Source organism: Arvicola amphibius, chromosome 11 (genome assembly GCF_903992535.2).
Source record: "Arvicola amphibius chromosome 11, mArvAmp1.2, whole genome shotgun sequence".
Lineage (NCBI taxonomy): Eukaryota > Metazoa > Chordata > Mammalia > Rodentia > Cricetidae > Arvicola > Arvicola amphibius.
In genome coordinates, this window is record NC_052057.2 from 116,742,799 (window position 1) to 117,319,514 (window position 576,716).

Sequence of the window (576,716 nt, forward strand, 5' to 3'; positions counted from 1 at the left end):
CCTACTTCCAAGGATATCAAGCTATATTTGTTTCAAAATATGGTAAAAGGTACCTCATCATCTTTGTAAGCACTAGCTTGTAACTATCTTCTGTAGGAAGTTGGCAAGATGTGAAATTAATTTCATCATAAACTCTTTAATATCATTCCAAAGGAAGCTAGTTTGCCTTGATAAGCACATAGTCAGTCCTCTTGCCTGGAAGAGATAAGAATGTGTCAATCCAGGAACAGTCAAGCCACTTTAGGAAGTCTGAGTGAAACCTGGAACCAAAAGAATGTGAGATATGCCACTGTCATTCACATCTGAGCTGGAAGAAGCATGTGGACCAGTCTGTGAAGTCAGTTCTCCAGATGTCCCCAAGAAACACTGAACTGTTGCAGCTACTCATCGGGAGCCCTCTGCTAGTGCTTAAGACAGAAGGACTGCTCAATTTAAGGGGCTAGTTTTAGCCTTCTTATTTCTTAAACTTACTAATGTAGTTAGTCTTTTAAGGAAGTAAATGTTTGAACGTTTAAATATTTAATTCTGTGGTTTTACAAATGTTTATTTATTTACTTGTACGTGTGTATGCTTGCATGTATCCTTACATGTTTGTTGATGTCTGCAGAAGCCAGGAGTGTTGAACCTCTTGGAACTTGAGTTACGGGAGGTAATGAACTGTCTGATGTGGGTAATGAGAACCGAACCCATGTTCTCTGCAGGAGCAGCCAGTGCTCTTAACCTGTGACCCATCTCTCCAGCTCTGACACCGTGACTATTGACTTACAGTTCTGTCCAAAGAACTTTGGGTTTGCTCTGATCTCAGCTGTGTTGAGATGGAAATTAAACTTGGAAACTGGAATTCAGCTGAGTGCACTTTCTGTAATTACCATTCTATATGTGCCTGAGTGATGTGATAGAGGCGAACAGATTCTCCCAGACTGCAGTGCCATGCATCAGAGACAACAAGTCAACAGCATGGGAAACTCTTCCCAGGAAGCAAATCTTGTAGCCCTCGGCACACAAAGTCTTCCCGCAACCTGCCCACTGAGACTTCAGAACTGGAAACCCAGTGACCAGGTTTCTACTGTTTTTCCCTTCTTGGGTTGAAGATTTGTTACCACCTGCTCTGTCATTGTCTGCTACTGTGTGTTGGTATGTTATGGGAGGGGATTGGAGCTCAATCGTATTTTTAGATTCGACATCTTTAGAACAGGAAGATCCCCATCTGGGCAGGATGAGCATAAGATAGTCACATAAAATCTAGAGATCTGGGACTGGGGTTGGGTGTAGTGGTAGAAAGAGTCTTTGGAGATGGCTTCAGCATGTTCTGTGTGATTAGAAAAAAGCTAATATGTTGTAAACAATTGTAAGAATAGGCTGGTGTATTAAGCGACTCGTCATGAAACACCTTGATTGCCACCACCTCCTAACCATTCCAGGTACAGGTGGAACCATTAGCCTTACTTTGGCTACATGCCATGTGCAGAAATGATTCATGCTAAGAGCAGGCAGGCATTCTTCAGGTACTATTGTTTCCTCAAGTAATAATCCCTCAAATGGTGCTTATGCAATTATGCAGCACAAGCTGCCTTCTCTCCTCACACCTCACAGGTGGAGGCTAAGAAAGAAGCCATTGCTATGGGAAGCCACTGCCATGGAAGAGACACCTTTGCTTTCAGCATCCCCTAGCTATCCTGATAATACAAACTCCAGAACTTCAAAACTGGCCTATATCTTACATAATCGAACATCACCAGGAATTTCTTATACGAATATATTGAAGTATATGTTACAGAGCTATAAATGGAGTGAGATATGATCTAGCTAACTAGAGTGTTCTTGTTGTCACAATTTGAACCTTAGTCCTCATAAGTTTTTTCAGCCCTTAAACATACAAGTTAGACAGGTGTCCAGAAACATGTCTCTTTGCCATTCTAATCTTATCCTAATACCTCTTTCATAAATATGAGAATTCCTCTGGACATTAATCCATTCTTATACTCCCAACTTCAGGGCATCCCTCAGGTAGATAAACCTCCACTTGTTGATAACCAAACCATTCTTAGATCATAGTATACTTGCCACGCACCGCACCCCGTGTCTGTGCTCTGTGCGCTATTCTTCCCAAGTTCGCAAGCTTTGGGCAAGGGGCTGGAGGTTAAAATACACAGACACTCAGACAGACAGACAGCGACACGGGCCATCCTTGAATTCCTCAAGAATGCCCCCTTTATTGTGTTCAGGGGCAGATTATATAGAGATAGCCATGCCCCAGCCAAACCCACCAGAAACCACTCTGCCATCAGGAACTCCTGAAGGTCTCCTGCTCAGAGCAGCTGTAGGCACTCAGATCAGGGTATTACAAGAAATTCAGGATCTGGAGTCGCACTGCTCCCAACATATACTCAGCATTGACAAGGTCCTTGAAGACAAGGGGGGTGTAAGCAACTCAAAGGGAGGGGCACGCCAGGCGGCATAAACATTGCACACATGAATAGGCTGTACTTTCATCCTGGTCACTAACCGCTGATGTGCATGAGATAGTCCTGACAAGCAAACACTCAGGCAGCTGCAGTGTGAGGAGTAAGAGGAGTGTGAGCAGAGTGTAAAATATCAGCACGCTGTCAATTGGAGCTGTCTTGGTCAGTGTTCTATTGCTGTGAAGAGATACTATGACCATGGAAACTTTTATAAAAAGAAAGCATCTAATTGGGGCTTGTTACAGTTTCAGAGACTTAGTCCGTTATCCTCATGATGGGGAGCATGGTAGCACCCAGGCAGACATGGTAGCCAAGGGTTCTACACTCATCTCTGCAAGCAACACCAAGTAAATAGCCCCGGGGCCTGATTTGAGCTTCTGAAACCTCAAAGCATACCCTCAGTGGCACACTTCCTCAAACAAGGCCAAATCTACTCCAAAAAAAGAGCAACATCTCCTAACCCCTCCCAAGTCGTTCTGCTCCCTGATGACTAGGCTTTCAAACATAAGAGCCTATGGGGGCCATTATTCAAACCACCACAGACGCTAACCAAGAAAAATTCATCAGAGAAGACTAATTTTGGTTTTGCCATTATTAGGAAAAATTGCAAACAAAGACACCCTGGGCCTTAGGAAACAGAAGAAAAGCCCAACATAGGAAATCCACATGTAAAAATTTTAAATTGAATTATGTAAGAATTTAAAATAGAACAGATCCTATCACATTTAATAATATAATCTATTCCATGCCAGTGGTTCTCATTCTGTGGGCTGTAACTGCCTTGGGGGCTGAATATCAGGTATCTTGCATATCAGATACTTACGTTATGACTCATAACAGTAGCAAGATGAAGTAACAATAAAATAATTTTATGATTGAGGTCACCGAAACATGGGGAAGTGTATTAAAGTGTCACAGCATCAGGAAGCGTGAGAACCACTGCACTAGAGAGATGGGATTATAAACAACGCAGAACTAACAGTAGAGTGTGAAGGGGAAGGGGAACAGTCTCATTGGCACTTTGGAGAAAGTGGATGTTCACATACATCAGGCACATCTAATCTAATAATCAGTAAGATTGACTTGGTCAAGCTGAGCTAGGTGACACATGCCTATAATTCCGGGAAGCAGAGGAGAAAAACCTGAAATTCAAGGTCATCCTTTCGTACTCCTGTAAGTTCAAGGATAGCCTTGGCTGTGTGCAGTTCTGTCTCCCAAACCGATGAAGCCAGAACAAAAGACCTTTGTACATTATTTTCATTGAAGCTAAATTTTAAGCTTGGATATTTAAACTTTAGGATATGGGACTGTACTCCCCTAGTAGGTGGCTTCTGTGGTCACCATCCATCTTTCTCTTAATGCCCTATGGTGTCATGATTTTCCCAACTTGCAGAGTACCATCAACACGCATATGGTTAGCATATATGTTCACATAACTATTATTTTTCCTACATATAAATATAATTTTTCTATCTCACCACTTAGAAAGTGTATATAAAACCTATCTCTGTTATCAGTGGTGTCATCCAAATGTCTTGGTCAATAGTGAAGTTTATCCAAAATGTAACATTGGTCATACAGAGGCATTGAAGTACTGGTAAACTTCAAGAAAAACAACTTTAAAATTATACACTTCTGAAATACCCACGTCTTGACTTATATTTATGTTCATCTGGATAGAATCAAAGAAGTATGGGGGTGTTGCCAGTAAATACTATGTCTCAGAAGAAGGAAAATACAGCACTTTTTTTAAAAAATAAAGACAGGGTCTTTATTTATAGTCTAGATTGACATCCAACCTGCATCCTCCCACTTTAGATTCCCACAGCATAGCATTATAAACCTGTGCCACCACATTCAGCCCACAACACTGTTAAAAAGGCATAAAGCAAGAAAAAAATAGACTATTAGTCAGAATGGCCATTATCAAGAGCACACACACACACACATACACACACACACACACACACACACAAAATACTAGCAAGGATTGGGAGAAAAAAAATTTGTGCACTGTTTTTGGGAATATAAGTTAGTCCAATTTCCAAGGAAATAAACATGGATATTTCTCAAAAACCTTAGCATAAACTGTCATGTGATCTAGCTGTACCATTACCAGAGGCGAACCTAAAGGGATCCAAGTCAGTGTACCAAGGAATGTTCGCACAAATGTGTTGACTGCAACATTATTCTCATTAGCCAATTGAATAATTGGTCTCGATACCCATCAAGAGATTAATGGATAAAGAAAATTATAGTTTTTGACAACAAAGATAATGAATCCATGTAATTTGCCACCAAATGGGTGCAACTGGAAATCACCATGCTAAACAAAATAAGTAATATGCAGACAATACAAATATTACATGTTTTCTCATGTGTAGATCTATAAAAGGAAAAAAGCATGACACGAGACAAGCATGTATTGCTTGAATGAAAATAGCACAAGTGGGATTTTTTTGGGAAAGTGTTTTCTTAGACGAGTTCACATTTACTGTCTTTTCATGTGTCTACAATGAGCTGAGCTGTGCTTTTGAAGACTCTCCTCCAGCTAAGCTTAAGCAGTCAAAGCTCAGCATCCCCCATAGACCATTTTGATAGGATGAGCCTGATCAGATCAATTTCCACATAAAATTCATAGCTTCATCAAATACTTTAAGCACACCTATATGTGTTGTGTGTTATGCCATTCACCCAGGTACTCCTCCATTCAGGACACATGTATTGAGCAACTGTGAAGTTTCAGGCAGCCTTCCATGGCTGACAAGCATCAGTGAACAAAGTAGAGCTGCCCTCTGCCACATGAGTTACACATAACACATATAAGAGAGGGGGAGGGAGAGGAGAGGGAGACAGAAGGGGAGAAGGAAAGGGAGAAGGAAGAGAGAGAAGGGGAAAGAGAGGGAAGAGGGAAAAGGAGGGAGAGGGGAGAGAAACAGAGAGAGGGAGGGGGAAAGGAGAGGGGGGAGAAGGAGAGGGAGAAGGAGGGGGAGAAGGAGAGGAAGGGGGAAGGCAGAGGGAAGGAGCAAATACCATGTGAGAGCTATAATTATCATATAAATTATTATAGCCTTGGTGAACTATACAGTAGGAATCCTGGAAAAAGACCCAAGCTTTCAGTTTCTAAGTAAATGTGGTAAATTTAGACAAATACATGGAAGAAAATCGAGTCACCTTAGTAAAAAGCACACTAGCATACTATGTCTTCATACCACCCCAAGATCCTGCCAGCCTTGAGAGGTGGAGGCTGAATGTTACGTTTAATGTCTAGTCTCCTTCTTTTCCATTTTGCAAGCATTTCTCTTTGTCTTTACTCTTCAGAAGTGTAGCTTTGATGTGGAAAATCTTACATCCTGTATAAAATTAAGTTTATTGTTTTTGATAGCTTCTATGATCAGAAATGAAATTTACATGCATAAATCTTTATCTACACAGAGTGCTGAATAGGATCACGAGACTGGGTGTCATATACATCTTAGGACTCTGGACATACATCCTGGGTGGTTCTGGGGGAAGGGCACATTTTCTCAGTGGTGTCTTAGCAGCATCGGTGCTCTCTGCTCTTCTTTCCTTCTTCTTCTGGTATTTCTTTAGTGCTATATATTAAATTATGCATTCCTTTTTAGTGGTGAAGTTGATTTCTAAAATATGTTTGTTGGTTCTTTGGCATTTTCTCTTGATTATGAAATATTTGTGCATGAGATTTTTTTCCAAGTTGTGATTTTTTTCCAAGTGATAATTTATATTAATTTTTTGACATTAAGAAATACTTTATGCATTCAAATTTGTTGACCTTTTTCTTGTGATTTCTTTTTATTATTCTGTTTAGAAAATGTTACATATCCTGAGATCATTAAAATATGTACCTTTTAGTTATTTTGTAAGTGTTTTAATTTTCACTGGCGAATTTAACTTACGTGTACTTATTTTGACAAGATGGGGCTTTAATTTGAGCTTTTTCCAACAGCTCATTTTCTACACGTCGTTTGCTAATAAAATAATTATTTTTTCCATAGGCATATGATGCTCTACCATCTGTCAGGTTTATTATACACAGGACTGGTCTATTTTGGAACTTGAAATACACTGTCTAAAAGACTCTGCTTTAAATGTGGGGAGTGATAGTTTCCTTTACTTTCTGTCCCGGGTGTGAACAAATTACAGTTCTTAGAACTGTATTGTCGGAATGGGCTAGAACAACCTGCGGAGGCATTTAGGACCCAGGGGAAAGCCAGGCTTGGTGTGGAAGGACAGAGTCTCTGGCGCACACGCCTCCTACCCAAATCACAGCCCCGTGCAGCCCCAGCTCTCATTCACAGCTTTCTAGAGAAATCTGAGCTCCAACTGCCAGGGTAGGGGATCTCACCCACCCAGTTCAGCCGCGAGGACACCTGCAGAAACACATTCTCAAAGCAAGCCTGGGCGGCGGTGTGAAGGTATTTGTTGCCTTTTTCTTCCTTCTGTGTTCTCAGCGCCTCCCCGCCTGTCCCCGCTCTAGCGATGCCATGGCTGCGGCGTTTCAGCACTTCGGCGCGTGGACAGCTCCCATCTGCAATCCCACTGCACTCCATCCCTTCTGCACCCCACTCTCCACCGCCTCCGCGGTCCATCCTCCTGCCACGCTGCCCAGCCTGCGCTCCCCAGCCATCAGCACCCCATCTCCACCATCGCCGTCATCATCTCCACCATCACCGGCGCGGTAACTACAGTCCACACAACTGTGTCTTGTCACTTAGACAAAGCCTGAGGTCCGCAAGGGAGAAAGGACAAGAGCTCAAGTCCACAGGCATAGAGGGGAAAGTTCAGGGGGAAAGACCCCTAAAAACAAAGAGAGATGCCTGCTTGAGAGAAAGGGAAAGTGGAGGCAGCAGGAAGAGACCCCAGAAAGGGGACAGATGGGGACTTGCCAGACACCAGCAGTTAGCCAGCTGCCTTTCTGCAGATTAGAGACTGTTTAGTTCAGGAAATTAACATGGCCTGAGGCATAGTGTGATTCCAGGAAGAAATGTTAGCTCAGCCCCGATATTCTGCTTTTCCAATGAAGAGTCACCAGGAAGCAGGGTGGGGGTGATGGGTGACTCACGGCACCCACATGGCTGGTTTTCTTCCTGAGCATTTACTGTAGAAACTCTGAAAAATTTTTTTAATGTTCTATAAAATGAAAACCCCAAAGGTTAACTCTGGGGCCAATATGAAAATTAGAATGATGTAGTGAATTAGTGTAACGAATAAGCCATTCGCCGGGAAATTCTGTTTGCTAAAACGGCTCTTCCCGTACGCTTATTTCAGTTTCCCCATCTTAAACCTCTCCTGGAGAGAGGACAGATATATATCCCTTGCCTGAATGACCAAAGTGGCAATGATATCCTGAGCAGATGGCCTGGCTTTGTTCATTACTAGTCAAGGACTGGCTCAGATTGGGGAGGCAAGATTTTCGTGTGCTTTCTCAGTAATCAGGCAAAGAACACCATTTTCTGAGACTAGTAAAGGGTAATAGGAGTGCAGAGACCGAAAAGTCATTTTATGTAACTGTGGTTTGCCTGGCTCTGTTTTACAGGGCAATGGGCTCCTATCAAAGCCGATGGGGAGTGGGAACATCTTTCAGATAGTTCATTAATTTGAACCTGATGGTCCAGTCCTATTTGATTTAGCCAGGATCATTTGCTTTATAAGAGCTAACCAACAGCAGCAAACAAGTGCTTGCACCTTTCATAAATGTGTTCAAAGGGACCCTTTCGGTTTGATTGTACTGAATTGCAAAGTATTGTAGTTTCTTTCGTTGCTGTTGTTGTTTTTGCAAGTTGTTTCTCAAAAAAATCAGCATTTTAGTTCAAATGTATTGTATCTGAGCAGAAATGTTGTCAGGTCCCTGTTCACAAGAATGTTTAAAGCAGGGCACAGAAAGCCACTTGACACTACCCGTGTGCATTTAATCCGCCTCTTGGAAAAGGGACAGTGAAGCAAGTTCTGTCCATGCATATTTTTGAGGCACCACCCAAAGTAAAGAGACTCACAAACAGATCTGTTCTGGGAGAAGCTTTGTGCAAAAATTCATGCTCCATCATCTTCATGAATGAGGAATAGTAGCATCAGGCCAAGTTTGCTTACTGTTTCTAATTTTATGAACTTAAAAGCACAGTACTAGGGGCCTCCAAAGTTTAAGCTCAAACCAAGAAAAGCAGTGAAAATATTTGGCAAATTGTGTTGTCTTTAGTCACCCACTACTGTTCTTAGGCTGATAATGTGCACAAGAAATGAGAGCTCTCAAGTCTCTGGGAAAGATTGCTTAAAGCTCCCTTATCTATGGGCAAGGAATGGTTGAGACCGGGTAGCTGAAAATTTGTACATGTTGCCAATTTGAGCTGCTTCACCAGAAACACAGGCCCAGAAAGCAAAGCTTCTAAAACTGCTGTCTTCCTGTACTTAATGCAGCTCCCTGAGGCTGGTGAGACCGCAAAGCAGCGTGGCTTCAGGGAGACTTACAGGCACCTGTCTCTAAAGCAATGCTTCTTCCCCCTGCCTGAAATACTGTTCTGATCTTATTAATTTTTATAGAGTGTTACTGTTGTGTCTTCCACACTTATTTTTTTTAGTTAGGGTTTTTTTTCTTTCATATTGCTAATGACAAAACTTTCCCATTTAAAAATGTATTTAAGGTTAAACAGAAACAGTTTTTTTTTCTTCAGCACAGTGCCCTTTTTGTAGACACAGTTATAGAAGGGGAAGGGCACAGCATTTTAGAATCTGAATACAGAGCTTAAAGACTCATTTCCTAGAAGATGAAATCTTGAACTGTTAGAACTGGTTATGTCGGTTTGCATCTTTGGGGTGGACAAGAGAAACGGTCTATTATCTCTGAGAAACTGGCCTCTGATTTCAGAAACTCCCTTCCTAAGAGCTAGCCTTCCTAAGTGGACTCTGGCTGGCTTTGATCTTCTCTGCTGTGGTGGCACTGTGACTTGGGCAGAGAAGGTGACAAGCAGCATGGGGAGATGAAAGGCATGAAGCTTGTACATATGTATTAACCCGGAAAAGCTCTCGGGCCATCAAGAGAGCTGGCCCTCCCTTCCTTTGGCATCCTTTTCCAAAACAGTCATTGTTTTGGCCATTTTTGCTCACAACCAGATTTCACTGGAATGAGGCTTCACAAGAAGGCCCACAGTGTGAATGAGCACAAGTCTGCAACCCTCATTGGCCCCAGGTGTTTTATCTCTAGCGAATCCAAGTTTTACTTAGCTTAAAGAAAGTTATATCTTGTTTAGCTAAACCAACTGGCCAGACAATGCTTGCCTGTGAAGACCTTGCTGTGCTCAGACATTTCCCTACATGTGTTTGGATGATGTACTCTGTGTCCTGGGAACTTACAGGTGAATCTTTGATTCTTAGATATCATGGAGATGTATGGCTATCCCTTTCCCATTTCTGTTCCTTAAAATAGAATCACCTGGATTCTGATTCTATTATTACTCAGATGTATTACGTAAACTTCCAGACCTCTCTGTGTGCCACATGTATAAGTTACTTGGTGCTCTGTATTTTACAGTTTTAGGAGAGGCGGGGACAAAGTTGTGGGCCAAGGGATGATTGAGGGGCTCAAGTTGCAGACTACATTAGCAAACTCGTCAAAACCAAGTCACTTTATATTTCTTTCTCTTTTTTTCTTTCATTCTCTTTCTTTCCCTCTTTCCCTCTCTCCTTTTTCTGTTTCCCTCTCTCCATCTTTCTTTCCCCTCTCCCTTCCCACCCCTCTTTCTTCTTTCCCCATTTTGCTTCCTTCTTCTCTCTCTCTCATCTCCTTCCTTTCTCCCCCTTTCCTTCTTTTTAGATGCTATATACTATGCAAGCACATGTGGGTGTAATTCATAGGGTGATGTAATAAGTTGCCATGGGTACAATTGTCCAGTGGGTATGCATGCCCTAGTGACACGCTCATCCTTCTATTCACAATGTGGTGCTTCTGAAAACCAATATTTCAAGATTTGCTTTGGGGTAGGTCATTCACCTCAGCACTTTGGGGTCATTGCTTCTCAAGTCTGATTTTATTGCTCAGTCAGTGGGTCATCATTGCATCTCAGTAGTCTGTTCCCAGTAACCTGTGCCGTTCTGAGGCTGCTACTGATACATGGGTGAAATTTTGATTGATACATAATAGTTATCAGATTTGTGGGACACAGTGTAAACTTCCAATGAATGTATACAACGTGCAATGATCAAATCAGATTCCTGACCAGTTCTTCATGTTGAGAACCTTCCTAGTTGAGAACCTCCTGCTGACATTAGAATATATAGTCGTTGTAAACTACAGTTGGCCCATTGTGCTCTGAACCCTGAAGCTTGTTGCTCTGACCTAACAGTATTCTGGTACATGTCTCACATCTTGTCGCCCATCTCTCCTCCCCTTTCCAGCCTCAATTACTCTTCTCTTCTATCAAATCAATGTTTCTGTCCCTTAGATATGAGGGAGGGAGAATACGGTATTTGTTTGTCCATGATTGACTTATTTCACTTAACAGGGTGCATGGACCTCCCTTGAAGAAGGAGGGACAACAGTTACCCTCTTATTTAAACATCATACCTTCAGGTGTGATTAGTAAGGAAGTTTAACTGAAACAAAACCCAACTTCTGAGGCAGCAGAAGCTCAAAACTCGCACGTTCCGTTCAGAGAAAGTCGTGCGGGCTTTTCTTTCCTTCTCCATCGTACTCTTCCTGGGAGTTTTCTTCCTCCCGATCCTTGCTGCAGCTATTGTTATCTCCATCACACCCATGAGAAGAGTCCCATTACACAGATGTCCCGGAAAAACGAAGTGACAAGGGGAATTTAAAGATCATTTGGGGAGCCCTATCTATCTTATACCTCCAGATGATTTTTCTCGAATAATGGAGTCTATTTTGAGGAAAATATCTTCCTTTGAGGATAAAATAGCGAATCATTGCTCCCTCTCTCGTCCCTACCAAATGCAGCTGATCTGCTTTGGACATTGGAGTGCCAACTGCTCGTGACTTCTTATGGCAGTAGAGAGATGTCCTATGAAGACATTTCTGCCTCTTTTTCCACATCTCGATAGCCTTCTCCCCCAAGCACTCTTTCCATAAGATCCACTGATTGAAAAGAGAGAGTTACTCTAGTGAAAAACTTCCACCCTAACCCAGCGAAGAGGCAGAAGGGAACTCTGCTGCTTTCCAGCTTGCCTAGCTCCCTTTTGCATCATAACACAGCAAGGCAAAAACATAAAAAATGGCAGGACTTTGTTCTAGGACTCAGGACTCAACTCTCTGCCAAATAACCCCAATGTACCTGAGACTTGTTCTATCTTCCTTTCAATCTGGCAGCTATTTTGGGTAAGAAGATCTCATTGTCTCCACATTGATGGAACTTATAGCAATTTACTTATAACCTTGCTCAAAAGCAGGAGCAAATAGAAGCACATGACTGTGTACTTGGTTGCTATTTTAAAAGGATCCAAGGGAGTCTACACAATGAATATTTATGGGGCAGGAGTAAGCCCTGGGTTAGGACTGAGCTAAAGGTGATGGGCTGTTGATTGTGAGCCAGGCCTAACTTCTGATCACACCACACTTCCTGATGATCAAAGGTCTCCCCTCTGTCCTTCCAGACATGAATCTCCACACCACACTTCCTGATGATCAAAGGTCTCCCCTCTGTCCTTCCAGACATGAATCTCTGCTCCTGGCACAGAGAGCTCCAATCTGCAAGTTGCCTAACGTTCTATAAAAGTCAGTGCACTCTAGTTCCCACCCCTACATCCCCCCAACATCCTCGGCCCCCCTGAGTGCCGGAGGCAGGTTGGAGGTAGGATGGAGGGGAGAGTAACAAAAGAGACTTGGTGGGAGGGCATTTTGGAATCAGGAAGATACTTGGTGCCAGGGGAACTCCCAGGAACCCACAAGGATGACCTCAACTAAGACTCCTAGCAGTAGTGGAGAGGGTGCTCGAACTGGCCTTCTACTGTAAGCAGATTAGTGACTTCCCTAACTGCCATGAGAGATACTCTACCTAGTAACTGATGGAAGCTGAGGAAGAGATCCACAGACAAGCATTACTCTGGGCTCCGAGAACCTTGCAGAAGAAAGGGAGGAGGGAGATTGTGCTAGTCAGGCGTGTCCTGATGGGGTAACCCAGAGACAGGGGACCTGAGCTCAAGAGTGGATCCTGGACTAGTTAGGGAGCCTGCATGGGATGACCTAGGCCCTCTGCATGTGTGTGGCAGTTGTATAGCTTGGTCTCTTAGTAAGGCTTCTAACGGGGAGAGCCGAACCTCTCCCTGCAGCTTAGCTGGCTCTTGGTGACCTGTTCCCCAGGCTGGTTTACCTCACGCACAGCTCCTCCATAACTTAGGGGTAAGAACTTGGTCCTACCTCAACCTGAGGTGATGTCCTTTGAGAAAGCCCACGGGGAGGCCTGCCTTTTTCTGAATAGAGATGGAGGAGGAGTGGGTGGGAGGGGAGTAGATGGGAAAGGGGAAGGACAGAAGGGGAGGAGGGAAGAGAAACTGGTTGGTATGTAAAATAAATTATTTTAAATTATTATAAATTATTTAAATTTAAAACCAGACTGTCAGTGCACATAGCAACAGGCTATTACTAGCAGGGTTTCAGTCTCTTTGTCTTTACAAAGCAAGACGTCCTGCAAGCCACAACAACCTTCTGAAAACCCAGCAACTGCAAAGACTCTTTTAAAGAACAACACATTCTGAATGTGTAACTATCACAAGCCCTGAGATTGAAATGTGTTCTCCACTAGCAGGAAGGGCACCCACTAGCATTCAGGAAGCAGAGGAAGAAACACTGTCCGGTGTGATTGTGAACAACGGTCTAAATGCTGTAGCAGCATCTGCTTTCATTTCCTTTGGTATAAAAATCTCTTTCAAGCTGGCTGTGGTGGTACATGCCTGTAATGCCAACACTCAAGAGGCTGAGACAGGAGGATTGTGAACCAGAGGCTAGTCTAAGCAGAAAGACCCCTTTTAAAAAAGCAATAAATAACTAAAAGATAAAACAAACAAAGCAAACATATTTAATATTAATATTAAATTTTAAATATTTAAAATTAAAATATTAAATATTTAAACTGCATATATATGTTTTAGAGAACATAGGTTTAAAATTTGTAAAAATTTTCATTTATGCTAGTGAATAATGTACTTGATTAGACTTTTATAGGTAGGGTTTATCATGAAGATTCATTTTTCACCCTTTATAAAAGAAGAGAGCTCACAAAATAAACATGAGTTTTTCATTTTATGTTTATATTAGTATTTATGTGAAAGCCACACAGAAGTCACACTGATCTGTAGTCTTATTTATTAGTGATTTATGTTTATATATTTCAAATAATATTAAGTTCTTGTGGGGTTTTGTTGTTGTTGAGACAGGATCTAATTTTATATACCATGCTGGCCTCAAATTCATAATCCTCCTGCCTTATCCTCCAGAATCTTGTGATTACAAGTTTAGCCACTCTGCCTAGCGAGCTTTTATAGACTTTATCTTTCTGATCGTGACAACGGTTATTCCCTCCCCTCTCCAAATCCGATGCCTGACGTGAGTTTCTGGGTGAGTGAGCTAGGATGCTGCTAACAAGAGTGTGTTGCTCAAGATGGCTCCTCGTCACAGGTAATAAGTAGCCATGAACAAAACATAAAGAGGTAATTTGAGGTATGTTTGTTCTTTGTGCCATATTTTAGTCTAAGCTCTCAATCTCCCCTCTCACCTAATAACTAACAACCTAACTCTAAAGACTGACCCGAAATCAGATAACATAGGGTTAAAGCCGTTGGCACATACCAAGCACTCACAGACATTTGTTTCTTTCCCAATGCCACGCCGAGCTCATTATTTGACTTCAAGCCAGCCTGGCAGTTAGTGTGCATCTCAGTTTCTTTTATGTATCTGGAGACAACATAATTATGATATTAACAAGAATGTTACAGCTAATGGAGGAGCTCTTTTCATTTCCCATGCACCTTCGCTTGTTTTATTCCACATGATTTTACCTTCGCAGTTCCCAGGAAGTTATCTTTCTTCTACACATTGAAGGGCCATTGTAACAAGGCAAAAGATAATGGGTGGAAGATGCTTTGAAATGTATCGTATATTTTTAGGGAGGACATCGCTAGAGTTGCTCTCATCTCCCCCTCCCCCATACCGAGTATGAGTTTCTGAAGACGATGATAAATAGATGAGAATAATAGGTGATAAAAGAGCTGATTACACGTGAAAAACTCTGCCTCCTTAAAGGACTTCTTCGTTACTCTCCATAAAGATTTAAAAAAAATGGTATACGTTTATAAATACACTTCCTTAAAACTGAATTATTTATGGGCAAATAGGTACATAGATCTATTCTTTGTCTTATTTGAGTTAAATGAATACTGGGAACCTAGGGATGTCAAGAACTTAAGCAACAAGCAGTAGAGACTCAAAGTTGTAGCTTATTAGAAAAATGCATGGGTTATAAGTGCAGGCACTTCCAACCTGGCCTCCCAAGAGATGCTTCTGCTTCAGAAGACAAAGCCATGAGCACCCCCCACCCCCAGCACTGGGCAGAGCTGCTTTTTGTACCCTCCTAAAGCTCCCTCTGGTTGGTGAGCAGACTTCTCTGCTGATGCCATGATTGACGTTCTGGGAGGCAAGACAAAGATGGTGGGTCTTTCTGAGACATGGGCAGGGTCTTTGAATTGTTGGCAAAGGAAAACATTACGAAGACGAGAAAAAGAGGCACCAGCTGAAAAAGCACAGCCAACTACGTCTTAAACAGCCCCGGTCATCACCCAGTGAAAACAAAGGAGGATGAAGGTAGTGAGCATCTATGTGTAGGGTGTAGCTCTAGGCTGTCTAAGAAAACCTGGCAACCCAGAGGCAGATCCGGACTCATAGGAGGGTTAGTATGGGAGAGGAGTGAGGGAAGGAGGCTAAGAAGCTGGAGCTTTGACAGGAATGTCATACAGATGTAAAGTTGCAAATACTGAGACCCCTGCCACACAGAAGAGGCAAATCAGCAGGTGAATGAAGTCCATAGTACAGAGTGAGTATTTGCACTGCCATTCAGTGCCTGCCTCTTGGCGAGTAATTTAATTTTTTGCATCTCAATTTCCACTGATTTCATACAGTTGTTCTAAAGAGTATTGTAGTCTATGAAGAGAATCTGTGAGTGCCTACGACATAATAAACAGAGCAATGGTGAACAACGAATCGTAGCTATTATCATTTTTATGAATACCATCAGGAAGAGAAACCACTCTCACTCACTTGGAGGACATCATGTCCAGTGTAACCTATTCATAATCCAGAAAAGTCGAGTGGCAACTAAAGCTTGTGGCTGATTGAAATGCTACGTTGTGATAAACATTCTCCATGCAGCTTTTCTTGTACCTTAACTAGCATTGATTGGTGTTATTTAAATAGCAGGCTGTTCAGGCTCTAGTAGGAAGGATTTACGTTTAATGAAATATATATTTCATCTTAAGCATGCAATCCAGTGACCCTGACTGGATTATTCTCACCAGAAGCTTCTATTGCATGCTGAACACAGAATAAAGATGAAGATTGGAGCGAATTTATTTCGGATATTATGGTTTGGAGGCATAGCTGTGTATGGAGGCAGGGCCTGAAAAATGCGACTTCAATTCTCCCCTTGAACTCATAGTCATTTATCTGGGAAACATGGTTGAGCTCCCCAAACTGTGAGGTAAGTAACTTGCTCCAAAGCAGCTTTAAATCTTCTTCAGGGAACAAGCTGTCGCTATGCTTTGTGATCTTAGCATTGTGTTCCTTGGCTTGGAACTGTGAACATTACCCAGAATGCTTCAGTGAGACCAGGATCTGAAATACGATGTGCCTAGGGGAGGTTCTCTGGGAGTAGGGGAATTCTTTGTGGATAAGGGAGGACATTGAAAGTTAGTCGCAAGACTTTATTTAAGGAAAATTAGCCTGCCCTGGATATGGGGGATGCACTGACTTGTCAAAACAGTATTTTGACTGCTGTTTTCGTTGATGCTTTGTATAACTGGCAGCATCTGCTGTGTCGTGTACCCTGTCCTAGGCATTGAGAAAATGTCAGTGGTCACAGTGAAATTCTTTGCCCACAGAGCTGAGCCTCTTTATGCTGCATACCGAAGATTCACAGATAAACATCAGACACCTCCATTTTTAGGAGATTCTAAATAGAAGGGGGAAGTGACGCTGTTTATATAACAACACAGCGTGGTTAAGTGTGTGTGGATCACTTGATTTCTGACTTCTGAGGCTGGGGAGGGTTTCCTGGGGAAAGTGACTTTCAGATTGAGTTCTGAAGAATGACAAGGAGTTAGGAGCTAAAAATGAATGTTGATCATCACGTGATATGAGTGCATCTTTATTGTAATACCGAGAATAATGGGAATATAGAGAATTCATAGATTGGTAGGAGAGGCTGTGGCAGAAAACCTGTTTCCATTCTAAACGCGAGTAGTGATGGTCTCAATTATATAGACAATCGTGGTGCTGGAAAGAAGGGCAGATTCGAGAGCTATTTAAAAAGTGTGTTAGGAATGGTAAAAGAGAGGGTAGACCGAGAGTTGATTCTCAGACTTCCAGTATGTGAATCTGCCTGGAAGATGATGTCATTCACTAAGAGATGGAGCTGGAGGACCAAATTCAGGATGGAGAACTATTAGTTCAGTTGTGAACATAATGTGTTTGGAGTACCTGTAGGGCATCTGCAGAGAGACGCTGAGTAGGCAACTGAGAGAGGAGCCTGCAGATCCAGAGAATGCTAGGGACTGAAGCTGTTTGAACGCAGGTGGACAGATTATGGGGCCGGATCCTGAAAACTGTAGCATTGGCTTGCACAGAGGGAGAGGAATGAGCAGTGATAGGCAAGGAGCTGGAGGAGGTGGGCAGGGGAGGCCAGGGCATGACCAGGGCAGGGCATATGGACAGAGAATGGAATGAGGGAAGGAGAAGATGCTCTAAGGAGGAAACAGCTGGTGCCGAATACTGATAGATGTCACCTAAACTGGAAACTGAAAATTGTCTTTTGGATGCAGTAACATTGAATGCTATTCCGCACTAGGTGACTATCTGCCTGGACTGCTTGGTACTCTTCCAGTTTGGGTTTTTTTCCGCCGTCATCATTATTAGTGTCTGTCTTAGCTAGAGTCACTGCTGCTACGATGAAACACCAAGGCCAAAAGCAACCTGGGGAGGACAGGGTTGATTTAGTTCAGTTATCCTGACCCACAGTCCATTGAGGGAAACCAAGGCAGGAACTTAAAGAAAGCAGAAACTTGGAGGCAGGAGCGGATGCAGAGGCCATGGAAGGGTGCTGTTTACTGGTGTGCTCCTTATGGTTTGCTCAAACTGGTTTCTTATAGAAATCAGGACCACTAGCCTAGGAGTGGCACCCCCACAATGGGCTGGGTCCTCCTGTATCAATTACCAGTCATGAAAATCCTGTATGGGCTTGCCTATAGCTCAGTCTTATGGAAGGAATTCCTCAAGTGAGGATTCCCTTCTCTCAGATGACTTGAGCTAGTGTCAAGTTGTCATAAAACAGCCAACATAGTGTCATTAGTGTTGATGTTTAAGTAACAATTATTCCTCCATCTTTGGCTGGCTGGTGGGAGCATGTCCAGCCGTGTGTCTGAGGGCGTGGCGAGTGTGCCGGTGAAAGAGAGGAAGGAGGTGTACAATGAACCAGCTCTCTGAAGGCTTGTGATGAGGCTACAGGAGAAGGGATTTTAGCCATGGATGAATATTGAACTAGCCAGAGCTTGCAATTTCCATCAATCCTAGGATAGTTCAGAGCACTATTTCCAACCACCCTTGTGGGTCTTTAAGATTAGTGAAAAGGGTTTCTTATTCACGTATTAGATCTAGATGTTATTTTACAGAGCAAATGTATTTAAACATGTTATTTTTTTATATTATTACATTAAAAACAAATATCAGTTACTTTAAGTATTCCTCATCTCCCCCACCATGAAGCAGATATATGCAGACATCTAAGCAGGACACTCATTTTGTCTTTTGAATGATCTTGTGTGATGAAGCATTATCAATAATGATCAGACGGAAAGTGAATATTTTGCCTCTTGCTATAAGTACTGTTCACATAGGAAACAATGTGCATACACATGCGTGCACACACGCACACACGCACACACGCACAATTCTTTATTGATTCTTTTGGAATTTCACATCATGCAACCCAGTCCTTCTTACCTCACAGTCCCTCCACACCTATGCCTCCTGCAGTGTCCCCCTCAAAGGACTCCGTCCAAAAGAACCCCACAAAGTAATTAAAAACAAACGAACAAACAAACAACACACTTCACTCTTCTTTCTTTTCCACCTCTCCAGCACCTCTTCATTCATCCTAGCGGCACTGGGAGCTGTGGTGTGTCACACAGTAGACCCTTTGGTCCAGTCAGCCCCACCTGCAAATGTTCATTGCGATGAGTCATTGGTCTGGTTCAAAGTCTCTGGCCTCTGGTACCCCATCCTCACTGGACCCTCACCGAAACTCCTCTGGGTTATCTTGCTGTTGCCCCAAGTCACGGGGATCCTGTGGCTGCCATTCCTCAGAATCAATCCCTTCCTATGCTCCAGCAGGCCCTAGATGTGGTAGTGTTAGGGTGGGCCAACCCAAGGCTAATAAGATGTGGGTATGGATGGCAGTTGAGCTGGTCAGTTCAGCCCTCTGGCACCATATCCCTCAGGCAAGGGGTGGAGCCAGCTCTCCTAGGTCCCATTCAAAGCACGGTTTTAAACACACACACACACACACACACACACACACACACACACACACCTGTTCTTTGATCTTGAGAACTTGAAGGATAACTCAGACAGATACCTGTCAAAGGTTAAGCATTACTACACAAAACAAAAAGATGCGAATAATATAGCTGATTTTCTTTCCTTTTTTGTTTGCCATTTATATGGAGAAAAAAAAAGACAATAATCCTATGTAAAACAGTATTTCAGCACAATAGATAAGCTACAGAAAATGGACAGATTTCAGGGCCCAGATGGATGAGGTAGAGGGCAGATTGAGAGCATTGGTTGCCTGTGGTATCTTTGCAGGAGTTGAAGAAGTCAGAATAACAAATTCCACATGAGCCCGGAAACCCTTCTCGTTGCTCAGGATGCCCCTGTTGAAGGTCAGCCTTCCAGTCTTGGGTGTGTCTGCCACAACCCACCCCACTGCGACAATACTTTTACCATTAATTAGGCACCTTGCAGTCAGGTTAGAGTGACCTTTAGTATTATCTTAGTATTGTAAGTTGTGAATGGCTGCTTTTAAAAGATGTGAGGGGCAGATTTCTGTCTGAGACACTTCTGTTTAAGAAACGAGGCGAATGGGAAACAATCAATTGTCTGTCCCCTCTAGGGACAGTCCCATCAAGTGTGTTTTAGCCACAACCACCACAACAAAACCTTTCATTAATAAAATAATACTCTATTGATACTTCAACCAAAGGGAATTATCTTAAGGGGTCACTCACTGTAACTAAAATTTTTGAGAATGTATTTCAAATATGTGCATATCAAATATTTGAGATGTTGCTAATAAGGGCAGATGCCCCAACTAAAGGACCAAACACAGTTTAGTTACAGGGTATGTACTCTTCAGTACTGATGATATGTGCATGTACAGTTTTCTAGCTAGTGTCCCATTCATTTGCCCCTAATTTCTCTGCATCATCTCTCTCTTGTTTCTCTTGTGTGCATTTGTTTTTCAGTAAGCCATGACCTCGGTTTTCAGTCTGGTTTGGATGGCCACCACCACATAGGGTCTGAATGTCCGGCTGTTTCCCAAGGACCGGAAGAGGCCTCTCTGCTTGTCTGCTTTGGGGGCAGTCTTGTAGGAGAACCGTTGAATGGGCCACGGAGTCAGTGCGCTTTCTCGTGAATGGGACCAGTTTCTGTTCTTCCCAAACCTCAGAGCTTAAGCACTTGGGACGGAGATTTGGCCAAGATGACGCATTTGCAGGCTGGGCTCAGTCAAGACACGATAGAGAAAGCCCGCCTGGAACTGAATGAAAACCCGGACATTTTACATCAGGACATTCAACAAGTCAGAGACATGATCATCACCAGGCCGGACATTGGGTTTTTACGTACAGATGATGCCTTCATCCTGCGTTTTCTCCGAGCCAGGAAGTTTCACCAAGCCGATGCCTTCAGACTCCTGGCCCAGTACTTTCAGTACCGCCAGCTAAACCTGGACATGTTCAAAAATTTCAAGGCGGATGATCCCGGCATTAAGAGGGCGTTGATTGATGGGTTCCCCGGAGTGCTGGAAAACCGTGACCACTACGGCAGGAAGATTCTCCTGCTGTTTGCTGCCAATTGGGATCAGAGTAGGTAAATGTAGATAGTGTCTTTACTTGGCTTTGTCTTGACATAGTGCATCCTCACTGCATGCTGGGGTTGTGTGGTTTAGGTCAAGATTCATTCCACAAGCTGTCAAAGGAGGCTTTACGACCCAGGTGTAATGCCATCCAAAGGCAAGTTCACGGGAGAATCATAGCCTCTGAGTTGTACTGGGCTTTAGAAGGGAGTGTTCCTTTAATCAAAAATGGGATTTATTTTATTATTTTGGCTGATATTATAGAAGGTTCATGTATTCTCTTCAGTGTCATCACCTTTAGTATCAACAGCACAAAAAAAATGGATTCACTGGATTGGTTTCCACACATAAAATAATATTTTTTAAATTTATTTATTTATTATGTACACAATATTCTGTTTTGCGCGTATGCCTGCAGGCCAGAAGAGGGCACCAGACCCCATTACAAATGGTTGTGAGCCACCATGTGGTTGCTGGGAATTGAACTCAGGACCTTTGGACGAGCAGGCAATGCTCTTAACCGCTGAGCCATCTCTCCAGCCCCCCACATAAAATAATTTTGTGGATTCTCTTTGTGAATTTAATGTCCTCTTCTGGATGCCAGACTGTCCATACAATAGACTTCCTTTTTAGAGCCACAGCTCTACACGCTGGAGGCTGGGTATACCATCCTCTCCTGTAAGGATGCTCATTCCTCTCCCTGGTCTCTCATACCAAAATATGGAATCATCTTTGGATCTAGTTCTAATATCTGCTGCCCGAATTCCACCCACGCCCATTTTTTCTTAAAAAAAAAAACCATTCCTAGTATCTTCATTTCACCGCCTCCATTGGTATCGTTTAGGTTTAGGTTTACATTATTCTATGAAAATCAATTGCAATAGAATTGTAAGATGTTCAGTAGATACTCTTTTGTGGTGATTCCCACATTTTCTACTAGGTACTCGTATGATCTCATTTAACCCACCCAAGACCTTGACATAATAAAGGTGACCGCCATTTACCATACTTCCCATTGTATGCCACACAAATTTGAGAAGTTAAGGACCTGGCTTCAATGTCACACAGCAAGTGAAACCAGAAGGGAAGTTGGGTCCTGGTCCTGTGACTTGAGAGCCAGTTGACTCAGCCCAGCTAAGTAATGTCACTGTGAGGGTATGAGACCTGGGTGATGGCACCTTCCCCATGTCTGTCTCTTAGCCAGGCAGCACAATAAACAGTCAATGTCGAATAGGGACAAAGTGAAGGAGGAGCCAATCTCCAACACGTCAGCTGTGGGTGGAGCCTTCACAAGGACATCACGGATGCCAATTTTGTGTTCATGGGCAGGTTAATTGAAAAATGTATTGCAAACCTTTCCAATGCTATTTAAAGGATTTTCTAGCCCATCTTTCCGCTGCCTTATGTCACTGCTTCTTCTAAAAATAGCAGTAGTGCAGGAGGTCATTCCAGTCATTGACTATTTCCTGGGTGATAGATTGAGGCAGGACCACCTGACTCTGCAAAAGCACACACGTGTTTCAACACAGTTACCCTAGACTTCAGTCAGTTCTGCGCCTGGAACACTAATAGTGATGGGGGATTGATATCGTCTTTGTCAAGTTCATGTTGCAGTTAATGGCGAGCCTTGCTTTACGCTGCTCCACTGATGAGAAAAACGGCTGAGTTTTTACATTCACTCATCTGCAGCATTCAATCACCGAACACGTAGAGGGTGACTCTGATGCACTTAAGACAATGGAGACAGCATGTGGTCTTCATCAATGAAGACCCATGTGCAGTCCGTGGTTCATAGATGGTTCAGTGTATTCACAGCTAGCCCCTATACTGAATAAGTCCTCCTGAGACACATGAGCCATAGACACAGCATCTAAACTGAAGGGAACAGCCCTACTCCCAAGAATAGCACATTTGCTGTTTGGATTTGGGAACTGGAAGGATTTGATGATTGTGAAGAATAATCAGGCTGACATGATTGTGCTAAATTGTCGGTTTTCTGGGGTTTCATCTGCTAGGACAGACTCTGTGCTGAGTATCACTGAGCAGTGATGGTCACAGAGAGAGATGAACCAGAGTAAAATGCTTTATTTCATTTAAGGTTTGGTCTGAATATATCCCCAAATATGTTGTGAAGAAATAAGAGGTAACAAATCTCTGAGGAAATAATGAAAATGTTTATGATTCTTATAACCTTGAACAAGCTACTTCCTTCTCTGTTCCTTGCTTTCCTCATGTGTAAAATAAGCTTCTAGCTCTAATGCCTCACGAATGAGATGCCCATTCAGCCTCATCTGATGGTCCAGAAGGGATTCTCAAAATCACTTTATAGGCTCCCCATTCACTCAACTTTTAAAAAACAATCTCTCTCTTCTCCTCTTTATCATAGTCCCATGCCCTAATTTTCTCCTAACTATATAATTTTATCCTAAACATTTTACTGTTCACAGAATGATACTAGTGAGTCTATTTGACATTAAATTAGATGCAAATAAACCAGTTTGAATGTGGATGTGACCATATCAGTTAATGGTTATGTGACCTTAGACAAGGAGTCCCTCTGAGACTGGTTGCTCTCCTGGAAGGCATGGAAAGAATATCTTGATGTGTAGTGGGACAGAGCAATGTCACACTGGAATTCATTGTTTGGCATACAATAAGCATTTAATAGACACTGGCTTCGGGCATTATTACTAATATTTTAAAAATCTGACATCAAAAGTAATGGTGGACAGGTAGCAAATAAATTAGAACTGGATTCAGGAGGCCAATATTTCAATACCGGAGTGGGATTGTGCATTCTCTTCAGCCATCCACCTATGTAAAGTACCTGCTTGCTCTCCCCAGATCTTAGCCACACAGATCCTGCCCAGATGAGGTCCAGTATGCCAGAGAAATTCTCACAGCTTTGCAAAGTGATTGCTTCTCTCCGGGGGCTTAGATGATCAGGTAGTGACTTGAAGGTCTCATGTGAAAGGTTTACTGAGATTAAGATGATTATGAATATTTATTAAAATGATGTAAATATCATCCATCTTGATGTGATGCATGTATAAAAGTGACAGGCTGGGAGCAGGTCACAGCAAAGGCATGACAGCAACTGAGCTACTAGAGTTCAAGCTTGTCTTGCCCAGTGGTAGAGGCTCCAACAGCAGAAATTTGTCTGGCTTGTGCTTTGTGAGGCTGCCAGGCTGGGCTGAATGAGGTAAATATGTAAATATTGTGTACTCATTCACAATACGGCCAGCCTTCTAGAGCTAGCAGAATTGTTATTCTAGTGTACCAGCTTGATGTGTAGTGGGGACACAAGAAGATACCCTTACTCAATGATTCCTTTGATCTACTGGGTAAGAATTCACACTTTGACCCTTTAAGGTCTCTAAAGAAAACCTGTTTCTTCCTTTTTTTTTTTTCCCTGAGCTGCAAACTTGGATCTGAGCCTTTGCTGCCAGGACCCTGGTGCTGCAGAGAAAAAGACTAGCAGAGAGACACATGTATATTTATCCGTGGGTTTCATTCAGTCAAAAGCAAAAGTTAAACTTGGGTCCCATTATTTTACTTCTTAGAGTTTCCATTTCTCAAGTGGAAACTTGGTAAAACATCAGGCTCCCTAGGCTGCTGTGTCTTCCAGGACACAGAAGAGATTTAAATGACAAATCCTGAAGCCAGGTGGCCACCTTAAATCCCAGTTGCCTCCTGAGTAGTCACCCCCCCCCCCCCCCCGCAGCATGTAGTTGAAATCCTAACACCCAGTCTCTCAATTGGAAAGCAGGGCAGTGATCACACGTTTGACAGGTTGATGTCTGGAAGTAGTTGTAAGAATAAGCCCACACAGGTAAATCCCTGGGATACCAGATCAAAGGATACTTTCTAAACACAGAAACCTTTGATAAAATTATCAACTTTTTCCACTTGAAAAACTGTGAAAATTGTAACCATGTCAGACTGTAATGTTCATTATTTACTCCAAAGTCTCTTTGGGCTGGAAGGCTCTGAGAAGTTTAAAGGGCTCGTCTTATTTTTAATACCATACTTAGGTTATTAGAAAAACAATTAGGGACTCCAGTTGACACACATTAGTCCTATAGCACATCCATCACTCTGTGTGCAGACAAGCTGTTCCTGCCCCAAGTTTTAGAATGGTGGAAACACAATAGAAGATTGTAACTGTAGGTTTCTCTTCCACTTACCAGTTCCTGAATAGTCACTCTCAAACTTAATATTAATTACAAATTGTTTGACCTTTTAGCTCATGTTTATTATTAACTAGCTCTTACAACTTAAATTAACCCATTTCTATTAGTTTATATTTTACTGCAAGGCTTGTGGCTTGTTACTTCATACCTTGCTTTTTTTTAGCAGCTGCTGGTATCTCCCTGACTGTGCCTTCTCTCTATTTAGATTTCCCATGTGGCTCTATTCTTCTTGGCTATTTGACAAATTAGCTTCTTTATTAATCAATGGTAATAAAACTTACTCATCTCATACAGAAGGGCATCCCACATAAGATCTGCTACAAGTAAGAACATGCAGAGATGTATGGAACATTCCTGTGTTAGTATTATTGTCTCCCACAGCTGAAGGTTCAGAAATCAGCCAGGAAGTTGAAAACTAGTTTAAAGCATGATTTCTTCATGGTAGATGAGGTGCTAGAAGGAATGGTTAAATCAGGAAAATACACTAAAGAGTAAAGAGGCTGTTCAATAGTTTGATTAATTCCTCCAAATGTGGAGATAACAAGAAGGACAAACATCCAGAAGGCTGCTTTAGCCTGCAACATGGGACAAAGACCTAGACTGAGGACTAGCAAGCCCCAGGTATTGCTTAGGACTTAGAGGTGGGGCAAAGCTGAGGAAGTAGAGCAAACCCTTAAAGAGGTACCAAAGTCCTCAGTCAATCATACTCCAATGGAATGTTTTAGAAACTCACATTTAAGAGAAAAATGCTCAATTAATAATATCAATGTTTCAAAAAACCTGACAAACACATTTTTTTTTTGTCTTGGCTTGAGTCTTCATGCTTCTGCTCTGGCAAACAAGATATCTTGGGGAAAGAGCCTTCATTGAGTTGGGGCCTGTTATTCCAGGTCCGGTTCATACTATAACACACACACACATGGACACACAGACACACACACAGACACACACACACACACACACACACACACACAGAGAGAGAGAGAGAGAGAGAGAGAGAGAGAGAGAGAGAGAGAGAGAGAGAGAGAGAGAACTGCAAGTACTTTACATTTCCCAGGCATTTCCACAGACATTTTCTCACTTATTGCTAAGGGCTGATGGGGAGACAGAGAATCACTAACTTACTGATGGTGAAGAAAGTAGTTTAGAAGAAGACAGTGCTGACTTCTTTGAGGAGCAACTTGATCACCCATGGAAGAGCTGAGGCTCACGGCTTCCATTCCAAGTTAATTTCAGACATCTGGAGTAAATTGTTCAGCCCTGGCATTGTTAGAAGTTTCAAATGACTGCGTAAGCTTCTGCAAGGCTGTGTGTGTGTGTGTGTGTGGTGTGTGTGTGGTGTGTGTGTGTGTGTGTGTGTGTGTGTGTTTGTGTGCATGTAGGTGTATGTGTGAGAGAGTATACATGTGCGTTGAGTGTGTATGTGTGTGATGAAGCACAGGACAGGAAATTCAAGATCTGAGTAGAGTGAATCTCAAAAGCCCCAGTGGATAGATGGTGGGGTTGCGTGGTTGTTAGTGTGCAGGATCGTGTGGAGCACTGAAATGTTTAATACTCCCTGTCTCAGGCATTGTACAAGCAAAAGGAACCCTGTATTCCCAAAGCCATCAAGAGAGCTTGATAAAGACTTTGTAGAAATATCTGTTATCCATATGGTCAGAGTCGGCTTCCTTGGGACAAGACATCTGAGGTGATGATCTATTTATGAAGAAAGGTTTGCATGGGCTCAGACCTTCTGAGGTTTCAGTCTATACATGGCCTGATGGCAGAAGACAAAAACAGCTTACTCCATGGCAGCAGAGAAGCAGAAAGAAAGAGAAGAGGGGGGTTGGGAATAAAATATACCCTTCAATGCCATACCCCACTGACTTTCCTCCTGCAACCAGGCTCTGCTTCTCAGTGTTGTTCTCAGTATGAAGTGTGAATCCGTAAGGGGGTCAGTCCATCCACAAAGGCCCCTCATCTTTTTCCCAGAAGCCTCCTGTCTGAACACTGATGCATTATGAACCAAACTTTTAGTGCATAAATTTTGAGGGGACATTTCAAATCCAAGTGTTTTCATTATCATTACCCCTTGGTACTTGTTGGGGACCGGTTTTAGAACTTCCCATCGATGTTAAAATCCACAGATGCTCAAGTCCCTTTTGCAAAATGGCATACTGTTTATACACACATCCTCCTAAACCCTTTATGTCATCTCCACAGCAATGTACTATAGGTGTTATGCTATTAGTTATTTTATCGCATTAGAGAATAATGGCTAGAAATATTTTCTATCTCTGGTTAATTGGGTCTGCAGGTGCAGAACCCACAGACACAGAAGGCCAATGCCACATATTTCTGAAAGTTTACAAAGTCTCATTCCGTGATTTATGCACAGGTATTCCATCAAAGAAGGAAGTCTTCCCCAGGCTGAAAGTGAAGACTACATCCTCCTAGAAAGTTCTATGCATAATTTCATTTTCTTTTCAAAATTAGGGTTTCAACTTGTTTACAACAAAAATATGCACTACTGCTGTTCTGTAGGTGACAAAGTAGTCCAGGGATCCACACTCAAAGTTTTCATCACACTCCTCAACTCTCTGTGAGGTGAGGGATACAAGGTGACTCATTGAGAACAAGGAAGACATTCTCAAAGCATCCCCATGGCGTGCAGTCAGGGACGACTGTGCAGAATAGGATGCTGCACAGGGACTTGAGATGACTCAGAATGACAAGAGTGAATGGCCTTTTCAGTCCCCATTGTGAGTAGGAAGAAAGAAAATTGTAGGAAGCTCATGAGTCCAATCTGAGTAAACAGGAAGGATATGTGATATTAATTCTCTCTCTCTCTCTCTCTCTCTCTCTCTATCTATCTATCTATCATCTATCTATCTATCTATCTATCTATCTATCTATCTATCTATCATCTATCTATCTATCTATCATCTATCTATCTATCTACCTATCTATCATCTATCTATCTATCATCTCTCTCTCTCTCTCTCTCTCTCTCTCTCTCTCTCTCTCTGTGTGTGTGTGTGTGTGTGTGTGTGTGTGCGTGTGTGTGGTCAGCACTGAGTCTCCCTGGATTGTTCTCCAGGGTCTCTCATGCAGCCTGAAGCTTACTCATTTAATTAAGTTGACTTTCCAATGAGCTCCAAGAATCTGCCTGTCTCCTACCCTTCAGTGCTGGAATTATGAGTTTGTGCTCCTATACTTGGCTTTTATATGAGTCTAGGGTATCTGAACTCAGGTTCTTAGGCTTGTGTAGCATGCGTTTTACTGACTGAGCATCTACCTACTCCTTAGACTATTCTTTAGTGTGTATTCTTTAGTGTGATAACTAAGAATGTATTCTTCTTCCATTCTGTAACGGCCAGCACAGCTGCAGTAGTCTGGCCTTCTGAGCTTCCTGAAGGTCCCAATGTAGTGCTCCTACCCTAGTTCACATCCCAGAACCGTATCTCCCAGCAGTACCCCGGCCATCCCCTCCAGGCATGGCATGGTACGAAGATGAATGTCACAAGAGCACGACCTGCCTTCAGGTGTCTCAAGGTAAAGACATCATATTTTCATGTACTGTAGAAAGCCACTTGGATCTCTCTGTGCTTAGAGATGGATGCCTTCCAAAACTCAGTATGTTTTCTTTAAAGGTGTACAGTTGTTCCTTGTCCCCTGGCACTCTACAGTTACTTATCTGGTGCATTTTGTAGAGACAGTAGCTCCCTAAAACCTTGCTGCTCATTGCTGACCTGTGATGACTCTCCAGAGCTGATGTATCAAAAGCTCCAAGTTCAGCAGGTGCAAGGTGGCTGAATTAGCCATAAGAGATGAGGTCTAAGTCAGTTCTTTCTTCTGAGTGAAACCCTGAGACCATACATTGGGTGTACCTCTTAAAACTATAAATAAAATAGCTGAATGAAGCTTTGCAGGAACATGCAAGAGCCTGTTATATCTGGCTCAGGCTCTGTGCCTCATTCAGTTTGATTGTCCTGAGTTATAAAAAAGTCATGGCAGAAAAAGGGACCAAATTCTCACTTGTCCAGGCTAAATACCTGTGAGTAAAGAAAAAAGGAGGTGGGGCCAGGAAAGCTGCTAGGCATCTCACTAAGGCCAGGTGAACCTTGTTCTCCGAATCCCAAAGGCTATTCAAAAGGAAATCCAGCAAAAAATGTTTAGCCCCCTATTCTTTATACAATAATACCACTGGGATCCCTATGGCAGTGATCAGTTTTCCAACTATCAGGAGGAGTTTAGAGACGAGCTGGAGAGTGGGTGTGATCAAAACACAAAGCTAAGCCACACTGCATGCTTATCAAGAAGAAACGCTCTTAGGTGGGCACTAATAAAGCCACACTTAGTAGATGATGAGTTAAGGCTCAAAGAGGTTAGATTATCTGAGCTCACACAGCTGCAGAATGCTAACATGGGCAACAATCTCATCCCTAACTCTTTAGGTAAAACACCACACCACACGGCTCATCCCTAACCTATCTGCCCATCTTGGGACTGCGTCAGGCATTCAGGAATTCATGAGGAAGCATTGCCAGTCACTTTTGGTCTCAAGGGACATAGAAGATCTTGTAGTCCCCAAAGCAAATCCTTTGTCATATTCTATTCTATAGAAACCTTCAAGACCACAGGTTTGAAAATCCTCCTGTAGTCTGCTAGTTTCATTTTGTGTTGCTGTGATGTGCACCATGACTCAAATCAACCTGGGAGGAATGGGTTTCTTTAGCTTACTAGCTATAGCTCACCATGGAAGAAAGCAAAGGTAGGAACGCATGTCCACCTAAGCGAATGACTCCTTCCCAGGAAGATCTATGAGTCATATGGCAATCACTATTTCAAAGGCCAGTGGATTTGAACTTAAGGACTTGTAAGGATTCGGTGTACAAAGTTTGGTGGACAGAGTGTCTTTCCCTGTCACTGGTCCTCCCAAATTCTCATCTTGTAAATAAAGCATGCTTGGATGTTGGGGGAAATTCAAGGCCTTAAGAATAATATCTTCCCTTTCAAGGCAGGTTCTGGTTAAGGCAGCCCGGATGAGCTTGACATCAGTTCCTCCATTTGGAAGGGTGCTGCAGTCTGAACAATACTCTCATTGCTTTCTGTTGATATGATAAAACATCACGACCAAAAACAACTTGGGGAGGGGAGAGTTGATTTGGCTTGTACTGCCTAGTCATAGTCCTTCATGAAAGGAAGCACAGGCAAGAACCTGGAAGAAGGAGCAGAAGGGGAACCCTGGAGAAACACTGCTTGCTGGTTGCTCTCTCTGACTTGCTCAGCCTGCTTTATTACATACCCCAGGATCACCTGTGCAGGGATGACTGCTCACAATGGGCTGGGTAATCCCCCATGCACCATTAATCCAGAAAATGTTCCACAGGTTTGCCTACAGACCAAGTGGATTGGGGGCATTTTTCTCAGTTTCTCAGATAGCTGTAACTTGTGTTAAACTGAGAAAAATCTTACCAGTTCAAGAACCTTATTATTTTAAATTTTAATTTTTTATTTATATTTGTTTGTGTGTGCATGAATGTGTATACTAAGGTGTGTGTGTATATGTATGCATGCATGCATGTGTGCATGTGTGTGTGGCACGCACATGTGTGTAGACCGGAGAAGAACTTGTGGGAATCAGCACCCTCCTTCCACCATATGGGTTTTGGGGCTCAGGCCTGGCAGCAAAAGTCTTTACCATTGAGTCATCTTGCCGATTCCCGTGGTAACACTCTACACATAAAAAGAACATTGTTCACCACAGTCTTCTGCATTCTTGGAGATTTTCTAGTAGGCGTGGCAAGCACTTGAATGCATACATTGCTCGCTATTTCTGTGTTGAAGCTCCTCAAATTTTTTTAAAAAAAAAACCTTGGCAGCATTTTCTGACCACTTCCTGAGAAGAACATTATAGAGCTGAAGAAACCCTGTGGCACATGCCCAGGCTTACCAGCCCTTACCAGAGCACTGAGCCTCATCAGTACCCAGCCAGCAGCCCTCTTGCCCTTTAAATATGGTTCCCAGATAATCACTCCTGAACGGTGATGTATAGAACCCTAAGCAGCTGCTGGAGATGATGAAGTGGCCATGCTCAGCTAAGGCTGTAAATCAAGCTCCCAAGCCATTTATTGGGAGTGTGCTATAAAGCAGCAGAAGTTATTGCTGCTGCGCTGCAAAATGTAACTTTAGACAAGGAAATAAAGAGAGGCTAAATTTTGCTGTGAAGGTTTTAACGTGATGTGTTCTTCTTCCTTGGCCCATTCTCTTGCTGCTTTTTTTTTAATTTTTATTTTTTTTTTTTATCATTTTTCTCTTCCTCTATTTCTTCCTGATCACTAGGATGTGGGTTCCCAGGGAGTGCCTGCCGGGGTTGGGGGCTGGGATAAAGGGATGAATTGGGGAGAGGAAGGCTGGATGGGAAGACACTTGTGATCCCCTGGAGATGGGGGTGGGGAAGCAAGTGGTCTATTGCTCTGCTAGGGGTGAGATTTGGGGGTTGGATTTGGAGGAGAGGACAGAGATGTGAAATCGGCAGTCAGCCTAACCGCTTCGCTTATTGGAGTCAATTGTCTTCATTTTAAGTAGAGGGTATTTGATCTGGAAGAAATCACTACTCTGGCTTGAGCTTTGGTCTTGAGGGTCTCTCTTTCCCTCTCCCCTTTATTGGCCTCCTAAGTTTGGGACCTGCTCTTCACGAATGGGGCACCTAATCTCTGATTACTCAGAAGGTGTTGGAAACTCTTTGCCCAGGAGTCGATTCCCCTCCCTTATGACAGTTGGCTCAGCCCCTCTGTCAGTTATTTTGCCTTGTATAATTTGGCCTCACTTTTCTGATCTAAATGTTCCAGCTGCAGCCAAAAAGTCTCAGTCTCTACCCCGCCCCTCTCCTTATCCCTTCCTTTGCTGGTGTAGTTTCTCCACTAGGAGGGAGTGGGCAATCCAGAAGCAGAGAAGAAGCACCTCACCCGGCTGGGTACCTGGAGGCCAGGGAGCTCCTTCCCTAGGCGTTATCTAGCTGGAAGGAAAAGCAAGAACAAGCAGGTGAAGGAGAGGGATGCAGATCAGGCCCGCGGCAGACAAAACTGCTCTGGACACAATGGTCCTTGGAACCGAGCTGGCCGATATAGGAAAACCTTTATTGGTTCCATGGACATCGATGACCAAGGCTCCCGTGAAGAGCGCTAAGGCTTAGGAGCTGTGCTGAGGCCAGGACCAGGAAATCTGGTTTTACGCAAGGACACATCAATTCCCTTTTGAGTTTAACATCTGCACTCAGAAGCTTTGTTCTTAGCATGTGCGCCAACCATCAGCACTGTGCAGCCTCTATAGGAAGCTGGTGGGGGCAGGGCTCAGGGACCCCGCCCTGGTATCTGTGGCTACAGAGCTGGTCCCAGAAGCATCCTCTTGACTTCCTGACCTTATGGGACAGAAATCTGAAGCAATGGAAAATCCGGATAAGTCAGCATGTTCTAGGCTCTTTTCTGTAACGCAATTACTAAGATGATTGAGTTATGTGCAATTGAATTTGAGAGTGAAGGAGAACGAGTGGAGGATGCTCATGCAGATCCCTAGGCTAGTGATTCTCTGCAGAGCCCAGTGGGCATGAAGAGTATTGCAGAAGCCACAACAGGACAAGGGCAGGCCCGGGAGAGGGTGGAGGTCAGGCTGGGAGCCCTGTGGGCCGTGTGACTGAAACTTAGTCCCCTCGCTGAATAATAAGGCTGTGGCAGGACACGACTCGACAGTTTGCCAGCAGCTCCTAATTTACATCCCTACTCACCGTCACTGTGTACCCAACATCCAGAAGCAACGGCTTCATGATGTAGACGCCGCCATTGTCAGCGATGCTAGCTTCCATCTGGGACAGATGGAAGAAGGCCTTGCCTTGTTCTCACTGAATAGCTTCCTGTTTCTACTCAGTATCCCTTCACTCTGACAGGTCTGTGTAGATCCTGGCAATAACACACTTCCTCCCCGTGTTTTGGAGGGGTTAATCCGTCATGTGATTTCATCGCATGCATGCAGATGGGCTAACCGCACCTCCCACGGGGGGAGTGTGGCAGCTGGTATGTGATCTGTGGAACCTTCTCAGGCAAAGCCTTAGCTGCTGTGTATCTTTGGAAAGGAAAAGTGTATTCTGGACAAGATTGAATTACTAAATAATGGAGGGATGCCTTTTGAGGCCCAATTTAAAATTTTATTTCATTCAACTTTGTTTAAAGTAAGGAAACCTAGTTACCCACACTTCAGCGCTTGGTGGGAAGCGCTGATTGCGAGGATAGTGATTGGCTCAGGCACAGCTGTAAATAACCTCATATAGTTCTTGTAGTATGGGGGGCTTGTCCCCTGCTACACTGCCCACACTGGCACGCTTTATGACTTAGCTAAAACTTGTAATGCTTTCTTCCTTTCCTTTTAGCAATAGCCACAGTACTTCTATTTCAAAACTCTCCTTCCTTCCTTTTTCCTGTGGATGGGGAAGTCAGGAAAGAAAACTCACTGAAAGATAAGCTTTGGGTGTAGGCCTATGAAGAATTCCAAGGAATGGGATAAATAAACTGTCGCTAAGCATGGATTCACAGCCCTCAGCTTTATGCCCAGAAACACGATCTTCCCAGAGCGATAACAGGCAGGACAGGAGACATCCATCACAGCCTCTTTAGTCAAGGCTCTGGGTTGTGAGCCTTGCAGAACTGAAAGCCTGCGCTGGTTTTCTCTCCCACTCTCTTCAGCCTTGTGCTCTGTGCTCTTCCAGCGTCCTCACCTTCCTTCTCTTTAATACTTTCTAACCTTGCAGAAAGTGACCGACCTTTTCATTTAAACCTGGACTAAAAATCATTTTTTTCCCAAGCAGTGATTACCTTTTTTCCCTCATGTTTAAATGTTTCTAGCTACTGAGTATAGAACTGTGTCTCTCAACAAGGCTCTATTAGGGCAAGAAAATAGTGTCTGGTTTTCGGTTTATTGCTGTCACCTCTGTAGTAAGGAGGCCACTTGTTCATTCCTGGCTACTCAGCCCCAAAATAATCACACAGAAATCTGTATCAATTGCAATACAGTTTGGCCAATAACTTTGCAATACAGTTTTGCCAATAGCTTATGTATATTTCTGGCTTACTCTTATATCTTAAACTAAACCATCTCTATTGATCTGTGTATCGCCACGTGACTGTGGCTTACTGGGTAAAGTTTCATCAGGGGTCTGTCTCCTGCAGGGCCACATGGCTTCTCTAGACTCCGCCTTCCTTCTCCCAGCATTCAGTTTAGTTTTCCCACTTAGCTCTATTTCTGCCGAGCCACTGGCAGAACAGATTTATTCATTAACCAATAAAAGCAACACACACACAGACTTCCCAGATCACAGCTCTTTGGTCTTTTCCTTTGGTCTTTCATCGGATCTGCCTCAGCCTTTTCTTTTTCAAGTGATCATCACAACATATATAGCTGTGACCCTACCACTGAAGCCACAGCTTTTATAGTTACAGGCTTATATTTATACTGCTTTGCTCTCTCTAGTACCAAGACATCCACAGGTAGGGTCAGCGAGCACCAACCAGCACAGCATAGGAAGATAAGCATGGGTGATGATTTTTTTTGTGATACCAGAAGTGGGCTGGGTATAGTTGAAGCTACTATATAAACAGGGCACTGTAACCTGTTTTTTTCTTTGTTTTTCTTTTGTTTGAGGTAGGGTCTTGATAAATAGCCCATGCTAGCTTTGAACCGAGTCCTCCAGTTTCAGCTTCCCAAGAGCTGGGATCACAGACGTGTTGACTGCACTCAGCCTAACATGCCTCTCTTTGTTTATATGTTTCACTTTTTTATTGCTTGCATTGAGTATAAATTTTTCTCTACTCCCCTCCCTCCCTCCCCTTTTCTTTCTACCTTCTCCCATGATCCCCATGCTCCCAAAGTTCTTGTCTTTTCTTTGTCCACTGTTATTAAATCTTACACCCATCACACTCTTGCTGTAGGAACTCCTACCGCCAGTGGCCTTTGAGTTACCTGCACACGTGGGCGTGGCCTCTTATAGTATTTATGGCAGTGTAAAGCGCATGGCCGGCATTTTATTTCTGACTGCGAGATTCGGTCTCTGTTCCCCTGTTCCAGCGGAGGACTGTGATCTGAGAGTATACCCTTAAATAACCCTCTATTATATTCGGTCGCTGTTCCCCTGTTCCAGCGGAGGACTGTGATCTGAGAGTATACCCTTAAATAACCCTCTATTATATTCAGTTCTGAGCTAGTGTGGGATTTCTTTCTAGCGTCCTTCTTCACACTCTCTATGGGCTCACCTTCCTTCTTGCTGAACTAGGGGCTGAGACAATAGCTTTCTTGACAAATGTAACAGGTTAGAAAATATTGTTTCTCTTAAATAATGTTACCTGGGTATATAGTTTCATATCAAAATGACTTTTCCTTGACACTTGAGTATTCTCATGGATTACATGTTGGCATGTCTTTAGAACGGGTATCCACCGCCTGATTGCTATTTCTAATTTGGTTTTCCTCTGGCGCCTTTCAATTTGCTGCCATATCAAGGTACTCTGTTTACTTTTTACTGTGGCTTGGTGCTTGGTTTTTTGTTTTGACTCATTATTTATTTAGTCTTTGAGAGGCATCCACTGAGCATGTGTTAGTACTATGGTGTCTCTACCGCCTTTGGACTTCCTGATTCTGTGCTGTCCTTTCCTAAAGCCCTACATATTTCATTAGATTGTTTAATATACTTTTCATAGTTGTCCTTTCTTAACCTCAGTTTCAGTGCCACCAAAATATAAACTCCTGGAAGGGTAATAAGCATCTTCAGATTCAGTTCTCTGATGGATCCCACGTTCTGAGACAGCCATTGGCAGAAACTCTCAGGTGCTCATTAAGTCAATGTTAGATGAATAATTGAGTTCTCCAGCTTGTGGTGTATTCTGCTCATATTTACACAAGTAAAGATACTCTTCAGGTATGGAGGAAGGAGGTACAGTCTACGGCTTTCAGGTAGCTTCAAATCCTGATCACCTAAGAAAGGGAAGCTGTACAGTGACTGGGAATTGGAGCTATCATCCCGTCGATGCGCATCCTAGGGTAAAGCATGGAAGAGTGGCTACTCATCTCTCTTCTGAAAGTCTGTTCTTCTAAGGCAAAGTGTGCACAACCTTAGGGACTCCTGGAGCCTTCTACTGCTGTCAATAATCTTCCATTCCACCCTAAAAGAAATTTTCTTATCAAACAATGAAACATATGCTTAATTTAAGAATGCATTCAAGGATGCTTTTGCTATGCATTGTAACAGATGCAGCGCTAAGAGGGGGTGGACCAAAGTGATGCTCAATATTGCTCACAACCTTTTCTAATTCGGGGTCCTGGGTGTCCAGTGCTGCCCACTCATCTCTGTGGGCACCGGGGTTTCACATGGTGCACATTCATACGTGAAGACAAGCACTAATTCAAACAAAGTAAAAAAAAAAGTCTAATGTGAGTACATTGACCCATTATATATCAATGAGACAAAAAATAAGTAACATGTAGACGAATGTGCAGTGTTCACAGTCTCCTTCCTTAAATGCTGGAGACGCGGGAGACTCCCTTCCCTTTGACTGCAGTCCACTTTCATCCAGTGTGTGTTATCAATACAGCTTTACTAAAGACCTGCGAGCTTCCTGTACATCTTCTCCATGTTTGTGCTGTGCTTCCTCCTCCATCAACCGTGTTTGAGGAACAGGCACTACCATTAGCTAAGCAGCTGCTGCATGACAACACCTCGACCTTCTTTGTCTCCCAGGTACCATCAACTATTCCCAAGGTTTTAATGAAAGCCCCAGGGCCACAGCCTTGTTCTGGCCTTCCTGTTAAGGTCATATTGTACACTGATCATTTATTTACTTGCAGGACAGATTGAGACCATGAAACAATCTAGTTTTCCAACTCAACAGTCTCTGGGCCTGTTCATCTTCCTTTAAGTTGTACTCAGACGCTGAAATCCTCCTACTTCAGTTCATCTCGTCTTGACGTGATTTATCATACACAGCAGAGTGCCAATTGACACTGTCAACTTTCTGCCAGATCCATGAACTCATTAGGTAACGTTTTCGATGCTCTGCCGCATCTCAGAAAATAGTCTTGTAAATGTTCCATCACTCCATAAATGGATTGCCTTTCCCAAGCCTTTGCTAGCAGCCTCCTTCCTGCACTTCCAGCCTAAATAGCAGTCTTTTTGCTGTCTTTTAGCTGTTGCCTGCCTGACCCCATGAACTAAATCCAAGGCCATGTGCATCTAAGCATGCCTTTCTCACGACAGGTCCCCACTTCCTGGTCCCAATGTGGGCTTATTGTGGTTTTAGCATCATGAACTGTATCAAAGCTGAACAGCATATAGCAGCACTGGGTGAAGATGCCTGGTGATTCTGTGGGTCAGTTGGGTGACCCTGTGCTGGTTTTACGTGGCTTTCCTCACATGGCTGTTTTCAGGTACAGGGCTGGCTATGAGTTGGGTACAGCTGGGGCAGTTGGGGAGCTGGACCTCTGTCTCAGGGATTTTTATTGCTGTGTTTGACCAGGTCATACTGTAGATCCCCAGGTTGATTCCAACACTGCAATTCTCCTGCCTCAGGCTTCTAAGTGCTGGGATTGCAGATGTATGTCACCACATCAGGCTTTTCTATGTAGTGTAACTTGGGCTTCCTGGGGGAACGATGGCCACACACTTCTAAGAAAGAAGGTGCAAAAGCTACCAGACCTCTCGAGGTCTGGACTCTAGAACTGAGCTGTCCCTGCTGATCAATGCAAGTCACATAGCCAGGCAGGCAGCAAGGGAGCTAAAGGAGGCCATGCCTCTCTGCGGCACAATGATATTAGTGGTGAATATGGCCTGAGATGGGAGAGCTTTCCAGCCATTAGACAATGTATCACAGAAGCCAACGGCAATGAATTGTATTCCTTATGCCATGAAGAAGATCATCTCACGTAATATGCACTGTAATAGGTACTTGTGGAAGGGAAGGAGGGAGAATTGAGGTCAAATCTGATGCTCTATTTACAGCAGGCCCAGCTGCCAATGCTCTCCAAGGCGTTTTCTTCTGGTGATATAGGCAATTTCTCTCCACATAATAAATGCAACCACAGAACTGCTGATTTTATCTTTTAATATTTGAAGACCATAGAAAGACGGTTCGGTTCAGCTGCTAGATTTTCGATTTAACAGTGCTCATGAATACAATATTTGGGTGATTGCCGAGAAGGCAATAAAGTAGAACTCTGAGACCAGAGAAAGGAAGAGTCACACACGTGTGAGCACATCTGCTTTATGTGAGTGTGAGTAAAACTCGTGAGAAGTACAGGGAGAATTCAACATGGAATTCAACATGGAAGCTTTTATGTCAGCTTGACACACCCTCAAGTCATCTTAGAGGAGGGAACTCCAGTTAAGAAAATGCCTCCATATGATCAGGTTGTAGACAAGCCTGTAGAGCATTTTCTAAATTAGTGACCAATGAGGAAGGGTCTATCCCGTGGTGGTGTCATCTCTGGGCTGGTGGTCCTGTGTTCTCTAATTAAGCAGGTTGAGCAAGCCATGAAGAGCAAGCCAGTAAGCCACACCCCTTCATGGCCTCTACCTCAGCTCCTACCTCCAGGATCCTGCCCTGCTGGAGTTCCTATCCTGACTTCCTTCAATAATGAACAGCAATATGGAAGTATGAACCAAATCAACTTGCTTTTTGGTCATTGTGTTTCATTGTAGAAAACAAACAAACAAGCAAACAGAACCCTAACTAAGACAAACCTTCCAAAGAATAAGGCAATCTATTCTCTTTTGCAAAGGGAGACCACCCAGCATATATTACGTATATTGTAATAAGTTTATCCTGAGGTATCCTAAATGACTTGGTATTCAGAGGTGAACACACATGTATAGACATTGGTGTAAAGGTTCTTTTTCTGTCATGGCCGTGTCTTTATGTTTTATATCCATAACCTCATTTAATATTCCTATTCCTCAACAAGCAGATTAGAAGACGGACAACTTCCTTAGATTCTGGCCCCCTCGCCCATCAGCATTTAGAGCCAGCTAAGTTAGTAGCATGGATTTCTTGTCTTTCCCTGGCTAGATTACATAGAGTCAGTATTGTCCTGCATTACCTGATGCTGTGACACTGAGGAGTGAGCACAGCAAAGTCTTCACTTCAGAATGCATGCAGCCACGTTGTAAAAAGCCTGTTTCAGCCAGTGACGTCATCCTGGTAGGACCAGCATCACCGTCTTGACTCGATTGGTCTTAGTCAAGAAGAGTTTCATATGTCCCAGTCTGTTCTCCCAAAACACTGTGAGTCAGACCTCACTCTGTCCAAGTAGGAAAATAGGCTTTGGAAATCTTGTAACTTTCCAGAGACTGGCGTCTAGGGACAGTGGTGAGACCTATTGGGACACGAAGCTTAGCTAACCTGCCATGCCTTTCAGTCTTGCTCTTGCCAGCCAGAATCTTATCACCATCGCAAACGGTCTTTTCTTCCTTCATCATCCTGCCTTCATTTCCACAAAGCCTGCTGCAGACTGCTACCTAACTTCCTGATAGGCTAGAAGCTCCCCACCCCCGCCCCGGCGTGGGTGTCCATGTCTAAGCTGCCATGGATGGATTCATTTCTGTATTCTCTCTCTCTCTCTCTCTCTCTCTCTCTCTCTCTCTCTCTCTCTCTCTCTCTCTCTCTCTCTCTCTCTCTCCCTCCCTCCCCCTCCCTGGAAATTACCTGGATGATCATTTATCTACCTGCCCTGCAGTGCAGCTATGACTCATCACCCCTTCTCCATCCTTCACGGAATCCCTTTTGCCTTCCCTAGACATCTCTGATGTTTTCTGGATCCCACATGTTTTTCTTTCCTGGTTTATTGAGAGTCCACAAGCTGCTGAACGTATTGTATTCTCCCACTAAGCTCGGTGGAAACCAGCACATTGGCAGGCGATACCTCAGCATCTTGAAGGCATTGCTTCATTGTTAGGCCTCTAATATAGCTGTTAAGTCCGGTGATCCTTTAATCCTTGACCTTTCTCGTGGCTTCTGCTCCTTTTCTTCTTCCATTCTCCTGGGAGCATTGCCTGCTGTGCTGTAATTTCATATGGCTGTGCTGGCTAACGGCTTCTTTCATAGTCTTAGCTGAGAGCTCTGTGTGCCCATTCATTCTGAAAAACCATAATCTCCAGTCAGGGGTTTTTTCTTACTTCACACTATTAAATTCCTTCCAACGTTTTCTCTGGGGTTTAAACTATTGTTATTTGGAGACTTGGCCTTGATCTCAGGCTGGGATTGTCTGAAGCCCCTCCCTGTCCCTGCACCTCAGTCACTGAAGTGCCCTTCTGCTGGGTGGCTGTCTGGATGTGGACCTGCTTCCTTAGAGTCTTCCCTGGAATCCCTGTCGGTCACTTGCCCTGTTTCCAGGAGGTTCTCTCTCCTGAGCATTTTCAGGAGTTTCCTCTGTCAGTTGACCTGTTTCTTCCTAGCTTGCTTTCTTGTCTGTGTTGGGACAGCCACCACTGCCAAAGTCTGCCACTATGCCTCACCTGCCACAAGCTCTTCATAGGCATTTCTTGTCCTATAGTTTTGATCATTCAAACCCATTCCTTTGCCCTAGGTTAATGATGATCTAGCTGAAAGTTAGATAAACTCCCAAGCTCAGTCTGCCATCTGATCAGATCTCATCTCAAAGCCGAGGCAGCCTCCTGCTTCAGCTTCCTAAGATCCAAGGTGACAGGCATGAGCCACCTGTCCACTATGTCAGCACAATCAACAGCTTTAACTGAAAGGTTTATTATATGGAGCTTTGTTCATATGTTTTTCTTACATGAGCCTATGATCCATTATTAACTGGATGACGTAACATTGAAAATATCTGTATGAATTGTCTTTCAAATTTCAGATGTATTTATTTTATGTACATGAGTGTTTGACCTAAATAAATGTATGTGTTATTGCATTTGTGCCTGTGCCCATAGAGGTCAAAAGAGGGCTTTTGATCCCTTGGAACTGGAGTTATAGATGGCCTTGACCCACTGTGTGGATACTGTTTATCAAGGCCAGGCCTCCTATAAGAGCAACATGTGCTTCTAACCTCTGGGCTATCTTGTCAGCTGCTGTATGATTTGTCCTTTTAGGCCTCAAAGACTTTAATTCATTTATTTTTCTATTCTGCTTATTGATTTTATTTTAACTACATTGCTCAGGAAGTGAAATTGTTTAAAAACAGCCTTCAGAATAATTAGCATAAATAAGAATATGGAGAACCTCAGGGGCTTAACGAATTTATACAAAACTCATGACAAATAGGTACATTATGAAGTAATTATAATCAGAAAACCTTGAAATAATCAACTCTCAATCATCTAAGACTCATCTAGGATGTGGTGATCCCAAGAGTAACAGTAGCCCTGAGAAAGAGAAAGAAAACTTAGAATGAATTTCAAAATGAACAAAACTATCCACAGTCAGTAGCAAAGGAGAGGGGCTGGTACCACAGAAGGGATGCTGAGACCCCAACATTTGCCAGGTCTTCCGGGGCAGCCAGGTAAGGAGAGAGAAGCAAGTGTAGAAAGGAGGATGAGAGCATGGTGTAAAGACCCCACCCATCAGAGCACCCATGGCGTAAAGACCCCATCCATCAGAGCATCTGCTGTTGTGCCCTTCGTGGAGCAGGGGCTGCATGTTGGCTTTGCATGGAACAGAGGCCATATTCAAGGGCCTGAGGGAAAGACAAAATCTAAACGGAATTTCCTTTATCAGGCATTTTGTTCTGATTGCTCTCTGGGGAAAGCGGTTCATCTAACTACTAACGGGGCACAGGACAAGCCCTTGGAGGGACTGTGCCCAGCCTTGTCCTTGCTAAGTAAGGGGTTGTCTGTGGGGGTCCTATTGTGGGTCTTCTGGGGAGGTGAGCTGGTCCTCAGGACACGAAGGGTGGGTGGGGTTCTGAATTGTGTCTGCTCTCTAAGATCTTGAGAAGCAGGGCATTTGAGTACCATCAGCATCAGTAAGCAAGATGGCTGTGCCTAAGCAGATGAGAGGCCGGGTGGGAGAAAGCTGAGGCAGGTATCTCAACAGAAGATAGCAAGCAAAGGGACACATAAGGATGTGGGTTGCCATGGTAATACAGAGAAGGAGGGACAAGCAGCCTTGGCTGAGCTAGGTCTTAGTGGATGAGCAGGATCTACTCAGGTGGAGTATAGCCCAGGAGCCCCAAACCGAAGGATACCAGTGGAGATCATGAGGGCGAACACGTTTTATAAATCCATGCGGTCAAGCTTACCTGAGAGGGGATAAGAGAAAATAGGTTTCTCTGGGTGATGGAAGGTTTCCTTCTAGGGTTGCTACATCCGTTTTCTTCACACTAAGAGTCTCTTTGTAAATATCTAGTAAAAGAAAAAAAGACAGGTAATACATGGGAATTTATTTTGAGCTCATTTTCCAAAACCAGATCATTGCTGTCTCCCTGCATCAAACTTATTGTCTCCAAAGTATCAACACTGGCTTTGTCAAAGCAAGGCATTGTCTTCCTTTATTCTCTTTGAGCAACAGGCTGCTGTAAAAATGAATTTCCTCTTTGCACCTTGGAAGTAGTAAACAATATCCAAGCCTCCAGCAGCCAGGCCCTTCCCTTTGTTTGCTGTTGAGTGGCTGGCTGGAAGGAAACCTATGAATCTGAACCAGGGACATCCTACATGGCAGATTACTTTGACATAGCCCCAGAATGGGGACTAAGGCAAGGGTCTAGACGGACAGCTGTCCAAGAGAATGAGAAATACCAATGGTGATAAGAATTCAGTGAAGAAAATAAGGTGGGCTTATACCTAGGAGCCTGAGCTAGTGCTGTAGTTCCGCTCAGATTTTCTTCCGGGGATGGTCTCACATTTACCCCATTGCCCCCCACCCCCCGCCCTTAAGAAGAGCCACATTTTCTCCAACTTAAGACCCTTCACCAACATCCTGCTTGCTATTTGGTCCTTTTGGGTTGTCATTTCTTTTCTCTCTCTCTTTTTTTATTTATTCAATGTGTCTTTCACATCCTGCATCTGGATCTCATTTACTTCCCAGTCCCTTCTCATCTACCCTCTGCCCCTGCAACTCACCTATCCCCCGAAATAAAACAAAATTTTGAGAGAAAAAAAAAGAAGGAAAATAAATCTTGTCATGGAAGCTGTGTGGTGTGTGACACGGTGAATCATGCAGTGGACCCTTTTGTTCTATCTTAATGTCTTTACTTGTAGCTGGTTGTTGCAGAGAATCATTGGTCTAGTTTGAGGCCTCTGGTTTCTACTACACCATTGATGCTGGACCCTCATTGGAAACCCTGTTGGTTATGCTTTTGTTGCCCTGTGCTGTGGAAATCTTGTAGCTTTGGGTGTGTGGATCATGTCCCTTTCAGCAGATCATAGTCAGGATAGATGCTGGGATGGGCCAGGACATAATCCCATTTCTGGGCCCCCAGCAGCTGCGGGCTTAGTCGGCCGGCCAGTTCTCCCTGGTCCTCACCACCAGGGTTAGCTCTCCAGCACCGCCTCAGCTACTTCAGCCTTGCAGCAGCGAGCAAGCCCCATGGCCAGTTCTGCCTTCATGCCCTCAGAGTCAGCTTTCCCCACCTGCACCATCAGGATCAGCTCTCCTGTGCTGCCCAGGTGAGGTGCAGGGGCTGCTTTCCTAAGTGCTGCAGCTGCTGAGAGGCGGGGGGCACCTCCTCCCCCTGTTTTTGTCATTGATGGGCAGGGTGGGAGGTATCTCTCCTGTGACCATGTCACCACATGCTAGATAAGTAATCTCCCTTGCTTGCAACATCAGGGCTGGGTCACCTGCCTCTCCAACACCATTCTGCCATGCTGCCTAGGTGAGGAGCAGGGCCCACTGGCTTTCCTGAATGCTGCAGCTGGCAAGTGGGAAGGTTATCTTGCTCATCTGTTGTAGATGGTAGGGGGTGGGGGGGAGGCATCTCTCCCCCACCCACTCCACTGCATGCCATTGTTATTTCTAAATGTGTTGTGAGGATTATAACAAGAGAGGGAAATGTCCTCCCTGAAGCTAAGCATCCCAGAAGTAAAACTATACACCTTGTTACCTCTTTCTGTACCACAGACACCGCTGTCTGGCATCAGGCTTGCTTGGTGAAGTGAGTTGAGCCTTCCTTGGTTCTATCAGTATGGTGGGAGAGGTGTGTGTGTGTGTGTGTGTGTGTGTGTGTGTGTGTGTGTAAGAGCGAGCAAAGCAAGAACAGGAGACTTAGGGGAGCTAAAGCTCAATCATCCTAGTAATAATAACAGTGCACTAGTGAAGGGAGGAAAGAAACTGAACTCCCCAAAACTCAGTGGTAGAGCCCAGGAGAAGCCCAGTAATGGGGCCATTCCCAAGCATTGATTGAAGTAGGAATTACAAAATTCAGACAGCTAAGGAAAGATAGAAGAATGAATGTTGTCTACCAGTGATAAGGAGAACAGAAAAGACCCACCTGAGTCTGCAAACAATGAGAACAGGATACAGCAGGAAGACCAGACTGGGAAACATGGATGCTCAGTGTCAGCCGGGTCAGAGAGTCTGGTCCAGGGTGGAGGTTGCACAGCTTGTGTGCACTTCTTTCTCATACTGTGACGTCAGTAATTCGGCATCAGTCTGCCCATGCTCGGCTTCCTTACCCGAGGAAGGTGACTGGTGCATCACATCCGATAGCTCTGTGTTGAACACAGGAGCACAGAGGCTGGGATCCTTAATGCTTAGCTCCTCCAACCCTCTTCCAGCCAAAAGCGGTGAACAAGAATGGCTCTTTAAGTTAAATGCCCTCCAGGTGGGGCACCTGTCTTTGCCCTTCTAGCCACCAGGTGTTCTGTGTTCATCCAGCTCTTAACCCTATAGCTGGCTCCTCACTCCTGACTGCTGATGTAGGCTCTTAGAGCCCCAAGCAGTCCCTCTGTCTTGCTTCAGAGGAACCATCCCTCACCCAGATTTCCCATCATTCCAGAACTACCAAGGCTTTTTCCATCGTTTTCAGATTTCCAGTGTTGTATTCCACTGTTTGTATGTACTGGCACCTGATTCAACCAATTGCAAGTTTGTAATCTGTGGTGTGTTTGTACGCAATCCTTTATTCTAGAAAGCAAATTTACAAAGTGGGGCATTATTGTCTTTTTAAGTGAGAGCCGAAGACTAGACTCATTAACTAACTCATCCACGGATAAGAGAGAGAGACGCAGGCTGTAGGACCACACCCAGAACTTAGTTGTAACATCATCTTCTTGATGAGCCTGACCAAAAGGATGCTTCTGTCCCCTTGCTTTTCTAGAAGATGCCACTGAGGTTTGGGCATGTTAGGCAGATTCTTAAGATCACCCAGCTAAATAAAGTTAACAGGCTCCCAGCCCTGAACATTCTGATTTCCAATTAATACGTTTGCTCTTTCTCAAATTTGTATGCCCTCACAACGGCAGATTTTTCCAGAAGCCCTTGCTCAGTGTCTCTGTCCCTGCCTCTGGTGTAGAATGTGATTATGGTCTCTCGGACTGAGTCCAGGCCTGGGAAACACTCCTGGGGGACTGAGCTAGGACTTTCAGCTGCCTGTTCTTCCCAGGAGATGGCTGGTTGCTGAGCTTTCCAGTTTATTCATGCCCAGATCCAAACAGAGCCAGGCAGGGGCTGATGTAGCCGGCACTTGCCTCTCAGTGTTCCAGGGTGGTAAGTCTGGTGATCAGAGGAATGGGCTGTGTGTGAGCATGGCTGCATCTATTCTGAGAGGTGGAGATGCCCTGGGGAACGAAAACAAGTGTGCCTGCTGTCCTTCATTGAGTCACAAGATTTTGTCCTTCCCTTAACCTTCGAGAAAGACTGAGGGGACTATGGTGACCCAGGGAAAATCCATATAGGACCTCAGGCCAGGTGCACTCCAGCCCTTGTCCCAGTTGTCAGAACTACAGGGGCAGAGTTTAAAGGTATTTGGAACTTTTCTTAAGATGCAAGAGCTTTCCCATCCAAGTACTAACTAGGCTTGACCCTGCTTAGCATCCAAGATCAGAGGAGACAGGAGACTTCAGGGTGGTATTAATGAAGCAAGGAAGCACCAGGCAGAATTCGGCTGTTGATGGGCAATTAGCACCCTTTATGAGTTATTCAAAGGTGGAGCCCTGAGCTGAGCCAGTGACCTATGTCCCATATCCTTGGAGGATCGCCACATGTCCCTCAAGGGGTGACAAAATAACCAATTGCTAACCGTGTCCTTTGAGGGGACCTATTGAGAGCACCTCTCTGGTTTGAAGTGGTCAGTCAGGTCTTAGCAGTAAAGGGGTATTCAGAAGAGCCAACCCTGAGGCAGGATTGAAAATATTAAAATGTGAGAAGGGAAAATATTAAAATATGTACTAGGGTTCCTGAAAGAAACCTGGTAGAATAAATGTATATATCAAAGGAGATGTGTTAGACTAGTTTAGGGGTATCTGGATAGTCCAAGGCTGGCTGTTTCACACTGGAAAGGCCCAGAATCCAGGAGCTACTTGGTCCACGAGGCTGGAGGTCTCAGCAATTCCAGTCTGGTGCTGATGGGTTGGTTGGCAGAGGCCTCGGGAGCGTCTGGTCTTCAGTCTACACTGGAAGCCCAAAGAAGTCGGTTTTAATATCAGCCAAGGGATGTCACAGCCGAGTATGAGGACTGCCCAGTGAGTGTGAGGACAAGGAGACAGAAAGCAGCTTATCCTTGTGTCCTTTTGTCTGGGCTGTCACCAGAAGGCACACCGACATTTAGGGTGACTTTTTCTGCTTTAAATAATGTGATTAAGAAAATCTCACCCAAGGGAGCCCAGAGGCTTGAGTTTGAGTTGATTACAGATTCAGTCAAGCCGACGGCCAAGATTAGCCATTGGATTCTCCAGAATTCTGGCCTGCCTTCTTCCTTTCCTTCCTTCCTCTCTGCTTATTTTAATCGGTGAACTAAAATTGCTTATATTTATGGCAAACAACATGATTTTTTTGAAATATGCATATATTATGGAATGGTTAAAACATCTAATTAGCATATTCATTCTCTCACAATTTTCTGAGGTGTAAACACTTTGAAATCTAATCACAGCAATTTTTAAAATTACAATTTTTGGCTACAGTTAAGTTATAGTTATTAGCTATAGTTATCATGATACACAACAGACCTCTTCTCTAACTGAAATCTTGTAACTCTGACCAATATCTGCCCCACCCTCCAGCTCCTGGTAAGCCATTCTACTCTGTTTCCATGTTACACAGCTGAGTAAAACAACCATACAGTGTTTGTCCCATGTCTAGCACACTTCATGTCTTATCGTGTCCTACCAGTTCAAAAATCATGCTGTCAAAATTGACATTTCTTTTTTTTAAGGGAGAATTATAGTCCCCTCTGCTTATATACTGTACTTTATCAATTCATCCATTGGTGGAAAGTTGGTTCAATTCCATATTTTAGCTGTTGTGAGCAGAGCTGCAAAACACACGGGGATTCAGTGTTGCTTCCGCCTGCTGGCTCCTTTGTTTCGATCCTATACTCAGAAGCAGGCCAACTGGTCCTAAGATGCTTCCATTCTTAATGCAGCTGAGGGATTTCCACACCATGGGGGCTGCCTTATCACCGGGCACATTTTTAATTTGGATGAGTTTCAATATTGTGTTCTTTGGAAGCAAAGAGGAATTTTGCTTCTGAACAATTTCTCTGTTTTTAGTGGACTCAATAACTTTAATCTCTGCTGTGGGATGTTTTTGAGTTGGCACTTTGGGAAATGCAAGGATGATTTGATGCCCCGGGTCTGATCGGCTTTGTTTTGAGCCTTAGGTATCTGTGCTGTCAGCCCCGTGAAACTGTTGCCGGCAAGTCGCAGGCTGGAGGACGACAGCCTTGAAAGCACTGCTGATAAAACATATAATTTCAAAATGCGCCAAAAAGAATAAATAATGCCCAGTAGGGAAACAACAGAAAACATCTCCTTTTCAGCTACAAATCACTTTGTTGTTTGCCATTTCCAGGCATCCTAACAGATAAATTTTGTTCCACATGTTGCTAAGCCCATCACTCTTTTCGGAGAGAACCAGGCCTGCAAATTGCTGTGGGCCTGAAACTGGATGGCAGCATGAAGCCGTTAAAGATAACAGACCTGTGTTAAAATTCACAAATGAGTGAAGTGGCCTCTGGCTTGCCCAAGCAGGCTCTTTGTCATCTGTTTTCCACACACGCAACATGTTCACAGCTGGCTGTCCAATCTCTTCGGGAGACCTTTTTCATTATACATGCTCAAACCACTACCCTGCCTTCCAGACCAGGAATTCACGTCTGTGTGCGTTTCCTCAGACATCCATCAGGAGGCCGCTAATCAATTTGGGACCCGCCGTCTGGTGTGGTCATTCTGGTGACCCTCCCTGCCTACGACAGCAATCTAGTCTGATTTGTTCAGCACAGTCACTTGGGCAGACAGTTCCCATGGGGACGAGAACTTTGTTTCAGACAAAGAGAAGTATACACGAGAGACAGGCTGGCTGTGTTTTCTCCCCTTTAAATCATGACGGGAGGGGGAAGTCAGTACTGTGCCAGCAGATGGGCCAGTGCTACCTGAATTGGATTGATGGCTTTTAAAAGGATTCTGCAAGACCCCGAGAGTGCGAACGGTCCTGGGTGAGCACAGCTGCTCCCTCTTTTCTTCAGCACTGTGACGAGTGGAGATTAGTTTTTTTTCTAGCCAGGCTTCATTATGACATGTTTTAATTGAACTTTGGAAAGACGAAGCAGTGACTCAAAGAGCCATACTGGGAGTCAACATGATCAAAGGGCACAATGATTGACAGAAGCATAAGGAAGTAGGAGAAATGGAGACCCAATATTGTTAAAGTCTGACTTTTGTCAGATGTCCATTTGGGCTCAGATACCGCCATCCGAGTGGCCTTAGGCTGTTAACACAGGGGCAGGATGGAGACCTCAGTGTTCTACTTAATTAAACAAGACTTCAGGTGACTTTAACTAGTGTGTCACAGATCCCTTCAAACGCATAAAGGCGGGGTTGGGAGATGACTTCGTTGGTCAAGTGACAGCCATGATGGCCCGGCATATCCCCAACACCCACATAAAAAAGTCGGATGCAGAAACACACATAAGCCCAGTGTTGGGAAGACAGAGGCAAAGGGATTCCTGAACCTGCTGGCCACTCGACCTGGGCATCTCCCAGGTGTAGTGAAATGTCCTGGCCCCTAAAAGAGTCAGAGAGCGGCTGAAGAAAACACCTGAAATGAACCTCTGGCTCCCACTTACACCCACAACACTTCTGCATGTGCAGCTTCCTATGCCATGCACACACGTGTGTGCAGCAGACACAGTGCAGAGAAGCACTGTTGCCTGGTCATTCTGATTTATAACCAACTGTTTATCATACATACATGGAGAAGTTCATTGGTTTGTGGTCCAGTTTGGCATTGAAAAACAAAGTTTACCATGCTTCTAGGTGGCTAGCAGCAAGAAGGACCTTCCTTTAGGTCACCTCTAGAGCGTAGAGACTGTTCAGTGTTGGCAGGTCAGCTGTTTAACAACAAAGGGAGGTGTCATAGTAGGTACAGCCTGATTCTCCTCTTGCTGACTTCCCTGGGGATCTTCAGGGCAGTGTATCCAGAGACAACAGCCTTGTCCTGGACACCCAGCAAATCTGAAGGAGGAAAGAGATCCACAAACGGGAAGTGAACACTCAAGACGTGTGTGCCTCCATAATCATCTGGGCAAACCGTAGAAAACTGGGGCAGGTGGTCCTGGGTCTTGGGGCTAATTACAGATAAAGACCAAATAAAGCCTTTCATCCCTTTCTAATTGTTTTGAATCTCCAAAGCAAAATTCCCGGAGTGCGCTTCACTTCTTAGAGATGAAAGGATTCACTTTGGTGAGGTCGGTGAGGAAAGGCACACAGTCCACGAGAAAGCAAGTGCTATGTAAAATGAAGTTAGTCGTATCTGCTGTTATCAACCTCAGTTTACTTCAGTTCTTAACAGTGTAAGGCTGAGGAGTTAACAATTAGGCAGTGTCTGTTTTAAAGAACTTTAATAACCACGATACATTGCACATGTTTTTAATACAAACCGCAGTGTGGCCATCCCCAAAGGACCAGCACGGTACTGTAAGAAACTGGTAATACTGTGCAGTCTATGCAAGGCCCTGTTCTAGGTCCTTAAATATATCTTCTCCACAGATGCCAAGAGATACCATCATCTTAATGTATAAGTGGGGAACTGAGGCACAGAGAAATTTAAGACCATGAAACAACCCTAATTATGTCATAGCTGATAAACCTTCAGGCACCGTGGTCTTCTTCTCAGGCTGTCACGTGCCTCCAGGACTATCAAAGAAAAAAAACCCCAATGCAGCAGAATCAGGTAGGATATCGTACTTGGCACAATATCATAGACAAGAGCAAGCCATCCTCTTGGCTAACCTTCCCCATTTCCATGACGTACTAGCACTTACAGTGTGGATTGGAACTCACACAGCTGATTCATCCCAGGTATCCCAGAGGGAAAGAGAGCCTGGACATAGTGCTCACTATGTGAATGAATGAATGTCCTCATAGAATCTGAGATACTTTTCCCCAAATGAAGGAACCAGTTTAACTCTGCCTTAGTTCCAAAACTTGTTTCAACTCTTTTGGGCATAAGGCTTGCTTCTTTGGCCATTTGCCCTCTCTCTGTTTTAAACTGCATGTTAGGAAAAAGCATGCTACTCTGTGACGAAAATCAAGGGAAGAGGGGACTATTGTCTGTTGGCTAAAGCGGAAGATGGCGTGTGTCCTGCTGTAGTACCCCAAAGGAAATGTGTGTTGGGTTGGTTGAGGTTTGCCCTTCAGGCTGTACCTCCCTCCTAGGGTCTCTTTTTTTTTTTTTTTTTTCTTTTTTCGAGACAGGGTTTTTCTGTGGCTTTAGAGCCTGTCCTGGAACTAGCTCTTGTAGACCAGGCTGGTCTCGAACTCACAGAGATCCGCCTGCCTCTGCCTCCCGAGTGCTGGGATTAAAGGCGTGTGCCACCACCGCCCGGCCCTAGGGTCTCTTTCATGGTAATAGGAGGGATTTTCTAAACCGTCCTTGTGATAAAAATGCTTCCACGTTTGAGAGTGTGTTATTTTGAAGAGCAATGATGTCAGACTGCACACGCACAGCACCCAAAGGGAAGCGGTTAGTGTCGCTGCTCATGACCCTCCAACCTGGGCCCTCTTCACTGACATCCTTTTGCTGGGGTCCTGAGATAATTACATTCTCCCGTTATTGATAATGGGTCTCAGGGTGCAGTCAGCCACTTACAGAATCACATTTGCATTTTTGGTCACAAAACAAGTTAGTCTGGTATTCTGATACTTGCAATATCAAGTACTTTTTATGAAGGAAGCTTCACACAGATGGTGCCCTGTTCTCAAAAACAAGTGTATGCCCAGGCACAGAAACGATACTTAAAGAAGCCGTCGAAAGAGACTCTGCCATCTGCCCATGAGGTGGTACACACTAGAATGCACGTGATGCAGCCTGCTTAGAGTGTGCATGCATGTGCCACTGTGTGTGTGGTGTTGGGGGGGGGCACTTGAGACTTTATATGATATCCTGTGCAGCCACAGACATTAGATGTTCCTCTACTCCATGTTAAAGGAACATAGGGTATTTTTAAATGCTCATCCTTGATGAGAAGACCAAAAAGGGCAAGAGAACAAAAGGGTTGATTGAGAAGTGAGAGAAAGAGAGAGAGAGAGAGAGAGAGAGAGAGAGAGAGAGAGAGAGAGAGAGAAGGGAAGACTGACTTTTAGCCAGGAAGGAAATAGGTAGAAGGGGGGGTTGGGAGAGGAATTGGACCTGGTGGCTGGCTGTCTCCTGGGGTTAGACAGGAAGAGGGTTTAGCCTGAGTTACAGGGCGTGTATTTAACTCAGACCAAATCCCCGGGAAAGTGACTGAAGGGTTTTAAACATATCTGTACTCGACTGTTGGTTTAGAGACAATGAAGAGAGGGGACATTTAACTTACTTCAGATTTTCTTTAGTCTACAGGCCTAAAAGGTATCTCTTTGTTTATCAGACCTTTACAAAATATACCGAAAAACGAGTAACCATGCAATTTCCCTGCATATGACACTCCCGGAAGACATCTCCACATCTGGTATAAAAATAAAACGTCAGTCAGCATTTCTGCCTGAGACCCCTAAAATGATTATACCAGCATTTCTGTGGGAGAGACAAGGGAATTGGTATTTAGAAAATCTTCCCATATATGAAAGCAGGGCTAAGAGCTACTTCCCTAAGTGGATTCCCTATTGAAAAACAGATGAGGAAATGAAACAATCACGCAGTATATACCAACACTGCGAATCTCTTGAGTGTGTTTAAACTGTGTATAGATAGATGTATTATAGTCGGGGCAGTATAATAAAAATCCCTACCAAACCCTAATGATAATCTTTTGTATATTTCTAACTAGTTAAAAAGCAGTGCATAATTAATTTCCATTTGGCATCTCCTCTCCCTAGGAAGCCTACCAATATGGTGCTCTCTGGAAGTTTCTATGTGAATTGATTTTCCTTTTCCCCGGATAATGCATTCACTCATTTGGCAGGCTCTGAGTACCTCCCATGTGTAAGGCACAGTGCCAGAGCCCAGACAGATGATTGTCCCACACTCAAGGGGTTTCCCTGCTAATAGCAAAGGCAGTCACACAAACAGCACTCCATCTGTCCATGCTCTGGCCGTTATAAGGTGAAAATGCAATAGCCTGGCCACTCGCTGTGTACGAGTTGGCGGAACAGGTAGGCAAGGATGCTCCTTAGATTTCTCACACACCTGTGTGTGAGGTGGTTCCATCCCCTCCAGTGGGGGAGGGCAAGTCTAGTGGCCACATGTTCTACAGACACACCAATCAGCTTCTTTTAGATTCTCTCTCTCTCTCTCTCTCTCTCTCTCTCTCTCTCTCTCTCTCTCTCTCTCTCTCTCTCTCTTTCTCTCTCCCCCCTCCTGCCCTCCAGCTTTGTGTGTTCTGGTTTTGTTTTCTTGTCTATTTTTCCCATTAGACCCTCAGTCAGAGTGCTGAGAACATTTTCAATTTCCCAACTGGAGTCAGTAAGAAGCAATTGGATTTGATTTGCAATTTTAGTGTAATCGATCCCAAGCTTTCCTGGTTTGAAAATGCCAGAGAGAAAAATTATGTAAATAAGCCAGCATGTATTAAAATTACCCGCAGGAATGATCACTGTTGAGGGGGATTAGTCTCCAGATTCTAGGGTACTTCCCAGGCACAACACGGTGTGCTATCTGCCCATCACCTTGGAGCCCCAGTCGACTCCTAAACCCCATCATTGACTGCTTTGCCATGCAAAGAGTTTTTCCAGAAGGTTTGGCTTTGTCTCCTTCATAGACTAGCAAGTGTGTGGAACAGAAAATGAAGCAGAACTCCTCAAGAGGTTGCTCCTCTCTGCTTGCTGTCCTCCTGAGAGTTTTTTTTTTTTTTTTTATCCCTGCATAGAGTCAAGTGTCCCTTGTGGGCCACTGCTTGCCTCCCTGGCCAGAGCACTTCTTAGCATCTCTCATCTGGTATTTCTGCTTCAGTCCCTCTGTTTCCCCAGTGATGATGGGGTAGCCGACCAATCCCTTGTCTGAGGGGCATGGCCGCTCCAGGGCAAAATATACCTTTAAAAGATCCGTGTTTGGGTAAGCTCCACCCTCTTTGTTCCCTGCTCTTCGTTGGAACCCTGGCTCTGTAAGTTTTCCCCATTTCCTTCCTTTATTAAAGCTGATTATTTTGGACAAGGCTAGTTTGGTTATTTCCCATTGCCGGCCGACCACGCACGCTACACAGTGAGCTATTCCTCTTGAAAATCCCTACTCCGCATTACCTGGTGCTACACTGGGATGTAGTTTTCTCTTCCCTTTAAGGGCCCGTGATGGTACATCAAAGGGGGAACTACTTCAATAAGCCATTAGATGACCATTGCCTCCTGAATGGTTGTTTTAATTACTCCAAAGATAAGCTTGTACTGCGATCTACCATCTTGCTAAGTACTCATAAACATTGAAATAATTTTCAGACTCTAGAGAGCTTAAAAAGTATTCTCTTTTCCTGTCTTCTAACAAGCTGCTTTTGCGTGTGTGCACTGAAATCAAGGACACAGCATAAATGCACAGCCCCTCTGTAGCTGACACAGAACTAAATGGAGTCTTTAATTCACTGGTGACTCCCTGTCCCCCTCACTGTGATGCTGCCTTGAATCTAGCACTGGTTATTTCCTGTGAAGTTTTCACACTTATCTTGGACTGAGGATTTGAAAGAAACTCCTCTGAGAGTCGGTGTGGGCTGAGGGAAGTTTCTCAAAAATGTTTGAGAGATCAGGAGTGTTGGATGAATATGGATGTTTTTTCCTTAGTCATCAGGGAAATGCAAATCAAAACAACTCCGAGATACCATCTTACACCAGTCAGAATAGCTAAGATAAAAGACATCAATAATAGTTTATGCTGGAGAGGATGTGGAGTGAGTTTCCATTGCTGGTGGAAATGCAAACTTGTACAACCACTCTGGAAATCAGTATGGCGGTTTCTCAGAAAATTGGGAATCAACCTACCTCAGGACTCAACAATATCACTCTTGGGCATATACCCAAAGGATGCTCAATCATATTATAATCATAGAATCATACATGTTCAACTATCTTCATAGCAGTATTATTTATAATAGCCAGAACCTGGAAACAACCTAGATGCCCCTCAACCAAAGAATAGATAAAGAAAATGTGGTACATTTATACAATGGAGTACTACTCAGTGATAAAAAACAATGACATCTTGAAATTTGCATCCAAATGGGTGGAAATAGAAAAAAAAACATTGTGAGTGAGGTAATCCAGACCCAGAAAGATGAAAATGGTATGGACGCACTTATAAATGGATACTAGCTGTAAAGCAAAGGATAACGAGTGTATAGTCCATGACTCTAGAGAAGCTGAGAAACATAAGAGAAACATATATGGATCCCCCTGAGAAGGAGAAATAGACAAGATCTCCTGAGAAAATTGGGAGCATGGGGATGGGGAGAGGAGAGGAAGGTGGAGGAGAATTTGAACAAACATCATAGTTGGGATGGGGGAAGGACAGAGACGGAGAGCAAGGAAAGAGATATTTGGGGGCTAGCAAGAAACCTGGCACTAGAGAAATTCCCAGGCATCCACAAGAATGACCCCATATAAGACCCTAAGAAATAGCGAAGGAAGTGCCCAAACAGGCCTTGCCCTGTAGTCAGCTTGATGACTCCCTTAAATGTCACCTTAGAACCTTCATCCAACAATGGATGGAGACAGGGGCAGAGACCTGTAGTGGAACACTGGGCTGAGCTCCCAAAGTCCAACTGAAGAGTGGGAGGGGTGAGAATATGAGCAAAGAGGTCAAGACCATGATCTCCACTGAAACAGTTTACCTGAGCTAATGGAAGCTCACCAACTTTGGCCAAACAGGGAAGGTACCAGCATAGAACCAAGCTAGACCCTCTGAATGTGGATACAGTTGTATGGCTGGGGCAGACGGCAGAGCCACTGGTAGTGGCCCCAGGATTTGTCCCTGCTGCTTCTACTGGCTTTTTGGAACCCGTTCTCTTTGAATGGATACCTTGCTCAGCCTGGATATAGTAGGGAGGGCCTTGGTCCTTCCTTGGAGCAATGTGCCTCGCCCTCGCTGGGGAGTGGGTTGGGGGTGAAGTAAGGGGACGGTGAAGGGGATGGGAGAAGGGGCGGGAATGGAAACTGGGATTGGTATGTAAAGTGAAAAAAGACAGTTTAATTTCTTTTAAAAAATAAAATTTAAAAATGTAAAAAATAAAAAGATAGATAAATAAATGGATAAACAAATAAATCTATCTTCCTTGAAGGAAAAACGAATAGGAATTTTTACCTGTCCCTGGGAGATATGACTGGTATGGCTACGAGGACATTATCCATGTAGAACATACTCCATGTTCATAAATGATTTGTAGTTGAGCCCTGCTGCGCTCAGAGCTCAGGCTTCTGGATGCTTTTAGGCTCCTTAATCTTCAGAGAGGAAACATCAGAATAAGCAGGCACACCCAGTAAAAGAACATCTTGTATCCTCTTGGGATCCTTCAGGTGTCCTATTGCTCTAGCTAAGACATCAAGTACTATACTCGGTAGATACGGAAAGAGTGGACAGCCTTGTCTTGTTCCTGACTTTAGTGAAATTGTTTTGAGTTTCTCTCAGCGTAATTTGATGTTGGCTATGGACTTGCTGTAAACTACCTTTATTATGCTTAGGTATCTTCCTTGTATACCTAAATCTGTTGGACTTCTGATAAAAGGAGGCATCAGATTTTGTCAAAGGCCTGTTCTACATCTAATTAGTTGACCATGTGGGTTTTTTTTCTTTCAGTTTGTTTGTATGGTAGACTATATTTATCGATTTTCATATATTGAACCATTACTGAATTTCTGGCATGGAGCCTAATTGATCATGATGAATGGTCTTTTTGATGTGTTCTTGGATTGGCTTCCAAATATTTTATGGAGTATTTTTACATCTATGTTCATAAGGGATGTTTGTCTGTAATTTTCTTTCTTTGTTGGGTCTCTATGTTGTTGGAGGAAGCCACTACTTAATTCCTAGCTGCTCAGCCCTGAAATAATCACATAGAAACTGTATTAATTAAATCACTGCTTGGCTCATTAACTCTAACTTCTGATTGGCTAACTCTTACATCTTAATTTAACCCATCTCCATTAATCTGTGTATTGCCATGTGGTAGTGGCTTACTGGTAAAGTTTTGGCAGGTCTGACTGTGGTGGAGTCACATAGCTTCTCCCTCTCTGCCTTCCTTCTCAGTTCAGTTTTCTCCACCTGCCTAAGTTCTGCCCTATCAACAGGCCAAGGCAGCTTCTTTATTCATAACCAATAAAAGCAACACATAGGCAAAAGGACCTCCCACACCACTATATGATATGTGTATCAGAGTAATTGTGGTCTCATGGAATGAGCTGGACAATGTTCCTTCCGATTTTGTTCTGTAGGATAATTTGAGAAGCATTGGCATGACTCTCCTTTGAAAGTCTGGTAGAATTCTGCACTAATACCAACTGTTTTGTAGTCTTCATCTATGGCTATTGAAAGTTTTGATGGGTACAGTAGTGAGGCCAGTATCTGTGGTCTCTTAGAGTCTGCAACACATCTGTCCAGCCTCTTCCAGCTTTTAGAGTCTCCATTGAGAAGTCAAGTGTTATTTTAATTGGTCTGCCTTTATGCATTATTTTTGTGTAACTGTCCCAAACTAAATCAGTTCAGATTTCTCTCCATAGCTTCAGTGATTAAACCCCTGGCACATCAGCACTATTGAGCATGACTTATCACCAAAAGTAACAGGCTATTACGTACACACAAACATAAATAGAGTTTAGGTAACTATGCTGAGCACAAGGAAAAGCCAATCCTGAATGGTTTAATGACATTTATTTATACACTATCTCAAGAATGATATTCTTTGAGAAATGAAGGACAGATTAGTGATCGCCGGACTTTGTGGGATGAAGGGAAAAGGTTAGAAAAGGAAAAAGTATAGAATCTGGAAAGGTTTGTGAATCTGTCCACCATGATCACTGGGGTGGTAAATTCAGGTCCACGTAGGTCAGATAATGGTACAAACAAAATATATACACATTCAAATGACTACAAGTGAATATGAACCTGTAATTATATCAATTAAAAATATTTACCCCTGAGAGATGACCTCACGTATCCTATGACCTCACGTATCCTCGTCAACTCTTGAGGCAGGTGGGAGAGCTGGTCCTGAGATCATAAGAGCCATAGAGTTTTGTCCCTGACCCCGAGAGAACCAACCCTGAGAACAAGAAAGTGGGAGACGGGGCTCCACCCCTCGCTTATCACTGCAAGGGGTGAACTAGACAGGCCAGTGCTGGAGAGCTCCCCCTGGTGGTGAGGACAGGGGAGAGCTGGGGAGGGCTGACCAGCCCTGCAACTATCCAGGCCCAGAACAAATATCCACTCCATTTGTGATCTGCTGGAACACGTGTGGGGAGGGGCTTGGTCCTGTGGACCCAGGGCTGCAGGATCTCCATGACACAGGGCAGCAAGTTTACCCACGAAGAGTCCCAGAGAGGCCCCAATGTCAATGGTGTAGCAGAGATCAGGGGCCTCGAACCGGACCAATGATTCTTTGTGATGAACGCCGGCATGTAAAAATGTAAAGCGGGTTCCAGGACAGGCTCCAAAGCCACAGAGAAACCTTGTCTCGAAAAACCAAAAAAAAAAAAAAAAAAAAAAAAAAATGTAAAGCGGTTTCCTGCGCGACTCACTGTATCACATTGCAGCTTCCATAATGAGACTCCCCCTCCCTTCCTTCCCCCCCCTTTTTCTCTCAAATTTTGTTTTGTTTTATTTGGAGGGGGGAGTGAATGGGGAATGGATGGGATCGGGAGGCATGATGGGAAAGACACAAAAATAAAGAAAAAATATTTCCTCCTGACTTTTTAAACCATGGAGTTGGCTTTACTCCCATCCATGCCCATAAGTTTTATCTTGCACTCATTGATGCTAATCACTGATGTTGCCCTTGACTTCCTTAGCTAGAGTCCTTGCAAAAATTCCCCACTAGTTGAGTCGGGCAATGGATTCAAATGCCAACACATCACTATCTGTATAGAAAGCATCCTTCCAGAAAGAGCCCAGCCAGATGTAAGCTAGCCTCTGGAACCCACTTTAGCTTAAGATGAACAAGCTCAAGAGTACTAAGAGAAAACAGCAAGTCAATCCAAAATTAATAACACCCTATAGGGAGTACATGTGGGGCTTTTGTTCATCTCCCTTTTAGCTGTGCCCACACAGCTACATATAAGTACATGCAAGATATATTAAGATATATTAAGCAGATCTGTAAAATGTTGACAGTTTTTGAATCAAATGCTAGCTCTATTGCTGTGCTATCCTTTCAAGTTTTCTGTTTGCCTGGACATTTTCTTAATAAAAAAGTTGGCAGGAGCAAACCCTGCTGCCCGGCTGGGGATTATATGATCTTTTCCGTCCCTTCCCATCATGATAGCTAGACACTGAAGTTCAAATCTTGGCTCTGATATTTATTAGCTGTGTCCTCTGGGTCTTAGCTATTCTCATGTATAAAGATGAAAGCTTTGGAGGAGTTCTAAAATTCTGTGTATCTTAAGGTCACCAGAGAAATTGATTTGAAACCTCTGGGCAACCCCATTCCCATTGTGAACGACCCTCTGTGACAGTACATTTTTGCTTCCAATCTGTATCTCTCAAACACTAATTTCAGAGCTTCCTTCTTCTTGACCCAAAAGGGTAAGAAGGAAGACTTCTTCAAATGCTTGGAAATCATTCTTCCCTCCCTGTTGCCCGTCCTCAGCCATTCACACCAATGTGTGGCATCACAGTGCCGTGCGCTAGCCTCACGTGCTTTTCCACTGTCCACAGTCAGCTACGCTTAACTTCTCTCTGTATCATTTTCAAAGTGTGTGTCAGCCCTAAGCTTTGTTAATCCCAGTTAATTTACGTTGGCTGCTCTGCACTGCCCATTGTAAGTTCTCCAGTTATAAGTCCATATTTATTTATGATTCCAGGCATGCTAATTTATTCTTTTGCATAGCATGGTAATGCAGACTTACACTAAAAAAACAAAACAAAAAAAACCCGTGTTTACCTGTATAACAGCAACACCAGATCCATGAGTGCTAAGGCTGCCGTGAAACGGTGCCCAGGATTTGTATATGGCCCATGTGCCTCCTTTCCGGTCTTCAATCACCTCTTAATTGCTTGTGATACCTAGGGAGATGTAAATGCCCTGCAGATGGGTGTTGTGTTGCATTGTTTGGGGAGACATGACAAGGCGAGCACAGAGCACACTTCAGTGCAGATGAGTCTCTCTGTGGTGAACAGTTTCACTCTGTAATTGGCTGGGGGAAAGATGTAAAATCTATAAATAACCCGATACTCAGTTTTCTAAGTTTATTTCATGTGACCCTGAAATTTTGTATTATTAGAATACAAAAATGTGAGCCCTTTTAACTTAAGTTCTTTCTTAGAGGCATACCACATTTATCGGTTTACAGTTCCCCAAATTATGGTTTTGGTACAAAAAGTGATTTGCAAGTTTTGCTTTGAAAAATGTTTTTATTTTCTGATCATTGCTTACTATGAAAGATGCAATCATCATTTGAAGGACTAAGTTACACACCACAGTGTCTTGTTCTAAAGTGACTGAGTTTACCACACATGATCAAGTTCAGAGACTGTAGACATGGTGTCTATTAAAGAACTAACAAGAGGGCTGGAGAGATGGCTCAGAGGTTAAGAGCACTGGCTGCTCTTCCAGAGGTCCTGAGTTCAATTCCCAGCAACCACATGGTGGCTCACAACCATCTGTGCCCTCTTCTGGCCTGCAGACATATATTCAGACAGAACACTGTATATACATAACAAATAAATAAATCTTAAAAAAAACTAACAAGAACAAAGGAACTGTGTCCACAACACAAACGAAAAGGGGTCTCTCTGCTTAATTGTTCCTTTCAAAGACTGCAAAGATGGATGGAACAAAAAACTGTGGATTCAAGAAAGCATCCCTCCCTTGAGTCAGAGAGAAGCTCTGCAGCTTTCTAGATACACACAATTATCCTGTGGTAAATGGTTCTTTTGTCCCAGCTCAACATTCTGCCTGGACCAGCAGTAACAAACCGATGAACGGCCTGTGGCCCAATGCACTGTGTTGAGTCATATGTGCCAGCTGGTCCTTTAAGGCGTTAGACTTCTCAGTGTCTGAGTCCTGTTTCTGGAACTAAGTGTCCTCTGGTCTTCTACTTTACTGAACACTGTGAGCCTGCACTGAACCTTGGGGAAGACATACATTCCCACCTTTGAGACACCTGGACATGCTGCAGAGCCTTTGTGGACAGGCCTGGGAAACCAGAAGGGGTCAGTGCACTGAGATCTAGAGGGAATAATGGGAGCCTAGGTCTTTCTCTAGAAGAGGCTGCTGCTCTCAGAACAGGGCTTGCTGTGGGCGGGCGAAGAGAAGGTGCTTATTCGGCACCAAAGGGCAAACCCCAGTTATCTTGAGACTTGAGTGTTTGTGGAAATCCTCATTCTTAGTGGCCACCGCGAAAGCATCTCAGAGCCAGAGACAGACACACGCAAGAAAGCCAGAAATGAAAGAACAGAAAAAGAAAGAACAGAAATGTGAATCCTTCCATGCACACGATGCACACTCCTGTGCATTTTCATTCTAGAGAGGGAAGGACAGGGCATCCAAGAGATTGAAGCAACCAAGAGAGACAAACCTAGCTAATGCCAGTGTCTCATCTAGCTGCATCCTGTTTACTCCTGGACTTGAGAGATAAAGACGTCTGGTAGCATGTGACTGCAAACTGCTTAGGGATGTCAGGACACATCGGGATAGTGTGACTGGAGGCGGACACTCACATCCTGCCCATGAGTTTCCTGATGCACAGATGTCTAGCATAATTCCTTATGAGGCCATTCTTTCTGACTCGGGTGCTCTTATCTTCACGCCAGTGGGTGGTTGTGTGACTGAAGTGGGGTGTATGGAACATGGGGTACAAGGTGGCTAGTGCATACCACGTGGTCATTAGATATCATCCTTGATGCTATCTTCTAAGGCCTGCTAAATGAAATTCATCCAGCCTAAAGGTCTACCTTGTGTCTGCATAGTCACGGCATTTTGAGATGGCTCTGCTCTAATCTGGTGACTGACACACGGAAAGAAAGTGCTCTCTCTATGATGTTTCAAAACTAGCCTGGAGGTCAAAAGAAGAAAACCTCTTGATAGTTTTGTATTAGGTGGAAATAACAAGGATATGTATCGTCTCTCCAAGGCTTCTAGTGTTGAACACAAAAGCTCTTCCAATGACTCTTGAAAAATCTGTGGCTCTTTTCTTGGATACTAAATGTTTTGTCTGAGTTTCTTTAAGAAACTTATTCTGGTTTCTAATGATGACAAGTGAGTTGGGATTGGGAGACTCGCAGATTGGGAGACGTGAGTGTGTCTGTTCAGTGAGTGTGGAAGGGTAAAGGAAAGGCATGGCCTGTGTGACCAGGCCTTTATTTCACCCGTATAATCCCAGGCTACTGTAGGAAATCAAATTACTCAAAGTATATTCTCTGAGCCTCACAGAGACTTAATCTTTTCCTGTCCCAGAGATTAATTTAACTGGTGACCTTGGAACAAGACAAGACCCGTTAGCCCAAACAGATGCAGCAAGTCGTCCCTGGTGTCAGTCCCTGAGAAAAAATTTGAGGGATAAGCATGGCAGACAGAAAATCCAGTCTCTACTGTTCCCAGCCTATGAGGGATGCCTTGATGTTATCCACTAGGAAGAGAACTTTTCTGCCTCAGGCCAAGTTTCCCATTTAGGAATATTTATTTACATGGCTTGTGCCAGTGACTTGTTTACTTGATATTCATATATTGTATTCAAAACAGAAAAATTATTCACCAGACACTTGGTAAGCATGGCAGAAAAAAGAAGCCTGTGGGAGACTACAGCAGTAGGGGTCGAGGTGATTACAATAGAATTCGACCCTGAAAGCAGCAAGGACAAGGGAGGGTTTGTCTGCAGCAGTATGGTGACGGCATGGTGAGAAAGGATTGCAAAGAACTTGGTGAGGGCTCTAATGATGGAGCAAGGGAGAAGAGCTATGGGTAGCTATCTACAGTCGAAGATTCTCAGTAAATGGCTTTTCAGAATTCTTCATAAAAACTGGGCTTGAAGTCAGAGTTCGCAGGCTAGAGTGAGAAAGAGAGGAGTCTCAGGGTGGGGTTTCTGGTGAATAGATTGTGAATTCCCACATGGGAAAGTCTCCTGAGGAAAGTGGACGTTGCTCAAGGCTTAAGATGTGATGGGTCAGTTCCACTAACAGAAGAAGAATGTCCTATCCGGGTAGGAAGAAAAGGGGGGAAATGGTCTTTGCTCCATGCATTGTTCAGCCTCTTCTTTCAGTTACCATTTCTTCCCTGAGTTTTCCTCTGAGTCTCAGGCATACGGGACCCAGGGGTATGATCTCTGCTCCAACTGGGCAATGAACTGTTCTCAGTTTCACTGAGCGTATCTGGAAATGGACTTCATTGTGCTATCTAAGATAACAGTTTGCTAACATATGGGATCTTTCTGGACTGGCTGCACCTCGAAGGTTATTATTCATTACTGGCCTCAGGCAAGCAAAGGCTGGTGGCGTTCTTCAGTGTTGTGAAAGCCATCGATGCCCTGTCTCTCTGTGCTCACAGTTGCTGGGAGGAGTGAGTCTAGCTCCTTTGAAGGGTCACCGTGATCACAAATTTTCAACTGCCTCATTCTCTTTAAATTGCAAATCTATTCTGTAAGAAGCAGTCTTAGTCATGATCCTCAGTCCCTCTGCACTTCTCCAGGGCTTGAGATTTCTGCGGTCAGCAGTTGCTTACAGGATGCATATATTGTCTCAGGGTGCAGAGAATTAAGCAGGATTAAACAGGGGTAAGTGCGATCAATGTCTCCTGAATGCGAAAGAGGAGACAGAAAGGTCTAGGGCTCCCTCCTGGGAAGGTGCTGTGTGAACAGAACTAGGAAAAATCATTCCTGTGGTTTGATTAACAGAAAGGAAACAGGCAGCAACTCATCAAGTTTAGCATTCAAGGATTAAAGTAGAAAAGAAAATTCGAGATCGGGTTTTCCAGAGGCAGAACATCAACCATTTTCTTCTTTGGACACTAAACTACTAAAGTAGGTTTTCTAAAGTAGGGTCTATTTTTGAGTGCTTTCCAGTTATCATTCTCTATGATTTTGTTAAGTCTACGCACCCGATTCCTTCTATGGCGAAATTCCAAGCCGAAAGATGCACTTTCTCTTTCTGTGAGAATTTAAAAGATGTATGTGTATTTATATAACTACGCAATGCATTTCCCAAATTCCGTTTGGCTATTCAGAGTGTGGAATATTTGGGATCAATTTTGAAGATAAATGTTGCTGATGCTTTACAACATCTATGTAGTGGCAGCAATAAATAATAACTGCTGGCTCTAATTGCTTAGAGAATTGCCAAGAGATAATCTGTGGTGTAATTAAATGAAAGAAACTGATGTTGTCTTTAACCACTCCGAGAACAATTCTCCAGAGAGGCATCAAAGCTTCCATGGGGAAAGCTACGTGATGGGACAAAATAAACTGATCCCACACCTAAAATAAAAATCACTGACCTCTCCTTTATTTTTATTGCTTACTTTCTGTTGTTGATAAATGAGTTGTTTTGCCCTATGTCTATTATTTCATGTTAGAATTTTGATATCAAAGTTTCTCTCTCTGACAGTTAGGTAAGGTGAAATGGCAAGACTGTGTTCTGAGGAACAGGAAGTAGTATCACAAGAACTCCCAACTCACTGGCTTATGAGACAGTGTAGAGAATCCATATGGTAGAAGATGAATAGGAAAAGAAAACTGAATCCTTCAAGACATCTGGTGACTTCCTCCACACATGCAGTCCTCTCTCACACAATAAAATAAACCAACAAACAAATACGTGTAAATCTAAAAAAAAAATCAAACTGCCATTCTTACTCTTCATAACCTGCTTGGTTCAGTTGGGTGTCGTGGGTCCCTACAGTTCCTTTTCATGATAAAGCTAAGATTTCCGTATCTCTACCTTAATGTAAACAGGCAGATCCTCTATGTCTGTGACTGCCAATTAGCTCTCAGTCACAGCACTCTGGGTTCTACCCATTTACTGTTTTTTCCAATTAAAAAGAGCTTCCATTTTCTAAGAGATGGAGGTTTCAGGAACATTTTTCTCCGGGCTATGAAAGCACAAACCTTCAGGTTTCAGAGGATAACTAAGCCATGGGTGACAGTTGTTATCTCTGAAACATTTAGCAGTAGAGATGATCTAACTCTTCCCATCAGACTTGTGTTCTGACATCTTCACTATGACACAGTGTGCTCAGAGACCAGCATCTCTCTGAGTGTGAGCACTGTAAAGGTCACACCCGCCTTGACTCCTTCAGCTGTTAAGATCCAGTTGAGGTGTCTTGAAGAAGATGCCGTCATTGAAGAGTGACAGCAGCCAGAATACAGCAACTTACACACAAATCTCATTTGCATAAATGAAGATTGTGTAGTTAGCTCCATGACGTAAATAATGCACCATGGCTTCTCCTTGTTGTCTCTCATGAATTTAAGTGATTGCTGCTGATCCCATGGCTTGTGATTAAGAAGATCAGACTATTGTTTGTTTGTTTGTTTGTTTTTGAGATGGGGTTTCTTTTGTAGACCTTGCTGTTCTGGAACTCGCTCTGTACACCAGGCTGGCCTCAAACTCACAGAGATTTGTCTGCCTCTGTCTCCTGACTGCTGGGATGAAAGGAGTGTGACATCACTCCTTTCTCGTCAGTAAAATGAGTTTTATTTATGTGTACACACCACGTGTGTGCAATTGCCTGCGGAGGCCAAACAGGTTTTTGGATCTCTCAGAAGCGTAGTTCCAGGAAGTTGTAAGCCACCTGTTACGGGTGCTGGGAACTGAACCTGGATCCTCAGAAAGAGCTGTGAGTGCTTCTAACTTCCAGCCCCAAGGCTATAAGTTTTAAAGGGAGAGATGATAAACTAATTGTGTAAACTGCCATCAGATGGCAGAATTTCTAAGTTCAGTCTCTCCTTATCCTTATGGTGGAAGTTACTCACAGGATGGAGGGCTTGGATTTTCAGTTACAGAGCTAATTTAGAACTTGAGTTTCCCTTGCTTTTGAGATCTCGTGATTCTTACAGAATCTCTTTACAAAGGACAAAGTTTTGGAGGTTTTGTTTTTAGTAGTCATTTTTTTTCCTGAACGAATTAAAATGTGAGATACAGTATACTCTTGTCTCATTCCTGGTATGTCTTCCATGACACTATAAGTCATCTTTCTAGCGTGCAGTATTTTCAGAACTGGTTACTTTGAGAAGCTATTTTCTGATTCCTAGTGACTTCAGAGCATCACCAGGAGGGAAGAGGCTCAACGTGTCGAATCGTTCAAAGCTCTGTGGTACCAACAGAGAGATGTTTTCCTCACTTGCCTTCACACACAAGGCTCTTAACATGAAAGAGTTGTTACAGTTCTGAGTCAGATCCACTCAGGAAAAGAATATCCATTGCAAGGGGTGACTGTCACATTGCCATCAACGCAGTACAAGATCTATAAATGCTCACTGAATTCCACCAGTGCCCACATAAGGGGGAAATGGCGATGCCTGTGCCCCTGACCTGTTGGGTATGATGCTAGCTGTGTGTCTAATGCTCAGCACAGTTTTGTAGACTATTAGTGCATAAGGAACAACCTAAAGGTGCCATGTGTGAGAGAGAGCAGGGAGGGAGGACAAGCGGGGAGGACGAGCGAGCTGGGAAATTACTCAGTCACTGTACAGGAAGGCTGGGGAACTTGGAAAACGGCCATGTGCTTTTTGGGTAAGGAATGTAGGAAAGCCTTGGTTTGAGAAGCTCTAGTTGGAGACACAGAGGCCAGAACAGAAGAACTAAAAACAGTGCTTATTTAACTATATTAAATGCTCATTTGCATTCTTGACAATCTTCCTAATTCTTACTTTTCTCATTCTCCTCAGCCAAGGAAGTTACCAAAATAGACAAGCATGAAATTAATTTCCCATCCTTGTTCAGTAATGGATAGAATGCTCACTTCCATTGAAGTAGTTGTAGTGAGGAGCTGCAGGCGGCTTCCTGCCGCCCTGCTCTCGGCCACCGGCTAGCTTTAAACCCGAAATAACAACACACAAATTGTATTCTTTTAAATACTGCCTGGCCCATTATTTTCAGCCTCTTATTGTCTAATTCTCACATCTCTTGCTTTAACCCATATCTAATAATCTGTGTAACACCACAAAGTGTTGCCTTACCAGGAAAGATTCAGCATGTCTGACCTGGCGGCTGGCTTCATCGCATCTCTCTCTGAGGAGAGGCAGGGCAGTCTGCCTAACTTCGGAGAGGCGTGGCATCTGACTGAGCCATTTACCTCACTTCCTTCTTCCTGTTCTGTCTACTCCACCCACCTAAGGGCTGGCCAAGGCAGTTTGTTTATTAGCCAATGAGAATCCTCCATCAAGTAGTCTTTATTTTTTTAATCTATTTTAGGTCAATAAATTTTTTTTTTAAAAAAACCTACTGAGCTTATTTAATGTTGGTCATAAGAACATATGTTTAGAGATATGGATTAGATAATCCATCATGGGGTTTGTGGCCAGGGAAGACTGATTCTCCTTTCAACAGCCATGGATTGCCTGTATCTCTTCATTTAGGGTGTAGTACCCTATGGTCATTTATTATCTGCATTGACATATTTTTATTATTTTTAAAAGTTCATACACACTACATATATTTTATCTCATATTCATTCTCAGAACCTCCCCTTAACTCCTCCCACATACACCACTATCTCTCCACCTTCCAACTTCATGTCTTTGTTAAATTCAATGGCCTATAAACTCCAATTAATGTTGTTTGTATTCTTCTGAGTGTGGGGCCAGACACACTCTTTAAAAAAACTGACTCTCCCCCAGAAACCATCAAATAGCCGTGGGGAGCTCATGAACCCTTCCCACTCCATTCTACACCGTTGACCAGCTTGCTCATGTGCAGGTTCTGTGCAGGCACCCGCAGGGGCTGTGAGCTGAAGGGTGAAATGGTCCTGCCATAGCCACAAGACACTGTTTGCTCTGGTTCTCCGTGACCCCTGGCTTGTATAATTTTTTCACCTCCTTTTCCTCTGTGGTCCTTGGGCTTTGGGGAGGGTGTGATGTAGATGTTTCATATCTGACTAAGCACCTCACAGTTACTGATTCCTTGCCCTTTGACCTGTTAGGACTTTCTGTGTTAACTTCCATCCACCGCACAAAGAAACTGCTCTGATGAGATCTGAGTGCTTCACTAATCCGGGCTTAGGACACCCTTCAAGTCACAGCAAACCTCATTATCTGTGTTTTCTCCAGTCATGGCTCTCTCTAGTAGTCTGTGTCTGCTACAAAGAAAGCTTTTTTCCTGAGGGATGAGAGCCACAGGATCGTTGCATTCATGACCTCACAGCAGCTAAGGTTGCCTGCATAACACCTGCCCAAGATCAGGCCGGCAGCATTTTTTAATAGAAAGAGATGTAACATCTGTGAGTATAAGGTTAAGCATTTAGAATCCATCTAGGAATATTGTTGGTTTACGAAAACAGTAGTGGTAAGTTCTCCTCCAGATCTGTGACCCTTCAGCCACAGATAGTTGTCAAGGCTTAGGGTATCTGCTATACATTCCCTCATGTCTAGTGGGCCTTAAGTCCAATTAGACATCTTTTGGCTTCCCTAAGGATAATAGTTCCACTACTATGTGATTAGGGATATCTTGCCAAGCTGGTCATTGTTGACATTCCCAGGCTTTACAGAGGGATAGAAATCTCAATTGTTTTCCCCTCTTGGCAGCTTGCACAGACCCTTCCAATACCATGGGAGCTAGTCTTCATGGAGGAGGCTTCTAGATCAATTACAGTTTGAGTCCTCCGAGTTCTGTGTCCAGAGTATGCAGTATCTTCAGCAACAAGGCTTTACCTCCAACCCCTGGGAAGCAACAAGGATAACAACAATGGCCTAATGTTGTTGTGGGAATCTCTTGGACACCTTCCCCAAAATTGACCAACAATTCAAGAGCTTCCTATGCCTAGGACTAGGAGTTTTGATAGGTATATATGTTTTTGCATAAGCTTGTAAAATGTTTCCCTATGGACATTTTAAATATCCTTAATGTCATTTACCACACCATCCTCTCATTGGGACAACACTCCCTCCTCCACAATGAGAGCCCCTCCCATTTTCCTTTCCATCTTCATAATACCTGTATTACCTCTTCTGTCTGCACTGTTTTAAAACCAGGGCCCTGTTATCAGGTTTGATTGTACTGTCTTCAGAAAACAGTGGTTCGGCTGTGGCAAGATTGCTGTCATACTGACAGTAGATAAAACACTAACCTGCCTCTTTTCTACAACGCTACATTCTGTGTCTTGGCATTGTGTTCTATAAGATGTTACATAGTATTCAAGACTTTATCCCACCTGAGACTATGGCTCTGAAGGCCAGATTTCTCATACTGTGATTAATCATATCAAGGAGCAATTTGTTCTGGTATTGCAAGGAATCTTATCCTTATGGTAACAAAATTCCAAAGTTTTCTATATTTACAAAACAGTATGAAACTAAAAAAAATGATAAATGTTTGTAAAGTTTTCTTTATTTCCTTGGTATGCCCCTCTTTCACCTCTTCCCTTCCTTTAATTATTCTTTTGAGAAGATAATCCTATCTGATTGTGGGCAGAATCTAGGATCCTGTTCTCTTTTCTTGTTTAGGAAGTTTGAGTTTCTAGCTAAACTTTAAGAGAGTAAAGTTAAGATTAAAATTGTGTTCATGTTAGCCATGCTCTAGGGAAGTCACATTGTTTTTGTTAGTAATATTCTCGACATTAATATTTTTAGAACTCAAACATTGTTACTTTCCATTGCCACATTGAAGAGTAAGGATTAATAGGCCTAGGACGCCAATAACACATAGAGCAACGACGCTGCCAGATCACATAGGAATTGTTAGAACCTACCAAGGAGACTGTCACCCGAATTCCAGACCATTTTTCAAAGATTCTTGGGCCTAAAAGAGGAAGGAGCAGGTTCCCTTGAACTCAATAAACTCGAGTTTTGCCTACTTCCCATTGTTCTGCTGCCACGAAAGCAGGGTGACCAGGAAGGGTAGCCCTAGACCTCATGCAGCACAGATGCTTTCCCCATTTAAAAATACCTATTTCCCGTCTTCTCCTTGCAAAGTTATTTACAGAAAAAGAAGCTTCCACCTGGAGAATCGAGAAGGTGCCTCCTGATGAGCATCGTTCTCTGTGGGTGTCTGTGTACGTGGGAAGTGGTAGAGGCCCCTCCCTAGGGTACAGTCCAATTTACCATCATCTCAAATAGGGCTCTTGTTTGCCCAGGGTGCAAAGGAGAAGGGATCCACTAAGTATGCCTTCCCCTGGTTGTCCGAGCCCTCGCTGTCAGTTAAGATAGTAGTTAGCTTGAAGGCAGTCTCAAATGGAATGGTAAAATACAGAAGAGTGCATATATAAATATTTCTCAATCTGTGAGTAAGGCACAGGTACCTGGATGAGAACCATGCCTGACATGGCTTATTGTGACCTTGAAAATTCTTTTTTTTTTTTTTTTTTTTTTTTTTTTTTGGTTTTTCGAGACAGGGTTTCTCTGTGGCTTTGGAGCCTGTCCTGGAACTAGCTCTTGTAGACCAGGCTGGTCTCGAACTCACAGAGATCCACCTGCCTCTGCCTCCCGAGTGCTGGGATTAAAGGCGTGCGCCACCAACGCCCGGCCATGACCTTGAAAATTCTTAAGGAAAACCTTCATATATATGTGTGTGTGTGTGTGTGTGTGTGTGTGTGTGTGTGTGTATGTATATATGTATATATATGTGTGTATATATGTATATGTATATATGTGTGTGTGTATATATATATATATACACACATATATATATGGACATAAAGTCATATTGTTTAGTAATTATCAGAATTTACATGAGAGCTTTAATTCCAAATATTAATGACATCTTGCTACAACAGAAAAATTACTGCAGGGATATACACTGTGGCTGTGGAGCTGACCAAGAAGCTCTCTCGCATTGCTCCTGAGAACAAGGATTATTTGCAATCTCACCATGCCTCTGCACGGTCATCTGCTTACACATGACCTCCTTTTCTTATAGGGGTCAAGCCTTGGACTGAAGTCTTAGAATCTCTCATGCAAAGTCAAGGCAAACGAGTTGGTTCTTGCAAGCTAGACCTCTTCTAATTGGTAACCGCTACTTTACACTGTTTTGTGTCTCACTTGCAGTAAACTGTAAGCCTAAAGTGGCGGCGTGAAGCAACAATAAAACTATAAACACAACACGAGAACCTTAAGAGGAGCCGTATTCATAGTCACTAGGCGGTCTCAGTATGATGATGAAGTACCATTAAAAACCTGCTGCTAAGGCCCAGTTAATTAAAATCCTTATGGGGAAATTTCAAAGCGTTCCCTTTTTAGGATAATTCCTTACATTTCAATGGCAATTTCCAGCTCACAGTGCTTTCGTGTGAGGTTAAAAATGTCACACTAAACTCTGACAGCACAAAAGCTATGCAAATTATGAAAGGGATGGATGACATGTAAATAACAATTTTCATCTGTTATTTCATTCCGAAACACATACTAAAATAGTCTGATCTAATTGTGATTGCAGGCGAGAGATAATCTCTTTCATCTGGGTTATTAGAGTTAAACAACCCATTTCTACACCAGTTCATCTGGCAAAGACACTCTGAAAATGGCATTTGTTCTAACAAAACACCATTTTCCTTAAGTTGAATTTTTAATGGCCATTTTGGTTTGTCTAGAAACCTTATTAGAGCATGAAGGCTTGTGGTGACGGGCGCCAAGCACCAGAAAGCTTGTTTAATTAAAGATCATTGTATTGGTAACAATTTTAGATTTAGAAATTATGTTGAGGGAGCCACAGAGAGTTGCTCTGTGTGCTGTGTGCAACTGGCTTGGGGATTAACGCCTTAGTCTGCAGTATTGTCCCAAGTAAGAAGCCAGATTAAGCCACTGCTATTTGCTGTTCCACACATCATTCAGATGGCGTCGGTGCTGATCATGTCTCTCTGTCTCAGGATCTCACTCAAGAAGCCGTGCTACATTTGGCGGTCATGTTACATCAGCGTCCTTTTGACTGTGACAGTTGCTCAGAATATCCTTGGGTTTTGACATACTTCACAGTCGTGAGAAAGAGTGGTCGTCTGTTTCATAGCCTGTCCTTCAGGTGACATGTGTTTGGTGCTTTCCTCGTTACTGGTCTGGCAGTATGATGTGGGGGTGGACAGTTCTAGAAATAAATCACCGTTTTTTATCATCATAGCAAGAGCAAAACCCTCTGTGATTTCTCTCTGGTGATACTGACCTTGGTCCTCTGGTTCAAGCTGTGGCCCCAGAGTTCTCCACTGTGCGGGGACTCTTCTCCTTGCTCTGCTCTTTAGAAAGGGCTCTCCGTGCTCAGCCAGTATTTATGGAGTGGACAGTGATCCTCCAAATCCTTCAGGGTACATTATCTACATAAATTATTTAGTTTGGTGGCTTCTTTACATTCCAAACAGCTAAGAGTCTTTCACAAGTAAAGTATATTACAAAAAAGGGACAAGGAAAGGGAAATTACTAGGAGAAAGCCAAGAATTCAGGGAACGGAGGGTGTATTTCCAGCTAAGAGAAGCCGCGGCGAGGCCCCTCCCCAGTTCCAGTGAAGCCTCCCAACATCTGCTCATCTGCATGTCCCCGCCCACCACGTCATCTACAAAAGTGAAGCTCCTAAACATTTGGAAGGGAAACCCAGCCCACAATCCTTTTACTTTACTCCTGGGTCCTCTCACATGTGCAGCATCGTTCTTCCCTCTGATGCCTGCTTTAAATTCTGGTCTTTGCTACAAATGGACCCGAGTGAATATACCACGAGGGAGATATAGCTCTTACTTAAGAAGCAGAGTCGGGTAGAGAAGAGTTAATTTATTAAATAGCTCCATAATTACCAGTTCCTATCTTCAACCAGTGACTACAGTGCTCTCTCGATGCCCCCTCAGAATGTACTCTGTGGCTTGAAATGGTGGTTCACACCTATCTTCCCAACCCTTGGGAGACACAGAGTCAGATTGGGAATTTGAGGCTATTCTGGGATTCGTAGCAGAACTCAGTCTCATTAAATCAATCAAGCCAACAACTAAACAAAAAGAAGACCTACTGTGAACATGTTGGTCCCTTTCCTTCCCTGTTCTCCTGAACCTTGCTGTTGTCCTGGCTTTCAAAACCACCCTCTTGCCTTGGACAGTTATTGATGCATAGCAAACTATACCAACACCAAGTAGTTTAGAAACAATTGATTCGTCCTGTTCCTCTACTCGTGGGGAGTTTATCTAGGCAAGGTTGAGACCTGACAGGCAGCAGAGTTTCAGGGTCCTGTGGGTCTGATCCTCAATCCATCATTCTAGCTGTAGTACATATGGTTTGACCGGCACATTAGTAAAAGGGAAAGAGAACAAAATGGCATGTCAGGTCCTTGAAAAACAAGGCTAAAAACTGGCATTTTTTTTTTTTGGTCTGTCTACATGTCATTATTCAAGGCAAATCACATAGATAAGGAACTATGGCCTCAGGGAGTGGGTAGGCCATGCGAATTCGGGGTCAATGATACAGAAATACAGATTTTCCTTCATGTGACCCTTTTCTTCTTTTTATTAAGCCACCCTGTCTTAATCTTTCCACCTTTCATTGTTTCTTTAATTCTCCCCCTCCACCTTTTGTATATAGAGTTTCTGTAGGGCTCGGACTCTCAGCCGTAGTTGTATTTCTTGCTTTCCTCTTGTTAAGAAAGCTTATCCGAGCTCAGATTCACTGGTCTCCAGTGACCATTTCCAGCTTGCCGCTCGATACGTTTATACTACCATTTGAAATCACCTAAACACATAGTTTTTGTTCCATGTTCTCCTTAAATCAATATTTCTTCATAAGACAAAGGTATATTTCTGACTTAAGTAAGTTGTCTGGTGAATACGTTAGACTGAAATCTAAGCCACAAGCAAAATAAACTTCATTTAAATTTACCTAAGTTTCTAAGACCATGGTATCTCTAAAATAGGCTGTTTCTTAAAAGAAAACAATAACGCTAAGAGACCAAGAGCTACCATTTCCACCCAGAGATCACAAAGATCCACGAGCATCAGGTTTGCACAGTTGAAGGTGATGATGTGGGTAGTTCTGAGCGCTTACCTGACCCCTTATGCCAGGTCTGATCTAAGTGGGTAGATTGAAGGGACATTTTAGCTTGGTATCAGAGAGAAAAGAACTTTCATGAAGAGCAGAAATGGAGTGGGCTGCTATTTTTTTTTATTTAGATGTCTCTTCAGTTCTGACATATTTCATTCTTTATTATTGGAATTATCTATCCAAAGCCTGTTCACTTAAGGTTTAATCACAAACTGTCATCCCCTCATACACTCTTTCTAGATGGAGCAAGCAGTAATCACCCCTCTCAACTCCTGCAGTTCATTTCCAGCCCTGCCAACTATTATTTTTGGAATTACAAACAGAGTTCACTAACAAAACTTCAAGCACAAAAGAGAACTCTGAGCTGGTAACAGGTGGAGTACGTCACTGGCCTACTAATCAGTCACAGATGCTCAGACTCTATTCTTCAGGCATTATGGTTAGGGTTCAAACCACACTGACCATCTTAGGAATCCAATCTTTGACAGTGACTTCCCATTACCAAGCTCCTGGTTTTAATGAAGGCCTGAAGGAAGTCAGAGAATTACGCTTGACATCCAGGCTTTTAGCTTATCAAAGACACCAATTATAAAAATAGTTTTTCAGCTCACCTCATTTGCAAGTGCCTATATGATCATTTCATCATGTCTGGAAACTATGTAAATAAAAGTCAGGAGTGATCTGGACCTGTGATGTGGGCTTATACACAGCCCTGGAGAACTATCACCCTAGTTTGGATTCATCTGTCCGTTGTCATAGCTACTGATGTACTCAAAGGGATTTCCCTTCTGTATCACAACCTGTCGTACTTAAATGAAAATAAGTTGTTCTTCCTGCTTTAGTTTTTGCTACCCATGAATCAAAACTGAAACCACAGCCACAATAGCATGGCCTTTTTTATACTCTCTCCAGGGTTCTAGCATAAAAAAAGAAATAAGAGATATTAAGTTTGAATAAGCTCCTGGGATTGAGGTTTCTCTCCATTTGTTCATCAATGATTCATTGTGAGCCTAGGTGCTGAAGATACTGCCAGGCTTGTAACGCAGCCACTGCCCGTGGTTATCAGAGTTTGGGGGGCAGGGATGTGTTTCTGCAAGGTGTGGACAATGATGCAGGGGAAGCAGAGCACAGAGAGCCATGGGATGCAGAACAAGGATGTTTCATGAAGTCTAAGATGCTGTTGTGACCAAACCAAGGGGACACGCCCATTCTGGCCACCTTGAAGCATTGTTTCTGGATGTTCAGCAAATTATTTTCATTTGTTCTGTGTATTAGAATCTCAACGTGACACTGCATGCAAGGGTCATGAGGCTGCGGGGCAAGGGCGACAGAGTCATGACACAATGTGCCATCTGTCAGCTCTCTAGACTCACACACGCTCTCCTTTCTGTTCTGGTCACAGGAACTCCTTCACAGATATCCTTCGCGCCATCCTGCTGTCTTTGGAAGTCCTTATTGAAGATCCTGAACTTCAGATCAACGGTTTCATTTTAATTATAGACTGGAGTAATTTTTCCTTCAAACAAGCCTCCAAATTGACGCCTTCTATCCTTAAACTGGCCATTGAAGGGTTGCAGGTATGTTCAACAAGATGCAGCGCTCCATGTGTTTGACTGTACTTTGCCTGATTACCGCAATCCAAGTATTATCTGTCCTTTGGAGTGAATAAAATTCATCCATGAGTGTTCCATATTTTCACCTCAGCCCGAGCTTAAATGTTTGTTTTTTTCCTAATTAGCCTTCATTTTCATTAATCGCATTAAATTACTGTTGCTCCATGCCCAAATTCCCTGCCAGAAGAATAATGTCTAGAGCCTGGAAACGCTTGCCTAAATCCATGGAGGTCACAAGACGGTAACTAAGAAGCATCCGCTTTGTGATCTTATCCCACAGAGATGGCGTGGGGACTTCCCTGGGTCTCCAGAAGCATCTTTGAGCCTAGAAATGCACCCTGTGGACCTTGACTTCCCAGAGGGCTCTGTACTGCAGTGTTGGTATTAAAGTAGATTGCATCCCTGTGAACAAAGGAAGCCGATAAAGCTCCGCAGGCAGTTTACATGACCTGTTGTCAGAGTGTGTCCTTTGAGGCAGAGATTTTTGTGTTTAGAGCAGTTTTGGGGGACCTTTGGCATCCCCTCATCTCCCGAAACAGTGAGCCTTTTAAGAGTCAGTGTTTCTAAGAAAAGTGGCAAACGAAGAAATGATGCTTAGCCTTCTTAGATAGCACATGATCAAATACAGAATTAAAGGCATAATTTAGAGGCAGTCAAAAATCAGCATAGATAAAACTCACATCCCTTCTTAATTTGATAGAAAGACTTACTCAAAGCAGCGATTAGTTCCCTAATGCATAGCTGCACAGCAACATACAGACCTCATGTGTAGCTGCACAGCAGCATGCAGATCTCATGTGTAGCTGCACAGCAACATACAGACCGTAGAGACTTTCCTCATGCTCGCCAGAATTCAGGAGTTCCACCACCCACGATATTGGACTACCACAAGGAATTGATGGCTCCATTTCTTCAGCTGTGACATGTTCTTATTTAGCCTTCAAATACAGCCCTTATAGGCCTCTGAGGAACATATGCCTATTGAATGGATTTTATGTCATTAAAATGGTTTACTGTTCCTCAGAAGAGTAGAGCTGACATTCCCAGGAATGCTGAACTGTCCTTGTGTATGGTGGGCACAGCTTAGCTACCTTTGCATGGTAACAGACTGCATGCAGCGTCCCTGCTCCCCTTAAAGTGGCATATTGACTTTCTTCACCATCAGTTGCGTTGCCTCTAGCAGCTTTCCCACCTCCTTCTCTCAGCCCTGAATAGAGCTTCTCTCTCTAACCTTTGGTTAAAAGAGAATTTAAACATTATTATAAGCTTCAAGATTTATCTCATGCTCATAATTAGGCTGGTCATTATTTCTAGGAATGTCTGTACAAGTTTCTATTTTTCTTTTAAAAAGATGGTTTTAAATATGTGAGTTGCTGCGATTTAACTTCTATTCCTTTTCATGATTTTTTCCCTGGGGGGAGAATGCCCTTTAGTGAGCCCCGTGTTCCAGTTTCTCTATCTGAAAAATGTGTGGATTGCACCGCAGGCCCCCTGCTAGCCTTCCTAGGCTGGTGCTTATCTTCCTGAGTCAGTGAGTGTGGGTGAAGCCATACATGAAGCTGAGCTATTGTTCCAGGAAATACCTGAGGAGCCTTGGTGGCTCAGAATGGGTCCCATGTAGACCTTCACTTTACACGCATCGTGGTCCAAGATAAATTCCACAGCACCCCTCAGATCCAGTTAAGAGGTAACCTCTCCTGGGATGAGGAGAGATTTGTGAGATTGGAGTGAGAGGGAGAAAAGGTGTGTGTTCAGAGCCTCCTGCTATGGAGCAAGAAAAACCACTAATTATGAGAAGGCCACAGACCATTCTGGATTCACACTGTTTAAATCAAGGCACAGCTCTGTCCACTTGGACGCAGGGGTCCTAGAAAGCAATAGACCCTGCATGAAGCAGGAAGAGCCTGGCCCCAAGGAAGCTGGGTTAAGGTACAGCTCCTCCATCTAGGACAGTGGTTCTCAACCTTCCTAATGCCACAGTTCTCATGTTGTGGTGACCCCTGAACATAAAGTTATTTCTGTTCTATTTTATAACTGTAATCTTGCTAATGTTATGAAGTAATGTTAATTTGTGTGTTTTCCAATGGTCTTAAGATGACCTCTGGAAATGGTCACTTGACATCACCTACAGATTGAGATCCATTGATCAAGGATATGGATGGTGCAATAGTGTGCTTTTAATAAGCATGATATCCTGGGCATGAAGAAGTTACTGAGGTGACTACAGGCAATTCTGTTTTTGCCCTGTAGTAAGTAGCCATTCTATCTAGGAACTCGTCACTTTTCACACCAGGCTATCCTCTCTGACTCTGGATTGTTTAGAGACTGTTACCACTATCTCTCTCTGGACCTTTCTTCATCACAGTGCTTATCTGCATCTCTAGCTGACCACAAATTCTTCTGATACCTTGAAAATGCTGTTACTAGGAGCAAACAGAACTCACTCACTTTTGGTCAACATTGCTACACAGCAACTGTTCTATATAGGTCTCTGATTGTTACCTAAAATGGCTCATGAGAAATTACACAATAGTACCAGCTGACCACAGCGGAGGCAAGAGAAGCTACCCAGGGGCATCATCAACAGAGGAGAAGCCATGTCCTGCCTTCTGTCCATGCACCTTGAGAGAGGCTGGAAGAGGTCCAGGTATCTGCTGGCCCCTCAGGAGCCTGCAGGGAAAAGGCAGCCTGTGTTCCAACATACACAACTTACACAGTCTGTCCTCTTGCCTTGGGTCAGTTTGAGAAATGGCCGTCATGGCCACATCAGGGGAACAGCTGAGGTGTTTTACTATCTGGTTTGGGATTTCAGCTGTTTGCAGGATGAAACCTAGGACTTCCTGCTGCTCAAGCCCTGGAGAATTTAGGACTCTGGGGCGTGGTGCCACTTTGACATAGGCAGGCAATGAAGTGATTCCAATAGCAAGAACAAAGTGGGCTAGCTCAGAAAGTTCACTCTTGAGACAGCAATAATATTAAAGTATTGGTTAGTCCTGTATCTCATGCACCAGCCAGGCTCAAGAGACTTGAGTTTTTGTTCTGTTTAATTCTCTCTCTCTCTCTCTCTCTCTCTCTCTCTCTCTCTCTCTCTCTCTCTCTTTCTCTCTCTCTGTGTGTGTGTGTGTGTGTACTAGTACACACATGTGTATATGTGTGTAGAGGAGAGGTTATAGGACAACTTCAGGTATTGTTCCTTTTCTTTGAAACACAGTCTATCCCTGGCCTAGAACCCACTGCACAGATCTAGAACTCCATGGACAGTAAACCTGAGGGATCTACCTGTCTCTGACTATCCAATGGGGTTTTATTTGGGCACCGACATGCTTTCTTTTTTTTTATACATGGATTCTAGGGGTTGAACTCAGGTCCTTGTGCTTGAAGGCAGTTACTTTATCAAAATGAGGTATTGTCCCAGGTCTCTCCCCTTCTGTCTTAAGGATAGCTTTTTAAGTCTTAACCCAAGTGGTTGAAAATTTGGAGCAATGCTCAGAACCTTGGCCAACTCAAATCAGCCATCTCCTTACAGCCTATATTGTTAGAGTTATTCAGTCATGCCCCAACCTCTATGTACCCCTTACTATTTTTCATACCCTATTTCAAAACATATTTGATTGCTGCTCTGGGGAATCTAGAGTGTTATATTCAGTTAAAGAATAAACTACTTGAAAATCAATCACATCTTGGGCAACATGACAGTTCTTGAGTGTAAATGAAAAGCCCATGCTATGCTTGGGAATTGGAACAGCTGTTCTGTACATTACAATCAGCAGTAGTCTGCCCCCAGTTCGTGGTCCATATCCTAAAATAGCCTAGGTATTCTGACTCCTGTATCCTCCCAATGTGGGTTAGATACTCTAACAACTGGATTTACAGAAAATGCTGAAGTTAATCTGGCTTCAGGGGCTATTATTTCTAGGACCTTCCTCTTTAAGGTCTAGTCCTGATGCAGATGCACCATCTGACTCATTCTTCTGATCCAGAAGCTCCATGTCAGCATCTTCCATGTGGTTTGTAAGACACTCAGGCTTGAGAATCGCTGATCTAACACATGGTGTATAACATAATACTCATGTGCTGGGCAAGATATCCCGCACCACTGTACCCTCTACCAGACTTCCTCGTGTCTTAGCTCTAGAACCCAGACTGAGAGTTGACCTTCATAAGTATTCTAGGTGCTGATGTTGCTGGTTTGTACTATCTGGGCTTTGATCTTGTCTCTGCGCTTGACCTCAGAAGAGTCCTCCTCTCTCTGGGTTCCAGTTCTCCATCGCACAGTGTAGTATCATAGCGATATCTATCTCACAAGTGTGTAGCAGAAATTAACTGAAAAGTAATTGTGTATACCAGTGCTTCGTGGAAGTCCAAGTGACATTCAAATGATGAAGAGACAGCCCTTATCTGAAGATTCATTGGCTTTAATGCACTTGTATAAATGAAATCTGCATTGGTACCGTCTCCATAAGCCTGGATTTCTGAACACTGGACCTGCTCAGCCTCATCCTCATTCACCAACAAGGAAGTTCCTTTTCCAATCTGTGTTACCATAACTCAGGCTCAGATGACATTAGCTGCCCGCTCAGAGGCGCCTTTGCACTCTTGTAGTGTGATCTTTTCAATTATCACCCAGCAGCAGGAGAGTGAGTCCAGTCACAATGTCTTGGCATCAGTAAAGGACTCGACTGAATTCTGCCTTCTCCCCGCACGACGTTTGCAGCAGCATTTTGGATGAAGAAGCTTATGAATTTGCGTCTCCGAAAGTTTGCATGTGTGCTCAAAGAATACCACACTGAGCAAACAGGGCTTCACCTTCTCCCAGCACAAAGCCGTAACTCTGAATTTGTAGCAGCCACAATCTGTTATTAGGGAAATGCCAGAGGAATAAAACATCTCTTTGAAGGCTCTATCTTGTTAAGTGTCAATTAAACTCGGGAAGGTAATCAGAACTAATGACACCCTGGTGATCCTGAAGAAGACAGTGCGGCCCATTTGAGATGGCTCCAGTTAAACAGGCCTATCTCTGGCATACTTCCGATAAATTGTCTTTCGGACTCCTGTGTTTTATAAACATAGCCAGTCTTCCAATTCAATTCAATCCATGAAGAAACAATCTCTCAACTTTTATTTCTAGTTAGTCACAAAGGCAAAGAGACACAGCCTCTGATGCCAGGAATGCCATGCTTCAAAGCAAAGGCAGACCTATAAACAGATTATTAAAAACGACATTCAGAAAGGAAGAAAACCGCTGAGCAACTGGAATCCCAGATGAAGAAAACAATACAGCTCTGAGGAGTCAGGGATGGTTTCCTGGGCAACGGCACCATCTCAGCTCATTCGTAGCAGACAAGTGTGGAATAGGCAAGTGAAGACGGAAGGAAAGGAGCTTCAAGGCATTGGGGAGACCATAGTCAAAGACACAGAGGCCAGGTAGTTCAGCAAACAAGAACACTGGACTTCATTCCAAACCATGCAGCTCACGAGCACCAGGAAGGATTTCAGTGCATCCATGGCAATCTGAAAAATTTGATGACCTTAAAACACATTACTGAAGCGAGACATCAGACTTCTGTTTCCCACTGTGATCACTTAGAGCTCGTGAGGAAGAAAGGCATACTAGTTGCTTTCTCTATCAATATGATCGAACTGTCTGACAGAAACAAAGATTTATGTCAGCCCACTGCTTCCAAATGAGTCCTCTATTGTGGCACGGATGGTGTGACAAGGGAGTTGTCCCATCTGTAGATTTGGAAGCAGCCAATGACTGCTTATAACATCTTGTCAGATCAGAAAGCAGAGGGTGGGGTGGAAGCTGTTCCATGCTGTGCTGTAACCTTCGAAGGCCCGTGCCAAGCAGTGTTTTCTAGACACTGATCCCATATTCCCAAGGTCTTACAACCTCCCAGAACAATGACAGCAGCTGGGGACCAAGCACTCATGAGCAGGGTTGGGGGTGGGGTGTGTGCATTTCACATTAAAACTGTAATAGAAGTTGCAATACTAAGTAAACCAATTAAAAGCCAATTTCAATAATGTAAATAAGGAAGGATAATGCTCTAACCTAGGAGAAATGGAAGTGATTCGGTAACCAAATAAGGAGCAAGATAAGGTAATTTGATTCATGGAGAGTGTGGAAGGGCAAGGTTCAGATGTGAAGTCAGGGTGCAGGGTGAAGCCACTGAATGCAATGATACTGAGAGAGGTGGGTGGGTGTGACAAGAAAGGGTCACAGGACATTGGTTCTGTGCTTTGAGCATGCTTTGACTATATTCTCCAAATGTTCATGTGTTGAAAGTTTGGCCCTTAGTGTGGTGATGTAAAAGTCATTGTAAAAGTCCATTCTTGAAGAGGTGGGAGCAAATAAGTCATTGGGATGCTGTCCTTGTGTAGTTCTTGTGGGACCTCACTGGGTTCCCACGGAGGGCTTTGCTATAAAGACACAGGACTGGCATTCCTTACCCCTCTGACTTCCTGTCCCTCTAGACGATCATTCCTATCCCCATGCATGCCTTGATGCTTATGAATGATGCAACCAATGGGTCCTCTAACTTGTTGGAACTATCTGATCACGAGATTTCTGCCTCCAAAATTAAATCCAATAAGCCTCTCTTCTTTATAAAGTATTATTACTATAATAAATGGTAACAGGAAATGAACTAAAGCCATTAGACATGTAAGCTTGAGATCCTGTGAGGCGGTCTAATTTACATTAAGTCAGAGATGAAAGAAGGGATTTGGGCTAAGTATATAGATTTGGCTATTTTTTTAAAGGAATTTTTTAATGTATCTATTTTTTTTATGTATGGCTCTTTTGTCTCCATTTCTGTCTGTGCACCATGAGCAGGCCTATTGCCTGCGGAGGCCAAAAGAAATTAAGGAATTTCAGAATGATTGCCTCCCATAGAATATTGAATCTGCAGCCTCCCATAGAATATTGAATCTGCAGCCTCCCATAGAATATTGAATCTGCAGCATCCCATAGAATATTGAATCTTCAGCATCCCATAGAATATCGAATCTGCAGCATCCCATAGAATATTGAATCTGCAACATCCCATAGAATATCAAATCTGTGGCATCACACGAGTGCTACAGAATCACTGCAATCAGATACCTGCTGGCAGTAAGAGAGTCTCTGATGGAGCTGATTTACTCCCCCTTTACAAATAATTCTCGCTGATGAATTCATGGCTTCACTTATTCTATCCACAGTGTGGACAATATTAAGAAATAATAGCTGTCAGGAGTTGCTCAGTGGAAGAGTATGGGCTGAGAATGTCCAAGGACACGGGTTCAATCCCTGCCTTCCTAACCCAGCTGGAAGCCAGAGAAGAAGCACAAATCATGTAAATGTTTCCTTCTGAACCTGGAAACAGCAGAATCCAGGCTGCTTTATGTATATGCTACTATTCAACTGTGCCCTGGAAGAATTGGTGGATCATAGCACCAGATCCAGAGTGCACAGCTGTGATCCTAAGCATTCTGGAAGCGTTTCCGTCACCCTTAACCAGTTCTACCAAAGACATGGACACATGCCGACAATCAGAGGGATTTTTGTCTACAATAATTACAGTGTGATATAAAATGTTTGCAGCTCACCTTCCTGCCTTGGGTATCTTAAGAATTTTAGGAACTGTTAATTATCCTGTGTTTTAAGAGACTGAGACTAGTTGATGGTTTAAACAGCTCCTGTAACATGAGGGCCAGCTTGTTGGGGTTTCTGTCCCACCCGGTACCCCACAGCTGGAAAGGTCCCAAAAAATCACACAGAGATCTCCATAAGATTATAAACTAGTTGGCTCATTAGCTCAAGCTTCTTATTAACTCTTGTAGCTTATATTAACTTATTGTTCTTATCTATGTTAGCCACATGGCTCAGTAACCTTTGTCAGTGGGGCAGGTCACATCCTGCTTCTTTGGTGATCTGGGCAGTACTGGGAGGAATGGGCTTCCTCCTTTCTAGAATTCTCCTGTTCTCATTGCCCCACCTCTACTTCCTGTCTGGTTGACCTACCTATACTTCCTGCCTGGCCAATCAGCGTTTATTTAAAACATGATTGACAGAATACAGACAATTATCCCGTACCACTTCTTGTAGCCCGCTGAACTCCTTTTACAACAAGCTCCCACACTACCAGGAAAGCTCTTTGAAGGTTCTTGGGACTGGGAGACCAGTTGGAAGCTCTATGATATGCACCATACACAATAATAATAATAATAATAATAATGCAAAATTGGAGTAATAATATGCAATATCATGTAAATTCAAATTCCTTTCAAAACCATTCACTACACATTCTGTGTCTATGCACAAATTCCTGGGGTCATCTTCAACAGAGAGAAGGGAGAGGAAAAAGAAGAAGAAATAGGGTAAGGAGGAGAGGAGAGGAGGAGGAGATCATCGGCAGGGTTCAACAATCTACATTCTAAGTCAAAACATTCCTGGACAATAAACATAAGTCCTTGATATTTGATGATACATCCTACACACAGCATCTTGTTTTTGGTGCTTTAAGCACTGTGATTACCAGTGAGATGGCTCAAATTTCCATATGCTTATTAAGTTTTTTTCTCTTCTCTGCATATTGCTTGATAAGAGGCATCAGCCATTTTGGGTGGTAGTTAAAATCTTGTTTTAACTACAAGCTTGTAAAAAAAAATCTTTTTACTTAAGGAAATGAATCTTTTACCTCATGTCTCAAAAGTGTTTGTACAATTTACACTCAAACTTAATTGTGTTGTTCTTACTTCAAATGGTTGCAAAAGGTTTTTATGAGAAGTCTGTTAATTGCCTTTGCTAAGACTTACAGACTCATCAGCATCTCAAACGTTAAATAAAATTCTCTAGTATTTTCTAGACGTGGATTTCTTTCAACTCCATTATTTTATTGTATCTGGGACTTGTATCTAGAGGATGTTAGGAAGGGATTTACCTTAATTGTATTTTAGTGTGCTCCAATGCCAGTTATTGGATAATGTATCCTGAGGTGCACTTCAGAAGGCAGATAAATCAATGTCAAGGGACTATTAAGACAGCAAGGGCAGTGCTGAAGCCCTGTCTGCTTCCTCTGAGAAATCTGATCTAATATTTGATAAGAAGAAGTGATGTAAATTAACAAAAAGCTCCTTTTATGTCAGAAGCTATTTACCCCGGGCAGGAGTAGAAAGGGTGGCTTCTCAGCAGGTCAAACCACCAGGGCAAGATGAAAGTTATCTTAGTGTTTCTTTAGGACTGTAAGAAAAGAAAAAGAAATAAGACATTGGCCAGCTAGATGCAAGATGGCTATTGTAAAGCCCAAAACCTAGTCTAAAGAGTTGGCAATTTTTTTCTTTTCTTTTTTCTTTTTTTATTAAAAATTTCCACCTCCTCCCATTTCCCTCCGGCTCCCCCCACTACCCTTCCCCCTCCTTCTCCTGTCCAAAGAGCAGTCAGGGTTCCTTGCCCTGTGGGAAGTCCAAGGTCCTCCCCCCTCCATCCAGGTCTAGGAAGGTGAGCAGCCAAACAGACTAGGCTCACACAAAGCCAGTACAGGCAGTAGAATCAAAACCCAGTACCATTGTCCTTGGCTTCTCAGTCAGCCCTTATTGTCCGCCACGTTCAGAGAGTCTGGTTTGATCACATGCTCCATCAGTCCCAGTCCAGCTGGCCTTGGTGAGCTCCCATTAAATCGGCCCCACCGTCTCAGTGGATAGGCGCACCCCTCGCAGTCCTGACTTCCCTGCTCATGTTCTCCCTCCTTCAGCTCCTCATCTGGACCTTGGGAGCTCAGTCCAGTGCTCCAGTGTGGGTCTCTGTCACTATCTCCATCTATCGCCAGATGAAGGTTCTATGGTGATATGCAAGATATTCATCAGTGTGGCTATAGGATAGGGCCAGTTCAGGCGCCCTCTCCTCAGCTGCCCAAGGAGCAAGCTGGGGACATCTCCTTGGACACCTGGGAACCCCTCTAGAGTCAAGTCTTTTGCCAACCCTAAGATGGCTCCCCCCCAAAAAAAAGAAGTGAAAAACTGATTTAGTTTGAGAGGACAAGAAAGAAACACCAGAGCAGGATATTTGAGGCTCCAGGCCTTCTCTCAGATTAGTGCAGAGCAACATCGAGACAACTGGTTGTGCTTGTTAAGTAGTGGCTAGCTGTGTACAAGCAGCCTGCATGCGAGAATCTTGCTGCACTCACTCATTAGTTCTTGTGATTGTTTATATATATATATATATATGTGTGTGTGTGTGTGTGTGTGTGTGTGTATGTATGTTTGTATATGTATGTATGTATGTAGACGTATGTGTATTAAAGGCAATTTTATTTCTTTCTGATATGGAAAAAAAAAGAGTTGGCAAAATGCTCCTCCCTGCTGCAGAATTCTAGCATGTATAGGCACAAAGATAATTTATTCTGCCTCAACAATAGACTGGGTTTTGGAAACTTAAAGACATGTTCTGGAAAGTATTAAGAGTGTGAAAAAAGCAAGAAGTTAAGCTAATGCCAGCTTAGCTGAAATGTCATTAGTTGAGAGGAATAATTCCTAATGCCCTAATCCATAGACTCATTAAACTTTGGAAGAAATTATAAATTCCCATTTCCATTAACTGAATGAAGCTTTGATGAAGATATCGCTGGAGAAGCAGTAGTATAGGACAGCATTAAAGTGGATTTTAAGTCATTGCAAGCGAAGTCAATTCTGAGAGTTTACACAATATTTCACTTAAGCTGTGAGATATATTTACATGACCACATGAGCCCATCCTCAGCTGCTGGCCCAGCTGAGCCAGCCTTCACAGAATACCTTGCCACAAAGCTCTGTTCTTGACTCCTTATTCAGTTTCTAATGTGTGTTTCTGGGAATCTGCATTTCTGTATAAAAGCAAACATAAAGCTGATGCTTCTGGTCCCAGCAGCACTGTTAGAGAATCATTTCCTTTGAGGATCTTCTTATACAAAGAAGGAATCAGAAACCAGGCGGATTTGCTCAGTGCTCCAAAACCACCTAGTTCTCCATGTGGAGAGCTCACTATAAACTTCAGGGGCAGGTAGGTGTTCAGGGTCATAAATTGTGACTAAATACCTGGGGATGAAGGCCATTTTCTTCTTAAACAAAAGACTAGTTTTGAATTAGAATATCTAATTCTTGTTGTTTTCAAATGTTTTAGGATGCCGAAATGTTCTGCTGTTCGCGTACTTATACCAAGTAGGAAAGCTGATTGAAATCATAAATCTCTTCTTTTTCCTGTCTACATAAATTGGTTTCCAATCTTAAGCAACTTCAGTGTCAAAAACTTTCTTCCTTTTCTCTCTCCATCCCTGGAGCTGCTGCTTTGGTCGGGTCCTCATTAGTTGTTCCCAGAGGACAGGGGGTCTTTTACTGTTCTTTGTGCTTTGGTCTAGGCAGCCTTTGATGCTCTCATACACTGAATGGCTATAGTCCTATAGTCTTTAATACACACCTCTTGCTATTATTTTCATTTGAATAAGTATTTATATAAGACTGAACATGTAACTTAGCCAAAACATGTTTGTCTTGTATTACTACGAAGTCCTGTGTTTGAACTCCAGTGCATGAATAAGCCATGGTCATACATACCTGTCATCCTGCATGGTCATACATACGTGGAGGTGGAGGCAGAAGGACAGAAGTTCATGGCTGTTCTCAGCTACAGAGCCAGTTCAAGGGCAGGTTGAGTTACCCAACTCCCCGACTTTTCCCTCAAAGCAATCAATTCCTGTTAGCAACTCTTCCTCAGTCCTTACTTTCTCACCTCTGCTAAAGCTGGAAGCCACTGAAAATCTACTTCCTCTACGTGTAGACTTACTGATTCTGGAATTATCTTTCAAAGTAATCATATAAGTCCTTTGTTCCTGACAGCTCTCCCTTAAATAATGTTTGCAAGACTCCTTCACATGAGAGCTTGTGTCAGTATCTAGTCTTTTATATTACTGAATAACATTCCATTGTATGTCCACGCTACCTTTTAATATGTTTCCCAGTTGCATAGCAGTTAGGTGATTTACACTTAGAGCAATTATGAGAAAAACTCTTATGACTGCCTATAATGCTTTTTTTATTTTTACTTAGTTTGTGTTCTGTGTAGGCAAGCTCATGCATACCATAGCTCATGAATAGAGGTCAGGCAACAACTTGTGGGAGCTGTCCCCTCCTTCCATGATGTGGGTCCCAGAACTTGAACTCAGGATGTCAAGTTTGGCAGAAGCAGCCTTTACTGGCTGAGCCATCTTGCTGGCATGTAATAATTTTTTAAGGACAGATGTTTGGAATATATGTCTAGGAATAAATTACTGGGTCACGTGGTCACTCTGCATTTAACATTTTGAAAAGCTACCAAATTGTTTTCCAATGTTGCTGAACCCCACTCTTGCAAGGTTTGAGGATCCAAGTTTCACCATGTCTTCACAAACCTCAATCGTTCACCTACTTGAGGTCTTCGTTGTTGGGTTTTCAATGAAAGCCATGGTTGTTATGCAGCAGTACCTAGCTGTGACTTTGCATTTCCCTGACTGATGAAAACCTTTTCCTGTCCTTGTCAGCCATGTGTCTTTTGAAATATCTATTAGATGTGCTGCCAACTTTTAATAGCGTTGCTGTCTTTACATCACTGGGTTGTATGAGATACGGGTGTGTCCTAGATAAAAATTCTTTGTCGTATTACACATTTTCCCCATTCCGCAGTCACTTTCCACTTCACCAGCAGAAATCTATAAATCATAAAAGGTTTACATTTTGATGGAGTCCGACCTGTCAACGCTATTCTCTTACTGTGTGTGCTTTTGGCTTTGTATCCAAGAAACCATTACTAACTAAAACCAGATGACCTCCCGTGTTCTCAGAGAATTACATTGAGATATGTGTTCCATCTTGAGGCTCTTTGGTGTGCATGGCATGAAGAAGGATCAACATCCTTTCACATCAAGATTGTGCAAGCATTACTGTTAAACACCCTTCCTTCTTCTTGAATGGTTTTCTCCCCTTGTAGAAATCAATCGACCATAGAACCCAATTTATCTATCTATCTATCTATCTATCTATCTATCTATCTATCTATCTATCTATCATCTATTTATTTATAATTTATTCCATTGGCTGACATGTTTATTTCATTCCGTCAATTGACCTGTTCTATGCTATGATGCTGTCTTCGCTAGAGAGGGTGGCTTTTTGATGGTCTGTGTTGACAGAGGAAATGTCGGTTGCCCAGTTTCATTCTCTTTGTCAAGAGTGTTTGGGTTATTCGAGATTTTTTACACTTTCTAAAACATGTTTGTCAAAACAAATCAACCAAGCAAGCAGTGCTACAAGCATGAGCTTGGAATTTGAAAGACAGATTTTAATCTTCAGATCAAGATCACCCTGGGGTACACTGTCACCATGATATCAAGGATTCCGCGCATGGGATGCTTTGCCATTTCCTTAGACCTTAAATTTTTAAAATATTTTTTTCTACAAATTTTGTACTTTTCTGGATAAATTTTTATTTCTATGTATTTTACTCTTATTGACATTTTAATTTAGCTTAATTTCCTATTTTTAGATTTTTCATACAAACGTGTCTTTCTTACTGTCTTGAGAAATTCCCTGGAAAGCAAGGCTCGTTCATCAGCCGTTATTGATTGTGTGTTAGTCATCTTCCTATGCCTGGCTGGGTGGTGAGTGCAGAAGACTGGACAACAGTTCAGGTCTGTGCGTTCTCAGGATCTGTGTTTGCATGACGACCAACACTCCTTAACACACAGCTTATTATCTGCTCTGCAAGTGTCCACTGAAAGCCAGCACAGATGTATCCTAGGAGTGCTTGGGACACAGCAGTGAATCAAAATAAATGCACCTCTGCCAGATAGAACATGCATTATAGGGAGAAAGACAGACCGTAAGCAATAACTGTTATGTCTGGGTATGAACACGCACTTAAAAACAAGACGTTAAACACGGCGAGTACCATTGAAAAGAGAAGAGTCAGTTAGGAAGCTTGAGACTATAAATTATACAGAGAAAAGGGACTCTGAGTGTTTCCCCTCCTCATGATAAATATGCAATGAGATAGATGTTTTAAATGATTTTAAAATATTGCACAATGTATATACATCTATTTAAATCACATGAAATTCATTAACATGTATAATTTTAATTTTTTAAAAGAAGCAGTCAATGTAATTCTCTTAGAGAAAGCATAGGAGCAGGTTACCTGGCTTTAGTTAGTAATGGTTTCTTGGATATGAAGTCAAAAGCACACATAGTAAGAGAACAGCATTGACAGGTCGGACTCCATCAAAACGTAAACCTTTTATGATTTATAGATTTCTACTGGTAAAGTGAAAAGTGAATGCAGAATGGGGAAAATGTGTTAAACGACAAAGAATTCTTACCTAGGACATACAGGGTACTCCACCACGTTTGACTAATCTTCTACCACTGCGCATAGGCGCCTTTCTAGAATTGCGGCATCTCTGCTGTGCTGTGGACTCTGTAGGGGCCCTGGCATCTCAGGGTCTTGTCTTCACCCTTGGTATGCCTGGACATTCTATCTAGTGGCTGTGTGGCCAACAACTTTACTTTCTTCAGGTCTGTACCCCAAATCCATCCATAATTCATGGCCTGTTTCTGTGGGCGCACCATGCCCGTTTGTACTCTATGGGTTATCATACAGTTCGTGAACCGGGCAAGGGGCAGGAGATTGAAACACACAAAGACACACAGACAGAGAGACAGAGACACGGGTCATCCTTGATGCCAGAATGCCCCAAGAACGCCCCCTTTATTGTGTCCAGGGGCAGCTTATATAGGGATCCTTAACTGATAGCCACGCCCCAGCCAAACACACCAGAAACCATTCTCCTGCCATCAGGAACTCCTGAGGGTCTCGTGCTCAGAGCAGCTGTAGGCACCCAGATCAGGGGAAAAGATGTAGATTAGATTCATGTCTTAGGGTCCTCATTGTTGTCTAGGTTCTCTGGGATTGTGACATGAATCTAATCTACATGAGAAGTAGAAAAAGACAAGATCTCCTGAGTAAATTGGGAACATGGGGACCATGGAAGAGGGTTGAAGAGGAAAGGATAAAAAGGGAGGGGAGCAGAGAAAAATATATAGATCAATAAAATCAATAAAAAAAGAAAAACTAATAACCTCCATGCTGATAGAGCAAGGAAATCAACATCCATCTCCACCTCCAGCCCTGCCAGAGAGATAGACAGACTTGACATGGCTAAAGAGCTTTAAGCTTCTACCAACTGAGGGTTAGCTACAAGAAACAAATCAAAGGCTCAGCTGAACACAGGCAAAGGGCGAGCTGCAGATGCTCGAGTCCCTGGTGCCACACTACTGGGTATGCCTGAATGTTCCAAAGAGCTCTCTGTGGGCAGTTAATACACATACTCATTTATCCTAAAATAACGTATTAGTCACTGTAGCTCGCTCTGCTTCCTACCCTGGCTTCTCTGACTCATAGACTCATGGATGAGTTAGCCAATTTACAGACACTATTGTTTTCCTCAAAAGGCCAGAGTTACTTCCTCATTTTGAAGAAAAGTCAAGCAAAAAAAAAAAAAAAAAAGAAGACTGATTTATCATAGTTTGCCTTTCAGTGATCCTTTCAGGTAAAGGATGCTCCACAGAGAGGAGCCAGATCACCAGTTCACACAGCCCTCACTCAGAGGGCAGTCATGACAACACACGCTTTAGTCTGCTGGAGGAAGTACCCGCATCCTCACATAGACTGTTAAGGCCAGGATTCTAGGGCCAGGATAAGTACTCCACTAACTTCCCCTTGTTTCATCAAGGTTTCTTCTGGGGAAAGTGACCCATTTTAACTCCTGGGGTATGGGAATGTGTGTACAGTCATTTCTAGTGTATTTTTCTGCCAGTCTCTAGTCTACTACTGCCATTGGTGCCAAGGACAATGCATAAAAAGCCCAAAAATGCTAATATGATTTGCTTGATAATTTGACCATTTTGTTCCTCTGAGGTGATCCTCAAGGGCCTCCAGGGGATGCTGGGCCACACGTGAAATCTGCTGCTAGAAGCACAGTCTTTTAGTGCCTTGGAATGTGTGGACCCAACCTATAAATACGTAGGTGCCTGATAGTATTAACCCACTGCCATGTACACATGGTCCACCAAGATCTGCAGAGCTAGTGCTCTGCCTGGCCGCTAAGAAGAGAGGCACCTGGGTGGGAACTGTTCACAGTTCTGTCTTATTGGAGGTAGAGGTAGTTAATTTCTTTCCAGTTTTTATTTGTTTGCTTCTCACAACTCAATTTCCTCTACTGCTTGATAGATTGTTGATATAAACTCCTCCAAACCAACTTCTAATACCTGTTCCCAACTGAATTTGGTGGATTTAGAGAAGGGGTAGGCAAGAACATGTGCCCCAAAGAAAATCCTTTCTAATCCTCTGATTTCTAAAAGGCACCCCATTCAGCTGGGCTGAAATTCAATTTATTGAAAACGTGATTTTATCCATACCTTCATTGTGATAAAATTCTACCACAAATTGTGTTTTTAGTGTGTAGCCACAGGAATGGGAAGAAAATGGAAGGCAGGTGCCTGGTTAATTCACAATGATTATAGAAAGGCTGACACAAAATCCTTCAAGCGGAAGTTATCATAGCAGAGCACTCTCAGAAAGATAAAACTGTGTCGGTCTTGGGGATTTTACATGAGAGTGAGTGGCATAGTATGATTAGTGATAATTTCATAAAAAATAAGGTTCCTGTTGGTCCTGAATCAAAGGTGCCCAGTCACCAAGGGATGGCTTCAGGATACAGTCAGTATACAGCAGAACCAGGATGTAGACAACAGCATGCAGCAGAATCAGGATGTAGACAGCAGCATGCAGCAGAATCAGGATGTAGATGGCAGCATGCAGCAGAATCAGGATGTAGGCGGCAGCATGCAACAGAATCAGGATGTAGATGGCAGCATGCAGCAGAATCAGGATGTAGGCGGCAGCATGCAACAGAATCAGGATGCAGATGGCAGCATGCAACAGAATCAGGATGCAGATGGCAGCATGCAGCAGAATCAGGATGTAGGCAGCAGCATGCAGCAGAATCAGGATGTAGGCAGCAGCATGCAGCAGAACAGTGATATGACAGAAGTTCTCAGAATCTTGAGGCGCTTGGCAAACACATGCCTGCAGAGGGCATGTGGTCCCCACCATGTCAAAGACACTTAACAGCCTGTGTAGATCATGTCTAGACATTCAAGAGGGGTGCCTATTCCCCCCATACATACAAGAGGTGCCATTCCCTTCAAAGCCCGGTGAGAATTGTAACTTTCCCTCCTCAGGAAAGAACGCCTTCAAAGAGCAAATCGTTCTTTCTAAAAAGAACTCATCATTCAGTCTCCTGAAAACATATATTGCTGGCACTTGGAACCGTAATTAATAATGCTTAATATTTAGCACTAGTGTTTAAGTGTATTGTGGTATAGTTAAGATTTATCTACACCAATACAAACCTAATGTTCATATAATTAAAATATCTATTTTCATGTCTATAAAAGTGACATTTGAAATTGGAATAAATTGTCAATAAATAATTGGGTTCTTTCCTTCTGCTGGCTTATCTTGCCAACTTTGATATGATAGCTTTTGTTTTATCTTATGATATTTTTTGTGTTTATCTATTAGGAGCATGATCTTTTCTAATGATAGAAAGAAAGAAAGGGAAATATGGATCCAGACGGAGGAGAGGGGAGGTGGGGGAAGAACTGGGTGGAATCGAGTGAGAGAAATACAACAAACTATGTTCAGATTATATTATACAAGAAAGAATCGATTTTTAATTAAAGAGGAAGATTGCCACTCTTGGAAGAAATAGTCTTCCCCAGGAAAAATCACACCGAATGATATCAAATTCAAATGGTCCACCCTGAAATCATACATACAGGTAACATACAGAGTGAGCAGGTTGGTGTGTATGGTGTATGTAATAATATTTAATGACACATATACCATAAATTTGAAAGAGAACATAGGAGGGGTACACGCGGAGTGTTTAGAGGAGGAAATTGGAAGGGTGTTGACAAGGATGAAATGATATTATGATCTTAGAAACAAAAGAAGTAAAAATAAATGTAATAAAAGTAAAATAAAAGAAGAAAATAATCGTAACAAAGTAACTAAAGAGAAATTTCATTGCCAATGACAAAGTCTTGTACAATGTCTTAGTTAGGACTTTCTGCGTTGTGAAGAGGCACCATAACCAGGCAACTCCTGTAAAGAAAAAACAATTTAACTGGGGGCTGTCTTAGAGGTTCAGAGGTTTAGTCCATTGTCATCACGGTGGGTGCCATGGTGACACACAGGTTGACATGGTGATGGCGAGCCAGATTTCTACACTGGATTCACAGGCAGCAGGAAGAGAGGATACTGGGCCTGGCTTGAGCATTTGAAACTTCAAAGAATACCCCAGTAACACACTTCCTCAAGTGAGACCACACTTCCTCATAGTGCCACTCCCTAGTGACCAAGCATTCAAATGTTATAAGCCTATGGGAGCCATTCCTATTCAAACCACCACAATAATTTGCTTTTAAATCAAGTTATTAGAAGTTATTGGGGAGAATAGATTCAGTTTGGGCAATCTCTATAAATCCTTGAGAAAGAAATTGCATGTTGAAAAATAAATCTATTCATTTTAATTTAAAATGAGAGCTTTTAAATTTAAAAGTAAGTCTTTCCAATGTACATTGGAATGTTTAAAAAAGTAATAAAATCATATGAGAAAACTGTATGTTACCCAGATTTTTTAAAGAGTTTAAAATTGCTATAAATGGGGCCGGGAGCCAGGAAATGTGGGTCTGTTGGTTAAGAGCGGTTTGTTCTTGCACAGGACCCCCAGTTCAGTTTCCAGAACCCACATAATGTTCACAATTACCCTTGCCTACAGTTTCAGGGGAATTGGTACCCTCTTCTGGCCTCCACAGATACTGCATGCACATGGTACACACAGGTACATGCAGCCCAAACCACAGATGCACAGAAAATGAAATAAAAGTCTAGAAATAACTTTTAAATTGCTATTCGGTAGAAAAGAGTGATTATCAAACACGGAAGGGTGAAGCCGCCTTTTCCTTGACGTCTGTGTGTTTCAAAAAATCCCAACAGATATGTCTAATGTGAGCATTTATTCATGGATTTATTCACAGAATATATATCTGCTAACGATTTTTTTTTATTTGCTAGATTTTGTGTTTAAAACAAAACCACCCCATTTGACTCGGGACCCTAATCCTTCCACTGATTCAGGCTAAAAGTATTACTGCCGTCTTCCCGTGCACCAGACAGATACCACTTCAGGCACAAGAGTATTCAGGATAGCAAAGCGGACATGGCCGCTGCTCTTCTGGAGTGCACAGAGGTGAGGAAAAGAGGAACAGCACTTGGTGAGGACATTAGTGAATGGAGGAACAGCCACTCGGAGAGTCACTTGGTTCTGTCAGGAAGACAAACCAAGAGCATGGGAGGAGGCCATAGCTGTATAACTCAAATCTGAGCTCAACTTAAAGAACCAGGTGAAGGACAACATTTAAAGGGCCAGGGAAGAGGTTTCCAAGCAGGAGCAGCTAAAGAGGCTAAGATCCTTTGAGAGAATTGTTGAAGGAGACCCAACTTCAAAGACAAGAGGTAGGCTGGAGAGCTGGCTGTGGGGTTAAGAACACTGACTGCTCTTCCAGATGACTGTGGCTCAATTCCCAGCATGCATAGGTGGCCAACAACCATCTGTCATTCCAGTTCTAAGGCATTTGATGCCCTTTCCTGGCCTTTGCGGTCACGGCATGTATGTGGCACACAGACATCCAAAACACCCATACACATAAAAATTAAAAATAAATAAATCTTGGAAAAGGAAAAACAAGGCAAACTGGGCAGTGGCGGTCTTCAATTCCAGCACTTGGGAGGCAGGGAGAGGTGAGGCTACATGGAGTAACCTAGCCTGAAAAAACCAAAGACAGAGACAAGTGGAAGCTCTCTTCTTCTCCAACTCCGCGCCTTGCCTGTTCCATCTCTGCGTGTTAGCTTCGCCTGAAGTTAGAATCTAACCTACTTTCTCCCAACCTAGAAACTGACCACTGGGCAGGAGACTGGCTTCAGCTGGCCTACAGCCTTTTACTTACAGACTCATCTATATTCCATCTATATTATAGTTTCAAAATGTTTTCATATTCTGAAAACAGGAACAGGTTACCAGTCATTGTTTTTAATTGAGGAGGCTTGTAAAGGCAGTGGCAGCAAGGGAACCCTGACGTCACTCATCCAGGGAGACACGTTGCTTCAATCACTCTTGGTTGGCAGCTGCTCCTGTATTTGGGTCTTGTAGGGAGGTCGGTGGTCATGACCTACAGAGTAGAACCCTGGGTGCATTAAGAAAGACTGGTGTCTTAGAGACAGGCACCTGCCAGCATCAATAGAGAAGAGGCAGACTTCATGCTGTTGACAGAACACCCCAAACCCTAGGGTCCTCATCAGCATGGTCATTTACTGCCTGAATCAATCCCAAGGATGAAATACATCCAGTTGGAAAGACCCAGTGAGAACAGACCGAAACTGAAAACATGAGGTAATTTGTACAGAAGAGTTCTGGGTGTTTTGATTTCCTTAACCAGGACTACCCTGCAAATGATTAAAATCAGACACACTTCAGTGTGATGCACATGGTATTTTTAAAGGATTACCTGTTCACAGTGCATGTAAGTGAGAACTGCATACACAGATGTCCAACCAAGCATTTCTCCTACTTGCCATCCCTCATTCCCACTAGAATAGATTGCTGCTAGGCTTGGATTTTGAAAGGGTGTCTTTTTTGTCCTTGTTTTTGCTTTGGAATGTTACACAACAGGGATACATATTCTTTCTTTTATATTTATTTATTTTACATATTTAAGTGTTTGGCCTGCGTGTAAGTAGGTGTACCATGTGGGTGGCTGGTGCTAATGGAGGTCAGCAGAAGAACCAGATCCTCTGGAGCTAGAACTGTACTCACAAATGGCTGTGAGCAACCATACGGATACTGAACCTAGGTCCATGCAAGAGCAGATGGACTCTTAACCATGGAGTCATTGCTCCAAGCTCAGAAGTACACATTCTTATACCAGATGTATTCTTGTATTGTCAAGGCATAGTTCCCTCTATGTGGTTCCACCATGAACAATTTTAGCACATCTTTTCAGTTATCTGGATGTAGAAAACCCCTGCATTCATTTACACACTCATGGGCCCACCATATGGACACCGCTGCCTGTTAATCTGCACACAGAGATATGTTCTAATTCTAAGATCTTGGTATGCAAACCAGTACAGCTGTGAATGAGGCTGTGCATAGCATTCTTTTGCATTGAGACAACCATATCTGCAAGAGGTTTCCAAAGTGGTATTTTTGTATAAACTAAAACTTGTTTCTTTGTAATCAGGGTTGCCACATGGGAGTGTCCCAGAGCATCCTCTGCTGGCAACAATGCCTGGGAACACTCACTCTACAGTGGCTACTTCCTCCCACTTCCAGGGTTTTGACAATCTTATTGATCAGAAAGCCTCAATGAGATTTTATTTTGTAGTTTTCTAATCGTGACTGATATGTAGCATCTTTTCATATATTTAAGTGAAATTTGTATTTCATTCTACTCCATTCCTTTTCCTTCTTTTTTTGTTATGGTTTCTTCTCATAGTGATTCGTACTGGGGAGATTAGCTTTCTATGACATAAATAACACATACCTCTTGCATCTTGTTTAAGCATCTTCTGATATTTTACCCATAGAGCATTTCCCTCTTTCTCTTGTCTTTATTGGGGTGTTTTTCAACTTTATATGGCCTCTGGGTTTTCTTGTAAAATATGATAGCTTTTATTTAATTTACCTTGTATTTTCCTTGAGCCGGGATACTAATATGTATTCCAGGTTGGTCTCAGGCTTACGATCCACTTGTCTCAGACTCCTGAGTCTTGTAATTACATGCATGTTTCAGCACAGTTGACCTAAATGTCAATCTTTCATTCTACTGTGCCAAGGGGAGTGTCTTTGTGTATTTGTTTCCTAGAAGGCAGACTATGACTCCAACACGATTTTTGGAGAGCTATATTTTGCCTCTTCTGATTACACTTCCATTTTCATTAAATACCACATATACTTGAGTCTATTCCTGCAGAGATACCACACTGTTTTAATAACTGAGACTTAAAAATAGGTTTTACATTCAATCACTCGGGTTCCTTTGAATAATTCTACACCGTATTAATTTATCTGCTGTGAGCAGAAATAGAGCTGATTTCCCAAAGCCAAATGCATGGTTTCTGAGGTCAGAGTCACACAGAATCCATGAGATCAACCTTCCCCTTTCATTTATATTCCCTGCAAACCCACAGCCCTCTCCACCCCACAGGTCTCATTAAACCTGCTACTTGTGGGGATGGTACCCTGCTTCCGCCTCCCTCCATTGTGCTTCCCAGGGTCACACAGACCTCTAGACACAAAGAGCACTTTATCTACACCCCATACTACTGAATGCAAATCCTAAATGTTTTTCTAGGGAACAAATGATCACTAATTTTTAATAGAGTCATTATAGAAATATATGAGCCCAACAATGTATGCAGACCAATTTTTAAAATGAATAAGGAATAAAAGGAGCATGGTTGAGACTCTTGAGTTTGTTTCCTGGCTTTCAGAAAAGCATTGTCTGCATCCTGTTTCCTAATTAACTTTGTCCCATGCTCCTGCCACCTTCAGGCTGAAAGGACGGGTGATCCCCGGCAGCAGCGAGACTAGAGAGAATCAGTTCCCTCACTAGAAGGCTCAGAAAACATCTCAGAAGAGAAGGTAGGGAGAATCTAAGAGCTGGAGGATATGGTGACAGAGTCTTCGAAGTGCTGCTTTCTGGAGGATGGGGAGTCTGTGAAGTGCTGCTTGCTGGGGGTGGCATGGCTAACACACTCAGGAACACACAGCATTCATTACCTGTGCAAGACCTGCATACTATCCAGTCAGGTAAGGTCAGTGTCGGTGGGAGAGGTGCTCTCCAGGCTGTACCCCTCTATAAGGAGGTACTGGTGACTGACAGCCTCTGGGAGATGAAAACTGATTCCTTCTGAGAAGGTGGTAGGTTTCCCATCCTCAAGAGCACGGCCCCACACTAAGACTGGAACTGGGGAGAAGGACATCTTGGGTGGGATTTTAGGGGAGTTAGAGGAATTAAGTGAATCTTGATATAATTACAGTCATTGCGAACATGGATGAAACTATTAAAATTAAAGGAAAACAAACTTTTAAAAATAAAGGAATGAGAAGGAGAGAGGAAGGAGTGGGGGCAGAACTGTTGTCCCAGAACTAACATTGAAGTCATTCTTAAGAACATCTGGCATCGATATTTTTGTTCGTGGTTCTAAAGAAAGATAGACCTGCTCCTTAGGTAGTCACAGGTCTCAGAAGTGGGGACTCCATGCAATTCCCACTATTAGAAATCTAATTTCTCCATCCTCAGCCCCTCCATAATAGAGGCGCCCTCTCCTCTCTGTCCTCAGTTAACAACTGTCAAGAAGTGGTTGGTGCCCCAGAGTTTGAAACTACCCAGTGTTTGAGACAGAAGATACAAATACAAGACCCACTGTTATCCTCTTGTACCAAAGCGTCAGATGCAGATCCTTACTGGTGATATTACGATCACCGTTGTCCCCGATTTTAACACTTTAAATATGTGGACATGTGTTGGGTCAGCAGCACTGGGAAAACAGACTCGGGTACCAGGGAAGATAAACCCCAAGACAGGCAAGGAGGGTGGGATGCTGAGGGTCCAGTGTGGAACGGAGAGTTCTTTCCCTTTCCAGAAATTCACGGCTGGCTCACCTCGCCAGTCAAGGCCAGGCTCCTACCAGACTGGTTCCTAATTCTCTCTTTGCTCTGCTGTCTGGCAAGACCAGCCAACTCTGCTGTCCTCGCCCTCAGCCCTGAGGAAACCGTCCTAACATCGGAGCTGCCGTATGCTCTCTCCTGCACCTGTGCACACACGTGCGCTCTGACGTACATTCGCCTCATACTGATGTCTCACACTGTCATACACTCTCTCACACACACACTCGGATTCCCACTCCCACACCCATGCCTCTTTGGTTCACTTGCCTCGGGTGGGCACACTCCGCTCCTCTCCCACTCGTGTGCGCTGGTATCGCGATACTCCCCACGGACAGTCCCTTCACACGCATTTCCACAGTCGTGCCCAGCTGTGCTCTTTCTCCATCTCCTCCCACACACTGTCCCTATGCCCCGCTCCTCTACACATTCTCCTCATGGCGAATTGTTCCCATTCCTCACTCAGTCATCCATCCTTCACGTTGAATTTCTTCCGCTTCTGTCTGCACGTCCCTGCACCCACACTCTTTATTATTTCACAAATTTTTGCTTGCTAGCAATTCCTTGGTGACAAAGCAAAGGCGGGGCCTCTGTGTGGCCCCCACACCAGCCTGGCCCTGTGCACACAGGCACTTGTGATGGAGCCCCCAGCACTGAGGGATGCGAACAACTCCTTATCTCTTTATTTTCCGGTAATAACTTGGAGCTGGAACCTTACCTAGTAACCCATGGTAAATCTATAAGAAGAAAAATGACCCCCGTGAGGTTTCATTTGTCTTTTTTAATAACATGGGGCTCAGCTGTCCGAAGGCATAGAGCTTTGTTCAAATATCAAAATAACCCAGCACTCTATTGTCTCTCTTCATGTTCATCAAAATGTTGATGGAAGCAGAGTCACGGATTGACAGACATCAGCAGAATCCCAGGGACCCCAAAGGCCATCAGCGCTCCATATGTGCTGTGTCTGCAACCTGCAGTTTATTCTCCAGACTGTGAAATACGTCTGAGCAGTGCCCTCCTCCTCAAGGAGGTGAATCACCTGCACTGTAATTATGAGGGAAACCCACAGCAAGGAGTCCCAAATACCACACAAGATGAGCCATAGTGTATGGAGGGAAATTTATTCTCTATCTTCATTGATTTCACCCTGACTTTAATTTATACATAAATATGTGCTATCAAAAGAGCGTGAAGGCTTCTGAGCTAAAACTCTGATGACCACTCAGCAGAGCCTGGTGGATCACCAGCATCAGGGCCAGGCACTGTGTTCTATGTGCAGAATGAGGGAGACTTCTAGGCAGTATTTGCTAAGGGTAGAGAGAAGCCCCACCAACATGCAGGCAAGGGAGCATACACCTGAAGGGCAAGTTCATGTAATCTGTAAAAGGAGAAGTTAACAAGTGACCACCGTCTCATTTTTGCCATGACGCACAGTTATTTCCTGAATCTACATATAGAATTTGAGGGTAACACAATTGTTTATGGTAAGGACATTGTCTATGATCTGCGTTTCTTCTGTATGACTTTGTTGACTTCCTAAAAAGTGCTACTTACACAAGATGGATGGATGGGTGGATAGAACAATAGATCAATGGATGGATGGACAGACGGATGGATGGAAGGATGGATGGATTTTTTTCAGTCACAGAACAAACACCAAAAACAAAAGTGAAAGAAATACTGATATATTTTTTTGCTTCACCCCTAAACCATCAGTCACTAGTCTTTATTCCTATCCGTTTTGCTGTTTTGCAAAATAAGAATTATTTATGTGGGACAGTCTCCTGCATGCTATATCTTCCTGAAAAAGAACGGACCAGCCACATGAAGACAGTGTGCACAATTTCTCTCTAAGAGCGCAAGAGCAGAAAATAAGCAATCCATATGACCCTTGCGTCCAGCCTTTGCACACTGATTCCATGTGTAATTATTTTATTTTCCTTCGATAATCTACCAGATTATAATTATGTCCATGAGGCTTTCAGATGAAGTTCAGTTTTGTGAGGTAGTAAAGTTCCATTAGCCAAAATCCAGTGGTTTGGGGGGGAAATGGAATGGCTGTTTGGCACGGCAGAATGGGGTGATTATTAAGACTACCACTGACTGTGGAAGCTGCACCCCGTTGTGTGGCAGGGCAGGTGCGTCGTCTGAGCGATGACGGCCGAGGCAGAATGAGGTCGGCGAGTGGTGGGAGAGCACACCTGGCGTACAGAGCGTGTGAGCGCTGCGGGAGAAATGCAAAGCCTGCAAGTGGTGAGAAGCGACTGGACGGTGGAGAGAAAGGACATCTTGGGTGGCAGGTGCTGCGGGCATGGGATGAGAAGGAGGATGACACACATGAAAAGATGCGGCTGAAGCTGGAGACAACTCCATGCCCGGATTCCCCCTGTGCACCTATGTGCGCTGTGTTCTGAGGAATGCATCTCAATTATTTAGGCTCTAATTTTCTGCAGATTTTCGTGTCTGCATATGTGATTCCAAGCAGAAATAGAAACATGAAATTCAAAGCTTGGGTTTAGCATTAGTGATTGAACTGTATGGTTTTTTGAGTGGGCTTATCCCGGTTGCCTGAATTATTCTGCTTACTCATTGTCTCAATGCCAGGTGTGTGCTAACTTCTCTAGCCACTGTGGGTTGGAGTCTCTGGAGGCTCCTCTCTCTTCTAAGAATCTTCTATGGGAGAGGTGGAAAAAAGTTCAGTCCACAAATTAATTATTGCTAATATCAAACATGAAAATCTACATTCCAAAGAAAATTTAGATAGAAAAATATCCTAAGGCATTATCCAATTAAGTACCCAAGACTTTCAATTGATGCCTAGAATTAGTCATTCTTAATCTAGTTCCTTATGCCAGAGCTGAATACCTAAGGGCCATTCTACAAGACAGAGTCAGGAACTGTCTGCTAGTGGGTGTCTGAATTTGGAAAGAGACGGAGCAAAAACACCCAGGATCACACTGCAGCCAGTCTTCTTGATAGCTGACATTATACCCAAAGCCTGACATTAACGCCTCAGTCAAAAATGTCCAAATCCTCAGTGCTGGAGAGTTGTATTTTACTTGTCAAATGTCTGAAAACCCACCAAGTTGTCCTATGCTTTTACTATGGAAAGCAAGCCTGTGTTGTAAGCAAAAATCTGACCGTCATCCCATTATTCAAAAGGCCGATTGAGAGACTCACAGCCAGACATTGGAAGTTTTACTGAGGTGAGGGAGGAGGAATTTTAGGAAACAGGGGATCAGGGACATCACAGGAAAACCCACAGAAACTACTAGCTTGGCTCATAGGAACTCAGAATGGGAACCAACAACCAGGGAGCCTGCATGGAATCAACCTCTGCATATCTGTGACAGTTGTGTAGCTTGGTCTTTCTGTGGGACTCATGGCAATGGGAGCAAGATGTCCCTGGTGTTTCGACTGGCTCTTGAGAATGTATTCCTCACACTTGCCCATTCTGAAAGCAGGGAGAGCTGCTCAGTCTCACTGCAGCTTTATATGCCATGATTTGCTGAAGCCCGTGGGAGGCCCGCCCCCTTTCTGATAGATTATGAAGGAGGGGTGACCTGAGGAGGAGGGTGGTGGAAAGGAGGGGTGACAGGTGGGAGGAGAGGAGGGAATGGAAGCTGTGGTCAGGATGTAAAATAAATTAATTAATTAAAAAATACTATCCAAAACAGAGGCTGACTCCGCCTGCTCCTGGGTTCAGCATGAAAACAGACCCATGTTTACCATGGACTTGATGTTTTTGATCATAAGAGTGAATAGCTGTTCTCGACCACATAGAATTGTGTTCGTCTTTAATGTGAAATTTTATACACTAACTCTCCTGTGTCCCCCTCAGGTGCTGTAGGCAAACTCTGCTGCCAATTTCCTTCCTCCTTTGCTTTACTCTTCACTTATACAAGCATTCATAAAAATTATAGGGTTTTCATTTGTGCCAAAGTACATTCACGCGCACACACACACACACACACACACACACATCTTCATTCATATCCTCTTCATTCAGTGTATTGCTGTTTTGAGGGTCAAATGAAATGCGGCCCAGAAGAAGCACACGGTCGTCACCCCTCTTCCAGGCAGGTAAAGCCATCAGGCAGTTTGGAACTCAGTTGTCTCCTCAGCATCAGGAAGCGGAGAAAGGACTGGGTAGACGCATGAGTTGATAGGACACAGATGAATTTAGGGCTGGGCTGCACAGAGCATGGAATTTCCCCAAAGGCCTGGCCAAGACTGAGTATAAATTGGTGGGAAGATTATTAGTGGTTGAGAAAGGAAGGCGGCTGTGTGCACAATGGTCCACAGAAACAAGCGGGTTGTCTTGCCGTAAACAGGAGATGAGAATAGAGAGATGTCAAGTGAGCCAAAGCATAAATCGGTGTATTTTAAAATGAAATGAAGAGGGGTAGGAAGATGGCTTAGCAGGAAAAGGAAAAGGTGCTTGCTGACGAGCCCAACAATCTGGATTTGGTCCAGGGAATCGATATGGTGGAAGGAGAGACCCAAGTCCCACAAATTGTTCTCTGATCTCCACATGACTTCCTGTTGAACACGTGTGCACACTTGAATGCACACACCCCCCTACACACACACACACACACACAGAGAGAGAGAGAGAGAGAGAGAGAGAGAGAGAGAGAGAGAGAGAGAGAGAGAGAGAGAGAGAGAGAGAAAGAGAGAGAGAGAGTAACTAAATTAGTGACAGGAACAAATAAGGGACAAAGAAGTCTACAGAGTCTGTTTATTTAAGCAGCACGATGGTGAAAACAGGGAAGAGAGTGTGGGGAAATAGGGAAATTTTTCCTCTAAGAGATTTGAAATTACTTTGAACATACACTGAAGACCGATAGCAGGGGACCTTCATTCACCAGCCAAGGGAGTCCCAGAGCAGAGTTGGAAGTCAAGCTTCCCTTTTACCCTCATGCATTAACAAAATTCAGCGTCATTCTCTGCATCCTTCCATGGAGAAGACTCCCTCTCGAAGCATCTAACCCCCAGAGCTGAACACCTTACTCCTTAGTTTTCTTTAGGTCTCCATGTTGTCTAGGGGTTTTCTAGCATAGCATCTTGATTCTAGATGCTTCTGTACTCCATATTTTGAAAAATGACTGCATATCTACCAATCTGTTGATGGCACAATTAATGTCCAAAGGACCCAAGGTGAACTTCTAAATTAGAGTTTCCAAGACCTATTTTCTGTTCCCCTGACATTTGCTTAATACATACACTGGCTCGATAAGGCAGGCAGCGAGGAACTTACCTATAATTTCTACAAGTCAGGAACCTTAAAATGCATGTTATTATTTTCTAATATCTTTCTCCTTTTTACATTTTTATTGTTCATGCATGCATGCTCACAGACACATACATGTGCACGTGTGTGTGTGTGTGTGTGTGTGTGTGTGTGGTACACATGATGGAGTGTGCCGGCTGCCGGCGGTCGGAGGGGTTAGGAAATAACCAAGATAGTCCTTTTATAACAAATCAGTTTTAATAAAAAGGGGGGATAAGGGAACTTACAGATCCAAGGGTCCAGTGGAGCAGAAGGTACGCAGGGGAGAACCAAACGGGTCTCCTTTCGGCGCCCCGATCCTATTTAAGGGGAATGCTACTCCGCTGGAGCAGCCACGCCCCTGAACACAGGGATTGGGCCAGCTGCCCCAAGAATGGAGGAAAAGAATCCTTACAAGTGGTCTTCTGACTTCTGCATGTGCACACACAAAACAGAAAGAAAGATAGGAATGAAGATTACCTTTCACGTGTGTCATGCACTGTGTCTATATTCACCCCACCTCTTCCTCCTTCCGCTCTTGCTTCTTCCAGATAATCTTGTTTCTGCCTTCATGTTATGCTGTAAATGGCTTTGGGTATCTGTATAAAATCTAAGCTCTACAAATTAGTAATAATATGTGATATTTCTGACTTTGGATTATGTTGTTTAATACGATGATCTCCCTTCTCTACTGACATAATTTCATAAAATCCCAGTCTGTATGCATGCCACGTTTTCTTTAGTCATGCATCTGCTGCTGAAAACCTATGCTGATTCCAATGTTAGTTACTATGAATTATAAGGCAATAAACATAGATGCTCAGGTATCTTTGTGATATGTTGGTTTAGAGTCCTTCAGCTGCACACCCAGGAGTGGCACAGCTGGATCATATGGCACTTCTATCTTTAGTTTATAGAAAACCTTCTACACTGATTTCCATAGTGTCTGCGCTAATTTACATACTCACCAATAGTAGATTTCTACTTTCTGGGAATCCGTGACAGCATTTGTCCTTATTTGGTTTGTGACAATATTAGTTCTGATTGGGTGGGATAACTCTCAATGTAATTTTAGTTTGTTTTTCCCAAATTAGCTAAAGATCTTAAACATTTTCTTCACAAGTTTATTGACCATTTATATTTCATCTTTCAAGAAAAGCCCATTTGTTGATTAAGGTGTTTTGGGAGTGTTATTTAGGCTTTTTTTTTAGTTCTTTCAATAGTCTAGATATTAATCCTCTGTTATATGTATAGCTACCAAAGATTTTTTTCTTCAATAGTAGGCTGTGTCTTCACTTAATTGTTTCCTTTGCTGTCTAGGGAATTTTTATTTAGTATAATCGCATTTATCAACTTGGGTTATATTTCCTGAGCTACTAGAACCCTTTCCAGAAAGTCTATATCTATATCCATACCCTGAGGTACTTCCCCTAACAGATTCAGGTCTTATAATAAAGATTCTTGATCCATATTTAACTGATTTTCATGCTGAGTAAGAGATAAGGCTCCAGTTTCATTCTCTTCCTTGTGGATGAAGTCTTCCCAGCACCACCTGATAGAAAGGTTGTAAACACACTATGTGTGTTTGATTTCCTTTGTCAAAACCAGGTGGTGGTAGTTAAGTGCTTTAATCTCCAGCTTCTTAAACCACGGACTGTGACCCCTACAGAACGGAGTGTGGGAATTGCAAACATTTGGCAATGGTAACAGACTCTGAATGACCAGTGACCAGACGTTAACTCATAATCAAGCACGCAGTGAATGGAGCTTTCTGCAGTGCACACCTGTGTTGCCTGTGTGACTCCAGCACAGCTTTGGTTTCGAGCTCACATGAGCCCTTTGCACTGTGGCAGTGGAGAGCCCATGCAACATCAGGACCACTGCCAAAAGCAGCTTGGCTCTGATTAGAGACAAGTGTTTGAATTACGGTGCTTTACCATGCACATGAAGGGTTCTACATTTACTGAATCATAGCCCTTTAATTGCAGAAAATACTTTCAATATTTTTCTGATAGCATTCTTCAGCCTGTAAATATCCGAATTTTATGTCTTTGGATTGTATTGTATTACAGTTTTCTAAACTAATTTTGGTTTAGGATTAGGATAAAATTTCCAGCAATTTCTTAAGTGGCCCTGAACATGCTTCTGGCTCTTTGTTCCACATATTTAGGTGGAGAAGCACTCTTGAATCAGTAATACAATAAAATTATCAGTTAATAGGGTGAACATCTTCTATGCCCTGAAATATAAACATTGAGCCAATATTTAAATGTTTATACAAATATAGACTGACATCTTCCTCTCATTAGTATGTAAATTTTCTTTCAGCTTTTAAAAAACAGTACATTTGTATCAAACCAAAGAATTGTTTTGAAATCATTTTTTTGATTTACAGTCAGTACATGTCTCGTTTGTTACCTATTTGCTATGCCTGTGCACGCAAGGCCACATGATGAGAGAGGGACATGAACGGAAAGGTTTGAGAAGAATGCTGATTCTATTTTTGATCATTATCACGCTGGTTTTCTTACAATAGATCAGCAGTGAGAGTCTTGTGTCTCAGCAGCGCTCTCTTTGTTCAGGGTTGTTGGACTATGTGAGTCTTTTGTTCTTTCATGTGACTTTGAGGATTGCTCTTTCTAGTGGGGGAAGAAAGTCATTGGGATTTTAGTGAGGATTGCAATGAATCTGTGAATCACTTTTGGTAACAGGCACCTTAATAATATTTATTGTGCCTGTCCATGAGTACAGGAGGGCTGTCCATCTTCTGGTGTCCTCTTCGGTTTCTTTATTTAGTGTTTTAACGTTCTCACTGCAGAGGTCTTTTGTTTCCCTGTCAGGTTTACACAGAGAATGTCTTGTTTGTTTATTTATTTATTTGAAGCAAATATACGTAGGATTATTTTCCTGATCTTTCTCAGTGTGTTCCTTATTGTTATATCATAAAGTATCTATTTTCTTCTCTTGTGTTTGTGTGTACGGTATGCACACATGTGTATGTGTGTTCAATTGTATATGGGTACTTTGTGTGTACAGATGTCCACGTATATGTGCTCATATGTCTGTGGAGGCCAGAGGTTGACGATACTTTTCCCACATCCATTCTCTCCCTTAATCTCTGAGGCCAGGTCTCTCAGCTGAGACCAAAGCTCACCAATATGGGTTATTTTTGCCTTGTCAATTTATATATATCATCTGCAAACAAGGATATTTTTATTTCTTCCTTTCCTGTTTGTATCTCTTTTATTCTTTCTCTTCACCTGTTGCTCTAGCTAAGAGTCTGAGCGTTGTACTGAATAAGAACAGGGACAGTGGATGTCTTTATCTCATTCCTGATATTAGCAGAGATGCCTTTAGTTTACCCATTTTTGTTGACTGTAGGTTTACCATATATAACCTTCATTATGTTAAAGTGCATTCTTTATCTTACTGGCTTTTCAGGGATTCTATTCAAAGTAACATTGGACTTCAGAGGTCTTTCCTGCATCGGTTGAGATGATCATGTGACTCATTTTTGAGTCTACGAATGTGATATAGTGCGTTCATTAATTTGCATATGTTGGATGTCATTGCATTCATGGAATAAAGCTAACCTGATCATGACAAATACTTTTTAAATGTGATCTTGAACTTAGTTTGCAAGTATTTTTAAAAGACTTATTTATTTTTACTGTTCATGTATTGGTGTTTTGCCTACATGACTATATGTGCATCAGACACAAGCCTGGTGCCCACAGAGGCCAGATGGGGACATCTGATTCCCTAGAACTGGGGTTGCAGGTGATGATTAACCACCATGTGGGTGCTGGAAATCAAACTCATGTCCTCTGGTAGAGTACCAATTGCTCTTATCAGCTGAGCCAACTCTCCTGTTCCAAATTTGCAAGTATTTTATTGTGAATTTTGACATTTATTTTTATTAAGGAGATTGGCATATTATTTTTTGATGTTATGACCTTATCTGGTTCTGCTGTTAGGGTAAGATCGGCTATGAAAAGGAATTTGCTAGCATTTCTTTTATTTATACATTATGGAACAGTTTGAGGAACATTCTCAAAGGCCTGCTAAAATTCACCAGTGGATCCATGGGCGCCTGGGCCGGTTTTAGATGGAAGACTTTTATTATTGCTTCAATCTCATGCTTGTTATAGATATGTTTAAGTTGTTCATATTCTCTTGGCTTACTTTGAGTATGTGTCTAAAAATTATTTTTATTAGATTTTCAAATATATTGAAACATAGTTTCCAAAGTACACCTGAAGGATCCTATTGAGGACCATAAATATCTATTGTGTCTTCCTTTCCATCTCTAATTTTACTTGCTGTGGGACAATGGTCTTTTATCCTGTCACTTGTATTATTTTTAATAAAACGCTGATTGGCCAGTAGCCAGGCAGGAAGTAGAGGCTGGTTGATAAGAACAGGAGAATTCTGGGAAGAGAAAAGTTCAGTTTGCAGTCGTCACCCAGACATAAAGAATGCAGATGAGAATGGCTCTCTGATGAAAGGTACCAAGCCACATGGTTAACACAGACAAGAATTGTGGGTTAAGATGTAAGAATTAATTAATAAGAAGCCTGAGCTAATAGGCCAGCCAATTTATGATTAATTCAGACCTCTGTGTATTTCTTTGGGACTGAACGACTGCAGGACCTGGTGAAACAGAAACCTCTGTCATTTATTAATTCGACTAATTTTTGGCTACAGTTTGTCAAAATCATTAATCTTTTCCAAGAACCAACTTTTTACACTGATTCTCTACATCGTTAAAGTTATATTCCCATCAATTTCTGTCTTAATCTTTTTATTTCTTCCCATATACTTACTTTGTATCCTGTTTTTTTCTTAGAGCCTAAGATGCATCATTAAGTTATTTACTTGCTATCACTCCAATTTTTAAGTATAAGCTTCTATATGTTGGAATTTTTCTTTTCAGGCTCCTTGCAAAATATCCTGAAGGCTCTAGTATGCTGGTTTTCATTTTTGTTTGATTTTATGAGCTTTTGAAATTTGACCCTTTCATCATTCAGCAGTGTGCTGCTCCATCTCCATGAGTTTGCACAGTTTCTGGTGTTTCCCTTGCTGTTGATTTCCAGTATTATTTCATTGTGATCAGACAGAATACAAGAAATTGTTTCAATTTTTTGTACTTGTTAAGAATTTCATTGTGTCCTATGATATGGTCCACTTGACTGAAAGGCCACAGGATTCTGCTGAAAAGAATGTGCACTCTTGTCTGCTGAGTCTACAGCTTTGGCGTGTCTTTGTTGAGTTTTTGTTGGATGACCTGTCCATGGGCTTGAGTGGGTAATTAAATAATGCATTATGATAGCGTTGAGATCAGTGTCTGTAGCTCGCATTCTACAAAGTTTGTTTTATGAAATCTGGGACATCACAGTTGGGTGGGTATATGCTTACAATGGCTATTCTCTGTTAATAGATTGCTTCCCTGATCAATATGAAGTTACCTTATTTATCTGTTCTACTCTTTGTTTGAACTCTACTCCGTCTGATGTTTATATAGCTACCACAGCTGCTTAGTTTCCAATTCTATTTTCCTGCAATGCCCTTTTCTATCATTTCTTCATAGGGCTATTTGTCTTTGTGAGTGATGAATGTTTCTTATAGGTAATATTACTGTAGTGTGAAGCGGCAGGGCTGCGTCCCGCCTAAAAAAAACATAGATAACTCTCCTCCATCATATTACATAGGTTCTTGTGTTTAATCTAGCCTCATGGTCTGTGACTTTTGATTGGAGAATTGAAACTTTTAAGATTCTGATCTACTATTGAAAAGTCTATATTCATCCCTGTTACGTCATTGCTTTTAAGGTCTGATATTTTCTGATCCTTGTTTACTCATCCGTCATAACGAAGTTTATTTTTTCATGTGACCTCATAGATATTTTCATCTTTCTCTTTTGGGTTTAGGATTCCTTCAAGTATCTTTTGTAGAACTTGCTTAGACATCATGGATTATTTGGGAAGCAAAGGCAGGGAGACCCCAAGGCTGTCCTCTTCTCTGTGAAAGAGCCTATAACAAAAAAAGGGCTGGACAAGAAGAGTATAGGGCAAAACAGTCTACAAATTTAGTATTCTATATTAAACAGGTTCTCTTTCTATGCAGACATCCACCCGAGCTCAGGTGAGCTCAGGTGGAGACTACTCCATGTGGCTATATGCCTAGTCACTGAAGAGACTGCCTCTACACCATCTTAATTTTCCTTCTCTGAGCAATTAGAAGAGAGTACGTGAATTCCAAGTCCCTCCCTTCTCCTTCCTGTCCATCTTCTCTATCCATATTCCCGTCTTCTCTATGGTTAATTCTGGTCCAGCTAGTCGCTGGCTCTGCCCCCTGATTCAAAGGAGTGTCACAGTATAATCAAATACCTTGCAACAACAAATAATAATTATTATTTTAAGAATTATGTTTTATTGCTCATTAACTTTTCTGTCCAATGCCCAGAAATGTATAGGAATGCACCTAAGGACAGGAATATTTTCTTATCTGAGAAATAGAAATTAAAAACCAACATCCAATACAGTGTTGGTTTTGTTCATTTGTTTAAACTGTTGGTGTTCTGAGAAATGTTCTTTGAAATACTGAAAACATCTAGATTCTAGACTGATGCCTGGCTTTGCTTCCCGTGGTGTACCCCAGTCGGATATTTCAGATCAACTGTGCAGTAAGAACTGTAACCACTCAGCATGCCTCTGGTTTACTGACAGCAAATATAACGGGGGAGAGTAGCCTGTTTGGGACCGTGAGGGGACGTTCAAAATGCACTCCATGGAATAAAGGCCTAAATAAAGTGGTACCACAAGAGCTCAGTTTCTCCTCTCAGAGTCTATGAGAGCAGTGGTAGGTCTTCCAAAAGCATCTGGAATGATGCCTGCACTGAGTACAGGGTCTTCCCTAACCTAGCCACGATACCCTAGCACCTTAGATGATCCTGGCCTCTCTCAGTATGTGTCAGGGGAGCACAAACCATCTCCATGCACACAGCAGGTGAAGCCAACTCCAGTGGGTCAGATTCCAGCAGAACAGGAAGCCTAATGAGTCCTAGTTCAAACCAGTCAGCATGTGTTTTTTTCCTCTGGAACCAAGCAGCAGGACACACTGCTTCTCTCTTCATTCTGTAGTTAGGTGAGGAGACAGACTGCTGTCTCTCCCTCTGCTGCGGTCATAGCATTCTGACAGGGGAGTGGGAGACTTGGGTAAACTTGGTAGAGGGTCATCCTGTACTCCCCTCCACTGGCAGCATGCATATACTGTGCTCCCCTCCACTGGTAGCATAGCTATTAAAACTCCAGATCAGTCTCAGATAAGCCCCAGCTTCGCTGGAGATAACCAAATATTGAAAGATGGCTGTTCTTACTTTGAAGTTTTTATTTTGAGGAAGTCAAGACTGCTGAAGATCTAAACCAGAGCCTCAAATATACAAAGCACATGTTCTACCAGTGAGCTATACCTGCAGCCCACTCTCTAGTATCAAGGCCCACACTCTACCACTAACCTGCACCTGCAACCCATACCCAAATGCCCAAGGCACACACTCTACCAACAACCAACACCTGCAGCCCACAGTCCAGCATCAAGGCACACACTCTACCACCAAACTACATCTGTGGGCTACACTACAGTATCCAAAGTACACACTCTACCACTAAGCTATACCTGCAGGTCACAGGAATAATTTCTTAGCTGAGAAATGCCATGTGTATATGAGTCTGCCTTTCTTCTGGCTAGATGATTCTTTTTTCCAGTGTGGTTTCTTGTTTTCTCTAGAAGAGCCTTTTCAGTCAGCTTTAAAGACCTTCCAAAATATAGTAGCTTATGGTCAATATTCCAATTAAAAGAAAAGCAAAGATCAAAGACAAACAAACAAAGAAGAACCTCAAGCCCTTGAGGGTTTTCCAACAGTGTGAACTGATTTCCATGAGAAGACATGTATGTGGGTGGAACTGGGGTAACACACTTGCCAGCATGACATGTATCAGTGGGCATGTGCTCAGTCACTACTGCATGTCTGACACCAAGTTGGATGCTGGTTTTGCAGAGTGTAAAACCCATGTGATCTACCATCACAGGGACTGAGGTCCAAAGGAAAAGAAAGCATGGACTTAATAAACATGCAAGTAAAAATTAAATTAGGCATGATTAAGTAAAGAACATGAATCAATATAGTTTGATACTTTAAAAAAACAACAACAACCTTAACTGTTTATATCCTGTTACTCTGAGTTGTTTGGGCTAATTGCTTCAGTCACTTTCTTTCTAAAGCCCAACGCTTAGCTTTTTACCCAAAACATCATCTACAGAAGTTCTAATGAGGGAAGTGTCCTCTTAAAAAGAAACAGGGTCACATAAAATATAGAAGAAAATAAGAAATGGGATTAAAAACAAAACTCTGAGACAATAATATAGTTGATGTGGGATTCCCCTCTGTATGTTGTGAATACGATTGGTTAATTAATAAAGAAACCTGCCTTGGCAGAACTTAGGTAGGTCAGGGAAAACTGAACTGAATGCTGGAAGAGAGGAGGTGGAGGTGGAGAGAAGCCAGGTAGCCCCACTGGAGATGATGCTGAGACTTTTCCAGGTAAGCCACAGCCTTGTGGCGATGCACAGATTAATAGAAATGGGTTAAATTAATATGTAAGAGTTAGCCAATAAGAAGCTAGAACTAATGGGCCAACCAGTGATTTAAATAATATGGTTTCTGTGTGATTATTTTGGGGCCGAGTGGCCAGAATGACCAAGCGGCCCTCCTACAACATATAGTGAGTCCAAAGATTGTGTTGGGGGAAAAAGGGAGGCAAACTATTGCTCTGTAGCCCTGACTGGACTCAAGTTTCCAGAACTGAATAATGTCTTTAAAACCCGTATTCAGTAGCCAGCGGCTGCTTCTTAGCTCTTTCCACGGCAGACCGCCACCAGGCGGTGAATGCCCACTTTGGCGCAAGCCCCGTGCTTCAGGCATTGCTGGCAGTTTCTGCTGGCCCTCAACCGCCCTCATTGCAATTACAAAACTATGCGGTGAGTTTCACACCAAAGGGTTTTGCCTAGCACTGGTCCCACGGCTTCCCTGCACCCCACTCTACAGTGGCACCCACCTGCTTCCCTACTGCCTCACTCTCTGTGGCATCCGGAAATAGGGACTTAACGTCTCTGTTAGGTAAGGTAATCGTGACTCACAAACTCATCAGAGGGTCTCCGTACCTTAACTTCAGCAATAATGTATTAAGTACATTCTTAAAGCCAGGCCATAGAGAACACGAGCTGATTCGCAGGGTATTTTAAAGTAATGACACTCATTAGCTTACTAAAACAAGCTATGACTTTCATATCTTTTCTAGGGCAGGGCAAACATAGAAACGGTCTAAAGGGACTTTTCCAGAGGGCATCCACTTTCATTTTTGCACCTAATTACAAAATGTTGTCCATACAGTGTTATGTAATCGTGCTTGAAATTATTTATTCGTTGAGGGAATGACTGCTAATGCAGTGTGCCCTAAATCGGAGCAGTGACATGTTCAAACAATAAGTGAATAATTTGGGGCTGGGCATACACTTGGGGATGAATCACCTGCCTATCACCTGCAAGACTTTGGAATACATCCACATCAACACACACACACCCAACACACTACACACCACATACACACACACACACACACACCTCACACACACAACACATACACCATATATCTCTCTCATACACACATGCACACACACACATCACACATCTAAATGGAGACTGCTCTTTCATTTCCAAGCCAATCAGACCCAAATAATCACACAGAAACTATACTAATTACAACACTGTTTGGCCTAATAGCTTAGTCTTCTTATTGGCTAGTTCTTATATTTTAAAGTAACCCATTTCTATTAATCTATGTATCGCCACAAGGCTCATGGTTTACTGGTAAGGTTCCCCGGTATCTGTCACCTACACAGCGCCCCCTAACTCCACCTACTTTCTCCATATATAGCTTCCATCCTGGCTATATTTTGACCTCCTATAAGACCAAAGCAACTTTATTCATCAACAAATAAAAGCAACGCATATACTGAACGACATCACATACACACACATGCCACACACAAAACACACACTAGACACATACCGCACACACATACACACCACACATCAGCACATGCCACACACACCACATACATATGTCTACACATACCATATACACACACCACATGTACATACCACACACATGCACATCTGTACAGTTTTAAGCTGTCTGAAAACTATCTGTCCTTCCAGTTGTATAAAATGAGCATTTTGTAACACATGCAGATTTCATATAGGTTCTTAGTCTATTAGCAATTCAACACACACATGCATGCATGTACATTCACACAAATCAAAACAAAAATCTTATGTCTCTCAGATAAGCATGAACCAAACTGATATAAAAATGTAAATGAGAAAATATCAAGGCATTTGTTAATTTCCAAATACTGGAATAATAATTTTGTGTGCGTAGCAAAGATCTAACTTATCCAGAGATATGAAATGAAATCATTGATCAGTGACATATAATATTATGTGAGCCTCTATAACAGATCATTTGGTTTTATTTCTGCACTCTCTCCTTTCCCCTCTCTCTTCTCTCATCTCTCTCTCCCTTACTATCCCCCCTCTCTCTCATACACACACACACACACACACACACACACACACACACACACACACACACACACACACACACACACTGCATCAAGCTGCCCACCACGCTGTATTCCACATAGACCCCCTCATTGAGCTGTTGGTTATGACTGGGAAGCACCACTAGGGATTGTTTCTGGCTCCCACTTTCCCCACAAACAGACCTTTCACACGCTTTCCCAGCCTGACATCATTGCTTTCACCTATGGCTCTCAGTGAAGGCACTGACTTCAGAAAGGTCTTGCATGCATCTGTGAGGAAGTGTCCACAGCATGTTGAGCCTGTGAGGAAGCCCAGCCCTCCCTTGCTGAACGGCTACACTTTGGCATAGCACATTAAAGCAAAGGCTGACCTCATGTTTCCAGTTCCATATTCCTGTCAACAGAGAACACAGACTCGCACAAATGTCATAGATTGGAGTAATTTTGTGAATAAGTTATTGCTGCCATAGAAGCTATTTGCTGACACATGGCAGTGGCTTCTCTATTAACTAAGCAATAGTGTGGACAGAGTTGCTTTTAATTATTTACGTAACTATATATGTTCCCTTAAATGCACTAGTGCATGAATGTCACACACAACACGTAGACCCTTGTCTCCCTTTTCTTCTTGTGATTTTCCCCATCAAATGATCACCTCTCATGGGAGTCATAGCCACATGATCTTTATAATATCACAGAATTCAGTGGGTCTTATGGGATGAACAGAAGCTCAGTGCTTTCTGAACATTATCGGTGATTCTGACAAAATTTGGATGTTCTTTAATTGGGACTATTCACACAAAGGAAGCGAACATAGACCATTAAGATGATATCTTTTATGAAATGCAAATGTAATTATCTATTTCTCCTTGCTGTGACTTTTCTATCCACATGGATATTAACAAGGGAGTTTGGAAATGACTGCTTTTATGAGGGCAGCGATTCCAGCCAGTTTTAATCCACTTACTTTATCTGGCTCAACAACACAAACCAGTCAATTGTGCTGGTACAACACAACATCAATTCCTTTAGATTGTGCAAGGACCGGTCCTCAGTTCCTCACTGTACCCTCCAACTGCCTTCAACTAGGATTTCCTTTCGAGAAAGAAGTATTGGCTATAAAACGATGTTAAATTTGCAGAAAGACTGAAGAGGAGAGCATGTAAGATCAACATCTCAAGACGATTTCTCCTTATTTAGGAAAAGTTCTAAGACCTGGAGTGCTGGCACCTGCCATGGCTCTTTCTTCACCAATCTTAATTTCTCACCGTCACCTTCTCATGGCTAGATTTGGGACACTGAGCTGGTCAACCTTCATCACCCATTCTAGGGGATAGGACAAGTTAGGGGTCCTTTGTTTTATAGTTTTTGGTTTTTGTTTGTTTTTAGAGGAAGGGAAAGTGTACTTTAACCCAATGTACCTTATTGGGTTAAATGGTACTGCCATTTTAATATTCACAAATGTTAAAAACAGTTTTTATTTTTATATGTTTTTGTAATTGGAGGTTTCTCTCCCACCCTGCAGTTCTTGAATAAACACTCAGAGGCTTATATTAATTACAAAAGTTTGGCTGGTGGCTCAGTCTTATTTACTGACTAGCTCTTACATTTAAATTAACCCTTATTTCTTATCTATGCTTTGCCACATGGCTTCTGGCTTATTACCTCATTTTCTACATCTTGCACCCTTGGCAGCCTGGATGGCATCTCCAAGACTCCACCTTCCTTTTTCTGTCTCTTCTTGGGTTTCCCTCCTGGTTCTATCCTGCCTTGCAATAGGCCAAAGAAGCTTTATTTATCAACCAATGAAGGTAGCACATATTCGCAGCATACATAAAGACATCTCACAGCATTTTTTTTTATTTCTAAGATTATAGTAATATAATTCAAGCATCTGTTGTTTCCATTCCCACACTCCAAACCTTTACATAGTCTCCTCCCCTTTCCTTCAAATTCATGGCCTCTTTTTTCACTAATTGCTATTGCACACATATGTGTACATGTCTATGTATATACATATATATTTCTAAATATAACCTGTTCAGTCTATATAATGTTACTTTTATGTATGTTTTTAGGACTGACCATTTGGTACTGGAAAATTAATTGGTGTGTTCTTCTCTGTGGAAGACCACTTATCACACTTCCAGTTGCCTATAGTTGTTTGTGCAGGGTTCAGGTCTTATGAGTTTTTCCCCATCTATTTTGGCTATGGGCACTTGTGTAGGTGAGACTTTTTGGGTGTAGCTTCTTGTAGTTCCTTGAAGACACAATCTCACAGCAAAACGTCTGATCCTCTGGCTCTTACAATCTTTCTTTCCCCTCTTCCATAATATCCTAAGCTTTGAGTGTAGGGATATTTTGTATATACATCCATTGTAAATACAGCTCTGCATTTTGATTGGCCATGGTTTTTCATAGTGGTCTCCATCTGTTATAAAGGGAAGTTTCCTTGGGAAGGGATGCAGGCTTGACTTACATAAGGAAAATATTTATATTCATATTCTGAGTTCTCAAAATTCCGTGGTTATTGGACCCTTACAGCATGTGTCCTTTTAGACATTGCACAGTCCAAATGCTTGGTCACCAGCTATGTCTGCTTCCTCATTTTCTGGAGCATGCAGGCTTGGGAGTGTCCGCTGCCTACCAGTCTCAGGCTTATGAGTATCAGCTGCTTCCCCACCACAGGCTGAAGAAGTGTGCACTGCACACTGCCCGGAGAACTGATAGAGTTCTACACCAAATGTGTAAGAAGTCACTCTGCCTGGAAAGAACTTCCATCTTTCTGCACAGCAAACATGAAGATTTGTATTCAAGATGAACCCATTTCCATGGTTCCTTTATAAACTCTGTCTTGGTTTTCCATCTGAGAGACGAAAGTCTTAGCGTGGTAGCAAATGGATCTGAGTAACCTAGTGATAGTTTCAGCCTTTCCCAGACTCCATTCTTCAACCAGGGATGGCATTGGTTCTCAGGAAACATAGAAAAAGTACAAGGATGGAAAAACAGCCCAGCAGTTAAGAGAGGGTACTACTCTAGCCAAGAACTGAGTTCAGTTCCCAGCACCCATGCTTGACAGCTCACTACTCCAGGATGATCTAAGAACTCTAGCTTCTGAGGGCGCCTACATTCACCTGCGCATACCCACTTATAGACACACCCAGGCACATAATTAAATACAAAAGAAATGTTTCATAAAAGGAAATATAGAAAATATAAAAATATTAATCAGGTTTCTGAATAATTGCATGTTGGGTAAAAGACCAAATGAAGCAATACCCTGCCTCTGGTTCTTGGATGGTTAAACATCTCCAGCCCCAAGTTACAGGGCCCATGCTCATTTGCATGCTGGTCTTCTGTTTAAATGGCTTTCACAATGCAAAAGAATAAAATTTATCTGAGTCCAAGGTTGTTGTTTGCATTGGATTGCAATATAAATCTTCTTGCTTTCAATAATAGAGCTAATTTATTGCACTGAGCACAATAAACTCTACTTTGGGTTTGTGGGGCACAAGGTATCTTGTTGAGACTGTCAACATTGACTTTATTTTAAATAACTTCACTGATGTGTGATTCATATACAATGATATACATTTCTTTTAAATGCACAGATCTGTGGACTTTAGTATTTTCACAGAATTGTGCAACTATTGACACCACATAATTTTCTAATATTTTTATCATCCCAGCGAAGAACTCTTTTCCCATTAATATTCCCCGCACAGCACCCCTTTCTTGCCCAGAACAGTTACATTACAACTAGGGAAAATGTTAAATGCAAGGACTGAGAATTTTGTAAATTAGAGTAGACAGTGGACAATTAGAGGGTGGTTCTTTATTGCCCCCAAACTATGTGCTTCTTCATCTGCTCTATAAATATCTAATGGGTGATGTTTGGAGAGCTAAGTGAAGGAGCACAGACATCTGCCTGTGAGGTGTGCTCAAAGTGCATTGCTGTAAAATCAGGCACAGCGCCATTTTGCATGAAGGTCACTACAAGTTACTAAAATGTCATCATCTACCATCTCTGGCCCTGAAGAGCCATGGGCAAACTTTCATAGAGATGTGCAATTAGGACTGTGACTTCCAGGTTCACTCAGACAGAATTTGGCTCCCATAGCAGGGACCACAGGGTATCTACAGTGTTTTCTCCACTCTGTCTCACATTCTGTCTCTGTTCTATTACTGAGACTGACCTGGGTATGTCATTGGCTACCTTTCCTTATTCTTACACTCATATGCCCATCAGGTGGTCCACAGCATCACTTCCACCCATATGCCCATCAGGTTGTCCACAGCATCACTTACATCCATACACTCATCAGGTGGTCCACAGCATCACTTCCACCCATATGCCCATCAGGTGGTCCACAACATCACCATAGCATACTCCTAATATTTCTTCTATTGTTTGTTTCTGTCAGATGAGTTCATAGATGTAAGAAAGGTTTACCTAGTAGATAATTCTGATGGTCCATGATTATGGATTCCAGCTCATGATTTTTTTTTACTTTTCTGTATATGGACTTATATTGTTTGATAACAATGTCTCATATTATATTGTCTTCCCAAAATATAGTGTTCGTTCCATAAGAATAGAAACCTCATGGGCTGGGAATGTAGCTCAGTATCTATGTTGAAAAGTTCTTGCCTAAGGCCTTTCACTTGATCCCCAGAACTGCAAGAAAGAAAATAGGAGACCACAAAGCTACTATCAGATGTTTTGTCTCTGTCTGTGCGAGCATATCTTAGCCCAACTCGCTATAGTATGTTCCTAGGCCATAAAAGTATAATGGATATAGATGATATAGATATATAGATATAGATATAGAGATAGATATAGATCAGATATAGATTAGATATAGATATTATATCTATATAATATTATATCTATATCTACATCTATATCTAGATATAGATATAGATTTATATTATATTATATTATATCATCTATATCATCTATATCTATATCTATATCTTCATCTATCATCTATCATCTATCTATCTATCTATCATCTCTGTCTGTCTGTCTGTCTGTCTGTCTGTCTGTCTGTCTGTCTATCTATATCAATAGACCTTGTCATAAATAACCTAGTTTTCTTGCAATGTAAAGTAATGTATGTGCATATTTGCATAGATGCATGTGGATGGATGTAGATATATTTTAAAAATAAATTATACATTCAGTTAGTCTGAAATACAAATTAAAAAAATGTATAATGGAACTAGTTGACTGGGCTAATATAGTTGACAGGAGGGAAGTTAGGGTATGGACCATCCGTTTTTACCAATCTAACTTCTTCCAGTCCTCTGGCTCTTACAGTCGTTCTCCTCAGTCTTCCAAGATGGTACCTTTGGTGCAGGACTTGTGTTTTAGATGTATCCCTTGGGACTGGGTTGCCCAGAATCAGTTGCTTGCTCTCTGTGCGTTGACCAGTTGTGGTTATCTGTGATGGGCCCTGTCTGTTTCAAAGAGAAGCTTCTTCTGTGAGGATTGGGAGCTACACTTATCTGTGGGTATAATGGTAAGTATTTAGAATACAGTTAGGAATTGTACTGATATTGCCCATAATTCACAGTTAAGTCTCCTTTCTGAGACAGCCAATATCAAAATAACTTAGTTTTATGAATCTGAATGCATTGAGTCCTAGATTGGGAAAGTCCACTGAAAATTAAGGAAATGAAGAGAGAATTTTTTAATGTGTTGACAGTGTATCAGGTGTATCCTGAGATATATGTTTTGTATGTTTTTGTAATAGAACAAATAAATATTCATTCACAACAATGGATAAAATGTTACCATAGAATGAATTATTTTCTTAAAAAAGGATGGCAATGGTATAGCATATAGAGTTAGGAAGCAGGAAACCCTTTGTGAGTCTTTTCTTGTAAGTAATGGGTTTTTCATTTCCTCAGCAAGCCCATCATGAAGGGCATGTGGCTAGTGGAGCAGACACGGGTGATGTGTATAAGAAAGACTTCTTCCCTTCCAGATATGCCCTAATGATGTCACAAAGCAGGAGTGTGCGTGTGTGTGCGAGTGTGTTTGTGTGAGTGTGTGTGTGTGTATGATAATTTTTTAAAAAATTTTTAAAAGATAATAGCAAGAGCCTGGTAGTGGTGGCGCACGCTTTTAATCCCAGCACTCAGGAGGCAGAGGCAGGCGGATCTCTGTGATTTCGAGGTTGGCCTGATCTACAAGAGCTAGTTCCAGGACAGGCTCTAAAGCTACAGAGAAACCCTGTCTTGAAAAATGAAAATCAGAAAAGGTAATAGCATGTTCTGAAAGAACTAATTAGCAATAGAATAGCTTAATGATACAGCTTTCAACAAATTCAATGTTTAGTATAAAATATAAAGCACTTATGAGAATTTGTGAAACTAATAAAAACCAGAAAAGCCATAATGCCCAGGGTATATTATAAGGGTGGTGGTACATTTTCTTTAATGGACAAATACCTAATTCTATTAGTAATAATTGTCTCTCCCTCAGTCGTTGGGTTTCCCAATATTTGCATAGTTGAGTTAAAAGCACGAACACTGGAATTCAGGATGTAATGAGTCTTACGGGTGAGCTGTTATTTTCTCTCTCATTTCTAACATATTTGGCTCTATTTGCTTATGTCAATAGATGTTGCTCTTTCCATGAAAGAAAAAGTATTTGAATACCTTTACATGGTTGGTACGCACAAGGAAGCTCATTGTGTTTCTTATGTTGTGGCCCTGAAGGAGAACTCAGACCTATGCAGTGCACAAATTAATGTGTCAAGGTTGTCATACATTCTATACTCCCATCATAATCCTTCGTAGACATCTTTAGACATATGAATATACCCACTCTTTAGTCACATTTAAATCAGTCTTTGTATTTCCTGAAAAAATTGAGGTAGTTCTATGACAATAAGAGTTTTCTCTGGACAATGAAGGTGTCACAAATTAGTTTAGGCCCCTGTTCAAACCTGCAGACAGGTGAGCAGAAAGAAGTAAGTGATGTAGGAAAATTTTTTAAATGCAGACTGACACATAGCTGTTTGTTTATGAGATGCAGTGTGATTCAATACACTTACTTGATGTATTGGGTGATTAAATGGGGGTAATTAACATTTGTTCCAGCTATGACAACTTTCTAGAAAAGGAATAAAATTCCTCCCAAGTCACTTGCTAGCATCTGTGTCCAAATCCATATATATATATATATATATATATATATATATATATATATATAAACATACATACACACACCTATGTGTTTTAACACCCAGAAATACAGCAAAGTCTTATGGAAGTTGCAAAAAGGAATATACTGTCTACATGGGGAATAAATAGATATTGTATACTGGGATATTTGGCAAAGAAAACCTCACTATGCAAGAATCGTAGTAGACTCTTGTCTCCATGGGGGATTCAGCACAGGGTCAGATGAATCCTGCTATTCCCTTCCCTGAAGACCTGTTTTCAGTTCCCAGCACATGTCTCTGTAAGTTTTGCTACTCCTGGCATCCTTCTCTTAGAACGACACCAAACCCGTTCTCCATATACACGACAACTATACATATGACATTACTGAGCTCTGTTCTAACCTCAGACAAGTGTGGACAGCATTGAAACTTTAAAAAGCAATGCAGGCTGAAATGCTGGAAAAGAAAAAAACTGCTCAGAAAGAAGGTTAGTGCCTCCGGTGTTGCCCACTTCTAACAAGCAAACAGCGAGCTCCTCTTTCAAATTCTGTGCACCTCAAGCAAGCTTGGCAGGATGGGAATAATGGAGATTCTCAGATGACTACCATTTGAGTCCACTTTTAAAATGACAGAAAACAGCTTCCTATAACCACATGCCTTGAGTTTCCCCATATATTGCTTCCCTTAGGACACTGGTGAGATAAGGAATTTCATCTTTGGATTGTCTCTTCTCCACCTGGTATTAAGATCAGGTGTCCTTGCTGGCCAGGGTGTTCGCAGACAAAGGGCCTACCTTGCTGCAGGCAGGCTATTGAAACAAAGGTCTTCATTCTTATTCAGAGAGTACTTTACCCACTAAACCACTTTCCCTTCCCTGAATAACTCATAGTTGACTATTACCCATTTTATTGTTTTCTCTCAAATTATGTTTGTGATGACATTGAAGCGTTCCTATACTTATTTATTACAAAGTAGTTACAGACAAAAAGGAGGAGTAACTAGTTAAAAGTCCAACGTTTGCGAAAGTCTTCCCCTGAATGTCCTCTGTGGTCTTTCTGCTCTGCTTTCTTCTCACAGAGACACCAGGACTGTGGGAGTTTAAACACAAACTGGCAGAGCGCATCATACAAAATAAGCCGACTGTGCTAGCATCGATTTCCTCTGTGAATCAGCCATTCGAGGGATCTGGGTCTCTCCAGGAATTGGCTTTTAAATAACGAGCAGCAATCATCTATTTACCACTTACAGGTCCTTGGGGAGACTTGAATGAAGATGAAGTATTGTGTGTAATAACCGTAATGTATTTGCTATGTAATAGTCAGGTATAACCCCTCCTTAAGGTCAGTATGGTTAGAAAAGCTGAATGTGACTTTAATAGCAAATTAAGTTTCCAGTGCTTGGGGTTCAGTTATGCTGATAGAGAGTGACCAGGAGGCTGGATTTATATTCTACCCCTTCTCTCTAGGTGCTAGTCGAGGTCACCTCCCTGGTCATCTTGCCTGGCCAGCAATGAGATTGGCAAAGCTAGCAATATAGACAGCGCTCTTCTTTGGCGCTTTAGTAAGAAGTAAAAGAAGCAACTGATGTAGATGTTCTGTTTGGGCTGAGCCTGCTGTCACTTATCATCAGAATTTTGACCAGTATGCATCTCTACATTGACTGATGCCCATTGCAAAAGGAAGCTTCTTGGGCCAAGGTTGAGAGCATCCAAGATCTATGGTCTAAGCATAAATATTTAGACTGCAATTTGGCAGAATAGGCATTTAAGCTAACTAACAGTAGCAGGTACAATGCTAGAGTGTATAGTCTCCCTAGCCATGGGCTTCTGGTCAACCAAGGTTACAGTACCAGGTATATAGTTTGCTCCTGTGGATGAGGCCTCAAATCCTATCAGAAAGTGCTTAACTTTCCCCTAACCATTTTGCTATTATTACACCAGCAGTCACCTCTTGCCTGGCAGGCCTCTAAGATAAAATTGGTTTTCCTGCACTAAAAGATGTCCCTTGGGGACTGTTGGGGCAGCTAGCCCAATCCCTGCGTTCAGGGGCGTGGCTGCCCCAGGGGAGAGAGGTACCCTTAAAAGGAGCCCGGTGGGGGATAGCCGCCCTGCTTCCCCCCCCCCCCCCCCCCCCCGCTTGACCCTTTGCTTCGCTGGAGCCTTGGCTTTGTAAGTTCCCTCTTTCTCCTTTTATTAAAACTGATTTATTAAAAAAGGACTATTTTTGTTTATTTCAAATCTCCCGCATCAGGGGACGAGGCAGTTATCACTGTCTTCAAGACAGTCTCTAAATTTATGGTCAGTTTTCTACTGCCTTGTTGAAGATTCAACAGGAATGTGTCACCACTTAATATTTTAGATATTTTTTCCATCTTTTCTCCCTCATTTTTTGCTCCATTTCTCCCTTTTTCCCTTTAACATGATCTATTAGTTTGTTCTTGGGGAAAAGAAGGTCTAAGTAAAATGTAGGAATTCTTACTGGCTAATTAAATTCTAAAGACTGTCAAATAGAGCCACATGTATTTATTTTTCACAAATGCTTTGGTTAGCCCGTTTATTGCTGTTGCTTTGATGCTTTGCTTGTGTTTTAATGGTTATAGCATTTAATGTATTTTGTGAGCATAGAGGAAAATATAACTGAATACTTTGGATCCTACTTCAAATTTTTATTTCTTTCCCCCCTCATCCAATTTATTCTTTTTGCAACTAAAATGTGATTATATCATTTACCCCTTTCTCAGACCCCACCCATATCCACCCTCCCTCTCAAATTCCATGATTTCTTTCTTTAATTATGTGTATGCTATGTGTGGGTGTGTGTGCACATGAATACATATAAACACAACATGGCTGGTCTGTTTAATGTTGCTTGTATGTATATGATTTTAAGGCTGACCACTTGTTATTGGATAACCAGTTAAAGACGCTCCCCAAGAAAGATGAACTGTCCCTTTCTCGGCAGAATTACCTGCCTGTAGTTCTTTCTACAGGGTAGGATCCCATGCAAACTCCCCCTTCCACGCTGGCATGACCATCGGTGCTGTCATCCTTCAGGTATAATTTAGGCAGCTGTGCGGTTGAGGTATCCAAGGGGTCAGCTTCCCTGTCATTCTAGAAGACACATCACACGGTGACTTCCTGGTCCTCTGACTCTCGCAATCTTTCTGGACTTTTCTGTAAAGTTCTCGGAGTCTCACCCCCGTCAGAATGGCTACGATCCACAAAACAACTTACAAATACCAGAGAGGATGTGGAGCCCGCTTCCACTGTGTATGGGATTGCAAACTTGTGCGGCCACTCTGAAGATCAGTGTGGAAAATCCTCAAAAGCTTATAGATAAATCTACAATAGGACACAGCTCTACCACTCTTTGGCATGCGCCCAATGACATCCTTCTCCATGGATACTTTCTCAACAATGTCGCTGCTCTGCTCACAGAGCTAGGAAATGGGAACGACCTAAGGGTCCTTCAACTGATGGATAAATATTTAAAATGTGGTAAGAGACATGAAATCATGACTATCTAAAGTAAATGGATGAAACTAGAAAATATATTGGGTGAAGTAACTCAGACCCAGAAAGACAAAGCCACAGGTTCCCTCTCATCTGCGGTTCCTAGCACCCAGTCGTTGAGTGTAGTCCATACCCCGGAGTAACAACAGAAACCATAATGTAAAAAGTGATGATTGTGGAGTGTGGGAAGGAAAGAACAGGAATGCTAGCGAGAATTATCAGGATGCCAGTGATAAAAAGGGGAAAATTGGAAAAATGGTGAGAATTTGTTGGCGATTACAAAAAGCAATCCCATACTAGCTCAGATGGAGTATAATAAAGGGTTCTTTATTTGGGGGTAGACTCACAAATCAGCAGTGTTCTGCATGAGCAGGAAACAGGAACCACATCCAGCGTCCAAGAGAGAGTGTGCATGTTTCTACATCTGTTTATATGGTACCCAAGACCATGCCCAGAGTGGTCCAGTATCTCAAAGGCCATTGGCTGAAGAAGTTTCCCTACCACCTCCCCTTTTTGTCTAAATAAGAGAGTTTCAAACCTAATACAAAACTATATAAAACAAGAACAGATATCAAGTATAAAAATTAGAATTACAACCAGCATAAACAATATTAAGCAAGAAACATATGCTAAGTGTGAGTCTTGTATTAGAAATGGCTTAGCTAAGTCATGAGAGGAAAGTAACTATGGCTGTCTAGTCTTTAACCCTATTGAAGACCTGAGAAGGGAAATAATATTACTTGAGTAAACAGGAAGTGAAACTAAGCAACTTCCAAAATATGCAATAAATGACAGAGACAACTGGCTACCTGGGCAATCACCCAAAGTCTCATTTGCAACATTGGAGCAACCAACATTGGCTAAGGCCTAGAAAGACCACTTTCAAAGGTAGGAAAAATTTTAAAGCCGTTTTACCCTGTCTTGGCAAGATTTGGCAGTCTTTTTTCTTGTATTCTGCTTGTCCAGCCTGGACACTTCATTTCTTTGCAAATACATGCATATGCATTTCGACACTAATGATTGCTATGCAGCATGATAGAAATTCATCATTGTGCAGCATACCATTTTTACAGGCTCCCTTGCATTAGTGAAGCCAATTTTCATGGCTAAGGACTTTTTTCTCCTCCTGCTTTGAAGCGGGGAGTAGATGTGATTGGTAGCACATGCATGAACGGAATAGATAACGCCTTAGTGCAGGCTTTGTCCTTACCGTGTCTGTAAAGCTTTATACATGTTACTACATGGATAGAGATGCCTTTGCCAGGCTCTGGAAGACACCCAGGCCTCCTTTCAACTAAAAGGAAAGAGACTGTAGGTAAGGACAGCTTCTGTGCTCTGCCCTTTTCCTTTTTTGCGTTTATATTTTAGCGGGATCTTAAGCGATGAGGTGAGTCGTCGGTTTTGGGAATTTTAGGAGTTCTGTTTTAGTTTTCCTATGAAAGCATGAGAAAGAGATGAAGGAAGTGGAGAGCCACGGAGGGCAGCTCCCCAGGCTTCTCAATGCTATGTGATTTCGAGTTTCAGATGTGTCTGGGATCCATAGCCTGCAGGCATTACAAGTCTTGCAAACAGCCCAGGTAAGTGCTCCTTTATCCAGCCGGAAACAGAACCCACGGGCACTAGGAACAGCGATATCTTGAATACCAACAAACGAGAAAGGAGCTGCTTTGGCCTGTGCCATGGTGTCCCTGAATCCTGAACAAACACACAGCGAGGCAGCTGAGTGACGCTTGCACAGTGTGGACAGCGTGACCGTTAAAAACGATGTGCACACTCAGAGATGGCAAGGATTGCTTAGCCCTGTCTATGATACCCCGAGGAAATAAACGTTCCTGAAATCAGTGCTTTACTTGGACTCCTTTGTTTGTTGTTGCTGTTTGAGGCAGGCAGAAACAACCGTCTTTCCTTAGTAGTAAAAGCACAGGCCACCACAAGGACTTCTCATATTACTTTTCCAAGTCATTCCAAGCTCCCGAGCTCTCTACCCACTCCTTAATTTTTATATTTCAAGAATACCGCACAAATAGAATCCTGCAGTGTATAACCTCAGAGAATTTTTTTTTTCTTCCAGACAGAGTGTCACTGTGTAGCTCTGGTTGACCTGGTGTGCACCACCGTGCTTGGAGCACGCACGCACACACACACACACACACACACACACACACACACACACGAAAGCACCATGAGCAAAATATTCTAGATTCACTTGGGTTATTGTGTATAACCTTCATCTTCCCTTTTGTTGCTAATTGGTGTCCCATAGTATGGACACAATCTAGTCACTTACTGAAATATGTGTAAACTGTGTTCATGTTAGCTACCTGTGCACCTTTGATCCCAGCATTCAGAAGGCAGGTAGGTCTGGGTCTCTGTGAGTTTGAGGCCAGCGTAGTCTGCATAGTGAGGTTCATAAAATTTTCTCTGAAGTTATACACTGCAGGATTCCATTTGTGTGGTATCCTTGAAATCTAAGTCTTCATTTCTCTGGGCTAAATGGTTAGAAAGCATTTTGTTGCTCTGGTGGTTATAACGTAAGTGATTCTGAAAACTGCCCAGATTTCTCCTATTTCCTATAAATGAATGAGTAATTTCATTCCTCTAGATCTTCACCAGCATTCAGAATTGAACTCAGTCATCTTTTTGGGGTTGGGGTGATGGTTTGCTGTATGTGTGCATATGTGTATGCGCATGAGAACAACTATGTGCCTACATGGAGAGGCTAGAGGAAGTGGTTAGGCACCTTGTCCTGTCTCCCTCCATCTTATTCCCTTGACACAGTGTCCCTCACTGAAGCCAAAGCTCTGTGTTTGGTAGATTCACAGCTCAGCAATCCCAGAAAGCCTGTCTCAGCCCCCGAGAGTGCTGCTGTTACAGGTTCAGGTACAGCTCTATGGCATTTTATGTGGGTGCTGCTCATTTGATCTCAAGTCCTCACGCTTGTGCAGAAAGCTGTCTCACCACTCACACAGCTGCCAGTCAGTCCCAAAGTTGTCACGATTGTTAACACCATCCTGACAGGTTTGTAGTGTGATGCTCCGGTGCAGTTTGCTCGTGATGAATGGCACACATGCTCATGTGCCTCTTCGACATCTGTATGCTTTCTTTAGTGAAAGGTCCCCCCGTAGCTTGTCTTTTGCACATGTTTTAATTGGATTGTGTATTCTTGCACTTTTAATAGTGTATCTCTGTGCGTGTTCTATATACCAGTTCTCTGTTTTAGAGGTCTTGCTTTTGAGTCAAGTCTAAGGGTCAAGTCTAGTGTGCTTGCCAGGTTCTAGATCTTGAATTTGCCCCCTTTATTTTCTAAAAGTGGGGTGAAGGCTTAGGCTAGGGATGATTTTTTTATTTTTCATAGTAAAAAATGAATAAGAAAGAGAAAGAGGCCTAAGCTGGCCTAACATTGGTTTGTTTGAACAATCTCAAGGACTCCTGGGTGTGGGGCCTTCCCACATTGTCTGGGTTCTGAACCAGGAGTACCAACGCAAAGGAACAACAGGGCAGCTTTCCAGAGCCTGAGAAAGACATTAGAAGTGTGAGATGGGGTGCCTCATCTGGCTGGGAGAGGAGAGCACCAAGGCTCCTCATTGGCTCCCTCACTCAGCAGAGACAGCCCCTCCCTAGTCAGGAAGCTCCCATATGTCAAAGCACCAGACATAACAACTACATGATGTTAATATGATTACATGGACTGATTCTGAAAGTGTACCAGATTTGTAGGCCTGTAGTCAGCCCTACTTAGTCCTAATGTGTATAATCCCACCCATAAATCACCAGGTCCTATTTACCAATGCGTTGCGAGGGATTTCCCATCTGCACTCATAAGGAACAGCCTGTAATTTGATTGGTTAGTATTACTCTTGTTTTGATATATGCTTCATGAGGGAATTGAAACATGTTCCTTTTATTTTTTGGAAGAGATTGTATGAAATTGGATTTTCCTAATCAAATCGTGTAAGCCTGCCTGAAGAATTATTTTTATGACGCTATTAATTTTCTTAGTAATTAGAGGACTATTAGAATCACCTGTTTCCTGATGAGCTGAGCAAGTTTGAAATTCAAGTGATTCCTGTTCTTTAGGCTGTCAAGCTCCCATGGAGAGCTGTGACTTTGTCCCCCGAACTGTCCTTTTGAAACTGACAAAGTGACAGGCACAGTTTTATTGTTGACATTGGTATTTTGTGATCTCCCTTTTAATCAGTCTTGAAAAAAACAGCCTGGAAAACTTCATTTACCTTCCTAGAGCACCAACTCCTAGTTTCATGGATTTTCTTGACCGTTTCTCCGTTTCAAAGACCATTGACGTCTGCTGTTTTCACTGTTGCCTCTCTTCTTTCTGTGGTTCATTTTCTTCTCCAAACTCAAGCAGGCCTCACTGTATTGATCTACAGCTTTTCTTCATTGGCTGAACATGCGTTCAGTATTGCGGATGTCCCTCTGGCAGTAGGTTAGCTGCCATGTGCTCTATTTTCACCTTCATTCACTTACATATATTCTGAATTTTTTTCTCGAGACATTCTTTGATCCATCTATGAGTTATATAGAATTGTTTGGTTTTGTTTCCAATTTTTTGAGATCCTTCTGTGTTCTATTTGGAGTCCATTTCCAGTTTTGAAAGCTGAGTGATGGCAGCTTCCCCTTTAACTGCAGTTGGCTGTGTGGCCAGCCAAGGGTGCTGCACTGGCAGAGGCTAACTCTGAGAAGCTTGATTTGTCTGTCATTTCTCTCGCCATTGCTGTGCTATGACAGAACTCCCACCAAGGCCTCGTGGGAGGAAGAACTCCTGTTACTAAGAGTCTCAGAGAAAGCAGCTGATCGTAGTGAGCAAGGCTTAGCAGCTGGAGTGGCCAAGGACTGCCAGGTCAGGAAGCATAGACCACAGCAGAACTAGGGCTGCTATGGAGCCTTCAAAGCCACCCCTTTGACTAACACATCCACGACATCCCAATACATCTCTACAGTCTGGGACTCAAATCATGAGACCACAGGGGACATTCCATATTCAAACTAAAGCAACAGGTTTCCTAATTTCAGTATTTCCCTCTTTATGCACTTGCAAACACACACACACACACACACACACACACACACAAATTCATACACAGCCAGGCTTTGCCTCAAACATTTGCACATGGCTTTTATCAAACAGGAAGACCCCTCATTTGAAGTTTATGGGAGGGACCTGAAGAAAAATAACCGGGTTTCTAGTAGAACCCATACCCAGGTTTCCAAGGCTCAGGTGTGTGTGATTTGTTTGCACATTTTCACGGGCTGACTTGAGTGAAGGCAATGGAAATCGCAATGTCTCCCTGGAAGGTTCATGAACCTGAGCATAACTAGAGAGTTCTGCAAGGGAGTGTTTCCTTTCAACCTTCCCTGTGTAAACAGAGGACAGTTTTTGGTGTCGTTGATGACGGAGGTTTCATAGCCTAAAAACTAAGTGTCTCTAGGTAATTTTAAAGGTTAATATTCTCATTGTGATTTTTTTCTACTGTCTCTTCTTGAGTATTTCTCAGAATTTCCTTCCCCTTTACTAACCTAAAAATATAGAAAACAAAAGACTACCAGTAGAAATACATGTTCTTATTGGATCCAGTAAAAGGGGGGGAGGAGGCAACAAAGCCTGGGCTTTATGAATAAACTCTTCATTCCTGTTCTTCCTCTAGAGCCTCTCAGAGCTCACACTCATCATGTAAGTCACACTTCTGAATAAGAGAACAGAAGGACCAGAAAGAGTGAAACCGGGGCATAGCCCTTGTTAAAAAGGAGCCTTGTAGGATGGCCTCTTGTTTTTAAGGAACAAGAAACATCGTTCAATCTTGAACTAGACTTTAAAAGACAACATTGGGTTAAGCATGTAACTTGATGAAACAGCACTTGCCTGGCATGGACAAGGCCCTGTGTGCAATGTTTAGGACAAACAAAACCCCCAACTCCCCTCCTCACACATGCAAAATCTCACCTTCTTTAAAACGTTGGCTTTTCTGAAAATAGATGCTCGAGCAAGATCACCACTGTTCATAAACTTCCTCAGGAGACAAACATCAAGTCTCCCAGACCAGTGAAACAATTCTACCCAAGTCTAGCTGGACAAGTGAGGGTGAGAAACTATGTACAAGAGCAAAGGCAACTACATACAGCTCCTACACAGAGGGGAACTACCCTTTCTGAGACTTACTGGGCACTGGATGGTAGTCAGGCCTCCCTGTGGGTACACCGTCTCCAAGTCCCTCCCACTCTCCTTGACAGAATGGTAATGGGCCAAAATGTGTGTGAGGTCTACTTTGGTAATCACAGGTGGTGGAATGTTCAAGAGGGCAGCAGCCATGTCATGTCTGGAGAGCATTACACACAGCGGCAAATACTGAAGTTAGTGTAAATGATCCCTCAGTCCCAATATTTGGTGGTGGCTCCGTTGACTTTTAAAAATGAAGAGAAATAGAACGAATAAATGAACTAAAATTGTCTAGTTTAGCCTTCAAAATATTTCATTCTTTCCTAGTTTGTAAAATGTCTAGCTAGAAGTAAAAGTTATTTTTAAGATTTTTCAAATGTCAGCCCTTAAGCTCAGTTCTATACACTTTCATTGAAACTAGGTCTCCTCATGGCATATGCCCAGGGAGCCTGTAGATACAGAGAGTTCTGGAAAAAGTTAATAACCCTCTTTGTTTGTGACTATACTAAAAGAGAACCAGGCATGGCATTTCATACACCCACAGAGAGTTCTCATTGCCTGAACTGCTAGCCACCCTGCTTCTTCTTGTCTTGTCACAAGCCATTTGTTGTGATGAACCTGAATGACAGCAAGCTTAGTGACACAAATAGCACTTAGGTGTTGCCTCTTTTTCAATTCCATTAGCAATGATCTGCTGAAACCACACATCAGGACTTCCTGGCCTTTCCCCTCCTGTGGATCTGAAACTGTTTAAGCTGTTTACCAGCTTACAAAGCAAGGGCCCTTATTCTGGCCTGGACTCCAAGCTAAGAGCCATTATTAAAACACTCTTATGACCTGATCTTTACAAACTGTGCTGAAATGCAGAGGAAGGGGATCTTGTTCAGTTAGGGTGGTCAACTACCCCTTAAGCAGCATTAATTTTTTTCTAGGATTTGCTGTATGCTTTCAGGATGAAGTGGACAGAAAGTACAGAAAGCGACCAACAGTACATGCTGTCAGAGGGTCATTTCAGAGAATCTCAGCTCCTAAGATCCTTTGGGGTCCTTTTGCAGCCTGGTCTTAATGCAACCTGCTCAACTCACCCAACAAGTTCAGGTTCTAGGCTACTGTCAAGATGGCACAACTTCACAGAGAGAGAAGGGAAAGAGAACAGCGTCTGTGAGCTGTGCTCTGGCTTTCAGGAACTGAAGTGTGCTAACCCAATGCCTTGAACACTTCTGAATCCCAGTGATCTGGGTCCCACACACTCTGTGCTATTTAGATGACTCAGACATTGCTACTTTGGAAGACTAGCCTAACCTACGCACTACTTTTAGGCTGTTGATTGAAAGGAGGGTAAAGAATGTAAGAGGACAACAGGGAAAGGCAGATGGCAGGCAGGAGAGGAGTTGAGCATTCAAGTCCTTTCTTTACCGGAAGTGAGAGCTTCTGCCAGATGAGCAGACTGCTGTCTGCACTGCTACACGGCTGTCCCCTAAGCGAGTGTCGCTAACTGATGTACTCTCTCGCTCTCTGTATCTCCTTCCCAGGACAGCTTTCCTGCCCGCTTCGGAGGAGTCCATTTTGTCAACCAGCCCTGGTACATCCATGCCCTGTACACGCTCATCAAGCCATTCCTTAAGGACAAGACGAGAAAGCGGGTAATGAGAAGAGTCATTTAGCTTCTGAATGGATTGTCGGTGCCCTACCATGGTTTTGTAACTTTTGAACATTTGCATCTTAGCAGGAGTTTACAAATGACTTGTATTTAATCAAAAACTTGGCATAATGGGTTATTTTCAGAGTGTCAGACAAACCAAAGGACACTTTGAAGGCATGCAAATACCAGATGCCAATTTCACTACAAGTGCTTGTGGGAGTAGTGCACAAAGCCACTTCCTGCTCCTATTCAGTTCTCTCATTCTTGTATTTGTGGGGTACGTTTTTCGTTTGTGGGGGATCTGATGACATAGCTCAGACTAGCCTCACATTAGTTTTGCAGGCTTATTGTAATTTTATGTAAGTGAGTGCTTTGCCTGCATGTGTGTGTATGTACCACAAGCATGCAATGAACATGGAAGCTAAGAGAAGGCGTCAGACATCACGGGACTGGAGTTAGACAGCTGGGACCTGCCTTGTGGTTTGTTGGCACCAGAACCTAGGCTTTGCTGCAGCAGCAACAGGTGCTCTTAACTGCTGAACCACCTCTCCAGCCCTCAGACTCAAATTCTTAATCCTTTTGCCTCCATGTCTAGAGTTCTGGGATTATAGGCATTCACCCAGTGGCTACTTCTTATTTATGGACTATGTCAGTAACTAATATTTTGTCCTGTATCGTCACTGTGAAAAATGGGTCTTTATACTTTTTTCTCTCTTGGCTCTTGGATGGTAACAGCCAGATCCATCATAAGTAAGGCTGAAAGCATTTCCCATTGGATGTGATAACCTTTAAAAGAACACTTGAAATAATAATGACCTCAGTCAACATTTGAGAAGCCAGCCTGTTTCATCTCTGCATTCTGTTTGGCTGAGCAGCAAGCATCCGTTAGCTCCTCTGAATCTCACTGTCCTCATTTGTTATGTGGGGGACTAACTCCTACACCCCAGACTCTTTGGAGCAATTTAATGAGACGGCACATGAAAACATAGAGCAAGATGCCACTCACATACCAGACACTTGATAATTTTCTTCCTTTTCATGCTTTATCTCTCCCCCCACTAGTTTTACTAAGTCATACAAGTAAACATTGTGTGCTTAAGACACATAATATAAATTCACTGTAGAATGATCACCACAATTATAAGATATCCATTACCTCAAATGTGGCTGATGATACGAAGTAGCCTGAACACACACACACACACACACACACAACACTAGAGGTCTGAATTCCTAAGCCTTGGGTGCTTCTTGGTCTTTGGAGAATATTTCAGTAGACTATGGAAGAAGGACAAGCCCCTGTTTCCAAACAAGGACAGAACTTAGAACTAGACATCACCAGCATCAAGAAGCAAGAACCCTCTGAGACATTCTGCAGTCTGCTCAGGACAATATCAAGAACAACGTGCCAGGCATTGTCTGCAGCATAACTTCAGGCCTTTGAGAGCTTGCATCTTCTACCTAGCATGGGAAACGTGGGAGCTCCTCCCAGAATGGACGCTGTCTGCTGAACCAGGGCAGGGGGTTTCTGGAGCTCTTGACCCTGGAAAGCGGGTCCAGCCTCCTTCCTCCGTGTTCCTCTCAGCCACGCTGCAGCAGAGCGATCCCAGCACTGCTGATGTCAGCAGCAGGCCCTGTCCTTTAAGATCTGAGGTCGTGTGGATATAAGCACTGAATGTGAACACTTCGAATACTCCAGCACCTACTATAGAGTTTCATAAGGGCCACGATATTTTCATTTATTCCCAACAAATCCTGTTTTATTAACGTTCAGTCATATCCAACTGCCATGTCAGAAAATGTACATTGTGGTCCCGGGCCCTGCAGCACCCGGAAGAGCTCCACGCTTTTCTCTTTTGTCTTTATGTGATGCTGTTTACAGGCCAGGGTAGAATGAAGAGAATGGGGTGACGGGCGATTGTTGCTGAAGTGCAAACGCGGGAATTTTCAAACTCACATTTCAACGTCACCACTGTCGGCTGTGGCATGTATGTCCAAGCATGTAATTGATGCTGTCCTACTGGAGTGCCACGTGTTTACTCCACGCAGTTAATCGTAACTTATGCACTGGATTAGTTCATGCCTGCAGTGTTTCTAGGAACCAACGTCATCACGGGTGTACTTTAAATCAACTTTCAAGATCAGTTTCTGAATTGTAGTCCATGACAATTATCTATGTGTTACATGCCATTTGTGAACTTATCTAAAGATACCTGAAATGCGAAGCCCCCTCCCTCATTTTGGCCTACTTAGATCACTCAACACTTGTGTGCTCAGAAAGCACAAGCCCGTTTGGGTGTCGGTACTCTATGCAGGCAAGAAGGGAAAACCCGCCCCGAAGAACTTCCCACAGCACATGCTCAGGTCACCCTTCTGCACCAAACAGCAACTGACTGGGCTTCTCTCTAGTACACACACACCATCTTGGGAAATCCAGGCTATGTTAGCAGAGTAAAATAGCATCTATTTCTCCCTAAGACCCAATGGAACACATGGGGCAGAGCTAGAAGCCATCGGCTACAGAAGAGTTTGTGGGGAGAAGGGCGTGGAGAATCAGCATGGGTAGGGGCTGGGACTGATTTAGGGAGGAAAAGCAGAGTGGGCAAAGACCCAGGCTGCAATTGCTGTGGCCTGAGACGATGGTGGTGGGACTGGGAGGTTCTGGGGACCAGAGCGCTCAGATAGGAGGGCACTCAAAGCGTGAGTAGTTTGGAGCGATTGGTATGACCTCCCCATTCTCAGCAGCAGTAACTAGGAGGTGACTGTGTGCAAATTTGGGGGGTGGCCAAATAATGTCCACTCTATTCTTAAACTTTATTTTTTTAAAACAACTATCAATTCAGCCGATTTTCTAAGTGATAAAATAGCTTTTTATGATGACTAAGCCGTGGGAAAAAACAATTGCCTCTTTGAAATCCATGGTCACCAGAGACACATACAGATATTCTTTGCTGAACTGTGTATTAGCCCAAACACTTGTCATATTTTAAATTTCTATGTTGTTTTTTTTTTTTTCCTTTCCAGATTTTCCTACATGGAAACAATTTAAACAGCCTTCACCAGCTAATACACCCCGAATTTCTGCCCTCTGAATTTGGAGGGACCCTTCCTCCTTATGACATGGGGACTTGGGCCCGGACATTGCTTGGCCCTGACTATAGTGATGAAAATGACTACACCCACACGTCCTACAACGCCATGCATGTGAAACACGCATGCTCCAACCTGGAGAGGGAGTGCCCACCCAAGCCCATGACAAGGTAAGGCCTGCCAGAGGGCGTGAGCGGGTCGACTTAGACCTACTGCCGCATAAGACACTGAAAACTTTGCGGACACGGAATTGAATAAAATTCTTTTCGTAAGAGTTTACAGCAAATGGGTCTCAGATGACCCAGAAATATGGTTGCCTCCTTTCCACAATTTGAGGGAAGAACTTAATATCCTGATTACAGTCTGCGTTTTAGATTGTGGGCAACTGTTGAGCTACTCGGATGGAACGGGAGGCCTTTGGGATACACTGATGGCAAAACGACCCAGTAGAGAACGTGACTATCATTCATCTCTTTGAAACCAAAGGAGCATTGCTTGGCCGTAGCACCATTAGACATTAGGATCGTCAATACAAATAAGCTAATGAAGGTGTGCCTAGAAAATACACCTAGAAAGGCTTGAGAGCACTGTAATAAAATGACTGGCACTTGAGCTGCTCTCAGAGTTAATGGGGAACTGGTGTGCCAAGCCTGAGGGATGGAGAGAACAAAGCCTCACGAAGATGGACGGCACTATGTTGTGCAGGCTTGTGAGTGAAAAGAGGGTCGTGGTCATGGAGTAAATCCCCGGTAAGAGCTGGACTCCGCTGGCAAAATGTGCTGCATGAGTGCTCGGGACAGTGCCCGGAAGGAGGTTGCTTTTGGGTTTTCTCTTCTTCTGTTTTCTTTTTCTTTCTCTCTCTCTCTCTCTCTCCTTCTTTTACCCTTTTCTTGACCACTGTACTTTTGTTCTATATTTCTGATATGGAATCTGGACTTTGTTCATGCTAGTTCACACAGTCTAAGATCAACCTACATCCCCAGCCTGAAGGTGGCTTTTAAAATTTGCTATACAAATGATCCTGGCACACTCTCAACCGTGGCTTCTAAGACTAAAATCCCCTTTAGCCACCATCTCAATCCCCACTCCAATCTCTTTCCGTGTGTGACCACTGTGACCAGACAAGGGAGGCCCTTCTACTTGTTTCTTCGTGAACAATACACACTTGTGCTGACACCTCGGTGTTTTCTGACATCTCTTATTGAGGACTCTTTGACTGCAGTTGCACTAATAAGTAAGGCAGTCTGGATTCTGTAAACATCAAGAAAGTCTTTCCTCACAGTTCTGGGACAGAAAAGCAACGATCAAAGGGTCAGGACCGTTGTCATCTTTGAAGCCTCTCTTCCCGGCGTGCAGATGACTGGCTTTGGCCCTTGTCCTCAGAAGATCTTCCTTCTCTGTGTTTGTGTCTTAATGTCTTCTTAGGAGAACAGCAGAAATGTTGGTTTAGAGCCAGCTCTATCAATCACATTTGACTTTAATGACCCCTTTTACATCTCCGTCTTCAAACACAGCCACAACCAGAGGGACTGGAATGAGAACTCCAGCCTGTGAGTTTAGTGGTGGGAGAGCATCTGGTGTCTACATGGTTATATTCCGCGGGTCTCTGTCCCACAGAACAGCTTAGATACATCACCATAGCCATTGCTTCATTGGTGAGCATTTATTCAGGCTGTTGTTTAGGTTTTTTTTTCCTGTTTCAATCATTTTCCCGACATTTGTCTCTAGCTTGTCTGTCCATTTTCCTAGGGAGGTTTGTCTGGGAACTCTCAGGTCCCTGCCATTGTGAACCAGAGGGCCAGTGCTTTTAAGTTTCATCCCATTGTGCACAGGGGTGTCCTGAGGGGCAGCTTTGCCAGCCGTGGTTAAGAATCGGCTTTGCCCAGACCCAGACAGTCACTGGTGGAGGAAGAGAACTGTGTATTCCACGGCATCTCCTTGCCTCTTGGAGCCTGCAGGGATGCAGAGAAAAGGAAGACAGAACTAGGGGAAGCTTCAAAATAAACTTCTCTGCTTTCCCATCTGTTAGATCGATCCTTTTCTCAAGCCCAGATGCCTAGGAAACCCCATTTTTCACTGTCCAGACTCAGGCAGGCAGGGATGGAGCAGTGTGCCCCTGATGCACGAGTTGCGGATGGATGACCTTGGAGTAGGGTTGTGAGCTCCAGTAAGCGGCGCAGTCCTAGCCTCTGCCACGACTCTCTACATGCTTCAAGCCCACTTGGAGTGAAGTGCTCTTTGAGGACCATCTTTGGGAACTGAGCCTCGAGCATATGCGACCACTGAGTTTTAAGTGGCTCACAGGAACAGTGCTTCCCAATAGAAGAGCGTAAAGTAAAACCTGAGACAACTGGCAAAGGGTGGTTGCAGCAGGTACTGGCTCTTTTTCTCCTTAATAATTGTGATGCTGCCTTTAATCAGAAAAGAAAATAATTATGATTTTGATGGAAATTTCCTTAAACATATGATTTCAGGATTGTTCTCCATTGAATACCAGGTAGCAGTTTAAGACAATTTTTTCTCCAATATTAAAATCTCTGGAATTTCCTATATTTAACTTTTTATATATGGCATGTGTGATATGGCCCCCACAGGCTCATGTGTGTGAACGTGTGGCCCATGAGGAACAGCACTATTATGAGGTGTGACCTTGTTGGAGTAGGTGTGACCTCACTGGAGGAAGGGTGTCACTGTGGAGGTGGACTTTGAGGTCTTACCTATACTTAAGCCACTCCTGGTGACACAGTTGCTTCTGCTGTCAGATCAAGCTATAGAACTTTCAGCTCCTTCTCCAGCACCATGTATGTCATGATAATAATGGACTAAATCTCTGAAACTGTCAGCCAGTTCCAGTTAGATGTTTTCCTTTACAAGAGATGCTGTGATCATGGTGTCTCTTCACAACAATAGAAACCCTCACTAAGACAGAAGTTCGCACCATGGCTTGACCATGCTTCTCTTTGGAGGAATGTGGACTTTGGGAGTTTGGATTAGAAGTCGGTGGAATGCTTTCAGCAGGGATTAACAGTAGGAGTCTGGAAGACAGTGGTACAGAGAGTGATTTGAACTGTGGGAACCTGGCTCAGGAGATTTCAAAGAATTTTTGGTAGATTGCCTAGAGATCATTCTTGCGATATTTTGGTGAGGTATGTGGCTGTTTTTGCCCTTGTCCAAAAAGTCTGCCTGATGCTAAAGTGAAGAGTTTTTGATTAATTGCAATGGCAGAGGAAATTTCAACATAGCCTGGCATGGACTCTGTTGTGTGGTTACTAGTGCTGACCCTTATGAAGATTTATAATGAAGAAACAAGCTGAGCAAGGAAAAATATCAAATGTACAGATTGAAGAGAAAGGGGCGCCAGGAAGTGGAATGAAGTGAAATCCTGTGTTTGAGGAAATAGACAGGTTAAGAAATAGAATAAATGGAGTGGTGACCTCAGGGAAAGATCCCCTCAGCTAAGCTTCCAACCTGTGAAAAGGAATTAAAGAACAGCTTAGGTTTCAGCATGGTGTCGGCCTTCTATTCCAGTACTTAGAAGGCTGGCTGGGGGATCTCTGAACTTTGTGTCAGCCTGGACTATAGAGAAGATTGCAGGTAGCCAAACTTAGGCAGTAAAGGAAACTATGGAAAAGAGAAAGCTGGTGAAGATGTCATGTTCCAACCCCAGCAAGCAGCAGAACTTGGCAACTCCTGCAACATGGTTCTGACTGTAAAGTCAAGGATAGAAGAAAGGAATTAGGGGATCTCCCTCTGAGACTAAAGAAAGCCACTGAGGACAGGTGTGTGTAGCAAGGGTGTCCCAGCATGGAAGCCTACAGAGGCCATTGTGCTAAGTTGTGGAGATGAAGCCTGGATTGCCTTGGAGCCCCAAGATGTTGGAGATGCCAGAGCCATAGGATACCTGCTAAGGAGAGCTGCTAACAGGGAGTGGAAAGCCCAAGGGAAAGAAGTGTGTTGCAGTCAACAAAGCTGAAAGGAGTTGGAGATCCAAACAGTGCTTTGATATAGGTAGAGTTTGGAGTTTGCCCAGCTGGTTTTCAGTCTTGCTTTGGTCCAGTATTTCTTTAGTATGATCTCTTTCCTCCATTTTGGAATGGGTATCTATATCGTATGCTAATATATGTTGGAAGTATGTGATCTGCTTTTTGATTTTCATTTTATAGGGGATTAAGAGATTGCAGGAATCTCAGAAGAGACTTTGAACTTTGAACCTTTAAACATTGTTGAGACTGAGAAACTGCAGGGACTTTTGAAGTTGCACTAGATGAATTTTGCATTATGTTATGACTAACAACCCTATGGAAGGTGGTGGTTTGATTAGGTACGGTCCCTATAGACTCATATGTCTTAATGCTTGGCCCATAGGGAGTGTCACTATCAAGAGGTATGGCCTTGGAGTAGGTGTGGCCTTGCCGGAGGTAGTGTGTTACTATGGGGGCAGACTTTGAGGTCTTATATGCTTAAACCACACCTAGTGACACAGTTGCTTCTGCTGCCTGTGGTTCAAGATGCAGAGTTCCCAGCTCTTTCTCTAGAGCCATGTCTTCCTGTACACAGCCTTGTCTGCCTGCACACCTCCATGTCCATAATGATAAAGGGCTGAACCTCTGAGGCTGTAAGCTAGTACCAATTAAATGTTCTCCTTTATAAGAGCTGCTGTGGTCATGGTGTCTCCTCACTGCAATAGGAAGCCAAACAAGTCTCCTCCTGCCCCCCCCCTCTCTGTGTGTTGCACACTTGCTACAGTGTGTGTGTGGAGCCCCATATGCTCTCTCTGTCTCTTGCTATCTCTGCATCTCTCTCTCTCTCTTTCCCAATCTCTTTTTTTTATTATTTAAATCACTTCTTGGCCAATCACTTAAGCGTATTGCTAGCTAGCTTTTATGTTTTTAGTTAACTCATTTCTATTAATCCGTGTATTGCCACATGGCTGTGGCTTACCGGATAAAGTTCTATACATCATCCATCATCTGTCTCCTGTGGGGCTACATGGCTTCTCCTTGATTCTGCACACTTTCTTTCTCTATATCTCTTTCAGCCTGGCTATACGCTGTCAAGCCACTGGCCAAAAGCAGCATCTTTATTCATTAACCAATAAAAACAACGCATACACAGAAGGACCTCCCACACAATTTCCCATTTTCTTTTTAAATAAAAAGGAAGGTTTTGACTTTAGCATAGCAAAATTACATATAACAAAACAGGTATCAAGTAAGAATTACAGTTACAATATTTATATCTACTTTATCTTTTATCATAACTAAGGAAAACTATAATGATATATTCAACTCTATCAAAGACTAGAACCACTCTGAAGATGCCTGATCTTGTTTTTCTCTTTCTTGTGTGTGCATATACTTGTTTATAAGTGCATGTGCATACAGAAACACATGTATGTGTATGTGCATGTAAGTGCAATGCATACGAGGGTTAGAGGTCAACTTTATGTGTCAGTCTTCAAGCACTATCTATTATTTTGGTTTTGGTTTTCATTTGATATGGGGTTTCTTACTGGCCTGCAGATCTCTAAGTAGGCATGACTGACCGGCCTGTCAGTCACAGACATCTGCCTGTCTCTGACTCAGCAGGGCTGGGATTCCAAGCACGTACCACCATGCCCAGCTTTCCTGTGTGGGTTCTCAGGATCTCATTCCGGTCCTTGTGCCTGCTGGGTAAGCACTTTACTAACTAATCCATCTCCTCAGCACCTAGTCTAGATTTTATAGTCCAAGTTCATGTCTTTTTGATAACTATTCATTTCTAACAGAGATCCTAGATCATGATGAAATACCAGCCCTGTAAATAGAATGGCCAGAGGAGGTTTGAGGCTAGGAGGACCATGTCTTCTTAGCAGTAGGGCAAGGGGTCTTGAAGTAAAGAACAGATGCTCCACAGATGTGATATAGCTCATCCTCTCTTAGTAAGGGGGACATGGGCCATATTATCCTCTCAGCTGCCTAGAGTCTGGTATCCAGCTCAAACAAGGTTGAACATTTTAGATTCAGGGCGCTGTTGCTACTCAGGTAGCTAGTGCTTAAATACTAGAACTTCTTGAAGGAAAAGACATCTAAAGAAGCCATACAAATTTCTATGTTTGTGCAGGCTAATAAATACTGGAGTGGTCCACGTACACTATCAGGTATTTGTTAGTGTTTTTTAAAGAATGAAGAAAATTAGCTGTTTAGCCTCCTCCTTACTTGGGCGTTGGAAAAAAAAAATTCAGCTTTTAGCTTTCTTTTCCAAGGCGTGAATGAAGGGCACCATCTCTTCCAGTCATATAATATGTTTCCATGGGTCCGTGGCATGAAAGAAAATCTGTATGATCAATCTGTTGGCAAGAAAACGAATGGGGCTAGTTAAAGCCTGTGTCCAGAGGCATTCTTGCACTCCCTTTAAAGAATGACACGAGGAATCATGAGATAAAGACGTCTAAGCTTTAGCAAAGCAAAGAGGCAGCGTTGAAGAAGAGGGAAATGAGCGGATGCAGAGAACTCCCTGGAGAGAAGCACAGCAATCTGGGTGACTCACCGTGCATACTCCGAGATTCCTGTTTGCTAAAGCACCATGCCTGGGTGCAACTCTTAGCCAAGGAACCACAGCCCAGACAAGAAAGGCAAGGCATGCTCATGTTTTGTGACACATATTGATAAGCAAACCCTTGGCTGACTCCAATTAACTTGAAGCTATTGTCCTTAGCAGCCAGCCAGCAACCAACCTCTTATAGCCTGTGATGATCCTATGACAAAGCAGAATATTTGACCTAGTGTATGAGAGAAATCTGCAAGTCATGTCATGGTTAAGAGCAGAATGTACTAGTGCAGTACTTTTAGCTTCAAACTGATGTTGTAGTAGGTATCTTGTCATCTCTGTATGCGCATATAGCATGTGTGTGTGTGCGCGCATGCATGCATGTGCACACATGAGCACACACGTTCATTTGTGTAGAGACCATGCGCCACTTCAGGTGTCCTCCTCATTTGCTTTCCATCTTATCTTTGAAACAGCGTCCCTCACTGATCTTTGGCCTTTCCTGTTCAGCTAGACTGGCTGGCCAGTGACCCCAGGGATCCTCTTAGCTCAGCCTTCCCAACAGTGGGGTTACATGCATGCAAAGCCACATTTGGCTTTTAAATATGTGTGTTGAAGACCTAAACTGGGGTCCTTATGCTTGTACACCACTTTGCCACTGAGCCATCTTCCTAGTCCTCATTTGAGCTTAAGATGTCCCAACAACTCTACTTGAGCTTTGCCATCAAGACTGCAAGGGTTGTGAATACGACTGGAAACCCCTTGCCCTTGGCAAGCCCACTTGGAGTGCACACTTGGGTCCCTCTCACCCAGTGATCAGCACAGGGGAAGCCTTCACTTTGCTCCGGGCTCTTCCTTGTGGGTCTCTGTGGCCTCCACACTGCATCCTGATCTCATCCCATTCCCTTCGGGTCTAAGACTTTGAGCGGCCACAATTCATTTTCCTCTTTATTTTTATTTCCCAGTCTCGTCACCTTCTTTCACCAGCCTTGGGAAAACCACTTAGCCTTGCAGGGTCTTATTGTCTTCAGCTGTAACGTGTATGTAATAACTTGCATGGCCTTAGGTGTTGCTGTGAGTATCCAATGTCAGCGGGATGACAATGTACACCGTGGAACACGGTAGAAAAACCGTATGAGGAACATTGATAGTCTTCACCTCCCAGTATCACACACAAGAATTTCCAGAGAGCAGGGAAGGATCAGGCCTCCAGGAAGATGTTTTGACTTCCTGGGCAGACATCCTGTTTGCAAGGATGTTTAATGTGGTGAAATGTGAATTACTGGCAAGAAGTAGCCATTGGAACTGGCTTGGTCTTTCTAAGCATGGGACATTTGCTGCCATTTCCCAAGAGAACAATCTCCCCTGTCCCATCTTCTCTCTCCTGTTATTTATTTACTTATTCATATATTTATAAGCAGAGCCTCTGTCGATGTGTAGCTGAGGCTGAGCTGGAATTTCCCATATAACCCAGACTTCCTCCAAACTCTGTCTCCTGCCTCAGCCTGCTGAACGTGGGAATTCTAGGTATGTGCCACTGTACCAGGCTATCAGTTTATAAAAAAAATACCCAGAAATTCAAGGTATGTACCAGGCTATATCAGTTTATTAAAAAATATTCAGGAATTCTAGGTATGTACCACTGTGCCAGGCTATAAGTTTATTTAAAAAAAAAAAAAAAACCTCAGAGAGCAAAATATCATTGTGTTTTCTCCATTTCAGACAAAATGCTACCTGCTTTAGGATTGGAAGAACATTGTCTGTTTGTCCATCCATCCATCCTTCACCCTTTGCCCATTAATTCCTCATGTTTATTCACCGTGTCCTTGCTCACCATTGGCTGCTGTCTTGGCTGTCTGTTCCCACGATGTGAGCCCCAGGCTGACTCCATCATGCAGACAGTAGCCCACTCTGCAAGCTCCGTTCTCAGTAGGACAGACAGATATGGATATTCAGAAAGCTGCTGATATCCAGACCGACCTAATAACATCAAAGCAGTTCCATTGACATACTCTCTCATCCAGGTAAAGAAACAGACCTATGAACGGTCACTATCATTAAGAGAATGAGCTTCCTAAGCCACCCTGCGGATGGGATGAGTCACCAGCATTGCCTCAGCTCCTGACAGACGCCATCATTCCTCTACCTCTTCAGAACATCACACCCCAGGCCCACTGTGATGACCTAGCAGGGTTCACACCATTATGTCAGAGGGAGGGAAAGGGTTGTGGATGTGAGGCTGACTCACTGCTCTCCATGCTGGTCCAATTCCGAAGAAAGCAGATTCTGCTCAAAGCAGGCAGTGTGAACACACACAGTCATGTTTCTGGGCTGTTATTTTAAATTCTGATTTTGTAGTTGATAAGAACTCTCTGTTCGAAATGCCGCATAGTGCAATGCTCCTTAATGACTGTCTCCAACACCTGAGCTTGCTTCAAAGTGCATGTTTACAAAGCAGCGCAGACCTCAATGCTCTCAAAGCTGCACACGCCAAACACAAATGGCTGCCAAGATGCGACTGTTTCAGCCAAACACTAGGTCCCTAAAACTTCTGTAGCTCCCACTTCTGTGTCTGCTGTCCTCATAGAGAGAATGGGCACCACAAGCACTAGTCTTGACCTCAAGTACTCTCCTATACGATACAGAGTAGAATGACTCTTTTCCAATGGATTGTTTGATCATTGCTAAATCAGCTAAACGTTTTTATGGCGTAAGCAATCTGCTGCTCTCTGTGTGTTTTGTTAGATTTTGGTCTTTTCTTCAAGCGAGGAGATACAGGCTCTCTCTGTTATCAGGTGAGCTGACCCCCAGCACTCATTCTCAGGCAGCACGTCCTCGGGGCCATGCCGTGACAGTTTATACGTTAGCTCACATTTCACAGAGCTCTGAGTACTTCTAGTTTCATCTTTCAAGGGACATACTGAAATCATGTTACCTCATTTGCAGAAGAAATACTGAGGCAGGAGAATTCCTATAATTGGGATGGTTTCATAATGGACTTTGTAGATAAACTGGGTAGAAAGCCCACATCAGGCTGGTAGCTTCCCTTTAGCCTCCCTGGTCCTTTTCTCCTGTCTGTTCCCCCAGTGTCTAGGTTTCTGGTTTGTTTTCTGACAGCTGAGCTCGGCTCTCAGTAAATCTATTCTGCCCCCTCCACCGTCCTCACTAGCTGCATCCGTTCTTTTTAGGTGTCTGAGGCATTTGGCTGACTGATGCACAGGTAGAAGTCTTTTGTTAATTAAAATGAAGATATGCCCACACAGCCTGTGATTTTTATGACACTTTTTTTTCCTCAGAGAAGATCTTCTGCTCTTCTGATTTTTCATTCACTGTGAGCAGAATAAAGTATTTATAAATAACGGGTAATTATGTTAATTGTTGGATTTCTTAACAGGCATGGGAGACATGTTTCTATAAGAATTGGCGTATTGGCACAAATGCCTATAATCCCAGATTTTGGAATGCTGAGGCAGGGGGACTGTAAGTTTGAGTCCAGTCTGAGTTACATAGTGAGAACTTATGTCAAAATGCACATGAATAATAAAAATTTAAATAACTGATGAGTACAATATTTGTATATAAATGTACAAGAATTAGAGCTAACATTGGTATGTATACCCTTAATTCATATGTGGGCCTAATCCTCAGTATTTTACCACCACTATAATATAGGCATTATTATTATCTCTGGTTTACAAAGGAGGAGGCAGAGTTTACCTGAGGACATAAAGTTGGTGTTGACGTCATCATTCTAAGGCAAAAGGGTCCCTTGGCAGACTTTCTCTGACACTTGTAATCATTGAAAAAAAAGAGTTATACAGATTGCTTAGGATTTTTTATATGTGGTGTGTGTGTGTAATGTGCACATTTTGTATGGGGGTGTGTGCACATGGGGTACATATACATGTACACACATTTTTGGGGTAGGTCGGAGGACAACCTCAGACCTTGTTTATCATGTGATGTTCACCTTGATGTTTTATGGAAGTTCTTCCACTGGCCTGTAGCAGACTGAGCAGACTAGACTAGACACTGCACAGAGCAGACTGAGCAGACTAGACTAGACACTCCAGAGGATCTGGCTGTCTCCTCTACCCCAGCACTGGGATTGAATGCAAGTTTTGTTTTGATTTTTAAATATGGGTTCCAAGGATTAAGTCAGGTCTTGATGTTTGTGACTGACTGAGCTACTCCTCAGACCTAAATATATTTTAAATTTATTTTTGGAGAATTCCAAACATGGATACAATGTGCTTTGATCAAACCACCCACCTCCGGTAGAAATTTCTCTTCCTAGACAGAAGTCCTATTTGCTAAGATATAAGACAGTTCTGAGTTCTTCCACAACACCAAACCTGCTGTTAACTTCAAAAGCTAAACCAACCTTCTGGGATTCTTCCTGGTGAAATGCAGAGGCTGCTCTGTAGAAAACAAATGGGTAGTCCCTGAGTCAGCAGAGGGCTAAGCGAACCATCTCTGCCCTCCTTTGGGCCCTTGCATTGGGACTCATGGTGTACACTTCATGTAAAGGGCGTGGCAGGCAGGCCCTTGTAGGGGTCATCCGTAATTCAGACAGGCGATAGAGGTTCATTAATAAGAATACAATGTTATGGTCAGCTGTTAACATGGCTAAGGAAGGTTTTGGATATAAACCTCCTCCTGAGACCCAAATTGTAGTTCTAGTTGTTGATCTGTGCAGAATGAACTAACTGGCTCATGGCCTGTGCTTTTGATGACTTCATCTTCCTGGAAGCCCATCAGGTCTGTGCTTTTGATGACTTCTTCCTGGAAGCCCATCATTGGAATCTGCTGAATATTAAACCTTAGCCAAAGTCCTTCATTGCATTGCATTGGAAAAGTTCCAAACGTGGGGGAAGAAAGATTGAAAAGAAAGACAGGTAGGGAAGCAAAGGAGGGAGAAAGAAAAACAGACCAAGACAGAACAGCAACAAAGCATGCCATTGTTGTGAGGGCTAGCTGAAGCTTTTCTGGTTTGCCTGTTCCACCACTGAAATTGTCCAGCATCCCCTGCCTGACCCTGGGGTTAGATGCTATTCCGGATGGGAAGAGGACCAACACAGACATTTGTTTTAGCACGAGAACTCAGCTTCTCTTGCATAGATGGAGCCCAGAATGAACTTGTCTATGGTGCTGCACCAAACACAGTACCTGAGCTCTCTGACCAGATGGAGACACTGTCATTAGAAAGCAGCTGACTTGACGTTCGAAGAGAATTTTAATTTAGCTAATGCACCGAGGGCAAGATTCAAGTGTCTCCCCAGGAATCTCATGCTGGGAAAAGGAACGGGCACTAGACAGAGGGGGACTTGTCTCCTGGAAGGAGATTTCAAACTGTTCTAACAACTTGTCAGACAGGATGAGACTGAAATCCAGATAACCATGGGGCAGTGGTATTTGAGACTACATGTTGAGCCAGACTGTTCTTATCCTCTGGCCTCATTTAAACTTTGATCTCTCTTCAGGACCCAGAAGACAGTCTTGAAGAGTTTGCTGGATGCTTATGTCTTCCCAATGTGTTCACATTGACTAAATCTCATTTTAACCCTTTTCATTAAAAAAAAATAATAATTGCTATTCTTTCCAGTGAATTTTAAATTTTTATGAAATAGTCACTTATATAAAATATTAATATTAAATATCTAGGTAAAAAGAATTCCATCATATTGAAAGAAGCCATGGCACTCTTCTCATTAGGGAACATACAAACCTGGGGCAAAATGTTTGCTTCCTCATCCTTAATGTCTTGGAACAGGCCTGTTGTCACTTACCGGTCAATCAAGACACAGTCTATTGGGTAAGACATTCCGGGTCATTGCTGCTAATGTATCTACTAAAAGAAACAACACAGGTCCCAGTTATATCCCATGTGGAGGGGAGAGTGAATTCAGACTGGCCATCCGAATAAAGACATATGACACTAGTGTGTGAGAGATAGATTTCTCCTTCCATCTCTCCTTCTTTCCAAGTTCTCATGAACATCTTTCTAGCTGGGCAAGGGGGCATCTGCATGCACAGGTCTGTCTGCATTCTTGTTTGGATGGGTGGCTTAACAACAAAGATTTCTGCATGTTTGGCCATAGTAATTGTTAGATAGCAAAGTTTTACAAACACCACTTGATGTGGGATTCCCCTCTGTATGCTGTGAATATGTTTTATTGCCGTTGGTTAATGAATAAAGCTGTTTCGACCAATGGCTTGGCAGAGTAAAACCAGGTGGAAAATCTGAACAGAGATATAGAGAGAGTAGGAGGAGTCAAAGAGATGCTATGTCGCTGCCGAAGGAGAAAGACGACAGCTGCCAGTCAGAAACTTACCTGCAGGCCTCAGACTTGTGGTGATACACAGATGAATAGAAGTGGGTTCATTTAAGATATGAGTTAGTTAAAAAATATGCACAGGCTATTGGCCACACAGTGTTGTAGCTAGGGTTGTTCTTGTGTGATTATTCATGTCCGGGTGGCCGGGAAATGAATGAGCAGCCTCCGTTTACACTTAACATCAGTCAGTGGGGACAGATGAGAGTTTGAAAACTATTTGAGATCTACTCCCTTTTCTCTCATCATCGTGTGGGTACAGAAAGTTTGAAAACAAACCTAATAGTCATTACAATCATAGATATTAACTTGAATTGATAAAGCATTTTAAGACCTAAAAGGATGGAGACAGGTTGGAGACATGAAGCAAATTTAAAACGGTGAAAATGATGATTTCACCTCAAGTTTCTTGAATAGAACCTTCGAGAGAGGGAGGAGACGGGTGAACAGCATCACTTATAAGTCAGCCTGCTAGACACTGATGCCAGAGCCAAGCATGTGGGCCTTGCTGTCCCCAGCAGAACATCGACAAATGGTGTGAACATGCCGCTCTGTCCTACAGTCACCCCACGGATATGGTGGGTCAGCACCTGGCTGACGAAGACAGCCTGGAGTGGAGAGTTCTAGAAATCTTGGCACAAGTAAAATCCAGTTATCCTCAGTGAGGAGTGGAGTTAGGGAGGGAGAACTTGAACTAAAGCAAGGCTTTGAAGCAGACTCCTGGTAGGATTGTGCATGCTCCGCCTTCCCCAGCCAAAGCCTATACACAGTGGACTCAAGCACTGAGCAGGCACAGCCTTTGCCTCCTGTCGTGTTTCTGTAAACAATATGGTCTGTACTTTGTAGCAGGCTTTCTGTCTACAGGAGGGTGAGCACAGGTTTGTGTGGATGCTGCGCCCTAATGTGAGGGACTTGATCATCTGTTGATTCTGATATTCAGGAGGGTCCTGAAACCAAATCCCATATGCAGAGAGGGACAGATGGCAGGAATTCTGTGCCTCTGGGAGAAGGAACAACAGATAGGACATAGATGTTTTCCAAACCAGGTTCGAGTTCAACATGAAGGAAAATTTCACGGGATTGACCTTTTGAGGCATAGAGGAGTGAGCTTCTTGAGATGGCTGTCTTCAGGAAGAGTGTGTGAGCAGTGCTGATGGCAATTAAACCTCACTCTGACTCCAGGACTGTGGTCCAATTAGGCCCAATTAGGCAGTGGTTAAAGGGCTGGAGGTAGCTGATTTTCTGGTTTGTAACCATACTGCTGGGATCCTCTGGGTCTCGTTCATGTTTGCTATATTTCATTTTTAGATGAGACCTCAAAACATAGATCAGGCTAGCCTTGAACCCACGATCCTCTAGCATCCACCTCCCAAATTCTGGTTGTACCAGTTTGAACCTCCAGGCCTGTTTGCCTTGATGTCTTCAGGAGTTTCTCATTTTTTTGTAATTATGCAAATCTGCATTCCTTCCTCTCACCCAACATTCACGCTGGGCTCTTAAATAGGCTGAGAAACGCATAGGAAGTGTGTCAAAATCCGAAGTTCTACTACTGCCTGTGGCTCATCTGGCCATCCCAGTAGCAGATGGATCCATTTCACTTCCAAAACACCGCACACATCTAGTTAGGGCATTTGAGTTGATTGGTGTTTATAGTAGAAACTTGCTGCTTGTGTATTTCATGGCAATTATAGGGATTCATTTTCTTTTCTTTTCTTTTTTTTTTTTTTACTTTTATCTTGAAGTAGATCTCATTGTGCAATTTAGGCTGGTCCGGAACTCACTATACTTCCCAGGGAGGCCTTGAAAATATGATTCTCCTACCTCTATCTCTCCATAGCTGGCATCACACTGATACACACACCACCCATATTCAGCCTTGATTGACTTTTAAACTTGTGCTTTCTGTATTACATACATATAAAAGGGGCTAAGAACCTCGGGCAGCAAGTTTATTTCCCCAGTAAAGTAGAAGGAAGGGTCATTAGACATTCTGCGAGGCAGCTCCGCAGGCCATAGCGCTTCCAGGGACAGAGCCATAACGAGCAGACCTCGCTCTCCTCGTTGTCGTATCGCTTGCCTAAGTTACTTATTTATTGATTCTTTGATTTGTTTCCTGCATTTAAAAATGGAGACAGTAGCACCATTCCTCAGGGCTGTGAAAGTGGTAAACTCCAGAGTATGAAGAACCCCTTAGACATCCACCAAGCACACCCGAAACTCTTATTAGTGGTTTTGTGTCTCTGGGATCACCTTTATTTTTATTTGATGGATGGACACAAGCACAGAAAGTTACACTCATTCTATGGTATATGACAGCAAAAAGCTACCGGTCAGATTCAGCAGAAGAAAAAGGCTTATGGGTAGAATCTCAGAGTGGCTAAGTTCAATTGTCAGAAAAAATAAAAAAATAAAGTGGTGTGTGAAAAAGACAGCAAAAAGGAAATACTAAATAGCTGTTCTCCATGTCTTGATTCTCAAGAACAACAACCGCTACCAGCATGAACTGTCTGTGATTGTGTGTGTCTCCTTCCTCTCTTGTTAGATCTCAGTCTGTGGTAGAAGCTGGGACCCTGAAACATGACGAGAAGGGAGAAAACGAGAACACTCAGCCCCTGCTGGCTCTGGACTGAGCCACGTCGCCCGCGTGATGCTCCCATGCACAAGCCTCCGGTGGAACAGCCGCCCAGGGAGCACCCGGGCGACTGACCTACAGACACACGGGCCCTGCTCGACAGGAGGTCCTCCACTGCTTCCCCAGCCATGACCGCCAGCAGCCATTGGTCTGAGCAGCCCACACTGGACAAAGATCGGAGGGATGCTCCTCAAACTCAAGTTAACCGATTAATTTGTTTTAGGGAGGGATTAGGAGGATGAAGCGAGGCGTCTGTGTAAAAAGGATTCTCCCTCCACACACATTTATGGTAGCAAATGCACTCACACAGGGAAAGACTGAATTGGCTGCGCACACACTAGGACAATAGTTGCTCTAAGGAGTCACACAAGGACCTTCCCCAGGTTTTGCAAATTACGATGACGCGCATTTCCAGATAGAGGCAGCAGAGTGGAACTGCTCAGACACAAGGTCAAGTATAACGGAGGGCAGAACCCCAAGACAATAGTAGCTACACTAATGACCAGTTTTATTGACTTACGTTCCCACCCATCACCAGCAGCTAAGTGCTCAGCCTGAGAGCATGACCTCACAGGTCCGGGTGAAGGCAAAGTTCTTAACTCAAATATCCTGCAAGAATGATTTGTTAGTCGGGCCACCAGCTAACTTCACGAATTGGATTTAAAGAGGACACAGGCAGTTGACAACTGGACTGCTTCATCTTAGCAAAGTGATGTCCTGTAGGCGTTCATGGGAATTTCTACAGAGAGGAGGCAACTCATTGAAAAAAAAGAAAAACAACATACTGATAAGCCCATTCAAGTTAGTTTTTGGGTTCCTACCCAAGCAAAGGAAAGTGCTAGCAAGGCACTTGGTCCCCACCCTCCTATGAACTGTGGAGAAAAGCCCTGAGCAGGCAGACTATCACACAGAAAGGGTCTCAAGGATGGCTTAACATGTAAGTATTGAGCTAAGAGAAGACAAAAAGAAAATGCCAAGATGAAATGCCAAAGACCACTCTACGTCTATATCCATTCTCCTTAGAAACGGACCCCAGTCCCTACTTGCAGGAAGTCAGACAGAAAACAGACATCAAAGGTTAGAATATTTTATCTGTGCTATGTTTCCCCAGACCAGCTAAGTATACGTAGATATCTTATTCCCCACCTATCTGGGTGACACAGGCACTGACTAATATGACCAGAGTGCTTAACGTCAAAAGAAAATCTCAATTGATAATGCTTAGTAAAATATTTCACACTTTAAGCCTTTGGTAGATTGATTTGTTAGTTGAACAACTTAAGAAAAGAGAAAACCAATTCAACTTTCAAACAGCCATAATCACCTAAACAATACGGCTAGTCGTGAACACCTCTCTCTTCTGTCTACCTTCTGTTCCTGTCTCTTTCTCTCTGTGTGTCTCTCTTTTGCTCTCCCTCCCCCTTTCTCTACTCTTCCCCCTTTTCTTTTGTGCTTTTCTCTGACTCTTCCTTCCTCCTTCTGTCCCTTCATCCCTCCCTCCCTCTCTCCCTCCCTCCTTCCCATGCTGGAGATCAAAATGAGGGCCTTGTCATTCCAGGCAAGTGTCTCACTCCTGAGCCCTGAGCTACATTCTAGACATACATTCCTTCTTAGTTGATCTACTGGTTTATTATTATTTTTCACTAGTAGAGAATAGTAATAAATACTATTTTTATTTTCCAACCTTGAAGGAGTAAAACTGAGACAGAATTTAAAATATTTCTCAAACAATTGCATCATCATATATAAAAGTATCAATTTATTGGGTATAGACCTTCTGAATCATAAAATAACAACTCTGAAAAATGCCTACAAGGCATTGTTGGAAACTCTTTTCTCATGACACGAGTGAGAGAACATAAAGATTAAAGTGAATCAGAAAATCTTTTATTGCTTGGGTTTATAAAACAAATGTGGGATCCAAGTACTCAAAATATTGTTGGAGTCAACGACTGCCAACTTGTGTAACAGTAATGGTTCTTCTGGCTTTTCACATGACAATATTTAGAATCCTACTGTAATGACCATATTTTAAAAACCATGTTATATTTACTAGTCAAAAGCTAATTTTCACTTATTTCTACCATTTTATGACATGAATGTAAGGTGACGGTTTAACAGTGAGAACATATGGTTTGCATTTTGTTATGTGTATGTAATATGTCGGAGAAACAAAACCAATAGGCAGCCGAGTGTCACAACATGAACACTGAATTGTATTGCCTTTTGTCAGTAAGTAAGTTCCTCCATTTAATAAATACTGAAGAACACAAACACCTTTTGTTTTCTGAGAGTTTGTTTTCTTTTCTGGAATTTGGGGATGATTTCCTATTTTCCTTCCATGCCTTAGAGGAATTTTTGAACATTGACAAAAGAAGGAAAAAGTACCTTTTTTTAATGAATGGTCACATATTTTGTAAACTTCCTACTAAAAGCTAGTATCCTTAAGCTAAAAGAAAAAGGATCAATGCCAATCTCAAAGAATTGCTCGCTAAGTGAGGTCCAGAAAGCATCTTCTTTTGACATTGTATGAAAAGAATGCATCTGTGTTTTGTCCACCTATGTGGCTGGAATACGTGTCATTTCTGCAGCGCTGCTGCTCGACTGGCTTAGAGATCAGTGCGCGAATGGCATTACATTCTGAGGCTTGAATTAGCTTTAACTGTCAAACAGAAAATCAAAGGCAGTGGTGAACTGATCATCTCTGGAATGAGCAGCAAGATGACTTTCCGCTCTTCTTCCTATGCCATGGGCCGTACTCAGATCAAACATACATGTGAAATGCTGTTTCAAAATAATAATTATTAGATGGCAGGCTTTTTTTTTAATGTGGACGACGGAAACTGCCTGCAAATTCAAAACTCAACAAACTCTACTACCTCCACCTGGGGGAGGATCCCAGCATTCCTGGGAACTTCCTACACTGCTCTCCTACATGGACAAAATTGTGAGGAGACGCTCAGAAACCAAGCAGCCATCTTCTTGGTATCTAAGTGGACCTAGAACAGGCGGCCACTGCAGATTCCAGGTCCTGTGCACAGAAGGCAAAGAGTCCAGGCTGTCTGGTCACCTGACCCTGAGTGGAAACGTTCACATCCATGTTAGATCTTCTCTGAGCCCCGTTATCTGTGGTATTGTCTTATTACAACATGAAATATTTCCATGGCTTTGCTCAGTGTCAAAGAGAAAGCGTTGCTCTTAGGAATAAGAGCTTGGTAGCATTTTCGTGATAAGCACAGAGACAGGAGAAGACGCTGAGTCAAAACGAAGATACACAGGGACATCCAAGGGCAAGGGTTGGCACAGTTTATATTTCCCAGAGCAACTTCCCATTTATATTAGGAAAACAAAATAAAGTTGCCTTTTTCACAAGTGTTTTTTTCTCCTAAAAGGCATATGTCTGAATTGACCAGAAAAATCACTACTTAACAGTCAGAAGGGATGCATTTGTACTTCTCATCAAAGTCGACAGAAACGCACGGTAGATGGTGACAGAATAGTCTGGCTACCTAGAAAAATATAACTGCCTAGAAAAATTACAAACGAAAGTGATTCATTCACAGTTTCTCCATATGGTATAGCCTCCGTGTACACTACTCCATGTAGAAAAATATCTTTGGCTAGCAATGTAGACACAGCCAAGTGTTCCCCTTCAGTCCAGGCAGAACATCTGTGCTGCCATGGGTGACTTGAAGCCAGGGGCCTCCTAAATGAATTGCAGTAAGGCAAATACTCCTCCCAGTGATTTAGTGATTTCCCATCCAGAAGGAGCCTTAGAGGTCTTTAGCTGCAAGGCAAGGGGACCAAAGAGTCACAGCGCTTGAATGTCTGTCTCTGCACCCCAGGAGAAGCAGAAAGGCAGCCTCCTGGGAGTGCACCCAAGGCTGTGACGATTCCTTTTAGATTGCAGGAAGGCTGCGCCTCTGCTGAGGGGTCAGCTCCGGGTGCCACACATCCACGATGAAGATCAGCCGGAAGGACGAGGCATCTTGCCACACCTCGTGCTCGAAGGAGTCATCAAAGATGAGCACCTTGCCTTCCTCCCACGTCCTGGAGGAGAAACACATGCACTTGTCAGCGTGGCCTTGGGAGTTTTACAGCCCCGAGGACCAGTTTCATAGCAGGAGGATCTCTCCTGAGCACCTCTGGGATATGACCGTGTCACCAGGCCTGGAAATAGTCTTGCATTAATGATTAAGAACTCAAGCTTCTTATTAGGGACATCTGTCTTCTCGCTCTGCACAAAGGACATGCAAAGGACATGGGCTGGGGATCAGGACATCCTGGCATTTTTTCATACCCTCCACTTAGTCTGGATCCCATCTTAAAACAAATTTGTTTAGGTGAACAAGTATCTAGAACAGTGGTTCTCAACCTTCCTAATGATGTGATCCTTGAATACAGTTCCTCATGGTATGGAGACCCAACCATAAAATTATTTCATTGCTAATTCATAACTGTAATTTTGCTGCTGTAAAGAATCATAATGCAAATATCTGACCCGCAGGATATCTGATATTCACTTCCTGTGAAAGGGTCATTTGAACCTCAAAGGAGTCTCAACCCACAGGGTGAGAACCACTGATCTAGCTGCATGCCCTGGTAGCTCACACATGAGACAATTTCCAGGTGAGCCACTGCACATCTGTCCTGTCTGTCATTCCAGAGACTGGCTAAGACTTTTAGGTGGTGAAGACCAAAGTTTCCATTCCCAGGACCTACATAAAAGCTGGGCACAGCTGGGCAGTGGTGGTGCAGAGGCAGGCAGATGTGAGTTCGAGGCCAGCCTGGTCTACAAGAGCAAGTTCCAGGAAAGGTTCCAAAGCTACAGAGAAGCCCCATCTCAATAAAATAGAAAAAAAAAAAAAAAGGCTGGGCATATAGCATGAGCATCTGTAATTCTAGTGCGCCTACGGGAAGAGGGAAGCTGAGCGACAGGGTCGTGCCCAGGAGCTTGTTGGCAGCAGACCTGGTGTATGCACTGGGAAAGAACAAAAGAGAGCCCTGTTGCAAACAAGACAGAAGGTGAGGACCAACACTCAAGGTCGTCTCTGAGTTTCACACACACATGGAATTCACAGGCGGTGTATACACTTGTGTCTGCATTTGCCCTGACACAAACGTGTGTACACACATGCAGGAACCCACTCCCCCCAGGCAAGCCTCATGTATGTGACCGTGTCACCAGAACTTCTCTCTGCTCTGAGGCTGCTGCAGGCTTCATCTGAGCTTAGCTCATCCACCAAGGGACGTGAGAGCTGTGCCCACCTTCTTGGCCCTTGTAACTGCTGCTGTGAGCAGGGATACTTTCTCTCTTGGACACTTTTCATCCTTCCCGTCTGTCTGTCCAGTAGCTTTGTCAATTACCCCTACCGACATTGCTCAATTTCTCTGGTAACGCTAGACCAAGAAAATTACTATCTCTCTATTTTAGGAGAGGGCAGTTGGTTTTCTTTTTCTCTTTTTTCTTTCTGGTTTGTTTTCTTAGCTTCCTTTTCTTTTCAGGTTTGGTTTCACAAGGTCATGATCACCTGTTCTGAATCTTGTTGAATTCAAGATTCTAAGCTGAGAGGCACGCCGTAGAAGGAATAGGCAGATAAGTGGGTCGGAGATGGAAAGGGCGGATTGAACTTTTTATTGTAAATATTACTTTATAATGAGTTAATTAACTTAGAAAATTTATTTTAAAATTCCCCAATAGGTCACTTATTATTCTCTGGGGTGACTCTGTCTCCCCTAAATTCCTCCCCACTTTTGAAAACTACCATAAACATTTCTCTTTGTCACAAACGGTGTGGGCACACTCCTGCCCTCTAGTGGCTAGAGGCCAGGGATGCTGTTGACCATCTGTATCCGATATCCATTAAAATGACACCAATTCTGTTCTCAAGGAATGTGTCCCTACAAGAGCACTGTTCCTGCTATACTGTAATTCTCTGCTAAGGTACAATACAAAATTCTAAACATTTAAGTGGAATTTTAATAATAATAAAAAAATTCCTAGAGAAATTTTCATTTAGCTTAGTCTCACTTGACATATATCTTCACATTAATATCTATGTATAAATACAGGCACACTGACTCAGCTCACAACTTTCCGTGGATTGTGGAGGCGCTGCAGAGCCACCAGCAGCACGTTTCTCTTTAGACTAACGTCCTACTTAGATTTTGAGTCTCACACAGCTCTCCTCTACGGTACTGCGGAGGCCCTGAGGAGAACTCTGCCACACTGATTTAAAATATTCCATGTGTAACCCACTTGCATAGCAGATGAAGCTAAGAATATAAGCAAGATTAATTTCCAATCTGCCCATCTTTCTAAACTAGAATACTACTTAGGAGACACCTCATTTGTTTTTCAGGACACTGGATGTAAGAGTTATTTCTTCTATAAAATGGATCTTCCATAATAGACGGAATGGAAATCAGAATCATTTGGACCCTGTGTCAGGTGTCCTAGAAGACACAAAGATTCCTTCAGATATGACTGCAAGTGCTTTTATCCAGTGAGCCATCCCCTGACCCAGCACTGACGTATCTTAAGGGCATTACGCTAAGTGGATCAAGCTAGCCACAAAAGGCCAGATACTGTATGATTCCACTTGTATAGGGATCTGGAATGGTCAAACTCATAGACTAAAGAAGAATGGAAATTGTCCGGCTGAGATGGGGTATGGACTTCATATTACTTAAAAAGGGTCAGCCCATAGCTCAGCTTGTTACTAGATAACTCAATTTAACCCATTTCTATTAATCCCTGTGCTGCCTTGAGTCTTGTGGATTATTCCACAGCATATGGACCTAGTGCTCAACAGTCCAGTTTTCTGATAAAAATTCTGGAGATAGGTGGTGGCAATAATTGTGCCATGTAAGTGAACATAATGCCAATAAACCATATATTTTAAAATGGTTAATATGTCTAATTTTATGGTGTGTATTTTATCATGATTAAGCAAAAAAAAAATTGAAAGGCAAAGGGACACATGAGAGACAAGAGTCAAAAAGCATCCAAAGACAGCGGGACATTATGGTCTTTGAAGGGAGTAGAATAAAGCCTTTCAGCTCTGGCATTTGTCGCTTGATCTGGGACAAGTCACTGATGCTTCTTTATTAAGGAAGATTCACGCTCTGATAAATCCATCACCAAGCAAAAGTCCCACAAATGGCTAATGCATGTAATACCCCATCTAGACTGAAGATGTAGCCCACCTTATGGTAGACAGGCTCTGAATATTGAGAATTAGCCCAAAGCTGGGCAAGGTCATTTAATGCAAAGCCTACTGTATACCAATGTGTGGGATTACTAGTATTATTTATTGGAAATCAATATCGAACAAATTCCAGCAACAGAGCACACTGTGGAGTCTTGGCTGATCACCCAAAGGATGGAATGGCTGACAAGTTGAAAGGCCATGTCCCAGCATCACTAGAAGGTGCTAGTACACATTGCTGACCCGGGAAAAGGTCAGACCTACAAGTCCAGTTTCTATGGAATGCGTGTCATTTCTTTCCAGGCATGAGGTCGGACTGCGACAAGCAGAGCTATTGTGATGTTAACGGGGAAGCGCCTGAACTTAGCACATTTGTGCTGGCACTGTCAGCTGCGGGCTTCACAAGAGGGCAGGGTAGATAATCAACTTCTGAGTAGAAAATCTGAAACACACGTGGGAACAAAACAGAAAACAGAGACAAGACAATAGGATACCAAGAATAAATTTGACTTCACTCCTTATGAAATCTGACTTAATTTGAGAAAACTGAAAATCTATCTGAGACGCCAATGACAAATAGCTCTAGAAGCTATTTGAGCACCAGAGAATTTGGACGCCATTTAAAAGTCTACATGTCGTTCAAAAAGAGCACAAAACTCTCTGCTGCATAAGATGACATTTTCTGGGATATTTTGATAGGTGTAATGGAACCAAGGATTTCGGAGTGTTTAAAAACCTTAATCATCCCATGCATTAACTTTGCCTGTGAATTAGAAAGAGCAGTTCCCGTGGGACATACTGGTCACTGCATATATGATGACTTCAGAGTCACTGTTTACGGCTTTCCGAGCAGTTTCAGTCAAATATGTACCAGGTGTGTCATACCTGCAGCGTGTGGGCCACGTGTGTCCCACGTGGACAGTAATGAATGGAGCCTAACATAAAATCTTCAACTCAGAGCTGGGCGGTGGTGGCGCATGCCTTTAATCCCAGCACTCGGGAGGCAGAGGCAGGCGGATCTCTGTGAGTTCGAGACCAGCCTGGTCTACAAGAGCTAGTTCCAGGACAGGCTCCACAGCCACAGAGAAACCCTGTCTCGGAAAAAAAAAAAAAAAAAAAAAAAATCTTCAACTCATTTAAGATTGCGGGATTTAGTTTTGTAATTTGATCACATGATTCTTGAGCAGAAACTCTACAGGTAACAATGTGGCTTTGCAAAGTTGAAAGGCTGGACATGCCTGGACCACTAATTAACCATTTTTTAGAAATAAAACTAAAATCTGGAAGGCATTTACATGGATTGTGCACTGAATTTTTCTTTTAAAACATTCATTTTAAAATATTTCATTGACATCTGGGGTGTTTGTGTGTGTATGTGTGCATGTGCGTGTATGTGTGTGTGTGTGTGTGTGTATTTGTAACCGTTCTTCAGCTGCACATGGGGTCAAAGCACAATTAGAAGGAGACTGTTGTCCTTCTTCTGCCATATGCATCCTGGAACTGAGCTACGGTTGTTGGACTTGGAGAGAGGCACCTGTACGCACTGACCAATCTCACCAGCCCCAGAAGGACTCTTCTAAGTTCTTAAAGGACTATGGGGAGTTTGAGGAAGTATGATCATGAATTCAAAAGGTACACAGGGTGAGAATAAAGCCAGCGTGGGCTATCCAATGAGATCTGTATTAAAAGGGACACAAAATAAAAACTACACGGGGCAATATATCCTGCTGGGCTTGTATTTACCCGTGGATGTTCCATTTCCATAGGAAGCAGCAATGGTGATTACACACAGGAGCTCCTTTTCTGAAAATATTGCCCTTTACCCTTGCACTAGCTTTTGGGAGTAGAGTAAGAGCAACTGCAGCTTCAATTATTCCAAGGAGGCACAGGGGAGCACAGCAGAACCTCTTTCAAGCCCTGTCTCCACCTGAGGTGGCACAGGGCTAGCCTGGACAGATCTCACCAGCCTGGGAAAGAAAGCACGCTTTGCACAACCAAGATAAGGGCAATGAGGTCACCACCAGACCACAGCCCTCTTCTGAACGAAAAGCAGAGGCTCAGCAGAACACACACACAGTTTCCAGACCATTGCTTTTCAAGAAAAGCTCTTATAAATATGACTAAGTCATGACAGGATTATGACACAAGCAGCTAAAGACAGGGACATTTTCCCAGGGTAGCCTTAGAAGGTGGCCTCCCTAGCACCGTCCTGTGAGGACTCCTGATACAGGTCTAGAGTGGTAGGGGCTGGAAGAATATGCTGCTCACTGTTTGACTATCTGACCACTGGAAGAAGAAGGCCTGCCTCATATGCCAGAAGATGCAAGAATATCCAGTAATAAGACAAAGCAATATTGCATAATCCTTCAACTTCTCAAATTATTATAATTATAACTAGAGATAATGACATAATGGTGGCATATTTAATAGCTGTAATTGTGCCACACAATTATCACCAATATTAATAAGGCTAGTGACTACATGCTTAGTTTTCCACCTACAAATCCTACAGACAAAAATGTCAGTGAGCTTTGCTAGAATGTTCTGAACCGGGCAAAAGTTATAACGTAATTGTGGTTTTTATGCAAATAAACTTCATGAAGACATGATGAACTCGCTCAGGATGGGCTGATTCTGTAGAAACTGGAAATCTTTTAGGTTTGCTGGTAAAGCCCAACACTTTAGCTCAAGATTACTGCCCTAGGGATAGTCATAGTGTCTGAGGATGCCATGCTGAGGTGGCCTACGCGCATTTAATCAGACATTTAATCAGACCCCAGAAACAATAAACCCAACCTTTATAAATTCTGATCTACTGAGGTCCCCCAGTGTGGGAATTCTGGCGCAAGCACTCACTGACGTGAAACTGCATAATGGCCTGCCTCTGCTCCTTCTCTCCTCTTAATACACTGACAAAGTGACCCCCAACTCCCCGCATCCCTTTGATTTGGAAGCCAGCGCACTTGTGTTCTTGCTATGACTGCTGCTAACCGTGCCAACACATTTCACTTAGAGCCTCAGTTTGTCCATCTGCACAGTGTCGGGGAATGGGTAAGACGGACTCAAGGGCTCTTGTCAACACTAACGTTCTCCTAATTCCTTAAGTGCAGCTCTTGGTTATGATGAGTTCATTCTTTCTATGACAAGATACCCTAAGCAGACTTCATCTAAGCTGTGAGAATGTGATCAAAGGCTGAGTGCGACAAACACTGCCTATCTTAGCAGAGAACCCTTCTGTCCATTAGGATTAAAACAGGCACTCCATGGCACAGTCGGGCAGGTGGCGTTTTTCTCTCAGTGCCTTGAGGGAGAGCCTTTCAGCTGAGCCACCAGAGGAATTCCTTACCTGGTCACATCAAATCAGTCCTTTGTCACTTCTACCTTCCTGCTCTCGATTCTAGGTTATCAGTAGCAGAAGTGACTGTGAAACAGAAGAGAACACTGCAAGAGAAGCGGGAAAGGGGGAGGGGATAGAAAAGCTTCCAGGCCTGTACTGGTTAGTGCATGTCAACTTGACACACTCACCAAGAAAGAGGGAATCTCAGTTGAGCTATTGCTTCCATCAGTTGGGTCTGTGGGCTGGTCTGTGGGCAAAGCACGGAGGAGTGTATTCCAGTTGGCGGAATGAACCAAGAGCCTTGCTTAGGTTTGAACCAATCACAGCCTTCCCTCTTGGAACATTCCACTGTGTCAGCTATAGCTGTTGCTCCCATCTCTTCCCCTCAGACAATAACTCCCTGAAGGTGGACGGAGCCGGTCCAGTGTCAGAAGCCCTAGGAAGGGTCTTGACCACACCCACTCTCCCACCTTCCTCTTCACGTGCTCTCTACTCCTGGCTGCTGAAGCACGCAGTGTTGCTCAGATTTGGCGCCTTTGATTTTTATAGACGTTTTAGAATGTGTTCTCCTCTCAGCTTTCAGTACCTATGGCCTTCTTGTCTAAAAACAAATAAGCATGCCAACTAAACCACGAAACAAACACTACAGCAAGATTCCCAATCTTAGGGGCAAGTGAGGTCCTGGCCAATGACCCATTTGTAACCTTTGACCTGTGCTCCCTTCGGGCTGTGTAGCATGGGTTTTCCTGTAATCTTCCTGATCATGTATGTCTGGGAACAGAAAGCCCCATGTAATCCGCCATTGTATACTTGTCCCACCCTCCATTCTGTGCCCTATCAGACACAATTAGGAACAGAACACAGCTGTGTCTTGGTTTCCCGCCTCTAGGAGCTTCCATTTCAGCACGATCATCAGGTTAACGGCCGCTGACAGCAATGATAGCCGGCCAGGGACCACTGAGGCACACACTGTGTACATGGCCTAAGATGTCAGTCCACAGGTCTTATTTTTATGAGCTGAAATTGGATCTCAGTAATTAGCATTCTTCGCCTAGATACTAAAAGCTGCTAGAACAAAGAAGTATCTAGAAAATTCCTCACAAGAGACAGAGCTTGTGAGGCTCCTTCAAGTGTGGCTTGTTCACAAGAGGGTGAATCAACTGTCATGATTAGAAAAGAAGCAAGCACTTCGCGGAATCCAATGTTTGCTGTGGCCCTGCTGATGCCAGGAGGGGGTTTAAGTGCTTCTGAGAATCATTCCCTTTAATCCACACCACGACGTGACGAAGTAGGCATTATTGCCAATTTTACAAGCCAGGAAGCTGAGATTTCAGGAGATTAAATGAGTAGTCAAGATCAAATAGTGGCAGAAATGCTTCTGCAAGTGGCAGTCACTCAGCGAACCACAATGCCACCTCCAGAGCAGAGCACACACACCACAGGGTGGTTTCTTCAAGGAGGAAGACTTCGTAGACACACGCACAAGTCAAGCCGTGGAGCCTTAAAGCACAAGGCAGAATGTGGGAAGCTCAAGGCAAGTGGACTGACTCTGAATGCAGGGTTGTCCACCAGAAGAAACCAGGAGGCTGGACAGGCAGAAGAGTGCTGTGGGGTAAATGACAGGGGCCTGCCCTAACTCTGAACGGCTTCTCTACACCCCCAGAAGACACAAAGGCCAAAGACTAGAGACCATATGCACATCACTTTGTTTCTGTCTACCCCGGCTACAGAGACAGGGACACGTCCCACTGAATACAGACTTTCTATAAGGAACACCTGCTGTTGACTGATGGGTAAAACAGATAAACACAAAGGAAACATACCTGGTCTCATTGGCACACCGGATCTTGCAACCTTCCTTGGGAATCACCAACCCTAGATGCATTCGGAGCCTGCAGTTTGTGGGTCCTGTGTGTGGCCACACATGAGTTCCAGGGTGCATGATGGAATATTTGATCTGCACAGAAAGTATGACATCCAGTCATCCATTTATCAAGGTGTGGAGAAGCAGCAGAATCAGCATCAGTTATTAGGAGAGAGTCTTTGTAACTCTGGGGATTTATACTAGCATCCTATTTCTTGCAAAGAAGCTAAAAATAAACAAACACTCTCATTTTCCATGAAGTGACATAACACTCAACACTTTCGACCTTCAAATTTTGACATCAACAATATGAAATTATATTTCATTAAAAAGTGAAGGGAAAAGAGACATCTCTTGTGTCACAGGAAATAACTGTGATTTTGTAAAGGTCAGATCCACCTCTTTCCTGACAACACATTGTGTCCTTCCCATCTCTGAAAACACCCTTGGTACCTGTCCTCTCCTGCATCCTGTTGTCTCGGAGAACTTTTCTAGTAAAGTACAGGTCTTCGGGGCTCCTTTGCAGGCATTCTCATTCTTCCTTCCTGGAATAAAATATGGTAGAAAGACTGTGAGAAGCAAATCACAGTTGCCTTGGTGTATCTGTGGTCTCAGTTACGCTGGAAGCTGACCAGGAGGATCACTTGAGCCTAGGAGTTCAAGACCAACCTGATCACCATGGTGAGACCCTCCTAAAACACACACACACACACACACACACACACACACCAAAACCCAAACTGCAGTTAAAACTTTATCTCGTTCTATTTGGACCATTTGCACTTGTATAACCAACCACGCTCACTGTAAGAATGTGAAGGCCAAGAGAAAGACAGAGGCTGACATCACAGGGCCCTTAAATGTGCAAAAGTGAGAGAGAAGAGTCAGTGATTCAGACGATAAAAGGTCGAGCAGCTATTGCTGGTTTTAGAGACTGAAGAGGACATAAGACAAGAAGCATGGTGATTCAAGATTCTGGCTTCTAAGGCTCACTTTCAAGTCACTAGCTTGTGCCAGCCAATAACTGGTTTGACATGAAGCCCACTCCACAAGATGACGCCTATACTCAACAATGCTTGGGTAACCAAGAATCTGAGACTAGATAGCCCAAGGACCTAGGGGATAAAGGAAATAATACTGATCTAGAAGTTAGTGATAAAATGCCATTAGTCCCTAATGATAGTCTGCTATACCCATACATCAGTATCTGGCTCAGCCATCATCAGAGAAGCTTCCTCTCACAGCAGATGGGGAAAAATGCAGATCCACAGCCAGATGTCAGAGAGAGAAAGAGGAAGAGAGAGAGAGAGAGAGAGAGAGAGAGAGAGAGGGAGAGAGAGAGAGAGAGAGAATATGATTGTAACACTTATCCCTAAATGGAATGTCTTCATCCAAACACTCCTCAGAGCTCTGGAAACCGCACAGAAGAGGAGGCTAAGTGTAAGAACCAGAGGGAACGGAGGACACCAGGAGAACAAGGCCCTCTGAATCAACGCGAGCAAAGTGAAGGGGAATCAGTTTTCTCTGTGACACTCCATGCACTCCATGGCAGGCCTTATGTCCAGAAGTGTTGACCAACATATAATGGACTTTATGGTTTTCTTGTGGGCTTTTATTTGGTTACAGTTTGGTGCGTTTGGGAAGAAGGGTGTTGTTTTATTGGTTTTGGCTTTGTATTGGGTTTTTGATTGCTTTTGAGAAAGTACTTAAAGTTGGGTCGGGGGGACAAAGATCTGCAAGGGCTTGAGGAGGGGAAGAATATGATCAAATACATTTAAATTTAAAATTTTTAATAATAAAAATATAATGAAAAAGCTGACCATTCAAAAAGAAATATAAGAGCTGGGGATAGAAGTATGGTACATGGTTTGCCTTGCATATGTAAAGTTCTGAGTTCAAATCTCTGCAAAACCCTCCATCATACATGTGTGCACACACACACGCACACACATGCACACTACAGTTCAGTTCAATAACAGTACTTAGAGACTATATAGGTCGACTGGGGCTGTCTATCAAAATAACACAAACTGAGCGGCTTAAACAGTAAAAGCACAGCACATGCTTGCTACACACACACACACACACACACACACACACACACTTATTCTGATTAAAAATGGAAACCAGGACATAAATTTAATCTATTTTAAAACTAATAACTCAAGTGGAAAATTGCACACATGTAGATGAAGCATCTTAACCCACACATTCATTAACCTTAAATGCTTATAATAATAAAGGATGTAACAAATTTACTAAGTATTCCAATTAAATGTTTATCAGAACAATTAAAAAGCAACAGAAAGAACAAGAATAAAATTATGAATGTGGAATTAGAAAACAGCCAGAACATATTGAAAATAACAACTTTATCCTTTGCCGTAACCTCCGGCCATTCCAGAGTCACTTTGTCCCAGGCATGCTGACCTCACTTTGTCCCATAGCACCCCCTACATTACACAGCAGCAGACAGAGGTCAGAGACACTCCTTTCTAAGACAGTGAGGGATGTGGAGGGCTTTCAGGTGCACATACACAGTAGAGGAACAGTAAACAGTGCGCCCTTTAACAGAGATGACAGGGACAATGGAAAACACTTCCATGTTTATCCAAATACACATATGTGTGCACACGGATACACGCACAAGTTTAAAATCAGTGAGTGCATACCCAAACCCTTGGTTTCACAGGAGACCTTGCCACCTGGTCGGTGCATGCAGAAGCCAATCCAGAAGGCCTAGGCTCACCTTGCTGCCACAGTGTGAACTGGCTCCAGTCTCCCTTCTCCCGGAGGTTTTCATCCTCAGGCAAGAAGAGACCCTTGGCTTTATCCATCACCATGAGGCCTTCATCGCGGATTAACTTCCAGTTTCTCTCTAAAGACTTCAAGGAAGATTCTAGTTTCACCGAGATGAAAAACATGTCTCGCAGAACATCTCATAATGACTTTCAGTTTTCTTACTTGTTTAAGAAAGAAATAAAATTCTTGCTTACATTTAGATTGCTTATTTTACTTTCTTTGGAAACTCTTCTCAAGTATATTAAAAGAGAAAGACAGCTGTAGGGAGGGAATTGATATTGGGAGGGCAGCTTATTATTCATCAAGAGCACTTGCTAACTCCCCTTGCAGAAAAGATCTCACGAGGCGGTTTGTTGCTGTGCCCTAAATTAACCTGTAAGCCCCACCTGCCCAAGGACCAGGTAGTGTCTTGGAATGCTGGGAGTTGTAGATTTTAAAAATAAGAACAAAGCCTTATGGGAAAGTATGGTGCCCTTTCGGTTTTATCCATAAATGCCAGGACAACAGATGTAGGGGTCACTCAGCTGTGTGGAATAGTTCCAGGGAGTGGTTCTGACCAAATCCCATCTTGGCCAGTATATACAATTTTAATAAAAACTTGCTTTACTTTGGGCCAAGATGGTGGAACTGGTTTTTCTCTAGAGAATCTCAGGATTAACAACACAATTGTCTTTAATTCAAGTTCCAGGATTTCCCATGCACTCTGTAGAAATGAGGCAGACATGCAGTGCAGAAACACACATGCAGGGTGCACACATACAGAAAAAAAATGGAAGAATAAATTTTATAAACTATGAGACTCCTTCTTGCTATATTTGTATTGACACGCCTAAACTCTCCCCTCCCTTCTTTTTTATCTCTGTCTTCTCTCTCTCTCTCCAGTCTTGCTGATAGTGCAATGATTAAGTTCTGTATGACCCCAGTGTCCACACTGGACTACAGAGCACAGACTCAATTTCAATAGAGTTCCTTATAGGGATGCCATTCGATATGGCAAACAGTAGTTGAAGGGTCAAAGGTATTGGGAAACTGACCACTGGAGTGGGATGCACTATAAAGCTAACAAAACACAAAGACGTTTAGAATTCAGGCAAACAAACATGCCCTCAACTTACTAATGAGGCTGCTTTAGCCTCAGCTGGGGCTTGACACAGACAGAGTCTTGTGAACGGTATTCTGTCTTTACAGTTAACAAATGACCTACTGTTGGGTAAAAAGAGTCACAAGATACAAGAAAAATGTCTTTTTCCCCCTACCAACCCATGTTCTATGGATTCACAATTTAATAAGGGAGAAAATCTGATTAAATCAGGATGACACACAAGTAGAAAACTCAAAAAAAGAAAAACCCAACAAAACAGATTTTAAGATTCGTGTGGGGGCTATACCAGCCCAGCATGAAGCTGCTACCTCATACATAATAATTTCAAATTGCCTCAAGCATTTCCCCAAATAGTGTGCACTGAAATTTGACACGTAAACAGGTTGTAGCCTACTCTGGGGGAGTGTCAGTGACTCTCAGCCAATCACCAGATGCCAACTGTTAGAACATATTCAAACAGGAGAGACTCCAGCTGAAATCAATATGGCTACTTTGCCTTGCTTCCATTTTTTGAAATTCGCTTTCTTTCCTCCGGCTATAAATACAATCAGCTCCTGGGGTAGAAAATTCTGAGATACTGACTGCAGACACTCCCCAATTCTGGAATCCCTGATAAGGCCAATTGAGACCTGTCTGGCTAGATTTGTCTTCCTCTCTTTTCACACCAGTGGGCATTTTTATAGTATGCGAAAGCGTAAGGGCTCTTAAAATATTGCAGGGCAAGAGATCTGGATTAGAGAATGCTTTGACAATTCTGGTTCTGTGAGACCCATTAGCACCTCCCTTCAACCTGGACACTTCCTCCGCCAGTCGCCCGTGAGGAGGGTGCCAATCGCTTGTCCTTGTTCAACACAGTCCAACAACCACTTTCCCTCTTTTATTCATCCCAGGCTGGCAGTTTAGAGCTAGTAAGTCAAAGAGCACTTCCAATAAAGGGAGACTCCAAAGTCCTTGCTGTAGTAGGTCCCCGGAGTGAGAGAACTGCATGGTTTTGCTAAGAATCTCGAGATTGTGGGAAAGAACAAGAGTTCAGCCTAGGACTCTGCAGCCCCTCCCCTCCTGGATGCCCCTGCGCCGCCACCTTCTTCAGTGTGATTCTAGCGTGTTCAAGTCGCTAGATAAAGCTGTTCCATTCCTGTGAACCTGTCACGAAGACAAGGAGAGAATTACCTCTCTAACACATGAAATTACTCTCCCAATGAGGTTCTAGGAGGCCTTATAAGGGCAAGCCTTTTCTTCCCCCATCCCTGGTATTTTAGACACTTATTTCTTCTGGAAGCTGATTTTAAGGGCATCATTGGGAACAGCTGATCTTTTGATACTAAAAGAGGGCACAAAGTCCTAGGAGAAAATGTTAAAGCGACTGCGTCATTCAATATAATTTAAATTTTCTCCTGCGGAACAGGCTGTCTCTTTCTATAAAATGTCAGTCCTCACCTTCACCCTCAGCCTCTGTGGGAAATGTTGCCAAGGTACTTTTCCACTGTTGTAATGATCTCTCTCTCTCTCTCTCTCTCTCTCTCTCTCTCTCTCTCTCTCTCTCTCTCTTCTTTCATGTTTTTAATTAACTAATTATTTTTACTGGTGCATGTGGAGGGTGACATGTGTGTCACAGTGTGCATTAGAAGGTTTGATGACAATTTGGAGGAGTCCTTTATCTTCTACCATGTGAATCCTGGAAGTCAAATTCAAGTCACGGGCTTGGCAGCAGCCACCTTTCTCTACTGAGCCATGCAGTCTGCCTGGATTTTGTTTTAAAGCCTTCTGTTCCCAGCCGGGTGGTGGTGGCGCACACCTTTAATCCCAGCACTCGGGAGGCAGAGGCAGGCGGATCTCTGAGTTCGAGGCCAGCCTGGTCTACAAGAGCTAGTTCCAGGACAGGCTCTAGAAACTACAGGGAAACCCTGTCTCAAAAAACCAAAAATAAAATAAAATAAAATATGGAGATTTCTGCTTATTTCCATTATAGAACATCAACTTGTTATTTTCCCTTTTGAGTTCAATACTCTGACTAGAAATGAATGACTGGAAAGATCTCTACCTTCACTTTAGGGGAAAGCTTTTCTCCTCAGGGAACACAAAATGACTCTACAAGTGGATACTAAGCCTGCAGCCTGCAGGCCTGTGCCCAGCAGAGCCAGTACCAGAAAGCTTCTGTCTCCTCCTCAGCCATCCCTGAGGCACCCATGGAAAGAAAGAGGGTCACACTTTGGCACAGAAATTTCACTATGGTGAGCATTAGCATGCCCCCCCCAAAAGCCTTCAGGAATTGGCGTTGACATAGGCTCCCACGCACAGTGGTTCACACATGCATGCTCAGGCACTATGGGAAGGGCCTGGAAATGCTTTTAATTATATACTAAGAAAACAAATATGCAAACTTCAAACCTAATTACACAGAGTGCCTGAGTGTGCGTGTGTGCTAGTCAGTTTTACGGGTGCAGCGCACACCACTGACTGGGTGGCTTATGAACAATAGAAATCTAGTTTTTCATTTCTGGGCACTTAAGTCCCGGATCAAGGAACTGGAAGATTTGGTGTCTGCGGAAGAGCTATTTCATAGTGGTGCTTTTCACCCCAAGACTCACAATGACTGCACAGGGTAAGGAAGGGGAATAGTAAGTGCCCAGCTCCTTTCAAAATTCCCACCTCTGAATGCCTTCACCATGGGGGTCAGGGGTTCCACATAGGGGCCTGGCAGGGACACAGCATCCAGAGCACAGCAGAGTGAGTCTCTGTGTGTGGGAAGGTACAGGGTAAGACGGTAAAAGAGACAATCTGCATTTTCTCCACAGTTTGAACTTTGTGTTTCTGCTCCCCAGACACCTCATTATAATAACCCCCAAACCTGACTCTGAAACACTTCTATGGGAAATTCTGGCATCTTGGGTGGAGGATTCTCCATTTTGTCAAAAACCTCACAGAATTGTTTCTCTTTTTCCGTAACCAGCCCACAGACTCCTTTCATGGCATGATTCACACCAGCTGCTGCTGGGACTCTGTGACCTTCCTTGCCTGACCTTGGACTCATGCTAGGCTGTTCACTGGTACTAGACGACACGCCACAGGTAAAACTGCATGCCAAAAAATATCTGAGGATGTGCTCACACTGATCAAAGGTTATACTGTGTACAATGTACATTTTTTTGGGTAACTAATCATCTCTTTGTTGTGGAATATTATTTTAACTGGGCTAATATGTGTTCCATTTGTATATGCTGTGGGATATGACTTTAACTTTGTACAGTGTGGTGTATTTGTTTAATTACGTAAAGATTGGTTGCATTTGTTTCACCTTGCCTGCCTAAGGCACCTGATTGTCTAATAAAGATCTGAATGGCGGGGCTGGGAGGGAGAGAGAATAAATAGGAGGAGAAATCTAGGCTTGAAAGGGAAGAAAAAGAACAAGAGAATGAGGGAGATGCCCGAGGCCAGAAGCTAGGCAGCTGCCAGCCAGCAGACATGAGAAGCAGCGAAAGCAAGACGTACAGAAGGAAAGTAAAGTAAAAAGCCCTGAGGCAAAAGGTAGATAAAGAGAAACAGGTTAATTTCAGTTGAAAGAGCTAGCTGGAAACGAGCAAGGCCAAGCAGAGCATCCAAAACCAATTATAAGTCTCCGTGTCATGATTTGGGAGATGGTTGGTGGCCTGACAAAGAAAGCCTGATACATTTCTTTTTATAGTCTTTCTGATTATCCAATGTGATTAGAATCTCACTTTCTTCTTGAAGCCCTCAGTTGAATTAGGCTAAGTAGATTCAGTGTGTATAAGATGACAGTTTTTATTTGTATATTTTCATGAAGATTGTCGTGTGCACACTCAAATTCATGAACACACCCTTCACTATCCATGCTGCATGCTACAAGCATTGGGTTGTTCCCCTTGCAACTCCAGAGTTGGTGCCAATGGGGCAACATCTCCCCATTCTCTCCGTCCTTAGCTCATGACAACCACTGTGCCATTCTCTGCTACTCTAAGTCTGACTTCATCAGCTTTCACACGGAATTTATTTTTCTGTGCCTGACTGTGTCTACTTTAGGACCACTGATGTTGTTGCAGATGGAAATGGCTCCTTTTCAAAGGCCAGGAGGTGTTCTCCTGGGCATAGTTATCATAGTCTTTATATTCTGGTGGATACGCATAGGATCGCCATAGTTGGAATACGGGAAATATGGTGACTATGGCTGCAATGGAGTGGGGTAGGAGTTGCGGGCCGGATGCTGATGTCACTTTTCCTGGATTACAGACCCAAAGCATGAATGCTGGGTCCCATAACAGTGCTATTAGTAGTTCCATGAAACAGTCCCACTGTTTTCCATCACGGCTGCACTGACTTACATGCCCACCACTGATGCCTGAGGGCATTCTTCCCTCCTCGCTCCCTATTTATCGGGTGTAATATGACGTCACACTGAGGTTTCAGTTTTTATTTCCTTTACTAATGAAGCTGGCTGCTTTTCACACACCTGGTTGTCCTTTATACACATTCTTTAGAAAAAGTCCCAACCATTTTAAATCAGAATATTGCCTTTGAGGTACACGAGTTCTCATATATTTTACATTTGAAATCTTCATTATACATATACTTTGCAATTTTGTAGGCTGTCTTTCCATTTTCTTGAACGTTTCCACTGTGCAGAGGTTTAATGCACTCCCATTGCTCTGGTTTTGGCTTTTTGGGGCTTGAGCTTTTGAAGTCAAACCAGGAAGTCATTGCTAAGACCAACGTCTTTTTTATAACTTTAAAAGCAGCCTTGCTTTACGCTCTTCTAGTGCTATTCTTGGACACCTGATGCCCTTTAGGCGTCCTTTACCACCACCTCCTCCTCTCCCTCCTCTCCCTCCCTTCCTCCCTTCCTCCTTCCCTTCCTCCCTCTCTCCCTCCCTCTTCCTTTGTTTCTCAGGTAGACTGCTTACTTTGCAAGTTTGATTCTGTCACCTATCAGTTGGGATTCTGGGAAACTTACTTAGTGATTACCCCAGGTTCCTCATTTTTAAAGCTTCTTTCAAAAGTCTCTGTGAGGAATATGAGGAGGGACAACTCCCACTAAAGGCCCTTTGAAAAGCCATGTGGAAACCTACTATCTGTCTTCTCACTGGGTCCCCAACATGGCCTGTCTCCTGAAGGCACACACCTCTGGGTTCTATCTATGGGTTTAAATTTCATCCTCTGAGAAGGGTTCCATTTAGAATTGGTTAGGACCCTCCTCAATGGCCTGTTTTTAAATGTACTTGCTTGGTAAAGGTCCTGTCTTCAAATATCATTACATTTTGAGGTACTTTTGGTTAACACTTCACTACATGAAATGGGGAGGGTGACAGAATTCAGCCACCATGATAAAACAGGTTCAAGTCAGAACTTGCTCTAGCTAAAAAAGCAAATAGCAGATGGGGGATCCCAGATAACTTAGAGGATGAACAAGTTTTTACAAATAAAAGTCACGGAGAAAGGGAGAAAAATTATATCTCACAGGGTGTGCTGATGCATACCTTTAAGTCCCACCACTACAGAGATAGAAGTAGGCATATTCTGAGTTCCAGGCCAGCCTGATCTCATAGATTTCTAGACCCTTCTCTAGAAAGAACAACAGTTGATTTGATGTGTAGAAAAGCATAACGCAAGAACTCACAGTGGTCAGGTAACCCAAGTGGGACGCTCTGGATGACTAGTCAAGAACTCACAGTGGTTAGGTAACCCAAGTGGGACGCTCTGGATGACTAGTCAAGAACTCACAGTGGTCAGGTAACCCAAGTGGGACACTCTGGATGACTAGTGGTTTGGAAAAACCCAGAAAGTAGACAGACAGCTGAGAACGTTCTTGTGATCAGGTACTTTGACAGGTTCTGGTAGTAAATTAAGAGGAGGGATGTGGTCAAAGGGGTATGTAGGCACCTGTGCATCCAGCCAGCGTTAGAATGAACTGGTAACCACGGTGCATTCACATATTAGGTACCAAATCTTATGTAGCTTTCAAGGGATATGCTTAGGGTTTATATTAGGAATTATATAACATTGTGGAGTGGTGATTATTTATCTTATATTAGGAGTTATATACCTTTTTTGATATAAAATCAATTGTTTTTTATCTTAGCGGGTTAAGCCATATGTGATAATGTGCCAGGCTTTGGAAACAGCATCAATATGGAGGCATTGCCCCCCTGTGTGGGGAGAACAGAGCACAGCCCACAGCAACTATAGAGTCTCACAGCAAACTCTCTGTGCACTGATTCCAATAAAACCTCTACAGATCAAAGAAACAATTTCTTGCTGACTCTAATGTATTCTGACCAGCCCTCTGTTTTTCTAAGCTTGGGTACAAAGATGAAAGAAAACTGCTATCATTTCTTATTGGGAGAACAAACCAAAACCAGTCAAATGAAAACAGCAGAGGTTATTTATTCCCAGCTTGGAGAGAGTTGGGCGTGGCCACCTGTGTTTTGGGGGAGGGGTCAAAAGACTGTGGAAGGTCTGAGAAGGTGCCTTCTTGGGCTTTTCTAGTTTGGTCAGAACCATGGACAAAATCCAGAAAAGGTGTTATTCATGAATCAGATCCCTACCATTGGGCTAATGTTACATAAGTCATTGCCAAGCTATCTGAATTTTCACTAGAGAACAGGTGTGTGGCCTTCTGAAAACCTGATTTATACTAGGCTGCTTTCCTTGGTTAGTTATTTTAGAGAAGCTGGTTTGCCAGGCAAGCTCCTGAAGGTCTTGCAGTCACAGCTTTATTGTGGTTTAGCTGTCAGGCCTTTGCATTTGCCAGAAGAAATATTCCAAGCTGAGGGCTCTAAGGACTTGAATGGCAAAGGAGACACATGAACACATGCATGGGCACATGCTCAATTAAGACACTGATCTGTGCATATTGACATTGAGCCACAGACATGAGCCAATGAGTTAAAGCATTTTTAATTCTAAAATGGACTATTAACTACAGATAATCATTCAGAAATATCAAACACTGCACTGTGAGTTCCTCAAAAGAACTGGCAATAAAGCCTTTTTTTCCCCTATGCTGACAAATATTGAAAATTCAATTATTTCACCTTGAGAAAGAGAAATGGCCTTTCAGACTAACACGGCAGACTACAATATCTTGTTCTTTGTCAAACCCAGTTCATAGATGATGATCTTAAAGAGGCCCTCAGAAGCAAAGAGAATCGAGCCCTCACTTGGGCCTACAAGGTAAATGAAGGAAGGACAAAAAGCCAGGCTGTCTCCCTACATTGGGCCCCCGCTAACCTCTGAACATAGCATGTAAATCACTCAAGAAGTGTCTGTCCGAAGCTCATGCCAGGATGCTGAGGATAAACACGGAAACCCTGGACCCCCTTTTCTGCTCTTCCCAGTGGGTATATATTAAAGTTCTCTGCATTGCACCCTTACTTGGCTCTTTAGTTGGGGCATCAGGAACTGTGGTTGAGCCTTGTCCTCTGCGGTTTTTGGAGGCAGGCAGTCTCAGCATCTAAACTGCACACAGGATACCTGAGGGGGTGGGCTTCCTTGTTTTGTCTTTGAGTCTGAACAAAACCTTGGAAGAGAGAAGAAACTGATGCTAATGTTTTAAATTTAGAGATAAGCCATCTCGGCTGAATGCAGTTACGTGCTCAGGGTGCCAGAGAGCAAAAATAAAAATGTCCTGCCTCCAACAGTGGCACATAGCCCTCAGTCATTCACCTCGGCTTGGTTTCACTGCCGTTTTCACTGAAGATAGCACTGAGGTCCAAAAAGTTTGAAGTGTGCCTTAAACCAGTAAGATTAAACTAGTATGTAAATTTTAAAGAATTGCCTTTGAGGCTTCTCTACACTTCAGCACTCATTATTATGTAAAGTTGCTAATCCTCTTAATTTGTAACTTAATTCCACAGTAAATCTGACATTTTTGCTTCCTCAATTCATTTCTTTTCAAAGCAAGTTCGAGTTCATTGAAAACATTCAAATATTTAATCACAGAGGAAGAAATGCTGCAGCCCCGACATAATAATTACTGGTTAATGCCTCTTTTTGTCCAGGCGAAGTCATTGAGAACACAATGGAATTCTTCAAAAGACCAGCACCTGATGGAAGTGGACAGAGGGCGGCTCTCACCCATCACTCTCTGCGCAGTTCGAAGAAAAGCAAACGCCTCGCACTCGCTGTTTGTTTGCTGACATCAGAGCAGCCAGCCTGAGAAGCTCAGAGAGGAATCCAAGAACTTCTCTTTCTTTTCTGGTGCTGAATGCAAGCAGGCGAGCCAGCATCAGAAAAAGAAATACCAGAGGGATGTCTTCACCCACAGCTTCAGGGGCTCTTGGCTGCTGTGCTTTGAATGTGCTGTAGTGACTTCTATACATAAGTGTTTACATCTAAACTGGCCATGAACTCATGCTGATCAAACTGCTAACCTCAAACAAGTACTAATTTCTACTTCCAATCCTCCAAGGATTTTAAACCATTTCTTATGCCAGTTTCTAAGTTAAATATCCCCCAGGGACTTGACACTCTGATATCTGCGAACTGTAAACAACCACTTACCCATCTGTAGTGAAAATATACCCCAAAGAGAAAATGCCAGTGCAAAACTTTTCTCTGTTTCTTCCGTCTAAGTTTACAACCCCGATGCCAGAGCTGCTGAAATACAAGCTACGCAGGAAGGGGAATGGAGAGAGCTCGACATGGGGATGTAGTGTAGGCTACATTTTACTTAGCCTTGTCCCTCACCATGAAGAAAACTTTGCTGTCTGCCTCTGAACACACTGAGTATCCTAAATGAAGACACACTGGCAGATAACGCAAGTCATTCGAGGGCCTTAGACGCACACTAAGAAATCATTTTGAAAGCACGTTGGCCAAATGTGACAGCCACCATATCTGGAAGGTTTCTATTTCAAGAGCTCAGTGACTGGATAATATAGAATATTCAAGTCTGGAATTTGGAAATGGAAGACAATCCTGATGTGTGTTTGGCAACTCGTAGTGATGGGTCCTGTGGCTACTAAGTATCCAGTCATTACCGGTAGCAGTTGCCCTGAAATGACTTTCTTTAGAAAAGGTCATTCAATGTACAATATTAATATTTCTGCAAGTTAAGGTAGCAAAGCAAAATGGCGTCACATAGAACGGAGCTGCCAGATGTCACCCACGCTGAGATTCCATGCTGCTGCACTCTCATGAAGAAGAATGGTAAAAAGAAATCCCACACTAGCCCAGGATTGAGTATAACAAGGGGTTATTTATTTAGGGGTGGACTAACAGATCACAATCCTCTGCACGAAATGGGAACAGGAACCGCATCCAGCAGCAGAAGAGAGGCCAGACCTGCACCTTACATCGGCATATATAGTATAAGAGGCCACGCCCAAGTGGGCGGGTAACCGAAAGACTACTGGCTGTAGGGATTCCTACAGCCCTCTCAGATTAACACCCAGGCTCTGCCTCACTTCTTAAATGAAGCCGAACTTTAACCAGGCAAGTGCTGCAACCCAGAAGCTCAGTTAGATGCAGTTATAAAATACACACTTGACTTGCATAGGGAGAGCATATGGCCCTCGAGCAAATGCCAGTAATTCTGAAGGCCATTGTAGGGCACAAGGAGGGACATGGACTTAAGAGCAGAGTGGCCTGGGCTAAAGTCCCAGTTCTGATACCATTAAAGATGGAAACTTAAGCAAGTGTCTTAGCTTTCTCATCTTTATTTCACTCACATGTAAGTGGGTAATAATCTTTTAGAGCTGCTGTAACAATTATATTAGCAATATTACATAAAATATTACATAAAAGCCCCCAGCACACTGATGGCTGGGAGGAAGCCTTCAGCGCATGTTAATTAGTACATTATTATTCAAATAATAAAGGATGCTTCAGAATTAATTTTACAGTTGCTTTTAGAAATCCACCAAATCATGTAATTAAAGCTACAACCATCATAATAGCAATAACTAACATTTACGGAGTATGCCTGCTTATTAAACCCCCAGAACACAGTTCGAGCCAACACCAGGTATGCTTTGCAGATAACGAAACTGAAATACAGAGAAGATAGGCAATGTCACACAGCTAGGGCCACGACTCAGAACATCCAAGCAGGCAGTGTGGTTATAGAGTGCACGCTCTGAACTACTGCACCACCTTGCTCTGACGATGATGAAGCGTCATCATTCTGCAGATACCTGCTTCCCTTGTCTTTAAGCTACTCCACATTATCATATGCTGTTTATTTTGAACAGATTATTCAGCTGTCCTTCACATTACTCAGTTAGCCTTTGTCATTCAGCGGGGTTTAGCAGATGCTGAGTTGAGGAATCATCAACTCTTGGACCTTCAGTTAGAAAAGTAAGTGCTTCTCATTAGAGGCTGCTCAAACTTCATTCTCCCAGCCATTCAGACCTTGGAAAACACTATTTTCTGTGCCTGCTGATTTGCTTAGTCAGGGCAGTTCATATGAATACAATTATATGAATACAATTCTGTAACACACTCTCCTGTGTCTAGCCTCTTTCACTTGGCATGACTTTTTAGGTTCATCCATGTTGCTGTAGGCATCAGGACTTCATGACTTGTAACTGCTGCAGTGTATATAAACCGGTTACCACATTGTCTAGTTGCTTGCACTTTGAAGGATGCTGGTTTTACAGAAATTGCTGGTTTATGCACTCATTCTGTGTCCAACTATTTTACGAGCAAGCACTGTTTTCCAAAGTGGTACAATTTCTAACACCTATCTGAAGCGTTCAACGTTTCCATTTCTCCATATACACACTAATACTCGTTAATGTCTTCTTTTTCTTTTTTCTTATTTTTTTAGTAGCTTAGTAGATGTTAAAACTTTATTTAAAATAATCTAGTGTAGGTGGGGCAGTGGTGGTATGCACCTTTAATCCCAGCACTTGGGAGGCAGAGGCTGGTGGATCTCTGTGAGTTCGAGGCCAGCCTGGTCTGCAAGAGCTAGTTCTAGGACAGTTAGGATTGTTACACAGAAAAACCTTGTCTTGGAAAACCAAAACAACAACAACAAAAAAAAAACAAACAAAAATCTAATTTGTTTTACTCCACCCCCAGTTGTAGTAAAGCTCTGACAGAAGGCTGCCTTTTCTCTGCCCCTGTATGTAGACCCAGTGAGGAGGGACCACCTGTGAACCGGAAGCAAGCTCTTCCCAGGCACTATCTACTGCTATTGCCATCTTACACATCCTAGAAAAAAAAGTCTTGAAAACTAAATCTGTGTTGTTGCTTAGATGTTCTGTTTGTGGCATTTTGTTATCACATTCAAAATGGACCAAGATGCTGGCCAAAACCATCCTTAGAAAGATAGGAATCAGGAAGTTATATAATATGCAAATTTTCACAGTGAATGTGTTAAAGTAGTTGGATATGGACCACAAAGTCAGAAGTCTGTTTGGGTAATGAAACTTGAGTCAACATTTTCATAGCAGATAAACCAAACAAGGGAAGGTAGCTTTAAAAATTAATGACAAACATGAAAAAAACAAACAAACAAAAAAACAAAACAGAGAACGAAATCTAGGCATGCCCAGAGACAGCAAGGAGACCAAACAGTGTAGGCTGCCTTCCCAACACCACCTGCATCTACACCCCCATGGAAGCCACTCAGTCCAGAGAAACAGCCAGCCACTGTTCTGCCTTGGTGGAGGCCTACCCTCTCTCCTGAAGCCTGTAGGCAGCTACCTAGTGTCTCAGACTCCTTGTAACTCCTTGTAACCCTTCTGAAACGTGCTTACCAATAGGGAAGAGTCTGCCTGGAAGTCTCTAGTGTTTGTGTGGTGGCCCAGTGAATGGCCTTTTAACCCTTTCCAGCTCCGGTCCTGGTGCTGCTGGTGGCTATCACACAGCATAGACAGAGCTCACTAAGGAGGAAGTGTAAGGCCAAGAAACCTTACTCCTGACTGTCTGTCCACCTATGACATCTATTTGGAGATCAGGCTTCCCAGATCAGGCTAAGAGAACCATTCAGGCTCCCTGATAGTGAAGCAATCTTTGGGTTTCGTTTCTATTGCTTGAATTTGGAAGCATCCTGAAAGCGACAGCAGGTAACCCAGCTTCCACAGAGTCCAGGAAATGTGGATGAGGCAGGAGAATCAGCAGAGCCCAGTGTGTGGTCTGAGAAGAGATGTAATCTTAGGAAGAAAAATCACACAATGGACCACACTAAGAGCTGTTGATTCATCAATGTGTTCTTGTACTCTTTCTGCTCGGATGTGGGCCTCTTAAAAGAGTCTGCAAACATCACTGCCAGACTGTTTTCTGATCTACAAAGCCGTAGAGCCTGAGCAGTGTAGAGCTGACTTTATGACCAGTGCGCATGCGCATGTTATACGCATGTGCTGATATGAATTAAGAACAGTCAAACAAGGCCTGTTTAATAAGCACAGTGAGAGCATATTGCAGCTCTTCCTCCCAGACAAATTCATCATTAAAGTCTAATAAATCTTAAAGATCTTGTACTCTACGTGTTCCTCATCCAAAAATGTGACTAATTCCAACTATACAGGTAAAGGGAAGAAGGAAAGTACTTGGAGCTTTGCCAAGTCCAACATCCGGGCTCTATCAACACTTGGAGATGCTTCTCGCTCTATCCCTCACAGAGAAGATCGTTCGGTTATTGGGAAATCAGAAAATACCATCTTCTACAAACTACTGAGGCCGAAACGTGGCAGCCCATCTGACCAATAACATACATTTTTTTCCCCAGTTAAAAAATAAAACAATATGTAGAGACTGTTAGTAAATCAATACAGAGTCCCATTTTCTTAATGTGCCTATGAATACATTTAACCTTAAACAAACATAAGCTCATGAATCTCTACCAAAAATCACACATAATCTTTAAGCTTAGATTTAATCTGCTGATGTAAAACATTTCCATGTTTTATAGCTATTTTGCAGTTAAAGTCACCTGGAAAGTAGGGTCCCTAATAGAAGCATTGCCTTCATCAGACAGGCCCTTGGGCCTATAGATGGGAGCATTTATTATTATTTTATTATTAATGATTTATGGAGGATGATCCAGACCACTGTGGGCAGTGCCACTCACCCATGGGCAGGTAGTCCTGGGATGTATAATAAAGTGTGTTGAACAGGCCATGACAAGCAACCCAACCCAATAAGCAGCACTCCTCCATGGTCTCTGCTTCATCTACCTCTCGGTTCCTGCTTGCGCTCCTGCCCTGACTTCCCGTGATGATGAACTGTAACCTATGAGCTTAAACAACCCTTCCCTCCCAAGCTGGTTTTGGTAGGTGTTTCTCCACAGCAGCAGAGAGCTGACTAGGATGGAAGTTGATTCCAAGGACCTGGGGTATGGCTGTGATGAAGCCGACAGTGGTGATTTGGGAAGGGCTGGGAAAAGATTTTGAAACTTTGGGTTAGGAAAGGTCTGTGTGTGTCCACAGTTTACAGAGCAGGCATTGGGCGCTTGAAAGATAGAAATGTTGAGAGGTACAGAAGATGGAGGCCTGGCTCGTGAAACTTCAGCTAGAAGAGGATTCCTTACTGGAAATAAAATATCATCAATAAAATAAAATAAAGGAATGGTTGTGCACACCTTTAATTTCAGCACTAGGGAGGTACGGGTGGGTGGATCTCTCGGAGTTCAAGGCCAGCCTGGTCTATAAAGCAAATTCTGGGGCAACCAGCACTGTTATGCAGAGAAACCCCATCTTGAGAAACAAAGAAAATAAAACAAAGGAAAGAAAGAAAATACCTTTTGCGTAACATTCCTTCCACACCCTGTGGTTTCGGCAAGAAGTAGGTTGGGTGGGCTGCTCTGGAAGCTAACACTCACCTTCACCAGCTCCGTGTAGCCAGTCTCTCTGGGCGTCCACCACGGCTGAGCCTTTAGGCCATTCACATTGTAGAGGGACCGCTGCCACACGGAGGCGAAATGTCCTCTCTTGTGCCCAAGCTCATACCACTTATAGGCCTGAAAGAACAGAAAGGCTGCTTCACACTGCTCTGGAGAAAACATTACTATTATAAAATGAAAGGAATTAACCTAAGAAACAGAGGCTCCTTGAGCTGTGGTGGGGCCGTGTTGCAGACCCATAAGTACTCTACAGTGGGAACCTACTTCCCTCTAATGCACAGCTCAGCCTTAGGGCCAGAGCTCCTGCAGATGGCCCCTTGGTTCACCCGATGATGTATGACTGACAGCCATAGCTCACCACCACTGTTCGGCATCACAGACAACATGGTGCTGTATGCTATATAGTGCTGCCCCGGGAAGAGCTCAAAAGCCAAAATTTGATGTGTAGTTTCTACTGAATGCAGCCTGATTTCACACCCGACAAAACTGAATTCGGGGACTGTCTGTACCTTGAGATGATTAAATAAAGATCTAACCTGCTGAGATGGGTGAGAATTCTGTGGTTTGACTGAGCTCCTATGAGCTGTTTGGATAAGGGAACCCTGGTACTTCATTTCCAACTCTCAGGCTGTCAGCTCTGCGGATCTGGATCCATGCCCCCATCTATTCTGGTTTCCACACATCTAAGCCAGCTTAGGACTAATTTGTTGAGTAGACACATAACTTAAGATGCCAAAGGAGGGCATGTTTGTATTTAGCTTTCATTCTGTAAGTCCTATTTTTATATTTTCCCGAAAAGGGGGTGGATTATGATTTAGACCATTTCAGATACATTTGCTGGTTACTGAATTGGACTACTAAAATCAAAAGTAGTTCCTTTTCATAGTAACTTTCTTTGCTGTCCTGTGCTGACAGGATAGAGAATAAGGAAATATTATTCTGAGTTGGCAATAACTCGTATGGCAGCCCATATCAGACGTTCTAAGAGGAAACTCTTATTCATAGTGTACTGCACTTTCTGCAATAGGGGACAGCACTCATGGCTTCAGGTTGGCTCTTGTGATGCTGCTGGCATCAAAGACTAGCTTTTTCAGGGACAGCTGGCAGCAGAGTACTTACTCCACATGGTTGGTCCAAATGAGGCCCTGCCATATGGCCTCAAGTGGCCCTCGCCCAGGCTGCCTGCTCCACGTGCCCATTGTCGTTAGGGAGGAGTTTGTAGGGTACACTGAATAACATCTCTGTCATTTTCTCTGTCTGGTCTAAGGACTGCTCTTTTGAGAACTGATTTTTTAAAAATGTGTAACCCTTCCCTCCCATCTCATATAGTGTCTCTTCACATAGGCCAAGGTAGCCTCAAACCTGGAATCCTCCTCCCTTAGCTTCCTGAATGCTGAGATTATAGACACGTGGGATCCTCATACCTGGTTAAATACACAAGCTTCAATCAAGAAAAAGGAGCATTTGATGTTAACTTAAATACCTTCTTTGTAAAACTCCAAATATAACAAGTTATACTTTAAAACTATTTGCTTCTTTTTGATTTTATTACATAAAAATTGAAAGTAAACAAAATCATATTTTAGTGTATAGGTGGTGTATGCCTTTAATCCCAGCATTTGGGAGGCAGAGGCAGGCGGATCTCTGTGAGTTCCAGGCCAGCCTGGTTTGCAGAGCTAGTTCCAGGATAAGATCGAAAACTACAGAGAAACCCTGTCTCAAAAACAACAACAACAACAACACAAACAAACCAACTAACCCAAAAAACCTATTAACTTTTGAAAGTGTTTAATAATCATGTTTTGGGATTTTCCTGCTTAGCACTGTAAAGGGTGGGCTCAATGGCCCTCCCGTGTCCTACAACACTCCGGTATTTGCCTTTCACACACGTGACCTCACCAGGTCCTTCTAACAGCCCCCGCATCTCCATTCTACAAACGCTGCAGCTGAGGGTTATAATGGCTCCTCCGTTCTTAAAAGGGGAAGACAAGTCTTCTTGCAAGTTAAACATACTCCTTCCTTGTACCACTTTTTAAAGCCACCAAAAAGAATATTATTTAATTATCTTTCTCATCAAAATCTCAAGGAGTACACACGCTAATACTTCTTATATATTGTCCTTGAGACACATGTAACTTGGGCCCAGAGTTCTTTAAAGCTGAGAAAGTTAAAATGGCTAACTGATGTTAGGCAAAAAAGAAAAAAAGAAAGAAAGAAAGAAAGAAAGAAAGAAAGAAAGAAAGAAAGAAAGAAAGAAAGAAAGGAAGGAAGGAAGAAAATAAAGAAAGAAAATAGTGCTTTAGCACCCATCTTTGAAATTAATTTGATCATTATTGTTTCAGCCAATTTGAATTTAGGACTTTATTTCCTACTCTTTCTGCTGTTGAATTGAATACTATTAATTAAAAGATAGCATTAAAAAAATCTGGTAGTTCATTAATTTTTCAATCATCAGTAAATCATTTGACGGACTAGGCATATTGATGGTTTCATTCAGAAAAGAAGTAATTATAGGACAACCCAGACAGCAGGTGGTGTGGCTCACACTGCAGCCTTCGGAGTCTTAGGCTTGAGGCTGCCCTGTGCTGGATGCCTGGGTGAATGCAGCTCTTACAGGTTCTATTCACACTACCGTGTGGCCTGGTCTAACGCTCACAGCATCCACCTCAAACTGAACAAGAGCCTTGAATCTGCATTCCAATAGCATTTCCCCTTTATCAGAAATGAAAGCCAATGATAAATCAGAAATTTAAAAATTGCTTCCACTGATCCATGACAGAATGGACTCAATAAATTAGGCTAGATTAAAAAATACAAACCACAAAAATTCACAGAAAATTCAGTCAAGTACGAAACCTATGTAAATGACCTCTACTTCTGTCCTTGTTTATCAAGTTTTCGAACATAATAAAGAACTGTAAGATTGACAGCAAGAGTTCCCCAGCTTTTCCCTAGCTCCTTTGTTTTACTTTCTTGTTCTTTTTCCCCAGCTTGGTTTTTGTTTTACTTTCTTGTTCTTTTTCAAACAGGGCCACACAGCCCAGGTGGATCTCAGACTTGCTGTGTAGCTAAAGATGACTTTGAATTTCTGATCTTCCTGCCTCTACTTCCTGAGTTCTGGTATTATAGAAAGCATCACCACCCACTTCCTGTGGTGCTGGGACCGAAACAGGAGGCAAGCAGTCTAGGAACTGGGCTACACCCCCAGCCTTAGGCTACCTTCTTAAATGCAGTCTACATCAATGCTGTTCCTATTTTTTGTCAAGTTATCGCTATGTGTTCTTCATATAGGCAGACAGGCAGGCAGTCAGGCAGGCATGCACGTACCCCCATGCGCACGCGCACACACACACACACACACACACACACACACAGAGTAAAACATTCCCCTTCAGAAATCTGTGCGAGGGCTCTACCCTGAGTGGTCTGGCTTGAGCTGGTCTGTCTGGAGCATCTGTACTGGGAATGGGAGTCAAGGGATGGGTGAGAATGCTGGGTTGCAACTTGCCTGTGTATCTGTAAATGATATTGCATGGAAATAGGGCTTTGTTCTATTTTGAATCCCAGATATTTTCAGAATAACGTGGCCATGCAGAAAACGAAACTAATATAAGAAGTGACAGCCAGATTGTGACAATCATCACCAAGGTGGGCTGATGGGAGACTGGAATTCACACCCCTTGAACAAAGCAGGGCCACCAAAGAGCCCAGAAAGCCTGTTCCTCAGAAGTGAAGGTATGAAAAGAGGGAGGAGCCAAGGCTGACCCTCAATTTTGATTCAGAAGTTGGCAATAAAGGAACCAGAGACAGAATTTAGGAGACAGACAGCTCAGAGGAGAGCGGGACCTTGCTGTGTCATTCCAGGCAGTGCCCTCAAACTGGCAGGAGACGTGCGAATTTGCTCCTGGAGAATGAGACTAGATACGAAGACAGACCGTGGCTGGAAGGTACGGAGCCTCTGAGCTTTGACTGCTGCCGGGCTGCCATGGTTTGTCTTCTTCTCTTTCTCCTCCACACTAACAAAAAGTTTCATTCACATCCATTTTCTCAGCAGCCTCTGCGGCAGAGGCTGTAGGCTTGCCTCCCACGTGTCCATTCCTTCAGTTGGGATGGGGCTCCGTGGATGAAAGCTTAGGTGAGCTCTGACCCAGGACTCAACACCTAGTCTGGGGCTACACTAACACGGGGCTGCTATGGACTTGTTTCTGCTCCCTGGAAGCATGAATCCCGTGAACTTTCCAAATCCAGGAACTGGGCTGTTCTTTGCAGATTAGTGATAATTACGCTGGCAGAACAGTCCCTTGGGTTTAAATACCAGGCTCGTGACAAGTGTTCAGTAGTGAATTCATTGTCCTTGAAGTAAGAGCTGTTTTCACCTAAGATAGGAGATAATAATAGATTTCTTTTCTCTGTCTTTGCCCTGTATCACTAAATGTTCGAAGAGAAATTAGTGACAATTATATTTACAGAAGTTGAACGCGGATTTTTACCCAGTGTTGGATACTGTGGCAGGTATTTTCTTAGCCTTCTCACTCAAAGGAGGGTACTTTTAACATCAAAAACCACAAAGGAACAAAATAATGACGACCCACCAGCAACGTCTTTCCCCATCTTTCTCTTCACTTCTAGCATCTTAGTCTATTTTAGTCGAATGGTTGGCAGGTTAGAGGGGAAAAGTACATGTGAACAGAAATGGAGACAGGAGATAACGCCAATCATCCAAGCCTTTGCTGCTCTGATTTCACTCGCGTCTCTTGCAGGAGACAGCACAGCCATAGCCACCCTTGCTTCTGAGCCTTCAGAAGTCCAGAGGGTCATGTATTCTTATTAAATTTAAAAGTCTGAAGCTGCGTTGTCCTTAGATGTCACATAGGGAAGACAACGGTCACAAAGAACCACTCTCTCATTTGCCCCTTTCTCTTCAGACTCTGGAGACAGCTGAGGTACAGTTCCTACAGTATAGGACGGGAGAGATGGGTCTCGTCATCAGCACCTAAGTCACGGTGGAGTGGGGCAAGGCTAGGAAGTCAGGGTACATGATTTCACGACTAACGCCATGTTTACACAAGGGGACAACTGTACTCAGGAAAAAATTAATCACAAAGATAATGTGCCACTTGGGCTAGTAACAACGTGTGTGTGTGTGTGTGCATGTGTGTGTGTATGCGTGTGTGTGTGTGCATGTATGTTGGTACCTGTCATTATCCTAGCTGCAAATGTTCAGCTTAAATTTAATATGACAATTACATAGCTAACCATGAAGACCACAGTGCTTAGGGGTGAGTCAAATAGTTCTAAAATAACGACTACAGAAAGTACAAAATAAAACAAAAATTAATCTCTATAGATTTTTTTTTAAAAATTAGAACACCTTTAGAGACCGCTATCTGTCTTAATTTTAAAGGTATTTTCCCAAGGAAGCACGTAACCTGTTCCTACACACACAGATACAGTCACACACACACACACACACCCTCACTCACATCACAAACACCAAAAGAGGAACTTTTCATATTACATATTTGATACCTTGGGAAACAAACAAACTGTAAATTCCAAATGCCGAAGACCTTATAAGGATTCTGCTTTAATAATTTTGGCTAAAAATGTTAGTAAAGCTCTAATTTGTTCCTAGAAGCAATAACCCCTCCCACTCCATTATCTACTGGAATAGAATCACGAGCCCAGTCAGCAGTACCTCTTTGTTCCCGACCCTCTGCATGGCGTCCCCCAAATGGAAATAAAACCGGCCATCGTCCGTACCAGGATCTCCAGATTCAATTCCTTCCTGGAAAAAGATAGTATTACCATCTGTGAAAAGTGACACCTAAGGTCTCATGCCTTGTTTGGTGTAGATTTTCCACAGGTATGAACTACAACATCTCCTAGGGAAAGCTAAGATCTGAAAATTATATCTCCTTATTAAAACCTGACTGTGAGGCTGGTCCACATTTCCCAGTGTGAAAATGAGACTAGCAATGTAAATTTCACAATGCAGCTACCAGTGACTAAGAGTGGACTGGACTGGTCCATGCATTAGCACACAATTGTGTGCTACCATTGACTAAGAGTGGACTGGTCCATACATTAGCATACACTTGTGTGCTACCATTGACTGAGTGGACTGGTCTATACATTAGCACACACTTGTGTGCTACCATTAACTAAGAGTGGACTGATCTATACATTAGCACACACTTGTGTGCTACCATTGACTAAGAGTGGACTGGTCCATGCATTAGCACACACTTGTGTGTTACCATTGACTAAGAGTGGACTAATCTATACATTAGCACATACTTGTGTGCTACCATTGACTAAGAGTGGATGGTCCATACATTAGCACACTTCTGTGTGCTTCTGCCGTGGGAACAATCATAGTTTACTATTGCAGATGACTTTCCTGCCAGTGGATTTTCACGTCTGTGTCGCTCTACAAGTCTGACCACATGGCCACCTAGAGTCTGCATCCCTGAACCCAGACACTTCACTGCTCCAGTGTCAAATGACAACAGCCAGAGAGTACGTGGTATTTCTTCCCACCCCGGACAAATGTGTCACGAGTACTTAATGGAACTTCTTATTAAATTTACAGGATTCAAGCCAACAGGAATTTTGACACATGCCATTTTTTTTAATTTGGAATGTTTTGCTATCTCTTCCCACTTTTCACACAATCACTGGGATGGAGACTTCAGTTTTAAAAAAAATGAAGAGAAAATACTAAGAAAATGAATAGGGAAAAGCAAAAAAAAATTAAAATAAATCAACAAAAGTCTGAAATAGGTTAATAGCAAGGACTTCTTTTCTGAAAATTTGTATCTTTGAGGTCTCCCCTTATATGGCCCATTCTTTTAGGGCTGGCTGTACGGCTCAGTGGTGGGGACTTGCTGCCAAGTCTAATGGCCTGAGCTTGAGTTTCAGGACCCACATGCTGTAAGGAGAAAGCCAGTTCCTGCAAGGTGTCTTCTGTCCTCTGTGTACACGCTGTGTGCTATGGATGCACCGGCTCCACATACCCATGCTTAAAAAATAATAATAAAACTATATGCACATATTTAAAAGGTCATTATCTTCTCCCAGGAGAAATGTTATTTGCACATTGTTGGAAAATAGCATCTAACACAACCAACTGACAACTGGCATGGAGCATCCTTGTTTGTTAAATACCTGCCCCAGCTCTTGTGTTCCCACCTATGTAGCTGGGAGAACACTATCAGGCCTCCGGAGTGGAAGGAGACGAGACATGAGGGCACCTTAAATCAGACCAGTGCGCATGCCCACATGGCCCTGGGAAGAATGAAAAGATCTATGCTGTCGGATGATAGCCAGGACAGATGAGAATACATGCCAACTAGAGGGCACCCCTGCTCAGCTCTATGCCCCAGGGTTGTGGACAAAGAGGAAACTAGACGTCTGTGTGACTGCACACCACGTGGGAATTCTCAAGAACAGCAACAGTTGCAGCAATGAGAACCGTTTGACGCAGCCACTGAGGCCAGCCATCCCGCTTCTACAATGGGGGTGGGGAGTGCTCATCAGTTCCTGTAAACTGCAGCTCTTCTCTGTAGCAGAGCTTACTCTTAGCCTCCACACTGCTGCTACCCAAACAAAACAAATTAAACAGGTTTGAATTCTCTTCCTCAGTCATGGTAGCCCCATCTGCGCTGTTCAATGGTCGAGAGCAGCAGGGATGAGTAACGCACAGAAATGATATTTCTCGTACAGTAAGGATTTAATCTGATAGCCCTGACCAAGACCAAGTGTGATTCTGGTAAACCGTCCAAGCCTCGGTTTAATATGGTAGAAAAAGTAACAATTATATTTTAGGGTTTTGAGCCATTAGCCCAGATTTGGCCTTCAAACCTATCTAGTCTACCTGCTACGAGGCAGCTGGAGCCCTGTAAAGCAGACCCTTCCTTAACTTGTAAAGAATGCCCTTAGCACACTGTCTATATTTTAAGAGACTATCAACGAATTCTGTCTACTTCTTGCTAGTATGTAAAAACTATGCTACGGAGGAATGAATGGCCAATGTATGCTATGTAATATGTAAATGTCATAATGAAATCTGTTGTTGGAGAAAATTGTGAATGTTAATTAAAATGAAAACCACATTATAATGACTTTGGTGTTAGGAATTTCTTCCTAAGGTCTTTTCCCAACAGTGTTTGCTCATGTTGTTAGTGGTGAAGTCAGGATCCTCTCCTGCAGTCCCTGCATGCAACACTGCTTTGGAGGTTTGCACAACCTTGCTTGAGGAGCAGGTCACCAGGGGTAGGCCTTGGAGGTCATTCGGCTTCTACTTGCCACTCCTGCGCTTTGATGAGTGGTCAGAGACTACAACTTGAACAAGCTACTGTCACCACTTTCTGCCACCACAAGCTCTGCCATGCCATCCCAGTGATGACCCAGAGAAACTTCCAGAACTAAGAGCCTAAAGAAAACTTAAACGGATTCTGTTGGGAATTTTGGCAACAGTGATGTCAAACAAAGCACATCTTGTGGTTGGTGACTCTTCTCGATATTCAGTCAGGGTGTAGGTCCCTACTGCCTATGAAGCATGCACTCCGATGCCAGGAAGCCTCTGCCATGCATGCCAATCAATTAGAAGCCATAACCAATGGGGGGCCTCAAATGAGTCCATGAAGTGAGCAGCCAGAAGGAGACCACAGCAGGTACCTTTAAGTAGGGAATACTCTCCGCTATCTTGTTCTGTGCCTTCAGGATGAAGCCGTAGTGCACTTTAGCAAAGCCATCATTGGGTGTCACGTTCAGAACCTGAAGTCAAAAAAAGCAGAGAGCTGTTGTGACAGAGAAGAAACTGTACAAGGGAGCGTCAAAACAAATCCTAATTGGTTTCGCTGTACTTGGAATGGGTGACGCTGTCACAGCTTCAAACACTCGGTGGTAGCGTTTTGTCTCATTGCTATCATTAAACAAAACAAACTCATTGTTCTCGATGCAAAATGCTTTTCGCAACTACTCCCTGAATACAGTGGCGAAGGAGAAGGTAGTAACTGCTGGGGCGTGGTTTTAACTCTGCAATCAGAAAAACGCCTGCCAACTGATGACGTCAAAGGTTTTCAACGAATAGAGAAAAATCCCTGGATTTTTGTGCTTAAAGCGGACCTGGAGGGCAACTGCACACGGCTTTCTATCCACGCGTCGCCTTTCGTATTAGGACCCATTCATCACGAAAGCATCCGTCAGCGGTCACTTGAGTTAGTGGCAGAGCGTGGCGTGAAAAGAATCTTGAGTGCATGGCTGCAGATGCACGGTGATCATAAAGGCAACTCGGGTGGCATTAACGGGCATTGCCTTGACCATGGAAAGGACCCGTGCTGTAGTATGGTCCCGTATCACCGCAGACGGCACGGCCCTGCTCCTGAGGCTGACCTGCACCAAAAGTATAGTCATATTGATGACGATGAAATATCTGACAGCTGTAACCAAACCACTGCCTGCATTTTTCATAGGCGTGGGAGTGGAAAATACCTGAGGAACCGTTACGGGCTTAGCATAGCAGCAGATGAGAGGACAACGAGCCTTGCGGGAACAGCACTGGAGAGAGCCTTAAGTGCTGGGAACCTGTGTGTTAGCCTAGTGAGGTACCTGCGTCCAGAATGGTTGAGGACCCGTGCCCTACCTGTGCGACTTTGAGGCAGTGGGAGATTGTTTCACAACAACAGGCTTAAAAATTAAGAATGAAGATAAATTCTTGGGAGTGCGACTCCAGCTATGAGGGATGTGATGCCCTCTTCCGGCCTCCACACACGCACGTGTATACATGCACATACACGCACGCACACACACACACATGCACGCACACACACACATGCACGCACACACACGCATGCACGCACACACATGTGCACACACACATATACAGGAAAAGGAAATGGCATGAAATACAAACAACACAATAGGCAAAGAAACTGGAGGAAAGGACAGGATCACGTTGAATCACAGAACATTCTCTTTAGGGACACAAGAAAACTAATCCTCCAGGGAGAAAGGTATGGCTTTTTGTTTGTGTTCTGACAAATAAAGCTTGCCTGGAGATCAGAGGGCAGAGCTAGCCACTGGTTAACCATAGAGGCCAGCCAGTGGTGGCACACACCTTTGATTTCAGCACGTGGGAGGAGGAAGCAGGAAGATCAGAAGTTCAAGGCCACTCTGGGCTACACGGAATGGAATCAGTCTAAAAGAGAAACAGTGCCAGGTGGTGATGGCTCACACCTTTGATCCCAGCACTAGGAAAGTGAAGACAGGAATATAAAGCAGGTGGAGACAGGATCTGGGGCTCCATTCACTTTGAGGATTCAGCAGGGGTAAGAAGTCTCCCTAGTGACTGGCTCTTTTACCTCTCTGATCTTTTAGCATCTTCCCCGATATCTAACTCTGGGTTTATATTATTGAGATCCGTTAGAATTTGTGCTACGGAGAAGAAGTGACAAACATTTCTGCTCTGAAGCACTGTTCCTGGGAAAGCAGGCCCACAGCTGTCTGCTCATTTGCAGATGGGCAGTCAGGCATCCTACCTGGTACACACAGAATCAGGAGGGTGGGCAGGGCGTAGGTGCCAGAGTGGCTGACCGCACTGTCCCCATCTGTTTCTCTACATTTAGACACCACGCTTTTGCACTTTGTAGATGGATGCACAGTGACTCTACCGGTTTAATAAAATCACAGACAAAGACACAGGTGGGTTTACAAGAAATCAGACTGAGAATAAAATAGACTAAAATAGAGTAAAATAGTAAGAAGACTGAGAGTCTTTGTATCCATTTAATATATGTCTGAATATTATCTTCCTGTCTATCTGTCTGTCTGTCTGTCTGTCTATCTATCTATCTATCTATCTATCTATCTATCTATCTATCTATCTATCTATCTTTTTACCCACATTGCAAAAAACTCAATGCAAGGAACATTTCAAACTTTTAAAGCACCGCCTATTTTTCTTGGTACCCAAGACTTCATTTTCCAAGTGAATTATGACCCAAAAATACTAAATGGAAAACTCCAGGAATAAAGGATCCATGCTTTAAATTGTGTATCAGTGGGAGTCGCATGACTCTACCTTGCCTGGGATGTGAATCAGCATACCCACACTGTATTATACTTTCTGACCATTTGTTACTCAGTGTTGATCTCCATCACCAAACTGACTGCTACAAGTACTACTGTGTGTCTGTTCTAATAATCCACATTACCCTTCCCAATGCTCAAGGTACCACTGCAGGACAGCATACATGCTATCGTCACATTTAGGAATCCACTGAGGATTGATGTTAGAATGCAAACATCCTGGGTGCATTAGATCCATGGGTATTCCCAAACCATGAGTAGCACTTTGCAGTGGTGATTCTGAAATATTAATACTTTAGTGAGGGGGAAAGGATTTTTCTCAGTTCAATAAAATTTGGAAAGCACTCTAAATATTTCATTTGAGCTTTACATCTCATTTGGAGGGCTTGTACTTTTTATAAAGTATGCACTGTATAGATAGATAATACTTAAATCTATAAACCACTCTAAACATTTGGTTGAACTCGTTGATCTGAAAGGGTACACTGTAAATGATTTTTCAAGAATATTTCTATGAGAAGAAGCCCAGCAGAGTTGGAGTTGAGAGCTACGGTCAGGTGGTGCTTGAGATAGATGAAGGTCAAAGGACAGCAACCCTGCGGAAGAATCGGAGCCAGTTCAAGCAAGAGGTGACCGGTGTCCAGTGAACACCCTGGGCAGGTGAAGACAGCATGACAAGTGATGGCTTGGCCCCAGACTGGAAACCCCATGAAGACACATTCTGCAACCTTCAGTAAGCTCGGGTCCTGAACTGGTTGGTGTGTGTGTGTGTGTGTGTGTGTGTGTGTGTGTGTGTGTGTGTGTGTTTAGTAAATGTGGGCTGGCTTAGCGATAGATCCGCACAGGGTGTGTGGGGCAGCAAAGAACTGGCAATGATGCTGGGTTGGGGTCCCGAGGTGGTGGCAGCGCCACTCCCTTGGAAAGGAGATGAAGGAGGAGTCTCTAAAAGCTGCAGATGTGAGTGGTTTTTACCAAATCTCTGTAAAGCTCTATGCTGAAAACAAAACCAGGAAAAACTAAAAATAGGATCTCACAATGGTTTTCCTAAATGTACTCAAAAATCAATGTGCACAAAAAAATGCAACCCTGGTAACAGTTTCTGAAAGGAACCTGGGAGAAAAGATAAATATACCAGGCTAAACTTCGGCTAGGGAAAGAGTACCCATTAGCCACAGCCCTTTCGTTTAGACGCAAGAGGAAGGGAAAAGGAAAACTGCATATTACTTTCAATGTATGAATGCTCTTTTAAAAGAAAACCAATCAGCTGCGTGATGCGGCAATATCTGGAGCTTCGTGCATCCTAGTCTGCTCAGCCAGGTGAGACTGTGGTCTCAGGTGCAGAAACAACATAATTTTATTTTTCAAGGTGAAGAAAAATGCTTCTCATTTCTGAGACTTGACATCAGGTGGAAGGGTTGAGTGCATTCAGGGAAGAGGTTTGGAGGGTGAGAGAGGAGACATGTACAGTTAGAGGTCAGTCAGGGTGCACTCGAAGCTTGCCGTGACCTTGCGTGTGTGTGACACCCAGGCAGCAGAAAATGGCTGAGCATACTGGAAGGAAAGAGAAAAGGGGTATGGGAAACAGGGGAGAATTTTACAAGAAGAAGGAAGAAGGGGGTGTGGGAAGGAGGGGACATACAAGTAGGAAGGATCACTGTATTTCCATTTCTGTGTCTGTGATGGTGTGTTTGTTTTTACATTCACAGGGTTCTGAATCACCGACACACACGGCGTTTCTTTTAACCAAATTCTGCAGGGCAGGGGACACCGGGTATGCTAGCAGACACCATGGTCACATGGAATTGTCTCATTGCCTGATGTGGGTCTTTTCTGGAAGGCACACATTTGCAATGCCTCAGTTTACCTGGGCAGACATCAATGATGCCAGAGAAAGCCAAGGTCAAAGCTCTGCTCTCTCAAAAACAATAAAGTTGATAACAAGGGTAGAAAGACAATAGCTTCAAAATTCAATGATTTTTCAATTAAGCACTGACAGCAAGAGCGGCAAGCACCACACTGAGAGTGGACCGGGTCTCCGGACTCGGGGTGAGACTGCTGCTGTTGACATCATTCTCAATACACACGAGCCCCTCGAGCTACACAGCTAGCTTGCTGTAGCAGCATTTCCTGTAAAGGGAGCAGCGTGGAGACCATTGATCAGAGGCCCAAGTTAAGGAATAAGAAACGCTCATATCCATCTTTGTTTTACAGAGCTTAGCTTTCTCCTGCTTCAGAGTTCATTCGACATCCTGTTTGCTTTGTGCCAAATAAATTCCCTCACTGCCCGAAGGAGCCAGTTTTCTGGGTTATATAGTTGCTTGTGACTTAGAGGTTATCTATTAAAATGCCCACTATAATGTAGAAATCCTCTGAAAGCCACCCTGGCCAGAACATCAATGCCCTTTTGAAAACAGTATAATCTACTACTTTTGCCCGAGAGGATTATACTGCAAAACTTAAAAAGATTATAAATTTTACACATATCAACCTCATTATTAACTCTACTCTGTTATGACTGCAAAGAAAACCCTTAGAAAACTGTCTGTAGAATGATAAAAATGGAGCTTAAAAAATGTTACAGTAACCGCGAACTAAAATTTAAATTGTTCCAATCAAGATACAAGGATAAATATAGTCAATGTATATGTATACCTGAATCATCTTTATGGGACCTGCCACTCTGGACAATAGAGACAGGTCAATAAAGAAGAACAAAATAGGAAAAATTGGACATGGTGGCAGTTGGAAGGCTGAGACTGGAGGATTGCCATGAGTTTGAGGCCAGCCTATATTAGATGTGATATCCTGGGTCCAGGAAAGAAAGAGAAATGGGAAAAACAAGTCCAGAATATCTAGGACACAATAACTTACATGTGATTTCACTCAAGATAAAGAGAACAAGACACGGTGCACGTGGCATGGAATTTCCCATCAACACTTGAACTCACTAGACAGGATAATTGGTGTGGTCCACAGCGGACCAGGGCTCACCTCTTCGTAAACCTTCTTGGCTCTGTCATTGTCTCCCATCAAGAGGTATCCTACGCCAAGGTCGTTTTTCAATGCCGTATCACTAGGAAACAGCTGAACTAGCCTCTGGAGGGTAAGCAGGGAGCCTCTCATGTGACCTGACGTTGGAAAAATAATGAATAGGAACAAAAATATTATCTGCTCCTTTGTCCCGAGAACACAAACCATGTGAGTGGATTTAACAGAGTCTGAAAAACACCTTACATCTGACTTCATCTATGAATGGATTCTTAAGTCCTGGGTAGCAGGGTTATATGCCATACATAATTGCTCAAGTAGATACTAAACACAGCATCAACCCTAAACTGTAAGGATGGGCTTATTTTCGGAGTCAATCCACATTTACATTTTTATCTTAAATTTCTTCTTCAGAAAATGTCAGTTTTCTAATTCCTTAGAAAAACGTTCTGCTGAAATCATTTTGGGTTATTAGCTTTAGGATTTCTGATAGAGGGTTGATAACGGAGAGTCAGACTCAGGGCCGTGCAATCAGTACTTTCCTACTGACATAAATGGGCACTGAGGGACACGGAACGGGGCTTCACTGCAGAGGCTTTCTCTAACACTCCTCACTTGTCTCTCATTACTGATCCAGTTAAAGAGCAGAGGAGACATCTTCTGGTGCTAGGGGAGCCTCTGGTGGACGACAGGCTATGGTGCACTACATGGCTCAGGAAACCCCAGCCGCTGTTTTCTTTGTGGCTTTCAGAGGAAAACAGTCTGGGTCCACTATCATTGCCTTTGTCCCCACTGGAGACACAAACTGAAAATAAAAGAAGGTGCTAAGTAAGACCAGCACTTGTGCAAAACCACCTCACAGGGATTAGCTGCCTGTAAAAGGGATGTCAGTCAGGAGGCGGCAGCAGGTTCAGTCAGGGTTGCAGCTCCCCAGTTAGCAGAAAACCTGGTCCGTTCATTCCGTAGTCTGTGCCCCACTGCTGGTTAATGTTATTCCCATCAGAACCCCAGGGTGGCTTGCCCAAGCAGCCATTCCTTCTCTTACAAGTTGGTTTCTTTTCTGTACACTTCCGGCCTCCCTACCTGCCCACCTAGGCTCCAGCTTTCCTTCTGCTTGGAATTTCTCTGTTAATGATGACAATAGTGCAGACCAGAGTACCTCCCGCAGAAACCCGCTGCCTGCCCCTTCCTCTGTGTCCCGGTCCCCTGCTGTACTGTGAGGCAACTTCACCTCCATGCAGTTCCAGGGTCTCTGTCTCGCTGCCTCTGAGCCTCCTCATGTGACCCTGCCGCATTTGCACTTCAGCAGAGACCAAACTAAACACTCAAGAATGTCTGTGAGAGGTCAGAAGTCTTCACACGTGACCTTGCTCTAGGACTAGGATGCAAAGAGAAAGTCTTGGCATAAAAGTTAAGAGCGAGCCAGGCTGTGTTGGCATATGCCTTTAGTCCCAGCACTCCGGAGGCAGAGGCAGGCGGATCTCTTTGAGTACAAGGCCAGCCTGGTCTACAAGAGCTAGTTCCATTGACAGGCTCCAAAGCTACAGAGAAATCCTGTCTCAAAAGACACTCCCCCCCCAAAAAAAGTTAAAAGGGAACCAAAGAAATCCACAATTCTAAGTTAAAAAATATTTAAATTAATTCTTTTAAAAAAATCAAAATGAATGTAAAAATCCAGTGTTTCTGTGTATGTTTATATACATGCGTGTGTGTGCACATAGAAGCCAGAGGACAACCTTAGGTATCTTTCCTCAGGAGCTGTCAGCCTTGCATGCTTGCTTGAGAAAAGCTCAAAGACTGACAAGCTAGCCAGACTTGCAAGAACAAAGACCTGAGTGTAATACCCAGAATCCAAGTAAAAAAGGCCACACATGGTGGTGCAGGCTTATAATCCCCAAACTTGGAAGGCAGGGACAGGCAGGTCCTCGGAACTATCAAGCCATTCAGTCCAGGCTTATGAAGAGCCTTAAAAAATAAGGAGGGATGGTACCTAGGTTTCCCTCTGGCCTGGATGCTCACAAACATTTGCTTCTATACAAGCACACATGAACATGTGTGCACAGACAGACAGAGCCCCCACCCTCACACACATACACACGTACGTGAATATAATGACTGCTTAAATGTAGAAAAGGTCTGTTTAAGACAGACAGATTAGCAGAAGCTAGCTGTAAAGCTAGGCTTCTTTGTAAACACTTTGGCTTGGGTAGGTACCACGTTCTTGCCACCGAAACATGGACATGTGCCATCTCTCACCAACTTAGCACTCTGCTTCTCACCTAGAAACTGCTGTCTTTCTGACCGTCGCTTCAAGCTCAGCTTCACCAAGTCTGTGGGGGCATCGGGCAGGCTGGCCGCCTCCTGGTAGGTCTCGATGGCCCTGCGCAGAACCTCATTGCTCCTCCTCTTCTCTGCCAAGTCGTCTTCACACTAGAGGATGCCCCATACAGATCAGTGACCCATGACCTCTAGGCTTGTCATTTCCCCCAGAGATTCATGACAGTTAACCTTTATACAGGCCTTTCAGAGAGAAAACTGGCCTTTTCCTTAGCAAATGATACCAACAAAAGCAAGCAAGGTAACTGCTATTTCAAGAATAGGAGAAAAGGTCACTACTAAGGTACAGATGAGGAAAACTGTAAGATCCAGATGGTATTTCCTAGGGCTGGTGGGGATGGACTTCACAATATATGAGAATGTTATACACACAGGACTCTAGTTCACAGTCTGGTCTTCCTATTCTGTGCTCAGAGACTCATTTATTTCATCCACGCAACAGCTTTTCAGGGATCAGACAATTGTTCTACATATGTGTCACATGAGTCAAACAAACCAGAAAAAGCGCTTTTCTCATTTCATTTCCATTTAGGAAAGGATGAAATGAGAAATACAACCCAAGGTGCTAGGCATAGATACAGGCTGACGGGCGATGAATGTGGAATGGGAAAACTACTGGTCTGATCAGAACAATCAGGGGAGTCTAAAAGGGGACAGACAGCGAGGCTATGAGGAAAAATTTTTACAGCAGAGAGAACAGCAAAGGCTGTGGCTTTCCAACACAGCAGGGAACAAAGGGAAGACTGTACGGGTGGAGGGGTGAAGGGAGGTGACAGTGGCATCAGGTGATTCAGAGCCAGAAAGCTATTGAGGAGTCTCAACTATTATGTGAGGAGAGGGATGTGGTGTTTCATATAATCTAGTGCCTTGAAGGGATCCGAGGGCTTGTGCTAGCCACAGTACTGAGATCAGGCTGAGAGGAGAGCAGAAGTGGGGAGGCCAGGTAAAAAGCCAGGGACAGCAGTTGCCTGGGCTGATGCAGTGGTAATGAGCAGGAAGAGATGGGATTGTGGATTCAGCTTGAAGGTCATGGCCAAGATGTCTACAGATGCACTGAATGTAGTAGGAGAGACAGAGAGGGGGTAGAGAGGGAGAGAGAGAATTCAAGGTTGGTGTTAGTGACTTCTTGACTGAGCTGTCACCCCTGAGAGTGGGAAGATAGGACACAGGCAGGTCTTGGGGAACAAGGATTCAGGAGTTTAATTCTGGATAGAGTAAACCAAATGCCAAGTGGAGATAAACACTCAGCAGGTCCATTCCTGGGTGTGGAGTTGGGGGAGAGGCTGGCATTCAGGACGCGTGCATGGGAAGGGTCAAGAATGGGCACGGCACTTAAAGTTGGCAAGCTAGAAGTCATGAGTATAGACTCAGAGAAGTTCCAAGAACTGAATCCTGAGATGATCCATTGTTTCAAGATCATTAGAGGTCGGGGAGACACAGGAAGATGAGCAAAGGGGATGAAGAATGAGTTACATAGGAAGAACACAACAACACAGCAATGCTCCAGAAGCCAAGAGGAAGACAAAGGCTTGAGGAGGAAGAGAAGAAGTGTGCTCCAAGTGTCCATCAAGAAGGACAAGAGGAGGATAACGAAGAAAACTTAATGGACTGCTCTTCCATTCAATGGCCCTGGCATCATTGCTTCAGGGGATTTCTTGAAGACATGCATCAGAATGGAGCTGTGTCAAGAGAACATGGGAAGGATGGAGGAGGAGAAGAACTCCTAGCTAGCCACAACAGGAACCAGAAAATGTGTCTACAGGTAGAGGGGGCTGAGAGCCCAGCGAGAAGTCTTCAGGATGAGATGATACATTACATTTCTCAGTAGATGCAAAAGACCCAGCAGAAATGGAAAAACCTGGGGACAAGAGAGGACACAAACCACATGGAAGTCTGCTGGTCGGGGAGGAGAGGACAGCTAATACCTGACACTGGATGGATACAAGGTATCAGTGCAATTGTGTGAGAGGGTAAAGCCTCTGGACACCTTTATTTTCCTAACAAAATACCCAAGATCCGTAACTTCAGATAGAGAATGGGGAATGAAATACCAGAGGCAGGAAAAATTGGGCAGGGGGTGCAGGTGTAAGGTGGACCTAATAGCTCATCAGAGTTTATAGACTTTCATTTGAAGATCAGCATTCAAGAAAAATTACTGCAGTTTGATGCTAAAAGTAGTGTGTTTTTAAAATTAGAACGAGTGGATATAATCACTATTTAATATAAGCTGTGTGCTGGTTAGTATGTAAAGCCTGAGGACTTGGTAAGAAAATCCTTGCATCTCCTTCCTCAGAGGGCAAGTCATTTGTGAGAGCCAACATCAGTTGGTATGTGTAGAATGATCAGTCTTTTAACAGTTGATGTCTATGAGTCACCCAAGCCAGGCTAAGAATGAGCTTCAGTCACGGGCATTCCTGTCACATTCTTGGGCGGACTAATTCACTCAAACCTTTTAGGGAACCTGTCACTTTGTACCTCAGAGCCACTAATGAAGTGAATTCAGTCAATACTTTAAGATTTTTGCATTCACTGTTTCGGGAACTTGCTCAAAAGTGATTTTTTGCAGAGAGCCAAGAATAGCATGTAATCAGTGATACTTAAAAATATAGACACTACAATTTATATTTGACTTGGTGTTGGCGCTTTAAGAGCTCTTGAGATACTGCAAAGAAATTGCCGAATTTGCTAACTGAGAATTGGAAAAGTCACAGTTTAGTCCTTCTTACAAAATTTATCGACTTTTATTTTTAAAACTCCTAAAAATTTCAAGTTTCCTTTAAATGACTCGATTAAAATTTAATTTGCCATGCTTAACTTTTGTTTTATGCCACATTAGTGTTAACACTGATAACATCTGTAGCGTAATATCTTAGAGATTAAAAAATACTGCCTGAGGCCCCCATCTCAAATTCCTCCTGTGAAGGAAAACTACACACAGAGAGAGCACTGCATCCAGAGGCTCCAGTCACCGTGATTACAAGCACATACAGAGAACACTTGGAAAGCACAAAACGATTTGCCATAATTAACATTTGAACAACCGTCTTCCTTCCAGTTAATGGACTTTCCATAATCAAAGGACTTGGTATTAATGGCAAAACATATCACTTATCTGGACATTCTGGATCTTTTGGTGATAAACATCCTCTCTCAATAGCAACATAGTTTCCCAGTGTTCGAAGATTATGGCCCAATTAGTTTACGAAAACCACACAGTTGCTATGCGCTATACCTGGTGTGTACCAAAAACATGGGAAACTTATTTATATTAATTGTTTTGCAAATTTGATTTAGGTAAATTAAATTAATGAAATTGAATTAATTACTTTTGAACGGGCTAGAAAGACTGAGCAGCTGGCTCTCAGGTGGCCTCCACCTTCAGTTCGGAAGGAGATGCGCTGTCCTCCTGTTGATGCGTCACACACAAGGGGATACTGGTTGCTACATCTGAAGCTCTCCACCCATTGCTTTTCTGTCCGAGATCATCTCCTTTGGTGCAGGGAAGGGCACAAGGGACAGCGTGAGTCCTGAAGCAGAGGACGCGGCTTGACGACATTCCAGCGAACCTTCACCAAGAGAATCTGTGGCTGACTTGCTTAGGAGCTCTTGTGTGCATAATGGGGACTTTCAGCTTAGGCTGCCCCTGGGGAAATATATTTATGTTCCCGAGGGAAACTTGGAAGACAGGGGGTCACAGCCTGAAAGGAGAGTCACAGAAGGATGGGTCTTCCTTGTGCCCCAAGGATTGCGGCATCAGTGGGGGAGATTTTGAGAAATGCCTTGCTCAGTTCTGGATACAGGACATCACAAGCATATCCATTGCCCTATATCGAAGCCCTATACCAGGGTCTTCCTATCTGGGAGCATATAAAAAGAACAGGTCCCTACTAAGGGACATGAAAATGCTGTAATCAGCCAGTCAATTGCTTATTATGACTTATTTTGTAAAGCTTGCATTTTAGAAAACATCAGATGATTCTACTTGGTTAAGGTAAAATAATTCCAGACTGTCTAACATACTGTAACCACATGAGTAGGAGGCCTAGACACAGACGGTAAAAAACAGAAGGTCCTATGTTTTGCAGACCCTGACAAATTTGTAACTTCCTGATTTGACAGCCGCTGTCCAAAGATGTTTTGGATAAGGCTGTCTGATCTGTACTTTGTTTTTTTCATCCTGGGCAATTAATGGGGAAGTAAAAAGGGATCCAGGGCCCTGATACTTGCCAAATGACCTATGTAATCAACATAGTATATGAACAGTCTCTCCAGTTGAGGGAGAGAGCTGCTATCTTTCTTCCCCCACCGGATCCATAGCTCCTCTTTGGGACATGTATCCTGCCGAAGTTCGACCTCAGCACTCCTCCTCCATGAAGCTTACTCCTTGACGTATTTTTCACCAGGTCTGGCTTTACTCTTGAGTTCCAAATTCCAGAATCTCGTGCTCTCTTGATGTGCCCCTTGAGTCTCTAATAACCACTGCAATTGCAAACTTCAGCTCGACAGCTGCTCTGCCTGGCCAGGAACTGACATTCCCTTCTCTTCAGCTACTCACGGCAAACCAGGAGTCAGCGGTCAATTCCTTTTCTCTAAAGTCCTTTTGAATCTCTCCTTGCCCTTATCGCCCCCCATGGCCAGGTCACCGCCCACGCCACCAGCATCTCATGCAGGCCACACTGTGACAGCCGCCTACTTTCTGTGTGGCTGATTGTGCTCTCATAACCCATTTCCCAACTGGCAACCAAAGCAGTGTTTACAGAAAGCCACCAGGTGGTCACCTACAGGAGCAATAGCCTCCAAAGGCTTCCCTAGGCATGAGCCCTTTCTGGGTCACCCTGCTCATCACCTGACCCCCTTACATGTCCAGTGGCGTTCCCTGTTTCTTTTCTATTCTCCTTGGTCAGTCCCGGCAGGTCTGTGCATGGTCCTTTTGTTTGATGCAACGCCTTTCCTTCACAGAGGAGCTTTGTGAGTGCATTCTGCTGAGGGATTTCTCTCCAGTACTCAGCAGAGGCTGACACACAGGGAGCTCTCACCACACATCCTGAGAATAAGTAGCCCACAGTTGTTCCTGCTGTTATGCTGGACACCGCTTCAAGTTGGCTGCATATTATAACAATCGACACCTCAGAAATGTCTAGGACTTGCTGTTTAAAAACGGGCAAAAAGGCAAACAAACCTTTATTTGTGAATGGTGCAGCCCAGAGCACACCTTTCTCTGGCCTCACACCACAGGAGGTGACATCTTTTGCCTTGGTCACCCAAGGGCTAGATGCTCAGCAACTGGAAGCCACTCCTGTAGCCCTGGGCTTGCCAGTGCTGTCCGCACTAGGCAATCCTGGACTCACCGCTTCACCTCACCTTGCTTTCCTCATGGAAAGTCCCCCAAACTTGGGATACCTTCATTCCGAATCTGTCTGCCATTCCTGCCATCTTCCATGGTGGCGGTGCACAGGGCACCAGTTTCCTAGCTTAAGGTCAGAAAAACAATGAACTCTTTTATGTCGGGCCAGTTTTGTGTCCTTTTGTGGCCACAGCTGAGTGACTATCAAACAATTGCAAAATAAACATTTGCAGCACAGCTGGGCTCGTGACAACGCGGGTGAGTGTGCCCAAGCCTTGTAACAGGAGTTGGAAGACGATAAAGCCCAGAAGAGGAGATGAAGGAGAAAGAAATGAGGAGGAGGTGGCTGATGAGAAATGAATCAAGGGAAAGAAACAAAGTGACATTCATGCCACATTTTAAAAGGTCTCTCCAAGGCAGATGCAATGCCAAGAATCACATGTCAGAGCCTAGATGCTCCAAAGACCTGAAAAAAAATCATGAGAAAATTCAAACAGAAGGGAGGTCGGGGTGACAGAGAACTAATGGCAGAGGTGCCCTCCCTCTGTTTTCTTGGCAAAACCAGAGACAAATCATTTGGAAGTACTAGATTGGACAGATGCAGTATTGAAAACTGCCTCAATTAAGATGGCATGTTTTCCCTGTGTATGTCTGTGTCTGTCTGTCTGTCTGTCTATCATCTATCTATCTATCTATCTATCTATCTATCTATCTATCTATCTATCTATCTATCTATCTATCTATCTGGGAAATGACCTAGAAATTAGAAAGCAAATGTGGAAGAGAGAAAACTCTGATTACACAGAACATGTGAGCTCCAGGAAAGTGTTCTGAGAAAGGCCAGGCTACCTGTGCTTTGCCGTATCTCGCTCGTGGGCTCTGGGGGTACTTCCGAACCAGCTCTTCAAACACGTTCATTGCTTCCTCGACTTTACCCTGTGTGAATATAACCCCCAGGGAATAATGATATTTAGTTTTTTATTTAATAGTAAGCAAACAATTCAATCAGAAATTTTTGGAATTCTTTTTGAATGCTAAACAGAACTGGCTACTTTAAAAAACACAGAGCTGTGACCTAAAACTGTAAGGAATGTATCTTAATTTTTAAAGTGAGGTGTAACAATGAAACAAGACTTTTGTTGGAAATAACCACATTTTTCTCACTCTACAGAGTCCCCATAGGTTTTCTTCATGAAAACATTTAAGTTACATGTAGGATGCCTCAGGCCTGTTGGAGGCAATGAGGTCACCACAGCTTCGAAGTCTCTGAAAAGGACAAAGAACAAACGGGAAGACCGTCAGTCCACGTGACCACGGTACTGGTCTCTGCTGGAAGTTGGGGTTGATTTGGCTCATCCGAACACAAGACTGCCTCCATGGCACGTGTGAGCTCCTACCTCCCTCTCTATAGTTCTTCAGAAATAAATACCATCAGCGTCCTATGGGGGAGGCAACGAATGACTAAAAATTTCATGGCTGGAGAGCTGAAGGCTGAAATTGGTTTCATGGTGTTGGAATCAAGGTGCTGGAGAGGCTCTAGGGCAGAATCTGTCCACGCCACTCTAGCTCCTGAAGCTGTCAGCATCCCTTGGCCTGGGCTGCAGGGCTCCACTCCCTTCCCTCTTACATCCGTTTGTCTTGCCTTCTGTCTGGACCAAATCTCTGCTTGCCTTTCTAAAAACGACACATTCAGGGACTTTCAGACGGTCCATGAAAATCATACCTACAAAGACCCATCTTAAAAATGTTTCCAAGACAACGTTTATGGATCTCAAGAAATGGTTATCCTTGCAGGGGGTTGGGGATCATTTTCCAGTTTACCAATGTGGGCCTTCACTTCCTATGGATGTGGGGCCATACCATCTGGTTAAACCTGGTGGCTTAAAACAAGAGAAATTTATTCGTTCACAGTTCTGGGCAGGCAGATATCAAAATCACGTTTTCCTGGCTAAAATGCCAAGAGCACACACTCTCCAGAGGCTCCAGAGGGAAGTCTACCCCTTTCTTCCCGTGTTCCTTGGCTGGTGGCCCTGCACTCCTACCGCCACTCTGGTAGGTGCACATCTTCTCTGTGCATGCCACCTCCTATCTCCTCTGTATCATGGCCCCCTCATTTAATGAAACAAAGGTACCAAATGCAGAATGCAGTAGACTCTCTACCTCCAGATCCTTAATGCCACCACATTTGAAGGACCTTGTCTCCAAGTGAGGAAACAAGTACAGATTCCACGGATTAGCATTTGGTTATCTTTTGGTGGACCATTTAAGCTTATTTCGTATCCATTAATCGCCAAAACCACTTTCACGGCCATTGTGTTAAGTGTACCACTGACAGACCGAAAACACAGGAGCACCAAGATTCGTAACAAATCTCACAACACATCATTCTTCTTTGGTAACTTGGCCTTTGGATTGCCTCAAGCAACAGGCTGTGTGGCTTTCACAGGGGATCATCGTATGTGCTCACACATGAGTTGACTGTAATATTAATGGGTCTGTTTTTACTCAGTTTCTCTCCCTCAAGATCTCTCCTAGCTACTAATACTGCCATTCCACACTTATTCTGATTTGAAAAGCATGTAGTATTAATAATTAACTTCCTAAAATGATCTGTTCTTCAATGTAGCTTACTTATATAGAGACAGCTCTGGAGGGATATGTACATGGCCCACCCTGTTTTGGTGTGAAGGCAGCGGGCAGTGCTGAAGGCCATCCTGACAGTCGATGTAGATGGACTGCAGGATCCCCTGGAGTGATGTGGGAAATTGTGGGCTCATCAAGACCCTTCACTATCCACTCAGCTCTGCAGCAGAGCGCTTCTCTGTGGGCTCCATACAGACAGCTATTATGCTGAACTATTCTATTCTGTTCTGCTAGACTAGACTATTCTAGTCTGCTTCTGTTTCTCTCAGTTTTGCCTGCAAGGAAGTGGAGGTGACTTCATCTGCAGTATGATTTAGAGGCTGTGATGTGACCTTCCATGTGCTCAACCTGCTGTGACTTTGTTATCTTTCTTATTACCCCCACCTCCTACCAAAACACCAAACAAACCACCACCACCACCACCAACAACAACAACAAAAAGAAGAGTACATGCATTACCTCCTTAAAGACTTTCATTTATAATACTATTACAATAATGATGCCACTAAAATATACTATTCTAATAAATAACTTCATTAAAAATGAATATATTTCATTAGTTTATATTAAACCCTGTAGGGGAGGATAAGGGAAATTTTTAAATAAACATGTCATTTTTAAAAACTCAATGATTCAGGGACAACAAGATGATTCAGTAGGCTAAGGCACTTGCCACCAAGCCTGACAATCCAAATTTGATGCTGGGAACCCACATAGCAGGAGAGAACAGATGCCAGGAAGCTGCCTCAGAGCTCCACGTGGATATCAGGGCCTGTGTACACCCACATATGTGAATAGACACCCATCAATGAATAAAGAAATGCACTTGGAAAGCTTTAAAACTTAGGTTATACAAATGTGTCCTGATTTCATACAATTTTGGCTATAACAGAAAGCGAGCACATGCTTCCCCACAGTATAGAACTTGGATGTGAAGGATGGACGGGGCTGTACCAGCTGCCTGGGGCACCTTGGCTCCGTCCTCAACTATTCTTGTATACTGAGTCGTACCTTTTGGAAATACTAGCTATAAAAACAATCATAAACAAGACTTAATTATGTTGACGGCTTTGTCACAACACGTCTCGAGAGCAGACATGAATGGCGAGGCTGCTGTTCCTCTAAATTCTCCCCGTTACAGACTCACAGTGCTCCTTAAGGAAAACACCATAATTTCTCCAAACGAGCAGGGCTGGAGAACACCCTGCCAGCACTGGAGATCCCCCTGACTTCTGAGCTCCTTGGTAACTCAGCCTGTGTTCACCGTCCATCACAACCACAGAAGACTCCTGTTTTCAGGGCCTTCATTTATGCGTTAGCCCAAAAGTCACCTTTCCCTATAGCCTCCTCATGTTGACAGGCATGATCCAGGGCAGAGAATGTGAAGGAAACACAATGAGATGAGGGAAGAGGGTCCCTGCTTCATTTGTATGGAGAAATGCAACCCCACACAAACACACAAAACAAAAACAAGCAGACTACAACAACAGCAAAGCTCATAGACAGATTTGCTTTATGAAGGGAAACAAGATAGATGCAGAAATCACTTTATGGGACAAAATCCTAGGCGCAGGGGATGATCGCTGTCTCTGGCATCCTCTAGAGTTACTGTTTGTATATGCTGGTGTCCAGTGTGGACCAAACCTCAGCTGTGGAGTCTTGGCTAATGCTGGTCACAGAGGCCTCTTTCTTTCTGCTACTTCCAATAAACAGGTGAGAAGTGCAAGCTTACCCCACTTCCATTCCTAACTTGCATCATTTTTCTTAGTGGGTTTAGCCCACTTCTGTGCAGCTAATGGCTACTGGATCGAAAAGCACGTAGCAGAAAAACTAATGACCACTACAGACTCTGAATTTAAATACACCCAAAAAGACATTTCTAAGATAAAAAAAAAACAGGAAGATAATTAATTAAACATCCTGACCATAATATAATAAGTATATTGTGGATTATCTTATTATTGTAATATATTACATGGCTATGACTACACTAAAGGAGATAAAGATGTCAATATATAATATGGATTCGTTGTTTTCAAAAGCTGAACTATCTAGTGATAAAGCAGAACATTCCCATTACTTTGATAACAAAGCAAAGCTGCCATGAGCTTTGTGTGTGAGGAGAACACCAGGCCTGTGTCATTTCATGGCTACAGGTGCTGGACTCGAGACTTTTGTGTCCGCACTAAGGCCTACAGAATTGACTGTGATGGTAACATGACATTGGGCAGTGGCAATATCTTTTTTCTTATAATTTGAGTTTTACCAAAAGCAAAGGAATTCAGGACTAATACATATCATTTTTATTCTATACAGGAGGAAACTGAAGCCTGCAGTAGCCGAGCAGCTACAGAATCCATGCAGTCAGAGCCCGATGGAGGTGGACGGACAGTAGGTCAGAGGTCCTGATGCCCATCCTCTTCCCCTGCGGCCCTAATGCAGTGCTGCCCACGTGACTTGGCTCACACAGAAATGTGCCAAGGCATCCGGGAAGGTCACAGATGATTTCCTTCCCGTTTAGTAATGGGGTCACCATCATTATTACACTTTCCAAACATCTACAATCCCCCAAGATTTTAATGATGAAACCATTGCACATTGTTGTGCAAAACAAAAACAGCCACCTACCCTTTTCCGGAGCTTTTCTGCAGCGTCAAGCTCAGCCTTGATTGCTTTATCGAATTTGTTCAGAAGTTTAGGCTTCTTTTTCTTAACTGAAAGAGAGAGAGAGAAATGTTTTCCATTTATTTTGTTTGTTTGTTTGTTTGTTTGTTTGTTTTGTCAAGGCGGTTATGAGAAGGCCAGTTTTGCCGTCCATGTAACTGAAGGAGCCCCACCAAGGAGCCTGCGCTTAGCCTGTGGCTGTTGATGCCTATGTCCCCACAGCCCACCTGCTCTTTTCCTTCTTGCTTTTTGTTTTCAACATTTTTTTTTTTTTTTTTTTTTGGTTTTTCGAGACAGGGTTTCTCTGTAGCTTTGGACCCTGTCCTGGAACTAGCTCTTGTAGACCTGTCCTGGAACTAGCTCTTGTAGACCAGGCTGGTATCGAACTCACAGAGATCCGCCTGCCTCTGCCTCCCGAGTGCTGGGATTAAAGGCGTGCGCCACCGCCGCCCGGCTGTTTTCAACATATTTTTATTGATTATTTGGGAATTTCACATCTTGCACCATGATCACATTCATTTCCCAGTCCTCCCAGGTCTGCCCCCCTCCTTGTGACCTTCTCCAAATAGAAGAAAAGAAGGAGGAGAAGAAGAAGAAACCACAAGTCCAATTTGTGTTGCTTATATATACACTGGAGCATGGTCAAACTCCCGGTTGTACCCCCTTAAAGAAAACCTCGTGCTTCCCCACCCATAACCAACCAGGAGCCCTCAATTGTGGAGGGCTACACTTCACAATCCTTATCAAAATTATTGTTATCTTCATGGCTTCCTGTCTAGACTGTTAATTTTGGGGTGGGTGGTCATGGTAGCATTATCACGAAAACCTTCAATGTCTCTCATTTTCAACTGTGAGTCTGCAGTCATCAATGCTACTTCAAAAGTATCTTCCTTGTCCTTTACAGTCAGCATGACCAAGGACATCAACACGGTCTGCAGTGTCGGCAGATGCCACAGACTTCCAGGGCCCCTGGTGGCAGTGCGGACAGCAGACATGAACATGACCCTCTGTTGAGGCACAGGAAACGGACACCACCATAGTCCTCAAGAGCAGCACAGGCCAAGGACATAGACATGGCCCCCAGGACAGACAGGCTCATAGACATCAAGATGGCCTCAGGTGGCAGGACAGGCCACCCACAGCAACGTGGCACTCAGCAGCAGAATGGGCCAGGAATAAAACATGGCTTCAGGAGGCAGCACAAACCATGGACATTTGTGTGGCCTTCAGTGGTAAGATAGGCCATGGACATCAACATGACCCTGGGCTGCAGCAGGATCATGGACCCAGACATGACTCTCTCTGGGTGGTTCCTTCTTGTTTTACTGGACCTAGTTCCTCCTGCTTTACCTGGCGCAGGTGACTGCTCCTGCTCCCTGCAGTAGTCCTTTTCCATTGCACTGCTGGGTCCCCTACTTTCCCTCCCTATTCTCTTACATCTCCATGGGCTCCGTAGCTTCTCCCCTCTTCTGGACCCTGAATTGTCTTTGGGGGTCAGCTGTCAGCAGTTGGGGCTTTTATAGCTTAATTTTCATACTGAGTCACAAGCAATCGAAAACTTTTGCTTTATTTATTTATTTGTCTATTTATTTATTTAGCAATGCATGTCTGCCAACACAGATGGCTCAGTATCAGTAGATTAGAAACAGAGTCCCTTATTCCGCACATCCTCTAGTGGCCTTGCTTGAAGAGAATTCCACTCCATTCACCAGAAACCCTCATCGTCAGCTTGGTCAGAATGGGCAAGTGAGACAAGAGCAAAAGGGGGACAGTTTTCATCCTAAATTGAAGTGTTAGCCAATCAAGGCCATTTTTATTTTTAAATGTTAATGAGCATGGAGAAGCTTTAACAGCAATACAAGTTCACCCCATCCTTATTCTGGAGGCCAATGAACATGGTGTTGGAACGATGAGACCTGGTTCCTGTCAAGACAGGACTTGCAAACTCTCTTATGCTCCCTGTACCTCAGTTTCCTTACTTACAAAGGAGAGTGTGGACTGGTTTTCCAAAGATCTCTTTGCCTCTGATTTTCTTGATTTCAATAATGTTAGCAGAGCTCATTCCCCACTCCCCATGGTCTAGGGATTAAACCCCAAGAATAATACACCCCAGGAACATGCTCTAACCACTTCTCTTTCTACTATTTTGAGGCAAGTTTTCTTTAAATTTCCCAAAGCTACATTTGAGCTCATTCTGCATACCAGGCAAGTCTGGATGTTGTAATCCTCCTGCCTTAGCTGCCTAAGGTGGATTATAGACCTATACCATGATCAGCCACTGACTGAGCCTTTCAAAGTAGAACCATAACGGGCTGGGAAAGATGGTTATTTTGTTGAGTTTGGATAACTTAAGATGGCTCATGAGGATTCTGTCTACATTATAAGAAGACTTTTATTTTTCAATCTTTGTCAATACAAGTCTTTTTCAAAAAGTACAAAGAAAGAAAATAAGGCAGTTGTACTTCAAATCCTTGATTTCATATCTGATCCTCCTGCCTCCAATACAGGCTGGTAATAAACATGAGCCACCAGGCCAGGTTTTACAAAGTACAGGGATCAAGACTGAGCCCAGGGATTTCTACATGCAAGGAAAGCACTCTACCAAATGAGCTATACTCTGGGCCTCTATTGTTTTTCTTGTTTTAGTTATGAAACAAAGATCTTACTCTGTTGCTTAGGCTGGCCTTGAATTTTCTGTCTCAGGTGATCTTCCTACCTCAGCCTCCTAAGTCTCCTGGGTTTACTGGGTGCTTGTTATTACACCAGGGAAATTCTTTGTTGATACACAGCTGGCATTTATTGAGTGCTTAATTGGTTAAACACATGTCCCTTACCCAGGATACATATTCTGTAAACGGTGGAGCCAAGACTGGGTCTCGGGTTGTCCCTAGTAGTCTGCAATGCCAACATTCTTTACAACTGCTTCCTATCTCTGGCATCTGGCCCAGGCATTGGAAAAGTGGGTTGTTCGTGAGCTTTGATCATGATGGCAGAGTGGAATTAAGTATTAGTTTAAGTAGTGCATTGTACAATGGAACTAACTGAACTTTGTATTACTGTCTCTAAAGATAAAGGGAGCTTTAAAAACCATAGTAATTTTCCTTCATTTTGTGTCTTAAGCACCCAGTTACATTACACAGACACACTCTGGCTTAGTAGAAAGATGAGAGCATGGGGTTCGGTGTTGCCACTTCTGGGTGATTTAAAATATCTGGCTAAGTCAGATATCTGGCTAAGTCTCCATCAGTGCATTGTGGGTCTCTGACTCTGCCTACCTGCCATGGAAGATAATCAGAGACATGAAGCATCATACCGACGTTAGTTACAACTTGGACATATAGCATCTTAATTTACTTTAAAATTCTTTTATTTATTTATTTATTTATTTATTTATTTATTTATTTATTTATTCATTTACTGGCTTTTCAAGACAGGGTTTCTCTATGTAACAGTCCTAGCTGTCCTGGAAATAGCTCTTGTAGACCAGGCTGGCCTCAAACTCACAGATATCCACCCCCTCTGTCTCCCGAGTGTTGGGATTAAAGGTGTGCGCCACCACTGCCCGGCTAAAATTCTGCTTCTGAATTCAATGGAAATCTGTGTGAACTACTGTCTTAATTAGGGTTTCAGTTGCTGTGACAAAACCACCATGACCAAAAAGCAAGTTGGGGAGGAAAAGCATTGCTGCTAGTCGCTGCAGGAAGTCAGGACAGGAACTCAAACAGAGCAGGATCCCAGAGGCAGGGGCTGATGCAGAGGCCATGGAGGGGTTGCTTACTGGCTTGCTTCCCAAGGCTTGCTCAGTCTACAGAACCCAGGACCAACAAACAGCTCAGGGATGGATGGCACCACCTACTGCGGGCTTGGCTCTCTCCTACTGATCACTAAATGAGAAAATGCCTTACAGCTGGATCTCAAGGAAGCTTTTCCTCAGCTGAGGCTCCTTCCTCTGATGACTCTATCTTGTGTCAAATGGACATGTAAAACCAGCAAGTACAGCTATGATATTAGGAAATGTGTAAAGGTTCTTGTTTGTTTGTTTTTGTTCTTTTATTAATTTTGGATTTGCTCTGTCACCAAACACTTCCCAGGCAGAGCTGGTAGAAGTATGGGCAACTCCTCTGACCCACATTCTACCTATGGAGCCACACTGTCCTTCTCGTGCTCCCCAAACCCCATTAGGCTTTGAGATGCCTAATCCAAAATCCCACTCCGGGCAAGTGAGATGACCCACTGAGGGAGGCACGTGCTACTAAGCCTGCTGATCTGAGTATGAGCCACAGAATTCACAAGACAGGAGAGAAAGGACTCCTGCCAACTGCCCTCCGACCTCTACATGTGTGCTGTGGCACGGCACCTTCTCCTAATAAAAATAATTTTAAAAATTTGGAAAATTTTAAAACATATTAAAAAGATAAGAAACAAAATAAAACCCAAATCTGAAATGCTTGGTTGTATAAGGCTATCCTTCCAGCCAAACTCTGCCATCTTGTATCGGCTGGGTGGGCTTGCTTGCCAAAGAGCATCGTAGCTGGGCTTTTTGACTGTTAACCTTCCCTTTTGGAAGAAGATGGGGCAGGTTGGGTCATGGAACCCTCACTTGAGTATCCAGCCACCCCGCACAATAAATTGTCTGCAACTCCACACTCATTACATGTGGCCTTAGGGTCTCTGGGAGGGGCTAGAGGATATGGGTGGGGAGGGATGAATGGAGCAGACTCCATCCACACAGCCACAGGAAAGCTATCATCCCTGTTGTGTGTAGACCTTGCAGTGTGGATTTTCTAGGACAGTCCATGTACTTGCATGTGGCCCCTCACCCATTGCTCTGAGTCAGTCTAATCATCTCAGTGAACTCTGGTGAAATCACAACTTGGTTTGTTGTTAGGGCCTTACAAGGAGGGATACTGGTTGTTTTCATCTTCCTTAGGGAAGGAATTTCAGTAATGTGCCCAGAACAGAGCAGAAGTTCAAAACTTTCTGAGTAACACATGAGGTTACCAATCTGATACTTCAACACTTACAACTTTGTTTCATGCAGAAAGTTATTAAGTATTTATGCTGTTAGTGTGATAAAATAGATACTGACAAAATCAGCTCGAAAATGGAGAGGTTTGTTTGGATTCACAATTCTAGGATCCATCACGCAGGAAAGAACCATGGCTGGGAAGGCAGGCTGTGAGCATCCTCTGCTTCCTTATGGGTGGAGCCGGAGCCTGGGCTCCTGACAGCCTGACCATAAGGAAGCAGAGAATGATGAATGTGTGCACTCTGCTCACTTCTTCCTGTCTGTACAGTTCAGGAACCTGGCCTAAGGAATGGTGATGCCCATGGGTGAATCTTCTTGTATCAGTTAAAGTAACCAAAAAACAGTCTCTGATGTTTGTATCCCAGGTGATTTTATAGCTCCTAGTGTTGACAACTGAGATTAACCACCAGAACATAAATTAATTTCAGGCTATGTGAATTAAGTATAGATGAAATATAAATGAATTACATGGGTTGCATCCTCAAGGTTTCTCACTGGGTTTATGCAAATATTTTTAATGTTGGTCCAAAGTGTTTCTAGTTCCAAATACTCCAGGCAAAGGATACTCAACTTGTACAAGCATTCATCAAGATTATTCATGCAAAATATTAGTGACTGGCTTTTATTACAGTAGTTATCAAAGGTGGAATCTGGTGAAAAATCATGAAAATAACATTAATTTGAAAAGCAAAATGCTCTATGGGAAAGAAATATGAGATTATACTACAGTATCCAAGAAAAAGAAATGTGCTTTCCACCCAAGATGTAGGATGAAGCTCATAGTTACGTTAAGCAATTTTACTACATTAATCGTGGTAAATAACAATTAAGACAAATACAACTAAACATTTTGATCTTTCTAAATTAAGATCAGAAGTTACATTTGATATTTCTAAAACAAAATCACTAGTAAATTTCAACATAAGAAATAATAAGCCATGTGGGAAGGAGGAGGAGACCGTGAGGAAAACCCCTAGAGAATCAATCCTACGTCAGGATCTTTGATGTAAATATACCTGCTGAGCACAGGACTAGCATGCCTGCATCTGGAGTGTTTCTAACAGAACAGCAGGGAATGTGGGCTGGAGCTCTCCGCTATTTTCTCTTTCATTTAAAGGTAGGAATTGTGCAAGGTGTTCCCTACTGCTAAGCCTCCCACTGGTTCTGAAATCAGTCTGTTAGTACATTGAGAGACAGGCATGCAATTTGATGTTGAGAAACCTAATCAGCAGACAGTCGTGGAAGTGCTCTGGGTAGGGGCCTTTGTTGGCATTACTGCTATGTGATAAAGGAAAATTAATGTATTTGAGCCAAAAGCAACCCCTTCCGAGGCTTCGATCTCTAGGGCTACACACTTCCTAAGTATGAATGGGAGAAGAGGTGTGTTTGGACCACTTTGGGAGCTGCTCTGACCTGCCAGCCTTCTGCCGCAGTGTGACGGGAAGGGTGGGCAGTGCCCCCTTCCTTGCCTCCTACAGTGGAGAAATAATGGACCTTTGTTCCCCTCCAAATTAAATACCAACTACAAACCAGCAGGAGTCCAATATTCAAAGCTTACTCTGAACAGTGAACATAAATATTTTTTTAGTTGAGAGACACTAGCACAACACAGTAAACATTATATAAAGGGCAATTGTTTTCATCTGCCCCCTTGATGGAAAGACTATGAGATTCTGCTGGGAACATTCCGTGAAGCCAGCAAGTGTTTTAGTTCATTAAATGGAGTTGGCTGTCTCCCCATAGGATTATTTTAATAAATTATGCATCATTTCCCTTCTAGAGTAATAATCCTTTAACAGATGTGACCCCATATGTTAAATTAGAAATTTTAGACACTAAGTGATGTGCTTTTCTAGATGTAACAGAAGCCTCATCAGTGGCCAGGCAGTCCAGACTCCTTTGCACGGTCATTGTGAACACCATCAACGTTCAGGAAGGAAGAGCCCAATCACCGCTTAATTCCAGAACCAGCTTGAACAGTCTTGGTCTTCTGGTTCTCTAACCATTAACTGAGTATCTAAGCAACAAAAACCAGAGCCAGGACTGCAGCCCCAGGGAAGAACACATGCTCACACCGGGAGGATACCAGTCCCATCCTAGTAAGTAGATACATAAGGGTGAGGGTTGCTTGAAGTACATGCTCAGCATCAAACACAAGCATCAGATGTAGGGAAAAGGTAGAACAGGCAGCAGAACAAGTACATGTTCAAATAGCATTATAATGTGGGTAAAATATAGAGAGCCACCCATGTTAAACAGCTCCCAAAGAGTTACAGTAGCTCAGTACAATAGCTGCTGGTCATTAAAGTCAGATTTGTGGTCCCTAATTGCCAGCCTTGAAATTATGTACAACATCCATTTTCAAAGAGCAGAAACGTATGTAAGATGTATGTCAGAAAATTATCAACCAGATTGCATTAATTTTGTTTAAACAGTGCTTAAAGGTACTTTAATTTTTGCTTCCTTTAATATTTCTGTGAAATAGTGGTTTCCCATGAATGTCACAACCATGCCCTTTCTATACTCTCCTAGCCTTGCTTTGCACCGGTGTCTCTGGGAGAACCTAAAAGGAATAGGGAGCCAAGTCCCACTGATGAGTGGACAGCAAGCGACTCTGAGGTACAGCATCTCCCAGCTAAAGGCACGGCAGAGCCTCTTACACCAGTAATGGTCTAGGAATTTACAAGACAGCTTGTCAGTAATTTTCACTGAATCATCTCACTATCAACAGGTTCTGTAGATCTGATAAGTGCTACACAGCATAGCAACAACTCCCTTTAATTATTACATGGAAGTTCCGTGGGATTCACCATGGGTGTCTAAAACCAGTCGGATGATGGCAGTAAGAGAACTCTCATGAGAGCCTTTCACATTTGTCCCTGAAAGTAAACATGAACACTGGCTATTACAGAAGTTATTAATCTTGGCTCTTAGGAGAGATGATTGACAGGAGAGAAAAACCACAGACCTTTGGCAAGCAACCCACCAGTGACTAAAATCTTGGTCTCCAGAAAATGAGAAATGCTTTTGCTTATTTGGGTAACGGAGAGAGGATAAAATTATTTCTGAAAGTTTAACAAATAGGAAAAAAAATACCTGTTTAACTCGTACATTTCTCACCATGAACAAATATGATTTTAGTTGAGACTAGAACCAGAGACTTAAACCTGTAACTTGATATCATGAAGAAGCCAGTCATTACTGTTCTAGAAAGAGGGGCTGAAAATAACACCACAGTACAGGGGATGTTTCCTTCACATGCTAAAGTTATGATTAAATGTAACAACAGTCTTTTAAATATTTCATACAATACACGAGACAATGGTTTTCTAGAAACTATACATATGGGAGTGAAAGGCAGTCACTGTGAGGGCCACAAATCAGGTTTCTCAAGCTTTTTTTTTTTTTTTTTTTTTTTTTAGAGAATCCTAAAAGCAGACAGAGCAAACAGGTCATGTTCAAGAAGACAAAAATAGCGATGAAGAAATTTCCGCCAGAAGAAAACAGAAGGGGATGTAATGAAGTCACGATATCGATAACACACTAACCAAATAAAGTATCCCAACAATTTTATACCCAGCAAAATGCTTTCCAGAAACCAAAGAGGAGATGAAAGCGGTTTGACACATGTCAGAGCAGGAAGGACTTTCGGGAAGTATGGCTACTCCGTAGGAAATATTTCAGAGCGTCCTTCCTACAGATGATAAGTCGTCCAAGGAGGAAACATAAATGCACGCGAAGGATGAAGGGACCAGAAATGGTACTGACATGGGGGAATAACTTTATAACCAGATATAATAAATAACCAGAAATGGTACTGACATGGGGGAATAACTTTATAACCAGATATAATAAATAACCAGAAATGGTACTGACATGGGGGAATAACTTTATAACCAGATATAATAAATAACCAGAAATGGTACTGACATGGGGGAATAACTTTATTTTTCTATTGTTTAAATATCTTCAAAAACCTCATCTTTAAAAGATGATTTTAAGCAATAGTTTATAAAGAAAAATAAGCACAGTACTGGATGGGCTTTGGTGCACACGCAGAGGTGGTGTGTTAGGATGCAGCACAGTAGTGGGCAGGAGAATCGGAAGTGTATGAATGCACACAGGAAGTGATGCCATACAATTCAGGGTACAGGCTGAGCAGCTACAGGCGTATCCTACAAACTCTAAGGAAACCACTGTAGTTATGCAGCAAAGACATGACATACTTATGAATATTATTCAAATAATTTGCAAGAAAGCAGAAAGAAAAGAAGCACGAAGAGCTGTTGCCACGCACCGCACCCCCCTTGTCTGCGTTTGGTGCGCTGGCACCCAGTTTGTGAGATTCGGGCAAGAGGCTGGAGGTTAAAATACACCCAGGCAGCCCCTGGTCCACCAGAGACAGAGACAAGGGTCATCCCCAAGAATGCCCCCTTTATTGTGTTCAGGGGCAGATTATATAGAGATAGCCACGCCCCAGCCAAACCCACCAGAAACCACTCTCCTGCCATCAGGAACTCCTGAAGGTCTCGTGCTCAGAGCAGCTGTAGGCACTCAGATCAGGGGATACAAGAAATTCAGGACCTGGGGTCTCACTGCTCCCAACAAGCTGTGACAAGTGGAAGCCAGAACAAAATGCTAGATTTCCATCCAAGCGTACCAGCAGCCACACTAACTATAAATGCCCAATTTACTGTGGCAATTAAAAGATAAAGTCTTTCAGGTTAGGGAAAACCAAAACCAAATCAAGACTTAACCGCGTACTGACTACAAGGCAAGGGAGGTTAGCCCCTAAGATTCAGCACAGGACACACCAGCTACCAAATTCTCAGCACAAACGAGATTTATTCCCTCAGAGGAGCAAAGGCAGACCGCATGCAGCAAGAAAGCAGGTGTTTTGGTGTTTTTGCAAGAGTGGGATTTTAAGGAGAAAAGTATTGTCTGTGCTAGGGTGGGTTGGTAAATCCTGATTGGACATGTTAGCCAAATAAAATAATGAATTTTGATTGCTGGACCTTGGTGTTTTATCTCAGCAGTGAGTCAGCAGACAAATAAGGGAATGGACTTTGGTGGGCAGCTTTAGGAATGTAATCTAACGGTTTTTAGCAAAGGAGAGAAGGGAAAAAGGCAAAACCTGCCAGTGCCATGTTTGCCAGGCTCCTGCCTGAGTTTTCCAGGCTCAGACCTGCTGGAGCCCTTCAATAGAAGAAATACAGCCCAAATATAAAGACACAAACCAGTTTAAAACAACTGGATGATGAACGGAATGTTAGTCTAATGGAATAGTCTGGAGTCCTTACGTTCAAAGTCAATTTCAGGCCAGTGGATATTATCAGAAATGAAGAAGGCAAACTTAAAAAGGTAAGTCAAGAAGAATTAAGTTGAATATCGACGCCAATTAAAGAAATCAAACTTGTGGTTCAAAATCTTCCCACAGAGAAAATTCCAGGCCAGTAATCTTCATGGGAGAATTTCATTAAGTATTTCAAGAAGTAACAAAACATAAATTCTTGAAGACAACAGCCTATTTCTCAACTTACACCATGAGTCAGCATTACTCCTGAGATCAATAGCAGACATAGACATTAACATGAAAGCATCACTAAAAGCCAGCGTGCTTTACCAACGCAGGTGTAAACAATTCTAGGCAAACATTTGGCAAGCCTAGTCCAACCAGATAAAGGAAAATGTACAGTAAGGTTAACTCTGAAATATATACTACTAGTCCAACATTTGAAAAATCAATTAACGCTGCTTATCATACTAACACAAAGATGAAAAATGGAAAAAAATGTACAAGATATGAATAATATTTTTTTAAAATATCGTGACAAAAATCCCAAACTCAAGATTATAAAACAAGCACACTAATAAAAAATAGGAAAAGCCTGAGGAAACACTTCTTCCAAGAAGAGATAGTATGAGAAAGTTCAACAAAAATGCTCAGAATCATTTGTCACCAGAAAAACAAAAGTGGAAACCACATGGGAAATGAACACAGACCTATCAGAGTGGCTACAATGGCCAGCAATTGCTATGAAACAAGTGTTGGGAAGGATAGGGAAGAACTGACACTCCACAAAGAGAGTGTAAAATGAAGTTGTACATCCATGTGGACTAGCTTAGGAATTTCTTAAGACATTAAGGATATACCATATAACCCAACCATTCCATTTCTATATATCCCAAGGAAAATGGAAGCATGTGTCTACGCAATGACTTCTACACAGATTTCTTAATATATCTGTCACGCTCAAAGCTGGAGCTAATCCAAAGGCCTGAAAGTGGATGGATAAACACACTCTACTGTAGCAATAAAATTTCTAGTGCTTGTCAGTAAAAATGAGCTTTTATTACATACTGTTACATGAATCTCCAAATAATTGCTCAATGAAGTTCAACTCTCAAATCCTACACACTCAGTAATTACACTAACTCAGAGGCTGGGAAATGAAAGTGAACAAACAGAGACTTGGGTGGACCAGTGGCTGCCTGGGTGTGGAGGATGGACCAGTGGCTGCCTGGGTGTGGAGGGTGGACCAGGGGCTGCCTGGGTGTGGAGGATGGACCAGTGGCTGCCTGGGTGTGGAGGGTGGACCAGGGGCTGCCTGGGTGTGGAGGATGGACCAGTGGCTGCCTGGGTGTGGAGGGTGGACCAGGGGCTGCCTGGGTGTGGAGGGTGGACCAGGGGCTGCCTGGGTGTGGAGGGTGGACCAGTGGCTGCCTGGGTGTAGAGGGTGGACCAGGGGCTGTTAGGGGTGTGAAAGAGCAGAAGAGCACAGGGAAACTAACTTCCTTGCTTTGACATTTGTGATAACTTCAGACTGAATTTAGACAGTTTCTCTGACAACTAGATTTCAAGAAAATTATTATAATAAACATTAAAACATAATTACAATGAGAGTACATATTTAAAAATTTAGACAAATTCTGAAGGGCTGGAGAAATGGCTCAATATTTAAAAGCACATACTGCTCTTGTAACTCCAGCTCCAGGGGATCCAACACTCCCTTCAACCCTCCATTGTACCTGCACTTATGTACATACACACACACACACACACACACACACACACACACAAACACACACACACACACCATTATTAAAAATAAATTTTATGACTGGAGAGGTGGCTCAGAGGTTAAGAGCATTGGCTGTTCTTCCAGAGGTTCTGAATTCAAGTCCCAGCAATTAAATGGTGGCTCACAAAGCACCTGTAATGAGATCTTGTGCCCTCTTCTGGCCTGAAGGGGTACATACAGGCAGAATACTCTATACATAACTAATACATCTTTAAGGGAAAGAAAGTATAATTCTTAATATCACATTTGAGCACTTTCCCTGGATAGCGTTTAGGTTTCCATAGTCGATCTTAAGAACTTACAGTGGAATCTAAAAACAGTCCTAAGTGTGATATTGGTTCTGTCTGAAGTGTCGGAACTCCTCGCACAATTCTGTCAGATATAAGTGAGTTCTAAAATAAGTTTAAACACCTGTGCCCACTGCTGTGCGGTGGGAAATTCCAATACAAGATATGGCATATCCCTGAGCCATGGCAACAGTGGCTCTGAAGAACTTGGGCATGCATTTACTGTGAGGGTAAACAGAGTCAAACCCAGATCAAACAGAAACAGAAAACCAAATGTTTCAGATAATGGGAAGGGGTGTCACTTCTACTTGGGTTAGTGCAAAAGGAATTTAGGAGGAATCTGATGTTTGGAGTCTTAAAACACAGGTCTACTTTTGGGTGTGTGAGGGAGGAAAGTTGATTCCAAAGCAAAAGGAGAGTGTGGAGGTAGGGTAGGAAGGAAGTTAAGTTCAAGGACTCAGAGAGACCTTAGAGGGGCTTCCGGGATGCCAGGACAGGGCACGTGAAGGCCACAGCCACATGGCAACCTGAAGCCAGGTGATATGTTTCTCTGACAATGTCTTAGAGAAGAAAGACGGTATGGTGGTACTGTGGTACTCGACAGACAATATGGTGCTACTGTGGCTTTAATGGGTGACCCTAAAGGGCCAGTTTGCAGCTTTTCTGGGACATGCATAAGCACGAATAATGTAGTAGTAGACAGACCACTGAGATACAATGACCACAGGTGAAGTCAGAGGCCAAGAGGATGGCAGCAAAAGGAGAGGAACGATTAAATTCCTGGTATAAAAGGAATGACCAAATGTTAGAGGAAACCCAGTATTGAAAATAAAATTCAATTTTCTATGTTTATACTCAGTCATGTTGTTTATCAATGCTTTAGTGAGCATGCTGTCACTTGGAGAGAAGGTGGTGACATTCCAAAATATCACATATTATTGTCATCCCCAAAGATATATTAAGCTGTGATCCTTTATATGAATAATGTGGGGTTTATTTTTATGCAACAGCACACCACATGTTTTGGTTTTTAACAGATGGCAAACTCTTTATTCCACGGTTTTAAGCGTGCACACTGGGAATGCAAACTATTTATACAGTAAACACTTTAGCTGATCCTATCTTTGGACAAGTTTAATTAAAGAATGAGATACCAATTGCACAATCAAGGAGACTCAGGGGAGGAAGCAGGAACTTGCTTCTTTGCTGAATACATTATTTCACCCCAGCAATTTCAAGCATACATGGAAATGAATGGCACCGTGGAGTCTTACAATAAATCCCTCCAGCATTTAGCTTCTTCTGTTGGCTGTTTTCAAACCCCACTTTAACATCCAAGGTGGGAAGGAAACTTTACGTGCTATTTACTTAATGAGATGCCACCACGCGCATACCTCTAATGGTTCTCCACCACGCGCATTCCTCTAGTGGTTCCCCAGCACGAGCATTCCTCTAATGGTTCCCCACCACGAGCATTCCTCTAATGGTTCCCCAGCACGCGCATTCCTCTAGTGGTTCCCCAGCACGCGCATTCCTCTAATGGTTGCCCAGCACGCGCATTCCTCTAGTGGTTCCCCACCACGAGCATTCCTCTAATGGTTCCCCAGCACGCGCATTCCCCTAGTGGTTCCCCAGCACGTGCATTCCTCTAATGGTTGCCCACCACGCGCATTCCTCTAGTGGTTCCCCACCACGAGCATTCCTCTAATGGTTCCCCAGCACGCGCATTCCCCTTGTGGTTCCCCAGCACGCGCATTCCTCTAGTGGTTCCCCAGCACGCGCATTCCTCTAGTGGTTCCCCAGCACGCTCGCACCTCACTCTGCTTGTGGATGCTCACTTTCCATAAACCCACACTTCACAGAGAACCAGCTTTGGAGGATGAGCATCCTTCTCTAGCAATTAAGACATTAAGAACACCAGGACACTATGTCGGTGGCTTAGCACATTCATCAAAAGCCGCGTGGAAAAGGAACAAGCATGGATCATTCCATTTTTTTTTTTCTATAGCATATGGATTTAGAGATCAGGTGACTTTTAGCTTGAACCATACTTTTTGTTTTCTCTTGAAGCTGATCTCTCATAGCTTTGGCTGGTCTGAAACGCAAGCCAGGGAGTGATCTTGAGCTCCCGATACCCCTATCCTGCTCTCTCTCTCTCATGTCCTGGGATTAGCAACATGCACCACTATGCCAGATCTCTAAACATCTATGGTTGTGTTGCTGTTCTTTTGTTTGTTTGTTCTAAATCCATCTCCAGGAAAAGGAAGGTAAGAGTTGCTAAGATCTTATAGAGCAATGCACCAGAAACAAAGTAATACAATCAGGCGCCCTATAAAGAAACTGCAGGAATCCAAAACTGCGCATTACTTTACATGTGGCTAAAGAAAAGCTCCCAGTGGGAAGTGATGTGTTCAGAGTCAAAGGACAAAATAGGAGGAGTAGATCAGAGACCCCCCCTGCTCTGCCCAAGAATCCTTTGTGTTTCATAGTAACAATTTCTTGTTTTGAATAAGGGATTTCACACAAATAATAGGAACTAAAGTGCTTATGGGCAGAGGAAAAATTGGCTGTGTTAAAGACTGAACAGGTTAATACTCTCAAATCTCCTGCACTGCCAGAGAGGCTTACCACCCAATGTCATGATCAGACTCACACTTGAACCAAAAAAAACTCAACAGAACTCTCAGTCCTGGTGCCCAAGAAAGAAAAACCAAGTACCCACCCCCATCTTACCTCATCCAGTGCCAATGCCCTACCTATACTTGATGCTCTTAATCTTGAAGGCAATTTAAAGAGCCTTCTCATTTTTTTTTCTTTCCAACAAGTCTCTTCACTTGTATTTTATAATCACTGAGAAATCCTCAAGGCAGTGCACTGTCAAGCCATTATCAGACTTCTCAGGGGGTAGAAGACAATCTGCCTCTGGCCTCCTTCCTCACGGGCACAGAGGCATGCAATTAATGGCACAACAACACATACCCTGCTGGGTCCTATACTGCTTGACTCTCATGACTGTCTGCAAATGCCATGGAAAGAAATAGACCACAGAGAAATACACACGGGGTTCACAGCAGCAGTTAAAAAGCAAGATGCAGTATGAATCAAAGTGACAAGGGACAGAAATTAAGTGCTCACCCAAGTTCACTGGTTTTCTGTCGAGGCTATAATTTGCAATTAATGCTGTCCAGCCTCTGGTTAGCCGGATAACTCCAGTAATAACATCACCAATGTGTCGGTTGGTACCCGTGCTCACGAGTCAGTGATCTTTAGGGGAAGAGAAGCCAAATAAAGACTGTATAAACAAGTTGAGGTTGGTTTGTTTGTTTGGTTGGTTGGGTTTTTGTTTTGGTTTGGTTTTTGGTTTTTTGAGACAGAGTTTCTCTATGTTAACAGCCCCAGCTATCCAAGAACTTTCTTTGTAGACCAGGCTGGCCTTAAATTCGGAGATCCGCCTGCCTCTGCCTCTGCCTCTCGAATGCTGGGATTAAAGGCGGGTGCCACTACCACTCAGGTTGAGTGGAATTTTAAGTGTGTTTCACAAACTTGGACACAGTTAGGATGATAGCCACATAATTAACTAGGCTCCAGACAAAACATCCTTAACCTTAAAAGGGGAATGCTAACAAAATCCAGCACATGAATCAGGACCATGACAGACAGCGTCAGTCCCAATGGCACACTGAGGACTCAGAGTAGAGAAAGTCGCTGGACGGTGAGAGAAAGGAGTAAGTTTTGTTCTCCAAAGAGTAACACCGCCAAGGGTTGAGAGATGGTACCCAGCAGAAAGTGTTTCGTCAAAGAGCAATGCGGCCAAGGGTTGAGGGGCGGTACCCACTGCGCCCAGCTCCTTGGTTATGTTTTTTTATTACTTCAGTGTGTTAACAACAAGCAAACAAAAACAAGACAACAAGATGGCAGCAGAGAGTTCCCTAAAGTCTACACGTGAGACAGAACATGGGTGACAAAGAGGGCAGAGAAGGTGACAGAAAGGGAAGTGGCGCTCTAATCAAAAGGATGAGTGTACTGACATTCCAGGCTGCTATGTGACAGATTTCCCCGAGTGAAACAGCCAGAACCTGTTTGTTTTCTCTATTACTGATGTGACAGCCCAGCCTCCCCAACAGGGGATATGTTCCTAGCGGAGGCCCGAAGCTGCAGACACAGGTAATTCCCCGACCATGCTTTTTCTAAATGGGAACACCCATTATTAAGTTTAACTGGCAAATAGGCACACTAATGGGTTAATAGAAATGACAAATAAAACAGAACAAGTATAACCATGCTTTATCATAGAAGTCATGGCAATGTTTTTTTTTTTTTTTCTTTTTCAAAATATCTTAGTGTACTGCACGGTTCATGGTATGATGTAAGCTGATCCAGCACCCATGCGATGAAATGAAGTCAGGTGGGTCTTTTGGAGTTTGGACCATAGTGACCTTCAGATGGCAGCAACTTCTGTACTGGGGCATCGTTGAGAATGAGTAAGAGAAACCACAGATAAGGAGTCTGTCCTTTCTATTCTAAAGAGCACTTTTGTGTTTAAGGGAAAATATAAACTTTTATGGTAAGAATTACTACTCTAAATGCCAGCAGAAGCTACCAGTAGAACTATGAGATAGGCAAGGGTATGGGAAAACATCCTGTGGAATTCCAAATAAGCTAATTCTCACTGCACCTTTTAACTAACATGCTACCCACTTTTATGTTTATTTATTTACAGAAATAAACTACCCACAGCTTTATCTATTTATAGTACCTTTTCTTGAAAGTTTAATTTTATGTTAGTTTGGGCATACGTAAGTAACACACTAATCTTTAATTATTGCATATACCGATAGAAAGGTGTTGATAAAACATCTGACTTATTCGATTTAAAGATAGGGCCACAATTCTCACCCACCGAAAGACAAATCAAGACCCTAACAGAACATTTAAAATCCTCTACCACTGTATCTTCCTCGCCTTGAGAAGCCTGTTTTCCTTTCCTGCTCACACTGCCACAATCATTACACAAATTAGTGTTGGCAAAGGCGGAGAGCTCGGTGGGAAGCGTTAGAATGAGATTTTAATGATAAGGAAGAAGTCGCTATTATGCTCCTGCAGAGTGTTTGACTGGAGCTGCCCTCTGGTGGGAACAGGTGTCCTGGGCTATCACGTGCCCTACCGTGGAGTTCAGATCCTGCAAGGAAAACCGAAAACAAAGCGAACGTGTACTTCAACACAGCTGAAAGCCTCGGCTATACTTGCTGAGACTGGTAATATATGCTCAGCTTATTTAAATCACTGAAATTGCTGTAATTAAACTTCTCTCTAAATCAGACTTATATAAGAGTCAGAAATCTACTATAATTAACTTATCTGTAGACGTAATCAGACAATAACTGCTGAAGTATTTTAGGAACCACTAACGCTACTGTAGCTGTTGAGTGTAATGACGATAATAAATCTTTAATGGCAGTTATCTCATAACCTCTTCTCGCAGCTGCAGGGTGGGAGCGAAACTGTTTTCCAAAGCTTTGACCGAGCTGGTCTATATATTCTATTTCTATATTGCTCCTCTATAACGTGGAGAGATCACTAAGGCAGAGTGGTCTGACCTGAACTGAAACACTGGATGGCACAACATTACCTCGGTGGGATGTTGGTACTGATCCTGAGGAATATGCGTGCTTCTGGACGACGAATGACAGTGGGTTAAGGCATCACATGGGCAGATGCTACACAAACCTAACTCTACTGACCACAGCACACAGTATGTACATCCAAGGCAGTGAGGATGTATCTGAGTTCATGCATACCAGATGGAGGACCTACATAAGTGGAGTGATTGCCCCTTCACGACCAGTGTCGTCACAGCCAACTCCACAGTTCTTGTCTCCACAGGTGAATTGTTTAGAAAAGTACCACACTTCTCACTTTCTGTTTCCTAAACTTTCAAGGTCATCAAGCCTGTTAGTGTCTTTATACAGGTACTCTCTGACTGCGGAATAGACTCCTATGTGAAGGCCGGGAGATACTGTGAAGCCTGCTTCAAGTTCTCTAGCACAACCGAGAATGTAATTCTTTCTCGAATTATCCATCTGTGTATTGAACTTACCCAAACACCGCATCTGTAAGACATCAAACATGAAGCTAACATGTAAAGAAATAGAGAAAGAAACTGCATAATATCAGAAGACAGCGATCAAAATCACTAAAGTCAACAAGGAAAAGGAAAAGCAGTCCAACAGCTCAAGGAAAACCAAGTGAAAAGGCACAGCTAAATAATTCGGCCAGGGAAGTTCAAACCTGAGCTGTACAGCCTGCCTAATACGCAGGGTATCGGTGCAAACACTTCATTAAGCTGATGAAGTGACATCAAAACATTTAAAAGGCCTTTTGAAGGCAATGGCAGGCAGCCGCTGGAAGGCGCAGTTCTTAGAAGGACTGCCCCTGCTCCTGTGTGCTCTAAAGCCACGCTCATCAGCAGTGGCAATCCTGTCTTCTCGGAACAAAAGGCACAGTAACAGAGTGGCGGTTTGGGTTCTGTTTGAGTGCCTGGCTGTGTGATTCCTGTCCACCTTCATGGGTGGCCTCAGGAAGCATGGAGACAAAGCAGACACTCAAGGGGGCAATACCTGACAGCACAATGGAGTCACTATAGAACCTTGTGACATCTGTAGTCACTGGTTACCTTGTACAGTTTCTAGCTACATGAACTAAACTGCTTGCATATAGAGTGACAGCTGGTTTTCCCCAGAGGAAAGAAACTGAAACACTGTGCCATTTCACCTATTGCCCTGTTGGGAAGCCATACCCTGTCATTTCTGTAATATCCTATTGGTAGGATAGTGTCTTAGTTTCTTTCCCTTTGGCTGTGATAAAATACTCTGACAAAAGACACTTAGGGAAAAAGGGTTTGTTCTGGTTCACAGTTCTGGGCACACCACGGAGGAGAAGTCAAGGCGGCAGGGCTGGAAGCCTGGTCACGTCATCCCCGTAGCGAGGAAGGAGAATGATGAATGCCCACGGCTGCTCAGCTCCCTTCTCCACTAGTTCAGGATTCCGGCCAGGAATGGTATCTCCACAGTCATAGGGCCCAGGGGCCCATCTCTCAGGGGATTCTAGATTCAGTCAAGTTGGAAATTAACACTAACTCCCACATAAGGGCCAGCCCTCTTCTGTGAAGAGGGGCTGCCTGCACACAGGCTGAACACAAAAAGTCATGTTTCCCGGAGGCCAATGGGGATGTACCCTGGACAGAACTGCTTTTGCTGAAATAACCCAGTTACACTTCTCAGTCATACAGAGTGGGGACAGAACACAGGACACAGAACTGGCCTCAGGTGGGGAACTTAGAGCTGGCAGAACAACTAGGTTGTCAGACGGTGAAGAACAGAAGGAAGGGAAGCAAGTCCTGAGTATGAATTCTGCCCAAATCTCTGGCAAGTCCATAAGTTCTGCAGACACTCCCCACCCCCAAAGGATTATATTTTGGAAACAACAATTAAAGGCAAAAAAAAAATGGCCCAAAATACTAGTGGCTTTACACTGTAGAGGAGACAGCTGTTATTTTTTTTGTTTCAATGAGTTTGACTTAGTTCTTACCTGCACATCAACTCTCAGAAAGAACAAATCAGTTTCAGAATTGCTAAACATTGGAAACACAATCGAGTTTTTAACCAAGAGTTAGCACACATGCAAAGAAGACAGGAATCTCCTGGCTCATAACAGGAAAGAAAAACCTACCCAATAGCAATGGCTTCTACTGTGTTGAGATGGTGATCTATTATTAGCAAAACAGATCAAATCAATGATATGAATGACTGTAAATAATTAGTGAAGGGGGAGGGATTGGGAGGAGTGGAAGGAGAGGAAACAGCAGCCTGGCTGTAAAAATTAATTAAATTAAGAAGCAAAACAAAAGAACCAAAGAAAAATAAGTCATTAACTAATGAACAGATATGTCATCTCAATAGTGAAATAAAACTATTTTTAAAAAAGCAACTGGAAGTCCAGAGATGAAAAGAAAATAATCTAAAATAAATTTATTAGTGGGCCCAACAGCAGATTTTTAAAAAAAAATCAGTGAACTTTAACACACTATGCAGAAACTGCGGTCTAAAGGGGAAACCAAAACAGAAGCAAAAATATAAATCTCAGGGACTATTGAGATATTATCCCAAAGTCTAGCATACATGTAACACACGCATACACACCTGAAACTCCTCACACAAACATGCATCCCAAACACACACACACACACGAAATGCGCCCACACCCACAAACACAAGCACGCAGTACACAGACATATTCCACACGCTACACACAAACTAGCACCCACACCTACAAAGATGCAGGACACATACACACACACAAACATACACACCACACACACATATACATATTCACAAATATGCAGGACACACCACACACACACACACACACACACACACACACACACACGTTACCCCAGAGCAGGAGCTAAGAATGAGGCTTGGCTATTACTCGTGTCTGCTGTATTTTGATTTGATTACAACCAGGAACAAATAAGAACTCTCTAGATAAGGTGCCAGTTGCACCAAGTCAATTTCCTGGCTACAACTTAGCTATTTTAGCCTTTTCTTTAAGCTATGTTGCAAATGTGATTTTGGTCATATAAATATAACTTATTTTCTACTGCCGTCTGGTGTTTTGCTGGGGCACTGTCTATTTTTATCTAAATACTTTTTTTCGAAAACTTCACAATATAACTCTGAAAACACATCACTAATTGTACTTGACAATATAATGCGTATTGGTCTATATATCCCAAAGTCTAGCATACATGTAACGCATGCATATACACCTGAAACTCCTTAAACAAACATGCAACCCAAACACACATATGCAAACACAACACACAAACATGCACCCACACCCGCAAACATGCAGGACACACACACACACAAACATACATCACACACACACACACACACACACACACACACACACACACACACACAAATCGAGTATTAGTCTAAATCAAAGGAAATTACATAAAAGTTCGTAATGGAAACACTGTTTTGTTGAAGACTACTGCTCTCTCTTTCCAGGTCTAACTTCCATGCTAATCCTGGTCATCACCAGTCACCTGCATGTCTGTTGTAACCTCCTTGCGTCCTCTTGTGTCCCTCTGTTCCTTTTGTTGGCCAGAATGAGGTTCTGAAAACAAATCAGATCCATGGATCCCTCTCACTGGAGACCAGCAGGAAGTCCTGGCTGTGACCTTCCAAGTTCCCTGTGAATTCCTCAACCTCTGATCTCACCCACTCCAACAGGGCCCCTCCTCACATTCTTCACCAGTTACTATCACAACCAACACACAACTGCACTGAGCATGCGTGCCTTAGAGCCTCGGAATATTCTCGGTGAAGCCCAGACTCTCTCCCCACGTGGAGGACAAAAGTTCCTCTCTAAAGTCTTCAAATCTGTATTGGCTTGTCAGGAAGGGGCTGCACCTACAGCATCTCCTCCTGCCTGCTATTGTTTCTCCTGCTGCACACCCCACCCCTGTGTGTGTGTGTGTGTGTGTGTGTGTGTGTGCACGTGTGTATGCACGGGCTCATGCACCGCACATATGGAGGCCAGAGGTTAATGTCTACTGCCCTTCTCAATCTCTCCTCTTCTTCCGATTTTAAGGCAGAGGCTGTCATTGAGAATGAAGCTCGCCCATTCAGCCACACTAGGTGACAAGCAAGCCCCAGTCATTGTTCTGCCTCGGCCTTCACAGCATCAGAATCATGGGTGTCCTAATTCAGGCTTCAGGGCTGACACATTTCTGACTGAGCCATCTCCCCAGCCCTCCTTTTCACTGCATGTAAGACACATGTGACTTGTGTGTATGTATGCGTGCACACATATAAATATACATGCATATATATGCATACAGATAGATTTGCTAGGTGGTGGTGGTGCATGCCTTTAATCCCAGCATTCGGAAGGCAGAGGCAGGTGGATCTCTATGAGTTTGAGGCCAGTCTGGTCTATAGGAGCGAGTTCCAGGATAGGTTCCAAAGCTACAGAGAAACCTTGTCCCAATAAATAAATAAAAATAAATAAATAAACACACAAAGACATATAGATGGATTTATAAAGAGATGCCTGCATAATTATATGTAAATATTCTAAAATCTGAATTAAGTCCAAAATCCAAAGCATTTCTGGCTCAACATAGTTTGAATATCAGCCTGTGAGAGCTCTAATTTCATTTTATTACTGTTGCAATATCCCTGGTGCCCCTAACAGAGCCTGGCAACCAGACGTGAACAGGTGCTGAATGAGCGGATAGGACAATGAATGTGACATTGAATGTGACAATGTAGCAAACTGCCTGTACTCCACTGGTTTGTAGCTCACGCTTGCATTTAGGCTCTGGAATATGAATATGTGGGGAAAGATGACATCCAGTGGAGAGAGACTGATATAGCAATTTTATCTAAACCAGATTAATAATCTGATTCAACTTTAAAATTTATCTCGGGGCTGGGAGACCCTGGAGGGTAAAGTGCTTGGTTGGAACACTAAGGACTCAAGTTTCCATTCCCAGTAACCATGTAAAAGCCCAAACGAGCAACCCTATGCTGTGGGCAGCCAAGCAGATCCCAGGGACTTGCTGGCCAGCCTGACTAGCCCATTGGGTGAGCTCCATATTCAAAGAGAGATCCTGTCTTCAAAATAAGGTGGAAATCAGTAGAAGGCATCTGACATCAGCTTTTTCTGACCTCCACACAAAAAACAGGCGAGGGCGTGCACACACAAGCATAGGAGGGCACATTTAAGTTTACACGTGTGCACGGGCATGCACGCACACACACACACACACACACACACACACACACACACACACACACACAAGCAATAAACTTGATTCTCTAAAAGGGTCATAGAATTATTAATTCTGAAGAAACCATACAGCCCTTCTCCAGAGTACTGTTCTTATTAGTAATGCGCTTCCGTTTGTTAACTTTGGCTTTTTGCTTTGGAGACAAGGTCCTGCTAGGCTGCCTGGCCTGGTCTCAACCTCACGATTGTCACCTGGTGCTGAACTTGCAGGTGTGACCCATAGGTGATACTCATTCCTGGTATGAGATGATATAGACGGAAAATCAGGGAACCTGGTAAATCATTCTAAGAAAAATTTGTTATTGTTACTCTTGAAAAATCCCCTTCCTATTCCTGTGAAGTTAAGGCAACGGCGGTGTTTCTGTGAATGCCAATTGGGTGGTGTCATAAAAACAGACATTTCAGAGGCCTAGTGTGGTGTTAGTGATGACTGCCAACTCAACAAAATCTGAAATCACCTAGTGACGTGTCTCCAGGCACACTGATGACGGGTTACTTAGATTAGCACGTGAGCATGCCTGTGGGGAGTTTCTTGATTAGGTTAACTGAAGTAAGAAAATCCACCTTAAAGGGGTGGAGCACCCCTCCGCGGGCTTCGATCCTGAACTGCACAAGGAGGAGGGAATCAGTGCAGCATGGACCTTCCATTGTTCCCCTCCTGCAGGCTGAAAAGCCAACATGCCTGCCTACATGGCGCTCCCACTGCCTTGACTTTCCCAACACGACAGTCTGTATGTAACCTTGAACTTTGTATCTTTTCTTTCTTGAGTTGCATTTGTCTGGTTTCTTAGTCACAGCAACCGGAAAAACAACTAGTTCACCTAGTGACTGCGTCTCACCGAGTCTTAGCCATGATCCCACCAGATGTTGAGGATAAGTTGGAGACAAAATGAATAAAATCCTGCTCGCGACTGCTGACTCCCATTAGCTCTCAGCATTTACAGCCCCCCTTCTACTCTTTGTGGAGCAGCACCCCTTCAACAAATTCTGTCAGTTAAACACAGCTCTTCTAAGAAGGATGCTCTGTCTCCAGCCCTCCCTCTGGTTATGTACGTCTGGCTCCGATGGCCGGCCAGTGACAAGGAATGGCAAAAGAGGAGCAAGGGCACGAGGAGATGCTAAAACAGCCCCAGGTGCATGTGCATATCATATAAACTTTTAGGTCATTGGAACGTGAACTCTTGAAATGACACATAACTGGATGTACCTGCTAGGGAAACGCTGTGATACCCAGGATGGTCTGGCTGTGACATACAACCCGGTTTCTAAAGATGTGAGAAGACACAGCTTACAGGGCTAGTAAGGTAACCAGGATTCCCTAATGAGGATCTTCATCCTAAGGATGGAAAACCGCAAACTGGGAATAAAGGACAAACAGCTGTCGTCTCTCCTTCCCATCCTCTAGGCTTCCTGAGGAGTGAGGCGGGGATGACTCAGTGCTGGCAATGACCTTGGTCCACGTCTGACCTGAAGCCTTTTAAGGACGTGGTCAACACTGAGCACTGTAGATCATATCGGACATTGCCTCATAAAGCTAAACTTAGTCAATTTTGATATTTTTATTTTGAAAAATATATTTTTCAATATATATATATATATATATATATATTGCCACCACATCTGGCAATATAGTGAATATTATATTTTTATTTGGAAATTAATGTATTTCACATTGAGTGCTAAAACACCTTTGTTTCTCTGTGACGGACATGGGTCTTTAAAAAAGCCTGTCTTAGCTCCATTAGCATGCTGAGACAGCTAAATTGGACCTGGAGGCCAAGTCAATTACTGCTAGAAGTAACCCACAGTCCAGGTCTCTGAATAATGGTAGCTGGCTGAATGCTGACAATAACAACAGCAGCAACTACACTTTCCACAGGAACTTCTACTATGACATGCACGATGTCATATGCTTATCTGGATAGAGAAAGCAAATGCAGAGTGTTGAGAACGTGTCTCAAAGGTAGAACATCTGTCTAGCATGCACCAGGTGCCCCAATTCGATCACCAGCGTCACACACATGTATACACAACTTGTAAGTCAGGTTTTATAAAGTTTTCTTTTCCTTGTTACGTCTATGCTCCAGGACGGCACTGTATAGTGATGTCTCGTGTTCAAGCCCTATGCACCCACACATGCTTAGTCACAGATCATGCTATCTGTTATCTCCATCTCCCCCCAATCTTCTCTTCTGCCTTTCCCCCACTTCTCTTTGAGTCTCTCTCTCTCTCTCTCTCTCTCTCTCTCTCTCTCTCTCTCTCTCTCATCTATATCAAGCTGGCCTCAAGCTCACGGTCCTCCTTCAAAGTATTAGGCTATGAGTAAGCACCACCACATCTGGCAACAGCTGTCTTCTTGCCCAGTATCACCTATTAGCATTGCCTAAGAGTGAGATCCAGTCTCTGGCTCATGCCCCTACATTTTGCTCCAATCATTCTCCTTGAAAACTGACAAACTTCCTGAGGACAGTCTTCTTAAGATACCTCCTTTGCGAGTTCTCAGGAAGTCAAAGGGAGTCCTTTAAATTAACATCCTTGTAAGGACGTTATTCATCAGAATAACAATATGGAGTCTGCCTTCTCTGTTTTTCCCCAGAATCATTTTTTTAAGTTACACAGAATCATTTTTTTAAGTTACAAGCTATATACGAGGGTGTCTGTGGTTGGAGGTGGGGAGGTCTGCTCATGAGCTAAAGCACTTGCTGTGTAGGAATGAAGACCTGAGCTCCCCTGCCCAGAACCAATGAAAAAGCCAGACTTCAGAGCACAGGCATCTGTAACCCCAGTGTTTCTGTGGGGAAATGGTGGGAGGTAGAGGCAAGAGAAATGAATCCCTCCCGTGGGAGCTCTGAGGGTGAGAACTAACACCCAAGACTGTCTTCCAATGGCCACACACCAGCCATAGCATGTATTTACTTGCATTCACACACACACACATACACACACACACACACACACACACACACACACACACACAGGGTGGGAAGAGACAGGAACTAACAGGCACAACTCATACCAAGCAGTCAGTCACGTGACCACATGCTTTGCTGACTCCCCATGGAAGGCCTCATCCTCTCTGAGGAGTGGATGGGGGATGGGGTGGGGAGAAGGTGGTGGGGAGCAGGAGGACTGGAGGGAGAGGAACTGCGATTGATATATAAAGTAAGATTGTTTTAAAAATAAAAGAAAAAAATTAGGTAGCTGCATAGACAATTCACTCAGTAGTCAGTATCCATATTTTGTGGTATGTGGGTGGTATATGTGTCTGTGTATTTACATATGTGCACACATCAAATGTACATTTTTGTGCACAGGCCTGCGAAAGCCTGCAGTCAGTTCTGGGTGTTTTCTCCTCATCTTTCTTTGCCTTATTTTTTGAGGCAGAGTCTTTCAGTAACCCCACAGCACATTGATCCATATGGCTATACTAGCTGGCCAGTAAGAGCCAGGGATCCGTCTATCGTACCAGAGTCATAAACACAAATTATTGGTTTTTATATAAGTGCTAAGGAATCCGAACTTGGGTCCTTGACTGACTCGGCCATCTCCCTAGCCTTAACACTGCATATTAACCAGACATAGTATCTGCCTGGTATTCTTGTAGATAGCAGAGCTACAACAAAGAAGAAATACATAAAAAACATCTGTCCCAAATGAGCTCTCTTTGTGGGATCTCAAGCACTGCCAGAAGCCACAGTGCTACATCCTGGAGTCACGGCACTGGGTTAAAGAGACTTGAGCAACATACGAAGAGCACACCTAGACAAGGGAGGGGGATGCTGGTTATGGAAGGGTCCACAGAGCTCCCCACCCCTGGAGGAAAATTAGGCAAGGAGTTCACATTCCAAATACAAGAAGGAGGTATGGATCCCATGTGGGTGTGCCCTGGGCCACACTATCAGGTCTCCTTAATTTACACGAACCAAAATTCTCAGGGTACTTGGAAGGCAAGTGAGAGTGGACATGTGCCCAGAAAGCAGGGCACCATCTTTCTCCCTTCTCTCATGCAGCGCCTAGGGTGGGACAAGAGACCTAAATCTCCAGACCCTGGGACAAAAGCCCTGTTCTCATTGTGTTTTCCCTGTCCCTCACATCAGCAAGCTGAGTCCCAATTCTCCCCCTTGGATGTAGAGAAGACACAGGGACGAGCATTCCAACTCCATTTGTTTTAGTGCTTAGGAGTTTCCTGGGAGATCCAGCTCACCTTAGAGCCCTCTGTCCTATGCTTCTCCAGGACTCATATGGACCTCTCTACACCAAGAAGGAAAGGACTTACTAAGCACTTCCTGTTTGTTAGACCCCCTCTAAACACACTGTGCAAATTACCCCCATTAACTTCCTCACCAGCTATGAAAAGTAGTAATAATTCACATTTAAAGATGCTAAGAAACTTTAATCATAGAACAGGGAACGTTCTAGTAGCAAGGGGGCTAACTGACAACTCTGACACTTTGTGTTTAAATTCTCATGTCCAAAAAGGTGTTACACACTCCTCCTCTGTCCGGACATTGCTCATCTTTCCTTTGCCACATGATTTTATCAGCATGAAGAAACCTTAAAAGGAATGAAATCTTGGTCTTTAAAACCTTTCATGCAATCAATGACTGAGTTTTTATCCTGCCAAATCCCATATACTATGTAAATAATGTGCCTACCAAGGGGTGCTATTGAGGCCAGCTGTCAAAAGCCATCTTGACCAAGGCTCACCTCCCTACTCAAGAGTCTCATCCCAGGCACCTGTTCATTCAGATCCAGGACCACATCTGCTTCTGCCTGAGTTTTCAGGCCACCTATTCTTCAAGCCACACCCTTCATCAGGTCTCCTCTCTTTACTGACATTGCCTCAGGTCAGGCTGAAGCACAGCACCACCACCTACCTATCCCTTGACAGTGCCCTACCTGGCCTCCTGGCCACTCAATGGCTCTCTCCCATTGTATCCACCTTCCACCTGCTTCCTGCATGCTCGCTCCAGAACGCCAAGTACAACCACGGGCTAGCAGGTATTTCCAGTCCTCTGACTCGCCATTTATGATCTGCCAGCAGGGATAATACCCAGCTACCTACAAAGCTCAGCTCTCTAAGCCATGTGACGTAGGAGCAGAGTGGGTGAGGCACATCCAAAGGGGGTCTGTTGCTTATCAGGCAGCTCTATTTTTAGGATTTCTTTCTGAACCCAGGTAAAGATGACCTCCTCAAGCCCAGGGAGTATGTTCCTTACTTATCCGACATATAAAGAGTTACCTGTAGGAAATGAAAATTGAAAATGAGAAAGAAGAGCCATCCAAACTTCCCCGACAGGTGGTGCCTCATGAAGTTGTAACTTCACAGAGTGGTTCTCATAGGAGTTAAGACTAAGAGTCTGCACAGGGAGTGAGCGAAGTTCCCCAGTGCAGGGCAATACCTACCCAGGAGGAAGGGGAGGGCATGCATGACATTGAATTCTGACCTCTAGCAATGTAGCGCGGTAGGACATGTTAAAACCAGCCACATCACATTATGAAACCTGGATTAGAAACAGACTGTGACACTGTTCCCCTGGAGTCCCAGCTACTCGAAAGGCTAATACAAGAAATTTACAAGTTCAAAGTCAGCCTGAGCTATGCGGAAAGTTCAAGGCTAGCCTGGACAATGTAGACAGACTAGTCTCAAATTAAATAACTAAATGATTTGGTGTGTGTATGTGAATTAGGGCACTTGCCTGGCACACACCAGGTCCTCAATTAGATTCTCAGGAAAAAGTGCATATGTTAAGAAAAGGGGTTGAAGGTGTTCATTTGTAATTTTGGTCAACAAGTTTGCTTTAAGTCTAAAATATTTATAAGTACAACATACACCAATTCTGCCATTCAAAATTTTAAAATACTTCAAAATAATGACAATATAGAGAAGAATTCATCTCCATTTTATTGCTCTTAAGCAACAGCACACAACAGACACATTATTTTAGACAACCCAGCCAGCCCTGTTGCCCAGCATGGCACAGATTTGTAAAGACAAGGCTCATTAACGCACACATTTGTTTTATCAAATAAAAGTATTTGAAGTTGGCGACAATGAACCCTCACTTCACAGTGCTCTGGAAATGATTACATACAAAAGTCCAATGGAACTTATTTCAGCCATTTATCAATAATATGTCACTCCTAATTGCCCTAAAAATATGGTTTTATAAAAAGTAGTGTTCTATAAGTTGCAATATTAAGAGATTCATAATTCAAGTTTTAAATCTATAGCATCCATATAACAGCTTTAAAAATTATTGCTTATTGACTTAGCTGAGGTGTCAGTACACACTTGGCCAGCATGCAGAAGTCAGAACACTGTGACTACAATGTTCAATGACAAAATTTATTCTGCTTTTATGCTAGATGAAGAGGCGGGGTGGGGGGTGGATCACTCTATCTTAAAACAGTGTTAACATAAACAGGAGCTACCCCTGTCCTTCAGATGAAATATCGTTATGGCTTTATAAAAATGGCTGGTGGCTCTGCCCAAGCCATAAACCTACTCGCTGCCTTCTTTTCTCACCAATCAATTTCTCATCACTGCGCATCATTTCTGAGCTGCAGAGAGAGCTTACTAAAGATAGGGTAAAACTGTCAGTGTGTAAAGGAGGAGGCTCATCCCAGGTACCCAGCTGCAGACATTGGGCCAGTGACTGCTTTTCATAGCCCCTGAATCCCCCCAACCTGAGGGACCACGGACTTCGCCTAGTGAGAGCCCTGAGCAGAGACCAGGGCGGAGAGGGCGCTGCCTGGGAACCGCACAGGGCAGTCATTAAACTACACACAGCAGTCTCGATAATGTAAATAAATACAGACCGGACTATGATCATTGTATGGCTGATCTAACGTGCTGAAGTGTGAGGAGGACATGTGTATTTTGCAGGCTACTGTTTACTTTTTGTCCCCCACAAGGAGTTTAATTCTCCCCTCTACCGAAAAGCGTATTAGTGATCATTCACATCTTGAATAAAAATATTAAAATTTCAAATAAGCCACTAAAAACTACAAAACAAATTTCAAAGACAGTGCTGTAACCTGGCCGCTTGAATCTAATGTCAACAGCCCTGATTAGGACAGCAGTGCATAGATAAGACTCACATTTCCTCAGCCACCAGGGTGCGGGGTACAGTGTTCAGGGTGCTGATATAAGGTGCTCACAGTGGCTTTAAATCCCAAATAACAGTGTTCATGCCAGTCAGTTCAGCACAGCTAATGCTAATTATTAATAAAATATTAAACCCTGCCATGACAATTTTTGCTACATCATCAAAGTATCATCAAGTCTTCTCAGTAAAATACACATAAATGTGAAAAATCTAAAGCTGTACCCCAAAAGAAAAAGAAACCCAAGAGAGCCACAGGTGCTCTCATAAGGACACACAGGAATGTAGAGTAATATGTCATTTAAAAAAAAAAGAATATACTAAATTGCCAGTGGACTGTCATTCACTCTAAACATCGTTAGTGTCCATTCCCAAAGATCTCGATCTGCCAGTAACTACGTCATGAGATCTAGCACAGCCATCTTTGGAGCGTATGGTTAGTCTGGTCCTCCTGTGGCAGTAGGGGCAGGCTTTGAAGCTTTAAGTATCTGAAAAAATAAGGGGAAATCTAAATTAAAGGACCAGCCAGGCAGACTGTCAAACTGCTTCATTTTCATACCATTTAAAAACACATGCACACATCAAAGGTTTTGATTTGTTTTTAATGGTAACTTGGTAACAGAATTAATTAACAACCCAGAAGTCTCTGGCCACAGCTTGAGAAAGCTGCTGATGGGAGCCTAGGGCTCCTGAGAACACCTGACAGCACCAAATGCAAGAATCTCAGGCTTACGAGAAACTCAGCATTAAGATTCTTTCTTCTACCCATAATCTTAAAAAAATACAAGAAAAAAGTCTGTATTTAAAAGATTAAGTACATAAAGAATTTCCAAAGGTATTTCTGTGGCATCTCAAATAAAGGAAGAGAGAGCTGGCTCAGGGTTTAAGAGTCCTTCTTGTCTTCCAAAGACCTGTGTTTAGCTCTCGGCACCCATGTAGGGCTGCTCACAACCACCTGTAATTCCAGCTCCAGATCATGTGAGACCCTCTTCTGGCTCCCCAGACACCCCCCCACACAAAATCACTAAACGAATAAAATAGAGAGTAATTTTATGTTAACCTTTACTGCTGTTGACAAGTATAAATACTTTAAAAGCAGCAAAATCCATGTCTATCTTCAGACATACATTTTTGCTTCAGATTTTAGTGTGTGGTTTGTTTCACTGTACAGTGTTGGGCTCACACACAGAACTGGGTAAGAAAGGAGGTGATTGCTCTCCAGAGGCCAGGCAAATGCTGCTACAATTTCTAAGTCCAGACTACTGTTGAGGCTTGAGTGTGTTTCCCATAAACCTCTGTATCAGAAATTTAATATAAAGAGTGGTTTTCAGGGACAGTCCAGTTTGGAAGAGGCCAGGAGGTTGAGGACCACAGACAACATCAGTTTTTTGAAAAACCAGGAGAAAGGACCAAGCTAGCAGGCTTTCCTAGACTCAGCGCATCCCCCTCCACCCTGAGGTGATGTGGTGAAAGGGCCACCACCAGAAGCCACGCACATGCTGACGCCGTGGGCGCGGACATCCTGTAAAATGTGAGCTAAATACCTATTCGTTACAAAAACTTAAGGTAGTTTGTGACTATGGCATTCCCTTCTGTCGTGTGTGTGTGTGTGTGTGTGTGTGTGTGTGTGTGTGTGTTGGCTTTTGTCAAATGACAGGAAACTAGACATATATTGGAAGAGGGAATTTTAATTGAGAAATCCCTACAAAAGACTGACCCACGGGCAAGCCTGTGGAGTACCGCCTTGATTAGTGACTGATGTGGGAGGGCCCAGCCTATTGTGGGCAGTGCCATCCCGAGCAGGTATGTCTAGAGTATATAAGAAAGCAGACTGAGCAAGCCATAGGGAGCAAGCCAGCAAGTGCATTCCTCCTTGGCTTCAGTTCTGTCTCTAGTTCCTGTCCCTGCCTCACCCTTCTTGACGACGAACTATAATTTGTAATGAAATAAACCCTTTCCTCCCACAAGTTGTTTTTGCTTATAATGATTTTTCACAGCAATAGAAACGCTAAGACACTACCTATCATCCATCCATCTATCCATTAATGCATCAATCCATTATCCAGCCACCCGTCCATCCGTCCATCCATCCACCCATCCATCCATCCACCCACCCACCCACCTACCCATCCATCCATCCATCCATCCACCCACCCACCTACCCATCCATCCATCCACCTATCCATCTGTCCGTCCATCCATCATCTATCTCTGTATGTAGTCAAAACAAAATCCAAGCCATTATAAAAGCAAGAACTGTTGTTGCTCATGTGAAGCAACTAGAAAGTGTACATATACCTTTATAGACCCAACAAAAGTGACCGATCAATAATCACCAAAAGACACGTACAAGAATATAGCAGCTTCCTTCATAATAGTCAAAAAAACTAGGAATACTTACTATATCCGTCAACATCAGAATGATAAAACATTATTGTATGTTCATAAAAAACAGTAATGGTTAAGATTAAATTACTGGACTTTACAAACAAGGAAATTTGAAGCTCACAGATGTCATGCTAAACAACAAACGCCAACCACAAAATTCTGGGGGGGTAGCTCTAATCACATTAAATTCAAAAGCAGACAAAACTAGTCTAGATGTTGTAGGTCAAAACATCAGTTGTAGAGACTTCTGACAAGAAACAGACTTCTGGGGTGCAGGATGTTTTCTAGACCATGGTCTGAGTATTTATAAACATGTATACACATGTCAAAACCCATCATTTTGACACTTCTCAGGATGTAAATTACACCCCAGGAGTAAAAGTTTACAAACATCAAGTTGACATTATGCTATAATTTAGAATTTAACAACTAGACTTTGAGAAAATAAATAGCTTTGAGTTATACTGATACAATGGGAAGCTGTTCAAAGTTTAACAGAAAATGCTAATTAAATAGTAGTAAGGGAGATGGGACCAGCAGTTAAGAGTCCTTGCTGATCTTACAAAGGACCCAAGCTTGGTTCTCAGCTGCGGTGTGAGTAGACTCACAACAGCCTGTAACCCCAACTCCAGGAGATCTGCTCTTCTCTGGTGACCAGACTTCACGGGCACCTCTCTACTGGTGCACACAGACATGCACAGAATTAAAGATGAAATAAATCTTCTAAAACGCACTAGACCTCGCAATGCAATCTTCACGATTTAAGTCTGTGCTTCTCTGAAGTCCAAGCTGCCACTCCAGACCTTCACTAAGATGCAAGCCTCCTAGCAAACACAAAGCTGGTCTCTGCTGCTGCTGCCCTTCATCTCTCCTACCCTATGCACATCCACAGAGTCTCGCCCTTCACCCACAGGACCAACCTTGTGCCTGCCCAAGGGTTTATTTCTACCTCTGATTTCTGCAAATGCCTTCCTTCTGGTCATTCTGCACTGTCCAGCCTTCCCACTACCGACTGAGCTGAACTCACGCTCCCTTGATCAGCTCCAATTTCCAAACGGACAACCCTTTTCAAATCTGGACTTGATCCTGTAACTTCTCCATTTCAAATTTGTTAGTGGTTTTTGGCTACTTTAGGGTCCAGATCTACATTTTCAAACACCACATAGAAGACACTGGGATATGCCCATGTGCTCCCACCGGGTCTTCTGATATCACTGCCTTAGCCTTTGTCAGTCAACACCTACCCCCACCTCCATAACACCCACTCTTGTACAACAACCAGTGGGAGGCCAACCTTTCTGCATGGCCCTTTGGAGGTCAAGTAAACTACCGCTCCTAAGAGTTGTCTTCCACTCTACTCTGAGAAGATAACACCTCTATGTCTGTTTTACCACACTGTTCTCCTACTCGATTCTAAACCAGGCCAGACCAGGGACTATATTACTCATTGCATTGGCCAATGCAAACCCTGTACCCTAGTAACTATTCAGTATGTGATTTCTGAATGAAGAAATAATGAGAAAGTATGAGATGATTATTACACACTGGTCACTAAGACCATGAAGCCACTCTTCTCTTTTGCCACAGACTTCGCAGGCTGGAGGTGGTTAAAATGTCAGGTAAAGGGACCTTGGGTGGGGAGTTCTGGCTGGATGTCAGGGAGGAAAACCTTGTCCACGGCTGGACTACTCCACAGTGGGCTGCGCTACCAGCTTCAGGGAGGCAGGAGCAGAGGAACTGTTCAGAAACCACAATGCCCTCACATCTCTCTTCTTAGTCAAACGATTCTTGACACGTTAATTGATAGTCTTCTACTCCTTGGCTAGCACACTGAGGCAGAAACTTCATGGGGCCACTTAGTTCACAAGGTCTTAAGTATCGTTTAGCAAAAAAGTTACTCTAAGCAACTTTGTAAATGACTCCTCCATAAGTCATTCCATTGGTGCTGTGTGGATCTATGCTTTGAAATTGCTAGGTATATACTGACCAACTTCAAATAAAAATGTGAATTTAAGGAGAAAGGTTAAAAAAAAGTGGGGGTGGATAAATATTTTAATCAATTTAAAATACCTGGTATTCAAAATATTTAATTTCTCAGATCAGAATGATCCTTTTCTACACTGGTCTTTCATATACAGGGCACCAAGGAGGCAAAAGTTACATTCTTAGAAAACTGTATTCCACAAATTTTCTACAAGCCGATCCTCCACAGACCCCAGTCCTAAGTGATAAACCAAGGCTGAAAAAGGCATGCGGGACATGCGAGTCTAATTTATCAAACTCAAAATCCTGATTGAGCTCCCAAGGTCCTGATGAGGAGCAAAAGGAGGGAGATCATGAGCAAGGAAGTCAGGACCGTGAGGAGTGCGTTTACACATTGAGACGGTGGGACAGATCTAACGGGAGACCACCAAGTCCAGTTGGAATGGGACTGATGGAACAGGGGACCAAACCGGACTCTCTGAATGTGGCTGACAGTGGAGGAGGACTGAGAAACCAAGGACAACGGCGATGAGCATGAACTCTACAGCAGGTACGGGCTCACTGTGAGCCTTGTCAGTTTGGTTGCTCACCTTCCTGGACTTAGGGGGAGCTGGGAGGACCTTGGACTTAACATAGTGAAGGGAACCCTGATGACTCTTTGGCTTGGAGAGGGGCGGAGTGGGGGTATGGGTGGAAGGGAGGGGAGGGAAGGGGAAGGAGGAGGGGAGGAGATGGAAATTTTTAATAATAATAAAAAAAAAGGCCCCAGAAAAACTTCCATCAGCTTTTTGACCTTCATGTCCTTGAGACATCCTAGAAAACAGCAGGATGGCAGGCTCTGGAGCCACCATTTATTCTCAAATTGCTCTCCTACTAGTCACCTGTGGGGTCTGAGGAAGGTCATGGCCTTGCCACATCTCAGCCTCCTCATCTGCAAAATTAATACAAATGCAAATCTAGCCTCTACGGTGTTCTACCTGTTAAATTAATCCATGAATGTCCTAGAAAAAAAAATGACCTAATGCTTGATGAGTCTTACCTCTCACTGCTTCCTACCTTGCGACTACACAATGCCTTATGGGGCCAACAGTAGTAATTACCTCATCATGAACTTTAGCAGGCAACAGTGAAACTTGTGACCTAGTCCTTAAATGATCGAGGAAAGCAAAGATTTAGCATTCTGCAGATGGTCTCCAGCTCAGCTTTCCAGAGATGTGCTCTGGTGAGGTGCAGACCTGATGGCTATGTTCCCACAGCTCTTGCTGTCAGACAAACAGTTAACACTTTCGCAGAATTAGTCAACTGAATGAACCAAAATACCATTAACATAGGTTGATCATTTTCCCATACCATTATATAATACAAACTATAACATGAAGTAAGACTAAGTTGGGATACAGAAAATGAGTCAGCCACATGCAAAGGTTCCAAGTGACCGCTGATTCTGAGCCCCACCCTTTCTCACAGCAACGTCAAACAACAGCCATGCAAAGCATCCAGGGAGCTTTGACAAAGCCCAGTTTTAGGGCCCAGCTCTTGATTCGTTCCTTCAGGTTTCCAGCTCCCTTTGCTCTAGCTCACAGACCAAGCCAATTCATCCCTGAACGGAAACAGCTGCATCCACTACTCCCTGAGACCTCATCACACACGCAGAAGCCTGCCATGGATCACGCCTTCAGTTCTATGTGCTTTGATAGAGACTGGAAAGTATCTCTTTACAAAGCACCTTACCGCACTATCCCGGTAACCACTGGTATTTTATGGGCATGCTCCAAAACAATTAGGGTGTCAAGTTGTAAGGCAATGAAATAAAGGCAGAGAGAAGGATAGGCTCAATTCCTTTCAGGGTAGTGAGGGCAATAATAAATTAAAAAATATAGACTACAACTAGAAAAATACTCTTTGGAAATTCATTATTCCCAAGATTAGTTCTCAATACTTGTCTTTAAAGATTTATAATCATCAAATGCCAACTCTATAACCCGTTCTATCTGTCAGTGTCAAGCAGTGTTCAACAAGAAACAGAGAAACAGTAAGTTTCAGCTTTGCTTGCCCTACTTGCCTATTCTAAATGACAGAATACACATTATTCCATAGCCATCATAGAAATGTCTCCATGGATATTTTTTCATTTACACTGTACCAATGACTCGGGTCTCTACATTAAATGTTTCTGAATATTAATTAACATACATGTACATGGTATAAAAACTACCAGAAACTAAAACATTCCGTCCACCAAATAAACCACAACACACACTGAAGCACAACGAAAAATATTCATTATTTTATTCACTTACTTATTGGCTACTTTTTAGTCTGAAATTCAGTATTCAATTAATTCTGGCAGGTACAATTACTCCTACCAAAATCTATAGCGGTTATTCACATCTCTGCTAAAGATTTCTATTGCACACAGTCTGAAAAGGAGTAAACGGTGAACCAAGATAACCAAAGATAAAAGCAGTAAAATACTGAAGTGGTAAGAAGTGACTGGAGTAGAAATGCAGGAGGAAACCCAGGAAAGCCTTCTTCCCCTGTCCACACCAATCCCTGATCACCAGGGCAGTTTATGACACCTCTGGAAATCACTAGAGAGCAACGGTCTTGCCCTGAGAGATCTGAACTCACTAGTGTTGACAGGGGATCAGGGGCAAAGGAGAGCATGGGGAAGTGGGTTCCGTGCCATGGCTACTGAGCGGCCCTGAATAGATTGGTGGCCGTGGGCACTGATGATGCCCTCCAGAAGGCTGGGAAGACAGGAGCAAGATGGGCAGTGTCAATACATACACACCATTCTACCCCACCGAGACAACCATTTCTATCGCCGCCGTCAGACGCCTTGAAAGTCAAATGGAAAAATAAAAAGAACATATCCCAACTTACGCTCTCTATCTTCACCAGCACCCACAATGGGACGCTCATACAGAAATTTACTAAAGGCTTCTTAAATTCTACACAACATACATGTATTAGTCTACACAACATACATGTATTAGTCTACACAACATACATGTATTAGTCTAAACCAGAAATGTGTTTTCCATGACTCTGTTATATCGTTAGAAAACAAATGTCTTTTTTTTTTTAGTATAGAAATCCTCTTCAAGATTTCTTATCCACTATAGATCTGTTTCATACGGTACTTTATGAATATAAAACACTAACGGCATTTTAGATTTTAAATTAAAACACCCATTTGAAAATTTAAAATGCCAACAGTATTTTAAATTCAACCAAAAAAAGAAAAAAGAAAAAAGGCAGAATACACTAGATCTAAGGAAATGTCATACCTGGTGGAGTGTCTTGCTGTTCTTCCACAGAGGGGACGCTTATTTCTAAAAATTAAACAAAGCAACAATCCATTATATGCTGCAAGTCATCGCTACACCAATCATTTTTACAGAATTCACCTCTGATTGTCATAAGGATGACACCTTTGGGACAAAAGAATTAGCTACAGCTGAGCAAAGCTGCAAACTTCTCAATCATTTGAGTATAAGTAGTTACTTTTACTTTTCAAAAAACATCCCTTCATTTCCAAGGAAACCGATCAACCAACCAAACAAACGATAACTATGTTTTCCGTCCTTCACATCTAAATAACATCATGAACCTCACAACGTCCTGCTGATCTCCAGCCAGAATAACCCTTTATCGCCAGAGTGCCTTCTCGGACGTGGCCGCTCACTCGTAAATAAGGTAGCCCTTCACCCACATCTATTTTCCTCACAGAAGCCTGTTTCTGTCACTCTTCTTTATTATGCCTGGTCTCTAGAATGACAGCCTCATGGAAAAGAACCCTGTTGGCTCCATCCATCCCAGCACGGCTCACCCCCAGCCCTGGGTAAACACATAGTTCAGCACACATGTTTTAAATAAACTGATCTACATTGATATAGAATAAAAGATCATCTCTATAAAAATAACCTACCTTCTGAAATGATGCTAGAATCTTCTATGGCATTATCTAAAAAAAAAGAAATAGACCAAACACATTACAGTTACTCACCTCCACTTAGATCAAAGGTTCTCAACCTTCCTAATGCTGCAACCCTTTAACACAGTTCCTCATGTTGGGGTGAACCAATCATAAAATTATTTTATTGTTACTTCATAATTGTAATTTTGCTACTGTTATGAACCACATAACAGGTAAATATCTGTGTTTTTCAGTGGTCTTAGCAACCCCTGTGAAAGGCTCCAAATAGACGTGAACCACGGTTGAGAACCACTGACTTAGATCCCTAAAATGACTAAAATCTACTCAGAAAGTTTTGTCTAGGCTGGGTCTCCTTATGGGAGACTTCTGAGTATACCACAAAATCAACTTCAGTTCTAAATTATGTTCAAAAGTTTAATTAAAGAGACCAATATTATTCCTGCTGATGTAAAATAAAAATTCCTCTGTGCTCATGGGTTCTGCATCCTCATATTCACCAGCCAAGGGTCAGAAACACCCAGGGGAGGAAAAAAAGTGAAGATATACAGACACCGAAGCAAAATAACTACAGACAGAGCAGCCAATGGCATTCCAGGGAGGTGATTGACAGCATGCCAATGGCATTCCAGGGAGGTGATTGATAGCACTTGCAAATGGCATTCCAGGGAGGTTATTGACAGCACTTGCAAATGGCATTCCAGGGAGGTGATGCAGGGATGGTTCAAAGGCTTGGGAAAGCAACACAGATTAGGGGTTGCAAATGCTATGCTGTTTTATGCAAGGGCCTGGAGTATCTTTCGATTTTGATAGCTGTGAGCCGTCTAGTACCAGTCTTACTGTAGACACCATGTTTGACAATTCCTAATTACTTCTTAGTGGCTTGAACAACTATTGTATTTCCTATATCTCTTCTTTACTGCATAGCTATGCAGGTAAAATACACTCAACATTGGAAAAAAAAACTCACCTGAAATCTCTATCCCTTCATTTTCTAAATGCTCATGTACTATGAAATGAAAGGGGAAAGAAAGATCATGTGGCGCTGAGTAACAATAAAAACAATGTATTATGGCTAACCTTAGCTCATTTATAAGTGTTTTAACTTCCAGGCACACTCTCTGACCGTGTGTATTACAGAGCAGGTGGAGAGGGGCTTGGCTGAATGATGGAAAACATTCTGGGTAGCCATGGGAGATGGTAATTTCTTACACTCCTTCCTTCACAGAGGGACGTACAAGCTCCTCCCCCAACCAGTTGTCAGCAAGATTCACTCCTTTTTGTCTTCCTGTCTATGTGAGCTCTAGCCTGCTAATTACCCTGGATCTCAGTTCTTACTAGGCATAGGGATTGGTTCTCAGATGGTAACCTGGGGACAAACACCCCTGCTGCTGTCCTCTTAGTGGAAACCAGATGACAGGACCTTTAATTTACCATGGTAACCAGGGCCCAGTGCCCATCCCTACAGCCATCTGTTACACAGGGCCTGGAGTTTCTGTGCTTTGATGCAAACACCTTGTCCCTGTGACCTCCCCCACACCCAGCAGCAAGCCGTTCCCTCCCAACTGACCTTCTCAAATGTTTCCAGTGTCTGGCACACCAAGAACAAACCTCCTAGTCTGCCTCAATGATAAGAAATCTATCCATCTACACATTAATAAAGAACTGCACATGAGTATTGACTATCTTTTAGATAGTACTCTTGGTATTAGAATACAATCATGCCTCTGGCAGTTAGTACTTAAACATGTACCAACAAGCCTCTACGGACCTCAGGAGTGAGGCCAGCTCTTCCTTGGGCCAGGTGACTTTTACCTCACTTCTACCTCAGTCAGAGTTCCTCAGAAACTGACACTGGATCTCCTCTACTCAACCCACTCCCATCAGTGTGGGAAAACAGCCCCCATTGGCACAGAGGCAGCATTAAACCCAGGATACTTCTAAGTCCCACATAATTCTCCATATTTTGTACTTAAACTATGAATACATTTAAAAAATAAGTACGTGGCTTAGGGTTGAGAAATATTTACAAACCTGGTACATCATGATTTTGGTGTGTTGCTTCCTCTGGGGGGAAAACAAGAAATGGAGACTTAAGACAATATAAGTATTAAACAAGATATTAAAGCTTTGTCACTAAAGAAAACAAGGGAAAAGCAAATACTGAAAAGCCTTATCTTAATCACAGATTCTAACTAATGCTGTGGTTACGAATGTGTGTCTCCACCCAAAAGGAAGGAATGCTAAAGGAGGGGAACCATTCTCATAAAAATTCCTGCTAATAATCTAAAAAACTTAGCATAGGTGTCTGCTTTGTCACTGTGGGGCATTAAGTAAGGGAGGAGACAGAAGCACTCAATATTTCTTTTAATAAACTAACTTTGGTACAGGACAAAAAAGTTCTACTAAAATTGAATCTTTAGTTTTTGAAAGAAAAAGCCAGCAATTAAACACAGTAATGGCAAAAATGCTTCCCTGACCTAAAAGTGAACGGCAAAGTCTATTTAATACCTGTATCCTGCTGCATCTTATCAGCATCTGTTACTGCTTCCCTGGGACCTAAAAAAAGGAAAAGATTTTGTCTAATAGCAAACAGCATACACATCACAGACACCATGCTACAAGAGTCACACGTTAATTCTAACTCAAAAAATCTTGTAAGGCAGATACTGTTGTGGCTTCGATATAAAAATATGCCCAAAGGCTCCTGTGTTGGAGGCTCGGGCCCTAGTTAGTGGCACTATCAAGAGGTGAACTGATCCGCCAATGAATTCACAGCTGAATGGACTGTGAGGAAATGGACCTCATTGGAGGAAACGGTCACTGTGTCACTGGGGGCGGGTCTTTGGATATACCTTGCTCTCCCTTCACAAGCTTTCTGTGAAAAATGGGGGAGACCAGAAAAGGGTGGGGGAGAGGGATGGATGTGTGTAAATACGCAGTGTACACTGCACAAATGTACGAAAACATCATCAGGAAAGCCAATATGTTAATAAAACTGAAAAATGTTTCGTCCTTTAAAGCCTTCTCTCTCAGCAATTTTGTCACAGACATAAAAACTAGCAGATGTACTACTACTCTCTTCTGATAAAATTTCACACGACAAAGCCCCCAAGTGCTGTCTAACTGCAGAGACAATCTGGTAAAGAGCAGACTGAGGGTTTCAGCCTCTGCCTCCATGACATCGCCCTCTCTTCCATTCTAGTGCCCCTAAAAAGAACCCTACTGTGCCTCTGAAAATGGTCCGTCAGTTACTCTGGGCCTCAGCCAAAGTTGGTTGCTTTAACGTTACAAATGGGACTTTGGGTGATTGACCTGGTAGCCAGCTGTTTCTGTCATTTATTGCACATTTAGGAAGTTGTTTGATTGCAATTCCTATTTACTCAAGAGATATTACTTCCCTTCTCAGGTCTTTGATGGGTTTGAAGACTAGATAATCATAGTTACTTTCCTCTCATGACTTGGCCAAGCCATTTCTAATATAAAACTTAGACTCCTGAGGATAGGATCATTATTGAAACATTTAGCATGTTTCTTGCTTGATACTGTTTATGCTGGTTGTAATTCTAATTTTTATACTTGATATTTGTTCTTATTGTATATAGTTTTGTATTAGGCTTAGAACTTTCTTATTTAGACAAAACGGGGAGGTGCCATGGGAACTTCTTCAGCCAATGGCCTTTGAGATACTGGCCTATTTGGGTGTGGTCTCTTATACTATAAATGTAGCCATAAAGTTTGCATGCGCTCTCCCAATGGTGTGATAGAAGTCATTCTTTTCTCTTTATTTTACCTCGTAATGTTAAACAATATGCAAAAAAACTCTGTCATCTAGGGAATATGAACAACTGCAAGACCTATGAAGACACTTCTGTGGGAAATCATTTACCCTGACTTGAGCCTTCCTAAGTCACATCCTCCAACAGAAATATACATTGAAAATTTTAACGTTTACAAACCTGAGTCTTCCTGTTCATTCATCATCTCTTCCACATCGTTTGGATGGTCCTGTGATGCTATGAATTAGGAAAGGGAAATTTAAAATGTCTCAAATAAGGCTTATATATGATCCCTAAAACTGGAAAGCCACAAATCCTGTGATCCACCAAGTTCACTCAGAGAACAAACTTGTATGATCTGTACCTAATGCCAAAGACAAAGACGCAGTTCCCAGCATCGGTGCACCTATCACCCATGCACAGAGCAGCAGAGGCTAGCTCATGTGGCATAGACAGATTCTACTAGTCAGCAAGTCACACCGCGTGAGGACAGGCCACCAAAGAGCAGCACAGCTCAGCCCTCCTCTTGCTCTGAAGAACCTCCTGCCACAAAGGAGCACTATTCTTACCAGACTGGATCCAACTGTGACAGTTCCAATGCTTACAGATCCACCTAGAGCCCTGAAGCAATGCGGGTCCCAAAGGCCACTCAATAATACCAAGAGTGGTTGAAACTCAGACACGAGTCATTAGCTCTAATACTAGAAGGAAAACTAGTCAAGACAGGCTTCCTGAAAGAGGATGAATCCAGCTCGAGCACAGACAAGCTTTCTACAGTCTCATGACACGCAGGGAACCATGATATAGAACTTTTGTCGACTTCAGAATTTAAGGCTATAAAGAACATGTGGGCATTGCTTTGTTTCTGATTATTTTTCTTTCTTTCTCTCTGGTTTTGCTTTAGACAGGTCTTACTTTATAGCTCAGGCTGGCCTCATGGCAATCTTCGTATTTCAGTCTGACAGACGCTGGGATTATAGGTGTAGGACACTGTGTCCAGCTTGGTTTCGCTGTTGCTGTTGCTGTTGTTTTTGTTGTTGGTGTGTGTGTGTGTGTTTTAACAATGTTTCACTATATAACCCAGGGGAGTTTCGAACTAACAACTGTCTGCCTCACTTTCTGAGTATGAAATTACAAGTATATACCAGCAACACCAAATACAGTTCCTCTGTATATTTTGACAGAATAATTCTACTACTTGGGATTTACATTCAGAAACTGAATATAAACAAAATACAAATAATATTATTAGCTATGTGTCGTATAATATATTGAGTAATTTAAAAATATGTAACTCATGATGCTGCTAGAAGAGTCTCTCTAATTACTAAAGACTTACCAGTGTCTTCCATATGGTAACTATCCTCAGTTTCTATAAAAAACAAAACAAAACATTAGATTGATATTACTATCTCATATATAACATATGAATCTGCTATATGTCTCTTAAGTCTATTTTGAATGATAATTCAGGTAATTCCAATGCTCATTAATGATTTTATCATAAAACTATTAAAATAAGGCATGGAAATATCAGTTAAGTCTCTATCATTTAATCACTCCTTTACATCACATTTCTTGCGCTCTGTACCCACCTAGCAGTTCCACACTGTTGGCACACCCCAAAGCCTGGGGTTAAAGAGAGAAAGCAATTCGTGCGGTGACCTGCAGCGACAAAGGCTGAGTGCAGGAAAGGTGCAGACTGTTAATCCTCTTCACATCCCACTGTGGATGGATTCTATTTACCAGATTTGTCCTACTGCTTTCTAAAGTGAAAACATGTATTGAAAATACAGATAAAAACAAGAATGGAGATTTGGTATGTTTACAAAGCTATAGAAGAGCTTGCCTTTCTGGTTTGGCTTTGTTTTAATTGATTGGCTTTGTTATTTTGTTTTCAGATAAGGGCTCATTGGTGGCTATGGCTGACATGGAACTCTCTACAGATAACAGGCTGGCCTAGAACTCACAGAGATCCACTTGCCTCTGCCTCCTGAGTGCTGGGGTTAAGTGCATGTACCACACCACACCAGGGTTTCTATTTGTTTTTGCAACAGGGTCTCAGCGCCCAGCCTGGCTTCCAGCTAATGAACTGTAGGCATATGCTACCACATTTGCCCAGAAAATGTGCGGGTCACTGAGCTTACTCAGACAATAAAAATGCCATCCTTTGGCTCTCGCCACTAAAACCTTTGTGTATTTTAGACATCCTGTGACAATTTCATAAATGTACAGAATATGTTCTGATCACGTTTGTTCTCCATCACCTTCTCTTCATCCTCTGCAGTCCCGTCCCTATGAAGCCCTGCATTCCAACAAGGCCACTCCACACTCTCTTATCTGGGTTTTTATGGTTCAATCTTTGTACATTTTATTTTACAGATTAGAAGATGCAAATATTCTTAATCTCTAAAGACTTTCCAAGATAAATTTTTTTGTTTCAAATTTAATCTGTTTTGATCATAGATTATGATAGAAAATAAGATTTCTTTTCTTAGAAGTGTTTCTTCCTGTCTAGAGCTGATCTCCCAACCTTGTTGATATTACATCCTTCCTGCTTCAGATGATATCAAATCCATGTGAACTGCAGGAATTTGCAGGATTAGCAGCACCGCAATAAAAATTCTGGCCACTCTAAACTATTTTGAGTCATCTTAGCCAAAGACAAGAGAGACAAGCATGATACCAAGAAAGCGGGGACATCGTTGCTGGGGCATTTTTACTCTGAAGTTAGAAACATGTTCCTATGGAAACCATGACATAAATGATGAATTTGGAAGATATACCTTGTCCATCAACACCTATCTTCTATGTAAATGCAGCTGCAATCAGTTGTATATTCACAAGCAGTTTGGTCTGTGGTTTTTTTTTTAATATTTATTTATTTATTATGTATACAATATTCTGTCTGCCTATATTCCTGCAGGCCAGAAGAGGGCACCAGACCTCATTACAGATGGTTGTGAGCCACCATGTGGTTGCCGGATATTGAACTCAGGACCTTTGGAAGAGCAGGCGATGCTCTTAACCACTGAGCCATCTCTCCAGCCCCCTGGTCTGTGTTTTTGACAGACAAAAAATATACACTCTTTAGATTCCTGACCATTGACATGGATGCTGCCTGCCAATGCTATCTCTTTTCCTATGGAGAATGTCTCTCCTACTCTGAGCAGGCTTTGATGACAGTTTCTGGGAGACCATCATACATAAATTAGAAGCTGCCTACTACTAAAGAAGCTTCTCGGCATATTATGTCAGAAATGTATACGCTCTGCTTTTTGTGACTTGCAGTTTTTACAACCATTTGTGAGCTGGTTTGTAGTATAAGGTTCATGGAAACACAGCCATGTTTATTCCCAATTAATTACAGTTGATGATTGTCTTTATGCTACAATAGCATAGCTGAGAGCTCCAGGATATAGTGAACACCCACTAATTGAAAACACTTGCTGCCTGTGACTTACAAAAGCTATCTGGAGACACGTGATGTGGAAGCTACAGACAGGGAGATAGCAGCGCTGTTGGAACAAAAGCCAGGCACAGACAGCCGTGGGGTCATCGTGACTGCAATCTCATGTAACACATGGCACCTAGGTGGCGCTATGGAGGAGTTCCCTCAAGCACTGCACCTACCATGATCAGAAATCCACCTATTATGAGTGTCCTTCAAGCTCTGAAAAAAACCAGGCATCGTTTTATCTTAGAGAAAAGTTCATTCGCTTTGAAGCACTGAGTTTCACTCTCAAAATATTTAGATAAAATTAAATATTGCTCATAAAGGAATTTTAGAAATCATTTTAATAATTACACTATAAACTATCAACTATTCTATTTATTTATTTTTATGTCCATGGGTGTTTTGCCTGCATGCATGCCTGTGTGAGGAAGTGGAACTGGAGTTACAGACAGCTGTAAGCTGTCATATAGATGCTGGGAATTGAACCTGGGCCCTGTGGAAGAACAGCCAGTGCTATTAAGCACCGAGCCATCTCCCCAGCTCCTCTATGAACTATTTTAAGACAACTGTGTGCTACCTTCATGGACTGCCCCAGGTTCCAGGGTCTCAGATCTGTCCTCTCCATCAGTCGCTGTGAGGACGTCCTCAGCCTCTGGCTGTGGCTCTCCTGCTGCTGCATCTGCTTCCGGCTGCGGGGCTTCAACAAGGAGAGACAGTGAGCAAGGGGAACAGCAAGAGCCCACAATGGCAGTCAACCTAGACAGGCCATCTGCAGCTGCCACACGAGCCTCGGCCATTGCCCCTAGAACACCATTTTCTCACTCTGCCCAGTTTCAGTTGGAGACTGACTTCTCGTTACAATGGGAACTCACGCAGACAGTCACCTCATCCTGTTGCTCACTCCGCATACTAAGCAGGTAGGACCACGAGCGGCCAATGGAGATGCTCCTATGTACTCAATGAATTAATATATGAATGTATAATTATTAATACATACATCTCTTTCATGATCCCTGAGTCAGGAGAAAGGTCACACCAAGACCTTTCATTGAGAACTGCCAAATTCCATGTAGCAACTATAACTGACGACTTGCATGTTTTAAACGCGGAGAGCAGCTGCCTGCTATGTCTTATCACTGCCCCCCGACACACCTCACATTGAGCATCTAAATGGACCCAGGCTTAGCTTTTCTCTTTAGAGACAGAAAGCGCTTTACTGACTGTTTGAGGACATCCTGAGTGAACAAGCTACATGATTCCATGCCACTGTGGTTAGGACTGTGACCCTGCCCTCAGATGACCCGACAGTAACTTGCAGGGCTCCCAGCAGACTACTTTCTAGAAACCATGTTCCATTTGAAGAACCTGAGTGAGCTGAACTAGGCTGGTTGAAAATCTGGAGTCTCAGGCTCTGGATTTCGGCTCATTATACCAGTTGTCTGAGTGGAGATAAATTATCTACTCCATGCCTGAGATTCCCTTCCACAAAACTGGAACAATAATTCTCTATTAAGAGTACTGGTAAGTGGGTGAAAACACTTAGGGATATGTCTGGCCTATCATTATCATTACTATTACTGTAGACAAGGATCTCTCTACTGCTACTGAATTACCCCCATGACCATTAGCTATTCTGCATAGTGTGGCACAATGATCCTCAGCTTCATTGAGTCATATACAACTATTTCTGTAGATACTTCTAGAGAAGGTGCCCCTTATCTGCAGTTTTGCTGTCTGAAGTTTCATTTGTCTGGGGCCAACTACAAGGAAACCTTAAAATTCCAGGAATAAACAGTTCATACATTTTTAAATATGTTCAATTCCTAGTAATGGAATCCCTCTCCATCCATGTAACTGTCTATGAAGGAAGTCTCTATAAGGGTATAAAACGGAAGTAAGAAGGTGCAGCAGGGAACTCGGACCTAAGATTCTTTCCTCTTTAGGTAACCTGTTCATCACACAAACCTTAGCCACTGTGCCGTTACAAACAGAGGCTGAACCTTCCCACTCCTCTGCTTCCCTACCCTTGTAGAACTGACTTTCCTGAGCCATCTTGACTTCATAGCTTGTGTCTGCACAGCAGAGACATGCTCCTGCCTATTCTGGATTCAGACTGTAGGCAGAACAGACTAAACTCCGACACACCTCCCAGCAGTTTCAATTCCTCTCCAAAATGAGTGTCTTTTTCTTGTGTGTGTGTGTGTGTGTGTGTTTTTATGAATGTCTTTTTCTTTTGTGTGTGTGTGTGTGTGTGTGTGTGTTTATGAGTGTCTTTTTCTTGTGTGTGTGTGTGTGTGTTTTTATGAATGTCTTTTTCTTTTGTGTGTGTGTGTTTATGAGTGTCTTTTTCTATTCTCACTCTACCCATGCAGCTCACGTGCCAGCCGTTCTGACAACGTTCACATTCTTGCTGTCCCGGCCAGGCAAAGCGCCTTCTGCTCTAAGATGAAATGCATTCTTTCCAGCAAGCTTCTAAACAGCCCATGAATCACCACTGCAGTTCTCAGCTCATCACACTGAATTCAATGCTTAGATTTCATCTTCCTTGTGCCTGTGCTACGTGGCAGGGAGAGTTAGACCTGTGTGTGCCATGGGAAGAAACACATTCAAGTGACAGAGCCTGCACACAAGTATAAGGGACAATCCTTCCTACATTTCCAGTAGCCATCAGCAATACCCAGTCAAAATGTCAGGTACTGTTTTCATGAGATAATACTTTTTTCCCTTTAGGCTTCCCTCAGTTTCACTAAGACAACAGGATACCAGGATATAACGTCCTGCCCTTCACAAGCCCTCGCAAGTTACATTATGGGGTCCTGCTGTCTGTCTGCTTTTATCAGGAGGTATTTCTAGGAGTATCCCTATGCAACCCTGGCATGCTGATTTCTGGATTATCATATTATATTCTCTATGCAGATGCCACCACAAGAAACCTGGTCCATGCTCTGGGAGGACACTTCCCGGTCTCTTTGGTAGCATAACTTGTAAAACTGTCTCTCATGTTTTGCTTGGGTAAACCAGTCAAACATCAAAAAAACTGTGAGGATGAACCGTCCCTCCAGTGGTTCAGCATCACTTCTGATGGCTGAGAAGCTCCTGAAGGTGGAGGACCACTGTTTCCGAGGGTGGAGCATCTCTCCTGGGAACAGAGGATGGCTCCTGAGGGTGGAGGACCAGTGTTTCTGAGGGTGGAGCATCTCTCCTCGAGACAGAGGATGGCTCCTGAGAGTGGAGGACCAGCGTTTCTGAGGGTGGAGCATCTCTCCTCGGGACAGAGGATGGCTCCTGAGGGTGGAGGTCCAGCGTTTCTGAGGGTGGAGCATCTCTCCTCGGGACAGAGGATGGCTCCTGAGGGTGGAGGACCAGTGTTTCTGAGGGTGGAGCATCTCTCCTCGGGACAGAGGATGGCTTCTGAGGGTGGAGGACCAGTGTTTCTGAGGGTGGAGCATCTCTCCTCGGGACAGAGGATGGCTCCTGAGGGTGGAGGACCAGTGTTTCTGAGGGTGGAGCATCTCTCCTCGGGACAGAGGATGGTTCCTGAGGGTGGAGGACCAGTGTTTCTGAGGGTGGAGCATCTCTCCTCGGGACAGAGGATGGTTCCTGAGGGTGGAGGACCAGTGTTTCTGAGGGTGGAGCATCTCTCCTCGGGACAGAGGATGGCTCCTGAGGGTGGAGGACCATGCCAAGCAAGCAGCCAGAACTCACTCCACTCTGACTCTCCCATTTATTCTTGATGGAACACTGGCCTTGAATTATCTTTGTTCATTTATTCATAGGATTTTAAAACTAAATATGCTCATAAAATTCCTTCCCAGTGAGGTGGGATTTGGAAAAGTAAGTCCAGTGCTTTCCCCAAGAAATAATACCTGACCTATAATTACTCAGAATGCAGTTATAGGAACTCAACTATTTTCATAACTTGTGCAAAGTAGAATTGAATTCATACCATATTCTGTGTGTTCTTGCTCCTGGAAAAGGGACTGAATTTGTTCTTTTACTTCATCTTCAACATTCTGGATTTCTAAAATAATCACAAAACATAACACAATAATATAACACTTGAGTATTAATGGGAAATTTGAAGACTTAAATGTGGCATTTGCACACGTATTAAGATTACTACACTTGGCTAAGAGGCTGTGTAATATTTCCATATCTATACGCCGCTTCTTCCCCTATATCGGCAAACATAACAGATACTTAAAATTAGTCTTATTTGCTCAACAGATTTAAATACTGAGAGATGTTCAAAGAGAATTTTAAAGAAAACTAATTCAAGTATAGATTTTTTTCTTTAAAAAGTAGTTTAAGAGAATGCTTTTAGTTTCCAATTAATAAAATTCCCATTCATGTTAGCAGAAAGCAAGAATGAAGCTTTCATAAAGAGGGGACTGGAAAAGACCGAATTCCACCCAGACTAAACAATGTGACCAATGCCTGCTCTCCTGACCGTCAGGAGGAAAGGTACCCTTGGTGGAACTAGGATCGGAGTGAGTAGGATTGGCCGATCCACAAATCTGAAGCTTGCATGATAACGACCACCCTGTCAGCTCCAGAAAAGTGCACCTGAAAGACAGGCCCCAGCTCAGATAATTATGACTTACGAAAGCGGAGTTAATGGTGACATCGTGACACCACCACAGTGCTTATCAGCCTACAACCCAGATAAACCCCAGCATCACACAGCAAATACACTGTGGTACAACAACACTGTCATGGGTTTGCTGGCATAATCTAGACTTCCTCTCGGATCACCGGTGCTGCATGTGAAGCAACGCCAATGGCTGGAGCTACAGTGAAGCACAAATCTTCAGTGACAGACAGAATGAACTCGGGCTGCGGAAAAGTTTAACACATGCTATGCTCGTTGCTCAATAAAACATTTCTAAAGCATACACTGTTTTATTTCCGTTTCGCCATCCATATAATTATGATATAGACAATTATCTACTCCCACTGTCTCCCAGTGTGTGTGACAGTCTCCTCACTGGGGCCCATTCCAACCGTGCTGAGAAAATCATCCAATAGACGAAGAGTTTCTAGCCATGGCATGGGGCGCGCTCGTTACTGACTTCCTAGACAGTACCCTGAACTGAGAACTACAAATGTGGGCCGTCCCAGAGTTTTCCAGACTCGCGTATTATCAGCCCTGGTTCTGAACTCGGTGAATGCTCCCTGGCGTCTCATTCTACATGTCTTTCTCTTCTCCCATGGTGCAGAGGTAGGAGCTGGGCCACCATGGGGGAGAATGAACAGCAAATAAATGAAATGGGTAATTGGGTGTAGTGTGCTCTTTCAAAAGTGTCGTTGCTATGGTAAAGAGAGGGGCGAGTGGTAGATGGGAGTTAGGAGGGCATTTTACTGAGAGATAAGTATCTATATTTGCAAAACAGATGGAAAGAGCCAGAGAAGGGAAGAAGAACTAAAGGCTCAGCAAGAGAAGGGCTGAGAAAGCAGAGTGCAATCTGAACACAGCACCAAGGAGCTGCGGAAAATGAGGCTAGCAACAAACCAGGGGGTCTGGTAACCTGCAATCGTTCGTAAAGAATCAGACCAACAACAAAAAGAATGGGAAGCACATGGCACATCTCAGATCCAGCACTTGACTCGCTTAGAAACTAGACTTCTTCAAATTGCAAATCTGTTTGGCAAAAGTAAAATATTAAGTGTTAAATTCAAATATTTAAATTAAAAACCTCGACAAAAACCAGTATGGATTCTGGAGCCATATTCCAATTACAAAGGTGCGAGATGGAGATAATAAATTCTCCTAGGGCTCTGAAATGGACAAATAACAGAACTTAGAGTAATATATGTTCCTTGAAGGAATGCAGCAAAGAAAATCAAATAGTATTCATCAGCACAGTTTTGGCCATAAATTGTTTCCAACAAACGTGTCATATCTAGCGCTCCCAATAGGGGGCGCAATGAAACCAATTTTCTTATGTAGTGCAAGAAAGACAAGTACTGAACCATGCCACAACCATGGTAGTAGATTAAAATTTTAGGCAGAAAATTATTAAAATACCTCAACATTTCCAAACTATGAGATAAAGTCCCTTTATGGAAATACTATGACCTGCTCTAAGAGGCCAGAGGGACAGAAAGAGCCTAACAAGGTCTAAGGAGTCCTTCCAGGTAGACCAGGTCCTTATGTACCCCTGCTGAATTCATTCATGTGGCAGTCATCCATGGACCAGGCTGTGTAGAGTCCGTGTCCGTTTTTACTTTGAATGTAATGTGGTAAAAGACACACTTGGCTGCTGTTGTTCCTAGCTGCATGGTCTTCAGTGATGCACAACCATTTATGCCTTGCAATCTTGATTACAAAAATTAAAACACTCCTGCATACATTTCCACAACAAAATTGATTATTGTGGCTTCAGAAAAGAAGAATTTGTAGCTCACTTTATAAACAATGTGAACAGCTGGGTGAGACTTGCCAGCTTAACTGCAAAGATACCTGCAGACCAGGCATGCACTAGAGTCTCCACGACACTTACCTGGCCCCTCAGCAGCCTGCTTCTCCAGCTCAGCTGGTGGCTCGGCCTCCTCTGGTGGGGACGTCCTCTCTGAAGTAGATCTTTCTTTAAGTCCTGCATTATTTTATTCACAGTGTTACCTGCCGCGTCTTTACAAACCATTTTTACATATTAAATCAGGAAAACAACTTTCAAATAGTTGACTAGAGGTGCTAGGAATTCACAATTCCCAGTATTGTGTTTCAAACAGAAGGAAGTTCTCCCTTTCACCTCACAAGGGTCTTCGGTGTGTCTAAGACTCTTTTAAGGGCACTCATAAATATTTACAACATACAGCCACATCTAACCTTGACAAAGGCTTTCAGTGTGGCTCAAGCCCCTCTCCTGGCTGAGAGGAGGAGGGCTTCCCAAGGGAAAGTTCAGAGCTCAGCAGGAAGCATCGAAACACTCCGGAATCTGAGCCAGGCATTCCAGACTTGAACTTCCCTGCACTGTCTGCTTCTTCCGGGAATTCTACAGTGTAAATGAACCACACATAACTCACTATCTACAGTTTCCTCAGAGAACCACCTATAAGCAATGGGTTTTTTTTTGTTTTGTTTTCTGAAGCTAAAATGTATCACACACACACAAAAATACCTTGTTTAAAAATAAGGAAAATAAGTCAGGGGAACAAGTTAGCATGAAAACTGATTTTAAAGTCACATAAATACTAAGATGGTGCTTTGATGCTTTGCGTGTGGAACATTAGATAAAACCTCACTCAAGTATAGTGTGTAGGAAACAAAGGCGTGACCAAGAGTCCAATTCTGTTTGCTGAGCCCTGAGTTTCTCTGCTCTTGCTGAGGAGGAAGGAGTGTGGTATCAGGGAAGGTGTGTGCACCTTGGTCGTTGGTGCAAGGTCAGGCCAGCGCTCTGCACTCTGGGAACCTTAAGCACCGCAGGACAGCTAATGCCCATGGTTCCCTTATCTCAGTTCCATGCATTTTGCGTTTTTATTCTTTGCCCGCTCTCCTGTTCTTGTTCTACCAGATGCCAGTTCTGAAACCTTAGAGACAGTGCAAAGGAGGCCGACAAGATTGGCTGTCTTCTACTACCCCATTTTAACACGCTGTGCACACAACATCGCCACGCACGGCTGCGTTCTACATGTCGGTGTGACCTAATTATAAATATAAAACAGATTCCAAATTAGTTCACTTCCCGAGAGTACGGATAGGGATGGACACCTTACAACCCCTCACATCTACTTAAACACAGGGTGGAAACTACTCTACTTTCTCATTTAAATACCCCCACACACACACCTCTCACCTGACAGTGGACTTTGAACCAGCTACAGTGGGGTGTCATGAAGAAATTGTACTAAATCAGTGGGGAAAAACTCATGGGGTTTGTCTTTGCACCCCATACTTCCTCCAACAGTTGGCCACAGCAATTGCTCCAGAAATGCCTGCTGAAGGGCTAGGGCAGGCAGTGGGGTCCCCTCCACTAGCTCACTGCTGCAGGGGCTCGCTGCAGGGCAAGAGCTCTATATACCTGGTAGGCACAGTGATGCGAGGAGGAACGGGGATGGCATCCATCTTGCTATCACTACTATTTATTAGAGATCCCTCTGCTAGTGCCCATTTCTGTTTTAGAGGTAGTCTCCCTGGGGTGGGAAGGGTGTGGGTCAGGTGTCCTGGGGTAGTTATATTCTCAGAAGTGTCTTAGAATTAGAAAAGGTTACAACCTCACCCTTCACTAACATACACTCAGTGAGCTTTCAAACTGGCCTCCATTTGTGCACCCAGCAATGAAATAGTCCCTGTCAAAGGGCAGATTCAACTGCCTGAAAGCCCAATCTTACCTAACTTGAAAAGGTCCATTTCACTGGAAAAAGATATAAATGTTTGAATAAGTGTTTGAAAGCTACCAGTATACGGTTTCAGACACAATGCACAAAAGAGCCATCCTTCTGTAACTCAACTAGGAGCCATTTGTCTTTACAGTCCAAAGGATAAAATATGGAAAATGCAACAAGAGATGGGGAAAGGACCCAGGAGGAGAAAATGCTGCACATCTTCATTACTACCTAAAGTATCAAATGATACCCACTGTAGCTGCTCATGTCAGTCAGATGACACCCACTGTAGCTGGCCAAGTCAGTCAGATGACACCCCACTGTAGCTGTTCACGTCAGTCAGATGACATCCACTGTAGCTGCTCACGTCAGTCAGATGACACCCCACTGTAGCTGCTCACGTCAGTCAGATGACACCCCACTGTAGCTGGCCAAGTCAGTCAAATAACACCCTACTGTAGTCAAATGACACCCCACTGTAGCTGGTCACATCAGTCAGATGACACCCCACTGTAGTTGGTCACATCAAATGACACCCCACTGTAGCTGGTCACATCAGTCAGATGACATCCACTGTAGCTGCTCACGTCAGTCAGATGACACCCTACTGTAGCTGCTCACGTCAGTCAGATGACACCCCATTGTAGCTGGCCAAGTCAGTCAAATGACACCCTACTGTAGTCAAATGACATCCCACTATAGCTGGTCACATCAGTCAGATGACACCCCACTGTAGCTGGTCAGTGCTATATCCAGAGGTGGAATTAGCACAAATCAGCTATAAACCCTGAAGTAGTGAAAGATTATATTTACACATGTCCTTCATGGGGCCCCTATAAACTTTAACAAGCCACAGAGAAATACTGACCCTGTACACTGTGGACTCAATCTTCTGCTTCACAAACCCAGAAACATAAAGAACACATGTGACCAACTCTGAGTCAAAGGAAAGGATTCATGTTTGTTTCTTTCTTTTTGTTAGAGCTGGGTTCTTTACTAAGAAGTATAAATGACAAAGGGTTAGGCTGGAATCTGCAATGAACATTTAAAGTTACAGTCTGGAATGTCATGTGTTCATGTGCCTGTAGTTTAGTCCCTGTGACTGCATACAACAAACTACAGTTCACACAGGCTCGAGAAAGATTTGCCTCTAACAAGTAGAGCAGAAGCTGGCTTGCTCTCAGCCCCACCTTAGCCTCCGACAGCAACCCAGCTTCCAGCTGCAAAAGGTATCCAGAAGCAAAAGGACTGCCTGCTCTGCGGTGGAGTCTTGAGGAACTCTCCCTGCAATGGTGCACTTGCTGCAGCTGCTTACCATCGCTGTCTAGGTTGATGTTGCCAGGCTACAACAATGGTGGATAGGACGGAGAAAGAAACTTTCCTTACAGCGCCTTGATGGTTGTTCTGTAGACTCATTAGACTACTTAGGAAACCTTATAATTTATATTTATTAATACTTTTCTCATTTTAATAAAAAAATGCAAGAAGCCATCAAAAGTAAATGAAGCCAGCATTTAAACCATTCATAGCACCCTTGACTACTGGACACAATTTTCCTGGGTAATTATTAATATGCTTTACCTAATTCACTGCTACCCAACCATACTTGATCAGAATGAAGACAAAATACACTTATCTTCATAAATATGTAATAGCTTCAAGCTTACCAAATGGCATCTATAAATTCATTAAACAAATATCCATATGTTAATATGCAGAACTCTTTATAGTAACTGAATTGTGTTCAGTGCAAGCCATCCAGGAGAACGTGTGCAGTGAGAATCCTCCAGGAGAACATGTGCAGTGAGATCCCCCAGGAGAACCTGTGCAGTGAGAGCCCCCCAGGAGAACCTGTGTAGTGAGAGCCCCCAGGAGAACGTGTGCAGTGAGATCCTCCAGGAGAATGTGTGCAGTGAGAGCCAGAACGTGTGCAGTGAGAGCCCCCAGGAGAACGTGTGCAGTGAGAGCCAGGAGAACGTGTGCAGTGAGAGCCCCCCCCCCCAGGAGAACGTGTGCAGTGAGAGCCCCCGAGGAGAACGTGTACAGTGAGATCCTCCAGGAGAACGTGTGCAGTGAGATCCTCCAGGAGAACATGTGCAGTGAGATCCCCCAGGAGAACGTGTGCAGTGAGAGCCCCCAGGAGAATGTGTGCAGTGAGAACGTGTGCAGTGAGATCCTCCAGGAGAACGTGTGCAGTAAGAGCCCCCAGGAGAACGGGTGCAGTGAGAGCCCCCAGGAGAACGGGTGCAGTGAGAGTCCCCAGGAGAACCTGTGCGGTGCGACCTCACCCCCAGAAGGAACAAGTGGAAACATAGGAAACAGAAACTGCTGAGGTTGAGGTGAGCAGACATTATGGAGGAAATGTGGGCAGAAGGGCAATGTCAGAGGAAGGACTCAGCAACTGGATCTCAGTGGACTTCTCAAGGCCAGAAGGACAGGGCCAAGAGCTACACTGCAATCCTCAGGCAATGGAGGAGCAAGCTCAGAAGCTTGAGTCAATGGGACAGGGAAGGAAGGCAGGGTTAAACACAGCAAATGCACACAGTTAGAATAGTAATTAAATTCACGTCACCATTCCCCACTCAAATCCTGTGGCCTCATTACATCTGCACGTAGGCAGAGTTGAGCTCCCTCAGGCCCCACACGTGTGGCGTTCATCAGTGTTTTTTCTCTTGCCCCCTTGAGCTCAGGAGAAAATATGGGTCCAGCTGAACCATTTATGAAGACGTGTGCGTTACAAAGAACTGAAAGCATGGCACTTGTTCCACAGACTGTTGATAGACATAGGAACAGGAGCCATTGTCCCATGCCTCTCACTTTAGCCCCCCACTGAGATTTCAGGGGTCCAGCATCACCAGCGTTCTACGGAAAAGGAACCAGAGGGGCCAAGAGCATGGGCTGCTCACATACGTGCAGGCATCCGTGGTCTCGCAGCTGCTCTGACAGTGCCACCACCAACTAGTGAGGAAAATGACCATTGCCGACATGTGCGCTACGGTGAATCAATCCACACCATCCATTTCGAGACTGTTTCCAAGGGGGCACAGCAGATGACAAAACAGAGGAGTGAAGGAAGACCCACCCAGCGTCTGGAAAATGACTACAGTCAACAAAATCCTACCTCTCGTTCAGTGGAAATACCTGAAGGGGATTCTGGCTGAGGTTAAAAGCCTAGGAGGAAAGCAGATTCTGGCATGGCAGGTTCTCTGTGAACTTGCAGGATTCACGGAGCTCTGCAGAGTGAGCACAAGCAGGCATGCTGGCCAATTCCTCTCTGATGAGACGTGGAAAACAGCCGCAGGGTGGGACTGAGGAAACCCATTAGAGGTGAAATTAACCCTAATGAAATTCATGGAGAACAGTCAGCAAGCGACGTGCTGACTAAGGAGCCAATGCTGCTATGCTATGCATAGAAAGAATGTCATCTGAGCGTTAGACGAGAAGGGAAAAAAAGATCTGAGAAAAACTGACAGGCTTGAAAGCAGTTTTATGAGGCAATCTTTAAGGATAACTGTTCACCAAATGTAACTGACCTCCAAAGTCAATATAAAGTTAATGTAATAATGTCCTTTTCCAAAAATTTACAGCATTATCTCAGAAAATCTACAATGTTAGGGATGTGACAAAAACATCAATACTTAGTTTTGATTTTTCAAGTGTTTTCCCAAAACTCTTCCAGTTGCCAGCTATGTGGAATCACAGATTATTTTTAGCTGGCTTTTTTTCTAGGGCAGCCTTGGGATTTTAATTATTCTCAGATGGCAATAGGCTAAAAAGCAACTACCAGGAGAATAACCGAATAAATCTGAGAGTGGAACGGAGCTGAGAGCCGCTCACCACCAAGGCGTAGCTTGGGTTTTGGCTCAGCTGCACTTCTTAACTGAGCTCTGGGTGCTAATACATTGGACTGATGGGAAGAGCAAGGAAACTCAGTACAGCCGTTTGTATCCTCAAAAGAAACAAGAGACTGGCAGAGGAAAGGAAGGGAGAATAAATCAAATTCCAACTCACAAACATTCCCCCCAAAGTAAAAGTGTTTAGTAAGGTTTCTGTATTTCTGCTGGGTGCTACTATCAGCCACTTGTCCTGAGACCTTCGGTGACCAATGCACGCCTTCAATTCCTGAGTGCTGCTGTTCAAAGGAAGAAGCATTTCTAATTCCAGATCTACGACAGCCCACAGCACCGCCCCCGCCCTTGCAAGTACAAGCGATGCTCATCTGCTTTTATTGATCATGACTCTAAAACCCCCTCATTGCCCGGAACTAGCATTTCCTTTCTTTATAACCCCTTGCCACTGAATTCCAAAACCTAAGTAAAATTAATAAAATGTCTCCATTGAATGCTTTGCCCTTCTCCAGCAAGGAGTGGGGGCAATCACTTGTAGCAAAAACATCATTAAATTTCTTGCAGGTAATTCTTTAATTAAGTCATTTATCTGAACAAAAAGATCTGGCATCAGGATAGTCTGAAGACACGGTAACTGTAATGCATGGGTAACCCAACTTCTTATTCCTCTTGTCCAAGCCAGTTCTTGAGTATCACAGAAGCTCCTTCGTGAGTGGAATATGTTAAAAAGCTTTCTGCTATTCATTCATTCCCCACCTCAAATTCCTGCACACACAAAAAATGTTTAGCAGATTCTACTAGGGAGTCTGTTCCTCCAGAACCCTCCAGAAAACTAAGACAAGGTCTCTCAGGCCTGGTAAACTCTCCTTGTGTGCCACGTGCTCATATCTTGCACAGAATAAAGTGGGGCAAATCAGCAGGGCCAAGATTTTGGAAATCAAAGTAGGAAGAACCTCTTATCACAGATCTAAACTGGGGAATCCATCAGCCTGAAGCGACAGTTAATAGAGCCACGGACTCCCTGGGTTTGTGTGTCCATGGTTTGGTATTTGATGAATGCAAAATAAGAAACAACAAAGACACAAGATCCTCACTGCCAACAGAGAGAATCAAGTCATCACATTCTGTAATTTCTTTGGGCCTTCGTGTTTGGCCCAAGAATATAACAGAGATCCTGGTGTGCTTCTAGAATATAACAGGGATCCTGGTGTGCGTCTAGAATATAACAGAGATCCCAGTGTGCTTCTAGAATATAACAGGGATCCCGGTGTGCATCTAGAATATAACAGGGATCCTGCTGTGTGTCTAGAATATAGCAGAGATCCTGGTGTGTGTCTGGAACATAAAAGCCATCCTGGTGTGTGTCTGGAATATAACAGGGATCCTGGTGTGCGTCTAGAATATAACAGAGATCCCGGTGTGTGTCTGGAATATAACAGGGATCCTGGTGTGTGTCTGGAATATAACAGGAATCCTGGTGTGCGTAGGTTTACTCTGCTGTGCTCACCTGTGTGAACTGGATCTCTCAGTTTAATATTCAGGTGTTTAGAAGTAGCAAAAGCTGTTGGCTTTTAAGGAAAAAAGAGAAATATTTGTTCAGCAACCATTTACGTTTAGTCATATCTGGTTCTAGTACCTTTGATGTAAGCAAAAAAAAATTGTCTATATCTAAGTTCTTCATGGAAAAAGTAAGTTATTTTTAAAATTAAAAATCTTCCTGATAGCATTTTTTATTCTATTATCAAGCTATTTTTATTTTGGCCTACTATTATTATTCTTTGTTGGTGATAGGGTCTTAACATAGCCTAGGCTGGTCTCCCTATGTAGCCAAGGATGACCTCAAACTCCTGGTCCTCCTGCCTCCATCTCCCATGTTGTGAGATTACAGGCAGGAGGCACCATGCCTGGCTCAGAATTTTTAATCTACAGATAGATTTGAGCATCATGCACAAATCAGCACTTACCATGTAGACATGCTTCTCTCATTAAGAGTTCCTTTATTAATTGTTTGTATTGGGCTAAAGTCTGATCTCAAATTTGTGGTTTTTTGGAAATGGTAAATAATCATGATACACACATGAGAATATATATATATATATATATATATATATATATATATATAATCACAACACCTGGGAATAGTGGACCATACAAGCACCACAGTGAAGCAGTAGCCTTTTGATGATTCAGAGTCTATGAAGCTCACATAAAAAAAATGCATCGGGAAATGCTCTCCTTTATAAAACTCTCTCCTTTTTTTTTTTTTTTTTTTTAATTTAAACATGTTGGAGCTTTGCCTACCTTCATATCTGTGTGAGGCTGTCAGATATCCTGGAACTGGACTACAGACAGTTGTGAGCTGCCATGTGGGTGCTGGGAATTGAACCCTGGTCCTCTGATAGGGCAGCCAGTACTCTTGACCACTGAGACATCTCTCCAGCCCCAAGTCTTTAATTCTGGACAACACACAGGGCTCAGAATGGAGTGTCTGGTACGGAGGTGAACAAGGTTTTCTGGTTTAGTTTTGTTTTATGTAATGGAAGGAAGGGGTAAAACAGGAAGATAGGGGCAGTGGGAGGGCAACTGAGGAGATCTAAGTGGACAGGAAGTTAAGAGACAAAGTATAACGCTGGGAGAGCTAAGCCTTGACAGAAAATGGGAGATATGGGGGGAAAGGGAACTTGGAAGGAGCCTAAAGGGGAATGAGTGAGGGGGAGGGCCTCCAGGGACAGTAAGCCTGGGTTGCCTTGGGAGAGTTAAGAGTGGGGAGCACCTAAGACAGGCAGGCAGGGAGTAGAGCCCCTGCCTAGCAGAAATACTGCTCAGACCTCCAGATTCTTTCTTACTGACCCCAATGGGAGTACTTAATATATTAATAAAACCATTACAACTCATATTATACACATATTTAATCTGAATACATAGTCAATAAGCCAATAAAAATAGAAGTTATTACATTTTATAACACTTGCAAAGTTTCATTTTTTAAACTTAGAAGCATGACAAAGTATATTTGTTTCACAGAATTTACTGACTGAGCACCAATAAAAACATTCAGTGGCTAATATGTATCATCCTCCCCAGCCAGAGCAATTTCAGATCTTCTCTGCCCTTTAGCAGCATAGAGTCAAGAACGTCACTGTTGTTGGGTGGAGACGGAAGTTACCCACTGTTGGGTGGTGAAGGATGTCACCCGCTGTTGGGTAATAATGGATGTCACCTGCTGTTGGGTAATAATGGATGTCACCCGCTGTTGGGTGGTAAAGGATGTCACCCGCTGTTGGGTGGTGAAGGATGTCATCCACTGTAGGGTGGTGAAGGATGTCACCCACTCTTGGGTAGTGACGGGTGTCACCTGCTATAGAGTGGTGAAGGGTGTTACCCACTATTGGGTGGTGACAGCAGTTCTTCCTCTTTCAGTTCTTTCTCTTCTGGTTACTGTCCTTTGGTGAGTGAGCAGACCCGGAAGAGTTTCTTCCCTTCCTGTCACCTTTGTCTCTGGAAGCCACTTTACTAGGAACGGCCTTCATTTCTGCTCCTTTTTTCAGGTTTTCCCTGGACTTAGCACTTCTGTCTGGGCTGGCTTTCTCTGCTTCTCTGTCTTTCTTACCTCTGGGCAATGTTTTCCGGGATGTGTCTGAGTCAGCCTTCTTTCCCTTCTTGTCCTCCTCCTTCTTTTTCCCACTGGTTCTCTCTTCGCTCTTGCTGAGCACAACCTTCTCTCTCTCCTTTTTAAGGTCCTCTTTGCTGGGTTCTTTAGCTTTTAGGTTTTCCAATCAAAGGAAAAAATGTTTACTGGTGACGCCTCTTAAATCCTAGATGGGCATCTTAGAGATTAAGTACCATCTCATCCCCGCCCTCTCCACACTGGAATGCTCTCATTCAGAAGTTAGTCTAATGGGTCAAATGTTCTCCAAAAAGGTATGTAGACCTCTATAAAATATTAGATGTGAAAGAAATTCTGAGAATATCTCATCTTATTTTTCCAGCTTAAAAATATGGATTGGCTGTGTTAACACAGGCTGACATGTAACATTAACGAAGTGAACCCAGCCAGAAGGGCAGTTAAGAGTTAACTTCTCACTATACTGCCATAAGGAAAGGAACAAAGGTGCTATGAAAACAAACTTTAACTTGTTTTATGCAAGGATAATTAAAATTTTCAGCTTGAACAAAGTGTCATATTCTTAATAGTTATGTTTATAGGCCTTGAGGGAAAAAAGGTGCAAAAATTAGTTAAATATCATTTAAATCTTGGCAGCAAAAAATTTCACATATATAAATTTTAAACTTTGTTATCTGTAACATTTATAATGGCAAACTGAGTTTTTTATGTTTACAGCTAACTTCATGTAATCAGCATTCCTTTCTTTAAGTACATTTCCCTGTTAATATATGGAAAGCCACACAGGCCAATGCACAGGTCCTCTAGGCATTTACAGAGAACAGGTAAAATTAACTAGAAAGTGCAGGTGCTTCCAAGTCTCACATAAAATGACTTTTCAAAGTTTAACTGATCAGTTAGAAAAAGCCTCACATTCCTGCTCTCATCAGAAAATTATAAAAGGTTCTTGCTATATAATGCAGCAAGTAAGAAGTCACAAATATAAGGAAAGATCTAAATAATAACACATGAAAGACGTTTGCCCTAATCAAATTTGTCTAAGATTCATATCACACAAAAGCCATCTAAGGTGTACTTTGGATGTGTAGTGTTCAGAAAAGATATGACCTCTCTAGACAGTCTGTGGGGTTCCAATTCAACAAAACTTCCCTGAACTCCTGTAAAACTACAGACTGAAGTGTACGTCTCACTTCAAAGAACAGCAGAAGATGGAAGGCAAAATATTGAAATGCTTGCATTGCACACTGCTTTCTGGCCTTATTCTGTACTGTATTTTTGTTTAATTCAATCTTTAATGCTTAATTGTCTTTACAGATCAGGAGGTAAGATTGCAACTTATTGGCAATTTAGTTCAACATTGCTTACATGAAAATAAAATGATATAAATTATTTTCTTCTTGGAAAACATCTTGTTGGGATACATGTTAAAAACTAAACTTTTCTCATCCTAAAACTGAAAAAGCAAATTTAAAATTCTCATAGCAAAGGTCTTACATATCAATGACTTAAACAAAAATAATATACAAATATGTCAAGCACTTGAACACAAAAACTGTCCAAAGATGTTTAAAGAAAATCATGCATGTCTTCCATGCCCTCTTCCTAAAGAACATCAATGCTTACATGTAAAAATATCCAGGCAGAAACAATGCAATGTTAGTCTGCATATAATAGTACACAGGTATAACGATTTTAATGCATTAGAATATCAAACACAGCAAATTCTACACCAACAATTCAGCGCTCTTGATTATAAACCTAACTTAGTGTTAGATCACACTAGCTTTTATTATGTTTTAGGACAGTATCCTCATAGCCTTCAGAGAAATTAAATCAATCACTGATGGATTCATCATTGTACAGTAATTTTTAAAACTCAGACCATGTAAGGTTTTAGGCAGCAAGCTAAGACGTGCATATATAAATTTAATAGGCGCATTCCAAAAAACAGAGTCAGCTATGTTGATAAACTCTTCATCTACACGCTATTGGGAAGATATGATAACATGAAAAGGAAATTAATTAAAATTACAGGCTAGCTAGAGAAAGCAAAAGTCTTCAATTCGGTCTTCAAAACGTTATTTATAACTCAGGGTGCTCAAACCAAAAAGCAACATTATTAACCATGTCTGCATTTCTATGAGAAGCATCATGCACCATCAAGCATGAACTTGATTTACTAGAGGCTGCTTAAGAAAAATAGAAAATAATACCTTTAGCCTTAGTTTTCCGCTTGGCTAACCCACCAGGTCCTTCTGTTGGTATTTATAAGATAAGAAGTTATGAAGACAAAATGCTGAAGAAATTTGAATTCAGTACTTATAAATTAATTTAAACTGATGTTTCTATGAAACGAATTACTTAACCTTACCACTCAAAAGGCAACCATCAGTCACAGACAGAGTCTTAAGAGGAAGGCTAACTGACCTCTGGACCAGTTAGCATAGGAACTTAAGGTCAAGTCTCTCTGGCTCTGCACTGCCAAGGCTCGCTCTGCAGGCCACAGATGATCTGTGTAGAGCACTGGGGTCCTCCTTTCCCTATGGCATCACCACTGCTAACCACAACAGCTATTCTGGTAGAACTTTCATCTTTGAACAAGCATTGCTTTTCTCTGTCTCTTAAAACTGAATGTTTTCAAGTTACACAGGCAAAGGTGAGTCAGGTGAACTTGTTACTCTAAAAACGCTGCAACTGCTTTCTACTCTCGCTCTGGGAAAATCCAGTTCTGATTACGGTTTCTTTCTACCCAACACCAACACTATACGCCTTCAGCATAGCCTTTTCTAGAAGGATGTGCTTCCATTTCAGAACACCCCTTCTCTATTTCCCACTCACATAAATATTATTTCTATGCACATGTTGGCAAGCTTTCTAAAGTGGCATTCTAAGCTGCCAGTCCATTTCTTGGGTGTATCAGGTAGGAGACACAGTTCTGACCATGGGAGGGGGGAAGAGTTTATAAATGATTGATTACCCAACAGCTAACTCTGGGAAGTATCAAATAGAAGCCTCTAAACCATGAGGTTTACCCATTCTAAAAACTACAGTACCCATTCTGTTTCCCCAAACTGCAACCAGAACTCCACTTCTGGAATGAGGTGTTCCTATCTTGGTTTTGTTGTTCACATCTCTCCATTCTTAACCTCTCCCCACCTCTCTCTCTCTACTTGTAGTCAACTGTGTCCATCAAACAAGATAAGCCCATCTGAGAATGGTCACTTGTTACAGCTGAAATGTTATACCCATCATTCTGGAAAGGGAAAGTCTGAAAATATCATGGTATTGGCTTCATTCAAAAGAAAAAGGAGGGAGAGAAGGGAGGGAAGGTGGGAGGGATGCGGGGGAGCAGTGATTAGTTAACTGCTCTCTGACTGTATCTGTCACTCCCAGGTGACCTGAGTAACAGCATCAGAGAACAGTTAATTTCCAAAGGCAGAACTTGATTCTTTTAAAGAGGATCATTAACAGTGTAGCATTGTAACAAATATGGCCAGCGAGCACTGCCTAAGAATTTTAGTTGATTCAGAATGAAGTACTAAACCTACTTCTGAAACACCAACTTATACACACGTGAGAACTTTCTAATGTCTAACGGGAATGAGAATATAGCATCTGGGGTCTAGTACTGTGTGTGCCCTCTTCCGGTGCTGCACTGTTTCCATGGTAGCACAGACTCCGGCTAAAATGTGAGGGAGGGGGGCAATCAGACAATCTACTCCCCATACCCATTCACTGGAGCCCAAATGAGCTACACAGATGAAATGCCAGAGTTCCATCTTCATCGCCAACAATCCAGAATGCTGGATTAGCATCAGGGCAGAAAAACCATAAGAAAAAGCACGGCACTTCAAACTTTAGATTTGGTGAAAGACCTCAAGGTGAAAGAAACCATCAAAACACAACAACATACATTGCAACTTTTCCTAAGTTACACCACACACACACACACACACACACACAGTGACTTTGAAGGTTTTTTTTTTTTTAATGAAAAGATTAGGACAACTATCATACTTGGTTTCTATATGAAATGTTGGTTCCTGTCACCTGAGCCTCTTCAGGCTGATTTTCCCGGAAGGGACAATGGCACTGAGAAAGGCGACACCTAGACCCAGCTTGTCCAGGAGGATTTCCCCTGAGGAATCAGGAAAAGTGACTCAACAGGCAGTTCTTGAGATTAGAAGGAAATGAGGGACAGTTGGAAGTGTTTGTCTAAACCTGTGTGCTCTGAAGATGGAGGTGTAAGGGCGAGTGGCTTTGAAGAAAAAAACAGTTGGGCTACTGGGTGAAGAAGGGTGGGGAGATGGCTGGGGTAGACTAAGGAAAACAGCATACAACAGAACGTCAGAAGGAGAAGCAATGCTTGGAAGACATCCTAGGACAGGAATAAATATTAATGGTGGGGGTCAGTGGAGCCAAAGCCAGGGTCCACCAGAAAAAAAAAAAAAAAAAAAAAAAAAAAAAAAAAAAAAAAAAAAAAAAAAAAAAAAAAAAACCAGAAAAGAAATCCCATTTACAAAGGAGCACAGCGACCATGGGAGGGGGGAAAGCTTGGAGGATGCTTACAGCTCTACTAAAGGAGATCGAGGTGAGCAACAAACCCTAGGCCAACAGAGTTCCAGGACAGTGACTGGTACTGTCTCAGGCTTCTGTGAAAGCACAGCAGCGTGAAACAGCAACAATCACACCTTCACTTTCTTCTCTCTTTCCTACCAAGGTAGTGCTCCCAGGAACAGAGAGCTCTGTTAAACAAGACCATTTACTACAGTGTAAATAGTTTCCCAGCACTGCTGAGAAAACTCTATCAGAGCAGAAAAGAAAACCTCTTGCTACTAGCAAACCACCTGGATGTAAGTTTAGGCCGTCTAGATGGGCACATTAAGAGAACGTAAACAACAACAAAAGAGGTCCACATTCCCCTCCCCCATTCCCCCACTCCATCATCAGTCTTTGCCCTCCATTGCTTATGATTGTTGGTAACACCGCTAATGACTGGGAATTCTTGAACAGAAGTTTGAAAAGATAGTCTTGGAGTCTTCACTTAGAGAGAACGGTCTAATTTGCCCTCTTTTGGCAAATGCTACAGAGGCATTGCTACGAGGACATCAGAATGTAATGTCCACTACGACATACAAATGTGTGAACGATGAAGTCAGTTGGATCCCTGGTTTTAACACATGCAGAACACGGGACATAAGAAGATTGGCTCCTATTAAGACTTCCAAGGAGTCCCTTCAGGCTACAGATACCTGTCCTTCCTCCTGAGGTCACTGGATCGCTCCCATTGTCCCCGAAGAGATCACTAGGGGTCTCAGTTTCTCACCTTCCACCTTCCGACACTGGAACACGAGACCCATTCCCAACTCAGACTACACAAAAGCAGCATTTCAAGGTGTGATCCAATGGGTCAGTCCATATGACTGCCCCACTTGGTGAGATGCATGCAGAGACTCTGCATCCGCTTCCTTCTTAAGGACACTACTGAGGAAATCTGCCAGTGAGGAAAGCTGTAAACTCCACAGCTCGGCAAGACAGAGAAAGAGGCAAGAGAAGACACAGAGCTAAATGGCGGATGGGGAATGAAAGCAGACTCAAGCACATTAGAGAGAGAGGAGAGGGCCACCCGAGGACCTGTGGAACACAGCCCATCCACTGAGTAAATTTCAAAACGCCACTTCTCTTGGGGGGAGAATGTACCAAATAGGGGTAGTATAAGAAAAACTTTCATTAGTTCTTGCTAATTCCTAATGAAGGAAAAGAACCTTCCGTGTTTTTAGTTATACAATAGAAACACCCGAGGCTCGTCCATGCTAGTCACAGGAATGACATCAGCAATGAAGCATCAAATAGAGCCGAAGACCCATCTGCGAGGCTCAAGTTGTCCTCAATCTAGCGAGGGTATGACAGGTTTACCTCAGCAAGTATCAGAAAAATATGCCGTGCTGGTCCTATCAAGCAATGTATGAACACAGTCACCGAATTCCTTGTTTAGTGTTCCAATTTACATCTTCATTAAAGAAAATTCCACAGTCCACACCACAGACAGCTTGTTTTACATTTTACAGAGCCAGCACAGTCTTAAGGCTGCGAATACCAATCCCCGGGAGACACTGCCCAGCAATGAGACAAGCAGCAGGGATGTGCCTGTATCTGCTCGCACGGTTCTCCAAAGCTGCCAATATTAAGAGAGATAAAGAAACACAGCAGTCGGAATAACTAGAAGACACGTAAGCCAACCAGGGGTCGAGCACAGAAAAGTCTTTCTTACATGTCGGGGAAGGTCTGTGCGAGGCAGGGGCAATGTGTAGAGAGACTCAAGCAGGACCAGCCAGCACTCCATCCCGTGCCGCACCGGATCCACGCAGGCAGCACACGGGCAGCCACACTTCCGCTTCCGAGTTAGTAAGGTCAGCGACTGAGAAATGCCCGTGCGGGAGGTGCGGGATCTTCACTCATCCCAGGGAGAAAACAGCGCCGAAAGTAGCCAAAGAATGGCACAGCATCTCCAGCTCCCCTCACCCACTCCCTGCTGTAACTGAACTGGAGACCAGTGCCTTTTCCACAGGAAAAGTGGCCGAGCACCTGAGCAGGAAGGACAGTCCCTTTTGGGGGAGCCAATGCTACATTGACCGCACAGGGCAAGACACTGTTTCAGGTGATCAGAACTGAAAAGGCAGAGTCAATACAATAATTTACATCTCTGTCACTAAATAAACGCTCAAATATGCAGAATGCAAAGTTGCCTTTCGAAGTCAGTCTGTAAGTTTGAGAAGACACGAACTAAGAAAGCTATCTTCATAAAAACATAATTACAAAATTAAACCTTAGAACACTCACAACTTAGATATATGTAATCAATAACACTTGAGAAGTTGAGTTTGCTTTAGACCACATTTTTGCCAATAACTTTATTCTTTATCATACGCACACATACACACGAAAGCCTTAGATACAAGTTGAAGGAAGTCACAGAAGCAAGGGGTTCATTGGCTGCCTGTATTTACCATCACGGAAGGCTTCTCAAATGGACTGAATAAGTTGTCAGGGCATAACCATGCCACACACTTGTTTTCCAATTGGGAAAATGGGCATAATTAATTTCTGTACATAGACTGTGCATTAGTATCATGAGAATGCAAAACCTGATGAGAAATTAATTACACACATCTTTAACACAGAAGCTGAATTATTTACTTCCGGCCCAAAACACCATCCATAGTTAGTAGTCACGACACAGGAGCAAAATTGCTTGGAAAACCATTTGTTGGCCATCTGAATCGGTGAATTTTATTAAGTGTAGGACCTAAGACTGCAAATTTTAAGCTAATAACCTTTGATTATTTTACAGTGTTCACATTTGAAGTGGATTAAGACAGGGGCTTGAGGAAGACTAAAATAACCGAGGAAGATTATTAAAGAACACTCATTTCCCTACTTTGCTGAGGGCTTAGTTGAAGTGCTTGTGTGCTTGAGTATCAAATGCTTCGGACCAAGGCCACACTAACAGTAAAATGTTCTGCTTGAACACAAGAGTGAGAAAACATAGTCTTAACCATTTAAGCTTTGGGAAATCCTGGTCCACGAGGGGGCACATGTCACCACATATAAAAGTAGATAAGGTTGGAGACAGCAAATCCTTGGGTCCTGATTTCAGGACCTGTGCTATAGCCAGCATTTCATAACCATGAAAGAATGTGGCCACATTATCCCCAGAGGGAATGAAAAGTAAATATAGAAAAACAAAGAATATTTGAAAACAATGCCTAAACTGTCTAAAACACCCGTGTATTCTAGCTTAAAATGCACGAGGATCCAAGGCTGAGCAAACTTGTAGAGACTCTTGAAGGGGACTAAGCATCCTGACAGTCCTTCAAAGAGCAGCAAGGATAAATCTCTCGGGGGCCATGGTAGGTCAGGTGTGGGAGAAGCCACAGGGGAAACTAATGAAACCCTTTTCAGCAATGGATCCAGATGCAGCTAATAACTGCTTCTGTATTAATGAAGCAACACTTTTTACAAACCAAGTCAAATCTATTGCTACATTCCTAATAGGAAAAAAAAACTCTTAAAAAATGAATGACCACTTTAATAAATTTAGTTTATGAATTTAAGTATTATATTATACCTAACCCTGAAATCAACAGCTAATAAGTTAACAAAAGAAAAAAAATGAAAAAAAGACTAATTCAGGATAGTTTTAATATGTACAACATTATGCAAAATGCTCATTCATACTTTCCCTCTTTTATAATATGCTTACGTAAAAATATTGCAAATTACCTTCTCTAGATGTATATTTAAAAATGAAATCTATAAGAAACTCTGATTTCAGAAATAGACACATTGAGACCTGTTAGTATCTAAATCCAGAAACTTCACTACCCTTAGGCAAAAACATGGGGTTATTTTCAAATGATATCAAAAGCACCATTAACACAGAACTTTAATAAGTTTGTAGGAACTTTTATCACAAGTCAATTAACCTGAACAAATTACAGATTAAAAGGTACCGGCTTCTCAGAGAGCAATCACTACACAGCAGGCCAGTTAAAGATCAACAAGAGAAGCATGGAACTTATTAGTCATGCCAAGAAGAGCTTTAGAATTGCTCCCTTTAGAGTTGTCATTGAGTGTTAGAAAGACAAAGCGTCAAGAGTTAAATACAACACAATTTCCAGTTGAGTTTAGTGAATACATAAGTTGAAACGAAATGATACAGAAACCAATTACACAACCAAGAACAAAATGATACAGAAACCAATTACACAACCGAGAACAACGTTTCCAGTGCACTTCGTGAACAGTCTAGGGTGAGGAATGCCACTTCTTTTCTAGGCGTGGAGGGAGCCAAGCGAGGGACTAGCTAAGTGGCTGCACTGGGCAGGAGCACACGGTTGACATGTATCACGAAGTCACAACTGCCCCGCCGCATGTTGAGCCCTGCATAAGCGAAGAGGGAGGAGGGGGCTGCTCCACTTTACAACCCCGGGTACTCGCGTCCCTGAACCAAAGTTACTGGTTATGCAAATCCAAAATGACACAGGTCTTTCCCTGAACCCCTTCGCTCTGCGACGTACCATCAACACCATCTGCTGCTCTGCTCTCCTCCTCCTCTTCTTCTTCTTCGTCTAGCATCTCAAAGGGAGTCATTACATCATAGAGAAAGGAGAGGAAACCATAAAACCAATCTGAACTCTCCTCCGCTAAAATATTAAGGACTTCCTCAAGAGAATCAATATTTTCATTACTGCCATCTTTGGTCAGGCCTACATAAGAATAAAGGGAGAAGGAAAGAGAAAACAGGGAGAGCAGTTAGGTGGAAAAAAAGTTTAGCTTAGGCAGAGCGATCTTAAAAGGGAGGTGCAATGCGGTCACAGATCTACAGAAAGGTAACATTGAAAATAAAGAAATCGATTGAGAAGCACGTCTCGAAAGCAAGTCTTCACCCACCCACCAACCCATGCTCCTCCCAGCTCATCGGCAGTTTGGCCTCTTTCCCACCAGAATCTGGGCGGGAAAACTGGCAACATGTGCCACCAAACTCTGCAGACAGTGTTAGGAAGAATGAACAGAAGTGACATCGGAGAGCAATCCTCCAACTTGCTCAGCGATGATCATCCGCCCTGGAGTAAACTGGGGATGCTCTGGGCAAGCAAGCCACCAGGATTACAGTCCACAGCGTCTCAGCTGGGCGCACAGACACTCAAATGTGGAGTTCATGTCGAACACCTAAATTGGTGAGTGGTGTAACACTCTTCCACCTGACTCATGGCTCTGTAAATCTGCTCAGAAGTTAAATCCAGCAGCTGATAATCCTCTCCTCCTACCTATACCAGCTACAGCAGAGACATCCCTAACTCCTCTTCCCCCTCGGCCATGAGAGCAAAGACTCTTGATGTCTGCAGTTTTCTAAGCCCTGCTGCCTGACAGGGCCCCCTGAGTAGAAGAAATCCAGATGTAAATCCTCGTGGTTTTCTCCAGTGGGGAAATGACGGGGAAAGAGCCTGGAGATAACAAATCCCTGCACAACACACTGAACAGCCCAGCAGTTTGGGGAAGAAAAGAAGATGGCAGATACAGCAGGAAGAGTATGAAACTCAGCATCTCGGAGCCTGTCCCCCTGTAACCAAAGCCTGCTCATCCAGGCTTTATAGCACACGGCTTCTCCGTATAGCACAACTACCACCTGGACGGACACACAAGAGACAGCAGAATGCTGGCTAGCTGCAGTCAGGAAGAGCCCAGTGAACATCTCTGCACTGCCAGCAGAAGAACTGGACCCTGGCAGTTTCCACGTGAGTGTGTGTGCGAGGGGGCGTGGGAGGGAAGGCTGACACAGTTGCAGTTGGTATTTAATGATTCTTTGACAAACTCCAGGCGTTTTTCGTTGAACTTAAGCCTTCAAATGCTATAATCAAAGATCCGTATTTCCACTAAGAACTGTGACAATGAGTCTTCTCCCCAACTTAAATCCTACCACTGTATATTCAGAGAACCCTTGTTTTCTTTGCTCTTCCCTTGAACTCTAAGTGTTTCACATTTTACTGCATCTCTGTGCTTCAGTATGGCAGGTGGAACCGAGCAACAAATATTTGGACAGTGACCCAAACAGCCTGGAGTTGTGTGTGCGGTGTATGTGCGTGTATGTTTGTGTGCATGCACACACTTCTGTGTGTGTACATGTGGTGGTCAGAAGTGTAAGTGTGCGCATATGTTTGTGTGCATGCACACACTTCTGTGTGTATATATGTGGTGGTCAGAAGTGTATGTGTGTGTGTATGTTTGTGTGCATGCACACACTTCTGTGTATATACATGTGGTGGTCAGAAGCTGATGCCAAGCATCTTCTTCATGCCCCGGTACTGAGCCCCGGAGGCCTTGAGATTCACCGTGATTTCACATTGGAGGTGGGAGTCTAGGCTGGTTCAGACCGACTCACCACAGGGTCTCCCACTAAACAAGAAGACCACTGATCTGGCTAGAGAAGCCAGACAGCCCCGAGGGATTTTCCTGTCTCCGTATCCCAATGAGGAATGTGCTTCTGCACCTGAAGGATCCAAACTCAGGCCCTCAGGTTTGTGTGTGAGGTTTCCCAACCAACTCATCAGCTACAGCTCTGCATCTGTAGTTCTTAGAATAGGAATACTGGTCTGGAGAAAAACGCTATTCTGGGCATGTAATTCCTCGGAACCTAAGGGTCATACCCCTCTCACCACACGCACACGCACACACACACACACACACACACACACACGGTGAGCACGCATTTCAGGCTAGATGAGCTCCATGGTCCTCACTAGGGCCTCCTATTTCTTTCCAGGCTGCACTTAGCACATGCACAGAAGCAGCTGGCTGCATCGCCTTAGCACTGCACCAGCCCTGATATGGTGCTAGCTGTAGGACGAAGGGGCCCGTGTGCACCCTTGGGTGAGGCTACTAGAGAAATTACTCTCCGCACTGAGTCCTGGGACTATTTCCTACTGATGGTATGTGAGAAACACACTCTTTTCCTTTGTTTTTTTAAGATTAAGATACAACTACATTATTTTTCCCTTCTCTGTCTTCCCTCCAAACCCTCCCATTGCTGCCCCGCCTCCTTGCTCTCTTTCAAATTCATTGCCTCTTTATAATTGTCGTTGCACACATATGTGCATGTAGATTTCATTAGCAAACTGAAACCCAAATCACCTGCATTTTAAACAACTTGACCTCAACAATGGGATATTCTATATCCAAGGGCAGGATCTGGACCTTTGCAAAGTGTGTCGGGAGACTTAGAATTAGCAAAATCAGTAACAGCTATTGGTCTTGATTTACTCACCTTTATATTAATAATTCATAGGGCAGGGAGGGGGCTTAAAATGTCAAAGGAAAGCAACATGTATGTTGACTTTCCACAAATTAGTATGGTTTAGATTTAGATTTCAAATGGCGGTGGGGGGTATGAAATCAATGCCAAGATGGTGGAAGTTTAACACATACATTTGTGTGCCCCTCTGTAATCCTGTCCCCCTCCCTTCCTCCCTAACCTTGGTTTCCTGCCTTAATCTAACTATACTCTTAGGGACCAAGGTACCACCCCGATAGGAAGGAAAGCAGGAGCTGACTTCTTAGCGGTGCATGCTCTCTAACTGCTCCCCCATCACACAGAGCATCACAACCCTGGACCGGGGTTTGTCTCTGCAGACACCTGCAAGTACCTGAGGCACAGCTGACTTCAGTTCTCTCGTGTGTGAGAAAAGAACCCACATCATCCAAACCAAGCAGAGCGAAAGTTGTTCTGGGCAGAGAATAACCACCTCGCACTGGGTGGTGACAGGTGACAACAGGCCTGGCAGCTCATCTTTATTAAAGTCAGAAGCTAAGTAGGAACGGAGACCTGTACATAGAACTGCTTCAGGAGGTGGTCCCCCACCCCGCCCCCAATCTACCTCCTGACAAACAAGCCTAATGAAAGGAACAAACAGAGCTGCTCACAGCATTTCTGTCGACCTGCAAACAGCTATTCTCAGAGTTAAAGTTAACTAACATCTTAAAGTGGGGAAAAAAAAAAAAAACCTCAAAACCTCAGAATATCTTAGAATCCAAACCAAGTTGATTTTCTACTTATAACTCCGTTATGGATTCTTCATTTTGGGCGGTGGTTAAGTACACAAAGAATAGCCAGTTTTGAAAGTGTAAAATCCCATGTGTAGCTACAGTTTCTATTCTCAATGACTATTCTAACTGTAAAGATGCTCACTGAGGAAGTATAGACTTTGGGAATATAATTTCAGTGTGTGTGTGTGTGTGTGTGTGTGTGCGCGCGCGCGCACGTGTGGTTATATGCAATTTTTTTTACTACAGTTTAAAATACAAAACACAATAAAGTTACCAATACTAAAAAAAGAAAATAATACAACAAGGTTCATATGGCATTAGCCTTTAAAAGCTTCATGATTCAGAAAGCATTTAAAATAGTATCTTGGACCAATGAGACCACTTATGGCAAGAAAATACCATCACCCTAACATATTACATTGTGCATGATTTATTTCTTTCCCATGCCTAAAACTAGTCATCTGAGAATTTAATGTATGTACTGAAACTCTGACTTAAATATAAAATGATGAAATTATGACAAGAAAGCCATTAAGTCAAGAGCTATCACGAAACCTGTAGAGTGGATGTACCACGGAAAGTAGCAAACGCTAACTCCGCTGTGCATGAAGCTCACACAGCAGGGCGGGCTGAGTGACAAGCTGCAGTATGGCTGACCGTAACTAAGACTTTCATGCTCAGAGTTGTTTTAGAAGGCAGTGGCGTCTGACTGTGCAAAGCTGCTTAGCTGCTACAGCATCTCTCTATTCAAGACCATAAACACACAGACCAGATATCTAGCAGGCTGTGAAGCTCAGTGCACAGGTAATAGCAGGCCACAGCTACCGTTTTGCTAAATGATTTTATATGAAGCTTTAGTAGATATAGTTTCATACTCAGAGAAAGGAAATGGGCTGCTTAAAACCAGAAATAACAGGCTACATTACACAAAATCTGCATATTCGAATCAGCACTATTCTTTCTATTAAGACACTATTTTAAAACAATGACAAAATACCAATCTTTATTTTAAGAAACACCTGGCTGGTAGTGTAATTACAGAGAGGAGCCCATGACTACCAAAAAAAGGAAACGTGATTAAAGACCATTAGTTCATGTTTTATTAATGTAAAATGTTATAGACAATAAGACAATAAAGACATTTACTGTCATGGTTTTAGTTAAAAAATGAGCTTCTGTCAGCCTTCCGAAATGTACATCTTCATCTGTGGCCCTATGACACTGAGCACGCTGCCCTGATCTGGCCTTATTATGACGGCTAAGCAGAGCTGGCCCTAATCTATCTGCATGGAGAAATTTACATCATAAAGTCAGAATAAATTATACGAAATGGTGCTTTTAAAAAATTGTTCCTCATTTGAAAGCACATGAGGGCATTATCTATGTCCCTGAACATCAAGTTCAAACTATGAAATGTTTAAATCTGAAAACACAAATGAAGTTCTCATTATTAAAAACTGGTGTGTAAGAACTAACTACATGCTCACTTACTTACCGAAGCGATTTGAAAAGTCAAAATGGAGGAGTGGTCATTAAGTATATCAACAAAATGAAATATATTAAGTTGAAAAATAACTTCCATAGAACATTTACAGTTGCTGCGGGCAATTGCCAGTTATAATAAGTTTATTGTTATACTTTACTACATGTAATTTAATAAATCTAACATTAAAGAATATTAAGGATATTCTTTTGACTTCAGTCTCTAAGCCTTCTAACGAAAAGGAAGAAAGGAATGTGCTTACCTAACAAAACTTTGGCATCACCCACATCAAAGTCTCCATCCCCGTCTGCGTCATAGACTCCTAGTTTTCCTATAGCAGGAGAGAAATGATGGACACAGGGCAAAGAGAAAACAGATTTAATAATGAACCATCTCTCACTCTTGCTAGACACCATCAGTGCTACTTTTCCCCCCTCCTTTTATTCCTGCAAAGCTGAACCATAAGAAACCCACAGGTGGATCACCTACAGATTCAAGAAATGTACGGCTAACGGATTTTAACATACAAGTGACAGGATATCTTCCCTAAAGCTTCGGGAATATTCTGATCCTATCACTTCACAATAATTTGATTATTCTCTTTAAAACATTTTACATAAAAATTGGCACATACATAAAAAAATCGACCCATCTCTAATAGTCGAACAATCACATAAAATATGATGTTTCTAAGATGTAAAGCATCACTTAACTATCAACAATGAATGCAACCTATGCTTCAAATAAAGATCAAATATAAACAAATCAACAGACAAATCAACAGAGAGCACAAATACTTTACACAGTAAAGGATTAATTGTTTGATCCTTAACAACAGATTACAACAAAAAAGCATGCATCAGCTTAAGGGGGTGGGGCTGTCCCGAAAGTAAAGTATATAAAACTGGAGGCTTCCTGAAATGAGAAGGGAAAAATGGGTGGTCACCCACTTAAAAGTGTCCTGGACACTGGACATCCATTACTTAAGGGAAAGGGGGGAAAGCTTAAAAGAGACGCAGTGAGAAGGGAGAACACTCAGCCTTGCTCAGCACTGATGTGCTCTGCCAACGCTTTCAGGCTATCTATAAAGCTTAGCATTTCAAATGCTACTACAGTCCATACCCTAAAAGAATATTCCAAAGTCAACACAGTTTATAATTGACTATTGGACAAAGCCTATGGGGAAAAACAATAGTCCACAGCAGTATTTTTAAAAAGCAAAACTATAGCATTCTTATGAAAAACAGCTGGCAATAACTACTGATTCCAGTTCTTTAATTCAAAGTACATTAAAAGATTATCTAGGGACAGACAGGAATTTTAATACAGAACAAAAATTCCCAGGACCGTGGCTCCAGTTTTGCTACACAAAAGTCTGCTCGGTACACACACAAGAAAACCGTAAGAATGTGGGATGAAGACATTATCCTTCTGCTAAGAAAATGAAAGTAACAGCCCGTTACTTTAATTTAATGTACTTTAATACCATTGTGAGAACAGAAAGGCACACCCTTCCTGAGAGCCTGCCAAGGGGAGCTGGTCCTGCGCTTACATTCCTGATGTAGATGTCCAACGTAACAGAATAAGGGTGAGGTCTTAGAGACGGATGCAGTACACTTAAAATGCATCTCCAGGAGCCTACCTTGAAGTACCTCTGATAAGTTATAACGGAAGTCCTTTGCTTTGGCTGCATGCATGCAAAAACACGAAGATGTTATTTATTATCAAAGGCACACACATTACCCAGCAACACAGCACTGTAAGTTAATGAAGTCATACTTTTTGCTTATGCCAAGCTAACATTCCTTTCATTGATTATCTCTTTGGACACACTTCCCTTAAGGTAGCAAGAGAGAAAGCCATCAGTGAGTAACAGATCATATGTGAGCATTCTGTGTTATTCACTATTCTCCTTGCCCCTAAGGAAGATGACGGGCACAAGGGGTGTCATGGCAGGGGGTGGGTCTTCAACACAACAGTAACAAATGTGTATTATTCTTACCGACCAGTCCATGTCCTTAACTGCATTATTAAAGAGGGAGGCCATACTTCATAATTGCCAAAAGGGAAAAACAGATGATGCTCATCAATGACTACTAGATAAGCAGAGTGTGGTACATATGTATAATCGAGAATTACTCTGAATCTTACACATATAATGATGCCAAGCATAGGCGGGGCAATTCAAAAGGCCATAGAAATCATCAAAATTAAGGCCACTACTCCTGGGCAGCCCTAGTAATGCACGCTTTTCTTCCACGTTATTAAGAATTCATGGAAAGCTACAGCCAGTAGCAATACCGGAGAGGTAATAACAAGCCGCGCAGAGTACCAAGGACTACCACTTCTCCTCTTGCAAACTCACTGGAGAGATGGAGCCTAATTCTTACCTAGAACTTCCTCATAGTCAACAAGGTCAAACCACACGACGGCCACGGACGTCCAGACGCCCAGCAGTGCAATGACCATGAACCAAGTGAAGAAGGAGCCGCCGGAAATCCCTCCTCTCCTGCCGTTCTTGTGTCCTCCGCGCTTCGCCTCTGTTTGGAGAAAGGAAAAGGTGAGGTGTGGCACAGGAGAAGAAAACACGTGGCTGAACACCGTCTTTCCCACTCATTTATTCTGACAGTAATTTAACAGATCACTTTAGAAACGGGTTTTACCTAAATTCTCAAAGCGCATTACACAAAATAATGACTCTGAACACAACAAACTTTCTACTCAAACTCAATTACCAGATTTAAATAATTTTAATTTTGAACAGAAGTAAACTCCTGGTGGGCTATTGTTTTTTTTTTCTTTTTAATATGATGGCAGAACACATACATTCCTTCCAAGCCCTTTGTCGAACAGTCCTCGTGGGAACACTTAAGTAGAAACGGTCACAGGTGCCCTGCCTGTGGTAAGCAGCAGACACTGGTATTGTCATAAACACAACTAAAACTTCAAGTTCTTGCCTTCCTGTAACAAGGAAAATACTGGCCCCGGTTTGCTATTTCTCACTATTTCCATGCATTATCCAAAAATTTAACTTTCCAACTAGCCATGGCCGTTCAGCTTTCATTTTAACACAACAGCCTAAGTCTTTAGCAAGTCTCATGGACACTGGGACAGACATTCTGTTCTGACTTCCACTCCTGTTGCTTTCTTTACTGCAAGGCTCGCTAGTCCCTTAACAGTTAGTTAATGCTGATCTTCACGGCGCCCTCTGGCTCTGCCAGCTCCTTCATGGGATGCTGCCTTTTCCTGGTGCTGGTGGGTGGCTACTTTCTTATGGAACAGTCTCTTGCCAACCCACAGTAAGGCACAGTCAACAATGCGGCTGACAGCCTCTGAAGTGCAGCACATGCCAACTCTCTTAATGAAATCAGAGATGCAGAAGGATCCTATTTCATATCCTATTTATAAAGTAGACCACCCTAACCTGTGTTAACTCCCACAGACGAAAGTAAATCCCTCCGGAATTATTCAATATTGCGGGAAGCTGAGTAAGGGGAGAAAGCACAGAAATGTAAATCACAGGCAAAAGATGCACTACAGCACAATTCCACCTCCTCCTTCAGGAGATCCAGCCGGGCGTGGGCGTGGGGAGGCAGGAAACGGGCCTGCCAACTGGCCCTAATGCAGGAAACAGTTCGGTAAACTTCTGCTCAACTGTCATTTATCATGTGTTGGTACGCTTTGCGTGCCTTACATTCTCCGAGAAATAGTCTTCTGATGGTCAAAGCAAACAGAATTCATGAAAGCCACTGCCAGGTATAAAAGTCCATACAGTGTTTAAAAAGTAAGCACTGTCTGCAAATTTATCTTTAGAAAGAGGATGTTATATTCCACAACTACAAGTAAATACACTTAATTACCTGATACCTCCAAATGCCATGCTGGAGAAAGAAACTTTTCTGCATGCTACCAGCACAGCACGGCACTACCTGGCATGGTGCTTTCTTCCCACCGCGCTGTCATGAGCATCACATGTGGCCCTCGTGACGACTTGCCTATCTTTCTGCAGAAGGTGTTTCTAGATGCTTTAGTAAGACATTGCTCATTCTGTGTGGCTGTTCCTCATGTGTCATGCTGTTCCCCCAGGCCCACGGGAGGCAGATCCCAGGACTGTTCCCCTATATATCCCAAATATCCCTACATGGGGCACCGCCTGCCTCAGATCCACTGAATTCTCAGGGAAGGAGTCATCATCTGGTACAGGAGAAAGAGGAAGGCATTCGTCCACATCAGCCTTGTGCATTGGGAAGAACTCAGAAAATGACCTGTGCAGTCCTAAGCTCTGTGTCTAATAGGGGCCAATCCCCATGACCCCCACCTCCATCAGCTTTCTCAGAACCTGCCTTCTGCCTCCACACACACTAGGAGAAGACATGAGTGGCTTCGGGCAGCCAAGTACCACCGATGCATTGCTCAGAACGTGTTAAAAAGATATTCTTTCTTTAGACTTATTTTATTTTGAGTATTTTGTGTGCACGTACACTGTTCATCCCCTGAGTGCTTGGTCCTTGCAAAAGTCAGAAGAGGGCATCAGATCCCCTAGAACTGGAGCTGTGGGCCACCATGTGGGTGCTGAAACCAAACCCAGGTCCTCTGGGAGAGGACATTTTATTGTTGGGAAACATGATTTCCTATATGTTTATATGTTGCGAGCAATCACACAAATCATTAAAATAATACAAAATAAGCTGTCCCTGGAATTTTCAAAATAAGGGGCAAGATGGCTAACTTCTGTGGACCACAGGGTACCACAAACTCCGTAGCAGTGTTTGGGATTGGCTCACTACTTTCATAAACATGAAGACATTTTCCCTATGCTATATGGGGAAAAAAAATCTTTCTTACTTTTTTTTAAAAAGGATTTATTTATTTATTATGTATACAGACATGTCAGAAGAGGGCATGTATGAATGAAGATTACAGATGGTTGTGAGCCACCATGTGGTTGCTGGGAATTGAACTCAGGACCTCTGGAAGGGCAGCCCGTGCTCCTAAACTCTGAGCCATCTCTCCAGCCCATCTTACTTTTATATAACATACAAATGCATACGTGCTGGAGAGATGGCTCCGTGATCGAGAATGTCTACTGCTCCTGGACTCAGTTCCCAGCACCCACATCAGTGGCTTACAACGTAACTCCAGCCCCAGAGGAATCCAATGTCCCTGGCCTCTATGCAAATCTGAACTCTTGTGCACATACCCATAATTAAAAACAAAATAAATCTTTTTAAAAAGTGAAATATATCTCAAATTAAACTTTCATTTAAAATGAATGATAAAATGACAACAAACTGAATCTTTGTCTTATCGGCTCTTGGACATGGCCATAATCACCATCTTTTCTATTGCTCCTTGTTAACTAAAATAGCAAACTGTTAAAAATACTTTATCCCTTTACAATGTCAAACAGTGTGATACCGTAGCATCATTAACCTCATTACTATTAATACTTGTTAGTTCCATAAAGGATAAAAGCACCAAGTCATAGTAGACTCTACGAGCACGTTACAGTCTTTCCTGTGAGTGTGCTCATGGAGAAAACTAAGCAGGGCCTAAGGACCCAGACGTCTCTTAGGAGCCCCTTTCTGGAACATGCCCCACGTGCCTGGCCTGTCCCTTTGTAAATGTGCTGTGCCTATTCCCCAGGGGCAAATCGGTTTTCCTGACTCAAGCCAAGGAAGTGTGGTATAGCAAACCCTTCCCAAGGGTGTTAAACTCCACAAACAAATTCAAATCCAGACATTATCACAAAGATATTCTGGGAGGATGTCCAGCATGTGATGCTATTTTCTTAGATCAAAATAAATCTAAGTCGGTCTTCCTCTTGTTTTATGGCTCCAGATCCAGAAACTGCAGTCACCGAGGAGGTTTCCTCGAGTTAAGGACATGGCAGCTCATCTTCTGAAATGAAAGTGAAGTAGCCTTCACTGTCTTCCATGCTGCCTCTCAAAAGGATGCCCGCATGAGAAAATGTTCCTGCACAGTGGGGATAGAACATTACCATGCGGGCATCAGTCCCAACAGTCAGAAGAAAAGACTGAACCACACGGGCTAGGGACAAAAGGCCACTGCACACTGGCTAGTGACTCACTTGCCATTAAGTAAACTACAAGTCATTCGTCGGTAACTGTTAGTGGGCATTATGCCGGGCATTCACCCTGGTACTAAACCGAGCATTTAAAGTCTTAAAACAACAGTTCCTTTTATGGAGTTTCTATATACCTACCCGATACATATGTTTTACACTAACAAAAAGACGATCTTTGCTTATAAGGAAAAAAAGATACACACAAAAAAGCAAATTCAACACATTAAGGAAATGAAAGTGTCAATTTAAGAAACAAAATTCTAGTGCCTTCTATTTTGTTTTTCATTTACCCTCTGCTTCACATGAAGTAGGTCAATTTCCATATAAGGTAAGGCTGCTCGAACCAAGCATGCTCACTTCAATATGAGACTTACATATCCCTTGTTTCTCATATTTCTATAAGAAATCTGAACACACAACTCTTTAGGTCCACTGTGACAGACATATCAGACTCTAGAAGCTTATTAAATGTGATTTGTGGTAGAAGAATATATTCAGAGTCTAAGTTAGGACAGCAAAACCTATTCAGGTTAAAGACAGATTACTCCATTAAAACCCAGCCACTGGGAAAAGCCAACTGCTTCAGAAATTCAGGAGAGACAATGCAGGAGGCACAAAGCACTTAGCCAAAAAATATCTGAACAGAGCCCTCCTGAAAATAAGCAAGAACTACGTCAGCTAGTTCTAAACCCCCTTTCGATCCAAACAATAGACATATACCTTTATCCTCAGCCATTCTGATTTCTTCAATCCGTGCATAAAACACACTGAAGGGACAGAACTAAGGTGCTCCCAGGAGGTGTGGGCCACTCAGCATGCCCTTTCCTGCTAGAACTGCACACCAGTCCCGACCAAGGGCTCCAGAGCTGAAACTTGACCTGACTGCTCAGCAGCTATTTTTAGAGGTCCCTTCCTCATGGCCACATGCTGCTAATCACTCAGGCGGGAAGCGCTCCTGGCGACCCTGCAGCCCTTCGCACTGGGGATGGAGTCCCTGCTTGGTGGTCGCTATCTCTTACAGCTCCAAGCTCCAAAAGACAACACAGCTGGGCAGCGCACAGGGCAACACACCAACCACCCCGCCTACCGTGTAGCTTTTTTCAGACTAGGCTACCAGGGCCTCAACTTTAACACCCAGTCATTCAGCAAGTAAAGAAGCCCACATGTGGTCCCAAGCCCAGAGCCTTTGGTCCTTCACAATTTTAATCAAAAGCCTGCAAGACTATTTAGGCAAGTTGTTTGAAGAGAGACAAATCATGAATGACAAGAAATTCTCTAGAATCCTGAGTCACAACATTATCATCCCAGGAATAGCCCTTCCAACAGCAAACATAAAGCCAGAGCACAAAAATGTTTCACTGGAAGACAAGAGAGGGCTGTGGGACATTGAAGGAAAGAACTGGAGGGGAGGAAGGAGAGGAGGAAGAGGGGTCACCTCAAAACAGGTACTGGACAGAGACCACGAAATCCCACATCCAATGTTCCCTTCTGGGAAATGAAATGGCCCCAATTTTAATGTCCTTTTTTTTTTAACTGTTCTAAGATTAGCAGTTTATAGAATTCATTGGAGCCCTAATTAATAAGGGAAATTCAGAGCAAGCAGAATCTAGAACAAGCATCAACCTTTCAAAGCGGCTTCTCCATCTTAAGTCTTTATGAGCAAATAAAGCATTTAAACCCTTCTGAAGAGTCAGTGACTCAAGGTTTCATGGTCTCGATAGGAGACAGGGTGAAGAAGGTAACAGGGACACCAGGCAAAACAACCTGTGTCCTGGTCTCCTAGGATGGACTTAGAGACGGCCGTCAGATAATTGTTATCATTTTGCCAATATAACACTATATTATCATACAACATTTGAAACAAATAGGTAGCTATTTTGGAAGCTTCTTTGGAAGGTATGAGAATGATAAGGAACATTTTGCAGGGCCAGGAGACCAGGCCACAACCGACTGACGCACAGGGCCAACACACTTGCGAGGCCCTGGCCTGGGACGGTTTCGAGATGGGGGTGCGTGTCCCAGCTTCTGTCATCTGGGGAGCCAGCACACCTCTGCATATCAGTTCCCTACTTATGAAATAGATCTTGCCATCCACCAGGCGTGCACGTGTTTGTGTGTGTGTGTGTGTGTGCTGAGACATCCACGCAGCATTTTCTGTGATTACTTAGAACCAGTGCAGAAATCTGCTCGCTCACTCCCAAGTCATCCTCTTTATCTCCAATACAACCAGTGCTGAGGTGCTCCCGAGCAGGCTGGGCTAAGGGGCCGTCACATTACAAACTACAAGACAGTTATCAATTAACTGATGTAAGAATCACAGCCATTCAATCAGGGCCAGCCTGAACACTACAGATCCGGTTATTCCTTGAAGACTAATCCCAACCATGACCATATACCCTATGGTTAATGTGCTGGATAGTTTTACACAAATTATATAGTCATCTGAAAGAAGGGAGCCTCAATTAAGAAAGTGCCTCCGCAGGCCCTGCCCCTCATCTGGGCAGCACAACAAAATGAACCTCATTGGCAAAAGTGCAGGTGAGCATGGGAAAGTCGTCCCCATTACTCGTCTGTCATGTAGTGGCATGGCAAGGGAGAGATGGCTTCTTCCCACTCCCCATCAATGCCCGAGACAGGTGGGAGAGCTGGCCCCGAGATCATAAGAGTGGAAGAGCTGACCCTGCCCCTAAGCCATACCTGTGCAACACAGTAGAAATGACCCTGAAGGTGTAGGTATGGGGGACCCACCCTAAGGACCCGAAAGTGGGAGAACTACTGGCTCTGCCCTTTGCTCATCTCTGCAAGGGGTGAACTTGCCAGAATAATGCGGGGAAAGCTCAACCTGATGGTGAGGACAGGGGAGAACTGGTGGGCTGACCAATGCTGCAGGGTTTTGAGTTGACCCAGCCCAACATCCACCCCATTGGTGATCTGCTGGAGCACATGAAGCGACTGGCCCTCCAAACCCAAAGCTGCAGGATCTCCAGAGCACAGGGCAACAGCAGGATAACCGTGAGTTATTCCAGTGAGGGCCCAGCATTGACAGTGTTTTAGAAACCAGAGGCCTCGAACCAGACCAATGACTCTTTGCAGTGAACACCTGCAAGTAAAGACGTGTGGACTGTATCACTGTACCATGCTACAGTTTCCACGATGAGTTCCCTCTTTTGTTTCCTTTTCTTTTTTCTCTCAGATTTTATCTTATTTTATTTTGGGGTGGAGAGGGTGAATGCAAAGGGACACGGAAATGATTGGGATGGATGGAGATGTATGGTGTGAAAGGAACAATGAATAAATACAAAGAAGGAAGAACAAAAGAAAGGAAAAGCCTCCAGAAGACAGAGCAGCAGGCAAGCCTGTAGGGCATTTTCTTAATTTGGGATTGATGGGCGAGGGCCCAGCCCATAGTGGGCGGGGCCATCCCTGGACTGGGGGCCAGGGTTCTATAAAAAAAGGCCAGCGGAAGCAAGTCTGTAAGCATCACCCCTCCATGGGCTCTGCTTTGCCCCTGCCTCCAGGGTCCAGCCCTGCTTGAGTTCCGTCCTGAATTCCTTCAGAGATGGACCACACTGGGGAAGCCTAATAAACCCTTTCCTCTCCAGCTTGCTTTTCAGTGGTGGTGTTCCTCACAGCAATAGGAACCCTGACTAAGATAAGATAGTCAGCCTCCTCCTCCTTCTATATTCCTCAACGGTCAAACAAGCATTGTTACAAAATGTCTCTCTTCCCTAATTTGACAAAAAAATATCTATCTGTGCAGTGGGGTAAGGGGAGAAAACTACGGAGTTATCGTTTTAAATCATTTACGTATTTACTGCAGGAGGAAGTAAATGCAGAGCTGCAAGAAACTGCCTGTAATGACAGCAACATTTTTTTGGTAAAGGAGACTACATCTAAACATTATTAAAAATAAACTGGATTTGTGCATGGCAAATCAACAGCAGCACAGACAACTAAGCTGACAGTCACTATCAAAGCGGCAGCGGCTGGGAGGAAGAGCACGCTGGCTACATGCGGGAACAAACCTGGAACGGGTACTTAGAGACTATTAATATCAACCTGATGGGACCTGAGACCCCAAGAGACAAGATCCACATCCACAGAGCCACGGGCTGCACCTGTCACTAAACACTTGCCAGGGAGAAATCCATGAGGCCTCTCGGGCAATGCTGGCCTCTCCCTTTCATTCGTCCCCAGCCACTGACTCTCTGCAACAGCAGCCCTGCCATTAGGACGACCAGAGCTTCTTACTCTCCTCTTTTAGCCTGCCTACTTGCTGACTGCTTTGGGTTCCGTAGCTCTCCTATTTCTACTCCCTCAACTAGGTGTGTTTTTAGTGTGGGTGATAACCCCACCTGATCCGATCCACGTCTCCAGGGTAATGCTGAGAGGAGGTGGGGCCTTCAGGAAGCGGATTCTTGGAAGCAGTCCTCGGGTTATTGGGGTGTATCTCAAAGGCGGGAATCCACCTGGCCTCTCAGTTTTCCTGATTCGTAAAGTAGGGCCGCTGCTAGCTCCACCATGTGCCTCCACGGTTGGCTGCTCTCCCTAGAGGCTCAGAGTGACGGAAACACCCAACCCGGTGATGAACTTTCTAGAACCATTACAACAAACTTCACCTCTTTATAAGTCAAATTAGCTAAGATGTTTCATTATAGTCACACGATTGATAGGCCCACCTGCCTCCCCACCTCTCCAAACCCGAGTCTCCATGTAAGTCCTCTCCTGGCCACATTTGCTGCTTAGTCTTTTCACAACTCTGGTCTGGCATGAAGGGCTCCTTGGCCAATCTTCCTTGCTGACGACCAGAGCAGCCACAGCGGTGCTATGGCTCATTACAGCTTCCCCATGTCTGTGAAAACGCCTCAAACTTCTCTGCCCTTCTATCAGATTCGAGCCTTACTCCCCAGGAAACCTAACATCAACAGCAGCAGGCAACTTTCCCGAGAGCCAACCACAGGCTTTCTGCCTGTATCTCCTGCCACAAGGCCTTCCCAAACACTCCTCACAGCCAGCCCTGCTCTGGGGCTCTTCTTCTCTTCACAGGTACGATCCTGTGTGTGTGTGTGTGTGTGTGTGTGTGTGTAAAGTCATATTTATATATTACATTTAAATTATATTCAGATGTATGTATATATATTATGCATATGAGCATGAGTGTTTTGCCATATATGTCTGTGCACCACATATGTGCCTGCTGCCTGCAGAGACCAGATGAAGGCATTGGATCACCTAGGACTAGAGTTCCTGGCAGCTCTGAGCTGCCTTGTGGATATTAGGCATTGAATCTGGGTCCTCTGGAAGAGCAGTGAGTGATCGTAATCATTGAGCGACCTCCCTCCCCCACCGCCTATGCACGCACACATGTACACACACACACACACACACACACACACACACACACGTACAATTCTTAACAGAATTCTTCACTTCACTTCTAACTTCCTGTTCACAACTTACAAAGTCTACACTGCCCTGACGTCAGCACACCCCAGCCCAGATTCCCCAATGTCACACCAGTGATTCCCACATCATCAAGTCAGGTGGAAAGTTTTGTGGCTCCAACTTACTTGACCTCTTAGCAGAATTCTCTCCCTCTCCCAGTTTCTTCCCACCCTGCCTTCAGACTCTTCTGTCATTTCAACCACTCCCTGGGCTTTCTGATTTCTACTCTCCTTGTTGGGTCATTCTCCACCATCTGACTGTGAAGTATGAAAAATTCTAAGCTTGGTCCTCTGCCCCCACCCCCAGCTCACTCCAGCTACTGTCTGCAGGGTTACTGTATTTCTCCTCTTCGGCCACCAATCCAGGTAACTGTCTCCTAAATGCCCTGAAACTCAGCAGGCCTCTGACACCCTTCCTTCCTCGGCAAGTTCAGAGTCACTTCTAATAAGCTTAGAATTTACCCTCAACCCTTTCTCTGAAGGTTCGTGAGTCTGTTTTCCCACCTGGCTACCAGGAAATGGCTACAGTCACGCAAAGATGTGGGCTGTGGGCTCCCGGGGGGCATCCTTGTCAGTTTTCGAGCTATAGTGCCCGCCCCCGTGTGCCTGTGTCCCTTCCACCTTTATACCGTTTCTGATCGTTTGCAAACCCTTTACCCACTGAGCCCTCTCGCGGGTCCCTGGTCATCTGCCTCAGTGACTGTTCTTAACCCGTGTGTATGCTCTGACAGGAGAGGGTGAGAAAATGTACCCAAACCCAAATTCTCACTCACCAGTCTGACTACTTTAACATAACGTCTTGGCTTTACACAGCCATAGTACTTGTTTAAACCTGATTACATTATGGGTGAGCTCTTTAGAAAATAATGATGATCCTTAGTGGCTCCACACTACTCTCAAGATAAAATAGAAGAAATAGAAGCTCTTCAAGCCGGCCCGGGCGATCAGTTGCGCTGGCTCCAGACAGCTTCTCTAACCTCAGCTTTGCTTCATTTCCTCTGAGCTGCTTAAGAGTCTAGCCACAAAAAAAAACCACGCCACGTTCCTGCTCTGTACTGGGCCTCCTGCTCTGCTCTCTGCCCGGGCTGTTCCCGGAATGTCCTGGTGCTGCCAACACACAGCACACGTGCAGTCACTGTCCTGTCCCCTGACTCACTATTTCCTCCTTAGTCTACTCTGACGTCTCTGCCTCAAGGAGGCCTCCTCTATTAAACGCTCTGACAAGAGTCAGCACATCCCGGGAATTGGACGGCTTAAGACAGACAATCTTCTTCTGCTTCTGGAACGTAAGTTTCATGAAGCCAGGTACAGAAGGGTAGATGTCACTCAGTCCTGAACACTCCCTTTGCACCTAAAAGGCAATCTACACTTTTGGAAATATTGAATAACTTCCCTTTCTCATGATGGCTAGTACCGGATTAACCACGCACTCCTCTGGTCAACCTTGAAGGAACAGAAGACTTCTAGGACTTAATACATTTTGAAGGCAAAAAAAATACAAAGCCTGTCTCCCTACAACTGCCCGCTTTCCAGTATCAAAAAGATTAAAAACATAAATTTCTACAAAACATGCTTTTAGATATTTTAGGCTCAACGTAAGAAATAGCTAGTAAAATGACTTGGATGTGACTTAATGAGATTATATCCCAAATGTTTTATTAAATTTCCAAATATGCAATTAAAGCTGCAATAATTTTTATAATGAATAACTGAGTAACTGTGCAATTATCACTTAGATTCTGTTGTGAACAGGTTATTGCATGGCTTATGTTATAACCACTGCATCGTTCTGTATTCACCATTTAATCAATATTATTTGAATAAAACAATTTAAATTGTAAACACCAGTACACATCAACACACACCAGTTTATATGTCACATAGTTCAATATTTCTTGATAGCTTTTATTGTAAAACTCACATGTAATGAGGAGCATTAGTCTAAGTACGACTGCCTGAATTTTAACAAGCCTGTACACTGGCATTGCTAAATCCCTATTGAGACCTAGAACAAGGACCCGACTTCGCTCGTGAGCAGTCCCATTCTGGTCTCACCATCTCCTGCCCTCAGGGATGACCCCACTGTTCTGTTGTAGGTTTTTCTGTTTTTATTGTTTTACCCTAGGTTAGTTTTGCCTACTTTCGGTCTTATACAAACAACACCACATAATGTATCTTTTACATGCTTGCTCTATGCTCCCATCATGCTAATTAACCAGGGGGTAGTTTCATTGCCTGCATATGAGAACATATATGAGTGACAAACATGCAGAGCAAATCCATTCTGCTGCTAGTAGAAAATCAGGCATATCCCATGCTGCATTGCTATGAACAAAATGGCTGGAAAAACTCTCCTACAAGACCACTGTAAATATAGCCAGCTCTCCAAACTCACAGGTTCTACATCCACGGATTTGATCAACAGCAAACAGAAAATGTATTAGGCCTACAATGCTTACATTTGTACTTAATATGGATAAACATTTTTTTTTCTTGGTCATTATTCCCTAAACAATGCAGTATAGCTACTTACACAGCACTTACATTGAATTAGATGTTTACCCTGGGTAGTTTCGTGTCAACTTATATACAAGATAAAGTCATCGGATAGGAGACCACCTCAACTGAGAAAATGCCTCTATAAAATAGGGTTGTAGACAAACCTGTGAGGAATTTTCTTAATTGTAAATCAGTGGGAGAGAACCCAGTCCATTGTGGGTGGAGTCACCCCTGGGCTGGTGGTTCTGGTTCCATAAGAAAGCAGGCTGAGCAAGCCATGAGGAGCAAGTCAGTAAGCAGGACCCCTCCATGGCCTCTGCTTCAGCTCCTGCCTCCAGGTTCCTGTCCTGTTTGAGTTCCTGTTCTGACTTCCCTCAATGATGAACAGTGGTATGGAAATGTAAGCCTTCCTTCCCTAAGTTGCCTTGGACATGTGTTCCGTCACAGCCATCATAATCTTGACTGGGACAGTATTAGAGATATATGACAGATAATCTAGAGATGATCTGAAGCACTGGGGAGGATATGAATAGTTTACACACAAATACAACACTGATTTAGATACAGGGCTTGAGTTTCTAGGTGACAAAGGATCTTAGAACCAATCTTCAGATAAGGATGGGTAATTATATGTGACTGCATATTATTGCTTTGGGTAAATATGCAGAACCGCTGGGGCCGAAACCATAAACACACCGAGGTTATAAAAACCCATTCCCAAAATAACTCCACCACTTAATGTACTCATTAAGAACCATTAACCAGTCATACCATCCATCCCAGCTACTTCCTGAGACTAAAAGTAATCAAAGCCAAAACAAACAAAACAGAAAAAAAAGAACAATTAACTTCAAATCCTTCTAGTTAACAGTTTATTCTTGACAATGACTTTGATTTGCAATGATCTTAAACCTGCTCGAGCCCATACTCTACTCAGCCCAGGCCACTGATTGTATCCACTTCTGCTCCTGGGACCAGATGTAGCATAGTGTTGTGCCATAACCTAACTTTAATAAACATTACCTGAACAGGCTTGTTTAAGGTTCACACCGGATTCCACAATCACCTGCTTTTCACACTGCACCTGTGATTGGTGGTGACAAATGTCTAAATATCTCTGCCTTTGTTTTTGTTCCACCTCAGCTTCTTTAGCTATCAAAATCCACCCAAGCAACTGCACAGAGAGTTAAATACTACTTCCTTGTCCCAAATATACAGCTATTTACAGGTTTACGCCCGATTTTTTTGTCCCACCTTTCTCTTTCCTTTTTTATTATCTACTGTTTATTTCTGAGTGTTCATTACTCACCCTTATTATCTGTGGTATAATTTTTCTGTGTGTTTCTTTACATACTCCCTGTATGCCCTGGCCACCCTTTTGTGTGTTTTGGGGTTTACTGGATAGCCCCACATTGGGTACCATGTTGAGGACCAGCCTTGACAAAACCCCTCTTTGCCAGGGTAGTGGTGTGGGCTTTAGAAATCTAAGTAAAGAATACAAAGATGCATGAAAAATAATAAAGCAGAAACCATAGAATAGTACCAAGAGGGCTTTCCAGTGAATCTTGAAATGTCTCTTTAATTTTTTATATACTTTTATAACCCAATACAAAAGAAAAAGAAGGTAACAAAAGACTTCTTTAACACGATACAAAGGACAACTCGAACAGTTAATTGTTTCAACACTTTGAGACATCAAGTCATTAGCATTTTGTTGTTTACGCCGCAACCCCTAGATCAAGTATTCTGAAGGCAACCACTCCCCAGGTGACCTCATATTGCAAAAGAAGGACAGAAGGACACTTGCATATCCTGACCATCTGTCAGGACGGAATGGATCTGCTTGTATGAGCCATCTTAATGTCAAAAAAACAAGTAATCACATCCTAAGTCAGGACGCATAGCTACACCTGTCACCCATTTTGAGCAACCTCCAAACTCTCTGACCATCAGACAAGGCTCTTGTTTGGGGCTCACAGTTTGTGGCCTACACACCTTTGACCCCAGGGCACACCCAAAAAGCTGGAAACCTCAGCAAAGCTGGGAAATGTCAAGACTGGATCCTGATCAATGTGTAATGCCTACCAAGTCTATAACAAAATGATGCTTCAGCAGCCTGAACTCAATAAACATCCTGTCTCCAGATGTTTACAGATGCCTTGTGAGGCACCTTAGAATACTTTTTACTGACAGAATTTACTTTGAAATTATCAGTTTATAGTTGTTCTGAAACTACTTCTTGTTTTCCTTAACAAACATAGAAATCTGTCCCTCAAGGTTCCTGCCTCTTCTGACTTCTATATTCTCAGTGGTGAAATACTCAGAACTGCTGGTTGTGGTCACAGTTCTGACTTTAGAAAAGCCTTTGGTTCTCAATCTTCCTAACTCTGTAACACTTTAATACCGTTCCTAGTGGTGTGGTAACCCCCAACCATAAAATTATTCTGTTACTACTTCATAACTTTAATTTTGCTACTAATATGAATCATATTTTAAGTATCTGATAAGCAGGATATCTGATGTTTGTCCCCCAGTGGGGTCGCAGTCCCCAGGTTGAAACCCACTAAGGTTTAGCCCATGCTGGGCCTGCTGCCTTCAACCTCACTGCACAGTTCACACCTTATTTCCACAAAAATCTAAAATAGAATAAAAATTCTTTTGTCTCAATCCAATGATAAAGCAATGTGGAGTTGTCTGGGAAACAAAACGTGCACACAGTTTTGAGCCTGGTTATCACACGTGTCCATCTGTGTGAACTCCCTTCCCAACACACCCCAAAATGAACCAGATGACCCGCACAGCCACCATGTTCAAAAATGTCCCACACTCCTAATCTAACTCCCTTTGCCCTAATCCTCACAGCAAGAGCCTAACTCCCCAAAGAACTGACTATATGCAATGTACAATTCTTGAGGCTTTAGACAAGACCCACACATGCTAACACGTGCTCAGTCAAAATCCTGGTGCTTAAATATGATACCATGACAACAACGGGCTAAAAATACTGCTTTCCATGAAAAGTGCTGGGTCACCATCAAAGTCAAACTGGCAACACAGATCAGCTCTGTAAACGAGCATGGATTATAGGATGTACACATAACTCTTTGGATGGCAAATTTTAAATGGTTTCCATAGATTTCCCCCCCACACACATATGAGTTCATTCATTTATTCAGCAAACACTCTAAATCCCTGTCCCATGCTACAGTACTGAATCAGAAAGGCAACTTAACTTACAACCCAAGGAAGAGGAACTGAAAGGCAGTGAAACTCATGCTCCTCTGAGAAAAAAAACAGACAGGAGAGCAGGATACAAACAGCCAGCTGGGAAAAATTACACCATTGAATTTCCAAAGTACAGAATTCTCGGGTGCTAACTGATACAAACCACTCTTTATAACTATTTAAAATATCCACCTTTTAAACTGGAATCGTCTAATGGAAATTGGCAAATCTTAGCTTCAAAAAGAAAATACTCATAACTCTTACAAAGGAACTTAAAAATAGGAAACCAAAAAAGGGAGGGGGGGACTCATCAGATGACTCCACACTTCAGTATTTACATGAATAATTTTAGCTCATTCTTTTGAGTCACATTTAAAAATAAAAAAGGAAATTTGAAACCTTGCAAATAAGTGAAGCATCTCTGCCACACACACACACACACACACACGAGTGTGGATAAAAGACTGCCAGGAGTACCTCTTCTGTTATTACTGAACAGTTTCCTGTGGACGGGACCCGAGACGATGATGGGGAACCTGCAGCATGCTGTCTAAACACTCTGACACCCAATGGACTTGACCTGTCCACCTAAACAAATCTCTGTATTTATGAAGCACACATGTTCTTAGAATTCTGTTTAGCTCTGATACTTATCAATAGGATTTCTATGTTCTTGCCTAGAGCACAAACCTAAGAAATCCCCCACAGATGTCATTTTTGAGAACTTAAGGTATCAAAAGCAAAACAGAAAACAGCACAGCCAACCCTCACCTCAGCATCCTTTTGTACTGAGCAGAGGAATGCTCATCTGTGTGTGTTCATTCCAGTGTCACCTACCTTCCTGTGAACTGAGCACCTGCTTTCATGCTCAATACTGACACACCAAGAGTGCAGAGGACCCAGCCTGCCCAGGAAGCTGCTTTAACACTGGATACCAAAACACATGCTATCCACGCTACAGCAACCCCTGGCCTCTGCAGTATTCTAAACCAAACTAGACTATGACCAAGTTCCAATGTTTTTGGGTTTGGGTTTTGGTATTTGTTTGGGTTTTGGTATGAGCCAGGCACTAAGCATGGTTTCACTTTTAGAACAGTTAAAAGGAAGTCAGAGAATAACATTTCATAATGTGAGGTTTATGGGAGATTCAACTGCAGTGGCCATAATCGGGTTTTATTGCCTCATGGTTCCATTCACCTCCTGGCTCTCTTGGCCATGGCTGCTTCCAGGCCACAGCAGCAGAGCTGAGTAGCTGTACCGGTGACTGCATGGTTAGCACTGCCTACCTAATCCATCCCAGGGGGTACTCTACAGTCTAGATCACACAAGGACCATAGTCCAAGTCAGCCAGGAGAAGTAGCCAGTCTACCTCTGAGGAAAACTCAAGAAGCCCTGTTTGGTTTTCTCCTCATTGCTTCCATCTGCTTCCCCACAAGAAGCCAGGAAGCAGAAGAAAGAAGTTCATAGGAGACAATTTGAGTCAATGATCCCTGCACATCTGGAGCCAGCTCCACCTCTGCTTTGCTTCTGGATGAAATCAATTTCATCTGGTCTCTGTTCCTAACGGCCAGTGCCCTTACCGTCAAACAGGCTAGAGATTCTATATAGAGACGCTCACCGTCACCAAACTATATTTGGTAGCTATATTTGTGAAACCATCGAGTCACGTTGAAGTCAGTCTTCAGTACTCTGACGTAAGCATCCTCTTCCTATGAAGATGGGGAAAGGTTGAGAAACATTTGGAAAGCTTTGGTGATTTATCCAAATTAGTAAGTAGAAGAGCTGGAGTTTCTGTGTGGGTTCAGTCCAGCTGGAGACAATTTTGTTGACTGAACGTACATCTGTTGAAGAAACCATTTGAGTTCTAACGCAGTTAGCAGAGGAAGCTGGTGAGGGAAGAGCTGGGCAAACCTGAGGGAGACAATGCCAAGCTGAAGAGGAAAGTGCAAATGAAGCCGTTTAATAAGCTGCTGGGCAGAAGGGACAGCACACAGGAAAAGGCACAGTGGTTAGATTGCTAAGTAAGTCTCCGGCTCACAAGTAATTCGTCCTCTCCTCCCATAGGTCAGGACTTGCCCCCTTCCCCAGACAACTGGTTTAGGACACAGAGCCTTATTAATAGTCTGGAGCTTGAGACCACCCCTTCTCTGACCAAGGTTGTCACGGCGCAGACTACCTGTGACTTTCTGAAGACAAGCCTGCAACAGCTGCCAGTCAGCGGGGGCAGGGCGCCAAGCAAACCTTGTCGGGAACTCTGATGAACTTTAAGCAAACCACATGCTGAAAACGAACCATAACAATTTCTTTCTTACAAACTGGTTGGGGGAATTGGTTGCTGAAATGCATGGGCGTCAGCCAGAAAAAGGCGAGCGTGGAGCTGATGCAGAAGTTCCCTGTGCAAACACTGAGCGAGCGTGTACACGTCGGGGACAAGGCTGAGAGTGATTGCTCACCGGGGACAGGGCTGTAACAAGGGTGGAGGCAGGGACAGCCAGAGAAAGCAGCAGGAGGCCTCCTGCTGGGGGGGAGGGGGGGAGTCACACCTACTCTCAACAACTTGGGGGAACTACTAGAACTTTTCAATAAGAACCTGTGATCTAGGTTCTGTTTCACAAAGCCTGCCACACAGCAGGCTGGCATGAAAGTTGGCACGAGTGGGCTAAGTCGAATATGTTCTGGCCACAGCAGCTTCGGGGTCAGCCCTGGGATCCAGACTCCAGCTCCACTATTTCTCTAGCCTTCCATTTCCTCCTCTACGAAAAGAGACACAATGACTATGGAATCAGATATTAGAACAGAGATTCAATCCAAGGTCTGACACACCATCATCAGTTGGTAAGTAGCAGCAATTTTATGCTCTGTACCAGTATTGGTATTATTTGATTCTATAGCTCAGGAAAACACGTCAACCCATAGAATTAGATGTCCTATTGACAAGTACTGGAAAGACGATCCTCCAGGAGCAAAGAAACAGAGCCCAGTACGTTCAGGTCCTAGTTAGTCTCTGTTGGCTTTGGTCAGAAGACCTGAAGACAAGAAAAGGTGCCTCTAGCACACACTGGCAACACAGTAGAGGAGACAGAGTAGCGGGCTTCTGTGGACTTCATTCTCTTTTTATTAAGTGAAGAAGACTAAAAACAAGAAATGCTTCTTGTAGGAAAGAAAGAGTATACTTCTCTGGGAGACAAGTAACAAAGCCAGGTCAGAGATAAGCAGTGCCCTGCTTTATTAAGTGACTGTTGTGAACGGTGCCCTGGGTCACTAAAGGCTACTGTGGACAGTTCCCGGGGTCACCAAAGGATGCTGTGAACTGTGCCCTAGGATCACAAAGAGATGCTGTAGACTGTGTCCTGGGTCACAAAGGGATGCTGTGGACTGTGTCCTGGGTCACAAAGGGATGCTGTAGACTGTGTCCTGGGTCACAAAGGGATGCTGTGGACTGTGTCCTGGGTCACAATGGGATGCTGTGGACTGTGCCCTGGGTCACAAAGGGATGCTGTGGACTGTGCCCTGGGTCACAAAGGGATGCTGTGGACTGTGTCCTGGGTCACTAAGGGCTGCTGTGAACTGTGCCCTGGGTCACCAATGGATACTGTGAACTGTGCCCTGGGTCACCAAGGGATGCTGTGGACGGTGCCCTGGGTCACTAAAGGCTGCTGTGGACAGTTCCCGGGGTCACCAAGGGATGCTGTGAACTGTGCCCTAGGGTCACTATGGGCAGCTGTGGATGGTGCCCTGGGTCACTACAGGCTGCTGTGAAGAGTGCCCTGGGTCGCCAAGGGATGCTGTGGATGGTGCCCTGGGTCACTAAGGGCTGCTGTGGACGGTGCCCTGGGTCACCAATGGATGCTGTGGACTGTTTCCTGGGTCACCAATGGATGCTGTGGGCGGTGCCCTGGGTCACTAATGGATGCTGTGGACGGTGCCCTGGGTCACCAATGGATGCTGTGGATGGTGCACTGGGTCACTAAGGGATGCTGTGGATGGTGCCCTCCTGGTTCACCCATATCACCCTTTGCTTTCTCTGCTCTTAGGGCTATGACCTAAGGACTAACAGCTGTGCATGCCAAGGTTTTAAGGATTCGCTGTGCTGCTGGTTCTACCTGTGTGTTCAGACACTCCACTCTCAGGCTTCCCCTGCAGCTGGAGAAAGGGGCTTTATTGAACTACGCATTAAACCATGGATTTTCCTGTCCATATGGGGGCACACTCTTTCCAAGATTCTCAACTGCTTTCACAACATCAAAGAATGTAAAGAGAGGGTTAGCAAGCCTCTTGACGGCTGGCTCCCAATATCAACTCCAGGATCAACCACCGCTCACCAAGCAACAGATGTAGAAACTTTGAAAGCAAGATAGGGGCAGAGAAGCAACCTGACAAGAAGGAAGGGCAGTGATAAGGTAGAGCTCAAAGAACTGAAGATCCACTGTACACAAATCATAGGTAGATCATTGTCGAGGTGAAATGAGTGTGGACCAGGGTTCTTGTTCTTGAGCTACCTGCATTTCTTATACTGGTTTTATCTACGGTGTAGAATTCGTGCTAATAAAGACACAGACTAATTTTTAGAATTCTTTTGTGAACAGTGAGACATTTGAGATGGATGAGTAAGAAATGAGTAAGCCCAGAAAGAAAGAGCTCCGCTTATTAGCTTAGTTTATAAAAGACTCCAGTACACGGCTCTGGAACCCAGCCTTCTCCTTCGTAGCCCACTGGGCGGCACCTTGCTCTGTGCTGTTAGTCTATGCTCACCGATGCTTGTTTCTACATCAGCCTTTTCAAATCCCCAAATCTAGGAGCCATAATTGTTAACACTGTACCACATCTGGCACAAACACTTACAAGACCGCTACGAGGCCAATAGAAACTGTTAACAATTATGTCTTAGATTCGTGCCAGGTACTCTAGGCCTCTCTGTGCACTGGCCACAGATAGACTAATCGGTCAAAGCCAAAATAAATCTTACAAGTTCAAGAAAATAAAATACTACTCAAGAACATCAAGAAATTTGAAGACAAATGGATAGGACTAGAAAAAAATCTCCTAAGTAACCTAGACCGAGAAAGACAAACACAGCATGTACTCACTCATAAGAGAATATTAGATAAAATAAAGGGTAACTGTGCTACAGTCCACAGACCCAGAGAGACTAGGTAACAAGGAGGGTTCATGGGGAGATACCTAGAACAAAATGGAAGAGATTTTGTGAGTGGACCAAGGGTGGGTGGGGAAGGGAACATGCGATCAGGTTGGGAGGCAGAGGATCGGGGTGAGGGGGTACTGATAGAGACTACTGGAATGGGGAGCATTTTGGGGGCATGCAAAAACTTGGCACAATGGAATCTCCCAGGAATCTACAAGGATGACCCCAGTGTATACTCCTAGCAATAGCAGACACACAGCCTGAACTGGCCATCTCCTGTGACCAGATTGGTGCCTACCCAATTGTCATCAGAGAGGCATCATCCAGCAACTGATGGAAACAGATGCAGACCCACAAACAAACATTAGATGGAGTTTGGGGAATCCTGCAAAACAGGAGGAGAAAGAATTGTAGGATCCAGAGGGATCGAGGACACCACAAGAAAATTCATAGAATCAACTAACCTGGGCTCACAGGGGCTCACAGAGACTGAATCAACAACCAGGGAGCCTGCATGGGACTGAGGTAACCTCTCTGCATATGTGTGACAGTTGTGCAACTTGATCCTCTTGTGGAAGTCCTAACAGTGGAAACAGAGGATGTCTCTGACACTTCCACAGGTTTTGGGGACCCTACTCCTCATACTCGGTCACCTTGCCCAGGCTTAATACATGGGGAGGTGCTTAGTCTTACTCTAACTTGATAGGCCATGTTTTTGTTGATACCCATAGTAGACCTGACCTTCACTAAACAGAAACAGAGGAGGAGTGGATTGGGAGTGGGGACAAGGGGATAGAGGGAAGTTCTGGAAAAAGAGGAGGGAAGAGAAACTGTGGCTTGGTCAGGATGCAAGATAGAGATAGATAGATAGATAGATAGATAGATAGATAGATAGATAGATAGATAGATAGATAGATGATAGATAGATAGATAGATGATAGATATAGATAGATAGATAGATAGATAGATAGATAGATGATAGATAGATAGATGATAGATAGATAGATAGATAGATAGATGATAGATAGATAGATGATAGATAGATAGATAGATAGGTGATAGATAGATAGATAGATAGATAGATAGATAGGTGATAGATAGATAGATAGGTGATAGATAGATAGATAGATAGATAGGTGATAGATAGATAGATAGATGATAGATAGATAGCTAGATGATAGATATATAGATAGATGATAGATAGATAGATAGATAGATAGATAGATAGATAGACAGACAGACAGATAGATAGATAGGTAGACAGATGATTAAGCAACTCAAAGAGGAAACAAATAATTGATGAAATAAAGACTGCAAAAAACCCAAAATGTTTGAATGAAATAAGACAATTTAAAATATGGAAATAGAATTTCATAAAGATAGAATTTCTGAACAAAACATGGCAAAAAATAAAACTAAAAACATGGAAAATTCAGTAAGTCAAATAAGGTCAATGGAAAGCCTCATCAGCAGAATGGATCAAGTGGCAGTGCGAATCTCAGGCCTTGGTAAAGTAGAAAAATTGGATCATTTGGTCAAAAAAAAAAGTTACATCTAAAATGTCCAGGACTGAAAATGCAAAAACTCTGGAACACTACAAAAAGACCAAACCTCCAGATCACATGGATAGAAAGAGGAGAAACCTGGACCAAAAGTACAGAAAACATTTTCAGCAAAATCCTAAAAGAAATTTCCCAAATTTAAGGAAAGAAATAGCTATCAAGGTACGAGAGATATACAGAACACCAAATGGAAGGAATCAGAAAAGAAACTCCCCGTGTCACACAGTAAATCAGATGCTAGCTGTACAAACAAAGGACAGATTCGGAAGCTGCCCAAATGGCAAAAACGACAGTGTAAAGGAAGAGTGGCCTGTCCTTCCAGAAACAGAGCCTCTCACACAGCAAAAGGGAGCTCAGTGACATGAGCCTCCCCTCCTGGAATGCGGTGCCAGGCTTAGAAACAGGTGAGATCTGGTTCTACACTCCCTGTATGAACACTAACTGCAGAACAGTTCCTTATCTACTTGGTAAAAGATATTTAAAACAGATCCCCCACTTGAACAGTTCATACACAATAAAAATCAAGACCTAGGTCTGAAGAGATCCAAACGCAAAAAAGTGAAACTTCAGGTATTTTATGATCTCACATAAAAGGAACTGACATCATCTCTGTTACAAACGATGGCACAAAACAAAAAAGCCCACACCATAAAGTAGAACACAGAAAAATTCTATTATTGCTACATTAAAATTATAAAATCTTGTTGAAAAAAATATACCCCAGGAAATGGCAATGTAAACAACCAATGATGGACTAGAGAAGGCCTTGACCTGCCACTCGAGCGAGCACAAGGCTTGGGGTTGTGAAACACACTCTACAAATCAATACAAGCACACAGGCAAATTAAACACACCAGGGAGTAGGCAATATGCAAGAGCAACAGAGTCAGATGAAACAAAAATGTCAAGTGTTACTAGGAACCAGGAAAATGCAAATGGTAGCCATGTAAGAATACTTAAAAGTGCACCAAACTTAAAAACGTTTAACTTTCCAAGGGTGGCAACAATAAAGGTAACGACTGTGATTCATTATAGGTAGGATGTGAATTCAAGCAACCACTATGTGTTAAATAAAATGGCAGTACCCAAAAGAGGCTAATGTATGTGTTTATATGCTCTGACCCAGCGATTCTAATCTAATTTCATGCCAGGGAAGAATATTCAGACACATATAAAAAAACGGGCAAACTGGTAGAGAAAGAGGAGCAGTTTGGAAGGTAGAATGCAAAGGGACTGTTCGCCAGGAGGAGGCACTGTGGCTATCGAAATGAAGACTTGGAATTCACAATTGGTAGACACAACAATCAAGAACCAAGTCACAGCGCTTTTACTGCATGTTAAACAGGCACATACATACGTCTATATGGAAGGAAACAGGCTTCTTGAGCAGTTTTCATTCATGTTAGCAATAAAACGTTTCACATTTGATGACAGAGAGATGCCACTGCAGTTCAAAGCTCCTCCTGCTCTTCTACAGGACTTGAGGTTGCCTCCCAACATCAATGCCAGGCTACTCACAAACTCCTGAAAGTCCAGCTCCAAGGGAGCTGATGCCCTCTGCTGGTCCCCGGGGTAATATGCATTCAGTACACACACACACAGACACACACACAGGGGGGGGGGGGGGGGGGGAGAGAGAGAGAGAGAGAGAGAGAGAGAGAGAGAGAGAGAGAGAGAATGAATTAAAGAAAGAGAAATCTTGTGTTGAACAGATGGATGGCCCAGTGGTTAAGAGCACCGGCTGCTCTTCTAAAGGCCCAGGATCAATTTTCAGCACCCACATGGTGCTCACAACTGTGTAACTCTGGTTCCAAGAGATTTGATGCCTTTTTTTGGTCTCCACAGGCACCAGGCATGAATAGGGTACACAGACATACATGTGAACATATAATAAAACATTTTTCATCTTAAATTAATATAAATATAATAGTAAGTGTATTTTAATAATATGTACATATATAAATACTAGATATAAGTATTTAGCATGTAATGTTCAATATAACACTTTATAGTTTGTCTAATGTAAATTAGAAGAGCATATAAAAGAATGATCAATAAATGTGTAAAAATGGCTAAGAAATGATACTATAGAAGAAAATCCACAAGTTGAGAATGGTTTATTCCTGACATGTACAGTAGATACTCTTAAAATAACATCTCAATAGGTACAGATCAAAAGCAGCACAAATATGTTTTATGTACGAAGTGAAAGTTGGTACTTTCAAAAAACAAGGGTATGACACCATTTTAAAAATTAAGCCAGAAGTAGCATATTAAAATTCATTTGATTCAAAGAATAGGAAGACAAAGTTCAATGCTATATATCCTTCCAATAAACAGTTGTTTATTGACAATAACTTTTGTTCATGTAAAAGAAATTATTCCTAAATAAAATGTGCACGGGAACCTAAGACTGAAGAGGCTTTCCAGTATGCCATTTCAGAATAACTGGAATTAAGACAAATCCTGGGACTAACACTCAGCATACAAGCATCTGTGGCATGAGAAATACAATAGGCATAGCATAATAACAATGATTTTGTGGTGGGCAGAAATGCCTACAGAAGCAAAAGCAATTACAATAATGGTGGCCATGGAATAAAATTATTTCATCAAACAATATTCTTCCACTTTAAAATTAAGGCCACCCTGGCTGTCTTCCATCATGAATGAGTCATTGGGTTAGATCTGTGGGCATACACATAGGAGAGGAGCCAACATTTCTCCAAATCCAGCAGGAGCTCGCTGGGTCTGCTGCTGAGGCTGCTCTCTGCCAGTGCACAACATCCTCTTCCCCTTTCATACTGATCTCTGCTTTGGAGCAGAGAAACTACCCACAGTGGGAGGTGGCACTGGTGGGACAAGCCAAGTTTCCCTGCATCTCACGGCCAGGGGAACGGACACCCTGCAGCCTTCAGCACCTCTCCTAGAACACTTCCTTTTAAAGCTGGGTCTACTAGGTTAGAACTTGTTTGTCCTTGGTAATAATCAACCTGATCAGAATGAAGTCCCATTCAATGGCTTGCCAAGAAAGGATAAGGACAGCAGCTGAAAGGAAGCAAATCGCTCCCTGACAAACAGATGTCAACTGCAGAACAAACGACTGAACATCTGAACGCCAGAGGAACACAAGAATAAAAGTAAAAGCAATTCTAATGATGATAAAATACCACCCTGGCTCCCAGCAGTACCAGAACCAAAAAAGAGAATTCATTCACTGAACTCCAGAATTCACCACTACAGCGGGACAGAGGGCACGAGCATCTCATCTCTAGCCTAGAAATGGAGATTCTGTAGAATGTAACAGGCATATGTTCAGTTGGAATGGCATATGCCACTCATGAGGGCCGTGCTCAACAGCTAGACACTGGGGCAGCAGACAGGGAAATAGCCAGACACCACCAATCCAGAGACAGAAAGCTGAAGCTTTCCTCAAATTATCCTGGTCAACTGTAAATGGCTTCTACTGACATACAGTTTTTGCTTTTAGTTATTTTTAACTACTACAGAAAAACCATACACACTAATGGAATACCTTACAATGTTTCAATATGCATAATAAGTAAATCAGGTAAAAACATCCTATCTTCAAATATTGTCCCTTTTATAGTGAATTATGAACTACTTTCTTACTCTGAAATGCACTATATATTATACTATCATCTCTAGGCATCCTAGTATGCAAAATCCCACAAGGATGCCTTGGTTTTTATCTAGCTACGAATACAGCTTCTACTAGAAGGAATTTACTTAACAGTCTTGTACATTGTACTTGCTGGGGATGTAGAAGCAGCATACTCAAGATGCAGGCCAAGTACTTCTCATGACATGACATCAATAGCTGGAAGAGCATCAAAAGATCAAATTGTATCTGAGTTCTACTAAGACACAGAAAGTTACAAAACTCTAAGAGATTAGCTGGCAGATAGGAATTTGAAGGAAGGCAGCTGAACAAAACACTTACAAAAACGTATCATGTGCATCAGAAAGTTACAATATAATCTACTGCAAAAGCATCTTTTATTTGAAACTAACATCTTACAAAATAACAATATTACAGACTTTCAAGCAAGATGTATATTTTGTATTTTCTCAGGTTTTGCACTGTCTCTTACTACCAGCATAGAGCCATCTGCACCATGCATCAAGGCTACCAAACTGTCTTAGGCTATCAGAACCAGGAAGCAAAACAGAGAGTAAATATATCAGGATTAGTGATATCAGAGAGACTTATCACATGTTGCTTAACTAAATAGGAGCCTGGGCTATCAGATTCTTTGTTTTAAACTAGACTGCCTTTCATGAGAAAAAAAATGACTTGTGTTGTTCCTTTTTGGGATTAACCAGCACATGAATAAAATATCTAATACTAACAAGAAATAAAGAAGCTTGTTCACAAAAGCTTTTATTCAGGTTGTTATTAATGAGCTGAAAATGTAACACTTATCTACTTATTTTCTGATAATCTCTGTGGGACAGATGGCATTGGTACAGGGCTGGAATGTAGCTCTTTATTTCCCAGCCCATGGTATGATTGTAAAGAATTCCCTCTGAGCGTTTTATAGAACCTGATTTCATATGATCTGGTCAAGCTAGAAAAAATGCTGCTACCAGAACAACAAAAACATACAATTGTTATAGAGGGAAAATTATGAAATTCCTATTTTTTTCCATTCTTAAATGGCTGGGAGAGGATTAAGCCACTGGCCTGAACTGATTGCCCTGGTTAAGAAAAAGCTGCGCCAGAAAGCACTTCCTTCAAGGAAGTCAGGCGACACTCAGCAGCACACCATACACATTAGTAACCCAAGAGACACGGAAAGCATGCAGAGGTGAAAGAGGGTAAATTCAGAACCACATTTCCAAACGAGCAAAATGCACCAAATGACTGTGTGAGTTTATCTTACTAAACATATGGATAGAGTTCCTTCTCCGTACGTCTCAAGAAAGTTGTTCCACACAAATTCTTATTACCAAATTTCAAAATCTGCTAGCTATCTTGAGAGAACGAAACAACAACAGATAATGTTCTCTGGAAAAGTCCACACTTATTAAATAATTTTAAAACCTAGTTGCCTTTATATAATCAGAAGCTTCAGGTTGGGCGGGGGAACGTGTTCTACAGCGACACCTTCTGGGAAGCGGTAAGACAGAAGCAAGTCACAGGCAAAATAGGCAGAGGGTGGCAAGTTAAGAGAATGGGAGCAATGGTGAGTGACACCGGGTGCCAGCCCCTCTGTACTACATCATGAGCCCAAAGTCTCCCATGAGCCCTCTTCCTCAAAAGCTTTCCCAATTGGTAACCATAAAGGCTTTTCCTGGCCCCAACTGGCCATACAAATATCATTTTAAATGCAAGTTAAAGGTAAGATGCCTAAAAACTCCTTCCTTTTGTATTCTAAGGAGTGAGACTGGAAAATGTAAAATGAAAATCAACTTTATCACTTCTCAATTGAGCTAAAGATAATGAAAGCAGAAGCCTACTTTAAAGTATTTCTTTCTAAAAACACTATCTCCCATCCCCCCACACAATACTTTTACATAAAAATCCAAGCACTAATGAGTCATGTGACCAATGTCCCCATTGACGTCGGATTCTCAATGCTAAAAACTTAGTGTGTTTACTTTTCAAAGTAAAATTCACTAATGTGCTATTTCAAGCATATTCTAGCCAAAGGCCAATGAGTTAAGGACAGAAGCCGAAGTTTCTGCAATGACCTGTACTATAGCTTGGACATTGCCAGAAGAAAACTTGATAAACTAAACTCCCAATCCCTATAGGATACCACACATTCTGTTTAGGAGCCCAAGATTCCAGCAGTTTGGTGGGTAACAGAATCCTGGAGTTCTTCCGTCCTACCTGCACTTCCACAGACTGAACAATGTAACTTTTAAGCATTAATTGTCTGACCTTATGTAACTAGAAGTCTCTAAATGTCACAGCAATGTCACCATTATCTGAGCCTATGAACTAACTCTCCAGCAGCCAGGGCTGGTTTGCATGTCCCAATGTCCCTATCTCAGAAACCACATAAAGCTAACTGTTCTTTCGGTAGCCTGTTTATCTTCCAGCTGTAGCCTGCTATGAGAAGACAGCAAACAGAACCACACCTGCTCGCTGTGATGTAGCTGTGCAGCACTAAGGAAAGAATCTTAGTTTCCACCGCTGGTGTCTTCTCCACCCACAGCCAGAACTCAGTATTTACTTAAAATAACAACCTGGGAAGAATAATCCACTCTACATAATGAAGGCTTGGATTTGGGGGAGGGGTTAGAGCACAGGTATTTCATTCAGACTGTGCTCCGTTATAGTTAAGGAAGCAGTGTATTAAAATATTGACAACTGAAGACGCTTGGATTTACTCTAAAATATCATATTGAACAATATGATAAAATAAGTTCTTACACATCCTAGCATTTTCTAAACCTTCCGGCAGGCAGTTGCAATGGTTCATTTATCGCAAGGGTAAGGAAAAGCAGCACAATCTCTGTGCCCATTCATACCAGTGAAAGGCTTCAACAGTGACTTCCTTGGATGCAACCAGTGCTCTACTCCAGGGTTCCGTACATGAAAAAGTAATAGGAAGAAGGATAGGGGATGTAGCCCAGTGGGTAGAGCACTTCCCACGCAGGCACAAAGTTCCCAGGAGAGCAGCAAAGACACACTTCACTAGTAGAGTAGCTACAGGAAACCTCACATTAAAACCTTGCTCGTTAGCTTTCTCTTTTGGACGTAAACATGCAGGAGTCTCTTCTCGTTCATACAGTTCATACGTACAGCCACAGCGGTGCTGCCTGTGTAAGGTCAGCTGACTTAGAGGCCAGGGAACCAGAGTGTCATTTTTACCTGTACAAAAGGTGAATTAATTTCTACAGTGGCCTTGAACTCCGAACTGTGTACATAGAGTTCCTCCCATTAGGAATACAAACAGTTCTCAGAATGTTAATCTGTACACAGGATTTAACTGCACTGCATTCCCCACTTACATTCATTCATTCATTCGTTTTTCTAATCAAATATTTACTGAGCAGCTATTATGGAACAGAACTATTCTACTTGAAGAAAGAGAAAGGACAGGAGAGAGTACGCACGGAGATAAACAAGGCAGTAAGTGCTATGAAGAAAAACCACAGTTGCCTCGTCTATTTTCCCGACAGATCTTATAACCATCCGACGTATTTTCCTGACATATAATAATGGGCTGCACGCAGACCATGACACAGAATCTAAATCATTTCTAGCGAAATTGAGAGCTCACGTTCAGTACACATGTGTATTCCAGTTCCAGTATTCTAAATATGAGTCAAAGGAAATAGAAAAGAAACCGAGAACCGATGAAATATGACACGAAACAGATTTAAAACATCTGTTCTCCAGTCTGCCAGCTAAGCACATAAAGAAAGGTGAATACCCAGTCCTTTTTTTTTTTTGAGGAAAAAAAAAAGAGAAGGCGCGCGCGCGCGCGCGCGCACACACACACACACACACACACACACACGCACACAGTACTTTATGACATCACTTATTTTAAAAGGCAAACACAATACGTGTTAAGAAATCCAAATAAAATTCCTTAAAATAATTTGCAAGAACGATGCATTCACTCCCATCCCAGCCCCTGAAAACACACTCCTCCAAGCTGCTACTCAACGCTGCTGGGCGGGCAGGCAGGAACTTACTTTCCCTGACTTTGGCTCAGGGTCAAGCGCCCCGAAAACTGCAAGAAGATGATAAAGGGTCCTCTACGCCCAGTTTCCACTAGGAAAGACAAGAAAGGGCTGCGCAAAGACCTCGGGCAGCCTGAGTCCTGGAGATCCGAGGCGGTTGCTGGGGTTCCTTCGGACGAGCTCAGCTTCTCCACCTCCCCGCCCGGTGAGCGCGGCCTCGCCCCGCGCGCACAGGAGCCACGCTGGGGATGGAGAGGTGCAGTGGACCGGTCACCAGACCAGACCTGCAGCGCCCACCTGGCTCCCGCCCGCCGCCCGGCCCCGGCTGCGGGGACTCTGACCTCTCCGAGCCCCGGGGCTGCTGCTGCTACGGCTGCTACCCGTGCTCGGGCTACCGCTGCCCGAGCCGCTGCCGCTGCTACTGCTGCTACTGCTGCTCTGGCTGCCGCCGCCCTTGGCGTTCTTGCGCGGGGCCATCGCGAGCTGCTCGGGGGACTGCAAAGGACGGGGGCCTTGCTGAGTGCGCTAGGGACACTGGGTATCCGCGACTCTGAAGCAAAGCCTCAGCCTCCACCGTGCTCACCGCGCCTCAGAATATTTGCACCAGCGTGGGGCGGCGCAGCTAAGCTCGCGTGCGTCCAGCCTGCGGCTCCCTCGGCGGCCAAGAGGGCTCAGCTACCCCGGCCTCAGCCCCGCCCCCGCCGGCCTCGGCCCACCCACCATGTCTGAAGGACGGCAATGCGAGCCAATCGAGAAGACTGCTGTCAGGGGGTGTGGCCGGCTACGCTCTCCCCACCCCCGCTTCTCCTCTCCCCCTGCCCCCCCCGCCCCCCAGCCCTTTGCAGGCCGAAGCAAGTCTGGCGCTGCGCAAGGGCTGCAAAGCTCGAGCGGCACGCAGCTTTTTAGTCTGCCTTGGTTCTCTGGAACGTGGCAAACGTGGAAGCCGGCAGGGCTCTCGCGAGCATTGGCGCTCTGGCTCCAGCGGGATGGGGCGGGCATGGGGGCGGTGCCCGAGAGCAGCGCACCACCTCTTGCCTTCTTCCTGGGAATTTGGTTCCGGTGCCTAAGCACACGCCAGGAGTGTATGCTCAGTCTCCAAAAAGGATACGCCACAGTTTCATGAGTACAACATGGTCGTTGATCTGTTCAGTGTCAAAACAGGGATTTATGTCATTTGTGCCATCAGTATTTTTGGAAACCTTAGTTAAGACATAAAAATGTTATTATGACTCCAAAAAATTTTTTTTTCTTCTCTCTGAAATCTGCCCCCGCCAGACTAGTATCTACAGTTATGTAAAGTGCCCAGCCATGGATTTCTTCCTGTGCTTATGCATGTACGGGGTACCTGTGAGACCTGTAAAAATGGCAGCAGTTGGGCAAACCAGCTAACGATCAGCAGAAACTATCATCATTTTTGTGTCGCCCTTTGCTTGCGTCGTGTCTGTGACATATGTGATGATTTCACAAATTGCTGTCAACTTCCAGAGATCTTCCCCGAGTTCCGGACCACCTTGGAAGTTCCCCCGTTGCGACAGAGTCAAAGAAAGCCACAGTTGTGGGATGCCCGGCTTTATTCCCTCCCCTTCTGCAGCTTGCAGTTTCCCCAGTCACCGCTGACAACTGCTTTGGATCCTCGGCCTTGCCAGCTGTGAAGTGTGTGTGGGGGGGGGGGGGCTACCCACATAAAGTATGGATCCCATCAAGGCAAGCGTGGCAAACAGGGAGAAAGGAGGCCTCCTTTTCATACAGCTATGAGACAGAACCGCAGTCTGTTTTTACTGCATCTCTTTATCTCACAGCCTCCTTCTGTCTTGGGCGCCCTTTCCTGCCCATGGAGGACATTATTTCAGCAGGAAATAATGACGGGGATGGGAAGAAGCAGAGAGATAAATCTGATTCGGATTACTTAATGTAAGATTGTAGTGATGAGGCGAGCAGGCCTGCTTTTCACCCGGCCCGGCTCCCGGCCACCTGGCTAGCTTATGCCCCTAAATAACAACACACAAACTGTATTCATTTAAATACTGCCTGGCCCATTAGTTTCAGCCTCTTATTGTCTAACTCTCACATCTTGATTAACCCATATTTAGTAATCTGTGTAGCACCGTCAGGGGTGGCTTACCGAAAAGATTCTAGCCTGCATCCATCTCGGACAGGAGAGTCATAGCGACTGCTCGAGCCATCTGCCTCACTTCCTTTTTCCCAGCGTTCTGTTATGTCTACACCTATCTAAATCCTGCCCTATCAAAAAGCCAAGGCAGTTTCTTTATTAACCAATGAGAGTCCTCCATCAAAAGATGGTGAAATATAAACTACAATAGATAAATAAGTAAAAGACTCTTGTTCCCCAACACTTTTAGATTCTCACAAAACACTATTATAGAGTTAGCATTTAGGGAGCTCAATCCAAAAATCTACAAAGGTTCTAAACCCTTATCCCCCAGCTGGTGATGCTGGTTTGGAAAACCCAGGAATCTTCAGGAGGTGGGACCTGGCTGTCTGAACAGGTCACTAGGAACAGACTTTTGAAGGTTATTAGTTCAGACCCTGCTCTCCTGCTGCCACGGGATCCTACTGTTTGTAACAGTAAGGCCCACTACTGCTATGACTTCCCTGGCCACAATAAAGTCTCTCTGGAACTGTGAGCCAAAATAACCCTTTCATCCCTCAGTTTATTTCCTTTGGGTATTTTAATCACAACAATGCAAAAGTACCGAATCCAATGTTGTCAGAGAGCTGGCAATGGAGAGGTGTTGCTACATGCAGAATTACCTCCAAGTTGTTGTTCTTAGAAAAACGACTAGTGTCCCGTAGAGAATACTTCACCTGACTTCCCACTTCCTGTAGCAAAGGCTTCTGGAATCATCTACATTCTCCCTAAATAGACAGTCTAGAACCTGAGTATGGGCACTTATCAAAGGTCACAGTATGGGGGAAATCGTATTTCTTCAACAGCTGCCCCCAAACGGCCAAAAAGTGAGGTTTTGTCTTTGCATTCCCAGAAACTAAACCTGGAATCATCTCTAGCAATAGGGACATAGCCACATCTCCAGTCCATTTTGCCGGGGAGCCTGGAGAGTTCCCCCTTTCTTTACAGACCACCATTCAGGCAAAACCAGCATTCCTGGCTTTACTAGAGAAAATAATTTCAGGATGAGCCAGTAAGAAACAGAGTTGGAGATTTTATTAAAAGAAAGTTTTAATATAGATGTTAAGCAGAGGGCTTATTAGAAAGAGATGCTACAGAAAGAAATAAAGCTCACCTAATAAGACAAGTGTGGGCTTCTCTAAAGAGAACTGAACTGTGCTTTCTTTACCACGGGTGTGTATGAGTTAGGTTTCAAACTGGACAAACTGCTGAGGTTCCTATTTTATGTATCGCAGCAGACACTGTTGGAGGGTCTCCTTGTATCCCTTAGTCCCTACCTGTAACTGAGCCTTCCTAGCCAGCATACCGGCCCCATATCCTAAACCTCTCCAGCCTAAGGACTGGACTGCCCTTCCCCCGCTGCTCTTCCCTATATAACCCAAGTATTTTGGTTACCTGGTCCTTTTGTCAGCTCTCTTTGGGTCTCCTGGCTGTTGTCCCTGGTCCTTTCTCTCTCCCCTTTCCCGTTCCCCACCTCCTCACATGACTCAAGGACTTGTCCACTCTGAGCTCTCCCAATGTCCCTGCCTCTGGCTATGTTCTCCCACATACCTATAATAAAATTTCTCCACCATACCTAGGACCAGTTATATCCTTTCCTTTTTATTTCTTTTTTCATTCAATATGGAATTTGGGTAGCTCTCAAGTTACATCTAGAGTTTGCTAAGAAACCACTCCCCTTCTTTCTAATATTCTCCAAAGACTGCAATTGGTAATAGAATTAACAGTTGAAGGTTTTTTTAATAACAAAGTTCTACAGTGCATTTATTAGGTGCATCAGCTAGGTCTAGGAGAGGGCAATGCTAGGATGCTGTAGAATATTATTTTAAGTAGATAACAGTGTGACTTTTGTTTATGGGGCAGAATATTACTTTATGTAAAAGTGTGTTACTTTTGCTTATGCTGCATTTGCTAATTATGAAAGCTGTTGTACTCTGCCTACCTAAGGCACCTGATTTGTCTAATAAAGAGCTGAATGACCAATAGCAAGACAGAGGAGAGACAGAAAGGGCTGCCAGGCAGAGAGAATAAATAGGAGAAATACAGGCTGGAGAGGAAGGATAAGGGAAGATCAAGAGAAGAAGGAGGAGAGAACATGGGACACACCCAGGGTCAGAAGCCGGGCAGCTATCAGCCAGCCAGATATTGAGACAGCAAGAAAGTAAGAAAGGTGAAAAGCCCCAAGGCAAAAGGTAGGTAAAAAGAAACAGGTTAATTAAGTTTTTAAAAAGCTTCCCAGAAAAGAACTAAAACTATTAAGTCTCTGTGTCATGATTTGGGAACTGGTTGATGACCTAAAAGAAAAGGCCAGGTACACTAAGAATATAAAGTTATACACCACTTTAGCCCTAAGCAACACAACCTAATTACTGTGACATGCTTGGTTGAGAAGTCTCTGGAGATATACCATCTGGACCTAAGTCAGCAAATTGTGTTGTCTTTGATAAGTTGCCTTTTGACAAACACATACTGTCTCAGTGAGCCATTGGGTCCCTGTTTGTGGTATCCAAAATCTGAAATCCCTCTCCCAAGCATTTCCTGTTCCCACAATTCCCTCCTTATATCCCATCTCAGTACTATTGATGTATTTCCTTAAGCAGTACAGGCAGACATAAATTTTGTAAATACAGATCATAGGAAAGAAGAGGCCCGATGACATTTATACACTGAATGGTATAAAATTAACTTTATAAGAATTCTTACAGATTTGGGAATTGTGAATATACATGGCTTAGTTTCTGGTACTCAACTTTCCACCTGAGGTGGTTAGAATGGTGCATTTTACGTTGTTTCTACTTCCTACCTTATGGGCATCAAAACTGTCAAGCTTGTGCAGTATCTGGATTCTCCTGCATTCTCCTTCCTAAGACCGTTCCTCCATTTGGTGCAGGGAAAGCTGGGGAATCTGTGTGTGCCTGACATTACAGGAAAGGGAAAATATCCCGTGTTGGCCTCTCCTTTTCACTGACATTTCCAGCGAGATGAATGCTGGGTAAAATAATGTCAGAAGGACCATCAACAAAAGCATATAAGTAAGGCAATGTATCACAATACTAGCTCAGCGGAGCTTTCGCACCGTACCTTCCATGGCTTCCCCGAGGTCTGTAAGTGTCAGCCAGAGAGCACCATTTGTTTCGTTCCTGGTTTCCTTTTCTTTTCCTTCTGCTTGACCCTTCACGACCACCAGTGAAACATCTCATCCTTTCCCCTTTCCTCTGCCCTGTTCTTAGTGCACTAGGAGCCAAGGTGCTTTTCTTGGTTAATCTGGAAGGAGGTTAGAAGCGCTGTAGTTTTAAGGAACAAGCTCTTCTGGCTAACAGACAGCCCTCTTCCATCCTACAAACTGAAGGTTGCTGGAAGGACTAGAGGTTCAGCATGACTGGCAAAATTTTCTAGTTCCTACAGACTCGTGGTTCTGCAGTAAATAAAGCCATGCCAGAGGTACAGGCCAAAAAAACAGACAACTGGGAGTCGGGAGTAGAGAGCTTGCTAATAAGCAGTAGAGCAAGGCACTCAAGGCAAGCAAGCTTGGTTCATTCCCATCACTCAAAATCTCTCATCTTAGTTAGGGTCTCTATTGCTGTGCAGAGACACCATGACCACAGGTATTCTTATAAAGAAAGCATTCTATTGGGGTGGCTCGCTTACAGTTTCAGAGGTCCAGTCCATTATCACCATGATGAGAAGCACAGCAGCATGTAGGCAGACATAGTGCTGGAGTAGTAGCTGAGACTGCTACAGCTTGCAGGCAACAGGAAGTCAGCTGAGACACTCAGTGGTATCCTGAGCATAGGAAACCGCAAACCCACCCCCATAGTGACACACTTCCTCCAACAAGGTCACACCCACTCCAGCAAAGCCACAGCTCCTAATAGTGCCACTTCCTATGAGATTATGGTGGCCAATTACATTTCAAACTACCCCACCCAAGCTTTCTTCAGAGCACACTCAACCATCTTGGAAATTCTCACTGTACTGAGCATCCCTCTTCTCTATATTTTTCTGGGAGTATGGACACTTTCGCAGGTACTGCCATTTGCTGGCAGTAACCAGATTTTAAGGTGGTTAAGGGGAGAGCCCGGTTTTCCCTTTTCTTCCCCTCCCAGCTTTTCCACTTCCTAGATGTGTCTTTGGTTCCATAGGAGCTAAAGAACACGGCTTTTGGGCTATCTCTTCTTATGCTAGCTCAGCTCCAAAGCTGTCATTCTGTAGACTGAGAACACCCACCCATTACTTTCTGGTTGTCTGGACAATCATCAAAAAGGGAAGTGCCATTTCCTACACTTCCTGTGGTTATCAGTCTGGTGACTATGGCCAAGGGCCAGCTGCTCTACAAGGGTTCTAACTCTTTGTAGCCTTGTTCTCCCAAATCTTCCTTCCTAATGGCCAACTCATACCACAGACATCCTAAATATAGCTCCAAGAACTAGTGAGAAGGTGGGTCTTTTGGGTCACTGGCACTGCAGACCCTTCTTTTTAAACCATCAGACAGCGTGACCACAGGGTCATGGTACCTCACTCTGCTGTACGTTCATCTCTTCCCTGCACTGTGGAGACTTTGGAAGAATGGAGAGGTCTTCCTCCCACACTTAGAGGGCTTACCTGGTTGCCTAGAAACCACAGAACATGTGTTCACTGCCTTTGCTTACATAGTCAAGTTGGAGCCTTTCTTACTCAGGTCCAAAACATTTCCTGTTAATGTAAAAAAAAAAAACAAAAACAAAAACAGGCCAACAGGCCTTTGGTCAAAGGACTGTGTGTGTGTGTGTGTGTGTGTGTGTGTGTGTGTGTGTCTCCATGTTCCTGTTTGTGACATTTGGGCAATGGTTACCAACCAGGTAGATATGATATCATCAAAGCTTTAATTTTTTGGTATAATGACCTCTTTCTTCTAAGAACTAGTTGATTATTTTATTTTGCATGTGCATGAGATTATATGTATATATTATATTATATTATGTATGCACATTATAATAATTCTTTAATGAAGTTGCTCTCCTCATATTACTGTTACTGGTAAGCAGACATTTCCTGTTTTCTATCTTCTTAAATTAATGTACAAGGCAATAAATTCATTATGGTGTTTTCTGACATAATTTGCTTCTACTAAGACTCATTGCCCCTCTTATCTCCCATCCCCAGTGTCTCCCATATTAATATACCCTTCCAACCCCAGTATAACAAAGGGTTTTTTTCTTTTCATTGTATTTGCATGTGATGAGGAGTACATGTTGGACTGTGTGTGTGGGGGGGTATTGCTCCTTGGTGTGTGCATGTGTGTTAGAGATCAGAGGACAACCTTGAGTTGTCCTGAAGCATCATTCACAGCCAGGCGATGGTGGCTCACACCTTTAATTCCAGCACTCGGGAGGCAGAGGCAGGTGGATCTCTGTGAGTTCGAGGCCAGCCTGGTCTACAAGAGCTAGTCCCAGGACAGGCTCCAAAGCTCAAAAAAGGAAAAAAGAAAAACAAAAAGCATCATTCACCTTTTAGTTTTGGGGGCTGTGAGGTGGGGACCAGGCCCCGCACTGACCTGTAACTCAACAAGTTGACTAAGCTCCAGGGATATGCCTGTCTCCCCCTCCCCAGTGCTGGGGTTTTCAGCGCACATTACCATGTCTGATGTTTATGTGGAGAAATATCCGAGGATCAGTATCTAAGGTGTAAGCACAGAAGAAGCCAGAAAGACGAGTGTAAACGGGTTTGTCTAAACCAACTATGGTATTGTCTGTGTCTTCCCCGGTTCGCTGTTTGACTGGTAATGCACAGGTCATGTTCTTGCGAATGACTATCATTGAGAAGTGATTCTTTCCAGGTTTTATTTCTTGGAAATACTTCACAAAAAAATGAAGGAACTTTATTCCAAATCATTCCAGTAACACTTCTTACATATTCACTGATAACATCAATATCAATGCCTTTAAAACAGTTTATTAATGGACCTTAGGGGTTATTGATCAGTTTTTTTTTGCAATCTTACCACTTCTCACTGCTTTTGTAAAATATAGATTAAGGCTGTTATGAGTCACAAATTAAATTTTCCCTCAGTTTCTTTACCCTTTAATATCTCATGTCTAACCATTTACAAGAAATGGAATGTGCATATTAATTTCTATCCATGCAGCGTGGCCAGTTCTATTCAAATTCTCTCTGTGTGAAATGACTCATCTTCTGTGTTTTGGGTGAAATTGAATGCTTACAGCCGTGTACATTCACCAGTTAAACACTCCTCAGGAGAAGCCTGGATGGCATCTGAAAAGACTATGAGCCATCCTTGTCCCATACTCAAACTTACACGTGGATGTAACTACTCCTTACTTAATTAAAAAAAAAAAATCCTTCGCTCAGATGGAGTCCCAGCACTGAGAGGAGGAGTAGATGCCACCCCCCAGCTCTAACCCAGGAGTTGTCTCCGATTGATAATCTCTGGCAAAGGAAGAATTTATTTTTCTCCAGTAAACTCTTACTGGGTAAAAGCCACTCTTAAGAGTGGTGCCATGACTAGTGGTAGACAGCCAATACAAAATGAACTCAGTGGCTTTTAGGGAGGTTTCTTCTCATAATGTTTTGTCTGGCCATTACTTTTTTCCCCTTTCTCCCTTCTCCCTCCCTCCCTCCTTTCCCTCTCTTCCTCTTTCCCTTCTTTCCTTCTGTTCTCTTACATGCCTTTTGCATATGTATTACGGTTTCCCATGTTGTGTTTTTGTGGGATGTCTGTGTGTGCAAACGTGTGTGTCTCAGTCTATATGTTTCTGTGCTTTTTTTTTTCTTTGTTTCTTCTGCTGGTCATTTGTTTGCTTTGTTCTGTTCTTGTGTATTTGTTCCTATTTTTAATCCAATTTTGTTTTGCTATTTCTTTAGATGCTTATTCTAATGATAAAGAGAAAGAAAAGGGGTGGATTTTGTTGCGTGGGTAGTTGGGGAGGGTCTTGGGGGAGCTGGAAAAGGAAAACCATAATCAGAATTCATTGTATGATAAAAAAAATCTATTTTCAATAAAAAATAAAAAAATTCATGGTTCATTATTATACTTCAGGAGCAGAGGGAACAAAATTTGAGGTAAAGTATGACAAATCAGATTGCTTCATAAGGGGCTGAGCTCTAAGTGGAACTCTCAGATCACACAACGAGTGAAGTTTGAGATAAAGAAACCTGAAAGCCTGTGCCCACAGTGACATACTACCCAATAAGGCCACACCTACTCTAACAAGGCCACAGCTCCTAATAGTGCCACCACCTTTGGGGGCCATTTTCTTTCAAACCATCACACATACCATTTCTTCTGTAAAGCAGGAACCCTGAAGGATGATTGCATTTTTTGGAAAGTTCAGCAGACACTTTTCTGTGTGCCCTGCATGTACAGTTCATATAGCACACCATAAAGCAGTCTAGACACAAGAAGTTTCTTGCCCAAATGGCTAACCTTGTCACATGGGCAAATTTCATAATGGGTTTCTTCAAAACACATCATCCTCTCTGAAGTAATTGGTGCTGCCAGAAGCAGACATGTCTCACTGTTGAGAAAAGTCTAAGTTCTTAAAACCTTTTAAATGTCATATTCTGTAGGTCTTTGGAGTGCTGAAGATTATCTATCTAACTGAAATATATCTCTATATATCTAGAAAACCTAACAAACATGACTACAAGTTTGACTATTATAAATGACTATCTATTTTTTTAATTTGTAACTTTTTACATATATATTTTTTTTGTTTGGGGGGATTTTTTGTTTCTTTTTTTCAAGGCAGGGTTTCTCTGTGTAGCTTTGCTGCCTGTCCTGGAACTAGCTCTTATAGACCAGGCTGGCCTTGAACTCACAGAGAGAGCCGCCTGCCTCTGCCTCCTGAGTGCTGGAATTAAAGGCATGTGCTACCACTGCTCTGCTATATATTACATTTTTAAATGAACTGCATAAACAAAATACCTCAAACAAGAACAGAAATACATATACATAGTATAACAAAATATACCTTGGTATAGACCAAGATCTATACCAATATAAAGTATTCATGTCTATATTATATCCTCCTTTAAATGAAAACAAACATTTATAAAGAATTATTTTGGGAATTTAGGTATTGTTTTCTCCAAACTGCTTCCTGCTATTTGTTGGGTAAAATATTTTTAGGGGTCATAGAGACCTTCTGGGAGGGAGGGAGTCTTGGTCCATCAAACTACATTAGCCTGGAAGGAATTCACAGGTTCTCATCTTCTGTGGAAACAAAAGCAGCACCTCTTTTCCAACATAACATATCCTTAGACTCAAATTTTGAAGTCGTGATACTTTTAAAATATATATATTGGTTTAGCTTAGCAGCTCCCAAAATCAAATGTATCTCTGCAGTCAAAATTTCAAAAAAAAACCACAATAACAGGTATGATCCAGACTCTGTATTTTCCATCTTTATGTGTCTTATTTTTTTTTACTTCTTTAATCTATGACTCTGTACTCTTTTATATTACTTTTACTGTCTCTTTAAAGACTTTGTTTTATTTTTTAAAACAATTTATTTTTTTATAACTCTCTATACTCTTTTTCTTCTCTTTCCCAAGCCTAAGTACATTTTTTGAATACACTGTGCTTCATTTAGAGGTATTTTATGTCTGAATATGTGCTATTGTGTATCTGAAATCCTTTTCTGACAAGGAGCATTTTAAAGTGCTAAGCAGCTTGGCTGCAGCGACCCTGGATGCTGGCTCTACCTCTCTCAGCCTTGCAATATTGTGGAGGTACCTCCTTTACTGCCAGCTCTGGGACCACCCAGTAAGAGCCAAGCTCACCACCTCAACTCTGGGAAGGAAGATGCAGCACACAAACCTTTTTTTATGTGAGTAAAAGCTAAATCTGCCATGCAGCGCATTTTGCAACCTGTGTATGGTGGTGGGAATCTGCCATGCTCTCCTGCCTGTGCAGGCCTAACAGACCTGTTCAGGCCAGTTTCCCAGGCAGAGAGTGCTAAGCTGCTGGTGTGCTCTCAGCTGCTTTTCTCCTACTCTGAGTGGGTGTACAAGGACCCAGACTGAAGTGGGTTGCAGGCCATGTGTGTTAGCCCTAGTCATCTGGGCACCATTTTGACTACTCATTAGTTTCCTGACTGCTAGACCTGAATAATCACACAGAAACTATATTAATTGCAACACTGTTTGGCCAATGAGTGTAGCGTATTTCTATCTAGCTCTTACATACATCTTAAATTAATCCATTTCTATCAATCTGTGTATTGCCATGATGTTGTGGCCTACTGGTAAGGTTCCTAAGATGCCAGTGTGTCTTCTTTTGGCAGCTACATGGCATCTCCTTGACTCCGCCTATCTCTTCCAGCCTGGCCGTATTCTGCTAAGCCGCCATTGTCCCAAATAGTTTCCTTATTAACCAATGGTCGTAAAACATACTCACAACTCTCAGAGGGGGCTCCTACATCAGCTGCTCTGATCTTTCTGGCCTCCTGTCTCAGCAAGTGACCTCTTGCTCTTTTCTACACTCTCACACGATGCCCTTCACCATGCTGTGTGCAGTGGGGTCAGAGAGTGGGTCTCCAGTAGAGCCAGCACCATGTCCTTCACACTTTCCGTCTCCAGACATTCAGCACAAGGTATCTTGTTACTGTAAGGGAAAATCGTAACAAAAATAAACGGGAGAATGAGTTTCCTTGTATTTAACACAGCTTTGAGTGCTAACTAGTGTGTGAAGGCCATCCTTAAAATCATTGCACAAAGTACAAATATAGTATGACCCAGCACTGGATCAAACTGTTTGCTTATTTGAACTGCTTTTTTTACACAATATAAAATGATGGGAAAATTAATGATCAAGTCTACTAAAAAAGTAAAGTGCTTTCCAAATGTAAGGAAGTGTTTCTTTCTAAATTTTAAATGGTAGCATAACGACATATTCAAGTCCTACCTAAAACAAATTTTGACCCCTTGATGTTTTAGACACTGCCCTGTGATCACATGGTTAAGGTGTCATTTAATTCCACAATACATGAGCTGCATTGTAAGACTGCTGTCCATATGGTCTTACACTGGCAATATCATGAACTTCCATGGATAAGTACAGCTTGTGGTCTGTTCAGTAAACAGTAATGAAATGTCTACTTCCTCTAAGCACTGTTCTTTGTTCTTAAAGAAGTTCCTGTTGTTTTGGAGGGAGAAGGATGGGCATACATCCCAGCAAGCTGCCTGCTTGGCAAAAACCAACAAATGCGGCACGGGAGAGGGCAGGGAGATTCAGCCATCATAGTTCCACGCCCACCACCAGAGTCAAAGGGATGCCAAGCAGCAAAGGAATCTTGAGGAGCAGTTGTTCAACCTCATTTTACATATGAAGGGGTGGTTTATCAGAGAGTGTTTAGATGTCAACTAAAACTTAATTAGTGCTTAAGTCATTGTATTTAGCTTTGTGTCTCATTGAGACAAAATACCTGGCAAAGGAAAGAGTTTAGCCTTCGCTCACAGTTGTAGGGAAACATAATCCATCATAAAACAGTATGATGCCAGGTGTGGTGGCGCACATATTTAATCCCAGCAGAGGCAGGAGGATCTCTGTGAGTTCGAGGCAAGCCTGGTCTTCAAAGTGAGTTCCAGGACAGCTAGGGCGGTTACACATAGAAACCCTGTCTTAAAAAAAATCTAAATAAATGAATAAAAAATAAATAGATCAGTATGATATTGGCTGGAAAAGTAATGTTAATAGCAATTTTCCGTGCTCTGGGTTGATTACATCTTTTGTAGTCTCTGCAGTTGCTGCCTCCCTGTCTTGGGGGAGCTCCCTTGAGGAAGTCCTCTGAAGACCCTGCTCAGCTTGTGGCCCCAAGGCCATGCTGAACGTTGTGAAACTACTCTGTGAGTTGTCGTCACAAGTGTTGAGTTCCACCACACTTCTTCCATTTTACCTTCTAAGAACCTTAGAGAACCGATCTACCCTGCATCTAATTCTCATAGGCGGGAACTAAGTCTTTGGGTTCCTCAGGTTTAGCTGGTTTGCCAGTTATGTACCAATGAAAAAAGAGGCAGAAAGATAAGCCCTGAAGATGGGTACTTCAGCTTTTATATGATAAATCCCCGAACTGAGGGACCAGCTTGAGGTGGCCAGATGTAAAAACAATGGAATATTAGCAGCCCAGAGGATGCCTTGCTGGTTCTGGAGCTGGAATGATTGCATTCAAATTAACTGAGTGTATTTTATTGAAAACGAACCTTTTACAGGAAACACTTGGAAGCCTTGAAAAGTAATAAATAACATCACACCCTACCAAAGACCAGGAAATCAGAATTTCTCATTTAACATCCAACAAAGATACATGAATAGTTACACATACTTATTTTTTTAAAATCCATGTCTATTGGTGGTATAGGCAGTATACTCAAAAACATTATGGAGCAAACAAGATTGAAAGGAGGAACTGGAAAGGTCCAAGTAACTGTACTCTTTTGACAACTTTGCCAGCTATGGCTGTGAGGTCAGACTTCCCTAACTGTTCTCTTTTGCTCTGTGAAGCCAACTCAGTACAGTATGTAATCCTAAGAAGAGGAAGCCTGGCTGTCCATCAATGTCAACTTCGTGTAGGAAGTCAACACTACCAACATCAGGAACTTATCCTCAGAATAAATATTTATAACTTCTAAATAATTAGGCCTGATTGATGGCCCATAACTAAAATAAGCCGGAAAGAAATGACTGTTTGTATTAAGCACTCTGTACTAACACATCGCAATATGTTCTATATTCAGAGTATTACTTCCTCGAAGGCTCAGGTATCCGGAAAGAGTAAAGTTCATTCTGCTAATGAACTTTCATGTGTGAGTTGCAGTCAGTGCTGCTTATGACTCTAGAGACACTACGTGATCTTTATGCAATATTTAGAAAAGGAAAATTTAGTCATGATCTCACTGTTAACATTTTGTTTTTTTCTCATCTCGACCTGTTTATTCAAATATACACAAGTGGAGTTTTTCTTCTTTTCCTTCCTTTTATGTTTACAAAATCATGCTGGAAAGGCTAAGCAAATGCAACTGCATGTCACTTGTATGCATTTTTTTGTATACATACCATGAACAAATTGTATATGATTTAGTAATTCTATTTATACGTAAACTTACTTAAAATATTTGAGGAGATGGACATTCTGGTGTTTATTTTCTGTTTTTTTTTTTTTTATTCCTTGACTCATCATCCATGAATAACCTAGGCTATATCTGGACCTGATTGTCCATCACCCACCTCTGAACAGTCAGTGACGTGTAAATAGTTATACCCCAGCCCTGTTCTGGCTTGCTTTCTGTTGCTGTAGTAAACACCACGAGCAAAAGCAACTTGGGTGTCAGTGGCCCTGACAGAGGACCTGCAGTCAGCAATGGAAATGGAAATTAGGGGATACAAGCCACCAGACAACAAGGCTATGATAGGTGTAGTCTGCAGGGGCAGAGCCCCAGGGTAGGGGGTTGTCTACAGAATGCCCCTTGCTTCTGTTCTGCTTCCTCCTGCTTGCTGCTATCCTGTTCCTACCGTTTCCAGCATGGTGTGATGATTATAGGAAAGCACCCTACTGTATCTAGGATACTGCGATTGCTTCATGGGAGATCCCCACTCCTCGCTGGGCAATTCACTTGCAGATTGTAACAAAATGGTTTATGGAACAATGACACTTAGTGGGATCAGTGATTTAATTGAACTTTCTGAGTCATCTTGGAAGATACAGGTGGTTAAGACAATGAAGACATTAGAGAAATGGTTTAGGCTGCTCTGCCAATTGCTCTAATGAGAGATACTAAAGACAGAAGTGAGGTTAGAGGTTATCCCCCTCTTTGCTAGTTGTGAGACTTGCCAAGGATGGAAAACAAGAACAGGGACGTTTCGTGCATTATAGACCTGTGAATTCTGCCTGTGGTGGTGGGGGTGGGGTGGGGATGGGATGATGATCAAAGAAAGCGGTTATGTTCACCCAAGGTGAGGTCTGAGCTCCTTGGTCATTTAGCTTACAGAATTAATTACAGGTTTCGGTATGCACCTTGAAAAACCAAAATTGTGAAAGGAAATTAAACAACCCTGTTGTGTGTGAAGAAAAATAGATGGTTAGCTAGACTACTTGAGTAATGCTTTGTAGGAATCTGCTCCACTGAAACCGCACACAGCTGCCTGCCAGTAGCAAGGAACTGGCTGGAATATGCTTCCCTTGCCTAAAACTTTGTTCATCGATAATAAAAGAATCATTGCTTTGGGGTGAGTATGTTATGGTGGGAAAATTGAAACAAATTAATACAAAGGAAAATGTTTAACTAATTGTGGGCTTCTAAAAAAACATGGAACTTGTGATTATAACGTGATTTCTTCCTGTGTAAAGAGTTTTAATTTGTTTTTGGAAAATGAGTGATTTGTGATTATGAGGTAATCTTCCTTGCATAGAAAGTTTTGCCTTAGGTGGTATAAAAAGGATAAGAGAAAAAAATAAAGATAGAAGAAGAGAAGAAGAAAAAAGAGAAAAATAAAACAAAGAATTAAGCTCTGCCCCCTCAGATAAGACCCCTGTGTGTTTGTAGCACCAGCTCCACATCTCCTCCAGTCTCTCTGACCTGCTGAAGCTGGATTTCAGCTTAGGGTAGAAAAAGACTTACTTGGCTCACAAGTTACAGTCTTTCGTAGGGGGAAGCCAAGGCAGGATACCTGGGGGCAGAAACTGAAGATGAGACCACAAAGGAAAGCTTGCTCAGCTTGATTCCTTCTACAGCCCAGGGCCACGTGTCCAGAAGTGGTAGCACCCACAGTAGGCTCTGTCCTTCCATATCTATTAACAATAAAACAACAACAACAGAGCCCTACAGACACCTCGGTGGCCAATCTGATGACAACTCCTTAGAGTCCCTCTTCCCAGGTGTCTGGCTTCTGTCAAGTTGGCAGAATCTCCAAGCACAAAACCAGCACAAGCACCTTCTGCTCAAGCATCGCCCTGTTCATCTCCTTCTACCCCGGACTAGATGCGCAGTCCACATCTATAATTACTTAGACTGTCATCTTCCACATCTCTCCCCATCCTGAGCCAGCATGTCTGCCCGAGTCAGCATGGACGTCCTGCGCAGACCTGGCCCTTACGTTATAAAACAGGCATGACAAGCAGCCCCTCCCAGGGTCCTCAGCAGTGGCAGAATCTCTTCTAGACTTGCGTACCGTCCCAAAGTCTGCCCTCCCTAACCTCTGCATTCTCCTGATGAGCTCAGCAGATGTTACTTCTGCACCGTGTGACAGTGTTATCCAGCTCCTTCATCTCCTTCCGGGTCCCAGTAATAAACCCACACTCTTCTGAACCCACTTATACTACCCTGTCCTCTTCCCCGAGAGAAGAAACACTTCACTAGACCCTCTCCTCTGCCCCTGAACAAGCATTTTTTACTCCAACAAATATCATTTTCCCCTGGGTTTCCTTGGCTCCTTTCTCCTGGTCCTTCCTCCTGACCAGTAGTTCCATGTCTGGGTAATGTTTTAGAGTCCTCAGGGGAACTCCCAGGAAAGCATCAGAGTTCAGCCAAGTGGTTTTTTGTTTGTTTGGTTGTTTTTTTTTTTAAAGCCAAGAGCCCTGTTTTGTGGTCAGGGTTAAGGAGTGTGGGCTTCACCACCTGAATGTACCCTGGTCTCCAGTGTACAAGGACCCTTTCCCCTTCCTTCCTACCTCCTCCATTTTCTAAGCAATTTTCTTGGGAATGGCTGGCTACACTCATTGCCTCCTTCCTTGCTACGTCACCTCTAGAACAATTCTTATGAATTGTCACGACTACCTCAGTTTTGCTGCCTATTCCACACTTTGAATTGTGGTTCTAAAATAAAGAGCACTTCATCCCTGTTTGTGTTTAACCTGACTAGGCCATTAGATATTTGTGGAAAGTCTTTGCTTGTGAAAGATGGCCTGGCTTCTCCAATGGTCTGGAGCAATCTGCTTTCTCTTCTCTCTCCGTCCCTACAGATGCTTCTCTGCCTCGGGCAGATTCTCTCATATGTCATTGTCTTCCGTGGCTTCTGTTATCACACCTAATCTGGTCATAATAAAGTGTCCTTAAAACTGCAGCCATGAAGTGCCAAATGCTCTTTTGAACATCTGTATTAAAAAAATGTAAAGTTAGCTTTTGAAATAAGGGAGCACCCCTTGTAAGTGCAAAGGCAAGGGAAGTTAAATGTGTAACACAATGGTAAGCTTTCATGTTGTCCTGCGCAAACATGGGTCCTTTCAAAGGTGTGCTCTCAACACTTTGCTTAAACAGCAACTTTCAGTTTGCTCTTATAACTACCGAGTACCTTCTTCTTCCTCAGGGACCTGCTAAGGGCTTTCCCTACCCTACCTGTCTTCTTCAGCTTGCAGCTATCAGCCACTAAGGAAATGTTAGGTGGTAGTGAAGTGTGCTAAGTAAAGACAGGGCCCCATTCCCGGTTTCCCCCATGAGACTGTAAGATCCACAACTGAACACAGAAGCAAGGATGAAGCATGACAGCGCCAGGAGCCTCTCCTTGTGGAATAGCACAGGGTAAGGGAGACTGCTCAGTACCGGTTTTGGCCAGTGGTAGGAGGCAGTAGTGATGCCGTGGGCTGATGCGTAGACAGAGGCTATAGCGCTCAACGTGACAGATGTTGGGGGCAAGAAAAAGACCAGGGTGTAAGTGTGCACAGTAAAATCTTGTTGTTTGGTGCTTAAAATGAGGCATGGGAAGTGGGAAAACAAACTGGAGCGACACATGATAGACAGTGTGGATAGACTAGAAGCCCTGATCAGTCAGTAGAGTACAATGGAAGAACGAAATGTGCCTGTTACACAGCCAGTATTGACAGGTGTCTGCTATTTACAGAAGACACACCCGAACATATGGGAGGCAAAGGTCGGAAATGAAAGGATGTTAGTAACCTGGCAGACAGTTGCTGACCTACAGACGACGGGTGTGCTTCTAACAGAAATGTCAAGACAAAGCGACGATCACCATAGCTGCATAATAATCAAAGTTTCAAATCACTAAGCACAAAATAAACCTCTAAAATACGTGAGGGGAAAACAGACATAGTAGCGTTAGGAAACTTGCCTTCATAATGGGAGGCTCCAACTCCCCTAATAATTGAAGCAGACAAAAAAAAAATGTGTAAGTAAATGACTTAGTTATGGTTTCTATGGCTGCAACAACCACCTTGGCCGTAAAGCCAATTAGGAAGGAAGGGGTTAATTTGGTTTACACTTCTACACTGCAGTCCACCACTAAAGGAAACCAGGACAGGAACTAAACAGGGCAAGAACCTGAAGGCAGGAGCTGATGCAGGGGCCATGGGAGGCGGGGGGGCGGGTGCGGCTTACTTACTTGCTCAGTCTGCTTTCTTATAGATCCAAGAACACCAGTCCAGGGAAAGGCACCACCCCTGATAGGTCGGGCTCTCCCTCATCAGTCACCAAGTACAAAAATGCCTTACAGCTGGAGCTTAGGGAGGCATTTTCTCAGTTGAAGTTCCCTCCTTTCAGAAGACTCCAGCTTGTGTCAATTTGACATGAAACTGTCCAGCACAGCGACTATAAACCTAACTGCAAAAACAATAAATATGACCTAATCGTCTGAATAGGATAGAACATGTACCCTGTGAAATCACTGCCCCCCCCCCCGTTTTCCATGGTCTGCTCTGACAAATGACGTCACTAGACATAACTTACACTTGGAGAGGTGCAAATTCTAATGCTGGACTTTCCCATTTCGGAGGATATCATAGCTTTAAATACCACTCTGAACGAGTTCTTGCCTTGGCTTCCTTCCATGACAGACTGCAAAGTGGTTATATAAACCAAATAATCCCTTCCTTCCCAAGTTGCTTTTAGTCTTGATCACAGCAATAAAAAGCTAAGGAGGTCGCTAGATATTTTCACCTTTTGATTTGAAATATTCTGTTCCCTACAGTCACAGCTCCAGTTAGTGAGGCTGCAACATCCACGACACAAGTTCTGTTCTTCCAGAGAACTGTGGTTGGCAAGGCCACCTTCCGTAACAAAGAGACCTGACTGATCCTCCAGCGGCTTAGGGCTCAGTTTTCTGGTTTTCTCATGCCATCGCCTTGAAGGTAGATGCTCTTCCACAGGGAGTCAGCTTGGCTCCATACGCTTGCCTGGTTACCCAGGCTTCCTCATGTCATGGCCCACACTTTCCTAACCAATTGTTGACAATTGCTTAGTCCGAGTCCCAGTAGACAGAAGAAATACCAAGAACTTGTTCCGAACCCTATTTCATAAACAACAAACATTTAATCTGTAAGAGCATAGCCACATGGCTGCACTTAAAACCTAGTCTAAGATTAGAAACTTTGTCTTCTATCCAGAAAGAAGGATGATAAATACATAGCTTTGCTGGATCACCAGAGCTTTTCCTACACAACTCCTTATTCTTCAGTCAAGACAAATGCTCACTCTTAGTAAAGGGGTCAGGGTGTGTGTTTGGCGTGGCTGTGAATCGGTTAGTGCTATCTATGCTGCTCTTGCTGTGTGAAAATCATTTTTTCTGTCTATGTATCTGTTGTGTTGGCTTGAAAGAAAACGGCCCCCAAAAGGAGTGGCAGTATTAGGAGGTGTGGTCTTGTTGGAGGGAGTGTGTCACTGTGGAGGTGGGCTTTGAGGTCTCATATATGCTCAAGCCACGCCCACTGAGACAGACTACTTCCTGTTGCCTGCACAAGATATAGAACTCTCAGTTACCTCTCCAGCACCATGTCTGCCTCCATGCCTCCACGTCCCACCATGGTGATAATGGACTAAACCTCTGAAACTGGAAGCCAGTCGGTTGGTATATCTTCACAGCAATAGAAGATTTAACTAAGACATTTCTCAGTTCAAGTAACCCCGGTAGTCACCTGTTGTATATGGGTACAATGATGAGCATTAGTTCTGCAGGTCCAGACACAATCTGATCAGCTCTTCAGTTAGCTTGCCACTCAGCAGAAGATAAAAACACTACAAGTTGATATCAGCATGCTGTGGTGTATTAAAGGAAGTTCACACATGCTTGTTCATGTATGTGCATGCATGTGGAGGCCCTTCTTCATTTAAACTATATGGGCTGGCTCTCTGCATTTGCAGTTAAGGGTCCCAAGTGATTTAGAGACAGCCACATGTTTTTAAGGAAGAATTTGCTCAGGAGTTAATTATTTCAAACTCTTGAATTAAAGGGGAAGTGAAACAGAGTGCTATGTAAAATGGAAAGGAATGATTATGGATCATTAAATCAACTCTACATAGGCCAAATGCACAGCGGCAGCTCTGAAAATCTGTTCCAAATGTGAAAATTCAACAGAAACTGTTCAAGAAGCAAAGAAATGCAAATTAGCCACTCAGCTTTTAAAAGTAGAGTTTAATTTTACATGAAGTGTGGAGGCCTGCTATTCTTATCTCTGTACTGGATTCTGTTTTTGTAGTGTCAAGAAATGATCCAGCCCCACACACTGGTCTTCTAAAATGTTTCTATTGTGATGATGGCTGGGGCAAAACAGAAGGAAGAAAAGGGACGTTTAAATTTGCAGTTCCTCAGCCTGAATTAGCTGAACTAACGATGCGTTAAATTTAATACTGTGCTATAATGAAAATAATGGATCTGAATTTTGAAGGATTTATATATACATGTGTTATTTAGTTTTCTTATAGGGATGTATTAATGTTGAGTTTATCCAATCTGTCTCATTCCTCCTGCTTCTCCACACTCTTCTGCCCACCTCCCAATAGTCCTCCCTTCTTGTAGACATTTCAGCCTTCACTTTCCTCCACTGTAAACATCCATGTTTTTATGTGAGTATGTAAAATCTATTGACAACTACACAAAGGCAGATAACCACAAATGGGGAGACATGTGAGACTCAACTTTCTGAGATAAACTTCATTTACTTCATGAGATTTTTTTCATTTGCTTTCCTGTTAATAACATAGCTTCATTCTTCTTTACAGCTGGAAAGTTTCCCTTGCGTATGTGAACCATATTTTTTCTCTCTCCTTCTTTAGCTGGACACGTGTTGGTTCCATTTCTCTGCTACTGTGAATGTGGCTGCAGTCATCACTGATGAGGAAGGATCTATGGAAGATGCTGACTTGGTGTCCCCCAGGTCAATGCCCAGGAGTGATGGAGCTGTTTGATGTAGACGGTCTATTTCTAGGTGTTTGAAGAAGCTCCATAGTATTGTCCCTTGAGGCTGGACCAACATTCCCACCTGCAGTGCATGGGATCTCTCTTTGTATCCCAACCTTCCCAGCATTTGTTGTTATTGGCTTCATTATGACTGACCTTCTCACTGAAGTAAGTGCAAATCTCAGTGGAGTTTCAAATGTGTTTATTGGTCTTGTGTATTTCATTTTCTTGTGTATGAATTATCTGTTTATTTTATTAGCCGGTTTATTGATTGGTTTGTCTTTCTGTTTAGTTTCTTGAGTCCCTGTTGTATTCTAGATGCTACTCTTATGTTAGACCTCTAAGTAGCAAAGATTTTTTTTTTTTTTGGTAGAGCATCTTTTCAATGTTTTCTTTACTGCACAAAAGATTGTTAATTACATAAGATCCTATTTGTTGATTATTGGCCCCATTTTTTGAGTAACTGGAGTTCTATTCAGGAAGTACTTGCCTGTGCTTTTATCTTTCAATGTTTCCCCCCTTTTTCTCTTACAGCTTTAGAGTTTCAAGTATTATGGCCATAACTTTGATATACTGTGAATGGTTTTTATACAGGGTTAGAGATAAGGACCTTTCTTTTTTCTACATGTGGATATCTAGTTTCTCCAGCACAGCACCATTTGCCAAAAGAGGCTGTATTTCTCTCTGATGTACATTCTTGTGAAAGAAAAAATGAAAGAAAGGAAGGAAGGAAGGAAGGAAGGAAGGAAGGAAGGAAGAAATCAGGCAACTGCAACTGTGTGAGTTTATCTTTGTATCTTTTATTCTATTTCAATGATCCGCTACCTGTTTTTGTATAACTGTCTTGCTGTTTGTTACTATGGCATTGTATAGCAAGTTCTTCCAGAGCTGAAACATTCCAACCTCCAGGTATTCTCCTTAAGACTGGGAAACTATGAACAGAGGCTTTGTAAGACTCTGGAAGTCAATAACTCACAAGTCTCAGGAAGTCCCTGAAACATGCTAGCCTCACAAGGCTCCCTCTGCAAGGTTATATAAACATCAAAAGCTACTGAAGAGAGGAGACCTTCTGCCCTGGAGAGTTGTCTTCAAGTTGTGCAGAGAGCTCCAGGGTTCCCTTGTCCTAGGGTGGGGTTTCAGTAATGTATTTGCATTTGAGCTGCCTGTACTTTTGTAAGTAGTTTCGGGGAAACTCACTGGCTCATCAACATGGACTTGGTTACTTTCTCTTTTGTTAGTTCCCTATCTGGGGTGAGAGACATTTGCCTGCATCTCCCCAGGAATCAAGCTACGAAACACATGACTCTGCAGTTAACATGGAATTAGGTGTGCTGACACCTCTGTCGTTACTCATTTTCCTCCGAATGGCTTTGGACGGCAGATGCTTCCAAATGAATTTTGAGGACTGTTGTTCTATTTCTGCGAAGAATAGAGTTAGAATTTGGATGGGAATTTCACTGAAGTTGTAGACTGCTTTAAGCAGAGAGCCATTTTTTACAATAGTTATTGTTCTGGCCCCTAGGTATTGGCTGTTTCTACATCGGTAGTTGTCCTCTTCAGTTTCTTTCTTCAGTTATTTTAATGTTTCCATGCTAAAAGTTTTTCATTGACTTGGTTAGACTTATTTTTATTTTATTTTATTGAGGTAATCATGAATGAGATTTTCCCCTGGTTTCTTCCTCAGCCTTCTTGTAACTAACATTTAGAAATGAGTCACATAATTGTATGTTAATTTTACATCTTACCACTTTGCTGACAGTGCTTATCAGCTCTAAGTTTTTTTTTTTTTTTTTTTTTTTTTTTTTTTTTTTTTTTTTTTTGTAGTGGAGGCTTTAAGGCATCTTATGTAAAGAACCCTATCATCTGCACATAAGAACATTTGACTTCTCCCTTTCCTGTTTGCTTCCCTTTTGTGTTCTTATCTTATCCTGTCACCTTAGCCAATACTTCTTACATTGTACATTGAAGAAGACGGGAGAAAGTAGACGCCCTTATCTTGCTCCTGATTATAATGAGAATATTTAGCATTTTCTCCTGTTTATTATAAAGTTGGCATAGGTTTTTTAATGCAAGCTTTATTAAGTTTAAACATGATCCCTTCTTTTTAACTTTCTGTCTCTGTCTCTGCCCCTGTCCCCTCCCCCTTTTGTTTGTGTGTGTCTGTTTCTATCTCTCTGTTTCTGACCTGCCTGTTTCTCCTCTAGTGTGTATATGTGTGTGTGTGTCTCTGACCTGCCTCTTCCCCCTCTCCTGTGTATGTATCTGTCTCTGCCTCTCTCTGCCTCTGTTACTGTGCCTGCATGTGCATGTACATATGTGTGTGTGTGTGTGTGTGTGTGTGTGAGTGTATATGTGCTTGTGTGTGTGTAGAGAAGCATGTGCCTGTGTGTCCATATGTGGGGGCCTCAGGAAGGTACCGGACGCCTTCCTCTCTCACTCTGTCTCATTCCCTGAGGAAAGGTCTCTCCCTGGACCTGAAGTTTACCATTTGGTGGGGATGGGGGACGTACTAGTGACCAGCAAGCCCCAGGGATCCACTTTTCTCTCCTTTCCAATGCAGTGGTCGCAGGTATATGTGCAGTCATGCTTGGGTATTTACGTGGGTACTTGGGGCAGTCTTATCCACTAAGCCATCTCCCAGGCTTTAAATATGTTCCTTTCCCCCCAGATTTTCTTCTTTTAAGGAGAGAATTCAAATGCAGTTCCCCAATACCTCAGATGATGCGCCCGAGTGTCTCACGTTGGGGGAAATCACAGAGGTCAGCACACCTGGAGGGAAGCAGCAAAGCCTCACCCTGGGAAAACCACCTTCCTGGTCAAGGAATCTACCCTGCCGTGCAAGTTTGCCTTTTCCAAGCTTCTTCTGAGCTTAATTTATATGATGTTGGATTCTGTCAAAAAGTCCTTTTCTGCATCTATTGAGGTGATTGTGTAATTTTTCTGGGATATGTTTTCTAGACAACAATTGAGAAAATAAACGTCAGATTCTGAACCAAGGTAGCTACTGCTGTATCTTTAAAAAAGTGATTTGTTTCTCTTTCCTCGTCTGCTCTTACCTTCTTTGTTCAAGGCCAAATTTATATATTCTCTTTGGCTATCAGCTCTAGAATGTTCAACAACTCAGTAAGCATCTTTTGATATTCTGCTTTTCATATACTCCCATTTCTTTCCCTGAATACTGACTTTTTAAATTTAGCTTGACCGTCTCCCGTTACACTGAATGTATTGAATCTCTGTCTCTCTGTCTCTCTGTCTCTCTGTCTCTCTGTCTCTCTCTCTCTCTCTCTCTCTCTGTGTGTGTGTGTGTGTGTGTGTGTGTATGCATATCCAAAAGCAGATCCATCACAATCTTGCAAAATTCTATATCTTGCCATGAAGTGTTGCCAGAAAGAGAAAGAGTTATTTCACTTTTGTTTGGTGGGTATAAGCCTGTAATCTCAGTTAGTCTGGTAGCTGAAGCAGAAGGCTAGTACTTCTAAGGACTGTGGGAACTACAGAGTGAGTTCAAGGGCAGCCTAGGTAACTTAATGAAACCTTGTTCCTTAATGGAAAAAAGAGGGCTGGGAATGTGGCTCAGGGGTAGAGAACTTTTTCACCACATATAAGGCCCTACCTTCAATCCCTAATACTTTTATGGTAGTTTAAATAAGAATGACCTCCATAGGCTCATATATTTGAATGTTTGGTCCACTGTTAGTGGAACTGTTTGGGAAGGATTAGGATGTGTGACCTTGTTGAAGGAAGCATATTACTAGGACAATACCAGGCCTCGTACCTATGCCCCCAGCCTCTGCCTGCTGCCTTCAGATCAGGATGTTAAGCTTTCAGATACTTTTCTAACCCCATGCCTGTTGGCTTCCCACCATGATCATAGACTTACTCTCTGAAACTGTAAGCAAGTCCCCAATCAAATGCTTTCTTTTATAAGAGTTACCCCAGTCATGGTGTCTCTTCAGCTCAATAAAAAAGTAACTAAGACAGAAGTCAGTGCTAGAAGTGGGGTATCTCTGTGATGATGGTCCTGATCATGATTTTGTTTGGAAGAATATAGAAGACTTTGGGAATCTGGATTATACTCGTGGTTCATTACCTCTTGCTTGTTGGGCAGCATCTGCCTTCTTTGGCAGCTACATGGTGTCTCCTTGACTCCGCCTATGACAGTCTACTTCTTAGAGACAGGTGTCTTCCTCCACTACCCTCCCCTCTGCTTCCATTCCTCCCTCCCTTGTTTCCTACTTTCCCTTCCCAAATGTGATTTATATAGTGTTTTTTAAGGGAACATGAATGTTGACAATGTTGATTTGATTTGGAGATTGAGAAAAAGGAGAGAAAGGGTGAATGATTAGGCAAGTTTGTCCCCCTGGGGAATGAGTGGAATAGCAGGGAACAGCTCAGGAGATGTGACTGGTTTAGTCCTTGACTGGGCACAGAATGCAGGAGCTACAGTTGACTGCTTATCAGTTTGTGATAACTGAGTGGCAGAGAGAAGATGAGGACTTCTTTGGTCTTTACCTGGTCATGCATAATGATCAAATAGGTAACCTAATCAGGGCGAGCCAGGGCTACAGATCACAGAAGACAGTTTAGAACAAGACTCCTTGTCTTATACACATAGCTAACAAAGCAAAGATTTATAGGAAGGTGGTAGTACTATCCGAGGTTCAAATATGTGTAAGAGTTGCAGTTCACACTTAAAATAATTTCATTTAAAATGATTTCTTCCTGTTTCAAAGGCCAGCTTATGCAGTATGCATTTAACCTTCTCAGAAGCACATAGTCGGCCACATTGTTATCTCCACTTCACAGAGGACTCAACTGATAATAAGAAACCTAAGTGTCCGTTTTCACAGAGCAGAGATTGGCAGCTACTGACTTGGAACCAACACTTTTAATCTCTTGATGTTCTCTATAATATCCGTGCTTCTGTAATTAGAGACTTAGCAAGTATAGAACTGGTGGTATTGCCGCTCTTCCGAGTCTGAAAATGCCAGGTTGATGTTGGTTTTGAGAAACAGTCAGATTTTCTTGTTTTGAATTCTTCTGTAAGTTAATTTAAATCCATAATTAGATTATTCTCTTAGCAAATGGAAGGGAGCTTGGAGGAAAAGAGCCGAAGTTTCAGTGGAATAAAAATAGGAATGCTGTTTGTCCAGCAAGGACAATTCATGATCGAAGGCTATCTATGCTGAGTTTAGTTTACTTGACATTGGCAGCGATGGGAGAAGATTAGAAAAGAGGAAAATGGATATGAATGGACACAGAAACCCAGAAGACAAAACTCACTGAGGAAATGAGCATGACGATACTATCTGTGCAGTAGAGGAAGCACAGCTCCACATTGTGGATAGTAGTGCAGACAGAAGCATTACTAGGAAAGGGATCACAAAGAGTTTCAGAAGCTGAAGTCCTTGTGGATATTCTGCTTCTGAGAGGTATCAGTCATTTCAGAAGCCTGAGTCCTTCCTGCACAGACAGACTCTCGTGCTGACCAGCCAGGGTTGCAGCCACTATAACAGCAGTGCCCGCACTAAAGACTCCTGACTGCTCATGATCCCTGGCTCTATGCCAAGTCAGCGTCAGTGTGTTAACCCATTAACATGGTCGCAGGTACCAGAAACCACCACCATTCCTCTCTATTTTCAAGGGTACCAGGCTTCTGTTGTGGCCAAACATCACACAGAACAATTCAAATGGAGGAGAGATACTTTTAGCTCACTCTTGCTGAGGATTCAGCCTTATTTGCTTGGAGAGAAAACCATGGTGGTGACATTGTGTGCCAGGGGACCTTCCCTCCATGGTGGTAGACAGAAAGCTGAGAGAGGGAATAAAGAATGACAGCAGGGCAGATGCATTCCATAATGACTTAGTCCCTAGTGGTATCCCTGTCCCTGTGACCTACTTTTTCCAACTAGAATCATCACCTGCCTCCCATCATATCCCAACAATGTCACAGTATTACCTATTCATTGAGAGGGGTGAATCCATTGGTTAAGTCAGAGATCTCAGGAGGCCGTCATGCCCCCAAAGACCTCAAATGAGCAATCAAACTCCTAAACCATGAGCCTCGTAGTCAAGTTATAACATAAGACTTCACAGCTGTTTGGGGCAGGTGTCCTCGGCAAGTCCAAAATTAGCTTCAGCTAGAATTTGCTCATGCCACACAGGAACTGGTACAGTGGACAGTGTCATTGCCAAACCCCCTTTGTGTTGGTTCCTGCTCCTTACTGGGTTTCATGGTGATATTCCCAATGCGTTAATATGAGCAAATCTTAGTCTTCTTAGTGCATAGGCTCCCCACAGCCAGTCCCTGCTCTGGCAGGATTTTTATGAATCTACAGAGTGCCTCTAGGATCTGCTTACAACAGGGGAATTCAACTGTCTCAGGTGACATGAATTAGCTCCCCACCCTTACAGGTGGTGCACAGTCTGAATGAGCTTCTTTAGCTTCCAGCAAGACCAAGACTGAAAGAGCTTCTGAGTTCTTCCACACTGTTCTCCACAACACTGCCTGGGATCCAAGGCAACAGCCCTGTGCCTGGAGCACCAAAAGAGCTGGCTGGTGTCAACCTGATATGCTTTCTGAAGCCAGGAGACAGAGGGGAGACACTGCACTCTGTACAGGAGCAGTTCAACTACCCACAAGGGACTGCAGCTGTCATAAGTCCCCTCCTAGATGGCCCAGAGGGCTCCTCCTCCCCTCCTTCTACCTCTGATTCTACCCTTGTACCAAATTCCTCTTTCCCATCTGTGCTGAGTGATTTCTTCCTGAAGTCTGTGGTTAGCTGCCAACAGCCTGGAGAACTCAGCTCATGACTCAAAGTTTTATCCAATCGTCTAAAACAAGGCAGCAACGTAGGACACATAGGACATTTCCTCTCACTGTCACACCAATCCCTCAAGCCCATCTTGTCAGATCTCGGACAGAATCTTATGCCCACCAGAGCTTTTCTTCTTTCCAGCAATAATTCTACCAACTCTAGGAACTACTGAGACATACCTGTCATCGTTCTGGAGACATGAACCCTTGGGTTTTCCAACGAAACCATCAAATCCTCTATTTTGGCTAAGAGCTTGCTGATCTTTCCGTCTGCTAGCACAGTCCCCAACAGTCACCCCACCTTTCCGTCTGCTAGCACAGTCCCCAATAGTCACCCCATCTGTCTGCTAGCACAGTCCCCAATAGTCACCCCACCTTTCCGTCTGTTAGCACAGTCCCCAATAGTCACCCCATCTTTCTGTCTGCTAGCACAGTCCCCAATAGTCACCCCTACTATTTGGTCAAAATTATACTTCTCATTTTTCTCCATCTCTGAAATCCCTCTGGATAAGGAAACTCTATGTTTTTTCTATTTTTATTTATTTCTTTAATTTTCATGTGGCTGTGTTCATGTGTAGGTACAGGCACATACAGCTCATGTGAAAGCCCAAGGGCAGCCTTGGGTATTGGTCCTCTCTTCTCCATCTTGCTGATAAGAAACTTTCCAATCCCTGCTTTCGCTTTGTCCTTCCGGCCTGACGCCAGCCCCTCTATATTTAACAGAGCATCTGGCGCTTAGTAAGCACGGCCAGGTATAATTACGGCAGTGCCTGTCCCTTATTCTTTCTGCTGGCATCGATTTGAAGTCTTCGTGGCTCCTTACTGTGTATTTAAGTCTCTGCTTCAACATAGTGCCTTATAATGAGAACAAACAGAACCAACTGCCAGTCATCCCCTTCCTGCTCTTTTGGTGGACGGGAGAGTCTGGCAGGAAATCAGCCTCCTCAGCAGAACATAGAGACGCACTGGCTGGAGCCTATCTGAGCTGCCTCCAGCTTGGAGTTGGTTTCCTGAAGTCACCCCAAGCGCAAACTGTGATCTGCTTGACTGTGTGACTGGAGATGAGGAACTTCGCCTGCAATACCTTCGTTTATTCTCTACAACAATGCAGTTGTAAAAGCCATCTTCTAGGGCTGGGTGAGCACCGAGAGGGTGAGAAGGCACCAAGCTTTCCCAACATGATCTGCACATCAGGCGTTCTGTCTGCTCCGTGTTGCTTTCTATCACAGGCGTCATGGCTGTCCTCAACAGCACCTGTTGTCAATGCATGGATACAACATACGCATTTCTCATTCATCCTTGAAACGAACCCCTAAAGGGCGCGATTTCGTTCTCTCTAAAGGCTGAATGATGTTTCATTGTGTACACTGACTTTTACACATTTCCCAGATTTTCTTTATCCATTCTCCTGTTGAGATCATTTCCAGTTTCTGCTTATGATGGAATAAAGCAGCAGTGGACACTGTTGATCGAGTGTAATGTAGTAAGGTGAAGAGCTAAGTATTACACTGACTAGGTGTGGGGAAAACAGGCAATTTTTCTCTCTGTTTAAGTTAATGTTGGCTTTGGGATCACTGTAAACTGCCTTTATTATATTGAAATATGTCATTCATGTCCTTAATCTTTTCAGGACTCTTATTATGAATGGGGTGTTGAATTTTTTCAAAGGCCTTTTCAGTATCTAATGAGATAATCATGTAGTTTGTGTTTTTCAGTGTGTGTGTGTGTGTGTGTGTGTGTGTGTGTGTAGCGAATTACATTTGCTTATTTTTTCATATATTGAACCATCCTTGCGTCTCTGGGATGAAACTTACTTAATCATGGTGCATGATCTTTTTGATGTGTTTTTAGACTTGGTTTGCAAGTATTATTGAGTATTTTTGCATCTATGTCTATAAGGGAAATTCATCTGTAATTCTCTCTTTATTGGGTCTTTTTGTGGTTTGAGTGTCATGGTAACTGTAGCCTCGTAAAATGAAACAGTTTGAGGAATATTGGCATTAACTCTCTTTTGAAGGTCTGATAGAGTTTTGCACTAAAATCAGGGCTTTTTTTTTTTGGTTGGGAGTCTTTTAACGACTGTTTCTAGTTCACTGGGGGTTATAGGTCTGTTTAAATTGCTTAACTTATACTGATTAACTTCTGTGTTTGGGTGATGTGCTCTGTAAATACCTGCTAGGTCCATTTGGTTTATAACATCCAGTCCTAGCATTTCTCTGTTTAGTTTTTGTCTAGATCATCTATCTGTTGATGAGAATGGGTACTGAAGTCTCCCACTACTACTGTGTAGGGGACAATATGTGGCTTAAGCTGTAGCAGTGTTTCTTTACAAGTTTGAGTGCCCTCATGTTTGGTACATAGATGTTGAAAACCGCAAATTCCTCCCGGTGGACTTTTCCCTTTGATAAGTATGTAGTATCCCTCCCTATCTATCCTCATTAGTGTAGTTTGAAGATTATTTTGTCAGATATTAAAATGGCTACAACAGCTTGTTCTTGGATTTATTTGCATGAAATATTTTTCCCACCCTTTTACCCTGAGGCAATGCCTATTCTTGATGTTGTGTGCTTTTTGGACACAGCAGAATGGCGAACCATGTTTTCACATTCGTTCTATTAGTCTGTGTTGTTTTATTGGGGGAATTGAGACCATTGATGTTGATAAATGTTAAGCATTTATCAACATTAAGCAATGTTTGTTGATTTCTGTTATGGTGTTGATTTCTGTTATGGTGTTGTTGTTGTTGTGGTGGTGGTGGTGGTGATTTTCTGATCTGGGATTAATTATTTCTTGCATTTTTTTCAGTGAGAGGAGTTTCTCTTCTAGCGAATAAGGCTAGATTAGTAGATAAATACTGCTTAAATTTGGTTTTATCATGGAAAGCATTATTTTCTCCATCTATTGTGATTGGAAGTTTTGCTGGGTATTTTAGTGTGGGCTGACATCTGTGGTCTCTTTGAGTCTGTCGAACATCTGGTCAGACCCTTCTAGCTTTTACCATCTCCATTGAAAATTTAAGTTCAGTTCTAAATGATCTGCCTTTATATGTTACTTGGTTTCCCCCCCTTGCAGTTTTTAGTATTCCTTCTTTGTTCTGTATGTTTAGTCTTTTGCTTATTATGTGGTGAGGGGATATTCTTTTCTGGTCCAGTCTATCTGGTATTTTGTATGTTTCTTGTACTTTTATAGGCATCTCCCTCTTTAGGTTAGGGAAGCTTTCTACTATAATTTTGTTGAAAATACTTTCTGTACCTTTGGCCTGAGTTTCTTCTCCTTCCTATATTCCTATTATCCTTAGATTTGGTATTTTCATAATGTTCCAGATTCCCTGAATGTTTTGTGCCAGGATTTTTTATATTTAACATTTTCTTTGATGAGGATATCTATTTTTCAATTGTGTCTTCAATGCCTGAGACTCTGTCTTCCATCTTTGGTATTCTGAGACTTACCTCTGAGATTCCTATCCCAGTACATAAAATTTTAATTTCTAGATTACCTCAGTTTGTGATTTATTTATTAATTCTCATCCCACTTCAGATCTTGAATAGATTTTGTCTTTGTACTATTTGTGTTTTCATAGATTTTAAGGGTATTTATTGATTTCCTCTTTAAGGATTTCTATCATATCCATAAAGTCTATTTTAAGGTATTTTTCTTGTAATTCATCTATGTTCAAGGCACACTCCAGTAGGATTTCTGGGCTATAGTGAAGACAAATTGTCTTGGATATTATTGATTATATGTTTACATTGGAATCTAGGCATCTGGATTTGGGAAGACTGTAACTCTAGGTGATGATAACTGGTCTTGTTTTCACTGGGTGGATCTTGATAAGTGTGGCCACTGGGCGTTTCAGGTAAGATGTGTTTCTAGGTACTAGGATCTGACAGGTAGTGTAGAAATAAGAAGGACTAGGAATGGAGTACGAGGGTCCACAGGAGGGAATCTGGAAGGAAGATGCTCTACCGGAATCTGCTTTGTCCCCTGGAGATGGAAGCAGAGAGTGAGGAGAGGCCGTAACAGAAAGTCTGGTATAGAGCTGGGGATGAGACTGGGGTATCGGATTTGGAGGAATGAACGGAGAGGTGAAGATCCATAGTCACGCTACCTTCTTACCCGGCTGGAATGGTCTGTGGGTTCCCAGTGAATGCTTCATGTATTGGAGGGGTGCATAAAATTATGAGTTCAGGGAAGAAATGCTGGTGGATAGGATCTGTGTGATCCACTGGAGACTGTGGCAATGAGGGAGGGTAGGTGCAGCATGCGCTCTGCTAGAGAGTTGAGGGAGACACGGAGGGGCTGGATTTGGAGGAGAGAAGGGGGAGGTGAGAATTCGCTGTTAGCCCACCTACCTGCTTCTCTGGTTGGCATGGTCAGAGAGTCCCCAGAGAATGCCTGCTGGTGTTGGGGCTAGGATAAAGCAATCAACAGAGAGAAGGAAAGTTAAAGGAAAAGTTCTATGAAGGTGTAAATCACAAACAATCCCACACCAGTTTGGAGTTATGATTAATAGAATGGTTATTTTTTAAAGGGGAAAAAACTTATAGATCACCGTCCCAGCCAACAGCCCTCTGCGCAATCAGGAAGGGAGCCTAGTAGCTGGAAGCAGAGCCGGAAGCCAGAGAGAGAGTGGAGGGAAGTGGCCGCATTTTTAAAAAGAGAGACCACGCCCCAATGGGCTGGTATCTCAGTGGCTATTGGCTGAAGGAGCGGAAGGAGCTCTTGCAACACCTCCCCCTTTTGTTTAAGTAAGAGAGTTCTAAACCTACTATGAAATTATGTACAATAAGTACAAATATCCTATTCCAACTAGCTTAAGTCTTGTATAATAAATAACTTGGCCAATTCATGAGAGGAAAGTAACTACATTTATATAGTCTTCAACCCCATCGAAGATCTGAGAAGGGAGATAATGTTACCTGAGTAATTAGGAAGTGCAATTAAACAACACAGTAGGTGTTCACACCTAGACTCTGAATTTCACTGTCCTCACAGTAGGGGAAAATATATTCCATCAAATTAGGAGAATTTAGGGAAAGTGGACAGTCCTGCGCCTGAGTTTTATACAAATTTCACATATGGATGAAATTTTCAGTCAAACAGCATCAGAGAAGAGTAGCATGCAGAGGACCAGTGACAAAACAATAGGTTTAAGATTTATATATAACATGAATAAGCTTAGCAAACTGCTGTGGGGCAATGGTCTTATTCCCTGCAAATATCTGCCACTGTATTGGCTTAATAACATGTCGATTGGCCAGCAGCCAGACAGGAAGTATAAGCAGGGCCATCAGAATAGGAGAATTCTGGGAAGAGGAGAGGCTCAGTCTGTAGTCGTCACCCAGATGCAGAGGAAGCAAGATGAGATTGCCTCACTGATAAAAGGTACCAAGCCACATGGCTAATACAGACAAGAATTATTGGTTAATGTAAGATGTAAGAGCTAATAAGAACCCTGAGCTAATAGGCCAACCAGTTTATAATTAGTGTAGGTCTCTGTGTGTTTTTTGGGGATTGAACGGCTGCGGGACCAGGCAGGACAGAAACCTCTGTCAACAGCAAACTGTTAGTCTAAGGACTTCAAGCTAATTAAATATTGAGAACTGATAAGTTTGTTAGCCCATTGAGGTCATATGATTTGTTAATACAACAAAAATTCATAATAATTAATCTCTAAAGTATTTTTACTTTATATAATTTGTTTTGTATATATGATAACTGTTGAGATACATAAAACTAATAATAGAATGATTTTCAGACCTTAAGAATTATTTTTTTTAATTTAATTTATTTATTTTTGTACTACTGTGTGAATGTGTTTATGGTGACTATTTGGATACTGATGCCATGGCAAGGGTAGGCAAGGCTTTGGAGGACAGAGCACAAAAACCCCATGAAGTCAGTTTCTCCATCCATCTCTGTATGGCTTCTGGGATCTAACTGTGGTTGCCAGACCTAACCAGAAAGAGCTCTTACTCTGAGTCATCCAGCCAAGCCGCAAACTTATATCATGGAAAGCTTCAGTCAAAGCCTGTCTTAGCTAAAATACTGGGCCAACATTTTTGAGATAATAATAATATCAGAGAAAAGTATGTAAATATATAACTGCGCTTCTGTTTGCCAGGGGAAGAATAACCACAGGCAGGCAAGATCCCGCAGTAATTCACCCATGCAAACACTCACATTTGCATACCCTTGCTCACACAAACTCATGGACACACACAGAGGAAGCAAAATCAAACATTTCCAAGAAATTCCAGGACAAGACTGCAAAAGATCTTACAAGTTTTTAAACAGCTCTCTAAATAAAGGTTGGAATAAAGAAGCTCATTGGGTGTGATGTGAATTATCAGCTGCTACAGCCATTTAAAGGATTGAGTCCCTGGACCTAGACCTGCCTCCGTCTGGCCTTCCTCCTGTGGAAGATTCATTGGGGTGCTGAATCTGGGAATAATTTTCAAGGAAAGTCAGGTAAGAGAAGAAGATTCCTTAATCATCGAAGGCAAAATAAAGGCTTTGAAGTAAGCTCAAGGAAACAAATAGGCTGTAAGCAGAGATATGCTTGCCTCATGGTGGAAGATCCTGTGTAGAGGTCATGACACTGCGGGACTAGGGTCCTACACAACAATGGGATCTTCCGTGTGTGGTGGTGGATGGCCATGCATCATTGACAACCAATTGCCCAAGGCATCCCAGAAAACTGTTGCTTAGACCAAGCTGATTTCATCGTCTTGCGTCCGTCATGAGAAGGCTCCTTTAAAGAACTGGGGATGACTAGAGCAGGAAAGACCTTAAGGCAGCTGTAGAGCCAGCTGTTTGATTGTCCACAGAGCAGGACTTCAGCTGGGAAAGGGCAAAGTTTGTGTCGTTTTGGAGTGAGTGGCTGATAGTTCCATATGTATGCATGTACACACACATATATGTATATATATATATATGTATGTATGTATGTATGTATGTTTTCTCTCTCCTCCATCCATCATTTCAGATTCTCCCCACTTCCCTACACAACCACCCCCCTCTCTCTCTAATACATGCTCAAAAATAAGCAAATAGCACACTTTGGCCAGGAAAGCAGTAGACTTCTGCATTGCAAATGGCACAACCATTCAGACAAAAAAGCAACCTACAGAATGGAAAAGAATTTTTACCAACTACACATCCAATAAAGGGCTAATATATAAAATACAGAAAGAACTCAAAGAAACTATATATCGAGAAAACACATAACTTTACTTAAAAATGAGGTACAGATCTAAACAAAGAATTCTCAATAGATTGATAAATACTTGAAGAAATGTTCAACATCCTCAGCCATTAGCAAAATGAAAATCCAAACTACTTTTTGATTTCATCTTACACCTGTCAGAATGACTAAGAACAGAAAAAGAAATGACAGCTCATGCTGGTGAGGATGTAAAGTGAGGGGAATGCTCATACGTCATTGGTGGGAGTGCAAATTTTTACAGCCAGTAAATATGTGTGGTGGTTCCTCGGGAAGACACAAATTGATCTACCTCAAGGCTTAGCTACACCTCTCTTAGACATATATCCAATGTATGCTTCATCCTACCAGAGATCCTTGTTCACCCATGTTCATTGCTGCTTTATTCATAATAGCCAGACATTGGAAACAACCTAGACATCCCTCAACAGATGAATGGTTGAAGAAAATGTGGCACATTTATACAACAGAATATCACTCAGCTGTTAAGAAAATGACAACATGAAATTCACAGGTAAATGGCTGAAGCTAGTAAAAGTCATCTTAAGTGAGGTAATCCAGAACCAGAAAGACAATATGGAATGTATTTGCTTGTAAGTGGTTATTAGCTGTAAGGTCAATGACAACCAAGTTACAATCTGTAGACCCAGAGAGATTAGGTATAAAGTAAGAGACTATGGGAGAGTGCCGGGTCTCCCTAGGAAAGAGAACTGCAATGGATAGTTATGGACAGACTAGGGGTCTGGAACAGGAAGATCATGTGGAGAAGGGAGGCTACAAGGAGTTGAAGAAAGGAATATGGGTAGAGACAGCTAAAATTAAGGGCCATTTGAGAGGTAGTATGGAAACCCAATACAAAAGAATCTTCCTAAATATATATGTATGTATATAAGCTGTCAATATGAAATTACCAAATTATGGAAGAGACAGAGCTCCAACTGGTTATCTCTTGTCACCAAATGAAACTTCTAGAACTGGATTTAGGTAACATCTAATTGAACTGTTGGCCAACTGTTGGGTCCCACGGGCATCCCCAAGCAACCTAGACTGTTTACAAGGTTTCCATTCACAAATTGACAGCAAGGCCCTATTGCTGACAATACCATCTACTCAACTCATTGGACGTGGAGATGTTGAGCTGGTGCCTCCCTAGAGTCTTCACCCCACATGCGAGTGTCTTGGTAGAGGAAGGTACACTGCATGCTGCAAAAGGAGAAATGTAGACACCAACCCTTTGATCTAGTAATCCTGCAAGACACATTAGTGCAATGATGGCACAAAGCTTGTGGGACGAACCAACCAACATCTGAATTAACATAAGCCTACTCCATGAGAGGGAACTCATACCCTACTCTACTTGGGTGACCATGAGCCTAAGCCTTGCTAGCCCAGGGACCCATGGTGAAACCCAATATTACTGTTCTGCTTAAAGAACATAGCAATAAAATGACTCCTAATACCAACCTTCTGTACACATGTACTGATGGAATATTTGTTGGATGATAGAGGTCACAGTGTGCCATAACCTGGCAGCTTTCTCTAAGCTTGGCAATGTGGAAACTTCCTCCCTCCCCAGAAGAGTTTCCTGCTCTCTATCTAGCCTTATCTGGAGGCTGTCCCTGGGCCTAGAGGACTGCCCTTATCTGAAAGCTGTCTCTAAACCAGAGGCCTGAATCATCTTTGACTTGACCCTTGGCACAGATCTCTGCTGAGACTCATGCCGGGAGCTCTGCTGAAGGACGCTTCTGCCACATACTAAGCCTTGTGATAGAAGCCCACCACGAATACAAATTAGGGTTTGTATCCAGGATGCCCTATCCTATGTGTTCCTTATACTCTGGAATGAAGTTGAGCTGATTCACTGAAGATTGGAGGCCTCTCCTTTGTCCATGGTCGTGGACTGCGTACAAAGCTTTCTGTCTCCCCTTCTGCTGCTTTCTTTTCTCAGACTGATGCCTGACAGACTGAGAGGGAAAGAGGATCCTCACAATGTAGCAGCATCTTGCTCAACCATTACAGAGAGCTTCCTTCTGCAGCAGATGGGAACACATACAGAGACCCATAGCCAGCCAATATACAGACAGTGAGAGACCCGGGAACACACATTCCTAATTGGCATATCTCTATCAGATCCCTCGTCTCTGGTCTTAGGGTACCCTATGGAAGGGGAGACAGAAAGTGTAAGAGCCAGAGGGAATGGAGGACACCAAAAAACCGAGGCCCTCTAAATCAACAAGACCCATGCATGTACGAACTCACAGAGACCGAAGCAGCAGGCATAGGTCTGCACAGGTTTGTACCACATGGGATCCTAGAGCTGAAAGAAGTGGACACATGCTCCATCCCTAAACCAGGCAGTCACTCCAGCTGATAACCATGCACAAATGAAAACTTAGCTTTCTCTCTGGGGAAACAAACTATTCTTAAGGGGAACCAAACTGCTACATGCCCAGGAGATGACAAACAGAAAAATTTAACTCAACATCACATTATCTTTGGAGGTTCCTTGTCTCCTATTGTCTTGTCAGGGCTTTAAAAAAATCTTATTTTTTAAACTTAACATATAATTTCTTTATTGATTCTTCGGGAATTTCACATCATGCACCCAAATTCTGCTCACCTCCCAGTACCCCCATATCTTCCTCTCACCCCTGTCATGTCCCCCTCAAAAGAAAATTTTTTAAAAAATCAAACCAAACCAAAACGAAACAAGCAAATAAACCAATACAAAACAAAGCAAAAATCCCTCTTTGCTCCTCCACCTTTCCCCGCTGGTATTGAAAGCAGTGTGTCACACAGTAGGCCCTTTTGTCCAATCAACTTTACTAGCAAATGTTCGTTACAACGAGTCGTTGGTCTGGCTCTTTACTGAGTTAGTACTCTCTTGAGGTCACCAGTTTTGGCATGCTAGATGGCAGAATTGTTCCCTACTAGCTTGTCAGAGAAGAATCTGTGCAGTTGTCGACACGTTTTTGGTGGCCATAGATAAATATATTTGATGTTTTAGAGATTTAGTTGCAATCTAAATCGTGAGTTTGAACATTTTTAAGATTTAGATTCAATCCCCCTTCTCCAAATACTGCACCACCAGTAGCAACAGCTCTATCTTCAAACTGGTTCTCTCTATTGTTCCCAACCCTGGGAGCTCTGGCTGCTACAACCTGAGGACCACCTTTCAGCCTGTTCAAAGCCACTGCGATTAGAGCTTCTGCAACAGCATCTTCAGCAATTACGACCAAGGGCTTTTCATGAGCCCTGGGAATTTTGAGAGCTGGCATGACAGATGATACTAGAACTTTCTTTTTGCTCAACAGAACATAGGCAACTTTAAATTCCTATTTGTTGATTTTTTTGATGTATTAATAAAATATAGGGAAATAGGTCCTTTATCAAATTTCATTCCATCAACATTTTCTAATTCATCATTTGGGTTTATCCATCATTCACTGTAATGATGCCTTTTTTCCCAACCTTTTTCATTGTATAGGTCATGACGTTTCCAATGTCTTTGTCTCCATGTGCAGAAATCGTAGCAACTTGAGCGATTTCTTCTGGCCTTGCCACAGGTCCAGACCAGTTTTTTTTTCAGTTCAGCAATTACAGCATCAACAACTAACATCACACCTCTCTTGAGTCCCACAGTGTTAACACTGGCTGATCTTCCCAAAGCCCTCCTTGGTGACAGAACAGGGAAGAACAGGAGCGGTGGTGGTTCTCTTCATCTGTGTTATTGGCAGCGTCTTGAACAGGTTTAGCTATAATATCTTTAGATTTAGTCTTCAAATCAACTTTGCAGCTGATTGGTTTCTTTCGTTTCTTTAGGACTTCCCAACTCTCTTCATTCAGCACTGTTTGGTCCCATTGGAAATGCTGCAGCATAGGCTGAAAGATCTACACCTTGAAGCAATAAGGCTGACTTATACATCAACTTTTACACCTTTGGCATAGGCTGGGGTGAGACGAGGAGCTAGTGCCCCAGACAGTAGCAGTCTTATCTGGCAAAGGACTGCAGGAAGTAAATGCATTTCTGCAGAGCTGGGGGGAGTGGGGGCAGAGAAGCAAGGCAGGAAGGCAGGTAGTCGGCAGCTAGTGATGGGAGGGTTTTGCCTTTTAATTGGGTACCTTAGCCCTATGCCTTTGGTGTCCTGATGTTTTATGTCTCTGTACAGTCAGTTGAGGTTGGTATGCTTCTGAGTTGAGGTATATGTTTCCCAGTAGTATCTGCTTGGTGTTCTTGGGGCTGACTCTAAGATGCTTTCCAAGGGCAGCCATGGGACAGGCAGAAATAAGCAGAGGCAAGGCTAAGAGGATCCCCAGTAAGTTGTTAGTGTGTTTACCCCTGGAAGAGCAAAGGAGCTGGAAGATGCTTGTTACTTTCTTCATTTTTAAACTAGTGGTTACTTTTGTTCATGCCCAGCTGTCTCAGGCACCAGGGTTTCCAATAGTGTCAACTCTGACCTCTTCATAGCTAATCCCAAGCCTGTCTCTGTTTCCTGTGTGTTCTGTCACTATCAGGTAGGTATTCCTCTAACAAATTCAAATGTCACTCAATAGTCCTGGGAAGGACACTTTTCTGACCTCATCCTCTTAGGCAAAGAACATTTCGACTGTTATATTTATCACTTTTTGTTAACAGTGTTGCCCACCGTATTCTCGTCTAGATTGGAAACATAAACATTCTGGGTAGCTTTACCTCTGAATTTCTCTGGTCTGTTCACCAGAGGCCGAGCAATACCCCTTAGCTCAAGCTGCGTTGCCTACAGAAGTCATCCTGCTCTTCAGTTTAGCGCTGCTTTCTGCTTGTGGACTTCCTGGTCCACCCTCAGATTGCTAAATCCACCTCATCAGTCACAGCCCAGTGATTCAACACACCCTACAGACTTACTCTCCCGAATTTTCCCACCCCCGCTGCTCCTCAGCTCCGAGGCCTTTAAAGACTTGCATCATCTACTGAAGTTACCACTTTGTAAGGTTTATATTTACGCTGCCAGGACAGAGCTTTCCCTGTCTTTTCCTCCGCCATTTCCCCTCTCTCTCTTTTCTTCTTTACTACAAATGATTATTACACAACAGAAGGGCCTCTGTATAAAGTGCTTAAGCTACATCGAAGAGCAAGACATCCCTGTCTTTGTAGCATGTGCAAACAAGCGAGAGACAGTGGGTGACTCAGGCAAAGAAGACATGGAGAATAAACAGAAAAACCCACATGACAGAGTGGAACAATATCTCTGAAGAAGAACTTTGAAGCGAAAATGAGTGATGGGTATTTAGTGGAAGAAAGGGCTTGATCTAATTTGCATCTTCAAAGGCCCTGCCAGTTGTAGCGTAGAGAAATTATTTGAGGAAAAGCTCTCAATCCCCAGTGGGAAAATGTGTGGTTCGATACATCTCTGAACACAAATGGGGAGAACCTGGGCCTCTTCATTCATTTCAAACTCCCAGAAGATACAGACTGTGGGGACCACTCGCCAAAGAAAGAGAGTACAAGAGTGTAAGATCAGCTAAGAGAATTATTATTCCAGGTGGACAGTGACAGTGGCCCGGACTACAGAAAAGTCAGAGGGGATGGACAAAAGGGAAAATCCAAGCAGTTCCTGAGTTACACAGTGTCAGGGATGAGAGAGGAAGCAATCAGGAGATTTCTGGTGAAGAGTTTTCAAGTGGATCGGATCTGTTGGCAGAAGTAGGGGAATCAGGAAGAGATTAGAGATAGCACAGAAGGGGTAGGGCAGGGGTCAGGGTGAAAATTTCACCACTTCAGTTGGGAATGCAGTTTCTGTAGATGGCCTTCGTCGATGTGGGGACTAGCCTCGCCTGTCCCAGCTGCAGAAGTCCTCTGGTCTCCTCAGCTCAACACTGTTAGAAATTGTATCCCCCTTGTAGGTCTGGAGGAAGGTTAAATACATCGGCCTTTGCATGTGGAGTCTGCACCGGTGTTTGGCAGATAGGATTACCCAGCATCTCTGAGCTGATTTCATCAATTCTGAAATGTTGTCTGACTCAAGCTTCTCAAAGTTGGTTACTTTGTTTTTTTGAGTCTTCTGTATAGGGTTTCTCTTGCCATTTCTCTATTCCTATCACGTTTACTCCCAGCGTTAAAACTGAAAGCCACTTCTTCCATGAAGCCACCGAACTCTCCAGAGACACAGTGGACTTTGCTCAGCTCATACTGAAGGGCTCTCTAGCAGGCCCAGGCTTTGCATTCGGGTTTGGCTCTTTTCCCTTCCCTCTCCCTTGCTAAACTGTTACATTACATTCCTAAAGCCAGCCCCCAAGTTCTGTTCCTTCTATTGGCACTGACTCTTTCCTGACTAAACACCAAGCTTCAGCAATCAATTCATTATTTAGCTACACTGGCTACACCTGTCCAATCAGATCTCACCAACTTGCCCTAGAGAGACTCACCCTAAAAGAACTCTCCCCACACCCCCTTTTCTCCTTAAAAAACTCACTCCTAAAGAAAACAAACAACAACAAAGAAAAAAAATCTGCTGCTACTGCTGCTGCTTTGTCCTATCCAAAGACAGCTCGCACCCCACCCCTGCACCCCACCCCTGTACCCCCCTCCCCCGCCCCAGGGCCTGCATGCCCCACTTGCCCCTCCCGGGTAATAAATCTCCTTTGTGCTGAGAGTAAGGTGTTGGGGTGTGTTCTGAGAGACTGCAATCCCAACCCCCATCCATGCCATCTGTCACCTATCACCTAGTTTTAGAACCAAGCTTTCAGACTAGTGTTCTGATGACTCGCTGGCCATGGCAGAGCCCGTCAGAGTTTCTGGTGTTCATTTATCCACAAAATCATTTAGTGAGTGAACCCTTAAAACTGACTCGCTCAGAGTAGACCCTTTAAATCAGTCTGTGAACACTGAGGGGGCCACTGCTTTTCATCCTCAAGTTTTGGGTTGGAGTTGGGGAGAGTGCTGCCATCTACCTGCACCCACAAGGCTAAGTGTTTCTTTGTGACGTGTGAGTTCATCATGCGGACAAATGTTCTGATATAATTTTTGTTGTTGTTTTTATTTTTTGGCAGGAAGAGTATTTAGCAACAAACTGAATAGTTGAAACCAATATTCTTTCCTATGATAAAAAGAAAAATCTGTATTCTAAAAACTAAGTAAATTTTTTTTATACAGAGACAGACAGACAGACACACACACACACACACACACAAACACACAAAAAAACCTATACACACCTTTTCAACAAGCCACCTCTATGTTCTCCTTTGATCTTTTCTTAATGTCTTTCTCTGTAGTCTAAAGAAGAATGTGTGGCCACACTGCCTCTTAAGCCAACTAATACAGCCTAGGGTGCCTCCCCCCCTTTTTTATATTACGAAATAAGCTAGAATAAATCTGGAGCATTTACCAAGAAACAGTTCTTGGCCACCTTTTTCCCTGAGGAGGCCATAAATGGATTGCACTGCAAGAAACAATAATTATTTTTGGAAATTGCAGAAATTCAGTGTGGAAAAAAAACACACAGAAAACATTGTGCTTTCAAGGTTGTCTTTAAAGATCGTGTTTAAGGGATAAAAATAACAGAAATATTTTTCATCTTGGATTTAATTATTGCATTATTTCTTTAAGATGATACTCTTACTTTAGTAAATGTAAGTCTTTTGTGATTTAAAAAAAGGAAGGATCAAACAAAAAGTAACACAATTCTTTCTTTTTTTTCTTTCTTCCTTTCTTCCTTCCTTTCTTTCTCTCTTTGAAACAGTGTCTTAGATAGCTCAGGCTGGCTCTAAACTTCCTGTGTAGCTGATTCTGTCCCTGTGTTTCTAATACTCCTGCCTCAGTCTCCCAAATACTGGGATTACAGGCATTTGCCAACAAGCTTGATTCTAAATCTTAATTTAAAAAAAATTGGGGCTGGTGAAATGTCTCAGTGGGTAAAGGTGCTTGCCCCCAAACATTGTGACCTGAATTTGATCCCCAGTGTGGAAGGAGAGAATTGATTCTGAAATTATCCTCTAACTTTCATGATCATACTGTGTACACACACATACAGCACACCACATACACACAAACATACACATTACACACACACTTACACACCATACCACAACACACCACACCACACATACATACTACACATACACACACCATACCATACCCCCCACGCACATACCATACCTAATACCACATACAAACACACACCACACCATATCACATACATACACATATAACACACACACCACAAATAATCAATATAATAAAAGATTATGTTTTTAAAAGGAAGCTTTCCTCCTTCATATGGGATTTACAGCACTATTAAAATTATGATACAACGGCTCTGCACATCCGTGGACTAGGATGACCCTGCACTTACACTGGAGCCTCTGTTCTAGACTTTCCCAAGCATTGATCCTTCTCATCAATTCTTATAGTTCCCCAGGCAATTCTTTTCTGGGCAAAAGCATAGAACTGATATTACTGTGCTTGAGAACAGACTACAAGATATACAATGAAATCCACTCTAAGAGTTCTTATTCAAAATATCTCTTTCCTTGCTCTCATCTCTGTCCTTTCTCCATCTCAACTATCCCATCCCTTCAAGTTCTCCTCCCTACTCCCCAACTCCCCTCCTCTTTTCCTTCCCTCTCCCTTCTCCTCTGACTCCCATGCTCCCAATTTTGTCAGGAGTTCTTGTCTATTTCCCCTTCCAGGGGGGATCTATGTATGTTTCTCTCAGGGTTCACCTTGTTACTTAGCTTCTCTGTTATCCTTTGCTTTAGAGCTAGTATCCACTTATGAGTACATACCATGCTCATCTTTCTGGGTCTGGGTTACCTCACTTAGGATGTTTTTTTCTAGTTCCATCCATTTGCATGCACATTTCAAGATGTTATTTTTTTAACCACTGAGTAGTACTCCATTGTGTAAATGTACCACATTTTCTTTATCCATTCTTTGGTTGAGAGGCATGGAGGTTGTTTCCAGGTTCTGGCCATTACAAATAATGCTGCTATGAACATAGTTGAGCACATGTCCTTGTAGTATGAGCATCCTCTGGATATATGCCTAAGAGTGATATTGCTGGGTCCTGAGGTATGTTTATTCCCAATTTTCTGAGAAACCGCCATACCGATTTCCAGAGTGGTTGTACAAGTTTGCATTTTCACCAGCAATGGAGGAGTTTTCCATTATGGGGCCAGCAAGAAACCTGACACTAGAGAAATTCCTAGGAATCCACAAGGATGACCCCAGCCAAGACTCCTAAGCAATAGAGGAGAGGGTGCCCAAACTGGCCTTGACCTGTAGTCAAATGTTACCATAGAACCTTCATCCAGCAACTGATGTAAACAGGGGCAGAGACCCACAGCAGAGCACTGGGCTGAGCTCCCAAAGTTCAGCTGAAGAGTGGGAGGAGTGAGAATATGAGCAAAGAGGTCAAGACCTTTATGGGTTCACCCACTGAAACAGTTTACCTGAGCTAATGGGAGCTCACAAACTCTAGCCGGACAGGGAAGGAACCAGCATAGGTCTAAACTAGACCCTCTGAACGTGGATGACAGTTGTATGGCTGGGGCAGACTGCGGGACCACTGGCAGTGGGATCATGATTTATTCATACTGCTTGTGCTGGCATTTTGAGAACCTATTCTCTTTGATCAGCCTAGAATAGAAGGGAGGGCTTTGGACCTTCCCCAAAGCAATGTGCCTTACCCTCTCTGAGGAGTGGATGGCTGTGGGGTGGGAGGGAAGGTGGAGGGAATGGGAGGAGGGGAGGGAGTAGGAACTAGGATTGGTTTGTAAAATAGAAAAAAAAGATAGTTTTTTTTTTAAAAAAACTTAAAAATGGAGAAAAACAGTTTTTATTAATAAAAAGAAAAGAAAGAGCAGGTGCACAGGCCTGTCAAAAGAAACGTGGAGAGAGCATGTGGCTGTGTCTGCTTTTATCCTTGATATTTGTGTTTTTTTTTCTGTTGTTTTTTATTGAGCTATATATTTTTTTCCACTCCCCTCTCTCCCCCCTTTCCTTCTACCCTCTTCCATGGTCCCCATGCTCCCAATTTACTCAGGAGATCTTGTCTTTTTCTACTTCCCATGTAGATTAGATCCAAGTATGTCTCTCTTAGGGTTCTCATTGTTGTTTAGGTTCTCTGGGATTGCGAATTGTAGGCTGTTTTGTTTTTTTGGTTTATGTCTAAAAGCCATTTATGAGTGAGTACATACTATTTTTGTCTTTCTGGACTGGGTTACCTCACTCAATATAATGTTTTCTAGATCCATCCATTTGCCTGCAAATTTCAAGATGTCATTATTTTTTTCTGCCGTGTAGTAATCCATTGTGTAAATGTGCCACATTTTCTTTATCCATTCTTCGGTTGAGGGGAATTTAGGTTGTTTCCAGGTTCTGGCTATGAAAAATGATGCTGCTATGAACATAGTTGTGTTTCTGCAAGAGCAGGGAACTTTGCATGCACAGTGAAAGCGCTGTCGTCAACAATACAATCGTCTTCGTCTGAGCTGAGCTTTGGGGACAGCGTTCTTTGGCATTGCGTGATTCTTGGAAATAGATAGGAAGAGAGTTAGGGGAAAAAAGAAAAGGATCAGTACAGAGTCTTCCAGAGATGAGCGGCTGAAGGGAAAATAAGAAATGAATGACTGGGGTCAAGGTTTCTAGTCCAGACTGACTAAGGGGACAGAAAGGTGTGAGTTGAAGTATCTCATAGTCTTAAAAAGAAACTGTACTGGGGGCAGAGTGTGTGCATTTCAGGAGCTAACCTTCAACCCTCATGAGAGCAGGAAGACACACGGTCAGGGCTCTTCTTCCACGGAAGGTGCAGGAGCAGTCTCCACTTCTAACCTCCTCTGGAGAGCAGTGTGTATGTGCTTCATCTGCTCCTCTGGTGACGTCAGGCAGTCTTCGGGAAAGCTAGAGGTTTAGATGTTCTTTGCACACAGTAGGCTTTTCTTTGAGGGCATGGTTTTGTCCCACCGTTTTGGTTTATTTAGGATGGGGAACAGTCAACAACAGCCAGACTTATGCAGGACTTGAGCTATGCTGAGGCATCTCCTAATACTAATGAGGTTTATAACTCAGAAATTTTGATTATTAACTTAAACGCTCCACGTCCACATTCCAATAGCCCTTGGAAGGGCTCAGAGTTCATAGTTTTAATTTTAAATATTTTTCACTTGGGTAATATTTTTATTATGCAAACCCAAATTTTTCTTGTGTTTTCATGACTGAAATAATGGATTGTTTTATTTTAATAAATTTCCACAAAATACAAAAAAATTATTCCATGTGTTCATGACAGGTTAGTTCCAGGGATGAACTTCATGGAGACTTCAGTTGATAGGGTAAGATGAATCTAGTCAATAGCTCTGTGGGGGGTGTGGGTGTGTGTGATCGCGTGCACATGCGCACATATCTGCATGTGGAGACTAGAGGGCAACCATTCTTCAATGGTCATTTCTCAAATGCTATTCGCCTTGATTTTTTGAGACAGCATCTGCCACTAACTTGACACTCACCCTCTAAGATATGCTGACTGGATAGTGAACCCCAGGGACAAGCCTAACCAACTCTCCAGGGTCAGGATAAAAAATACATGCTACTGTGGCTGGCTCATATTTTCTGGGGACCTCTCTCAGGTCCTCACATTTGCAAGCCAATGCACTAATACCCCTCTGCTTGACCCCCATGTTCTCTGCCATGAAGATAATGCACTAAACCTCTGTAAGCAAGCCTGCAGTTAAAGGCTTTCTCTTGTAAGAATTTCTTTGGTCATTGTATCTCTTCACAGAAATAAAACAGTTACTAAGACAAAAGTTGAGGTATTTCTGGGGCAGGCTTGGCCATGCTGCTTGTTGGAGGAGTATGGACTTTGGGCCTTCAGATTAGGAAAGCAGTTGAATGCTTTAAGTGAGGCTTAATGAGCCACACAAGTAGAAGCAGGGAAGACAATGGTGCTGAAAGTAATGTAGATTACGATGCCTGGCTCAAGAGGTTTCAGATGGGAGGAACATTAGTAAAGTGGCCTACAGACCATTCTGATTTTTTTCCCTCCCCGCTAACTCTATCATCTAATGCCTTCTGTGATAAAAAAGAAAGAAAGGAAGAAAGAAAGAAAGAAAGAAAGAAAGAAAGAAAGAAAGAAAGAAAGAAAGAAACTTCTCAAACATACAAGCCAAACACTTTGAGTGGTTCTTGGACACGTGGTATATGTGGTCACCAGTATTGACATTAGTACATATTTATACGATTAGAAATACTACAGATTTTAAGAATTATGTATTATTAGTCACCACTGTAAAAATCGTTCTTATATCTTGCATTCATTTTAATGATTCGTTCATCATTAATTTTAAAAAGCCTGTTACCATCTTTAGCTAGCTTGAATCTTTTCTATGATGAAAGCATCCAGGGCAGTTCAATGCATCAGTTATCACAGTGTCCCTCCCCACCCGTTAGACTAATGGGTCTTGTAGAAGCAGCTTAAGCCAGCCAAGGAACAGAATCTTGGCCTTTTTCATGCTTGACATTTTCCCCATTTGTGTTCTTGTTTTGGTTGAAGCTAATGAGTCATGGAGGACTCGTTTCTCACATAGTGGGTTAGTAAAAAAAAAAAAAAAAAAAAAAAAAAAAGAAATGAATTTTGGACAGGAGCCATATGGGGAGGGATGTGTGGGAGTTGAAGTGGGAACTGTATACATATATGAAATTCTAAACAATACAGATAAGAGTTAATACTTTTCATATGTTTCCTGTTCTAGGTCCAGCACATATTTTTCAAAGTCATTACAAAACAAAGGGAGGGAAACCACACTGTTGGAGGTGGGGGTAGGGCGTCTCTTGGATGTTTCTGACCAAAAACTGAAGGTTTTCCATGTCCCACATTAAGTGTTTTTTGTAGGCTATAACGCTCGAGAGCATTTTCACCCCATCTGAAATGACTTCAATTAAAAATGGATAATGCGTACATAGTACATATGTGTATTGTTAAGAAAGCTAATAAAATGTTTTCTTGTGGCCTTTTCTTTCTTTCTTTCTTTTTTTTTTTTTTTTTTTTTTTTTTTTTTTTTTTTTTGGTTTTTCGAGACAGGGTTTCCCTGAGCCTGTCCTAGAACTAGCTCTTGTAGACCAGGCTGGCCTCGAACTCAGAGATCCGCCTGCCTCTGCCTCCCGAGTGCTGGGATTAAAGGTGTGCGCCACCACCGCCTGGCTTTCTTGTGGCCTTTTCAAACAACCTTAAGTGTTACCATCTCTCCACCTTACCCCGTTGTCTTCCTCCTCCCTCCCCAGTGAGAACCCTCGCCCATTTCTCACTCTATGTACCTCAGTCCCACTACACCCCTCTCTAGAGCTCCTCTGCCCTGCTCCCCCATGATTCCTTTCTATTTTCCTGGATTCTGTTTTTACACTCATTTGTGAAAATTTAAAATTAGGACCCACAAATAACAGAACAGCATCTGTCTTCTGGATCAGGGTCACCTTGATCAGCATATTATTTTCTAGTCTCATCCATGTAACTACCAACATCATGATTCCATTTCTGTTTACAGCTGGAAGTATGTCCGCTGTGGCTGTGTGCATTCCGTCATCCATTTATCAGTGGAAAGGCATTGATGTTTCTTTTTCCTAATTTGTAAATAGAGAGGCAATGAACATGACTGAGCAAGTATCTCTAGTAGAATATGGAGTCTTTCAATTGCATGTGTGTATGTGGGGGGGGATGCAGAGGTCACAGTTAGGTGTCTTTTCTGTCTACCTAATTATTTGAAACAGGATTCCTTACTGTACCTGAAGCTCACCAGTTCCACAACACTATCTGACCAGCAAACCCCAAGGACTTTGTTTTCTCTGATTCCCCAGGGTTAGGGTTATAAGCGTGTTTTACCATGGACAGCTTTTTACAAGGGTGCTGGGGATTCAAATTCAGGTTCTCATGCTTGTGCAGCAAACCCCTAACTAGCTGAGCCATCATCTCTGTTTAAATTGTTTTATTACTATAAGTTAATGGAACAAGGTGATGGTTTCACTCAAAACGCTTTTAAGGGATTTATTTATTTATATGCTTTATGTATATGGGTGTTTTGTCTTCATGTATCCACACCAGAAGATGGCATCAGATCCCATGTGACTGCAGTCATAGATGCTTGTGAAGCACCATATGGGTCCTGGGAATTGAACTCAGGACCTCTGAGCAGCCAGTGTTCACAAGGGCTGAGTCATCTCTCCAATCATGGAAATGATTTCTTCTTGATATTGTATATTTGCAGACATACACCCTGGTAGAGCTTTTTTTACAAGTTTCTAGTAATTTAATTCTGCTTTGGTTTAACCACATCCTTCCTAGGAAGAACCAAGACACAGTAAGCTTAGAGAAAAGAAGTAAATTTACCACGGGTCAACAATGCATCATTCTTGTGAAGCTTCAGGAATAGTGGAGGAATTTCTCTTTTTGCACTCACAGGGCTTTCTTTGAAATGCTACAAACTGCTAGAGCACAACGCATTACTCGTCTTACATCTACCGCTCTACTTCCAACAGCTCATTCGGGCTAATCAACAGGGCCACCTTCCCCAAGCATGAGTATTTAAAGTTGTCCACAGCAGACTGCTGGGAATCAGGATAAGCATTGAGACAGTCATGGCCAGAAGAAACCTTGGACTTCATGCCAGCAAGAGTTATAGCATAAGCTACCATTTATATTAACCAGGACAACTGACACGGTCCCTAAGTCTTTGTAAAGTGAGGTACCATGACCTTAGTTGGTTGCCTTAGAATCACCAGATTGTTTACAATGGTAGCACTTCAGGGAACCATACCTGGACTGCAGTCTCAAGAAATCCCCTCCGTCAGTGACTTTGGGCCATGTGGTTTGGCCCAATGAACATTATTAAGCAGATCCTTGAAAACTATTTGTATATTAGGTATGGTCTTGGAATAGTTATTGGAGCCATGAGTCACCCTGTACAGGGGTACAATTACTGGGGAAATGGGGGAAGAGAAAGATGGCTGACAAAACAACAAAGCCAAAAATAACCAACCAGCAGCATGCTGAGTCAGGTGGGACAGCGTACTACAGCCCTTTCAAAACATTCAGCTTGTGCAATAACGAGTGTTTTAAGCCACTAAATTAGAAAGTGGATTATTGTACACCAGAGTTCCATGTTGTGTCAGATATCCTGAAAGAACACTAAGTAATTAAGTTGATGATTTCTCGGAGCCAGATATGGTGCTTTTCCTATTATTTTCTTACTGTTAACTTGATGTTTAGGGTTCTAGAATACACTGGTTCTGGTGACAGAGATACATGTTTCCATCAGTTCGCAAGCGGCGACGTGAATAAAAAAGAAGCAGCTACAAGAGAAAAGCACAGACCTGCCTGGTCGGTCTCTTGCTGGGAACTTCATTTTGCCTTTATGTGCAAACCACTCAGAATAGGCTGGTTTGGGGCTGGGGAGATTGCTCAGTCAGACAAGTGTTTCTCACACATGGGAACCTCGGTTTAACCCCCAGCACCCATGCAATCACTAAGGGCTGCAGACAGTGCACATGCAATCCCAGTCCTGGGAGATGGAGAAAGAAGGATCCCCAGGGCTTGCTGGCTAGCCAATCTTTTCCAAAGTGGTGAGTTCCGGGTTCAAGAGAGACCCTGCCTCAAAATCTAAGGGTGATTGAGGAAGACATTCAACTTAGACCTCTGTTCTACACATGTCTGCACACATACTGGCTGACACACATGTACATACACAAAGAGGCACACAGAGACTAGTTTAGCCTCTGATGTGTGATAAACAATCCTAAAATTTTAAGCATTTTAAAAAATAAAGGTCTGTTTCTCATGCGCGTCTATCTACATATATTATATTATATATATTATGCGCGTCTATCTACATAATATATATATATAATATATAATATATATATATAATATAATATATGTAGATAGACGCGCATGAGAAACTACAAGTGGTTTAATGATGCAGGTTAGAGTATCATGGTTATCTACATTATGACCAGGATTGCCAGCTAACTACAGGTAAAAGAAATGTTAAAGATTATTCTTTAAAACTTGTTTGGGGGTTTTACCAGAGAATCGCATGTATGTGTCTAAAATTCAAAGGGGCAAAGTAGTATAATCTCTATGCAAGGAGGAAAGAAATAAAATAATTTCTAAAATGTTAAGATTTATCTTAGTAATTACTTACATGCATGTGTGTGTAAACCTATGTCCACACATGCATGCGGGTACTCATAGAGTACAGAAGAGGGCATCAGATTCCCTAGAGCTGGAGTTACAGGGAGTGATGAGCTGCCTGACACTGGTGCTGGAACTGAACCTGGTTCCTCTGGAAAAGCAGCAAGGGTCTGTCACCACTAAGTCATCTCCCCAAGCCCCATAACATTTTAAACCATTATTAACAGGCATGAGCAAACCCCAATCCCTCCGCTTACTGCTTATCTGGTTGGATATCTGGTGCTTTGATGACAGGGTTCATAGGCACGGGTCTATTCTATCTTGACTAAAATCAGAGAGTTGGAACTTCTGTTTTTTCAAGGTTGTTGTCAACAGGTGTGGCTAATATCCAGACCTGGTATTTCAGGTGTTAAGAAGTAGAACTGTTTCTACCTCAAAAAATAAAATAAAGGATCCAACTAGGTTTCTACTCCCTCAGGGAGATAATTATGGATTCCACCCAGGGGAGTGGTTTGCCTAAGGAATGTTTTGGTCTAGAGTGTGAACGTTATTTGTTTTGTTCTAGCAACAGAATGTTTAAGAACGTAGCTCACAATACTTCAACTGGTTTATTCATTTCCTTATATCATATTAATGAAGTTTTTATCTTACTCCTCCCTCTTGGAGTTGGGATATTTTAAGCAAATGGAAATTAAAAGCGGGTGATTTTCAGTATTCACTGGAACTCCCTCCCGATAGTATCCTATGTTTCCATTTATTATTTCCACTCGTGTCCTCGTTCTCTTTACTGTTTTTCTCATCCCCATGGCCCTACCTTGGTAAGCGGAATCCTTGTTGAAGCAGGTCCCCAACGCTTTGACACTCCTTGGCATACGGTCTTCCTCTCTCGTCACTTTCACCCTGATGCTGAAACGTGCCAGGATGAAGGGTTTAGTAAAGACCCTTTGTGAAAAGAAGCATCAGTATACAGACGTGTTTTCCCGGGGACCACTGCATACAGATGTGTTTTCCCGTGGCCCACTGCATACAGACGTGTTTTCCCGTGGCCCACTGCATACAGACGTGTTTTCCTGGGGACCACTGCATACAGATGTGTTTTCCCGGGGACCACTGCATACAGATGTGTTTTTCCGTGGCCCACTGCATAAGATCTGTTTTCCCGTGGCCCACTGCATACAGATGTGTTTGCCCGTGGCCCACTGCATACAGATGTGTTTGCCCGTGGCCCACTGCATACAGATGTGTCTTCCCGGGGACCACTGCATACAGATGTGTCTTCCCAGGGACCACTGCATACAGATGTGTTTTCCCATGGACCACTGCATACAGATGTGTTTTCCCAGGGACCACTACATACACTCTCTATAACCTCCTGGAGCTGTATACAGTGATGCAAGGAATAGTGGCAGCGGAAACAGAAGAAAAAGGAGATGGCGACGAAACTTCAGAACTTGTGGCTATTAAATAACATTTTATAAGTTGATAATGGGACAGTTCTTCACTGTCCTGGATCTCAACTTAAGATGGAAGAACAGCAGGGTAAGCACCCTGTTGAATCATGGTGAGTTTCCCCATTTTCTGTCCTTGGTTTTACATCCTAGAATTCACCTGTTGGATTTGAAAACTTGAAAGCGTACAGTCTATGTACTTGCCCCACTTTTAAGTGTATACAGATTTGATATCTTAGGCTTAGTATTTTTACTTTTGTTTTAGGCGAGGTCTTACTGGGTAGCCCAGAATGGTCTCAAATTCACTATGTAGACAAGCCCAGCAGTGATCCTCCTGCCTCAGCCTACTGAATTCTAGGATCATAGGCATGTGCCTTATATTTAATGTTTTTAAAGCAAACCTGATCTAACTTTCCACTAAGATGGTTTGATGTGGATTTTTAGGTAGACAAAGTGAAGCCTGAGAGGTTTAAAGTTTTCGGGGATTAGTTGTAAAGCATAAGATACTAGAAATAAGCTCTGAATTTGAACCTGGATTTCTCAACTCTAGAAAAAAACAAAAAACAAAAAAAAACTAAACTCTTCTCAACTTAATGCACTTGGATAAGTTATTTAACCTTTCTGAGTATCAGCTTCCTTCTCTTCAATACTTGTAACTGCAGTAATTATGCCATAGATTTAGAAATAAATGAGAACTTGAAGATGCACCATCTATGGATTTGATCTATTGCAGCTTGGGGATGAGTGTATATATGTACATTTTCCCTTTGTTCTTGCCGAAATAATGCAGTATAACAACTATTTGTGTAACGCTGACTTTATATCCGGCATTAAAAGTAATCTGGAGATAAAGAATACAGGAGGCAGAGACAGGAGGATCTCTGTGAGTTCGGGGCCAGCCTGGTCTACAAGAGCTAGTTCCAGGACAGGCTCCAAAGCTATAAAGAAACCCTATCATGAAAAACGAAAAAAGAATATAGGAAATGTGTGTAGATTGTATTAAAATGCTGCACCATTCGAGCATCAAGGGCATCCTCGCCGCCCTAGAACCCCCTTCTTCACCCTCTTCTACTGAGAAGCTGTGTCCCAGAAAAACCTTACACCAATTACCTGTCTGCAAGCAGTGGCGGCATTAGCACCGTAAAAGGTGCTTCCTGCAACATCACCTCGGCTAACACCCCGCCCCGACTCCTCACTTCTTGCTTTTCCCCTCAGCAACTCACGAATAACGTTTCCCGTCACAGGCGCGCGGACCACTCTTCGCCCCGCGCCCTCATCCCGGGGACGCTCAGAGCTGCGCCTGCGCGGGCGCGCTCCCGCGGCTCACACGGGCCCTAGCGTGAGCCTGGAGCGCCCCCTAGAGCTTACCCAGAAGGCCCAGCGGCCGCCCGGTCCGAGAAGAACGGGTCTGGGACGGGACCTCTGCGGGGTGGAGCCCGCCGGCCGCGCCCGGGTCTGGCTCCGACCTCCTTCTCCGCAGGACGGCGCGGGGAAGCGGGGAGGTGAGTGGGTGTCGGCCGCGGGGGCCGAGGGAGCCTTTGGAGGCCGACGCCAGCCTCTGCCTCGCTGTCACACCCCGCCGCCGAGCCCCTGCCCAGCTTCCGGGGCGAGAAGACAGAAAAGTCTCCGATCATCCCCGATGTGCTTGGACCGTGAGCTGGAGCTGCGGAGATGGAGGGATTTTATTTACTGTACGCCCGAGAACAAATCAGTCATGGGGTAGAATGCTGAATATTTTCAACCACGTTCACTTCAAGTAGTTTCCCCCCATTTCCTAGTTTTGAAGCTAGTTTGTGCCTTCTGGCGGCATAAATTGGAATTAAAAAAAAGCAATACTGGTCCCAGTCCCAAGAGGCCCTAAGAAGTTGTGAAATCATTCATTTACTCGCTTGGCAGATTTTTAAGGAACCTTACTAAATTTGAGGCATTCTGCTTCAGTGTGTTTGTTTGGTTTGAGAGAGAGCTAATGGAGAAGAGAGCTTGCCTCAAAAACCTAAAAGGAAAAATACAGTCTCTAGTAGTCCCTGCTTTTAATCCCAGTGCAGGAGAGGTGGAGACAGGTGGATTCCTGGGGCCCAGTGACCAATTAGCATGATGGACTTCAAAAGTTCCCGGCCAGTGAGAGATGTAATCTCAGGGGGAAAAAAAAAAAAAGAAAAAACAAAAATGAGAAAAGGCCCTAGTGTCTCTGGCAGTCACACCCACTCTTCCCCCACCCGTACACTTTAAAAGGGAAGGTTAGGCTCGCTCTGCCTCCCTGCTCGGTCCACACCTGTTCTTTGCACGTCAGGCACTGTCCCGCTTCCTTGGCCTCTTCTAGGTTACCCCTCTTTGGCTCAGCCCTGTTCCCCAAAGACTTGTGAGATGTGTTTGTTTTGTTTTTGCATAGCGTGTTTTGCGTGCTAGGCATGAACTTTAAGGCTGGGCTGTGTTCCCAGCCCCTGTTTTAGTTTTATTATTATTTGTCTGTTGAGACAAGGTCTGGAGCTCACACTCTTGTGAGCTGAGACCACAGGCAAACTGTTACATAAGCTCTTCGACACTCAGTGGTTTCCTTACCCGTGTTCCAGTACCTACTCCTTTGATGCATAGTTAGCTGTTCGGAGGAAGAAGATAGGCTTTTATTAATATATTAATATTTAAATGATAACTGATGCTATAGAAGTTTTTCCAGAACTATGTCGAGTTTAAAGGTGATAGTCAGTGAGTGGTGTAGGCAGGAACTTTTGCAGAGTGGAAGCATGCCACCTAGCCTGACCACTCATAAAGCTCATTCCTGCAGCTGCAAATGATGGGAATGTCCAAGTCCCTTGCCTGTCCCCTGTCATCTCAGTTACGATAGCAAGTGATGTAAGGGCATGGGGCATTAGACTTTGAGAACCCGAGTGGTAGGAAGTATACCTGTGAATATTAAGCATTTTTCATTTTTGAGCTCACAATTTTCTCCCATGACGTCATAGGTGAAAAAATTATCTCCACTGTATGCAAAGGGAAATTCCTTCTCAGGTTTATAAGAGCACCAGCATTTGCTCTCTGGTGCACTCATCTAATATAAGTGGATGTGGCAACTGACAGTGTGGCAACCACAGTTGCAGTGTCAAAAGAGTGGCCAGATCGCTTTCAGGAATGGTGCTCTAACGCTGCAGGATCCAGTCCTCAGCAGATCGGGCGAGACCTGTTATCTGTCTCCTCTTCCTCTCCTTGTTCTCCCCAAATGCAGTGCTTTAAAGAATTCATGTAGTTCAAAAAAGATGTTTCATTTTGTGTTTTTGTGTCTCATATTTAAAATTAAACTATTTTATTGTTAAGTTTGTGTTCTTTTGAGAAGAAGCTAAAGTCCTAAATGTTTGCTCTCACATCTTTACGGGATTTGTGAGCTTTCTTTGAGATTTCTAATTTGCCAAGGACTTGACTTTGTGGTCTAGAAGCTGAGTGGAAGCATCAGTGGTACTTTGTGTCTTTAAAATACCTTAGCGTTTGCATATATACAGGGTATACTTGTGGAGAGCAGAGGAGGGCTTCTGGGAGTCATCCTGCCTCCATGGAGTCCAGGGGTCAGAATTGAGTCATTAGACTCCCGCAGCATGTGCCTTCCCCTGCCTGGCCGTCACACTGGTCCTAGTCACTCAATACCTTGATCTTAGATTACAGGATATATGGCCCATTCATGTTTTCAAGGACAAGATACACATTTTAAATACTTTCTGAACTGGTTCATATGAAATAGGAATTTTGTCATAATGGTTATAGAAGGTCCCTCCCTATATTGCTTCAAGAAATAACTGGGGTGTGAAATGCTTTTGGTTTCCATCTTACCTAATGATTTGAACTCTTGGTGCTTTTTTCATCGTCTTGAGCTATAAAGGTATTTTGCTCATGAGAAAAGCAAAATCCTGGGCAGAGGAGATAGATGGTTCAGTGAGCCGTACATCAGAACTGGTGGCCTGAGTTCAGAACCCATACTGACAGAGTAGCACAAGCATGTATGCGAAGGCGCACATGTATGTATGCATGTACACACATGAAAAACTCCCACCAGTTATGGTGGGTCATACCTGTTCTTTTAGCAGTGAGGAGGCAGAAGTAAGATGATGATAATTCCATAACAGTTGGGAGTCTGGGGCCAGGTAGGAAGAAACAAATGAATCTCTGAGTTCAGGGCCAGCCTGATCTACATAGTGAATTCAGGGCTAGACAGGGATACATAGTGAGACCTTGTCTCAAACAAAACAAAACAAAACAAACCATAAAAGCAAGCACTGTTTTTTTGAGCTAGCTCTTTAATCTGGTTCGTCTGTTCCTTTCACAGGGTTAATGTGAGATGATACAGCATTGAGACTGAAGATATGAAAAGGGCTTCATGGCCTAAGGAGCAGTGGACAAAATGTGAGGAGTTAGAGCAGGTTTGATACGTCTAGCAGTGTTGAGCACTCAGATTGTAGTATCGGAAACAGGAGAAACACGCATTGTATAGTACGTTTGTGTTCTCCGAGTCATGCCGACAGCAAAAGGGGGTTAGCAGAAAACTGTCGCTCTATTTAAAAACCAGCGTGGTAAGACTTGGAGCTCAAGCGGCTTCTAAAATCACTAAGCTTGTCTCTAGTATGGAGGACCTGGGCTAGAATCCAGGTTTTCTGCCTCGTGGGCCACTGCTGTTTCCTGTACTCTGGTTCCTGCTCTAAGGAAAGGTTTGAGTTCTGTGAAGTCCACTGAGTGATCTTCCAGCTCCAGGAGTGGGTTGAACCTGTCCCCAGGCCTCCTTGACTCCAGGCGAGCCTATAGGCTTTGCCTCTTCCTGGTTCGCCTGCTGACCTACGCTGTGTGACCTGCATGGAATAAGCGCATAGCTCCTGGAAGTATGGAGTATGTTTTCTTAAGTTACAAGCCAAAGCTAATTGATTGCCATGAGTTCCATTCGTGGTTTAGGACCTGTTATTTCATCTTCATTCTTCAGGACAAGTTCTCCCTGGAGCCCTCTCTGAAAGAGGAAGAGCGGGTGAAGGCGTGATCTCGCAGTTGAGATCTGTGGTTGTGCCTGGTTTTTATGAAGTTGGTTAAATGTGAATCGCAACTTAAGAACAGTTTGCTCTGCAGATGCCTCATTTTAAATAAATGCCTGTTGTAACCATTGTTGGAATGTCTGAATTCAGACTCATACTCAGATAATTACTGAATTCCCTTCTCTGACAGATTTTTCCCAGGCTTATAATATATTTTGAGCTGTGGCTTAATTGCTTGGAGACAAGAGAGGTCGCTTCATCATCTCTTTATTGTTAGATAACCAGCCAGGTTGCCAAAGGATCCTGCGTGTTACACAGCGGAATAGTCAGCTCCTGACTCTCTTGGTAGCTAGCGAGACTCTGGGAAGTCATAGCCAGGGATAGACCACAGCTGTGAGATGAGGGGAGCGGCCACGGGGACTGAGCAGATGGACCATCAGTTTCCACAGGGACCGGTGGAAGGAAGGGAGGCTTACAGCTGGTGGCCCAGGACTTGGGATAGGACCTCCCACAACTGCTGTCTGCCTGGACTTATTTTGCATCCTACCATTTAGAAAGAAATTATGTATCTATCCCGATCCAAGCTTGTATAACGTCTCTGTGTATACGCAGGTGCACTTGCCCTCTGCTGATCAATATGTAGTTTAAAAAATTAAAAATAAGGCAGTAGGAAAACAATAGAGGAAAACACAAGGACAAATTATACTTTCTATTAATGTTGCTCTGAGAACTAAGTACTGAGCTAGGCATAGTGTGAATGCCTTTAATCCTAGCACTCGGGACACAGGAAGGCCTGGTGTACAGAGTGAGTTCCCAGACAGCCAAGGCCACATAGACCTGTCTCAAAATATCAAAACAAACCCCACAAACCTAGGTGCTTATGGGCAAAGCGTTTTCTGATCATAGGCTAATTTAAACAAATTAGTCACTTCTGCTGTGGATTTTGAAGTTCTTTGGTGAAGGTAGGTATTGGAAGTGCAGTAGACAGGGCAGGGGGAGCTTCACGTGGTGGGAGCAAGATTTTCTATTACATTTAAAATTCATAAAGTGATCAAAATTTATAAGATGATTTTTTTGTTTGTTTTTTTCAAGACAGGGTTTCACTGTTTAACTCTGGCTGTCCTAGAACCCACTCATAGACCAGGCTGGCCTCGAACTCACAGAGCTCCACCTGCCTCTGCCTCCCAAGTGCTAGGGTTAAGGGCCTGTGCCACTCACATAATTTTTTTTTTATAAAGAGACCTATGTTGGCCTCCTTTACAACATGATTCAAACGTATTTTAATGCCAGACGTGTTAGGCATGGTGGCATACTCTTGCAATCCCATCACTTGAAAACAACACAGATGGCTGGCATTTTAGTTTGAGAGGAGCCGGAGTTACATAGTGAGACACAGCAACAAAGAATATCCTTAAAACTTAGAAAATATTAAATACCTTGAAAGATTAGAAAGATAATTTATCTTCCAGGAAAACTTTTTCAGAAAGTTTTTCCTCTGATCCTCGCTGATGTTTTGAAACCTGTGCTGAAATTTGTTCTTGGCAGTTTCCCAGTGAGTTCGAGCCTCCCTGCAAATGGTTTTGCTTGAAGCAAAAGTCATTCTTTAAAATCATGAACATTTACGCTAGTTAAGAAAAGCTAAAGGTAATGCCAAGAGATGGGCTTCCACAGACAAGGTTTTAACTTAACAGGAAAGGGAAGTTGAAGGCTAGCTACCTGTCCATGGTTGAAAATATGGCACAGCAGTGGGCAACCTCCATTCTGGGAGTGACTTCCTCCCAAAACCAAACTGCCAGTCTACATTATTTGGTTACTGAATTCTAAATGGGAGCAATTATGCACAAGTCTCTTGAAAACCACAGAATGCACTCATTGTTGTTTTGAGATGGTCTCTCAGCATTGCTCTGGCTGGCCTGCAACTCACTATGTGGACCAGGCTGGTTGAAAGGATCTCCCAAGCGCAGGGTTAAAGCCATGCACCACCACAATTGATGTTTTCAGTGTTGTGAATTAGTCTGCTCTGTTCATTGTGAGAACAAGTAGGACCAGGGTTTAGATCACTGGCAGCCCGGGGTCGACGGAAACAACAGACCAGTGCAACAGCCCTGTCTTATCCAGAGCTGTCTGTTCTGTGAGTCACTGTGGGAAGCTGAAACAGCTGGATGCAAGTCACTCCAAGCTGATTCTGGGCTGGACCATGTACGCCCCAGCCTTTCACTTCCTCCTTTCATTCAGAACGACCGCCCTCTGCATCAGTTGGCTCAGCTCTAAGAGAAGGCTGAGGATATTTTATAGCATTGTATGGATGTCCTCGCTGTCAAGACCTTACAGCACAGAATTGTTGGGGAAACACCAAGTCCCATCAAAACTAACTGAGTCCTGGTAACCAAGGCCTGAGGGGCTCTCTTCTAGGGTCACTCACTCCCCCCACCCTTGAATACCTGATCCTGAATGAAGTTTTGTTGGGAGCTGTGAACCCCCAGATCCTGAATTTCTTGTAAACAACTTGTTTTCCCCTGATCTGAGTGCTTACAGCTGCTCTGAGCACGAGACCCTCAGGAGTTCCTGATGGCAGGGGAGTGGTTTCTGGTGGGTTTGGCTGGGGTGTGGCTATCAGTTAAGGATCTCTGTAAGCTGCCCCTGGACACAATAAAGAGGGCATTCTTGGGGTATTCCTGTTTCAAGGATTTTGGCATCAAGGATGACCTATGTCTCTGTGAGTCTTTGTGTATTTAAATCTCCAGCCCCTTGCCCAGTTCACAAACTGTATGGTAGCTCATAGAGCCCAGAGGGGCGTCATGCACTACAAAGTTTCTATTACCCAAGAAGGGAAAAGAAGGACGTGTATCCCCATGGTGGTTTTGATGAGGATGAAACCCAGCTGCTTCCAGATTTTGCCTTTTAGACTCACGGTGTTCTCAGGCTTCAAACATCACTTCCTGCTAGTTTGCCTTGCACCGTCTGATCTTTGCTTGGAATATACGGCCTTTCTAAATCTTGAAGAAAGATATATTTGTTACTGAGATGTGGTCTATGTTGTTTTTACTTATGGAACTCTGAAAGTCCATCTCAAACAGCTGGCTTAGGTTCCTGCTGTGCCATTTATCCTTCCTGTCACCAAACTGTGGGAAGTAGAGTGAGGCATGCTGGGAGCCCAGACCTCGAATGCTGATGCTGGCCTGATTCCATATTGCATACGAATATTTGATAAAAGTCTTTATGTGTGACACCACAAGTTCAATAAGGAATCTTACTAACGATCCTGAGACCTGTGTTAAAGTTCTAGAATCTTAAAAGCTAAAGTATAGATTGTAATGATTTCATCTGTCTATGCAAGGGCTTCTGTAAGGCATTTGCTCTGCATTAATTCTAACCTGCTAAAAAAAACCCTCAAAAGTACAATAAAAACTCATCCAAGATTCAAAACCTATAACCTTAGTCATCCTTCCAAAGCCACAACCGGGTTTTTTTTGTTGGTTTGTTTGTTTGTTTTTCAATGGCAGTATGTTGAGTGGTTTTGAAAATAACCATAGTGCTTGAAATTATAAGGTTAAGTGAACATAAAAATGCTCAACACCAAGATCCTTGACAGACTTGTGGATGAAGACCATAGTGGTTGGCACTGTGTGTGATGCTTTTTGGAGCCCAGGCCCTGGGGAGTATGGCAATATGGAGCAGACAGCCCTTCCTTTAGAGAGCAGAATCCCTTCAGTACAAGGACTCAGATTCTGCCACTAGGGGGCAGTGCACTACAACTTTGCAACTTCAAGGCACACTGCACTGGGGGAGATTTATCCACTTTGTACCCTCACCATCTCCCTTGCCTTGTTTCTCAGGATGACAACACCTTGCAAGTTTATGGCTGTCAGGAGAATTTACTGCTAAGCCATATACTGATGTAATGAAATCTAATATATGCTTTGCTGTGAATTATGAGATGTTATTTAGTTTGGGGATTTTATTACTTCAATCACTTATGACCATATTTCCTTTTATATGATTGCTCACTCTTTAAACATACCAGATGACTATGCGTGGGACACCTAATAAAGTCCATATACGTTAAAACGCTGTTAAAACATAAATGTTTTCATTTATTTGCCATAATTTGTTTAAAGTTTGATTATATGGGTATTGGTATAAAAGGCATAGCATGGTGCCAGGGAGATGCTTGCCACCAAGACTGACAGCCTGGGTTTACTCTCCAGAGCTCACACAGTGGAAGAAAAGAACTGAACCCACAAATTGTCCTCTGATGTCCAGGCACGCACACACACACACACACACACACACACACACACACACACGTAAAAATATAGAACTACTGATCTTTAAGAATCCATACTATGCTAGAATCTGAAATCTCAGATCCGATGACACATCTACTTTAAACTCAGCTGAGAAGTCTGCTCGTCTCTGTTAGGAACCAGCAGGAGGAGCTAACTCGTCTAGGTAGTTACACTTTAGCCAATTTGCCAGAAAGCCTGTTGAGTTTTGAGTGTTGTATGGCCAACTATTAAATAATTCTGGATTCTGACAAGATCACCTACAGTAGAAAGAATGTATTATTTGTTTAACTTTGCATTTAATACATTTGCCTGTTTTGCATAAATGCCAGAAATGTAATTTTAAAAATAAACCCCTGTGAAACTTCTGGTAACATTACTCAATTGAATTAATGTTCTGTTAGGATTCTAACCATTTCTTTTATTTTTACATACCTACAAATTGTATTTATAATCCAGACCAAAAGGGATAATCATTTATTTTTGAAGAGTCAGCTTGCAGTTTCTTTCCTATGCATGCATTTAAAGTTTGCTTCACCACTAAAGCTGGAAACTCAGATGTGAGGTCAAGGGTTCGGTGAGGCTCCTTTTTATATTCGCAGTTCCTCAGCTGTGACTTGAAGGGACGTGGCTACAGAGTTGTTATGGCTCCCTTCAGCGCCTTTTGGGGTCTATGATCTAGTAATGTACTTTACTGTAAAGATGAAGTAATATAAACACCAGCCTTGCTGCAGACAATGCTTCTACGCTGTCTCACTTTATCTTTTTTATCTCCTCCTCCCATAGATGCTCTTTGGCCCATGACATGGAGTAGAAAATTGGACTTTAAAGGTTCATTTTTAACGCACATGTATCTTCACACACATGAGCACGCTCACACAGATACATTGACACAAAAAGTTCGTTTTAAATCCACATGTTGCAGCACACAAGTGTCATTGCCATTCCAGAGGCTGAGACAAGAAGATCCCCATTCAATGGCAGCCTGGAGTACACAGGGAAACTAAATTACCCAAATAAAACCGGAGTTCATTTCCCCTGACTCAGTATACAATTTTGTGGAAATTTGAGGAAAAACAGGTGTGCACTTCTGTTCCAGACAGCAGAAAATTAAATGTAGCACATGGTTTCTGAATTATTAACATTTGGACTGAATAATCTGTTGGGACTAACTAGAACTATTGACTGTTTAGCAACATCTTTGCCTTCTCTACACTAAATACTGTCGCCATCTTCTGGCTCCTAGTTGCTACTATTGTTTTGTTTCTAGGAGCTGGAGAAGTGGTTCAGTGGTTAAGAGCATTTAATGCTCTTCTAGAGAGTTGGGGTTCAGTTCCTAGTACCTATATGTCGGCACATAATCACCTGTAACTCCAGTCCAGGGGATGGATCTAATGATGTGGGATTCCCCTCTGTATGCTGTGAATACCTTTGGTTAATAAAGAACCTGCTTTGGACCTATTGCAGCACAGAGCAGGGCAAGGCAGGAATTCCAAGCAGATAAAGGAGGGGAGAGTAGGCATGATGGGAAATCTTGTCTACCTGATAATTATTTAGGAGACAGACCTCTAATGCCTGGGAGGTTGCTTCCCGAGAGATTTAAGCGAAGAAGGAAAGATCCACCCTGTATGTGGGTAGCAGCATCCATCGGACTGGAGAGTTGGACGGAAAGAAGACAAGACAGGGGAAAGTGAGCTGAGCACTAGCATTCAGTCCCCTTGCTTCTTGACTGATGAGGAACTGCAAACAGTCACCTATACTCCTGCCGCCTCAGGTCCTCTGCTCATGTGAACTGCATCCTCGAGTGGACTGCATCCTCACGTGCATCCTCTCATCGACCGCATCCTCTCATGGACCATCTTCACACCGTGAGCCATAAACCCATTCTTCCTTATGTTGCTTTTGTCAGGTATTGGCCACTCCAACAAGAAAAGTGACAAATATAGTTGCCATGCCACACCCTCCACAATTCTATCAAGGTTGGTCCTCGTTGACTTTTGCCTGCCCCTAGTATTCATCCCATTCAGTCTTTGGACTTTCCTTGGAAGCCTGACTGGGTGTGGCTTCTTTCCTGCCAGGACCTGTGATCTCCCCAAGAGTAGCTGAATTGTTCCCCATGGGAATATCCAATGCTACCACTTGCAACTGGTTTGACATGTGACCCCAGAAAGCACTGGAAGCTTGTGTCTGAGCTCATGCCCCAGGACCAACCTCTAGGAGACCGTACAAGTTCCTCCTGAAGGAAATGGCCCTTTATATCCTTCAACTACTCTCACCTCTGCTTCTGCCCTTGGCAGATCTGCTTCCAATCACAGACTCTCTTCTACACTGTCTAACACAGGTGATGCTGGCACTAAAGAGATGCCTGCCACGTGATGGAAAGCAGAAGGTTGGGCCATCTTGACATACAGCTTCACTGTCTCCCTAAACAAGCTTTTTCCTCCTACTTAGTTCTCACATCCTGAACATGCCACAGACCTCTGTCTAACCGCCTTCTTCCTGCTTCCTTCCGGGAATGCTTCTGGTGGTCCTTACCCTTCTCTCCATTGCTCCAAATTCAACCTTTACAATTAATACTACATTTTGTTTATCCAAAGAAGCTTCCTTTGATCCCCAAACCCCATGATATTTCTATTGGATTTTTTAAGACACTCATTTTCTCAATAGCTATTTCTTAATGAAAGTGCATGTTATTACCTTACGTTCACTGTGTTTTTATGGTTGCCCTTAGACTTTAAGAACTTCTAGCTTTATTATAGTCTTTCCAGAGAGGCTCTAAGATGTGAATAAAGTTGTACAAGATCCCAGTCAGAAGGCAAGCAAATGAGTCTCCATTCTGAGTGACACAATATTGCTATGCTGTCCTCCCTTGGAAATGAAAATGCTCACGGCTACACACAATTACTTTCTTCGTGCAATTAGTAAGAATATGTGAAACTTCTCTTAGCAAATCTTTCAGTGTCTGTGTGGTGACTTGAAAGACAATGGCTCTGAAAGGGAGTGGTACTATTAGGAGGTGTGGTCTTGTTGGAGGAAGTGTGTCACTGTGGGGACAAGATTTGCTCAAGCTTCCCTCAATGTGACAGTCAATCAACTTCCTGTTGCCTGCAAGATATAGCACCCTCAGATCGAGCACCACATCTGCCTCACACCACCATGTTCCCTGCCATAACAGTAATGGACTGAACCTCTGATACGGTAATTGAGCCCCCCAAGTAAATTTCTTCTTTATAAGTGTTGCCATGGTCTGGTGTCTCTCCACAGCAATAAAAACTCTACAACAGAAGTTGGTACCAGGGACTGGGGTATTGCTGTTATAGGCCATACCATGTATTTATTTGAAGGAATTTGGATGTTGGCATTTTGGGTTATGAAAGCAGTAGAATCTGTAAGCACTGCTCAATGGGCCATACTAGTAGGAATATGGAAGACAATAGTATTGAATGTGCTTTGATGAGCTGTGGGGGCTTACTCAAGAGCTTACAGAGGAGAAAACTGTTAGCATGTGGCATACAGAATAGTCTTGTGATATTTTGGTGAAGAAAGTGGCTACTTTTTACCCTTGTTGGAAGAGTCTGCCTAAGGCTAAAGTGAAGAGTTTTGGGTTAATTCCACTGGCAGAAGAAATCTCAAAACAGCCTGGTATAGACTTTGTCATGTGGTTTTTAGTGGTAATTCTAATTAAGATTTATAATGAAAAGGAACAATCTGGGCAGGGTAAATTACAAAATAAATTTTGAGGAGAAAAAGACTACCAGGAAGTGGAGTGGAGCTAAGTCCTGTGTTGAAGGAGATAAAACAGATTAAGAAATGGAAGAAAGGGAGTAGTGACCTCAGGACAAGATTCTACCTAGCAAAGTTTTATGGAAGCTTATTTTATGGAAAGAAACTGAAAAAAAAAAAGTTTAGATCTGGATATGGTTGGAGCACACCTTTAATCCCAGCATGGGGAAGTCAAAGGCTGGCAGATCTTTGCATCTGATGCTAGCCTGTTTTATAGAGCAAGTTTTAGGACAGCGGAGCACAGGCAGTGGAAGACAGAAAGCTGGTGAAGATGTAATTGAACAAGGGGCCATGTTCCAGCTGCAGAAAGCAGCAGAACTTGGCAGCTCTGGCCGTGTGGTGCTGGCTTTAGAGTTAAGGATAGAAAAAAGGAGTTATGGAATAAAGCCACTGAGGCCAGGCATGTGTCGAGGTGTCCCTGACTGGAGGCCTAGTAGAGAGGTCATTGAGTGAAGCTGTGAAGTTGAAGCCTAGATTGCCTTGGAGAACCCAAGATGTTAGAGATGACAGAGTCTCGGGACACCTGCCAAGGAGAGCTGCTAACAGGGAGTGGAACTGGCCCAAGAGGAAGAAGTGTGTTTCAGTCAACAAAGCTGGACAGAGTCGGAGATCTGAAGAGCACTTTGACATCAGACATGGAGATGCAGAGTTTGGAGCTTGCCCATTTGGTTTTCAGTCTTGCTTTGGTTCAGTATTTTCTTGCTATGCTCCCTTCCCTGAATTTTGAAATGGTAATGTATATCCTGTGCCATTATGTGTTGGAAGTGTGTGAAATGCTTTTTTATTTTAATTTTTACAAGGAGATTACAGTTAAGAAATTACCATGCATCTCAGAAAAGAGTTTGAACTTTGGATTTTGAAACAAGTTTGAGATTGTCATAGACTATGGTGACTTCTGAAGTTGGACTGAATGCATTTTTTTTTTGCATTATGATATGGCTATAAGCCTTTGGGGGCCAGGGAGTGGAATGTGGTGATTTGAAAGAAAATGGCCTCCAAAGAGAGTGGCACTATTCAGAGGGATGGAATTGGTGAAGGAAGTGTGTCACTGTGGGGGCGGGCTTTGAGGTCTCTTTTGTTCAAGCTTCTCTTAGTGTGACATTCAGTCAACTTCCTGTTGCCTGCAAGGTGTAGCACTCTCAACTCCAGCATGCCTGCATGCTGCCATGATCCCTGCCATGATGATAATGAACTGAAAGTGTGAGCCAGCCCCAGTGAAATGTTTTCCTTTATAAGAGTTGCTGTGGTCATGGTGTCTCTTCACAGCCATAGGAACCGTAACTAAGACAGCATACATATGTTAGTTACCTTTCTCATTCTGGGACAAACTTCAGGATTTCCTGATTTATTTTTGCTCCCCGTTTGAGAGTGCAGTCCCTCATAGTAGAGAAAACGTGACTGTGGGAGCTTGAGGCAGCTGATTACCGTGCATCTACACTTACTGTCTTGAAAACTTATCTTCTAGTTATAACTAATGTGCAGACCTGTGTATGACATGTGTGTGCAGGAACACATGTGGAGGTCCAAGACGACTTGTGGAGAGTCCTTTCCACTTTGGGTTCCAGGAATCAAAGTCAAGTCATTGGGTTTACGTGACAAAGTCCAGGATCCCAACTTAGAGAAAAGCGCCACTTACACTTAGAGAGTATATTCCCACCTCAATTAACACAGCCTAGAAACTCCTTCATAGTCATGTCCGGAGATCTGTCTCCTGGGGGATTCTAGATCCTGACAAGTTGGCATCTTGTGAGACTCACACTAGCCCAGTCTTCTTATACAACACAGCTGGAGGCCGATTAATTCCACAGAACTGCACATCTTTGACATGCTCCTCCATGTTACCTCCACTCCCACCCTGCTACCATCTACCCTCTGTTCCTGCACATTAATTTATTAAGATTCCACGTATAAATGAGATTATGCAGACTTTTCTTTTCTGTGTCTGGCTGATTTCACTAAACACAATGTCTTCCAAGTTTGTCTCTCTTGTTGCAAATGGCAGTGTCTTGTTCCATTGCATATGCACATCACAATTTCACTAGCCATGCATCTTTAATCAAACATCAATTGTTTCTGCATCGTTTCTACTTTGAGAACTATGCTGTACTGAGCACAGGGAAGTAGATATAGTTATGAGATAGTGATTCCGCTTCCTTTGAGCACATACCCAGAATGCAACTTGCTAGATCATATGATAGTTCTACTCAAAATATTTTCTTGAGAAACATCCACATGGTTTTCCATAATGGCTGCACCAATATACATCTCCATCACAGCGTACAAAGGGTCCCCACTTCTCCACACCAACACTCATCATCTCTCGTGTGTTTCCTAGCAGCCACCCTAACAGTTATGTAAGGTGTCTCTACATGGTACTATTTCCATTGCTCCAAACATTAGGTGTCGTAAGCACCTTTTGGTGTACCTGCTGGCCATTTCTCCATTTTCTTATGAAAAGCTCTCTAGTTCTTGGCCTGTTTGTAGTTGAATTTTAAGGGCTTTCACAATGTGATGTTTAAATCACCTTTTCAGCTACACATTTAACTCCAGCTTCTACTGTCTTCTGCTTCTGATTTAGTTTTTAAACCTCACCTGATAAATGGAATCTTTAGTTTTAAAAGTAGCGTACAGTGCGTACTTTCTCTGATGAGATGACTTGACAATGCCTTCAGTGCTGGAGGGTGCCACCAACATCAGTCAGCCTGGCTCTCAAGCTAGGCCACACAGGGAATCACCAAGGAACTTACAAACAACAAAACAAACAAACCCCAGATGACCAATTCTGGAGACCACTTCAGAGACTGAATTGACTGCTTGGGATGCAGCCTTGGGTACAGGTGGTTTTAATGTATGATTAGGGCAGAGAAACGCTGATCTAGGGGAAATATTCTGAGAGAACAACAAGCACAAAGGACCTGTGACAAGAATGATCTGGGGTAGCTGCTAAGGAGTTGGCAAAATAGAAAGCCAGAATTCTGAATCCAAATGGGGGAGGGGAGAGTGGTCCTGTGGTCAGGAAAGGAGGCACAAGGCATTTTAGATTAGGGGAAGGATTTTAGAGTCTTTATAAATGCAACTGGAATCCCAGGAGAGTTTTGAGCAGTGAAATATTATTATAAAGCAAGAAGTATGTATAAAACAACCTCATTCTTTTGAAGGAATGCATAACCCTCTGGGTTATAGATGGACCATAATTTATGCAACCACTTGACTGTTGATTGACGTTTGGGTTGTTTCCCATCCAGTCCTGTTACAAACAGAACTGCGGAGAATATTCCTTGCACTTGTATGATAGAACTATTATGGGATCAAGTCCAAAAGCTTAAAACAATTTAGAGCTGGAATGTGGTTGGTGGGAAGGGGGTGAAGTCATTTAAGTTTCCTTGTTGTGAGAGGGAGGGAGAGCCTGTAGACTTGAGTGTTTCTAACGCATGTGCCACATCAGCCCAAATCAACCTGGTTTCTAGCAGACCATCACAATTGTGCAGGCAGCCACTGGAGTGTCTATAAAAACACTGATGTGTGAGAAACGCGGCCACGCCCACTGTTCCAGGGACGGACACTTTTAATTCCCTTTAGGCTTTCACACATTACTTTCAGTTCCATACAAGGGATTTAACTAACATACTACGTGTCTAGTCAGCTTTTTAAAAATCCTACCATAAATCAAAACAGGGTTTTTCTTTTAGCTAAGTGTACTTTTTTCTTAAAGTGTGGTTTTCATTGTCTGGAGAAAAAGAGCCTAATATTAATGCTTCTTTATCTGTTCAGATTTTCTTTCCAATAAACCATTTCCAACTTTAGACACGCTTGTATACAAATAAGTTTTAAGTTGTTCACACAATTGCTGTTTATTCATACGTGGTACTTGGTGCTGAGGCCCAAGGATGAGTCACAGGCTGCCTTTTTCCTCATTGAATTCACTGTGTGTGGGGAGAGAAAGGTCCAAAATGCAGAGAATCCCAGTTCAGAGCAAGAACTTCTTCCTGTTAAGTAGGGATGGTTATGGGGGCTCAGAGCTGGGGATTGAAGGGGAGTGACATTCAGTGGACAATAGGCAATGTAAGTAAAAATCTGTGCTGAGAGATTGCCGTGGAATTAGCAGTAAGGTGTATGCTGTAACAAATTAATGCAGACTTAGTTTCAAACTCCCTGAGTTTAGAGTTGTGGAGGCCGGAAGGTCCAAATGAGCCTTGCAGAGCTGAATCCAGAATGCCAATCAGTACTTGAGTCTTCAGAAGAATCTGTTTCTTGACTCAACATCCAGAGGCCATCAGCATTCCTTTCCAAATTTTTCATCAAATTTCATCAATTTTTTCTTCAAATTTCATTTTTTTTTCAAATTTTCAGTATTCAAAATGTTTCCATTGGTGCATGGCTTTACCTATCTTTCCTAGCCAGTCTTTCTGGTCTGAGGAGTCTTGATGTTCTGTTGAGCCTATGTAAAAATCCCAGGATCATCTCTTCAGGTTAAGATCCTTTGCTGAACCGTGCCTGCAAAGTTATTGAGCCACGAAGGCACCATATTTACGCTGTGAGGGGCGGCTCCTCAGCGTACCATGGAGGGCCAGGGCAGATGCCGTGCATACAGCTGCTGTCCTGCACTGGGACAGAGCTGACGCACACGGCAAGCCTCATAGCGACTGGACCCTCCTGACCCAGTGATTTCTCAGCGATCCTTGTGCCAGCATTGTTTCCACGAGACAAAAGTTTCTAATAGGAATATGTCGTTGGTGAAGCCAGGCTCAGTCGTCTTTGCCAGCGCCAGGGAGATGCAGGTGACTCCCAAGGGGCTGGTACCAGAAAACAGGAACTTGCCTCTCCGCAGGGCTTATGCCATGTTAGGGCTGTGCCAATGGCATGTGGAACAGGCATGTGGAACTTGCACACTGGAGGAAGGGAGATGAATGATGGTATCTCCTGAGGGAGAGGTTGCTGGGCTGGAGCCAGAAGAAGGATAGGATGATAAAGCACACGTTTGGTCTTTTCTCTTTGGGTAACTTATTAAAGGACACGTGGGACTTTTATCAGGCTGGCATTAAGATAAACTTATTAAGTGGGACATCTATAATTAGTGAATAAATCAAAGCTACACAATGCATTTTAAAAGCGTGCAATGACTACAACTGCTCCCATATTAATATATTTTGGTAGCTACACACAGATCAATAAGATCTTTTTCAAAAGTAATTTGTGGATATGATGTAAAAAATCTTTAGAAGAACATATGGGGATGCTGGAGAAGTGACTCAGTGGTTAAGAGCATTGGCTGCTCTGCTAGAGGACCCAGGATTTGATTCCCAGCACCCACATCGTGGCTCACAGCTGTTTATCACTCAAGTTCTAGGGAACTCAGTTCCCTCTGCTGCCCTCTAAGGGCACTAGACACGCATATGGTGCACAGACATAAGTTCAAGCAGAACATCAATGAACATAAAATCAAATCAGTAAAAGGACATACCCCGGGACCCAGTTATTCTGTATTTCAAATTGAGACTTGGGAAAGAAATGTGTACATGTGTGTGGTGTTTTGAGAGAGATGTCTCATGTTCTTGGGCATTTGGATCCTTCTTCCCCAGTTGCCCGCACTGCTTGGGCAGGTTTAGGGAGTGTGGCTTTATCGGAGGTAATGCATCCCTGGGGGTGGCCTTTGAGGCCCATCCCAAGTTTGTTCTCTCTGCTTCCCACTTGTAGTTCAAGATGAGAGCTCAGCTCTCAGCCTCCAGCTTCAGCTGTGAAGCCTGACCACCTCCACACTTGCCCACCTTGGTGGTGATGGCCTCTTATCCCGCTGGAACCGTAAGCCCCAAATAAACCCTTCAGTATATGAGTTGCCTTGGCCATGGAATTTTATCATTGAAATTGAAAAGTTACTAATGCAATGTATTTATAATTAGATAGGTGGATAGATGTAGATATAGAATTGCAAGGATTGTATACAAGGGTATTTACTGCAGATGATATTATCACTAACAATGGGAGAACAGCAGGTAGAATATCATTTACTTTTAAAAAATATATATATTCTCAAATAACACAAACATAGTTCTAGACATAGTCACTTTTGCTGGAAAATATGTTTCAAAGCAAATATAGTGGAGGCCTGTAGGTAAGACAGCTGATAAGCAGCTGCTGGTGTGTAACCTGACTAAGGAGAAGATTCAGGATGAGAAAGAACAAGCTCTTCAATCCAGAGAATGAGTCAGAGGCTCGGGAGATTCACAGAGGCAGCGTTGGACCCATAGACAAGTGCTGAGAAATAGACAGGAAGAAAAGTCAAGTGGGCCAAAGCTCTGCCCACTCTGCTGTTGGTCAAGAGCAAAAAGTGGACTTCTCATCCAAAGGATGAGCCCTGCAGCCCCTGCACGGAGACCAGAAGTCTCAACCAAACCTCAAATCCAATGGTGGGTTTTGGTGAGCCCATATTTTTCTTGTGATGCATCATCAGTGAAGAAGGATCCCAATTTGACCCTGTATGTGACTTGGAGGGCCACGGCTGGGTACCATCTTGATAGGCGACTGTGGGAGGCCCAGCTCGGGCAATGAAGTGTATAACCTGCGCTAGGTTCCAGGGAGCCAGTCTCGTCAATGGAGACTACCACAGTCCCACCAGGCTGAGTATGAGGCCAGCAGTTGGAACGTCCTATGGAGCCATCTCCTTGCCATTGGGTGCTATAGAGCATAGGGATTCCCACATAGTGATTAACACCAAGATGACCCTAAAAGTATAGTGGCAGGCCATGTGTCCTGTACAGATCTCAGTGCCCTGGCTGCTTCCCACACTCCCAACACATTTGCGCACCATCCCCAAGCTAGAAAATTAGCCACCTCAGAGACTACAATCTGGAGAGCATCAGGAGGGTGAGGAAACTTGCCCAGTTCTGAGAACACAAAGCTAAGTCTGGTCAGCAGAAGCTCCTGGGACACGAGAGATGCCGCTAACGTGAAGACAGCTCTGGCAGACATCATACACTTACGCAACCCTGGCTGATCACAGGCACAAACCATAGACGATAAGAGCCCACAGGGCTCTTATCCTCATGAGTCCTCATGACTCCTCATGAGTCGCAATGGAAGTCTCCACATTTATGATCTCCATTTTCAACATTTTTGGCATTTTTACTTTATTCTTTTTTCATTTTTATTCTCCTTCATAGATTTACCTAGTTTTGGTTTTGTAACTTGTTATTGGGTAATTCTTTTTGTTTTCCCTCTTTAAGATATTTTTTCTTTTTTTATCCTGTTTTCCTTTTCTATATTTTAAAGTAGTATTAGGCTGAGTCCATTATTACCATGACAGGGATCATGGCAGCATGCAGGCAGGTAATGGAGCAGTAGCTGAGAGTTCACAAATGATCCTTCAGTTGCAGGCAGGGAGAGAGAGCAAGACTGGGCTTGGCTTGGAATTTGATACCTCAAAGTAACCTCCCCCTCCCACACACCTTCTCTGACAAGGCCACACCTCCTCCAACAAAACCATACCTCCAATTCTTTTCCAAACAGTTCCATTAACTGAGGACCAAGTATTCAAATATATGAGCCTAGGGGGCCATTCCAACCACCACATTGCAAAGTCTTTATTTTCTTTGTTTACTTTTTCCATTTCTTGCTTTTTTTTTCTTTCTCACCATGACATTCTTCCCACTCATCCTTTTCCTTTATTAGACTTATCCTTGTTTCTCCCGCATGTTTCTATTTTCCTGCCTTTTTACTATCTCGTTTATTTTCTATGTCCATATCCACCCTATGTAGTTGACTTTATAACACTTTTGACATTCATTTTTCCATTTTTATTCCTAATCATTTTTGATATATGAGTGGTCTTTAATCACTAAATCCCCCTTTCACAGAAGTTCATGTGATGTATAAAAGGCCCTGAACAGCCAAACTAATCCTAACTAGCAAGTAATGTCTCCATAGAGGTGTCATGGTAACTGATCTCAAATTATACTGCAGAGTCATAGTAATAAAAATCATGACATTGTTGCAAGAGTAGAGGATGTAGAACTCAGTCGTGTGGTTAGAAGCATCCAGTATATGTCAAAAACATACACGGATAAAAGACAATCTCTTCAACAAAGGTGCCTTAAAAAGTTAATATTGGCCAGAGGGCCAGGAGGAGAAGCGTGAGCAGCAACTGTGGGCCATGACAACAGCAGTGGCCTCCAGAAATTATCTGACCACTTGAGCCTCAGCCCCAGTTACGCCAACACCAGGAGGAGTGACCTTCTGAGCCTTGGGCCTGTACCCGCCTGGAATAATGATCACCAAAGGCTCTCCTCTGCCTATACACGAGGAAGCAATCAGCAGAACCACAGCCCTCCAACTACACCAATTAGAGGGAAAGGGGCCCCTGAAGTACAGGTTCTACCTGTTCTGATTGGAGGAAGAGATTGGTAGACCACAGGGTAAATACACTCAACATCATAAAGAGCAAGACAGCACCACCAGAAACTAGAGGTTCAACAACAGAAATACCTGAATATCCAACACAGGCGAAGCAGTAGTAAATGACACTAAAAATAACTTTATGAAGATGATTGAGGCCCCTAAAGAGGAAACGAAAAATTCCCTTAAAGAAATGGAGGAAAAACAACCAGAAAATTAGAAGAAATCAACAAACCCCTTAAAGAAAACCAAAAAAAAAAGCAATCAAACAGGTATGAAAAAATAGTTCAAGACTTGAAAACTAAAACAGAGGCAATAAATAAAAACCACACAAACTGAGGGAAATCAAGAAATGGAAAATCCGGGTAAATGATCAGGAACTACAGATGCAAACTTAAACAACAGAATACAAGAGCTGAAAGAGGGAATCTTAGGCCTTGAAGATACAATAAAGGAAATAGATTTCAACAAAATGTCTATTAGTTAACTAGAACACAGTTTCTAAAAAAGTAATGATACCGAGAAACCCTTGTACTATAAAGACAAAATAGAAAATAATCAGGTAGTAAACTCTTTTATTTCACTAAGAACAAGCATAAGGGCCGCTTGAGAAGTGTTTTTCACAGCACCCAAACCCAGGCCCCACTCTGAAGATTCTCATACAGAGACTCAGACAATCACCAGAATCATCTCCCAGGCATGTCTACTCCATGGCTCATGGGCCCCACCTCACCCAGAATCACTTTGAAAGTGTCCCAACACAGAAGTGTAAACTTGCTTAAAGTGTTTGTTGTTACTGCTTTTTTTTGTAAGTTTTTAAAAACTTGAGTTTTCCTGTTTTTTATCTATTTTGGTTTTTCGAGACGGGATTTCACTGTAGCAACCCTAACTGCTGGCCTTGAACTCACAGAGATCCACCTGCCTCTGCTTCTGATGTGCTGGGATTAAAAGCGTGTGCCATCTGCCTCTGCCTTCTAAGTGCTATGATTAACAGTGTGCACCACCAACCCTGGCCCTAATTTGATTGTTCTTGAGCATGAACTTTGTAGAAAAAGAGAAATGGCTGTGTGTCACAGTGTCAAAAGCTGGATATGCCTGATTGATGCTCCCAGTTAATACGGGTCATAGCATCATTACTAATAAATTTATATTTCCCACATTTAAGAAACCGAAACCTCGCTGAGCTCCGATAGCCTTTCCTTTTTCAGATCTTCACAGCTGCGATAACCAGAACTGGCGGCTCTAAAGCACATTTTCTTTATTTTTTTTCACCGATTTTCTGCCTCAGAACAACGTTCGTCTTCCTGGAACACATGCTCCTCTATAACTTGTGCCTTGGTAATCCCTCCTCCTTTTAGTATGTCCTTGTAACAATCATCATCCATGACAGGTTTGGGTTTGAACTTGCTATCAGAAAATCCCCAAATAAGTCTTCCAGCACACGAGCTGTTGCCCCTTCGCCACCATGTAAATGATACTAAATCCCCACCTCTCAGAAAGTAGCTTTTCTGCGTTCCCTTGCCCCACAGCCAGGAAAATCTGGGAGCAGTTTGGATACCAAAGAATAAGTCTCAGATCACACTCTAGCACAAGGCTTGGGTCTTAATGCCCTTGTCTTGAAAATAGCAGGACTTGATTGCTTAAAACCTGGTGACTGGAACTTCTTACTAAGGGCACACGTCGGGTGGGATGTATCCAGGGTTGGGGTTTCCTGCTGGGCAGGTGAAGGCCACCAGAGACCATGTGCTGGATCAAGTTTTGGGTTAACAAAAGGGCGACCACCAGAAGGGACAATCACCTCAGGGCAGGAACTCTTTGTTTTTTTTCCTCCCCCTTTCAAAGCATCTTTTCTTGCCAAGTCACACTGAAATTTTGATGCTGGATTTTATTATCTTGGATGTTGGGTCCTAATCCACTGCCTAGCTGGCTGACCCGCGCTTTCGCTGAAGCTGTTATCTGCAGATCTGGGCAGTGGGGGGAAATGGACTCGCTGAAGAACAAGTGTTTTAAATTATGATGTGGTAGACTTAAGAAGCGTCAGTCCTTGACACTTCGATTTGGAACTTGTTCTTGGTCTGGATGGACTTAAACTCAGCTTCGTAGTTCAGTTGTCCTAAGAAAAAAACATCTATGGATTCTCAAGGACTGCAGATGAGATTCAAGAGTGAACAAGCTTTGGGAAGACCCTTGTTTAAATTTCGACTTTCATTCGACAAATGCTTGGGTTTATTTAAGTTTTGCCATTGGGCTTGAATTAAAATTAAGAAGTGTAAAATCTTTCTCTCTGATAGTTTGAAAAGCCTTTATGTTAACTCTTCTCCAGAATGATGTCTACTCTGGGTGCCTCCTCTGGAGTTGGAGTAGCCATAGATCACCATTTCCATCGCCAGTCCTCGGGACAGCTCCACAGAAACCTTGCATGAAGTTCAGAGGTCTTTGCAGGAGGAAATGCAAGCAGACCTTCTTCTGAGGCATCATGGGATGGTCTGCACTCCACAGCTCCACCTGGGCTCTTCACTTCAGGCAATGTGATATTGGGGTACAGTTGGCAACAAAACAGATTAAAGTGTCCATGGTGACGGCATGACAACATTAAACTGGGCATTTGGGAATAGGAGGAAGGAAACAGTTTCACATGGTGGCTGCAGGCTTGGGGAGGTGCTGAGCAGTGGGGAAGGGGTTCTGGGTTCTGCAGGCTGGGGAGGAGGGAGAGATGCTGAGCTGGGGGGAAGGTGCTCTGAGTTTGACCCAGACCTGCACAGTCTATCTCTCTCCATCGTTTTCCTGGTCTGGTGAAGACTTACAGGATGGCCTCTCATACAGGTGTTTCAGCCTCACACATTTATCAGTGGTAATCCTAACCTGTTGCAGTGGTCATTGGAGACAGGCTTCAGGGAGGAAATTAGCTCCTGAGCCCTGTGAAAGAATTAACATAGTGCTTCTCATCCTTTCTAATGCTGAGACCCTTTAACACAGTTTCTCATGTTGTGTTGACCCCCAACCACAAAATTATTTCTTTGCTACTTCATAACTGTAAATTTGCTATGTTATAAATTGTAATGGAAACATCTGATATGCCGGATACCTGATATGTGACTCCCCATAGAGGTCACGACACGACTCGCAGATTGAGAACCACTGGGTTAGCACATGTGAGAATCACAAGACAGCATGTTTCACGTCTCGTTGCTCTCTACCGTGTGACACAATGAGAAGACAGCTGGCTTTCCACACGCCCAGAAGAGTCCTCCCTGGACAGGGCATCTGCTGTGCCTTCACCATGGGTTCACCTGTCCCCAGAACAGTGAGAAACCCATGCTGATCTCTGAAAGAGTTGGTTGACTGAAGGGACAGGACGAATCTTGTGAGCTATGATCATTAAGCTATTCATTTCCCTGTCCAGGAGCTGAATCCAAACTGCGCATCACCGGATCACCACTTGGTGGACAGACAGATGTACACAGAGCAGCGGCTACTGGACCCCTCCATGCTGAGGCTGGTGGCTCATGTTTCTGTTTCCCACCTGAGCGAGCATGGCCGTTGGCAGCGCAATGCGGTAGTGCCTCCAGGTCTCTGTGACGACTTGGCTGTGATGGCACCTGTGTCCTGGTGAGGCTGTGGTCTCTGACCTCCCCTTGTGTCCTTCTCCTCGTTCCCAGTAGCCTTCACTTGAAGCGCTTCACCCAGGAGAATGTGCTGGTGCTGTCCAGACCACTTGGCAATCTGTGTCCGTTTCCTCAGGGGACAGACTGGGTCGGTGTGGGAATTCCTTAGTCAATCGCCTGAGCTGAATCCCGGTTCTGCCGCTGATCAGCTGTGTGATCTCAGAGCGGGTGCTGAGCCTCTCTGTGTGCCTGTGGCTGTAGAGTTATACAAAGTCTCATTCTACGTGACTGTTGTGACTAAGGAAGCTCACGGAGCAGGCACTTAGTAGGCCCCAATTAACACCTGCTGCTGTTAAAGTTTCACAGGGTCACACAGCACAAAACTGCTTACCCCGACCTTCAATCAAGTTTCCCGTGGTAAAACAGAATCCTCTTCACATGTTGACGCCTTCATTTCTATTTTAAAGGGGTGACCGTCTTTGATGAAAAGGGGCTCATTTTACATACTTCAGACATGACACCCTGATGTAAGGAGAGGTGGCCTGGAGGCCAGCGAGGGGGACAGTGGACCTGGGTCTTGAGAAGTCCAGTTTCTTCCAGACTGACTTCAGAGCCGGTTATCAGCTCCTCCCAGACTCAGCCTGTTCCTCCTGTACCCCATTTCCTCTTGCTGTTCTGTTCTCTCAGGGGGTCACTGCCTGTGTGAGACAGAGAGTAAAAACTGATCAAGGGAAAAGGACCATCATACCGCCTCGGGACAACTGCAGAGCAGACCTGGACCTGCCTGTGGGTCACCTGGACTGCCCTCTCCTCCTCTGCCTCATCACCGAGCCATCCACAAAGTGCTTTTGTGCGTTGTGATTTGAAGAGGGCAAAGTCCTAGATTTGTGTGTTGGTAAAGAAAAAGTTATCTGGCCCATATCTCTGCCTCCTGTTGTCATCTCCAGATCAGTGGCCTCCAAGGTTTCTCGGCCGAGGAAAGCTGAGCTTCCCGGCTGTAGTTTCTTGAGTAAAGTGAGACTGACCTCAGGGTTTTTGTATTCATCATTACGTTTTTGCCAGACAAACCAGCTTAGCAAAAAACATGGAACTGAGACTGAATTTGTAGGGCCAAAACTTGAACAGTAAAAGAACAGAAACTTGGCATTTGGGCCCTACCGTTTCTGAAATACTGCTCTTGTCTCTCCCTGGGGTGCTGAAGCATTTGAATCGAGATTGAATTCAAAGGGAACTGATTGGCTCTCTCGCAGGCTGAGTGGGAGATGCGTCACTTCGCGTCAGCAGCAGCGCCCAAGGAGCTAAGGTGGTATTGCTGGCACCGCTCATGTGGAAGATCGGCTTTCACTTTTGGCTGTAGGGTTTTGTTATTAGAGTTTGTTTAAACTTGAATCCTTAGAGTCCCTTTCTGAATAGCTCCATCAGCATCTTTCGAAGCAGCAAAGATCTCTCTTTCTCTCCCTCTGGCCTGGCCTCAGCAAACCTGCCTACTGGCTTGTTTGGGACTTCTGGACAATTGAGATATCAGACTTTTTGAAGTCTTGGTAACTTTACCCCCCAAAATGAGAACTCTGATGAGAGGAGGGTATCAAAGATAGGAGGAAGAAAATGCCAATGAAGCACAAAGCGCAGCTCTGCCCGCGGTCATCCTTGTGCAGGGCAGGACAGGGTGGGAATCTTTAAACACACACACACACACACACACACACACACACACACACACACAACCCACCTGAATGAAATACAGGTAGGGATGGGAGTTTAAGGATTTCATGCCAACAGCTTTCAAGGACAGAAATAAAGATGAGCTGAGAATGATGAGGCAAGGAAGAGGAGCCTTCAAAGTTATAAATGTCGAGTTTGTGGCCAGGGAAGATCTTGAGTTGGAAAAGGAAGGAGGGGTCTGAGAAGAAAAGGTAAGGTTGTGTATTGGGTGTGTCGAGTTCTTATGCCTTCAAGCTCTCCCTACGTACCATAAATATCAGGAGGGCAGACGGCAAGATCTCTCATTCAATTATGTCTCTCAGAGACTTCCTACCCAACACATGTTTGAGAAGCAAATTAACCGATGAGTGGATGGCTCCGGGGAAGGGAAGGGGGATGCCCAGCACAGGCAGGAAAGTAATCTGGTGGCCCAGAGAATACCAACATCATCAGTTTGGGCAAGTTTACAGAGAGATGGCCATTGGAATTCCTGTGGCAGGTACTTAAGAGAGAGTTAGTTAAGAGAGAAGAGGGAAAAGCAGACATGAGACCTAGCTCACTATCTTAGGGTTTCTATTACTGTGAAGAGAAACCATGACCACAGCAAATCCTATAAAAGCAAACATAAAATGGGGTGGTTTACAGTTTCAGAGGTTCAGTCCATCTTCATCATGGTGGGACATGGTGGTGTGCAAGCAGACATGGTGCTGGAACTGAGAGTTAATACATCTTGATTGGCAAGCAACAGGGTTTAACTTGAGTATATATGAGACCTCAAAGCGTGCCTCCACAGTGACACACTTCCTCCAACAAGACCACACCTACTCCAACAAGGCTACACCTCCTAACAGTGCCACTCCCTTTGGGGATTGTTTTTTTTCAAACCACCAAGTTCACATTTCTTCGCCCCTGGTTGTCCACTTGTCCTCCAGTTCACACGGGCCCTTGCTTTCTTGTGATAATTCAGACTGGTTTGGGCAGAGATCTGAGAAATGAGAGGGGGAAAGGAAGGGAATCATTAGCACCATAAAATGGCTCTACCAGGAAGTGCACTAACATGCAAGAAGCAAGTTGCAGAGAGCAATGCTGCTTGCCTTGGTTAGAAGGCACAAAAAAAAAAAAAAAAAAAAAAAAAAAAAAAAAAAAAAAAAAAAAAAAAAAAAAAAAAAAAAAAAAAGAAAGAAAAGGAAAAAATAAAGAAAAAAGAAGAAAAAGAAAAAAGTTCAGATGGTTTTCTTGTGAGTTTATTGAGAGCTCCTCAAAACCACTTGGTTTTAAATGTGTTTCCCACTTGGTTTTAAATGTGTTTCCAAGACTGATGTTGGATCAACTTCTCTTCTATACTAATTCAATGAAGACCACACCTACTCCAACAAGGCTACACCTCCTAACAGTGCCACTCCCTTTGGGGATTGTTTTCTTTCAAACCACCAAGTTCACATTTCTTCGCCCCTGGTTGTCCACTTGTCCTCCAGTTCACACGGACCCTTGCTTTCTTGTGATAATTCAGACTGGTTTGGGTAGAGATCTGAGAAATGAGAGGGGCATATATACCCAAGTGGAGTTCTAAACCTAGACAGCTGTTGATCTAAAGTAGTCATCTTGTAAAATTGAGTGTTTCAAACGGCCTACTTACAAATTCTCATCCCTTCTCTGCCCTATCCTAGCAGAGGAATTAGAATATTCAAAGCTACAAGGTAAGACTGAGATTGGGTTTGAGATTGGGTTATACAAGACTGGGAAAAAAAGCCACTGAGTGTGGAGAGGAGATCTCAAAAGTAACAGTCAAGAGAAAAGTCCAGAGTTGTGTTAGAGACAGACATGGAGAGGCTGATGGGGAATAACTAGTAACTATGCCCAAATACACATATTTATGTTTTAATTCCTGAAACCTACAACTTTTCCATTCTGTGGAACTTATATGGCAGAAGGAATCTTGGGGAGCTCATGCTGGATATGTAGGTGGGCCTCAAATGCAATTATAAATGTCCTTTTATGGACAGATACATAGAAGAGATGATGTGAAAATTGACCAGAGAGATGTAGCCACAAGCTACAGACACCAGCCGGCACCAGAAGTTTGGAGGACAAAGCCTACACTGCCTGCTTCCTGGAGCTCCCAAATCTTTAATGGGACTGTGCACACCCCACTTCTAGACATCTGTCTTCCAGAACCATGAGAGAATAAATGGCTGTTGTTCTAAGTCTCTAAGATTGTGCTAATTGTTACAAAAATCTTATAAAAATAAAAAAAATTCTTTAAGGTTTTGTTAAGGAACTTCTCTTATCTTTTGCGAGATAGAGAGAATGATTACAGAATGTTGAACTTTGGAAAAATGTGATCTCACTTCCATTAAAAAATATTGATGAGGACCATGCTGTCATTCAGGGTAGAGGGACAGAAATGGTGGATCAGTTAAATGCTTTTCTGAGAGTTTAGAGAGGAACAGAGAGAGTTGTATCTTGTGGTAGCATGCTTGCCCTGTATGCACCAGCTTCTGCATTCCATCTCAGTCTCCCTTATGAAGTTTATGTAAATACTGATAGTGATGGAAGGTTAGCAAGAGTTAAAGTGTTGAGGAAAAAGCCTGTCTTAGCTACTTTTCTATTGTTGTGATAAAACACCATGACTAAGGTAATATATAAAAGAAATCATTTAATTAGACTTGCTATTTCAGAAAGTTGGATGGGGAAGCCAAGACATGGTGGCAGAACAGCTGAGAGCTCACGTCTTGACAGAGACAGAGAGCACACTAAGAACAGCATGGGTCTTTAGAAATCTATAAATCCACCCCCAGTGACACACCTCTTCCAACAAGGCCACACCTCCTAATCCTTCCTAAACAGTTCTACCAACTGCAGACCACATATTCAAACACATGAGCCTATGGAATACATCCTCATTCAAACCACCACAGGGGCCAGATTGTGGAAATATGGTGAAGGCAAAGATAAGAGGATGTCTGATAGTCCTAGTGTGTGGAAGGGGAGAAGGGAGGATAGCGAATGATTATAAGACTGAGCCATTTGAAGAGCGGGGCTGCCATTGCTGAAACAAGGCTGAGGGAACCAGCACACAGGTTGCATCTCAACCTGAGGCCAGGTACTTCTGCGAACCTTTTGGCTTGCGTCTTCAGAGTGAACACCTCACATGGGCTCCACACTGATCAGTCAGCTACTACTCAACACCTCCATGTGGGTTCCCCAATAGGCATCTCCATGTAACATTCCCCAAACCGAACTTAAATCAAGAGCTTCTCCTCTGCCCATACACACCAGGATGGTTTGAATTGTTCTGTTTTAATTGACAGGACTACCCACTAGCAACACTAACACGGGTGTGATAGCATGGCTATTAGTCAAAGCATCACAGCTATCTCCCTCCAGGTGTTCCCCACTCGGGATCCTTGTCTCTGGATGTGTCCTGAAATGACTCTGAGCACACGGGTCACATGGCTAGGCTGATGACTCACCTGGCAATGGAACTGACTGCAGATTCAGAAGAACGGGGAAGACGCGGACATGAGTGATTGTGTGAAAGTCAGTCCAAGCGACTCGACTCTGGCAACACACTGCTCCCAGCAGGCCTCGATGAGCACAGCTTGAACAAGAACTCTGTGATACTGTAGTACTCACACTCAGAGGACACACCACAGACAGAGTGTGCCCAAGAACAAGGCCTCTTCCCTTGAGAGCTGGGCGGCAGAGATTATCTAAAATCCCTTGGATTTTGAAAAGAGCAAATTTATAAATGGTTAAAGGCAAGTCGAAATAACTCAAAGAACAAGTTCACTGAAGGAGACGTTGATGTGACTACTTTGCAAACTGTGGCAATGACCTTAGCCTTCCAACTGTTATGTATGCAGCCCCTGGTATTCACAAGTGCTTGAAATGACTGTGCTTTTTACCATTACAACTGCTCTTGTTTCACTTTCCTTGAAAAAGAACCTAACAAATAAAATTTAAAATCAGGAAAATAAAAGAGCTTACTTAGGTGAACAAATTAAAATTTCTGCTTTGATTCACTGCATTCATTACAGAACTTTTAGTTGGATGTCCGTTTGTTTAAACAAAGGTTTAAACCTCTCAGGAGAGGTATCAGGTAGAAGAAAGAACATAGGTAATAATGTCACATCCCAGGCCTGCCCTTCAGTTGCCATGAACTTAGGCAAGTGTTATCTTGTTTTAATTCAACTGAGAGAGAACCAAGAAATCCCTCTCCTTAAGGAGCTAACCTGCCCCTGGAAAAGACAGCAGGGGGAAAAGTGCCTGGAAGATCAAAGCAGGGAGAGGGTAGAGGCTGAAGGAGGATGGTGGTGCTGCTACGCAGACAGATTGCCTAGGCTCAGGTGTCCGAAGAGAGGAACCGTGAGAAGAAACTCTAAAACACAAAAGAATGACTAAGGTGAGGAGAACTCACAAAAAGTGAAAGGCCCTGAGGTTGGAGGGTACATGATGGTAGCAACGTAGCTGGAACAGAAGGAGGAGAGAGAGAGGGGGGGGGGCAAAGAGGGTGAGCTTGGGAAGATGACCTGGTATCGGGGACACGTGACAGAGTTGTATACAACTTTAACACAACTCTTTTGCCGATGATACAAACAGAGTGAGAAATCTCTAATTGCTTCATGGCCAGATGGAGGCCGAGCTGAGCCACCCAGGCATTGCTAGCTGCTAGGGCACTGACACTGTAAGAAAAGCGGTTTACACGCTTCCCAACAGCCTCAGGCAGTGTATGCTGGGGACTCTCCCCAAGCAAGTGGAAGGTTTGATGATAAAAACGATAAGACTTGGAGGAAGGTATCAGAAGATGGAAAGAGCCCCCATGCTTATATAGGTAGGATTAACATAGTCAAAAGGCCATCTACAGATTTGGTGCAATAGCCATCAAAAATTCAACACAATTCTTTACAAATCTTGAAAGGACAATTATACGCTTCACATGGAAACACACACACACACACACACACACACACACACACTAACCAAAACAAACAAACAAACAAAAACAAAAAACAGGATAGCTAAATTCCTGAATAATAAAAGAACTGCTAGAGATATCGCCACTCCTGACCCCACATTGTGCAACAGAGGTACAGTAATAAAAGCAACATGGTGTTGGCAGAGACACAGACATGTCAATCGATGGAATTAAATAGAAAACCCAAACTCAGTAAATCCACACATGCATACACAATTGATTTTTTATTAAAAAGAATCAAAAATACACACGAGAGAAAGGACAGCATGATGTCTTCATGTAGAAGAACCCGAATAGATACATAATTATCACCCTACACAAAACTCAACTCCAAATGGATCAAAGACCTCACTATGACACCAGAAGTATATTTTTCTGACCTGATGTAAGAGAAACTGGGGGACAGCCTTGAATGTGTTGGCACGGGAAAAGACTTTCTGAACAGAATGCCAACAGCACAGGCACTAAGATCAACATAGAACCTCATGAAACTGAAAAGCTTACGTAAGCCAAAGGACACTGCCATTCAGACAGAACAGCTGCCTACAGAACAGGTAAAGATATTTACCAACTCCACACTCAGTGGAGGGCTGCTATCCAAAATATGTAAAGAAATCAAGAGAACAACACAATTAAAAAAGGAGTAGAAATATGAACAGAATTCTCAAAAGAGGAAACTCAAATAGTTGAGAGATAGCTAAAGAAACGTCCAACCTCTTTAGTCATCAGGGAAATGCAAATCAAAACTACTTTGAGATTTCATCTTATACCCACCAGAATAGCTAAGATCAATAAAAACAAATGACAACTCATGTTGGTAAAGATGCAGGATAAGGGGAACGCTCTTACACTGCTAATGGGAGTGCAACTTGTACAGTCACTATGGAAATCGGTGTGGTGGTGCCTCAGGATGATGGGAATTGAGCTGCCTCAAGATCCAGGAATACCACTCTTAAACATATACCAAAAGGATGTCTCAACATAAGAACACTTGCTCTACCATGTTAATTGCTGCTCTATTCACAATAGCCAGAAATTGAAAACAACCTAGATGTTCCTTGGCAGAAGAATGGACAAAGGAAATGGTGTACACTTATACAATAGAATATTACTAAGCTATTTAAAAGAATGAAATCATGAAATTTGCAGATAAATGGATAGAACTAGGAAATATCTTCCTAAGTGATGCAAACCAGGCCCAGAAAGACAAATATGACAGGCATTTGCTTATATGTGGATATTAGTTGCTAAGTCAATGATAACCAAGCTACATCTGTAGACCCAGGGAAGTTAGGTATAAAATAAGAAACTAGGAGTATAGATAGATCTACCAAGGAAAGTGGAATAGAATAGATAATTATATGAAAGGGAAGGAGAGCTGGTATAGGAGGATCAAGTGGGGATGGAGAGAAGAAAACAAGGAAGGTAGAAAAGGGAGAGACAACTGAAATTCAGGGCCATATGAGAGGCAGTATAGAAACCTAATGCAGTAGGAGTTTCCTAAAATATATACATAAAGGAAGGCTATCTAAATGAGGTTACCAAATAATGAGAAAGAAAGAGATCCAACTAGACATCTCTTGTCACCAACGGAAGCTGCCAGTACTGGAACTGGGTTACATCTTATTGAGTTACTGACCAAAAGGACCCATAAGAACCTCCCTACAACCCAAGCTCTTGTCAAGAGTACCAGTTGCAAGACCCTATTGCTGAAGAAACACACAACTCATTGAACGTGGAGAAGCTGAGTTGGTGCCCACGAAGAGCCTTCATCCCTATGTGCTAACATCTTCGGTGCAGGAAGGTAATCTGCAGGCTACCAAAAGAGAAACAAACAGCAAGCCAGCTACAAACCCTCTGATCTACAATGGTGTCCTGGCTGTGAGATGTGCAAACACAACGGTGGCACGAAGCCCGCAGGAGTAGCCACTCAGTATTTTATTTGCCTCGAGTCCCACTCCATGAAGTCCCGAGACTGCTTATGTGACTAAGAACCTAAGACTGGGGAAGCTTGGAGTAAAATCAAACATGACTGTTCTACTCAAAGAACAGAGCAATACAATTACTCCTAGTGACATTCTGCTGTACTCAATGCCTTTGAACAGTACCTTGTCCAGCCTTCATCAGAGAAGCTTCCTCCTGCAGCAGATGGGAACAAATCCAAAGACCCGCAGCAAGGCAATATACAAAGAGCAAGAGATAGAAAGGCCTTGGGACACTCAGCCCTAAATGAAAGGTCTCTATCAAACCCCTCCACACTTAAGGTCTTAGGGAACCCTGAAGAAGAGGCAGAAAGAGTGTGAGAGCCAGAGGGGATGGAACAAGGGAACAAGGCCCTTAAATCAACAGAACCAAGACACATACGAGTTCACAGAGACCGAGGCAGCATGCACAAGTCCTACATGGGTTTGCACCAGATGGGGTCCCAGAGCTAAAAAGGAGAAGTGGTCATATGTCCCTGTTCATAACCCAATAGCTCTCTCCAATTGATAGCCACATGCAAATGAAAATTTAGTTTTCTCCAAGAGGCCTCACTGGGGAAACAAAAGACTCTTAAAGATAGGCTGCTTGCCCCGTAGTAGATAGCTGCATGCCCTGCAGTAGACGGCCACATGCCCTGTTGTAGACGGCCAACAGAAAGCAAGCAAACTCAATGGCATCTTTTGGAAGATTCTTGTCTCATAATGGTGTCAGGACACTTTTATTTTTCTTTCTAATTTTATCTTATTCTTATTTTTATTCATTTAAGAAACACTTCTCTCACTGGGCAGTGGTGGCGCACGCCTTTAATCCCAGCACTCGGGAGGCAGAGGCAGGCGGATCTCTGTGAGTTCGAGGCCAGCCTGGTCTACAAGAGCTAGTTCCAAGACAGGCTCTAAAAAAAAAAAAAAAAGAAAAGAAAAGAAACACTTCTCTCTATTTTACCCTACAAGTCCTTTGGGTACATACTAGGGATTCCAGTTCAGTAATTTTATGGGATTCCTGCACATGTGAACAAGTGAGTCCTTACATCATATCTGTTTCCTTTGCCTTCTCTTGGGCTCTTTTTCTTCTGATGTGTTAGTTTTTGTTTTATCTTAATTTATTTTTTATTTTTATCTCTTTAAAGCTTGTTTATTTTCTAAAGAGAGACAGAAATGGGGTGGATCTTAATGGGAGGGGAGGAAGAATTGAGAGGAATAGAAAGGTAGTTTAATCCTATAATCAGGATATATTACAGAAGAAAAAAACTATTTTCAATAGAAGAAAAAATAAGGTGTTTATAATCTATTGAGAGTATGAGGTATAGGATGCGGTTTGGGTGGCTATTATGTGCTAGATTCCACTTCAACACATGCAAAATTTTCATTACAGATGCAGAAATGAACCATTTGAACGTAGGAATTGGATGGGCTTGACACGGTACACCCATGGGAACCAGAAAAGGGACGTGACCAGATCCCACAGCCAGAGGTGCTGTAGAGGGACTGGAAGGGCAAGAAAGTGAGGTGAACAATTCAGGCAGCACACAGTTTCGATTTCAAGATATTTGGCAGCAAAGGAGAAAAGCCCAGAGCCCTGCTGGAGGGAGGCTTCAGGATAAGTTTCCCCAAGGGCTGAGGTCCAGGCTGGCACAACTGATATGATATGCCTTATCATGAATGTCGTTCCTTCCCAGGGACATGGGCTTCTTCTTCTTCTTCTTCTTCTTCTTTTTTTTTTTTTAACTTTGGCCAAGAGGCTGTTAGTGAGAAAATTCACAATCCTGGATTTCCTGAGCTGACCCTAGACAATAGAAACAGTGAGAGATTCTCTGCTCAGGCACTGCCTGTGGGTCCCTTTGTCAATGCCTTTCTCATAGTCTTAAAATGCACAGTCATAATAGGTGCCTTCTCTCACTGAGGAAAAAACAGCCCCCACCATGACTCACCAGGCCTGGTGTGTAGTACATACCTGTTTATTTGGGGGGCTGAATATAGCAATCTGTTTTCCTCTGTTAACAGCGTAAACTACAATCTGAGTGACGTGTAAACACCTTGATGGCTAGGTATCATGATAGGCTCATTTCTTTGGTGCATGGTTGATGCATGGTCACAGACTTAGACTAGAGATACTTTGTAAAACAAGTTAAAAAATTTGCTACCATGCATTTTTATTGGCCCATGATTGCCAGAGAAATAACACAGGCAGGACAATAATTGATGCTAGCCCCTGTCACTTAGCTTTTTAAAGTCATGAGTCACTCTGGGCAAAGAAATATGGGGACGGTGATGCTAAAGCCCTTTGCAGCTGAAAAACCCAAAGCATGAAGATTTGTCAGCTGACGTTGCACGCTGGGAAATGCAGGGTAGAATTGGAGGGATGCAGGGTAGAATTGGAGGGGTGCAGGGTAGAATTGGAGGGGTGCAGGGTAGATTTGGAGGGGTGTAGGGTGGAATTGGAGGGGTGCAGGGTAGAGTTGGAGGGGTGCAGGGTAGAGTTGGAGGGGTGCAGGGTAGAGTTGGAGGGGTGCAGGGTAGAATTGGAGGGGTGCAGGGTGGAATTGGAAGGGTGCAGGGTAGAATTGGAGGGGTGCAGGGTAGAATTGGAGGGGTGCAGGGTAGAATTGGAGGGGTGCAGGGTAGAATTGGAGGGGTGCAGGATCTGGCCAGCGCGCCAACTTCAGGGACGCATGGCAGGAATTGTAGGTGATAACTTCTCTATGAAATGCGTCAACCAACCACTGCGCAGGTCATCCCACGTTCCAGCAACATTCTCTGGAAGGGGCAAGGTGGCGAGGGGAAGACGATCAAGCAGATTAAGCAGTAAAACTCTCTTGAGTGAGGTGAAAATGTGTCCAAAGTATATAGACAAGGAGAAAATTAGAGTCAGCCAGAAGAGACCAAAGGAGCTCCGACTGTTTAAATAAAATTGCCATCTTATATTCACAATGGGCCAGGTTTTTATCCCAGTATAGCTCAGCAGGGATTCTTTGGAAAGATTCCTGACTCTAGAATTACTTGGTGAGAGTGAATTGAGGCCCTATGAAAACGATACTCGCTGATTTGACGCGACTGCCTTTAAACCACCTAATAGACAGAGAATTACTCTCTCCCTGGTTTCGCGTTGGCACAGCTCTGGGCCAGGTAAAGATGAACATTCAACAAATTCCAGTTAGACATGGAACTGGCTTCGCTTTCGGCTAAATAGCTTTTGTAAAGGAAAAAAAAAATCCCACCAATGACTTGTGTATTTGTTCGACTACCTGAGCAAGCATATTAATGTCTGCGGAGTATGTGTGCTATGCAAAGCTGGCCCCTGAGCTATATAGTCCAGCACAGGCTTTTCAAACCAGGCAGGGAGCAAGGATGCTGAAGTCAGCCATGTTACTGCGTCTGTCATGGGCAGCGGATACCAAGGAAACTCATTCTGCTCCCTCTCTCTTTGCCCATCTGTTGTTTCTGCTGTAGTCACATTCTTTGCTCTGGTGGTTTAAAATGTTCCAGTCACCTTGGTCATTCCTTACATTTTCCTCCTGGTTCTGAAGTAGTTGTCCTAGCCTTTAGTTTTCAATGCCACAAACTCACTATCTAGCGCAAACCTCTGTCTCCTCTTCCTTTATTTTCTTTTTAAAGCTTTTTAAAAGCATCACCATCATTGTGTGTGTGTGGTGTGTGTGCGTGTGTGTGTATGTGTGTGGTATGTGGTGTATGCGTTTGTGTGTGTGTGGTGTGTGTGTGCGTGTTGTGTGTGTGGTGTGGTGTGTGTGTGGTGTATGAGAGTAAGTGTGCACCTGTCGTGTGAGTGGCACCTGTCACCGTGCACATGTGTGAGTCAGGATAACTTTCGGAAGTCAGTTCTTTCCTCCCACACTGGATTCTGGAGGTTAAGCTCAGGTCATTAATCCTAAGAGGCAGGTGTTGTTATCCAGGAAGCCCTCTCACCAGCCCCTCCTTTCTTTGCTAAGTCCCAATGATATGGAGATAAATTGATGGGGATTTAGTTCACCTTTATTGCTACTATGCTGTGGATGTTGGATGTCTCCCTAGAAGTGCATGTGCTAGATGCTTAGCACCCCGGTAGCGATGTTGAGGTGGGGTCGAGTGGGTTGCTGCTTTCGGTCACACCCTTTCTCGGCTTCCTCGCTGGAGATGTGGTACTTCCTCCCACAATGCTCTGCAACCTGCTGTGGGGCTCTGGCCTGCGCTGCGCTCTTTGGACTTAGAGCCTCCAAAACTGTGAATCCGATCAACTTCTTTATCAAATTAGCCAGCGTCATATATTTCATGGTAATGATTTTTAAAACGGACCAACGCGTGCCAACATTCAGGACACAAACAGAAATGCAGAACAACTTGTCTAGGCCAGCGTATTAGCTGTTTTCTCCCTACTGTGACGAAACACGTGACAGGAAGCACCTCAAGGAAGGGTTCAGTTTGGCTCCCAGTTGTGGGGACAGTCTCCCAGCAACAGGAGGAGAAGGCAGCTAGTCCCAGTGGATCTGCCATCAAGAAGGGAGATGAGTGTAAGTGTTCATCCTCTGTTCCGCTTCTTAGTCAGTACAGGACCCCATCCCACTCAGTGTTGTTGCCTACACTCAGAGTGTGTATTGGTTGAGCATTTCTGAATACCCTCTTCTAGACAAAAGCCAGATGTGTGATTCCATCAGGAGTCTAAATCCCATCAAGTTCACATTAAGATTAACCATGACAAGTCTCCGCCTGATGCTGACCTGATGCCCAAAAATATCACCCTGCAATTATAGCATGGCATCCTTAGGGGTCAAAATCTCATTTATCCCATACTGTAAAATGAATTTAATTCAACTGTAAGATTCTTATAGTATTGAACAGTTCAAACCTGATTCAAAAATATGAAATCTTTGAGATTCAAGGAACTCTCTTAAATGTGAATTCCTATAAAATAAACCAAAAAAGTCACGTGCTTTCAATATATAATGACACAAAATGAGTAATCCCATTCCAACAGGGAGGAATGGAAGACAACAAGGAAAGACTGGGTCGAACAAAACCAAACCCACTCAAGGCAAACATAAATCTTGCAGCTCCTTGCCTTACATCTGGAACACACGATGGAATCATCCAATGGTCTTGGGTATCTCTCCCTTTCCAGGCTTCCCCCAGCAGCACATATCCTACTCCATGGCTGCAGCTTTTCCTGCCGAGAGTTCACAGTCCTGCCTTCTCTAACATCCTGAAGTTCCCATGGAAATGTAGACTTTATCTAATCAGCTCCACGGGATGCCTTTCAGAGCATATCTGACCCTGGCACACATCGCCCAGCACTCGTTGGTGGCTTTCTAGAGCCCTGGCATAAGATTCCATGACCCCGTTGCTCTTGAATGTTCATGCTCACAAAGCCAGTGTCATGTGGACAGTTCTCAGTTTAGGCGCTTGCCGTGCAATGGTTTTGCATTTTCACAAAGGATCTTATGGATGGGTGTTGCCCATAGAACATGTTTGTAATTGTCCCAGAGCAGAGACTAGTTCTCTCTGATGGGTTGAATCCCTTCAACAACTGCAGCTGCAGTTACTGCTATTGATTTGGAACTTTAAACTCATTCATTCTTCTTTCCTTTCCATACACACACTTTTCATATCTTTCTGCTATCTATGTATCTATGTATCTATCTATCAATGTACCTATCAATGTATCTATCATCTATGTATCTATCTATCAATGTACCTATCAATGTATCTATCATCTATCTATCTATCTATCTATCTATCTATCTATCTATCTATCTATCTATCCCTCTATCTCTCTATCATCTATCATCTATCTATCTGCCATCTATCTAACCATCCATCTATCTATCTATCATCTATCTATTTATCATCTATGTATTATCTATTTATCTGTAGTTCTAGATGTAAGCAGTGAGCAGAAACCATGACACAACCTAAGTATTATCCTGTTCTGAAATTCTCTCCACAAAACATTAGACTATTAATTTTGAGGCCAGCCTCTCTAAAGCTTTCAGAACAATCTAATGCAGCTAGATTATTGGCCAGAAGATAACATGAATGACCCCTAACCTAGTCTCTTATAGTGCCCTTTCTTCCTCTCTGACACTGGGTCTGTAGTTTACATATTTTTCTTGACATTGTGGACTTCTAACCTCCCGGCCAAATGCCTTATTAAATTCTGCTCACAGCATTCTAGATTTCTCTAGTTTTTAGACCTAAATTCTTCCACATTCCTTTTAAAAGCCAAATGATCGGGTGATCGGGTTCATCACAGCAACACTGTCACTCCTAGTGCTGTGACCAAACACTTTACAAAAGCAACAGAAAGAAGGAAGGAGGGAGGGAGGGAGGGAGGGAGGGAGGGAGGGAGGGAGGAAGATAAAAGCTCAACCTCCCAACCTCCTGAAAATATCCAACCAGTGGCGTACAAACGCTAGCCACTAAATGACCCTTGCAAGGACCTTGCTGCCGAAAGCCTGTTTTAGGACGGCTACAGTTGTGTCTCTCCCCAGATTATGTTCTACTGTGGAGAACCCGAGTGCAGGAGTCCTGGCAGTTTCTGAGCACTGTTATCGATGCGCTAATATGTTTGAGTGAAGCAGACTCTGCTAAGTGATGATTCAATTGTTTTCATTTATTCCCCTTCTCCCCCTCCTCCTCTTCTCTCTTTCCCTCCTCCCCCATTGTTGTTTTTCCTCCTGCTCCTCTTCCTCCACCTCCTTTTTCCTCTTCTTCTTCTCTCCTTCCTACTCGTTTGGAAACAAATCCTATGTACTGTGATGATGACATTGCCTTGTAACTCATCACAAATCTTTCCACAGTCAAAACAAGACTGTTAAGCACACGGTCAACCTGCAAGTTTTCAAATCTCTCTGGAAAAAAAAAAAAAAAAGAATGCTGCCTGGCCCATCAAAAGCCATGGTATGGTTGACGTAAGTGTGTGGACCATGGTGTGTACCCCCGCAACTGGAATTTATAATGAGGACCACTTCCTGTGTTCAGGGCAGTTTTAGAGCTACCTGGCCAATCCACTGTCCCCAAAGGGAGGATTTAGTCCCATCCTCTCATCCCGTAGGGCCTGACCCATCCCTGCTTTTCATGCCAGTCCTCTGGGCAGCATTACTTAAAGGGACAGAAAAGAGGGTAAACGGCTGAACGAGGCTGCATGGATGGATACAAGGGACAGACAGAATCTCCCTCGGTGCAGCTCACAGTGGGGTTCCCGAATGCGGTCGGCTGAAGCAACAGGAATCACTGAACACTCAAGCTTCATCAGCCTCAGAGAGCCAAAGACACGCAAGACATCTCCGCCTCTGGTGTTCCTGAGTCTTCACTACTGTCACTACATTTGGTGGCTCTGGCATCCAATACCTCATTTCTTTACTTACGGCTTCCTGTACTTTTCCCGTAGCTCCTGTTGGCATGGCCCGGTTTAGCTCTAAACCTTACATTTTAAAGATTTACACCACTTCTATTTCTCGGCTTCTAACACCCCACCATTCCTTTGCCGGGCACTCCCAGTTCAAAACTTTCCTATTGCTATCGGTTCTTTCAAACTACCAACCTTAGCCAGACTGTGGCGTGATCTTGTCCTAGCGACTCAACAGGCTGAGGAGACTAGAATCAAGAGGGCAGCCCAGGCAACTTTATCGAGACTCCATCTTAAAAAAATCAAAAATGACTTCGACACTTCCCCTCACTGTCCTTTCCCCACTGTGACCCTCTGGTCCATTGTGGTGTCCCTCCCAGGCCCATTCCCAGGCGGAGCTGGCCAACACAAAATAAACATTGTTTCTTAGGCCTTTTATTTCATCTATTTTGTTCTGTTTTATTTTTTCCCTTTAGTTTCTTTGTTTTGGTTTTTGACTTTGTGAGGTTTGTTTCATTTCTGTTATTATAAGATGTCGGGAGAGAGCATAAGGTTGGGTGGGCAGGGGTCTGAGGGATCAGGGAGAAGCTGGGGGAGGGGAACAAAATACATGTGTGAAAAAAATGAATTAAAATAAAACATCCCCTCTTCTCTCTGGATTCCTGTTCTTAACCATCCTCACCTGGAAATCCCCAATTCCGTTTCAGCACAGCTCCGGCAACAAAGGGCCTGGGCTCCAGTCAGAGAAACACCAACTGTGTTGCATTCTCCTCCTCTAAGTCGTGACCATCACCAGCCTCAGGTCAACCACCTGTGCACCTGACGACACCAGCTCATCATCAAAAAACGTGGGTCAAGGGCTGAAGCAGAGGCCACGGAGGGGTGCTCTCAAAGGCTTGTTTCGTCTGCTTTTTATAGACCCCAGGACCACCAGCCCAGGGATGGTTTCACCCACAATGGGCTGGGCCCTCCCTCATCAGTCACTAATTAAGAAAATGCCCTACAGGCCTGCCTGCAGCACGATCTTCTGGAGCCATTTTCTTAATTGAGGTTCTCTCCTTTCAGATGACTTCAGCTTGTGTCAAGTTGACATAAAACCAGCCAGGGCAGAAACACTCTGAAGACAGCCTCCTCCTCTAAGCACAGCCTCGGAATCTTTTCAAACAGAAAGAAGTTCTGAAAGAGAATTTCTATGTGTGGGTTAGTTTGTCAACTTGACAGCAATCTAGAGTTATCTGAGGAGAGAGAACCTCAATTGAGAAAATGCTACCATCAGAGTCGCCTGTGGGCAAGTCTTTGGGGGTCATTTTCTTCATTAATAATTAATGTGGGGAGTCCAGCCCGCGTGGGATGGTACCTCCAGCCTTGGGAAGGTGGTCCTTCATTGTATATTAAAAATGGCAAACCAAAGGAGCCATAGAGCACAGGTCAGTCCGTATCGTTCCTCCATGGTCTCTGCTTTAATTTCGGCCTCCAGATTCCTGCCTTGAGATCCTGCCCTGACTTCCACGGATGATGACTGGCTACAGGATACAAGATGAACTAAAACATTGTCTCCCCGAGTTGCTTTTGGTCTTGGTGTTTATCCCAGTAGGAAGCAAAGCAAGACGTGACATCTGCTTGCTCATCACTCCCTCCCGCCTCATTCCTCTTGGCTAGGGTTTCTCACTGTCTTCTCTCTGGACAAGGGTATCATCACCCCTATGTAACTAACCATAGTCTCTGAGACTTCTCCTCTCAGTCTGGCCTCACTGTATCTCCCCACACTTAGGGCCACATGATTCCATTGCTGCAGCGGCATGATTTTACAGCATTTGTTGACATGTATTTCTATTAACATCCATAGAGTCAATGTTAGAATTCCTTTCCTGCAGTTTAGAAAAATGAGAGGCTGCATGAGTCTCCAAGAATCATAAACCAATTAGTACAGAGCTGGAAATGAAAAAGCCAGCTTGCAGCAGAAGTTTCTTGTGTTTCCCCACGCTGCACTGCCTCTGTATCAAAGACCCTCATTGTCCTCAGGTCGGGAGTCTCCGCACTCTGTGAAGCCCACCTCACGTGCTTCCTTTCTTGCCTCTTTTTCAAGAACAATGCTCCCCTCTTCCTTCATAGTCTTTCCCTGGCTTTCAGACTCTTCATGTGTCTGTTTCAATAATTCCTATCCCGGTACTGCCACCATTCATTCTTTCATCCTTGGTGCACTTAATGCATCAGTTACAGGCATGCCACTGTTTCCAGAAGCCATTCAAGACAGGAAAGAATAGACCTAGGACAGTGGGGTTCCCTGACTAGACTGTTCATTCTTTGTAGATCAATCAATATGCTCTTAGGGATAAAACAAAACAAAACATAACAAATACCAAAACAACAACAAAACTTGGTATACTTTGTGGCCCTCCAAAGCTCCAACTGCTCTTCCTTGAGATTTAACTTCTCCCATTGGGTCGTCCTGGGTAGCACACCACCAGCCCTGCCTTTGAGGATGTGAGTTATTTACAATGCACGCAAGGTAACTGTGTAGGGTCAGGGCTGTGAGACCAGCACATTTGATGGCTACCTGTGGATGTCTCAGAATTGATTTTATGCTCCTGTACTTTGGAAGGAGTAACTGATCTTGCTGTGCCCATTGGCTGCCATGGACTGCTTTTCAAATATTGGTTATACTTGCTCTTCAATGCATTGCTGGGAATTAATTAAAAACAGTTCCATATTATATAAAGGCATAAACTTGCCCCACCATTTTCATAGTCACTTTAACTTTGTATTACGTTCAAGACAAGCCCCGTATTTTTTTTTTAATGAACAGTGAATCTGTGGTGTTAGGCTGCCACATTCTGCCTGTGCATGCCCACAAGCTGATTACCACTACCCAACTGCAAAGCCATCCATTTGCTGCATGCATGCGTGGGACACAGGCACCACACCTTATCTACACACTAGACACTGCGTGCGTGTGGTGCTGATGGCATTAATAAGAAGTAAGTGGGGTGTGGATGTTAGAGTCAATGACATGATTGTCGTGACTTTGCCTTTGTATTTCCTGAGTGGCATGACACACGTTTGTGTGGGGGGTATCCCCCCACCAAACCAGTGCATCCCACCCCAAGATCTTTATGCTCACATTCCCTTCAGCCATGGAAGTTATTTCTGCCAGAGACTTATTCTATCTGGGGCTCTGCTCAAACTCCCGTCCTTAAGTGCTCTCCACCCCCAATGTGTGTTTGTGTGTTTATCTTAACTTATGATACATAGACCCACTGAACATTGGAGTGTGTAATATCTTTTTATTGTTGTTATTTTGATTATTTTCTATTACCCTCAGTGTATAAACATCACAGGACAGAGTGTTTTGCTAATTTCTCTAGCTCCTATAGTTCCTAGTGGGTGGTATGATAATTCTTCAATGTGTGCATGAATGGAGACCAGGACTGAGCTTAGCTTTAATGGAGTGTATCTTAAACATTTCCTTTTCCTTACTTTAGGCAACTTCTTTAATAATGGAAGCAAAGCACTCATACAAAACAACTCTTCTTCTCTCGTTCTCACTCTTATGGACCCGGTCTTTTTTCTCTCTCCCTTCCTTCTTCTGCCTCTTCCTCTTTTCATGGTCTTCACGGCTGCCTCTCTTCCCTGCAAAGGCACATCTGTGGTGCAGAATCCCTGTGCACACTGCCTTGTAAGGGGGGTTTCTTCTCCGGACTGAAAGACAGGAGACTCTCATTGATTGCCCCTGGGGTGACTATACTGCCCAGCCTGCTGCCCAGCCACCACTGTCAGATGTGCATGACTGGAGGCCTGCAGGTCTCATCAGGGTTTCATGGCAGCCTCTTCCAGAAGGGCCACGCAAAACATTTCTCCTGGAATATATCGCACTAATCGCTTTCAGGCCTTGCCTTGGATGTCCCTGAGGCTCCCCAGGAACTATCTGAACGTGCATTCCCATGAGAGTCTAGTTCAGGACACAAGAACATGTTGAAATTAAACTGCCTGATGGCTTTAGACATTGCTATGCGCAGATTTCTGGGGTGATCTACACTAACGGTAGATCCTCTACTGGAGGGCTGGGGGTTGCGTTTGTCTATCATGTGGAATGGCAGGAAGGGAAACACATATTGATTTTTGCAAATGTAGACTTTTATGGTCTCCAAAGAAATGAAAGAAATCAGAGGTTCTGTTTGCTGTTGCCATATGGAACCTAGTGCGAGAAAAATTTACCAGCCTGCGAGCCGGCAGTCTCTGGTCTTAAATCTTAGCTCTGGATTGTGTTTTTCTTCTTACTCATGGAGATCCCTTAAGCGTTTAAATGGGGGGCTTGCTTGCCTGCCCTCTGTACTTTACTGCAGATACCCTCTCTGGATTAGACTGCTTACCTCCCTCTAGCCATGAATCTTTCCCCTTGACACACACATTTCTTGTGGGAAAGTGAGGTCAGGAGGAAAAACATTAAGTTGACTTTTCTGTTGACTGCCTGGGGAGGGGAGCATGCTGGTGACAGCCTGAACTTTGGGGTTTCGTAGCAGACCTGGATGAGGCTCTCGTATTCTCTCCTATCGCTATAACTGAGACAAGTTATTGAGGGAGGTGGTACTGAAGTGTGTTGAAGAACACGGGTTTCCAAGCCTGACAGCTTAGGTTTAAATCTTGGCTCTGTCACTTCTTCTATGGCCGTGGACCATTGGCTTCAACTCTCTGGGTATTAGTTTCTTCTTCTTTAAACAAGTATTTTCTTTCTCGGATGAAGAACAAGCCAAGGATTGTAAGCCGCAGTTACTTTGTCCTTTCTGCTATGACAAAATACTGTGGCAGAAGCAACTTAAAGGGAGAAGCAGTTAATTCTGGTGTACAATTTGAGGACACGGACCCTCATGGGCAGGAAGTCCTGGCTGCAGAACCCTGAGGCAGCAGGCTACATTGCACCCACTGCTGGGAAGCTGCGAGTGATGTGCCCTGGTGCTCAGCCCACTTTCTCCTCTTTGTTTACTCCAGGACCCAAGCCCAGGGAATGGTGCCACCCACAGTTACAGCGTCTCTTCCCACCTCAATGGACCAATCAAGATAATGCCTCACAGGTTCAACCAGAGCCTAATCTGCCCTAGATGACCTTCCTAGGTGTCCTCAGAGGCCTGTTTCCTAAGCCATTTTAGCCACCATCATGGTGACAATTAATATTAACCATAGCATCAGTCATCAGAAGGGTGACTGTGGCTGACAAGCAGCTTTAGGCTGCTCAGCTGAAGGAAGAATACAGAAATCATACTGCTGCCTATGGAGCTAACGGGAAACCTGGTGTAGAAACTAAGCAGACGCCAAGGTGGAAATGATCAGGAAAGAAAGAACGGAAAAGAGGGCCCGAGAAAGATGAAGAGGAACAAGATGATGGTGTTGAATAGCTTCCTGTAGTCTTCCCCTTGTCCATAAAGAATTTAATCCCCTTATAAACAGCTCTCTTTTTTTAAATGCAAAGCCGAAGTACAAGGTTCTGTAAGGTTTGTTTCTCCAGCCTGTAGAGTCTGGTTCTGTATAGTTAACACGTTCTGTGTGTATCTTTAGGTGGCACCGTCCTGGTGCTGTTTTCAGTAGCCACTGGCTGACCTTGTCTGGGAAATGGCATGGAAATCCAATTGGGTTGTTAGTGTACAGCACGTGTTAGCTACATGGAAAGTTGGGAGTCTCTCCCTCTTAGTATTCTCTGGTATAGTTTCTACGCAAACAACCCTTTTGTGACCTGGATACCACCTTGTAATTGCAAAAATAAATTGCATCTCTTTTGTTGACATTCTGAATGCTTTTTTTTAAAAAAAAAACCACAACTTTTTATTAGAAGAAAAGAAAATGTGGTCTACATGCACAAGAGGGTATTATTCAACTGTAAAGAATGAAATCATGTCATCTGCAGAAAAAAATGCATGGAGCTGAAGAGCATCATGTTAAGGAAAATATCAGACTCAGAAAAACAAATATCACATATTTTTCTCATATGAGGAAACAAAATCTTGAAAGAAAGAGAGTAGGCTGCGTAGAAGGGATACTGCTCGGGGGAGAAAAACAGGGAAGGGGCAAGAGACCATGGTGGGCTGAATATAATTGCTGTATATTGTGTATGTGTATGGAAATATAATAAAAATAATATATGTTAATCAAAAAGAAAAGCTTACCATTTCTTTTAAAATTATTGGCATTGTGATGGGAAAATCCAGCAAGGAAGGGGAATACTAAACAGAATTACAGTCTGTCATCAGAACAGTGAGTGACAGAGAAAGGAGATTCTTTTTTAGGAACCTTTTGGGGTGTGGTCTCTATGAAGAATAATACCTAGAAGCCATCTGCACAGGGAGGGAGATCTGAGGGTCATGGGAGGACAAGGCTTCCAAGTGTCAGAGGAGACAGAAGCCTCTGGAGTATCACTGCAGAGGTCCGACTGAGGAAGGAGGCAAGCGGCTAAGGTGTGGGAAGGTCATAGAGCCGCTGCTGTTTTTAATCTGTGAAGGGAAGGTGAGCTGGAGAAGCTGAGACATGGGTGGGGCTGGGGACTTGGCTTAGAGAGCCTTACATAGGGACGTTGCTGCCCCCTGTTTCAGAGAAGTGAAGAAAATCGGTGCTGGCCGTCATCTCCTCTCGACGTGGGAGTCTGTGGCAGTTGCTGCCGGCACAGGTAGGGCTAACAGGCCTTGGGGAAGAACTCTACCATCCTGTTGTAGTCTGTTGGATGGGAAGCCTCTCGATGTTGGCATTTCTGGTTTTCGTCCCCTTTTTCAATCCCTAACTTTGTAGAACAAACATAGCTTAACCCCACTTCCCTTGCTCCCTGTCCTCATACAACACGGCAAGCCGCACACCGTAACTATAAGGCTCAAATGCGGTATAGGAAGGAGCACTTGGACAGCACGCGGTACCCAATAAATGCTAAAGACTATGTGCTAATTGAAATTCATAAATAATATGTGGTGGGTAGTCTTGGTTGTTAACTGGACGTACCTGGGAAAGTGGAGCCTTAGCTCAGTTTGGGCAACATAAGAAAGGTTGCTGAGCCTGCACCTGGGAATGGCGAGGAAGTAGCGTTCTCAGAAGCTTCTGCCTCTATTCCTCCTTAGGAGCCTGTTCTGACTTCCCACGATGATGGTTGGTAGCCTGGAAGTTTAAGCCAAATAAACACCTTTCTTCCCAAGTACTTTTAGTCAAGGTGGTTTTTTTTCCCCTCACGGTGATGAAATGTATTTGGGATACAATAACTGTACCCACTTCAAAATCCAGTGTGCGTGTTAGGCATTTGGCGTCATGGTTGACGTGTAATGCACCATCTGTTGGCTGGTGCTCCTGTTATCCTAATGACTGCCCCAGAACTTAGGAAGAAACCCAGGGATGGAAGGCTAAGGTGGATCTTAGGGAGTTTTCCACAGTTTAATGAGCTTTCTGACTATGAACCCCTTTTGTGTGATGGTTTTTAACTGTCAGTTCAATCACCTAGAGCTACGTCAGGGAGAACCTCAGTGAGGGACTGTGTAGTTAGGTTAGCCTGTGGATGTGTCTACCGATGATTACCAAGTCATCATACCGATAAATACCGATGAATTGCAAAGGGTGGAGAGCAAGCTGAATATTCCTATGCGTGCATGCATCTCATCACCGCTGTCTGCTCACTACGATGAACGCATGCTCTGTGAGTCGCGGCTACACGTTCCTGCCATCTTCACTTCCCGGCATGCGTGGCAATCTGGAATTGTGAGCCAAATAACCATTTTATTTGGCCAGGGGTATTCTATCACAGAGACAGTAAAGAAAAAAATACTTTAAACACCGCCGTATTTCCAGTTTAACTTCATTTTGAGTGTATCTGTGGAAAAAATGTATTTAAGTATTATTTGTTATTATTACTTATACCATCTATAATTTTCATTTATGAAGAAGCAATAATGCCTTGGTCCATCCCAACCCTCATTGTTGGACAAAGTCTTTGTGTGAAGCTGTTTGAGGCAGAAACATGAGCCATGTGGTTTCCTTATACCCGAATATTCTCTTTTCAAGCCACATCTTCATGATACTTCCAAGGTTCAGATTTTCCACAAGTCCTACATGGAGCCTGCATCTTTGAGACCTGTGGAGTTTAAACTTCATCTTTGGGACCTTGAAGCCTAGCCTGAATCTTTGGAACCGTGAAGCTTAGCCTGAATCTTTGGAACCGTGAAGCTTAGCCTGAATCTTTGGAACCGTGAAGCTTAGCCTGAATCTTTGGAACCATGAAGCTTAGCCTGAATCTTTGGGACCTTGAGCTTAGCCTGAATCTTTGGAACCATGAAGCTTAGCCTGAATCTTTGGAACCTTGGAGCTTAGCCTGAATCTTTGAGACCTGTGGAACAGAACTTTGGGAGAGAAGAGAAGATGAACATTTTATGAAAGAGTAGAAAAGAAACCAGAGATCCAGGCGGTTCTGGTACAATACCTTGGTGCTGTTACTGGCTTTCCCACACCTGGCTTCCCTCCAGGAGGGAATGTGACTCCCAGACAAGGGGCTTGCTTCTCCTTTTCTGGGGAAAATGCCGGCTCTACCTCATTAACTGCAGGCTCCGGCATTACTGCACTTCTCTGCCTTGTTTTCCAACAGGTGAACGTGAGAGCCAACACCACTACTGTTCCTGAGATAGTGGCTTCCTTTCTGTTGCCCAGACAGGAACTTTGTTCTCACGTTGAGCCTTGGCACTGTCCTCTACACAGAGTGCCTGTCCACCGTCTTCTGCACAACTAGTACCATCTCATCAAACAGCCCAGAACAAGTGTCCTCTCCTCAAAGAGGTCCAGCGGCAGCGGCCACCTTGAAATTTCACCACACTACTTCATCTTACAGCTCATATAACACATACTGGTATACGTAGTTATAATTTTTTATATTTTATAGCAAGTGGCCTGGAACTTGCTATGTAGACTAGCGTGGTGAGAAACTCTGGCTTTGTTAGAGAAGGGTCGTGGTTTTTCTGAGTCCTTTGACTTCAAGAGTTGAAGTCACTTTTTAGAATGAAAAAAATATTTATTACATATTTCTATTATATAATTTATAATAATATATTATGATATGTGATATATAATCTATGATATATGGGATATATAAATAACTTACATGCAATATATAATAGTATATACTGTGGATACATCCTCCTCCAGAGGGCGCTCCACTGCGTCGACCATAGCATATCACAACCTAAGGGGCCTGGGCACATTCAGAAGACAGATACATTGTTTGCAAATTTAGCCATCTAAATTGAAGGGAATTATTTCCGATTTCTTCTGACCAGCTGACTCAATTCTGTGACGGAGGCTTGCCCTTTGCAGAGCAGCCTAAAACACCAGCGCCTTCAGTTGCTTCGCGCGGCGAAACGGTCGTGTTGCTGTCTGAACGCCAGAGGGCGCTGCTGTCCTGCTTCTGGGATCATGGCGGCAGGTCTGCTCAATGTCAAGAACCTGACAGGTCTGGCATCCTGAAACAAAGCCAAATGTTTTAATCCAGACATGAAGTACTTGGCCCCTTGCAGTACATTCAGGTCGTTATCAGGGAGCTGCCTCAGAATCCTCGCAAGTTTGGTTTAAACACCTTCTAAGGTGCAGAGTTTTCCGGGTGGAAGAGCAGATTCTAAGCAGAAGAAACACCAAGCCTTCTGTGAGGGAGTCAGACAAGTTAAACCAGACGCTGTTTTTGAACTCTGCCTCAAGAATTACCTCAGAAACACGGGTTGAATCTCCATCCTCTGAAGCGCCGCAGACATTCTCAGGCCACAGTCTCCCAAAGGCTTGTGTGCTAGCTTTTGGTTCCCGCCTGAGGAGAAGCGGTGGAAACTTCTGGAGTTAGGACTGAGCTTCAGGAAATTAGTCACTTGGTGGTGGTAGTGGGGGCATCTTTGGCGTCACACTTGATCCACAGTCCCCTCTCTCTTTGCACCTCAATGCTCTAGCAGCCGTGACGGACATGGGACCAAGCCACTATGGACTGAACTCTCTGGATCACAAACTAAATGAATCGTTCCTACCTTAAGTTGCTTATGTCAAGTGTTTCTCAACAAGATTTCTCCCTGACCAATCCCGTTCCCAGAGCCTCCATCTTAAGGACAACTGTGTATTGGTCTGGGGTCTTGTTTTGGGAAGGTTTCCTCTCTGTGAATTTGGCCACAGCCAGAATCAGGCTACAGAGAAAAAGCACTTATTAAGAAAGTGAAAACTACAATATGAATATGACTCTGTGTGTGTGTGTGTGCGCGCGCGCATGTGTGTGTGTGTGTGTGTGTCTTTGCACTACAGCTTCTCTTATTTTGTAAATAGATTAAGTTTATTATAAATGAGATGCGCAGACCTATTAAATCAGGTCTCAGCAGGATATTCATGAGAATTAAATAAATTAATCTCTTTTTTTGATAAAGGGTCTCACTCCACAACCCTGGCTATTCTTAAACTCACTCTGTAAGCTAGACTGGTCTCAAACTCACAGAGGCCGGCCTGCCTCTGCCTCCTTGAATGCTGGGATTAAGATGTGTGTCACAATGCCTGGCTTAGTGTTTAGCTTTTAGTGTGTGTGTGTGTGTGTGTGTGTGTGTGTGTAGGGGAGTTGTACCATCACATGCTTGTGAAAGTCATAGGATACCTGGCATGTGTCACTTGTGAATGTCATAGGATACCTGGTATGTGTCAGGTCTCTCCCTTCCCCAAGTGGCCCTGGCACACCATTCAGGTTGTCCGACTTGGCCACGAATGCATTTCCTTGATGAGTCATCTTGTGGAACCCCAACCACATTTTAAAAATTATTTTTATTACTTCTTTTATTTTTTGAAATTATAATATAGATTACATTATTTCCCCTTTCCCCCCTCCCTGCAATTCCTCCTATATACTCTTCCTTGCTCTCTTTCAAATCCACGTCTTGTTTTCCCTTAATTGGTGATATATATATCCTATATAATGTTATGTTATCCTGTATCCTGTGTAATGTTATGGATGTGTATGTTTTCAGGGCTGAGCACTGGTATTGGACACCCTATTGGAGCACTCCTGCCTGGAGAAGACATTTCTCCTGCTCTCAGCTTTCCACAGCTGCCTGTGGTTCCTTGTGTAGAGCTGAGACCCCATGGGTTTTCCCATGTTCATTTTCATCTGCTTACTCAAACCACATTCTTTAAAATCCACAGTTCAGGCTGTTTTCCCATTGTCATTTAATTAATGAGCACTGGTTCTTGCCACTGTGAGCAGATACATCCTGTTGGGAGATGAACTGGATATGATCCTCTCTTTGGTGTGACTCACTTTGAGGGAGGTAAATATACATAAAGGGAGCTGTGCCAAGAGATACGGACTGGGGTGTCAATAGTGAGGCTGACACATTATGATAGTGAGAGAGAGCTGAGTCATTACAGAAAGATGACGGCATTGCTGCCCTTCAACAGTTCCGCAAACAAACAGAACATCTTATCTGACTGGCAACGCCATAGGCGCAAACCAGGGTACCCCAGAAACTGGAAACAGATTCTTGGGATCAATAGTATTTTTATTACATGTGACTGAAGTCCAACCAAAACTGCTCAGAGACAAGGGGTCGAGGAAGATCCATAGGTGAGCGGCAGTAGGGATTGGGTGCCATCAAGAGTCTGCTTCTCCATAGGAGGTGTCCTCTGTTCTCTCCTATGGGACACCAACCTTCTTCGGAGGCAGCGCTCAAGGCTGCTGACAACTCTTCCCTGGCTCCTGGTCAACTGATCCATTGCAGAGAAAAGAGGCCCTCTTCCTCGACGCCATTTAGAAAAATGTTGGCAAAAGGTCTTCCTTGACTTTACTGTCTCTTTTCCTCCAGCCTCTAGACCTCTAGACCAGCACTGAAGGAGGATAGAAGGTATTGCATGACCAGCAGACACTCCCTGTGGTCAGGCAGAAGTGACAGAATGGAGAACAGATACAAGCCCTACCCTCTGATCCATGATCACACACACACACACACACACACACACACACACACACACACGCACACGTGCGAGAGAGGGGGTCATCAAAGGGAGTAAATGACACTGAGCCAACAAAGCAGTAGGAATGCCACTGGAGGTCAAGAAGAAGGGGAGAAAACCAGAAGATTCCCAGGGTATTAAGTATTGGACACACACACACACCATATCCCATGTTAGCAACTCTCATTGAACCTAACAACTGTTTCTTAAAACTTCTCCTCCAAAGACCTAATGTGGGTTTCAGTTGATCCCTCAGGAAGAATGGAGAGAAAAATAAAGGCTTAGTGGAGAAATCCACTTACAAATGCACAGGGTTTTTACATTATTTTATTATGTTGTGTGTATGAGTGCTTTGCCTACATGTGTGTCTGTGTACCTCATGCATGGCCTGAGGAGATGGAGAGCTTCCATGTGCTTGCCGGGAATCGAACCTGGGCCCTTTCCAAGAACAGCAAGTGCTCTTAACCACTGACCCAGTTCTCCAGCCTCTGTGGTTTGGTTTTAATGTAGTAGGGTAAGAAGAAATCTCAAGTTTCATGACTGTGTTTTATTGACCAAGAGAGTTTTCTCTTAGCATCTGTGATCTGTCTCTGAGGACCATATCTTCCCTGGAAGAGGCAAATGGATAGGCCTCTGTATGTAAATACAGTCACCAGTTGGCCTTGAGCAGTGGGTAACTGCTATGGCTTGTGAAGAGGTTCATCCTATTCCCGCAAAACTCATGTGTTGAAAGTGTGGTCCATAGCTAGTGGTGTCAATCTCCAAGAGATAACTGGATCATTAGAGCACTCAGGCTGTTGGTGGTTTGATCATTTGTAAAACAAACATCATACTGAACAGGCTATTGGTTGAAGAAAGTAGGTGGCTTAGAAGGACAATCTTGTCCTGATCCCTTCTCGTCTTGTTTCTGCTTCCTGGCTGGCATGAAATGAACAGCTTTGTTGTCCTGTGCCAACCTCCCCACAAGATATTCTGCTTCCCCATAGGCCAGCAGTGACGGAGGGAATCAACAAGGATTGAAACCTCTGAAACTGTGAGCTAAAATAAACCTTCCTCCTTTAAGTCGTTTCCCTAGGGCTGCTTGTCACCGAGATAGCACACTGAGTAACAGCAAGCTCCCTGTGTCTGAGCAAAGATGTTCTCGCCACTCCCCTTAGTGAGTCATTTGAGAAGAGGCCAGAGAGAGAGATTAGGGCTAAAGCAATTTCTTGAAGGAAAAGAAATAAGACTCACAGTCTTTCCATTATAATTAAGTTCTTTCTGACAGATTGAGATGTACCTAGCCAAAGTTCATGGGCAGAGAAGACCCCCAAGGGCTTGTAGAAAGCTCATATAAAGGCAAAGGTGGATAGTTTATTTTGGCCCAGTGTATATGTGAGTCTGGGAGCCCCTCTTGACCCTGACATCCTGTTTGAAAGGGCAGAGTTGAGACCAATGCCTGAGCACAAACACTAGAACAAATATGCAACACCCTTGGTGGATAGTAAAACACGAGAGAGAAGGGGGAGGCGGACTCCCCTGAGCTCAATCAGTCTCAGATTCTTGAACCATTCAGCCAGAGATGGGAAGCAGGTGAGGCCAGAGAACTAGAGAAAATGGATAGTCCACTCCAAAGAGTATTTGATTTTTTTGTGGGTGTGCATGCTGAGGATTAAACCCAGGGCCTTACTTGGCAAGTATGCTACATCCCCTGGTCCTAATTACTTGATTATTACAAGCGGCTTGAGACATAAGCACTGGCTAGAAGAGGTGGCTCATCCTGGAGTCACTGTGATGGGCTCCAAGAACATAATTGCTCACCTATGACTTGGAGCATGAACCATTGAAATCCATTGTTTTCAGAAAGGACTTCTCAGTGTGGGACTGAAGGAGCTGCATAATGGGGTTAGCCTTTGAATCTTTCCAGTCCTTGCTGAGTTATTCAGCCAGTAAAATTTAAGAATGATGGCATCCGTCTAGGTCTTCTGCTCAGAGAACATATGCACATACACCAGACAGGGCTTCTGACTGAAGCCTGAAATTTACCTTTGGGGGAATGTAACTAGAGGTGTTTGGGCTCAGCCACAGCTGCTGGTTTACGAGTTTTTCTTCTGCCGTGATGAAGGAACACAGGTGATTGCCCCAACCTCATCCCGGAGCGGTGGTGGTGCCGCTGGTACCCGGCTGATGCACCACTGGCAAACAAACCCCATCAGCAGCAGGCAGGAGTGTGCCAAAGAGACCTGCAGGTTGAAGCAGTGTTTCCTCACTCAGGAAGCTCTTGAGACATGTTTGAAACATTTCATGGTTTTAAAACTAGTTTCTGGGTTTAGGATATTTATTAAATAGCCATAAGAATGAGACTAGGACACATGCTGTTAGAAATAAACCCTCAGAAAATCTGGCTTTGTCCATTTGGCTCCAACAGATTAAACAGCATATTTCTTAATATTTAAATTTCTTTTTTTTTCTTGTTGATGCTTCAAATCCAACCCACGGCCTTGTGCACATGACACACACACTTTCCCACTAAGCTATATTCCCAGCTGGATAGCATATTTTATATCAAGGTTACTGTGCCTTCCTCAGGAATTTAGCCTGATTCAAAGGAAAACAATAAGCTTTCAATTTTAGCACATTTGCAAGAGTCCATATTCAGTAAGTGTAGGCTGGCCATGGTGGTCGACTCCACCATTCTAAAAGGCATTGCCATGTGTTTTATGTCTCCGTGATACCGGTAGGGGAAGAAACCGAGAACTGATGCGATTTATGTAATAAAAACCCAGAATTAAAACAAAAAAGTTTATCCGGAGAGAAGGGTGGGAATGGAGTCAGGAAACAGAGACTGGGTTAGAGAGTAGAGCTGGCCAATGTGAAGGGGAAGCAGAGGCCAAGGGGATGCCAGCTACGATCTCAGACAAGATCGCCACTTGAGAAACGCAGGGAGGAACACGACGATGGAGTAAGAGGAGGCTCAGGGAGATCTTCCTCCAAGAAACCCCAAAATGCCAGAAACAGGGTAAATGATGGTTTCCCGCCGAAGTCCAGACTTGCGAGAATTTAATATTAAAGAGGAGTCACCAGTAACCAGACAGTTGGCCAGTGACTCACAAGCTCTCCATGGCGCTCTGTAAGGATTCCCGCGGATTTCGTTCACTAAATTCATTATAGTTGTCCAGCCACCTGGCTCTCGAGCAAGTCAGCTGCCCTGGAGCGCTCCGATCTGAACAGAGCTCTTCAGACCTATGCCTTTGAAACATAGCAAACGGATGAGCGCAAGATAGGTGAATCTTCCGTCTACATATTTGAGTTACAAAAGAGTCTGGAATTAAGAAAAAAAAAACCTCACATGGTACAGTTTCCACGAAGATCTCTCCCCTCTCTTTGTGGGGGAGAACGGCAGCTTGAATTAATTGGCCTCCGCGGTTGCTTCTCCTTCATCTCCAGCCACGGAAGAAAGATAACCACGGGGCTGTAGTGATTATCGTCATCAGGGCGATTTGCGAAAGGTAAACCTTAGCTGGTGGAGTCCTAGGCTTCTGTAAACACTCTGTCGGCCTGCACATTTTGCAGGCAACCTTTAAGGAAACAGCAGCTTGTCTAACAGGCTCCTTCGGGTGAGCGCTGTCCTTGGAGGTGCCGGCTCCAGCCTTTTAATCCCCCTTTCCTTTAAGCTGATGCCGCTAATATTTTTTCAGTCATCCATCATGTGGTCAGCGCAACCTGTCCTGTGGACATTTGAAAGCTCTGGTGAGGGCCAGTGGGCTTAGTGGACAAGATGATTTGCTCTCAAGAGACTGACTGGTAGGTAGCAGTGAACAGCCTCCTCCTGCGGCTGCACAGCGCCCGAGAGTTTCTCTCCGCGGAATCACATTATTGGCTGAGCTAGGTGAGAGGCTGGGTAGAAAGAAAAGGACTTTGCTGGAACACTGTTTCAAAAAACAAATGAAACAAAACAAAACAAACAAACAAAAAAACCTCTGCTGGTGAAAGTGTTTATTTCAAAGAAATCAGTGTTTGCCAGCTTCTTAATTTCTAGCTATATGTAAGCTAAAAAAAAAATGTTGGGACCATCATTCTAAAGAAACCATTAAAACTAATTATCCACATCTATTAGTAAGAATTTCACAAAGCCAGGCAGGGTGGCACAGACCTCTAATCCTAGCCCTGGGGGAGGGGTGGCAGGGGCAGGCAGAGGCAGGGGGATCTCTGCGAGTTTGAGGCCAGCTTGATCTGCACAGTGAGTTCCAGGACAACAAAGGCTACAGTGAGCGACCCTGTCTCAAAAAATGAGGGGGGGCACCCCAAACGTAACACACATGTATAAAGTCCAACTTAACAGTTTTCAAGAGAACATCCATTTGCATACAAAGTACACTTGTATCCCCCCTCTTCCCTTCCATGTCAAAAGCTGTTAGTCATTACACAGCGCCACAATGTTAACGATGGACCCACCATCTAACCCAACCCACAGGAAGACCTAGAGCATTTGCCACAATGGCAAAACTAGCCATTAACTAATTAACTCTGCCCAGCTGGAGCTTTGCTTTCGGGAGCTCGGCTATGCGCTCACACCTTCTCCTGGCATGTCCGGTCCTCCTGGACAGATTTATTATGAACTTCAGCAATGGCACCCATCCTACTCCTGGACTGAACAGAAGCCAGAGGCCTGGGCCATCATCCCAGCTCTAACTGTGGGGTTCTGTGTATGGCCTGACTCTGGGGTTCACATCTCCACTTTAAATAATAGGCCACGAGCCGCTTCTATGCAGGGGTCAGTGTTCTAAGTGTCTTACACATACATCCTTGCCTTTAATTCTCACTGTAGCTGTGAATGAGACAGGGACAATGTTAACCCATACGGTAAGTGAAGCTTTGAGGTCAGGAAGCCTGCAATACGCAAAGCATCTACGGTGGTGGACCAGAATGGGAATCTGAGCAACATGGACCACTATTCTCCTTGGCCTGCTTGGGTCCAACTGAATCCCACAGTGTCTTAGGCCTTTCTCTGATCTGTGCTTCTCCTTGTCCCTGTGGTTAGGAATTTCTCTAAATCCTATTCTCCTAAGTTTTTCTTTCCTGTTGTTCTTTTGAAAAAATTTGTCCCGTGAAACTCATCCTTCAGAGGGACAAATGTGTTTTTTTAGGAAAAGGCGTGAATATGTATGAAGGGGTTTGGAGTTTGGAGAACACATGAGACAAAAAAAGAAAAACCCACCAAAGGAAGTTCTCCCTCACGCCTCCATGCCCCTCACTGCAGAACTCACCAGGAGCTGTGAGAGACAGCCACATCAAAACTGTCTGTCACAGTTAAAACATTGTATGGAGAAGGCCAGTAAGCCAGAGACCTTACAGATGGGGCTCATGTGTCCACAGGAAGAGAAAACACACAAGGCTGTAAAAGGGTCTGCAGCTCTGGTTCTGTTCCCCAGTCTCTGTTTGGGAGCTGGCGGGGGGGGGGGGGGGCGCAAATGAAGCTGGGGTTGGACTGTTGCAGGCCTTGAACTCCAGGAGGAGCCGAAACGCCATTTTAAAATTATAGTTTCAGTTTACTATATTCTACCCAAATCAGCATCCTTAGCAAGGTGTGTACTGCCTAATATCGCTAAAATATAAGCTAACTTTTAATACAGGGTCAAGTTGAATTCATAGCTGCGATATGAATCTTTAAAAAAATGAGTCATGGGAATTGTAGTATTGACTTGGACTCAACCACAGAATGTACCAGTGAGGGAAAGGATCAGCATTCATGGTTTCAAACAAATATCAAATGATGAAAGTCCTGTGAAGGAAGTAGACTTTTTTCTGCTCCTCTCCACCAAAGGCTACATTTAAATAAAAGAAAATATAGATTTGTTTCAAGTGGCAGGAATTATTTATTTCTTAGCTGAAAATGCAAGGTTCATACCCATTAATCTTGAATTAAGATTGATGTGGCCATTAAGGCTGAGTAGGAGAAGATCCACACACCTGCTCAGGCCTTTCAGAGTCAGGTGGTTGGTCATTACTATAGTGAGCATATATGTGGTGGGGTACAGGAGAGAGACCAAATGGTTCATGTCCTATGTAGAGAGGCAAATCTGAGGGGGCAAGGGCAGTGAGAAGCTGGCTGAGGTGGGTGGCCTACTTGCTACCCAGTATCATGGTGATGTTCAGGCCTAAGCTTCTGCCATGGCCCATGCCTGGATCTGTGGCCCTGCTGCATCACACTCTGGATTGATGTCTGTGGCTCCTATCACTCACTGAAGGCCAAGAGGATTGGGTTATACAGGTTGGCCCCGCTCTTCCCTGGCTACAACACTCAAGACAGCCGGTACTACATCTTGCCTGGGGAGCACAGAGCTGACCCTGTTAGCTAGGCTGCAGGTGAGCCCGCCCCGAGGGCATGAGAGTGGGAGAACTGGCCTCGCCTGCCTCATATGGGGGCTAAGGTGAGGAAAAGATGACCACCCCTTCCCCCACACACCTTGTCACCTGTGGCAGATGAGAGAGTTGGCCCTGCCCCTCACCAGCTGCAGCCCTTGGGAAAGCAGGCCCTGCACCTCACCTGGGCAGCACAGAAGTATGGAAGATCTGACCACACACTTCATCTGCCATAAGGTGGCATGAGTAAGGAATAGAACCCTCCCCCCAATCTGTGGCAGGTGGGAGAGCTGTAGGGGTGGGTGAGCTGGCCCTGAGGTGAAGAGAGCAGGAGAACTGGCCTGCCACTTGCTCCTTGCTAGTAGGGTGAACTAGCCAGGGCAGTGGTGGGGAGCTCACCTTGTTGTTTGATGTGGGAGAGTCTTCTGTGTGTGTTGTTATTTCGGGGCATAAGCTAGCTATGCGGGAGCTGGGCGGGATGAAAAGCAGGCCTGCCCACAGCTCCTTCTACAGTTGTTGAGGATGAGGGAGAGCTTGTGGGCTGACCAACCCTGCAACCACATAGGCCCAGAACCAGGTTGTCTCCTCAGATTTAGGGATGAGAGATAACCATTGTATGCAGCCAGGCTTGAGCCTGTTCCTGAGGACTGGGGCAGCCCCACATTCCACCTCAGTGACTGGTGTGCTCCATGAAAAGTGGCAGAGATTAGAACCAGAAAATTCTCCAGGACGGATGAAAGGAACACGAGGCGGTGGATGCTACCTGACACCTATCCAGACTCACCTTCATCTTTGATTGACAGGTGGGCATGGCTTTTGGCAAACAGAGTCCAGTAGAAACATGCAAAACAACCAAGGCTGCTAAGAAGAGAAAGAAGAAATTAGGGGTGAGTCATGCTGTTTGCCACGCAGGACAAAGGCAAGAGAGAGTGGCATGGATATCAGAAAGAGCATGTGGGTTGATAAACACAACATGTATGCCCTGCCCAGAGGGGCACACCTAAAACTGTACATTGCATGTACATATTTAACCATTATAAATATAAAACATGTAGATTTCTGCATGGTATTTGTTTGACCCAGTGGGGAACACTTAAAGTTGCATATTGCCATTGGAAGTCTTAATTTGACCAGAAAGTGAAGACACATAAGGGTATACTCAATTGAAAGGATAGCAAGAAAAGGATCATGAGTCCTAAGCTCTAGACTTGAATGTGGGAGCTTGACTCATTCCCTTAACAGTTTCTGGGGCCATAATGCCTCATGTGTAAAAGAAGAGGCTGGGCTGCTGAATCCTCACAGTGCTGGTCAACCCTAATCAACCTTGACTGTAGCATTTACATGGGGGACATGGAATGATCCCAATGCAAAGACTAAAGCTGAGGTAACACATGCAACTTGCAACATGGCTAGGTCGGTACCAATCAAGAATTTATCACTTGGAGCCCAAGACTTTGGGCTATATAAAAGAAATTAAAATATACTTGCTTGGGTGGGGTAGATGGCTCAGTCAATAAATTGCTTGCAAGTGATAGTAAGATCCTGACTTTAGTCCCCAGCATCCATATAAAATCTGGGTGCCTTCCTGGGTGCCTGTAATCCCAAAATGGAGGAGGCAGGCAGACAGGCAGGTTCCTGGGACTTTCTAGCCAGTCGGCCTAGCCTAACTAATAAATTCCAGGTCTCAGTGAGAGATCCAAGCCCAAACAACAAGGTGTTTAGCTCTTGAGAAATGATACCCTGAGTAATGACCTTTAGCAACCACATGCATGTTTACACATGAACATGTACACCCACCAGGGTACAAACAAACATGTACCACATACACACAAATACACATGCTTCTGTGCTTTTAAGCCTGGAATTAATTCTCTCTTGTGTAGATATTGAGTATGAATTGAGAGCTAAGAGAAGAAACATAAATGATAACATTAGAGAGGTCAAGAAGGAGGGTATATTTTTATTGGTGAGGATTTTGTTCTTCCTTTGAGCTCTGCTAAACACTGAGCAGGGCACACCATGTCCAGAACCAATAGGATCAGCTTTGCACACAGGGCCTAGAAACTTCCTCTACACATTAATCTTCCACTAAAAAGAAAGTCATTCAGTGAATTTTAATCTTTATTGAAATAGTCTTATCTAAAAGAAAAATCAAAATCAGAGTTGAGGATGCTTCACATTCATGTAGTTGGAGGGGTGAAGAAGGGTTGGGTTTTAACCTCAGTAGGGTTAATGAAAGTTTCCCTTGACATTTGTGTAGCTAGGTAGAAAGCCACGGGTATTAATGGTCTGTTGTGAGGATAGAGCCCAAATGGTCAACGAAGAAATCAAACACTTCTGCCTTTTCAGCACATTTTTTTAACAAGTGGACATTTCTGCTTATTTTGTTTTAGTTTATTTTAAATTTTATTGTTAAATTTATGATGCAAATAATAAACATCATTGATGTGGGCTTCCCCTCTGTGTGCTGTGAATATTTTATTACCATTGACTAATAAAGAAGGTGCTTTGGTCTATGGCAGTTCAGATTGGAGTTAGGCAGGAAAACCAAACTGAATGCAAGGAGAAAGAGGGCACAGTCAGGCAGATGCCATGTAGCTGCCAAAAGAGAAAGACACAGGAACCTTGCAGATAGGCCACAGCCTCGTGGTGATACTTAGATTAATAGGAATGGGTTAATTTAAGATGTAAGAGATAGCTAGAAATACACCTGAGCCATCAGACAAATGTTGCAATTAATATGTTTTGTGTAATTATGTGGGTCTGGTAAGCTGGGAAATTAAAGCATAGTCTCCTTTTATACATCACATACTAAAACTGACCATATTCAAAGACTACCGTTAAACTATACTAACATATGGTTGGCATCATCATTCAAGATGGACATTTCACATTGAATTTTACCCTTTTTTCTATCAAATATACTTTGATACACTTATCCACCACCAAAATTGAAAAATTCACAACAGAGTTGAAACTAGAAAAGAAATCAGCTTTGGATCCCTTTTCCTAAGTCATGTTTGTTCTTCGGCAAGTGGGTGTTTCTTGAGCTGGGTTCTATTAAGCCTTCATACTTTCTGTTCATTAGAGATGATGACTCATTATGAAGCCCAAGCTAGCCTTCTAGTCTTGACTAGAAAATGCCTGCCTCAGTTTCCCAGTGCCAAGATGATGGGTATGTTCCTACTTCCCAGCTAGAATGTGATCTTTCTCTGTCTCTTCGTCTCTCTGTCTCTGCCTCTCTCTCTCTAAGGTTAGATATGATTTCAGTTTGGCCGTCACAGGCATTTTAAAGTGGCCAGTCATGCATCATGGAGGATGTTGCAATGTCAGACACCACCACCCCCCACTTCCAGAACTTTTTCATCTTCCCAAATTGGAGTTTTGTGCCCATTAAACACTAATTCCATGTTCTGCCTCCTGCAGTTGCTGGCAGCCAGTAGCCTTCTTCCCATCTCTGTACTCGTAAAGACCAATTTATTACATTTCTTAACTGTGATATTTCATAATCTTAGCATCTGTAGAAGCAAAGTCATGAGTAGAAGGGTTCTTGAGTCAAGGTAAGGCTTGCGTTTACTTTTCAAATACCTAGATCATGTGTTTTATTCATTTTATATAAAATTTCAACCATTTTTTCAGATTTGAAGTATTTATCTTAACTTATTGTTAATGAATCTGTGACACTTCTGAGTTTATTTTTTAATGACTCTGGGAACAGATACATTGAAGTACTATTTAAAAGGCAGGTGAGCGGGCTTTGGTGCAGGGCTTTAATCCCAGGACTTGGGAGGCAGAAGCAATAGAATCTCTATGAGTTTGAGGCCAGCCTGGTTTACATACTGAGTTTCAGACGAGGGAGGGCTTCATAGGGAGATGGTCTAAAAAGCCAAACCAAAACAAACAGAAAAGTACATGAATTTAAATTTAAATTTAGTATTTAAAATGCTACGTCAACCATTTGTGATGAATAGGATATATTAAAATTTGTCAGTACAGGCTTCTGGTCTAAATAGCAGCATAAAATATATGCTTTTTAGTTTGTTTGGTTGGATGTTGTTGTTAAAGGAGCACTTTACACTTTTGAGAATGAGTTGCTCTGTGAGTCCTCCCCACCCCATTAAAGCCTGTGTGTTAAAAGACAAGACAGCATAAACAACATAGGCTGTGCTCATTCAGCTAATGCTATTCAGAGTTCTGAAACAAAAATAGGTTGTGAGGAACTGATAGTCAATGTTGAATTCTCAGTCATGTAAATAAACCTTAACCCGAGAAGGTCTGTTTTCCCAGAGCCCTAGTAAATAGACGTTTTTAACAGCAATCTCATGTAAAGTAGCCATGTGCTTGTAATTATCCAAACATTGTAGATCCCCTGTGTGGAACTTCACATCTTTATTGCTTCTATTTTAATGTTTACAAAGTTGGTAGTAATTTCTCAGACCAAATCTGATCCTAAACAGGAAAGACAACTTCCTATGTATTTGTAATTTTTCGATGCAAGGTTTGGCAAGAATCAAACCGTTCCTAGAACTTAGTCATTTTGACTTTCGTAAGAACCCTGCATGCTCATTTAGAAGGTACTCCATCCATCCTACTGAAGTATCCCCATACCTATTAGCAAGCGGCAATGTGGTTTTAATCTAGAATATTTGGACAGACATAAAACATGTTGAATCATTACAGAAAGAGAGTGTTGCCACAAATTCACAGGGAAATACAGTAAAACTCCCTATGTCAAACAAATTTAGCCTTTTACAGAAGTTAGTTACCAAAAGCCACATTTTAAGAGTAAAAGGAAAACTAGATCAATGATAAGAATTTTAGATGTAATTTCAGAGCAAAGGTATAAAGATCGAGGGTGGCTAAAGTTAGCAGGGAACGTTTAGGTATTTAAAAAAATCAGAATACTTGGCTACCTAACTATTATTACTGTGCTTGCGTCGGTGTGAATTCACGCTCATTGCTCAATCTAATCTTTGATCTTATGTATGGATTGCACTGAGAGGTTTCATTATGACGTCCCTATATGTGTTTCTGATGTATTTTGATCTAATCTGCACAAAGGACTGAGGACATACATTTTCTCCTCCATCAGGGTTGACAAAGTGTGTTAGGAATTGTTTAAGCTTTATTTTTTGGAGTACCAAACTCAACGTTTTGAGTTTCAATAGCCAAGAAGTGGCTGAGCTCAATCTTTGAGTCTCTCCATTTCCATCACAGAGCATGAGACACCTGCAGTCTGCTTCACCCTAATGTACCCCGTCTCTGTCTCTGTCTGTCTCTGTCTGTCTCTCTGTCTCTCTGTCTCTCTCTGTTTGTCTCTGTCTCTGTCTCTCTGTCTGTCTCTGTCTGTCTCTGTCTCTGTCTCTCTCTGTCTGTCTGTCTCTTTCTCTGTCTCTCTGTCTCTCTCTCTCTCTCTCTCTCTCTCTCTCTCTCTCTCTCTCTCTCTCTCTCTCTCTCTCTCTCTCTCTCTCTCTCTTCCCCTTCAACTTCAAAGCAGACCTGACCACAGCTGTTCTCAGAGTTAACCATTTATAGCTTGGAATGTGTGCAGACAATTAAATCCACCTGGTTCACATGGGGGAATAAAAATTATTTGCTCCTTAGGAATGAGAATCATTAACTGGAAATAAGATTTTCGACTATCCCCTCTCTTTAGAGCTCTTCCTTAGCAACCAAAGCATTTCTTGAAATTCTCCTCAGGTCACTTTTACTGGATGGTGTAGGTCAATCTGAGCATGCGTCAGAATCATCGCCGCCTCTCTGCCATGCCGTCATCCGGTCCTGTTGAAATGAAGATTGTTGGGTCTCAGCGTGGGTTTCTGACTGAGCAGACCTTTAGGGAGGCGGTTGGCAAGGCTGGTGCTTCCATGTCAGGCCTGTCTGTTGAGAAGTGCTGGGAAGAGCAAGCTACAGCTGGATTGACTGTCACGTGACCTGCAACAGACCAACAGGAGTGCAGGGGCAGCTTGGCCTGACTCCTCCATAGAGAAGTTGTCTTTTTTGTGGTATCCAGATGCAGCGCTCCAACTTCCCGCCCATCTCAGGCTGCTGCCATCTGCCAGGTGCTACTCACAGAGAGTTCCGATTCCTCATTAACCAAGGACTGTTTAGCTGGCAAAGTAGGAGACCAAGGCTCTGTAGACCCAGTCCATCTCATTTAAATTCTCTAACTCATTCTGTCAAAGAAACTGTCAAATGTACAAACTAAAGAAATGTTGTAAAGCTGGGCATGGTGGCTCACACTAAAATCTCAGCACGTGGCAGAAGAGTTACCATGAGTTTGAGGTCAGCCTGGGCTACATAGCTAGATTCTGTCTAAAAAGAGGGAGAGAGAGAAAAAGAGGGAGTGGGAAGGAAGGAAAGAAGGAAGGGATGGAGGGAGGAAGGGAGGATGGAAAGAAGGGGACAATCACATCATATTTATTAGCCTGTGCGAAAGATCCCTGGATTTTAATAAAGAAGTGGAATAATAAGATTGTATAAATTGTGTAAAGCAAGGGAATCAATAAGGCTCATGCCTTCTGGCTTAAGTTGAGATGTTATATGATTTATTTTTCCCCTCTCTCTTTCCCTAAGGTGAACACAGACGGGAGCTTCGCTCCAGCTGCTCAGAAGTCACTCTTCTTCATCTCTGACCTGCCCCAGGAAATGCTGCCCTCACTCTGCACCAATAGCGTCTATTTTTCTTACTATTTTTTAATTAAGTAGTTTGGTGTGTATATGTTCTTGTTTAGAACATGTGCTTGTACAGCTCAGGTATCCACCTCAATCGCTTTCTGCCCGATTCCTTTGAGTGTGTGTGTGTGTGTGTGTGTGTGTGTGTGTGTGTGTGTGTGAGCATTCATGCCTGTGTGCACCTGTGGAGGGGGGGAGGTCCTCACACTTCCTTGCGCTCACTCACATGGAGTCCTCTTCCATTCTCCGCATTGAGACAATGTCACTGAATCTAGAGCTTTGGTGCCGTTGATTTTACAAGGGGATCAAACTCAGGTGCTTATGCTTGTCTGGCAAGCATTTTACAGACTGAGCCATTTCCCGGGCCCTCATTGTCTGCACTTAAATCCTTTCTCACAGAGTTTTAATATGTATGTACAGGCCTATGTGAGTTTATGAGCATTCCGTGTGCAGGAGCTCAACTGAGGAGGTCAGAGGGCATCAGATCCCCTGGAACTGCAGTCACAGGTCCTTGTGAGTTACCTGGTTGGTCTTGAACACACAGAGATCCACCTGCCTCTGCCTCTCAAGTGCTGGGAGTAAAGGTGTGTGCCACCACCACCCAGCCTCAGGAAGTGCTCTTAATTGCTGAGTCATTCCTCAACTCTTTTCTACGTTTTGGGTTTTTTTTGGGGGGGGGCGGTTCGAGACAGGGTTTTGCTGTAGCTTTGGAGCTTGTCCTGGACCTCATTCTGTAGACCAAGTTGGCCTTGAACTCACAGGGATCCCCCTGACTCTGCCTCCCGAGTGCTGGGAATATTGGCGTGTACCACCTCTGCTTGGCTACTTTCTACTTTTTTAAGAGACCTTTTCTAAGATGAGATTTTTATGAAAATGTCAAAGACAGAGTAAGGCAGAAATGTTCACACTCAATAGAACATGGGCACACCGAGACTACCTGCTAATTCCAGAGCTGGGAGCTCCGGGAACACAAAGAAATTGAGTTTTAAATCCACTGCCATCTATAGTCACCTTTGTAATTACCTTCTTTTAATCCAGATTTACCCATATTAAGTCTCATTTCTTTAGGGTCATTTACAGGATACTAACTCTTGCTAGGTTGCCAGAAGTATGTGATAGTAAAACATGAGTTCAGATCCTGCCAGAGAGTGTTTATATTTTAATCTTGTCTTCACAAGGGCAGTGCCTCAAGGAAGTGAGTCCATTCACACGGTCATGTAGGTCTTCCTGATCTCTTCCGGGGTGCATTTCTAGGCTCTCTTAAGATGAGGGTTCCTTTCCACAGGGTGGGACTTACACTACCATACTAATAGGTCAAGCACCTTTAAAAAAAGAAATTCCTTTCAAATAATACGTCAAATTATTAAATAATTAAAGGGAAGGGTGTTTTGGTTTGTTTTGAGTCAGGGTCTCATCATGTAGTCCTGGTTGGCTTGGAACTTGCTAGATAGATTGGGCTGGCCTCAAATTCTCAGAGAAGCCCCTGCCTCTGCCTCCTTGAGTATTGGGATTAGAAGCTTTTATCACCCTCACCATCCTCACTGGGAAAAGGCTCTTTTCTTCACTTAAGAGAAAATTTTCTCCCTGGCCCAATATGAAATAATCATTTAAGAACTGTAAGAGCACAAATTTAAGATGGTAATAAATGTGACAATTTTATCTGATTTTGATACTGTATTTCTGTGTAGATAGATAGATAGATAGATATTCTATTAATGTTGCCAAATTCTACATACACTTTAAGTGTGATCTCCCAATTCCTTTAAACAATGTCTTTAAAAGATATTAATTGGCGTCAGTAGTCCTTGATCAAGCAGTTTTGTCCGTGAGTAGCAATTCTCCCAGCGACCACAGGGGGGCAGGAGATACCGTGGATGTCTGCAGGTGGTGCACATGCTGAATGAAGGCTGTCAGGACCAAGCCTTCACCAGAACCTCTTGGTGCAGGTCAAAAACTCCTCACTGTTTCAAAATGTTCTTCCCAGAGGGAAGTGCCGAAGAAGTGACCAGAGAATCTAAGGCTAGGCTGGAAACTCAATATTCCACAGCAGTATTTCAAAGACTCAGTGTATAATGAGGAAACCTAAAAGCAAAGCAACAGTTTGCTCCTCACAGTGTTGCTATCACAACACACACAGGCACTTGCAGACACGCACACACATGCACATGCACACACACACGCGCGCATGCACATGCACACGCACCAGGGAGGGAGACTGGAGCAATGGCCTTACTGAAGCCTTGTTAACACCGGGTGGATTTCTGTTTAAAGTATACTAGAAGTAGGAGGTTTTAACTATAGGAAACGTTGGCTTAGGAGTCTGAATGGCTTGGCTCCTGGTTCTATGTCTGACTTGCCTGTGGTCTCCAGCCCTTGGTGTTGATTTGTCTCACCTGTGATATGAGCACTACGGCCTTTTTGGCAAAACTTTCTTCACACAGATCCAAGGCTGGTAACAATGAAAGAGAATAGCATCCGCCCTGGGGTAATCCTGCAGACAGGAGCCCACCCACGTCCTTTGTGGTCCCTGTCTTTTGCCCTTCCACGCGGACTATCTAGTCAGTTGAAGGGTTGTAAGCCACAGGCAGTGGGATTTCTGTCTTGCATTACCTTGCTTCCTGTTTGCTGGTTACTCGCAGTGGCTGTGCTGTGAACAAAATGAGTGGAGACACAGGCTGCCTTCACAAGCAAGAAACACGGTTACTAAACAAGAAGCATCGCATGGCTCGTCATTAACAGACCCTGTGGTACTAGAAATAAAAATAGTGACAGCATAAAGCACAAATGGTCATTTCCCAGAGGGAAGGGATGCAGACAAACCACAGGAGCAGGGCATCCACGCTCCTGGATGTCACTTCATGGTCAGGGGGCAGGCGCAAGGGGCAATGCTGACCAACAGGCAGCATAAGCACCCAGGGGTGCAGCTGGATGGGAGGAAAGATGAGGACTGGGGGGTTGTCTGGTGGATTTCCAAAAAAAAAAAAAGATGCTGAGGAGCTGCAGAGAGGGGAAGAGGAAGGATGGAGATGCATTCGGTACTGATGTTAAGTGCCAAGGACACCCTCTCTGGATAAGAAGCTCTGACAAGGATGTGTGCACCAAAAATGAAGGAGCATGAACAGCGAGATCATTTTGTAATGGTGGCTAAATATCTGCCTAATATTATTTAAAATTTCTGTTCCACTCCTTTCATGCCCTTAATCTGGTAAATGATAATAAATCATCTGAATCTCAGAAAGAGGAAGGATGGAACTAAAGTAAGCACCTTCAAGCATCCAAGTAAGCATCCAAGACAGACAGGCATGAGCTGAATAACCCTAGCCGACATACAATGGTTTGGCGAGCAAGAGGAAAGCAGCCTTTCTCAAAGGTCTAGCAATGACCCGTACAGACTCTGGAGCGGTGTGATCTTGGGCTTCAGTTTCCCTGCCTCTAAAATAGAGACAACACAGCCTCTGTCTCAGGCTTGTTATGAAGATGAAGTGAAAACTGTCTGCAAACGTCATGGAGCCATACCTGGCGCAAAGGTTCCCTGTGTACGTTTTGCCATATTGAGGCATAAAAGCGGGTGTCCAGGGTGAGAGGCATGCCTCTGACCTTAAGGAAGTCAGAATAAAGGGATGGGGAAAGCATGTTTTCAGGCCTTCAGGGTCCCAAAGAAGGGGGGAGGGGATGGCAAGGTGGCGGGGCCGTGAACCCACAGAAAAACAGCCACCTCAGATCAAACCAGGAAAAAAAGTGGCAAAGTCACTCTTTCCTGGGTCTATCCTTGGCTGAATGGCCTTGGAAAAGTCACTTATCTTCGAGTCTTTTTTTTTTTTTCGTCATTTTTAAATCCCTGAAAGTGGGATGATTGCAGCGGGACGTTTAAGGTTGGTGCCTGAGCACCCCATAGGAGCTATGGACAACTTCTGTCCAGAGTGCTGTGTGAGAGAAGCAATCCTGCCTGCCAAGTGTAGCAGCAGCGTCCAGGCTCCGGGAACCCGCGGGGCGGCGGGCGGGGAAGACACTGGGAATCTGGGGACAGATAAAGGAAACTCGTGATGGGGTGAGGCTGGACTGAAAAGAAACAGATTGGGGTTGAGCTGCGAAGGGAGGGGTCTGGTGGGGGAAGAGAGGGTGGGAAACAGAGACTCGGGAGGCCACAAGAAGAAACACAGGCAGGCCAGCGACGTTGAAGGGGGCGGGGGAGCTGTATCTAATAGGAATGAGAAGAAACTTGAGAAAGAAAGAAGTCCTGAAAACAGCAGGAAAATGGAAAGGGGAAGTACGGGTGCAGAAGAAGAGGGAAGCAAGCCCACAAGGGGCCCCGAGAAGCCGGGGATCACAGGAAAGAGAAAAGAAGCAGCTGCGCCAGACTTTGGGGTCTGCAAGAGAAGAGGCTGGGGCCTGCAAGGAAGTGCAGCATCTCTGAGCACCGCTCCAAACTCTGAAGACTGGTGGCCTTTGCCTGACCTCGAAGGTCGGGAATAGACGAGGGGTGTTGTGGAAGGCAGCATCCTACCGAGAGAATGGGACTGTGAAGGACTGGCCCCGGCGCCTGCACTCCCGGGCTCAAGGTTGAGCCCTTGGCGGGGGCGGGTGCTAATGCCGATTTGGGGGTTGAAGTTGAAGCCCAGCGGAGAAGGTACCACTACTGCGAGCCAGCGCGCAGCCGGCGGCAGAAGCACCCGCTCCGAACCAGCTCTGGCCACCGCCACTGCAGCTTCCCGGGTTCCTGGATCCCCGGGCCGCCGACTCCCAGGAAAGTACTGGCAGCTGGTGGGAATGGCGTGCGGCGGGGCAGCCTTGCGGAGGGTGGGCTTCTCCGCCCTTGCCAGACGGCCCCTGATGCTGCGTGCGGGCTCTGGCTCTCCAGCTGAGGGACAGCGGCGCTCGGTTCCCGCTCGCCCTGCCAGCGCTCCCGACTCCGCCGGGCGCTCGCTGCGAGCAGCTCGCACGCCTTCCGCGGGGGCACTGCGCCACGCAGTCACCCCAGCCCACCACCGCCCCCTACTCCACACCTCCTGCCCGCACTACCCGCCGCCCTCCCCCTCCCCGCCGAGTCGCTCTCCCGCCTCTCTTCCCCCCTCCCGGCGATGGGCGGGAGGGGGCGTGGCAGGGCCTCGGTTTGTGTAGCCGCTGCCCGGCTCCCGGCACTCGGAGTCTGCAGGAGGAACGCGGCCCCCGCCGCTGTCCAGCTGCTCTGTGCCTTTCGCGCCCGGCGCCGCTGCCGCTTTCGCCGCCACCTCTCCGGGAAACTCAGTCACTGGCTCGCCATGGACTCTCCTAGGGTCCTGCTCTTGGCGATCTTCCTCATCAGCTTCTTCTGGGATTTGCCGGGTTTCCAACAGGCTTCCATCCCCTCGTCCTCCTCCACCAAACTGGACTCCACCAAGGACGTGAGGAGCCGCAAAGAAGGGAAGATGCCGAGGACACCACAAGAGAGTGCGGAGGGACAGACGCCCCAGGAGCACCAGCCGAGGCAGAGCGAACTCCGGCTGCCGCCGCAGGCACAGTCTCAAGGGCAGGAGCCTCCGGGCAGGGGCCCGCGCGTGGTGCCCCACGAGTACATGCTGTCAATCTACAGGACTTACTCCATTGCCGAGAAGTTGGGCATCAATGCCAGCTTTTTCCAGTCTTCCAAGTCAGCTAATACGATCACTAGCTTTGTAGACAGAGGACTGGGTAAGTGGCAAAGAAAGCGCCGGACTCCTCTCCCGCTGGAGCTCTTCAGCCAGAGCGCTGCCCGGGCTCTGGCAAGAGGCTGCTTTTGTGAATTCCCAACCCATTTTGGACACCTCCCCTTTTTTTTATTTTCGCAAGCCCAAAATTCCTAGTGCCGCTGCAGATTTGCTCCAGTCTGCAGTCTGCCCCTTACTCTCTCACTTTTCTTTTCTCTTTTTCCTTCTGTGTTTTCTCGTCTGTTGTCTGTTGCCGAAAGCAGTGTGGTGGTCGCTGGTCTGGTAGCTAGAGGAGGAAGCGTAGAGGGAGGGAACTGGTGGGCAAATGATGGGAGATGGAGAAGGGTCACAGAAAGGACTGAGGGACCGAGTGGTCAAAGCCCGTGAGGGATGCTGGCCCTAGGGCATCTGTGAGGGCGTTAGAAAGCGTGGAGCCTCCTGTCTCCCAAGGAAAAGCGGCGCAGGGTCTAGGGAGCCGAGCGAGTCTAGGAACAGTGACAGGCAGTGCCTTAATCCAGCAGTCCTGTGAGTTCTCCTGGAGCCCTGTGCAGGTTGTGAGGGACATCAGTCCCATAGGCATCTAGTCCCTTCTGGCACCGTTTTTTTTTTCTGTCATTTTTTTTTTCTTTTTCTTCTTCCTGTAGTATCGCACACCTGATCGTTCTCAAGCCGCAGTCCACCGGACTGGCACAACCAGGGACCGCTGAAAGCCTGTGGGGTTCTTGGGGCTTAGGGTACCGAAGGAGTGCACGCATCCGTTTCTCAGACAGACTTCGCTCTTCTCTCTGAGCGTCTGGGGACCCAACCCTCATCCCCTGCGCCAGACTGGATGCACCGGTCTATAGGCTTCCGAATTTCCCCCTCTTGCTTTCCTAACTGATCCACAACATGGCCAATGTCTTCTGATTAAACCTCAGATATTGAGGAAAGTTCCACCGGCTTCTAGAGAGAAAAAAGTAATTCAGAAAATGCAGGAAGGGAGGGGTAGGAAAAAAAAAAAAAAAACAAAGGACGGTGGACAGAGGGGAAGGTACCGAGAAGGTAAGAGGCGCTAAGAGATTTAGGCAGTCCTTGCTTGTCATACCCCCAGGCTCAGCTTCACCTGTTCCCAAACCCTCAGGCTAAGGTTCAGTGAAAGTATCCAGAATCCCAAGAGCCCCAAAATTGGGCAGAGGGAACTACTCAGCTACATCTATCCGCCTTGATGATTCTCACATTCTCAAACCTTTCCAGAGTGGGCTAATGCCCCCCTCGTCCACCTGTCCCAAGCCTGACTCGGTCTCCAGCCACCAGCCATCCCTGGAAGCTGCTTTCCTTCTCAACCAAAGTTCTAGTCCCCGCCAGGTATGCAGCTGCAATCCGAGGTCAGCGGGTTATGAGCTGCTGAAAGGCCCCGACGGCACATTAACGCCGTCGTATTTTATGACGATTTTAGGGATAATAAAGTCACCTTTACAAAAACACGTGGCTTCTTCGTGTTGCTGCTATGAGGTCTTGTACCTGGGTTCTCCAGCTCAGCGCCAACGCCTTCCTACCTCTGCTGGAGCGCAATTTCTCCCGGAGCAACTTCTCAGTTAACCTCCTAGTGTTTCTAAGACGGTAGCCAAAGGAGAGGCGATGGAAGGTCCCAGAATACTGCTCTAAGGGAAGAAATCCTAGAGGCCTAGGCTAGCAGGCGATTGGGTACTCTCTTCTCATCCTGGGAAGTGACAAGGTCTTCTCTCTTACCCCAGGCAGGCACTCTTATTGGTTCGCTAGTTCCTGAAAGTTGGCAAAGGACCAAGGGACACTGGCGGCTGTTCCAAGGTATCTATAGAGGACCTTGGAATTTCGGAAAGCAGGAACGGCTGTCTCTGGAGCCCTTAGACCTGCAGAGACTCGAGCACTCTTCAGCCCTTGCTTGCCTCCAGGTACCCACACACCCTGGCACCGTGCTGGGAGCCCCCAGGCTCCTCCAGCACCAAATGGGCAATAGGGAGTGGAGGAACACTGTTCCCTGGCCATCGACGCCGCGAGGTCAGCAGGATTGTAGATTTAATCTCAGAATGCATGCACAGGGCTGTCAGAGGTCCCTAGTTAGGCGCACCAAGACCCACTGAGACGGTAGCTGTGAAGGCTCTCTCTCCTCCTTGTCCTCTGAGTTTGAAGGAAACTGAATGAGGACTGCTAGGACACTTGGAAGACTCTGCTGCTTGTGGCAAGCCGCCGTGCGGGTGTAAAGGAGCTGGAGTGGGGGCGGAGAGGGACTGGAGGGGTGCGCGGAGGAGGGGCTGGATTGCTGGCTGCAGCCCCAGCTTGATAAAGGGAAAACCTCACTTTCCCTCTCACTGATTTTGATTTGATGTGTCACCGGCGGTGACCTCGGGTTGGACCTTCCGGGGCTTGCTTAGCCTTGGGCCCCTGATTGGAGTGTTTCAACTCAGCGATCTAATTGAGGGTTCATGTCATAACACATCAAACGGTGTCTAGTCTCCCGTGATGGAAGGGACCCACTAACCGCGCATCCCGGGCTTCTGGCGAGGACTTCCGCCCCTCTCGCGCGCGGGGGTTCTTAACGTGCCAAACTCTTCGGCATCCCCTCCCCCAACCCCCAAGTGGGTAGGCAAAAAGAAAAGGGCCAGCCAGGAGAGGAGCTGGTCGTGCTAACCTGGCGCCTTGCCTAGGGGAGGTTTAAATCGCCACAGAGTAGTGGGCTGGGGTCCAAGGAGCCAGGGTCCCTCCTGGGGAGGAGCCTCGAAATGGGCTCATAAGCTCCGAGAGACAGAATTGGTTAAAGGTCTTGTTCACCGGAGAACTTAAAAGTTAAACCTGAAGCTGGTGTTTGGGTTTGGGAGGCAGTAACAAGTTCCGAGCCAAGTGAGCAAAGAGAGTGGCGGTTCCACAGAAACACCGTGGCCTTCTCTACTGTCCATTAATCCCGAAGGCGGCCTTATTGAGAGCTTTGAAAACACCCTGGAATGGTAAATAACAGTAGCCAAGATAGGTTGACCTTTCAGTGTGGGCCAAGTCCTATGCTAAAAGCTATAACATGAATGAACTCATTTCGTTCTCGGCTACTGTTTCTGCATTGCTTTAGAGGTGAACTAGAGAAATGGAGTTTCTCAGGGTCACACAACTGCTTAGACGTGAGACTGGGGTCAGAGTGTAGGGGCTGAATGCTAAACCAGGACACTGTATGGATAGAGTAAGGACAAGGAGCTTTCTAGGAACTGTGATGAGATGCAGAAGTAAAAGACAAATAAAAGCGGGATTTTCTTTCCTGCTTAATGTTCTTCCGTAGTACTTAAAGGTCCAATGAGTACTTCTCAGGGAACGTTGGAGGCAGGGGTCTGAATATGTATTGTGCCTGGCTTTCTCTTGTATTTATTGAGTAGAAGCGCAAACTACTGTTGTAGCTAAAAGTTTAATTTAGAGAAGTAGAGAAGAAAGGTGCGTCTGTGTGTTGGCGGGGAGCTGAGACCACAGGGGTCAGGATGAACCAGGTTAGGCATCATGAAACCACAAAGACCAGCAGTCCCAAGGTCTTGGGGTTTGGTCAAGGCTGAGAATTAGAACTGAGGAGAGAAGGTGGAGAGAGGGGAGAGAAAGAGAGAGCCAGACAATTAGAACTGAGGAGAGAAAGTGGAGATTGGGGAGAGAAAGAGAGAGCCTTCCTTGCAATTGCTTGGTAAGTGCCACCTTAAAAAAGAAAAAAAAAAACCCTCAAGGATTCAAAGATGAGGGAAAGGAACAAAGTGAGCCTAGGAATACTCTATGGGCTAGGTTTCCCAGAGACTGTGAATTGAGAACAGTTGGTAGTGTTGTGTGTGCTATTGTTTCAAGCCTGCTCACAGAAAGAAGACAGCAAAGAGCAAATAACACCAAAGAGGAGATAGAAGGGTCTTTAGGGGCTGGATAGCTTTATAGGTGAGTCTAGGAGCGTCTGCTTCAGGTTGCTTACTAGTTTGTGTGGTTATCTTCAGTTCAAAGATTACAATGAAGCAGGGGTGTGCTAGGCACAGACAGACTTCAGAGAGAATGGGGCATGCTAGAGCTTCCTTGTTTCCTGCTGTTTGCCTGCTATATTGTGTTGATGCAGAACTGTTGCAGAACCGTGGGTTTCTGAGCACAGTAATCAACACAGCAGCGCTAGCACTTTTGCCTGGACCCTGTTGTCGTTGGCAAACGGAAAATGAAATATAAGCAGGGAAGTATTTTAATGGGGACGGAGGGAATTCGCAACTGTTAATTATTTGGTGACCTTGTATTCGATTTGTTTGAGTCCCTTATAAAAACACTAATTCATACCAGACGGCCAAGTGAGGAAGCTGGGCAGAAGGTTCCAATCTAGGCTTTATTTCCCCGGAAAGAGAGAACAGCCTTGGAGAGAGCTTGCTAAGCGTGCAAGTGTGTGCATTTGAGGGATGCCAGCAGAGGACCGGGCACAGGGCTGGCATTGTGGTTCCTGCTGAAGTATCTTCCCTAACAGGGTTAGCCCAGAGGCCCTGGGGAAAGTCCTGGGAAAGATAAGGGAGTCTTAAACTCCAGAGTTTGTCTTCCTCTTCAGGTTGTAATGATTCAGGTACATTTAAGGCCACAAATCAACCCATAGGCTTGTAGCTCAACACCCTTACTGTCTTCGGAAGCTTAGGGGCCACCAAGATGAAACCGCAAGATGCTAAAAGGACCTAGCATCTGTGTGGCTACTGTGCAGGTTGCGGGAGGATGCTTAGCGCAAGAGGCTTGCCTGACGACATCAAAGGTAACCCTCCTTTCTGGAGCCTTGAGGCTTTGGAGCTTTTGCCCAGGGTAAAATGGCTAGTGGGGGAGGGGAAGAAAACCGTGCTCAGAAGCCTCCTTCGTTTCCGCACATTAAGTAGAACAAAATTCCTCTGAGCCACGGACCCTGTAGGTTTTGTGGACTGCGCCTTTCCTAAGTGGGATCAGAATCCAAAAGCCATCCTTTCTGCCCAGAACACCTGTCCCTGGATCCTCTGGGAACTGGGAATGCTGGTCTTGCATAGAAAGGAAGCTCAGTACAATCCGTTTCCCCCACCAGGAGTTCTGGGGTGATAGCACACCTCTTCCTTAGTAGGGTGCCTTCTAAGGGATGAGTGTTGGGGGGCATGATAGAAATATGGCAGATACAGGAAGTTTTGCTTCCTGACAGACTGCCGCTTGCACCAAATGACCTTGGGCAATCCAACCACTCCTGGGTGCTTTCAAGTATGACAAAAGGTATTAGTTGGCTGACCCCTTGCTATTGAATAACTTGGCACCAACTATCATTTTGTGGGATCACTGAAGAAAATGGAGTCGGAGATTTTTTTGATATAAAAAGCAGAAGTGAGGACCCATCGCAGAGACCCTTTGACACCCCTCCCCCCGTCTAAACTCTGTATGTTTTTAATGTTCAGTTTGGGTTTAAATACTGTCTTCTGATTACTAGAATAGCTCCCAGTTGTCCTGATGGGCCCATTGGTATTGCTCAGGGTGGAGAGTCAGTTCGACTTTCTGGAGAGGGAGGGCAGGAGTTTAAAAGGCGATTGGATGCTGCCTGGTGGGGAGAAGCTTTGGGCTGTACAGTTAGAGGCTGGCGTCTGGGGCGGGGCAAGGCTTAAGGACCCCAGTGGGCAGTACAATAGCAGAGAAAGGCGGCCAGCAGCACCAGTTGGTGCTGGCTGAGAATGAGGACAGAGACAGGAGACAGAACAGGGCAAGAAGAAGCTGTGTTCATGGTTTGCCTCTAAGGGAGATAGGTGGTCCAGTTGCTGTCCGCTTCCCAGTAGACTGGAGCTTGAAAGCTCTACGGGGAGGGAACCTGAAAAAGAAAAGAAAAGGAAAGGAAAGGAAAGGAAAGGAAAGGAAAGGAAAGGAAAGGAAAAAAGAAAAAAGAAAAGAAAAAGCCCCACTGTGGCTTGCAGCTGACACCAAGAATCTCATTTTTGCTACATTGTTGAAAGGTAGAGCAAAATTAGCGACCTGTTGCAATCCAGAGACTGAACATCGCTGCTTAGCACTCCAAAGAATATTATGGAGGCGTCTCCTAAACAGCAGGCTTAGGAACTGGGAATTAGAACCCTCCTAAAGTCTGTGCACCATCCTGGGCCTCTTTGAACCTTGGCCTTGACCTGCAACTACAGGGTTAGTTGGGAAGAAAAACTGCATTATCTTTCTTCTTTTGAGCGGAAGCCCACAATTCTAGGACATATTTCCAGTTCCAGATTCTACCAGGAGTTTAAGACTCCTGCAAACCCCCAATTACTCCCTCTTACCAGGAGATGTGGTGACATTTCCATGGGGCGTTTTGTGGGTTCACTCCTTCACATGTGGGAAGAGCCTCCTCCAACAAGCCGACTTTGTCCTGGTCCTCAGAAAGGAGTTCCATCTTGGCTTTCTGAGGCACTGGTTGCCCCTACAGCTTGCAGAGGAGGAGTGGGGGTTGGGAGGGTTGTCTGAAAACCCATTAGGTTGGTTTTGATCTGCTGTGTGTGCTTCAATTAAGATCTGAGCTGTTGTGGTTGGGAGCCCAGAGCAAGACACAGGTGAAAGACAAAGCCATGGCAAGTGTCCTTGATCTTGGTTAGTCAAGTCTGTGACCAGAAGAGATTTTAGCAACTCATCTCCCAAGTGTATGCTTCATCTGTCAAGACAAAACCAGGCTTTGATTGGCTATACTCAGTGCTCAGAAGGGGGCTGGTTCTTGTCCTTCGCTGCCCAGAAATAAACAAGACTGAGTTTGGAGTTGGCACATTGTAAGGCTGGGCTGAGGATCAATGGCTCAGTTTCAGTCAGGTAAGAGAAGGCTCCCCTTCTGAGGTCCACAGTTTCCTACTGAAACAGATCTTGGTACCAGCACTGAAAGTTCTCTATAGGGTCCAGGCAGGTGACCAGACATTAGCCAAGGAGCCTACCTGACCCAAGTACATGTGAGGAAAAAAAAGCATAAATCCACCATACAAAAACAGAGACTTCAGGAATGGCTCCCAGATCATTCTGGGGATTGGAAGGGAAAAATAATTGAAACACGGGGCAAGTTGAACTCTAGAAGTCAGGCCAGTTAGAGTATGAACAGTACGTACATACTGATACAGTCTAATGACTCACAGAGTCGGCATAGCACCATCAGGGCTGCAACCCAAATGTTCATGTCTATGCCTCCTTCCCTCAACATGGGAGTCATTTTGTTTGTTTGTTTTCAGGTACACACAGGCAGTATCCTTATCTAACCACCATGACTGTTCTGGGACAGAATATACTTCCCAACGTGTACCAAAGAGAAGAAAGAGCAGGCTTACCGAGGCTACACTTGCAAGAAGAGGGATTCAGATTCCATTGTTGATGGTTGTGAGCCATCATGTGGTTGCGAGGAATTGAACTCAGGACCACTGGAAGAGCGGCCAGTGCTCTTAACTGCCGAGCCCCCCAAGACATTTTCTTAATGAGAATGTTTAGCAAAGGGCCAGGGTTTGCAAGGATGGGATCTAAACTGCTCAGGAGGTAACTGTATCCTGGGGGCACAGTAACTAGACCCAGCATAGATCACACGCACAGGCCTTTGCACACCACAGGGAGGGAGGGACTTCTTGACTCCACCTGGAAGAATCTAGTTTGACAGATTCTGACACTTCAGGTTGGTTCTGGATCTGATACCCCTCAGAAGTGACTCCATCACAGCCATGAAAACTGAGCTTGGATGTTTCCCATCTTATAGAGAAAAGCACAATGCATCCTGGGGAATTTGCAGCCTAGTCAAGTATGGATCACATTGAGGACCAAAAATAAATGGTGGCAGGTTTCCCCTTCCCTCTCCTTCCTCTGCACCCATGTAGAGGAGTGTGTCCTAAGAACTGGAGGTTTCTCTTGGAACTAGTGTGATCTGTTACCAGCTGCAAGATGTTAAACTAAGTCTTGGTGTTCTGAAGTTTACCCTTGCAAATGAATATAAAATGGAGCAGAGAATGGAGACTTGTGAAGGGGTCTGAGAGGCCATCAAAGTTCTGAGTGCCATGAGCCCCGCACAAAAGCAGTGCCCTGTTAGCACACAAAACTGCTTCCGGGGTCTGCAGTAAGCTGGGGGCTGAGGAGGAGGCTTAGTCTGGAAGAGTTCTGGAATATTCTTTGCAAAGATGGGTGATTGATTATCTGTGCACTCCAGGACCTAATCCTACTTAGGATGTGTGACTGGGAAAGGCCACAGAGTACGAATCTTCTGAGCTGTAGACTAGCTACAGGTTCTGTGCCTCTCAAAGACACAGAAGACATGGTCAGGGAGATGGAGGAGGTTGCTGGAGCCTGACCAGCATCCATCCAAAGTGCCGGTTAACTTAGAAAATGAGAAACCAGTGTGCGAAGGGCCTACTGGTCCTTTTAGAATCACACATTCACTCATGGTTCTGGTCACTGGCAGGAACAAATCCAATTTGAGTCCTCAAGAGGGACTTAAGCTGTCTGAGGTTCCAGCAATGTCTAGGGAAGGCATAGTTCTGGTCCCTTCCTCTCTGCAAGTTTCAGTGTTTTAGAAATGTTATGAGGGTTGACTGGGAGGCAGCCCCTTAGGGAGAAATAGCTATGGGTACTGATTGACTGTGCTGCCCGGTAATCTTAGCCCAGGCTGCCCCCATCTTTTCCTCTCCATTTAAGCATCTGCCTTTGGAGTCTTTCATCCATTTCCTGTGCCTACCTTAGCCTTGTGCACTTGCCTAAGAAAGTCTGTTCCCATAATTGCTCCCCATGCCACCTTTTTTTTAATTAAAAGCCTTGTCTTCTTATATTGATTCTGACTGAAACATATTTTTGATCAACATTTTCCTTCTATTTTAATTTTTAAAACGTCTGTACTAAGAGTTCTGGATAATGTAACCATACTACTACGGGGGGAAGATAGGAGGATGGAGAATTCTACTCTAGACTGGACTACAGATACCTTTCCACAAACCGACAGACAAAACCCCAAACACCCTACATGGAAAGTGTCAGTATGAAGTTTGCCTGTTTTTTTGTATTTTTGCCAACTTGCTACCTGTGAAGGATTTCCTTCAGATACATCTGACTCTTCTTCCTCCTCCCCTTCCTCCTCTTTTCTACTAGTCTTCTGGAGAAAAATGAAAGGAACAACAACAGCAACAATCTCTGCAGTTGTATCTTGAAAGCTTCACACGTTCAATATTCAAGAACACAGAGTTGGCTCAAGTGAGAACTGAACTGTTGCAAATTAGTTTGCTACAAATAGAAGCTTCTTGTTGTAAGGAGGGGGCCACTTGTTCATCCTTGCCACCCAGAACTGAAATAATCAAACAGAGACTGTATTATTTAAATCACTGCTTGGCCCACTAGCTCTAGTTTCTTATTGGCTAACTCTTACACATTAATTTAGCTCATTTCTATTAATCTGTGCATCACCATGAGGTTGCGGCCTACCAGCAAAGTTTCAGCACATCTGTTTCCAGTGGTGGCTCCATGGCTTTTCCCTGACTCTGCCCTTTTCCCCCAGCATTCAGCTTAGTCTTCCCCACCCAGCTCTGTTCTACCCTATCACGGGCTCAAGACAGTTCCTTTATTCATTAACCAATGGTATTCACAGCATACAGAGGGGGATCCCACATCAGCTTCTTGTGGTGAATTAGAACATTTTTCAATTTAGAGACTAAAGCAGAAAATTCATTTTTAGGAAAGAAAGTGCCATAGACCTAGAAACCAACAGTGCACATTTATGCAAGGAATGGAGTTATCTGATGACATCACCCATATTTATATGAGATTTACTAGATGAGGTGTGCGCAAGGCAGTGCAAAGGGCCAGTTTCCTGGCTGCAGGTGACCCATAGCAGCTGGGCCAGGCTTTGGGTTTCCAGGCCAGCTGGTCAAGTGTTTGTAGAGTAATTATGCATGGTGGTTTTACATTGCAGACCTAAGGGATGTTCCTTCTTGGCTGTGTCTTTTCTGCATAGGGCTCCAAAGTAGGTTCAGACGTGAGGCAAATGTGGTCTGGAGGGGATCTTTAGAGAGCAGCTCCCTTCTCAGGTCCTCTGCTTAGGAGTCAGAGACTCTGGAGACATGTTGAGAAGGTATGTGGATAGAACTATCAAAAATATGAGAGTGGTTATACAGACAAAGGAGCCTCCAGAGATGGTAACATGGTCTAGTGACAGTGTCTTGGATCCTGGCCTGCAGCTGTGTGCTTTGCTCTGTCTCTACGGCAGTGATTCTTCTCCCCACATGATGGGAAATCCAATCCCTACCTATGTTCGTGGTTCCCGGAGAGTGAGTCCCTGAGCCGAAAGAATCAGCATCATCAGGATGTTCCAGAAAGGCAGCCCCAAGGCTCTGCAGCCTCAGATGGTGTTTCTCCCTAACAAGTTCCTGTGAGATATTCTTAATGTTAGGTTGGTGTGTGTGTGTGTGTGTGTGTGTGTGTGTGTGTGTGTGTGTGTGTTCCTGAATCACAAAATTCTGACCTTTACTCAGTTTGATGGCCCAGGCATCTTCTTTACCAGCCTGTATTCCCAAGAGAGGATCACACCTCTCACATGTGTGTTTACCTAGGATGCTGTGACCTGTAATCTGGTATTCAGGTAGCACCCCTCCAATCAAGAGGTATGTAGTAGGAGGCCTCTTGTTTGTTCCCACCTGCTCAGCCCTGAAATAATCACACAGAAACCATATTATTTGTAATACTGTTTGGCCAATAGCTTAAGCGTATTTCTGGATAACTCATATCTTAAATTAACCCACCGCCGTTAATCTCTGTATCACCATGAGGCTGTGGCTTTTCAGGTAAAGTTCCGGCGTCTGTCTCCAGCAGGGCTACATGGCTTTTCCTCACTCCACCTTCTTTCTCCCAGCATTCAGTTTGGTTTTCCCTGCCTAGCTCTACTCTGCCTTATCACAGGCCAAAGCAGTTTTTTTTTTATTCATTAACTAATAAAAGCAACACATAAACAGAGGACCTCCCACATCAGAGGTAGACTAGTACAAGAAGAGAGGGGAACAGATGGAGTCTGAAGGTCACTTTTGTGTTCCTTCCTGAGTCCTAGAATAGACTTTATAGGATAGTTTAGTAAGGCAGGTCACCAGACAAGGCTGAAGAATCTAAAGATTTTTCAGGTATCAGTTTTGGCTCAGTTGTGCAGACTAACCATTTATTAGCTAATCCTTAGAAACAATAAAATGGTAACAAAAGAAGGCTATCCTCTCCATGTTGCAGGAGAGAGAAAGAACAGGTCACTATTCTCTGTACCTGCCTGTGTTCTCTAGCCAGAGACCAAGTACATCAAACTATGAACACACAAGTGGAAATGACTTCCCAAGGGAGGTCAGCATTTATTTCCAGCAAGCTCTACAAATACAGTTTGATCTGTATCCGCCTTCCCTTTAGGCCCAACCACTCTTGGTTGCTTCTAGAATTCTGTATTTGGCACAAAGAACCCAGGCAATGGGACTCACGGCCAAACGCTCAAGCTGTGGAACTAAGTAGATCTAAGTGTTCCCCCCCCCCCCACCTCATTTCTTATGTTAGAAAGTCGATCTCCTCAAGTCTTATTTTTTTCCGCCATAGAAATGGGAACAGTATTTACTTGCCCTATCAATTTGCGCGTGGGAAGCAAGGTCTGAACAGTTAGCCCTCACAGTGTGTAGCTGGAGCAGCGTGTGTCTGCAGTGTGTCTTTCTCATTTCAGACTGAGCAGGGCAGTGAAGCCTAGGGTGACAAGTACAGAAATCTGGGTAGTGGCTAAGCACCATTGTGGGACACAGCTTTCTAGGAAGAAAAAGAACGTGCGTTGATTCGCCGCTGGTTGGCTTGACGGTCTTGGCATCCATAAATCAACTTCAGCAGCTTTCCTCCTTTCCTCCTCTCTAACCCTTCTCACGGCTTTCTCTCTCTCAGGTGCAGGCCTGTGCCTCAGAGACAGCCAGCCAGCAGTTAGCCCAGAGTGCCGGCTGGGTGTGGCTCAGGTTCCAGAGCCAGCATCCTTGGGTTATGTGTCCCCCAGGTTACATCTGGACAGGCAGTCAGGGCTGGGCTGGACTGGGTCATACTTTTTCTATTGAAACGGATGCAAACTTTACTAGCTTCTGGGGAGAGCAGGGGGCTTTGGGGATTCTTGGATTTGCTGGGCTGTAAACATTCTATGGGAAAGCGGCCCAGGAAGATCTGCTTAGCTTTCCACCTTCCACATTGAAGTGATGTTGGCTGCGTGCACAGATGTGTCAAGAAAGGAATCTAATTTTCCCTTCCTTCTAAAGAATTTGCCTTGGAATTTAAAGTCCGCCTGTCTGTATGTGTCACAAATGTCTTTCTCTCACTTGAAACCAAGGAATGAATCTTTGGGATTCGTTGCAAAACAGAATATCGGATTGGATGTTGGGGTAAGGGGTGGGGCCTGCTGTGGCCTGGGACTGATTGGATGGTGGGGAAAGGGGTGGGGCCTGCTGTGGCCTGGGACTAGGTATCCCTGGCTGAGGCTTGCTCTTTCCAGGAATGCCTATTTCCCATGTACCAAAGATCTCCAGGGATGTAAGTCTGGCGTGCTAGTCTGTGCATCATTCCGTCCCCACTTCCAAAAGCTGTATCACGCTTTCATCTGTTGGAAGGAAGGAAGAAAAAGATGGGAAAAGAAAGGAAGAGGTGACACCGGAATTCCTCATTCTGTCTGCATCCTGCCTGCCTAAAAGCACTGCCTGGAGGGTAGGAAGACGACCATGGCCTAGCGGGTCTGTGGAATGAAAGTGCCCGTAAATCACAGTTTCACAACTAAGCACACAAAAGCTTGGGTCCCGTTCTTGGGTACCGATTTCAGTTTGATAAGCAGACACTGACACCCGAGAGGCAAATTGATAACCACTGCTTTACAACTTTCGCACCTATTGACCTGTGTGTACTCTAGGTCCATCACCTGGGGCTCTGGGTCTGTGGTACTGAAGGACTTGGTCTTCGCTTCTGTGGACCGACAAAGGGTGTCTGGTGGTTGGGAAAGAAAGGACTCTGTGACAAGCATATAGGGGATAATTGTAGATCATTTCAAGTGCCAGAAAGATGATAAGCCAAGGCCCTGCCACAGTGGCCCAGGAAGGCTGCTTTGGGTCAGGGTGGTCTGGGGTAGCCTACTGGAAGAGGTAATATCTGAGCATCAATGATTAGAGCCCATGCACAGCAGGGCTGGGGGAGGGCAGCCCAGACTTGCCACCACAAGGACATATTATTGGTTACACAGCCCGTTAAGGGGGAGCCCAGGGAAGCTGCCTTGACGGGGAGTACAGACTTCTGTCCTAGGCAGCAGCTGAGCTGAGGCGGGGGTCCGGTCTGGGTCTGGTTCCTTCCCAAGCAGTGTATGGTCCAGGCAGTGAGTCTGGAGGTGGCTGGGCGGCCGAACTGGACTCCCTAGCTGCCTGCCCCCTCCTTCTCTCTTCCTCTTGGGGACTGCCGAAGAGCACCGGGCTGATGTCCCGGTAAGTGAAACTGACTGTAATTTTTTTTTTTTTATCTCGCAGACGATCTCTCGCACACTCCTCTCCGGAGACAGAAGTATTTGTTTGATGTGTCCACGCTCTCAGACAAAGAAGAGCTGGTGGGCGCAGAGCTGAGGCTTTATCGCCAGGTACCCCCAGCGCCCTCAGGGCCACCAACCCGACCGCTGCACGTGCAGCTCTTTCCCTGTCTGTCCCCTCTGTTGTTGGACGCCAGGACCCTGGATCTTCAGGAGCCAACTCAGACGGGCTGGGAAGTCTTCGACGTGTGGCAGGGCCTGCGCCCTCAGCCGTGGAAGCAGCTGTGCTTGGAGTTGCGGGCAGCCTGGGGCGAGTTGGACGCTGGGGATACCGAGGCACGAGCGAGTGGTCCCCAGCAGCCACCGCCTCCGGACCTGCGGAGTCTGGGCTTCGGACGGAGAATGCGGCCGCCCCAAGAGCGCGCCCTGCTCGTGGTGTTCACCAGATCCCAGCGCAAGAACCTGTTCGCCGAGATGCGAGAGCAGCTCGGCTCTGCCGAGGCAGCGGGAACCGAGGGGTCATGGCCAGCGCCGTCGGGTGCCCCAGACGCCGGGCCTTGGCTGCCCTCGCCCGGCCGCCGGCGGCGACGCACCGCTTTCGCCAGCCGCCACGGCAAGCGACACGGCAAGAAGTCCAGGCTGCGCTGCAGCAGAAAGCCCTTGCACGTGAATTTCAAGGAATTAGGCTGGGACGACTGGATTATCGCGCCCCTAGAGTACGAGGCCTATCACTGCGAGGGCGTGTGCGACTTTCCGCTGCGTTCGCATCTGGAGCCCACCAACCACGCTATCATCCAGACGCTGATGAACTCCATGGACCCGGGCTCCACCCCGCCCAGCTGCTGCGTTCCTACCAAATTGACTCCCATTAGCATCCTGTACATCGACTCGGGCAATAATGTGGTCTACAAGCAGTACGAGGACATGGTGGTGGAGTCCTGCGGCTGCAGGTAGCGGTGCCGTCCGCCGGCCGAGCCAGGGACCGTGGAGGGAGGCGTGACTGCTGAGGCGGAACAGGAGCTGGCCTGAAGAGGCCACGAGTCGGAGACATCATGGAAGTAGGAGCAGTGGGAGAGGAGGCAGCCCAGCCCTCCCAGAATCTTCCACTCGCCAACCCAGAAGCAGCTAAGGGTTTTTACACTTTGCCTGGCCACCCTGGAAAGACTAGACAAGGATTGTTTTCTTTTTCTTTTCTTTATTACTATGGCTTTGGGTTTTGTTGTGTCTCCTTGATTTTGATAGGAGATGGAAGGCAGAGGAGAGATGGGTATCTGTTCCCAAATGTTCCGTGGATGGGGGTGGGGACACCAGAGGAAGAGCCAATCGCTTTTCTCTGCCATCTCGGACTTGTTGCCTCTTCCTGTGTGAGAAAGTGGGGTCTTTGGGTCTTTCCAGCTATGTTATAGCTGATGCCCTTGACTTCTGCACAGGAAGTATTAGGAGAGTTAGTTAAAGGAATAGGGAGTAGGGAGGGATCTTGCCCTTCGAGAAGCCTGAGAGACCTGGGCCCAAGCTGCCGCCTGCTCTCCCATGAATTTATCAGCTCTGTCCTGGCCTCAGCCAGCACAGGGAACTGGGAGTCGCCACTGCTGTGGACTCAGGTCTCCGGATGCCTTTACCCTTGCTGGTGGGGAAAGGAGTTGGTATGGATGGAATGACAGGAATTAGTCCCTGTGGAACCCCGTGAAGGATAATGAGAAACCACAAGGCCCAGCTCTGACCCGGTGACAGGGAGGTGCAGTACCCAAGGCTCCAATGAGCCCACCCCAAAGATCTTGGTCTTGTCTGTTTCTCATTGATTTTGTTTAAACAGAATTTGTCAAAATTCCAGCACCTCCTTCTAAGGGAAAGATCTTTTTTTTAATTTTTTTTTTAATGGAAAGGGGTGGGAACTCTGTAATTAAGGTAAGAAGGAAAGAGGAGGAGGAAAGACCTAAGAAGTGGACTCCATCAGGAGGGGAGATGATGGCCCTGCAGGAGGATGGAGATAAAGGGCCAGGCCCCAAGCAGGGGAAGGATGAAAGGGCCAGGAGCCTCTGCCTCTGAAGTTTCTAAAAAATTAAGACTCCTCCCCTCTTTCTGACATTCCTGAGAGATTACCAGTCAGCAATAGCCCAGGGCTCCCCCTAGAGAATTGTTTTAGATTGTAATTACCAGTTAGGTGGGTTTTTTTTTTTTTCCCCCATAGTAATGAGATACTGTGAAGAGTCAAGGGGTTACAGTGAGCTTGGGGTGGAAACTGGGGTACTGGCCTTAAGGAAAGAAACCAGAAGGAAGCAGGAGATACCAGCTCCCAGGTAGTCAAAACCTCCTTCCTTCCCTCAGTCTGGACCAGGATTATTCTTAAAAATTACCCAGGTCTACCTTTGAGAAATGACCAGCCTCAGTCTTGTTTGCGGGATAGTTTAAATGGAGAAAGGTGTGTTAAAATTTGCCGAAGGTTTTGGGGTACCCCGGCTGGTTTGTTCTCTCCCTACCTGAATCTGTTGCTTGTCTGGGTCAGAGATCTGCAGACTGTCAAGGAAAGGGTGGAAATGCTAATACGTGGAAATATAATTAAGAGAGAAGAGACAAGACTTGTCCAGGAGAACTGACTGAAATGCACATTTGCTTTGGATGCACTGTTGTTCTGTCGAGGCTGTATATATTTGTTTATTTAAGATGATTGCAGATGCAAAGAGAAGCCATACAATCATCTTAATGTACAAAACGTTATATGCACTCAAATGTTATAAGTTCTATTATTTTTAAAGTTTATATCTGAGTTGTACATAGTCAAGCATTAATCAGATATTTCGTTCTTTCATAATGTTATCGTTTTCTTAAATATTATTATAAAAATTTAAATCTGTCTAATGGAGAGGTTTTTTTTTTTTTTTGGAACTGCCTACCTCACTATAATACACATTTTGACAACACTAACGTTGCCAGAGGTCGATTGATATCCAAAACATTTTTATGAAATACTTCCTTAGATGATGCAGAATCTGGTTAATACCATCTTATTAAACTCACTTTCCCCTTAATAACTGAGCCTGGTTTATGTGGATCTATAGAAATCATTATCTAAAGGATATTATTGTCCCCAGTGTTTTGTTCCAGCACCAGACAATTGGAAGACACTATTGTTTTAAAGGCCAATGGTATGAGCATTATTTTTCTTCAAAACTGTTCAATAGCTGTTGAAATAGTTTTTTTTATTCATAAAATTAAGGTCAAACCCTGGCGTGCTGTTAACACCATTGATAAACCTGAGCCCCATCACACAGTCTCCGGGAAAGGGATGAAGCCCCGGACCTCCTGCAGGCTGAGCCTGAGCTCGCTGGGCAGTTAGTTGCACACAGTTAGTTGCTCTGCTCAGCTCCTTTAATTACTGAGTACGGCCCACATCGACTATTACCACAGGCAGTACAGACAATGTGTTTTTTGTTTGGTGTTTGCTGCTCATCGGGGAACTCGTGGACAAGTTCAAGTCAGACACAGGGCTGTTGAACCTGTGTTAACCCCAACCACTCGGAAACCCCACCAAGTAGGTATCATTTTAAACTCTTTATACAAGAGTGACTGAGGTGTAGAGAACTTACGAAGCCTGCCTTGACCATCCGGTCAAGCTGTGGCTGTTCAACTCGGTCTTCTGAACCATAGAACCCAAAGATATTCTCTTTTTTCAAACTTATTTTTTGTGTGTTTAAAAAGATCTTTTTTTTTCATTTTACATATAAATCCTCCCAATTTCCCCTCCCTCCCCTTCTCCTGCTCTTCCCACCTTTCCCCACCTCACCCACCATCCACTCCTCAGAGAGGGTAAGGCCTCCCATGGGGGAATCAACAAAGTCTGGCACATCAAGTTGAGGCAGAACCAAAGCCCTCCCCGCTGTATCTAGGCTGAGCAAGGTATCCCTCCACAGGGAATGGGCTCCAAAGAGCCAGTTCATGCCCTAGGAATAAATCCTGATCTCACTGCCAGGGGCCCCACAAACTGCTCAGGCCACACAACTCTCACCCACATTCAGAGGGCCTCATTCAGTCCTATGCAGGTTCTGCAGCTGTTAGTCCAGAGTCCGTGAGCTCCCACTAGCTCGGGTCAGCTGTCTTGACCCCTTTGCTCCTATCATCCCTCTTCAGCTGGACTTCGGAAGCTTGGTCCAGTGCTCAGTTATGGATCTCTGCATCTACTTCCATCAGTTGGTTCTATGATGACAATTAGGGTAGTCATCAATCTGATTCCAGGGGAAGGGCAGTTCAGGAACCCTCTCCACCACTGTTTGGAGTCTTAGCTGGGGTCATCCCTAAGGATGTTCCTGTGCATAGTTAGCCGCACTGTGAAAGGACTGGCAATTGGCAGCCGCTGGCTGGAGCTGCCGCACAGGGCTATCAGCAATGCTTGCAGTCTCGTAGCACGTTGCCCCAACTGGTTTGCACATGGTGACAGCTCAAAGGCAGCTGAAGAATGCTAAAGGAGTTACACTCCCCAGAGTTGCTAGCATTGGACTGTCCAAAAGCAGAGATCCTTTAGGTCATTCCCAGGCACTGGCATTTCCTAGATGTGGCCACTCCCTTGATTGTGATTTTGTGGGTTCTGGTTAGCAAAATAATAATCAATTTACAAACAGGATGTTTCAGAAGATTGGTTATATAGAAGATGGGTGTTTAAACTTTTCTCCATGGAATCAATGTCAATGCAGGTTGTTTTCCAAGGAACGGAGAATTCTTCGCATTTCTACCAAATACCCGAGTCCCCTGGCTTCCCGGTTCCAGCCCCAAGCCTTACTTTATACATGCACCCCTCATTTTCCCTTTCTGCACGAGTTAGATTTCATTCTTCCCTCTAGTAGAAGTTTATGCCTTAACTTGTACTGAATTATCCAAAGATGTAAACATATCTTAGTTCTTAACATAAGTGATATTTGCATTTTAAGAAAAACTTGCTTCATTTGATATAATAATAATAATAATAATAATAATGAATTCTAGGCAACACACTAGAAACTTCCATGTATAAACCAGTTAGTCACTGATAATACATGGATGAATGGAGGCACTTGTCACGGGAATTTTTGTGTAATGAAAAAAATGAATTGTGAACATTTTATTTTATCTTTGTCATTGGGTTTAAAAGTTCTCATCATGTAGTCCAGGCTGGTCCTGAATATATGGTCTTCCTTCCCCAGGCACTTAAGAAGCACACTAAATGAATGTGTTCACAAACTCTGTTGAAAATCTAGCTGTAGCAATCACATTCAAGGAAATGTGTGCCTAATAGCTCTTCAACACGAGTTGAATGAGTCAACTTTTCTTCCGTTCTAGAGGATGGAGAGAATGACTCAGTGTTCAAGGCTATGCACTGCTCTTCCAGAGTGCCTGAGTCTAGTCCTCCAGGACCGTCTGTCCACACACACACACACACACACACACACACACACACACACACACACACACCAGGACCATCTGTGCACACACACACACACCAGGACCATCTGTGCACACACACACACACCAGGACCATCTGTGCACACACACACACACACCAGGACCATCTGTGCACACACACACACACCAGGACTATCTGTGCACACACACACACGCACACACACACACGAGGACCATCTGTGCACACACACACACACTTTAAAAAATATTAAAAGCTAAGTAGTTGTAGTTAAAGACTTAGTTAGTAAATGTCCCTTAAATCTTGTAGATTTTTTTAAATCATATAATCCAAATTTATTTTAAGATCCTTCAGCATTTTTCTAAAAGGAGAAAAAGCAAAATAAATACTTCTTATATACTCACAATTTTCATATGAATTAGTAAAGTCAGTTTCTAAGGATTAAATAAGTCACTTTATATGGTTATTATAAGTTACAGTAATATTCCAGTTCTGTTTGTATCTTTTGACTGGACACCAGAAACTTGATTACTCAATTACTCTTTTAAAGTCAGTAATTTAACTCCTTACATACTTTGAGAACTCCACTTCTTATACACACATATTACTTTATAAATGTTTTAAGTACCAAATATACGTAGATCGTCCCATTTCAAAAACCATTTTTTTGAATTTAGTATGAAAGTATTGATATTTAGATCTCACTTACCTAATATTTTTTACTACAATCTGAAATTTCTTTGCGTTAAAAACTTTAACCAGCTAGTCACGGTGGTCCATGCCTACAATCCATCACTCTGGAGGCTGAGGAAGAAAGAGAAAGAGTTCAAGACCAGGGGTTTCAGAGGTGGCTCAGAGGATCTGACTGCTTGCTATGGAAGTACGCGGTCCCAAGTTCAAGCCCATGCATCTTCCACATAAAAACCAGCCTACACCCTCAGCACTCTGGGGGCTGGGAGAACGCTGCTGCTATAGGAGGATTGGCTGGAGGGCTCTGCTGCTGTAGGAGGATTGGCTGGGGGGCTCTGCTGCTGTAGGAGGATTGGCTGGGGGGCTCTGCTGCTGCTGTAGGAGGATTGGCTGGAGGCTGTTGCTGCTGTAGAAGGATTGGCTGGAGGCCGCTGCTGCTGTAGGAGGATTGCTAGGCCTTACTCTCCAGTCAGCTTAGCCAGAGAAACATGGAGTTACTGGTTCAATGACAGACACTGTCGCAAGGGAATAAGGCAGGGAGTGACAGAGCAAGACACTCAAATATCGTTTTCTGGTCTCTATATGGTTGGCACATGTATACACATATACCACGTGCATATGTGTACACACACACACACACACACACACTTCAAAACCAGCTTAATTACAGATCAAGACAATGTAAACAAGCAAACAAGCAAGCGAGCAAGCGATCAAATGCAGACTCTGCCCAACTAGTCCACCACTAAAGAATTAAAATGTCACAGGAAAGCCCAATTCTGCACACGGTGGTTGCAAATCTGCCTGAGAATTTGGTCAATTAAAAGAAGTGAATTTTCCCTCTAGTTAACAAATCAAGTCTCCTTTAAAAATCAAGAACCCTGAAACTCCTGTCTTTCAGTAGTTCCTCTCTGAGATTTCAGACAGATGGCTTAACTTTTTTTCCTGTTTTGAGTAACATTCCACATGCAGTATCAAGAGGATAGATAATTTTCCTCACTGATGAATTGACAATACACTTCTCAGACTCCTCTAGGGTTCTTTCAGATGGTTTTACTGTATTAAACTAGACAATTCTTATATACAGTTCCTCCACACCTCTTTTAACTTTATCACCAAATTTTCTTAATCATAATTCCAATCTTCTCCTTATAGTTTCCCCTGGAGAAGACTTACCAAGCTCACAGATATTAACATGAAAACTGCCTGCTTCCTGCTTACTTCCTGCCTAGTTTTATGGTCTCCATCGTAAAGCTATAGTTGTGAAAACATAGTCCTGTACTCAGGAGTTCAGCAGCTATTTTGTGAGTTACCAGTGTGTGGCAGGCACTGTTCAAGGCTCTGGGAAACATCCCTATATAAGACGAGATCAAGAAAAAGCAAATCTAAAGCTGAACTTCCATCATTTCCCAGGCTTTTAGAAGTCACCCCCTCTACCTGCATCCTGATTGTCCTGGCTTGTTCTTCCAGTTCATACATCCTTTCAAAGTTCAATCTGGTTCCTGCTTTATTCCTTCCTTCAAAAGTTCAGTGGAGACGAATAGGCCAAGTTCACTGGAGAAAATGGCACATGGGGCTGCCCTATCTCTCATCCTGCCTGCCGAAAACACTCAGGTAACCCTGGTTATCTACAGTGGAGTATTCACTTGGCTGTGTTGTGAAAGTCTCAAAATCATGGAGTTCCAACTGTGGAATGTCTCCCATAGCCTGGGAGAAGTGGAGAGAAGAACAGAGAAGATTTGTTCTGAGCTATGTGAGCATCTCCCTTTCCATGGCTGCTGATGCTCATTGGATGCTGGGTCAGGCCCAGCAATGCTGAGGGGGATGCACGGCTGTTCAGGGTTGATGGCTCAGCTCACGCTTTAGCTACACGAGAAAGAGCTTTATCTCCCTGCTTTAAAACTTCTATTCAGGGCCTGGAGAGATGGCTCAGAGGTTAAGAGCATTGCCTTCTCTTCCAAAGGTCCTGAGTTCAATTCCCAGCAACCACATGGTGGCTAACAACCATCTGTAATGGGGTCTGGTGCCCTCTTCTGGCGTGCAGGCATACACACAGACAGAATATTGTATACATAATAAATAAACAAATAAACAAACAAATAAATATTAAAAAAATAAAACTTCTATTCAGAAGGAGCAGACTTTTTCTCTTAAGAATGTTTGGTTTAGGCTTAAACACAACTGTGTATTGACTTTAGGCTTCATCTTTTACTAGAAACCTACTACCGGAGTTTGTTGGTGCTGGGTTCTTAGGTACCTGGAACCCCTGCCATTCCAGTGAACAGACTGAATTTTCCAACAAGTGGTTAACAGGTTAACAGTCGCCTAAGAAGCAATGAGCTGTTTATCTGTACTGGTTACAAAGTGACCATCAGCTAGCATGCTGATAGTGGGGGTTCCCTATTGGCTATGAGAATGACTCAGGCTGAGCAAGGGGCCAGTCCCAGTTACTGGTTACAGACCCCTGTGATGTCTGCTCTGAGAAGCCATTGCATCTTTAGCAAACTCTAAAGTTTGAGTTTGGGTGTTTGTGTTGAAGCTTTAGCGGCTACATGCTTTTTCCACATTTGAGAAGTCTCCATTGTTTTTGACTTAACCTTTCAGTCTAAGGGGTAAATGGCGCTCTTGAGGAGATGGTAAACAAGCCCTGACCAGCAGTGGGGTCCCTCCTCTGGCCAGGGTTTGCACTAACCACATGTGTTCTCTCCCCAAAGGTATGAAAGAGATCAAAGTGTTTCTCCCAAAAAGGCATGTCAGGAAGGTAGAGAAAATCTCTATTAGAAAATCTATATAGCAAATCTAGTTCAGGTATTGTAGGTACAGCCCTGGGAAGTGAAAATAGGAAATTAGGGGGTAAGGAGGGAGGGGACAGGAGGAAAGGGGAGACGAGAGCCTTTTAAAAATCTGACACCAGAACAAATGGGTTCTTTTAGAGTTGTGTGACTTAGGATGGTCAGCAAAGATGTTGATATACTGTGGAATCCACACACACACACACACACACACAGACTTCAAAAAAATTTACAATGACCCCGTAAACAGACTCAAGCAATTATTAATTATTTGATCATTATAATGATAAACCATAAATCATCACCATGTAAATGTCTGTGGAGGCAAGAAGACAACATTGGATCCCCTAGAGCTGGAGTTCGAGGCACCAATGAGTTGTCTGATGTAGGTGCTGGGAACTGCATTGTGGTCCTCCCTGAGAGCAGCATACAATCTTAACAGCTGAGCCATTTCTCCAGACCTAACAAACCAATATATGCTCTTCTCAGTTATGAAGATAAGTTGTCCCGGACAATGATTATTACTGGGCAATGCATCGTTAAGATGCTGCTTTTTTAAATTACTAGGGAATCATGACCAAATAAGAGGGGGCAGTCCCTGTCACCCTAGGGAGCAGAGGGTTCATTGCTCACTGTGTTTCCAAACAGCAGTGTCAGCAAAAGGGTGTGGGGCTTCCCTGGGACTAGAGGATGAGAACCAGTAGGTTGTGACATTATTGTGTTCACACAGATGCATTTTCTTAAAGATTTATAAGAAACCTTTAATTTTTCAAAATTCTCTGTTCCTTGCTCTCCCAGATTCCATTTTGCTTGTGTCGTCTGCACTACAGCCTTACACGGGGAGAACAGCCCTAGAAAAACTCTCTTTACTCTGAGCTTTTACATACACAGGGAGCACTTTTTACTGAGTCCATAAATTACTGTTCATCAGTGAGTGTTCCCCAAAGGAACCGGTCTTCAGAAAAAAAAAAATTGGGCGTGAAGGTGTTAAAGCACTGGGCACACGGGTAGAGGGGACAAACAAGGGACTAAATTTCAAGAGTACCAGGGTACCCATGACATCACCAGTAACTTGGTTATCTGTCTGTCCATCCATCCATACATCCGTCCGTCCATCCATCCATCTATCCATTCATTCATTTACTTATTTATTCGTCCATTTATTTATTCACTCATTTGTTTGTTTTGCCAATAGTCAGTCTGAAAGAGGTCAACCTCAGGTGTCATCTATTCTCAACGGGAATCGTCCATTTCCCCCCTGTTTGAGACAGGGCTCTCAGTGGTCTGGATCTCTCCTGTTCTCTACCCTAGTTGGCCAAGGAGCCCAAAGAATCCTCCCAGCAGCGGAGCTGGGATGACCAGCAAACGCCACCGCGTGGCTTTTTCTCTGTTTAAATTGAGTCGTGAATGAAAGGCAGGCTCGAGGCGCAGGCATCTTCCTAGCTCTGGCCACTCATTTATTGATTTACCACATTAAGTGCTCTTCATGCATGCCCTTCCCAACTTCCTGTATCTACCTGTGCTGTATCCCTAGTCTGAGGAACTAAAGAAAAGGCCTGTGACTTTCGCCAGAGAAAGGCCCAGCTGGCTCCGTAGTAGGCCATCCGATCCCCACGCCCACGGCAGTCTAACCACTGTGTAATATGGTCTCCCAAGCATCCCCAGAATCTGCTCCATCTCTTATCACCGACAAAGCCTTGGATTTGGTGGAGGAGAAAAAAATGCGTGCAATCTAAAAGCGCTCCTCCAGTATCTGTTTTGACAGCCGAAATTAATTGTGCACTTTCGGAGCGCTTTTTGGCAACTCTTTCTAATGACCCGATCTGCTGCCTCCTTCCTTCGCGGCTTGGCAGGGCTCCGGGCCTGGGGCTGACAGTGGGCGGGCGGGACACGATCAACGCGGCCACCGCGCGGCAGGAGAGGACGTTGCTGCTCCCCAGGCGCGCTGGCGGCGAAAGTGGTTCGGTACACGCTGGCTAGGAGGCGCACAAAGCCGATTAAAGCAAATGTGTTAATTGTCTTGAAGAGGCGCAGTTGCGGCGTCCTCGCCTTTGTCTTCCAAAGTTAGGCTAGCTCTTTGCTCACTCCGTGGCTCCTCGGCAGGGGAGCAGACCAGAGCCTGTCTCTCCACGCCTTCTCGGGTCTGACCAGAAGAGGGAGCAGCTTCGGTGGGAAGAGAGTTCGCATTTGGGTCTGAGAATAACAACTAGCTTCCAAACCGCTGATTCTAAGGGCTAACACTTGTTGAAGCTAAAAACGATCAGCGAGAACATAAAATACCAATTCTGGGGCTGGACAGGCTTTAATAAGTCCATTTAATTGTGTAGAAAGAAACTTTGATGAAAGGCGCATTAATTACTTGAAAGTCCTCAGCATTCTTGGTACTGCTACTGTCCTTAGCAGCATCCTGCTCACCAAGTCAGGAGTTTCCATGCCTGAGTGTCTTCTCCGCCTTGCTATGCTTTGTATGCACGCCCTGAATAGTCTGTGAGTAAAGGCTTGATTCCAAGGACGGAAGCAGTGCAGCCTAGTGGGAGTTCTCTACATCACTGAGGGTGTGCCTGCAAAAGGGATTGTGGGATTCCTGCCTTTTTTTTTTTTTTTTTTTTTTTTTTTTTTTTTAAATCAAGTCCCGGCTTGAGCTGAAACAACTTCTCAGCCACACACAGTAGCCAGGATCTGTCAGTTCCTCTAGAGGTACAGATTATGCTTGGTGACACCATTCTGAAGTCGTGAGCCTTCTTTCTTAGAAGAAAAGTCCCCTGAACTAATACAGATGTTAGAATTTGAAACATAGAGAAGGCGTGAATTCTGGCCCCAAGGTGCTTAGAGGGTTCAGTGTAGGTGAGAGGCGTTATGAGGAAAACAACAGCATTCACTTCTCGCTGGCTTCTCTCTAAACAACAGAGGATGGAAATAAAGGGAGAAGTTAATCTTTCACTTTGGGTAGGGCTCTTTCCTCCTTCGAGGGTCTTCAGAGTCTTGGCAAGAATTTCTAAAGAGGATGAACTTGGAGTGGGATTTAATTGTGAAGAGAGAAGTAAATTTGAAGTTGGGAAAGTAGAGTTAGCTCCTGACAGGTGAGAACTGAATGCAGGAAGAGACAGGCTAACACCACCACCACCACCACCACCACCACCACCACCACCTGCAGCAGCAGCAGCAGCAGCAGCAGCAGCAGCTGCAGCTGTGGCAACAAATCTCTAACACTACCAGAGAGCAGATGAGGACAAGGGTTTGGACCAAGAAGTCTTGGTGTAAACTCCGGGAGGAAGAGTGTGAATCTAAAGGTGAGACAGTAAGAACTTACTCCAAAAAGTGGAGACCTGAGTGATCAGCACACAACAGAAATGCTTCCGGTGATGGGTCCTTATATGGAAGCATTCAAGAGACAGGAAACCAGTTGAGGAGGACAGATGCACTGACTGGCTAGGGAGGGTCCCAGTTCAGATCTGCTGCCCAGGTGACCTTGTTCACAGCCCGTGCTAACTTCAGTTCACAAGTGGCTGGTGGGGAGGCGTTGAGTTAGGAAGAAGGGGAGCAGAGCCTGAGGGCTAAGCTTGCGAACAGACTCTCCAGGGAAACCATCTAGGAAGAATCGTGGCAGGTATGCTAGAAGAACCACAAGCAGAAGCTCCTGCTGCTCAGCTAAAGGGGGCAAGCCTGACACCACAGGGGCATGGGTTAGGGAGGGAAAGAAAGACAGAACAGAAGACACATGTGGAGAGGACAGGTGGGGGCTATTTAACTTGTGATGGGCAAAACAGGGAGGACAGAGGATTCTGCCCAGGAGCTTGTGGTCTGGAGGGTGATGACAGCCACAAACATTTTTAAAAAAGAGATATTTTATTCTTGGCTGTGTGTGAGTGAACATGTGTGCATCTGATACATATGAGTGTAGGTGCCCCAAGGCCAGAGGCACTGCGTGTCCCTGGAGCTACAATTACAGGCGGTTATAATCTGCCAGCACATAGTGGTGGGAATTGACCGTGTGTCCTCTGCGAGAGCAATGTGTGCTTTGAACTGCAGAGCTGTCACTCCAGTCTCATCAGGAGCATCTTAGAATCAGAGGGAGTAGTAAGGAGCTACAGTCAGGAAGGTGTTTGTTCTCTTCCAGCATGGGGAGACTGATTCCTCTGGAAAAGCTAAAGCTGGTGTCCAAGCCAGACACAGGCACACATCTTCAGCTCCGGCACTCAGGAGGCTAAAGAAGGAGGATCACTGTAGTCCAGAAGTTTGAGATCAGCCTGGGCACCACAATGAAAATATGTCTCAGTAAAATATAAAATAAATGAATTGAGACGGTGGACGGAGGTCCTGAGGAGAAGACACGGAATTTGCAGTTGCACACATGGTGGCCTGGAGAGGGAGAGCATTGCTCCAGGCAGAGCCATGAGTGTGAGCACACAGAGGGAGCTGCGGCCAGAGTCAGAGCGTCTTCCGGACTGCGGCAGTGGCTGTGGCCCTGCTCCGCAAGGCTGCAGCTCCTGAGCTATCTTTCAGAGTTCACTATGCACAGCCGTTCAGAAAGGCGAGTGTTTTACAGATGTACCCCATGTATGAGTATAGCTAGAAAAACACTGCATATTGGGAGAGTGGATGGCATGAAGGAGCCAGAGGAGCTGGGGGTGGGGCAGGGGAGAGAGAAAGAAGAGGATGGCGATGAGGAGGAGAGGGGAGTATGAATCCCTCACGTGGCAAAATTCAGACTAGGGAGAGGAGCCAGAGTTCAGGGACACTTAAAAGATCCATTAAATGGCAATTTGGATACGAAGGTGAGGGAGAGCAGGGACTCAAATATTTTGACTCTGAGGAACTCTTTGGGAGGGCAGAGAAAGGAGACAGCCTCAGAAACAGAACTTCAGGGATGTAAGAAATGAGTTTGGTGAAAGAAAGCAGAGACAAGTTGGGAGCGCTTAAGCCTGGAGGGAGGGTTTAGACGGAGTGAGAATCTGATGGTTGGGAGGGGACGGGGAAGGGGAAGGAGCAAGGTGGGGGTGGGCACGCTGCCAAGGCTAAATGAGAGTGGTTTTGTCTCGCTCCTAAGATGGATGGGGAAGCCTGGGTATATTTGGTTTTGATGGGGTTACAGAAACAGAAGGAAAAAGCTGATGAAAAATGAGGGGGTTTCTGTGGTCACCAGAGCAAGCAAAGACTCCCAGTCGGTGTTACAGTTCTGGGCTCAGGCTTACCGCCAACAGGTACTCTGATTCCTGGAGATGGTGGTAGTGAGCTGAAACCCAGGAAACACTGGGAGAAATCAGGAAAAGAGACATTTCTAAGGAGGCAAAGAGTAGCCAGAAATAGAAATGGAACTGGTGTGTTCCCAGGTCCGGGTCAGTAGAGAATGGGGGAGAAGGAAGGGAGTGTATGGCTCAGGTGGGCATCAGGCGAGGATGCAGAAAAGGTAAGTTCCTGTAGTTTGTCCAGCCCATGGCTTCCAGAAGGGGCTGCTGTTTTGGCATTAGTGATCTAGGTGAGCTTTGTTCTCTTTTGGAGACCTGGTCTCACATTGGTAAAGAGGAACCAGATGAAGGCATTTCTCCGTGTTTTCCTGTTCTGTCTCCCTTAATGTGAACAGACACTTGCTTGTTAACGGTGTAACCTCTGGTTATTGTAGAATGCTGTTCACTTAGGCGGCCAGATGTGGACTTGCCTTTCTTTAACTGACGGCCTTCTTATGGTTTCCTCGTCAGTATTCCTGCCTGTTTCATGTACGTAGGCTGAATAGCAACGTATCTGCATACAGCAATGCACCTAAGCAGATGCAACACGTATTTGATGCAGTGAAGCAGCAATCTTTGTCTCTGAAATAAACACCAGTGTTTCTCCTTCTGCAAGCCTGCCCATATGATCAGAAGCCAGATAAGGCCCTGGAACAAATTCCCTTTTACCCTCTGCAATGTAAAATACGCCTTGATTCTTGCCAAAGCCTCCCTTTGCATTAATGGATGCACGACTCTTATCTTGATGTATGTGGAGCTTGGTGCTTCTTCAGTTCTGACAAAAACAAGGGATCCGCAGAGAATAAAGGAGTCCTGAAAAATCGCTATTCCCGATACCACAGGAGTTCTCCTCCTCAGCCAAGTCACCCGTGAGTCACACGTGAGAAATGAAGAGCATGAGGCCATCCGTCAAGTTGGCAAGCTACGAAGTTCTTTGCTTTTAAGTAGTCGCATGGCTGAATCATTGGGCGGCCTTGCACACCCGTTCCACATGTGGTGGAAATTTAGTAGAACACAGAAGACGGTCCTTACTTCTGGGTTTCAGAAGCTCCTAAGTGAAAATGGGCAGGAAGAACCAGAAAATAATTCCAAGAACCAGAGGCACAGTAACCTTAGAATATGCGCACGAAGGCGTCACTTCTTGGCCCGGTCCACTCTAAAGTGTGCACTAAGCACAACAGAAGAGCTCCCCTCTTTGCTTTGATGTAAGTGGAAAACAAGAATAGATTCTACTCCTGAGTGGAATCTTCCACATCTCAGATGTTAACTGTGGAGAGCGATTGGGTGTCACTTCTGACAGATGCTGTGATGAGCTAGCATGGGCTCGTTCCACATGCACTTCAGAAGAGGGAGCTGTGGCCACACCAGACATCCAGGGTTGCACTGAAGCTAAAGGTAGCTGCATTTTCCCCAGTGACTTCCAGGGCTGTCATAAACCAGAGATTATGGAATGCCTTGCTCAGATCCTTTTAGCTCTATCTTCAGGCCAGGCATATTGTCCTTAGTTAGTCTGGAGCAGGCTAGAGCTACAGAGAGGAGGAAGAGCCAAGAGGCTCTGCTATGATGTGGTACAAGATATTATTCTAGCAACCAGCATGAATCATTATTAAAAAGCAACAAAAGCTGTTACAGAATTAATCGCCTCCTAAGGATTCACTCATTGGATATGGACTTTGATATAGATACCTCTTTTCCACTGACAAGATTTGTCACTGGGATCCTGACCATTTCATCCCAACCTATAGCAGGGTGTTCTCACCAAAAGTCTCACATGGCTTTGGAGACTAGCAAAATGGAGTACTCTACCAGGCAGCGGTGGCACACACCTTTTATCTCAGCACTTGGGAGGCAGAGGAATGTGGATCTCTGAGAGTTCAAGTGATCCCAGTCTATACAGTAAATTTCAAGACAGCCAGGGTTACACTGTGAAACGCTATTTCAAAACAAACAGACAAACAAACTGCAAATCAAAACCAAAACCAAACCAAACCAACCAACCAATCAAACAACAACAACAAAAAAAAAGTAGAGGAACAGAGCACTGTATCAGTTCCTGAAATCTCAAGGTGAGCACACAAGGAGACAGTGACTCAAGATGCCTTATTTTGGACAGGTTGGTTGGTCCATTTTTCTGAGCACTGCATGACTGGCTCTCATGGTTAGCACTGACCCCAGTTTTCAGCTCTTACACTGCTTACACTGCACTGGATTTCACACGCCAGGCCAGGTCAATGGTAGTTCTCACCTCTGACCGCCTCAGCGTTCAAGATAGTCTGCACCCCACAGCCAGACGCAGCACGTGATCTGCCATTAGGATGGCCACCATTCCCAGATGACCATCTTTATCTCTGTCTTACTCTGTGAATGTGGTCTGCATACTTCAGCTCCTTCCTTGGACATCCAAGAAGCAGGGGGAAGTGTCTTGTTACAGAAGTCCCTGGATAGGCTCTCCTTCTCCTACTCTTTTTGCTCCTTAAAACCCTCAAGCGCAGAGAGAAATGTATTGGCAGCTAAAAAGAAAATAAAACCTTTTCCAGAGTTTGGGGGTGAGAACAGCGTGCCGTAACTCCTTTGTCAGTTATTTTTTTGACATTCTTCCCATATCACACACACAACACACACACACACACACACACACAAACACACACATACACAACACACACTGTTTTTCTGTCTCCCTCTTCGACACCTAGATTTCTATTTTATGTGGACTATGCTCCCTTTTGAAAGATGATGTTGTTCTACAAACCAAAGTAAATGAAAAAGAAATGGAGGCCAGAAAGAAACAGAGTGAAAGCAGCCAGGCTCAGCCCATTCGCTTTCATCCCGTGAGCTTTCACTGTGCACGGAGTACAACCAGGTGCTGCGCTCGGCAGGGATGCACACACACAGGCATGCATGTGTGTGTACGCGTGTTACTCAGCTGCCTAACATAGACGATCCTTTTCCTCCTTAGGTGGCTATTGCATAGGTGGAGGCCAATGAGTGGTGACCTCCATTTGGAGGGCAGAGACAGAGGCTGTACGCACATGCTAGAAGGGGCTACTCAGGACAGCGAGGCTGGGAAGTGTTCTACAATCCTGTTCTCCACGCTTGCCGCCTTCATAGCCTCTGCGGGAGCACTACAACCCCAAGCTTACAGAAAGCTGCTTCACCCCTTACTAGCTGGCATGTCCATGTGTGTTTTGCTATTTATCACGAAACAGTGGTTTTCAGTCCAATGGGTTTTGACTATGAGTTTTATTCTCCTTGCCCCCCCCCCCCGCAACTCCTTTGTTAATAACATTTGGCATGAGGCATTTTTGGTTGTCATAAGTGGGGAGGGGCAGGAGTTAGGGAGGGTGATTGTCACTGCATTTAGTAGCAAGGAATTAGGGATGCTGCTAAATGTCCTTCAACACACAGACTGCCTCTGACAAGCACGAGGGATCAGGCCCCAGTGTCAACAGGCTGAGGTTGAGAAACCCTGTACTGAAGGAAGAGACCTTTGACCCTGCCCTAATTGCACAACGATAGTCACAACACACATTTGTCAAGCACTTACTACACGCCAGACCCCGTTCCTTGGGTTTCACATGCCAAATCACGTTTCTTTTTCTTATTTTTTATTTTATAACAGACTTCAAGGCAGTCTTTGAAGCATCACACAAACTTCTCCGACATGGTGACTTGTAGAAAGGAAATGGTTTGCTGAAGTCACAGTGTGAGAAAGCAGCCTGTATGGGATCTGAACTTCAGTAGTTCAAGGCCATTCCTCACTGCTCACCTCTGGACAGCAAAGTGTATTGTTCTCAGTTGGGAAGAACAGCTACATTTTCCCCCACCCCTTGGGTAAACACAGACACCTAGAAGGAGAAGAGAAGCGGCAAACTCAACAATCTGCTTTTGTAATACAATGCTCAAAATCTCTTTAAATAGCTGCCCTGAGGAGGGTGGTACCCATGAATGTGAATGAAGAGGTACACCTGACCAGACAGGACCTCATTAATGACAGGGCACACCATGGGGCATGCCTCTGCCTTTTGGAGTACGCACACCCAGCTAGCTGATCTTACTGCCGTGCAAAGCCAGTCCACAGCAGCAGCCAGCCCCTGCACCCGTTGAACCACCACGGTGCAAACTTCTTGGCACAGCTTCCTCGTGGAAACCATAAGCAGATTCTAAACTAGCATTATCATTAATCGGGGCTGACACTGAACTGCCCCCTCCTAAGTACTGTTCAATCACTAGCCCTCTCTTTCCTTTCTCTGAGATTCCCACAGGCCTCCTTAGTGTGAAGAGCACCTGAGCCTGCCCTGGTGTGTGGTCCCCCGTGAACAATGGAAGCAAAGTAATCTCTGACAGAGCCAGGGGACGTTGGACATAAAGCAGATATGGAGCAATGTTAGAGAGGGCCTCGGGGAGCAGCTTAGACCAGGAGAGAGCATGGGAGAGGGGCCAGGTTCAGAGAGCAAGGTGGGGGCCAGGAAAGCCACTAATCTGGCGGTGGGAGGGGACACAACAGAGCAAGAGGGAGCCCGTACTTACCCAGACTTGTCACTTTAGTGGATTCCATAAAAAGGCACAGGCAGGCTTCCCATCTAGCCTGGGAAACTTGAGAGAAGAATTTCAAAAAAATTCTTCATTCAGGAAATCTACTTGATAATTATATATTTTAAAAACTATTAATTATGCTTCAGGTTTTACTCACTTTTGCATTGTTTAAGGGATGTAGGAAGCACAGAGAGCCCACATAGCTTTAATCTGTCTGATCATGCATACATTCATTCTGCAAATATTTACCGCAATCCGCTAAGTGTCAAGCACTCTTCAGAAGGCAGTGGTTACAGCGGTAAACAAAATAGATGTGGTTGCCCAGATAGAGCTGGCATTCTAGAGGCAGAGGCAGGGAACAAGTCAGTAAGTAAAACAGAGAAGGTACTTAACTCTGCGTATCAAAGAACACAAGCATCAGAGTGAAAGGTAGCCTGTGTACTAAGAGGAAGTATTGACAAACCATATATATAATTAGGAGTGACAACTCAGAATATATAAAGAACTCCAATAACTAAAGAGCAACAAAACCCAAAATTAGCCATGGGCAAATAGACATTTCTCAAAAGAAAATACGTTGTACAAGCCCAGGATAAGATGCTTAATGATATTAGGGAAAGGTAATTCAAAGAGACAATGAAATACCACACCACACCAGTTAGGATGGCTGGTATACAAGGAAACACAGATAACAGCAAGTGTTGTCAAGGATATGTAGAAACTGGAACCATTGGTTATTGGTGGAAGGATTGTCCATTTGGGTAGCCACTATGGAAAAAGAGTAGAGAGACTCACTGAAAAAAAATAAAAAAAATAGAACCATCACGTGTCCCAGCTGCTCTACTTCTGGGCAGATGGCCGGAAGAACTTGGAGCAAGGTCTCAAAGAGATGTCTGTCCCTCTGTGCTCACAGCAGCCACTGACAGAAGTCAATGAGACCACCCCATTCCCGTGAGCCCAGAGTAGAAGCCCTGGCTGTGGTGACACCATCTCTAATCCTAGCTCCCGAGGGCTGAGGCAGGAAGAGCATGAATTTGAGGATAGCCCCAGCCGCTCCTGGGATTGTGTACCCAAAAGAAACCAAATCAAATAAAAAAACAGAGAAGCAAAGCAAATATTTATTAATGGCAAATGGATCAACAAGATGGGCTGTAGATACACAGAATATTACTCAGCCTTTAAAAGGATGGAAATTCTGATACATGGGGTTGACCTGAAAAATGTTAGGTTAAGTGAGAGACTCCAGCTGTGAAAGCCAAACCAAATCCGATCCTACATTCAACGGTTATCTCTAGTACCATATTTGCTCATCCAGGTCGTAAAACAGTAGTTGTCAGGGGCCAAGGGAAGGTGCGAACGAGAAACTGCTGTTTAGTAGGGAGAGATCTGGGGACTTCTAAGATGAAAGGAGGCCTGGCAGATACACAGCAGGTGGACATACGTAGCACTGATGAACCAGCCAGTTAGTAAATAGTGACTGCTAGAAGATGATGCTTGCACTGGGGACAAAATGAAGCTAGTGACGGGGAAGAGGTATCCAGGATGAATTTGGTGCTGCAACCGAAAATGAGATCTTTGAGACCAGATTCACTAGCAGCAGGTGACAGCGGTGGGAAGGCTTGGGGCTAGTGGAACGGTAGAGCGTGCAAGGCCAGGGCTGCAGCTAGGACTGTCCCTAACGGTGATTTGACATCTTTGAAGGTGAAGGGACCAGGAGGGTAGTGAGCCAAGCCAGGTTGGGTAGAGAAGCCTAGGCTTATGCCAAGCATGGGGAATATCCTGAGGATCTGGCTTTTCTCTTTCCCCAAGGCTAAGCCACAGAAATCTGCTGTGCTGAGGGGGGCTATAGTGGTAACAGAAGAAGCTGGGAGATCAACAGAAGATGGCACATGGGTCCAAAGAAAGAATCTTCCTTGGATACAAGGAGCAGTGGCAGTTTGGGAAAGTGGTTAGATGCCAGGTTTAAAATGGAAGAAAACGTTCATTGAGTTTCCTGATGTATTAGAAATATGTGGAAGGATAAATGAACTGGGGGTGACTCCAAGTTATTTGTTCCATGCAACACGAAGACAGGGTTCCTGTCAGCTGAACTAGGCAGAGTGACAGGGAAGCAGACATGAGCTGGTTGTGTGAAGTCAGAGGTTACAACCACACATTCAACAGTGACCTGTCAGAATGTATGCTAGAAATGGGGGATGAGGTCCCAGCAAGAGGCATCCAATGAGGAGCAGCGAGCAGAGAAACAGAGGAGGCAGAAATACAACAGATTTGGAAGTGGCCATCTTCAAATAGAGGCTCAAAGATATGTCCAGATTCCTAAGGCTGCCAATTCTGGGCCCAGAGAAAAGAAAGGCTCAGAACTGGAGACAGAAAGAAAGCCTAGATTGCGGTGCACCATGCCTGTCTGCGTTCTATGTGCCACCATACAGTTTGTGAACCGGGAAAGGGGCTGGAGATTGAAACACACAAAGACACAGAGACAGAGACATAGGCTATCCTTGAAACAGGAATGCCCAAGAATGCCCTCCTTTATTGTGTCCAGGGGCAGCTTATACAGGGATAGCCATGCCCCAGCCAAACGCACCAGAAACCACTCTCCTGCCATCAGGAACTCCCGAGGGTCTCATGCTCAGAGCAGCTGTAGGCACTCAGATCAGGGGAAAACAAGTTGTTAACAAGAAATTCAGGATCTGGGGGTTCACAGCTCCCAACACTAGATGCTGGGTATGATTTACAACCCACAGCAATGATCTCCAAACAAGGATAGCATCAGGTCCAGGACAGTGGCTTTCTAGGTCATATAGGCTGTTACGGTAGCACACCTCACAGGAACCTATCTATGTATCCCGAATAGGAGGACAATTCTCTCAGGGAAAGTAGGAAAGGTCTTTCTTTGCCATTAGAAAGCAGCTCACACAATGTAAACCTGACAATACAATAAACAAAACTGAAGGAGAGGGCAGCTGACTGTGGGCTCCAACTTCACCAGGTGAGCAGTGAGCACGTTAGCGGAACAGCGCTGAGACTAGCTTTGAAATCAGCTCGGGCAGATGTATTTGTGTTTGCGCCAATTAAACACGTCCCATTTTCTCAAAATCCCTTTATCATCCCCAGACCCATCAAATACCTGGAAGTGTTTTGCACATTCATGGTGAAGATGTCCTTCGACTCCAGCAGGCAAAATAAACCGTATTACACAACCAGTCACTGCTAACACGACAGTCTAAGAGATGTGCACTGGTTATTTTGATGGAGTCTCTACAAAGCAGGAAGGTTTAACATAGCAGTTTTCCTTTCCCTTTCCCTTTTCTTTTTGTGTAGCTTTTTGATCTTACCAAATACATTACATTCTCTCTAAAAATATAAAATTGCTTTTTAAAAGAACGTGTGTCTCCCTGTGTGTATGCACACCTTCCTGTGGGGTACCTGCAGAGGCCACAGAGGTCGCTACAACATCCTGGGTTGGAGTTACAGGCAGCTGTGAGCCACCCGATAGGGGTACGGGGGAAAACAAATTTAGGTCCTTTGGAAGAACATGGAACATTCTTAGCACCGAGACCTCTCTCCAGCCTCCCAATTATACACTTAAACATTTTCTTTCTAGATTTATTTATTTTATGCATATCTGTGTTTTGCTTGCAGGTATGTGTGTGCACCAAGTATGTACCTGGGGCCTAAGGAGGTCACAAGAGGGGGAACTGCAGTTACAAACGGTTGTGGGTGCTGGGGACCAAACCCGGGTCCTATGCAAGGACAAGTGCTCCTAACTATGGAGTCATCTCCCCAAAGCCCCCCTCCCCCAGAGTTCACGGATGAACCCACAGGTCACATCCTGTCTCTGTCGTCACAGCTCGGTGAGGCTAGCCCCTGTTTAGATCCTCACGAACTCCGCTCTGCACAGCTATTTTCTGCAGAAAACAGCCGGATGTTGAAGTGCTGGAACAAAAACTCCGGCTGTGCGGAGCTCCTTTTCTGAGACAGTAGAAACTTTCCCTTTCGGAAATTTGTATTTTCAAAGCATCCAGGGAATGCATAAGACTATCTGCTTCCTCAAAAACAGCCATTAATAAGTATTGTAGTATCTGAACATTGCTAACAGACAGCCATTAATAAGTATTGTAATATCTGAACATTGCTAACAGACAGCCATTAATAAGTATTGTAATATCTGAACATTGCTGTCATTTCATCAGCTCCAAATCTTGAAGGTTATATATTTTTGGTTAGTAGCAAAATTAGCCAACTCCCTAGGGGATGCTAATTATTGTGCCTTTCCGTTTGTAAATATTCTTTTTATGTCCTTTTCTTCGTGCGGGTTTCTTTGGATGGAGGGCATTGGTGCTGTGGCTCACCAAAAGATTGCCTGTTGACTTCAAGCTACGTTAGATGTCAACATGCTGGTTTGGCTGTTCTCAGACTGAAGTCTTTTGAGGGGGCCTTGAAGCCACAGTGGTGGTCTTTAAGCTCCTTTTAAAAAGTAATTTGCAAAAGCTTGATAAATATATAGATACGTATGTGATAGTTTATTGAAAAATTTGGCTTTTTTATTCATTTGGAATTTTACATCATTGTCCCATTGGGTTAACTCAAATGAGTGATTTAAAATAATACATTGTTTTCGGGGACTAGCGAGATGGTTCAGTGGTTAAGAACACTGGTTACCCAGGTTGGATTCCCAGAACCCACATGGCAGTTAACAAACTTTTTTTTAACTCTAGTTCCAAGGGATGGGTGCCATCTTCTGGCCCCAGTGGGCCCTGTACACAGGTGGTGCTCAGGCATCCATGCAGGCCAAACACCCCCACATATAAAATAATAATACTGTGCTATACTTCAGCTTCCATGATGAGATTGATTTTTCTTTTATTTTCCCCTTAAATTTTATTTTGTTTTTTGTGGGGAGCTGCAAGGACAGAGGGCAGATATAAAGGGACAGAGAAATAAATTCAGGATGGAGACGCATGATGTAAAAGACACAAAGAATAAATAAAAAAGAAAGTTAAAAAAATAATGAATAAGCCATTGAAAAGGGGGCTTTCAAATATTTCTGTGCTTGCTGGTTTTAGGGACTATCGCAAGTTCTTGCTATTGAGAAGGGTGAGCCAACAGATGGGATCCACGTGTATCTAAGCACCAAGGCAAGGTGTTCCTTTCCATGTGTGCTGTTAAACAGCCTATTTTGTTATGGTGATTGAATGCATTTACTCATTAATAAAAATGTTTTATGTTCATTATAAACAACCAAGTAGTTTACCCAGAGCTGAAAGAAGAAACGGTGTGTGAAGGACCTCACGAACATGAGGCAAATGAAAGCTTATTTCTCAGGGATGGTGAGAGAGGAGCCATCAGTCCACCATCCAATGAAACGTGGACCCTGCTTCTGTCTCCTAACAATGGTTTATCGCTGCCTCTCTTAGACCATAGCTGACATCATGTACCTAAAGATTCATTGTGAGATGGCTCAGTGGCCAAAGGTGCTTGCGGCCAAGACCGATGGTCTGAGTTGGAGCCCTGTAAACTCACATGGTGGAAAGAGAGAATTGACTCCTGCAAGCTTCCTCTGGTATGTACATGTGCTCTGTGGCATGAACCCCAACCCACAGGAGTAATAAATGAATGTTCAAGAAGAATTCATGAAACCAACAGGCGCTTGTCTCAATCTCAGGCAGATTCTACTCTACTGTGCGATTCCGGCACTTGGAAGGGGACGACCCACAGAGTGACCTATTGCTGGGCATTGGCTTTGAACTGCCTTTTCCCTTGGGGGGATTATTGTGATGTGTAGAGCAGCTATCTGGAAAAGGCCTTCAGCCTGGATCTCGGGTTTATGGATTTTACTCCCCACCCACCCTGAGTTCTCAGAGTTGCACAGAGCCTCCCACGGCTGTTGAAACGTGGTTCCTGAGAGCATCCCCTTCTGTTCTGTGATCTCAGGACTGCTCTCCGAACAATGTTTTCCTGAGTTACAGGACTGCCAAGCCAGCCCCACCAAAGATACCCGCCCCCTTCCTCATTTTTTTCAAAGACCTGGGCTGGAGTATTTTTAAAAATCTTATCAGATGATCTTTGCTTAGGGATGAGTTGGCTGTCCATCGCCTCTTTGGTTGACCCTGCCCACGGGCAGTTGCTAAAGACTCAATTTGGGCCAATAATTGCTCCTTCCTTTCACTTTCTGACGGGGTGGCCTGCTTAGAAAGCGGTCCCATTTAGTGGAACAGCTTCTAAATAGGCTGCCTTGCCTTCAACAAAGCAAGCCAGGTCAATTATGCCCAATCCTTGCAGTGTGTGGGCGCTTTTGGCCCACACAAGGGTAGATCAGGTAATGCTCCCTGTCTGACCCAACTTGACCCAACTTGCAAGGGTGTATTTACTCATCGCGCTCGGAGCCTTTTGTCTTTGAAGGCACTGGCTACTGCAAAGCATGCACTGACCCGGAGGGGAGGAACCTGTGCCCTGTCTCTATTCAGTCCTGTCTCAGGTAACGAGAAAGGTTTAACCCATGATATTTATTGGTGATACTTTAACAGCAAGATATTGGTTTTACGGGTATGTTGTGGTTAGGTTACATGATGAGACTGCCTATAAAACACATATGTGCATAGTTAGCAGCAAGATTCAATCACTATTTACGAATTGCCCTTTAGAGGTGAGGTAGAAATATTTAGAAAGATGTTCCCCACATCTCAACTTTTCTGCCGAGTGTCAGAGAAACCATCAGCCTATTCCTTCAGTAACTGAGAAACTCAATTGAGCCAGTATTTTCTGGTAATTCAAACAATTGTTTTGACCTTTAGATTTTCCCAAAACCTTTAGAGAAAAGAGGCTGTGAAGGTTGTCGAGAAGAGGAGGGATTCAGGCAAGAAAGAAGAGGGGAAAGGGATTGTGCACGGGGCATCGTCCATGCTGCTCCGTCCTCTAAAGAAACACTGGTAACACAACAGGACAAGGGGGCTTTGGTTCCTTAGTCCACTAGAGGGAATTTTCTTACAGACATGACCCTCTCTTCCTGCTGTGCTCATCATACTCACGTGTGTATGTGTGCACACACTCACACTAATGTCTATGCACGGACACAAACGCGCAATGAGTTGAGGCATTGGGAGTAGAACAGACAGGATCTCAGAGACTCTCGGGTGAATATTTACAATTAACCTTCACTGGGCACTCATGGTAGCCTGGGCACAGAGCAAGTGCTGCAATGTGTCACCTAGGGACTCCAGCATATGGTGAGTGTTATTAATCATTGTGCCCTTTGCAAATGATAAAAAATCAGGGCTCAAAAGATTAAATTACTTGTTCATGTAGCTGTCTGGGACAGCCAGAACCCTGGCCTGGCTGATTCCAAAGCCAGACTCCCATCAGAATGGCAGGGGTTTGTTTTGAGAACTGATTTAAAGGGTCACAGTATCACTTTGAGACCCCGGTCTCTAACTTGTGTGGATTCTGAGAGTTTAAAAAGCACCTGCTCTGTATCCTGAAGTGTCTCTGTCTGTCATAGTTACACAGCTTGTTACTTGTTGCCAACCTTCTATGGTTAAGGTGAGATTAACATCTTCAAATTAAGATTGCCTCTGTCAAGTGCACAGGATTTACCCAATCACTTGAAGATCCCAACAGAACGAAGGGTCTCTACTGGCAGATAGCCTTTAGAGTTGAGCTGCCGCATGGATGGAACTTCAGTCATTACCCATGCAACCCAGCAAGTCCCCAGAGAAACTGTGTGCTCCATCTCTCCAGAGAACCCTGCTCACTCAGAAGAACTTACCCAGTATAGGTTGGCTTTAAAACTGGCAGTGACCATGGGTGTTTCGTCTACAACTGCCTGCATCTTAGTTTCCATCACAGAAAACTCTGCCCAAGCTACACCAACACTGCTTTTCTCTCTTCCAATTCTGAAAAATTACAATTCTCCTTCATTCCAAGATTCTTCACATCTTTCCTTCTTTTGTCCCCCCTCCTTTCCTTCCCTTTCCTCCTCCTCCCTCCCTTTCTTCCTTGCTATTCCTTGTCTCCTCCCCCTCCCTACTTTTCCTTTCCCTCTCCTCCCTCTATTTTCCTTCCCCTCTCTTCCTTCTGTCTTCCATCGTTCCTTTTCCCTCCTCTCTTACCCTCTCTCTCTCCCTCCTCAAGTCTTCTTTCTTTCCTTCCTCCTTTCCTCCTTCCCTTCCATCTCCTCCCCCTTCCATCATTTCCTCTTTTCTTTATTTTCTGGACCCTTGAGGCAGATTGGGCTGGCATAGGCAGGCTTTGCTCTCAGGACACACACGGTATGTGCCACGGTGTCTCCTGTTGGTTCCAAAGACTGAACTTGGCAGGACTGGAAGAGGAGGTCCCAGCTCTCGACATGCACCTGACCTCACTCTCTACCTGTGCCTTGTCCCCTCAGTCCAAGCATGCAGACCACCCTGCTTCTGAGGAGACCTTTTGTGGGCCTGGCACTGGAGATTTGCAGTGCTCCTAACAAGAGCTTCCAGTGTCCTTGTCACATCTAGGCTTGAGTGGGCTACTCTGGAGGATTTCTTTTCCTCTGCCCGGTAGGCTTGTTTTCCAATCTTCTTCCAGTATGTTTCTTCGTTTCTCTGTCTTCATTGCATGTAGTAAGAAGAAGCTGCTTGTTTGTCCCAGCAGCCCAGAACCAAAACGACCACACAGAAACTATATTAATTAAAACACTGTTTGGTCCATTAGTTCTAGCTTCTTATTGGCTAACTCTTATATTAATTTAATCCATTTCTATCAATCTGTATATAGCCACGTGGCAGTGGCTTACCAGCAAAGATTTGGCATGTCTGACTCTGACTCTGCTTACTTTCTCCCAGCATTCAGTTCAGTTTTCCCCACTTACCTAAGTTCTGCCCCATCAACAGGCCAAGGCAGTTTCTTTATTCATTAATGGTAATCACAGCACACAGAAGAGACTCTTATATCACCTCCCATTTTCTGTTTAAATAAAAAGGTAGGTTGTAACCTTAACATAGTAAAATTACATATAACAAAACAGCTATCAAGCAAGAGTTACATATTTACATCTACTTTATCTTTTATCATAACTAAAGAAAACTATAACTATCTATTCTTCAACGCCATCAAAGACTCCAGAAGGATATAATATTACTTAAGTAAACAGGAAGTGCATTGTAAGCAACTTTCAAAACTCTAGAATTGACAGAGACATCTTACTGCCCGGACAGTCACCCAAAGTTCTTCTGTATTATTGGGGCATCCATCTTCAGCCTACAGGCCTATAGTATCCAGCAGTCTTTTCCACGAAGCAGGAAATTTCAAAGATAGTTCCACCAATACTGGCAGCTTGTCCATCACATTTTTCTGTGTCCTGCAGAATGCCTGTCAGAGTCCCTGCTTCGATTGCAAGTACCACTGGGATATCCCTTCCTTCTTTCTTACATCCTCAGCCACACATGCACCTTGGTCAAGTCTGTTTGGGCTTTCCAACACTGCATTCCCATGCCTAGAAAATTGCCTCACCCAAGCCAGACCTCAAGAAACCGCAGGTGAATGAGCAAACGAAGAGAGGAAGGAATGTACTTAGTGGTGAACGTACTCAGTCTGGGAGGCGGAGGTGTGCAGGTGTGTGATCTCCTACTGGTGAGAAGGGAGTAAATTACACATTTTTGAAGGTGCATTAACTCTTTCAGGACCCTAGGGTATCATTTAGTTCGCTGGAATAGTAATTTGCTAAACAGTACCTTAGGGGCCTGAAAAAGTTAATGCACCTCCAAAAGATTCTAGCTGACATCAGGGAGTAGTTTATTGACCCAGCAGGATTTGACCTAATAGGTCTTAACTCCATTTAAGAGAGTCTTAAGGACTTTCTCACTTTTCCACCCTCACATTCCCCCACGTATCTGTTTGTGGGATTTGGTTTCCAGTTGCTGGGGCGAGTGTGCACACAATACCAAGATCCAAGAGAGACTGCTGCCAACAGCATGTGCACATATTCTCCTGCACACGCTGTATTTATTATAAACAACTGTGAGTTACAACCCGTTCAAGCAATGTTATTTTAGGGACCCCTGGGTGTATATTATAAAACCGTTTAAATAGTTCTAATGTTATTCAATAACCATATCCTAGGATTAGAGAACAGAAAGTATCCCAGGCCTTTACCAAGCCTTATCTATAACCTCAGCTTTCTATTTTGGTTCTTTCATGTTACATGGATACGATGCTTCGAGCCCTAATCTCAGACATCTTCAACAGGAACTTTTCCAGGTTTTACTTAATCTCTTTTATCCATTATTTCAATTCTATACTATAGTAGCATGCCGAAGATGCTTGCTCTTCTCCTGAGTTTCAGAGAAACCAGCTCTTACAGAATCATGAGGACATATTGAATCATTGCATGGATATTACAGAATCATAAGGACATACCAAATCATTATATGGATATTACAAGACCATGTCATATGTCCCTTCCCAATTTAGGGCTAAATGGGTTGTGATTGTTCCCAGTAGTAGATACTAGATTTTTTTTTTTTTTTGAGGAAAAAAGATTACGGGTAGAGTTTTCCAAATGCATATGAAGCTCTTTTGTCAAGACATCCTGTTTTAGACATTATGACAGTTCAGTATAAAATGGTTTAAATTTGTTTGCAACATAGAATGAGAAATTACGCATCAATGCACACCAGAAGCCAGGCAACAATCGACCAGGAGTCAGAACTCACTCATTAAAATGGGTGTGTCAAAACAACTTGTTTGGGGCTGTCCTGTGTGTCTTAAAATATTTGAATGTCACTTATTACTTATATAACCCAGAGACATTTTTTGCTGAATTCCTCTGCTAGATAAAACTTTCAATCCTGGTGACAAGTCATGGCTGATTTAAGTACATACAGTTTGAAAATGATCCTGTGTCGACTACATTAGCACAGATTAAGGTAAAATCCTTAAATTCCCAGGGTGGATGCAGAGTCCTAGGGTGTCAGGAGTAGATGGGCATCGTATGCCTTTATTTACTGTTAGACATTCCATGCTTTCAGGGAATTTGCTGGTAATTTTCGTAAGCTTTTATTACACAGAAGAAATGCCATCTATGTGTGAGAGACCCATAGATAGCCTCAAGTAACAAATAGTAATCGTTATTTTACACCCTTATTTCAATTAGCCTTAATCTTTTGTTTGCACAGCCTTGCAAGACTGTAAAAATATCAGTCATTATAGTTTAATTACTAACTATCATCCCAGGTGGCTAACTCCACTTCCTTCTAAACAAGTTTCCTTTTGATTCATTATGCAAAGCTGCTATCTGCCTTCTCTAAGGAGAGCGTTAAGCTGCTCTGCTGGCCTCTGTTGGTCCTGGTACAGGCTCTTTTCAGTCTGAGTTCCTTCTCAGGCCGGAGACTGATTGCTGCTGCCTTTTGCCATCTGATTCAGCCTGTGTGCCACTTCACTTCAGGGCAGCATCACACTTGGGTTTTATATAATGACAGAAATTGAATGTTTCCTGCTCTAATGTTTATTTAGTAAAACATTTTACATTCCTGGATAGATACCAGTCTGTCATTAATGGATTCTTGGCTTTGGGCCAATAGCTAATAGTTTTATTGGTCCTCATAACATAGCAATGCAATTTTTGTAACCACAAGGGGCTGGTTGCTCCCCCATCTCTCCCTCTCTCTCTCTCTCTCTCTCTCTCTCTCTCTCTCTCTCTCTCTCTCTCTCTCTCTGTCTCTCCCTCCTTCTCTTTCTCTTTTAAAAATATCACAACAAGCCAGGTATGTCAGGGCTTTTTTTTTAAAATACGGAGTATTTCTCTTTAAATCATTATCTGTTCTGCCCCATTCTTTTTTTTTTTTTTTCTCTTGGAAAATATCACATATTGTGGGATATTTTGGAGATTTTAAACAGGGCTCAAGACTCAGCTGTTCAATTCTTGTTGCTGAGCTTTCTCAACACCTAAGGAGGCCGTGTGAAGATCATATTCTGTGCTGGTGAGAATATTATAGAGAACACCTTTCCCATAAAGCCCTGCCTGGTTCTGAGAATTATTGTAGACTCTGCCTCACTTTCCCCAGGTTATTCCTAGGTCCAGATCTGTGAACACTCACTTTCCAGAGGCTAATTCCAGAGAAAAGACTCCTAGAAATTATGACGCATGTGCCCGTTCGCATCAGCAGTATGGCACGCACGTGCCCGTTTGCGGCGGCAGTATGGCACAGTTGGGGAAGAGTGAACGCTTCAGTGGTACAGGTCAAGTTTATTTAACACTGTGATGTTTTAACGCACGGTGCCAGCTCAGATGTCTCAGAACCGCTGTGAGCTTAAAGGGCAATCTTTTCCCAAACAGAATCAAACGACTTTTTCCACTTTTGAAAGCAATGCTTGTCAATAAATCAGAGTCAACATGAAATGAAGTAAAGTGTACTAGAGAAACTCGGCAGGGTGGGGCTCCATCAAGGCCGCACTCATCACCCTCGATTCCCTTCAACACCCTTCACTGCCAACCTCAGTCTACAATGAATGTATTTTACTGCTTTGATAAAAACTATGTATAGATCCATAGAGCCCATGAACACAGTGTAATTGCCAAAGAATAGGAGCTGGCATTTTCTTATACGATAAGCAAGTATTTTGCTTTACTGAGCTGACATCTTTTAAGGGAAGTCTATTTCACCGTCTAGGTCCTACCCTGCCCTCTCTTCCTGCTAACAGCAGTGTGGAATGTATTTGGATGATAAATAAACAATTGTTCCTATTATAAAGTCAAGCTTGCCAGCTGTCAGATTGAAGAGGAATATTGTCCTCTTTGTGTATATAATAGCTCTCTTTCTATGTGAGTATTATAGACAGGCTTCGTTATAGATTTTGTCCATTGACTTGATTTGTGGTTAAGGAAAACTCTCCCCAGGAAGGGAGAACAACTTCTTCCCAGCGTCACAGGTACGGGACAATCCAGGGTGGTCAAGTGGAAGGAACAGCTAGATCAACTTTCTAGCAGAAGACATTTAGAGCAGCTGGGGAGATAGAAAGAGGGGAGATGATGCTGATCCTTGAGAACTTCTGTCTGGAAGTGACACGTATTATCATGGCTCCCCTTAAGATGCTCTTGGAATAAATGATCAAAAGAGTGAATTAGGAGCAGGTATTAGAAACTGAAATGTATTCACAGAGTAAAGAACCATATCCAGTCAAGAGGTATAGTTTATTTGTTTTTGGCTTTTGTATTAGCTAGTTTTCTGTTTCTGTGATAAAATACTCAGACCAAGGTAATCTGTAAAAGAAAGAACACATTTGGGATAACAGTTCCAGAGGACTAAGAGTCCATCAGGCCTGGGAAGCAGGGCAGCAAGCAGTTGGTATGGCAGGAGCAGGATACTGAGAGCTCATGACTTCAAACACAAGTGTGAAACAGAGAGGGAACAAACTGGAAGTGGCAAAGGTTTTACTTTCAAAGCTTTCTCCTGGAGACGTTCCAGTGTGAAGCACGTACACCTCTCCAGACATCATTACCCAACCAGGGATAGTGTCTAGATGCTGGAGAATACGGAGGGGGATTGCAGTTCTCATTTCCAGCAGCCTTGGCTTCTGTGAAGCTATTGCTGGAATAAAGGGATCGGTCCTCAGGAGTCCTTGCTGCACGCTCTAGTTCTGAGTCTTCCCAGTGGTAGGTGACTTGCTTTGAGGGATGTTCTGAGAAAGAGACAGAACAGAAGGTGGCTGCATGGTTTGCCATGTGTTCTCATGGGCAGGATCTGCTGTAAACATGTTTGTGTAGTCGGTAGGGGTGATGTGGGCCACTCCACCAAGAGCATCCTTCTCCAGCACTCTTCTCCTAACAGGCGATGAAGTCATGCTCCTGTCTGTGCTCTTTCCCTTCAGTTTGAATCCCCCATCTCTGCCTGAGGAGGAATTTCGCAAGCTTTGAAATATGTCAACATAAAATAAGCTTGGAGACAGCTTGAAAAATGTAAGAATCATAATGGACTCCACTAAAACTATGGCCTGTTAAAAAAACAAACCAAGCTCGATCTTCCTCACTTGGAAAAACAATCAGATGGAACTCAGCTATCACATCATTTTAGAGTCCTGTATCACAGGAAGGCCTGCGTTTCCTAGCGAGAGCAAGTGTAGCTGCTACGTCCTTCTCAGCCACTTGCCCGGCGACCTCTGTGACCTCTTCACATTCCACTTGACATTCTTCAGTCTCTCCCAGAAGCTGCCTGCTCCGTGGAGTCCCCCAGATGACTCCTCTCATGGCAATCCTGGTGCTGTGTCAACCCGTGACTGTTCGTCAATGACTGCCTCCTACCTTCCAATAAAGTAGGAATGGTGTTTTATTTTCTTCTTAAGAACTTAGCGTACTAAGAGTTTATTATTTACTTATATTTTATCTTTTGCCCTGCTGAGGATCAAAGCCAGGGTCTTGCTTAAGCTAGGCAAGCCCTATATGGACCAAGCTGGATTCATCCTTAAAGAAATCTACCTGCCTCTACTTCAGGAGCGCTGGCTTCAAAGGCGCGAGTCATCTCACTCCCTTACTTTAATTCTTACCCATGTAGAAGCTGCTGTTGTCTGCAGAGTAGGGGATGCGTACATCCCAGAATCCCCCTCAGGATCCCGGCTTTTTGTTTTATCTCTACTCTCTCACCTTCACTTTATCAACAGGACTTTCCAGGGCCACTCTAGCACTGAGGAGAGAGCAGAGAGGCTCCCAGGACCCTGTAAAGGTCCCGATCTGTAAGTGACATATCTTACTTCTCAATTCAACTGTAAAGCGGCTCAGAAGTGTAGGGGCACAGGAAGGACAAATTTGATCTGTTTTAAAGCCTTGCCAGGCTTTGGGGGAGGCAAACGTGTTGGGGTTTGTTGAGAATAGGAGATAGTATTTTGATTTAGTGCAGGCAGTCATGTGACCGAATCAGCTGTGGTTATGGGGAACAGGTTCAAGGCAGGAAGGGATATAGGTTAGAAGCTGATATGCTCTACTTCATTCATTTCCTAACAGTGTTTAAAAAAAAAGTCCTCATAGGTTTTTACTGCTTATCCGCTCTTATTCTTCTGTGTTTTGGAGAACACGCTCTATTGTTTTCCTAACTTGTGGCTCTCCTCTCCGGTTACTCAGTGTACCCATGTCAGTTGGGATATTTTTTTATACTTGCAGTATGTATGGAAGTCCTGTCCCCCTGTGTTTAGTTTATTTTTAGGGATCCATGGTTTTGACATGTGGTATCGCTGCATCCAAACTTTTCTTGCTATGGAATGATCTCAGATGATGGAAAAACAAACTAATTTGGCATCAGCAGTGAAACCATGAACTGTCATGTCTGGAGAAAAGTGAGCGACCCTGCGCTAATTCTGTTGCTTTAGACAACAGCACTTCTTTGCCTTTGGAGACCCACCCCTCTGTTGTCACGTGATTCTTACAAGGGCCCTACTTTCTGATCTGGAGAGCCACCCCTTCTGTTGTCACATGATTCTTCCAGGGACCCTACCTTCTGATCTGGAGTAGACACTAGGCTGGCATTCTAGAGAACCGAACAGCTGCAGCCCCACAGCTGGTCCAAAGTTGTCATGCAGTCACTTAAAACCGGATTCTTTAGGTTCCTGTGAGTGGTGCAAAATGGATTGTGAGTCTATTTTACCAGCAGGGACTCCAATACTTTAGTGTTGCAGAGAGGGGAGTGTGTCCCTAGATTTCTGGCCACCCTGAGCAGAACATGTCAGAAACAGACACTCCAAAGGATCACAGCCTGGCTGTGTGTTTCTGCCATGATTCATGGGGCCTGAAGCTGGATCAGCCTTAAAAGCCTTCAGTCATGGGAAACCAATTCCATCCCATTATCTTTATTAACTTTGTTCTTGTTTCATAATAAGTCAAAGGATTCTTAATTTTATTTGTTTTTATTATATGTGTGTGAGTGTTTGACTGCATGTGTGTACGTGTACCACATGCATGCCAGAGGAGGTCAGAAGAGGGCATTGGAGCTCCCGAGACTGGAGTTACAGACCATTGTGATCAATCATGTGGGTTCTGGAGACTGAACCCTGGTCCTTTGAAAGAGTCTAATGTGCTCTCAACCACAGAACCATCTCTCCAGCTTTAGTGAGAGTTTTCTTTAAACCACTAGGTACTGGAGAATCCGCTGTAATATGGCATACTGACGACTTCTTTACTTCTTGGTAGGAAAACACTTAGAGCACAGCACTACACAGAAAGCAGGAGGTGAAGAGAAATAACTTTATAAGAAAGGGTGATTGTGACATAGAAAAAGGATGGTCACAGCCCTTGGTTTTGTTCGGTCTGTCTGGCTATTTGAAAGGTCCTTTCTGCACCAGGGTTTGATATGAGAAGGTTTCTAATATGTGTCCACATGGTGGTTCACAAGGCTTTGATCAATTAACTAACTACAGGTGGTACATAGGAAGACGTTATACTCACTGTGCTGTTAAGGGCTTGCATACCAGTGTGACTCTTGGTTCAGAACTGATCCTATTATAGGAAATATTCACAGCACTACTTGGAAGATATTCAGATTTTTTTTTATGGAGTATTAGCCAAAGACATTTTTCTTTTCGTAAATTTTGGCTCCTATATCCTGCATTCATTTGCAAGATTGACATATGAAACCCTTTCCAGGGAGGCTAGCTACACTCCAGAGACATGGCCCAGAGTTAATAATTAAAAAAAGAAAGTCCCACATGACAAGTATGCAGATCATACATTAAAGATTTGGGTGTGGTTCATCTCTGCCTCACCGACCTGCAATGGAGCCTGGTGGGCTCTCAGTAGGCACAGTTGGGCCCTACTAAGCACCCCTAACTTAAACCACTTGCTAGTATCTGATCCCCAAATGACTTAGTTCCTCCTGAACACCTCACTGGCACTTCCTATCACATGCCATTGCCTTTTTGTTCGTCATGTAGTGTTACATTTTGCCAAGCTAGCTGGTAAGTCATTAAGAGAAGAAGCAGGGCTCAGGATGACATAGAAGGCAACTGAAAAGGAGCGCGTGCGCGCGCGCGCGCGCACACACACACACACACACACACACACACACACACACACACTCTTTCAAAGTTATATAATTTCGGCTAACATTGCTCCACAGGAGAACAACCGGGTAACAAAAACCCAGTATCAGGCGCACAAAAACTTCTTTGGAGTGGATGGTCAGGGTAGCCCAAGTAACTCCCCTCCCAAACAGCGTAAACTATTACTGTTGCCCTGGGTTGCCTCTCAGAGATTGGAGGTCAGTTCCTGTTACTGAAGACATCACACACTTGGTCCAGAGGTCTCAGGTGAGTCAAGTCAGGTTTGATCCTGCAATCTCCTCCTGCATTTGGCTCCCATTGTACTAGAAAGTGTTTCAAAGCTGCCAAGAGGCGGAAGCAATGAATAGTTCTTCCCTCTAGGTGAGCTGTTTGCCAAGGATGCTTCTTTCCCCTCCTTTGGCGGTTTTAATTCCTGATTGAATGTCAGGATGGTGTGTCATTCTTTAAAAGACATGTGAGGTCTTAGGATTTCAGATTTATTACATCTGCGATGGAAGGTAGCCATTCAATTTTCTAAAACTCTCGAGGTGATTCTGATGTGCATTTGAGATGGAGACCATTATTCTGCCTTTGTTTCCCTGAGAAATCGTACAAAGGAAATGAATGAACAAATAAATCAATAAATGGTGGAATGAGAAGATGAAAGACAGGCATGACTTTTGTTATTACACATGTGCTTGTGAATATACATATTGTGTGTGCATGTGTGTGTTGGTACAGGAGTTGAACTCACAATCCTCCTGCCTCAGCCTCTTGAGGGCTGGAATTACTAGTATGAGCCACCTTGCTAGGTTATGTAAGATTTATAGTACAAATCGTAGCATTGGATGTAGAGGGCATAGGAAAATGGGGTTGCCTATCGGGGCAGGAGGATACTGGGATGTAAACAGTATGACACATGGGCCTTAGTAAGTTTGTTTCTATTGTCCAGAGTTCTCTTCACCAGTTTCTCAAAGAACACCATAGCCACAGCAGGTGCTTGTGGGTAGTCAGGGAAGAAGAACAAGGCTAATAAAGAATAAAGTCCCCAGGCTCTGATGTGACAAAAAGAAGTTGGTCCTTTTCTGTGCACACTCAAAGTCCTTGGGTGGGTTGGACTCAGCTGGACCACACCCTCATGTCAGATGCAATTGTTTATTTCTAGCTTCTTAAAGAAACCATATTATGGAGAGCACACCCTTTGGGCCCCCTTGAAAGAACTTGTAAAAATGAAGGCGCTCCCTTGCAAGTAAAATATCCTTGAATGCAACAATATTCGGATAATTATAGTCTCCAAGGAGCATAATCCTTAAATGGCTGAGATAATTATAGCATCCCCGGACTATGGCACTTCTCTTTTAAGAGCATAATCCCGGGGGCACAGGGAAGTGGAGACCCCAGGATGCTTCTCTTGCTGAGTCCTCCCCAGCCCAGTCCTGTGATGGGTTATTCTCCTGGAGAGCAAACACAGCGGGTCTGGAAATGGCTTTTTCATTGACACCGCATCACCAGTACACAGCATCGGATCCAGCACAAAGCCGTGTGGATGAATGAACGCAATTAGACCTGACAAAGAAAAGAGAGCCTGTGTGCCAGCCAGGGAGGTGAGCAGGAACTCTCTGGAACCACACTTCTGATAAGGTTGCAGAACCATGATGGTGTCTCCTGGCACAGGGTTTGGGAAGGAGAGAGTTAAGTCAGAGTCCACATTGTGAGTATCATTTTTCTGTCTCTCTTCTAATATTGTCTCAGACCCTGGTGGGTTAGGCAAAGTAGATATAGCATTCTAGCCATGGCCACATCTGATCTCTCAAAAGTATGGATATTTTATAAGTACTTCTGTGGCCATGGGCTGTAGGCAGAGGCTACTTGTTCATTTCTGGCCTCCCAGACCTGAAAGAATCACACAGAAACAGTATTAAATACAAAGCTGCTTAACCCATTAGCTTAGGCTTCTTATTAACTACCTCTTACATCTTAAATTAACCCATTTCCATTATTCTATATTTTACTACTAGGCTCATGGTTTACAGGCAAGGTGGCTTGCATCTCTCTCCTCCAGCAGCTACATGGCATCTCCTCAACTCCATCTACTCTCTCTCTCTCTTTCTCTACATCTCTGTTCAGATTTTCCACCTGGCTTTACTCTGTCAAGCCATTGGCAGAAAGCAGCTTATTTATTAACCAATGGCAGTAAAACTTATTCACAGCATACAGTGGGGTATCCCACATCAATGGGTGAGTGTCTGACTTTGGCCAATGAGCTTCCTATAATCTGTGAGTTCACAAGGCAGAAATGAGAAACTGGAGAGGTGTGTGCTGCCAATCACTGTTGCTTTGAAAACAAGACCAATTGCGTCTTTAACAGATGGGTGGTCAGAGGCACCCTGCCCACCTGGAAGTGGCAAGTTGTCTACCAGAGAAAATCGCAACATTTCCACTGTTTCTGAGTTCCTCTTCCTTGCTTGCATTGTACTGATTTTTTTTTGGGGGGGTGGGGAAGTGGGTATCTGAGTCACTATTTGAGTGGCTATATAAGCAGACTGTATACCATTTCCTAAGAAGTAGATCATGGTCCCATCAAAGATCAGTGCTGGGGGTGAGAAGACAGGCAAATACTCTCAAGCCTGCTTGTTACCTACCTCCTTTAGGGGTTATCCCTATGGTTTATGGGAACACACTGCATTTTTCCTTTTACAACCTGCTGCTGTTTGCTTCCCACAATTAGGAAAGGTGATGAATCACTTTGCTTATGGACTCTTGCCCTGTGAGCCTTGACAATGATCTATTCTCTAGTTTGGATAGCTTCTGTGAGCTTTTATAGATAAGCATAATAACATACTTCACTGACCTCTATTTCCCAAGCTGGTAAAGGAGGGGCCTACAAACATTTACTTCTAAGATTACTTTGCTTCTTACTTTTTAAATGTTCTTTGCATTAATGTCCTTTGCAGCATTGATCCATTCACTTACTACCATTGGTTTTTATCTTACTTTGCAAACATATCCAGACACTGGGAAAAGAAAAGACATAAGGTGTATGTCTTGTCTGTTCATGGGAACATACAAGCAGTGTTTTGTCTCTTACAGTACACCTGTACATCTACTGTCCCAAGCCAGAGATGGTGATGATGATGATGATGATGATGATGATGATGATATGACAATCATGATAATGATTTGTTTTTTGGGACTAGGTTTCTCTGTGTAGCTCTGGCTATCCTGGAATTTGCGCTTAGGCCAGGCTGGCCTTGAACTCACAAAGATCTGTTTGCCTCTGCCTCCTGAGTGCTGAGATCAAAGTTGTGCACCACCATGCCTGGCTCGAGCCAGAGATTTTACAGCCATATCAGACTCAGTCACACTTCCAATGCCATAGGTGCTTTCCCTAGTGAAATCCTTGACTGTTCCATAAGGCAATTCAGACACAAGCTACTGTGACCTTGTTTTGCCTGATTATTTTATTTCTATTTTCTCATTGAGCCACGAAGGTATCAAGCTGGGCATACCTCCTAAGACCATGAATTGTCAGCGTCTGGGAAGGTCTTTTGTGGTTACACAGAAGTAGAGATTGTCGCAACAACATGCAAGGCTAAGAAGCACTACAAGCCTCAGAACAAAACAGCGTGTAGGCTCTCTTTCTAACAACAACAAACACAAAACACTCAGGCATGAGCAGCGCTTTACTAAGGAGATAGGCTTCCTCATCCCTGAATCAAGCCTTCTACTAGATCTTTGAAACATGAAGGAGCCAGAGAGTATAAAGGACAGCTTCCCGCCTTCTCTACTTTTCATGGTAGCAAGAACATTAGACATGAGATTTGGTTTCTAGAAGATGATGGCATTTTTATTTGAGGCATTTAATTCTTGTCAACACCTACCTTAAAATGTCTTAAAACTTCATGAGAAAAGCCAAATGTCCCCACACAGAATATGAAGGACACTAAAATTGCATCTGTTTACTGCTTCAACCTCAATTCCCACCCTTGCTCTTTCCTGTTTTATATTCTCCAGTTTAAGCACTGCAGCGTTTTTTTCTAATTTTTATTACTTTAGAAATAATACCATAAAAATTTCCACTTCCTCCCCTCCTCCCACTTTCCTCCTGCTCCCCCCTCCCCCTTTCTCTTCCCCTCCAGTCCTAAGAGAGGGCAGGCTACCCTGCCCCGTGGGAAGTCCAAGGAAGGAGGATATGGGAGCAGGGAAGAAGATATCTTAATTAAGGGAGGCACTGTGTGGTTGGCAAGAGGTTTGACTCTAGAGGGGTTCCCAGGTGTCCACGAGGATGTCCCCAGCTAGGACCCTGGGCAGTGGAGGAGAGGGTGCCTGAACTGGCCTTGTCCCGTAGTTAGACTGATGACTGTCTTGGATATCAACATAGAACCTTCGCTTGACGAGAGATGGAGATAGAGACAGGGACCTGCATGGGAGCACTGGACTGAGCTCCCAAGGTCCAGTTGAAGAGCAGAAGGAGGGAGAAGATGAGCAAGAAAGGACTGTGAGGGGTTGGTCCATCCACTGAGACAGTGTGTGACTGATCTAATGGGAGTACACCAAGGCCAGCTGGACTGGTACTGAATGAGCATGGGATAAAACTGGACTCTCTGAATGTGGCTGACAATGGGGGTTGACTGAGAAGCCAATGATAATGGCACTGAGATTTGTCTCTACTGCATGTACTGGATGTCAGCACGTAGGAGAATACAAATAGATCCATATCTATTTTCATACACAAAAGTCAAGTACAAGTGGATCAAAGACCTCAACATAAATTCAGTTACACTGAACCTGACAGAAGAGAAAGTGGGAAGTAGCCTGAACAAAATGGCCCAGGAGACAACTTCCTAAATATAACACAAGCAGCATGGACATTGAGAGCAACAATTAATAAATGGCGCCTCTTGAAACTTAAAATCTTCTGTAAGTCAAAGGACACAGTCAATATGATAAAACAGCAGTCTACAGAATGGGAAAAGATCTTCACCAACCTCACATCTAACAGAGGGCTGATCTCCAAAATATATAAAGAACTCAAGAAACTAGACATCAAACTACCAAATAATCCAATTAAAAAACAATGTACAGATCTAAACATAATTCTACACAGAAGAATCTCAAATGACCAAAGGACATTTAAGGAACTGCTCAGCATCCTTAGCCATCCGGGAAATGTAAATCAAAATGACTCTGAGATTCCATCTTACACCTGTCAGAAGGATTAAGATCAAAAGCACTGATGACAATTCCTGCTGGAGAGGATGCAGAGTCAGGATGCAGTTCATGGCTTGTGGGAGTGCAACCTTGCACTGACACTTTGGAAATCAGTATGGTGGTTTCTCAGAAAACTGGGAATCAATCTACCTCAAGACCCAGCAATTCCACTCTTGGGCTTATACTCAAAGGATGCACACTCTTACTACAAGGACATTTACCCAACAATGTTCATAGCAGCATTACTTGTAATAGCCAGAACCTGAATTTTTCTAGTTTTCCATTGGTTAATATTAACTGTGCGAAATGAGGGTGTCATCATTTGGATCTGAAATGCCCCCTAAAGGTTCACGTGTTTGAACGCTTTATCTTCAGAGGGTGATGCTGTCTTGAAAAGCTGTGTGATCTTTATAAGGTAGAGGCTTGATAGAGCAAGGGAGCCGTTGAGGGCAGCTCTTGAGGTTGGGTAGCCTGGACCCACTCACTCTCTGCCCACTTGGAGCATCCTGACTGCAGATGCAGTGTGGCTAAGTGCCTCATGTCCATGCAGCGATGCCTTCACCAGTATAGTGGACTCCATCCTCCAACCTGTAGGCTAAAATAAACCCTTTCTCCCTTAAGTTATTCTTCATTAGATAGTTGGTCACTGTCATGATAAAAGGACCTAACACAAAAGGATTTCATTACGACACCTTCACACATGAATGTAATGTTCTTCGATCGTGTTTTAAACTCACATTATCCTGCCTTTTCAGCGTCCCCTTTCCCTGTACACCATTCCTCTTCCTGGTGGTGCCTCTTTTATTTTTAGGCTATTATCCTAGTGTTCTAGTTTGCTTTCTCTTGCTGTTACACAGCACCACAACTCCCCGCCCCCCAAAAAATCATCATGGAGGAAGTCAGAGCAGGCTTTCCAGGCAGGAACTGATCCTGAGACCATGAGAAGTACTGCTTCCTGGCTTGCTGTTCAAGGTTTGTTCAGCTGTCTTTCGTATGCCGGGGCCACAAGCATGGGAGTGGCAGTGCCCACAGTAGGCTGGGCCTTTCTACATCAACCGTTAATCCAGAAAATGCCCAAGGCTTGTCCACTGGCCAATATGGTGGGGACATTTTCTCACTTGACACTTCCTCTCCCCAGATGACTCTCATTTGTATCAACCAACGATCACAAACAGTTTCTATATATGAGAAAAATGAGTAAACAGTGATCTCTTTTGAATCTGGTTTATTTTGCTTACTCATTATTTTAGCTTTGAACCAAGAGCTTCATAAATGCTAAGCAAGAATACTACCCCAAAGCTGTATTCTTATCCCTGTTTTTACTATTTACTTTGAGACAGGGTATCACGAAATTGCTCAGGATACATCTTAACTCACTCAGCGGTCCAGACTTTGTGATCCTCCTTCCTCTGCCCCCTGAGTAGCTTGTAGGCCCATCTTGTATCATTGTCTGTGGTGTGTGTGTGTGTGTGTGTGTGTGTGTGTGAGAGAGAGAGAGAGAGAGAGAGAGAGAGAGAGAGAGAGATTTTCTTTCTTTTTTTGTTATTTCATATCCTGGATGCAGTTTTCCCTTCTTTCTCTTCTCCCAGTCCCTCTACCCCACACCCCCATGTTTCCACCCCCCAATCCACTCCTCCTCTGTTTCTGTTTAGGAAAGGGCAGGTCTCCCATGAGTATCAACAGACATGGCATATCAAGTTGCAGTAAGACTAAGCACCTCTCCATGTATTAAGGCTGTCAAGGTGACCCAGTATGAGGCATAGGGTCCCAAAAGTCGGTAAAAGAGTCAGAAGCAACCTGTTTCCACCATTAGGAGTCCCACAAGAGGACCAAACTATACAACAGTAACATATATGCAGAGGGCCTATGTCAGTCCCACACAGGCTCCCTGGTTTTTGGTTCAGTCTCTGATGTCATATTTTCTTTGTCCATTCACGCCGATGGTGATCTACAATAATTCCACAAGTTGGCAATTGTGAATAATGCCACCATAAAGACAGAGGTGCAGGTGTATCTATTGTATGATTGGATTCTTGCAGTTATACACCCTGAAGTGCTACAGCTTCTATATTTTGCTTTTGAGGCACCTCCATATAGGTTTCTATAGTGGTTATAATAATTCGAATCCCCAACAACAACATATAAGCATTCCATTCCCCATTTCCTCACAAGCATTTCTAGATTTTTGCTTTCATGATGATGATAGCCACCCCGAGTGTGGTGAGATGAATTGTTTTCTTTGATGTCGGGGATCAAACCCAGGGTTTTGCACATAGTGATTATGCATACCATAGAATAAAGGTTTTTCAAAAGACAATAACTAATAATAATAATTTATATAAAAATCCACCAAAATACTTCAGTTATATGGTGAAACCAGAGGCACGTAAAAAAGAGACATAACGTAATAGCATGGTCCTATAGAGAATCAGGTGTTTTTTATTAAGACTGAGGGAACACATTTGGAACATCTTACATAAGTTTTCTCTATGATTTAGTTTATCATTGGGCCACATTCAAAAACTTCTGTCTGATGTGACAAATGACTTTTCTACAATTCAAGTGAGCTTAGACTTCTTGGTAGCAGCCTGGCTACTATATCTTCTTCTTGTCAGTAGAAAGCGCATTCTACAGAAGATGCATGCATGTAGAGTCTGTAGTGGTTGCTAGCTGCTGTAGCAGATGACACAGAACTTTGTGGCTTCCAACAGCACAGAAACACACGGTTATCTCACTATTCTTGTGGTCAGAAGTCTGAAGTGGGTTTCACCCAGCTAAACTGACAGCATTGGCACCACTATGTCCCTTCCAGAGGCTCCCGGAGAGACAGTGTGTCTCCTTGTCCTTTCTAGCTGCTGGAAGCTGCCTATGGCACCTGTTGGTACCCCCAGCTTCCACTGTCAAAGCCAATCCACTTACATAACTGAGGATAATTTCCACCTCACAGTAAATTGACTGGTGAGTGCCATTCTCATTGTAATAGCCAGCAGAGTCGTCATTCTAGGAATCACGGTATGGACACCACCACATCATTGTATTGGGTCGTGGGGACACTATCTTGCCTGTCACTCACTCCTTAGAAGCGTAACACAGGTGCGATAAAACCTGACTAACGAAGTTATTAACCATCTCCCTTTCGTTCTGAGAAAACTGTGGCTTGGTATAAAAAGAACATTTAAATATCTTACCTGACATTTTAGAACAGTATACTAAGAAGTGTACCAAGAGAGCAAAAGGTATTTGTTAGCACCTATGAAGACCCATGTGTGGTAGCGTGCAAACACAGATGCCTGCATGTAAGAGGCAACTAAGAGATCACATTTGTTTTTTCTGGATTCTGTAGTCATAGATCATTGCATGTTGCTTTTGTGGCTTGGGCATTCTGGATACCAAAGGGCTTCTGATAACTTTTGCCACATAAACCAACAAATTAACCTCAATTTGAATGGTGTTTCCTCGGACATGGGCAGCAAAGGTTGACAGTTCACCTTGAGAGGAATCTAACCCAATTTGACTTGAGCATAAAAGGGAGGCTTTCGGCCTCAGAAAATGACCAGATGGGGCTGTAGTGTCAAATGAATGAATAATCATGGTCAGGCTCTGTTTCCTCATGGCTTCCCTTCTGCTCCCTGCCAGGTAACAGCTCCCAGGGGGACAAAAGTGTAGCATTTCAGCCCTTCAGTAGCCTCCCAGCACCTTCTGTCCCTTCAGGTTCAGCCTAAGGCATTTAGCACGCATCACGTAAGTCACCTGCTTACACCTGGAACAGCAGCGATGGTCAGGAGAGGGGGCTGATGCCACAGACCTGAAGCTGTGGTGTCAGCTTAGGGTAAGGACCTGAAGAAGGCAATAACACAAATGAAGGTCTTGCAGGGTGAGTGGCTCCTGTGTCCACCGAGAGCACATGTCCACTAGGGCCAGAAAGCAAATAGTTGGTATTAAAAAGATGGCGTGGGGCCAGCAAGAGAGCTCAGAAGGCAAAGACACATCCCTTCCTTAAGAAAAAAATTTGTCTTATTTTATGTGTAAGTTTGAATGAGAATGGCCCCCAAAGGCTCATCTGTTTGACTGGGTCCTCAGTTGCTGGAGCTGTTTAGGGAAAGATTAGGAGGTGTGGCCTTGTTGGAGAGGTGTGTTACTGGGAGTGGGCTTCCAATACCCCCTCCCCCCTCTCAGCTACTGCACCATGGCATGCCTGCCTGCCTATTCCCCCACCACGGTGGTGAGAGGCTCACCCTTTGAAACCATAAATAAGCCCCCAATGAGATGCTTTCTTTTCTAAGTTGCCTCGGTCACTGTGTCTCTTCACAGCAAGAGAAAAAAAATGTAACGAAGACATTGTATATGAGCTTTTAGTTTGTGTGTGTGACTGTGTACCACATACATGACTGGTTCCCACGGAGGTTAGGAGAGAGCCTTGGACCCTCTGGTGCTGGAATAACAGACAGTTGTGAGCAACCGTGTGAGTCCTGGGAATCAAATATGAGATTTCCTCAAGAGCAAGTGCTCCTAGCCACTGAGCCATCTCTCCAGCTTCAAGGTTACTTTCTTGCCAAGCCTGTTGAACTGAGTTAGATCTCTGCTGACTTCAGAAAGTTTCCCACTGAGCGCCACATAAGACCATGAATGAATGTGTGCATATACACACTACACACACACACACACACACACACACACAGAGAGAGAGAGAGAGAGAGAGAGAGAGAGAGAGAGAGAGAGAGAGAGAGAGAGAGAGAGGGAGAGGGAGAGAGAGATAAAGTAATAAATAAATGTAATTTAAAAATTCGAAACTTTAAGGTGTAGTTTGGATGGCTGTTGAATGTGTTCAGTTTAATTTCTTTAACTGAATCTTCAAAACTTAGAAATCAACACGGGCTTCTGTAATGCCCAAATAACTATAAAATAGATAATCATAAGCTTCACAGAACTGTGTCATCTAAATGAGAGTTATTATTAGGCTCTTCTGTGGAGGATTAAGTTGAAAAAACTTGGCTTCCCAGCCATACCTCATGGATTTAGGGAGAGACCGAGGCCTTCTGCATCAGATTCAGGCAGACAGATTAGCGGCTCATGGGTAAAAAGTATTCACAAACACAGGGCTGCTACAGAGTGAGTACAAATCTCTAATCTGCACAATCTCCCGTCCAGCCCTTCCTTTCCATTTCAAAAACAACGCCCCCAGTTTATAAACAACTTTCATCCCAAAGGCTTTGCCCTCTGGGCATTAAGTGACAAGAAAGGTGTGCTAATGGACGTTTGAAGTGGTCCACAGCAGCAGACCCCACCCAGCTGGCTCTGGGTTATCGGTGGAATCTTTTAAAAATGACTTTCCAAAAATACTTAACAACCAGAGGATCAGTGTAAAGGAAGGAAAGCTAAAGACCCGGATATTTCAGATGCAGCCTTCATAACCTGATGGTGCACACATCACGGATCAATTTCTGGTTCCTAGACATTTTCCTCCTTTTGCTTCCAGCCACACATTACAATAAAAATATCATGACTGTTGTCAATGTTGTTCACAATTGCTTTTGCGTATAACCCCATGCTGTGCACAGAAGGCAACATTTCATAGGCTTTCTCCCTGTTTTCACACACACACACACACACACACACACACACACACATATTCATTTTATTTGCATTGGGTTTTGTCTGCATGATGTGTGAGGGTGTGAGATCTTGGAGTTGCAAACAGTTGTTAGCTGCCATGTGGACGCTGGGAATTGAACCAGGGTCCTCTGGAAAAGCAGTCAGTGCTCTTAACTGCTGAGTCATCTTTTCAGCCCCTCCCTGTATTCTTTTACATTCTTTCTGCTCCTTATTCCAAGCCAATCCTGAGCCTTACAGTGATAGTATATATGATTTATTTAGGGCTGGAAGCTCAACCATCACTTATTTTCAGTACCTTGAGCCATCATATACTTCTACGATGAGAAGCTTTTCTTATTCAACCTGAGAGTCACAGTTGCCTATGGATATAAGCATGTTTAAAAGACAGCTTGGCACCACGAGAATTCAGCTAAGTGGTTCTCAGCCTTCCTAAGGCTGCAATCTTTAATATAGTTTCTCATGTTGTGGTGACCCCCAACCACAAAAATATTTTCATTGTGACTTCATAACTGTAATTCTGCTACTGTTGTGAACTGTAACATCTGGGAATGAGTCATAAATATCTGGTGACCCCTGTGAAAGGGTGTTCCACTTCTAAAGGGGTTGCGACCCACAGGTTGAGAACTGCTGATTTAGCTAAACTATAGTAGCACAGGTGGCCCAACAGTTCCCTAAAGTGAAACTCACCCTCATTTAACATTTGAATACATAAAAGAAACATTATCATTGCTTGGTTCCCTCTCTGCCATCTTCTAAATGATCAATGACTCACTACTCCTGAAGGGTGTTGAGATATTGAATTCGGCTTCATGGGTTTTGTTTGTTTGTTTTGCTTATTGCCTATGAGTTTAAACATGTTTTCCAATCAATTATTCAGTTTTCTTCTTAAATGACAGTTTTTCTCATGCTCTACCAATTAAAAAATGATAGGTTTATTATGACATTTTCATGCATACACACAATGTAGTCTGGTCATATCCACCCCATGCTACCCTGTCTTATCTTCCCAATCTATTATATTTTTTCTCGAAGCTTACTTGTCCTGTTTTTCTTCGTGTGGCTCTGGGATCCTTCTGCTAAGATGTTAGCAATCACCGCGAGCGTTTTGCTGTCTGGAAAGACAGGATGACCCCAGGCTCATCTTGATGGCGTCTGCTTTAAAATAATCACTGGCAGTCTGAAGAGATGGCTTCATTGCCTTGCATGTCCAAGGGTCTGCGTTTGCACTTTAGAACTCTCAAGAGTCCAAATATCATGACATATGCCTGTAGCCTCAGAGATGGTAAGATGGGAGGCAGAAATAAGGAGATACATGGGAGGTGTTGGGGCAGCTAACCTGGACTACCTGGTAAGTTCTAGGCTAATTGGAGATCCAGCCTCAAAAAAAACGGTAGAAGGCACTTGAGGATTGACAGCTGACACTGTCATCTGACCTCCATACACATTCTGTGTCTAAGTGTACCCTGCCCACAAATGCATAAGTGCACATACATGTATTATCTACACATAAAAAATGTAAAGTACAGTCTTCAGAGACAAGTTTATATCATGAAAACTAGAAGTCAAAGAGAAATCCAAAAGAATCAAATAATATAGAAAACATAGAAACTGCCAGAACACACTTTAGGGAGATCAACTGAACTGCAGATAAAGTAATTTCTTGGAGGAAAAAAATAACCACAAAAAATAAATAAAAATGATGATTCTTAGGCTTACCATTCAACTAAATTAAGACCAGAGGAAAATGATAGGGAAAATCAAAGGAAGGAAGTTACATAAAAAGACACCTTCTAATTACCCAAACATTTAAAGTTAAGGACTGGGAGGACCCATTGAGAATCAAGTGAAATGAATAAAAATAGTCCCACATGATGAAATTTCAAGATCTCTGAGCATACCAACCCTCAAAGAAAGAGCCCCCAAATCAACAATATACCAAAACCTGAACAAGCTCAGCTTTCAATGCCTTGGCGTTAATTCTGAAAGGCAATGAATGGACTTCTGCTTCTAACAAGATAGCAAGATAGGGATTGGGTTTACTTTCCTGCCCAAGTTAAAAAAAACAACAACAATAACAAACCAACAACAAACCAGACAAACTGTATAAAGTGATATTTTCCAGACATTAGGTGCCAGGCAACAAAGGACCATGATCCAGGAGGAATGGGAGATGGACAAGGTTATCTCAGCTCAATGTCTGATAAAGATTTCAGGTCATGGAAGTGAATTTATGATTAAGTAACAAGATCAGAGAGACTAGGGAACTAGAGCTCGCAGAGCAGAGGGTGGGAGAGGACAGAGCGGTATAGAGAAAATCCAGGAGATCTGTAAGAAGAAAATCCTCACATATTCAGCAGCGTTCCAGTCAGCATTCTCCCAGAGATGGGAGGGAATCACATTAGATAAATAAAGGAGACAGTACTTTGAACTCACAGACACCTGGGGAAGCGTCTTTCTCTGCCATCCAGACTGGGAGAGCTCATTTGGGCAGAGCGTTCAGAAGACTCTCTATGCTTTAGTGGAAAATAGTTATCCTTAAAGAAAATGCCACTCTGATCTCATTTATCAAACATTAAAGAAAAACACCCAGGGTTGGACAGATGGCCCAGCAGTTTAGAGCACATGTTGCTCTTGCAGAAAACCCACACTGGGGTCTCCCACACATAACTCCAGCTTCAGGGGATCCAGTACCTTTTATAACTTCTGCAAGGTACATGTCCACAAAATCACATACAAATATGATCCTACACGCATTATTAAAATAAAAACAAAACCCTTAAAATATAATTAAAAAACCCTCACATCTATGTCTGCAACACGCTAAACACGCCTGCTCCCATCTAAAAGCAATTCCCCAAGGGACCACACACTTAAAAGTCCAGGATGAAACTTAAGAATATTTATGGGAATGTAAAAATATCAAGCACCCCAAAAGGTAATAAGCTTCGTTATGTCTAGCATCTAAGCGAAAAAGACTGGGAAGAGCTGGCCAGATGCCAGAGTGGGCAGTTACTTGCTGAACAGACGGCTTTAAACGGATTCCATAAAGTTGTCTTCTGATTGATAAAACATGCTACAGCATGTGTGCCCTTCTTCACCGCACATGCATAAGCACACGCACAGTACATTGGGGGGAAAACTACCAGTGACTAGGCATGCAAAAAATAGAAGAAAAATGCAACAACCCATATTGCATGCAAAAGTGAAGGGGATAAACACAAGTACATTGATACAAAGTAATTTGACATCTCAAAGTGGCAGTCCTGCTTCCTGGTTGTAGATGCAGTTCAGTCCATGAAGTACTTGCCGTCTAAACACAATGAGTTGAGTTCAAGCCCTTAGAACTCACATAAAAAAAACACAGGAATAAATAGTGCTACACACTTGTAAGTACACCAAGGGGGACACAGAAGTGCAGATAATGGGGGTTTCCTGGCCAGCCAGTTTAGCCCAATCAGTGAGTTCCAGGCCATGGAGAGACCCTTAACAGAAAGCCAGGTAGAGCAATCCTAAGAAACAGAGACGGAGAAGGAGTGGAAGGGGAGTGGGGTAGATGCCAGAGTATGTGTGTGTGTGGTGGGGGAACAGGAAGAGAGGAGGGTGGGGAAACTGTGGTCGGTATATGAAATAAATGAAAAAAGTTAATAAAGTTAAATCAAAAAAAGAAATGACATCCAAGGTTGCTCTCTGAAGCTCACATGCATGCTCACACGTGTGTCTATACAAGCAGTTCTTCTATGTAGTAAACTAATAATTAGAACCACACTACCTTATGTAAATAATAGAGGAACTACCAGAAGAAATGCATGTCTAAAGTTAAAAACAATGCTTTTGTAAGTTACAATAGGATAAAAGGGGAAATTGAGGAGAGAGGTTTAGGTGAAGAGAAGGTTGAGAGAGGAGTACAGGTGGGTTTAGGGAAATAACACTAAAGATGTTTAAAAAAAAGCTGTGAATAAGCCTATTATAAACATATATATTCATGTAGAATTTAATTGTAGTTACCTTATATAGAGGAAAATGTTTCTTCTAAATAAAAAGCCCATCTCCAGTGTGTTTGAGCAATTAATTAGTCAAGGGTATCCTAGCAATAGCCTCAGCCCCAAACAATACAGGCTATCGCTCTTCCTCACGGCTGTCAATCAGAACTTGATGAAGACCCTATTGCTGAAGACACTACATACAACATACAACGGTCACAGGATGTGGAGAAATCAAGTGAGTACTGATCAGAAAGCTTCTTCCCACCATCTAGCTCTTATAGGGCTGGAAGGGGTTATGCAGGACTGGGCGGGAGAGGGGAGAAGTTCTCTTACTCAGATGTGAATCCTGTGAATTATAATAAAAACCAGCAGGACAAGATAAACCTACGGACACGATAGTGGTATAAATGTTATAGACTTAACTAATAACTTTCTGATTGGATTTAAAGCCTGCTGCACAAGAGAAGAAACAGGCCTGGTACTATAACACCTGGCCAAGAATTTATGATTATGTTGCTTCACAGGCTGCAGGACTGAACTTTCTACCATTATTTTGCTAAAGGGGCATAGTATCAAAGTACCCTTAAAATCTGTATCTCTGTACCCATCGATAAGTGCAACTCTTAGATGACATCAGAGTGGGTTCTTTGTGCACTGGATGGTGGTTAACACAGAAACTCATAAATGGCCAAAGTACGAAAAAATAAGTGCCGGTGGAGTTTTCAGCCCCAAATGAGGCATGAATATCCCAACCTCCCTCCCCCCCCCCCAAGGATTAGGGAACACTGAAGAAGTAGAGGCAGAAAAACTTAAGAGGTAGAAGTTAGGGAAGACCACAGCAAGACTGTGTCTTCCAGATATGACAGGAACTCACAGCAGCTGTGGTGGCTGGAACAAGACCTGTATAAGACCAAGCCAGTCAACATCCTAGCAGGGAGTGGGGGAGGGGCTCACGAACTTCTGCCCTTCACTGAGAAGCTGCTGGTGATTGATGGGTGGTGGGGAAGGGAGAGTGAGGACCTAGGAGGTTGTCAATGCTCCAGTGGACAGCTACAAATTAGCACAAGCTGAACTTGGTGGATCACTACAAACCAAAACAACAAAAGAAGGGCAAGAAGCTGAGAGAGGGTACGTAGGTAGGTGCTGGACCTGAGAGACTTAGGGATTAAGTAGAGTGTGTATATATGATCAAAACAGATCCTATGACATTATCAAAATTAATAAAAAGGAAGAGTAGAGCAGAGAATTTTCATTATAAGCACTTATATTTAATGAAAAGAAATCCACAGCACCTATTCTCTCTACTGCTACAAAATAAGAAAGATTAATTAATTCTTTAGAGTTGGGTCACTGGCATCTAAGATGTAGTAGATAAAACTGAATACATATACAATCTTGACACATTTCTACAGTATTAAAACAAGTTCATTATCTAATAATGTTGGATTTTAGGCTAATGACACTTAAAATTAACTTAAAAGGATAATAATATTGCAAGTAAACCAAATAACATTTTAATAGATATTTAAAAATCAAATTTTGTGCAGAAGATTCATGATGAGTGAAATAACCAGAATGTTAAATAAAGATAGGATCAATATTGCTTATTTAAAAAATCTTGTCTCAAGTTCTAATACTTGTCAGGATAGTATTAATTTTGTTTTAGGTTCTAATACTTCTCAGGATAGTATTAACCTTGTCTTAGATTCTAAAACTGCTCAGGATAGTATTAACCTTGTCTTAGGTTCTAATACTGTTCAGGATAGTATTAACCTTGTCTTAGGTTCTAATACTGCTCAGGATAGTATTAACCTCTGTCTTAGGTTCTAGTATTGCTCAGGATAGTATTATCCTCTGTCTTAGGTTCTAATACTTCTCAGGATAGTATTAACTTACAATATTAAGTGCTCAACGCACTGGAAGACTAAGGATCACATGTGCTCTCAGATCTCACCATACTGAGTCAAGATTAACTTATCACAAGGGACAGGTTGTATAAACGTGAGTTGTCTAAAATAAACTCTGAAGTACATTATTACCTACTAAATCATCCATTCTGATCAAAGGTAAATGGTTTCTGGTGCCTTCTAGCAAAGCCATCAATCCTCTAATTTTTTTAATGCCATTAGCAAAAAATGAATAACCCTTCTAGATACATGCTCTTTGCAGGTGACCAGTGTTTAATGTTATCAGCCGTCACTACGTTCACTGCACGCTTCCCAGTGAAAGGGAAATTTGTCCAAATTCCATCGTTGATTTATCCCCCTCTGTGCTCACAGCTTTGGCTACAAGAATGGATGGGCATTTTCTGTCTAGAGAGCGTGTACTGTGAGAATGTGAATAAGGGACTCCTGGCTTTTGAAAGAGAGTGGGAAGTGATGGGGTCACTTAGGAGTTGCTAGGAGACATGGGACTCTATCTCTGGGTAGGTGCACCTTCCTTGAAAGCCTGTTCTCCCAAGGTCTCCCCCATCTTTTTTGTTATTTTTTTATTCAAGACAGGGTCTCATTGTGTCACTTTGGTTATCTTGGAACTCACTGGTCAGCAGACCAGGCTGACCTTGATCATAGAGATCCCCCTGCCTCTGCCTGCAGAATGCTTATGGTCAAAGGCACTCATCACCAGGTCCAGCTCAAGGTCCACTTTCTAATACTCTCTTTGTAGGACTTTAAAATAACCTGCATGCTACAGTTTAAAAGGGCAGGCTAAGCTCAGGTTTAAGTGCTGCTTAAAAGACATCTCTTTCTACACCACCATTAGTCTAGGGTGATGGGTCTGCTGTCTCCCATCATCCCAATTACTTGGACTGCTGTTTACTTTGAGTCAAACCCCAGAATTCAGGACCAGGTCAGCACTAGTTGCTTTTCTGCTTCCAGACAGGGCTCCAGAGAAAGCATGCTTGTAGCTTGGTTTCTAGCTGTCAATTGTTTAATGAAAATGCAGTTTAGGGGAGGAGCATTGTTTAGTCCTTTGGATTAACTATGGAAAAGAAAAGGACATCTTAGGGAAATAGTTAAACATGAAGAAAATATCTGCATTCATTAGGATGCTTATGGTAATTTTATCCATAATTGTAATTTTAAAAAGTTAAGATTATCAATTCCTAGTAACAAAAATAACTTCATTTTCTTGGTACTGATACAAGTATTTTGTATTTGATGCACAATGAATGCTTGTCACTCTGTAAGGAGAATATGATTATTAGTACCGTTTTTCAGTAGGAAAAGTTACAGACAGATTGTGTAACTTTTAAAGATCCTGTTGAGTAGGAGAGCTGGTATTTGATCCCAGGAACTGAAGTGTGGATGAACACCTCTGTTTCACAGGACATGGAGAAGCAGTGTGCCCAACTCTCTGCACTAATATCCAGTCATTGCAACAGTATAGCATCCTTGGGACAATAGGAAAATCAAATTTAAATGTTATGACCCTGTGGTTTAAGCTTTATAAAATATGTGAACTACAAAACAAAACTGAAAAACGTAACAGAAAAGAAACAAGGAAAAAAAAAAAAACCCAGGTAGCAGAAAGAAATTAAATCGCACAATTGAACCCTTCATGAGCTTCTCCTAAATTCCATTTCCCAAATGAATTTTGTCCCCGCCCTTTGTGACTTTCTAATAAAAGGGTTTTCAGGGAGACCTTTCACTGATGTTAGCCAGTGATGCCAAGTAACTTCATCAATTGCTCAAGTCAGGGACGAATTCACTCCCGTGGGATTGGTGCTCACTGCCTGTTTCTCAGCCTGCGCTGTCCAATAAGCAACAGTGAAAACAGTTTTGCATTAGGCTAGTGAGGCTATGCCAATCATCTTCTCTATCAGTGTTTCTAGGTTGATATTGTCAGGTCCCAAAGGGATTCAGGACAAATAGCTCACCGTGGCGTCTATCAGCATACCAAAACTCATGCTGGCCTCCAGGCTCACTCAGCGCCTGTGGCTCCTCCCAGCTCTCCCAGCATCACTCAGTGCCTGTGGCTCCTCCCAGTGCTCCTCACCCAACCCCTACCCTAAAACTCTCCTGCCCAAGTGTTGACCTTCTGTTTGCCTCCCAGCAGCAACCTGATGCTTGTATAACTCAGTCATTTTGGTTGTTTACCCCCTTGATCCACACTGTCTGTTGGCCTCCTGGTCTTTTGGTCATAGGCTCTTTTCTCCTCCTTACCTCTCTCTCTCCTCCTTTTCTCTCACCTCTCTCTCTCTCTCTCTCTCTCTTTTATTTTATCTTCAATGCCTGCGATTCTCTCTTCCATCTCTTGTATTCTGTTGTTGATGCTTGTGTGTGTAGTTCCTGTTTGCTTACACAGAGTTTCCATTCCCTGAATTCCCTTAGTTTGTATTTTTTTTTATTGCTTCTATTTTGATTTTCATGTCATGAATAGTTTGCTTCACCTGTTTTTTTTTTAATTTTATTTTTCTTGGCATCCTTTAAGGGATTTGTTGTTTGCTTCTTTTTTGTTGTTGTTGTTGTCTTTTCTTCGATTTCTTTAAGGAAAATTTTCATGTTCTCTTTAAGGGCCTCTATCATCTTCATAAAGTTGGTTTTAAGGTCCTGTCCTTGTGCTTCAGCTAAGTTGGAATGTTCAGATCTTGCTGTCGTAGGATAGCGGGGCTCTGGAGCTGCCATACTGCCCTGGCTATTGTTAATTTTATCTTTACACTGGCATTTAGGCATCTGGGTTTGGGATGATTTTAGGTCTAGGACCTGATTTCTGAATTTTTCTGTGTTAGATGGGTGTTTTATTCCTCAGTCTCTGTTTCCTCTGTGGTCCTCTAGTCTTTGTGGCCTGAATTTCTGGTGGCTGGGTGGTCTCTGTACAAGTTGGGAATTGGCTTTCTAGTGGGTAGCCTGGGCTTTGGTGCACCAGGAATTCTCTGTTCTTCTGATTGGAGTGGCTGGCACCTGAGCAGCTGGAATCTGTTCAAGCTGCCGCGACTTGTGCCTGTTCTGATTGGTGTGGTTTGCATCTGAGTGAGGGAAGTTCATTGGGGTTAGGGCTGGAGTTGAGGAAAGGCCAGTGAGGCTGCCAAGGATCTGGGAGGGCATGGGCTGTGGGAAGGGTCTTTGGATAAAGGGTCTAGGGCTCGGGTAGTTTTGCTGGCCGCTGAGTCACTCACCAGTTCTGCCTGGTGTGGCCTGTGCCTGATGGTAGAAGTACCCTGGGTTTGGGGGTAGGGTCCAGCAGTGGGGCAGGCAAGGAGATGGGAAGGGGTGGGCAAGAGGAAAGGTCCTCCTTTATCCGGGGAGGAAGGCAGTTCCACTGGTGGGCAGCTCACTCAGTCACTCACTGGCTGATATGGCCTGCACATGCGTGGTGGAAGTCCGCTGGGGTCCAGGGCATGCCCAGAAAGCAGCAGGGCCAGAGACAAGCTGGGAGGCACAGGCTTGGGGTGGGTGCAGTTCCACTAGCAGGTGGGTCACTCACTGGTTTGAGCCAGTGTGGCCCACAAGATGCTTCTATTTTGAGTACAAGACCTCTAATGCAACCAAGAGTAGGAGGGATGTATAAAACATTCTTGGCACTAGGCTGACGTTCACCCTCACCAGCATTGCATTGACCAGAGATCAATGACACATCTTAGTAGCTTTAGGGAGTAGAAAGTGTAGCATTTTGGCATTTTCAGGAAGAAAACCAAGTAATATTGGGGGCCTATGGCATAATCTGTGCTCCAAATTACTACCTGGTCTTAATAGTCTGGATAGTATTAATTATGTCTAGGGCTGGGGAGACTCCAGAGGAATTAGTTTCTGGGAGAACTTGCTATAGTCTGAATACTTCCCTTCCCAAATCCACATATTGAAATTCTACCCTCAAAGATAGTGGTATCAAGAACCTGGGCTTTGCTCTGCATGGGGGTGACAGTTGTACAGCTTGATCTGGCCTAGCAGTGAGATCAGGACCCATCCCTGGTGCTTAGCTGACTTTTGGGAACCTGTTCCCTATTCTGGATTACCTCCCCCGGCCTTCGTGTGGGGAGGAGCTTGGTCCTGCCTCAACTTGATGGGCCATGCTTTGTGCAAGTCCATGGGAGCCTGCCTCTTTCTGGATGGAGATGGAGGAGGAGTGGATGGGGAGGGGATAGGTGGGGGGAGGGAATGAGAGGAGGGGAGGAGGGGAAGCTGTGGTCAGTATGTAAAATAAATGAAAAAAATGTTAATTAAATAAAATAAAAAGAACCCGGGCTTTGAAATGTGGTTAGATCATGAGGGTGAATCCTTAGGGACTCTATTATTACCCTTATGAAAGGAGGTTCGGGGAGACTTTTCTTCTCCTTTGCCATGTTAGGGTGTGGTAAGAAGAATCATGTGCAAATCAGGAAATAGGTACACACCAGAAAGTGGAGCTCTCGGGGCCTTGATTGCTGATCGCCTAATCTCTAAGATTAGGGGGATAAAAATCTATTTTTATAAACTAGTCAGTATTTTGTGGCTGCAGCCAAAATGAACTAAGACAGAGATTAAACAAGTTGTTTCAGACTTGCTAATCTTGAAATGTATCATAGTAGCCCAGATGGATATATCAGATGAACAGTTTGATATTCAAATTCGGGGTTCCAGTCAGTGTTTCTCTGTGTCACAGCCCTAGCTGTTCTGGAACTAGCTTTTGTGGACCAGCCTGGTCTTGAACTCACAGAGATCCACATGCCTCTGCCTCCCAAGTGCTGGAATTAAAGGCGTGCACCACCACCACTGGGTTTGTTTGTTGAGACATGTTTCATTATGTAGCCTTGCCTGGCCTAGAACTTGCTATATAGACCAGACTGGCCTTGTATTCATAGAGATTGGCTTGCCTGTGCCAAATGAATGCTGAGAGCATCATACCTGGACTTAGTTCAGTTTTTGAACTGCTATAGAAACCATTAAGGAATTTGTGAATCAAAGGCAATGTCACAACCAGAAGGTGGGGCAATGTCACACCCAGAAGGCAGGGCAATGTCACACCCAGAAGGCAGTGTTTCCGTCACTCCTCCCCATCCTCTAGTCCTTTGTGTTTCCCACTCCCTCTTCCACAATGTTCCTGGGGCCCTGAGTATGTGTGTGTGTGTGTGTACAACATAGCTATCTAGTTTAGGGTTTAGCACTAAACTATTACTTATTTAGGTATTTTCATTCATTAAGAGTCTCTCCATTAACCACTACTTGCTGGGTTTTCTTTTTTAAAAAACTTCTTTGAGTAAGATTGCGAGCAGCACTAATCTATGGTATAAGCATAAATATGTAGAAGGCAGTTTGAAAACACATCCATATAGAAAAATGACAATAGTAGTTCCTGCTAAGGCCCACAGCCTCTCCAGGTATGGGCTTTTGACCAGATTTATAGTACCAGGCACTAATTTACTCTTGTGAAGCAAGCCTCAAATCTAATCAGAAAATGGTAACTCCCTTAACAGTTGTGCCGCAATTACTCTAGTGGGCACGTCTTACCTATCAGGAGCGTATTATAGCAAGAAAGGTTTATTGCCCAGTCAGAGTGTTGGTGACTTTCCTCCCACAGAAGCCTGCATAGCACCTTCTGACACTGTGAAAGAAAGCCAGCTTGGAAGAAGCTTTAAGTAGAGTTTCAATTTACCAAATTCCATAACCAAAGTGTATGGTGCCTTTGGCAACAAAGTTTTACCATTTAGTTCTGGTGGGCAGCCAAGAGCAATGGTGTGGCCTGTGTTGTTTGAGAGGTCTTTAAGACCTCCCTGGCTGTCAGTTCATATGTATTCCACAACTAGCACCGGGATCTTCATTTAATAATCAATGACTTCTGGGAACAACATTATCTACCCATGCACAATACCTCTGTTCAACTCTGTTTTTTTTTTAAATTGTATTAAAATCACAAACTAGTGATCTTCTCTTGGTTATTTTTCCTCTCAGTTTAGGGTATTGTATAAAACAGGTAGAATCACTTTTCTTAATACCTTTGTGTAATTCTTCTATCTATTAGGCTAGACACTACATTCACAGATGCATTCAGCAAGTGTCACCACCAACACACACATTTTCAGTGGCCTATTCCCTGTCAATCACTAGGTTAGACAGTGCAGCCATATATATATATATATATATATATATATATATATATATATATATATATATATGTATGTATGACAAGTTGTTTTCAAAATTAAATTATTTTAATATGTGGCAGTAAAAGCCATGATAGATATGTGCAAACAGTCAGCAGGGAGCATGGGATGGAAACTCTGTTCCGTGTAGACAAATGGAGTCATGGAGTGCTGGAACAAAGACTTAACAAATGAGTAGGTGCTAGCCAAGCAAACACAGTGGAAATAGGAACAAGCAAACCCAAATGTTAGGTTAGGCAGAGTGGACACTGTTACAATAGTGGACAGCATCTCTAATGGAAGGCAAGAGAATTCATATCAGGAATTATGTAGGAAAGATGTTCGCACGACAAAGTTCTCATAGCATATATTTTTATTTTAAATAAGTTCCAGTAAAAAAGAAGCTCATAAGGTCTTTCACTCAAAAACAACTTGTCTAGACTTATTTTTAAAAGATGGAAGCATTGAGATCAGAAAAAGTAAGAGACTTGCTTGACACCAAATCAATGGCTAAAGGACTCAAGTCATGAGTATCGCTCACTTTGATGCTATGAAATAGATGCACCTTATTAAAAACAACAGAAATAATCTTACTTTCGTGGTACTTGTTGGTGGCAAGCTTAGAACCTTGAACACATTAAACAAGTGAACTATTGATGAGCCATACATACCACTAGTTTATAAATACATTTTTCTTTAATTAAAAAAACCCCTTGGAATGCAAACCTCTTTGAGTCTAAGTGATTATCCAGCTATTATTTGAAGCTTCAACATGATTCCTAAACTCTCCAGTGATTTCATACTCCAACACCTGTTCGAATTGGTTCTGCATGGAAGAGGCTCTTTGGCTTCTGTTTGGAGGTCTACATCCAGCCAAGTGAAAGCATTCTTCTAGAGGCTCCCCAGGAAACAGAACATTTGTTGGTTCTACATCATTTTTGAGTTTGTTCCATTACTTTTTCTCCCTTGGTCTTGGAGAGCACCGAGAACTTATGACACTAATTTAGGTCAGATATGCTAAAAGTCAAAAGTGATATTTTCTTTTGCAGGAAAAACCCCAGGGGCAGAGAATGCAGGAAATTGCATGCCTCTGTGATGGAAAACAAATGAAACCCTTCACAGCAGAAATGCCCATCTCTGATCATCAAACACGTCTATCACAGCATGCCAATGCAGATGCGTTATACAGGCAACGGCCAGCTGAGCATTCCAAACCATATTCCCTTCATCTCCTGTCCTCGAATGTTCTCTGCAGCAGTTCTCAGAGATACATATGGAGCATAAGACATGGGGGATGCTTTGGAAACATAGTATGAGCTCACGTGTGACTCTTAAAGATAACTGATTAGGCTAGAACAGACAAGCCTATAGAAGGAAACCAATCTCTCTAAGCTATTAGTTGTGTTTCTATTGTTGCATAAAACCCTCGGATATTTTATCTTATTAAGATATGCTTATCCTGTTGAGATCAGCCCTGTTCTATTATCTGGATGAAGACAGATATTCTCCGACGGGTAACAAGAAGATCTGGGAATTTAGTCTAGAAAAGGAAGCCCTGGTTGATTGTTGAGGTATTTCATACTCATGTGCAGACTGTCCTCTGATGAAGGTTTAAAGAGGCCCTCAACAAGCGATGGCAAACCAAGGCTTGGAAAGGAATTTCAAAACGCTGCTTGTTCCCTCTGAGCTTTTGTCAGCTGTGACTTGTTATGGTTTGGCTACACAATGTTCTTTGAGGGCTTAGTCCCTAATGCAATATTCAGAGGTAGGATCTGGGGAGGAATGATGGGTTGTGGGGGCTCTGGCCTGATTGATGAATTAATCCACCAATGTGTTTGTAATTGGATGGATAAGGGGAGATGGCAGACACTGTGGAAGATGGAGTTGATGGTAGGAAAGAAGTCATTGGTGACATGGTTTAGAAGTGTCATTTTCGACTCTGGCTTCTCCTAGCATTTGGCTCTCTCTGCCACCACGAGATGAGCCATTTTGCTCCACCATATGCTGCCTGCTATGATGTTCTGTTGCGCCATGCCAAGAGCCAGCAGTGATGGAACCAAGTGACCTGAGACTAAGTAAACTTTTCCTCACTTACCATGACCAAACCTGACTGTCATACTTGCGAACCAGATTATGCTGATTCATGGTCCTCTGAAAAAATGTTCCCTTTTTGTTATGGTTGTGAAGCAAAGTATTTTAGGTGTTTTTGGGCCTGTGTAGAGGCATGCACAGTGTTGTACTGAGGCAGAGATAAAGAAAGTAACGCCTAAAGTACTGGTTCTATCTGGGGTGCATTTTATCACACAGAGATGTTTGGCAATTGAGAAACTTTCAGTTGTAACAACTGGTGGCAGGTGAGATGCTATGTCATTTAATGGCTGTATCTGGAATCCTGTGGAGCTGACAGAAGTGAGGAGGCCACTGGAGTGGGCACTCATCCTGCCACACACAGGACAACACAATAATAAGGACAGCTGAAGATCAAGATACAAAATGCCAAGAATAAGGAAATTGGCCATAAAAATAGGAGGAATCTCAGAACGTTGTTGGTACCCAGTGGCCCAGGTCCTCCAAGCTCCTTTCAGAGCTGTGGGGTCTAGGTTTTTTGTTTGTTGTTGTTCTTACAATTTTACTCTTCTTTTTCGTTTACATACCAATCATAGTTCCCCTCCTTTCCTTCATCCCTCCCCCCAACACCCCCACCCACCCTCCATCCTCTCCTCAGAAAGGGTAAAGCTTCTCATGGGGAGACAACCAAGCCTTAGTCCTGTTTCAACTGTGTGCTCTAAAATTTGATGGTTACCAGGGCTGGCAATGCTTCCTCACTCCAGTCTTAGGCAACAGATTTCTACCACTCCTCCTTCTGCAAAGTGCCCTGCAACCTCTCCAATCTCCAAGCCATTAAACCAAGTATTTATTCAACATGTACCACTATTACAAACTAAACTATGCACAAAGAAGACAAACAAGAATTTTGAGCTATTGCTCCTCAGAAGAAGAATATTAAAGTCTCAGCAGGATGGGTACCTGAGCATCATCCTCCCCAGATTCCTGTCTTTAGAGGAACCTGATGCTTTGGGAGAATGCACCCCACTGACTGCTGTGACTGTGTGGTCCTGAGTCTTGTGGCTTAGTCCCAGAGCCCAGAAACCATTCTTGGCATGAGAATCCAAATACCTGAGACATCAAACATTTGTAGTGCTCTTAGTCACAAGATCAAAATATTGCTTAGCATTAACTGTGTAAGATTCTCTAATTATGTCCTTCCCTTGCTTTCCCCTATCTTTTCTTTCCTTCTCCTCCCTCCCATTCCCCCCTCCCCTTCCCTTCCCTTCCTTCCTTGCTCTCCTGGGGATTGAACCCTTGGTCTTGCTATGAAAAGCATGCCCTATACCACTGAACTACATCCTTAGCCTTGCTTTCTCATGGATTTTTATATCTCAACTATGTTTAGTTCATTTTATTTTCCTTGGTAGGCTGAAAATCAATAAATTCCTTAAAGAAAATTGATTTAAAGGCAAATATTTCTGGATTTAAAAAGATTTATTTATTTATGTGTTAATTTTTTTTTTTGCTTTGATATTTGATTTTCCAGACAGGATTTCTCAATGTAGCCCTGATTGTCCTGTAACTCACTCCGTAGACCTTGCTGTTGTCAAGCTCAGAGATCTGCCTGCCCCTGCCTCCTGAGGGCTAGGATTAAAGGTGTGCAGCACCACCTCCCAGCTTTGCACCACTGCACAGCATTTGCTTTAACTTTATGTGTATGAGTGTATTGCTTACACATACAGAGAGGCACTGTGAGCATGACTGGTGCCTGCTGAGGCTCGCAGGAGGAACTGTGTCCCCTGGAACTGGAGCTACAGGGGGTGGTAAGACACTAACTATCCGGGTGCTAGAACTGAACTCTGGTCCTTTATAAGAGCAAGTTCTATTAACTGCTAAGCCAGCTTGCTTTATTTTATGTATATATTTTCTTTTCAAAGGAAGGCAGGGCTGGAAGATGTAAAATAGTTTTATAAATAATAATTTTCTAATTCTGGGCAGATCTAGACTTTCTGGAGTTGCATATGTGATATTCCCCTTACACATGGACACATAGACACAATGACACATATAACCAGGGGCAGGCACGGCTGATCATATTCACTTAGAGGTGGAGATATGGTGATGTGGGAAGTGATGTATACTGTGAATATGTTTTATTGCCATTGGTTAATAAAGAAGCTGCTTTCAACTAATGGCTTAACAGAGTAAAGCCAGGCTGAAAGATATATATATATATAAATAAATATATATATATATAAATATATATAAATATAAATATATATATATATATATATATATATATATATATATAGAGAGAGAGAGAGAGAGAGAGAGAGAGAGAGCGAGAGAGTAGCCAGAGTCAATGAGATGCTATGGAGCTGCCAGAGGAGAAAGACGTGAGCTGCCAGCCGGAACCTTGCTGGTAGGCCATAAACCTCATGATAAAATATAAAATAATAATATAAGACCTAGCTAGAAATATGCTTAAGTTATTGGCCAAACAGCATTGCAATTAATATAATTTCAGTGTGATTATTTCGTGTCTGGGTGGATAGGAAATGAATGAGCAGCCTTCCCCAACAATACGGGTCAGGTAAGATGGATTTAGAGTCAACATTCTTTCCTTTTTGAGAATAATTTTTTTCTTTATGTGTCTGTGTGCACATGTGCGCACACATGTATGTGCTTGTGTGTGCCATAGTGTATGCGTAAAGCCAGTTCTTTCTTTCCACCCTTACATGGGTTCCAGGGATTGAGCTCAAGTCACCAGGCCTACACAGAAAGTGCTTTTCCCACTGAGGCATTTCCATAAATTATAAAAGAAATGGAGGAAAGTGTGGTTTGTTACAAACATTAACACAGTACTGGCAGGTAGTTCTATCTATAAATACAATACTTATTTTTTACTTCTGCAATACTATACATTTGTTATGTATTGATTTGAGGTTTCCAGGTGGCTTTATATCCTTTATAGATTATTGATCATGCATCAGTTCTGAAGTTTAAGCTTTCACGTCCTTCTAAGAACACCACGAGCACAATTCTGCGATGGAAGACAGAAGCAAGTCAGTTAAAGGCATGATCTCTCTAGGGAGGACGTTAAAGATGAGGACTACATCAACAGACAGTTGGGAAGGAGACATACTTCTTGAAATGGCTTGAAGACCTGATCACCTAGGAGAATTGGTTTCTGTTACATTTACTTTCAGAGACACCTATGCGTAGGCTAGAATTGGGATGGATTGTTTTCCACTTAAACTTTATTCCTTGTGTCCCGGGGATTCCTGACCATGCTTTCTGGGACCCATGCATGGTCGAATCAAAATGCAATTACCGTATTGAAATCAATAAATATTTATGGAGTGACTACTCAGTCTAAGCAATTGCTTCAGCTGTTGAGGTACAGTAGAGTTTTGAGGAGCTACAAGGAGAATACTCCTAACTTCGAGTCAGTTCTATCCCCCAATGGTAGACGTGTGTGTGTGTGTGTGTGTGTGTGAGTGTGTGTGTGTGTTTGCAGTGGGAGGGATGAGTACATGGAACACCTTTTTTGGTACTAATCAGTGCAATGAGGAAGAGGGGCCACGTCTCCACAGAGCCACTCCTGTGATGCACAGAGAAAGTTAAAGATCTCTCACGAACAATGGGAATTTATTCAGAAACCAGACAATTTCACATTGCTGGAGAGCTGCCGAGATAAACTCATGTATTACATGGTGCAAAACTGTAGCAGAGGATTACTTCTCTTCTTGCCCTCCCCACTACACACAGAAGTTTGAATACAAAGAGAAGGAGGCAGGTGTCTGGTATTTCCATGAAAAATTACTCTCCCCCACAATCACCTTCTGTCAATAAAAGGCGTATTTTCTGACATGCCAATTAGGTGATTCATAATCCAGATGACCACCCCCGTCCATTTAGGACTCCTGGGCTGGGTTAAATGTCTCAAGTGTTTACCTTTGTGACCAGTGGCATGGGTCTGTTCTCAGTCAAACCGGGCCACTCATGACATGTTTGCCTACAGGGTTTCTCTGGAGGTAACGGCACCATTATTATCAGATTTGAACCTGAACAGCAGGTTAGGACAGTGGTTTTGCCAACAGCGATGAAATTGTTTTTGTAGATTTGTGTGTTCAAAGTACAGAGTTTGTAGGACGTGTTCCACAAAATGAACAACCTGTGACATCTGAAGGTTCCACGAAGGAGTGCTGGTTCCTAAGGGCCCCTCTCCTGCTCCTAAGCTAGATTGTAGGGCTGGCTAATATCTTCAGCATCATCAGCTAGTTTTCAAAGATGGGGCCGACACTAAGTGAGTCATTTTTTCAAATTAACAGATGATTTCAGAAGGTACAAAAATCTCTCCATTTAACAATGAAAAATTCAGTGACTTCTGGTACATGGGATGACTTTTTTAAATTTTCATTTAAGGATTCTAAGGTGATACGGAATGAATTTAACTAAATTGGACTTGCCACATAAATGTATTTAATTATATCTCAAATATTAAGTAATGGAATATTGAAATACCAGTCAAGGGTTTTTGAATTTCTATGATGAAATATTTAAATTGATAGTATATTTTAATTCTACCAAAGGAAGAAAATCTTAAACAGTTTTACACTTAATGCTCTTTTTTTTTTTTTTTGGTTTTTCGAGACAGGGTTTCCCTGTAGTTTCTAGAGCCTGTCCTGGATCTAGCTCTTGTAGACCAGGCTGGCCTCGAACTCAGAGATCCGCCTGCCTCTGCCTCCCGAGTGCTGGGATTAAAGGCGTGCGCCACCAACGCCAGGCTCACTTAATGCTCTTAAGGCTTTTTCCATTTTATTTCTGAAGAAAACCCAGTGGAGTCCACAGCTTTCAAAGATGATGTTGGGAGAACATTTGAATGGAAATTTTGAAAGTTTGGAAACATGTTTTTTGACAGATGAAGATGATTGTGTAGAAACACGTTTGTGAATGGGCAGAACTGGGAGAAACCCGATTTTTGCTGTTTATGGGTAGAGGCACAAACAGTAGACATCTGAGAAGCTTCCTTCTGCTGTTGTCAAACAGGTTGGTTCAACAAGAGCCTTTGGTGCCAGTAGTAAATAGAAGGTAAAGATTTGTTTGGGACGAAAGGAAATCCCCTTGCCTAGAGACTCTCAGAGACAGGGCATGTTTCCATGGAGATAGGGGCAACCTACAGAGACACTATCAAATTACAAGTCCTCTGGATGATGTCATGCCATTTTTCTCCCTAAGACTCTGGTGTTTCCTCCTGCTACATGGTCACAGCACCCTAGCTGAGACCAAAGGAAAGGAACCACTGCTCCTCGCCAAGGAAGTTTGGCTATTGGGCACAGAGAAATGCCTTTAAAAATCCGAAACACCAAAATTCATAATAATTATTCCAAGATTAAGGGTTACCTCTGCATCTCCAAAGGGAAAACAAACTTACTGAGTAATTTGCTACGATGAGTATTGATTTATTTAAGAAACTCATTTACAAGTATATAGATACCATCACTAAACAACTAGAGCTGTATAGCATTAAAATAGAACTACTATGGACTTCTACCTGGCTTTCTCTTTCTTTCTTTCTTTCTTTCTTTCTTTCTTTCTTTCTTTCTTTCTTTCTTTCTTTCTTTCTTTCTTTCTTCTATAGCTGTATTTCCTGAAAAGGTTGCCATAGGGGAGAATTTAATAAATATATCCTTGCTACATCAGGTTAAACACCTTAAAATTAATTAATTTCTGAGACTTGACAGATGCTTTAATTTGCTGTTAATACTGCAAAGAATCCTGTCTGATCAGTAAACTGAAATTTCTTGCTGTCTGTCTGTCTTCTTCCCTCCTTCCCCTCCCTCTTCTCCTCTCCCTATATAACCCTCCATCCCTCTCTGGAGGAACCCAAGGTTTCGATGCTGCTGTTAGCACTCAACCACTGACTTCCCCCAGCAGCCACCTTACTGGGGTTTTGATTTCTTCCCTTTGAGCAAATTATCTATAGATTATCTTATTTATATTTTAATTTTTATTGTATTGTCTATTTATATGTCATCAACTATTGGGCTCTCTGTCTTTTTCTCACATTCTCTTTCCATTATATGTGTTGCCAATATCTTTGTTTTGTTCTTTGTCCTTTAACTTTATGGGGACATTCCTGGAACAGGAATTTATATTTTTCAGTAGCCAAACTTGCCGTCTGTTAGTTCTTCATGTGATGACAAGGGCACCTTAGGGGAGGAATGGGTTATTCCAGCTCGCAGTTTGAGGATACAGTCTCTCATGAAGGGGAAGATATGGCCACCAGAGCTGCCCTAGCTGTGGGCAGGATTGTGAAAGAGCTGCTCAGAGGCCACAGACAGGAATGGAGAGATACCATTTCCTCCTTTTCATTTAGACGGGGACCCTAGCCCTTGAGATGACACACTTACATTCAAGCGGGTCTTCCTTCCTCAGCTAAACTTCTCTGGAAAAAGGCTCACTGACAAACAAACCCAGAGCAATGCCCCTAGGGGACTCTAAATCCAGTGAAGAAGTTGACAGCGGAGATTATACACAACCAACGAAACTGCACAAAACAAGTTTCTGTTTTATTTGATTTTTAATTAATTATAATTCAATTTGAATAGCTGCCAATGATAACAACTATGAATTGATCAAGAAATCTTCCCTTTCTCTAAAATTTATTCTTGTGTGTACTATAAGTTATGGGAGAAATTTTTCCTTTATGAAAATCCACTTGTCCTAGCTCAATTCTTTTGCCCCATTCTTTCTTATTCTCACTGACTGGAAGCCACTTGTTTCATATGCCAAATTCCTGGGTACACGTAAATTTTTCTGCTTAAAATGTTTGTTCATTTTTGGTCAATAAAAAGTGGCTAAAATACCTATTTGGCTGATCAGACATTTTCTTTATTATTTTCTTCTTTTATAAAATGTGTTGACTCTTCTTGTGTATTTTCCTTTCCAACTGAAGTTTAAAATATCTTGCTCCTTTCTGAAAACATGTTCTATTAAGGTTTTCATGGGGATAATAAATGATTTCATAGGTCCATTTGTAAAATAATTGGCATTTTAATAACAATTTTTTCTTTTTGTTAATCTTTCATGTATTTTAGTCTACAGTTTTAATCCTAAAGGCCTTGCCTAATTTTAAAAAGATAATTATTAGGTACTTTACAGTTTTAATTTTATACTTTACAGTTGCTATTGCAGATAACTCATTTTAAAATTAAAGTTACACACAGTTACTGTTGGAGTATAGAAATCCATTGATATTTGAAAGTTAAGCTGATATTATTTTATTGAGCTTTCTTAGTGTCATTCTCTATTATTTTTGATTTTCTAGTTAGCTACAATAACTTTAAATAGTGTGAACTAAATATTTACTGCAAAATATCCCACAAATACATATCCCATATGTAAGTACGTCTATATTCAGTACATGTATGCACACATACACACACAAACACACACAAGTATACATTTACCTTTCTTGCCTTGATTAGGATACTGAGAGAAATGTTGAATTTATAACCATGGTTAAAGATATTTTTCTTTTGTTGCCTTTGAGGCTGCTCCAGGTGTTTGCTTGTGCCTCGCACCTTGCTCATCTCCTTTGTCAGTTCTCTCCTCTTAGCGGAGGGCAACTCCAAGTTTCTAGTTCATTTGGTTGAAAAACTTTTGGCAATTTTGGTTTGCACAGCAGAATCTTTCTCAAGCTTTATCTCCAGTCCACGCAAACTTCCTGTGGCCTCTACCTTTGAGATACAAGCAGAATCACATCACTACCTTCATGGCTTCTCCTGTGCCTGTGAAGATTCTAATGGAGTATGGCATTGGCTGAACCTCTGGCCAGTATGTTGGTCACAGAATTCCTGCAATTGCTGCAGTCTCTGTTCTCTGGATTCAAAACTATACTGTAAGTAAGTAAGCTGACCATTAACATCTTCTATAAAGGCTTACTAACTTTTGTCCTTACACTTTTTTTTTGCACAATGTTACACTTATTAAGCTCAAAGTAAAAATTCCATTTGCTTATTTTCTAATTTTGAATTCTATTTTGAACACATTATTTCAAATTTGGTTTGTTTACTCTTCCTTAGTACACATTTCCAGTATCTGTTTTTAACTTCCCCATTACTTGGTTTAAGTATGTGTTTTGTGAAGTAACCTGTAGGTGAAGTCTAAAAATGAAAATATTTTTATGATTATAGACCATTCACATTAAAACCTTCAAATGCTGCTATTCATAAACCAATATAAAATGTACAAGGAATATGAGCACAGAATGAAATCCATCCTCATTAATATTCTGGGGGTATATGTAAAATAATAATGAAACTATGTTTTAATAAGATTGCTAATGGATTTCTCTATGAAAATACTGACGGTTTTCAGGTAAGGATGATGCAGAATTCTCAGACATTGAGAATAAATACAGGTAGACTTTCTGCATGTTATGGCTTCTTTTGACAGATAGGAAAATGTGTCTTCAGCACTTTTCAAGTAACCCTGAAGGATTTAAACCGGTTCAAGACTGGTCAATATCCACCCAAAATCAATTTGCTTTGATGAAGCTGATGATTAGGCTGGAAGCAGGTATGGTTGGCTCGGCCTGGCTGGATGTAGACTCTGGACCCATCCACTATGGCCAGAGGTCAGGGTCAAGTGAGACTGTGTGGGAGAGGGGAGGAAAGTCAGGGTTAGATCTCCAGAGATTACAGAGGGAGCTGCTCGTCAGACTGCAAAGTCGTCATAGGTGCTAGCAAATTGTACCTGACCACATAAAATGGAAAAAAAATCATAAGATTTTAGATATACAGACCAGTGAATTAGTTTCACTATCTACTTTTCTCAAATAAATGGATCCACTTGGAAAGCTTTCTTGATCTGAATGGAAGTGAAGACAGACAAGGGAGCCCACATGTGGGAAATGTCTTGCAGTCCTCAGACTCCTGAGGCAATGTGGTGTTGAGCACACCTGAAGCAGGTAGAGAAAACACAAGCACACATAGAAGCCTCTCACTATAAAACCGTAAACTCTCCCAAAGGGAAATGTACACAACACTGCCCAGCTAGCTGAGCGATTTCCAGCAGTCCTGGACTGATGGGTGTTTCAGGTTGTTCCTTCAGCAGGCTCCTCACTCAGACCCCAGTGGTGGATTTTGCAATCTGGCCGAGATGCTCATACTTTCTTAATGAGCACTCCTGCGCAACAAACATTTACTCATGTGGCATAAAAGGCAAAGGAGAATCCAGGAACCATGTAATTTAAACTCAGAAGAAAGAGAGGAGAGAAGAGAGTTCTTTCTTGGTTAACAACCTGAAGATAGCTAAATGCATGTAATTTTATAAATCTTAAGTATACGTTGTGAACCGAGATACAAATAGACTTTAGTATGAAGAACAAGGCCAAGAAGAATTACAACTTACCTGGAGTCCACATCACATACTAGATGACCTAGTATAATGAGGGATGCCAGCACCCTCAAGAATCTTAACTAGCCATGTGTGCTGTCTTGGGAAATATGTGCTTTGGCATTTAAGCACATCACATTGTAATTATTCTGTTTCATGTATCTCAGCTATTAGCTTGCCAGTTCTTTGAGGGAAGGTACGTGTCACTCGCTTTATAATTGCTCTTTCTCAGAGCTCTAATTAGTCCTCAAATTGTACTTGATGCTCCACAAAAGCTTGTTGAAAGAACAAGGCTGCAATTTAATGGAGAGCGTTTACATGGACCAGTCACAATCCTCCAGATTTCTATCCCCAAATATTCAAACCCATTCAAAAATGAAGTAATCCACCTAGATAGAAAATCATCGGAAGTGGCTGCACTTACCACAAAACAGAGTTCAATTCATTGAGAGCTTTCGTGTTTAGTCATTCACAAGGGATATCATAAGGCCAGGATTACACACACCCTCCTGACTTCATGTCTCCTCTGCAGTGTGGGTAACTTCATGACCCATGTGTCCAAGTCCTCCTGGGCCACCTGCTGTCTTGTATAATCATTGCCACTGTCACGTCTCAGAAGTGTCTCTATTTGGAAATTAGACATTATAGTCACTCTCTTTAACTATGTAACGTCTTTTGCAATCCTGTGTTACTAAACCTACCTTCTGTTTTGAATTGTGGGAGATTCTGTGGGAGGTACTTTTTCCCACCCAGAAAACCTCATTTTCTGGATAGATCTGAGGAAACAGCTTTGAGCTGTGGGAGGTTGAGGCTTGTAGCTTTGGGAGATGACAGCCTTGGCTCCCTCAGGGTGTGTGGATGCCTTGTATTTCAGGGAGACTCCAGAGGACCAAACCACTTTGAATTTGAGCCACCCTCTGTGATTGACATTTGACTCCTTTGAAAAGGAAGAAGGATCCTGTTTCTCTTAGGCCTTGAACATGTTATTCTCTTACTCTGGCTCTACCTGCTGCTGAAGTGGCCGTAGAGGTGGGGACGACAGCGACAGCCACTTCAGAGTGTCATAGGATTTCAACCCCAGCTGTCAGGTTCACGGAAAAGACAGATTACAGAAACCATGAGGGTGAGTGTTTGACTCACGGATAGTCCATTCCAGTTTATCTTCCTTGACTCCCCACATCTGGTCAGCTGTCTGCCCCCGTCTATCTGCTTGATCACAAGAATTACAAAAGTAGCTACTACATCAGACATTCAACCCTCAGTTCTCAACCACTCATCCCCTGCTACATCTCATAAGCTATATGAACCCCTATACGTGTTTTAGAAAATGTTTCAGATACATCAACTGGTATCTTTTGTAGCACACTAGGACGTTAGTAGTTAATTGTCCCAGTGTATTGGGAGTGTGGAGTCAAGTTGGCTCATAGAGCAGATAAGTTTGGGGGATGCTGTCAGACGTTCATGTGCAGATGCTTCATAGGTTGCTGAAAATATGGATGTGGGACTAGCATAGGAGGCTGGGGCTAGAGGTAGAGGACTCTATGTCACTGACATAGAGGTGGGAGTTGGGAGTTTACCAGAATGACTCAATGTATAGCCTATAGTTTTAAAATGCAGACTCTAAAGACAAGTTAGCTCTGTGGGGGCCAAAGCCTGCTCTGATAAAGTACCCCAAAGAGCTGGTCTTTTCTTTTTCTCTTTTTTGAACGCTCTGATCACAGTTATATTAAATTATTTCTGTTCAAGGTATACAGGCCAGGTCATATGTCAATGAGTACATACAAAACTTCTAAAAAATGTTCCTTTCATTAGACAAACAAAATTGATTCCCTAAGGGCAAAACTGGTTTACTTTATGACACAGTACTAATCCTCCTCAAACTGACATCTACCATCTAGCCACTGATGGACCTATTGACCTATATGCTATCTGAAACAAACAAACATGTTCCTTTCTTAAAAGGAAATCATGGGGAGAAAAGCAGTGTCAAGGAAGGGAAAATTTTAGCCAGTCAAACAAACACATAGAAATAACTCTGAATTTCTATTATTTTCTAGGTATTCTATCTTAACTCAACTCCCTTATGCTGGACTATCCTCTGGGCACAGAGTAAGAATCATACCAACTTCCTACCCAGCACTTCTCAAATGAAGGCCTAAATCACGTGATAGTTCTTGGGTCCTGTAATCACCCTCACTTCTGTTGCCCAGGGATCATAAACTTTTTGGAAGCAGAAGATTAGAGACATCACTTAAACAAGATGACATAGCAAGGCAGGGTTGCAGCTGGGAACACCATGTGGGACTCTCTCCAAGAGGGAGCTTAAGTAGTGTGTGTGTTTGGGGTTGGCTTGCTTTGAGTCTTCCCGAAGAAGACAATGACCTGGAGATTCTAAGTAGATCTCATGTGCAGAAAGTAAACAGTTCTCTGATATGGATGGGATTATAGTGAGAAAAGACACAGGAAGACAAAGAATACAAAACTGAACTCCTAGAATAACGTGGATAGTCAGGAGGGATGTAGTGACTAATACCAGTCACTTTATAGCCAACTTAATTGTTCCTTACAAGGACAACCGTATGAGTCAGGAATCTGGAGAACCCCAGTTAACCACAACAATGACTCCTAGGTGTTCTTGAAGCAGAAGGGGGGAGTTTAATTGCAATGATTTTATCTTGGGTCAGGCCTTTCTTATAGAAGCATGAGAAAAGACACTGGGAATTCTCAGAAGAATGGGATACTAATTTTTGCAAAACTTGATTTTTAAAATTAAATTATTCAATATATACCTTTGAAATATGTATTTTTGATCTCTTGAAATTACCCAATTTTAGCTGACTCGAGAATGGCATAAAATAACCTCCGTCCTTAGCTGTGAACCTTCTTTGGGAACGGTTGGGAGCAGTGAGACCCCAGATCCTGAATTTCTTGTAATCCCCTGATCTGAGTTCCTACAGCTGCTCTGAGCACGAGACCTTCAGGAGTTCCTGATGGCAGGAGAGTGGTTTCTGGTGGGTTTGGATGGGGCGTGGCTATCTCTATATAATCCGCCCCTGAACACAATAAAGGGGGCATTCTTGGGGAATTCAAGGATGACCCATGTCGCTGTCTCTCTGTCTGTGTGTGTCTGTGTTTTTTAACCTCCTGCCCCTTGCCTGAAGCTCAGTAACTGGATAATACTGCACAGAGCACAGACAAGGGGGCGTGGTGTGCGGCAGGGAACATTTGGTTTGATGTCAATCAGCTGCTTTTTCTCACCTATACACGTTGGCCAGGAGTAGAAGCCAGGGACAAATCACCGAAGAAACCTGAGAAGGCTATGTGGAATTTGGAGAACAGATCTATTTTCAAAGTCCTGAGAGGGTTTGAAACTTGGCTGTATATAAAATTAAGTGCATTTGATTTAAATAAGTTAAAGTTCAGAGCATGGCAGAATGTGGCTCTCATTTGTAAATCTGAACCAAGACAGGTTGATTCTTGTTGGCTGGGACGGTGATCTGTAAGTTTTTCCCTTTTAAATAAATAACCATTCTATTAATCATAATTCCAAACTGGTGTGGGATTGTTTGTGACATACGCCTTCAAGCAAGAGGTCAGGCTTTCTAGAAGCAGGAGGAGGATGCAGCAGGTGAACAATGGTGAGGGGAAGGGTGGCTTGCAATACTGGAATGCCATGGAGGGCCAGGTCACAGAGGCCACACTGACTTAATAACAGTATCACTTCCCCAGAGGTCAGAAGGGCGTCATCCAAAGACTTTTGATGGGGAATAAGCATTACTTACATTTTGAAAAGCTTCCTGCCCCCTTTCCTGTCAAGGCGGAAGGAGAGCAGGCATAGAAGTAGGGAGACCAGTTTTAGGCTGTCTCAGTGGTCCATAGTCCAGGCAAGTGAAGGTAGGGCCAGGCACACACTAACTGTGGATATGAGGTATAGAGGGAAAATTAGACATGGAGGGGAGATTTTTAAGATACATTGATGAGTTGAGATGACTCTTTGTGAGTGTGTGAGTGGACATGGTAAGGACAGGGTCAAGAGTGGTTCTTCCTCTAATTCTCCAATGATTCTCCTTTCCTTTTGATGGGAAACAGTAAAAAGACAGAAAGGGTTTGGCTGGATAAATGGAAGGTTAATGGACCAGGGGCTGGACAAAATGAAGAAACCTTTCTGGTCATTGCAGCTTTGAAATAGCTATGAAATATAACAAACAGGAAAGTATTGTAGTAGATGAGCCCAGGCTCTCAAGACTGCTTCGATAAACTTGGGAGTTACTATCATAAATATTTAAAAAGCCACACATTGGATGAGATTCTGTAAGAAGGAAGCAGGAAGGGTAGCAAAAGGCCCAAGAATCCTGACCATTCTGAGAATAAATAGACCTCTCCAGCCTGCCATCGCTTCATCCTGCCGTCAATGCCAAGAGCACACACCCAAGAGAACAAAACAAAGAATGGAGGAGGGAGAGGTGAGCAACGGGGTCCTGCAGATGGGGAGCTGATGATGCAGGAGTAGGAAGGATGAGGGTGGAGTCGGGACAGAGTGTGTGGCCCTGTTAGAAAGTCTTTAGATGTGTTAACGAGGGGACAGCTAGTCATGTTGACAAAATGGGTTTGGGGAGTTTATGGCTGAAACCATAGTGAATTCCAGAGTGAATGAGATGTCTGGAAAAGTGCACACAGGACAGGTAGGTTCTTTATCTAGAACTTTTGCTGTAAAAGGAGATGAAGGATGTAGAAAAAAGGGGTCTCTGTGTGTGCGTGTCTGTATATGTGTGAACACGCGCATGCGTGTATGTGTGCGTGCATATGTGTGATCCTTGACGCAGGAGAGAAAGTGTTGCAGGGGACCGCTTGTTCGTTCTGGCTGCCCAGAACCAAAATAAACACACAGAAATTATATTAATTAAAACACTACTTGGCCCATTAGCTCTAGCTTCTTATTGGCTAACTCTTACATCTTAATTTAACCCATTTCTACTAATCTGTATATCTCCACAAAGTTGTGGCCTACCAGCAATTTCAGCACATCTGTCTCCACCAGCACCTCCATGGCATCTTCTGACTCCGCCCTTTTTCCTCCCAGCATTCAGTCCAGTCCTCTCCGCCTACCTAAGTTCTGCCCTATCAACAGGCCAAGGCAGTTTCTTTATTCATTAATGATAATCACAGCACACAGAGGGGACTCCGTAAGTAAGAGTCAAGGGGAGAAAAGAATGAAACCTTGGTAATAGCCAAGACAAAGCAAATATTGGAAACAGAGTTTGAAAAGTAAACTTTTCTAGTTTCCCCTCCCCCCAACCAATAACAAAACTTAAAGGTTGATTGAGCAGATTTCTTTAGGATGTGATGGTTTTCTCTTTGCTCACTTTGTAATTTTCTCCCCAGCAGGCTGAGTTATTCATTCTGACTCATGCCTGGGTGAATGATTTTGAAAAATGACCTCGGCTGTGTGTGGGATAGCATCGCCTACACAACATTGAGATCTTGTGATGCTCCATGGGGAATGCACAGGAACCAGCTACAGGACACAAATACGATTCCATCCCTGTTTCCAGTGCCAGAGCCATGCTTATAGCAAAAGGCAGTGAGCGCATTTCCAAGGACCAGGGATGCTGAGTGTTTCTGCCACACCGGCAGTGGCCTCGCCCTCCTGCACACTGCTATGTTGATGCCTGTCAAGGCAATGGGAGAATTATCTTTAGGGCTCATTTGACGATCTGATTTTCTTCTTCCCACCCCTCTTGTCATCCCTCCTCCTTCTCTGTACCCCTCTTTCTTCTTTCTTTCCTTCGTCCTTTGATGCATGTTCCTGGCACTCACAGGACGGACGGAGTGACAGCGCTGACGGCTGAAGTCATCTATTTATACCCAGAGTAAGCACAAAATAGGGAAGAGATTGCGCAAATGGACACGAACTGCGCATCCAAAAATACTTTGGCCTTAACAGAGGAGGAGGGAGGATGCTCTGAGCCCTGACCTTCCCTTGGCTGGCCCAGAGTTCCCCTTGGTCAGTGGGCAGGATGCTAACTTCTACTGGAGTATAAGCATGGTGTTAGATGTTCATTATCTTATTTAGCCTTCTGCTAAGATTCTGAGAGATAAGTATTATACTTGTGTTATTGTTGTGGGTGAGGAGGAGGATGTTGCTTGGCATGGTGCTACACACTTCCTGTCATCCCAGCACTCAGTGGTGGAGTCAGAAAGGTCAAGAGGTTGAGTCCAGCCTGGGCTACATAGAGAGTTACAGGCCAGCTTGAGACATGGTGCAAGTATGACTCAGAGAAGACACAAACAAAAATGAAAAAAGAAAGGGGGAAAAAAAGGAGGAGGTGGTAGGAGAGTAGGGTAATTGTAAGAGATATATTATGTAACTTTGGTGAATAATATTTTTTAACTTTCATTGATTCTTTGTGGATTTCACATCGTGCATATTCTGATCCCACTTGTGTCCCTCTCCCCTTGCATCTGCCCCAGAAAACAAAACCAAATTAAAAAAAAAATAACACAATTGAAAACTAAAAACCAAACAAAATGAAACAAAACAAGATAAAACAAACCAAAAATGGGAAGAATCTTTCTGTGGAAGCTCTAGTGTGGCCTGCTGAGTCACACAGTGTACCCTTTAGTTCATTCATCCTGACTTACAAGTGTTCATTGCCGTGAGTCATCGGTCTGGCTCACGGCCTCTGGTTTCTGCTCCACTACCAGTAATGGGCTCTCACTGGGTTCCTCTTGGATATCCTCTTGTCCTGTGTCATGGGGATCCTGCTGTTTTAGATCTGCAGGTTTGTCCCTTTCACATGCTCCAACAGTTCACAGATGTGGTGGTGTTGGGGTGGGCCTCCCCATATATAGTCCTGGTTCTGGCCTGGGTGGGAGCTTGGTTGGTCAGCCCAGCAGCTTTTCTTCATTGTCACTACGCAGATGAGCGCTCCAGCACTGCCCAGGCTAGCTCACCCAATGCTCCAGCACTGCCCAGGCTAGCTCACCCAATGCTCCAGCACTGCCCAGGCTAGCTCACCCAATGCTCCAGCACTGCCCAGGCTAGCTCACCCAATGCTCCAGCACTGCCCAGGCTAGCTCATCCAGTGCTCCAGCACTGCCCAGGCTAGCTCACCCAATGCTCCAGCACTGCCCAGGCTAGCTCACCCAATGCTCCAGCACTGCCCAGGCTAGCTCATCCAGTGCTCCAGCACTGCCCAGGCTAGCTCACCCAATGCTCCAGCACTGCCCAGGCTAGCTCATCCAGTGCTCCAGCACTGCCCAGGCTAGCTCACCCAATGCTCCAGCACTGCCCAGGCTAGCTCACCCAATGCTCCAGCACTGCCCAGGTTAGCTCACCCAATGCTCCAGCACTGCCCAGGCTAGCTCATCCAGTGCTCCAGCACTGCCCAGGTTAGCTCATCCAATGCAGCCTGCAACAAGGAACAGGGCCCCCAGATTCAGGTCACCCACACTCATATCACCAGGGCCAGTTTTACTGTTTTGTCTAGGCAATGTGCAGAGCCCTCTCTGTCAATTGCTACAGGGGACATAGGAAGGAGGTATGGGGTCAGCTCTCCTCAATGCCCTCAGGGTTGGATCACCTCATCCCTGACTACAGAATCACCTCTAGGGTGCTGAACAGGTTGGGTGCAGGGTGGGTTCTCCTGTGTGCTCCAGCTGATGAGAGTCAGGTCTAGTTTTCTCATTCTCAGAACCCAGGACCAGCTCTCTGGACTGCTGCAGGTAGCAAGGGGAGGAGGGGGGAGGACATCTTCCCCTCACCTATGCCACCGCATGGCACATGGGGCCGGTGGAGTCGGCTCTGTGGTTCTCATGCCCATAGGGCTGGCTCACCTGTTTCCCTGACTACAGGGTCAGCTCTAGTGTGCTACCTGAATAATATTTCTTAGTATTTACTTGTTATCTCTTTTTTAAAATGAAGAATGTAATAAAGAACAGTGTAATGGGAATCCAAGTCTATCAGCTTGGCAGTGAGTTGCGTCCTATGAGTCTCTCTTTCCCTATTCCGACAATACTATGCCCAAGGCAAAGAAAGATGCTTACTTTAAGCAGAAGAGTGATTGAGGTTGAGGTCTTGTTTCCATGCCCTTGACTTCTAGTTCCTTTCTCCTTCCTTCCTCCCTCCCTTCCTCCCTTCCTTCCTTCCTTTCTTCTTTCTCCCTTCCTTTCTTCCTTTCTTCTTTCCTTCTTCCTTCCTTTCTTTTTCAAAATAAGGTTTTTCTGTCCTGGAACTTACTCTGTAAACCAGGCTGGCCTTGAACTCACAGAGATCTGCAGAGCTCCAGCTCCATCTGCCTCCCAAGTGCCGGGATCACAGGTGTGCTGCACCACCACCAGGTGGTTTCTAATTTCTTCAGTCAATAGCCTCCTCCCTTGTAGACTCACGGATCTTTCTGTCTTTTTAAGTCTGACCTCACAGAAGTCATAAGAACTCCTTCTCAAAGGGATTTTAATTTCACAATAGTCTGGGGTGTAGGTGGGGTGTGGAAGCCTCTCCTGGACCCTGGACACAGCCTTTAACATAAGGGAAGCCATGGAGGAAGAAAGCTTGACATGACTGAGCAATTGGATTCAGCTTTACCTGGAAAGCACCATGGGGGCTCCAGTGAGTCTTCAATAGCTTTAAGAATTTGAGGTTGCCTCACTTGGGGAGGGGCTGTCTCAGGAGTGACAGGACACAGCAAATAAGGCCTTCCATCCATCTTTGGCTTACATTCTAAGACTCACATCTACATCCTGACGTTTGTGTAGACGAGAAAGATTTGATTTAACACACATAGCTGATAATCCAGGAAGTGACTAGAATCATTGGACCATTGCTTAGAAGATAAGCCTAACAGGAGATAAACTTACCTATAAAGTTCCTAGTTTCTTGCACTTGGGACCATACACTGTTATATAAAAGTAGTTTTACTGAGATTCACCTGCCAGGCAAGATCTACCAGCTGGTGCAGTCTCGTGGCATGGCTGGATTAGAGACCTAATAATGCTAACCTGGGCCAAAAGCCCATTGCTGAGGAGGACACAGGCTCTTGCGGGGAACCACTGACTGTGGTTTTGCTAAATGAACATGTCCAAATACCTCCTAAGTGTTTATGCTTGTATTTGTGCTGATGGGTTAGTGCTACTCCCAGGCTTGGCTAAGGAAGTATCTTTTGATAGTGGGCAGCAGTCAGTGCAGGGCCTAACACCAGGTCAAAGTGCTGAGGGAAAGTCACTGCTAAGTGCTCATCACTAATTGTGACATCTATGTGGATCCTTGCAGGACCTGGAAACCCTTATGAAAGAGGGGCAAAAAGAATGGAGAAGCTAGATGACAGAGAGTAGCTCCATGCAATGGTGTCTTCTGGAAATGACACGGCTGTTACACGCATGGACTTATAGAAGCTGTGGTTACTTGTACATGCATTGCATGGGATCAACAGTTCAGCCTTAGTGGGGGAACGGTACATGAGATCTCACCCCTAGCTGAGGGCATATGGGTACTTAACGTCTGCTGGAAGAGGGGGAGTCGTGGGTATGGCTCCTGTTAAGTTACCCATGATCCAATAAATAATCCTATACCCATGTGCATACGGGCAACCCGAACTAGACTCAATGAGTTATTCAAAGAAAAACAAGACAATAGGAGGAAGATGTGTTGGGAGAGTAGTGGGGGCGAGTAAGAGGGGATAGAGATAGCTCAGCAGTTAAGAGTACTTGTTCCTTCTCAGAGGAACTGAGCGTGGTTTCCAGAACACATGTTGGGGAGCTCACAGTTACCTCTAACTACAGCTCCTGGGGGTGATATCTTCTGGCCTCCATTGGCACCCGCTTGCTTAGGAGCAAACATACATTCATGCACACATATACATAAATAAAAATAAATCTGAACAAAGAGAGTTGGATGCAGGTAAATATTATCAAATATATTATATACCTATATAAAAGTGTCAATAAATAAATAAAATTATTTTAAAGTACTGTCAGTTCATTTTAATGTAAAGATTTATTATTTTCAAAAATATCAATAATCCACTGATATAAGTCATTTAATACAGTAGCAATAAAGGACAAAGAGCCTGCTCCTTTCCTCCTCTTCTATGCTTGCATTCCTGGGAGATAATAATATATGTGTACCCTTCCCCATGTTTCTTCAACGTCACTTAAACTTTGTCTGCACAATGGCTGTTTAGAAGGACGTGTATGTATGTGTGTATGTGCATATACACAATAGGGTCTCTTTTCTAGTTGCTCTAAATAAAGATGGAATGAAATGAAAAAAATGTCTAGATCTTGCTTCTGTTCACTGAAAACGGTTCCCCAAAGTTTGTCCAGCTAACCCAAACAAATCTTTGTATTTGTTTTTCTTTTATTCATCTTTATTAATTTGAATTTTTGAGACAGTGTTACAATGTGTAGCCCAGGATGGCCTTGAACTTGAGATTTTCCTGTCTCAATCTTCTAAGGCTTTAAAAGAGTATGTAAAGCCATTTTTCAGTCTAGTGTGTGCTCACTCCCTTCCTTCCTTCCCACTTGTTTTCTTTCTTTCTTTCTTTCTTTCTTTCTTTCTTTCTTTCTTTCTTTCTTTCTTTCTTTCTTAATTGAGGATCAAAAGCCAAAGGTGCCCCCTCATGCCAGGCAAGCCCTGTACCATTTATTTACAGATCCAACCCTGAAATCAAATTTTTTATTTTGAGATATATTCTCATTTACAGCCCCCTTGCCCCAGGCTTCTGAGTGTTGGGGTTTTAGGCCTGTACCAAATCTGGCTTATTCCTTTCACACTGTTCCCCATAGACTGCCACACGCAGAGATTATTGGGCTCTCTCCTTTCCATATTAAACTGATAAGAAGACACTATACTTGATCTTAGCCAAAAGACCAAGACATCATATCCCTTCCACAGTACGCATCAGTTTGTTCTGGTGCCCCTTTCTTCAGAAGATTGTAAACTTTAACTTATAACAAACATCCTCAAATTAATCAGAAAAAGGAAACCCAGGCCTAAATGGACAGAAGTTGTAAGCGGGTAACACGTAGAACAGGAACCGAACATGCTCAAGCCTTCACCCATGGCTCCAGGATCATAGACATGCCAGTGGAGATGGTTTGCTGAACTGTTTTATTCAGTAGGTTGAGTAAAGGAAAAGAGTTCTCAATACCCAGTGTGGTGAAGACCAGGAAAACGGAGCCTTCACAGAGTTGGTAGAAATGTATGTTATAACCAAATAGTGTCTCCTCAATCAGGTTACTCATTTCTGGTCACTGCAAACTTCTCTGTAATCCTAGCTAACAGTAAAATACCAAGCAATGCTGTCTTTCAAAGAGCCTGTATGTCAAAGATACTTCTTTTGTCTTGTCATGTTTGGCCCCCAGTATGTGGAGCTGTTTTGAGGATTTCTGAGCATTTATCAGGTGGAGCCTGACTGGGAGAAGCAAAGTGCTAGGGAGAGGACTTGGAAGGGTATAGATATTTTCTGGTTCTGGCCACATTCTCTCTCCTTCCTATCCAGGACATTTGAAGAGCTGCCACCTCAAGCTTCTGCCACCCGTGGGCCTCTCCACTATAGTTTCCCTGCTGTGGTAGACTGAGATCCCTCTGAAACCATGAGCCAAAACAAGCCCTTCTTTCTGTGAGACATTTTGTCACAGCATTGAGAAAAGTAGCTAAGCACTATATCAAGAAAATCCTCAAGTTCATTCATGTTCACTAGCACACTGCGTGAGGCAAGCTCAGATCCATTCATGTTCACTAGCACACTGCGTGAGGCAGGCTCAGATCCATTCATGTTCACTAGCACACTGCATGAGGTAGGCTCAGATCCATTCATGTTCACTAAGCACACTGCGTCAGGCTGAGATCCATTCATGTTCACTAGCACACTGCGTCAGGCAGGCTCAGTTCCATTCATGTTCCCTTTACTCACAAGACAGAAGCCTGACAAGTGATTATTGTAAGTCATAGCATGTTGCAGGTTTGCAGCAAGTGCTCAGAAGACTTTTTTTCTGTTACTGTTATTCCGTGATCTAGAGACAGGAAATAAAATAACAACAGCAGCATAGAAACAAACATAGTAAAACAAACATAGAAAAAGAACAGAAGACAACCCAGTCCTACAAAGGACTCAGTGAGTGTGGATCTCGGTAGGCAGGAATTCCATGCAATGTCTCACTCTCCTAAGGAACACAAGCCTCAGAAGGTAGAGGCAGCCATCTGGTTCTCCGGCTACCAGGAAGCATGCTGCAGTTGCGTAGTGAATGTGAACGTTAAACAAGAGGAACACTCCCCCAGAGGATGACTCTAATATTTTCTCAAATTGTACACATTTGCACTCAACTCTGACTTTGTCCATAAAATGAAATGAAAGCTTTTAATCATTTCCTTACTTTTCTAAAACCACTTACTCTTTACTCAGGTTTCAGAGTGATAGTATTCCAATATCCTCTGGCGAGGGTCAGGGCAGATCATACAGACCCCGTGCCACCCAGCAGTTAGAGCTTGTGGTCTTACTGTGTCATGAAAACTTCAGACAAGGCTGGAATGGTGCAACATGTGCTTTTGGAGCACCTGGTGGCTCTGTTTGTGGTATGGGGATGAAAAGAGTATTGAGACTGATTAGAATATAATGCACTAATGAAAAATGAAATGTTTGATTCTCCCAAAGAAGTGGTATTGGAGCCTTGCAGTGTGGATGGATTTCTTTCAAAGCTGACAAGCTCCCCTAAGCATGTGCCTAGATGAGGCAGGGTAACTAGTATGATCTTGGGGTGACTGTTTAAAAGCACAATGGGACAGAAAACTGTATCGACTTAGGATGGATAGCAAGAGTTTGTGATGAACCCTACAAGATTCAATGAGACATTACACATGGGACTAAATGAGGAAAAGTATCCACTTTACATTTCTGTGAAGCAAATTACCGAGAATTTCTTGAAACTGGCTTGCATAACTGGTAACAGAGAAACCACCAAGAACACTACCATGATGATACTGGAGGGACAACGTGATGCTCTGATTAACATCACAGGAAGAACCAGTTCTTAGTGATCAAATCCCATTGGTCTTTTGTAACATGATCTTGGGTGGGTTACTTATTGCCACATAAAAAAGTGATGGTAAATGATACATCTCCTGTGGTTGCTGAAGGGTTAATATTTGCAAAGTATTCAACATAGTTCAATATTTCATTCAATATAGTATCTAACACATCATAAGGGCATTGCAGGTAATTCTCGAACAAAAAAATAAACAAACCTAATGAAAGTCAGGGTTAAATAATTGGTAGTGGTTTTAGAAAGAAAAGGCTCATTAGAACTGAGAAAGTTTTAATGACTTATTTATTTTTATTTTATTTTATTTGCATTGGTGTTTTTTCTTTATATATGTCTGTGTGAGTGTGTCAGATCTTCTGGAACTGGAGTTCCAAGACAGTTGTGAGCTGCCATGTGGATTCTGGGAATTGAAACCAGGTCCTTTGCCATATGGAATTCCCCTCTGTATGCTGTGAATATGATTGGTTAATTAATAAAGAAAACTGGCTTGGCCTGATAGGGCAAAAGAATAGAGGTAGGCAGGGAAAACTAAACTAAATTCTGGGAGAAAGAAGGGCAGAGTCAGAGAGAAGCCATGTAGCCCTGCCGGAGACAGATGCCAAAACTTTAGCCTTACGGTAAGCCATAGCCATGTGGCAATACACAGATTAATAAAAATGGGTTAAATTAATATGTATGCGTTAGCCAATAAGAAGCTAGAGCTAATAGGCCAAGCAGTTATTTAATCAATATAGTTCAGTGTGATTATTTTCGGTTCTGGGCAGAGGAAACCAACAGTGTCTCTCTCCTCCTACACCTCTATAGCCCCCCCAAAATTCTTATTTTTGAGGTGGACCTTGAATCAGTTTGGTGACAGATTGGATATGAAAGATTAAATAGGAAGGGGCTATCAGCACAGCAAAAGTCTGAAGGAGCACAGTCCCAGGATCCACAAGTGAGGCACCATTCCTCTCCAGCTCCATTTCCTTCTCTATGAAATTATAATATACCTTAACCTCATACAGTAGATAGAATGATTCAGCTAGGAAGTCCCTTTCCTGGCAGCTAGTGAGTCTTTAATAAATGCTACTTCCTTACTTTGCGATGACTCAAAGTTTATAGAGAAGGGTTTATGGTGTCATTCGCAGAGAGGCTGTGTGTGGTGTTAAGGGTGTTGAGGAGAACAAGTTTATTTAAAAAGTGTTTTATTACTCCCTCTCCCCCCTTGTGTGTGTGTGTGTGTGTGTGTGTGTGTGTGTGTGTGTACAATATGTGTAAAGGTGCTTGTGTGAGCCTCAGCACATGTGTTGATGTCAGGAAAAAAATCTGTGGGACCCTTTCTTTCCTTCCACCATTTACATGGGCTCTAGGGATCAAACTTGGATAGTTAAGTGTTTTACCTGATGAGCCATCTCTAGTCCAAGTTTTCTTTTTTGGACAGAGACTTTCATTAAACAAAGTGAACCACATAACTGGGAAACAACTCTGGAACTCTAGAGCAATGGTATCTGCTACTCACCTCTCAGAAGTCAGTTTATGAGTAGCAGCTTTCTGTGACTCTAAACACCAGAGATATTAAACATAAAGAAAAAAAGCTTGTGATTTTAGGGGCTCCACTCTGTGACTGTCTGGTCTCTTGATTCTGAGCTCATGGTGAAGTAGTATAGTGTGTTACTATGACACAGTGGAACAAAATTATTCACTGTACCATAAGCAGAGAGAGTGAGAAGGGCCTCCTTCAAGTTTATGCCTACAGTGTCCTAAAGATGTTTCCCTAGGGAGCCGATATTCTAAGGGTCCTACCATCTCCCAGCACTTCTGCCTAGTAGGCCAAAGTTTGAGTGTATAGGTCATTGGAGCCAGTTATCATCCAAACTATAGCAAGATTGAATTGCTAGGCCCAAATCACTTTCCCTCTACCTAGTACATCATTCACACCAACAGCTTAAAGAAACTTTTGTATTAGGGGGTAGAGCATAGAAACCAAGACAAAGGTTGAATTTCACATTGAAGTTGATGTGAGGTAGACCAGATGACGAATATAAGGGATGGAAACATGATGTGTAAACAGGCAGGATCTATTAGGGACCAGATCTGAGTTGTGAATGAGCATGGAAATGTTAACCTTCCTGGAAATTTGCAGGGAAGGTTTTGGCTGCCTCAGGTATAACCAGCCTCTCTGTCTATTCAAGTAGTCAGCCTGCTTAGAATAACCCTAGGTCTTGTCACCAAGGGATGAAAAGACTCACCATGGGAACTTCCTGCCAGTGAGCAGGAGTCTCTGCAGCTGAAGTTAATTACCAGGGAGGATATTTCCCAGAAGACCACAAGACTCAGCACCAATAGATAGCGCCAATACTAAGCCTGTGTACCTCAGGATATAGGATGACACCATTGGACTGTGGAGTTGTTGTACTTGCTGATGCTATCAAAGGCCTTCCAGAAGCATCTGATGACAGCATTCCATGCTCCCAGTCACGCCATAAATTAGCTAACACAGATAGCAGCTGCAACAAACAGCCCTTGAGTCTCGGCGGTTTACTCTCACAAGAATTTTTTTCTAACTCATACCCCAGCATGACATGGATCCGCTGGGAGAGGTGGAGCAGAGTACTGGATTCTATGATGTCATTTAAGTGCCCAGACTCACACTTTTGTACCGGCTCTCCTGTTACCTGAGGTTCTTAAGGGAACACATCAGATATTGACATCAACTCAAAGAGCAAACCTAAACCTAGGGTTAGGTACTATGGGCATAAAGATGAATATCTCTTATTTTTGATCCTGACAAGGGGGGAATAATTTTTAACAGCACATAAATTAGAGACTGCTGGGCGAGACAAAAATAGCATGGCTAGACAAACTGTTATCTTCCAACAAAATTTCATAGTTTTCTGCTCTTGCTCACTGGGGATGTTCCTTGTGGTGAATGGATGAAGCTCTCAGTACTATCAGACTCTGTTTGGTTTTGCCTATGTATGCACATCTACAATAAAATTCAATTTGTAGAGCGGGTGCACTAAGAGAAGAATACACAAGGCAACAGTGAAGCACAACAGCTGTGGGAAATTGAGGCAATGAGAGTCACCGAGTGTTCTCTTCTGATTTTTGGACAAGTCTGAGTGGAGGTAAGTGCCATCACTTTAAGCGGCCTCAGCTGCAGGTAGCAGCGCTGGTGTGGCTTCTGCACAGGCGTCTGACTGCTGCTGTGAACAAACGAGGGTGTTTGTCGAGCGGCTTAGGCAAGCACAGTGTGGTAGCGCGCAGGGGAGGAACTTGAACCCATACACGCTGTTTTCCAAAGCACACTGACCTCTTGGGGTAAAGCATTTTAGTTCTGATGGGTCCTGTGTTATTGCTCAAAAGTGTCTCACCAACACTGCCCTTGAAACATGAGATTCTTCTTAATTAACATCCTCATGAACCTTATCACTAGGTTCAATGTGATTTTTTTTCTTGATATACTCACTCTTTTGCCTGAGGCTGCCTACAGGAGGCCATGCCCCAACTTTCCCATAAAAACGACTTCCACATTCCACACCCCAATTACTCTGACGGGCCTGCCCAAGATGCCTATAAACCCCTACTACAGTCTACACCACCTTCTGACTAATATTCGACATGTGTTTTTGATCACTGAATCAGATTTTCTAAAGTCAAGATAGCTTTCCACGTGCAGTTTGAACAAACATATAAACCTTTGTTATTTATATACATGGTTCAAAAAAAAAAGTAACACATGAGGCCAGTTACCGAAAAGGCATTGGAATTGGACTCAAGCAAGCCCAGCTCTCAGTCCAATCACTTATTCTCAGGGTGACATTCCAAAGGTTGGATAATCTTTTGGTCTCAATTTCTTGATTTATAGTTACCCCCAGGGCTATTGTGGAACCCAAGCAACCTGCAGGCCAATGGCTAACATATCGAGGTGCAAGTGATTAGGAGATAAGCTTGACCTCATCTTTATTAGGGGCTTTTAGGGACCACAAAATAAATACATTCAGGTCAAAGTGTTCTTGGGAATGGTTTTGGTTACAAGTGACAGAATCTTAAATCTTAAATTGATTTAAATGTTATAAGAAATATATTGGTTTATTTAACTAGAAATTCCAGATGTAAAGCATCAGGCTTGATTTGATCCAAAGGTTTAAAATATGACCAGGGTTGCAGATCCTAGCCTTCCAGCTTCTCTTGGTTCTTCCCTTCTTCATTTTTGGGTTGTCTACTTCATGTCACATGGTTGCCAGCTACTTTAGGACTGAAGTCCTTCTTCTGGTACAGTGGGTTGAAGGGATCGTTTTTCCTCTCCAACACATCAAACTAGAGTGCTGAACTCCCCGTGGGTTAGATTGCTTCAGAACATGGGCCCATCCCCAAACATATCATTATAGCAAATACAGTCTAATCCTTGGATTGACTTGCAACCATCAAAGATAACTTCTGGAGGTAAGCAGTGGAAGTTAAATTTCTCAAACAAATCTGTGGAATTTTTTAATTTTATTAGTGAGGGAGTATGAAGACAATCTATTTGCACACCAAATCCTCTACTTTCTTATGCCACACTCAGTTTCCTTCCATACTTATTTAAAATTGCATGCCCACCTCAACCAAGTGCGTTTTTTCTTCAGCGGGAGGCATCCCAAGTCTCATCTGAGAGCCACATCTAGGAAGTGTGGCTGATGAGTTCCTCCTTCCTTGGAGGCTGTTTCCAGCTGGAGCTCCTCAGATGCTGCTGTTACAGCTAGATGAGATTATCTATTCTTTGGAAGAGCTTGTGACACCCCCTCAGCATCCAAACTCCCTGTCTTCCCTCTCATAACAGAACTTCTGAGTCTGATCTTTCAACAAGGCCATGCCAGTAAAAGCCATATGTGCAGCTTCCCTGAGACACCATCGACATCTGTCTTGGTCCCCTTCTTTCTTTCTCTTTCCTGCCTGGCAGTGAGCATACCCTGTAGTGTGGCCAATCAGGCAGTAGGTCATAACAGTCAGGAGAGTGGTTCTGGACATGCGTTCAGAGAAGGTATTAAAAGTATTAGTGATGCTTGTTTTAAGATTCGATTCCATGTCTGTTTATGGTGTGGCAGAGTCCCCACAACTTCTTGTTGCTGCTGTTTTTTTTGAGAAATGTTTTACTCTGTACCCTTGTTAGGTCTTGAGCTTATGACATGCCTCCTGCTTCAGCCTCCTAAGGACTGGGATTATGGGTATGAGCCACCATGTTTAGCTGAGACCTCTATTTTAACAAAATATTCAGGACATTCTCAAATATGCTTGCGCTTGGGAGCCTTCCTGTTTTTTTTTTTTTGTTGTTGCTTCATATGTCCTAACACTTAGCGGTGACTTTGATCATCACTATATTGGGAGAAAGGCATGGAACAAGCATACTCTAACACCCTAACCAGCTATCTTGAACAGGTGCCTCACAGTCAAGATTTTTGTGGTTTTTGAAGTGGATGGTGTCCAGGTTGAGATAGCCTGCACTAATGGATGGTGTGATAATAAAACAAAGACTGTGGCTTCCTGACTGACCTCTTTGTCTTCACTGCCCAGCGTGGTACCCACCAGCCACACGTAGTCACTGAGAATGGTGCAGCTGGTTTAAATTGAGACGAGGTATAAGTTGGTACCGAAAAGTAAAATATGTCAATTGTATTTCACACTAATTACATGTTAAAACAATATTTTGGGGATATAATAAGTTAAGTGAAACATTAAAATTAATCTCAGAAGCTTATGATTAGGCTACTAGAGAATTTTAAATGACAAATGGTGATTGTATTGCATTTCTTTGATGCTTCCCAAGGCACGAAAGAGGGGAAGCTACTCCTGTCTTCTTCAGTGCTCTGAATTTCAGGTTTTTCGTTGTGACAGGGAGACCCATGCATTTTCGCACTCAAAACCAGTAAATATGGAGTAGGAGAGGGTAAGTTTATGTTAACTTACTGTATCCTTTATATGCAACATAACCCTAATAGTGAGATGTCCCAGGCAGTTCAGTGAGCTCCTTTCTCATTGTGTTTCCTGGAAGGGTCTCTTTCCCCCATTGTCTTTGGGTCACCTGAGATGGATATTTTTATATATGCCCTTTTAGAGAAATGCATGTCCTAGAAGCCCTTTTTGGAGGTGCAAATTGGGGGAAGGGCAGAATATTGCCCGGGGGTTGTGTAATCACTGTTTATGTCAGCCAGGCTTAGGTTTCTCAGACTGACCCAAATTCTTTAAAAATTCAGAAGGTTTCTGTCTATTTTCCTCCCATCAGTCCCATGATCTGGTAATCAAAGCCAGAGTTCTTGTCTAGCCGCCACTGAGTTTGGGAATTCTTTCTTAGCAAGAGACTTCTGAGCTCTGTCCTGCCAAGAGAGCCAGGGACAGACCCTTGGCCAGAATCCAGCTGTCCATTGGCTGTTCTGCAGCCTCAAGGAACAACTAGCCTGAGGGTGCTGCCCTGCAGGGACGCTGGGCACTTCGTGTTGAAGGAGCAGATTGTCTGGTACGGCCATCAATCCAGATGTGGAAGCAGCTCTAGCAGTAGAGGTAGAGAGAAGTGTCTCATGGCAGGGTCAGTGTGATGGTCAGCACTTTCATGGAAGCTGCGGTTTCTTCTGCCAAAGGGCCATGCGTCAATAGACACAAGCCATTTCTACCCTGAATATGGATGCAGTTTCCAAAGATAGATCCAGGTTGCATCAGACCTGGCTGTGTAGCCAGGGTAGGATCTGGTAATGAGAACAGGTTGGTCTGCTATGACCCACCCAAGAGCCCTTTTGGGGGGTACATGCACACTATGCTGGTATCTGTATGCAGCACACCCCATTTCCAGGCTGCTTTTCTGGCTTTACACCTCTGGCTCATGAAACAGACAGAATAACGTTCTCCACCTCCCCAGATTTGCATGTAGAATTTCTGGTAGAATAATCTTATTATTCTTTATAAAAGCTTTAAGGCTAACAAAATCCATTTTCCCAAGCTTGGAATTATTCTTAGGTGGACTTTGGGAAACAGTTTAACCTTTCTGTTATTCAGGCTGAAGAATTCACACATTTCTGGAATTTTTTTTTTCTGAGGTTACTAGGAAGCCAGATTGAGGCGTGGTGGCCTTTGTGTTTTTCTTTATAAAACTTTGATGTCAGAGGGCACTGGATAATCTCGCTTGTGTTTCCATGTATCAGCCACATGGATATTTCTAGGAAAAAAGAAGTAACGCCACAATAGAACAAAGAGAATGGAACATTTTTGAAGCAAATGGGCCCAGACTGAGAAACACAGGGACAGCCGTGATACAGAGATGCCATCTTTTCTATGGTTCAGGCCACTAGGGCATCAACTCTGTAGGAGATTTGCAGACTGATTCCTAATGGGAACAATGCACAGTCGCTGGAACACCCATCACGACCCCAGGTACAGTAACATGAGAGCTGTCACTTGGAATACTCTCAAATGAGAAGGAAAGTTGACAGATTCAATGTGGAAAATGAGTCCTCCTCATGACATCATTGAGATTTCACATAAGGGCATCCGCGTGATCAGAGTTGCTTGCTATAAGTACACCGAGCTTAAGGCTCACTTTGAATATAACTGTAACTGGATCTTTAGCATCCAGCTAAAGTGACTGGTAGCACAAGGCACTTGATAATTTCTGGAACGTCAGCAGTGATCAGGTACTAATTAACATTCTTGAACCCGAGTTCAGCCAGCCTCTTTGAAAACTGTGAAGAACAGATACTGTTTCAGATAGCCTGAGCCTCGACTGTAGCTGCTATCATATTGTGTGTGCTGTATTTTAGGAAGGGGTCAGTGTTAGATGGCTAGAAGTCCTTGTCTTGTCTTATTTTCCTGCTAACAGAATGGTACTTATTTCCCACTCTGAAGATTTTCTCTGTATCTCATCCAGGGGAAAACACTTCCATCAGGGGGTAAACCATTTGACTTCCATGGCTGAACAAGACCAGAAACTCCCACAACCCAGTAAATGTAGCCGCTTTGGAAAACCCACTCACATGCACCTCCCATCTCTTTGCGATCCACTGTCCTCTATGATGGACAGCTGGCAGTTCTTTTCTCTTTCTTTTGCGATGCAACAGATTAATCCAGGACCTTGTGCAGGTTAAGCAGACTCTCTACCTCTGAGACACACTGACAGCCCTTCTCCAGTAGGCTCTCCTTACATTCCAGCTTAAGAGGAAATCTGCTCAAACAGTCTGAAATACAAACTTCAGAAGGATTCTACCTTCTTTTCAAGAAGGGACTGGCAGACTGCGTCATCCTGGGTAGTATTTTCACTGTGCCACGGTGACTTAGTGGGGCACCTCGTCTGAGAAGAGATAAGTTTCAAGCAAGGCTGATACTCATAGTCTAACATGGCTGAGGAAAGAGGTCTTTCATGCCAACTAAAAGCCAGGATCTTTAAAATAAAGTAGTGATGCCTCCAGTCTCCAGGTTCATAGCCAGTTACTTAGCAGAGGAAACAGCAAGCAGGCTTCCAGGGCAGACGATTCTGTACCTCTCTTGTGGAGTTTCTAACTCTCTCTGAAAGCCATTACTGTAATACTGCCCAAGAGTCACACTAGAGCATCTGTAGGCTGGGAAAAGCATGAAGAGACAGCGAAAGACCCTTCCCGAGACGTTCCCTGATCCAGGGTCCCTGTGACTGATATTTGAGGGAAGGGCCCATGAGCCTGCTGGCTTCTACACTTAGCTCTGGTTTTGGTACTGTGGTGGTTTGAAGGAAAATGGCCTTCATGAGCTCATAGGGAGTGGCACTATTGGGAGGCGTGGCCTTTTTAGAGTCAGTGTGTCACAGGGAGCAGGCTCTGGGGTTTTAGAAACCTGAGCCAGGCACAGTGGTGCTTTCCCTTCCTGCTGTCTGCCAATCCTGGTGTAGAACTCTCAGCTTCTCTCCGGCACCATGTCTGCCTGCATGCCGCCATGCTTCCCACCATGACGACGATGGACTAAACCTCTGAGCTTCATTTCAGCCCCAATTAAATGTTTTTGTTTACAAGAGTTGCCATGGTTATCGTGCTTCTTCACAGCAATAAAACCCCAATTAAGACAGGTGTCATTTAACTGTTCACTTGCTTCTGTCTTCGTGGACATTGCTTCCTAAAGATGATGTCAGCTGCTGATGGGGAAGCTATAATATCTCGTGCCTGGCCTCTCACATCTGTCTACACTCTCCCAATCCCTCTTTAATCCTGCTGAAGATGATATTTCTGGATTAAAAGTTTTACAATTATTTTTTCTTCCTTAAACTCCTAAATAGCTTCATTTGTTCCTTGTATACAGCATCAAATTCCGTGCTGGTCCATATGCCCTGACTGATGGGTTCCTTCTTCCTTCTCCATCCTTCTTTGGTTCTGTTGTAAGATGATCAATGGCTGCCTTTCTCTGTGGACTGCAGCTTTCGCAAAGGAAGGGACTGGGAAGATTTTGCTCACTGATGGGGCCCTAGTATTGTAAGGCATTGTGGTTTTTTGAAAGAGAATGGCCCCATAGGCTCATATATTTGTGTGCTTAGTTCTCAGTTGGTAAACTATTTGGGAAGGATTAGGAGGTGTGGCCTTTCTGGAGGAGCTGTGTCTCTGGGAGTGGGCTTTGAGTTTTGAAAAGCCCATGCCAGCCAGATGGTGGTGGCACATGTCTTTAATCCCAGCACTTGGGAGGCAGAGGCAGATGGATCTCTGTGAGTTCAAGACCAGCCTGGTCTACAAGAGCTAGTTCCAGGATAGCTAGGACTGTTATACAGAGAAACCCTGCCTCAGGAAACCAAAAAAAAAAAAAAAAAAAAAAATCCCAGGTCCAGTGTGTCACAGATCAGGACCTCAGAGCTCTCAGTTGCTGTTCCAGCACCATGCCTGCCTACCTGCTTCCTCTTTCCCCACAGTCATGAGAATGAGCTCACCCTCTGACATTTTCAGCAAGCCCCCAATTACAAGTTTAGCTGTCATTTCTCTTCACAGTTACTAAGGTAGGCATCTGGTGTGGGAAGTCCTTCTGCATATGTGTTGCTTTAATTGATTAGTGAATAAAGAAGCTTCTTTCGGCCAATGGGGTAGCAGAATATAGTCAGGCTGGATATATATATATATATATATATATATATATATATATATATATAGAGAGAGAGAGAGAGAGAGAGAGAGAGGGAGAGAGAAAGAGAGAGAGAGAGAGAGAGAGAGTAGGCAGAGTCAGGAAGAAGCCGTGTAGCCACCCTTAGGAGACAGATGCTTCTTCTGGAACTCACCAGACTCTTGCCGGTAAAACACAGCCACGTAGCTATACACAGATGAATAGAAATGGGTTAATTTAAGATATGAGTTAGCCAGAAATACACTTGAGCTATTGGCCAAACAGTACTGAAATAATACAGTTTCTGTGTGATTATTTCGAGTCAGAGTGGCCGGGAAAACGAACAAGTGGCCTCCGACAACAGGCATCTATATAGAGCAAGGACTAATTGTTTGTTGAATGAATTAATGAATGAGTGAATGAATCTACCAAATCTATTGGAGGATTACATTCATCTACTTATTGTATTATTTAAAGACAGCTAAAACCTGCAGAGTCAAGCATCTTCACTGACTGTGGATGAATTATAGGTAGAAGGAGATAGTACATCTGGTCATGGATCAATATGTTAGGCAAAATCAAAGTAAGTGGAAGTTAGAGATTTTAGATAAATATTCAATAGTTCTTATTTTTCTTCTTGTCTGAAACAGGAGTGGAGTGATTATTAAAGTGTCACTCATATCTGACATGCTTTGATAGGATGGCTGTCTAGGCTTTCTCATGTAAATCTTCATGTTTATGTGGAAGACTTCCTGTGCATTGGCATGTCTTTGGTTACACTGATACACCATTTCAGAAAGGAGAGAGAGGAAGAGCTTCATTTGGCTGGATGAGATGCCTTCCTTCGAGGAGCCTGGACAAGTGGCTTTAGTACTTGGTTAGTTACTGTCTCCAGGAGGCAGAAGAGATGGAGATATACATACATAAAAACATACACATCATTTACATATACATGTCAAAACAAGACTTTATTATTGGAACTAATATAATAAACTGATTTCCACCTTCCCACTTCAGAGGGTCTAGATGGGCGGTGATATTTTGAGAGAACACCCTTTTCCAACACCAGCTAAAGTCAAGTTACTTTGTCAGGTCAATGTGTCAAGAAACCAACGCAACTGCATTTAAACAGGTGCAGCTACCCTGACCTATTATGCCAATAGTAACGGCATGTGTGAGAGTTGCTTGGCTCTAATTAATGGTAATCCGAGCATTGTGGTATATATTATATATATGCCCCTCAAATAGCTATGGCTCCTCTGATGACCCTTTGTAAATGTGCAATTTTGATCATAAATAGACTACTGGCTTCTCACCCTGCCAGTGATGTGTGAGTGTGAAGAGACCCACGAGCTTTCAATTAGAAAGATCAGTTTCTTCCTTTCTCTGCCTTCTGAGGAATTGCCATGCAGAAGCAAGTGAAGCAGGGTTTTGTTAGTTGCCTTTCCAAACACCTGTTCTCCCTCTATCTGCATGAAGTAACCTGGTATTTGGATAGGCAGAGTGACTCTACGATGTGCCTCTTTTAATTATTCTCTTGCTAATGAGATATAAAAGTATCTCCTGTGTCTTCTATTGTCCCCTCAAGGTGAGAGAGATGTTTTCAACCCACCCTCTTCTTTTCTGGGTCTATTGCCTGGAACTCTCATGTTATGGCTGAAGTTCTAGCAGACATTTTAGACCACAAAGACAGTGGAGAGGAGTCAGAAGCCTGAGTCCTGGGTGTAGGTCAGCTATATAGAATATATGGGTGACATATTCCTGGTATTCTTTTCATGAGAGAATTGACCTTGTTAAGTCCCTGTGTCTGTGCCATGTATGGCCAAAGCAAGCGTTGGATGACATCATCAGTGGATGACTGTAACACCCGATTCTGTGTTACCCCCTTGGTACAGTTCGCGTGCCACTGTACCTTACGCGAGTCGGACAAGGGCCTGGAGATTGAAAGAACACACAAAGAGACCTGGGTCATTCGAAAGGAGATCAGCCGAATGCCATTTATTTAGCCTTGGGGAAAATCTTATATACCCCACTCCTGCCTAAGGAATTCCACCCAGGCAGGTGGGAAGTTACCTTATCTAACTGCTGCACAAGGACTTCCACCTAGGCAGGTGGGAAATAACCATACCAACAATAGAGTCAACAATGCCCTACAACAAATCACCAGGCAGGGCAGAGGGAGCACAGGAACAAACAGGATGCTTAGTCATATGACCAGAAACCGTCCTCAAGGTGAGCCCCAGGAACAAGGGCAGACCCGGGCCCTACAGGTCCCCCTTTCATATAAATTATGACTAGGCCTGTCTTGGGTGGCATTGGACGTCAGGCAATACCCCTTACCCGTCATGGGAAAGCATCCAGGTCAAAACACATTTCCTGTCTTAGGTTGGGGTAGCCCCCCAAAAACCTTTCCCGTCATTGGCTCACTAGTCACCCATCACCGAGTTCAGCCAGATTTGTGCTGAAAGATTCTCTGGGGCAATTGCTAAGAGGACTTGCCACGTGGCAACATTGACCTGAGTTTGCCTTTGGCTCTGGCACCATGAAACCATGAAGATGATGCTCCAGTGCATATAAGCATTCCTTAGGAGACTGTGCCTGCTTAATAAGTCTGCCCAAATTGTAGTCCTTTAAGTAAGGTCTCAGCACTGGTGAAAGGAACCCTGGTATAGTAAACTAGAATAATCTCAAGAGCCAATTAGTAAATTGTATACTCCAGGGTCCATGAAAAACAGCAATAAGCCTTTACTGTAACCTAGCAGTGGACTTTAACCACAACCAGTAGCAAAATTAATTGCAATATTCATTTGTAAATTTAGCTCAATTTGAATGGCCAAGGCATTTGCAACCTGCCCTGAGAGGGTATCCATTGTGTAAGCAGAAGCAACTGACTGACTAATGGAAAATCCAGCAATGGCTGCATTATCACGGGATGGGTAGATAGGTCCTTAGCACTCGGACCACAACAGCTAGTTCCTCAGGATCCCAGCAACTCTTCAGTTGACAAGCCAGTATCTACTTGATCTTTTGGCTCTGTCCTGTCTTCAGGCTTCTGGACGGGAAAATCCACAGCACGCACCAGGCGCTCAGGTACCCATATTGGATTGTCAGCATCCTGTGGGAAAACACAAACAGCCCCTCTTCCCCACACCAGTACAGGATCTGGACCATACCAGGTGCCATCTGCTAGATTCTTCCATTTAACATGAGGCATCCCAGAAGAATCTGGCCGCCAGTGCCGGTCAGCAGCGGTATGAGATTGAGCATCAACAGTCAAAAAATTTAAAATGTATAAAATAAAAGACAAATAGTCTCTGGGGGTGGAACCATATTCCCCCTTTTTTGTTTTATGCAGATAGGTTATGAGCATACGATGCGCTCGTTCCACTATAGCTTGTCCTTGAGGATTATAAGGTATTCCCGTTTTATGGGAAATGAAAAAGTCAGAACAAAATTTAGTAAACCCAGAGCTGGTGTAGGCTGGCCCATTATCAGTTTTTACAGTTTTTGGAACTCCCATGTAGGCAAAGGCCTGGAGACAGTGACTTTTAACATCACGTAATTTTTCTCCTGTATGAGCTGAGGCAAAAATAAGATGAGAATATGTATCCACGGTTACGAGAACATATTGCAAACACCCAAAAGAAGGAACATGGGTAACATCCATTTGCCATAAATGATTAGGAGCAAGCCCACGAGGATTAACTCCCAAATGGGGAACAGTTAAAAGTTCTGTACACAGAGAACATTTTTTAACAATATCAGTGGCTTGCTCTCAAGATATCTTAAAATGAAATCTTAATGACCCAGCATTGAGATGAAAATGATTATGAGCTTTTTCCGTGGCTTCATAAGATTCTAGACTAACTGCACAAATTTGGCGGGTAAGCTGATCAGCCAATGCATTCCCCTCACTCAAGGGACCAGGGAGGTCAGTATGAGCCCGTAAATGTCCTACGTAAATGGGAACAGACCGGGCCCAAAGCAAAGTTTGAATAGCCAATAACTGCATCTGGACTCGAGATACAGAGGCAATATAAGCTGCAGTTTCCAAAGGTGCAAGAATTTTGCTTATATACTGACTATCAGTAAAAAGGTTAAATGGAATATCAGCATATTTCTCTAATGCCATTTGTACAGCGATCAATTCAGCCACCTAAGCAGATTTAGTATCAACAGGCTGAATATCAAAATCAGGAGGGGAGGCTACCACAGCTCTCCCTGTGGAAGATCCCCCAGTAAACACATTCCGAGCCCCTGCCAGAGGCTGCAAAGAAATAACCTTAGGGAAACATACCGGATGATTTTTGAAAAAGGTGACCAACTTATCAGAAGGATAATGATTATCAAACTTGCAGGGATTAGTGCATAAAAACAAGGTCCAATCTTCAGCAAAATTTTGTAACCAAGTTATTTCTGCCTGGGTATAAGGCGTAATAACCTTATCAGGTAACATTCTAAAGGTTTGCAAACTAAGTTTATACCCTTTCTGAATAACACGTAGCACAGCTGATGGGTAAGGGATAACAATTTTTACAGGTGACACGCATTCATGTACCCATAGGATGGGTCCTCGCTGCCAAAAAACTCCAGTAGGACTATGCTGAGAGGGAAAAATTATCAATAGCAACGGCTGACTATAGTCAATATAATGAATATGAGCAGAGGCAAGCTTTTTCTCAATTAAAGTAATACATTTCCTTGCCTGAGGTGTTAACTCACGAAAGGAGGTTGGGTCTGGATTTCCCTGTAGAATGTCCATAATTATTTACTGCTCTAAGATCTTACAGCAACCTCCATTTACTAGACTTTTTCTTAATAACAAAGATAAGAGTATTCCAGGGAGAAGTGGATGTCACTATGCATCCTGCCTCTAGCTGTTCTAGGAACTCACTCTGTAGACCAGGCTGGTCTTAAACTCATAGAGTTCCACCAGTCTCTGTCTCTAGTAGCTGGGTCTAGTTGCTGGGATTAAAGGCTCGTGCCATTACACCTGGCTTTTTTCCTGGGCTGATTAACCATCCCTTTACCAGCAGGGCTGTTCCTTTTGTTGTGTCCTGACCTTCCATATTGAAAACAATTCCTTAACGTGGCTCCACCTTGACCTTCCTTAAGGGCAGAAACAATTACCCTACCCATCACTTGAGTGCCATAAATGTCCCTGCATAACCAGATAAAGACATTTAAATTTCCATTTCTATGGGGGTGTAAAACCTCTTGACAAAAATCATGTGACAAGGATCATATGCAATCTGTGCTGCTAAACCATCATACTGTCCTTCACCAGTTAACTTGTCAAGGTTATGCTGGGGGAAACCCACCTCAGCATTTTTCCGTGCTGTCTTTTTGCAATTTTCCTGCATTTCACCTCTCCATAACAAATAATCCCCCCCTGAAAGACAAGCCCTGCAAAGCTGCATCCAGTCATTGGGTATAAGGTTGAGTTCTGCAAAGGATTCCAAAAAAGCTATAGTGAAAGGAGCATGAGCTCCATAGTCCATACCTGCTTCTTTTAACTGCTTAATATCCTTAAAGGCCAGGTGGTTATGCTGCCTGACCCTCTGTCCTTGCGGATCAATAGTTTCCACAACAGGATAAATCTGCCTCTCTCTACTTAGATTATTTAATCTGTTTTGGATCTCTCGAATTTCTGCCTCTAAGTCTATAGGGGCGGAAGCACTGGTATAAGGATTTGAAGTGTCAAGAAATGTATTTTGCGGCGGAGGTCTCATGGAGACATCTCTATTTGCTTCCTTCCTTTCCTCTTTTTCTAACTTCTTTTTATCAGTGCGATCTCCTTTTCTAAAATTTCTTCTTCCTGTTCTATATCCCTTCTAATACTCTTAACTTCCTGTTCCTCAAAACTCTTAATAGAACTCACAGATTCTCTACTTCCTGAATCTCCTCAAGGGTTTTGTTCAAATTCTCTAATTGCTCTTTTACTTTAACATCATCACTGAGAAGAGCATCTCTGACTAAGCACCATAGCAAAAATATTGCTAAGGGGAATTCTTCTGGCCCTCACTCATTTAGAGCATTTTGAAGGTCAGCCTTTACCTGCTCCCAATCAGTAATATTAAAACCCCCTGCATGTAGAAACCAGGGACTAAACTCTAAAACCGTCTTAACGATCTCTTGTGCTGTCTCAACTTTAATACCGGTGCCTTGTTTCTCCAAAAGACTTAACAACTGGCCTGTTAACCGGCCCCTTAACACTGGAACAGAATTACTTGCACCCATAACCAATACACCCTCACCACTCAATTTCTTACCTGCTGGCCAGACTTCCGAGGGCGACCTCTCAGGAATCCCTACTTCCCGATCTCGCAGATGGGTCTCCGACTGTAGTTGATGATCCCGGCGGTGCCTCCAATTGTAACACCCGATTCTGTGTTACCCCCTTGGTACAGTTCGCGTGCCACTGTACCTTACGCGAGTCGGACAAGGGCCTGGAGATTGAAAGAACACACAAAGAGACCTGGGTCATTCGAAAGGAGATCAGCCGAATGCCATTTATTTAGCCTTGGGGAAAATCTTATATACCCCACTCCTGCCTAAGGAATTCCACCCAGGCAGGTGGGAAATTACCTTATCTAACTGCTGCACAAGGACTTCCACCTAGGCAGGTGGGAAATAACCATACCAACAATAGAGTCAACAATGCCCTACAACAAATCACCAGGCAGGGCAGAGGGAGCACAGGAACAAACAGGATGCTTAGTCATCTGACCAGAAACCGTCCTCAAGGTGAGCCCCAGGAACAAGGGCAGACCCGGGCCCTACAGATGACATCATCAGTGGATGACATCATCAGTGGATGAGAACAGAGTGCACGGAGAAAGTCATCTTTTGTTTTCTTTTGTTTGGTACTCATACAGTACGTCCTCTCAGGCCCCGGAAACATATCAGTTCTATTTGAGGCAGGCACGCACTCCTCGGATGGTGGTCAAAGCAGCTAATGGCAGCACTTGATTGGATTCTGTGTAAGGACCCACAGAGGTGCAGGTTTTCTGCTCCATTTAGACGCTCCGTCTTATCACCATCAAGATCTTGGCCAAAGAAGGAATATATAGTCTGCCTTCTACAGAACGACTCCAGGTGTGGGACATGCTCCTGCGTGCTATCCTTCTCTCATGCAGATTGGTAAGGGCAGATTGGCTAGTGGTGTGCCAGGTCTGGTTTACACCAGCTTGTAAGAGTCAAGTCGGTGTGTCCCTTGCCATGCCTATGCTCAGGGATGAAATGTCAGTTGCTTGAAACTGACCTTGGCTCGGGTGAGAATATTGACACCATGACCATGGAAATCGGCAAGTGCTGAAAAAAATCACTTATCTCACTCTTCTCCAGAGATGCTGCTTGCTACCTGGCCACTGGTTAGAACATCTTCCTCGCACACTTGTTACGGAGTTCAGATTTGTACAAGCCTCAAAGGGCTTTTCTTGTCATTATATGACTTGAATACAACAACTTTTGCATTTGTAGGGCAAGTCTTATTATCCCTCCTTGGTAAGGGATGACCCCCAACTTGGAGATCCTCACAGTGAAAGAAGAGTGGAACGGGGGCTAAAAGACATAGCTGATGCTTCTTATTCCTACAAATGCCAATGGGATTCGCTGAGTCTCTCTGACCACACAGGATGGGGGAATTCAGCACAGACAGCTCTACAGGAAAGCACAAATCAATGAAGGCAACAAGTCATTGGTTTTCCGTACTTTGGTTCTGAAGTGGGCCTACTGGGGAAGACCCCATCCCATCAATCACTGTGATGTAAGAGCATGCAGAGCCCCTACCTTTGGGGGAAGTGCCATTATCTTCACGGCTGTGGTGGGACCCGAAGAGCTACCCAAGAAAGCTTTGTGTTCAGTGCCTGGCTCCGGAGCTGTCCTTCTGTTTCTGCTCTGTCTGGTTCAGCGAATCACTTTACCTTCTCGCTGGCCAGATTTTCTTACATACAATGGGATCATAAGGGTTGCCATGAGGGTCAAAAGAGCATCAAAGGAGATTGCTATCCAGACCAGGGAGCATGACGGTCCTTGACTGGTGAACACTCGTGCAGGTTATATACACTCCCCTGGCTGTCAGATTTCAAGTTACTGCTTATCATAAAGTTTATTCCAAGCTATGATTCATACCTATATTTTTCTTAAAATAACATGAAGTGTCTTCACTCTAAAGATCCCTGTGTATGTGTAAATATAAATGTAACATATATATGTTATATATATATAATATATATTACAAATGTTCTGAAGGTCTTCTGTGTCTCAGAAGATTTTTCTGAGAAAAGACCAGCAGTTTTTAATTCTCCTCTGTTTGTTGTCCATTCCATGCTGTTTCTCAGACCCAAATTAAATCTGGCAGCCGCAGGCAATCATAGAGTTTTCATGTAATTCAATAATTTATCACAAAGAATATTCATTTATAAACAATGACTTGTTTTGGAATGATAGCAGCTGTCAGTTCGGAGGCCTTGTTTCTCCCCACTGGGACAGAAGTCTGGCTTCCCCTTCGGTTAAATCATGCGGGGTCGCTGGGTTGGGAATCTGAGACTGAACGCACTTTACAATGTGTTTATGTTTTGGTATGCACATTATTTCATTTTTACTTTGTGGCCATGAAATCCATGTTGCCAGATGCCTAAAGTGCCTCTGTACATGGACAGGAAATAATAGAGTTCAGAGCTGTGATTGCCCCTGCAAACACTTGGAGCAGAAGTTCAGACAGGACCCTGTGCCGTGACAGACACACGAAGGTCCTGGTACTCCTCTCTGCCGTGGCTTAGGTTTGCTTCACCGAGAAAGAATTCTGGACCCTTTGCTTCTTGGAAAACCTATTGCCAGGATGATTTGTGCATCTGAATGTTGTGATGTTTCTCTTGGGAAATGTGGTGTTTTGTGCTTTGGAGAAGACGAGCCTGCCTACCGGGGATGGAGCACTTGCTTTCCTATGATACCTTGGGCTTCTTCACGACCTTCATTTCACCAAAGGCCACCGACTTCTTTCGGAGCTCTGAAAGCTGTCATGAGAGCTTGGGAAGCTGTGGAGTAAACAGAAGGGAGAACGCGCTCAGGTACCGAAGGCCCCCCACTGCTAGCCGTCGCTTTCATTGCCTCAGGTACCAAAGGCCTCCCACTGCTAGCCGTCGCTTTCATTGCCTCAGGTACCGAAGGCCCCCCACTGCTAGCCGTCGCTTTCATTGCCTCTGACATTTTCACTCAGGTTTCGTTTTCGCAAGTTTTATCAAGTTGACCTCCCTGCAGCCACTTGATGCCTATGCCAGTTGGACCGTCTATGTTATGGTCTATATAGGTGGAGTGGAGATGGAATTGTATCCTTCTCCTCCTCCCAAATATGCTGGCATCCTAACCCTCAGCTTCTGTGAATATGGCCTAAGTTAGACATGAGGCCTTTACATATGTAATTGAATGAGAATGAATTAGTCATTAGTGTGGGCCTGATCCAATGTGATTGATGTCTTCATGGAAAGAGGAAAACTTTGACACAGACGCATAAGAAAAATCCCATGTGATGTCAGAGCAAGAGACAGCAGGATCGCGGCTGCAAGGCATGCCATTGCGTGGTAGCCACGGTGAAGAGCGAGGAAGACACAAGGTGGAGCATCTTTACAGGTGCCCTGGACATTTCCTATCCCTGATTATAAGTTGATTTTAGACTTAGTATTCAGAAACATAAAACAATACAGTTTCTATTGTTTTAAGACACCACATCTCTGGTATCAGAATCTGTATTAGTTCTCTAAGGCTACTCTAACAAAAGGCCATGCACTGGGTGAGAGACTTTTCCAGGACCTCTTTGATGTGTCTCCAGGACCAGAGAAGTTTGGTTTTTCATTCCTTTGAATCATGCTTTTTAATGCTTCTTCCTGTATCTACCGTTATCCCCTTAGCATCTTACAGTATTCTTTCCAACACTCCACTGTCGGAACTCTGAGCACATCACCAATAAGGGGAGCTTGGGCTTTTTTACCAAGGTCCCCTTGTGTTGTGCCTTCTTCCCCACACACTGATCCTCTCCTTACTAAAATCAATCATTTCATTAGATAAATTCCCACTGGGGTGATGCCTCCTTCTAGGGCCTGTGCTTTCCTTATCCAGGCACCTTCTCTGGAATTTTCTCAAGAACACAAACTCCTCTCACATTGTGATGGGCCTGCGGGGAGGACAGTATCAGGAAGCTCTCCGACATCATTTACAGGGCACAAAAGTGGTGAAAGGTTTTCATTTTGTCTCACAAATGAGACTATAAGTCAGGGAAGAAAGAACCGTTTTCTCTAGTAATTTCTCATAAGCAGTAATGCTTTAAGCTCTGCCATTTTTGCTCAGCCAGATTTTATCTTAAACGTTGAGAGATTATATATGATGTCTGGTAAGCAGATTGTCTTAAGAGCTTGCCTTTTTGGACAGATAGACTTGACTCTGGTGAATGTCCACTCTTTCTCCAGGAGCACTGCACAAGCAGAAAAGGAGAGATGCATTAAGTCCTAACATCTCACTGTTTTCTTTCCTCTGAGTGGGAAGCAGCGAGCCCCCTTCATTTGGTCTGCGTGAATGCTATGAGTGGTCCATGAGCTCTTCATGGCACAAAGACATGCGGTGAGTTTCCAATCCTCTTTTTCCTTTGATAAAAACCGGCAGCTGTTTTTGTTTCCCTCCTGAAGTTTTGACTTAATTTAAAATGGTTAGAGTGAAGTCAGCCATCTAGGGCTCTTTGAGATGAGGAGGGAGTGTGTGACAGAGAGGGGTTGGAGGGAGGGAGAGAGACCTGGCACTCGTGAGAGAATATGAATCTGGAATCTGGAAGAATGTGGAACGTTTGAAACTTGATAGGGCTACTTCTGGTGTTAGGGTACCTCAGTGTTTATAACAGCCATGCACCATTGATTTTGGCTAAAGTCATACACAGCCTCTTACACAGGCATGCACACACACACACACACACACACACACACACACACACACACTTAGGGAGGTCAGACAAGGAGCATAGCACTTGGAGCATACAGCTCTCTGCCTGTACCAAGGTCCATGTGTGGAAATGCCAGTAGGATGACACCACCAGCAGACTCATTTTAAGTAGCTGCTCAATGTATTTCTTCAGGATATTCAGGAAGCCTGGCAAGCAGGAATGGTTGCGGGAGAAAGGGATTGGACTGTTCCTCGACTGATGTGGCTAACAGGGCACAGGAAAGAGCAGATGGGCTTGTCCTTTCTCGGTCATCATAATTGCTACCCTAAGCATTGTTCATGGGTGATTTTGTATTCCAGGCACTCGGGATGTCTTGTCTTATCTAGTGGTCCCAACAATCCTCTGGGGCATGTTTTATTCTTCATTTCTGTTTTTTGGAGGAAAGAGCTTAATCTTGAGCTTAGTGCATGCCTGGCCCACAGCTCTCCCTTACCAAATGTGTTGACTATATGATAGAAAGTAAAAATAAATGATTAAGATCACATAGTAATTGACTGAGGCCACATTTATATTCCCCTGTGTGGTATTTTCACAATTATGCAAATCCATGTACTTTGACCAGAATTTTGAATAGAAATAGCATAATTGGAGCTGACCTGCCCAAGTGAGAGTCAAGAATTCGTGAATCATAGCATTCAAATGCTGTTTTTGGCAGAATAAAGGAAGGAGGGCAGAAGCTGGCTGAGGTTGAGAGTAGAGCCATCAGAGTAGGGATATGAACAGGCAGGAAGACTGCCCTGTGGAGCCTTGAGCTTGAATGAAAGATCTTGAGTATGGATGAGGTAAGGAGTAGAGGGAACTGGAGGGAGCCTTACTGCATACGAACATAAGGAAAGGGTTAGCTGACTAAGGGCAATCCTGGACCAGCCGACGTCAAGGGATCGGCGATAACAATCTTGGATCCCTTCTCCTTTTCCTTGGAGGAAATTGCTATAACTACATCTAATGGACAGCTCTTCAAGCTCATGTCCTATTTTAGACCCACATGGGTTGTCAGGGCAATAGGAGTCTGATTCCAAAGGGGTTATATCGCAGTGGTTCCTCTGAAGATGGCCACTGTTGACTATGGAAACAGTTTGTGTGTCACCGCGCTCATACATGGCCGTCCGAAAAGCAGCTGCTCTTGGAGCCAGTGGAAAACCTCTCGTGAGCAGGAAAATGTGAGCCATGTGCCTGCACTTCCTGCCCAATTGCCGTCCTCATCTAAGGCACGACCTGCCCTTTGAAATACTAGGAGCGAGGAGTTTGCACGCAGGTAGGTCCCGAGTGTTGTGTGACCTAGGAACGTGGAGTCGGCCACTGCTCCAGGAAGCAGTTTTCAGTTCATAGCTGCGTGCTACTTTGTTGTTTTTCTACTGCCAGGTAGGAAGTGATTGTAGCCAGAGGACGACATCACCTTTCAGGTGTGATTCCCCATGGTCAACGAAGCTCTCTGGATCCTCCATTATCCAATAAGCAGTGGGTGGAAGGTCACGATTAATTCTCTATTACCCACCGGTTACATCGGTGAAAACAGATAAGTGAAACCTGAGCAGGTTTTGCTACTGGATAATGGCGATTGCCTATCCACTGTCCGTCCTCTTATAGTTTCCTGTTTTGTTCTGTTTTTCACAACTATAATTTAGTTTTGTTCAAACTACTTAAGGGGAGTTGCCCTATTTTCGTCTTCAGTCTTAAGACTCCATAATCTAAATCTCCAGTGGGAATCTAGGTTGTCAGTGAGAACTTTAGGCACAAGCATCTGGTCTAATGCTGATCTGTAAAAGGGGTGGTAGAGTCTCCAGGACAAGTTCTTTTTTGTCTTTAGGAAACTGGACATAAGTCAGTATCTCTTCCTTTCACGGCATGTGAAATGAAGTAGCGTGATCCTTGATCGTTAGCTGCTGCCTGCCAACTGATGACCAGAGGGGAATTCACATTCAGGTGAAAGCCATCAAATAGAAGAGGGCAGAGACTCATAGAAAAATGCAGCTTCCTATACCAGGAACAGAGTCATTAACCTCAAACTTTAGTTATTCAGCCAGGGCAAGCCCTTGACATTTGGAACCATTTGAGTTGGTTTTCTTGAAAGCTTCTGGACTAATAAACCATAAAAATATCATAAAGAGGCAAGGATGAAGACACAGCTAGATTGGAAAATAGATAACTGGAAAGACAGGCAGATAGATAGATGATAGATAGATGATAGATAGATAGATGATAGATAGATAGATAGAAAGATAGATAGATAGATAGATAGATAGATAGATAGATAGATAGATGATAGATAGATAGATAGATAGATAGATAGATAGATAGATAGATAGATAGACGACAGATAGATGTAGCAAACAGCCTATAAGGTAAAGGGGGGTTATGAGAAGGAAGACGAGAAAGAATGAAGCAAAGCTGTCTTTGCCTTACATTGCTACTTCATCAGAACTACTTGTAGTTCACTTTATACTGCGTTTTCTTTCATCTGTGGTTGTAGTTATACAGGGCTGGTGTCAGCATTTCTTTTGCCCAATATATCATGGTCAAAGATTTGTCTAAGTATATGTGTACTTTCTGTTTTAAGGTCAAATGGTAGTTAAGATTGGAGGTCACCCATGCATGCTGGAAGAAACCTCACATTGCTCTACAGTTTCTGAGTAAATATCATCTGAATAAAAATTGAAGACTTGGCCTAAATTACAGAACTTAAATATTATGCTACATACAGACTGGATTTTTTTTTAAGTCACTGTTTGGGGCTGTCCTTATCTCTTCAGCTGTAAGTGTTGTAGTTACTTGTAGTGTGGTGCACTGAGCACTTGGGGAGCCACATTGATTGTCTCATCGGATGGTTTGGACTAGGGCGTGCATCTGGGAGACAGTGACTGGGAGCTGAAGTGTGAATAGAGCTGAAGATCCTCCTCAAGTAGTGACCTAGTTTAGGACCAAATATCTCAAGGTAGAGAATGAGAACAACACAGAAACCATGGCGTGTCTCAGCCCACAGTTCAGCCTCAGGCTGTAAACATTGTGCTGGAGTGCTGGGTATTGTCCCAACCACCTCCATGATTTTGTCAATGGTTCCTGAACACATGCATGCATGCACACACACACACACACACACACACACACACACACACACAGAGAGAGAAAGAGAGAGGGGGGGGCAAGTAGGGAAGAAAGGGTATTATGTTTATGTAATTGCTACTTCCTAAGTGTGTCTTACTAGAAATTTGTGTTTACAAAAAGTACACTTTAGCTACTAGAACTTCTAAGTATCCATTGTTATGAATTTGCTTTACATAACATGAAGATCTGATACAAATTCATAAAAATGGATACTTAGGAAAGAGGCACATGGAGGTACCTCTTGCATGTTAAAAAGTGACCCAGGAAGCCGCAGTACCAGCCATGACATGTGTTGAGCCTGTAAGCACAGAAATCTCCAGTTATTTTTGGCTGCAGCAGATATGATGTCAGAATGCTATGTTCTTGAGATTATACATATGAGGACCCTATCCAGGATTCTAGGTGTCCCCAAAGAGACTGAAACTATTAGACTCCAAGTCAGTAGAGCACACTGAGAATATAGTCATTTAGTGTGACATTATTATAGAGCTGACCCTGATGTTACTTCTATAATAATTTGTGCTGGGGAATCAGACATACGTTTGAATCATTGGGCTGGGGAGACTACTCAGCAGACAAAGCACTTTGCAATGCAAGTGTGAGCTCTAGAATTGAGAACCCCAGAACCAACATATAAGAAACATGATACAGCAGTCCACCTGGATACAGGAAGCAGGGGCAAAAGACTCCCCAAAAGAAGTTAACTGGCTAGACTACCCTAAACAGCAAGCCACAGGTTCAGCAACAGACCTGGTTTGATGTATAAGGTGAGGAGTATTGAAAAAGATATATGATATTATTCTTAAACCTTCTTACGCATATGCACACATATGCACGTTCAACTGCAGACATGAAGACATGTATACGTACATGCCTATTCACCACATACACATATGGAAAAGTCACCAACTTCCACACATCCTTATTGGCAGCAAATCCCGTGCAGCATAGCTCACAGCTCTCAAATTAGTACTGTTTGTGAAGTTAGCATGTGGCATTGAGAAGTCATTTTCTTGGGAACATGTCAGCCCAACTGTCCCATCTCACTCTAGAGGTGGAGTTCCACTGTAGTTTAATGCAGCCTAGAACTTAACTCTAAAGGGAGGGGGGAAAACAGCATGGAAAACTGCATGTAGTTCAATGGGCTAAATATTGCAGATGTAGCAGTCTGGAATAACTGAGATTTCAATGAGCTTTTGTATTCTTTTAAGTTTTGGGTGAAAATTTCTCAGTATGTGTCTCAGGATGGCCATGAACTCATGACAATCCTCCTGCCTCAGCCTCTTAGGTGCAGAGATTTATAAGCCTATACCAACCTGGCTAGCAATGGACTCTTTAAAAGCTAGTTTTGAAGTTGATAGGGTGTAGGCCACATGTGTTTTGAGGGACAAGTTGGGTGAAGGGTTCACTATTTGATTCTTTTCTGGTCTAAAGGGGGAGCATTCATTGACCTAGGTGTAGTTTTGTGGATTGCAGTTGGGGAAGACTCTGGGGACTGGCATTATGCCAGAGTCTACATTGCGACCATACCAGATATGATGGATTCCCACACTTGTCCAAGCTTCAAGCAGACCTTGCCCTTCCCCCGACCACTTGCAACCACCCCCACCACTGGGAACAAAGCTGCTTGGGGAACGGTGGGAGGGAGAATTTGCAGGGCTCAAGTTCCTCCCCCTGGTTTTCAGAGCTCCTTCCCCTCATTTTTCTTCTCTTGGTTGACAGGCAGATAAAACCCAGCGCAGTGAAAGTCTTCGAAGGAATTCATTCAGTTCAACACTCTCAAGTCAGTTAGCTGGTCTAACTACAGAAATGGGAAGCCTGCCTGCAGTCCAAATTAGTGCCACCGGACATGCTTATCACAAGGAAGGGATGCATATAGCTGCATGGATGTGCGCATGTGCAATCATACACACTTCCGCTTACACAGAAGAATAATCGCTTACTCAAGTCTGCATTGTCAGTGATGAGAGAAGCTTTTGTAAAGTTCACAGTAGACTGTAGCACCCAAGGTTTGAAGGTACCTTCTTCACCCCAGAGGGGAGAGCATGCCATGTTTAAACACTACTTTAACATTCAGGGAAGAAAGGTTCAACAGGGCACACCAATAAAGAGCCCATAGGACTTATCAACCCTGACCAAAGGAGAGTTGATGAGTTAAGGGTAATGAATCAGAAACAGATGGATGATATTTTTGTTTAAACACACATGGATTTTGGAATTAAAAGAGCCAAAGGGCATCGTGAACAAAACATTACTATACTATATTACTATTACTATAAATGACTTGGGCTCTGTTGGACTCTATGGAATTGCTCATTGAACACAGCGTCCAGGTTTTATCATTAAAAGATAACATACATAACTACGCATAAGCACATAAGCCACTAGCAGAAATAATCCTAGTAAGTTGCTCTATTTGTGACAAGGTGAAAAGTTATGTCAAAAAGTGGTAGGGGCACAAATCCTACAAGTGGGTTCGATCGCGGGACCTGATGAGGCTGAGGTGTTCGCCTCACCCCACTCCCTTCCTAGAACCCGTGCAGACCACTAAGAAGCAATGCTTCAATACTCTACTTGGCTGTCCTTTTCGTTTGCCCTACCTCCTCTACTAATTGAAAACTGACAATAAAAATACCCCCAACCACAAATATCTACAAGAAAATAAAGATATTTGGACATATTGAAATACTTTGGGTTTTATAAGCTCTAATAAGGTTAATCAAGGATTTGGAACGAATCTTTGTTTCATGGTGTACTCAACAAAACAGTGAGCTGGGACCTGCAGCGTCTGTCCAGGGCGCGCGCGCGTGTTTGTGTGTGTGTGTGTGTGTGTGTGTGTGTGTGTGTGTGTGAACGCAGTGGGATGAGGTGTCCTGGGAGCCAGGACCTGAGGGCTTGCTGGCCAGTCTGTTTAGCTGTGCTTCTCCTGCTTCCCACACTGACGCAATTCCAGGGCAATGATGATACTTTCTGTTGCTTGCCCATCGGGTCAGTCTTCTGTCTGTCACTGGGGTTCTCAAAGCTGTGATTGCTCAGTGAGTTGGTTTTCTGAGAAGTTTTCTCTTTGTTGGAGGAATGTCCTCCAACTCATTTATTTAGGAATGTTACAAATATTCACAACAGTGGAAAGCAAAGTCGAGTTGCCATAAGGGTGTCTCCAGCAGGAGGCAGGTTCCTTATGGTTTCCTAGGGAATAAGGGAGGCTCTAACAGCTAATGGAGTCTGTACCCTGAAGTCCTCCCTCCTGGTAACTAGGCTCTGGGGCACCCAGACAGGTGCAGCTGCTTTGGAGTCTACACAGACATTAGGGTGGCAGCTTGAATTTTTAGCACTTCCTAACCCTTTCCTGAAGTTTCTCTTTTTTCCTCCTAATCTCTTCCATGATCTTTTCCATAATGTCCCAGTGATTGTCTCACCTGATGCCCTTTCTCAGTTCCCTGACCTTTTTCCTCTCCTCCTCCTGCATGTGTTCACATCTGTGAGCTCACACTCCTGTGGCTTGGCAGGTCCCCACAAGACACCATCCCATAAGACATCCAGGAAATTATGAGGACTGGAGGCATCATAGTCTCATTGGGCTGCATCCCATTTCCTCCACAGGATGCTTGTATGTAAGAATAATCCTGAGTTCCCCACTAGTGCGCCTAAGGGTGAATGGGCTGCTTCATTCTGTCTTGCAGATCCCTTACTTCCAGGACTCCCATTCAGTAGGGAAGAGCTCTGGAGCCCCAGGAGGATCTGTGCTAAGGCAGACTTTAGCTTGTTCTGGGCTCTTTGGATACCAATACCCATCTTTAGGATTATTGCAAGGAAGAAACCAAATGAACTACAACAGTCTAGCACAGTGCCAGATATACCACAAACCCAAGTTTCTTTCTATCCCTTCAGTCTCTCCGTTACGACTATGGGCTATAAGCTAGTCTTAGAGACTGTCCTTGCCAGGCTCCGGGATTGCACTACATGCTCCACATAAGAATTGTTTCCTTATTGGCGGCAGAAACCTGGGCTTCTCCACTTCTCCAGCAACTCCCAGCTTACCTGACTTATGCTTTAGCAACCCGGTGCTCTTTAAATGGTGAGGCTGAGGGTCTCCTCACACATGCTCAGCCTTCTGTACTGAGCCCTGGTCTGCATGCCTTGGCTCTTGCTGTCTCTCCTGGCCAGGCGAGAGGAAGACTTAAGGGTGCCCTTCCCTCCCTTGGACTGCTGGCTTTGCCCCCTCAGAGCTGTGGGTCTTCCTTCCCCTGGGCAGGGAGCTATCTCAACTTCCTTTCCCAAGAGATAGAGTTTGAGATTGTGTCCCTCCTCACAGCAGGTTCCCTGAAGTGTGAAGCTCCCTACCGACTTGCCGCTGTGATAATAAATATGGAGGCCTTCAGCAGGAAAATGCATTACCTGCAACTGCTAGGCAAAACAGTCTTGATAAATTGTCACTTCAGCCAACAGTGTTTCAAGTAAAATCAGCAAAGTGTGAGTAATGATGGCTGAGTTAAAAGAATTGTATTAGACACAACGGTTTAATAGTCTGAGAGGAGGAGTCAGCATACAGAGGAAAGTGAGAGAGAGGCTGAGGGAAGAAGAGGGAAAGGGGTGGTGAGAAAGGGAGAGGAAGACAGAGAGACACAGAGAAAGAGATAAAGAGAGACAGGGGCACAGAGAGACAGAGATGAGAGATGAGAGATGAGAGAGACAATGAAAGAGACAGAATGAGAAACAGAGACACAGAGAGAGAAAGAGACAGATGAGAGAGACAGGAACATAGAGAGACAGAGAGATAAGAGAGTAGAGAGAGAGAGAAAGACAAAGAAAGAGACAGAGATGAAAGAGACAAAGACACATAAAGAGATAGATAAGAGAGACAGGGACACAGAGAGACAGAGAGATGAGAGAGACAGAAAGCAATAGAAACAGAGACATAAAGAGATAAGAGAGACAGAGACACAGAGATAGATAGACACACAGAAAGATACTTTGGGATTTATTATTTTTCTTTTTTTAGTTTTTCTGTAGGGCAAATTCTCACAGTGTCCTGGGCAGAAAGTCAAAAATTTCCATTTCCTAGAGATGTTTAGAAAACATGCTCTCAAATCAGAAACTGAGTGCCTGACTGGACAATGTACATGTGCCGGATTCTTTCAGTGTGGTGATGCATCTGGGAAGGCCACTGCTCTTAAAGGCTGGTACATGGAAGGATTTCTGGGTGAGGAGAGACTAGAGGACTTCCTCTTGGGAAGGTGATCTTGTATGCCCATGTTTGTGCTGTTCAACCCACAGCCAATACTCACTAGTACCAAGTGGGTTAGCAAAGAAGCTGGATAATGAGTTGGGGGCACTAGGCACTGGCTTTGAAGTTCTAGAATCGTGATTCTAACCACGGGCAACAGGTACGATTGGGAACTTACTAGCTTCAAAATTCTCTGTGAAATGCTTTACATGATCTAAACATGAAATAACTTTCCCAGGGTCATATAAGTGGCCCTGGTGCAGGCAGGATTCAACCACAGGGTTATTTCTAGGGCCGTACTCTTAACATATATATATATATATATATATATATATATATATATATATATATATATTCTCAATGGTCAATTGTAGCGAGTCTTACTGTGTCCTGCCTGCCAGCTCCCAAATAACCACACTAAGACTTATTATTAATTATGAAAGCTTGATCAATAGCTTAGGCTTGTTTCTAACTAGCTCTTATAACTTAAATTAGCCCATTCTATTAATTTATATGCTGTCACGTGGTTTATGGCTTGTTACCTTATCTCCTGAATGTCATTTTTCCTCTGTATCTTCCCATGACTCTGCCTTCTTCTTCCCAGCAGTCTCTCTGCTCCCAAAATCCTGCCTAAGTATTGGCTGGCGATCTAGCTTTTTATTAAACCAGTCACAGTGGCATGTCTTCACACAGTACAAAGAAATATTCCATAACAGTCAATCTAGAAATGCTTTTATTGTAACCCTGCAGAGGATTACTCTAAATAATAAAGAGATTGTGCTAAATGGGCATCCTATGGGTTCATGGTTTGTGATGACAGAAATTTAATTAGTAATGTTAATAATTATCATACTAATAGTTGCTCGGCAAATTTGCAAATGGATAAGGGGCTGGATGCTTAAAAGTGGCTTACTTTTAAGGACATAATGCCCCTGAAGTTTTATGTATGCTATTTGGTTATTTATTTAATAGCATTTATATGTGCTATTGCTATTAACTTTAGTAAGCTGAGAACCTGGGGCAACTCAGTACACACATACATTGTGGATAACCCCATTAAGGTCAGAATCACAATCCTAAATTCCCCTATTTTCTGAAGGGAAATTTTGCTGAAGCAAATCACACTTCGATGCCAGTTTCTGCATAAATACAAGTCCAGATCTTGGTTACAATTGTGTAAGAGGAATAGATTTGTTGTTCATGTTCTTGGTTGCTAATTTAGCAGAAATGTGTTTGTGAAATTATGTTTGGGCAGTCTACAGAATTGACAGAAACTTAGGACCTCAAATTTGGACAAAGGCCAAAGGAACCGATCACAGAGAGCACACAGTGTCTGCCACTGGGAGTTAAGTATTATCATAAGCTCTACAATTGATATCCTCTGCCTCAGAAACCCTCTGTTGTTGGATAACAGTCTTGATAATCTTTGTATTGTTATGTCAACTTTTGTCAGACTCAAAGTTGAGGAAGATAGCATTTGTTTGTGGGAGATATCACTTGTATTTCAGCTAAACCATCCTTTAATTACTATTTATTTCTGCTCATATACCTGACAGACATTACAAATAGTTTGCTTATTTATATTTACTTGTATTTGTTCATTTTCATGGTAGTTCTGGCCTCATAAGACAAAACAGGAAATGTTTTCTCTATTTATTTAATGTTCTTCCAGAGTTAATGAATAATTGGCATGACTCCCTCTAATTGTGCAGCAGAATTCGCCAGTAGAAGCAGACATACATTTGTAATTTTGGTAAAGCTTTCAATGAAAAAAAGCAATCATTAAAAAAAAGACTACCCAGTTTTTCTTGGGAATCAGTACCTTTTCAGAAATGTATTTTGTCAAAAGTATTAAGTTAGTGTAAAATTCACAATTTTAAACTTCTTTTTGAATTATCTGTGTGAGTGTTTCTGATCCACTCCTTTTTATGTCAACATACATGGAGATTTATCTTTATTAATATTTTAAATAATCAAATTCCAACTCTATTGATTTCTCTATTGCCTTTCATCTGCTCAGGTCTCTTCTCATTATTTTATTCACTTGAATTTCTCATTTCTCTTCTTCTTCTGCAAGCTGTTGAGATCGCTGACTTGAGATCCTCTTTGCTGTGTACAATAAGTACTTACTGTGATAAATCTCCCCCGAAGGACTTCTTTAGTTCATGTCAAAAATGTTTACAGCTTTTCATTTTTATTTGTTTCAAAATAGTTTTCCTCTTGTGCTTTCTTCTTTAACCCATCAGTATTTAGAAGTATGTATTCAAGTCCAAATGCTTGAGAATTGTTTTCAGATGCCTTTCTGCTACTGATTTCTTTTGTGGTCAGAGGTTATACATTGTGCTCTTTCAGTCATTTTAAATTCGTTAAGCTTTGCTGAATAAGTGGCTATTTCTTATCTACTGAAGTCTGTTGGCAGAGGTTATTGAGTGAGATGTCCTACAAATATGAGTCGGACGGAGTTGGTTGGTGAATCTTTCATATCTTACACATCTTTGCTGATTTTCTGTCTGCGTGTTTTATTAATCATGGGAGATGGTTGTTGGAACTTCCAGGTGTGTTTAACTTCTAGTCTCAATTCTTTTAGACTGTACTTAGATTTAGAATGTGCTAAAAGGTTCTGTTAGCGGAGAAAGACAGTTGTTACTAACATACTACTTTGACTTTATCATTATGACATAGATATCTCTAGCCCTTGTAATATTTCTTGAGTGATGTTAACATAGGCTATTCTTAATGCTTCCACAGAATTATTTATCTACCTTTTGCTTGCTTTTTGAAAAAGAAGTAAAACTTTATTAGTAAATGACATGATTTTATACATACTCTACCTAAACCAAAACAAAAGTAAACTCATACAGTGAGCACACAGCTGTCACTCAGGACGAGGGATGCCGAAGAAAAGTCCTAGGCAATCACTACCCCTGCTTCTAAGGTGGAAGCCAGGGGAATGAACATCCCTGAGAGAAGGAGATGGCCTGGACTGAGAAGGGGAGTGTGTGGTGGAGGACCTGCCTGCAGTCTCCCAAGCAATCAGGGTTGTTGTGAAATGGAAGTTCTCCGGGACACACCCCAGAGACCAGATGGAACACACAAAGGCAGGGGAAGGAGAAGCAGTGGTCTCTCTGTTATATACAGCGGGCCATATGGGAGCATAGCTCCTCTTCAACACCCTTGCCTTTCCAAGCTCCACCCTCAATGCTAACCAGTGTCCCTCTCCTACATCTGTGCTGCAGGGAGGGATCCTGTCTTTCATGCTCAATGGAGCTATGGGAAACGCAGCTCTCGTGGAGTCAAAAGAGAAACCTTGCTTCACAGTCGGTTGTTTTTTGTTTGTTTTGCTTTACAAAAGATCCAAGAAGCTTAGAGGAAAGGAAATACAGTTTTATCAATGAACAAAACCGATAGCCATAAACAACTATCAAGCAACCTTATGAACCCATCTCATACTATACACAAAAAGTAGACTAAGCCAAGTGTGGTCATGCACGTCTTTAATCCTAGCATTAAAGGCAGAAGCTGTCTAGGCCAGCCAGTGAATTGCAGATATTTATTCAAACAAACAAACAACAAACAAACAAACAAACAGTAAACTAGATCTTTTTCACTTTTACCTATGAGTTGTTTAAAAATTAAAGAAATCTTCACTGTTGCTGTTTTTAAGATAGTCTCAATATGTAGCTCTGAATGTCTGGAACTCACTTCAGAGGTCAGACTGGACTTCAGCTAGCAGAGATACACCTCCTGAATGCTGGGATTAAAGGTATCCAACACCACTCGTGGACCAATTTTACTTCTAAAGGTAATCCAAATAAAGATAATATATGTATTTTTATTATTTGGTTATTCATGTATACATCCATATAACACATTTTAATTAAACCATCCCCATTTTGTTCATCCAATTTCTCCCCATCCTTCTCATCATTTCTCCTCCCAAATTCATGAATTCTTTCTTAACCCCCCTGAGTCCTCTTAGTTCTTCCAGAATGTGTAGAGATGTAGGACCATCTACTGGAGCATGCGTGACTTCATACAGGATTCAATCCTGAAGAAAAACAGGTTCTTCCTTCTCCGGAGGCCATCAATTGCCAAGAACAATTCAGCTGGGGGATGAGGTGCTTTGGTGAACCCACTCCCCATCCGTGTTTGTAACCCATCTTTTATGAGTTACTTTGGGCATGGTGTCTCTTCAGGCAAAAGAACAGTAACTGAGACAGAAAGTATAATGACTATTCTTGGTTTTCAATTTAGGTACATCTGAAATTGTAGTGGGGGGAGCTGTGGGCCAGTTTCCCGCCGCCCTGCTCTCGCATGCATAGCTTTACACGCGAAATATCAACACACAAACTGTATTCTTTTAAATACTGCCTGGCCCATTATTTTCAGCCTCTTACTCACATCTTGACTAACCCATATCTAATAATCTGTGTAGCACCACAAAGTGGTGCCTTACCAGGTAGATTCTAGCGTACGTCCATCTTGGGCTGGAGCTTCATCGCGTCTGGCTTCTCTCTCTGAGGAGAGGCACAGCGGTCTGTCTAACTTAGGAGAGGTGTAGCATCTGACTGAGCCATCTACCTCACTTCCTTCTTCCTGTTCTGTCTACTCCACCCACCTAAGGGGCGGTCTATCAAATGGGCCAGGCAGTTTCTTTATTAGCCAATGAAATCAACTCAAACAGAAGACTCTCCCACATCAGGTATGTGTGTTTAGGGTTGACCATTTGAGATGGATAATCTATGACAGAGAGAGCAGGGAGGAGATAGTTTATTTCCTGTTTTCTGTTCTTTCAGAAATCTCAATATTCTCAGTGTTCTCAAACATCTGAGTTTGTCCTGCCAAGAAAGTGAAAGATTCAACACAATGCCTCCAAAGTTAGAACCCGAATGAGCAACTCTTCTGTTGCTGAAATAAAACACAAGGACAAAGGCCGCGTGAGGCTCTCGTTTCAGAGAAACGCAGTCCTCATGGTGTGGGAGATAGGATGACAGGCGGGGAAGGCATATTGGCAGGACCAGGATGCTGGTGGATCACACTGCCTCTCTCCTCAGGAAGCAGAAAGAGAACAGGAAGTGGAGCCAGGCTACAGAGGTCTGCTTCCCCGTTGGGCTTTGCCTCCTAAAGTTCTACAAGCTGCTCAAACAGCACCTTTGGCTGGGAACCATGCATTCAAACAAGTGCCTGTGGAGGACATTTCACCCTAAACCACAAAATCTCCATGCTCCCTATACCTTCATCTGCCATAAAGACCCAGGGTCTGTTGTTTCCTGGTAGCTATCAAAGAACATGGAGAGGAAAGAGTTTCCCTGTGGGCAGGACAAGACTTCTTTGAAGGATGGCTACAGTCAGCATCCTGAGTAGAATACACAGGGCATGTATGTTTCCTTCTGCTGCGGGAGCAGAACTGCAGTAGTGGTTCAAGTGTGATCACGACCTCAGCAGGCCAGGTCTCTTCCTGCAGGAAGGTATCATTTGTGTACCTTGGCTGCAGCTTCTGGGCAGCTAGAAGAGGGTACTCAGACTTAGCACATCTGAGGCTCAAACATGATTCAGTTAATGGAAAAGTGTCAGAGTGCTGGGGAAGGAGAGAATTTATGCATGATTTCTAAATTTCTCTCTGGGGGTGATGAAACAAAAGAGGAAAACAGATTTGTATGGATGCTGAGATCCACGATTCATTTTGCGTTGACTTTCATCTATATAAGTCAAACTTGCAGCTCAAAAGAGATAAACAAGCAATGATTAAAGAAGGGGTAGCCAGTGAAGTGAGAGGGATGGATGACGTTGCTCAAGGTCTTGGAAGTGAGAAAGAGCTGGGGCCAGAGACCTCTGGAGAATGCTCACATGTGAGGGACGAGCTGACAAGCGGGGTAAGCTGGAGACGGAGCCAATGGATGATCTATTTTGGAATATTCCCACGACGAATTGTTTTGTTGATAACTGCCAGGACTCTTCTTCCCTGCCTTCACCCCTCTCTCCTCCCTCCCCTTTGTACTCCCCTACCACTTTCTTTTTGTTTTCATACCCTCCTCTTTCTTTTTCCATTTCTCCTGCCCCTCTCCCTTCTTTCCTCCTCCCTCCTTTTTTCTCTCCTCTCCTCTTCTCCTCTTTTCTCCTCCTCATTCTCCCCTTCTCATTCTTTCCAACTCAAAATCTCACACTCAAACCTTATTATCATTTGTCCCCTGTTCAATCTCAGCTGCATTAACTACGGACAAAGCACCACTTATTCACTTCATAAATTCCATGTAACAGTTCATACACAGATCCTCCTGCCTCTACCTCCCTGTATGCTGGGATTAAAGGTGTAAGCCACCACTGCCCGGCTTTACTTACATCCCATGAATGATTTCATTTGAACTCCCCCCTGCCCAAGTCCCATGGCAGTGTATTCTACCTTCTTAAGTAGGATAGAAGCAAGCTCAGGAAGCTTACATGGTTTCACAGGAACCACACAGCCAGCCAGATGAGGCAGTCCAGATGTAACCCTGTGCTCCCAGCCTCAGCCCTGACTCACAGTACCCGTCTCTATTTCTTGCTACTTGCTCCTCTTTTCAATTCTATGTTGTCTCTGTCCCTTCCCTTTGTACTCACAGTGCTTCAACTCTTTACTCCTCTTAGCACAGGCAAATGTTGTCTTCCAAGTCTTTCCAGTGGCTTCTGTGTGACTCGTTGGGCTCTGGATCCATTCCAATGTGTCAGGCTCTTCTCAGAACCTTGGTGGCTCTGTGTGTACAGCCTTCAGTTCATCTGTCCTCACTGATGCCTGGGAAGCGCTGCTCCCGGGGGTTGTTTCTGTTGTTGATGGAGATAATTGTTACCTTAGTAAATGCTTCCACTTGTTTTGCAGTAGCCACATAGCAGCTCACTCCCTCTTCACCGCTCTCCCAAGGATGAAGTGTGGGACTTGCTCTTCTTCCAACAGCTCCCTTGCTCCTAGGAATTTCGTGTAGACTTGTCTCTTAATTTGCTGGGGCTGTGATAAAGTCTCACCTCATACCCTCCCAGCTCATGACTTCTCTCTGGCTGGGCACTCCTGTTTACATCTTAAGCAATTGGTCTTCATTTTCTGGGATGTTCTTTTGCCTCCCTTCAGCTTCTACTGTCTTTTTGTATTTTGAAGACAGAATGTCAAACTGGCTCATTTTGTAAACAGGAATCACAGACATGATTTTCCTTCCTGAGCAGGCTGGGGGAAGACAGGACTCTCTGCCTGCCTGTTACACCCATCTGCTAGCTGAGTAGACTCTTATTATTTATTTGTTTGCTTTCTGTCTAAGCTGTAGTAAACGAGGTAGTTACCCAGTCCTTTTTCAACCTTATGAGGTGGCAGAGTAAACCATGCCCTTCAACTTCCACACTCTTGCTCCTGCTTTGAGACAAGAGAGCCCATCTCAGAGACCAAAGGAAGTGACCTAGAACTCTGTGACCATGGGCTTAACTGGCTGCACCTTTTTTATAGCAACCATTTTATTCTATGGAAGAATAGGAACCCTAGCTTATGGAGTGTAGAACATACAATTCATGTCCATTTGTAGAGGGTTGAATAAGAATAGCTCCTTCTCCCTCCTCAGGCTCAGATACCTGAATGCTTAGTCACCAAGGAGTGGAACTCTTTAATAGGATTAGAAGGGTTAGGAGGTATGGCCTTGTTGGAGAAAGTGAGCTACTGGGAGTAGGCTTTGAGGTTTCAGAAGCTCATGCCAGGCCCAGTCTCTCTCTCTCTCTCTCTCTCTCTCTCTCTCTCTCTCTCTCTCTCTCTCTCTCTCTCTCTCTCTCTCTCTCTCTCCTCTCTCCTCTCTCCTCTCTCCTCTCTCCTCTCTCTCCTCTCTGGATGCTTACAGATCACTATGTAGCTTTCAGTGTCTCCTCCAGTTACCTCATGACACCATGCTCCCTGCCGTAGTGATAATGAGCTGAGCCTTTGCAGCTGTAAACAAGCCCCCAATTAAACACTTTCCTAAGAGTTTTCTATGGCCATGGCGTCTCTCCACAGTAAGAGAGCAGCGGCTAGAACACCATTTTAAGATAAAATGAAATTTCCAGGTAAGCCTGGTGACACATGCCTGTCATCCCAGCACTTGGGAGGATGGGGCAGGAGGATGACAAGTAGAAGTCCAGCCTGAACAACTTAGGGAAACTATGTCTCAAAATATAAAGTAAAGTGTGTGGAGTGTTCAGCATGGTAGGTTCGTAGCCTGTGCGAAGCCCTGGGGTTAATCTTCGGGTTTCCTATTAGCCACAAGCTTAATTTGTACAGGCTTTCATCACTTTTCTCCAAGGTCAGAGGTATTTTGGTGGAACATTTTGTGAGCCTCTGATCTGGAGTATTTATGAACTGAGGTAAGAGGAAGCACGTGCTGTTTATTACATGCTCGATGAAGTCGATTCTCTTTCTACCCCCTCTCCTTTCACTTTTTAGAACAGCCTCTAGCTTTCTCTCCTTGTGTCTTGGTGAGATGCTATCATGAGTGGAGCCGCCCGCCGCTGGCGGTTTCCGGGCATCCGTGTGTGTGAGAATTGTACAGCTGTCATAGTCTCTTAGAATGCAGGAGGCCCCCGTGACCACAGAGCCCATTCTTTTCACAGGCAACAGGAGCAAATCAGTCAAGGTCACGTTGCTGGCTAGTGGGAAAGCCTGACAAGACCCGTGGTTCTTGGCTCCTCGTCCAGACCTCTTAGGGAAGTCTAATGGGGTTTGCACCAAGCGTTAGCTCTTGTTTCATGGACAGATTGTGGGATTTGCAGGTCATTTGTTGTTGCTGCTGCTATAAGAACAAGATTGTAGGGGTGATAGGTGTCTGCTCCAGATTAGTAAGGGAACAGCCCTCTGGAAATGCCGGAGCTGGAGTCTTTTGCCAGACTGTAGCAGCCAGTGCCCATGAGACCTGGGAATCCAGATCTAGCCAAAACCAGAGCCAGCTGCACTAGGGAAGGGAACAAGTTGTTCCTGCCCTGTGCATCTGGGGAGCTGGGCATGTCCTGAGGCAGACCGCAGTTACCACGGCCACTTTGCCGAGAGGAAGGACATTGTGGGTGCCCTAAAATTCTTACATCTTTGTTCTCCTTGGCAAATGACTAGATTTTTTTTTCTCAAAGATTTTATGGTAGATTAATAACTAAAAGTTATTTTTAAACATTTTATGGGCAAGTATAGATCTCTTGTTTCTGGGAAAAAAAACTATCGTTGCACGAACAATAAACTCAGAAGCATCCACGTATGATGGGTTGACCACATAATTCTGAATCCTTTTTTATTCTGTAGATATGTTGAGAAATATTCAAAGTT

General features: G+C 43.5%; 3 protein-coding genes, 1 non-coding gene and 1 pseudogene across 5 annotated transcripts; 2 read left to right on the plus strand and 3 right to left on the minus strand.

Annotated features, from left to right (window-relative positions):
- The first annotated feature begins 20,380 nt into the window (after positions 1-20,380).
- Positions 20,381-152,373, plus strand: Clvs1 (clavesin 1). The gene is made up of 5 exons (XM_038348263.1): positions 20,381-20,835; positions 75,297-75,471; positions 133,681-133,791; positions 136,815-137,050; positions 152,286-152,373. Exons 1-5 carry the CDS (start codon positions 20,381-20,383, stop codon positions 152,371-152,373), a joined length of 1,065 nt encoding a protein of 354 aa, XP_038204191.1.
- A 1,867-nt stretch (positions 152,374-154,240) lies between these two features.
- Asph (aspartate beta-hydroxylase) lies at positions 154,241-317,690 on the minus strand. Of its 2 annotated transcripts, XM_038347167.2 has the most exons (24): positions 317,334-317,671; positions 287,754-287,903; positions 285,626-285,694; positions 261,983-262,075; positions 259,426-259,500; positions 256,057-256,176; positions 253,362-253,394; positions 252,203-252,259; positions 250,755-250,802; positions 250,278-250,310; positions 249,214-249,252; positions 248,238-248,273; positions 247,597-247,641; positions 209,527-209,612; positions 205,105-205,191; positions 198,854-199,004; positions 196,578-196,714; positions 191,175-191,273; positions 188,191-188,280; positions 182,472-182,609; positions 167,537-167,672; positions 165,241-165,332; positions 164,747-164,880; positions 154,241-156,425 (listed from the first exon to the last, which is right to left on the minus strand). In XM_038347167.2, exons 1-24 carry the CDS (start codon positions 317,467-317,469, stop codon positions 156,275-156,277), a joined length of 2,235 nt encoding a protein of 744 aa, XP_038203095.1. In that variant the 5' UTR covers positions 317,470-317,671; the 3' UTR covers positions 154,241-156,274. The 2 variants fall into 2 exon arrangements, with proteins under 2 accessions (XP_038203095.1, XP_038203096.1); XM_038347168.2 differs by lacking the exons at positions 154,241-156,425; positions 164,747-164,880; positions 165,241-165,332; ... (16 more) ...; positions 259,426-259,500; positions 261,983-262,075 and adding exons at positions 270,965-271,412; positions 273,491-273,532 and having other exon boundaries at positions 317,334-317,690.
- Positions 317,691-340,939: 23,249 nt separating this feature from the next.
- LOC119826957 lies at positions 340,940-341,103 on the minus strand. The gene has a single exon (XR_005287518.1). It is a non-coding gene; the product is annotated as a U1 spliceosomal RNA (small nuclear RNA).
- Positions 341,104-355,249: 14,146 nt separating this feature from the next.
- LOC119826730 lies at positions 355,250-356,325 on the minus strand (annotated as a pseudogene).
- An 84,887-nt stretch (positions 356,326-441,212) lies between these two features.
- Positions 441,213-456,036, plus strand: Gdf6 (growth differentiation factor 6). Its single transcript, XM_038346903.1, has 2 exons — positions 441,213-441,621; positions 455,087-456,036. Exons 1-2 carry the CDS (start codon positions 441,213-441,215, stop codon positions 456,034-456,036), a joined length of 1,359 nt encoding a protein of 452 aa, XP_038202831.1.
- Positions 456,037-576,716: the final 120,680 nt, after the last annotated feature.

What these genes read in the sequence shown, in the direction of transcription:
- Gdf6 (XM_038346903.1), top strand. Translation starts at nt 441,213, where the DNA reads ATGGACTCTCCTAGGGTCCTGCTCTTGGCGATCTTCCTCATCAGCTTC. An exon ending in CTTTGTAGACAGAGGACTGG is followed by an intron (nt 441,622 to 455,086) that starts GTAAGTGGCAAA and finishes TTTATCTCGCAG; the next exon opens with ACGATCTCTCGCACACTCCT.
- Asph (XM_038347167.2), bottom strand. Translation starts at nt 317,469, where the DNA reads ATGGCCCCGCGCAAGAACGCCAAGGGCGGCGGCAGCCAGAGCAGCAGT. An exon ending in AGAGGGTCGGGAACAAAGAG is followed by an intron (nt 182,610 to 188,190) that starts GTACTGCTGACT and finishes CTGTTCTTTCAG; the next exon opens with GCCTATAAGTGGTATGAGCT. An exon ending in GCTACACGGAGCTGGTGAAG is followed by an intron (nt 167,673 to 182,471) that starts GTGAGTGTTAGC and finishes TCTTCCTTGAAG; the next exon opens with TCTTTAGAGAGAAACTGGAA.
- Clvs1 (XM_038348263.1), top strand. Translation starts at nt 20,381, where the DNA reads ATGGGACCAGTTTCTGTTCTTCCCAAACCTCAGAGCTTAAGCACTTGG. An exon ending in GCCAATTGGGATCAGAGTAG is followed by an intron (nt 20,836 to 75,296) that starts GTAAATGTAGAT and finishes TTCTGGTCACAG; the next exon opens with GAACTCCTTCACAGATATCC. An exon ending in AGGACAAGACGAGAAAGCGG is followed by an intron (nt 133,792 to 136,814) that starts GTAATGAGAAGA and finishes TTTCCTTTCCAG; the next exon opens with ATTTTCCTACATGGAAACAA.